The following is a 576,716-nucleotide window of genomic DNA, read 5'->3' as shown; positions in this document are numbered from 1 at the left end:
GCGGTAATCAACACAAAACTGTATAGACCCGTCCTTCTTCCGAACCAGTACAACCGGCGCAGCCCAGGGACTCTGACTCAGGCGGATCACGCCATTATCCAACAATTGTGCTAACATACTCTTGACCTACTGATAAAGATTCGGGGGAATCTGGCGATATCTCTCTCGAATTGGGGCCACGTCCCCTGTGGGTATCTCGTGTTCTACTGCCTTTGTGCAGCCAAAGTCTTCATCACTCCTGGAAAAGGCAGACTGGTATTCCCATAGGGTAGTCTGTAGCTGGTGCACCTGTTCCGGCGTTAGCTGAGTTGTATCCATCCCCATCAGCTCTATGATCTTTTTACCATTCCACATAGGCGTGGGTGACTCTTCTTCTGCTGCCTGCATTGACAGAGTCCAAGCAGTCTGGCGATTCGCTTTCAACGTGAACTGATTCTTGTGGAGAACTTCTCCACTGCTAACATACACATCGGCCAGTTTTGAGCCCGCCACCAAAGTCGCCTCATGGCTCTGCAAATTCAGGCACCTAACCGGCACCCTCCCATTTTGTACAGGGACCAGCGTCCTTGCGATCATGAAGCCTTCCATGCTTTCAGACTCTCTCACTGGCTCCAGAATTACTTCCACACCGTTCAGCTTCCTATGGGTCCCCACTGGCATCAACATCAGCTTCTCTTGACCTGGAGCGATAGTTACAGCGGGGTCACGTGGGACGTACACCACTCCCACTGCTCTTCCTCCTGCTGAACTCTTCTGTATACCACACGAACGGACCACCTGCTGTAGGGCTCTCTGCGTGACCGTATGAGTTGTTGCTCTTTTCCAGTATCCTGGGCCATCGCGCTCAAACAGAAGAGAACCCAGTTCCCTCAGGATGTTCATCCCTAGGACCACTGGGAGATTTGGCCTTGCCTGCGTCTTCACGAGTATCACTCCCTTGGTTTCCAGCTCCTGTCCACACAGCTGCACCTTCATCCATGCGATACCCGCTACTGGAATCTCTTCATTGTTAGCCGCTTTCAGTTTTAATAAATGCCCTGATTCTGGTTTAGCAGCCTCCTTGAAGTACGTCTGGAAATATTCTACCGGCATAGTTGTTACTTCTGATCCAGTGTCTACCAGACACACAACTTTCTTCCCAGCAAACTGTACCTCCAGTACAGGACTCTCCGCAATCAGATCGTCTGAGCAGATTTCGGACATTGGTTCTGGGTTCTGCCTCGCTGTATGCTACAGTGAGGGCTTCCTTTTTACTGAAGTCAGTTTCTTCTGTTCTGCCCCTCTGACAATCTCGTTGCAGATGTCCAAGCCCTACGCATCTCCAACACTGGATAGGCCCTCTCATCCCACTTCTTGCTTCCTCTGATCTGGGACGGGCCGCTGTTCCTTGTTGTGTATAACGCCGTGACTGCATCTCCAAAATAGGAGGCAGCATTTGTCCAGGCATGGGAGTACAGGGGTCCATTGATGCTGGGTAGGTCAGAGGCATCCCCTGAGTAGAGATGAGCGAACCGGTCCCGGTTCGGCTCGAGGTCGGTTCGCCGAACGGAGGTCCCGTTCGAGTTCGGTTCGTCGAACGTTCGACGAACCGAACTCGAACTGCATAGGAAACAATGGCAGGCAATCACAAACACATAAAAACACCTAGAAAACACCCTCAAAGGTGTCCAAAAGGTGACAAACAACTCACAACACAACACAAACACATGGGAAAGTGACAAGGACATATACTCATGCGAAAACAAAACAGCTGGACAAGGAAAAAGAGGAGGACACACAGATATATGAGTATATGCAAGGAAACATCGATTCCATTATTGTGCAACTTGAGCCCTGCTCATTTTAGGCTTCCAATCTGGATAAATTGCCTGAGCTCGCCACGTACGCCTTGGGGATCTTGTCATGTCCTGCAGCCAGCGTTCTCTCGGAACCTGTCTTCAGTGCTGCTGGTGGTCTGCTGGCAGATAAGCACACGCGTCTGTCCACTGACAATGTGGACATGGCTCTCAGAGGACTTTTCTTCCCCTGGGTCAGCCAGGGGACGGGAAAGGCACGCGTATTTTTGAGAGTGCTTCATGCAAAGCATCTTTTTCTTTTTCAAAAGGGGGCTCAACCGATGCCAGTCAAGTGGGGTGTGTGTGGCCCAATTAGTGGCAACGAGGGAGACTGTGGTTGGAGTCCCCTCGCTGTGTTTCTAAAAGAACCAAGATGAACAAGTCATGGCTCTCAGAGGACTTTTCTTCCCCTGGGTCAGCCAGGGGACGGGAAAGGCACGCGTATTTTTGAGAGTGCTTCATGCAAAGCATCTTTTTCTTTTTCAAAAGGGGGGTCAACTGATGCCAGTCAAGTGGGGTGTGTGTGGCCCACTTAGTGGCAACGAGGGAGACTGTGGTTGGAGTCCCCTCGCTGTGTTTTACATGCTTTTAGAAGGGCATGACATGGCTTGGAGGTTGACTTTCAGCATCTGCAAACTGTTGGCTACCAAAATGCTGCCTTTCCAACACCTGTGGTTATAGACAATGAGGAACATACTGATGAAGATGAGACGCAGATACCCGATTGGGATGACAACTTAAATATTCGGTCAGGGCAAGAAGAGGCTCGGTCTGAGGGGGAGGGGAGTGCAAACACAACAATTGATGATGAAGTTCTAGATCCCACCTACTGTCAACCCACAGTCAGACACTCGAGGAGGTCAACAGAGGCGGTGGAGGAGGATGCAACCGACGACGAAGTTACCTTGCGCCTTCCTGGACAGAGTCGGAGCACTGGTAGCATGTCTACAACTGCATCCTCAGCCACCACTCTGCCTCTGAGCATTATTCAGGGTGGATCAACAGGTCGCATGGCCTCTAAGCCTTGCCTAGCCTGGTCCTTTTTTGACATAGAAAAAGATCGCCCAAATTATGTGATCTGTAAAATTTGTCATGGTTCTCTTAGTAGAGGTCAAAACCTCAGCAGTTTGACAACTTCTTCCATGAATCGTCACATGAATAAATATCATATGGCCCGGTGGGAAGCTCACCGTGCTGCAATGCGGCCTAGCGGAGCGAACCATCCACCGCCTGCCCCTTCCAGTGGATCCGCGCGCTCGTCATCTTCTAGGACTGTGGGGACAGCTGTCACACCTGTTTTTCCACCCACAACTTCCACCACTGTAACCGCAACAGGCAGTTTGCTTGGTAGGTCGTCAGTTGGTTTGGAAGGGGAAACAAGTACGTGTGTACAGCTCTCTCAGACATTGATAGCACCAACGTTGGATGAAGGCAACATCATGTCTCCGCCTGCACTTTCCTCACAAACCTGCATTTTTCCAGGGACACCCTACTCAACACCGTCTACACACAGCAGCCAGATCTCTGTCCCTCAGATGTGGTCAAATAAAAGGCCACTTCCTGCGACCCATGACAAAGCTAAGAGGTTGACTCTATCCCTCTGTAAGCTGTTGGCTACCGAAATGCTGCCTTCCCGCCTAGTGGACACACAGGATTTTAGAGACCTTATGTCTGTCGCTGTGATCCAGTACAAGATGCCCAATCACCACTGCTTCTCCAAGAACAGCATGCCCGCGCTACACCAGCATGTCGCACACAACATCACCACTTCCTTGAGAAACTCTGTGTGCGACAGGGTGCATTTCAACACAGATACTTGGACCAGTAAGCATAGACAGGGTCATTACATGTCACTGACTGGGCACTGGCAAACTATGGTGAGAGATGGAGAAGGGTCTGCTGTCCAAGTCTTGCCGTCCCCACGAGTTGTTTCAATCCTTCTTCTGTATGCAGAAGTTAATACACTGCTTCTGCCTCTTCAACCTCGTGTGGGTCCTCCACCTTGGCGCAAACCCTGTGTGGTCAGGCCACCCTTCCTTGTAACTGCGCACAAGGAATACCACACACCTCCTTACTATGCTGGCAGCAGAGCTCAATGCCATCAGGCGGTCAAAGGTTTACTTTGAAATGTATGGGAAATGTGAGTCACACCGCTGAGAAGTTGTGGACAGTTAGCTCTGGAGACCGAGTTTCATCAATGGTTGTCTCCACTCAACCAGCAGCCAGGGAAGGCCGGGTGCGACAATGATGCAAACATGGGTGCGGCCCTTCGCTGTGACAATGTGACACACATGGCTTGTGTGGTTCACGTGTTGAACCTGGTTGTCCAGCAATTTTTAAAGCACTATCCTGGCCCACATGGCCTTCTGCAGAGAGCACGGTGTAACGCCTTCCTTGATCAACACACTCAGATGGGCTGTTAATGATAGGCTAGAGGGAAGCCACTCACCAAGTAGGACCCCTAGAACCCTGAAACCCTTTAACCCCTATACAGGGATTAGGAATTACACAGGGCCCAAGGTGATTAATACCTGTGGAAGGCTGCATTTCCAGAGAATAGTAGTCAGGCAGGGTCAAAACATTAATTGAGGAACAGGAACAGAATGGGACGGCCAGGACTTAATCAGAAAACAAGCAGAGGTGAAATGCGGATCGGCCAACAAGGTACATAAACAGCAAGCAGGAAAAGTAGTCAGGTAACAAGCACACAAAATCATAAAACTGAACTGGGGGTAAAATTAGCCAGAGGTTCATAGCTATGTCTGGCAGTGGTCTGCAGACAGGATGGGCATAAAAAAGGGTGTGGTGTCTTCCCATTGGTTGTAGCTGTATGATGGTATTTCATCTGTGAGATACCCACCAGCTACATTCAGCCAGAGATTCTGCATCTGTCAAGGTAATGCAGCCCAGTGTGTGAGCATAACCTGCGTCCACCTGCGCCGCTGGCATCGACTCCTCTCCCATCTTCAGCACTATTCATGAAAGGAACACGTTGTCACCTGGCGACCGGAGTACAAATTGACGGAGCGGACTCCGTTGGTGACTTAACAGCCGTGTGCGGCAATGATGCAAACCTGGCTGCGGGCCATCAGCAGGGCAATGTGACACACGTGCCTTGTATGGCTCACGTGTTGAACCTAATTCTCCATCAATTTTTAAAACACCATCACGGCCTACATGGCCTTGTGCAGCGTGCACGCTTGCTATGTGCTCACTTCCATCGTGCGCACACAGCAGCTTAACAACTTTCGTCGCAACAGAAGTCTTTAGGTCTGCTGGTTAAACGCCTGAAATGCGATGTGCCCACACGCAGGAATTTGAATCTGCACATGTTGCAGCGTTTGTGGCAGCACCGCCGAACCCTGCTGCAATACGTTATGACATATAGCCTGGCCTAACTTGATCCAGAGGTGGTGCAGATCACGCTGCTGGAGTGGTGTCAGATCAAGGACCTATGCACCCTGCTACACAGTTTACAAATGTCGACGAAGATGTTTAGCACTGGCAATGTCATTATCAGCGTGACAATTCTGGTCATCTACATGATGGAGCGCACTGTAATTATTATTCGGAGTCAGGTGTTGGGACAAGAGGAAGGGGAGGAAGTACAGGAGGAGTCATATGCGGAAGGGATAACAAAATCTACGAGGTCCAGATGGTCAGCGGCACCTAGGCAGCTGTCATGGTGAGGGAGAGTGATTAACAAGGGTGCATAGTATCAGCAAAAAGTGTTGAGGAAGGTGCAGGAGCCAATGAAGAAATGGAGGACGAACTTGCGATGGGCATGGAAGACTCAGCAGATGAGTGAGAGCTTGCTCACATTTCGGTTGTGCGAGGTTGTGGTGAGAGGGCAGAGGAAGGAGGCACGATTCTCACCTCTCTGCCACCAACACACCAAGGACTTGGTCCTCCTGGATGCACAAGACACATCAGCGGCTTCTTGCTGCACTACCTACAACATGACCCTCGGATTGTACGAATTCAAAGTAATCCAGAATACTGGGTTGCCACACTGTTACATCCCCGGTACAAGACAAAATTTGGCAAAATAATTCGTGCCATAGAAATGGACGCACGTATACAGGAGTATCTGCAGAATGTGGTACGCAATCTTAGATCTACTTTCCCACTAAACACCAGTGCTGCACAGAGTGAATCTCAACGCTTTGTCATGGATAGGAGGAAATGGTCTTTTACTTGTCCACATCTGAGGGACCGAGGGCTGGCTGCTGTGCTGAGATGGCGTTGAGTACGGTGTCCCTGCAGAGTTGCACTTTTGTTCATATACCAAAATGAGTTGAAAAAGGACAGATGCTGGTGGAAAGGGGAACAGGTGTGTTGGAAAGGGGAAATAAGTTTTGGTCCGTGGATTTGGTGGTTAAGCAACAGTAACATTTGCTGAAGAAACACCATCTGTTACAGTGGGACTGGCAGATTTGGATAAAGTGGTATATACTATGTTACCGCTATATAACGTAAATTAATAAGAAAAGAAAGAGAAAGGTATATATAACCTTCAGCAGTCAGTGTCCACCGTGCTCCCAGTTGGAAAAGGAGAGTTTGGCAACTGGAAGGTTTGGTGGAGGATACAGAGCTGTGTGGCTATGAAACTAATAGTATCCTGAACCGAGTTAGACGCCATTCGGATCTGGAGACTGGGAGCCCTGTTAGCGTCACAGGGTCCACATGCCCACCCAGCCCAGGAACTCCCTGTTAACAACACAGGAGCCATTGAGTACGCTGACCGTGTGCGTAGGGGCCACACCTGTGGACAGCAGGCGCATCAGCAGCAGCAGGCCTGTTAATGCCACTGGGCTGCACAAGCAGGACTGGTAGGACAGGAGCTGGTCTTAACCGTTCTGCGTTACCAACTGTGGTGGTGGCCTGCATCCACCACCCTATCCCTGCCTACCTCTGGCCTAAAGCCGCAATGGGTTCAACACATGGAGGTGTGCTCTTTCGTAGCATAATAGAAGACTGCGCACCTCCTTGTTGGCTCCAGCCCCTTTTATAACCTGGGTCCGCCCCAAACCAGGGTGAACCACAATGCACCTCCTGGAGACAAAAGTAAAGTGACACGTCATGAGTGGCATAAGTAGCGTCCTATTTGGAACCGCAACTTCAATGATGACCTCATGGCTGCCATGACCCAAACACCTCACCAGTCATCGTCTGACCATCAATAATGCGGTGACAAGTCATAGGGGTGGGCCTCTGCAAGCCATTTGGGAGGACAGCTGATGCCCTGTGGTCTATATGGGACCCCCACATCAGGGGCAGGGCCCAAGAGTTCATTACCGTACCTAGTCTCTGATGCAGTAAGTTCCTGAGCATGCTCAGTAGCATGAAATACAGTCTCTGAAAAAAGACTATCAGCTTTAGCATGGTGTCTAGGCACAAAACAGGACTTAGACCCGGCACGGAATGCAAGCACCTGTGCAAAGAGGCTTTTCACACTTAGTGTGGGAGCATGCGCTGTATCCCGAAATGAAGACTTAGCGTCAGGAATAACACAGTCAGGCTGAGCATACTCACTAGGTGAAACACTGTAATTAGGCTGCAGCTGGGGTAAATCGGCACACGCATGCGCACTAGCTGCCTCTCCACACTTAGACGTGGAGGGGAAATTGCTCTTGGAGATGCTGTCTATGAACAGAAGGAAAAGCTAAAGGAAGCCTGACTTTCTATCCCTCCGAATTATGAAATGCAGCAATGAATTCCATGAGTTTGCTATAACATTAGCGTAGCAAAATGTGCATGAGGGTGTCATGTAGAGGTGCTATAAATAGCTTGTCACCAGTGGGGCACTAATGGAATACAACAGCCAGTTCTATGATGCCACAAAATGGCAGTATTTTTTGCTATCATAATAGCTCATTAAAAACAGAGCAGGAGGGTGTCATGCAGAGGTGCTGCACATAGATTTGCACTAGTGGGACTATACAGAAGTCCAATAGCCACGTTTAGGATGCCACTAGGTACACTGAGTGTTTGCTAGTATAATGGCTTAGTTAAAAAAAGGTGGAGTGTGCAATGCAGGCAGACGTGCTGCAAATATCTTTACAATAGTGTGAATAGACAAAAGTCCAATAGCCACGTTTAGGATGCCACTAGGTACACTGACTGTTTGCTAGTATAATGGCTTAGTTATAATGAGTTGGAGTGTGCAATGCAGGCAGACATGCTGCAAATATCTTTCCACTAGTTTGAGTAGACAAAAGTCCAATAGCCACGTTTAGGATGCCACTAGGTACACGGAGTGTTTGCTAGTATAATGGCTTAGTTAAAAAAAGGTGGAGTGTGCAATGCAGGCAGACGTGCTGCAAATATCTTTACAATAGTGTGAATAGACAAAAGTCCAATAGCCACGTTTAGGATGCCACTAGGTACACTGACTGTTTGCTAGTATAATGGCTTAGTTAAAAAAAGGTGAAGTGTGCAATGCAGGCAGACGTGCTGCAAATATCTTTCCACTAGTTTGAGTAGACAAAAGTCCAATAGCCACGTTCAGGATGCCACTAGGTACAATGAGTGTTTGCTAGTATAATGGCTTAGTTAAAAAAAGGTGGAGTGTGCAATGCAGGCAGACGTGCTGCAAATATCTTTACAATAGTGTGAATAGACAAAAGTCCAATAGCCACGTTTAGGATGCCACTAGATACACTGACTGTTTGCTAGTATAATGGCTGAGTTAAAAAAGGTGGAGTGTGCAATGCAGGCAGACGTGCTGCAAATATCTTTACAATATTGTGTATAGACAAAAGTCCAATAGCCACGTTTAGGATGCAACTAGGTACACTGACTGTTTGCTAGTATAATGGCTGAGTTAAAAAAAGGTGGAGTGTGCAATGCAGGCAGACGTGCTGCAAATATCTTTACAATAGTGTGAATAGACAAAAGTCCAATAGCCACGTTTAGGATGCCACTAGGTACACTGACTGTTTGCTAGTATAATGGCTGAGTTAAAAAAAGGTGGAGTGTGCAATGCAGGCAGACGTGCTGCAAATATCTTTACAATATTGTGTATAGACAAAAGTCCAATAGCCACGTTTAGGATGCAACTAGGTACACTGACTGTTTGCTAGTATAATGGCTTAGTTAAAAAAAGGTGGAGTGTGCAATGCAGGCAGACGTGCTGCAAATATCTTTACAATAGTGTGAATAGACAAAAGTCCAATAGCCACGTTTAGGATGCCACTAGGTACACTGACTGTTTGCTAGTATAATGGCTTAGTTATAATGAGTTGGAGTGTGCAATGCAGGCAGACATGCTGCAAATATCTTTACAATAGTGTGAATAGACAAAAGTCCAATAGCCACGTTTAGGATGCCACTAGGTACACTGAGTGTTTGCTAGTATAATGGCTTAGTTGTAATGAGTTGGAGTGTGCAATGCAGGCAGACATGCTGCAAATATCTTTCCACTAGTTTGAGTAGACAAAAGTCCAATAGCCACATTTAGGATGCCACTAGGTACACTGAGTGTTTGCTAGTATAATGGCTTAGTTAAAAAAAGGTGGAGTGTGCAATGCAGGCAGACGTGCTGCAAATATCTTTACAATAGTGTGAATAGACAAAAGTCCAATAGCCACGTTTAGGATGCCACTAGGTACACTGACTGTTTGCTAGTATAATGGCTTAGTTATAATGAGTTGGAGTGTGCAATGCAGGCAGACATGCTGCAAATATCTTTCCACTAGTTTGAGTAGACAAAAGTCCAATAGCCACGTTTAGGATGCCACTAGGTACACGGAGTGTTTGCTAGTATAATGGCTGAGTTAAAAAAAGGTGGAGTGTGCAATGCAGGCAGACGTGCTGCAAATATCTTTACAATAGTGTGAATAGACAAAAGTCCAATAGCCACGTTTAGGATGCCACTAGGTACACTGACTGTTTGCTAGTATAATGGCTTAGTTAAAAAAAGGTGGAGTGTGCAATGCAGGCAGACGTGCTGCAAATATCTTTCCACTAGTTTGAGTAGACAAAAGTCCAATAGCCACGTTTAGGATGCCACTAGGTACAATGAGTGTTTGCTAGTATAATGGCTTAGTTAAAAAAAGGTGGAGTGTGCAATGCAGGCAGACGTGCTGCAAATATCTTTACAATAGTGTGAATAGACAAAAGTCCAATAGCCACGTTTAGGATGCCACTAGATACACTGACTGTTTGCTAGTATAATGGCTGAGTTAAAAAAAGGTGGAGTGTGCAATGCAGGCAGACGTGCTGCAAATATCTTTACAATATTGTGTATAGACAAAAGTCCAATAGCCACGTTTAGGATGCAACTAGGTACACTGACTGTTTGCTAGTATAATGGCTTAGTTAAAAAAAGGTGGAGTGTGCAATGCAGGCAGACGTGCTGCAAATATCTTTACAATAGTGTGAATAGACAAAAGTCCAATAGCCACGTTTAGGATGCCACTAGGTACACTGACTGTTTGCTAGTATAATGGCTTAGTTATAATGAGTTGGAGTGTGCAATGCAGGCAGACATGCTGCAAATATCTTTCCACTAGTTTGAGTAGACAAAAGTCCAATAGCCACGTTTAGGATGCCACTAGGTACACTGACTGTTTGCTAGTATAATGGCTGAGTTAAAAAAAGGTGGAGTGTGCAATGCAGGCAGACGTGCTGCAAATATCTTTACAATAGTGTGAATAGACAAAAGTCCAATAGCCACGTTTAGGATGCCACTAGGTACACTGACTGTTTGCTAGTATAATGGCTTAGTTAAAAAAAGGTGGAGTGTGCAATGCAGGCAGACGTGCTGCAAATATCTTTCCACTAGTTTGAGTAGACAAAAGTCCAATAGCCACGTTTAGGATGCCACTAGGTACAATGAGTGTTTGCTAGTATAATGGCTTAGTTAAAAAAAGGTGGAGTGTGCAATGCAGGCAGACGTGCTGCAAATATCTTTACAATAGTGTGAATAGACAAAAGTCCAATAGCCACGTTTAGGATGCCACTAGATACACTGACTGTTTGCTAGTATAATGGCTGAGTTAAAAAAAGGTGGAGTGTGCAATGCAGGCAGACGTGCTGCAAATATCTTTACAATATTGTGTATAGACAAAAGTCCAATAGCCACGTTTAGGATGCAACTAGGTACACTGACTGTTTGCTAGTATAATGGCTTAGTTAAAAAAAGGTGGAGTGTGCAATGCAGGCAGACGTGCTGCAAATATCTTTACAATAGTGTGAATAGACAAAAGTCCAATAGCCACGTTTAGGATGCCACTAGGTACACTGACTGTTTGCTAGTATAATGGCTTAGTTATAATGAGTTGGAGTGTGCAATGCAGGCAGACATGCTGCAAATATCTTTCCACTAGTTTGAGTAGACAAAAGTCCAATAGCCACGTTTAGGATGCCACTAGGTACACTGACTGTTTGCTAGTATAATGGCTGAGTTAAAAAAAGGTGGAGTGTGCAATGCAGGCAGACGTGCTGCAAATATCTTTACAATATTGTGTATAGACAAAAGTCCAATAGCCACGTTTAGGATGCCACTAGGTACACTGACTGTTTGCTAGTATAATGGCTTAGTTATGAGTTGGAGTGTGCAGAGGACAGGAGGGTACAGTGCCAGGATTTTGGGGCTCTGGATAGAGGAATGGAAGCCTGCCTTTCTATCCCTCCTAATAGGGAAATGCAGGGAGGAAATCCCTGACCTTGGCTACACAGACGCTGGCGCTGTTTTCAGGACCTGTCACCTTAACTCTGACCCTGCCGGTTTGAGCCCTTAAAAGGACTGCTAGAAAGTGCTCTCCCTATGCTGTCCAGCGCTGTGTATGGAGCGCATACAGCTGTATCAGCGATAGGACTCAAGACGGAGCTGCGACAGTGATGTCTGACACCAAAGACGCAGAAGAGATAATGGCGTCCTGGAGGAAAATGTCCGTTTTTATAATGCAGGGACATGTGACATGGACATCCTATCACACATGCCGTTGCTTCTCTGGCTAAAAGTCCACTTAGCTGTGTGTGTGTCTGGGATTGGCTGACATGCTGGCCCGCCCCACAAGACGTGCGCGCTTAGGGAAGGAAGACAAGAAAAAAAAAAAAAATGGCGATCGCCATTATAGAAACAGCAGTGATCTGAAGGCGCTGTTCACGCACACTATACACTGAAATGTCATAATAGTGTGATTCACAGAGTGACTTACACTATTACAGCAGAAACCAAGCTAGGATTTAGCTGTTTTTTTGCTGCTAGAACCGTTCTCGAACGTTTCTAGAACTATCGAGCTTTTGCAAAAAGCTCGAGTTCTAGTTCGATCTAGAACATGCCCCAAAATCACTCGAGCCTAGAACTGGAGAACCACGAACCACGAACCGCGCTCAACTCTACCCCTGAGCCCGCATTTGTTGCATCTGTTCCGCCAGACCCTCCACAGTCTTCTGCAAGGTTACAAGCTGTACCTGGACAGGGTCTCGACTCAATTCCCTTGTGTCAACCACCTGCATGTTACTCCATTTCGGGGCAGGCTTCACCTCCAGGGTCCGCACCACTGCCTCTTCTTGTATTTCAGCGTAGGTAACACCAGGGGTACTCCTTGCCTTCAGTAGTAGTTCACTCCTTAACATCTCATTTTGGAGCCCCTCAATGAACTGATCCCGTAAAATGCGATCAATCTCGGCCTCAGCGCCCACCGTTACATTTGACTTCTTCTTAATTTCCTGATGCAATTCTTCCAATGCAATGCCATACTGGATCAGACTTTCTCCGGTGCTCTGGGTACAAGCGAAAAACTGTACTCGCAGTTGTCCGGCCGCTGCCACATGGTCAAAAGCCTTTTCCAAGACCTGAATTATTTCATCCACTGTCTTTCGCTGACCTTCTGGTTTCAGCAGAACAACTTTGCGGGCATCCCCCTCCAGAGCATTCAGTGCGACCTCAAGTTGCAGTTTGGGGTGTACGCTGTGCAAGGCAATGGCGTTCTTCAGCCGGCCCACCCAGTCACTGAACGGTAAGTTATACCCATCAAATTTAGCCAGGTGATTTAGCAGCGCGCCCGTTGCAGAGCATCCTATTAGCCGCTCACTGCTGGTCACCAAGGGGAAAGGGGGGTGAAGTACTACGGGGGGTGTTACAACGTCTCCCACCTGATCGGGGTTATCCATAGCGAGCACCGTATCCTGCCGACTACGCCAAATATGTAACGACTGAATGCCAGTTGTTATGACTATTAAGATACGATGGCACTATGGAAAACCCAGGGACACAAAGATGGGGGATAAAAATTTTCTTTATAAAAAAAAACAGTTCTCTTAAAATGTATGGGTCACAACAGCCCGGAATAAACAATGACAGTTTATGCAACTCGGAGGACTTCAAGTGTCGGTCTGTAGGGATGAACTGGACTATATTTTCCCCCACTATACCGATCCCTCCCTTATCTATTAATGGGGCTTACCCGGGTGCACTACTACAGATAATGGCACGTGATCCCTCCAAGGATATAATCTTACAACCACCTCCCCTTAAGCCCGCTACACATGCTTCAATATATCTCACAATCCGTCGTTGGGGTCAAGTTGTAAGTGACGCACATCCGGCATCGTTTGTGAGGTATCTGCGTGTCACATCTACTTGCGATCAGGATTGAACGCAAAACCGTTGATCGCAAACACATCGTATCATTCTCTAGAATTGAGCGTTTTGTTGCACGAACCTAGTCAATTGTAACGTGTGACATCCCTCATACGATTTTGGTGTCTGATGCTATGTGCGCAGGTGTGCGCTCTGCACCGCAGCTTAAAAAAGCTCTGCTTCAGAGCGCAGCTGAAAAGCTGCGTTCTGAAGCGCCTCACAATGTCTGTCAGTCACTAATCTCTGTCAGTCGGTCACTATCTCTGTCCCTCACTCTCTGTCCATGTCAGTCTATCCCCCTCTCTCATATACTCACCGATCCCCGATCCCCGGCTCTGCACGGCGTTCACACTGCTCCGGTTGCTTTTACTGTTTTGAAAAAGCCGGCCGCCCATTAAACAATCTCGTATTCCCTGCTTTACCCGCCCACCGGCGCCTATGATTGGTTGCAGTGAGACACGCCCCCACGCTGAGTGACAGGTGTCACACTGCACCCAATCACAGCAGCCGGTGGGCGTGTCTATACTGTGTAGTGAAATAAATAATTAAATAATTAAAAAAAACGGCGTGCGGTTCCCCCCAATTTTAAAACCAGCCAGATAAAGCCATACGGCTGAAGGCTGGTATTCTCAGGATGGGGAGCTCCACGTTATGGGGAGCCCCCCAGCCTAACAATATCAGCCAACAGCCGCCCAGAATTGCCGCATACATTATATGCGACAGTTCTGGGACTGTACCCGGCTCTTCCCGATTTGCCCTGGTGCGTTGGCAAATCGGGGTAATAAGGAGTTATTGGCAGCCCATAGCTGCCAATAAGTCCTAGATTAATCATGTCAGGCGTCTATGAGACACCTTCCATGATTAATCTGTAAATTACAGTAAATAAACACACACACACCCGAAAAATCCTTTATTAGAAATAAAAAACACAAACATATACCCTGGTTCACCACTTTAATCAGCCCCAAAAAGCCCTCCATGTCCGGCGTACTCCAGGATAGTCCAGCGTTGCATCCAGCGCTGCTGCATGGAGGTGACCGGAGCTGCAGCAGACACAGCCGCTCCGGTCACCTCCACGCAGGTAATGAAGACAGCCGCGCGATCAGCTGCTGTCACTGAGGTTACCCGCTGTCACTGGATCCAGCGGTGGCCGCGGGTAACCTCAGTGACAGCTCAGCTGATCGCGCTACTCACCGCCGCTCCTATCACCTCCACGCAGCAACTGAGGTGAGTAGCGCGATCAGCTGAGCTGTCACTGAGGTTACCCGCGCCCACCGCTGGATCCAGTGACAGCGGGTAACCTCAGTGACAGCAGCTGATCGCGCGGCTGTCTTCATTACCTGCGTGGAGGTGACCGGAGTGGCGGTGTCTGCTGCAGCTCCGGTCACCTCCATGCAGCCGCGCTGGATGCGACGCTGGAGCATCCTGGATTACGCCGGACAAGGAGGGCTTTTTGGGGCTGATTAAAGTGGTGAACCAGGGTATATGTTTGTGTTTTTATTTCTAATAAAGGATTTTTTCGGGTGTGTGTGTTTATTTACTGTAATTTACAGATTAATCATGGAGGGTGTCTCATAGACGCCTGACATGATTAATCTAGGACTTATTGGCAGCTATGGGCTGCCAATAACTCCTTATTACCCCGATTTGCCAACGCACCAGGGCAAATCGGGAAGAGCCGGGTACAGTCCCAGAACTGTCGCATATAATGCATGCGGCAATTCTGGGCGGCTGTTGGCTGATATTGTTAGGCTGGGGGGCTCCCCATAACGTGGAACTCCCCATCCTGAGAACACCAGCCTTCAGCCGTATGGCTTTATCTGGCTGGTTTTAAAATTGGGGGGAACCGCACGCCGTTTTTTTTAATTATTTAATTATTTATTTCACTACACAGTATAGACACGCCCACCGGCTGCTGTGATTGGGTGCAGTGTGACACCTGTCACTCAGAGTGGGGGCGTGTCTCACTGTAACCAATCATAGGCGCCGGTGGGCGGGGAAAGCAGGGAATACGAAATTGTTTAATGGGCGGCCGGCTTTTTCAAAACAGTAAAAGCCGCCGGAGCACTGTGAACGCCGTGCAGTGCTGGGGATCGGGGATTGGTGAGTATGAGAGAGGGCTGCTAACTTCAGTCACTTAGGAGATTAGCGGTCACCGGTGAGTCCTTCACTGGTGACCGCTAATCAGGACGCGACACAGACAGAGCCGCAGCATGACAATGAAGTCGGGTGAGGTTCACCCGAGTTCATTCTGACAGTGCGGCTCTGTCTGTCTGCTGTCATCTGCCATTCACCACTGCTACATGGCTGTCTGTGTCTGCTGTTAGCGGCCATGTAGCAGAGCTGAATGGCAGATGACATAGTAAAAACGCATCCCTACACATTACACACGCTTGGCAAGTCAATAAATAAAAAAAAAAAAAAAAAAGGTGCCCAATGCATACGTCACAGAACACATGATCTAAAGGAGCGCACACAAAATTGATCAATTTAACATAGACTACTAACGCTCGTGTGACAGCAAATGAACGACCAACGTGAAATCTCATAGATCCCGTATGCAACCTGGGCGTGTCACATCGCAAATGCGATTGGACAACTAATTGCAACGTGTAAAGTGGGCTTTATGTTTACAATTCAATCAGGGTACCCAGCCACCTTCCCATATACAGCCAGAAATAAGTAAATATATGTACATGTACCTTTATACCTGTACCTCTATTCAATATTCGGTACCTCACTGCCCCAGACAGTGTGATGAAGCAATATATCTATCTGTCCCTGACTGACTATTATACACCGATCGATCTCAGGTCAATTGTTACTCACTGAAGTCTTTCACTCAAGATGGCGTCCGTCCCCTCAGACTGCTTCTGATTCACTCTTAGTTGATTTTGTCCAAACAGTTTCTGGAGAAAAATTCACTCAGATGAATTCCCCTCGTCAGGGGCAGTAGGAGCTCAAAAAAAAAAAAAAAACAAGTAAGCAGTCCATAAAAAGAAGATAAAAAAGCAGGCAATCCTACAAATCCGAACACGGAAAAATGACAGACGTCTTTCTCTTGCACACTCCCTCAGATCCTGACTGAAATTTTTTCAACCGTCTCTCTGTGTCTACGTTACCAGGGAAACCTAATGTAACTCCTTACTGTCTAGCAGTGTGCCTGCCCTCTAGTGACACCTAGTGACCATTTAAGTTATAGCATATATGTATATTATATATATATATATATGTATATTATATATATATATATATATATTATATATATATATACATATACATATACACACATTAACAAACATGCAAGTTTATCTTATGTACATTTTCACCCTGTTACATCATCACGTTGCTGCACATCAGGGGCGGGCCGCAGTCATGGCACTACACACTGTTCAAGTGTATTTACGTCTGAGATACGCAAATACATTTGAATAGGAAGGATGAAGCTGCGGTCACCGGTACTGCCACCGCCGCGCTCCTCAGCAGTGTGTGCATGCCGGGCACACTATCACACAGCAGGGCCGGCACAGTGCAGCAGCGCAGCATGCTGGCTCCTTGTCCTGCTGCAGCTAGTGGGCACACGGCAGACAATGCTGCCGGCCTGCACACTGCTGAGCAGAGTAGCGGTGACTGCAGCTAGAGAGGCCCCACTACAGACACCGACCCACTACAGGGACTGGCCCATCTGGCATTTGCCAGAATTGCCCTATGGCCAGTCCGGGACTAGGTACACTGGCAAAAGACTGGTACACCAGTAAAAATACTAATATGGAATAAACAGATATATGTATATAAGCTAGAGGGTAGCAAATTAGAGGTCCAAGCTACAAAATATAAAATGGAATTTATATGCATAAATAAATAATAAAAACAAGCAATGGTAAAAACCTAGAATAGCTATTCAGTCCATAAGGTTCACTGATATGTTCACTTGTATAAGCGCTGCAAAAGGCGTTAAAAAAAGAAAAACGGGGTCATTGCAGGTAATCATTCAGTCCAAGTTAGCACCTCAGAGCTGCGATGTGGTGCGGGTACATCCTCCTGTGTTGATCCAGACTGGCAGGTGCTGACATCCAGACACTGTGGATGTAGAGGAAGTTGAGTCTCCGGTCTGTGATGCGATCAGGTCAATGATATGTGTTGCCAGCACGCCTGTCAGTGTGTGATGGCGTCACTAACTACGGAGTCCTGGAGTGGCCAAAAATCGTCATGTTTCAGAGGAACGCAGTCGTCCTTTCTCAAGGTATCTTAAACCCTTTTGAGTTTTTGGGAAAAATAAAGCACTTAAACTAGCCGTACACAAGCGCAAACTGTTGACCAACAGCAATTTTTGCAAACTAGACATGCGAGCTAGGCTAAGCTAACTATAGTAGGTGAAGGAGTTGCCGTTGCCCGGTGTCTAGGCGGTGCCTAGAAGTCCCTTTGACCCATATGAAAAGGCGAATACTACTAAAGATCCATGGTGGTGGTGGTCCTGTTGGAGATTTTACATCACTAGTTGAACATGCATGAATATTTTAATCTGGAGGGAGGATAATGTAAGTCAGCCATGGACTACTGCCTGTCGCCTCTTATAGTGGATTGTCTTCTTTAAAGTAAAAGGGGCATAATTGGTAAGCTTCCATTTCAACATGACTAAAGATTTGGCATATTTATCTGTCTTTTAGCTAGGATTCGCTTTATTAATGTTGATTGCAGTGTGCTTTCATTAATAACCTATACAGCATTTTATTGATATAGTTTTTCTCCTAATTAACCGGTCTTTTGCTATATATATTTCAGAACAATTAGATGGATCAATAGTTTGTTCAAAAGAGATCCATAAAATATATAGAGTAGGCCTCATTTATTGAAAGTGTCTAATGGGAAAAACTGTCCTTGTTACCAATAGCAACTATTTAGAAATGAGTTTTGATTTCTTAAATCACTCTAAAAAGTAAATGTTGCACTGTGATTTGTTGCTGTGGAGAACAAGGCCATACCGTTTGACAATTTTGATTAATAAGACTAAATATGGAAATCCTATGTTTCATGGAATTCTTATTTCATGTTATCAAGCATTTATAAAATTAATACTTTTGATTTAAGTGTCTTAGTTACATAGTTTCCAAGGTTGAGGGAAGAAGTAAGTAAATCGAGTTCAACCTAAAACCTACATGTTAATCCAGAGAAAGGCAAAACCCCATGAAGCAGACAGTAAGCTCTATATTAGGGGGGGAATCTTCCCGACTATGCATGCATCAATCAGACTGGTTCCCTAGATCAACATCAATCACAGAATCTAGTGCACGTAACAAGTAATCTATTTTTCAAGAAAGGCATCCAGGTCTCTGTTAAATTTTAGTAATGAATCAACCATTACAACATTATATGGCAGAGATCCATAGTCTCACTGGTCTTACAGTAAAGAATATGCGTCTGTAGTTAGAATTAAATTTTCTTTCCTCTAGATGTAGAAGATGTCCTTTTGTCCCCATTGCATGCCTATGTTTAAAAGATCATTAGAAAAGTATTATACTCTCTCCTCATATATTTGTACATTGTAATAAGATTGCCCCTAAGGCCCCTTTCACATTGTTTCCTGATCTCCATTGGGGCCTCCATCCGAATTTTTTGTAAAAATGGGTTTCGGATGTATGCTCTGAAGAGGCCATTGATTATAATGGTGCAGACAGAGTCTCCATGTGCCTGTTGTTGAGTTTAGTATCATCTGCAAATATTGAAATTCTACTCTATGCCCCTTACAAAGTTAACATTAATATGTTAAAAAAAGAAAAGGGCCACAATACTAACCCCTGTGGTACACCACTGCTGAATGTGACCCAGTCTGTGTGTAATTCATTAATAAACATCCTTTGTTTCCTACCACTGAGTAATTTCTTAACCCATTTAAACATATTTTCCCCTATTCCCATAGTTCTTATTTATTGTACCAACGTTTAGTGTAGCATTATATCAAATTCCTTTGAAAAGTCCATATAGTCAACATCCACTGCATTTTCCTGGTCGAGTGTAGAACTCATCTCCTCATGGAAGCTGATCAGATTAGTTTTAAAGGGCTGATTCTTCATAAACCCATGTTGATACTACATCAAGAGTGTATTCTTCTTGAGATACTCCAGAATAGCAGCTCTAAGGGGTACTTCTCACATAGCGAGATCGCTAGCGAGATCACTGCTGAGTCACGGTTTTTGTGACATACCAGTGACCTCATCAGCGATCTCGCTGTCTGTGAGACTAAGCAGGAACCTGGCCCCTGCTGTGAAATCGCTGATCATTACACACAGTGCTGGTTCATTTTTTGCTTATTGCTCTCCCGCTGTGAAGGAGACATCGCTGTGTTTGACAGCGAGATATCAACAATCTGAATGTGCAGGGACCAGGGAGCCGGCGTCTGGAAGCTGCGGACGCTGGTAACCAAGGTACACATCGGCTAACCAAGCAAAGCGCTTTGCTTGGTTACCCGATATTTACCTTGGTTACTAGCGTACACCGCTCTCAGGCTGCCAGTGCTGGCTCCCTGCACACGTAGCCAGTGTACACATTGGGTAACTAAGCAAAGCGCTTAGCTTAGTAACCCGATGTGTACCCTGTCTACGAGTGCAGGGAGCCAGCGCTAAGCAGTGTGCGCTGGTAACCAGGGTAAATATCGGGTAACCAAGCAAAGCATTTTGCTTAGTTACCCGATATTTGCCTTGGTTACCAAGCGCAGCATCATTTCCACGAGTCACTGCGGGCTGGTGGCTGGTCACTGGTGAGATCTGCGTGATTGATAGCTCACCAGCAACCATGTAGCGACGCACCAGCGATCCTGACCAGGTCATATCACTTTCTTGTATAAATACTGTAGGGAAAAAGACATATTGCAGATTGTCCTTTCACTCATCCTCTTCCATCGTTTCACTCAGACTATTTTTGAGAGGGCCAACACTATCATTTTTGAGTTTATCACTGCTTATGTAGTTGTAGAGTAATTTTGTATTATGTTTACCTTCTCTGGCAATGTGTAATGATGACGGTGGGATAGCAGAAAACTAGGGCTCCTACATTGACCATCAAGTGAAGGAGCCCTAAGCAATTCAATTTTCAGAGATACTCCTTCCTGACCCTAATCCTGACCAGTCCTGATCTGATACTCTCTCACTCTCTCCCCCTCCCCCAGAGGGACAGGACAGGAGTGAGACGAAAGCCACAGAAATAGACAGACAGAGGAAATAAAAACTCAGTCAGCAAGCACACACAGAGGTATAAGTCAATAAAAGAATAGGAGGAAAACAAGAGAAGAAAGGAAGCACCAAGACAACAGGGATAAACTCCACAACTGCTCCAAGCAAAAAGCAACACTTTCACAAGAAAGTCTGGGACACCAAAGCTCACAGACTAATAAAGAATAAACTATAGCTTGCATGGGTTGAAGATTTAATCCAGCATAAATAGGAAGGGACTAGATATGATTAGCTTCCCTACCACATCAAAGGAGCCTAACAATCAGACTAGCAAAAAATAACTCCCACTATCCTGCCTATGAATCAGCACATAGGTCAATGCCCAAATATACCTGTGTTGATCCTGGACACCAGATAAACCATCGGAAAGCATGTCAGATTCTGCAATGTGAACAGAGCCCGATGCCGCCATAACAGTTTGTGAAGTTTGTGCAACACTCCGTATGACATGATAAGTCTCTCTGTCTCAATCTTTCCTACCTTGATTTGCTTATTACAGAATTTAATTTTCTATTATTTCATGCCTTCCCACTTCCCTCTTACTTTAATTCTCTAAACGCTTTATTTTTGTCATAGGATATATATTCTGCACAGGTTATATTCAAGATGGTTCAAAAAGTATCCCATTGCATTTTCTGTACTTTTATTTTTCAGGACATTGTCCCAGTTTATGGCACTAAATTCACCATCCTGAAATAAATTTCCTTGTAGCCCATCTACTATACATCTTATGAAAAGATACATGAAAAATGTGTTATTTTGTGATGTCTATTACCTGAGTGACCCATCATCCCATATATCTGAGCTTCTGTTAGGCCTAATGGTTAATATTAAGTCTAGCAATGCCCCACTTCTTGCTTGGTCCTCTCACTGGATGACTCTCACTTTTTTCTTTCTTTTCCTTCCCTTTGCCTCAAATCCCAAACATTTTTTAAATAAGTAAAGTAATGTCTGGTATAACAATGCATAACTAGACATTATGTCATGGTAAAGAATGTCATGCTGTAGTTCAAATAACTTTGTAGCTGGATGTGTTGCCAAACTATGGAGGCTAAAATGGAGCATTCAGGATATTTGTTTAGAGTGGAACATTTGTCTTGAAAGTACAATGGCAGTCCTGGCACGTCACTGCGAAACCTTTGCATAGTAATGGCCAGGGTATACTGTATATGTGCAGTAAGGCTTGATTTTCCACAGTGTATATGTACAGTTAAGCTATGGTCGCATATAGCATTTTGTTTTATTTTCCAGCTTTTTTTTAATGTAGATAAGAAGCTGCATTTTACAGTATCAGCAGCAACTATGAGATTTCAGAAATGTCATGTACATGGGGATTATTTTTCTGATTGAATCTGAGAACTGCAGCGTTTTCAAAATCTGCAACATATCAATACTTTCAGCAATTTTCAGCCATAGAATGTAATACAAAAATTCTGGAAAACACAGCAAACAGATTTTGTTGTGGTTTTTCAGCATTTTATTACTGCATTTTTAGTGAATAATATTAACTCTAGTAAATGCTCTGTAAACAAATTACTCATATCCGCACCCAAAAATATTTCAGCTCAAATATGCTGTAAGAACACTATGACTGATACAGCAAGGCTTGGTTTTCTATAGTGTGTGTATACTGCAAGGCTTGGTTTTCTATAGTGTGTGTATACAGCAAGGCTTGGTTTTCTATAGGGTATGTATACAGCATGGCTTGGTTTTCTATAGGGTATGTATACAGTAAGGCTGGGTTTTCCAGGTTCTGTATGAACAGAAATACTGTGTTTTCTATGGTGTTTATGTACCGTAAAGCCGGGTTTTCTACAATGTATATTTATGAAAAGACTTGGTTTTCAAGATGGTGTATATACAATAATGAATGGAAGGAGGAACTGCACACCATGAGGAATGTGAAAATGATTACTTAGGATTTAATAAAAATATCTCGTTTTTTAGACTACACTATAGTAAAGATCACGTTTTGTGTAAAGTGAATGGTGTGTGCTCCCTTTACACAATACTTAGACCTGATTTGTTTTTTTTGCAGTGGAGAAATCTACCTCAAATTTTGGACCTTTCTAATTTTCACATCATTTACCACAACAAACAAATCTGATGAATGGTATTTACCCAAACCGTTACATTTTGTTTACACTGACGACAATGTAGCGTATGGATATGAGGTGTTCTGAATAAATCCTAATTAAGCATCTCAATGTGCCATGAACAGTCTATCATTTTAAGGGTAGGATAATTTTAACAGTGAGAGATAGATTATCCAAAATAAAATCCAAGAAATCACATTGTACAAATTATGAAAATTTATTTGCATTTTGCGGAGAGAAATAAGTATTTGATTCCCTGCTATCCATTGAGTTTTGGCTCCTACAGGCCACTTCGATGCTCCTAAGCAACTCATTACCTGCATTAAAGACAGCTGACTTAAATTATCACTTGTATAAAAGACTCCTGTCCAGAGACTCAATTAATCAGTCAGACTCTAACCTCTACAACAAGGGCAAGACCATAGAGCTTTCTAAGGATGCAAGGACAAGATCATAGATCTGCACAAGGCTGGAATGGGCTACAAACCCATAAGTGGGAAGGTGGGTGAGAATGAGACAACTGTTACTGCAATAGAAAAAAAATGGAAGAAATACAAAATGACTGTCAATTGACATTGATCAGGCGGCACCATGAAAAATCTCATCTCCCGAGGATGGTGAGAGATCAGCCTAAAACTACAAACTCGTGGGTTATCTAGGATTCAGGAGGGTGAAAACTACACAGGGGGCACTTGTTAATGATTTCAAGGCAGCTGGGACCACTGTCGCCAAGAGACCATTGCTAACACATTACGCCATAATAGATTAAAAACCTGCAGTGCCCACAAAGTCCCAATGCACAAGAAGGCACATGTGCAGGCCTGTCTGAAGTTTTCCAATCAACACCTGGATGATTCTGAGAGTGATTAGGAGAAGGTGCTGTGGTCAGATGAGGCAAAAATTGAGCTGTTTGGCATTAACTTAACTCACCGTGTTTAGAGGAAGAGAAATGTTGCCTATGGATCAAAGAACACCTTCCCCACTGTCAAGCATGGAGGTTAAAACATTATGTTTTGAGGGTGTTTCTCTGCTAACGGCACAGAACTACTTCACCGCATAAATGGTACAATGGATGGAGCCATGTACTGTAAAATCTTGAGTGACAACCTCCTTCCCTCCGCTAGCACATTAAAAATGTGTTGTGGCTGGGTCTTCCAGCACGACAATGACCCAAAACATACAACCAAGGCAACAAAGGAGTGACTCAAAAAGAAGCATATTAAGGTCATGGAGTGGGTGGTGTTATTTTTTTATTTTTTTAAATTCTCCATGAACTACACATCTTAGTACCCTGAATGTAAGCCTAATTTGAGCCAAAGAAACAGTACCCACAGCACGCACAGTGCAGGCCATCACAAGCACAGCGCGATACTCACCTGGCTGATTTACAAGTCATTTTCCGAGCCCAAGTTTCGCTCATCTGTACTAATGAATACTAAACCTGAAAATGTGCAAACCTAGAAAATAAAATAAAAAAATAAAACGTCCACTTGTAAATGAACTTTACGTCCCTTATATTAATTAAGAAATATTATTTTATAAGCTTAACAAGGTATTCACATCTCCAAGATCATATCCAGATATGTAATAATAATAAAAATAATAATAGCAAATACCTCACATTAGAAGTGTAGTATAGTTCTTCCGATTCACTATGTTGCTTGCCTCATGTTCAGGGCATTGCAGGACCTTAGGCATCAAAGGTTATGACCACTAGCAACTAAGTAGCTAACTAGCTGTGACTATCTGCGTGGTCATAACCCTGTATACCTAAAGTCCTGCAATGCCCTGAACATGAGGTAAGTGACATAGTGAATCAGAAGAACTATACTACATTTCTAATTGGAGGTATTTGCTAATTTTATTATTGTTATTACACATACTACATATTAGAATAGGATCTAGGAGATGGAATACCCCTTTAATTATATCTTATAAGTAAAATATGATTACAGAGCTATTACCCACGAGTAATACTTCAGCTTTACATGCATACATTGAATGCATGAAGCAGGCATTCATATCTCCCAAATAATCTAATCATTTCTGATATATTAAATTGGTTTCTGCCCACACATCCCTGACATTATGTTTCCAATCAAAGAGACTCATTAAAACCAGAGGCCTCGATGTGATGTACAGTTTAGTGCCACATCTGATTTTACACTGGAATTGAGCTGATTTGCAGAAGGGCATATAACATTCTTCATGCTATAAATAGGAGACAAGCTGAGTCTGGCGTACTGTATATAATGTTATGTATTGAAAATGGAACACATAATCTACGTTCAATTTTTATTTCGTCATCTAACAGCATTTTGGCTGGTAGATCTCAACACAGACAAGAAAATCCAAACTGTAAACTTATAAATACATAGCAAATAAATAATTGCAAGAAAAGGAAATGTTTCCACTGTTCATGTATTTCTAGTTCGAGCTTTGTGAATAAAAGAAAAAGAACAATGCAGAAATAAATAACGAACATTAGAGATTCCTATCATCTTTCATTAGTGCATCAATACATTTCTTTAAAAGCCTAAATATTGAGAATATATATATATATATATATATATATATATATATATATATATATATATATATAAGTTTGTGCACTTGGGTTTAGGAAGGAAAATATAAAATTATGTAATACACATTAAAACACAGAGGGCAGGGGCATGACTAAGTTCAAAAAATTATTTTGCTTGAACTTGAGTGTCATGACTGATTTCCTGCAAAAGGCCGCCCTCTTGCCTGAATACAAAGGTCTTTAATGGTTTTACCTAAGCATATAAATTATATTTTTTTTAAGATAAATATATGGCATTTTCTTTTTTAGAAAACCATGTTAGTGATGCACATTGTATCGCTTTAAACACATTGTGGTGGTTTAATATCAAAAAGCAGCTTGACAGATTCCCTTTAACATGCAGATTTCAGTGATGTGTCTCTTATCACACTGTGTCCTGTTGTTTACCTGCAAGTTTTGTTTTAGTTTGAAGAGATTATCATTGCCAAACTAGGTCAGCTAGAATTCAGCTAGTCCGCCTTGCCCCCTACAATGATTAAAAGCTCACTCTCTATCGACATTGTATATAGAAAGCCTGGTTTGGGCAGGGGCAGCTTTCTCAGCTATACTGCATAGAGAATTCTAAAAACTCTGTTCCAGAACTGCAGTACCCAGTAAACTAAGTGATACATCATTGGATCCAGGCTCTCTTTGCCTACATTATTCTGCTCTCAGAAGATTTATCAAAAATGAAATCCCTAAAATTATGGACATCTATGGTTTGATTTCTTTGCCTGTGTGCATTGAAAGCGTTATTAACAACATGTGAGAAATTCATGACAATAGCACCTTTAGAAAATGTGTTCAATACTTATTTCCTTTGCTGTATATAAATACAATATTGCAATTCTGATTTAAGTTAGCCTGTCAGTCTGTAAGGGAGATCTCATTTTTGTGTCCTGTATTCACATTGACTAAGCCAAATTTATATAATTGTAGGCTGTTTACTAATGTGAGAATTGAAACAATTTTATTTCTTGTCACCTGGCGTTATAGCATGCTGGTGACATCATTGCTAATCCCAATACTTTTCATATGCTCAGTTATTGGTGGACACATCAGGAGACTAAAGGCCGCTTTACACGCAGCGATAATGCTATCGATATCACTAGCGTGCGTACCCGCCCCCGTCGGTTGTGCATCACGGGCAAGTCGCTGCCTGTGGCGCACAACATCGCTAACACCCGTCACACATACTTACCTGCCTAGCCTCCTTTCTAAGGGGGCGGTTCGTTCGGCGTCACAGCGACGTCACTAAGCGGACGCCCAATAGAAGCGGAGGGGCGGAGATGAGCGGAACAAACATTCCACCCACCTCCTTCCTTCCTCATTGAGAGCGGCCGCAGGTACGAGGTTGTTCCTCGTTCCTGCGGTGTCACACACAGCGATGTGTGCTGCCGCAGGAACGACGAACAACCTGCGTCCTGCTACAGCAATGATATTTGGGAAATGGACAGCGTGTCAACGATAAGGTAAGAAAATTTGCTCGTTAATGGTCGTTCGTGCATTTCACACGCAACGACGTTGCTGATGAGGCCAGATGTGCGTCACGAATTCCGTGACCCCAACGACATCGCGTTAGCGATGTCGTTGCATGTAAAGCGGCCCCATAATACTAAATACTGACAGCAGAGTTAACGATGATTATCTTTTTTTTCCAGAAGAAAAGGTGCTGGGAGAAATTGCAAATATCCAGTTGTGTTGAACATTCTGAGTTATGGTGGTAAGAACACTGTCAATGGACATTACACTCTGAGCCAGCAAGAAATCGGGATGGGAATCAGCCATGGGAGGCAATGAGTGTTGGCCATTCTACACAAAGAAACATGTCAACCAAATAAGGGATGATGATGAAAATGATAATGATTTTGTGGAACAAGGGGAGATGAGGAAGCAAGGTCTTAGAGGATGAGGGTATTGGTATTGGAAAAAGAACAGCTTTAATGATGTGCTTCAAAAAGATACTCTAGGGCCAAATTAGCTTTTTGTGTTCTCAACTTTGGAGCAGGTGATACCTCATGTGCTGTTGGTAGATAAGGTTCTATAGTGCCTGGTCACAGTAGTAGTGAGTTGTACATACTCGCGTCTCATATGTGGGATTTCTTTTTCATGTTACTACCAGTCAATTCTTTGGTACTGAGCAGGCTTTGCAAGTGGAAAATAACACATAGATGTTCTGCCTTGTATTGAATAGGAAATTTAGCACTTTATTAGCACATAAAGTGGCATCATCTGCTCATTTGACTCCTTTCATGCCAGTCAGCAATCAGATCAAGCCTCAAGTTTTAATCTTCCCTTTTCTCGCTACACTCTTCTTTCTGTCAGCCAAGTCGTGACCTTAAATAGCACTCGGTTGATTTCATTAACAACATAATCACTATTGTTATCATCCTCTATTGCATGTGACACTTTGAGGAAGCCTCCTACTCTTTCTTCTTCATAGTGGAAACATATCTATCTTAGACAGTTTGTAGAGAAAACAATCTGCATGCTCCAAATCTATTGGTGATTTGTCAAGAAAACCTGCACATTGTCAAGTTGTGGGCGGTGCAGTCACTACCTTACTAGCTTCTAAATTCTACTGAAATCATGGCATGCACCTAGACTGGAAGATAACAAGCAGCATTATTTCGCATAGAAATGGGTGTCCACTTTCTGCAGTAGAACATAGGCTGCTCTCTAATGTTATCCTTAAGCTCCAAAGTGCACTATTCTGTAGATACCAGAAGCAGCAATTATGGCTAATGACAATACAGGAGTTTCACAGCTAACTGGGTGACTCTTTTCATTGGCAGTATTGCACCACCACATCTAGGACAAAAATTAAGATTCCATGACAGGGAGTTGCATTTGTTTTCACCATTGAGGAGCAGTTATCTGTCTCCTTCTATACCTTCTCTGGATCTTGTTGAAGGACATGACCCCTTCCCCAACAGCCACATGATGAGTGTCACCTACAAGGTCTCTTTTAAGTGGCAACCAAATTTATTACTAAGGATGTATCTGAAATCAAGGATATAATTCTACTAATATTTATCTTGCAAAAATAAAAAAACACTAGCATGCAAGAATTGATGGAGAAAGAAGGTCAAATTTCATACGTTCAGCACTGCCTTATCTCTGTTGGGGACACTCAAGGTCTATGCACATGCTGCAGGTTTTAAAGCAGGAGAACGATCATCAGGTGCTAGACGTGAAGGAAGATACACATTTAGCACAGATAACCATTTTTCCCTTCATATGACAACCAACTGCCAGAAAGGTATGATGACAGTGAAATAAGTGTGACTCTAAGTCATGCTGGCAAGTAAGGCAGGCTGTATAATGTAATGTGAAGAAGCCAAGTAAAAGAGTTTCTTTCCAGCAACCAAAATTAGAATAAAATATATCTTTTATTACATTTTTAAAATTGTAGATAGAAACAAGTCATAGAGCAGATACATCTATGTATTTCAGGCTACGAAGCCCTTAATCATGATTAAGAGTGTTGTAGCCTGAAACGTGAAGATGTGTCTGCTCTATACCCTCCATGTTTTTATCTACAATTTTAAAGATGGAATTAAAGGTATATTTTATTATAACTATGGTTGCTGGAGAGAAACTTTTTTTCCTTTAATTCTTTACATTGATTGACCAGTAGCTGGCCTAAAGTTCCGTGCACCGCACCCCAATTAGTTTGACGTGGAGAGTTGGTTTATTTGTTAATTTTCTTTCTGTAAGATGCAATGCTTATGGATGGTCCGGCAAATTAACATGAAAAAAGGGATGGCTCTTAGATAGCCATGTTTTTAGTCACTCACTATTCATGCAAATGCAACATAGGGAAATATTTTACAGCTTTTGAAAGGGTGTCCAAATAGGCTTAACAAACTTAGCTCTGTTAACTGACCTGCACAGCTTTTGCCAAGCAAATGCTTGACACCTGTGCAACAGCCCAAGAGATTCCTCTAAGATCCATGCAGACACAAGATGTGACAGCATTAGGGCTACAATAAGTAGCCAAGACAGCACCTATAGTATATTTGGCATGCTTGACAAGAGGTTTCATCTGCCATTGCCCAAATCTGGCATTTCAGCAAACATGGCCATAATACCTGAATAGACAGGTTCAATCATACATAGACTGTGTATTTCTCAAGCAGATATCCAGAGTCCCCACCTCTTGAATATTTGAGTCAACAAATTACACCAATGGAAAGAACTAGATACAGATTCTCTTATCTCTTGGCATCGCAGACTTGGCCCTATCTTGGATCTCTTCATACCAACAAACCAGACATTCAGCATTTTCCACACTCACACTACCTTCTCATCTCGCCCCCTAAATGTTGGTGTCCCCAAAGGTTAATTTTTTGGACCGCTGCTCTTCTCCATCTACAACTTCAGCCTAAGACAGCTCATAGAGTCCCATGGCTTTCAGCATATCTCTATGCAGATCTACCTCTCTGGACCCGATATCACTTCCTTTTCTACCCAGAATCCCACAATATCTGTCTGCTATTTCATTTATTTTTTTTCTCATTTTGATTTTTAAAACTTAACGTGGACAAAACAGAATTTATCAACTTTCTCCCATCTTCCTCGACCCCACCCAACAGACCTATCCATCATAGTTACTGGATGCTCACTCTCCCCAGTCCAACAAGACATGGCCTGCCTTGGGGTAAGCCTCGACTCTGTGTTGCTCCTCTACAGCTACTGCACAGCCATTGCAGACACACATCTCCTAACTGCTTACTGTTTTCCATAATGCTAGACAGTAGTACGGATACTTGGAAATTTACTCTCTAATGACACAAGAACATGAAACAGCTCACAAAAAAAGCTAATTTTTGGAAAAGATGGAGACAAAAAGTCCTAGCTTCTTCACTTTGAAAACAGTACTCCTGTATTGTGTAAAAAGTGGGGTTAATTTTTAGATGGCTTGATAAAAAATTTTTTAATTGCCTAATCATTTTGTGATTAGAAAAATAGTTGAAGAATTTTTAAAAGGGATTATTTTAGTTGAGAAACTATAACTTCTTCATGTTTAAAACAATACACCTGTTTTGTCTCCAGAAAAAAAAGAGCTAATGCTTGGACAGTTTGGAAAAAAAAAGTATTCTATGATGAACAAATCAGTTGCAGAATCCCCAAATAGGGATACATTTTTAATCTCCGTTAAGAAACAATAATTTCTTTCCATTCCAAACAGAACACATGTTTTGTCTTCTTAATCAAAGGGATACCTTTTGGATGATTTTAGAAAAATGCTTCTTCATGTAGCATAGTGCTAAGCTGTTTATACTTCTCAAACAGAAATAATTTTTGCACCCAACTATGTGAAAATGCCACAACGTCTTCCGTTTGTACCGCTTGTGTACACCAACAGCACAGCATGCATCTGACCCCAAAGAGAGGATGATTTTGGACTGTTTACACAATATCAGTTGCCTACAAAGCCTAAAACTGCTCTATGTGGTTTAAAAGGTTGCTGCTTGCCACCGGTTAACATATGTTTAATCACCAGCAGCGTTTAGCCTGGTGATTTCATGGTGGCATGGTCCCTTCGTATTATTGAATAAAGTTATTTGCTTTAATCTGTAAGCTGTATATTTTATTTCTGAGGTAATTGTGGTTTCTAGCTGGATTAGGTTATAATGGAAAGGGTTAATCTGCCCTTCTGGTGGTAACACGGGCAGGTTATAGCGATTGGTGCGGCCTGCTGCGCGCCTTTTTGGAGTATTCCTATTGGTTTGGTTACTGTGGAAATACACTATAAATAGTGACAGATGTTTAACAGCTGTGTCAGTAACAGCTGGAAGACCGAAGATTGTCATCTGTCATGCAGTCCTTACTTGAGGAGATTGTCCGGCGAGCTGGCGGCGACGGAGGAGAAGACTGGCTGAGGGCTTGCCTGGCATCCGCAGGCGAATCCATAGAAGCTGCTCCGGTTCCGGTGCCGGCGAATGCCGAGGGTCCTGCTTCGGGCGACGAAAGCTTGGAGGTTGGCGTTCTTGGAGAGAAGCGGAGGTCGCTGAGGAAGAAGAGGAAGAATCTTGCTTACTCACCGCCACAGTCGAGTCCCAGGAGGTCCAGCGGCGGGAAGAAGACTTCATCTTCTGCGCGCGGCCGGAGCGGTGGAAGCAGGAAGTCGCCATCGCGAGAGCCGGGATTTCCAGTGGGCGGTCGGCGCGCAGCATCGCGAGAACACAGGAGGAGTCGGCGAGATGTGATGTCGTCAGCACGGCTCGACTCCCACAATGCCCGGCGGGTGAGCGCGATGGATGTCGCGACTCAGCTTCCTGATCTCCCTGTCATCGCCACTGCCACCACCGCCGGTCTGAGCGCGGCGGGCTCCTCGGCTCCAGGCCGGCGTTCGCCGCTGCTGCCCCAGCAAAAGAGCTCACTTGGGGCGGCGGCGGCGCTGCAGGTATGGAGCTCGTCGTCTGAAGAGGATGAAGAAGGGGTCGCAGCCGGCGCCCCCCGCCCGCAGATCGACGTCGCTGATGGAGCCAGGAGAAAAAGAACTGGTGAGAGATCATCCTTGTATGGATCTGAGTGCGAGAGGGTGAACAGTGTGAAGGACATTGTTATTAGGACTCTGTCCGATCTGTTTGGTGATAGTATGATTCCTACCCGGGCACCTGTTGCTGTGGATTCAATACAGGACAGGTTTCCCGGGGTAGCTGAATCATATTTGAAGGAAGCACTGACGTGTGACGTTTCACCCTTAGGTTTTCACCTCAGTGCTTCCATGAAAGAGAAAATTTGGAAACAAGAATACGTGGATGTATTTTCTTTGCTACCAGTAGCTAGAGAAGCGCAGCATAAATATCAGAGATCTGAGAAGCAGGAAGCTGATTCTGAAAAAAGGAAGAATTTTAAGTCTTTTAATTTATGGCTTCAAGCTTTCTCCATTTATGCTGCGGTTCTTGGTGAAAGATTTCCAGAGTTATGTAGTGGTTTATTTCAGCATCAGGATAGTATTCTGGAGGCTTATCGTGGTTTCGGCGGCCTGGCGTGGCTGAACTACGATGAGTCTTTCAGACAAAAATTGGCAGTACATCCTAATGTTAAATGGGGAGTGAAGGATGTTGGCCTGTGGCTCAACTTGATGTTGCCTCAGAGGAATTTTTCTCATAGGCAGCAGCCTGGTTCGGCTCCTAAAAAAGGGGTGTGTTTTGCCTTTAATGAGAGTGTTTGCAAATGGCAGAATAACTGCCGTTTTCGCCACGAATGCTCGTTTTGTGGTGGATCACACCCCGTTTTTAAGTGTTTTAAGAAACATAGTCAATCCACTGTACAATCATCTGGTGTTAGGGAGCAGTTTTTCAAGGGCACGGACTCCGGTGAGCTTGGAAAACATGCTTCCGTGGCTCGATCGCTTCCCAGACAAGGCGAAAGCAATCCTGGTCCGTGAAGGGTTTGATTTTGGATTTTTTGTTCCGCCATTCAACGGTATTGGTTGTTTGGTGTCAAAAAATTTAAAATCAGTTGATGCACATAGAGAAGTGGTTAGGTCTCACATTGAGAAGGAATTGGCAATGGATAGAATCTCGGGCCCGTTTGAATTCCCCCCTTTTAAAAATTTTAGGGTATCACCGTTAGGGGTGGTTCCAAAAAAGGAGGTTAATTCATTCAGGATTATACATCACCTTTCCTATCCAAGGGGTGACTCATTGAATGATGCTGTTGATTCTAATGCATCGTCGGTGAGTTACACTTCTTTTGATGAGGTTGTTCAATTGTTAAAAAAATATGGCCCTGATTCTCTTATGGCAAAGTCGGATATTAAATCCGCCTTTCGTTTGTTGCCAATCAGCCCGTTAGGTTTCAATTCCCTTGGTTTTTCGTTTGAAGGTTCCTTTTATTTTGACAAATGTCTTCCCATGGGTTTTTCCCTATCTTGTTTTTATTTTGAATCTTTTTCTACTTTTCTACACTGGGCAGTAGAAGAGGTTTTTCCAGATGGGGGGGTTTTGCATTATTTAGATGACTTTTTATTTGTTGGGAAAGGGGGGTCGGATCATTGTTTACAGTTGTTGTTTAAGTTTTTGGGTTTAATGGAATTTTTCGGGGTCCCTTTGGCAGAAGACAAAACGGTTTTTCCATGTAGCGAGATTGAATTTTTGGGGATTGTTTTGGATTCCCGCAGAATGGAGTTGAGGCTTCCGCCTCAGAAGGTTGTCAAGCTCAGATCGTATATTTCGGCCTTTTTGGAAATGAAAAAATGCACCTTGCGAGAGCTGCAATCTCTGCTTGGTAGCTTGAATTTTGCGCTTAGAATAATGCCAATGGGTAGAGTATTTTCTAGGCGGCTTTATGATGCAATGAAAGGGGTACGTAGTGCAGGCTCACATATTCGTGTTTCTATGGAGATGAAGTTAGACTTGAGAGTTTGGCTTGAATTTTTGGACAGTTTTAATGGGCGTACCTGTATTCAGCAGGATTTTGTGCTTTCTCAGGAGTTATTTTGGTTTACAAGCTCTGACAAAAATATCGGCTTTGGTGCTATGCTTAAGTCACATTGGTGCTTTGAGTCCTGGCCTGCTAGCTGGTTTTCTTTAGGTTTAACTGAAAAGGAGGTTTTATTGGATCTTTTTCCTATTTTGGTCTCGTTGAGTATTTGGGGTGAGGAGCTGGCAAACAGACGGATTATGATCTTATCCCCTTGCCAAGGTACGGTTTTTGCGGTCAATACCTTAGCTGTGAAATGTAAGTTTTTATGCAGCTTGTTACGCAAGGTAATTTTGCTATGCCTGAAATTCAATATTTGGATCAAGGCTCGGTTATCGCTGGATTCTAGTAATCCTCTTGTCTCTTACCTCTCTTCTCAGCAGCTGGACAGATTTCAGAAAAGCGCAACAGGAATAGATCATCTATCAGCTGTGTGCCCGTCCCATGTATGGGAGGCAATATGGAATTAGTGTCAGCTGCTCTTAGGAATTCTATTGCCCCGGCGACGTGGCGGTCTTATGCTTCAGCTTGGTGTTGCTGGAAGCAATTTTGTGAGTTTAACAAATTTTCGTATTTTAAACGTGATGTTCATGCAGTTTTGAGTTTTTTGAATTTTTATCTGGAATTAGGCTATAGTCATGCGTTTTTATATAAAACCTTGAGTGGGGTTTCTTTCTTTTTAAAGCTGTATGGCGAGGATTCTCTTTTGAGCATATTTCCTGTTCGTCAGGCACTAAAGGGATGCAGGAAACAGCTTTCTGTTCCGGATTGTCGCAGACCTATATCTTTGGAGTTGTTGAACAGATTTTGGTTTATCTTGAAGGATGTCTGTTTTAATGTTTTTGAACTAAGGCTGTTTAGGGCAGCTTTTGTTCTGTGCTTTTTTGGAGCTCCTAGGATTAGTGAGCTGTTGGCCAATAGTCAGACCAATATTTCCGGTCTGGTTAGAAGTGATGTTGGTTTGTCAGATGGTGCTGTTCACGTGTTTATCAGGAAGTCAAAGACGGATCAACTTGGGAAAGGTATGTTGGTTAAATTGAGAGCAGTTCCTGATTCATGTGTTTGTCCTGTTTTTAACATGGCTAGGTGGTTAGCAATTCGTGGGGATAGTACGGGTTTGCTATTTATACATAAGGATGGTTCCTTGGCAATGAAATTCCAATTTAATGCTATCTTAAAAAAATGCTGTATTAAATTAAATCTAGATGGCAAGAGAATTTCGTCACACTCATTTCGAATTGGAGCTGCAACGGAGGCTGCCGGAGCAGGTCTTAAGGTTAAAAAGATTTGTAAGATTGGGAGATGGACCTCCAGTCGTCATAAGCTTTATATCCGTCCTCATTTATTATGATTAATTTTTGTTTTTGTTTTCTCCAATTCTAGGCCCAATGGTCATATGGCTCATGGGCCATTCTTTCATTCATTGGGCGCAGAGGAGAGCAGCATGTAGGAACTATACGGAAAATTTGTCGTTTGACGGTGAAATTTTGAATGTTTTTTGGTTTGGTTTGAGGGGTTTAAAATTTGTCAATTTATTCACCAGTCTTAAAAAAATACTTCTGAACCATCCTTACCCCGATCTTATCATCTTTCACATCGGTGGTAATGATTTGGGTAAATTGAAGACTTTGGACTTGTTAGCTCAATTTCGCAGGGATTTTTCACTGATCAAAAACATTTTTCCTTCCTCATCGTTGGTTTTTTCAGAAATTATACCTCGTTTGGTTTGGAGTTCCAGCCGCTTGTTGTTTATGGAAAAAATAAGGAAGAGAGTGAACCGTGAGATGGCTAAATTTTTTAGTAATATGGGAGATTTTTCCTATCGCCATACGGAGTTAGAAGGCTTTATTGCAGGTTTATATAGAAACGATGGGGTTCATCTTTCGGATGTCGGTTTGGACATTTTCAATGTCGGCATCCAAAATATGATTGAAAGGTGGTTGTGGTGTTTGGGTGGGGCCCCGTATCGTTGATACGTGGCCATGTGGGGAAAATCGCCCAACTCTGTTGGGTGGATTATGGTTTGTTGGTAAAATATGGTATTTTGTGTTATTTATTAAAATTTTATGGGTATTTTGTTTTTACAATGAATTGATTATCTTTTAAGTTACCAATAATAAAACACCACGGCCATTTTTTATCCAGCATCGTTTTCTGAGTATTTATTTTTAGTTAAGGTATTTATTTGTATGTGATTAAGTTATGGGGACTTAATGGGATCTATGCTACCATGTTTAATCACCAGCAGCGTTTAGCCTGGTGATTTCATGGTGGCATGGTCCCTTCGTATTATTGAATAAAGTTATTTGCTTTAATCTGTAAGCTGTATATTTTATTTCTGAGGTAATTGTGGTTTCTAGCTGGATTAGGTTATAATGGAAAGGGTTAATCTGCCCTTCTGGTGGTAACACGGGCAGGTTATAGTGATTGGTGCGGCCTGCTGCGCGCCTTTTTGGAGTATTCCTATTGGTTTGGTTACTGTGGAAATACACTATAAATAGTGACAGATGTTTAACAGCTGTGTCAGTAACAGCTGGAAGACCGAAGATTGTCCCTCCCACCCGCCCATTTATATGTAAGTTAAATTGTTTGTTTTTTATCCTGTCGTGTTGTTTTATTAGTTGGGGGAAAATCGCCCAACTCTGTTGGGTGGATTATGGTTTGTTGGTAAAATATGGTATTTTGTGTTATTTATTAAAATGTTATGGGTATTTTGTTTTTACAATGAATTGATTATCTTTTAAGTTACCAATAATAAAACACCACGGCCATTTTTTATCCAGCATCGTTTTCTGAGTATTTATTTTTAGTTAAGGTATTTATTTGTATGTGATTAAGTTATGGGGACTTAATGGGATCTATGCTACCATGTTATCCTCTAGTTAGATTGAAGTCATTTGGACATGAAAAAGCCTGTGTTTGCATTACAGAACTCAAAACAGGTTCAATAGGCTCCAAAGGAAATCCAGAGTGTTAACTACTTATTTTACATGCATCTAGATGCTTTTTACTTTCATGGTTTGAATTTTCTCAGGTAATTTGAATTTCAAAAGATCTAAATGACAGTGAACAAATATATGAAAAATAGAGAGGGATTTTTTTTTTTAAACAAAGTATTTTAAATGTAACCATTTTAAATGGCTATGTATGGGCCGCATAACTTGCAAAGATATTCACCCCCAAACAAATAGGTATATTTTATGTCTAGAAGAAAGTAGATTTCAGGTTCTGTCAAGCTTAAAGTTAAGGCCGCTTTACACACTGCGATCTCGCTAGCGAGATCGCTAGCGTGCGTACCCGCCCTGGTCGGTTGTGCGTCATGGGCAAATCACTGCCTGTGGCGAACAACATTGCTGGGACCCGTCACACTACTTACCTGCCTAGCAACGTTGCTGTTGCCGGCGAACCGCCTCCTTTCTAAGGGGGCGGTTTGTTCGGCGTCACAGCGACGTCACTAAGCGGCCGCCCAATAGAAGCAGAGAGGCGGAGATAAGCGGGACAAACATTCCGCCCTCCTCCTTCCTTCCTCATTGTGGGCTGCCACAGGTACGAGATTGTTCCTCGTTCCTGTGGTGTCACACATAGCACAGCACATGTGTGCTGCCGCAGGAATGACGAACAACCTGCGGCATCCTACAGCAACGATATTTGGGAACTTGACAGAGTGTTAACGATCAACGATAAGGTAAATAAAATTGCTCGGTAACGGTCGTTCGTGCATTTCACACGCAACGACGTCACTAATGAGGTCGGATGTGCGTCACGAATTCCATGACCCCCAACGACATCGCGTTAGCGATGTCGTTGCGTGTAAAGCGGCCTTTAGAATGGTATTTGACAGTTGGACCATACCTTTTTTAATAAGTGTGATAGCTAGTATTATCTGCTCTGAGCTACATAATATTTACAAACTCTGATTGGGTCATGTTGGCTCTGGTCTAGTGTTTGACTTCAAATTTTATGGTCATCTTATGGAGCTGGAAGCAGGATTTCCCCAATAATAATGCTATGTGAGAGTCCCCTGGGTATGTCCACATATTTATAATTTCTACCTTTCTATCTCTTGTTTCATAATTATGCTATGCCCTAATTATTCTACATAGAGCAGCATAATCAATCAGAGCAAGCAATCAAAATATGACTATACCTGCAATCAGGCAGGGGTGAATAGAAATCAGGGACCCCATAGCAAAGGTCCATATTATCCTTTCCCCCTAAAAAAATGTAGAGTAAGCAGGGTCATGGCATATATGAGTAATGACGAAACTGAAAGGGCATATCTCCTTAACTTCTAAAAACAGGTAACGGGACTTTTTTGCAGCATGTAAACAGAAATAGTGCCCCTACTGAAGCTTCTTAGTATTTGCACCCACAACTATACCCATTTCATAGTCATCATAGAGTATGATAGATACCACTGACATACAATATGATACCTCACAGGGAATTCACAAACATTATTTGTTTCCACAGGACTTCCTACATATGATGCCCCACAGTGATCCTCCTGATAGTATGCTGCCCCCAATTCCCCTATAGTATGATGCCTTGATAATGCCTCATTGTATGATGCTCTTTTAGTTCCTCCACATATATTGATGTTCTTATAGTTCCCTCCACACAGTATGATGCCCCCTAGTCTATTCTACAGTATAATAACTTCACAACCCCCCCAGACTTAAAACTTCACTCTGTCCTGTGTGTGGACTGCGGCTTTGCAGTCCCTCCAGACTTAAACCTTCACTGTGTCCTGTGTGTGGACTGCAGCATGTGTGATCTAGTGCTGTCATTGTGCCTGCTGCACTGAGTGTCATACATATAGGCTGAATGATGGAAGTGGGAGCCAATTGTTCCCTAATCTATTATTATACATTGATGAGTAAAAGGGTAACAATGTTGAACTTTTGACTTTCAGGCTCTATATCTCACCATCCACCACAGCCTAGAGCATGAGACTGCTTTCATTTTATGGACAATGATCTTGGCTATCTTATACATAACTTTGACTTTAACCTATTTAGCATATGAATAGATATATAGATTCTTGCTATATGACTGCATGATTACGGTTTCTGGGCATGCTCTCAATGAGATATAAGCATGTCTCAACCAAAATTTGATCCCAAGTTTCTTCACAGTGTTGGTGGATATTTGTCATGGGTATGTATACAGCTTTTCTTCAATGCTACCCAAAAGTGTTCAATTGGGTTTTAGTCTGAGGAGTGTATAGGCAAATCCAGCACCTCTATTTCATTGTCACTGAACCATTTGTCAAATCTCAACATATGCTTTTTGTTGTTGTCCTGCTGGAACACTTTCATCCTTTTAAAACCCATAGTACTCGAGTGCACAAAGTAACTCATCTTGTAGGATACTCACATATAGCACACCATTGAGTCCACAATCGATCCTGGTTAAGTGTCCAATGCCTTTGGCTATGAAACAAGCCCATATTGTCAGGCTCCCTCCACTCAACTTGACAGTTGCTTAATTTTTTGATCTTTTATCCACTCATCAGATCCTAATATATTGACATTTGCCTTATTGCTCCAAATCACCCTTTCCAAACTTCTACTGTCCCCTTTTCATACGTTTTTGCAAACTCAAGCCAACTCTTCATATGATGATAATGAAGTTGAGTCTTTTTCATTTTTTTTTAAGCCACCATTCCAGACTTGTGTAACGTGTGTCACATGCTTGGACATCTGTGATCTCATGATTACAAAGATACAAAGCAACAAAGATACAAGCCACCTCCACGGCCATGTTTATCATGCCAGAACAAATAGATCTTGTGATGAGCCGACTTGTGGACTCCAATATTTTTCCTGGACATCATACTCTAGTATTTGAATGGTTTGACGGACTTCATTTCATATTCTTCCAACTATCAGGGCACTCACACGATGCTGTTTGTCAATTTTCTAGTTGGAGAGAACACAATTGTTGAGCTTGGTCGATACGGTTTCTTTTTTCTGGGAAATCTTCATGGCTGCACCTTGATTCAAACCAGTGACCTTTTGATTGGGAATTAACCTAATAACACACTGAGCAATTAGGGAATTTGAGAACAGGTTACAATATGTACAATACTGAAAGACATTTTTTTAGACACCACAATCAAAACAGTAAGGCTGTGTGCACACGTTGCGTTTTTTACCGCGGAAACGCTGCGTTTAGAACCGCAGCGTTTCAGTGGCAAATTGCATGCGTTCATCTTTCCCAGCAAAGTGTATGAGAAAGCCGAACAATCAATGCACACGCTGCGTTTCTAAACGCAGCATTTTGGATGCCAAAAATCGGTGCGGAAAGAAAAGCAGCATGTCACTTCTTTTGTGCGTTGTAGCTGCGTTCTCTCCCCCATTAAATCAATGATGTGGGTCAGAACGCAGCTACACCGCAGTGAGCTGCTTTTTTGTTGCGGTCCGCGGGCTTTGTCGGCATGCCAGAACGCAGGAATTTACCTGGAAGTGAGGTCAAGAGGTTTCCTGTTGACCTCACTTCCTGGCAAAGTCCTGGAAAGCCCCCGGTGTCGCCAAAGTGCCCGCCCCGACCCCCGACCCCCCTCCCGAAAATCCAACATGGCCGCGCGCACAGTAGCGCACCGGCCGCCCTGCTCCTATGATTTCTGTCGCATGTGCCTTGAGACATGCGACAGAAAAATGCCCCCCAGGCCCTGCCAGGTCACCCCCTATTCCCCCCAGTATTCCCCCTTACCTGTCCGGTCGCAGCGCTGATCCCCCGCGGCCCCCTCCTCCTTCACAGTGCACGCTGGCCGGTCACATGTGCAGAGCAGCTGACAGCCAGCACTGTGTTCAGTGTGAGCTGTGCTGGCTGCTCGCACTCTGCAGCTGTGACCCGGGGAGAGTGGGTGCAGATTTTTGGCACCCACTCTCCTCAAATGGAGGATCTGCCCTCCTAGAAAATGGGGGATACGTTCCTTGAACATGCCCCCATATTCTAGAAGGTCCAGAGGCGACGTGGGACGTCCAAATGGATTTCTGCGGACCCATTTTTTTCAAATTTTTTTATTAAATTGGAGAACAAGGGAATGATTTGGGGAGTGTTTTTTCTAATAAAAAATTTTTTGTCATTTTCTTTGCTTTTATTTACTGTCAATTAGTTATGTCTGGTATCAGATAGACGCCGAGACATTACACATCTGGTATCAACCCCATTTATTATCCCGTTTGCCAACGCACCAGGGCGCGGGATGAGTTGGGGTGAAGCGCCAGGATTGGCGCATCTAATGGATGCGCCACTTCTGGGGCGGCTGCGGCCTGCTATTTTTAGGCTGGGAAGAGTCAAATAACCATGGCTCTTGCCACCCTGAGAATACCAGACCCCAGCTGTCAGCTTCACCTTGGCTGGTGATCTAATTTGGGGGGACCCCACGTTATTTTTTTTTTAATTCTTTATTTATAAATAAAAAAAAAAAGCCTGGGGAGCCCTCCAAATTGATCACCAGCCAAGATGAAGCTGCCAGCTGTGGTTTGCAGGCTACAGCTGTCTGCTTTACCCTGACTGGCTATCAAAAATAGGGGGGACCCCACGCCATTTTTTTCATTGTTTTTTTTTTTGGATAAATACTAAGCTAGGCACCCTTTACTGCCACATGAAAGGTACTAAAGGTGCCAGCTTAGAATATGCAGGCGGGGGTGGGACGTTATATATATTTGACATCCATTCATCCATTGACGCTTTTTAGGCTGTATGCCCACAATCAGGCTTCGCAGCGTTATGGGCGCTGAGTGTTTTTCCTGCGTCCATAACGCTTCGTTGTGCAGTAGAAGCACAGTGGAAGGATTTTTGGAGATCCCATGCCCACTGTGCTTCTTTTCTCCGCAGCATAAACTGACCGGTAGCGTGGCTTCCCGAGCCTCAGCATGTCAATTTATGCTGCGGAGATGAGTGTTCTCTGCAGGTAGCATAGAGCTCCACAGCAGCCTGAACCCAAATCGTGGGCATGGGCAGCTGCAGGATGGCTGACACTGTGTACTAGACGCCGTGTCGCTGGATCATGGCCCCATAGCCTTAGGCCTCTTTCACACGTCAGTGGTTCTGGGACGTTTGTGCTTTTTATTAAATGTACCAGAATCACTGACATACGCAGACCCATTATAATGAATGGGTCTGCTCACACATCAGTGATTTTTCACTGCACGTGTCTCCGTGCGGCATACCCGCGTGTCTGTGATTGCCGCACGGAGACATGTCCATTTTTTTCTGGCATCACTGATGTTCCACGGACCACGCAGTGGTGTGGTCCGTGAGACACGTGCCAGAAAAAAACGTGCTTTTAAAATAAAAATCATTTTAACTCACCCGGCGTCCAGCGATGTCCTCTGCAGCCCGTGCAGCTTGCTGCTTCTAAGCCGGCTCATTACTGTCGCGCATATTCATGATGCGCGACACAGCCGACCCAGAAGCAGCTGCTGCAGGGGTCAGCACCAGCCGGATGCTGCACCGCGGGAGCGATCAGCACCATGGAGAGTGGGAGCGCGCACAGGTGAGATGATTACTGAGTGCAATCACGGGCCACGGAGAACGGAGCCCGGATTGCACTTAGACTATCCACGTGTGCCGTGATTCACGGCACACGGAGGGACATGTGCGTGTTTTACACGCCAGTGAAAAACATCAGTGTAAAAGTGAGAATATTGTTGCTACAGCAACATTTTGGGGGAAGTAGCTGTGGATTCAAAATGCTTAATACACTCCTGAATAAAATCCTTGAGGGGTGCAGATTCCAAAATGGGGTCACTTGTGGGGGTTTTCTGACGTATAGGTACCCAAGGGGCCCTGCTAATGTGACATGGTGCGCAAAGTTTATTTCAACTTTTCCAAAATTCAAATGGTGCTCCTTCCATTCCAAGCCCTCTATTTATCCAAACAGAATGTGGAGAAGGAAATGACATCACAGGTTTTTTTTTCCAAAGGTCTGTGTTCAACCAACTTTATTAACACTGACAAGTCTTAAAAAAGCGCACCTAAAAAAACGCATGAAAAACGCATGCGTTTTCGATGCGTTTTTCTCAAAAAGCATTGTTTACAATTCTCCCCTCTGCCAGAGGGTGCGTTTTTTTCCGCGCTGAAAAAAAAGCAACGTGTGCAGCCTAATAATGCAGTAGCATGACAAGAATCTGCATAACTAATCACATTCTAAATAGTTGAAAGTCAAATTTATGTTTGAGACAGCCAAGTTGATTGTCTATAAAATGAAGGGAGTTTTAAATTTATAGCTGTAGTAGATAATGAGATATGGAGCATATAATATATATATATATACAGTACAGACCAAAAGTTTGGACATACCTTTTCATTCAAAGAGTTTTCTTTATTTTCAGGACTCTGAAAACTGTAGATTCACATTGAAGGCAACAAAACTATGAATCAACACAAGTGGAATGAAATACTTAAAAAAGTGTGTAACAACTGAAAATATGTCTTATATTCTAGGTTCTTCAAAGTAGCCACCTTTTGCTTTGATTACTGCTTTGCACAATCTTGGCATTCTCTTGATGAGCTTCAAGAAGTAGTCACCGGAAATGGTTTTCACTTCACAGGTGTGCCCTGTCAGGTTTAATAAGTGGGATTTCTTGCCTTATAAATGGGGTTGGGACCATCAGTTGTGTTGTGCAGAAGTCTGGTGGATACACAGTTGATAGACCTACTGAATAGACTGTTAGAATTTGTATTATGGCAAGAAAAAAGAAGCTAAGTAAAGAAAAACGAGTGGCCATCATTACTTTAAGAAATGAAGGTCAGTCAGTCCCAAAAATTGGGAAAACTTTGAATGTATCCCCAAGTGCAGTGGCAAAAACCATCAAACGCTACAAAGAAACTGGCTCATGTGAGGTCCACCCCAGGAAAGGAAGACAAAGAGATACCTCTGCTGCGAAGGATACGTTTATACGAGTCACCAGCCTCAGAAATCGCAGGTTAACAGCAGCTCAGATTAGAGACCAGGTCAATGCCACACAGAGTTCTAGCAGCAGACACATCTCTAGAACAACTGTTAAGAAGAGACTTTGTGTAGCAGGCCTTCATGGTAAAATAGCTGCTAGGAAACCACTGCTAATTACAGGCAACAAGCAGAGGAGACTTGTTTGGGCTAAAGAACACAAGGAATGGACATTAGACCAGTGGAAATCTGTGCTTTGGTCTGATGAGTCCAATTTTGAGATCTTTGGATCCAACCACCGTGTCTTTGTGCGACGCAGAAAAGGTGAACGGATGGACTCTACATGCCTGATCCCCACCGTGAAGCATGGAGGAGGAAATGTGATGGTGTGGGGGTGCTTTGCTGATGACACTGTTGGGGATTTATTCAAAATTGAAGGCATACTGAACCAGCATGGCTACCACAGCATCTTGCAGCAGCATGCTATTCCATCCGGTTTGCATTTAGTTGGACCATCATTTATTTTTCCACAGGACCATGACCCCAAACACACCTCCAGGCTGTGTAAGGGATATTTGACTAAGAAGGAGAGTGATGGGATGCTGCGCCAGATGACCTGACCTCCACAGTCACCAGACCTGAACCCAATCTAGATGGTTTGGGGTGAGCTGGACCGCAGAGTGAAGGCAAAAGGGCCAACAAGTACTTAGCATCTCTGGGAACTCCTTCAAGACTGTTGGAAGACCATTTCCAGTGACTACCTCTTGAAACTCATCAAGAGAATGCCAAGAGTGTGCAAAGCAGTAATCAAAGCAAAAGGTGGCTACTTTTAAGAACCTAGAATATAAGACATATTTTGTATGTGTATATATTACCTCTTGTAATGTGGACACTTTAAATAAAAATAACCTGTGAATGGGGTCTGCGTCATCTGTCTCTCTGAGTGGTTCACCCCTTCAGGCAGGCAAAATACATGAGTAAGTTGTCTTGACTCCGTTAAGAGAACTTGTGACTCTCTCTTGCTTTAATTGATATGGAACCAGTTGAACCACAAATTCAGAGATGAAAAGAAGTAAATCCATTTTAGATCCATCACAAGATTTAGACTTAAACAAAGCACTAGTTGAATTGTTTATTCAGTCCATTTTGTTTTAAATATCCGTCTGATGTCTTTGTGAAATATCTTCAAACTACGCCCCAGAACAGAGTTTGACCAGTTTACAAGCAAGGAATAAAAGAATAATAGAATTGTCTCCTTGGCTTCCATTTATATAATAGACTATATAGGTATTTCCTTTATGCTGAATATCTCAAAGGAAGTTTAAAATATAATAATTAATAATAATAATTTTATTCATTTATATAGCGCTATTAATTCCACAGCGCTTTACATACATTGGCTGCACTGTCCCCATTGGGACTCAAAATCTAGAGTCCCTATCTGTATGTCTTTGGAGTGTGGGAGGAAACCGGAGAACCCGGGAGGAAACCCACGCAAACACGGGGAGAACATACAAACTCCTTGCAGATAGTGTCCTTGGTGGGATTTGAACCCAGGACCCCCGCACTGCAAGACTACAGTGCTAACCACTGAGCCACCGTGCCGCCCTCACAATATCAAGAACAGCGAGATCCTGTAACTCAGCCACACAATATCATAAGAACAAGAATTAACCCCTTCACGACCTGCCGATTTTTCGCTTTCCGTTTTTTTTTTCGCCATTCTTTTTCTAAGAGACGTAACTTTTTTATTTTTCAGTCAATATGGTCATGTGAGGGCTCATTTTTTGCAGAACGAGCTGTACTTTTCAATGAAATCATAGGTTTTACCATATAGTGTACTGGAAAGTGGCAAAAAAATTCCAAATGCAGAAATATTGCAAAAAAAGTGCGATAGCACTATTGTTTTTGAGATTTTTTATTTTATTCACTGTGTTCACTGTATGGTAAAACTGATGTGTGGGTGTGATGCCTCAGGTCAGTGCGAGTTCGTAGACACCAAACATGTATAGGTTTACTTTTATATAAAGGGTTAAAAAAATTCGGAAGTTTGTCTGAAAAAAGTTATTTTGCGCAGATGCTACTTTTGATCGCCTGTTATTGCATTTTGCGCAAATGTTGTGGCGACAAAAAACCATAATTTTGGCGTTTGGAATTTTTTTGCCGCTACGCTGTTTACTGATCAGATTAATTGATTTTATATTTTGATAGATCGGGCGTTTCTGAATGCGGCAATACCAAATGTGTGTATATTTTTTATTTTTTTAACCCTTTAATTTTCCATGGGGCAAAAGGGGGGTGATGTGAACTTTGTTTTTTTTTACATTTTTTAAAACTTTTTTTTTTAACTTTTTTTTTTTTTATTTTACTAGTCCCCCTAGGGGGCTATTGCGATCAGCAATCCGATCGCTCTGCACTATCTGCTGATCACAGCTACACAGCTGTAAACAGCAGATACATGCACTTTCTGCTTCCCTGGCCTCCGTTGAAAGCGAAAGTGAAAGTAGTTAATGTCTAGCACAGGAGTCATCACATGACCCTGTGCTACCATGACAACCATCGGAAGTCACATGATCATGTCACGTGACTTCCGGTATCGGGCGGTAAGTAAAACTTTACCGCGATCATGTTTATAATGGCGCTGTCACATATTGACAGTGCCATTACAGGGGTTAAACAGCACGAGCAGATAATGATTCTGCTCGTGCCTAGCAGGCACACATCTCAGCTGTAAAAATCAGCTGAGATGTGCGCCGATCACAGCATGATGCTGCCGGCAGACCGCGGACAGTAAGGTTTTGACCGCTAGGACGTAATTTTACGGCCCGTGGTCGTTAAGGGGTTAACCCAACACTCAGAAGCAAAATATAATTAAGGTGGTATATAATATGGTTAAGTTCAAGGGTGACTTTGAGTCCATTTCCACTGCAAAATTATTGTGAATGATGAAAATCCAAATTTGCCTGTCAAAGTGGATTTTTCTGGGAAATTCGATTCATTTAGAAGTTATATTCTTTTACTTTAATGTCCCTTATTCTGCTGTTGGGTCTTTCCAGATCCCAGAGCATAATAATGTATGTTGTAATAAAAAAAAACACTTTTGCTCACTTCCCATCTACCCTCTCTGATGAGGCCTGGCATATTTCTGCACAGGCAGACAACTAGATGGGTGACAAGGAGAAAAAGAGGGACCAGAGAGATGAGTGGTGAGTATAAAAAGTATTTTATATTTTTTAACCCTTTAATGGCCATGTATGGTTCAGAAAACATTTGACTGCATGAAATCGAATTCCAAAAAATCTGCATTTTGACAAATGTGGATTATTGCAATATTGATGAAGAATATAGCGAATGACAATTCAGGGATCGTTCGTTTCACCATAATATTGCAGTAACAGGCTGCTGATCACTCGATGAATAAGCAGAACACTCATTTGTCAGGTGAAACCATCTTTTCTGCTGCACGAAACACTGTTCAAAATGCTCATTCAATAGGTGAAATGTTATATTCTGCTACATAAAAGACCAGCGTTCTTGGCGGCACATCCTACTGTGTAGACAGCCTTTGCACACAAAAAAATCTATTACTGATTGTTTAGTGTACAACGTTAAGCTTGGTCTACCTGTGTAACCAGGTTATTAATTGACCTCATCAAATATTTACCCATAGGCAGTCATTTAAGTCCACAAGTCAGATCGTGTGGTGTAAATGCACATTACTTAATGGTAGGAGATAGTAGTTGCATATTACCTTAACCCTTCCTGAATTGGTTCTCACCATCAAGGTAAAATAGTTTTGGCACCCAAAACAATTGTGTAATTTTTACACTAGTCAATCATTGGCAAACAAGGTTTCTAAGGGGTATTTCTCACATAGCGAGATCGCTAGCGAGATCGCTGCTGAGTCACGGTTTTTGTGATGTACCAGTGATCTCATCAGCAATCTCGCTGTGTGTGACACTAAGCAGCGACCTGGCTCCTGCTGTAAAATCGCTGATTGCTACACACAGTGCTGGTTCATTTTTTGGATGTTGATCTCCCGCTGTGAAGCACACATTGCTGTGTTTGACAGCGAGAGAGCAACGATCTGAATGTTCAGGGAGCAGGGAGCTGGCGTCTGGAAGCTGCGGACGTTGGTAACCAAGGTACACATTGGGTAACCAAGCAAAGCGTTTTGCTTGGTTTCCCGATATTTACCTTGGTTACTAGCGTTCGCCGCTCTCAGGCTGCCAGTGGCGGCTCCCTGCTCCCTGCACGCGTAGCCAGAGTACACATCTGGTAACTAAGCGAAGCGCTTTGCTTAGTAACCCGATGTGTACCCTGGCTACGAGTGCAGGGAGCCAGCGCTAAGCGGTGTGCCCTGGTAACCAGGGTAAATATCGGGCAAACAAGCAAAGCATTTTGCTTGGTTACCCGATATTTACCCTGGTTACCAAGTGCAGCATCATTTCCACGAGTCGCTGCTGGCTGGTCACTGGTCGCTGGTGAGATCTGCCTGATTGACAGCTCACCAGCAACCATGTAGTGATGCACCAGCGATCCTGACAAGGTCATATCGTGGTCGTAATCGCTGGTACGTCGTTTAGTGAGATGGTACCCTTAGGTGTTCTTATCTGCAAGTGTAAAACGAGCTGTGATCATCTGACAAACTATCAAAAGTCTTATTCCTTGCGTGATTTACATTGATATGCATGGGTAACAATTATTAGTTTGGGCTGCGAATGACCCAGGTGGTGATGCGCTGCAATTAATATGTACTGTAAATGGGGAAAGAATGACAAATTAGTGATCATTTCCCCCTTATTGTTCATCAGGTAAAGAAATGTTGAACGACTTGAATATAGTCCATTGGCACTCACTACTGGCCTAAAAACTGGCCTGTGTGAATGGGACACTAGATCCTTGATTGTCCGCCAGTAATCTTCTAAATGTAATATAATTTTAACTTATATGTATCAAACATATGAATAATTGTTCTGACAAACTTTGATGCCTATTAAGATGACATATGATCAATGTTTTCAGGCTTTCTCCATTCTAATTTTATGCATTTCTAAGTATTTTATGCTTATGTATTAGGATCAATACAATATGCATGAAATGATCATACGTTACCATAATGTAAAGCAAAAAGTAATAATGCGTTCACTATTGTGTAAACTAAAGCTCAGGCTTTTAGTGACAAGCCTGTAATTATTAAATTATCAATGTTATATGTCCCAAATATGTCAGGATAATAAATATCTGATGTTTATTTCTGTGCTAATCTACTTTACATTAGTCACTATATTAAAGCTATACAATATGCTGTTATATTATTATTATTATTATTATTATAGCACCATGGTGTTTTAAAAATAATAAAAGTATAGATTTATTCATATTTAACCTGTAAGTCCAGCTTTAATCAGTTTGGCATTGTTGACCAGAATTATTCTCTAGATTATTTTATATAATCACTGGACCCTATATGCCTAAAGACATTAAAATTTTGTCAGCCGATTCTGCCAAATTTAATAGGATTTGCCCACAACCTAATATCTTTGGGGCCCAGCAAAGATAGGACTATCATCAGGGGAAAACATGGATCCCATTGTTTATCAGAAGCAGTAACAGAGTTGCCAGCTGGCGCTGCCCATCTTAACACGCACGGTTGGCCGAGCTGAATATACATATTGTTAGGGTAATTTCAGTAATTTGAGCTGATAGCACTCAGCTTCACAATGATTTTTTTGCCATTTTTATAATGTCTACGACCCCTTAATTTGTGCTTGTCTTTACCACTTCTCTCACATTATTAATGCGTTATTACCATGTAACACATATTCGTCCGACCTGCCTGTGTGGTCAGTTCCAACCCCGGTCAGGAAACATATATCCTGCAATAATCTCTAGCAGTCTTTTGGATGATACTGCTGTTTACTATTACTTTTGGGCTAAATGATTGCTGTTTATTTGTATAGCAATTACTAAGCAATTGTTAATCAAGCAGATAAGTAGAACTAGCTGATATCCTTGATTTAAGTGTGCCTGGAGTCAATGGGAACTGAATTATTTTAAAGAGTCTGTAAATAGAGGAGGCTGATTGCACTGATAACTAATTTACATTTACGAAGTGTTAAACTCTAGAGTCATTATGTGATTGGTAACGATGAACTCAAAAATTCGGAAAGCATGTAAAATGTATTATATTATTTTAATTTAATGTGTCTATTGCTTTGTTTTATTACATAGCAACCAAATATGTTTTTTAAAATACTTTTTCAAATTTACTTTTTTTTCTACTAAGTATAGAAGTGTTATTTTTTAATATATTGTGTTATGTTCTATTTTTTATATATTCATATTTTTAATGCAACACTGTTTAAGTTAAAGAAATATAAAATGAATGTAAAAATAAATGTAAATAGTTATGTGTACCCATGGAAGCCATGTGGAGGCATAAAGAGCTCCTAAAGCACCAAACTACAGAGCTTTCTCCATGTGACACTGCATGATATTTAATGAATTAAATGAGGTGCACTGCTTATGTCATATACTATAGTAGCGGGGGTGCTCCATGCTTCTAAAGTAATCATTTAGAAAAAAAAGACATAGCATATGTCACTCTCTCCGGTCCCCGTGGCCCGCTCCCCAGTTCCCGTGCCCCGCTCTCCGGTCCCCGACGGCGCCCCCTGCTCACCGCTCCGGTCCCTGCTTCCTCTCTCTCGCCTGCGCTCTCCATGCGTCCTGCTCTCCGCTCCCTGTGCCCCTCTGCGACGCAGGACACACTGCCGGGCACTACTGCTTCTTCTGCACCGCTTCCTGCTCTGGCTTCTGGCACATGGGCCTCGCGCATGTGCATTAGGGCGCGTGCGCGGTCATTGACCCTCTCTTAAAGCTCCAGCGTCTAGAAACAGGATATTGCATGGACAGGTACAGGGTAAAAGAGGATTCTCTTTCCTGGTGGGCGGGGCCTGTTCTACGTGTTTAGTTAGCTAGGAGTTCAGGTCCCCGTATTGCTTTGTCCAGTATTAACCTCTGTCTGTCTCGCAGAGCCTGTCCTGCCACGCCAGCCGGTCCTGACCTCGTCTGCTCCAATACTCCCGACGGTGACTGTCGGCTGATGTTTCACCACCTCTTCAGTTCCACCAGTCTCCGGTCCCTGGCTCAGTTTGGGGACCTGCCATCTCGCTCAGCTGGTTCCGGATTCCGCCTGACCTTACAACCCGGCCTCGGACCCTGAGCCTCATCACCCGGACTACCGTCTAGAACTCTGTGTACCTAGGGACATCTACTTTCCAGCTCTCTATACGGACTGTCTTGCTACCAGTAGTGCTTCGGCTGCCATGCATCAAGGCCCTCTGGCGGGGTGACCGGCCTGGCTGCCTCACCAGGGGAATCCAGCGTACGGTCCAGTGTTTCCACCACCCGGACGCAACCGCATAGAAGGCGCACACAACCAACAATCACAATTATTACATTTTATTGAAACAAAACAAACGAGTTAAAAACACATAAAATCCCTAAATGCCAAAGATTTTAAACATGAGCCGACAGCAGATAACAAGTAACCCCATCAGTAGTGCAATGCCATAAGGGATACTATATTTCGACCTCCATTATTGTCAAAAATAGAATAAATGTTGGACACCAAGGGAAGAATATATACCCAAAAAATAATACTATAATACAGTACACTGGATATATAAACAAACAGACCCTTCAAAAGCCTGACTAAAAAGGCAGACCATGAAATTAATTCATACCTGCTGGTTGTACCCTGTAAAAGGAGGGAAAATAAATCCAGTGTAAATAGCCCACTAGTGCCCAGGGATCCTCCTGGATAAGGAGGATACAAAAAGTGGCTTAGAGATCAGCAATACTTGGGACCCAAGAAGCTAGATTATTGATGGGGCTGTTGAGGCATAATCATCCTTCGACGCGTATTGCCGCTGCAAATTCGGCTTCATCAGGGATAAGCATGTGTACCGCCCCCACGCCAGCGGCCGAGCCGCTTGGATCCGGAGCTGCGGTGGCTCGAGGGGTCTCCAGATCCGGGGGTTTTGCGTGGACACTCGAATTCAAAAGAGAGGGGATAGGTATGTACAGGGGATGTGTAAGTTTGTGATGCCACCCACAGTGCGTGGTAATGTAGGTGACAACTGCTGCTGTTGGGGAACCCGGTGGTGATGGTGTAGCAGCAGGATGTTTAACCCCTCCGTTGGTAGAAGTTTGTGCCCCGAGGCCAGTTGGGTGTTGGTGACTGGGGTGCCGTTGGGTCCAGGAAAAGGGGCTTTACAGCGTACTCACTCAGTCCAAAAATAACAACTCCGACAGCTTGTAAACCAGAATTCTGAGCACCCCTGCAGCATGCAGGGAGCCCGTGTGGATCCATGCCCTTGGTGTTGCTGCTAGCCTTTGGCCTTTTCCGTGGCACCATCTCACTAGTTGGACCCTCAAGCTTGAAACTTTTTGGGTCCCGCTCACCCATATGGCTAACAGAGCGAGCTTGCTCTCAGGGTTCAAGCGTAGGATTTATTTGGACTGTATTTGGGAACGTCCTATCCCATCGGTGCGCTAGTACTCTGATTTTGGAGTGGGTTGGGGATGAATCTTGAAATATATATATAATATATATATAATATATATATACACATATATATATACATATATACATACATATATATACATACACACACACACACACACACTAGAAAAACAGAATGAAACAGGGGTTCCCTTGCTGGTTTCCCACGCTGGTACTAACCTGAATTCAAACCGTACTGGCAGCACCTTTACAATGTGAACAGGTTCGCATCTGGATGGTGTATAAAGAGAAAAAAAAGACCAGTCGCACACTGTGAAAAAAACAAAATAAATTCTGTAAATTCTGCCATTATAATATTCTAAATACCTCCATTTATGTTATAAGGTAGAATTTATTTTGGTTTCTTCACAGTGTTCGACTGGTCTTTTTTCTCATATATATATATATATATATATATATATATATATATATATATATATATATATATATATATATATATATATATATATGACTAGAACTATAGAGAGGAACAAATAACGCAATAAATAAGACATTATTAGAACTTCTGGGTAATTACATGCTATCTAAGGTGTTAATAAAACCTGACAATATGCAGATACACAAATATACTGACACCCTGTTCCTAAAAGAAAACTCTAGGGACAGGACACTCTGATAAGAAAGATATAGAGCACACACAGATAGGGAAGTTAATCCTTTTATTTAGGAAAGAAGGTTTAGATCCTAACCAGGGAACAAAGTTGATGCATCTTTTACAAAAAAGAAAACCTTGGTGGCTTTTAAAGGACTTTATGGGTACTTATGGAGGCTACATTTTATTCATATGCAAAATAGATTCATTCATGAGATGGTCACACATCACTTATAGCTAATCCAAGCTGTGCTCAGTGGTTTAAAGCTGGTGGCCAAGAATTCAAAACACTAGTTTTGGCTTGAAGAAAACAGAAGTTTGCTGCTGTTTATGTTTCAAGCCCTTGACCTGTAAAACAGGTCAGTTTTCATGACCTTACCATGCATGAAAACCATTGTAATTTGTCATGACTTTTGCTCTGGATTATAAATGTCCTCACTTAGCTTCACTCTAAGATTAATTAAAGTCCGATATTGTCTTACAAATGGTGTAAAATGTGTTTAAATGAAAATCTTGAAAACTCTTGGTTTATTTCATGTGGTTGTTAACCATAATGTTCCATCTCAAGAGTTTTTTGAATAACCAAGAAATTTTAATATGGTATATCACATCGGATTTTAGCTATTGGTGTTGCACTTGTGGTTCTTTCAGTGAGCCAAAAAAAAATAAAGCTTTGCATCCGGATGACCACTGACCATTTACTGCTTAATGGAGTTTATTTATTGAAGGTAATTCTATAGTCTGGTGGGATGACCTACTAACACTGACTGATTGAGAAAGATGATCTGATCACATAAAACAAATAACATCTGATGTCTTAAGAAAAAAACTAAGTACAAGATGTATGATTTTATGAATGACATCATGATAAAAAAAAATCTGCTCCTTAGAAGGCCTTAAATTTAACAGATGACAACCTCAGATGAACAACAACGCATGATATATTGCACTGTCATTATTCAATAAAAATTAGCCAAAATGCAGAAGCAGTGTGTGAGACATTAAGTACATCCAAAGAATCGAAAGTTTGTTGAATCTCCTTTAGCAACAATAATTTAAAGAAATCATTTTCTAAATCACTTGATCAATCTCACACATTTTGGCCCTTTCTTCTTTACAATATAACTTAAGCTCATTAAGGCTTGTAGGCCTTCGCATAGCTCTATTAGGTCCCAACAACAGCATTTCAAATGGGTTGAGATTTGGATTGTGACTCAGGCATTGCAACATCTTGATCAATTTCTTTTTTAGCAATTCTGTTGTAGATTTTCTGGGACATGTGGCATCATTGTTCTGTTGCATGACAATTTTTTTTGCCAAGCTTTAGCTTATGGATCGATAACCATACATGTGTCTCTAGAATACATCAGTATACAGAAGAACAGAAGAGTTCATAGTAGACTTAATGACTTCAAGGTATCCAGGCAGTGGCGTAGCTAGGGGTTCAGCTCAGGGGGGGGCATGAAACATCCAAGTGGGCCGCTAACTAGGTAACCATGATAACTACGGTGACACAGACTAATCATGGGTATAGGGGACCCTCAGAAGTGAAGATGAGCAAGCCTCTAGAGTCTTGAGTTCGGTTTGGTTCGTCGAACCATTCGACGAACCTCTCGAACCCCATTGAAAACAATGGGAGGCAAACACAAACACATAAAAACACATTGTAAATGTACACATACAGTTAATAAACATTGCCATAACACTTACCGGTCTCCGCGATGCGTCCTGCACTCTGTCTCCCGACAATTTTCTTTCCGATATTCGCTGCATCCTCACGTTAACCAGTCCCTGATGATAGGACCTATCATGACGTCAAAATAGCATATGACCAGTCACGGGTCTATTATCTCATTGGCTACAGACTGGTCACATAGCTAGACGTCATTGCTAGGTCCTGTCAGTGCATCTCTCCGGTACGCGGGGATCGTTTGTGTATCTCCGTGTACCGGCGACATGCTCTGGCACACGGTCGACTCCCCGTTCTGCTTCCCCATTCCGTTATTCACCGGCTGCCACAGCCAGTCAATAACGGAGATCACCGTTGCTATAGCAACGCGTCTGTTAGCGGTGACGTCACCGCTTACAGCCAGCAGCACTGATCACTCACGGAGTGAAAAGACTGCACGGGGAACAGCAGCGTCTTCCTCCCATGCAGCGCTGCTGATGTAGCAGAGCTGCATGGGTTGAAGGAGAAAAAAGACAGAAGACCATGGATCATGGAGGGATAAGAGGGAGTAATAAACATGGAGTCTCTAAGTGTGTCTGTGTATTTATTTCTATTAAAGTATTTTTTCTTTGTGTGGTGTCTTTTTTTTTAACCCTTTATTGGAGATTCTTAATGGCCGGGTCAAACTTGCCTGACATTAAGAATGTCTGACTTAATGCTAGCTAGTAAAACAAAGCTAGTATTAACTCATTATTACCAAGCGAGCCACCGGCATCAGGGAAGCTGGAAGAGTTGGATACAGCGATTTATTGCTACGTGGAGCTCATAACTAAGGGCACTCGTGTTCTGTAGCAGAGCTGATAGTGTCGTGTGGATTACGTTGGACCTGGAGGGATATTTGTGGGTTAATAAAGGGGTGTAAGAGGGTGATTTTTGGTCTTTTATTCCAAATAAAGGATTTTTTGGTGTGTGTGTTTCTTTACTTTCACTTTAAGTTTAATCATGGACGGTCTCTCAGAGAGACGCCTGGCATGATTAAACTCATTATTACCCCGATTGCCACCGCACCAGGGCAATTCGGGATGAGCTGGGTAGAGTCCCCCAGGACAGTCGTATCTAATGGATGCGGCTATTCCGGCCGGCTGCTGGGTGATATTGTTAGGCTGGAGGGCTCCCCATACCGTTCAAGTTCGATCTCGAGCACCCCCCAAAATCACTCGAACATGAAATTGGCGAACATCGAACATCGCTCAACTCTACTCAGCAGATGATACTGATATTTCCTCTATATGATGACTATATAGTGGTAGATATCGGTCCTGCAGCACATACAAGAGGTCATAGTGCATTTATAGATGGTGACTTACAGCTAATGTTCTTTTGGATGGAAATATTCACCTTTTCTCATCTGGCCCAGACTGACATGACAACTTCTTCCAGCCACAACTCGTCTACAGAGATTACAACAAAGACACATTTGACTTCTCACATTTTCGGCACCGTCCCCATCTAATCCCAACCTGCACAAACTCCTCATCCTGCTGACACCCCAATAATGAGCTGCTGCTGCCATATGTGTCCCTATTACTGCACCTGCTGTGTGGAGAAAAAAAGACTCCTCTTACTGCCCCACATACTAATACCCCCACATGCTAATAATGCCACCACTGTGCCCCCCACATATTAAAGCCCAACATTGTGCCCTTTACATGGTAAAATGCCTCTTTTGTGCCCTTAAGATGGTAAAATAGCCCCTAGAAAATATTAATGCCCTGTGTAAGTGCCCTAGACAAGTGCCCACATATTGCTCCTAGAAAGTAATAATGTCCCCTGTGTGCCTGTGACGGTCACAATACGCTGAGAGCCCCTATAACAATAATGGTTCTTAAGCGTCCACTTAATATTTAATAATGTCCCCTCCATGTACAGCTCGTCTATACACAGTATGAAGCCCCTATATCTCCACTATACACAGGTTGTAAGAAAAATTGCAACTCACCATGCCTTTAAAGTCCTGAGGGATCCTTTTGCAGTGCTTGGTACATAATGTTGGCATCAAACTTGAGAAAAAAAAGTATTTGTTCGGTAACATGCATTCAAGGTTAAAGTCCCCAAAAAATGCACAGAACATGGCAAAAAAAGTGGATTAAAAAAAACCCATGTGTGTCTTTCTTTGGGGGGGGAATAAGCTGATTTTAACATTGGAGGCATGTTGCCGAACAAATACTTTTTTTTTTCTCCCCTATACACAGTATGATGTTCCCATAGCTCCCATTTACGCAGTGTAATAACTCTACATATCCCCTATACAGCCTCTACACCTCCCCTATACACAGTATGATACTTCTATACCTCCCCTATACACAGTATGATGGGCCTACAGCTCCCGCAAAACAACGGTCCATACACTGTATAATGGCCACCACAGTAGCCGACACACTGATTAATTGTCCCCACAGCGACCCCCATATTGTAGAATGGCTTCAATAGTAGCCCACTACACTGTATGAGGGCCCCCAAAGTAGTCCCCACAGTATATGACAGCCCCCACATTAGCTCCCATACTGTATAATGACCCCTACATTAGCTCCCACACTGTATAAAGGCTCCTCACACTGTTTAACTGTTCCCCACACCAGTGGCATAACTAGAGTCCGATGGACCAAATGCAACATTTGATCTGCCCCCTGTCCTACTCCCCTTCATGTGTAGATCTCATATTCGGGCTCTTGTAACTTTATAAATCCTATAAAAACATGTGTTACTACCCCTTCATTATGTACTAATGTCCCCCATCCTGTTATATATATAGTATGTTCCCATCCTGGTGTATATAGACCCCAGCCTGGTGTATATAGACCCCCAGCCTGGGCCCCATGCTGGAATATATAGGGGCCCTCACCCTAGGCCCCATGCTGGTATACACTACAGTTCAGATGGGTCAAATAGGTGGCTCCATTCTCCGGGTGCGGTGCCTCCTCTTTCGTCCATCTTCGTCCTCCTTCTTCAGGACCTCAATACCGGCCTGTGTGCATGACGTAGGATGTGTCATGCACCCCGGCTTCAGAAGAAGAAGGACGAAGATGGCCAAAAGAGGAGGTGCCGCACCCAGAGAACGGAGCCACCCATTTGACCCATCTGCACTGAACTGACCATTTAGATAAGTATTATAAAATCATTTTTATGTCCTACACAGCGGCCTGGGGTCTTATATAAAACATGTTAGAATGCTGTATATAAGAGTCCACTGGTGGTGGCCGCAGCTTATGGTCACCAAATCTGGTGACAGGTTCCCTTTAAGGGATTGTTACATAGAATGCCACCAATTTTAGACCATTTTTCAATGACAACTTCGATAGTAGCCATCTGAAATCTCTAGCATACAGCCAGCTTTAGCATTCTTTCAAATATTGCTGTTATACTGCATTTCTTTATTCAGAAATTGTAGCAAAAACTGCTATTTTGAAATGATTTTGGAAAATTGTAGAAAAAAAGAACAAACACAATAATGAATAAACATGAATAAACTGTTTAAATCCAGGCCCACAGAGTAGGCATTTTGAGTTCCTGCTTGGGTACTTTTTGATTTCTGCATGTAAAGCTTCTGATATGGGAAATATAACATAATAGAAGCAAATGAAAACCAGCTCAGCTATTGTAGAGGATTACGTTGATCCATGGCACATACATGTAAGCAGTAGAAATGAGTAACTAGTTCAGCTGATAAAAACTTCATCATGCTTCACTGCTTTATTTTAGCAACATTTTGAGAAATAAGAAAATATGATCCATATAGAAAGTGTTGAAAAAAAATTGTATCCATCAACATCTTTTGGACACATTCTTGTTCTTAATCATTCTACATTAATATAATATACTGGACAATACATATATAGCCCGTTTGTATAAACCATAGATATCTGAAGACCCAAGTGCAAAAGCATTGGGTGTCTTCTTACTGAAAGTGCATGGATTACATGGACAATTGCAGGAAAAAATTCTAATTAGAGCAACAGAGAATACAAGCTTCAAAAGCAAGTTGGTATAAGCAATCAAACCGGCATATTATATATAAACAAGCTGTAGTACCCGGGCGTTGCCCGGGATAGTAACTGTCTCTCTGTCTCTCTCCCAGTCTCTGTCTGTCTGTCTCTGTCTGTCTCTTCCTGTCTCTGTCTGTCTTTTTCCCACGTCTGTCTCTTTCCTACGTCTGTCTCTTTCCCCATCTGTCTCTGTATCTTTCACTCTCTTTTTTTGTCTCTGTCTTTTTCTGTCTTTTACCTGGTCTCTGTCTCTTTTCATGGTTTTTGTCTCTTTCCCGGTCTCTCTTTCCCTGTCTCTCTTATTCCCTGTCTGTCTGTCTCTTTCCCTTTCTATTTCCCTGTCTGTCTGTCTGCCTCTCTCCCTGTCTGTCTCTGTCTGTCTCTGTCTATTTGACTGTCTGTCTCTCTCTCTGTCTTTCCCTGTCTGTCTCTGTCTGTCTCTGTCTGTCTCTTTCTCTTTCCCTGTCTGCCGCTTACTCTGTCTTTGCCTATGTCTGGCTGTCTTTCTTTCTGTCTCTCCATCTTATTACCTCACACATAAGCTTCTTATACTGACAATTTATTTTGTTCCTAAAGCAACCACTCAGAGCTCCTATTAATAACCTAATAGCTCGCAGCTCCATTGACTTTAATGGAGGCAGGTTTTTTGGAGAGTAACTGTAAAGTGCGGGGTTAAATTTTCCCATCAAAACAAGGTATATGACGTTCCCTGAGTCACATGGGGTTTCTGTGCAAAATTTGTTGATTGTAAATGCGACAGTGCGGATTCCTTTAGCGGACATACATACATACATACACTCAGCTTTATATATAACTAGCTGTAGTACCCGGGCATTGCACGGGATTGTAACTGTCTCTCTCCCAGTCTCTGTATGTGTGTTGCTGTCTGTCTGTCTCTCTGTCTGTCTCCTACCTTGTCTGTCTGTGTGTATGTCTCTGTCTGTCTGTTTCTATCTCTCTGTATTTGTATCAGTCTATCTGTCTCCATCTCTGTGTCTGTCTCTATGTATGTGTCTGTCTCTCTCTTTCCCCATCTGTCTCTTTGCCCATCTGTCTCTTTCCAGGGCTGTCTCTTTCCAAGGCTGTCTCTTTCCAGGTCTGTCTCTTTCCCCGTTTGCCTCTTTCCCCGTTTGCCTCTTTCCCCGTTTGCCTTTTTCCCCGTTTGCCTCTTTCCCAGTCTGTCTCTTTCCAGAGCTCTCTTTGGCCGTCGGTATCTTTGCCCATCTGTCTCTTTTCAGGGCTGTCTCTTTGCCCGTATGTCTCTTTGCCCCTCTGCCTCTTTGCCCGTCTGTCTCTTTTCAGGGCTGTCTCTTTGCCCGTCTGTCACTTTGCCCGCCTGTCACTTTCCAGGGCTGTCTCTTTGTTCAGCTGTTTCTTTGCCTGGCTGTCTCTTTCCAGGGCTGTCTCTTTTCCTGGCTGTTTCTTTGCCCGGCTGTCTCTTTCCAGGGCTGTCTCTTTTCCTGGCTGTCTCTTTCTGTCTCTATCGCTGTCTCTTTCCCCGTCTGTCTCTGTCTTTTTCTGTCTCTCTCTCACACATGCTTTTTATACTAACAGTTTATGTTGTTCCTATAGCAACCACTGACAGTTGGTATTAATAGCTATAGCTCCCACCTCCATTCACTTTAATGGCGGCAGGATTTTTGGCGAGTAATTGTAAAGCGCGGAGTTAAATTTTAACACCCAAACATAGTCTATGACGTTCCCTGGGTCCCATGGAGTGTCTGTGCAAAATTTCGTGATTGTAAATGCAACGGTGCGGATTCCTTTAGCAGACATACATACACACACACACACATACACTCAGCTTTATATATTAGATATATACACACACACACACACACACACACACCTTTATATATTAGATGTAGCAGCCACCAACATGGTGTTCCTTGGTGCCTTGGTGTTCTATGCTATTTGCATCACATCAACATTCCCATTCACTTTAGTGGATCTCAAGCTATCAATTTGGTGACTGCTACATTTGTATCATCATCAATATTGGATTACTTTAGAAAATGATGGTATAAACTCAAAGGACATTAGATCATCATTATAGCTAGCAAGAGAACCATTAATGTAAAAATAAACAGGATTATGACAACTGACAAACAAGCCCCCATGTTATAAATTGGGATTTGTACTTCTACATTTCCCCCACGGGTTACTTTGATGACACAGCAAGTTGCATCTATGTCTGTCATGTAGTCGTACTAACACAACAGGCGACAACAAGCAGCATGTCACCTGTAGTCATCTGTCATCAGAATGTCACTTGTTTACCTCTGGCCTTAAGGGATGAATGAGAAATTCCATGCAGCAAAGAACTGGAAGAAGTAAAGCTGGATAGACCTCCATTAAATTACAAGTGCTGGGGATAAAGAAATTTATCACATAAACCACAAAACTATGTATGATACTTCAGATTGAATGCATTATATATTCCTTCTCATACAGCCAAATCAGATCTCATACTTTACACTGATGAGAGGCATTAACCCCGAAACTTCGTGTCTGCAAAATGAGGTTCTGATCTTGCATAAATCCTAAATCATATGACAAGACTCGTTAAAGGATCACATTTGACTAGAGTTCATCTCCTTTCTCACTGAAGAGACAATTTGCACTGTGCGTACAATAATTGGCTGCTTGAAATCAATGTTCCCTTAGAAACAATTGTTCTCTCCCAATGATTTATTTATAAAAGAACTGGTCTGTAAGGCTGTGCGCACAGTGCGTTTTTCGCGGCGTTTTTGCGCGTTTTTCGGGTGCGTTTTTGGCCTCAAAACTGCAGGACTTTGCTTCCCTAGCAAAGTCTATGAGTTTTCATTTTTGCTGTCCGCACAAATCTGGTTTTTTTACCTGCGTTTTTGAGTTAAAAAAAAAAATGGACATGTCAGTTCTTTCCTGCGTTTTTCTGCGTTTTCCGCCCATGCAATGCATTTGAAAAACGCAGCAAAACGCAGCCAAAAACGCACCAAATCGTTTTTTGATGCGTTTTTTTCAACGCAGGTGCGTTTTTGTGCGTTTTTAGCGGCCAAAAACGCACAAAAACGCAGCGTCAAAAAGACGCAGTGTGCGCACATAGCCTAAGTACGTTATCATAGTTGGTAAGCTAAGCTTTCTATAAACTTATTTCATTGTACTTTTTACGACAGACCTGCCAAAGTTAACCCTGCCTGGCAGTGGCGTAACTAGAGTTTGATGGGCTCCAGTGCAAAGTTCGGACCTGGGCCCCCCTCCCCATACACTGACACTTGGGGTACGGGACAAAGACACTGACACTTGGGGTACGGGATAATGATGCTGACACTTGGCTCTTACCCTCAGCATCCAGATTTCCCTTGATCTGAAATCCCTCTATCAGCACCCAGCTTTCCTATGTTCTGATATCCATCTTGTCCTCGGCACCCAGCTTCCCCATATCAGAGCATGGGAAAGCTGGGTGCCGAGAGATGTATAGCAGAGCATGGGAAACGTTCCCATCCCATGCTTGTAACTTTGCCCCCTTGTATATAGTTCTCCAAATACAATAATGGCCCCTGCATAGCTTTCCATATAGTATAAAGGATCCCACATAACCCTTCATATATTAGAATGCAGCTACATAGTCCTCCATGTATTATAATATACTTCCCATAGTTCTCCATGTATTATAATTCACCCCACAGTTCTCCGTATATTATACTGCACCCCATAGTTCTCCATATATTATAATTCACCCCATAGTCCTCCATGTATAAAGTAGCCCTCATAGCCCTCCAATTATAATGAATTTACCATAGTTCTCCATGTATTATAATTCACCCCATAGTTCTCCATATATTATACTGCACCACATAGTCTTCCATGTTTTATAATGCACCCGCATAGTCCATGTATAAGGTAGTCTTCATAGTCCTCCATATATTATAATGTAGCCCCATAGTTCTACATGTATTATAATACAGCCCAATACAACCTTCATATTGTGTTATGCAGCCCCATACTCCTCCATGTATAATGCACCCATATAGTCCATGTATAAAGGTGTCCATCATGTTGTATAATGAAGCACCATAGACCTCCATGTATAATGCAGCCAACCCCCCATGCTCCATGTATAATGCAGCCAGCCCTCCATGCTCCATGTATAATGCAGTCCCCCATGCTCCATATATAATTCAGGCAGCCCCCCATGCTCCATGCATAATGCAGCCAGCCCCCATGCTCCATGTATAATGCAGGCAGCCCCATTGCACCATGTATAATGCTGCCAGCCCATGTTCCATGTATAATGCAGGCAGCCCCCCATACTCCATGTATAATGCAGCCCCCCATGGCCTTTGGTCACCATGTACACACTGATTTAAAAAAAAACAAAACAGGTTTTTACCTCTCTCCTCATTCCAGCGCTGCTCTGTCCTCACCTCTCCTTGTCCCCCTGCTCCTGCCATTGGCATCCTCCCACCCTGAGCACAGCCGTCGCAAAGGAATGACATCCCCGTGCAGGCACAGAGGGAGAAAGATGAAGCGTGGAGCTGCACTGGCTTTTCAATGCTTCATTCTTGCTGTGCACGATGATGGGGTAGGGAAGACCCGTGCCGCCACCGCTGACACCAGGCATGGGGGGGGGCCCAGTGTCAGTGGCGGTATCGGGTTATATAGCGGCCGTGGGGTCTGCGCCATATTAGTGCAGCTCCTCTCACAGAAAGGAGCTGCCGGCTGATCTGCTGAGCAGCCGCAGGCCCCTAAGCTGCCGGGCCCGGTCGCAGTCATGACCTCTGAGACCGCAGTAGTTACGCCCCTGCTGCCTGGAGTTGTGGTTACATTTGGAAGAAATTCCCATAATCGAGGATATTGAGCACCCATCCAGCTCAATCCGTAAAATTCATTCACTTGACAGCTATGATGGGTTTAAAAATTGGCTCTTCTATTAACATTTAATACATATGCACTGATATTTTGACTAGGACCAAATCATTTCACCGAGAGCACAATGCCATCCATCAGTATCCAGCCACACGTCACACGTTAGAGAGTGAAAAATACACCACCAGTTGTTTCTGTCATGCGGTCAATGACTCCTTTTTAACCAACATTCATTTGTTGCTTGTGTGGGATCTTACAAAGCAGTGTGGTCTGCTAGTTCCATTTGCAGATGTGATGATTAATACACAGCAGACTATTGTGTGAAAATAAAGCACAGACTGCGATTTCAAAGATATCCTCATTTAAGTCCTCGTTAGTTTTTCTTTAGATATTTTGCTATGTATGTACTTCTATTTTTTGTTACACTATTTTTTTCTAATAAGGCCAAGATCAGACGAACATATGAAAAATCCAGAAAAAGGGATGTTTTTCATCCATATTGTCATCCATATTACATCTGTATGCCATCCGTATGTACATTGTTCATATTTGTATGCCATCCGTATGTACATTGTTCATATTTGTATGCCATCTGTATGTACCTTGATCGTGTTTGTATGCCACCCATATGTACATTCTTCATATTTGTATGACATCCATATGTACATTGATAGTGTCTGTATGCTATCCACATGTACATTATTCATATTTGTATGAAATCTATATAGAATCAATTTTTATAAATAGATTAAAAAATATATAGGATTAAAACCCAAATTTCTATATTAACTGCAATAAATCCTTAAAAATTGGATGCCATTTTTTGTGCACATGTAGACTTGAATGAGCCATGGAAGAGATTAGTGCATGCTTTGATTTGTTTTCACATGGACACTTTCTATGAAAAAACTCATCTGTACAGCTTTAATAGCATTGGTCTGTGTGCTTTCCACAGACGGCACACACATAAAATATGCTCATGTGAATGCATATGCATCTAGCTATCATTAGATAACCTGTATGAAAGAAGTCATTTGTTGCTAAATTTCTATTAAAATAAAGAAAATATTGACAAAGTAATATATAACTTTTTTTTTCTAATAATTACAAGCTCTACACTGTGTGCAGAATTATTAGGCAAATGAGTATTTTGATCACATGATACTTTTTATACATGTTGTCCTACTTCAAGCTGTATAGGCTTGAGAGCCAACTACCAATTAAGTAAATCAGATGATGTGAATCTCTGTAATGAGGAGGGGTGTGGTGTAATGACATCAACACCCTATATAAGGGGTGTGTTACGGCCCCTGGGTCTGTTGCTCCACGTTCCCGTTCTTCCCCTTCTGCTTCTCGTTTGCGTCATTCCAGTCGTTTGGGAACTTCTTAGCTTCCTGAGTCTAAGTCCCAATTTCGAGCTACTGAGCATGCTCACGGACTTAGTCATTTCTGATGCGTGTGTACTCTGTTCTGAGCATGTCTGCGATGTGGCATTACATGATTGGCCGTGGGTGATGTCACAGATGATGCGGGGATCACATGGTCCTCGGCATGTGACGTAGCATTACATGATTGGCCAAGGATGACGTCACTTCTGTCATTGCTCGTTACTATTGGCCCAGGGTCGTTCCTGTTAATTATCCTCCATCTTGTGGGCGGAGCCAAGTTTATAATGGGCCCTGGAGCCCGCCTCTCAGTGCTCAGTCGTTACACATGCTTGTGTGGGAGTAGACGCTCCATGCGAGTCTGCATAATATACCCACTTCCCATGCTTTAGGGGAGTCGAGTTAGGTAGGAACCTCTCCCCCTTAGTTCCTATTTACTTTCTGTGGATAGCATAGAGAGTTCCCTAGCTCTTTATAGTGCGGTTAGCACACGGGGCTTGGACAGGGACTTGCACTTGAGCCATTTCAGAGAAAGCTATTGCTCTCTGTTATCAGTTGTCATATTACACTTTCTATATGAGCATAATAGAGGTTAGTTCTTAGGTTTGCCTGTGGCCATTAACAGGAGACCTGTGCATTCTCTCCTTACCTTGGAGTATTGTTTATGCTTTTTTTTACTTTACTAGCTTACTTCTGTGAAGTAACAGAGGTATTTCCTATTCGTATGGGGTAGTCGCCCTAACTTATTTATTTGCTACCACATATTAGTTTATGCTAATACGGTACTCGCTGTGAGTTAAACAGGGTGTGTCGTACTAGTCCTAGTGTTTCTGTGAAGTAACAGGAACAAGTACTACTTCTGTGGTACAGACACCCTTTTCTGCTGTCATTAACAGCAGTTGCACGGTGGGCCCTGACTGCCTGTTACTCATAATTAGTTATAATACCAGGCAGCCCCATAACATTGTGCATAATTATTAGGCAATTTCCTTTCCTTTGGCAAAATAGGTCAGAAGAGAGATTTGACGGGCTCTGAAAAGTCCAAAATTGTGAGATGTCCTGCAGAGGGATGCAGCAGTCTTGAAATTGCCAAACTTTTGAATCGTGATCACCGAACAATCAAGTGTTTCATGCCAAATAGCAAACAGGGTCGCAAGAAGCATGTTGGGCAAAAAAGGCACAAAATAACTACCCATGAATTGAGGAAAATCAAGCATGGAGCTGCCAAGATGCCATTTGCCACCAGTTTGGCCATATTTCAGAGCTGCAACGTTACTGGAGTATCAAAAAGCAGAAGGTGTGCCATACTCAGGGACATGGTCAAGGTAAGATAGGCTGAAAAACGACCACCTATGAACAAGAAACATAAGATAAAACGTCAAGACTGGGCCAAGAAATATCTTAAGACTGATTTTTCAAAGGTTTTATGGACTGATGAAATGAGAGTGACTCTTGATGGGCCAGATGGATGGGCTAGAGGCTCATCAGGAAAGGGCAGAGAGCTCCACTCCGACTCAGACGCCTGCAAGGTGGAGGTGGGGTACTGGTATGGGCTGGTATCATCAAAGATGAACTTGTGGGACCTTTTCTGGTTGAGGATGGAGTGAAGCTCAACTCCCAGACCTACTGACAGTTTCTGGAAGACAACTTAGTAGTGGTACAGGAAGAAGTCAGAATCGTTAAAAAAAACATGATTTTCATGCAGGACAATGCTCTATCACATGTATCCAGCTACTCCACAACGTGGCTGGCCAGTAAAGGTCTAAAAGATGAAAAAATAATGACATGACCCCCTTCTTCACCTGATCTGAAGTCCATAGAGACCCTGTTGTCCCTCATAAAATGGAAGATCTACAGGGAGGGAAAACAGTACACCTCTCGGAACAGTGTCTGGGAGGCTGTGGTGGCTGCTGCATGCAATGTTCATCGTAAACAGATCAAGCAACTGATAGAATCTATGGATGGTAGGCTGTTGAGTTTCATCATAAAGAAAGGTGGCTATATCGGTCACTCATTTTTTTGAGTTTTGTTTTTGCATGTTAGAAATGTTTTTTTCTAAATTTTGTGTAGTTATATTGGTTTACCAGGTGAAAATAATCAAGTGAGAATGGAATATATTTGGTTTTTATTAAGTTGCCTAATAATTCTGCACAGTAATAGTTACCTGCACAATCAGATATTTTGCTAAAATAGCCAAATCTTAAAAAAACCACTTCAACTGCCAAAAATATTAAGCTTTGATATTTGAGTCTTTTGGGTTGATTGAGAACAATAATAAGTTGTTGATCAATAATCTGCCAAAATACAACTTGCCTAATAAGTCTGTGCCCAGTGTATAATTAGTTTTCTTAGGCTGAGTTTAAATGACCCTTTTTTGACTGTCTCTTAATTTAATGCCCACGGACCAATTGTAGACTGCTGCATATGAGCAATTTTCAAAGATATCTCACTTCCACCTTTCAAAAAAAATTCTTCATGTACTAGCCTGGTTGGCTTTATAGACCAGAATAATGTATTTCATGGCAGGGCTCTTATATTGCTCTAAGCCAGACCTGGGCAAGGGGCGGCCCGCGGGCCACATCCGGCCCGCCTACTCTCTGTGACCGGCCCGCCTGGCTCAGGGAGTCCTTGCTGGCCGGTCACTGATGAGGGCAATCTGACCTGTTGTCCAGAGCTCCAGGCTCCGGGAGGCGCGATGTCAGATTGCCCTCATCAGTGCCCGGGCAAATGCCGGGGCCCTGGAGACCGGGGGGGCCCACTCGGCCTCGTCAGTTCTGGTGCCCCTTGGCCGGGGCCCACTCGCCTTAGTTCTGCTGCCCACGGGCCGAGTTCTGGGGACCGCAGTCCTCGGCAGGAATCTGCGGTGCCGTCCCTTTAAGGAGCACAGACTTCCTGGTTGAACTTCATCTGTGGGCGGAGCTACCGACCGGCGCCCTGCTCATCCCACAGATGAAAGAGTTGCAGTGGCAGCCAGCGACCCCCAGCACAGTGGTTCTTTCCGGCTCTGTGTGGACCCCCTCTCCACCGTGACCTGAGCGGTATGTGCCCTCCCCACCCCCCGATTTATGGGCCCTGGTGAGCTGTATGGGCTTTCCCCCCCCCCTAGGTGTATGCCCTGCCCCCCCACCACCCCCACCCCCGTGCCGTATGTGCTGGGCCCCAGAGCCGCGTGTGTGTCTGTCTGTATGTATATATGTAGCAGAGCTATGTGTGTATGTATGTATGTATATATGTAGCAGAGCTATATGTGTATGTATGTAGCAGAGCTATGTGTCTGTATGTATATATGTAGCAGAGCTATGTGTGTATGTATGTAGCAGAGCTATGTGTATATGTAGCAGAGCTATGTGTCTGTATGTATATACAGTTAGGTCCAGAAATATTTGGACAGTGACACAAGTTTTGTTATTTTAGCTGTTTACAAAAACATGTTCAGAAATACAATTATATATATAATATGGGCTGAAAGTGCACACTCCCAGCTGCAATATGAGAGTTTTCACATCCAAATCGGAGAAAGGGTTTAGGAATCATAGCTCTGTAATGCATAGCCTCCTCTTTTTCAAGGGACCAAAAGTAATTGGACAAGGGACTCTAAGGGCTGCAATTAACTCTGAAGGCGTCTCCCTCCTTAACCTGTAATCAATGAAGTAGTTAAAAGGTCTGGGGTTGATTACAGGTGTGTGGTTTTGCATTTGGAAGCTGTTGCTGTGACCAGACAACATGCGGTCTAAGGAACTCTCAATTGAGGTGAAGCAGAACATCCTGAGGCTGAAAAAAAAGAAAATATCCATCAGAGAGATAGCAGACATGCTTGGAGTAGCAAAATCAACAGTCGGGTACATTCTGAGAAAAAAGGAATTGACTGGTGAGCTTGGGAACTCAAAAAGGCCTGGGCATCCACGGATGACAACAGTGGTGGATGATCGCCGCATACTTTCTTTGGTGAAGAAGAACCCGTTCACAACATCAACTGAAGTCCAGAACACTCTCAGTGAAGTAGGTGTATGTGTCTCTAAGTTAACAGTAAAGAGAAGACTCCATGAAAGTAAATACAAAGGGTTCACATCTAGATGCAAACCATTCATCAATTCCAAAAATAGACAGGCCACAGTTAAATTTGCTGAAAAACACCTCATGAAGCCAGCTCAGTTCTGGAAAAGTATTCTATGGACAGATGAGACAAAGATCAACCTGTACCAGAATGATGGGAAGAAAAAAGTTTGGAGAAGAAAGGGAACGGCACATGATCCAAGGCACACCACATCCTCTGTAAAACATGGTGGAGGCAACGTGATGGCATGGGCATGCATGGCTTTCAATGGCACTGGGTCACTTGTGTTTATCGATGACATAACAGCAGACAAGAGTAACCGGATGAATTCTGAAGTGTATATACGGGATATACTTTCAGCCCAGATTCAGCCAAATGCCGCAAAGTTGATCGGACGGCGCTTCATAGTACAGATGGACAATGACCCCAAGCATACAGCCAAAGCTACCCAGGAGTTCATGAGTGCAAAAAAGTGGAACATTCTGCAATGGCCAAGTCAATCACCAGATCTTAACCCAATTGAGCATGCATTTCACTTGCTCAAATCCAGACTTAAGACGGAAAGACCCACAAACAAGCAAGACCTGAAGGCTGTGGCTGTAAAGGCCTGGCAAAGCATTAAGAAGGAGGAAACCCAGCGTTTGGTGATGTCCATGGGTTCCAGACTTAAGGCAGTGATTGCCTCCAAAGGATTCGCAACAAAATATTGAAAATAAAAATATTTTGTTTGGGTTTGGTTTATTTGTCCAATTACTTTTGACCTCCTAAAATGTGGAGTGTTTGTAAAGAAATGTGTACAATTCCTACAATTTCTATCAGATATTTTTGTTCAAACCTTCAAATTAAACGTTACAATCTGCACTTGAATTCTGTTGTAGAGGTTTCATTTCAAATCCAATGTGGTGGCAGGCAGAGCCCAACTCGCGAAAATTGTGTCACTGTCCAAATATTTCTGGACCTAACTATGTAGCAGAGCTATGTGTGTATGTATGTATATATGTAGCAGAGCTATATGTGTATGTATGTAGCAGAGCTATGTGTGTATGTAGCAGAGCTATGTGTGTGTATGTATATATGTAGCAGAGCTATGTGTGTATGTATGTAGCAGAGCTATGTGTGTATGTATATACGTAGCAGAGCTATGTGTGTATGTATGTATATATGTAGCAGAGCTATATGTGTATGTATGTAGCAGAGCTATGTGTGTATGTAGCAGAGCTATGTGTCTGTATGTATATATGTAGCAGAGCTATGTGTGTATGTATGTATATATGTAGCAGAGCTCTGTATGTATGTAGCAGAGCTATATGTATGTATGTAGCAGAGCTATGTGTGTATGTATATATGTAGCAGAGCTATGTGTGTATGTATGTAGCAGAGCTATGTGTGTATGTATATACGTAGCAGAGCTATGTGTGTATGTAGCAGAGCTATGTGTCTGTATGTATATATGTAGCAGAGCTATGTGTGTATGTATGTATATATGTAGCAGAGCTATATGTGTATGTATGTAGCAGAGCTATGTGTGTATGTAGCAGAGCTATGTGTGTGTATGTATATATGTAGCAGAGCTATGTGTGTATGTATGTAGCAGAGCTATGTGTGTATGTAGCAGAGCTATGTGTGTATGTATGTATAGACGTAGCAGAGCTATGTGTGTATGTATGTATATATGTAGCAGAGCTATGTGTGTATGTATGTAGCAGAGCTATGTGTCTGTATGTATATATGTAGCAGAGCTATGTGTGTCTGTATGTATATATGTAGCAGAGCTATATGTGTATGTATGTAGCAGAGCTATGTGTGTATGTAGCAGAGCTATGTGTCTGTATGTGTATATGTAGCAGAGCTATGTGTGTATGTATGTAGCAGAGCTATGTGTGTATGTAGCAGAGCTATGTGTCTGTATGTATATATGTAGCAGAGCCATGTGTGTATGTATGTAGCAGAGCTATGTGTGTATGTAGCAGAGCTATGTGTCTGTATGTATATATGTAACAGAGCTATGTGTGTATGTATGTATATATGTAGCAGAGCTATGTGTGTATGTATGTATGTATATATGTAGCAGAGCTATGTGTGTATGTATGTATATATGTAGCAGAGCTATGTGTGTATGTATGTAGCAGAGCTATGTGTGTATGTAGCAGAGCTATGTGTCTATGTATATATGTAGCAGAGCTATGTGTGTCTATATGTATGCAGCAGAGCTGTGTGTCTGTATGCATGTATAATGTGTATCTATGTATGTCAGTGTATATGGCTGTATAGTTGTGTCAGTTCTATATGTATTTTTGTGAGTTTGTCTTTAAATATGTATATGTATGTGTACGTATGTGTGTCTGCGTGTGGATGGGGCCCACTGGGACTCTTCCGCCCGGGGCCCACAAAAACCTGGAGCCGGCCCTGACCCTCATCAGACGCTGCGTGTCGGGCAGGAAACAGAGGACAGATCCTGAAGCTCCGCACAGTGTAGGCAGCGGAACGCAGGAATCTCTTCTCTGTTCCTTGCCCGACACTTTTCTCTGTGACACACGCGCGCCCTGATATCGTCAGTACGGCGCGCGTGTCATTTGAAAAGTTCCCGCCCGGCAGGAGAAGCTGCAGCAGCCGGGGCCGTATGGAGAGAGGCAGCGGCGGGGGCTCCTAGGAATACAGCGTCGGCGCAGCCTGGCCATGTGAAGGAGAAGCAGCTCAGCGGGGGGCTCGTACGGAGGTGTCTGAGGACGGGAACAATAAGAAGAGAGGTGAGTGGTTACTAGTAATCTGCGGGGACAATGGGGGCGGGCGGGCGGCTGGGGGAGAGGGGTAACTTTTTACAAATATTTGGGGTGTAGTGGTTTAGTATATGGGAATGTAGTTTTACAGGTGTGGTATATGGGGGGGTGGAGTGGTGTAGTTTTATAGGTGTGTAGTATAATACAGGTGTATATAGGAGTGTAGTATAATACTACACCCCTATATACACCTGTATTATACTACACCACTACACCCCTATATACACTTGTAATATACTACACCCCTATATACACCTGTATTATACTACACCACTACACCCCTATATACACCTGTATTATCCAGGTGTATATAGGGGTGTAGTATAATACAGGTGTATATAGGGGTGTAGTATATTACAGGTGTATATAGGGGTGTAGTGGTGTAGTATATTACAGGTGTATATGGGGTGTAGTGGTGTAGTATAATACAGGTGTTTATAGGGGTGTAGTGGTTTAGTATAATACAGGTGTAGTATATAGGAGTGTAGTATAATACAGGTGTAGTATATAGGGGTGTAGTATAATACAGGTGTAGTAAATAGGGGTGTAGTATAATACAAGTGTAGTATATAGAGGTGTAGTTTATTACAGGTGTAGTGCATAGTGATGTATATTACAGGTGTAGTATGTGGTGTGTGCAGTGATGTAGTACATGGGGATTGTGCGTGTATGTATACATTGTGTGTATGTGTATATATATTATACACGCACAGAATATATGCATGTTTGTGTGTGTGTATATATATATATATATATATATATATATATATATATATATGTAGAACCGAGAGTTAATTATATTAGTCCGGCCCTCTAAAACCATCCCAATTTCTCATGCGGCCCCTTGGGAAAATTAATTGCCCACCCCTGCTCTAAGCTGATGAGGTCACATAGCTAGTCATGTCCATAATGTGCATGCGTGTATGGGTTAATTATTAAAACAGCAATCTGAAATTCACATTAGTCAAAACTTGCTTCTTGGAAAGCAATATAATATTGAATCCAGCTATGATAAAGCTGTTGTCATCTTATGTGACATGCTACAATGTCTAAATGTGAAATTGGAATCTTCATCTTAATGGAAATATGAAAAGCAATGGAATGAAACTAAAACCAGAAGACACAGATTAGATATTAGGAAAAAACTTTTTGACAGTGAGGAGAGTGATCAACGAGTGGAACCGTCTGCCACGAGAGGTTGTGAGTTCTCCTTCAATGGAAGTCTTCAGAGGATGGACAGACATCTGTCAGAGATAGTTTAGCGAACCTTGTATTGAGCGGGGAGTTGGACACTTTGTGTATAGAGGTCCCTTCCAACTCTAACATTCTATGATATCACATTACTTAAGTCACCTCTAACCGTAGCCAAAATGCAGTGTATTAAGGCTGACTTGACTTGGCTCCTCCTTGTGACAGCCTTATCATGCAGGAATGTAGCTACCTAAAGGAGTTTTTCCCATTCAACCCAAAAAATAAATTGTCCAAGAGGTAAAAAGATGATTAAATAATAATAAAACTACTGCTGTTGCTCTCCCTTTTCATTTCCTTGCTGGATTTTATTTACTTAATGAAAATATTACATCATGTTGATTTGTGGAGCCAGTTACTTGCCTCAGTGTTAGGCTATGTCCGCGATGCGTTTTTTCATGCTTTTCTGCAGCATTTTCAACTGCACCTTTTTAATGCCAAAATGCATGCGTTGTGATTTCCCAGCAAAGTCTATGAGAAATAGAGATTTCTTGTGCCCACCATGCAGTTCAAAACACTGCGTTTAATTTGCATAATTTTGGGCAAAAATTCAGCATTTAAAGAAGCAGCATGTAATTGTTTTTGCCATTTGGGCTGCATTTTGATAACATTGAAGTCAATGAGAAGTAGCAAAAATCAAGCAACATCAAAATTCCTGCTTTTTGCATGCTTTTTAGGCCCGTTTCACACGTCAGTGAAAAACACTGGCGTTTTTCACTGGCGTGTAAAACACGTACATGTCCCTGCGTGTGCCGTGAATCATGGCACACGTGGGTTGTCTAAGTGCAATCCGGGCTCCGTGGTCCGTGATTGCACATATAGATTAACTCACCTGTGCCCGCTCCTGCTCTCCATGGTGCTGATCGCTCCCGCGGTGCAGCATCCGGCCGGCGCTGACCCCCGCAGCAGCTGCTTCCGGGTCGGCTGTGTCGTGCATCATGAATATGCGTGACAGTAATCAGCCGGCTCAGAAGCAGCAGGGAGAAGAGGCTGCAGAGAGCGTCGCTGGAACCGGGTGAGTTAAAATGTTTTTTATTTTAGAAACACGTTTTTTTCTGGCACGTGTTTCACGGACCACACCACTGCGTGGTCCGTGGGTCATCAGTGATGCCAGAAAAAAATGGACATGTCTCCGTGCGGCAATCACGCACACGCGGGTACTCCGCACGGAGACACGTGCAGTGAAAAATCACTGATGTGTGAGCAGACCCATTCATTAGAATGGGTCTGCGTATGTCAGTGATTCTGGTACGTTTAAAAAAAAAGCACAAACGTACCAGAATCACTGATGTGTGAAAGGGGCCTTAGGTGCAGAAAACATGCATTTTGGACTAAGAAAATGCATGCTTTTGGACATCAAAATAAAGATTTTATATGTCCCTTTAATTGAAATACTGTGTCCCAAGAATGACAAAAGTATTTTAGGAGTGATACCTTTATAGGCTAACCAGAAAAATCATATTAGCAAGCTTTCAGAGCACAAAGGCTCCTTCTTCAGGCAAATTACAAATGAATTACTGAGACCAAACACAACATTTAAATGTCCCTTTGCACACACACATAGTCCGATAATTAAATTAATGAAAAATATCAATTCATTGCTATTTTACCGCTAAATAGTATATAATCGCTAGAATTATAAGAAATATAGCTATTTATTTTTTTTTTTTCAATAAATTATATATGTGGCCCTTTTTTTTCTCTTTTTTCATTGTGTTTGACTGTTTAATCTTTATTTAGCAGTGTCTTTATGTTCAAAACGCATCTGTCAAAACGCTTTTGAAAAGCAGGTAAAAAGCGCTAAAAACGCACCTAAAACGCGGTAAATACGCATGCGTTTTTAGCGCTATTTTATGGTAAAAAGCAACTTTGGCAAAATCAATTACTGCCAGAGGGTGCGTTTAGAACTGCACCTAGCTCGACGCATCGTGGACACATAGCCTTAGAGTTCATTCAGGAATCCGTTTTACATGTGTGTTTTCTGTCCGTGGTTTCATGGATACAACACGTACCCTTTATAGTCCACAGGTCTTATAACACGACAGTATCTTTAATGCAGACCAAGTGGTCTGTAAAAATTTATGGGAACATGTTTATCTTTTATTGAAGACTGTATTGGAGTAGCTTAGCAATTTATTGATACAATTTTAAGCAGGGAATATTACTGGTGAAACATTGATGATAGAAACTGACACTTACGAAACGATGATGAAAATCAGACACAAAACAGTGGTCCTTGTTTTTATGTACAAGAAGAATCACGGGCGTCTGAATGAGGCTTCATACAGAGTAAGTTTAAAGTGCATACACTACTTTTTTGGATGTGCAAGAGATGCGGGAATGGATTTCCCAGTGTCAGAAGCGGAATGATCACTGCACACTCAATTCTTGTGAAATAGAACTGATGACATTAAATTCATAAGGTGCAGTTGGTGCATTTGCTTGCAAAAGAACAAGGATTTCTGTAGATGTGACAATATGTGATTCCTTATAAGCAGTATACATACATTCACCTTACCCCCATTCAGTATCCTTGAATCAGGCACTGCCACCATACTATCATATCCAGCCTAAGCACCTCTCTGACTGCCAGTATCATCCTATTTCCAGCTTCCATTATGGCTAGTATGAGTATATGTGCATGCTGATCTCCTCTTTTGTGTTGGATGATTTACAGAAGTCACTATCTAGAGACCTCCTCTTAATAATGTTTGTTTTCTATACCTGATGCTAATGCACATTTTTCGTTTATGTTTTTTGCTCCCTTTCTTCCGAGAGCCATAACTTTTTTATTTTTCCATAAATCTTGCAATATAAGGGCTTATTTTTTTGTGGGATGAGTTGTACTTTTAAATTAAACCATAAGATTTACCATATAGTGTACTGGAAAACCACAAAAAAAATCCAAGCGCAGAAAAATTGCAAAAGAAGTGTGACTGCATAATGGTTTTTGGGATATTTTATTCACCGTCTATTTAACAAAACTGATGTGTTGGTGCGATGCCACAGGTTGGTTAGAGTTCACAGACACCAAACATGTATAGGTTTACTTAAATTTAAGGGGTTAAAAAAAATTCAGAATTTGTCCAAAAAAGTGGAACACTTTTTTTTGTCATATTCCGTAACCCATAGTGTTCTCATTTTTTGGGATATGGGGCTCAGTGATGGCTTATTTTTTGTGTCTCGAGCTAACTTTAATAATGGCACTATTTCTCTGCAGATGCTACGTTTTGATTGCCTGTTATCGCATTTTGCGCAAAATTTGCAACAGCCAAAAACGTAATTTTGGAGTTTGGAATTTTTTGCTGCTACACCGTTTACTAATCAGATTAATTTATTTAAAATTTTGCTAGAGCAGGCATTTCTGAACGTATTGATACCAAATGTGTATATATTTTTTAATGGGGTGAATAAGGGTACTTTAAACCTTTGGGTTTTTTTTTAAATTTTTTAAAACTTTTTTCCTTTATTAATTTTTCTTAGTCCTGATCAGAGCTGCATAGCTCATATCAGCAGAAAAAATGCTCGTCTGCTCTCTGCCAGCTGTAACAGGAAGAGAGTCAGGATAGTTACAGGAGTCATCACATGACCCTGTGCTACCATGGCAACTATCGGCTTCCTGTGAGCATGCCACAAGGCCTCCAATGGTGGCGGGTAAGTTTCTTTTACCCTCTACAGCACTTTAAATCACGCTGTCACATTTTGACAGCGTGATTTAAGGGGTTAACAGGCGCGGGTAGATTGTGGATCCACCTGAACCTGCAAGGCACACATGTCTGCTATGTAAATCAGCAGACATGTGCAGGGATCACCACTGGCTTACCGCAGCAGCCAACGGTGATTACCCTTTCATGATTGAGAACATACCGTTACGTCCTTGGTCATACAGGGGTTAAATAAGTACTCCCATTAATTTTTTTATAGGCTAAACCTGTGTAAATGTAGTAAACTGTGTTAATATACCGATTGCAGTCTTCCCTGGTTTCCAGTGCTGTTCTGGTCCTGTGTTGGACCATTTGATAGGTATTCCAACTTGCCAAATCACTGGGGGTTTATGTGTGAGGTGAAAGTCACTGGTGGGAGGTGTGCACACCTTGCATTTTTGATGCGTTTTTCAGTGTAGATTTGTCAGAAAACCTGAAGGGAATTTTGATGCCAGCAAAGTCAATGAGGATCCTGAAGTCTCATGCACATGTTCTTCTTAAAGTTCGATATCTCCAGCATGTAAATTCTTGCTGCATTTCTACTGCAGATTTCACCTATTTTAACGAATGGGTTAAAATCTGTACCAAAAACGCATTGTAAAAACGCTTTGAAAACATGCCAAAAAAGCCTATATTTACTGCTGCATTTTTCCTGCCAAGAGATGTAGAAATGAAGCAGAAATTTCTGCATCAAATATTAAACCTGTGTACATACCAATGCAATGTAAGTTTATGGAAACTCATTGTGGCGCTTCATGGTTTACATTGTAAAAGTAACTTCCGACTCACATATATTATACATGTATAAATTACATTTCACAGGTTTAGCCAATAAAAAGTTTAATGGGATTGCTTAGTTAAACAATTTTTCCATTAAGTAATTTCATGTTTACCAAGTTTTCCTCTATACTGGGGAAGGAGGGGAAGATTTTTGTATGCTAGAGGTATCAGTACAATATAGACAGTCCATTTTACAGAGTGGTGTGCATAATATTCCTTATTAGTGATGGGTGAACCCGATTGTACATGCATGGACCCCAAACACTGACTTTTCAGGGAAGTCTGTGATACTCTTCGAATTTCGCTACCCTGATAAAAAAAAAATAAAAAATGGGGATTAAAGCAGGAAAGTTATACATACCGAGTTTCCGATGGCCGTCATACTGTTTCCGGGTCCATGCACTACTTCTCCAACCCACCCTGTGTGACAGCGTCTGGGATTAATTGCAGTCAGACTGCCAGCGTACCAGCATCAGTGATTGGTTACCCTCACATTAGCTATCTGGGTCACTAAAGTGGTATGTGAAAATAAATCATTGGAAAAATGGCATAGGGTCCCCCATATTTTGATACCCAGGGCTAGGGCTGAGCCGTCTAGGACTGTTATAGTCCGAATCCGCGCGGTTTCAAAGATGCCCGGGTGCCAGACCTAGGCCCGGGACTTTGGGTGTACGATCCAGATTTTGCACTGGGGAAATTAAAGAAAAAATAAAGATAAAAAGAATTAAGTGAGCGTTTCATACTTTCGGAGACTCACTGTCATGGTGGCAAACTGTTTCCAGGTCGCGCATTCACTTCTTGTACTGTGCAATAGGCTCATCACATACACACAGCTTTCCATGCTTTCCCTGAACACCAGCCATCCTATCATCTGTGATTGGTTGCAGTCAGACACGCCCCCAACCTGTGACCGTGTCTGCCTGCAGTCATCGCTCATTGCAGCTCAGTTATTTTCTACACTCACAGCCAGTGGTCTTGTTCTATGGCCTCTTGCTGTGAGATGTAGCAAAGCTGGAAGCAGCGTGGGATTTTGTGTGGATTACGCCTGGACCTGGAGGGGTGTGTTGGGAGTTAATAAAGTGGTGAAAGAGGTTGTGTTTTTGTATTTTATTGCAAATAAAGGATTTTTTTCTCTGTGTTTGTACTTATTTACAGGTACGTGATGCAGGCATCTCATAGGCACCTGTGCCATCACTAACATAGGGTTTAGTAGCAGCTATTGGCTGTTATTAATCTCTGCTAGTACCCCTGTGAGGCAAATCCCGGGATATGAAGATGAATTATGACTCCAGTCATAGTCCCTCATCACTCCCTGGCAGTGCCCCCTCCCTTCTTGTTCTCAGTGTTCCACTTACACCTCCATGGCCATGTCCTGTGATATGGAGATGAGGTGGTGTGGGAACAAAGGACACAGGATGACTCCCTGCCGTCACCCTGTAACAAGAGTTGTATCTCATTAGCAAGGCTCTGGAAGTAGCCAGACAGAACGACTCCAGTAAAAAATGGTTCATATCTCGCAAGCCATATTTCCGATAAATATGGCAACCATAAAAATGGTGTCTCCGCATGCAGACGATGCCGGCACACCCTTTTTACGGGAGCAGGACATTGGGAAATGCCCCAGGCGTGATATCAGCCAATGGGGAACTGGCAGACAGGTCATGAGTCCCCTCGTTCTGTAGCTAAATTCATAACTGTCACAATGAGAGCATTGGCGTCCGCCTACGACGCTCCCAGGCCAAGTTATGGCCATATTCCATGTTGTGGATTTTGTCCATAACTCCAGCCAGGGGTGGAGCAGTGCTTCCCTGTGAGGTCACTAAGGTAGGAGGGGACCTGGATTGCCCAGGTTGATAACCCTACTTCGGCCATTTTCCAGGGTTCTTTCGCTGGGGGCACGTGTAGGAAACATCTGTGGGAGTTCCTGGAAACCTGGTCTACAGCGCCCCCCTGTGGCCAGACGCAACAAGGTAACTGCTGGAACTGTGTATGCCTGTTTGTAACCCATGCTTTGATTGTAACTGTACTCTGACATATGTATATTCTGTAGATTCCCTATTGTATATATTGTAGTTTCTAGTGTGCTTTAGGCTGATTAAATTATATAATTAATCTTGGGCTGTTCTGTTATCTCGATCTTGAATCCCACGTCTGTGTGTTCGGCTAATAGTTACCGTAAATCGGTTGGTGGCAGCGAATTGTGCCAAGGATTATTGTGGGGAGGCCAGTGAGATTCGGGGAGATTTTATATATTCCGCCCGCGGAGGTCGGGGGAATATATACCTTACTCTCACCGGGGACCCTTCAATAATCGGCATAAGTAGTATAGCGGCCTCCTTGCTTATTGTCGGGCAATTCCATAATTGGCCTGACTATAAGAGGGGCGCTAGAGAGCACGTCACGTGCTCTGTCTGTCGGTCGGGAGGTATAAAGGAGGGGTGACCCCCACTTGTTACCCCCCGATTGTGACGTACTGGTAGCCAGCGCGGGGGATTTCTGAGTGACCCCCCCGGTGGTTTGTGACATATTGGTGGCAGAGCGGTGGGATCGAGATAATAGTGTGTGTGAGTGTGAGACCCATACTCCCAGACACTAAAGACTGCCTGCAGCAGCTGTGGCTGCTGGGGTCTTCAGACTAGCTCAACACTAGAGTGTCAGAGTGCAGATACTGTAAGGTGTGTGGAGGCATCAGGTGTCAGTTCTGTGTCAGTGACCAAAAGTCCGCAAGAATGGCTGATGGCACCAGGAGCAGAGCTATGCAACTGGCCAATGCTAAGGCAGGAGCCGAAGAGAGGGAGGACGGTGCTGTGGACAGCAATGAGGAGGTTGCCCACGAGTCCTCCAGGAGCTCGACGCCAGAAAACCGTTCTGCCGAGGACATTGCACAACCTGGCAATTATGGACAAGATGAGGAGCAGCTCACCCAAGGTTCCTCAACGAGCCAGATGCCAGCCCTCCGCTCTGAAAGGGACAGTGAATCGCCTAGCTCTGCAGCGTGCCGCAGATCACCACGTGCCATTCCACCGAGCCTGGGAGGCTCGGATAGCCTTCTTCAAATGGCTATGGCCCTTCTCCAGGCTGGAGACCAGAAGGGCTACAAGGGACTCCTGGCAGAGCGCAGGGCAGAGCGGCAAGCAGCGCGTGAGGCTGAGGCTGCGGAGCGGCAGGCAGCGCGTGAAGAGCGCCAGGCAGAGCGTGACTACCAGCTGCAGCTAGCTCAGCTCCGGCCCTCATCAGCCACACGTGACCTTCAAGACACCAAACTTCCAAAGGTCCGTGTTGAGGACTTCCCAGTGCTGGAGAAGGATGGAGACTTGGACTCTTTCTTGACTGCTTTTGAACGGACTTGCTTGCAGCACCATCTGAACAAGGACCAGTGGGCCAAATACCTGACCCCCCGTTTAAGGGGTAAGGCCCTGGATATCCTTGGGGACTTGCCTGCTGAGGCAGATCAGGGCTACGACACCATCAAGCGGGCCCTGATCCAACAGTACAACCTCACCCCGGAGTCCTACCGCAAGAAGTTCCGGAGCCTACAGAAGGGACCAAAGGACTCCTGGGCTGACCACAGGCGGGCACTTGCCCGAGCTGCCGACCACTGGACCCAAGGCCTGCAGCTTTCCCTCCGGACCGGAGATCCTGGACTTGTTCATCACGGAGCAACTCTTGTGGAACTGCCCTGAGGATCTCCGCCAGTTCATCCGAGACCAGAAGCCAAAGGGGTCCACGGCTACAGCTGCCCTTGCCGATGACTACACCAACAACCGGGCTCCTGAAGCCAGGAGAGCAGCCACCAGCAGCACCTGGAGAGGGGGTAAGATGAATTCTGCGACTGCCCCACCTGCCCCTAGACTGCAGGGGGTGTCCCCCTCAACTCCCCTCTCCAGGCCCGTGGCAGAACCAAGACGGTGCCACCAGTGCAACCTACCTGGACACTTCAAGGCCATGTGCCCTCAGCGTCCCAAGGCCCCGGCTCCGTCCCCGTCCCAAGGGCCGCCCAAGGTGTATTGTGTGGGTGGGGGTGGTGGTAGGTCCCTGGACAGCTTCCAACCTGTCACCGTCGGCCGGTCTGTGACCATAGGACTGCGAGACAGCGCCTCGGAGGTGACTCTGGTGCGGCCTGAGATGGTGTCCCCCCAAGACTTGATCCCTGGAAAAACCCTCGCTGTCTCCGGGATTGGAGGCACTGACCCGGCGCTGCCTGTTGCTGACATTTATGTGGACTGGGGTGCAGGGCGAGGGGTGAGGGAGGTGGGGGTAACTGATCGGATCCCTGCAAACGTGCTACTCGGGACAGATTTGGGGCAGATAACCTCCCAGTTTGGGCCCCAACCAAGGGCTGAACCTTCAGCCAGTACTGACATGCCTCCGGACAATGTTAATGTGTTATCTATGAATGATGTAAGGGAGGAGGGAGTGAACTCTGATATTTCTGCTTGCACAGACACCATAGACACACACGCAGCTGCAGCTGTGACAGGAGGGGAGGGGGTCAGAGAAAGGTGTGACAATGCCTCTACAAGTAACCAGCCTGTGAGCTGGGATCTGTTGCCCTCTGCAGGGATAAGCAGAGAGCAGGGTGCTGCAGGGGGAGGACCAGTGTGTGGGGTGGGGGCTACCACAGCAAATGTGGGGTCCCCAGAGATTTCACAGCGGGGTTCTGTTGCTGCAGGAGGGGAACAGGCAGGTGAGATTGGGGCCGGTCCAGGAGCGGAAGTGCTCCCAGGTAAGATCTCGGTGCATGGTTCCCCCACAACCGGGGTGTCAGGAAGCCAGGTAGGTCTGCCTGAACCGGCGACTTGGTCAGGAACGGAGGAGGAGCAGGCACGACCCACGGTCGCAGCGGCTGTGGCCGCTGTCACCCACAGTGGGAGTGCTGGAAGCCAAGGGGCCTCCCGGAGGTCCGATAGCTCTTCCCCTTCTGACCAAGTGGCAGCCGAGTCAGGTGGAGGCCAGGACACAGGTCCCGGGGTACTGACTGAAGATGTGACAGTCTCGTCGATTCTGGCCACATCTAGTCAGGGGTTTCAGGCAGCGTTAGAAGCTGACGACAGCCTGAAAGCTCTTAAGGAGCAGGCGGCACAGCCTCCCTCGGACTCGGACCCGGAGCGAGTGGTCTGGGACCAAGGACGGCTGTACCGGGCCACGGTCCAGCAGGGTTCACCGGAGGCGTGGCCCAGGGACCGACAGTTGGTGGTACCCTATCCGTTCCGGACGGAGTTGTTGCGGATCGCACATGAGATTCCGATGGCCGGACACCTAGGGATCGCTAAGACCAAGGCCAGGTTGAACCAGCATTTCTACTGGCCAAAAATGGGGGCCGATGTGGCTGCCTACTGCCGTTCGTGTGAAACCTGTCAGAGAGTGGGGAAGGCGGGGCCACACCCCAAAGCCCCACTGGTATCTCTGCCAATCATCGATGAGCCTTTCAGGAGGGTGGCTGTGGATCTGGTCGGCCCGCTGGCCATCCCCAGTAGCTCCGGGAAACGCTTCATACTGACGGTAGTGGACTATGCCACCCGGTACCCAGAAGCAGTGGCCTTGTCGTCCATTCGGGCTGACAAGGTGGCCACCGCATTGCTGGAGATTTTCTCCCGAGTGGGTTTTCCCCAGGAAATGCTCACTGACCGGGGGACCCAATTCATGTCCCAGCTGATGGAGGCCCTCTGTAAGCAAGTCCAGGTGCGACATCTGGTGGCCAGCCCGTACCATCCACAGACTAATGGCCTGTGCGAGCGGTTCAATGGCACCTTAAAGCAGATGCTTAAGATGTTGGTCGACTCCCATGGGCGTGACTGGGAGCGGTATCTCCCACACCTGTTATTTGCTTACCGGGAGGTTCCACAGGCCTCAACAGGATTCTCACCGTTTGAGCTCCTGTACGGGCGACGTGTGCGGGGCCCCCTGGCTCTGGTGAAAGAGGCTTGGGAAGGGGATTTGGCCACCCCTGGAGTGTCGGTTATCGAGTATGTCATGCGCTTCCGGGACAAAATGCAGGCCTTGACGCAACTGGTACACGACAATATGGCTCAAGCCCAGGCCGATCAGAAGCGTTGGTACGACCAGAACGCTTGTGAGAGGACCTACCAAGTGGGTCAAGAGGTGTGGGTACTGGTCCCCGTACCACAGGACAAGCTTCAGGCAGCCTGGGAAGGCCCATACCTCGTGTACCAGCAGCTCAACCCTGTGACGTACCTGGTCACCCTGGACCCTGCCCGTGGAAGGCGGAAGCCCTTCCATGTGAACATGATGAAGGCACATCATGAGCGGGAGGCGTGTGCGCTCCCCGTGTGCAACCTGCCCGAGGAGGGAGAAGCGGAAACCCTCTTGGATATGCTAGCCCAGGTTAGGGCAGGCGGATCCATTGAGGATGTGGAGGTTGGCCACCAGCTCTTGGAGGACCAACGGTCCCAGCTGTGGGCCACCCTACACCCCTTCCGGGGGTTGTTTACCAACCAGCCCGGAAGGACTGACTTGGCTGTCCATCACGTGGACACTGGGGATCATCCCCCGATCCGGCGTTCAGCATATCGGGTCTCCCTGGAGGTGCAGCAACACATGCGCCAGGAGATTGACGAGATGCTGAAGCTGGGGGTGATCCAGGCATCCAACAGCGCTTGGGCCTCGCCTGTAGTCCTCGTCCCTAAGAAGGACCGAACCACTCGGTTCTGCGTGGACTACAGGGGGCTCAATGCTGTCACGGTCGCCGATGCGTACCCAATGCCACGCATCGATGACCTGCTCGATCAGTTGGCCGGGGCTCAGTACCTGACCATCATGGATCTGAGCCGGGGATATTGGCAGATCCCCCTGACTCGCAAAGCCAGGGAACGCTCTGCCTTTATTACCCCATTTGGACTGTACGAGTCCACGGTGATGCCATTCGGGATGAGGAATGCCCCTGCCACTTTCCAGCGGATGGTCAACACCCTGCTCAAGGGACTTGAAGGGTACGCGGCCGCGTACCTGGATGACATTGCCGTCTTCAGTCCCACCTGGGAGGACCACCTAGAGCATCTAGCACAGGTGCTCAGGCGGATCCACCGGGCAGGTTTGACCATCAAGCCGGGAAAGTGTCAGCTGGCCATGAGCGAGGTCCAGTACCTCGGTCACCGGGTAGGTGGGAGAACACTGAAGCCCGAGCCTGAGAAAGTGGAAGCCATCGCATCCTGGCCCACCCCCAGGACCAAGAAGCAGGTGATGTCCTTCTTGGGGACCGCTGGGTACTATAGGAGGTTTGTTCCATGCTATAGTAGCCTGGCAAAGCCCTTGACGGACCTCACCAAGAAGAAGCTGCCCTCTGCAGTCGATTGGACAATGGACTGCGAGACAGCCTTCCGGGCCCTAAAGGACGCCCTGTCCAGCCCGCCCGTGCTACAGGCAGCCGACTTCACGCGGCCGTTTTTAGTACAGACCGACGTCAGTGACTTCGGCCTCGGTGCGGTGCTCAGCCAGGTGGACTCTGCGAGCCAAGAGCACCCAGTCTTGTACCTGAGCAGGAAGCTGTTACCAAGGGAAGTTGCCTATTCCACGATGGAGAAGGAGTGCCTGGCCATAGTGTGGGCCCTGCAGCGTCTGCAACCCTATCTATACGGGCGCCACTTCATCGTGGAGACGGACCACAATCCCCTCAGCTGGTTGCACACCGTCTCTGGGACGAATGGGCGATTGTTGCGATGGAGCCTTGCGCTCCAGCAATACAACTTCACAATTCGCCACAAAAGGGGCCGTGACCACGGTAACGCAGACGGGCTGTCCCAACAAGGAGAGGTCGCGGACGGGCGCACGGGGGAACACCGGAGTGTGCTGCCCCCTAGCGCCCTCAAAAGGGGGGAGGTGTGAGGCAAATCCCGGGATATGAAGATGAATTATGACTCCAGTCATAGTCCCTCATCACTCCCTGGCAGTGCCCCCTCCCTTCTTGTTCTCAGTGTTCCACTTACACCTCCATGGCCATGTCCTGTGATATGGAGATGAGGTGGTGTGGGAACAAAGGACACAGGATGACTCCCTGCCGTCACCCTGTAACAAGAGTTGTATCTCATTAGCAAGGCTCTGGAAGTAGCCAGACAGAACGACTCCAGTAAAAAATGGTTCATATCTCGCAAGCCATATTTCCGATAAATATGGCAACCATAAAAATGGTGTCTCCGCATGCAGACGATGCCGGCACACCCTTTTTACGGGAGCAGGACATTGGGAAATGCCCCAGGCGTGATATCAGCCAATGGGGAACTGGCAGACAGGTCATGAGTCCCCTCGTTCTGTAGCTAAATTCATAACTGTCACAATGAGAGCATTGGCGTCCGCCTACGACGCTCCCAGGCCAAGTTATGGCCATATTCCATGTTGTGGATTTTGTCCATAACTCCAGCCAGGGGTGGAGCAGTGCTTCCCTGTGAGGTCACTAAGGTAGGAGGGGACCTGGATTGCCCAGGTTGATAACCCTACTTCGGCCATTTTCCAGGGTTCTTTCGCTGGGGGCACGTGTAGGAAACATCTGTGGGAGTTCCTGGAAACCTGGTCTACAGCGCCCCCCTGTGGCCAGACGCAACAAGGTAACTGCTGGAACTGTGTATGCCTGTTTGTAACTGTACTCTGACATATGTATATTCTGTAGATTCCCTATTGTATATATTGTAGTTTCTAGTGTGCTTTAGGCTGATTAAATTATATAATTAATCTTGGGCTGTTCTGTTATCTCGATCTTGAATCCCACGTCTGTGTGTTCGGCTAATAGTTACCGTAAATCGGTTGGTGGCAGCGAATTGTGCCAAGGATTATTGTGGGGAGGCCAGTGAGATTCGGGGAGATTTTATATATTCCGCCCGCGGAGGTCGGGGGAATATATACCTTACTCTCACCGGGGACCCTTCAATAATCGGCATAAGTAGTATAGCGGCCTCCTTGCTTATTGTCGGGCAATTCCATAATTGGCCTGACTATAAGAGGGGCGCTAGAGAGCGCGTCACGTGCTCTGTCTGTCGGGAGGTATAAAGGAGGGGTGACCCCCACTTGTTACCCCCCGATTGTGACGTACTGGTAGCCAGCGCGGGGGATTTCTGAGTGACCCCCCCGGTGGTTTGTGACAACCCCGATTGCCACCGCACCAGGGCAATGGAAGATCCGGTAAAGCACTGGGATTGTCACATGGCTCTATCTTAGCGGAGTATCAAAATTGAGGGGGATGGCATGTAAGGTTTTTTGTAATTGTTTATTTAAATAATAAATAAAAAAAAAAGCCTCATGTGGTTTCTCTTAGGCCGGAATCACACTTGTGAGGGACTTACATGAGTGTCGCGTCACATCACCTGGCACAGCCGCACAGTCTCCTAACAGAAGCGGGTTGGCCATTGTGTTTCTATGTACCTGCATGCTCATGTATGGAGAGCGGCAGGTTGAGTTGGGTGTTGTCATGCCAGACTCGCACGAGTCTCGCATTGCATCACCCGTCACACCCGCACACTCTCCTGACAGGAGTGGCTCGGCAGCATGTGTTTCTATATACCTGCACGGTCCTGTCAAGAGAGTGTGCAGCTGCCAGGTGATGTGATGCGAGTCCCTCGCACGTGTGACTCTGGACTTATTTTGATACACAGCACAGATAAAGCCCGACAGCTTGAGGCTGCAGCCGTGGGCTTCATCTGTGCTGGCATCAGAATATGGGTGACCCTACGCCGATTGTTTTATTTATTAATTTATTTCTATACCACCATACTGACCCTTAGACACTTGCACTGCTTTCCCTGCCCATCGTCCATCCAGGCGCCTGTGATTGGTGGCAGTCAGCTGACACACTGCCACTAAGGCTGGGGGCATGTCTAACTGCAACGAATGGCACACGCCGGTGGGCGAGCAAAGCAGTAAATATTCAACTGTTGGCTCCGGAAGAGAAAGCGTGACTTGGAAGGAGTGTGTCGCCATGACACTGCCTCGGTGAGTACACCCTGTGCGTTTCTACCCCGCTATCCCTTCCACAAACGTTTGTAATTTCCCGATTCTGGTCTCGATAGATATGGGTACCGGATTCTGGAGCGGATCAGGTTTTTTTTTTGTTTTGTTTTGTTTTTTTTTAATTAAGCAGGGACCCGTTGGTCCCGTTTTTTTGCGAGTTTTACCAGCTCTACCCATGACAGAAAAACAGGCAGCTGAATGCTGCAGCCCTCAACTGTTTCTCAAAATACGAGGGACCCCCTGCAGATTTGTTTAAAATGATTTAAATAAATAATTTGGAAAACGCCGATTTCCACCACACTAGGGCAATCCGGATGAGTCGGGGTATCAATACTGTATGAGTCAATTCTGGTGCGGCTTCTGGATGCTATTTTTAAGCTGGGAAGGGCCTAATAACCATGGACATCCCCAGCCTGAGAATACCAGCCTTAGCTGTCTGCTTTACCTTGACTGGTTATCAAACTGGGGGAACCCTATACCGTTTTATTTAACTTATTTAAATGATAAAAAAAAAAGCAGCATGGGGTCCTCTTATTTTGATATACAGCTAAGATAACACACACACACAGCTGTGGGCTGTAGCCTCCAGCTGTCTACTTTATCTGCGCTTAGTATTGAAATATGTGGAACCATACAAAGGTTTTTCCAATTATTTATTTTTACACTCCATTTTGGGAACCTAGACAGCTAGTGTGAGGGCAACCGATCACAGACACTATCACAGTGGGTGGGTGGGTGGGTGGGGAAAGCAGTGCATATTTATAAGGGTTAATGAAAAGGACCAAGAAGCAGTGTGACAGTTTGTAATGCCTGAATGTAGCCACAGACTCAGACTGGCTGTAAGGGGAGTCTAGAGTAAGGCTGCTAACAAAGCAGGACCCCAACAACTCTGCAACCCTTTAACCCCTATACAGGGATGTGGAATTACACAGAGCCGCAGAGATCACTACCTGTGGCAGGCTGTAGTCTGTGGTCGTCAGGCAGGGTCAAAAACCAGGAGATGCAAAACAGGAACAGAATCGGCAGGCAAGGGCGTAGTGAGGAGACAAAGCAGAGGTCAATTCTGGAATTGGCAGCAGGGTAGAAAAACGACAGGCAGGAGGGTAGTTAACACCAAGCAAAGATCAGCGCACAGGAATCACAATACAAACAGCACATGAGCCAAGAGTACAGAACTATCTCTGGCAGTAGTCATGTGACGGGGAAATAAGAAGGGTGTGGTGTCTTCTCATTGGCTGCAGGTGAATGTTGGCAACATCAGCTGGAAGACATGCCACCTACAGTCAGTCAGTGGTACTGCAGGTTCCAGGGAAACCCAGCCTAGTGGATAAGCGGAGCCTGTGCTCTGCAGAGCCACGGGCACAGACTCCTCTCCCATCACCAGCACTATCCATGGTGGGAACATGGCGTTGTCTGGCGATCGGATCAGAAGTCACGGAATCTGGTGGGGACGTGACACAGTTGTGTGGAGACGCAGTATGTAAAACGGTCTTGACTACGGTCTTGATTTAATCCCCATTTTGCTTCCTTTTGCACCCCCTAGCTCTTATTACCACCAATTTATAGCACACAATTTCAGATTTCCATAGACTTATATGGAATTTTGGCTCCAGACTTTAGTTACGGTTCAAGTTTAGTTCCAAACTGGACATTCTTTACGTCCTGCCGAACCCAAACATCTGTGGATTCTCCTCATCTCTATTCCTTATTATTGCAGGAACATCAGCACAGGAAAGTATTTCTTTGAAAAACAAAAGTATGGAATGTTTGTTTTTTTTAAGTTATTGTCCTCTAAAATATTGCAAAGTTACTAAAGGTTCTCCTTTTATTCTAGATATTTATTTAGCCCCTATGAAAACAATAATGCTTTGTCATTGCAAAAGCAGGTTCACGGAAAGTATTTTTGAATTTTTGTAACACTTTAATCAGTATCAGAGTATGGCTTATATCATGTCCCCTGTCACCTGGCCCTTCACTTCTTTAAAGGGACTTGCTACTGTACTTTTTGATGGTTCTTCTACATTGTGTTGAACTGTGTTAGCACTGCAGTGCTAACAATGGCATATGTCCTCCTTGCCAGGATTTACAATATCTCTAGATCTGCCACTTCATAAACCTGTAGGGGGGCTCTTGCCATTTGCCTTTTCTTTGTTAAATCCAGTTCTGTTTTGTTTCCCACTCTGCTTTTTCTCATTTCCCTTCTCTTAACTAAAAATAAAAATGTAACAAATTTAAATAAATCAGAAACCTTTCAACAAAGACTATAGTGAATATTTGATAACGTTGTAAAATCTCTTTATTCTGACATTAGTAGATCCTCCTAGAACTTTTACCTTTTAAATCGGAAAAGCTGGTTCTGGTCTTCCTTATATATTTTAGTTCTGTGATAGATATAGCACTGGATTATCATGTTTCATGGATTAACAGATGCCATACCAGGCAGCATTAGCACATAGCATTTTACTGAAGATTTTATACCCTTTTTACACTTTTAATGCTTTAGGTTCCAATTGCTGTGGCCAGTTGCTAATTTCAAGTCTTCAGTGAAGTATTTAAACGTTTTTAGTCCCCATTCATTAATACCAGTGTAGTTCCCACCAGTCTTCATCAGGGGGCGTTCTGGAGTCTGCTGCTCCTGATTCATGAATATATAGAACCTCTTAATTACTGATGAGTGAGCATTACCAGAGTTTGTTACACATAACGAATAGTTGGATACTCGGATGGGTGCGAATCGAGTACCTGAGTATAATGGAAGTCAATGGAGAACATTTTTCTGGGAAATCTTCCAGAAAAATGCTTGAGTTTCCCATTGACTTCCATTATACTCTGGTACTCGAGTCACACCCATCGGAGAATCTCCCTGCTCATTAAGATTACTGAGCACCTAAGCATGATAGAACTTGCTCATCACTACTCTAAATGAATCAGGACAAGTGGCATGCGTCTCGATGTACGCCTCACCGCATATTCAAATCCAGTCCCGCTGGAGTAAGATTTAGTTTTTACTAAACACTGCTGCTTTTCACGAATTTGACAAGCAGCCGTGACCACACCGCCCTCCCACCATAGCTCCACCCACTTTTCTAGGCTGGGCAAAAATGGCATGAGAATGCCAAAGGTCCCTACTAGTGATGAGCAGACCCGGACTGTAAAAGTATCACGAGTAAGGCTGTTACCCAGGGACAGGGTACTACTCTGACCCTGTATGCTAGAGTTCCCTGACTTGTCATCAAGCTACGGGTACACTTGAAGGTAGCGAGGCGTGACCCTCCGACCTGTCCTTGGCTCCTACCTGGAACCTGGTCTAGAGACCCCCTACCTGTTCAGCGGGATGCTTCCAGGAGACAACATCAAAAATAAAATAGAAATAACAAAACTACAATCGCTTCTGCAAACTACTCCTTGTTTGCAGAAGGCTACTGGAACAACCACACACAAATGCTGTCTCTGTAAACTGAGAAAAGAAAATAAACAGCACTGTGTGAAGGATGCTGGGACCTTTTAAAGGTCCAGCCAAATTAGTAACTTAGAGCACCTGAGGGAATGCCTCCAAGCAAACTTGCAAAAGAAGCATTAACCCCAGTGGCGTAACTAGAGTTTGATGGGCCCCGTTGCAAAGTTCAGACCTGGCTCCCCCTCCACATACACCGACACTTAGAGTACGGGATAATGACACTGACACTTGGGGTACAGGATAATGATGCTGACACTTGGCTCTTACCCACAGCACCCAGATTTCCCATGATCTGAAATCCCTCTATCAGCACCCAGCTTTCCCATGCTCTGCTATACATCTTTCCCTCAGCATCAACTTTCCCATATCAGAGCATGGAAAAGCTGGGTGCTGAGAGAAGATGTATAGCAGAGCATGGGAAAGCTGGGTGCTGAGGGAAAAGAGCCTTTTTCCCTCAGCACAAAATGTTCCCATCCCCTGCTTGTATCTTTGTCCCCCCTTGTATATAGTTCTCCAAATACAATAATGGCACCCACATAGCCTTCCACATATATGAAGGGTTATGTGGGACCCTTTATACTATTAGAATACACTTCCATAGTCCTCTATGTATTATAATGCATTTCCCATAGTTCTCCATGCATTATAATTCACCCCATAGTACTCAATTTATAATACTGCACCACATAGTCCTCCATATATTATAATGCACCCCCCATAATCCTCAATGTATAAAGTAGCCGTTCAATTATTATAATGAATTTCTCATAGTTCTCTATGTATAAGGTAGCCTCCATAGTCCTCCATATATTATAATGTAGCCCCCATAGTCTTATAACGCAACCCCATAAAACTTCATATTGCATTATGCAGTTCCATACTCCTCCATGCATAATGCACCCCTATATTCCATGTATAAGGTGTCCTTCATTTTGTATTATGCAGCCCCCAAAGACCTCCATATATAATAATGCAGCCAGCCTCCCCAGGCCTCCATGTATAATAATGCAGCCTCCCCAGGCCTCCATGTATAATAATGCAGCCTCCCCAGACCTCCATGTATAATAATGCAACCTCTCCAGACCTCCATGTATAAAGCAGCCTCTCCAGGCCTCCACATATAATGCAGCTTCCCCAGAACTGCCTTCCCAAGCCTCTGGCCACCGTTTACTCACTTATATTAAAGAAAAAAAAAAAAAAAAAAAAAAAAACACACAACAACAACAACTACTACTCACCTTCTCTCTTCCTTTCACCGCTGCTGTCCTCCCCGCTGCTCGTTCTCCCATCCTGCAATCTGTGCACTCAGCACAGCAGTCGCTCGGGAGTGACGTCACCACACAGGGGGAGAATGGTGATGCATAGCGCGGCACCGGCCGCGCTATGCTTCATCATTACTGTGCGCGGTGACGGGGGAAACGCCGCAGCCGCTGACACCAGGCAGGTGGGCCCGGTGTCGGCAGCGGGTCAAATAGCGGCCGCGTGGTCTGGGACAGATCAGCGCAGCTCCTCTCACACTGACAGGAGCTGGCTGCTGATCTGCCTGGTGGCCGCCGGGCCCCTATCCTCCCGGGCCCGGTCGCGATCGCGACCGCTGCAACCACGGTAGTTACGCCACTGATTAACCCCTCATATGCTAAAAGGCAAAAACATCCATTTAAATGAGGACAAGTCTCGCTAGAAAGACCAGCATGACAAAAAGTCCGGATCCATGCCGGTTCAAAAAAACCCAAGCACCGACCTCGGTGAAGAGACACTTTTGACTTTTAGGATTGCTACCTCTAATAAGTGGCACTAAAATTCGTCTCCTTCCTCCCTGAAGAGACAATTTGAATATTTCCCAGAGGAGCATTGTAGCTATAAGTCTCCTCACCACTGACAGCCAGATTGGTTTGTCAGTCTCCGCGAGGAGAAAAGTTCTCCCCTTAGACCCCACTTTAGCTTCACATAAAGCCAGATTAGGCCTCATACTTTTCACTGACGAGGGACAAATCATCCTGAAGCACCATCTCTGCAAATTGAGGATCTAATCTGGCATAAATCCTAGGACATATGAAAAGGCTTGTTAAAGAGCCACTTTTGACTTTTAGGATTGTTACCTCCAATAGGTGGCACTAGAGTTCATCTACTTTCTCCCTGAAGAGACAATTCAAAACTGGTAGTCATCTTTACAACAAAAATGCTTTTCAGTCTCTGACTGGAGTAACAATTCTGGCCAAGTTTAATGAGTTTGGCACATCTTATTGCAGCATGCCAAACATGCATCTGAAACTCCAGTCTTCACACCTGCCTATATCTGTGATATAGGCAAGAACACCACAAGGACCTCCACTGATAAGACTTGAGGGCCCAAGCAAAAGCACAGTGAGGAGGAGTTTCAATAAAGTGTCACTAAGCAGTAGTAGCACTGCATTAAAAATCTATGGGACTGATGGAAACAGCAAAGTACATGATTAATAAGCTTGTTGACTACTTTTATGTTGGTGGCCTATTCTTGGGATAGGTCATCAATGTTTGATCAGTCAACACCTTGCACTCCTGCCAATAAGCTGTTCTTGGCGCCAGTGGAGGCAGCAGACTATGCTTATTTCTAGAGCTGCTCTGTAATTGGGTAGTGACCACATCTGGGTACTTCATATTCACCTTCCATTAAGGCCCCTTTCACACGTCAGTGATTCTGGGACGTTTGTGCTTTTTTTTTTTAAACGTACCAGAATCACTGACATACACAGACCCATTATAATGAATGGGTCTGCTCACACAGTGATTTTTCACTGCACGTGTATCCGTGCGGCGTACCCGCGTGTCCGTGATTGCCGCACGGAGAAATGTCCATTTTTTTCTGGCATCACTGATGTCCCACGGACTTGATCACAGTGTGAATGGACAGGGGGGATCCTGTTCATTCTAGTGATCATGTGGGGAAACCCCCCTTTAAGTAATGTAGTAAAGATCACAAAGCACAAATAACAATCCCCATCATGTTATCCATTACACAGAAGTGTGTATAGTATTACCTTAATAATGCAGCAACATGAGTTCAGTGCAGGATTTCTTTCAAAAACTTGCACACACTCCAAAAGGTTAAGTCTACAAGTAATTATGCAGTAGACACTGAACAAATGACTCTCATGCACAGATTCTTTGATTCTCTATAGTGTGGCAGAGGATTGTGAATAGTGACCTTTCTTCTTGACGGCTGTAATATAATGTAATGATTCCATTTGCATATCAGTGAGGTATGGTCATCTCCATAACAGAAATGGAGCATCATTTGTGTGGTGTATACCATTCGCTGAATAATGGGGGAAAATTAATTAGGCAAATAATCTCAAAATAGCATGAATTCCTTTACAGAGTGAATGTCTGTGGTAATCCCTGCGATGCAGACAGGAGCCTCTTGTCATTGAAGCCCTTTAATCCAATGCCTGAAGCATGAAAGTATTCCCGCGTCTAAATATAACAAGTGTGGGAATCACCCAAAAAAAAAAATAAATAAAAAAAACAATTTTTTTTCTTTTTTCAATGACCATTTTATTTTCACAATAACCGCCCTGATCAATAGAATTGTTGAATTTGGCAGATGCAAAACCGTGGGAGTGATGAGTATGGGCCGGGAAGGAGCACGGCATTTTCCCCTATTGTGCGCTGTAGTGAGCCATTAATAGCGCTGATGACAGGATGCGCTGGGTTTTCCTTCACCATGAAATTAAGTCTTTACAGTATTAGCCTCTAGCGCTAATTAATTAAAATAACACAATTCTGCCCCTTTAAAAAAAAAAAAAGTGACCTGCCAGGGGGAAAGTTTTTGTGACTTTTTTCTTCCTCCTCTCCATGAAATGACATGAGTGGGTTACCGGGGATTGCAATTAGATTACATGATTTCAAAGCCCCTGCAATTTGTTCAATTGAAACCTATTAGAGGGCAAATGTCTAACCTGCTTTGACTATCTTGTTTGTGAAAGGCTCCCTTCTCCCCTGTTTACAGGAGTAATTGACTAGAAGCATAGCATGGAAAATTGTATCTTTTCAATTGAAAGGGGATTTGACACATTATTGCCAGCCTTTTGCTTTCTCGCCTTGGAAGAGGGGGGCGCGGAGACCGGTGTAATTTGACTAATGAAATAATCGAGGGATTTAGAAGAGGCTGCGAGTGTCTAGATATATTTGAATTGTTAGAATCCTGCAGAGAATCAGCAAATATGATTTCTAATCCCCAGCAGAGCCATTCTTGTCTTGAATGGAGCACTAACTAGGGAATTCCCACCAGGATTTGCAGGAAACGTGGCCCTTAAAAAGCCATGGGAGGGGGTCATATATAAAAGTATCAGATGTGGAAAAAAAAAAAAAAAGGAAGAGAAGGGGGGAGATTCTCCAAACCAATACACACATGCTTAAAAAAGGGAGAAACATGAATATTATCTGGTATTTCTGTCATTGAAATATTTGGGAGGCATTATATATATATATATATATATATATATATATATATATATATATATATATATATATATATATATATACACATACACACACACACACTACTGGCATGTCTGGAAGAAAATATTTACATTATGTTACACTACAATAAAAATGCCTCTAAATATAAGTAACCGAATATTTTCATTTGGCACAGTTAATAAATCGTAATTAATATCATTTTACATAGTGTTTATTAGGTATTGAAACAATGTAAGAATATTCCAACTGTATTTGCAACATTTATTTCTCCCTACTTAGACTGAATGCACACAGTGCGTTTTTAATCACTTTTTTAGTGCTGTTGTCACAAAACTGCAAGAAAATCCTAACGCCACATGCACACGCTGCAGAAAATTTGTTCACAAAAAAACTGCATCTTGTGTCAAAAAAAATGCAAACAAAACAAAAAACTGCATGTGTTTTTGCGCATTCCCCCCCCCCCCAATGCATGTTTTTTTGTGAAATCAATGGCTGGAAGGGGTAAAAATGCAGGACAAAACACACAAATAATTCACATGCTACAGTTTTTTTTATGTCATCCCAAAACTGCTGGCAAAAAAAAAAAGAAGAAAACTATGCGCACAGCATTTCTGAATTCTCATAGGCTTTTTAAGACATGTAGTTTGGATCAACAAGCTGCACAAAAAAATGGGGCACAAACCGCAATGTGCGCACACAGCCTTATGCATGCAAAGTCAGAGAATCCTGAAGTTTTCTGCAATTGCCCCCCCCCCCCCATGCAGAAATAACTCTGCAGCATGTCAATTCTTTCAGCATCCCCCCTCTTCCCAAGTACATGAACATCGCATGCAAAAATTACATTAAAAAAGCACCAAAACCGCATAAAAAATACATGTTTTTTTCTGCAACCAAGTGCTCAGTGTGTGCACATAGCCTTAGACGTTTTTGTTTTTTTTTACTCGAGCCTCAAAGTTTATGGAGATGCCCTCTAAGTAGCTTTCTATCTATGAAATGAGCAGCGAGGTTTAGTTTCCAGGATGGACAGTTCAGCTAAAAGTTCCTATCCTGCAGAAAGTAGTGGCGCCTGTGCCTCTAGGTAGTGGCTGCTTGCCTTCCACATGCTTGGTGCAGGTCTCTGTTCCCTCCTCTCATCTCTCCTAGATGGTTTTTGCATGTGTTGTGTGACAGCAGGGAAAGGCAGTGGGTTGAGCCTGCCTGTTCTCCCATTGTCAGTTTGCCTTTGCTGTAGTAGGGAAAACCTGTCTGGGAGATCCTGTGTCATCTCTCTGCATGTGGACAGGAAAAGTCAGCAGCATTGCTCTCTGGGCTCCTTTCTGTGCATTCTCCTCTCATTCAGCCCCCACACACTTACTGAAGCACAGGATTAGTTTCTTCCACCAGATCTCCTCTGAAACAAATGGATCTTTAAGCTCCAGCACTGCAGCACTGGTTCATTTCTGCTTTCCACACAACAGTTGTGCCTCATTATCCAGTGCCTGCTGCCTTATTATTCCTCAACAGCTCTGAAGTTTCCAATCTTATGCCTGCTCCTCAAGGAACGATGAGGGGATTTCTTCTACCTAGACTGCTGCAATGAGACTGAGCTAAGTCACCTGTTCTCCTGAGTTGTAAGACCCCCTTATACTCAACCAAGACTGCAGCAGACCTGACTGCTCCTCAGCATGGGCTCTTTTACTGGGATTGCATTTCTTTTCTTGGGAGTATCAATATCGTCAAGGGTGAACTGTCAGAATGTCAAAAATAACGTGCCAAGGGTGAAATTATCCTACAGAGGTAAGCCAGTTCCTTTATCGTGTCACTTAAGTGCTGAGTTTATATATCTTCACACGTGGCTGAATAAGGTCCTTTATGAAATAGTGGGAATGGATGCCTCTGTTGTAGTGGTATAAGGAGTCTGCGAAGAGTCCGTCTGATGATCCTACACATACAGTAGACCTTACTGTAAGCGTCGAGATGTGGCTTTGTGCTATTTGGGGACAATACAGCATGGATATATTGTAGTTTATAATACTTGGGACCTGTGCCAGTGTGTACAGTGCTTTGCTTAATTTCTTTGGTAAATAGGGCTGAAGGGAACGCTTTTTATGTACCATGGACTCACTTGAGATTGATCACATAAAGACTGAAACAATGTGAAATCTGGAATGAATCAAAGAAGCTAGTGGTAATATATGACTGTGTTATAAAGGTGAACATGCCATAACTGAAATTGGAGTGATACCGCAGCCTTGAGAGTGGAAACATTTACTGGTTTTTCTTTCTAGCACACAATGGAACATAGGAACGTATAAGGGTCATTAAAGGAAAATATGGAGAGAGCTGGAGAGGAAGGGGAGATACTGCCTGAAATGTAGGATCCTGTGTGTGTGATTCATTCTGATAAAGAAGGCAGAGTTATATAATCTAAATCCTGTGCTGGAGGAAATGTTTTATTGTGGTATCAGCATGCTTTCTCAGGCATAGGAAGATATGACACAAGTGTGAAAAACACATCTGTGATACCAGAATGCTGTTTTCACACTTCATGTCAGAGAACTAACTGACTGTAGACGCTACAAACGCCCATTGTATAAAATCTTTTATCTTGAGTGTGTGTCTATTTCTTAAGAATATTTTTATATCGACATAATTTATCAGTAAATTTTCGAATACTATATCCAATATAAACAGATGATGTAAATTCACTATAAACAGGTGATGTCAATCCACTATAAACAGGTGAAGTCAAAGGTAGATCTCTTCTAATCAAAAGTTGACAAAATTATTTGCTGCAATAAAATCCCATAAAGTGAATTATCCAAAGTTGTACACTTGTCTCTCTGCACATTCCCAATGTGTTAACAAGGGCAGCCAGTAATAAAACTGTCACATATAATGAGATGAACCTTAATTGCATTGACTCTTTGTAGTCTAATTTTCTGCATACAATATCTACAGACTGTCACTCCCCCCATCAATAAAACAGTCTAGAATGAAAATAGGTAGGAAAGCAATAAAATGGTATGCAATAAAATTCCACTTGGGGATGAGCTTGCCATAATAGACAGTAAATGAGTAGGCTGAACTGCCTTGTGTGAAGTGAGGATTCCTGTTACTTATTATAAGCCAGGCTGAAGGCAAATTCTATTATATACCTCCTACAATTAGTTTAGGGCCCTACTTATTGAGCTCTTAGGTTTTTTTTTTTTAGAGTTTGCAAATGGAGAAGACTCATGCGGAGTAAAAGAATACACTTTGTCCTTGTTTTCCTTTTGTCATTCTTTCACATTGTCCATTGGCTTTTCTATCCACACGTAGAAATGTTTTGTTGAAGTAAAAGCCATGTTGCCTCTTGTAGGTATTTTGTTTGGAGGAATAATAGGAATTTTTGGCTTGTTATTGTTGTTTTTTTTCCTCCAAAACTAATTAGATGTCAAATTTGAAATGTGTAGGGCACTTGTTCCAAAAACATTTCCAGAGTGATTCATGAAGGGTTAAATCCCTGCCAAACCTAATTTCCTATGGTCACTAGTTTTCAAAGGTCCATTGCTGCTCTGTCATTTCTCAGGCTGCCAAATACATGTCTGAGTGGTAAAAGTTAACATGCATACTCCGTTTTACTGAGGTGACTGAAATGAAAGAGGACCATCAGCAAATTTAGTGGCTTAGACATTAACCATATGTTTGATTTATAACGATGCAAAATGCTCTTCTGTATGGAAGACCTGACACACAACTCGGCACGTGAGCAAAATGGAATATTGGCTGATTTTCAACAGGAGCTTGGTCTTTCCATTTGGACATGCAAATGTGGGCAGATAGTAAATTTTCACTTCCAATGACATTTTTAGTTCAGTCTTTCTATTTCTAAAGACCTTTTGACTATAGAACAGCTCTATTTTCTCCCTATAAAGATTCCATCCTGTAAGGAGACAAGACTTAATGAGGGACTTATTTATTACGTCTTTAACAGGTTTTTTTATTCTGAACCCAAGCCATGCATTATATTATTGAGGCAAAATCTCTAGGGCAGGCTGAATTTTCTTTTCCAGAGTTTTTCTGATTACCTTCCGCTCTTTAACAACTTTATAAATTGTTGTACTGAACAGAAGTATAACTTCTTGGTAACACTAATGTTACAGTAAATAATGATTCAATTTGTTTTCTTTTGTCAGCACTTTACCTCCAGTAAGAAGTTAAATCACTTTCACTGACTTTCCTTTAATTCTTGGACTCATATGAATGCAATATTTTTAGGTACACAGTTGGCCGGTTGTCCAGAATTCATTGTCAGATTTCCACTTGATCAATGAAATGTTACTGTATATTGTACCTAAACATAACAAAGTGGTATAAAGCTAGTGCTACTACTAGTCAACTGTTTAGCTGTTAATAAAAACAATCTTTACAAACCAAACACTTTACAGAAGAGTTATATAAAGAAAATAAATATATATCACTGTCGGTACATTGAGTTATACAACGAGGGGCACTTTCTGAGTTTGACATGTCTCTGAAGGATGGCTAAGTTTATGTTACTGCATCAGTTATAGATAATATGTATTTCACATTTAAAGTCCAATTTGGTCTTTTGCGTCTTCAAGTGCTAATAATAAACAATAACTCAAAAGATGGATATCATTATTCACAAGACCTTCAGATTTTCTTTTCCTACTTTAACTATTACTACTAGTGAAACCATAGGAGGGTGTTTGAGTTAATGTGCTTTCCAGAGCTCTGAAGGCTCTCACACACCACCAGATGAGTGCTATCCGATTTTTGTTATTCACTTTGAAATCAGATGGGTGTGAGAATAAAATTGGATGGCATATGGAGCCACAGTATTGCATTGAAATTTTTTGTTATGGATACATTACAATTCTGTGGCAAAGGAAACTGTAAATGGTCCTGTAAGTGATTAATAGCTGCTGAGTTTAATAATGGGTTGAACATGGATGGCAAGTGAGAAAAATATTGTTTCATTTTTCTAGATGAGAATGAGACTGATTTTTATTTTTCAGTTTTTATACACTCGTATGCCATGCCAGTAATTGTTAGGTAGCCGGGATAGTTTGCACTCAAAGGATCCCTTGGCAAATCGCTGTCCTCAGGATTACCCCTAAAAGTGAAGAAGCCCGAGTCTTTACCTTGCTATACTCTTGGAGACGACTTGCCTCAATGTCGCTCTTCCCTCTAAGGCAGCAGAAGCGGCAGAGGCAGAAGAGCAAAGAAACACACAGGCAAGGCAATGACTGGGCTCCCAGATCCTCTCCAGTTAGAATTTGCGCAGCTGCAAAAGGAATGAACGCCTCTGCTAACCAGAAAAGAGCTCCTCCACAGTGGTCAAAATAGAAATTCTAGATCTGGCATAGAGTGAAGCCAGGGGTGGGTAGATATAGCAGAAGGGAGCTACAATAACAAGCTGAAATGAAGGCTGAGAATTCTCAGCATGGAAAGAGTTCTTAACCCCTTCAGTATAGAAAGAAAAGTACATATGCAAGATAATGATCAAGTGAGCTCTACATAAGACCTGCGATCGATAGATTAAACACTTAGACCTCCTGACCCTAGATGTGACATCAGCTTTAAGCACAATCATGACATCATGTGACTATAGCCTGATATTGATAGCTAATCTTTTTGATGGGCCATCAACATCAGGTCTGGGTTCAATTTGGCTTTGCGTCTACAGCACTTCATTGAGTACTACAACCATTTCTTTGGTTTCAAGCACAGTGGTTGTAATTTGTAATGCAGCTTAATCTTATTTACCCCAGTGAGGCTATGTGCCCACGCTACAGGATTTACCGCGGATTTGCCGCGGATTTTGCCGCGGATTTACCGCGGATTTGCCGAAAATCTGCAGCAGCAGCACTTCCAAGCCATTTCAATGGCATTTTGGAAATGCTGTGCCCATGCTGCGGATTTTTCCGCTGCGGATTTGCCGCGGATTTTGATCCGGAAAAATCTGCAGCATGTCAATTGTTTGGTGCAGATTTGGTGCGGATTTTTGGTTTTGAATAGGGAAAAAAAAAAAATGAAATCCGCATCAAAATCCGCGGTAAATTCGCGGCAAATCCGCGGGTGCGGATTTGCCGCGAAAGTCGCGGATTTTCAGGCAAAAAAATCCGCAGGGACATTCTAGCGTGGGCACATAGCCTGAGACTGAGCAACCATGAACTTCAATAACTGGTATAGCCACTAAATATTATCCTTTGCTCAGCCTCGTAAAATAATGAAGAAGGGTTTCTTACTGTAGCTGTTTGGATGTCAGGAATTCAACGCCTTCTGTGTGTCAGCCCCTGTACCAAGCCGCTATGCAGATGCACTTATGGAACCAGTTACTTCCGTAATTTGTGGACGAGAATGTTCTGATAAGTGCAGCACTTGTCTGAACTTGGCCATAGGCCTCAATTAGATGTCTGGGTCTAAGAAAGTTTAGGTTTTTGCACCCAGTTCAGACATAGAATGGTGTTCCAAACGTTATTCCTTATTGTTAGTAGTTTTTCGTTTGTGAACCCTCCCCAACCACACCTATTGCCAATCCATATCATACGCATAAATAGCCTGGGTCTCAGCTTCCCATACACGGTAAGTTTTTTAACTGCATGAGAGGACACACACAAGCTAGGGACCCCAACGTAGAGAAATACTTTGGCGTAGTGTTGGGGCTCTATTGCATTGATCAATTCAGTAGCTAAATTTCTCTTGATTCATATGTTCATGGCAGTAATGCAGATTCCATTTTTCACATTTTCACTCTTACATATAGCTATTGGATTTTTCAAGTCAGTATTCACACAGCAGTTTCTGCTATTTCATGTATTCCCCTTACATAGTCACTGGTGTGCATACCTTATCTCCCCATAGTGATTTTTTTTAGGTTTTTGCACCCAGTTCAGACATAGAATGGTGTTCCAAACGTTATTCCTTATTGGGTCTAAGAAAGTGACCAATTTTTTATCCGAGTTCAATTTGTGTACTTTTTTCCTTCAGTGTTTCATCACTTGATTTTTTAATATGTTTAGTAAAATTGCATTCTATTTCATTGTTAAAATGGAAAACACATAATGACATGGAAAGCATCACAAACCCATAGGCTTGTATGGGTGATTTTCATCACTGAATCAGGGTTTGTCTGTTGAAAGCATAGATAAAGCATGAACATGAAAAATAGATTGCATGAGGACTAAGTCTGTTTTTTCGGCTTTTCTAGCTTATAATACTGTGGAGTATAGAAGTAGGGAGATGGTGATCATATTTAGAGATGAGTAGACCTGAGGTTTGGTTCTCGAACTGAACACTAAATTCAAAAATCAAGGTTCGGGATTCCAATGCTTTACGTGCGAACAAAACTTACGCAAGAAAAGCTGTGCTCAGGTACACTTGGTGCTCAGCCCTGTTTGAGCCGCTTGCAGTGTTTGAATGGCGCTCCCTGAGAGTAACAACAGCATGCTTGGATGTAATGTGCAAAAAAAAAAGTCCGCCCTCTGCTTGTTGCGGCCCGCAGACCCTGTGATAATTGCAGCTCTATGCACGGGGGTCAGCGCCGGGAGGACTTTATTACAGTGGCATCATTTGTGGTGCCATGCAGAGCAGCTGTTTGTGTTATACCAATGGCTGCTGCTCGCCAATCTGATGCAAGGAAGTGACGTCGCTATATAACATCACCTCCTTGCATCTGATTGGCCAGCAGTAGCCTTTGGTATAACACAGACAGCTCCTCTGCGCGGCACCGCAAATGATGTTATTGTAGTAAAGTCAGCACACGGCACACCTGGTTGAGTGCCGGAATCCTAGACAGGTGGTGGGGGCCCACTTTCCGTCTATTCTGCAGCACTCGGGCCGATTTCAGGGGACCGCGGGGTGCTCACCTGTCAGCCGCACTTTCCTGGCTGCTGGCTCTTTAACTCCCTCCTGCGCGCTGCTGTGCTGCCACTGTGTGGGTTTAATCTGTGGGTGGAGTTAGTTCCCCCATCCCACAGCTGAAGAGAGAAGAGACAAGCCACAACGCTGTAGTCAGCGTCCCACAGAACTGTGTGAGCCCCCAGCACTGTATGCTCCCTGGCAGACCTGTATCAGCCCCAGTACTATATACCATCTGCAGATCTGTGTTAGCCCCCTGTACTGTATGCCCCCTGTGCAGACCTTGGGGGAGCCCCTAGTACTGTATGCCCCCCTGCAGACCTGTTTGAGGCCAAGTACTATATACCCTCTGCAGACCTGTGTTAGCCCCTTGTGCTGTATGCCCCCCATGTGGAGATCTGTGTGAGCCCCTTGTACTGTATGCCCCCCCTTCAGACCTGTGTGAGCCCCAGTACTGTATGCCCCCCAGTAACCTCTATGTCTCTCCATTAACATGTGTTCCCCCCCCCCCTAATGTATATGCCTTCCAGTAATGTCTTTTCCCCCAGCCTCCTCTGTGCTGTATATACAGCAGTGTCATTGTGCACTGTGCGCGGCCATGTCTTTTAAGGTGACGAACATTATGTAGTAACATGCCCAGGATGAGCTGATGGGAGACAAGAGGGGAGGTGAGTGAGGCTGCTGGCTTCCTCATATTAAAAATATCTGTAATGTGTCTCTATGCATGCATAATGTATATATCTATATGCCAGTGTATATGACTGTGTATAGCTTTATGTCTATTTATATGTGTGTTTGTGAATTTGTCTTCAAATATGTATGTGTATGTATGCCTGTATGTATCTGTGTATGTACGTCTCTACATGAAGATGGGGCCCACTGAGACTCTTTTGCATGGGGCTCACAAAAACCTGGAGCCGGCCCTGCAGGTATATGCTCACGATCAGGACAAGCTGCGTCCTGGACGTGGCGAGTCCTGACCTGCGGGGTCGCAAGTCTCCTCTGTAGGAGCCCGCAGCTGCCCATGCTCGCGATCAGGGTTTGGGGTGCTGCAGTCTCCTCGCTGTGATCTCCCTAGGGGGGGCATGCGACTCCGAGTTTATAGCATAAATAAATTCACATGCTGCAGCCTCTGCAAGCCACACCGCAGGCCAGTTTTCACTGCAGGATGCACAAGCACAGATTTTTAGAAATCCTGTCCACTCTGCTTGTACTGTACATCGCAGTGTTTTGGACGCAGCTAACACATGCTGCATCCAAAACACTGCAAACACTGATCATGGGCACGCAGGGAACGGAGGAAAGGTGAGGAGAATTTTTTTGTTTGCGTATTACTAAAGGACGGCCACAATACTACTGGGCACAATGCTTCAAGGATGGGCACAATACTACAAGAGTGGGCACAATATTGCAGGACACAATACTAAAGGGCAAAATACCACAAGGATGAGCACAGTACTGCAATACACAATACTGCAGGGCACAAGGATGGGCACAATACTACAAGGATGGGCACAATACTACAAGGATGGGCACAATACTACAAGGATGGGCACAGTACTACAGGACACAATGCTGTAGGGCACAAGAATGGGCACAATACTACAGGGAACAATACTACAAAGATGGGCACAGTACTACGAAGCACAATACCACAAGGATGAGCACAATACTACTGGGCACAATACTACAGGGCATAATACTAAAAGGATATGCACAGTACTGCAGGATACAATACTGCAGGGCACAAGGATGGGCAAAATACTACTGAGCACAATGCTACAAAGATGGGCAAAATACTACTGGGTACAATACTACAAGGATGGACACAACACCACAAGGTTGAGCATAATACTACAGGGCACAATGCTACAAGGATAGGCATAAAACCTCTGGGCACAATACTACTGGGACAATATTACGAGGCACAATACCACAAGGATGGGCATAATACTACAGGGCACAATGCTACAAGGATCGGCATAATACTACAGGGCACAATACCGCAAGGATGGGCACAATACCGCAAGGATGGGCACAATATTAAAAGGATGGGCACAATGCTACTGGGCACAATACCACAAGGATGAGCACCTTACTACAGGGCACACAGATGGGGACATTACTACAAGATGTTGGCTAAGATTGCTTTATGATGCTGCTAATTTTAAAACTATATTACAAGAAGGTGACAGAATTCAAAATAAAGTGTCGCGGGCAGAGGAGGGGACGCTGCGCTCACCACGCTCGGGTCCGGCGCTGCTGTTGCTTCACTTGCTGCTTGGTGGCTCGAGCAGTGGGCCGGATCTGGGGACTCGAACGGCGCTCCTCGCCCATGAGTGAAAAGGGGAATGGTTTTGGGGATTTATTGTCCGTGACGCCACCCACGGTTGTGGTGAGGTTGTGACACCACCGCTGCTCTAGACGGGGATCCCGGGAGCGATGACAGGGAGCAGCTTGGGTGTTGTTTTTCCCCTCCGTGGGTAGGGGGTTTGGTTGTCCCGGGGCCCGGTGATGGAGGAATGGCAGGCGGATTACGGGGCCTGGTGAGGTGCAGGGTCGCGGGGGCAGCGCGGTGCCGCACGGCACAGTGGTACTCACTCAGCCAATGATGAATGCAAAGTCTCCGGTAAAACAAACGGCTGGATGGATGGGTCCCACAGACGGCTGCAGTGGTTCTTCTCCCGGTAGGTTGGCGGTGACTGCCTTTCCCTGCACCTGTGTTGTGTTCTCGGTTCTGGTGGCTTCCCACCGGTAACCCGCTCCCCAGCTTGGATGGATGCTGAGGGAGCCCCTTTTGCCCGCAGGCTCTGGCCCTGGGAACTGTAGCCTTGGCGGTGACTGTATTTCCCTTCACGGTTGAGCGGTTGCCTTCAATCAGGTCTTGACTGCTGGGAAACCCCGGAGGTTCCCTTTGCTAACGGATTTGACTGATTTTACAGCGACTCCAAGCCTGGTCGGGGTCCGTAGGCCCTGCCGAATGGTACTGGCTTCTCTTCCCTCCCCGATCCGGTACCGGCGGGCCACCGCCCATCCCCGGTCCTTACGGTTCACGTCAATCAGCCCCTCCTTCAGACAGTCACCACCGTCTGCCAACCTTGCTGTATGTGCCCGGGCCACGCACCCGGACACCGTCAGTCTGCTCCGCTGCCACTTCACTCCTCAACTTCAAACTGAACTCTCTACTCTCCAAACTCAACTGCCCTCCTTTTCCCGCCTCTAGGACTGTGAACTCCTCGGTGGGTGGGGCACACTGCCTGGCTCCACCCCCTGGTGAGGACATCAGCCCCTGGAGGGAGGCAACAAAGATTTTTGTCTGACCTTGATGTGCCTAGCCGGGGTGTGGGGTGTGTTGGGGTGTGTTGTTGCAGTACCTTTGACGTCCTGGCTTGTCCAGGGCGCCACAAAAGCATGAATTTTTTTGCCATTAAAAATGCTTTTTTATATATCGTATTTTTCAGACCATAAGACGCACTTTTTTTCCCCAAATGTTTGGGGAAAGTGGGGGGTGCGTCTAAAGGTCTGAATGTAGGGCATGGCTGCGGGGAATGAGGGTGCTGTGGTGCAGCCTGTCATCGGGGGCACGAGCAGGCAACAGCAGCGCCTGCTGTGACCACGTGGGCCCGCTCATTACATATGCACGCCCATCCTCCCACCCATCTCTCAGCGCTGAAGCCGGGGCTGATGGGTGGGTGGGTGGGATGACGCGCGCATAATTAACAGCCGGCCGTGATCACCCCTGGCAACTACAGCCTGGAGTGATCATGCTGGGCTGTATTCACTGCCCCCCGCGCATCATCATCAGCGCAGGGTGCAGTGAATCAATGTACTCACCATTCCCCTGCACCACCGAGATATCCTCCAGTCTGCCTGCCGCGCTGTGTGGACTGGAGACTAGCGGTGCTCACAGCGATGATGTCATCGCTGTGCGCACGTGTGTCTTCACAGCCGCGCCGGCAGACTGGAGGACAATACATCGCAGTGCTGCAGGGAACGTGGCAGGCTCAACACAGCACTGCCGGCACAGACAGGAGGAGGAGCGACGCTGCGTGGAAAGAGGAAAGGTGAGTGTAAACGTTTATTTTTTTGTGTGTGCCGCAGGATGGGGGTATATGAGCAGGATGATGGGGGTATATGAACAGGATGATGGCATATAGCAGGATGATGGGGGTATATGAGCAGGATGGGGCCATATACCAGGATGATGGGGGGTATATGAACAGGATGACAGCATATAGCAGGATGATGGGGGTATATGAGCAGGATGATGGCGTATATAGCAGGATGGGAGCACATACCAGGATGCAGTATATAGCAAGATGGGGCTATACCAGGATGAGGGACATAAATATATACATAAGGCAGGAGGATCATTACCAGGATGGGGTACCTTAGTAGAGAATTTGGGGATATTACCCCCATAATAGTGTCAGCAGCAGATCCTCGCCCCATAACAGTGTCATGACCACATTTTTTGCTTCAAATTTTATTTTCCTATTTTCCTTCTCTAAAACCAGGGTGCGTCTTATGGTCCGGTGCATCTTATAGTCTGAAAAATACGGTATAGACTTAACTAAACAAAAAAGTGCAGGTTTCATATAATAAACAAGCAAAAAATGTTCAAAAAAGGGATCCAAATGGTGTATACAAAAAAAAAACCATGAATTCCTGAAAAATGTCACTTTGGTCACTTTGTCCTGCAAGGAATGCGGCCCCTCTCAATTTTTTTTTTCTATATGCAGCCCCTACACCCAGATGAGTTTGAGACCCCTGCTCTAGACTATAAAGTTTTCAGCTTTGGAATAAATGTAAAGGTAAGTATATCTAAAATTCAATTAGCTTGATCCAGGTGTTTCCACCCTGTATCTTCTTTGGTGGTCATGCTCCAATAGTACAGTTTTTGCTGTTTGTGAACTTTCCGATATGTCCTCAGCTGATTTAAATGTCAAGCTATTCACGTGTTTTTATGAATCAGAGAAATTAAAGATGGTTAGATTAAGTGTTTATTGCATGTCATTTTATAGTCTTGTTTGAGCAATTTTATTTCTTTGTCATTTCCATTATATTCTGCATTACTGCCCAATTTATTTTCTAGATACAAGTATTTTTTTAGTAAGTGTTGTCCCACTTCAGTACACAGTTCTTTTCCTCAATACCATGTCTGGCCGATAGCTCCAGAATATGAAACCAACATGGAGTAACTTGAAACTGCATTTCTTATGCCTGCATTTTCAGGCCTTTATCTCTGATCCTTTAAGAGCTGGGGTCTAAACATGGAATTCCTTTATCAGCAGCTACTTTTCTTGCCACTTGACATACATGAGGTGAAGCGAAGGTACTGTTTCTTCATTTGGCCCCTGGTCGTGTTCATCTTTGTTCATCAGCTGATATCTTTCTTTCCAAAGTGGCATCAAACTTTGGATCCTTAAGACAAGTATGTAAGGTCATGAACATTTTCTTTTTAGAATATCCCATTACCAGAGTCACCTATGTGTTTTTCTAGGAGTGTAAAGTTAATCATTAAGCACTGTATGTGCATTGTAATGACACATGAATCAAATGCTTAAAATGGTATTAACAATCCAAATTGTCTCTCCAGTAAAGGAGACAAACTCTAGCACAGCGCCACCTATTGGAAGTAGCGATCCTAAAAGTCACAAGTGGATTTTCAACAATCCTTTGCAATATGACTCAGGATATATAAGCCAGATCAGAATCCCAATTTGCAGACACGGTGTTTCGGGGTGCTTGCCCCTCGTCAGTGCAAAGTATGGGGGTGTCTGATCTGGCTCATGAGAAAGCTATGTGGGGACCACGGGGGAACACTATTCTCCTTAAGGAGACTTTGCAAGCCAGTCTGGCTGCCAGGTGAGGGGACTTATAGCTGCAATGCCCCTGACATTTATAGCATATTCAGAGGATATGCCATTAATGACTGAAAAAGATACAGCTAGCTATTTTCAGAACTCCCATAGAAATGAATGAAATTGCACATGCATGCAAAAAATAGGCTCTACAGGTGGGAAACACATCTTTCAGATATTTACAGCATATACTATCGCTATGGTATATGTCTCTGAAATGTAAATACCCCTTTTAGTAGGGAAAGGATATCCAGCAAGCTTGTCCAAATCTTCATAAAATCAAAAACTTTTATTTATATTTATTTAAAAATCCATTTGTGAATTAACTCCATGATAAAATCCTGCATAGTGGATATAACCAGGATGCGTTTCAGACTCTATGTCCTTAGTTTATCTCTATTCATTTCAAAATGGATCATGGTTAAAAGACAAGCAACCAAATGTGATGTAAGTAATATACATTCTAGCTTATTTGCAATAGTATTTTAGGAAAATATTGGAATGAACCGTTGTATAGAAAATGTTTCCACTATGGAAATTCTACAGAAGAGAAATCATAAGCAAATTACCTTTATGATAAGATATATTCCTTTCATTTTTTTTACTTTCCAAGAATAAGTGCATAGCACATAAAAATGGAATGTGAGTTGTAAGTCATGTTGGTCATGTTGCAGAGAGCAAACTGTGAGAGACGGCATATGGAAAATCCAGAATGTGAGAAGTTTATCCTGACTTGCAAACTGGTCTCTTCTTTGCTAAATTATTGCCCATTCTGCTCTGTTTCCTATCAAATACCATAAAAAATCATTAATTTAATTTGTGCATCTACTGAGTTTTACAGCTCGTTCAGACAGATGTATGATACGGATGTGTTCTGTCTGAGTGAAAATTGAACAATTTTTAATTCACTAGTAGACATGAGTGAACCAGCAGATGTTCAGGTTTGGCGGGTCTGGATGGACTTCACAAAAAAGTCCGGCTCATGACCGGCTATGAACCCAAACACTGCCCAGATGCTGAACCCCATATAAGTCTATGGGGACCTGAACATTGTGCTGTAAAATGGGGGGTACAAACTACTAGGGGGGGTTAAAGCAGGACAGTTATACTTACCAAGTCTCCCGCAGGACTGTCAAACTGCTTCTGGGTCCGCTCATTTACTCTCATACATATTCACTGCTTCCCCTGCCCACAATCAGTCCCGGCATCTGTGATTGGTTGCAGTCAGAACTCGCCCCCACCCTGTGTGACAGCATCTGCATTTGGTCGGAATTACACAGGCTGCCTGTATCTCTTTATTTTGTTGTGTAAAATTAATAAATAACAAAATTGGCACATAGTCCCTAGTATATTGTGATACCCAGGGCAGATAAAGCAGACGGCTACAGGTTGCAGTCCCCAGCCGAGTGCCTATTTTGCCTCCTGTGTATCAACATAAGAAGAACCAATGCGAGTTTTTAAAAATGATTTAAATAAATACTTTAAAAAATACAGCGTGCAGTCCCCTCCACCCTACTAAGATAAAGCTGACAGTTGGGAGCTGATATTCAGAGGTAGGAGAGGCCCATGGTTATTGGGCCCCTTAGCTTAAAAATTGCCCCAGTGCAGTGACAATCAGGGTAATATAAAGGGTTAATGATAGCTCACTGCTGCCCCTAAACCCTAGATTAATAATGGGAATGGGGTATTTGAGACTCCCTCATTACTAATACTGTAAGTGAATAGAAATAAACACAAACACTGAAAAAATCCTTTATTTGAAATTATATAAAAAAAACACTCTTTCTACAAGTCCACACGAGGACACATGACCATATCAGCTCTGCCACATCCTGAAGTCACAGCGGGCACATTACAGAACATGATTGTCAGCAGCAACTTCAGGCAGACAGTGACTGAGTCTCAGCTGTGACATCACTGAGTTTATCTGTGGTCACAGCTGGAGGTTCTTATGGTACCTCACTTGTGACTGCAGGTAAACTCACCTTTGGTAACTCATTGAGCTTAGTGAGACCTGCATCTCCTGGCAGAAAACCATGGTTTGTTGTGTGGTGTGTTTTTTTTTTTTTTTTTTTGGTTTTTTTTTGCCAAGAGATGCAGATTTGGTGGTGGAAGTTATACACCAAATTCCTGCACCAATACTGCATCTCCTGGCAAAAAAAAACCACATCAAAATTGCATTACATCAATATTTTAAATAATTTAAAAAAAGCCATATGAGGTACCTCTTATTTTGATGCACAACCTAGATAAGCACAGAGCTGGGGCTGCAACCTGTAGCTGTATGCTTTATCTGCACTGGGTATTACATTTCCCATATGGAACATCCGTATTGCATCCGATTTGTCATGGATACATTGCCATTATTATTATTATATACAAGGCCAAGGAAACCGCTTTTGATCATCTACATTTTAAAATGAGTGTGTATAAATAAGCATGTCACACAATGTAAATTATGATCACACAGATAGCAAACCTGTGAGGTTCATCCGATCCCAGCTTGAAGTTATTTCTGGATGAAGATACATCTATCCCTATTTTTTTTTTTTTTTTTCCCCATGCACCCATCTGACCTCAGCTATTTTCTCTCCTAATCTATGACATGCCTAAAAAACTTACTGGTTGAGGCATGGATTCCATTCCACCTCTAATGCGGCATGAGGAGGTCATCCTATGAGGCTTTATGGCCGGTGATAGAAACCCATTTTTAGCCAGGTGGCTGAAGGCTTCCTGTGCTCCTTCCTCCTTTCACGTCACTCCAGTCTCCTCTGGGCTAGTGCCATTCCTCCTGTGCCCTGGTGGTAAAGTGGAATGACTGCCAGGCTGGGGCCCTCCTGTTGCTTCCCAGCCTTTCCCTTTTTCTTTACAGAGTGGGAAGGACCAGAAATTACGCCCGATGTATTATCTCTCAATGCAATTCCAGTTGCGTTCCATGGTGGAATGTATGCTGGATTTCAGTGCCCAAAGCATCCCATCGTAGCAAGCATCTGCAGTGTCTTATTTGACCAGTAAAAGAAGTCACATCCATGGAGGATGCAGTGCTTGTTCCCGGTCACTTATATAAGTGGCCTGGACACAAGGCATCCACGGTAAAACTTGTCCTAATTATGGAGGGTGCAGCTTCTTCCTGCCCCTCATCTGCAGAGCCCAGCACTATACCAGTCCCAGTAAGTATACCTAGCACGGGTAGGTCTATCCTTTGTAGCAGGATACTTATAATTATACCTTCTTTTTAGAAGGATAAGGATACTGCACAAAAGAGCAAAGCTAAGATCTTAAGTCATAAGCGTGCCATCTGCATTAGTAAACTTTGGACACTCTGTAAAAACCTTTGTGGCAGAACTGTACTGAGAAGGCTAATTGAAAGGAGAAACTATCTTTAAAGGAGGATATTAGGGGGATGGTACACAAGGAAATTCAAACTGTATAGCAGTGGATGCACCCCTGAGAGTTCAGGCTTGCATATGCGCCCCCCACCCACAATTTCGCTCCTGCCAAAAACTTTACAGAAGATCAGAATCGAGAGTCAAAACAATTCTAGTGCCCCCCTGGCTAAAAATAGCTGGTTCCAAATCATTGAACAGCCTTAAGTCAAAAGGTCCACTTATTCTCTCATTAATCTACAACTTTCTCCACCAGGGCTCAATTTGACATCTAGATCTCAAGATCTTACATCTGGCTGCATGTCTTTTGAATCCTCATCCTAGAGAGCTATAGGACTCGCATACAAAATCATAACTACACTCCAGAAGAGTAGGAAGAAGGTCAAGAATGTTGTCTTCTCTAAAATATGGAAATCCTTTTTAATCATGGTGCAGTCCTTTACTTCCAGATGAAGCCCAGATCCTGGGTTTCCTTCAAGATGGTCTAGAGAACGATTTGAGTCCCAGCATCCTTAAAGTACAGGTCTCACCCTTTAGTTCATTATTCAAACAAAATCTGGTGGATCATCCTTGGATAAAGTTATATGATGGCAGCTTCTAGGTTTCAGCAAAGATGGATTAGTTTTGGTTCTAACCTGGGACCTAAATATCATTCTCACTGGTTTAACAATGACTCCATTTGAACCATTACTTTTAGTGGACTTTGAGAAATTATCTAGGAAAGTGGCCTTCCTAGCTGAAGGCACAACAGCCTGGAGAATCGGTGAACTCCAATCCCTTTCAATCAGGGATCTTTATTTAAGAATTCTATAAGACAGCAGTGTTCGCTGACTGGATGCATTTTATTTCTACCTAAAGTGACATCAAAATTTTAAATGTCTTAGGATATTATTCAAAATTCTTTCTGCCACAATCTGTCTAACATGAAAGATGAGAAGTTTTTATTCTTTTGATGTATAGAGGGTCTTTCTTCAGTATCATCAGCAGTCAGAGCCAGGGAGGAAAGATCAGAATCTCTTTGTTCAGTATTGTGGGCAGAATAAGGGCAAGAAGGCATCAAAAAGTACCATTGCTAACTAGATTAGGAAAGAATTCTTTGGAACTTATTGTAGCTAGGATCCACCACTACTGGAATCATTTACAGCTTACTCTACTAGGGCTGTGTCCATCTCCTGGGCTAAGAAAGCTAGTGCTTTTATCCAGCAGATCCGCAAAGCCACTACCTGGTCCTCGATCCATACCTTTTCTAGACATTATAGATCGCATGTAGAGTCCAAAAAATATTTGACCTTTTTGGGAGAAACGTTCTTTAGGCCTTAGCCCCTCCCTGACATTTATTTCTTTTGGTATTCCTCCTGTGGTGCTGTCGTGGAGGGTGATTAGAGTAAATAGAAATAGACTTGCTGGTAATTCGATTTCTAGAAACCTTACACAACAGCATGGGTAATTCCTGCCCTTCCTTATTTATGAATATACTTCCTGTGTTACTTTCTGTAAATAAGTACAGAAAACATTCATACTGGTGTGGTCCCTTAGGTAATGGGCAGGGGCTATTTGACCACTTTGGGGAAATCATGCAACCTCCTGTGATGCTGTTGTGGAGGCTTCCTAGAAACCGAATTACCAGTATGTTTAATTCTATTTTCTTGCTGAAGATGATAGTGAAATTAGGTGATATTGTTGCTGTGACAGCATGTTGTTAGTCTGCAGTAGCATTTACGGTAGGTAGGTGGCTATGTGAATGCTAGGGGACTCCATGTTTTGCAGTAGAATATTGTCCAGTTCATCACGCTGCTGCCTCTTATATACCTTCATTTGCAATGATGAAATGCATCCATACCTGCCTTGCTCATGCTGTGCTATAAAACTTGACAAATTAATCCATTTTTGCTTCTTTTATTTCTTCATAATACAGTTCTGAGGCTCACAAGTCCATTGGATGTCTATTTGGATGTGGTCAGGTTGGACACTTCAATCTTTCCATGGAAACCAACCCTCTGTTTGTGTAAGATTTGATGCATAATTTGTTCTCTCACCTTTTTCATGGACCACATCTTTTTTCCAGAAATTTTTGCCACATTAGCTCTTTTGTGGTGTTGGAGAGAAGTATCAAACGTAGTCCATCCCTGGCCTCTCGGTACACATGACCCCGGTGCTTATTTATTGATTATTTTTCCTTTGACCACTTCGATGGGCAGTCAGCATTGCATACCTGCTATAGCACATAAAATGTGTCATTTCGGAACTGCTGTACCTATTCTAGCCATCATAATTTGTCCCTTGGCATTTTCTTACTATGGGCATAAACTTCATTTAGATTTTTCTTACTTCGGAAAATGATCTGTTAAAATATTAACAAAGCTTTTCTAAACAATGAACCTTTTAAGGGGATGGATAAGACTGAAGCTGAAGTAAAGCCACTGGAATTAATAACTTCTCAAAGAATAAACATATCTGAAAGATTCCATCGCTAGGGCACTGTGACTATGTTACCATGGAGATTAATTGGGAAGAACGGAGTAGTTAAATAAATACATGTAACTTGTCTCGGCATCTAGCTAAAGCACGGAAGACACAGCAACAGTTTTCACTTCAGTGCATTTAAAACCTGATTTAACAGCACCATTAAAAAAACAACACTTAAGAAAATTTACTGTTATTAGACATCTTCCTTGACTAAGTGATATTTTCATGTTATAGCCTGGAAGAAAGAACATTATAGTTAAATCCGAGAAGTAAAGTTTAGTTGAAAAACATGATTAACTGTTTAAAAAAGAATATTTGTCACAGTAGTTGCTCAGTGGTTAGTACTGGTGCTTTGCAGTGCTTGCTTCAAATCACGAAGGACAATGCCTGCAAAAAGATTTTATGTTCTCCCCATGTTTGTGTGGTTTTTCTTCATGTACTCCGGTTTCCTTCCACATTCCTAAGACCTACTTGGAGGAATTCAGGTTGTGAGCCCCAATGTGGACTGTGATGATGTTTGGTGTCGCTAATTAAGCAAGCATAATAATTAAAGTTGAGCGAATATATTTCAGTGGAATTAAATTATTCCCGAAATAGTACAAAAATCTGCATTGTATGCATGTAACAATAAAAGTGACACTTTTGAATATAGCACTCCTCGTGTGTGTACTTCATTGTACGCATTCTTTTCACGAATGTACTTATGGAGTTTATTCTAATGTACTGTATCCACTACAGCGAGAGAGAATTATAGATTGACAGTAATGATTCTACTAAATATTTTCCCTCGTATTAAATCTGTGTTTTTTTGCATAAAAATCTGCATTTGCTCAAATGTAGATGATTTTTTTTTTTTTTTTTTTGTAATTTGCTTCTATGCAGAGTAGCCAAACAATAGTTCTACTCCGTACCACTCACCTCTCCAGCCCTTGTAGAGCAAGGAAAATTCTCATGTTGTGACATCATGGCATCATGTCTGTCCACATACTTGTGGAGAAATGTCCAAAGCATTATAAGATAAAGAAAACCCAGCCTAGCATGAAAGGACTGAAGGCCCAGTCACACACAATGACTTACTAGCGATCACGACAACAATACGACCTGATAAGGATGATGTCACACAGTCTGACCTTACCAACGACACAGTAACGATGAGCGACCTGTATAACGATCTCAGCTGCGGTGGGACCCTATTAGGAGGTCGTTGGTAGGCGTCAAGCACAGCGATGCGTCCTGCCAAGCAGGACATCGCCTTTGAAGAAAATAGTCTGGATTTGACAATGACTAGCGATCTCACAGCGGGGGCCTGATCGCTGGTAGGTGTCCCACATAACGAGATCACTGGCGAGATCGTTGCTGCATCACAGAAACTGTGACTCCGCAGCGATCTCGTTAGAGATCTCATTGTGTGTGACATGGCATTTAGGGATTCAGCACTGCGGTGATAAGATGTGATGCGGTGATAAGAAGATGTAGGACCATAAAAAGACAAGGGGTTGGAGAGGTGAGTATAAGAAGTTTCTTCATTTTCTCTATTTTACATTTATTATGCCCTGGAGTTTAGAGACATTCAAGAGCATAATAAAGCACATTTGATTTGTGGAGAAAATCATTGCTGTGAATCAAATTTCCTGGGATAAGTATAATTTGAAAGGAAAGGTAGAAGTAAAAAAAAAATATTTTATTCCTTTGGAATATTAGTATAGATATACAGTTTCTCACTATATAAAAATTAAACTTTGCAGACAACTTGTAAATCCTATAATGTCCGACATTGCCCATAATTTGCCATGGTGGAAACCAAAATCCTTTTCTTAGTACAGAACTTGTTTTACTGTAACATGCTTAATTCAATAGTCAAATCAGAAACTTAGTGGTATAAACTTTTACAGTTGTTTTGGGAAACAGCTGAGACATTTTAGTGTTTTTTTTAGGTACGGAAATATGAAAAAGTATTGTCCTAGACTCGACAGTTATAAACTTTTTAATGGATAGGTCATCAATATGAAAATAGTAAGGTCGCCCCCCCACCCATTTAATGAAATGTGTTCCACTTGTGGCCTGATATAAGCAACATATAGGATGGCCCATTGCAGCCCCTTACATTGCTTTGTGGCCACTTGTTACTGTAAGTCCTGATCAACAGTTTAAATATTGCCACAGTCTTAATGAAAACCTTTAGTTAGGCCTTTTTACATAATTACATTTTACATATATCCTGAGATAACGTAATTACAATACAAAATAGCATTGACAATTAGCAACAGAGTAAAGCCTGATTTACACGTTGCAGATTCGCATACGATATCGTATGCGATTTGCAACGCCCATATCGTATGTGTGGCACGTTCAATTTGTTGGACGTGCCACACAAATGATTAACCCCCGTCACACGTACTTACCCATCCATACGACCTCAATGTGGGCGGCGAACGTCCACTTCCTGGAGTGGGAGGGATGTTCGGCGTCACAGCGACGTCACACTGCAGCCGGCTAATTTAAGCGGAAGGGCGGAACTGAGCGGAACTTAAACATCCCGCCCACCTCCTTCCTTCCGCATTACCAGCCGGGAGCCGCAGGACACAGGTAAGATCTGTTCATCGTTCCCAGGGTGTCGCACACTGCGATGTGTGCTACCCCGGGTACGATGAACAATCTGACGTTCAATCCATGAGAAATGAACGACGTGTATTTCATGAATGTTTTACCGTTCAATCGCATGTAGCTGTTACACACTGCAATGTACCTTACGATGCCGGATGTGCGTCACTTATGACGTGACCCCGCCGACACATTGTTAGATACATTGCAGCGTGTAAAGCTGGCTTAACATTGTCACATGAGTTTTTAAAGAATTCAGAAAAAGTTCAATATAACTCTACCATTCAGCCTTGACTCCATAGAAAGAGGAGACGTCCTGTGTTTAGAGAGTCGGGGTGGTGTGTGTGGACAGAGTTGCATATTGGTAGAGGAATAATAAAATGTGTCCAGATTGTTGTTCTTTATTTTAGGTGGCTAAATAGATTTCCCTTTGTGTCCTCATCCCTTTTTTGGTTTTTGCATTATCTATATACAGTTAGGTCCAGAAATACTTGGACAGTGACACAATTTTCGCGAGTTGGGCTCTGCATGCCACCACATTGGGTTTGAAATGAAACCTCTACAACAGAATTCAAGTGCAGATTGTAACATTTAATTTGAAGGTTTGAACAAAAATATCTAATAGAAATTGTAGGAATTGTACACATTTCTTTACAAACACTCCACATTTTAGGAGGTCAAAAGTAATTGGACAAATAAACCAAACCCAAAAATAAATTTTTTATTTTCAATATTTTGTTGCGAATCCTTTGGATCACTGCCTTAAGTCTGGAACCAATGGACATCACCAAACGCTGGGTTTCCTCCTTCTTAATGCTTTGCCAGGCCTTTACAGCCGCAGCCTTCAGGTCTTGCTTGTTTGTGGATCTTTCCGTCTTAAGTCTGGATTTGAGCAAGTGAAATGCATGCTCAATTGGGTTAACATCTGGTGATTGACTTGGCCATTGCAGAATGTTCCACTTTTTTGCACTCATGAACTCCTGGAGAGCTTTGGCTGTATGCTTAGGGTCATTGTCCATCTGTACTATGAAGCGCCGTCCGATCAACTTTGCGGCATTTGGCTGAACCTGGGCTGAAAGTATATCCCGGTACACTTCAGAATTCATCCGGCTACTCTTGTCTGCTGTTATGTCATCAATAAACACAAGTGACCCAGTGCCATTGAAAGCCCTGCATGCCCATGCCATCACATTGCCTCCACCATGTTTTACAGAGGATATGGTGTGCCTTGGACCATGTGCCGTTCCCTTTCTTTTCCAAACTTTTTTCTTCCCATCATTCTGGTACAGGTTGATCTTTGTCTCATCTGTCCATAGAATACTTTTCCAGAACTTTGCTGGCTTCATGAGGTGTTTTTCAGAAAATTTAACTCTGGCCTGTCAATTTTTGGAATTGATGAATGGTTTGCATCTAGATGTGAACCCTTTGTATTTACTTTCATGGAGTCTTCTCTTTACTGTTGACTTAGAGACAGATACACCTACTTCACTGAGAGTGTTCTGGACTTCAGTTGATGTTGTGAACGGGTTCTTCACCAAAGAAAGTATGCGGCGATCATCCACCACTGTTGTCATCCGTGGACGCCCAGGCCTTTTTGAGTTCCCAAGCTCACCAGTCAATTCCTTTTTTCTCAGAATGTACCCGACTGTTGATTTTGCTACCCCAAGCATGTCTGCTATCTCTCTGATGGATTTTTTTCTTTTTTTTCAGCCTCAGGATGTTCTGCTTCACCTCAATTGAGAGTTCCTTAGACCGCATGTTGTCTGGTCACAGCAACAGCTTCCAAATGCAAAACCACACACCTGTAATCAACCCCAGACCTTTCAACTACTTCATTGATTACAGGTTAACAAGGGAGATGCCTTCAGAGTTAATTGCAGCCCTTAGAGTCCCTTCTCCAATTACTTTTGGTCCCTTGAAAAAAAGGAGGCTATGCATTACAGAGCTATGATTCCTAAACCCTTTCTCCGATTTGGATGTGAAAACTCTCATATTGCAGCTGGGAGTGTGCACTTTCAGCCCATATTATATATATAATTGTATTTCTGAACATGTTTTTGTAAACAGCTAAAATAACAAAACTTGTGTCACTGTCCAAATATTTCTGGACCTAACTGTACCTGTTTCTAGTCCACCTTTCTTTTGCATTTGTCAAAACTTTATTTTTTTCTCATAGCATTCAGTTATTTTACGTCTTGTTCTTTATCTTTGCTGCACTTAGTAATAATAATAATACAAAAATCTCTCAAGCTCCGAGTCTCGACCTATCCAGATGTATTTCAGCTTGACATTTACCTACATACTATATCTGTTAAAGAAATCCTCTAATTTTTTCAGTAGCATTTGTTTTTCTAACCCTTAAATTCACCTCAGGCAGTAAAAGGAAGAAGCAGTCAGTTTCCTACGGGGTTTTCTAGAAACCGAATTTCATGCCTCCTGTCACCATTTGACAGGGAATGTGAGTGACGTCTTTCCATTATTTGAGTGTATGTATCCTAATGAAAGGGATTAGCAGCAGAGATAAAATCAGACATAGATTTCTCTTGTCTGCCTCGCCATGCCTCATTGCTGCTTTTATTGTAATATTTTAAGTACAAGCTTGTAGTGGAAAGGGATAGTTTGAGGCTAACATTTACTATAAGGTTTTTTAAAGCAACGAAGTACCAAAAACTATAGTTGAATTATTCTTTATCTATTCCTTTAAAGCATTCCACTAGCATAATGTTTTGATCTGTATCATTCCATTATGCCACATTATGAGTGGTGACAGGAAAATGTGAAACCTATCAGCTTAGGAATGAGGAAAAGACAATATGTCATGCTTGGAAGGCTTATTGCTTAAGTGAAAATATGTATATGCTGCCAAGTCATAGCCCAGGCGTGTATGTGCCTTTGCGGATTTCTTGGAGGGAGCTAAGTATGCTGCACTGCAGAGGACACTTGCAGATGTCATAAAAATGTGAAAAAACGAAATGGATTGTACTATAACATGAATATGCTTCTATGGGAATTATTCTATTCTCTATTAGCTGTTGGGCTGCTCATAAGATTCTTGTCAGCCATTACAGAACAATGATAAATGGCTTTCAAGCAGAACAGATGTGTTGTACCTCTGTCTTGTAAGGACTGAATGTTGATTCCTCTTGAGATATAATTTTGCTGGTGTAATAAAACAGGAAATTAGTTTACTTAAAAAGACACTGTAAGAACTACCTCCTTTACAGTGTATGAATCTTACCTTCTATCTTGGTGGTCCAATGCAGTGCATTAACTTTTTAGTACAATTCAGTACTAATGTGAAGCAAAATCATATTGAATTGGGCTTCACCCCATATCTCCATGTTATAATGGCATTTGCTTCTGATAGAAATACAAATTATATCTCCTCTACAAAGATAGATCCAGATGAACAGTTGTAATTGAGCACAAACAGAAAATACTGATGCAGTATGGTTTTCTGGCTGGAAAAATGGAGACTGTATATACTGTATGACACCTGTCAGAGATGAGCAGGAGTCCAGGAGGAAACTATAGAGTAGTCAAGATAGTGGCATAGAGGAGTAGACTTGCTAATAAGGCAGAGTATGTCATGTCCTCTGCAGAGTGGGTCAATGAAAAAGTGAAGCTATCAAGCATGTAGTAAAAGTTCATACGCATTGCATGAGACATGCACTCAGACCGGTGGGCATCTGACGCACCACAAACAAGCGAGGGACACCTGGGACACTTTAACTATGGTGGGCCCTATGGCTATGGAGAGGTATGAGGGAGCATCCCCCTGAACTCGCCTCAAGCTTTTACCTGAGCTCCCTAGTATCACTATATGGGGTTTTTCAACCCATCACCGAGCAGGATACCTAATCCCTCACTAGCACTGCAAACACCCCTGGCTAGTGAGATGGCCGGCAGGAGTCACTAGTCCCACCACTGCAGTACTAAACACAGATGGAAAAGTAAAGGAAGAGGGATAAATGGAAGGATTCAACAAACCAAGTCCACAGATGCAGACAGACTCCAAAGTTGAAGTTGGATGGGCACAGAACAATTCTCCAGCAGCTCCTTCCACCAGGATGGCCAGAATAGAATGAATTCTATCAACAGCAAGGACTGCTGGGAAAACTCCACTATTTAAACCTAAAGGGGTGTGGGCTCAAAGCAGCTACAACTGACCCGCACTGCTAAGAGCTGCTGGCAAGAAAACTGACATTAACTCATGAGACGCCATAGGAAAGGTCAAGTCAAGATGGAAAAGAGATGCTTCAGTCCAAAACCTGTCACTGGTCTCTAAACAGCAGGGAGACAACCGCGACAGGAGCCCAGTGATGTATCAGTGCTGTTTCGGGAGGTTCAATGGATGGAAAATCATCAGAGTTGAACAGTGTAGCATAGCCTAGCTAGGTAGCAGTGTTGGGTGTGTCAGGTGGCAAAAAATAGCACATCAATGTATCAAAGCTAAGAAGGTCAAGATACTCACTGTGACAATTTAGCAGAATTGAGTAGGCCAGAAGACATACTGTGGCAATGTAGCTGAGTAGGAACAATGCAAAGTAGTGGTGCGGATGCCAACTACTGATAATACAGGTGGTGCCTAGTCACCTGAGCTGGCGTATAAGACCAGAGATCATAATTTAGAGATGAGTGGACTCGTAGAAGTTCGGTTTGGCATTTTCAGCTAGACTTTAATTTAGTTTGGTTTGTATCCTGGACGTTACCTGAACCACAATGGAAGTCCCTAATTCCGTAGTTTGTGTCTCCGCCCACATGCAGCCAGCCATAAATAGAACACTTCCGAGGAAGGGTGGGTAGGCTCATACTGGGTTGAGCACCGAGAATACCCGAGCACAGTGATGCTTATGTGAATGGTTTGCAGATGTCATACACGCGAACTCTGGACTTTTTTTTTTTTCTTTTTTTTTGTGTAGTCTGTGTTGAATATGAACATCGAACTTCACATTCACTCATCTCTAATCAGGACGTCACAGGGCCTCACTAACTTACAATTGTGACCCGTCACATAGCAGAAAAGTGGGATCCACTGGCAGCAGGTAGGATATGTAGGGTATGGCTCTCAAGCTGGAGAGGTGAGTGAAACCAGCTGTGCTAATAAATTAAATATATAACTGGATAAAAAGGATCCAATGAATTGTTTTTCCAAAAATGTGTTTTTCCAAAAATAAGATCTTCCCGGAACATAAGCCCTAGCAAGAATTTTTGGCTTAAGGCTTATATATAAGCCCTACTCCGAAAATAAGCCCTAGTCACAATTCAAAAATGAAGTCTCCATGGAGCTAAAAAAGTTAAACAATACTGCAGGACACTTCACTATTGAAAGCAGATTTTCCAGGAAGAAAGAAGACCCCACTATCATACTCACCAGATGCTGAATGGAAGAATGTGCAGTGTAACACACACAGACACATCAGATATGTCAGATCACACACCCACACACCACAGATCACGCACAAATCAGATCACACACACCTCAGATTGCGCGCACACACACACATCAGTTTGTATATAAAACTCACCACATTTGGCAATACCTATTGCTTCTGGCCAGCAGGGGACCCTGAGATGCAGTGCAGTGTAGCGCAAGGACCTGCGGTGGAATGTATGAAGGACATGAAGTGGAACGCATCAATGCATTCCACCGCAGGTACTCATGCTCCACTTAACTGCATCCCATTTTCCCCTGTCGGCCGGAAGCAATCAGTGTAGCTGGATGTTGTGTTTGTGTGTGCGATCTGATGTATGTGAATGTGTCAGCCAGAAGCAGGGGAGGACCATGTGGAGCATACCTGTTGAAGATCGCAAAAGGACCTGGGAGCCAAGCAGACGTCTGTGGTCTGGTAGGTATTCTTCTAGGAATGGGGGTATGCTTTATTTTGTACGGGGTGTAAACTTAACACCAACTGTGTTTGTTTTCCCCGAAAATAAGCCCTAACCAAAAATAAGCCCTAGTGCATTTGTTGGGGGTAAAAAATAATATAAGACAGTGTCTTATTTTTGGAGAAACATGGTAGATTTTCAATAACATTTGCCATTTTATTTTTTTTAAAAGTCCAAAGTAATTAAAACTACAACAAGAAATCCAGGTGTATGTATGCAAGCAGCTGGGTAAATCATACCTATTTACAAGTGAAATTAGACTGTGTTACTTATTAATATCTGAGTTGATAATTAATATCAAGGATGTACTGAGTTTAGGTGTGATTTCCCAAAATCCAAAAAACTAAATATACACTACCGATAAGCTTTCTCGTGATGGATCAACAATTGGTTTATAATTTTGTTTCTACACTAGATATTTATTACTGTATACTTGATTTCCATTTGTAGATGTGCTCTCATCTGTGTGTAATATTAAAGTACAAATGCAGCATTTGTAAATTGTGCAATGCATTGATATCGCAGCGTGCCAGTGCTGTCTTCATAAGTGGCAGCTCTTATATATCGTATGATCAGGAGCATGGCTGCACAATTAACATAAATAATATAGATGTTGAACCTTATTTTTAAACACATGGTGCCCGCTACATCTGTACATGGTACCAATAAAACTGAATCTACAGGCTACTTTATTGTATTTCTAAAAAGAACAAAAAACGGAAAATACAATTGATCTTCACATAGCCACACACCTGCATATGCATGACAGGTTTGGTAATTTGGTGCATGATTTATAGATTCCTTTCCTTCTAGCTATTTTAGCAGAAAATTCCGAAATTCCTTTGAAATATGATTGCGTGAACAGACGCCGCTGTACAGCTTATTAGGCACCCTAAAGTTTCACGGCTTGGTAAGCTTACCCCAAATGTAAATGGACTAAAAGCATAAATGACATTGACACAGAGCCAACATGGCTCATTTAAAAAGAGGTGAAAGCTAGACTGACAGAGGCAGGTTCATTCAAATAAAAGCATGGAGGTGAAACTAACCACAACAAATGTTAAGTGGGAATTTCAAGAGCACCAAACTGCTTTGAAATATTTTCCTAACAGCCTGAATAATAATTTGAGGCCACGATGACAAAACTTAAATCTTGTTTCAATGTGCGTTAGCTGCGTTACTGCTCATGCAAACTATTCCGCTAGAAGCCAAACATGTGGAAGTCATCAGCCTATACATACTGTAGCTGTCTGAGCTATATGAAGGTGACAATATGGAAATGTGTGTACGAGGCACATTATAATTTTATGCTGTCTATAAAAGGAACACTTGCTATATATTTGGAAGGGTTCATTTTAAGCTTAAATAAGGATTCTGCTTATTCTTAGACTGCAAATTAAAGGGCTTGGCAAAAATTAGCTTCTAATATAGATCACAGAAACTGGCATTTACATCTATGTAGAAATAAAAGTTAACTAAAACATTACAATTAGGCACATTGGGTATAATTTTTTTTTTTATAAGGCTAGACTTAACTAATTTGTGTCTACCCATTAAATATCTTGACTGTTATGGTCTATAAAGCTCTCTTGTTAATAATACAACACATAGGTGTAATATTTCTACTTTTACAATACAGCTTAGTTCATTTTTTGTTGAAAGAGTCTGGCTTTGGTGTATTCCAGAATTTAATTGCATGTACTTTATACTGAATTGACATTACCTAAAATTTGTTCAAAATGTAAAATGAAAGTTAAAGTAGTTATATTGTCTCTTTTGGCACATGAATGTTATAGGGAGGAAACCACAGTTAAGCAATGAATATGTTACCATGCATAGACAGCCATTTGCTTAAGTAGCACCCATGTAATACTCTGCAGCCTACAAGTGTAAAATCTTCCTGCAGTAACATCAGCTGTTTACCAGGCTGTGACAGGCCAAACATATACCAATAAGCTGTAGCATTCAATCTTTTAGTGTGGTTTAATCAGCCATTTTTTAAATTAGGAAATTAATTAAAATTTTATGTATATGATTCTGAATCAGTGATTGGTTTGCTACTCCTATGTAATAAATCTGCCAATAATTAAATGTGACCAAAGTATTAAAATATATGATGAGTAAAGAGAAATATACAGTATAATACTCACCTCACCCTGGCCCTCACCTGATGCTCCCCTAGTCCAATTTGCAGGAAGAGAAGATCAAATTGGAAAAAGCAGTAGGTAAGGGCTAGGGAGAAGTGATTTGTCTTCTTTTTCTTCTTTTTTTCTCCTTTTTCTTCTTTCTTCTTTTTGTGCTTCTTTTTCTCCTTTCTTTTTCCTTTTCTCCCCTTCCTTCCTTCCTTCCTTCCTTCCTTCTTTCCTTTCCTTTCCTTTCCTTTCCTTTCCTTTCCTTTCCTTTCCTTTCCTTTCCTTTCCTTTCCTTTCCTTCCTTTTCTTTCCTTCCTTCTTTCCTTCCTTCCTTCCATATTTCCTTCTTTATATTTTGATAGCAATATTTGATATGCTAGAATCTGATGCAAATTGAATTTCCATGCTGCTATCTAGCATATTTACCAGTTTAGAATTTTGGAAGATTCTCTAATATGTATTTATTATTATTATTATTATTATTTATTATTATTATTATTAGAAGTAATGCAAATGATTGCTAGATACATTGATATTTCTACCACTTCTAGTCCTAAAATTAGTGATAAAAGCATCTTGCTTTCAACTGGACTTAAAAACTACAGGATAAATATGAAATTGAGAACATATTTGAAATGAACCAAAGGGCCTCAAATACAACCTTACCATCAAAGAATAACTATTGCTGTCATTACATTGTTAAAAATGACCTAGAGCACTGAACTTGAGACTTCACATCACAGATCTTGGTTCTAGACCTTTATAACACCCCTGGGGCTTTGACAGAGGCGAACCTTCACCCAACAAATGTTCCAGCTGCGAAACAGATCTAAATAAGGAGTAAATTTATTTCTAATATATTAAACTATTTTACCATTGAAAACATATGAATGATATATTCCTATTTGTAATATGTGTTTATTGTGGTCGTATTCTTCTGAACTGTGCCAACTGTTCTATTAAAGTGAGAGGAGAAGAAGACTCCATGAATATTGTACAATGGATGATTGGACAATGTAATAATTTTTGTCTATTTAATGATGATGCTTATTTTCCAAAATTATTTGTGCACAATTGCTGAGTAAGAAGTTAGTCATATGAAAAAGTTTGGGCACCCCTATTAATGTTTAAACATTTTTCTTTATAACAAATTGGGTTTTTGCAACAGCTATTATAGCTATTATAACTGATGGACTGAGTAATATTTCTGGATTGAAATGAGGTTTATTGTACTAACAGAAAATGTGCAATCCGCATTTAAACAAAATTTGACCGGTGCAAAAGTAAGGGCACCCTTATCAATTTCTTTATTTGAACACTCCTAACTACTTTTTACTGACTTACTAAAGCACTAAATTGGTTTTGTAACCTTATTGAGCTTTGAACTTCATAGGCAGGTGTATCCAATCATGAGAAAAGGTATTTAAGGTGGCCACTTGCAAGTTGTTCTCCTATTTGAATCTCCTATGAAGAGTGGCATCATTGGCTCCTCAAAACAACTCTCAAATGATCTGAAAACAAAGATTATTCAACATAGTTCTTCAGGGGAAGGATATAAAAAGTTGTCTCAGATTTAAACTGTTAGTTTCCACTGTGAAGGAACAAAGTAAGGAAATGGAAGAACACAGGTACAGTTCTTGTTAAGCCCAGAAGTGGCAGGCCAAGAAAAATATCAGAAAGGCAGAAAAGAAGAATGGTGAGAACAGTCAAGGACAATCCACAGACCACCTCCAAATACCTGCAGCTTCATCTTGCTGCAGATGGTGTCAATATGCATCGGTCAACAATACAGCGCACTTTGCACAAGGAGAAGCTGTATGGGAGAGTGATGCGAAAGAAGCCAATTCTGCAAGCACACCACAAACAGAGTCGCCTGAGGTATGCAAAAGCACATTTGGACAAGCCAGTTACATTTTGGAAGAAGGTCCTGTGGACTGATGAAACAAAGATTGAGTTGTTTGGTCATACAAAATGGCGTTATGCATGGAGGCAAAAAAACACGGCATTCCAAGAAAAGCACTTGCTACCCACAGTAAAATTTGGTGGAGGTTCCATCATGCTTTGGGGCTGTGTGGCCAATGCCAGCACCGGAAATCTTGTTAAAGTTGAGGGTCGCATGGATTCAACTCAGTAACAGCAGATTCTTGACAATAATGTGCAAGAATCAGTGACGAAGTTGAAGTTACACAGGGGATGGATATTTCAGCAAGACAATGATCCAAAACACCGCTCCAAATCTACTCAGGCATTCATGCAGAGGAACAATTACAATGTTATGGAATGGCCATCCCAGTCCCCAGACCTGAATATCATTGAAAGTCTGTGGGATGATTTGAAGCGTGCTGTGCATGCTCGGCGACCATCAAACTTAACTGAACTGGAATTGTTTTGTAAACAGGAATGGTCAAATATACCTTCATCAAGGATCCAGGAACTCATTAAAAGCTACAGGAAGCGACTAGAGGCTGGGATTTTTGCAAAAGGAGGGTCTACAAAATATAATGTCACTTTTATGTTGAGGTACAATAAACTTAATTTCAATCCAGAAATATTACTCAGTCCATCAGTTATTAGATATATGAAACTGAAATATCTGTTGCAAAAACCCAATTTGTTCTAAAGAAAAAAAGGTTAACATTAATAGGGGTGCCCAAACTTTTTCATATGACTGTATTTATTTCTGCATATGAGTAATTCAGATTTTACAGTCTTACTCATCCGTGGTAAACCAATAATGTATGTGGCTATATATGAGTAATTCATTCACAGCAGATAGCATGTGTTGCTTACTTATGTTTTACATTAAATACCTGTTAAAAACACATTGCGGAATTCAGATGCTTCCCAGAAGTTATGTCTGTGAATCAATGTATGGAAACAGAAGGGAGTAAAGTAAAATAACATAGATTAGAAGCCAGCATGTGTCTCAGACAATTGCTCATGTGGGAGCGACTATGCGAGGCCCCTACAAGTGTGCAGGATGATAACTAACAACCTATGACTGGTATGCAGGAAGATATAGAAAGCATATCTAATTATCAGATGTGTTCCACGGATACCAGGTCTGACTAGAGAGCTGCACACATCAAACAGGTGGAAGTAAGCCAAAGGAGTCAATATCCGAACTCCATTTTTCATTCTTAAAGTGACCCTCTACTCAAAAAGTCACTATACCTTTTGTGTGCATGGTCACTTTCCCTGCTGTTTTGATCCTCTTTCACCGCCTTTCCCTCTCTTCTTGGTATTCCAGTCCAATTTACAAACATAAATTTAACATATATTGATTTATATTTATATTGACATATTTTCAATCCGACATAGTTGATACATTCGTAAATTTAGACAATGCCTTTTTTCCTTTTGTGTGCTTAGGGATAGATATACAGGGTGGTAACTAATCCGTGCAGGGGTTGCAGTTATTCCCAGGCCTTTGGACCTAAAGGGGTACAAGGAGTCACTTTTACCATAGGAAAAGGCTATTACTAAAAAAATACCCTGGTTCTGAAAGGGAACTATCCAGCAGGATATTTATATATATATATATATATATATATATATATATATATATATATATATATATATATATATATATATATATATATATATATATATATATATATATATATATATATATATAGCGCAAGCATTTACCCACTTATTAATTTCCTGTTGCATCTGTCAATCGAAAAGCAGTGCATTGCTGAAACTTTACTTGCACATATTTCTGAAATAAAACATGCAATATCTGAACAAAAGCTATGCTTACATTCAGCATCCTAGTGCCAGTATAGCGTTGGCTTTACTTTATATATGAGAATCCTTTAGTTAATTCCCTTTTGAGAACACTGTTGGATATTTTGTATTGTGGCCCACAAGCTTCAGGTTATACAACATACATTGATCACATTGGTGCTGTATTCAGATTTGATGTGCATTCACCTCTGAAGTTTCAATCTCGGTACAATAGTTCCTGCTGAGCAGTGAAGATGACCTCACCATGGAGGGCACTGCTATGCTAAGATACTGAAAGTGCAGGTATTAATAAAAATCAGGAAAGGACATAGCACCGGCATTATCAGTGGGTGTTGATCTCTCACAACATGTAGGGAAGACATAAACTTACCACTGTGCTCCACATGCCACTGCACCAGCCATGACAGATTAAAAGGGATTCATATTTGTTTAGGAAAGATTAGCTCGTTCAGCAGAATGGATTTTGTCTGCATTGAATCTGTCATGAAAAACATTAATTAGAATGATAATTTTAAAAGAGCCATTATATTCTGCTTTCATGGCACTCTCCACTTGGTTCAGATTATGAAGAATGCCAGTCTTCGATCAATACTAGAATGGAAGCATTGATTGGGTAGTAGACAGAATTGAGAGAGGCAATGTAGGGTGCACTATTAAGAGTTTTGTTGACGAGGGTTATCAGTTTATGTTGCATTCTGTATGGGCAGCCAGAGTAATGACTGGCACACAGTGGAGGTATCTGAGAGTGGTTTGACAGACATTGACACCTGGCTGCTGCATTGCCAATAGATCAAAGAGGGGAGTGAATTGCAGTAGTCAAAACGAGAATTAATCAGAGTGTTTAACTTTTTTGCAATTGCAAAGGTGTGAAAAGGTTTAATTCTGGAGATTGTTTGTTTGTGAAATGTAGGTGACAAGCATGATTAATTGATTGGATGTAGAGAGTGAAGGAAACATCGGAGTTAAAAATAACTCCTGTCAAAATGGTCTTATTGCTTTGAAATTGTAGTATTACCACATTCAGAAATGGAAACATCAGATTTGTATAGGTTAGTAGAGTATTGAAAAGTTCAGTTTTGAAAAGCTTTAGTGTTAGCCCCTTTCACATTGCGCTTTTACTTATGTTCACTGGTGCCGTCGGGGCATCTGTCCGAACCGTCGCTCCCCCCCACCCCCCAAAACATGTTTCAGACGCATGCGCCGACAGGGCCATTGACTATAATGGAACAGACTTTGGTAGTGTGTGCTCGGTCTTGCTCCCTTTTCAAGCACATACGTTTTTACGTTTTCTGCAGGCGGACACCCAAACATAGTCAATTATAGTCAATGGCCCTGTCGGCGCATGAGTCCGAAACACATTTTGCGGGGTGGGGGAGGAGCAGTTCGGATGGATGCTCCGACGGGACCACTGAACATAAGTAAAAGCGCAATGTGAAAGCAGCCTTAGAGAAAATTGATAGTTAATCCTTGCTTTTTTGTAAGATTGCATAGGTAATGAATGGCATGAGTAGATGTGTATATTTTGGTGTCATCGGCATAGAGAGTACTAAAACTCAAATCTGCTGATCGTTTACCCAATAGAGGCTGTGTAGAAAGAAAAAAGGAGAGGACCTAGGACTGAAATCTGGGGAACCCCAACAATAAAATCAAAATGGGGGAAAGAAGAGCCATCGATAGATACACTGAATGCATTGTCCGAGGGCTAGGAACAGGACAAGAAGGAACATTATCCTTTTGGTTGATAGAGTGGAGCATAATGAGGAGCAGTAAGTAGTCCTCGGTGTCAAAAATTGCAGAGAGGATCAGGAAATCAGTAAGGAGTAGTGACCATTAGATTTAGCTTTTTATATAAGAGACTTTAGTAAGGAGCAGTTTTTATAAAGTGTAAAGTCTGAAATCCAGATTGAAAAGGTTCAAGAAGCATTATTTCTAAAGGCTGCTTTACATGTTACAATTTATCGTGCAATCGGATTTGCAATTGCACTCGCCCCCATCGTTTGTGCGACACGGGCAAATTCTTGCCCGTGTCGCACAATTGTGTAACCACCCATCACACGTACTTACCTTCCAAATGACGTCGCTGTGGGCGGCGAACATCCACTTCCTAAAGGGGGAGGGACATTCGGTGTCACAGCGACGTTACACAGCGGCTGCCCAATAGAAGCGGAGGGGCGGAGATGAGCAGGACGTAAACATCCCGCCTACCTCCTTCCTTCCGTATTGGCGGTGGCCGCAGGTAAGCTGCTCAGTTCATCGTTCCCGGGGTGTCACACGGAGCGATGTGTGCTGCCTCGGGAACAATGAACAACTGGACGTTCGATTTTTAGAAAATGAGCGATGTGTCAACGATGAACGAGAAGGTGAGTATTTCTGCTCGTTCATAGCTGTCACATGCTATGATATCACTAACGATGCCGGATGTGTATCATCTCCGACATCTCGTTACATATATCGTAGCGTGTAAAGCCCGCTTTAGACAGCAAGGTAGACAAGAGTAGACTAAGCATTTCAGGAGTAAGAGAATAAATAAATAATAAAGATAGGTCAGGAGATGCTTTTTTAATAATGTGGTTATGATGGTATGTTTACAAGAAAAAACAAATATACCAGTAGAAATATTTAAAGTGGGGGTAGATGATCGGGTAAAGGTATTTGAAGTGGTGTGAAAGAATAGGGTCACTGATGCAAGTAGTAGGTCTCTCTAGGGGGTAAAAATAGTATACTTGCCTATTTTGGCCTGCACCCCACTTGTCATTTGCTCTCATCTCCACACTCCATCTTTCTTTGATTGGTCATTGGATCTGTCTTTGCATCAGAAAATTTATCTTAGTCAGCGAATCACTACAAAGCAATTTGCTTTTCTCTATTTCTCTAGTTATGGTCATCTATTATGTTTTACAATAAATATGGCTATCACATATAAGCTCTTTGATGTAGCTTTGTTGTGTTCACTAAATTATCAATAAATTAGTTTTGGTATAGACACATAATTGGGTAGATGATTTTTTTTTCCATATGTGGAATAAAAAAAAAAAAGTTTTCTATTTGTCCCAAGCATTTTTAAACTATTCCAACAGAATGTTATTCATATTAAAGTGCCCATTAACATGACCTAGACCATTGCCCTAATCTTTACATTTTCTGTATTTTTGGCTTTTAATGTGTTAGGTGTATGCAATCAATAACACATCAGCCATGGAAGATATTTAAGATCACTGGACAACTGTAAATTTTTGTTTTTGCTATGCAGTGACGCACTGTGCAAACTCAACTTCTGCACTTCTCTCACAGGGACTGCTATTTATAAGGGAGAACATGTACAACTCCACTTCTCTTGATACATAAAGCACCATTCCAGCATTTTTTTTTTCTTTTTAATTTACCATTGGAGTGGTGACCTTTTATCATCTTGCGCATTCCAAAAGTCACTTTTCAATCCAAGTCTATGAAAGCTTCATTCTAGCTCTTCTAGATTTGTATTAAAACCTTGTGACCATTACCTCTGACTTGCAGCAGTCAGAAGTTGCAATTCAAGATGGTGTTGTGGAACTAAAGTGGCACTGATAAAAGCTGAAGATGCTAGCTGGTAAGTACAAGACTATGGTCTGGGACATTTTGGGACATTTTGGGTTGAAACCCCACTCCAGCACTGAATAAAAAAACTGCTGGAGTGGTTCTTTAAAAAAAATCCTTACAAAAGATATTGTATTGAGAGATTAAGGTGTACTTTACACACTGCAACATCGCATCTGGAATATCGTCTGGGTCACATCGTTAGGACGCACATCCGGCGCCGGTAGCTACATCGCAACGTGTAAATCCTAGATGCACCGATAAACGATCGCAAAAGCGTCAAAAATTGGTGATCTGTGTAGCATCGGAGATTTTCATAATGTCGGGTCGACCGCAGGTACGATGTTGTTTGTCGTTCCTGCAGGTCCACACATCGCTGTGTGTAAACCCGCAGGAGCGACAAACCTCTCCTTACCTGCGTCCCGACGGTAATGCAGAAGGTGGGCGGGATGTTATGTGCCGCTCATCTCCGCCCCTCCGCTTCTATTGGCTGGCCGATTAGTAACGTTGCGGGGACGTTGCTATGACGCCGAACGCACCTCCCCCTTGAAAGAGGGATTGGTCGGCAGTTACAGCGACGTCGCTGACAAGGTATGTGCATGTGAAGCTGCCGTAGTGATAATGTTCACTACGGCAGCAAGCGCCACATATCGCATGTGCGACGAGGGCGGGTGCTATCGCGCTCTGCATCGCTAGCGATGTCGCAATGTGCAAAGTACCCCTAACGGTTGGGACAGATAATTTCAGTATCCATTTTCTGTAAGAAGGCAACAAAGCAATGAAAGTTACTCTATTGCAATATTTATTTAAATGACCTTTCCAGCTAAAGAAAAAAAATAGTAACACATCATACATTATAATTTGCAGAAAAGAAAAAATATTTTTTTTTGCAAAACATGAAGGCCAGGCATGTAGTAACTTAAGAAATGTTTTTATCCAATGACATGACATTGAATATTTAATTGGAATTCCCCCACTCAACCCCTGAACATAGATTTCACACTTTGGGTGTAGTGAGGTATTTCTTTAAATAAAATCTAATATATAAAGCTGAGTGTACGTATGTGTGTATGTCCGCTAAAGCAATCTGCACCGTCACATGTACAATCACAGACACCCCATTTGACACAGGGACACAGACTATGTTTTGAGGGGAAAATTGAAGCTCTGATTGGTTGCTATAGGCAATGAAGAACATTCTTAGTATAAGATGCTTATGTGTGAGGTAATATAATATATCAGTAGACACACACAGAGACAGAGACACACAGACAGAGACACACACCGACACACATACACACAAACACACACACACACACACAGAGAGGCAGATTGAGACAGACAAACAGACAGACTGAAAGGGAGACAGACAGACAGACTGAAAGGGAGACAGACAGACAGAGAGTGAGTGGGAAAGAGACAGTTACTATTCCAGGCAACACCGGGTATTACAGCTAGTTATTCTACATAAAGCAATCCTCTGAAATTGAGGCATATGTTGAGTCATATTAATATCTAAGTAAACTAGCAACATTTCCTTCTCAACCAGCTGGAAAATGGTGGCTGCTTTTGGACAGGGTTTATGTAATCTCTCCCATTTTGAAACCAGACCATTCTTCAATTTACTGTAATTGTTTCTGAAAATTTGTGAAAGCCCTATCAAATTTAAGACCTTTTGGCAACTATAGTCATTATCATGTAAGGGTACAGTGTAGAGTTGCATACTGAATAAAGTTTGCAAAAATCTACTCAAATGTTGCAGTAACATCCTTATTTTGAAGTGTGGACTACAAACGTTTGCAGCAACTTGTGCCTCATGAGAATATACCCAAAAAAACAAGTCAATAACTAAATACTTTGGAGTCCAAACCTAAACTAAATAGTAATGGTAAACTGAGCATGCCTAGACCACTAGCCAGTTTTATCCTAGAGTGGCTCCTTAAAGTTAAGGAGTGAAGACTGCCAGCAAAATTCTGCATGGCAAATGTTAACATACGCTTGAAAGATTATGCTACACTATTTCTTCATTTCCTGTACACTTTTTTTTTGTCAGAGTAGATGGACATTTAAGCTTTACTACATCACTATGAAATATTATCTGTGCAAGGTTATATTGATATCTGTGCCCAAGAAGGTGTGTGCTGCCTTCAAGATGGAAGATTTTGGATGTCTGCAGTTTTACAAGTGGTTGCGTATCTTTGCCAGACACTTTGTGGAGTTAATGATGTGCAAGAAGTCGTAACGTATTGGAATATATATATATTTTTTCCATGTGACTTAAATAGCAACCTTTTATGTTCTATATGCGGCAAACCTATATTTCACTCATATAATCATTTATGTTCCAGAACTTCAGCAGGTTGTAAATGTTTAGGTTTTAATCAGAAAAAAAGATTGGTTCAATGCTCCTTATATTTAATCTGTTATATTTTCTGACACCTGAAAACGTAGTCCACTGCAAGATGTTTTAACTCTAAATCTAATCTACAGCAAAAAGCTTGATTTATTGCAAAATAATGAGGAGAAATTATCTTTGAAGGCTTCACTGCCTGCGTCTATTGAAAGCATATTTTTACCTGTGGGCAGCCAAATTGCAACAATATTTAAAAGGCCATTTGACTTGCCTAAAAAGGAACCAACCATGGCAAGAAAATATTTGAGTGGAGGATATTAGTGTGTCTGACTGGTTTGATAATCAGTATGGGGTACCATGTGAATATGTTCCATATGCGGCATGCTGAAACCATCATTTAACAGTAATATAACACTCACTGATGGAGGTCAGTACACTTTCAGTTGAACACTGCTCATAAAAATAATGGACAATAAGCAGGGAAAGTATATGAAAGTTTTAACAAACAATGTGATACTCATTTTATAAGTCCCTTAATTATGTAGATATCCCCTGTAAGCACGGCTTCCTCTTCTTTTAGTGTTTTGCTAAGATTTTTTACTAATGGAACACCTGATCCGAGTTTGTCACAGAGAGACCTTTTTCTCATTTAGATGTCAAGCTCGATCCCTTTTTTTTATAATCTGGTTCCATTTATAAAGTTTAAGGAAAAGAGCTTTGTTCTCAGTATAGTTGTGCTGGCAATCAAATAAATCATGTTGCTTTTGCAAAAGAAATAATCAAAAAACATCTTACATCTATTAAGTTTTGTAATCAAAATTCAATTGTGTACTCTGAGCAGATGGAGATTTAAAAAAATGGATGGTAAATAGATTTAATTTATTGGACAAAATTGGTCAAAATACCCAATTTTAGTTTACAAAATATGTAATTAATGGGATCGTAGAATTATTTTATGCATTATCTCTGACCTTTTTCATTTGAGGCATAATAAGAAACATTGAATCACACACTTATTACGTGAGTGGAGGGTTAATAACACCGCAGAAAAAAATATGGGAAATCTGGAAACTATCATTTTTTTAATCATTAATTGAAAAACAATCCCTAAAGGATCTGGTTTGTTGGACTATCAATATTCGCGCAAAGCTTCCTCTTTCCCATGAGCATGCCAACATGAGAAAAAACATTGAATTTGTTTGACAAAATTCAAACTGATGATTTGTATATATATTTCCTATGAACACTAATACCAGGATGCCTTACTAAGCTCCTGAAACAAACCTATACTATGATTGGAATGTTATAGTAATTCTGGAATATGGACAGTGGGTACAATTGTACCACCCTGAGAGGGGTCCGGCCACTTCTCCGCTGCTCGGGCCGAGCCGCTCGAGGTCTGGGCTTGGGTTGTCGGTGGCATGTGCGCCTCCGGACCGGGGGCCATGTCGCTCTGTTAGGGGGGAAGGCAGTAGGGTGGTGTGGGACGAGGTGCGCAGCCGGGGAGGGCCGCGTTGTCGTCCTACGGGTCGTGACGCCACCCACGGGTCGTGGTGACGGGATGCACCACCGCTGCGGCTGGAGGGAAGGCGGGCTCGTCCGGGATCGGTGTTGCGGCCGCAGCTCAGATGTTAGCCCCTCCGTGGGTAGGGGCAGTGTGTCCCGGGGCCCGGTGGTGGGGGAGCGCTGGCGACTGTGTTGTTGTCGGGGTGCAGGGTGCCGTGCTGTGGTGCTTGTGTCCCCCTGTGAGGTTGATGGTGGCCCCTTTCCCTTGCACCTCTTGTGTGGTTTTTCGGCTCCCCTGCCTGGACAGTGGTAGCCCGCTCCCCGGTGTTGAGCAGCCGGAGGAGCCCTCGGTTGCCCGCAGGCGCTGGCCTGTTGGGTGTTTGGCCCTTGGCGGTGGCACTCAGCTGGTATCAGTGGGCTTTTGCCTTCTTTCGGGACTTTGGGTGTGGATGAACCCGTGAGGTCCAGCCAGCAATCAGTCAATTTGCCTAAACTCAGTGGCTTCTAAGCTAGGACGGGGTCTGAGTACCCAGTTTCTGGTGCTCCAGTACACGGTTGACTCCCCGGTTCAGGGCCGGCGGGCTCCAACCCTGGCCCGGTCCCTACGGTTCCGCCGGTTGCTGTACCGGTACTCCTGCAGACGGCCACCACCATCTGTCTGCCTGACATTTCAAGGGTCCCAGGCTCCTACCCGGGTCCCTGAAAGCTCTACAACTCCACTCCTCTCACTGTCACACTACAAACTCTTCTCCGAACTGACTGTTTGTATATCCTGCATCAGGACAGTAGTCTCCTCGGTGGGTGTATCTTTCCGCCAGACTTCGCCCACCTGGTGTGCCCTACTGGCCCTGAGGGAGGCATCAGGTCTCCCTTTTGGGTGACGGGTGTGTCCTCACAGGGGATGGGGGTGTGTGTCATGTGGTAGATGTTGTTACCTGTGACCCCTGGGGTCCAGGGCGTCACACAATAATCAAGTTTGAGTTAAACACTGCATTAGCCACTCACTGTACTAATGTAGGTAAAGGCAAATTTCTGGTTGTTAATCCCAAAGCCCATTGCACAAAACTGCAGATTTAATATAATTAATATTTTCACATTTTTCATTCTATTTCTTTTTAAAAAAGTTTTTTTTTCTCAAAAAAATTGTCAGTTTAACCACTTTCAGTCCCATTGGACTAGGAGGCTGGTAGAGTAAACCTGGTGCTTTTATGGAGAAGAGCAATGGACATCTTAGCCTATTGCCCCTCTACATTTCTATATCTAATAGTTTTCTCCCACATTATTTTCAAGATTTCTGCTGCAATTATTTGCAGTAAATGTAATAGAGCCCTGTAGGATGGCTTCTACTTCTCTATTAAACCCTTTCCAATTGTCACTTACATGTATGTCGCACGACATGTGCAGGTAGCTGAGCCTTTTCCATACATGGTGAATAACAGCCAGCTTCTGTAACAGGTTCAGTCCCTGACAGCTGCATTTAAAGAGATGCAGTCACTATCCAAAAATGATATTTACCTGTAGATATAGAAAAGCGTAGCTCTGGCACACTGGGTGTGCCAGAGCTACGCTTTTCAGTATCGTCTCTTTTTCTCTGAGCACCCCTCTACTTGACAGTGAGCAAGATTATCCATTTATAATATCTGTAGATATAGTCATTATTTGCAGGTAAATAATATTTAAATCTTTGCTGACCTGCTTACTAAAGTAACTAGTAACTAGTGCAGCTAAAGGGAAAATATAAAGTTCAATTCTCCCTGCAGCCACTCTTTTCCAATCATCAGAGTGATAAAGCGGGCAGTTATATTCTGTGTTGACGATACACTAATTACTATACTGTGCATACAGGCTTTATAATAAGTTGTCAATCAGTGTGCTAGGGAGTGATTACAACATGCTAAGTGTATAGTTAGTGCTGTCTGTTCATCCATTGCTTCCTGCACCGCTTTGATGACTGGAAGTGAACAGCTGCACAGAGAATATAACTTCATATTCTCCCTGTAATTGCTGCTTGAGTAAGACTTGCAGACATAATTTTAATGCTATATACTTGCAGATTACTACAATATTTGCAGATAAACCTATTTTTTTGTAGGTGAAACTTTCTCTAGTTTTGTAATCTTTTTTTACATCACCATTCTGGCATCTATCACTCCCTATGGCACAATCCCTGAGTGCCAAAAGATTGCCATTAAATAGGAGCTGGAAAGCGAAATCAAGCAAAATAGTGTCTTATTCAATAAAAATCAATGGAGAAAACAACTCCGAAAGGCTCACCTTGTGTGGTTGTGCAAGTCACAACCACCATAAAATGCTTGGGGCCGCTGCAGAACCCAAGTGGTTTGAAAGTATTTCCATGGCAGTCATTGCCACCACACTGTCACTCTTATTAAGCCCGGCTAAAGAGTATTATTTTTTTTCTATATACTGCAGTAATGTTGTATAGCACAAGCAATCAAATCAGTAACAGAACAAGCAATGCTTGTATCCACAATGCATATAGCAGTGACTAGAGGGAGCCAGTGTATCAGCTCTCCATTCACTGATCGGATGCCAGCTATAGCGGTACAGTGCCCCTTGCTCTTTTCTGGAAGTCTATAAGACATTTATGAGATGTCCTATAGATATGCCATGAATGTTTTCCATGAGAAAACCCCTTTACTTCAATCATTCAATCAAAAATATTTCCCCTTTTTTTCCCATACTAGTTTTTTTCTCGGAATCATTTTCAATAGGACTCAATAGTTTTACAGTGGAAATTTCTAGTAATACTTTTTTCTGTAATCTGAATCCAGTAACTAGCAACTGAATCTGTAGAAAAACTACAAATTTTTCAGATGGTATCAGGAAAATTACTACAGCTATGGGATTTGCTCTCATTTAATTTCTGAGCCGTGGCCTCCAAAAAAGAGGGAAATTTGTGCTTCAATTTTGCTATGTTAGTCTTTTGGGAAAATAAGGATATTTTCTTTTAATGTTCAATGATAGAGGTGAAAGCATGGCCTTGGGTCAAACATATAAGAAATAATTCTTACTGAAAATAATCTACCTGAGATGGCAGTATAGGCCAATTCATCTTTTATTTCCTAATGGTCTCATCTGTGCAGCTGACCCTTCCCGCACTCCAATCATTGTCTGACTGCAGGAAAGCTATGGAACTACCTGAGTAATAAATGGAATAATTTATCACACTGCACCTAATGCCTGGGCTACATTGTTCAGAAATTGCACGACATTGCTGGTGTATACAAATCATCCAGTCAGTGCTTTTTAATCCTGTATTCATCTGTATGAGTGAAAGGTCAGGTTCTTTGGGGGATTTCAATCTGCAAGAAAACTCACTTGATGGATGTGGTCCATTTTTTTTTTTTTTGTCTTGTCCTAATCTCAATTTTTGTAAAGTGAGGAACATTGTTACCTGAACTCTGTGCGGTCATCCCTAGACAATGTAACAGATTTTGTTTTTCAGGGTCAATGAGAGCCAGAACCTAAGAAAGCTTTGGCTTCACCGTTGATAATAGTTTATGTGAAATTTGTTAAAAATTATCTTTAATTTACTCTACAAAAAAAAAGTTGTTTCCTGAGCCGAGAAGACAATACATGAACCACTAAAGGGATTATTTGTGTTGCTAAACCAACATTTGGTGTTAAAATGGGTATACACTAGAGATCTTTCTTTCAAAACTGCCTCTATATCTCCACTCCATCAACAACTGGTTAGCGCTTCACTGTCGACTCAAACCTCATATATTAAGAAATAACAGTTAACAATTAAAACATGGTTTAAAGTACAGTGGAACCTCTGTTTACGAGTAACCCGTTGTGCAAGCATTTCGCTATACGAGCAAAGTTTGTTGTAAATTTGTAACTCAGTTTACGAGCAAGCTTTGCTGTACGAGTAAATACTCACCGCACACACTTCCGGTTCCATACTTTCACCTCGCTTTGACCTGCTCTTGCAGTCCACACAAACACACACGTGCACATACACATATTATGCTCACCTTACCTTATGTTCCATCGCTGGCTTCATGCCTCTTGTAGTTCGCCGATACAGGATGTGTATCGGATAACCATCTCGACGATGGAGGAACTTCTGCTGTCAGCCACTACTCAAAGGCAGCGCGCTGGCCAATCAGAGGCAAGCGTCTCATGCCTTTGATGTCAGTGCGCTGTATTTGGAAGGTCCGGCATCGGTCATGATGGTTACCCGATACACATCCTGTACCGGCGAACTACAAGAACCAGGAGGCCGGCGAGGGAACGGAAGGTAAATTGAGCATAATATGTGTGTGTTTGTGCATGTTTGTGTGTGTTTCTGCATGTATGGAATGGCACAATAGGGGACCAGGATAGGACATTGAACAAGTTCTGGAATGAATTGTCTGCATTCCAATGATGTCCTATGGGAAATCTTGCTTTGCTAAATGAGTAACTTGGTTAACTAGCACACTCCCAGAACGGATTGTTCCACTGTACTACATATTTCATTTTCAATAATCCACAAGAAAAATAAATTCTGACAACATAGATAAGATTCTTATATTTTGAAAGAAAAAGTGAACTAACACTAAAGGTGATCTAGACAACCCATACAAACTTTCAGGACCAAACAACCATTTAATATGTATTAAGACCACCTCCAATTTCTTTTATGGAAAAAGTTGGAGGAGAAAGCATGGTAAAGACATGTTGAATGTTGAAGTGGTGGTCCAAAACTAACATTGATTTCAATCATTAACCCCTTCACCCCAGGACAATTTTCCATTTTTCGTTTTTTTTCCTTCCCTTCTTCCAAGAGCAATAACTTTTTTTTTTATTTTTCTGTCAATCTTGCCATATGAGGGCTTGTTTTTTTGTGAGTCGAGTTGTACTTTTAAATGAAACCATAAGTTTTACCATATAGCGTACTGAAAAATGACAAAAATTGCCAAGTGTGGAAAAATAGCAAAAAAAGTGCTACTGCATGATTGATTTTGGGATATTTTATTCACAGTGTTCACTACATGCTAAAAATGAAGTGTCAGAGTGATGCCTTATCAGACGTACTTTTAATACTTTAATACCCAGTAATGGTCTTAAACGGTTATTTTAAACTGCTTCAGCTACTTTTCCATAAGAAAATTAATTCATAGAAGATTACTTTATGTAAAATTGAATTAACTATTTGAGGATGTCAATCTAACTACATAATTAAGTATCTTGTTTGGAAAAGAAACTGCTGCCCATAGACTTTAACTCCTTCGTGTCCGGGTGATTTTTTTTTTTATTTATTTATTTTTTTTAGCCCCCGTTTTTAATTTTTTATTTTTGCTCCCCTTCTTCCAAGAGTCGTACTTTTTTATTTTCCATAAATTCGTCAATATGAGGGCTTTTTTTTGTGAGACAAAATGTACTTTTAAATGAAACCAATGTAAATGTATCAAAATAAATGAAACCATACATTTTACCTTATAGTGTGCTGGAAAACAGCAAAAAAATTCCAAGCGTGGGAAAAATTGCAAAAAAAAGTGCAATTACATGATTGCTTTTGGGATAGTTTATTCACAGTGTTCACTATATGGTAAAACTGATGTATTGGTCATGCCTCAGGTCAGTACGAGTTTTTAGACACCAAACATGTATAGGTTTACTTTTTTCTGAAGGGTTAAAAAGCCATTTTTCACGACCCGTAGCGTTCTCATTTTTTGAGATCTGGGCTCAGTTAGGGTTTATTTTTTGCATCACAACCTGACGTCTTTAATGGTACAATTTTTGAACAGATGCTACATTTTGATCGTCTGTTATTGCATTTTGCCCAAAATTTGTGACAACCAAAAAACGTAATTTTGGAGTTTTTTGCTACTATGCCTTTACCGATTAGGTTAATTGATTTTATATTTTGATTGGGTGTTTTGAACGTGGCAATACCAAATGTGTATATTTTTTATTATTTTAACTCTTTAATTTTGAATGGGGTGAATGGGGGGTGGTTCTGAACTTTTAGGTTTTTTTTTCATTTTTTTAAAACTTTTCTTTTTACTTTTTTTAATTTTACTAGTCACTCTAGGGGGCTATAATGATCAGCAGTATGATCACTCATTCATTTCTCCTGATAAGGGCTGCACAGCTTAGATCAGGAGAAATGCTCATTTCTTGTAACAGCTAGCGCTCTGCCAGTTGAAAGAGGAAGTGAATCATAATAGCACAGGAGTTATCACATGACCTTGTGCGATCATGGAAACCATCGGCTCTCCGTGATCACGTCACACAGCTTCTGATGGCAGCGGGTAAGTGTGCGTTACCTGTTCCGGGCATTTAAATTGGGCTGTCACATTATGACACGCTTATTTAAGGGGTTAACAGGCATGGGTGGCTCATCCACCCACGCCTGTGAGGCACACATGTCAGCTGTTCAAATCAGGTGACATGTGCAGGGACTGCAGTAGGCTCACCACAGCAGCCGGCGCTGATTACCACTTCATGATTCAGGATGTATGGCTACATCCTTGGTCGTGAAGGAGTTATTGTCTGTCTATTTAATGCAATAATCTAATTGCTTTTCTAATATAGTTTAAAGGGAACCTGTCAGGTCCAATATGTACACAGAACCATGAGCAGTTCTTGATGCATAGTTCTAAACCCTACCTGACTGTCCAAGCATTTGCTATCATACATAAAGAGATCTTTTGAAAAGTATTTCAAAAGATCCTTTTATGATATGCTAATGAGCGCAGGGACTAGTCTCAGGGGTGTTATTTCCCTGACTTTTCTGCCCTCTTAGCATGTTAGCACTCCCACAGGGGCGTGCTAACATGCTATTCAGTGCCCAGCATCATCAGCATAGATGCACATACAGTGCCTACAGGTAGTATTCAACCCCCTGCAAATTTAGCAGGTTTCCACATTCGGAATTAACTTGGCATTGTGACATTTGGACTGTAGATCAGCCTGGAAGTGTGAAATGCACTGCAGCAAAAAAGAATGTTATTTCTTTTTTTATTTTTTTTTTAAATTGTGAAAAGTTTATTCAGAGGGTCATTTATTATTCAACCCCTCAAACCACAATAATTCTGTTTGGTTCCCCTAAAGTATTAAGAAGTATTTCAGGCACAAAGAACAATGAGCTTCACATGTTTGGATTAATTATCTCTTTTTCCAGCCTTTTCTGACTAATTAAGACCCTCCCCAAACTTGTGAACAGCACTCATACTTGGTCAACATGGGAAAGACAAAGGAGCATTCCAAGGCCATCAGAGACAAGATCGTGGAGTGTCACAAGGCTGGCAAGGGGTACAAAACCCTTTCCAAGGAGTTGGGCCTACCTGTCTCCACTGTTGGGAGCATCATCCGGAAGTGGAAGGCTTATGGAACTACTGTTAGCCTTCCACGGCCTGGACAGCCTTTGAAAGTTTCCACCAGTGCCGAGGCAAGGCTTGTCCAAAGAATCAAGGCTAACCCAAGGACAACAAGGAAGGAGCTCATTTCATCTTCCAACAAGACAACGACCCAAAGCACACAGACAAGAAAACCAAGGCCTGGTTCAAGAGTAAAAAAATCAAGGTGTTGCAGTGGCCTAGTCAGTCTCCTGACCTTGACCCAATTGAAAACTTGTGGAAGGAGCTTAATATTAAAGTCCACATGAGACACCGAAAGAACCTAGATAACTTGGAGAAGATCTGCATGGAGGAGTGGGCCAAGATAACTCCAGAGACCTGTGCCGGCCTGATCAGGTCTTATAAAAGACGATTATTAGCTGTAATTGCAAAATTGCAAACAAGGGTTATTCCACAAAATATTAAACCTAGGGGTTGAATAATAATTGACCCACACTTTTATGTTGGAAATTTATTAAAATTTAACTGAGCAACATAACTTGTTGGTTTGTAAGATTTATGCTTCTGTTAATAAATCCTGCTCTTGTTTGAAGTTTGCAGGCTCTAACTTATTTGCATCTTATCAAACCTGCTAAATCTGCAGGGGGTTGAATACTACTTGTAGGCACTGTATATTGTCACATTGGATTTGCAGTACAGGTCCAAGCCACCCTTAATATCCGTGACTGTTTCTATTTATTGAATACTACTTGTAGGCACTGTACCTGTGTCCATTGTCACCTCCTCAGTTGCTGAGATTACGTTCAGTGTGCATGATCAGAAGTCTCAGCACTCCGGTCATGTGCGCTAGACCTCTCTGAAGCTAAGACGCAGACACACGGCTTTATAGTGCGCATGACTGGAAGTGCAGTGGTGTCTGATCATGTGCACTGAGCCTAAACAGTTAACAACAGACACAGGTATGCGCTATGCTGATGACGCTGGCCAAAAGGGCAGACTAGTTGGGAGAAATTCGCATATCATAAAGGATCTTTTAGAATTACTTTTTCTATAGATTTCTTTATGTATGCTAGTATATGCTCGTGGTTCTAGTGCATATTGGACCTGACAGGTACACTTTGATTAAAAAGTCCCCACTGTTCTCTTTCTTTCTACTTAGCTACTTTATTTTTTTTTTTATTTACTTTTGTTTTTATAGCAAAAATCCCCCGATTGAAATGTCTATTTCAGGGGTTGAGCTAGTCTCTGTTCTACTGTGTTTTTGACAGTTATAAATTATGATATATGATCTCCCTTGTCAATGGGCAGTATTCTGTTCAATGCACAGTGACAGTGCACTCCTTCACTAGCTCTCTTGAGAAGTATTAAGCCACAGTATGAGTTTAGGACTGTGCTTTAAACTCCATGATCCTTTATTTTAAAGGCTAGACAAGCAACAGCCAAAAATTACCTATCCCCATTTGTCCCATGATATAAATATATGCTCAGTGCATGCATTTACTATCAAACGTTGTCATCCAAATGAGCATTTATGTCAAAAGATAATGAAAGTTTATAGCTACCTTAACATTTATTTTATTTTTTTTTATAAAGCACCATTATATTCCACAGCACTCTACAAATTAGATGGTAGTTAGAAGAATAATGCTTCAGATGTATAGCCACAATCTAAACAAATTGAATGTAATTAGCTAAATTATAAATGGAGTAGATGCATCAAGATTTGTATGCTTACAAATCAAATCAATCAAATATAACTATATGTAGTGTCACTCATCTAAGCCTAGAGATGAATAACAATCAATAAGTAAAATTTAGAACATTTATGAATCATATATATAACTTGTGCTGTTTGAGTAGACTTTAGATCTCACACTGACCAATTGAATTCAATGGGGCTGTTCAATTGACTCTTTTTTTTTTTTTTTTTCATGTAGATCAAGAGTCCGTATGAAAAAAAAAAATTGAATCATGCACTAATATTGGTCATGTATCAGATGAGATCCGCGCATTCAAGTCTACTTGTGTGAAAAAAAAATTGGATCCCATACTGAACATTTGTATTGCATCAGATTTTTATGGCTACATTGCAATTCTTAACATGGGAAACTGTTTGATCTTTTACATTTTAAAATGTGTAAAAATGGATTCCACACGAATGTCACATGGACATAAAAGAAAGCTGACACACAGATGGTGCATGGATGACAATACAGATGACATTTGTCTGAGTTTTCGTGATGAAAATTGAACAATTTTTTTTTGATTCTCTCATCAGACACCAGCATTAACAGCAGTAAAAAAAATAAATAGCCAGTTTAATTTAGAGGTTTAATATTCTGGAAAGTAATTATTGTATTAGTCAATAAAATAACACAAAAGAACATAATCCATTAAGAATTGCCTTGTACACACCAGTCTTAAAAGGAACCTGTCGCCTGAAATTTCACTATTCAACTAAAAGAATCCCCTTCTGCAGCTCCTGGGCTGCATTCTAGAAAGGTTCATCTTGCTACTGGCCCCCCTTTCAGACCTAATTAAACACTTTATAAAATTTTACCTTTTGCTATGCTAATGAGGTTTTCTGGCCACGAGGGCGGGCTGTATTGCGTCCATTATTCCCCCTCCTGCTGTTGTTCGCTGACCCCCAGTGTTGATTGACACATAGATGAGGCCGCCGCTCTCATGTTACTCAGTGCTCCAGAAGTCTCGCGCATGCCCAGTGGCAGTATCGTGGGACTGAGCACAGTTCAAATTGCGAGCAACGGTAATTGTATTGCACAGGCGCGAGATTATGGGCGGGTACTTGAATGACGCTGGTGATGACATTGTCATCACCAGCGTCATTCAAGTACCCGCCCATAATCTCGTGCCTGCACAATACAATCACCGGCGCTCGGAATTTGAACTGTGCTCAGTCCTCCGATAGTGACACTTGGCATGCGCGAGATTATGGGTGGCTACTTGGATGATGCTAGTGATGACATTGTCATCACTAGTGTCATCCAAGTAGCTGCCCATAATCTCGCGCATGCGTAGTGGCACTATCGCGAGACAGCACTGTTTTCAAATCGCGAGCGCTGGTGATGTTATTGCGCATGCGCGAGATTATGGGTGGCTATTTGAATGACGCTGGTGATGACAATGTCCTCACCAGCGTCATTCAAGCACCCGCCCATAATCTCGCGCCTGCGCAATACGATCACCGTTGCTTGCAATTTGAACTGTGCTCAGTCCGCGATACTGCCACTGGGCATGCTCGAGACTTCTGGAGCACTGAGTAACATGAGAGTGGCGGCGTCATCTGTCAATCAACACTGGGGGATGGCGAACAGCGGCAGGAGGGGGAATAACGGATGCAATATAGCCCGCTCTTGTGACCAGAAAACCTCATTAGCATACCAAAAGGTAAGATTTTATAAAGTGTTTATTTAGGTCTGAAAGGGGGGTCAGTAGCAAGATGAACCTTTCTAGAATGCAGCCCAGGAGCTGCAGAAGGGGATTCTTTTAGTTTAATAGCAAAATTTCAGGTGACCGGTTCCCTTTCAGAAAAGACTCGCTGAAGTACAATGCGAAAATTCATCAAGTGCATGCCACAATAAGATCAGTTCATTTTCTCGGTGGCCTCTGCCTCTGTGCACCTCTTTAGAAATGCTACTCCAGCCACATGCTGCAGTTCTAGTGTATCAAAACCCCTGCACACTTTTTTTTTTTTTTAATTTGACAAATGTTGCCTTTCCCACTTCTCCGCTTTCCCAGGTCTGCCAATTTTGATGGAGCTACTTCAGATCAGCGTGAGAATTCAAACAGTTGCAATATTATTGTGGAACTCCATGTTGCATTATATTTATCAGTAAATGACTAACGTACCTTTTAATGAATATCCATAAACGTTTAAAGTCCTGTACAGACAAGACATATACCATAAAGCTCCTAGGAGAACTGTATCCAGTCACAAACAGAAAATGCCCATTTCAACCATAGCAACAGTTCCTAAAAAGTTATCTAGGTAACCACTAAATATTATTTATTCAAGAAAAAACACATCAGTAAAAAAACCTCCATGTTGCACAAAAAGTTAAAGATTTTTCAAAGCATTTTTGATTAAATGGGAGCCTGAAGTTTTAACTTTTCTTGAATGACCTGTTATTTGCTATTCAGCTTTTGGTATCATTTCATATCCCACATAAATATAATTATTGCCAATTGTTAAGGTATCATGTTTTAACTTCATTGCAACATATAAAATAAGGGGACTTTTTATGATGGTCAGAAATTAAAAACAATTGTGGTATTCAACCAAAAGAAATCCCCTTTCTAGTGTCATCTTGGTATCCGATCACTAGCATGATGTACAGCACTAGGAATTATAAAAAAGGCATGATCTAATAATTCATGATAATTTACTATCTGGTAATTGTAACTTATAAAATATAGAAAAAACATTTCTATGTCTATCTGAAGAAATGGTATTATAAATTAGGGAATAGCTGGAGAGAAGTTTGAAAGTGGAGATGATCGTAATATAAATTAAATTGACTGAAAGACACTGGGGACTCCCTTTGAAGTGTCACATTCATTTTCTAGGACAGGTGTGTATGAAAACTGCTTGTAAAAGAAAGCAACTTTACAAGTGACTATTTATTAAAATGTGTCCCCTTTCATTCCAGATCATTACTTTGTTACATTGTTCAGGCTAGTTTCACATCTGCGGTATTTTGCCGCACTGCCGGAACCGGCATAAATGCGATACAGTTCTATACAGTTCACAGGCATCGCGGCAAGCTCCAGTCACATGCTGTCTCGTGCTCTTGTCACATTACCGAATGTGACCGGAACTTTCCGCGATGCCTGTGAACTGTATAGTACTGTACTGCATTTGTGCCGGATCCGGCAGTGCGTCAAAATACCCCAGATGTGAAACCAGCCTTAAAGGGAACTGGCCACTGCTACGAGGAAAAGCAACTTGTAAGCTGATTTGGATTGCTCTGTTAGCTCCAGATTTTGGCCAGCTTCAGCTTTTAGAGCTCATTCATATGACCACTGAAATCAGAGGCATGGTATCCGTGGTTTTCCCTTTCGCCCATGACAGCACCACCTGAGAGATAGGTTCTGCCCACATCAGGACAGGAAACCCACTGATAAAAAGGCGGTACCTCTCCTCCACATCAGTTTGGTTTCCTGTCCTGATGGGACAACCCACGGATTCTCCCAGGTCTGACCCGGTGTGGAAGTTTGGTTTCTTACCAAAAGCCAGAATTCGGGCCTGGATGCACCTCCCCAGGGCTTCGGCTGTCTGTGGTGGTGGGGCGCGGGCCTGGAGTGGGAGCTCGGCTCTGCATCGCCCCAGGCTATGTGATCCTCACACGGTGCCCGCGAGAGGGGCGCCCTGCTGACGGAACGCCGGGGTGAAGAGAAAGTGACGTGGCACCCGGAGGTTCATCACCTGTGCATGTGCAAGGTGTTCCAAGATGGCGGCGCCCAGTGAACGGATTTTGGGCAGGAAATTTGAACCAGGGAGGTATGAGGAGTCACCTTCGCTGCATTCTGGTGAGTATGGCTTCTCCCCTATTCAGGATGGAAGACCGCTCTCCACCAGAGCAGGATGTGCTGGAACAGCATGCAGATTCCCAGGGCAGCAAGGGAGTGCTCCTCCGGCAGGGCTAGTCCCTCCAGTCTGCCAAGTCGACATTCCAGGGGATCTGAGAAATCCAAATCTGGAAGTCATAAACTGCCTCCGAAACCAGTACCAGATCCGCCATCTTGGGGGGTGAGTGTCTGCTGCAGCATTTCATTGTTTAAAAGTTCCCCCCATGTTCCCTTCTTTGTTCAGGAGGTACCTCTAAGAGGAATCATAGGAATTGTGGGGTTTACAAGGTCAGTCTATCCTCAGATTACCAAAGGGGGCCTTGTCCCACCTGTATCAAAGAGTTCTTCTGTTTTATTTAGATCATAATGTTGAAATTACATACAAAATTAAACAACATGACCACAGACCAAATCCTGACGTGTTTCTGACCCTAGAACAGGGTCCTTATTCTTAGGTAACATGGACAAATATGTATGCGGAATTTATAAGAGGAAACATGAACTTGTCTCAGTGAATCAGTGTCCAAGTGAAAACATCTGCTGTAGACTGATTGTTCATTTAAGACAAGACAGGGAGCAAAAAAAAAAAAAGGGCTGCTGAGTGTTGTGGTGCACCTGTAACCCTGGCTATATTGGGAGGCTTTAACTGTTTATCACTTGTGATTCTCAGTTCTGGTCCAGATTGTGCTATGTGGATCAGGTGGTTACTGTCCTCTGATGACTGAGGACGGGTGGTCCCTGGCCAAAAAAATCCCAAAGCAAATCAAAGCAATGTTAAAAACAAAAATGCACATGTTACCACAAAAAGCTTAGTATACCATTTTGACACTCTAGGTGTGATCAAAGATACATAGTTTATAATTATATCATTCCAGATGTTGTCAAGTGTAAATAAGCGAATCCCTCAGCACCAGAAAGACTGTTTCTATTGTTCTCTGGTGTCAGCCATTATACACAACTGTTATTGGTATAGAGAGGCTGCAACTATTATCCCTTGTTGTCAATCTTAAAAGTCATAGAATAACTGTTATAATGTGGGAGACCTACTGCTTATATTCTCTGTTGTCAGCTATTACTAACCAAGGAAAGGCTGTTATAATATGGGGGAACCACATCCACTATTCTCTATTGTCGACCTTAACAGGCTTGGAAAGAAACTATTGTAATATGGAAACTAACGTCTATTGTTCTCTGTTCTCAGCCATACAAGCTGGGAAAAAAAAACAAAAAAAGGGGTAATCTTAGTAGAAGGAAACTGCATCTCTTACGCTTTGGTTTTGGCTTATGTATGGAAGCACCAAGCCTGAGTTGAGAGATATTAGCCATGCTGAAGTCAGGGAAACACATAAACTATCCACTAGGAATGATGGGGGAACTTCAGATAAATCAGGCGGCTCTGAATGGGGTTCCAGAAAATTTTCACCTGCCTCTTCCTCAGCCTTGTACTCCTCATCTTCCTCAGACGTGGACAGCAGACTATGCTTCTCATCCTCTGAGGTGACACCCCTAGTGGAAGCTGTCCACTCTACTATGGGGCTGGTGGATGATAAAGATCCTGAATCCACACAAGACCTCATGTTGGAGGCCTGGAATGCAGTCCATGGTACCTGGAAGGCTGCAGCAGGAGCTCTTCGCCCAGCGGTGGCACGTACATGTGTAACAAGGTCCATAATGGTCTGGGTCCAACAATTAGAAGACTAACTTAAGGGTAACGTGTCTAGTAAGGACATTATTTCCTCAATTCCACGTATACAGGGGGCAGCAGACTTCTAGCGGATGCTTCCATCAACTCGCTCAAATTATCTGCAAAGGCAGCAGCTCTTTCCAATTCAGCCAGAAGGGTCCTCTAGTTGAAATGCTAGAAGGGAGACGTACAGTCCAGGAACAGACTATACAGGATACCTTGTGAAGGAGACTTTTTGTTTGGATCACAACTGGCTGACCATCTGTACAAACCAGCAAACAATATACAAGGATTTCCAGCTGTACAAACTCCATTCCCTCGTAGCCGTCCGTTTCGGAGGAAGCAATTTTCCATAATGAGCCTCCCAGAGACCAGAACTCCTGGAAGGATAGAAGGAAGAGGTCCTCAGGATTATGTTTGATCCATCATCCTCTACCAAGCCACAAGGCCCTCAATGACTCCACCATTCCAGTGGGGGGGAGGCTCTCCCTCTTCCTTCCTGCATGGGAAACTGTTTCCTCTAGCCCGTGGATTCTACAGATCATTGCAAAAGGGCTGACATTACAACTGAAGTCACCCCCTCGGGGGTATTTTATTGTAACATTTATATGACAGGGAGAGAAAAGAATAGTTATCTCCATCCTAGAGCACTTAGGGTGGATCATAAATCAGGAAAAATCTAAAACACAAACCTCAACAGTGTCGGTCTTTCTTGGGGCTGATCCTGGATTCAGTCGCTCAGAAGTCTTTACTCTTGGAGGAGCAGATACTGAAGTCACAATCCCTGGTCTCCTTGGCAATTGAAAAAACAGTCATGACCCTCAGACAGGCTATGTCTCTTGTGGGGACCCTCACATCCTGCATCCCCACGGTTCCTTGGGCTCAGATAGATATGAGATCCCTTCAGATGGAAGTCCTGGCCTGACAGCAACAGTCAGGAGGCTTCTTGGATATGAAAATCTGCTTGGATCCAAAGGTGTTGCTTTCTCTGTCCTGGTGGCAGGACTTAACTCCATTGTCCGCAGGGGTGTCCGGGTGTCCCAACATCACGGATATCATCACAACAGATGCAGGTCACTTAGACTGGGGAGCTTACCTGAGAACTCACCTGTTACAAGGACTATGGGACGATCATATGAGGATTCAGTCCTCAAACTTCAGTGAACTAACTGCAATAAAATCAGCCAGGGATCATACCATGACAATAGATGCAATGACGATCCCCTGGTCACAGGGTCTTCTATATGCCTTTCCACCCCTGGTTCTTCTTCCGGTGGTGCTCAGGAAGGTTCGGGAAGACAAGGCCCTCATTATCCTCATAGCTCACTTCTGGCCAAAAAGTGCCTGGTTCTGTTGGCTCCAAAGACTGGCAATATCAGACCCTTGGATACTGCCGGACAAGACAGACCTACTAGTCCAGGGACCAATGTGCCAACCCAAGGCTCCTACCCTCCACTTGCCACAGCGTGGCATTTGAAAGGCGGCTGGTCCTAGCACAGGGATCCTCCTGAGTATTTAGTAAAACTCTCCTTAAAAGTAGGAAGCCAGTCGCCACTGGTATTTAGGGAAGGGTCTGGTGAAAAATCCCGCAAGTTTCCTGGGCACAGATCGGGGGTCCCCCTCTCTTCCCGGCCATCCTGGAAATCCTTCAGTAAGGGTTGGATTGAACTTATCCACTAGCATCTTGAAGGTACAAGTTTTGGCCCTAGGAGCCCTCTATAAACATAGCCTCAGAATAGATGGATTAGCAGGTTCATTAAATCCTGTGATAGAGCGACTCCTGTCCCTTCTCCTCGCATACCTCCCTGGGATTAAATCTTGTCCTTGATGCCCTTATAGACACCCCATTGAGCCCGTTTCAGATGTTCCCTCCAAGACCCTGAAGGTGGTACTATTCATTGCTTGACGTCCGCTAGACGGGTGGGTGACCTACAGGCGCTCTCCATTGTCCATCCATATACCCAAATTTTGGTCGATAAGGTGGTATTGCGTACAGATCCCTCATAGCCTAAAGTGGTCAAGCCCTTCACAGGTGCCAGGAATTCATACTGCCTTCCATTGTGACCCTCCTTCCAATGACAAAGTGGACAGGCTCCATAGCATGGATGTGAGACTTTCCCTTTATAACCTACTTAGATTGGACCAGGGAATTGCGGGAATCTAAGGCCCTGTTTTTGTTACTTTACAGCCCCTGGACTTTCCCTAGAACGTACCTACAAGCACCTTGGCTAGGTGGGCCCGGGATGCTATGTCGCTGACCTACTCAGCTAAGGGGGTGCCAGTTCCCCTGCAGATTAGGGCCTTTCCACTGGGTCACTTTCTACTACTTTAGCTGAGCGGGCAGAGGTGTCTATTGATCATATATGCAGGGCTGCCACTTGGTCCTCTTCCTCTACCTTTTTCTGTCACTATAGACTTGACTTGTCCTCCACGGCCGACCCTTCTTGGTAGACGGGTATTACAGGCGGTGGTCCCTCCCTAAGGTGATTGGTCTCTAGAAACTCTCAGGTGGTGCTGTCATGGGCGAAAGGGAAAAATCTTAATTACTTATCGGTAATGGGATTTTCGGAAGCCCATGACAGCATCCTTAGTTACCCCCCTATTCACTGGTTATGGGCACCCTTCGGGGAGTGTTAGAGTTAATGGTGTATTCCTTTGGTGGTGGTGTGATTTAACATTTTTGTTTGTGTTTTGTTGGTCCTCTCTGGCTCTGTAAACCTACTGATGTGGAGGAGAGGTACCGCCTTTTTATCAGTGGGTTTCTTGTCCTGATGTGGGCGGAACCGATCTCTCAGGTGGTGCTGTCATGGGCTTCCGAAAATCCCATTACTGGTAAGTAGTTAAGATTTTTGACAGCACTCTTATCAATGGTCTGATTGGGGTTTTTTGGTTTTTTTTTTCCCCTCAGACCGAGCGGATCAAAATTGACAATGCAAGTTTATGGTTCTGTAGAAAACTTCAGAATGCACTCGAATGACTGAGTGGAGATTTAGAAACTTTTTTTAATTTTATTTTATTCTTTCTACCTGCGACAAAAATGGACTCCAGTCAAATCAGATTGAGATCAAACTGTGATAATCAGACCCATTGCACTCTTCACCACTCCACCACTTGGCAATTTTCCGCGTTTCGTTTTTCTTTTTTTTTCCTTCCCATTTTCCAGGAGCCATAACTTTTATTTTTCCATGAACATAGCCGTATAAGGACTTCTGTTTTGTGGGATGAGTTTTACTCTGGAAAACAAGAAAAAATTGAGTGCGGTGAAATTGCAAAAAAAAGTGCAATTCCACAATTGCTTTGTTGGGTTTTTATTTACTATTTACAATATAGGTTAAAACTGACCTGGCACTATGATTTTCTAAGTCCGTACGAGTTTGTAGATGTAAAACATATAGTTGTTATTTTTTTGCTTGTTTTTTTTAATAGTTGAAAAAAAATTCAGAAACTTGTTGAACAAAAATAAAAAAGGTGCTTTTGTCGCCAGTTTCCGAGACCTGTCATGTTCTCGTTTTTCAGGATCTTAGGCAGTGTTGTAGAATTTTTTTTTTTTTTCTTTTTTGCACCCTGAGCTGACATTTTTACAAATACCATTTGTGGGTAGATCCGATATTTAGATCACCTTTTATTGTACTGTTGCGGCGGCCAAAAAAAGTAATTCTGGCGTTTTTAAATTTTTATTTTCTGTTGCACTGTCCTCCGAACAGATTAATTTATTTAATATTTTCATAGATCAGATGTTTCTGAATGTGGTGATGTCAAATATTTCTTTTATATTGTTTTATTTTCAATTGGGCAAAAGGGGAGTGATGTAAACTTTTGTGGGCGGGGTTTCAAATTTTTTAAACTTTTATTTTTATTGTTTTTACTAGTGTTCTTTAGAGACTTGAAACTGTGATCTTCCAATTTTTCGTGCTGTACAGAGGAGTGCGTTAGCACTGCTCTGTGCAGCAGAAATTATGACTTTGTATGAACGCAGCTTGTAGCCAACATTCACTGGAAGTTTGTCATGACAAAGACGGTTCATCAGCTGACCACCGGCTGTCATGACCACCCATTGGAGTCCCGTGATCATGTTAAGGGGCTGCCTATATAAGTGGGGAATCGGGCCCTTTCTGCCAGTGTAGAAAGGATGATGGTAGGATTTAGCAGCGGCGGATGGATCTACCCATGCACCCACAGCTATTAGAGGCACATATCAGCTGTTCAGATCAGCCAACAAGTGCAAGAAAAGATGTAGGCTTTGTGTGGGAGACTGCATTAAAGCAAAGCATATGACTTTTGACGTACTGGTATGCCATAAGCCATGAAGGGGTTAAAGGAAAAAAAATGTCACCAACTCTTTTTAGATGTTGTTTTTTTATTGTTTTTCAGAAGAAAAAAAATAAAAGCTTATGTAAATGTGTAAAGTTGTTTTCTGAAACTTAAATCAACATTTGTCATCGGGGGGAAAGATTGTCTCTTTTAGGGTTGACTGGATCGTGCATAGTGGTTGTACATTGACACATTTCCTCAGTGAAATTTGATGGACTAATGTCTTTTTGCAAGCATATTTGCTATGTAAATAAATTAGCTGCTTTCTCTATGCTCATTTCATATCCCATAAATATACATATCTAAATAGGGCAGTGTGGTGTGTTTCCTGTACTAATCTTCCAAGAAAAAAATGAACCAGGGAACGATTGAATTAAACTTGCCCATTCTTCTCTGCTTTGAAATGACATTCTGCCCATAATCATTCGATTTGATTGTTTGTGGATTCTGCCAAAATCAGTGGTGTCAGGCCACATATATCTACAGCATAGTTCTTTGGAGAAAGCCATTATTTAAAGTGAATAAATTTAATTTGTCCATTGTTTTAGTAAATTACTTTAACTGCCTTTTGTTTTTATATTTGTCTAATCTTTCAATAAACCATAAAGCCTTCCTAAGTATAGAAATAAAAAAATACAAGGAAAATCTTGAAAGGCTATTTTATTTTAAGTTTGAAATACTGCACAGATGATTGCTGTAATTTCTTAGTGTTTATTGTAATTTTTCGCATATATGGCTGTGAATGATTGTTGAAAATGCTTGCAATCAAGAATAACAAGTAAGTGGTTACTACTCCGGATAATAAACAGCTTTTTGATTTTGTGAGTCTTTCCATGTAATCATTGCCAATCTTAGCCAGTAATGTACAAATCAGTCATAAAATATATGTTTTTGCCTCATGTAGGAGTATAGTCAAGGTAAATATCGGTTATGTGCTGGTATGTATGAACTAACCATATTCCATCTAAGAGGAAAAACTAAGAATAGCTTTCCGTTTTTTGAATGTATCTTGACTGAATGAGGTAAGATGTAAATGTTGCTGTGACTCAGCCTTAAATCATCACGCTCTAATTATCAGCTTCTCCCAAAAGCACCAGGTGCAGGGTTTCCATATCTACGTGCGTGCTGTACCTAATAGTTGTACTTGACAAAATAGCAGGTGCTTTGTATCATGATGTAGAACACTTCTTTCAATACTCGAGCAAAGTCCATTAAAATACCTCTACATGAGCCTAAATTTAGAAAAAAATCACTCGTTTACCATCTTAGATTATAGCCATAAACTCGTAGATGTCTGTCCTCATTCCGTGCGTGGCCGTGTCATCAAAGGACAGGCTCAATTTTATTTGCTTGTTTCCATATGTAAATAGTTGTCCTTGTTTATGCTTTAATATCTGTAGCCAAAAAAATAAATATGCCCTTTATACTTGACTTATCCGGAAAGTTTCTTTACAAACATTGTCTTGTCGAAAGCCACATGTGAAATTTGCAGTGTCAATACACTTAAATGTCTGAAGATTATCAAGGGACACACCGGTATCATAGCAAATAAAAAATGACTGTTCTAGAAGACAATTGAGATAATCTTCTGGGATAGACTCAGCTGCGCAGAATGCCGAGACTCGTAACAATAATCAAAGCAACCATTGGGAAATATGACAAACATATATGGAAATAAGTGAAAAAGGTCAACAAATAGATTATGTCTTATCATTGCTTCTCTGTTACCATGTGTCTTGTTTGGTAAAATGTTTCCATGGATCACAAAGGAGAATAAATTGCCTATATCAGAAATCTCTTGTACACAAGCATCTGAAGTAGATATAAGGCTATGTGCCCACATTGCGTATTTGCATGCAGTTACGCTGCGTTTTGCACTGCAGCGTAACTGCATGTGTTCTGCGTCCCCAGCACAATCTATGAAGATTGTGCAAATTCCATCCACACATTGCGTTTTAGAATGCAGCGTTTTGGCTGCTGCCAAGATGCTGTGTTCTAAAAAGCAACATGTCACTTCTTTTGTGCGTTTTGGTTGCAATGTCTGTCTCTCTCTGTCTGTCTGTCGGTCTCTCTGTCTCCCTGTCAGTCGGTCTCTCTCTCTGTCGGGCTATCCCTCTTCCCCCTCTCTCATACTCACCGATCACTGACCGAACACCGAGCTGCACGGCTATCACACTGCGGCGGCTTCTCCAGCTTTTGAAAATGCCGGCCGCTCATTATTCCATCTCGTATTCACTGCTTCCCTTGCCGCCTATGATTTGTTGTAGTCAGACACGCTCCCATGCTGAGTGACAGCTGTCTTACTGCAAACTATCACAGCCGCCGGTGGGCGGGTCTATGTAGTGCAGTACAATAAATAAATAATTTTTAAAAAATGGCGTGCGGTCCCCCCAATTTTGATACCAGACAAGATAAAGCCACACGGCTGAAGGCTGGTATTCTCAGGATGGGGAGCCCCACGTTATGGGGAGCCCCCCAGCCTAAAAATATCAGCCAGCAGCTGCCCGGAATTGCCGCATTGATTAGATGCAACAGTCCCGGGACTCTACCTGGCTCATCCAGAATTGCCATGGTGCGGTGGCAATATGGGTAATAAGGAGTTAACGGCAGCAGCCCATAGTTGCCACTAAGTCCTACGTTAATCATTGCAGGCATCTATGAGACACCAATGATTAACCTGTAAGTGAATGTAAATAAACACATACACCCAAAAAAATCCTTTATTTGAAATAAAAGACGAAAAAAACACCCTCTTTCACCACTTTATTAAAATCCCCAAACACCCCTCTAGGTCCGGCGTAATCCTCACGAGGTCCCACGACGTATCCAGCTCTGCTACGTGAAGCTGACAGGAGCGGCTGTAGAACACCGCCGCTTTTGTCAGCTCCACCCAGAAACTGAAGGGAGCTGCGCTGTCAGCGAAGATGTCACTCAGGTTACCCCCGGCCACAGGTCTTGGGTGGAGGACTGCAGCTGTGGCCGCGGGTCACCTGAGTGACGGCACCGCTGACAGCGCGGATCACTCGAGATTTGCAGTCACTGGTGAGTCCTTCACGTGTGACCGCAAATCAAGCTGCGGCACACGCACAGAGCTGTGCGATCACAATGAAGTCGAGTGAAGTTCATCCGAGTTCATTTTGATTGCGCAGTTCTGTCTCGCAGCCAGTCATGCTTTTTTTTGACAGTGTGGTCCCACTCGGCTCTGCTCCAAGTCTATGGGGATGCTGCAGAGCCGAGTGGGACCACACGGTCTAAAATGTGCGTTCTGGATGCATTTCTCATGGCAGACCAAGCATCCAGAATGCATGAATTCTGCAGTTACAATGCGTCTCAGAATGCAGCTTTTCGGCTGCGTTCTGAAACACACATGCAGTGACTTACACGCTGCGTAATAGAATGCAACTTGGGCACATAGCCTAATAAAATGCCTCAGAATTTTGGCTAAAATTGAGCCAGAGTTCTAAAGTGCATGCCATGTGCCACATTATTTTTCAAACTTTTTGAAATATTTTTCATTGTAGTAGAAATTTTTAGAACGTGTCTAAGTGTAAAAGGGAAGTAGCTAGGTGTATTTATAAATTATGCCAGCAATATTAATAAGAATACGTGCTCACGATCAGTTTTTCTTGCTTTTTTTGACACTACATATTTTCACTGCATCAAATATCCAGTGTCTTACAGTCAAAGTGGATGAGATCAATAGAAATCTCATGTCCACTGTGCTCCTTTTTTTATGCTGCGTAACCCGCGGTGCATTTCTCGAAACTGCTTGATAATTTATATTACGGTTACACTGAGTTTTCAGTGTGGACTTTCCCCAGAGACTTGCTTTAGATAAGGATAATCCGCAGTAAAATAAACACATGCATTTTCAGCGCATTTATGCAGCATTAATGCAGAAAAAATTGCATTAAATGAAACCTATCTGATATCAAAAAAGTTGGTAGACACACAGGCAAAAGTATCAGCAGTGAGAAAGGGAATAATACATAACTTTTATTAGAATTATTAAAAAAATTGCGTAGTGCTGCAATTTATAAATTAATTTTTTGTGCAAAAAAATGAAACAATACTCATGTCCAAGAGGACCAACAAAGATAGCGTTGGAGCCCCCCCGGTGGTGTCCGTCAATGATAGACCATAATCACCAGATGGACATTGAGGGGCTTCGACGCCAAATCAGTGTCCAAGATTCATCGACACTGTGAATTGATGACTACTATGAGCCGGATAAATGGGGCAACAACCTATAATCCTATTAGTCGGGTTAGGGTCATGGGAGGATATATTCCAATGGGAACCAAGCCCCCCAATAGGACTCACCAATGTAATATACAAAATGGGGTTACTAAATCCCCCAAAAAACAAGCTTTTCATACATGTAAGCACCAATTACCAACCATAACCTAACAGAAATCTAACAAAAATCCATCCAAGATCACAGTGGTGTTTCTTGGATTTAATTCAGAGTATAATCACGGCAGTAAACATATAGGTATAATTATTGCCTCTTGCTTATAATGACCGGCTCATTTATACATCATGCAATTATAAATAGAGAAATGGAATGGTCTCACCCAGTTGTAGGTGCAGGTCAGTAGTTAGAAGGGGGTCATCAGGATAGATGAATCGGGTGGCTGTCCATGGCCGGGCAGGAGCTCTCTCCCTGGCAGGAACTAGCTGAACCCTCAAGCCCCGTTAGCTCCAGCCCTTACAAGGACCGTCCCAAACTGACCCTGATTAAATTAGCCCTAAAGATTCATCACCATGGAACCTCCCGACGCGTTTCCTCCGCCAGGATTCATCAGGGGAGATACTGTAGGTGAAGGGCTCAAGATGCAGGTATAGAGACCCCAAAATACAAGTGGTCAGACTCTAGAGTTTCTCTATTTATAATTGCATGATGTATAAATGAGCCGGTCATTATAAGCAAGAGGCAATAATTATACCTATATGTTTACTGCCGTGATTATACTCTGAATTAAATCCAAGAAACACCACTGTGATCTTGGATGGATTTTTGTTAGATTTCTGTTAGGTTATGGTTGGTAATTGGTGCTTACATGTATGAAAAGCTTGTTTTTTGGGGGATTTAGTAACCCCATTTTGTATATTACATTGGTGAGTCCTATTGGGGGGCTTGGTTCCCATTGGAATATATCCTCCCATGACCCTAACCCGACTAATAGGATTATAGGTTGTTGCCCCATTTATCCGGCTCATAGTAGTCATCAATTCACAGTGTCGATGAATCTTGGACACTGATTTGGCGTCGAAGCCCCTCAATGTCCATCTGGTGATTATGGTCTATCATTGACGGACACCACCGGGGGGGCTCCAACGCTATCTTTGTTGGTCCTCTTGGACATGAGTATTGTTTCATTTTTTTGCACAAAAAATTAATTTATAAATTGCAGCACTACGCAATTTTTTTAATAATTCTAATAAAAGTTATGTATTATTCCCTTTCTCACTGCTGATACTTATCTTAATTTTGAGAGGTAATTTGGGAACGGCTTCTCATCACCTGTTTCTATACTGCTGGTATTTGTTAGACACACAGGCAGCAGAATAAACAGGAAGTTGCCTAAAGCAAAGAGTCCAACGTCCCAATACACCCAAATGCACATACACACAAAATAAAATAGATGATAGATATCCTACAACTATATAATGTCACAACCTCTTTACATATTATACACTTGTACCCTCGGGTGTCTTTCATGTGGGGTCCCTCCTATTTTTCATAACCAAGGTTATGCAGACAGCTGCAGACTGGTATTATCAAGCTAGGAAGGACCCTAGTTATGGGCCCTTGCCAGCTTTGGAAAATCAGCCTGTAACCACCGAGAATTGGCTCATCACATTGGATGTACCAATTCTTTCGCTTTTCCTTTTATCTTCCTTATTGCCCTGGTGCAGTGGCAACAGGAGTAATGGTTTTTGAGGTTGTCAGATGTGTAGTGTCAGTTGGCATCCAGCCCTAGTGTTAGAAATGAAGAGAGGTCTATTAGACACCCCATTACTAACCAAGTAAGTGAAAAGAAAACACACACACAAGTAGTTTATTTGAAAAGACACTCCCCAAACTTTGCCTGGTTCACCTTTTTATTTATTTATTTATTTATTTACTTATTTTTTTTTTTTTTTTAAATGTAGGTATACTGTAGTTTAGGGAATATGACAAAGTCCACAAATAGAAACCTGAAAGACCTAACAAGAAAGCAATAAAAAAAGAGGCTATCTCTTATTCATCAATTAGTAAAATTTTTCATTTAAAGTGATACATTAAGGGCGGCTTTGCACGTTGCGACATCGCAAGCTGATGCTGCGATGTCGAACGCGATAGTCCTCACCCCCGTCGCAGGTACGATATCGTGTGATAGCTGGCGTAGCGAAAATTATCGCTACGCCAGCTTCACATGCACTCACCTGCCCTGCGACCGTCGCTCTGGCCGGCGACCCGCCTCCTTCCTAAGGGGGTGGGTCGTGCGGCGTCGTAGCGACGTCACACGGCAGGCGGCCAATAGCGGCGGAGGGGCGGAGATGAGCAGGATGTAAACATCCCGCCCACCTCCTTCCTTCCGTATATCCTACGGAAGCCGCAGTGACGCCAGTAGGAGATGTTCCTTGCTCCTGCGACTTCACACACAGCGAGGTGTGCTGCCGCAGGAGCGAGGAACAACATCGGACCATCGCGTCAGCGTAATTATGGATTACGCCGACGCTGCACCGATGATACGATTACGACGATTTTGCGCTCGTTAATCGTATCATCTAGGCTTTACACACTACGATGTCGCATGCGATGCCAGATGTGCGTCACTTTCAATTTGACCCCACCGACATCGCACCTGCGATGTCGTAGTGCGCAAAGCCCGCCTAAAAAGGAACATAGTGATTGCTTCTTACAAGTGAGGGACTGATATTTTTTTCTTATTTATATAATGGGATCTCCATTCATTTAAAAACACATCTCAGATACATTTAGACAACTACATTAGTGATGAGCGGACCCAGACTGTAAAAGTCTTGAGCCTTGCGAGTTCAAAAGTACTCGAGTGCCAGGCCCAGGCCTGGAGTTCTCAGGGAACTCTGGGTAACAGTCCGGATCCTGCAACTTGGGTATTAAGGAAAAATAAATAAAAAAACAAAAGAATAAAACAAGAGCGCCATACTTACCAAATCTCCGGTGTGGCTGTACACTGCTTCCAGGTCACACATTCTACTCCCAGGGCTACTCATTATCACTCATACATATGCACTGCTTCCTCTACCCACCGGGACTCTCAGCGTCTGTGATTGGTTGCAGTCAGACATGCCCTCACCTTGTGTGACAGCGTGTCTGACTGCTTGCAATTACAGACCCTTTTCTATCGGGGTGTAAAAATAAATAAAAATTGGCTTTGGGTCCCCCCATATTATGATACCCAGACACGAGAAAGCATACCGCAACAGGTTGCAGTCCCCATACATGTGCTTATCTTGGCAGTGTTCAAATTAAGAGGGACCGTATGCGGCTTTTTTTTTTTATTATTTTAAATAAATAATTAAATAACAAAAAAACAGTGAGCAGTCCTCCACCCAATTGTGATATCCAGTCATGAGGAAGCCTGACAGCTTGGGGTTGGTATTTTAAGGCTGGGGATCCACATGCTTATTAGGCCCCCAAGCCTAAATATATCAGCCTGCAGCCACCCAGGATCGTAGCATCCATTAGATGCGACAATCTCGAACTTTACCCAGCTCTTCCTGATTGCCCTGATACGGTGCAAATCAGGGAAATTAGGGGTTGCTAACAGCTCACAGCTGCCACTAAACTCTAGATTAGCAATGAGAGGTGTCTTTGAGCCCTGCATTACCAATCTGTTAATGATAAGAAATAAAGGATGTTTTTGGTGTTTCTGTTTATTTGAAATAAAATACAAAAAAAAATTACCTTCTTTTTACCCTTTATTAATCCCCAAAGTACCCAGATCCGACATAATCCACACAACGTTCCTCGACGATTCCAGCTCTGCTACATCTGTTTTGTCTCATTCATATGCCTTTTCTTGTTTGTTTTGGGTTATTTTTTAAAAGGAATCTGTCACCAGGTTTTTGCCACCTAATCTGAGAGCGGCATAATGTAGGGCCACAGATCCTGATTCCAATGCTGTTTCTTTTTTTTTTTTTTTTTTTTTTTTGGGTTGCTTAGTTTAGTTTTGATTAAAATCACTGATTAATCAGCAGTAGATTACCATCAAAGGCAATTTGGCCTGATGTCAGGTAGTCCAGCATATTCATGATCTCTGTATGAGTGCTAGATCTGTAACAGAAAAAAACATTGATTTTACCAAAATGATAGCAAACAGCTCAGTAAGTGACATATTGTTGGAATTGGAGTCTCTTTCTCTACATTATTCTGCTCTCAGATGAAGTAGCAAAACCCTGGTGACAGATTCCCTCCCATGTAATAGCAATAAAAGTATTTTTACTTAATGGGCCTACATTTTTTTCTGTTTCTAGGTTTATCTCTAATGATTGCATTGCATAAAAGCCTGAACATATGGATTGTGGCTATCAGTGTTCTAAGCAGTAATACTTGTGAAAGATGTGCACTCAGGGTTAGCTTGATGAAATGGTAAAAAAGCATGGGTTTTCTAGTGGAAATTGCTAAGTGGCTATCTGCACATGACATCTTTTAAAAACAAGTGAATCTGATGTGTTTTTGAAGCAGAAAACTATTCTGGGAACTGTGGAGTTCATTTTTCCTAAAGCATCTTTTGTGTCGTCATGGACGTTTTTTGGACAATTTTCTCATGGTTTTTGAAAGGTCTTTTTAATTCTGTTTTGTGTGTAGTTTTTTTCCACTTCTTTGAATAATCAAAAAACTATAGCATTTCTTTAAACAAAAATTGCAGCAAAACACACAAGTATGATTATCTTCCAGACTTTTTTTTGAGCTTTTTTGTTGACTTGTGTTGTGAAGTACTGAGTGTCTCGTGTGAAAACGTCAGAAGTATGAACATGTTACTACTTTCATACGCACCGGGGTTTATGAATCCTGAATCGGTTAAAATAAGTTTCCATAAAAATGTGTCTTTCTGACAAAAACATTGTGTGCAGATAGCTAATTTTAGGTCTTAAAGTCTTTAAAAATTCTCAGGGTGCAAATAGACTACAGGAACGGAAAGGCCTTTTTGGTTAAGGGAATTTTTAATTTTTTGAGTAGTTTTAAAGGTATTTTAATGATATGTGCACATAGTATTTTTATTTAGGTAGATTCCATCAAAACAATTCTGTGGAACCTTGGTTAACAAGCACACTCCCAGAACGGATTGTTCTCGTTAACCAAGTTACTTGTTAAGCAAAGCATGATTTTCCCATAGGAAATAACGCAAGCACAGACAATTCATTCCACAACTTGTTAAATGTCCCATCCTAGTGCCCTATTGTGCCATTCCACACACGTACAAACATGTACAAAGACGCACAAATACAAACAAATGTGCACAAACACACACGCACAAACACAGATTATGCTTACCTTACCTTCCGTTCCCTCACCGGTCTCCTGGAACTTGCAGTTCTCCCGTACCAGATGAGTATCGGGTAACCAAGGCGACCAATGCCGGACATTCTGCACTTAGCGCGCTGACATCAAAGGCAGGAGCCGCTTGCCTCTGACTGGCCAGCACGCTGCCTTTTGAGTAGCGCCTGACAGGGGAAGTTTCTCCCTCATCGTGATGGTTACCGGATACACATCCTGTGGAGGAGGACCTTCCCCTGTCAGCTGCTACTCAAAGGCGGAAGGTCCGGCATCAGTCGCCTTGGTTACCCGTAACATGCAAGTTACAGGAAGCTGGTGAGGGAACGGAAGGTAAGGTGAGCATAATATGTGTGTGTGCGTGCATGCATGTTTGTTTGTGTGTGTTTGTGCGTGCTTGTGTGTGTTTGTGTGGACTGCAAGAGCGGGTCAGAGCGCGGTGGATGTACGGAACTGGAAGTGTGTGCGGTGAGTATTTTGCTCGTACAGCAAAGCTTGCTTGTAAACTGAGTTACAAATTTACAGAAAGCTTTGCTCGTTAGGCAAAATACTCACTAACTGGTTTACTCGTTAAACGATGTTCCACTGTACTGTGTTCAGGCTTTTTTTTAGCTTATATTAACCACTTCAGACTTTTAAAATCATGAAGGTGCTAAAAGTGATCTTACCATTCTTCAGGTGGCTTCAGTTAAAAAAAAATAGACAGAAAAAACATAAAACAGACAACAAAAGAGGCACTTTAGAAAAATGTTGTGGACATGTACCCAAAAACAGTTTTCTTTTTTTGCTCTTGTTTTCTTTTACTAAATCATTTTTTGTCATACTTTTGATTGAAAAGAGTCTAATTTTGGACAGATTCCATCAGGAGTTGCTTCAAAGAGGTTACATGTACTTTATGTTCTCCCAACCGGAAGCCATATTAAATGCTCAAAAGGCTGAACATCTTTACAAATAAAATAATTTTACCATAACAATTTAATAGGAAGGCCATTTTAAATAATTTTTTAATATTTTTCTAAGACTTTTTTTTGGAGCTGATTCTGTCCCAAAAACATCCTAAGAACTGTCATTTGCACATACCCCCAAGGTAGACTATTTTGTACATGGCACTATATCTACTCCAAATCATTGTCAGGCTGCACCAGTCATCATTTTCAGCAGAAGATTTATTATAAATTAGACATGCGCATTCAGATGAGTCTGGGACAGTCTTAAAATTGATATTTAGCAATAGTTGAGCCACTGTAGAAAAATGTCTTCCATAAAGTAAGCAGAGGATAAAGAAGGAAATCTCAAGCTGGAATTGAAATAATCTGTCACTGTATTGTTGTGCTGGTTAGTGCTTGTTAAAAGCTGCTAGGTACTTGTGTGGGTCAAGGAGCAGGCTAGGTAGAAATCCTGGATGTCAAATTGACAGATCCCACAACTGTGCTTATTCACTGTAATGAGACTCTAGAATTGTAGGGAGAGATGAGTGGCATAAAATTGCTAAAATGATGTATTGATAAAATGATTCTACTATCTCTTCTAAAAAAAAAAAAGTTTCAATATTTTCATTTTTATACATGGAAAGCTTAAGATTTATGATCTATTAATTCAACTGCAGAGTCTTCCACTGTGATCTATCTCAGTGATCATGTAAGACAGCGCATGGATGACTGATTTTTTTTTTAAAGGCTTATAGGTTATAATAATGCATTGTTCTGATTGAAAGCAGAAATGTGCTATTGAGCCCCATAGAAAATGTAGATGACACAGATAAGGACTTTGAAGAGAAATAGGAAACCCTACATAGCCACAAGCATGCATTTATTTCAGATGGAGGATTTTGCTTTCCTTTGAGCCGGAGAAGTCTGCACAGGAGGGATCAAGAGTACTTTATCTGAAGATTATGTAATTGAACTAAGTGTCATTTTGTGATTGCTGCATATGCTCATACGTAATGTAAGATTTGGCAAGCAGAAGGTTTGATTGAGTTTAACCTTTTAACCCTTTTTTCTTTAAATAATTATGAAGGGCTGTTGAAAGATATGCCTGGATTTTCCTAAAACTTTTAACTAAAGTGTATCTCTAATACATTGTACATTTTGTTTTTTAAAAAAGTCACTATTCTTTTTATTTAATTTTTTTTACAAATATAGAAAAACTTTTTCAAAACTTCTTTAACAAATAAAAAAAATCCCCAATTTTATTACATAAAAAAAAACTTTATATTTTGAAACCACAAAACATTTTTCTAATCATTTTATTGGTAGTTTAAAAAGCGATTTTGCAGAGTGTTTGAGCATTTCCTATTTGTGCTGATTTGAAGCATGCTAGGGTAGAATCTGGACCATGCATTTTCTGCTTCTGGAGAAACTGCCTAAAGTTTCCATATTTAAGCATGATACCCATTGTATATTTCTAATTTACGCCATAACTACAGCTTATTGTTTAACAGGTGTTTTAGAAAGTAATGACCACAACTAGAAGGGATTTATCTTCATTAGAATGTGTTTTTTTGTTTTTTTAATATTCATTTTAAATATGCTATATTGTATTGGTTCAATTCCTGACAACTTACTTGAACTGTCAGCGAATGAACATATCCTTGCTTATATAATAGAGACCAAATATACAAATTGCCTCTTCCAGAGAGCACTCCGATCAAAGGTCTCTCACCTTGCCAAATTAGATCTCTTGCTTTCCACTGATGAGGGGCAACATACCAAAACACGTCTGCTAATAGAGATTCTGGTTTTTCTTTTTCCTAAATCATGTGACAAGAATCATTAAGGAGTTGACGTTGACTTTTGGATTGCTACTCCCACTAGGTCTTACTAGAGTTCAAATTGCATATTTAATTTCCCCAAGGAACATTGCATGGCCTATAAGTCTCCTTACACTGGTATCTCAGGCATGTCACTGTCACAAGTGTGAGGGGTGTTACATCTTTGATAATAGAGACCATATAGAGGCAGAAAGCTTATCAGTGTCCTCTTACATTGGCACAGGAACATAACACGATAAAAATAAATTATATATCTATTTAATAGCTGATAAATGTATACTTTTTAGGCTTTTGAACTCTGAGACCTTTACAGATTGCGAATTTTCTGCGTAAATGGAGCAGTGGACCTCACACATGACCGCCACACCACTCACTTGTACAGAACTAATGGAGCATTGCACTGTATTGTCTCTGCCCATCCACTAAGTAATGGAGCAGTGATAATATGCAGCACAGTACCGATACATTCACACAGTGGACTCGGGGAATCCATTCATGTGATCTTGCAGTTCATAGGGATCTGACCTTTAGCAAACATACATTAAAGCAAAAGGAATTTGTCAACTCATTCTACCCTCCTACCACCATATGTTGTTTACATGGTCATGTTGCTCTTTAAAAGAAAATTTCATCCACACATGTAGGCAATGTGTTGTTCCCTAACAGAAAAATCCTAGTTTCAGCTCAAAAGCAAATGAGACTTAAGTGCTTTGGGAGTGCACAGTACTTCACTTCAAGGTGCCTTTCAGTTTTTATTCTGTGCTTTACTAACAGCTTCCTGTGTAGACTACATAACAAGTGAGTGGTCAGACAAGCAAAGGAAGATGATGCTGGTCAGGGAATGGAATCATTGGAAGTGCTTTGACATACCCAGAGCACTTATTCCTTATTCCATATGAACTAAAACAGCAATTGTCCAAAGAGAAGCACATTTCACAAGTAAATGTGTGACTGACATAATATTTCAGGGACCAACATTACCATATAAACCATTTGTGTAGGGGAGGGATAGTTTGTGTTGACAGAATCATTTAAAGGGAACCTGTCACCAGATTTGGCGACTATAAGCTGCAGTCACCACCACTGAGCTCTTATAAACAGAATCCCAGAATACTGTATAACATAAAGAACACTTTTATAATGCTCACCTAGGGGGGCAGTCCAGTCTGATGGGTGTCGCTGGTCTCTGGATCGGCGCCTCATCTCTTTGGTCTAGCACCTCCTCTCTGCTGTGATCTCCATCCTCCATCCACCCAGGGGGCACAGAAGATGTGTTTACGTTTTCCACACAGGCCGACATTGTGTTCCTGCACAGGCACACTTTGATCTGCCTTGCTGAGGGCAGATTGAAGTACTATAATGTGCAGACGCGAAGATAGACTAAAGATCGCCCGCACATGTGTGCTACAATACTTTGATCTGCCCTAAGTAGGGCATCTCAAAGTGCACCTGCGCAGGACCTCAATCTAGGCTAGTGTGCATGACATAGGATGTGTCATGCACACAGGCCTTAGAACAGAGGAGGCACTGGACCGGAAAGAGGAGGCGCTGGACTGGAGAGCAGCGACACCCATCGGATCGGATCATGGTCCCCCTTAGTTGAGTGTTATAAAAGGGTTTTTTTCATTCAACACAGCAACCTGGGCTCTTATATACAGTAGTCTGGAATGCTGTATATACAGTAAGTGCTTAGGGATAGTGGCCGCAGCTTTAAGTCACCAAATCTGGGAACAGGTTCCCTTTAAAATGTATATCTTGTGGATTGTTGATAAATGTTATTTTCAGAAAAAAAAAACCTTAAGATAATGAAAGCTCTGTATATCAGTCACTGAGCAAAATCAATTTTAAATAGTAAAAAATCTGTTGCGCAGATTATAATATATGCTGCTGAATGTATGATTACAAAATGCAAGTGCTTCATTGTAACACTCTTTTTAGCATACTTTACTAATGGCTTACATAATAGAGATCACATGTTGGTTTTATAGGACTCAAAGAAAGAATGTGTGATCTACATATTGTCAAAGTAATAGCATTAATATCTGATCTTGCACCACTACTTGAAGAAAATGCTGAAAAAGCCTGATGGCAAGTGGGCAAGTGATGCATTATTGATTTCAGTTTTGCCATCAGTTGTGATACTGAGAAGCCTGAACCTTATGCAGTGAACCAGGCGGACACAAACAGAAGAGGGCCCCTGAGCAGGAACCATATATGAACCCTTTGCAGTTCAATATCTAATAATACACATGGTATGTGAGTGGACGAGGGGCCCTTTACCTCTTGGGTCCTTGTGTGGCTGAACAGGTTCCTCAAATGATTTGACCGACCTTGTAATTGATGGAAACCCACCCTCTGCAAACCTACAAATACACCTCCAGTTCCAATAATTTTTTATTTAAATATATTCTTTTAAGAACAAAAAAACTGCTTAAAATCTGCTTCAAATAAAGTCTATACCTTACTTAAAAAAATTGTTTAAAAGAACTGAGAGTCCTCAGTGGTTGATACCTTTTAATGGCTAACTGAAAAGATGGTAATAATTGCAAGCTTTCGAGACTACTCAGGTCTCTTCATCAGGCATATAAGGAATAACGTTTGGAACACCATTCTAAGTCTGAACTGGGTGCAAAAACCTTAAAAAAAACATCACTATGGGGAGATGAGGTATGCACACCAGTGACTATGTAAGGGGAATATATGAAAAGCAGAAACTGCTGTGTGAATGCTGACTTGAAAAATCCAATAGCTATATGCAAGAGTGAAAATGTGAAAAATGGAATCTGCATTACTGCCATGAACATATGAATCAAGAGAAATTTAGCTACTGAATTGATCAATGCAATAGAGCCCCAACACTACGCCAAAGTATTTCTCTACATAGGGATGAATGTGTCTCATGGATTCATGTCTTTTTACATCAGTTAAGAGATGTGCTCCTCTGATCATCCGAGCATGTCACAGCCTGGACCAGACCCTGATCAGAGGACAATAAAACTTTCACACTGAACTGCAGCAAAATTTATGGCCACAACAGTTTGCCCCCCTGCCATAGAGAGAGTTCTGTTTTATATAACTTGTTTTTTTGTTTTTTTTTTTTTTTTACTGCACTATTCTAAGTCCTGTTGTGTATAAATATGTGACTCTTCAAATTTTGTGTTATACCATGCCTGATGAAGAGACCTGAGTAGTCTCGAAAGCTTGCAATTATTACCATCTTTTCAGTTAGCCATTAAAAGGTATCAACCACTGAGGACTCTCAGTTCTTTTAAACAATTTTTTTATCTCTACTGCCTAACACTGTACAAAGATATATTTTACTTATACCTTACTTATAAACTTATTAACATAAGTACATCCATCTTCCAATATCCGCATTTGTCCCGAGCGCTGGCAGCTTCACTTGCAACTCCTGTCCAACAGAGGAGATGATCTCCTTATTTTGGCCTGTGACCATTGCAATAAAAAAATAGACCTTGGACTTTTACAAGTTGTGAGCCATTTATCAAAAGGTCAAAACTGCTTTCCACACCTAATGGCAAGAAGTGCCATCTATCTTAACTAAATTAGCTCACCATCGCTTGCATCAAACATTCCATTTGTCTGCTAACCATCAAAATGACACCTTCTCGTAGTCAAAATGCAGATTTTCTTCAGGTCTTTTGGCTGCTAAATCTTTCAACAACAGTACTAAAATCTAAAAAAGGATAAAACTATCTCATATTAACCAGACGACAGACTTTGCCTTTGACGTTATAAACAACTTCTTTCCAGCATATATTTTTTTTAACAAGTTGACATGTTTTGGAAAACGTTACAATTATTAGCTTGTTTTTTCCTTAGATCATACGTGAAGGCATATTTTCTCCAACAATTTATGCTTTTAGGTTCTTTAATTACATCAATTTTGTAGCTATTTTACCATATTAGCCACATTCCATAAAGAGTATTATAAGGCATAAAGAAAGCAAATACCTGATTTACCACCTTTACCACCATTATAATAGCTCAGCTTATATGTAGACATCTATTTGTTTGCATGTCTAACTTTCAGGCAACTGCACTGTACCACATTACTGTAAAGGCTATTAGATGGGATCTGCTGTGACCAGCGGTCCTCGCGTGCGCGGCACCTCGGGCACAGTGGGCGGCGTCCTGAGATATGGAATGGAGCAATGGGGGACGGCCTAAAGCAACAGGAGGCAGACTAATGGCCACCAGAGAGCCCGCCCCCGTGTACCATTATCAAGATCTGAATACAAAAAGGTATCCCTTTACAAAGTCTTTATTTTGCTCAGAAAGGGGGCACATAAACAACAGGAACATTGCTAGAATGCAGCCCAGGAGCTGCAGAGGGGGATACGTTTAGGTTTCAAGCTAAATTTCTGATGACAGGTTCCCTTTAAAGAGTACCCATTGGCTTTTCAAAACTTCTTAAGATCTCAGTATTATTAGTAAATAGTTTAAATACACTTGACCTGCTTTAAAAAAGAGAGATACTGTATCTGTAGTAACATGTTTCATACATTACAAGGATCTTGTCTGGCCCAGTACATTAATTCAGCTATATTTTCATGCAAAGCGCCTGAAACTTAAAGATTGTTACAGCTTTTCCATGGCCAGCTCTTGAAACATCTGCTTCTTTCACAATGCTTCATCTTATTAATTTGCTAAGTGGCATTGTTGATGGTTGGCTCATTGGTTAACACTGTTGCTGTGCTAGGGTCCTTGGTTCAAATCCCATCAAAGACAACATCTGCAAGGAATTTGTATGTTCTACCTGTGTTTTGCATGGATTTCCACTAGGTTTTCCAAAGACATACTACCAGGGAATTTAGCCCCCTTGGCTAGGTTATTAACCCTACATGTCTGTAGAGCACTCTATAAGTAACTAAGAAATGGTGCTTTATAAATAATCTAAATAATAAATAAATAGAAACAGTCACGGATATTAAGGGTGGCTTGGACCTGTACTGCAAATCCATTGTGACAATATACAGTGCCTACAAGTAGTATTCAACCCCCTGCAGATTTAGCAGGTTTGATAAGATGCAAATAAGTTAGAGCCTGCAAACTTCAAACCAGAGGAGGATTTTTTAACAGATGCATAAATCTTACAAACCAACAAGTTATGTTCCTCAGTTAAATTTTAATAAATTTTCAACATAAAAGTGTGGGTCAATTATTATTCAACCCCTAGGTTTAAGATTTTTTGGAATAACCCTTGTTTGCAATTACAGCTAATAATCGTCTTTTATAAGACCTGATCAGGCCGGCACAGGTCTCTGGAGTTATCTTGGCCCACTCCTCCATGCAGATCTTCTCCAAGTTATCTAGGTTCTTTGGGTGTCTCATGTGGACTTTAATCTTGAGCTCCTTCCACAAGTTTTCAATTGGGTTAAGGTCAGGAGACTGACTAGGCCACTGCAACACCTTGATTTTTTCCCTCTTGAACCAGGCCTTGGTTTTCTTGGCTGTGGGCTTTGGGTCGTTGTCTTGTTGGAAGATGAAATGACGACCCATCTTAAGATCCTTGATGGAGGAGCGGAGGTTCTTGGCCAAAATCTCCAGGTAGGCCGTGCTATCAATCTTCCCATGGATGCGGACCAGATGGCCAGGCCCCTTGGCTGAGAAACAGCCCCATAGCATGATGCTGCCACCACCATGCTTGACTGTAGGGATGGTATTCTTGGGGTTGTATGCAGTGCCATCCAGTCTCCAAACGTCACATGTGTGGTTGGCACCAAAGATCTCGATCTTGGTCTCATCAGACCAGAGAACCTTGAACCAGTCTGTCTCAGAGTCCTCCAAGTGATCATGAGCAAACTGTAGACGAGCCTTGACATGACGCTTTGAAAGTAAAGGTACCTTACGGGCTCGTCTGGAATGGAGACCATTGCGGTGGAGTACGTTACTTATGGTATTGACTGAAACCAATGTCCCCACTACCATGAGATCTTCCCGGAGCTCCTTCCTTGTTGTCCTTGGGTTAGCCTTGACTCTTCGGACAAGCCTGGCCTCGGCACAGGTGGAAACTTTCAAAGGCTGTCCAGGCCGTGGAAGGCTAACAGTAGTTCCATAAGCCTTCCACTTCCGGATGATGCTCCCAACAGTGGAGACAGGTAGGCCCAACTCCTTGGAAAGGGTTTTGTACCCCTTTCCAGCCTTGTGACCCTCTACGATCTTGTCTCTGATGGCCTTGGAATGCTCCTTTGTCTTTCTTATGTTGACCAAGTATGAGTGCTGTTCACAAGTTTGGGGAGGGTCTTAATTAGTCATAAAAGGCTGGAAAAAGAGATAATTAATCCAAACATGTGAAGCTCATTGTTCTTTGTGCCTGAAATACTTCTTAATACTTTAGGGGAACCAAACAGAATTCTTGTGGTTTGAGGTGTTGAATAATAAATGACCCTCTGAATAAACTTTTCTCAATTTAAAAAAAAAAAATAAAAAAAGAAATAACATTCTTTTTTGCTGCATTTCACACTTCCAGGCTGATCTACAGTCCAAATGTCACAATGCCAAGTTAATTCCGAATGTGTAAACCTGCTAAATCTGCAGGAGGTTGAATACTACTTGTAGGCACTGTAGATTTGAGTACAATTCATCTGGAGTAATAAGTGTGTTGAACATTAACACACCCTACAAAAACGTCCAGATTACTGCAAATAGCTTCCAGATATAGTTAGTTCTTCCTCTGGTTTGCCGCTATTTCTCCGCTCCTGTTTTGAGTTCCATTACAAAGGTGTAGTGTTCACGTTGACAATTTAATATGTATGTCACATAAAAGTTGTGTTCATAGCGGTCCAGCTGTTACAACATGACTTGACATACAATATGGGCCCGATTCAGCAAGATCGAAATTGTTTATACTGATCTTGATGTGGGAGCATGCTGGAGTCAGTCGCTTCCTATTCACAAAAAGGTTCACACCTGTTCATGAATCATTAGTGTCTGATGAGGGATGTGTGCCTCCGTGTACCATGCCAGAAATCTTACTCCAGTCGGGGATGTAGGTATTGTCACAGTTCATTTTAAATTAGACTACCTCTGGTGTCTCTTCTGACATCTCCTCTGGCATACCTGTACCACTTCAGCTTCATCAATTTTGGCACAGCTGGGACAAACTGGCTTGAAAATGCCAAAATTTGCTAAATGTTGAGTGCAGCTCCTGAGTTTCATCAAAACCTTGTGAGTTTTCAAAGCATTTACGCAAGAATTTTTGCATGAAATCTTTGATGAATTGGGTCTTATGTCTTCTGAAAGTATGAAAGTATAGCTGGTGATTGCTCTTGATCAACTCGCTTACAGATTGATTTGACAATTGTATAAAATAATATAACTTCCATAACTAAATTATCCAATGTCTTTATGAGAAATTGTCATAAGTGATACATTTTGGAATTTAAAAGTATGGAAATGTGATGCTTTATTTAGGTATGCTGTATTACTTTCTGACTGTTAATTTTATGCAACTTAAATCCAAAATTTTCTTTGAACGTGATCATATTTCTGTTGACTAGCCTTCTGTAATAAATTGCATGCCATTTTTTTTCTATAGAAATGTATTTGATATCAGAGTATATTAATAAACATTTTTCTTTTATATGTTGTATTTTTTTATGGTCTCTTCTAAATACATTTTAAGTATGTAATCATAGAGATTGTGTTATTCTGGGAAATTTATTATGTAAATACTATGTATATATTTAGTGCCATTGGTGTACATAGAATTTTAGCAATGAATACATATATAAATGCACATATAGCAAACTTGGCTAAACACATTCAAAAAGTTTGTGTGTGTATTCCTTGTGATCAGTGAGATATGTTTCCTACACTTGTAAGTTTAGTTTTGCTTGCTTCGCGGCCTACCTTTTGTAGGAATAATGTTATTTAGTTCTTAACTCTCTCTGGTTTCTCTTACGCCACATATATTCTTTATAGCAGCCTCTTCCAGCCCAGTTTCTTGACCCTTCCCTTTACTACTTCCATTTTCTTTCATTGTATTTGAGACAATATACCCCTAGAGAATAGCCCAGATTACATTCTCAGGTTGTAAGATATCATAGTCTATAGATGGTATTGTCTGGTATTAATAACAGCCCTATTATACTGTGTAGATTCTAATAGAAACTCTGGTTTTCTAGATGGATAGCTATCCAGTTTCCTGAAACTAACATTTACAATTTTGTATGAACAGGTCAACAGGTCTTTCCTAAGCAGAATTTAAGTATCATGGAAACCAATAGTTTTGGTTGTGTGCACTGATCAGTTGTAACAGACCCTTTTATGCCCTAGTCTATTATAGTATAATAAGGCATCAGTCCTTAATTTTTGTAAATAACTTTTCTCAATTACCAAAACTACATCACAGATCAACAACTTAAATTTGTTGCTGAAATAGAAAAATCAGACCATTTTATTTAAATTATTTTTTTTTAAAGCACTATTAGTTACGGGATGCTGTACTGTATATGTTTTATATACTGTATTTTTTTGGGTTATAAGACGCACTTTTCCTTCAAAATATTTTGGAGGAAAATAAGGGGTGCATCTTAAAATCTGAATATAGCTTACCGGAAGGAGAAGCATTGGCACTGTGCTGGCTGAGGTGGGGGTTGTGCGGGCGGCTGTCTGTCTGTGCTGGCTGCAGTGGTTGTGTGGAGAAAGGCGGTGTGGCTGGTGTTCCAGATGTCTGGCTTCAACTCTCGGCTCAAGATCTCATCTGCGCACACATCGCCTCTGGCACATGGATCTCCCAGCAGCGGTCTTAAGGAAAATAGTACCCGGAGATGAGACCTTAGCTTGTCATTGATCGAAGAGCTCAATCTGCATACGTGCCGATTCGGGCACCATTTTTTTGAAGCCCGCTCCGTCGAAAGAGCATCTGGGACAACCGATGCACCAGCCTGCTTTACACAGCTAGCACAGCCCCCACTGCTGTCAGCACAGCCCCCACCGCTGCCAGCAGATGACCTTACTCCAGCACTGCCCCTACCTCCTGTGACTCCGCTCCACCATTGCTGCTGCCCCCCTAGTAAGACACCACTGGAGTATAAGATGGACCCCATTTTTTTTTTAATCTTTTTTTTTATTTTTAAATTTGGATGTGTCTTTTATAATCCGGTGCATCTTATAAAATGAAAAATACATTACAAATATAATGCTTCGGGATTTGATCCTACAACCATATGTTGTGCAGTCGGCCTCCTTCCTTGTTGAACCACAGCTTAGTCAGTCTCTCTCCTAGTGCTGATGGTCTGTTTTACTTTTATCGTTTCTTTTGTTTCTCTTTCAATGGTGTGCGGTCATCACCTATTTTTTATTGCTTATTATTTCTGTCCAATCACATCCTCGGTGGGGTTATATATGCTCTCCTTTTTCCACGATTCTCTGCTAGTTGCATTCTTTACCAATTGTATCTTATTAAGAAGTACCAACCCTACCTCAAGAGATTTACCTTTTGACAGAAGTCAGCTTGCATTGCACTGTGTTTTTCTCTTTGGTCTAACCAGCACCTATCTTCTCTTTATTGTTAGGTTTGTAGGAGGTTGTCCTTGTTTGCATTTTTCATTTCTCCTGTTTCCACTTGTGCATGTATTTTGTTTTCCTAACTTTGGTTTTAAGCCTAGCTCTGTACACTTTCCTTATTGTGGTAGTAAAGGTACAGCTTACCAACTTTCCACCTCTGGTTTCTTGGGAGGCACGTAAAAGAACCCGATGGCCATTCAGGAAGCCCGGTCTGGGTGGTCGTTTTCTAGTTGTATGGCTAGTGATTTTCCAGCCTGTTCAACTAGGAGTTGTACAACTAGGAATACTTAAGCTGGGTTTACACACTGCAACATCTCAAACGACATCGCTGTAACGTCACCGGTTTTGTGGCGCAATAGCGATGTTGTTTGCGATGTTGCAGTGTGTGAATCCTATCAGCGACCTGGCCCCTGCTGTGAAGTTGCTGGAAGTTGCTGATCACTACACGTCGTTCAGGACCATTCCTAGGTCCTTTGTTTCCAGCTGTGCAGCATGAAGTTTCAGTGTGTGAATCCTTTTCAGCGACTTTGTTAGCAACTTCCCTTTCAAAAGGCTGCTTATCAACGTCCCCAACAACCAGCTAGGTCGCTCTGCAGGTCCGGATCGCTGGTAAGTTGTTGGCCAGGTTTGCCGGGTTGAACGCTCACCAGAGACTTAGCAGAGACTTATGGAGATCGCTATTGCGTCACCAAACCGGTGACGTTACAGCGATGTCCTTTGCGATGTTGCAGCGTGTAAACCCAGCTTTAGGCTGTACAGGAAACATTAGGGTAGTTGCACCAGTTGAGAGATAGGCTTTTCTCCCCATTTAATTGTGTTTGAACACGTGTGTGCACAACAACTGGTTGAAATTTCCAGGGTATTGGAGAAAGAGACAGGTTATATGAAAAGAACCCTTTTAAGGATTTTTGTTCCTATAATAAAACAGACTATTTCTACAGTTTAGAGCTCTTATTTAACATTTTTTTTTTCATCAACTTACTGTCTCTATTTTTAGTATGCTATAACTCGTCTATCTTAGGCCCTATTATTTCTGGAAGGTTTTTGGATTTTTGTCATCGGTTTATTGTAGACATCACAGACCTCTTCTAAGTTATGGATTATGAAGAATCAGGTCCATTGTGTCTTATTTTTGCTGTATTTGGAGCCAAAAGCAACTTGTCATTTGTTGTAAAAAATGAATAGGAAAAAGTCTTGGAATCTTATAATGTGCCTTAATGAAAGTCATGTGGCACTAATGAAGTGCTTGAAATAACTTGAAAAGATAAATTATTTGGTTTGGATCTCTTAATAGGAAAAGATTACAACCGCTTTGTAAGATACAGTAGTGTGTTTTCCATTTATCTGATCATTGATTTGTAAGGATTCATATTATTTTACAAGTGGAACAAAGCAGTAAAGATTTTTTTGTTTCCATGTAGACGATAGTCTCTAGTAAGTGCAAACCATGTATACATCAGATATTGCTTAAATCAGGTGTATGATTCACATTTAATGTGTGATATATTTGCTGCAAAGTAAACTGCTTCAAGGTGTCTGAAAAATACATATGTTATAGGAATCAATAGAGCTCTGATATTTCCTCCTGTTCTACACAAACAAGAGCCAAGCAACATAAATACTGCACACCCTATAGATTATATTTGCCTGAAACCATACATTGCATGGGTTTGGGAATAGTAATGCAAATCACTGTGGATCAATCATGTGCAAAATCTATCTGTTGGTAACGAGCTGACATGCTGGTTATTCGTTCGTAGTTATTAATTATTTTTCTGTATAAGGTGAATTATAAATATAGGTCATTCACATTTAACTCTTTATATAGTTTGGCATACACTTCTGAATCTAAAGTGTACTAAAGATAAGGCAAAATAATTAGATGCTTAAGGAAAAATATATTTTGCTATGATACTGGATTTAAAAAAAAGTGTATTTATTTACATTGAGATATCTCAGAATACCTTTTATGCTATATACTCCACATAGTCACATATTTGTGTACATGTAATTGACTGTCTTAGAATAAAAGTGTATCACTCTACAGCATGTCATACATATAGTGAGCAGGTGTCGAATAAAAAATTAATAAATGTCTGCTTTTATCTACTAATGGTGACCCTCTAATTCATTGAAAATGTCTAGTATTTTACTATTCAAAAGCATGGGGCTGAGTAGTTATATTAAAAAGAGCGATGTCGCTTTTGCAAAGCAAAGTCAATGTAAGGCAAGGCCACCGCGGCGACCCAGAAGAAGAACCGCGGTCCGGTAATGGGGAACCTCAGACCCCGTGGGCGCATCATATACATTTACATCATATTTTGTCACTGACAATCATGCGGGCTCACACTCAAACCCGCATCTTTTTTCAGCAGATGATGATGGTTGATCAGCCATCATGTGCCTTTAACAGCCATGGGTGTAGCAGAGCTCCACCCATGGCTTTTAACCTGTTAAATGACACTGTCATTCTCTGTTAGCTGCATTTAACAAGTGTAACCAGGGGGATCGGTCATTCCATGTGCTCATCCATGCACTTGTGATGTGATCACAGGGTACCAATGGATTGCCCTGACAGCCAAGGGTCTGCTGAAGAAGTTATTACAATACTACTGTGAAAGCCAGCATTTAGCTGGCATTCATAGGAGATCGTTATTTAAATATACATAACAGAGCTGATGCACTGCAGTGTATAACACTAGTAATCAGACAATCGTAGCTTCAAGTCCCCTAAGGGTATTATTAAATACAGTAAAAAGAAATGTTTTTTTAAAAAAAAAAAAAAACAAGTTGAAATCACTCCCCTTTTGACAGAAAAATATAAATGTTATGACACTTGGCAGAAGTGGAGAAAAAAAACAAACAAATGGAAAATTGCCTGGGGATACAAGGGGTTAACCAAGATTCCAGTCTTTCCTAACATAATAAACCTTATCAAAAGATCTATTATTTTCTACAGGTGAATTGAATCCTACATATTCATCAGAGTTTTATATTGCATTAGTAAGAAGGAATACAAATCATGCAGCATTACATCTTTTTAATGTTATTTAGTTTCTTTGTGAACAGAAGAAAAATACCCATAATTTATATCAATTAACAAATTCTAGGCAAGAGAAGCCTGGCATCAGCTCAATTACAGAACAAGCTTTGGCTATATTGAAAAATTTAAGGGAAATCCTACTGTTGGAAACCATTAATTGGCAATTTAATAAATGAACATCAAATGCTTCGTGCCAGGAGGCCCAATAAAATGCAGAGCAAAAAAAGCTGCAAATCATTTACTTTTGCTTTCATTTATATTAGTCTAGTCATGAAAATAAATAGGCAATATTACTTGCTGTCTCTGATTTTATGCAGCAAAATAACTGAAACCTACTCCAACACAAATTAATTTCTAAAGTTGATTTTTTTTTTGTTTTGTTTTTTTTTACTTTACAAATCATTCTCAAAATTAAGTTTTTTATAACTTTTGCAAGTGATTTTGGCTTTCGGTATTTTAATTTAGGCTACATTCCCACTATGAGTATTTTGTGAGTTTTTGATGTTGTGGAATTTTTTACCTATTAGGTTATTATTTTGTAATTGTATCTTGTTTTTTTTATGCTGCGATTATTGCCTCTTTATGGTAAATTCTAATGCACACATAGCTTTTTCTTTAAGGTACCATTACACATAACGAGATCACTAGCGAGATCGCAGCTGAGTCACGGTTTCTGTGACGCAGTAGCGATCCCGTTAGCGATCTTGTTATGTGACAACTACCAGTGATCAGGCCCCTGCTGTGAGATCTCTAGTCATTGCAGAATGGTCCAGGCCATTTTCTTCAAAGGCGATGTCCTGCTGGGAAGGACACATCGCTGTGTTTGACGCTGTGTGACAGGGTCACAGTGACTACTGAGATCATTATACAGGTTGCTACTGCGACCTGTATCATTCCTGCATCGCTGGTAAGATCTGACTGTGTGACATCTCACCTGTGAACTCCCAGTGACTTACCAGCGATCCCTATCAGGTCGCATTGTTTTCGGGATCGCTGGTAAGTCGCTGTGTGTGACTGGGCCTTTAGGCTTCATTGTATTTGACTTTGATACAGTAATGTTTAGATTGCATGCATTTTTACTGCATCTCCACAATGGAAATGCACTGAAAATGCATTTCGTGTTTTTCAACTGCAGATTTTCTGCATCTAATGCAAGTCCATGGGAAAAATTGCACATAAAATGCAGTGTACTTGCAGGAAAAATTGACATGCTGCAACCATAGACCAGTTTATGTTACATTAGATAGCTCAGTGGGCATGAACTATCTATAAATTGCAATGTTGGAGCTGTAAGATGCTACATTTTTGGTAGAAAAAACACAAAAACTAACTAAAATCTCATTGTGGGAACTTAACTTCAAGCATTTATTTAATCTCAAAAAGGATGTCTCTTTACGCTTGTCTCTCTAATACTTATTTAGCTCTTTAAAAAACAAAAGAGAAAAAATAATTTTCTGTTTTATAACCTTCTTGGCTCCAAATACCGTACAGTAGCCTCCCCAGTCCTGCATACTGATCTGTTTCCCAATCCGCTCCAGTTCCTTTGCTCCTATGTATGTTTACTGGCTGCAGTAGTGACATCTAGACTAAGGCTCTGTGCGCACTGGGAAATGGAATTTTCTTAAGAAAATTCCGCATGCTCTCAAAGATTACCGCACCCGCGGTAAAAAACCGCGGGAAACCGCACCTGAAAACCGCATGCGGTTTGCCGCGGTTTTACCGCGGTATTGTTCGCGGTATTGCCGCGGTTTTGCCGCGTGTGGGTTGGGATGTGCTTTATTGCATTCAATGCAATAAAGCACATTGAAGAAAAAAAAAAAAAAAAAAAATACATTTAATTCTGATAGTAGATAGACAGAAGAATAGATAGAGGGATAGATAGACAGACAGACAGATAGATAGATAGATAGATAGATAGATAGATAGAGGGATAGATAGAGGAATAGATAGAGGACAGATCGCTGCAAATCCCACGGTCGGCAGTGAGTTCACATTACCGGCCGTGGGAAATGACTGGTAATTACCTCTGCTGTCTGCTGCATTCAGCCTGTGTCTGTGACAGTCGCGGCTGGATGGAAGCAGTGCAGGACGTCGGAGCCGGAGCTGTGGATTATGCAGGACCCTGCGGATTACGCCGGAGCTTTGTTTGGGGGGGGGTAATAAAATGGTGAACGAGACTTGTTGGTTTTATTTAAAATAAAGGATTTTTGGTGTCTGTGTTTTTTTCACTTTACTTACGGGTTGATCATGTCAGCTGTCACATAGACGCTGCCATGATCAAGCCTGGGGTTAATGGCGGTGGTCCCCCATCACCATTAACCCCTTGTATTACCTTGCCACCACTGCTACACGGTGGCAAGAAGAGCCGAGGACACTCCCGGTGCTGCCGCATATTGCATGCGACAGTGCCGGGGCAGCTGCGGCTGATATTCTCGGCTGCCGGAGGGGGAGTGAGGCGGGGGACATTAACCCTGCCCCTCTCCCTCCCCAGCCTGAGAATACCGGGCCGCCGCTGTGTGCTTACCTCGGCTGGACGGTAAATATGCAGCGGAGCCCACGTTCTTTTTTTTTTTTATATTTCCGTTTTCTTTCTATGTGTGTTCTATGTGTCTGTGTCTATGTGTTCTATGTCTGTGATGTGTTCTATGTCTGTGATGTGTGTGTGTTTACTCTCTGCACGGCTTCCTCTTCCTGTAATGACATCACTTCCCTGCAAAACCGCAGACAAGCGATGTACATTACCGGAGGTAAACCGCGAAATACCGCAGGGAATAACGCAGCAAAACGCAGTGAACCGCACAGAATTTGCTGCCTGCGTTATTCCCTGCGGGATTTCATGATTAACATTGAGTCAATGGAGTGAAATACCGCAGCGATGTGCGGAAAAGAAGTGACATGCACTTGTTTTTGCTGCGGGATTCCCGCAGCAAAACAAGCAGCTGTCAAATTCCGCCCAGTGCGCACAGGATTTTTTTTCTCCATAGGATTTGCTGGTGATTCACTGCAGAGATGTTATGAACATTTTCTGCAGCGAAACATGCAGCAAATCCGCGAAAAATCCGCGGCAAAATCCGGTAAGTGCGCACATAGCCTAAGGCCTTTGGTCCACTTGCACATGGCTTCCGATGCGAGAGCATCGGAAGCGATATGCTAATGACCATCTGCTGCAGGAGTCAGCCAGGGGTCATGCGACTGTGATGCGATCTTGTGATCGGACCACAGCTGCAGAAGAGAGAGGGAGCACTTTCTCCCCATCTCCTCCGCAGCCTGTCTCTGTGTACATCGCACTGCGGTCGAATGACATGTGAGTGCAGTGCGATGTTCCACACACTCCCATAGACTTGTGTGGGGGGGTGTGAGCCGAGATTCACTGCCAAACAGCATGCTGCAATTCATTTCTCATTCCGATATGGCATGAGATATCAATTGCTGATGGAAATTGCCCCATAGTTTTGAACTGGTGAGAATGCAATCTGATGTTTTATTGGATTGCATTTGTCTGTACAAAACGAAGTGGAACCAAGGCCTAAAGCTCACATCACCACTGCAGCCAATCACTGAGCTCAGTGTCGGTGTCGGTGTTGATGTATACCGCACTAAATATTGAGGTTAGTCATTAGCTGCACCTGTGATGTGTTTTATCATTACATCACCACTGTTCAGTAGAGGTCAGAAAGCTATTAACACAAACTCCTTTCATTGATGTGGTTTCCTAAATCCTCTGCTGTTATAGTGATGCCTTTACACACGTTAATTAAAAATGCCTACCTACTTTTAGTGTTATTCAATGTTTTTCGACTACTTTTTAGCTCTTTTATATTGATGCACAGCTTTGATATGTGAATAAACCTTTGAACTTAATTGTCTAATAATAGTCTGAGGTAGTCTGAAAAATAACTTTATTTTCTGAGATTCAAATTGCCATTGTCCCTAAAAAAAATAATAATTCAGCTTTGCTTCTTAAAGAAAATCTGTACCAGGTTTATCCCATATAAATTGTGGCCACCACTAGTAAGCTACAGCATTCTAGAGTACAGAACATTAGTCCCCAAGCCGATCTGTATAAAATAAAAAAGACCTTTTGTTACACTCAGCTACGGGGTGGTCCGCTGTTATGGGTGTCTCAAGTCTTGATCCTTGAGATCCTTGAGCGGTGCCTTCGCTTTTCTTGGTTTGTGTAGATGATGAGTCGTATGTCATCCACAGAGTTTCATTCATCACGCTCCTGCGCTAAAATGAGATTTTTGGTGTAGTAAAAGACATGAATTTAATCAGTGGTGCTCCCCTCCCGCTCCAGTTCCACCCACTTTGTTAGAACTAGGCAAAAATGGTGTAAGAATGCTAAAAGTTGCATTTTTTTTTTTAGTGCAGCCTCCAGTTGTACCAAAATCATGCAACTTTTAATGTCAGAAAACCGGTGTAAAAAAATTGATGGATCTGACCCAATGTCTTTCTTTTTGTTCTTCACTTGTCCAAAGACATTGTCAGTTTCTCAGCTGTTTATCCAAGACATACCTTACAGCAACTAAGTTTGAATCCTATTCCACATGAAAGCTTCCTTTTGTTATGCCTAGTTACTGATAACTAGTATTCCAAATGGAAATGGATTTTATTCCCTGCAATTTTGTTAGTTGATCTTATTTTTTTCTCTTACTATTCCCTGGAATATATTGGCTTTATCAGATGTTAATCAGGAAACATGCACATAAAATAAAACCCAAAGCTTAATATTTCCTGAACATTCTGAATGTCCTGTACCAGAAATAGTACAAAACAATTAAAGCCTCAGAAGTGGATCTTTGGCACATTAAGTCAGATGTTATCTGAAAATGATAATGACACGATTAGCTTAAGAGTTGGTCCCAGATGAGGTTGTGGCTAAAATAAACATGCAAATGTTCCCAGAGGGTGGAGTAAATCATATTTATCTCAGACCTCGTGAGGGGAAGGGAGTTGGTGGCTTTTTGATAGATGTATGTCTTAAAGTAAGACGTCAGAAGGTCTCTGCCTTGCATCTTATTGAAAGGAAACTGGAATTACGCCCTAAAACCAGCTGTGTTGTAATTAATGTTGTGCTACAGAGATGAAAAAGAAAGGAAGGACAGAAAATGAAAGCCTAGCTGTTGTGTTTGATATATTGTCTACCTACACTTATCAGTATTCTAGTTAATTACTAGAGGCACCAAAAGACACATACTGTATACTGTACTTTATTGTTCCTTTGCATGGGAAATTCATTAGGTGCTGATGGAATAGGAAATTATTCTACATGCTACAAAGGAGACAACACTAATCCTTACGTTGCTGGAAGAGGCATTCACTAGTATGTCGCTGACAACAGAAATCCGCACAAGATTCTGTTCTTGTAGAAACATTTTTTTTAAGTTTTAAATTAATTTTCCAACCTGTCTAGAGACCCAATGAAAATTAACTTGTAATATTACATTTTATATTTAAAGGGATTGTTCAGGCTTTAGGCAAAAATCTGCAGTCACCACAAGTAACTGCAGACTGCCGAGTCATGACATTGTGAGATGTGGTATGTTTCACTCATATTTTCCTTGTTAGTTGGCAGTCACTTAACTGCATGTATGCAATTTTCATACTTGCAGACCTGTGCCAACTAGACGTGTTCAGCTTTTCTCAATATTATTATTACTATTATTATTATTATTTATTTTTAGAGCACAATACATATTCAAGTTACAATAGACAGAGGGAAGAGGACCCTGCACTTGCAGGCTTAAATTCTATAAGATAATGGGGAGGAAACAGTAGGTGGAGCGGTGGTGAGGCGGCAGCTCTGGCGGTGGTGAAGCGGTGGGGTATCGGAAGCTATAGGCATTTCTGTACAGCTGAGTTTCCAAGTTCCGTTTTGAAGGTTCTCAATGGAAGAGAATTGAAAAAGCTTGATGAGATTAGTCGGTACATTACCACAAGTATTCAAATCACATACATGTTGCCAGGTGACAGCCATTTAACATGTGGTATATTGAAAAATCATGGTCGGGAGTGCTGCCACAGTATTGCTGCCACATAAAGCGACCTCAGACATTTGGACCAAGCCTGGACAACTTATTTAATATATAAAATTTCCTAAACAAGCCAGTTATAAATATAGCACAGTAAATAAGAAGTAATATAATGTAAATACCAGGCAAAATATATTTTATTGTGACAATGTTTTGGAGCATGTGAGCCTTTGTCCTTGTTATTTAAACTGTGAAATCATGTAATAAAAGATTTTAAAACTGAAAAGTATTATCTTCTCTCATTCCAAAAATTAGGTAAAATTTAGCGGTGGATGAGGACGTTGACTAATACCATAAACAGAGGTCTAAGGTCTAAGCTCTGTGTTGGGTCTAAAGGGCTAATCATAGGGCTTTATGAACTATATAAATGAGACATTTTGGCAGCATATTTCATCAGGAAAATGCTGATCAGATGGCTTGATGTAGTTTGTCCCATCTTTTTGTTTTCCCTGTTTTATATATATGTTAAAATCTGCCAGCCATTTATTTCTGTCTATGCCAAATGGTTGAACAGCATGTTTAGGTTCCTAGATAAATTAGACATTTGGCTATGTCACAAACATTTGTTGAATCCGCTAAATATTTCTTATTTCTAAGGATTCTTCAAATTGTTTTTCATGAAATACAAGTATGGTCACCCTCACCTATAATTTAATATCTATCTAAAAAAATGGTATGTTTATTGGCGCATGTGAATAGTTGACAATGTTTCAGAGCATGTGAGCCTTTGTCAAGCCCCTTGTTTGTTTTGTTGTTAAACTATTTATCCATCTATCAGATAACGAGTGTTGCTGTTCTCTAAATAAGAAAGTAATATTTAGAAATTTTACGAAAAGATCTTGTGACTACTATTTCCAGACCTATAAGACGCTTAAAATGCAGTGATACCTGGGAAAAATAGGAAGTATGCATAAGACCAACTCATAGGATGTAATTCTGCATTTAGCAACAAACATTCTAACACATATGCTCTTTTTTTACTGTTAAGTTTCACAGCACTAACACTTCATAATAATTAACAGTTCAAATGCTACTGAGCGTCATTGAACAGCACCACTAACTTGGCAATGACTGGCTGTTTTGTGTCACCGTGTTAGAAACCGCTTCTGTTCCAGTTATTGAAAATATATATTGCGCTTTAATCTTTTATTATGTCTAAAGCCTAATTAGGGTTTAAAATAATGATAGAATGTAAAGAATATATTATTGTTTCATGCTACATTTCCAATTCTTATTAGAGCATTTTTTTGCTTTTAGACTCCATGGAAAGGGACAACTAATAGAAAACAAATGGCCACTCAAACAACCTTTACCCAGGGAAAATAATGAAGATCACATATAAAAGCAGTTTATGACTCTTCTGGGCACAATGAAATATTGTTGACCTCAGCTCGTTTTGCAAAGCTTTAAAGTAGTTAACGGCATGTAACAATTTTATAACTCGAAATCTTGTAACTGAAACAGAAGCACCCCATGAAACTAGGGAGCTTTTCATCTGACTTTTTAAACTTTTGCACAAATGTAACAAACAAATTAATGTGTCAATAATATTCACAATGGCCACTCTTAAAGGACATATAACAGATATAGTTTGTCAAGATGATAATGGTTTTCTCTTACAATATTATTTACATGATTGAAAAAAATGACAGTTTCTCCATGGAGTGACAACAGTTATAGATACATGTGTGTCTGTTAAAGAAGATGAACATTAGTCGTCAGAAACCATGAAATCTGCTTTTAGTATAAAATGAATGATTTTTGTGGATACTGTAAGCTGTAGCTCTGTGAACATCTTTTTATTGGAGTATAGTACTTGATTTAATGAGGAACAATTTGTCTAGCATATTTAGATATTACTGCATCACTTTTAAGATTATTTTACATACAATTTGTTTTCCAAATTTGAGCTAATTGGCATTCATCGAATTGGTTCTTTATATGCATCAACAGTGCTTGATTATAGGTTGGACTTGATGGACCTGTACCTTATTTATTTTCAAACTAATCAGAGATATAAGAACAAGGAGAACAAAACAGAGTGTATTGCAAAATTAACAATTTATTGAAACAGGACTGGCACAGGAGAGGATAAGCGGCAACATCAAAGGCATGTGTGTGACAAAAAAATGTATGGATGATGTTACAACATACAATGTAGTATCAATGGGCCACCATGGGATAATGAATATTAAATGGACATGAGTAACTGTTGGAATGGCAACATAAATTATATATATGTGACAAATACACACATACAATTACAGCAAGATGCAATAAAAAACGGAGGAAAATTGTCATGAGCACAAATTACGTGCCCCCCATTTAATCATGCATCGGAAATAATCAAGGCCATCGACATAATACCCATGATAAATTACCATATAGCATTTGCAAAAGGTGAAACACATGTGCTCATGGAAGAATCATGAATAAGTGATGTAATAGTACTAATGCGTATAAGTAAGGCAAGAGTCATAGGTTATGAATACAATGAAACAACGCAGCGTCAGCATCACATATAATCCATGATAGCACAGGCAAAATGCTATTAAAGGCATGAAAATTACATTTGCATAGCAAAACAAGGTGGCAGTCACATTGAGCCTAAATCAGGCATATGGTGAAAAACAATGGGCGCAAACCCAGAATGGAAGCATACCCATAAGGCACACACAGCCTGATGAAATGATCACACTCATAGGATCGTGAAACGTATACGTCGGGGTCTCCAGGGGGACCTCTCTGCTGCCACTCACTGGCTGTGTGTGCCTTATGGGTATGCTTCCATTCTGGGTTTGTGCCCATTGTTTTTCACCATATGCCTGATTTAGGCTCAATGTGACTGCCACCTTGTTTTGCTATGCAAATGTAATTTTCATGCCTATAATAGCATTTGTGCCTGTGCTATCATGGATTATATGTGATGCTGACGCTGCGTTGTTTCATTGTATTCATAACCTATGACTCTTGCCTTACTTATACGCATTAGTACTATTACATCACTTATTCATGATTCTTCCATGAGCACATGTGTTTCACCTTTTGCAAATGCTATATGGTAATTTATCATGGGTATTATGTCGATGGCCTTGATTATTTCCGATGCATGATTAAATGGGGGGCACGTAATTTGTGCTCATGACAATTTTCCTCCGTTTTTTATTGCATCTTGCTGTAATTGTATGTGTGTATTTGTCACATATATATAATTTATGTTGCCATTCCAACAGTTACTCATGTCCATTTAATATTCATTATCCCATGGTGGCCCATTGATACTACATTGTATGTTGTAACATCATCCATACATTTTTTTTGTCACACACATGCCTTTGATGTTGCCGCTTATCCTCTCCTGTGCCAGTCCTGTTTCAATAAATTGGTAATTTTGCAATACACTCTGTTTTGTTCTCCTTGTTCTTATATGTCTAGAGTGTGCCATGTAGGAAGGTGTATCATGCTGCCCCTTTCCTACCTATATTGTGTGGCCTTTTGCCTTCTAATCAGAGATATGTAACTATACGTCCTAATTTATATTGATGGGTGGACTTGTGGATATTTTTGGACCGGTGGACCAAAACAGATAAAAAAAAAATCAGTTTCCAGACCAGAATGGATGCTGGATGCTGGTCCCCATATAAGTCTATGGGGACTAGAATCCAGAGCTTAAAATAGGTGGTCGAAGGGCACTTCATACTTAGAGTCTCCGGCACAGCTGTGTAACTGTTTATTTCATTTCACTTCCAGATTAGTATTGGGGGTCTCAAAGACACCTTCCATTACTAATCTAGGGCTTAGTGGCATCTGTGAGCTCACATTAACACCTTATTACCCCAATTGCCACTGCACCAGGGCAATCAGGTAGAGTCGAGTAAAGTGCCGGCATTGTCACATCTAATGGATGTGGCAATTCCGGGCGGCTGCAGGCTGCTATTTTTAGGCTGGGGGACCCAATAAGCATGTCTCTCCCCATCCTGGGAATACCGGCTCCCAGCTTGTCAGGCTTTATCATGCCTGGGTATCAAAATTCGGGGACCGCACTCTGGGTTTTTTTAAATCTATTTATTTAAATAGTTTTTTTTTTGTTTGTTTTTTTTTAAAAAGCCACATGCGGTTCCTCTTATTTTGATACACAGCCAAGATAATCTCACGGCTAGGGTCAGCAGCCTGTAGCTGTATGCCTTATCTGTGCAGGGTATCATAATATGGGGGGACCCTATGCCAATATTTTATTTATGCAAGCAGTGAGACACGCAGTCACACAGGCTGGGAGCGTGTCTGACTGCAACCAATCACAGACACCAACACAGCCGGTGGGCAGGGAATGCAGTGAATATGGATGAGCGATAATGATTGGCCCTGGAGGAGGAATGAGCAGCCTAGAAGCAGTTACAGCCACGCCGGAGACTCTAAGTATGAAGCGCTTGCTTCATTCTTGTTTTCTTTATTTTATTTATTTTTTTAAAGTTTCTAAGATGTTGGACCCTGATTAGTAGTGGGAATTCCCTGATAATTCTGGGCCTGGGTCCAGCACTTGGGAACATTGGAAAGCATGTGGATCTGTACTTTTAAAGTCTGGGTCCGCACATCACTAGTCCTAATCACTCTATTTTCTCTCCGTATATGCCAGCAATACCAGATGTTTTGGGACTGATATGAATGGCCTGCTTTTTGCTGACAGATATATATATATGTGTGTATATATATATATATATATATATATATATATATATATATATATATATATATATATATATATATATATATATAATAAAATTACTGTCTATTTCTTCTGTTGAATATTTTGTAATGTTGCCATAATGCAGATGTCGCGGGCGGAGGAGGGGACGCCGCGCTCTCCCACTGCTCGGGTCCGGCTGCCGCGGCTGCTGCGGCCTGCTGCTGCTCGGTGGCTCGAGCGATGGGCCGGATCCCGGGAACTCTAGCGGCGCTCCTCGCCCGTGAGTGAAAGGGGGTTTTTGGGTGTGGGGATTGGTGATTGTCCATGACGCCACCCACGGTTGTGGTGATTTGTTGACACCACCGCTGCTCTGTATGGGGATCCCGGGAGTGGTGGTATGGAGCAGCTAGTTGTTGTGTTGCCCCTCCCTGGGTAGGGGTTGGTGATCCCGGGGCCCAGTGATGAGGTGGGGGATGCAGGGCTTGGTGGGCGCAGGGACGCGGGGGCAGCGCTGTGCCTTGCGGCACCGTGGTACTCACTCAGCCTGAGACGTTGACACAGTTTTCGGTAAAACACACGGCTGGAAAGACTGTTCCCACGGACGGCTGCACTTGCTTTCCCCAGTAGGTGACGGTCCCTCTGTCCTGCACCTAAGTTGATGATGGTTGCGATGGGTTCCCACCGGTAACCCGCTCCCCAGCTTGGATATGGGCCGGAGGAGCCCTACTTTGCCCGCAGGCGCTGGCCCTGAGAAACTGGTGCCCTGGCGGTGGCGGTGTCTCTCCGTTACGGTTGGACTGTTGCCTTCAATCGGGACTTGGTTGTTTGGAGACAGACGTCCCCTTCACTGACGGATTTGGCAAATTCTGGCGACTCCTAGCCTTGCCGGGATCCAAAAGGCCCCTGCCCTGGTGCTGACTGTTCCTCGTATACTGCTCCAGACCGCCGGGCCACTACCCGTCCACGGTCCTTCCAGCAACCTCCGAGCAGTCACCCCTGTGGACTATCACCGCCGTCTGCTGACCTTGCTGGCACTGTCCGGGGCACACACCCGGACCAACTTCAGGCTTTACTACTGTCACTTTTCTGTCACTTCAGCTTTTCTCGTTAGCGCCACTACTACTTCCTTCTACTTTACTCTCCTAACTCTATCTGCCTGGTTCCTCCCGCCTCCAGGGCTGTGAACTCCTCGGTGGGTGGAGCCCACCACCTGGCCCACCCCCTGTTGTGAACACCAGTCCCTGGAGGAAGGCAACAAGGATTTTGGTAGCCTTGGTGTTCCTAACTGGGGTGTAGGGTGTGGTGGTGCGATGACCTGTGACCCCTGGCTTGCCCAGGGCGTCACACAGACACTTCCTAGCATTAAAGTGAACCTGTCATTGAGGTTTTACTCCCTATCTGAGAGCAGCGTAATATAGGGACAGACACCCCGATTCCATGTGTTTGCTGTCATTTTGGTAAAATCAATGTTTTCTCTGCTGCAGATCAAGCAGTTATACAGAGCTCATGAATATGCTGGACTACCTGGCAGCACGTCAAGTAGCCCTCTAATGATAAAATCACTGTTTAATCAGCCATAGATTATCAAAACTACACTAAGCAGCTCAGTAAGTGAAACACTGCTGGAATCAGGATCTCTGCCCCTACGTTATGCTGCTCTCAGATTAGGTGGCAAAAAAACTGGTAACAGTAAGGGATGGAAGTATTATTATTATTTATTATTATAGTGCCATTTATTCCATGGCGCTTTACAAGTGAAAGAGGGTATACGTACAGCAATCATTAACAATACAAAACAGACTGGAATAGGAGGAGAGAGGACCCTGCCCACAGTCTACAGGGAATGCGTGATGGTACAATAGGTGAGGACAGAGCTGGTTGCGCAGTGGTGTACTGGACTGAGGGTTATTGTAGGTTGTAGGCTTGTTGGAAGAAATAGGTCTTGAGGTTCCTCTTGAAGCTTTCCATGGTAGGGGAGAGTCTGATATGCTGAGGTAGAGCGTTCCAGAGTATAGGGGAGGCACGGGAGAAATCTTGTATGCGATTGTGGGAATCAGCGTTGATTTGTCATAAAGTATCTGACCAATCTTTGTCACCTGACAAGTTGCCTTGTAGTCACTGTCTTAAGTATAGCTGATACTATAATATTCTCAGAAATAGGAATAGTACACAAGTGGTATGTAGTCTTATAATCAACTTTTTAAAAGAACATAACAATCATGTGTACAGCATATTCTAGACACAACATCATGCCAGAGGAAGGATCTTTCTTGCATAACAAAATGTTTGTTCCTTCTGGCCGGAAAACAATACCCCAAATGCATTTTCATTGACTTGGGAAACATTGTCTGAATGCTGAGAACATTATAGTGACATTTAGACAACAATATCACTCGCAAATATATATAGTGAAATTCTGAAATTTGTTAAACAAAAGGAATAAAGTAAATAAGATGGGAATATCAATTTCAAATACAACTATGTAGAAACAGAATTGTGAAATAAACATATTACTGGAAAACACAAGTCGCTTTTCATCCATACACGGTCACATCACTATTATATATTCAGCCTACTCTCCGATCTTTGCGTCTCCCAAGTATTTTTATCATTTTCTTCATACATCAAATCTAGCCGAGTACATGTTCTAGCTATGCAGTATTAGAGAAGTATTCCTGTTCTCTTTAGAGCTCATAGTACATTGATGAAAGTAAAACATATGTGATGACAAGGCAGAAACACTTTGTGACATGTGCAGATAAGTTGGCATGAAATCCAAGGTCATGAAAAGGGTCAGAATGCAGGACAATATTAGAACAAAGGACTATGCAAGTCAAATCAAATGTCTTGTATCTGAAGATATATTCTCTTCCTTTACATGTTCCGTAATGAAGTGTTGTCTATATTCTCACCTAGGTCTGACCGAATGTAAATGTCACATATTCACTTATGTAAAGCGAGACATGTAAATTACTGTACATTCTAAATTATACTCCAATTAGGAAATGCAAGAAATTAAACCTTATTACTACAAATTGACCCAGGTAAAATGAGAGAAATTGACTGTATCCTACTTCTCCCCAGCTCTTTCTTGATTATAAAATATTTAACAGAGCCAAAAATTCATGAAATGTCTTATTGTCCTTCAAGACAGCTAGGCCAGCGCAGATATACAGAAATTGCTTTTGATATGGAAATAAGTTATTTTAGATTCAAATGAACATAATCTAAGTGCTCGACAAAGGTGATACTTATCTTTGAAACTATAATTCATCAATGATAGACATGCAAAAGGAAATACACAATAGAACTATGGATGAAAGCAACCATTTTGTCATAGATTTGACCTTTTACCTTTTAACTGATTAGAATTATTTTCCTTTTGCCGTTGGGTGACCACATTTTTCAGTATATATCATGACAAGCTCTTTCTAAATATTTTTATGTGAAAGTTTTATATAGAAATTATCGAGGATTGAAGATCCTCTTTGAAATTGTATTGGCCATGTAGAGAACTATCCTAAGTAGAGGTAATTTTAAGAGCTAGTTATTACTCCAGTAGTATGTAGATGCTGCTAATAGCACTAAATGCTCAAATTCTATCAATGATTCGGTTTTTTTTTCTCTACTTAATATTTAGTTATTCTACTCACTTATATAGTACCATTAATTCTACAGCATTTTGAAGACCATATCACAACTTTCTCTATTAGGGCTAACAATCTATATTCCCTAAGATAATATTTGGAAGCGGCAGGGGCACAAATGATGTCTTAGCCCAGTGGAACCACAATAAAAGGGCTCAGAAACACTCAACTCGAGGAGGTGTGAGGGTCACAACTACCGTTCAAGTATAGTATATAACCATGTAGGCTGCTGCAGACCCAGTTAATACAATGGTAAATGCAGGATAGAGGAAAGGGTTAACCCGTGCCGCTGTGGAGCTGAAACAGGAGAAGATTCCAGAGGTTAATGCTCCGTGATTTTCACAAAGAATCAAACTCCAGAATATTCTCCTGTTTCATCTCCACAGCAGCGTGGGTTAACCCTTTCCTCTATCCTGTTTCTACCAATATATATTCCCTATCAGTATGTTTGTAGAGTGTGGGGGAAAAACTGGAACACCCAAAGAAACCTACGGGGGGAACATACAAACTCCTTGCAGATGCGCTGCAAAGCCACAGTGCTAACCACTGAACCACTATACAGTGCTAACCAAATGTATTGGCACCCCTGCAATTCTGTCAGATAATACTCAGTTTCGTCTTGAAAATGATTGCAATCACAAATTCTTTGATATTATTATCTTCATTTAATTTGTCTTCAATAGAAAAAACAAAAATTGTCATAAAGCCAAATTGGATATAACTCCACACCAAACATAAAAAAGGGGGTGGACAAAAGTATTGGCACTGTTTTAAAAATCATTTGATGCTTCTCTAATTTGTGTAATTAACAGCAGCTGTAACTTACCTTTGGCACCTAACAGGTGTTCCCAATAACTAAATCACACTTGCAGCCAGTTGACATGGATTAAAGTTGACTCAACCTCTGTCCTGTATCCTTGTGTGTACCACATTGAGCATGGAGAAAAGAAAGAAGACCAAAGAACTGTCTGAGGACTTGAGAATCCAAATTGTGAGGAAGCATGATCAATCTCAAGGCTACAAGTCCATCTCCAAAGACCTGAAAGTTCCTGTGTCTACGGTGCGCAGTGTCATCAAAAAGTTTAAAGCCCATGACACTGTGGCTAACATCCCTAGATGTCGAAGGAAAAGAAAAATTGACGAGAGATTTCAACACAAGATTGTGCGGATGGTGGATAAAGAACCCGGACTAACATTCAAATAAGTTCAAGCTGCCCTGCAGTCCGAGGGTACAACAGTGTCAGCCCATACTATCCATCGACGTCTGAATGAAAAGGGACTGTATGGTAGGATACCCAGGAAGACCCCACTTCTTATCCCGAGACATAAAAAAGCCAGGCTGGAGTTTGCCAAAACTTACCTGAGAAAGCCTAAAACGTTTTGGAAGAATGTTCTCTGGTCATATGAGACAAAAGTAGTGCTTTTTTGGAAAAGCCATCAACATAGAGTTTACAGGAAAAAAAAGAGTCATTCAAAGAAAAGAACACGGATCGTACAGTCAAACATGGCGGAGTTTTCCTGATGTTTTGGGGTTGCTTTGCTGTCTCTGGCACTGGACTGCTTGACCGTGTGCATGGCATTATGAAGTCTGAAGACTACCAACAAATTTTGCAGCATAATGTAGGGCCCAGTGTGAGAAAGCTGGGTGTTTCTCAGAGGTCATGGGTCTTCCAGCAGGACAATGACCCAAAACACACTTCAAAAAGCACTAGAAAATGGTTTGATAGAAAGCACTGGAGACTACTAAAGTGGCCAGCAATGAGTCCAGACCTGAATTCCATAGAACACCTGTGGAGAGTTCTCAAAATGGCAGTTTGTAGCAGGCACCCTTCAAATTTCAGGGACCTGGAGCAGTTTGCCAAAGAAGAATGGTCTAAAATTCCAGCAGAGCATTGTAATAAACTCATTGATAGTTACCGCAAGTGGTTGTTCGCAGTTATTTTGGCTAAAGGTTGTGCAACCAACTATAAGGCTAAGGCGGGCTTTGCACGTTGCGACATCGCAGGCCAAGGCTGCGATGTCGCACGCGATAGTGCCCGCCCCCCGTCGCAGGTACGATATTGTGTGATAGCTGGCGTAGCAAAAACTATCGCTACGCCAGCTTCACACGCACTCACCTGCCCTGCGACCGTCGCTCTGGCCGGCGACCCGCCTCCTTCCTAAGGGGGCGGGTCGTGCGGCGTCACAGCGACTTCACACGGCAGGCGGCCAATAGGAGCGGAGGGGCAGAGATGAGCAGGATGTAAACATCCTGCCCAGCTCCTTCCTTCCGCATATCCTACGGAAGCCGCAGTGACGCCGGTAGGAGATGTTCCTCACTCCTACGGCTTCACACACAGCGATGTTTGCTGTCGCAGGAGCGAGGAACAACATCGGACCGTCGCATCAGCGTAATTATGGATTACGCCGACGCTGCAACGATGATACGATTACGACGATTTTGCGTTCGTTAATCGTATCATCAAGGCTTTACACACTACGATATCGCATGCGATGCCGGATGTGCGTCACTTTCAATTTGACCCCACCGACATCGCACCTGCGATGTCGTACTGTGCAAAGCCGCCCTAAGGGTGCCAATACGTTTGTCTGGCCCATTTTTGGAGTTTTGTGTGAAATGATCAATGATTTGATTTTTGTTTCATTCTCTCTTGTGTTTTTTCATTGCAAGCAAAATAAATGAAGATAATAATACCAAAGAATTTGTGATTGCAATCATTTTCAAGAAGAAACTGAGTATTATCTGACAGAATTGCAGGGGTGCCAATACTTTTTGGCCAGCACTGTATATATATTTATATATTTAGTCACCTATTTAGTGGCATTAATTTCCCCAATGCTTTACAGACATTATTATCACTGTCCCATTAGGCCTCCGAATGTAAATTCTATATTAGTATGTATTTTGGATATGGCACAAACCAAAGCGAATAAAAAATAAAAAAAAAATGAAAATACGTCAGCTCACCAGCTTCAAGGATGACATGATGAAAACTGGTGCACAGAACTCCAGTCTGACCTTCTGGATGAGATTAATTACATAAAAACAGGTAAGCATATCTAAGACTCACAGAAAGAAAAGATCCAAAAAATTAAAATTTAAAATTTTAAATCTCACGTTTAATGAAAATATTATAAAAAGAATGGGTTAAATGCCAAATGTGTTCTGTGCGTTGTGGGCTATATGTGCTCTTAATCATGACTTGATTAGGAGTTCATATAGCTCAAAATGTGTAGACTAGCGCTACATTTTCTCATAACTCATATTGTTTTTTAATGTTTCCAATAAACATGATGTTTTAATTTTTTGGATCTTCCCTTCCTGTGAGAGCTGGATATATTTAAGTGTTTTTACAAGAAAATCAAAGAACCAGGAGCAAACCCATGCAAACATGCAGATGTTGTCTTTTGTGAATTTTGAGTCCAGGACTCCTAACCACTGAGCGCACCATGCTGCCTTCAGTGCTTCTGTCAGATTTTAATTATTTTGGAAGATCAAGACAACAGCAAAAATAGTTGACTTTTTAACATGTAATTGGTAGCAGCATATTTCCCTTTTTCTATTTAGCTATAAAGGTGCATGGCCATTCAACCATACATGTTTTTCGAGAGGTCTAATGTTCATGGCTAGATTTAGCTCTTTTGGGGCATTTATAGTTCAAATACCATCTATACTATTCTGTAACAAATGCCTTTTTCTTGTACTCTAAATACCTATATATGGGTGTGCATACCCCTCTAAGCATTTGTGACCTGGTCAGATGGGGTATAATGACCCTGGTGGCTTACAGGACCATGCTCTAGGTGACCTTTGTAGCAACTGGTCAGCATATGTACACAAAAGGTTACACACACATGTTAAGAGATCCTTATTTAGGATGATCTGAAGGCCTTCAATGCTTGACCAGTTGTTTCGTTCACTTTATCAAAGTACAGGCTTTAATAAAGGCTCATTTTGCTTGCATCAATACTGACTTTTATTTTTTTAATCTGCTTTTTTATAGAAATGCTGGACTCCAACAATTTAATCACATTTAATGGATTGGCTAACAGCTCAAGTTACAGTACATTCGTATTAGATGAAGAGCGAGGAAGACTATTCGTTGGGGCTAAGGATCACATATTTTCATTTAACTTGGCTAACATCAAAGATTATCAAAAGGTATCGTACATGGACGCGAAAAGAAGGGAATAGAATTGATTGTCCTCATGAATCTAGACAAATGTTGTAATCTTGTCATAATGAACTTCCAATCATTACTGTCATGAAGTTAGATTCTGTTACACAGAAGTTTCTTCTCTAGGGCTGCAGCCTGTAGGATTAGTGGTCAGTGCCTCTGGCTGCTTTGGTTGTTGGAATCCAACAGGTCAGTGTAATTCTGGACAGTAACACTGTAGGGAACTTGTCATACAGCGTGAAGTGCTTCTTTTTTGAATTTCTGCTCTTCTCTCACTTCCTTGACATATAGTAATATTATTGCCAATAGCGTAACTGACAATGAACAGTGTACTAGACACAGGTAAAATATATTGTTGTATCTTGTTAGCTAGTAGATATAAAACAAATTGTTTAGAAGAACCAAGAGTTCTCAGTGATTGATACCTTTTTAATGGCTAACTGAAAAGACACATTCATGTGTATATAAATAGAAGGCAAGTAGCAATGTGTGTGGATAAATTCCAATGAGCAAGATGACTATCCTAAATCCACTACAAGAATAAAAATTGGGTAAAAAAAATATTTGCTGAAAAAATCTGGGAAGCTCTTTTCTGTTACCTAGTTGTGTGCGATGGATGGGCCTAAAACCTCTTCAGTGGCCAGTTATATTTGATATGCCTTGGTTCCAAATAGAGAGCAAAAAATAATTCCAATAACCATAATAATCAAATATTACAAGTTTACAGTTCTAACTCTTATTAGAGGGGTTGTCAACTTTCATTGACACCATACACTTTAAAATACCTAAAATAACAAATGCAGTAGACACTCACCCTCCCAGGGTCTCCCCGCTTCTGCTCCAGTAGACAACATGAGCCAGTGAGACATCACCAATGCAGTCTAAACACTGAGATCTGCGTGGCATTCGAGACTGATCACTAGACCCTGGAAGGGTGAATACCTTCTGTGTTTGTTATTTTACAGTGTATTCATTCCACTTCCCTAAAAGTGGAAAATCCCGTTAATTAATAATGAGGTTTTGAACTGCAATTTTGTTATGGTATAGTTGCACCTACTAAACATCACTATTTTATACTATTAGTGTCCATGATAATGCAAAAAACTTATTTTCCCTCACCGGTCTCGGAGATTGTTGCCCGGAGTCCTTGACTTGCTCACCACTTTGATATGTACAAAAAAATGATCCTCCAGCACCGACCTTCTAAAAGCTTGTATTAATTTGAAATATAAAATAAAATCAAGCATTCAATGTGCAGAAAAAGCCCCGTCGGGCACCTGGTCAGCAGACATGTTTCGGACTGACTTGGCCTTAGTCTTTGCCTAGATTTAAATACTCATTTTCCTTACCCCAGAAATTCAGTGCAATGCTTCTTGTAGCCCATGGATTGCATGTCTAACCAATGGATGGTAATTTACAAACGTGACTGCTTCCAACTTCTATGAATCTCCTTAATGTATTCACTTGCATCTACACAGCAAGACTTGGTGGAATTAGATTAATAGTTTCCATTACATAACACATTAGTTTATGGAATGTAATAATTTTAAAAATTGTACTACAGGGCATCCAAACCCTTATAGAACATACATATAATGGGTGTTTGGGTTTGTAAAGCAATTTCCAAAAGTGTTGGCACCCTTAAAGTTGTTTCAGAAAATGAAGTATTTCTCCCAGAAAATTATTGAAATTTCACATATTTTGTCAAACAGATGTTTATTTCCTTTGCATGTATTGGAAGAAGAATAAAAAACTGGGAAAAAGAAAACAAATTGGACAAAATTCCACACACAACCCCCAAAATGGGCTGGATAAAATGTTTGGCACCTTTTACAAAATTGTGGACAAGCAAGTTTGTTACAAGGATGAGATGCTCGTTCAAGTGACAAGTTACGCCTCTTTCACACATCAGTTTTCTTGCATCAGTCACAATCAGTTTTGTGACTGATAAGATGGATACATCACAGATTGTAGTAAACTGATGCGACGGATCCTGTAAAAAAAAAAAAAAAAAACGGATCTGTCGTACCATTTTTTTCCTGATCAGCAGAGATTTTACAACACTTCTGGGCATGCTCGGTTATAAAAAATGGAATTCGACTACGGATGCATCATTTGATTGATGACGACAGATGCTGCGCCCATAAGCTTCCATTACAACAAATGACGGATGGCGACAGATTCGTCGCGTTCCGTTTTTTGGACGCACACAAAAAAATTGTTACTATAGACGTTGTCTCCATCATGTTTGTCAACAAATCCGTCATATGAGGTATGAAATGTGTGGCCCTCCGTGGCTAATACAAGTCAATGAGAAATAAACGGATCAGTTTTTTTCACATTTCGACGGATTGTGACTGATTGCAAAAAACGGATGTCTGAAAGGGGCCTTACAGATGTGAGCAATCTGAAAAATGATACCTGAAACCAGATAAAAAGGGGAGAAGTTGACTCAATCTTTGCATTGTGTGTCCGTGCGTGTCACACTAATCATGGAGTACAGAAGGTGGTAGGAGAGAACTGTGTGACGATTTGAGAATCAGTATTGTTGAAAAATATCAACAATCTCCAGAGATCTTGATGTTCCTTTGTTGACAGTGCACAACATAATCAAGAAGTTTACAACCCATGGCACTAATCTCCCTGGACGTAGACAGAAGAGAAAACTTGATATAAGGTTGCAGCATAGTCCAAATGGAAAAAACAGCCTCAATCATGTTCTAAAGAATCTAAAGCTGTCCTGCAGGCTCGGGATTCATCAGTGTCAACTTCAGTTATCCTTTGGCATTTGAATGGAATGAAATGCTATTGCAGTAGACCCAGGAGGACCCCACTACTGACACAGACACCTTCAAAAGCTAGAATGCAATTTACCAAAATGTATATAAGCCAAAATCCTTCTTTGACAGCATCTTGTGGACAGATTAGACCAAGATAGAGCTTTTGGGTAAAGGATATATTTTACTGTTTACCAAAAATTGAATGAGGCATACAAAGAAAAGAACAGTGAACCTCCACCATATTTTACTTTATGTGGTAAGTTGTTTTGGGTTGTTTTGCTGCCTTTGGTATTGAGTGCATTGACTGTGTGCAAGGCATCTTGAAGTCTGAAGATTATGAAAGGATTTTTGGGTTGCAATGTAGTGCCCAGTGACAAAAAGCTGGATTTTCATCTTGGACCATCATGGGTATTCCAGCAGGACAATGATCCCAAATACACTTTTAGAAGAACCCAGAAATGGATTGAAAGGAGTATTGATCTAAATTTCATTAAATACCTGTAGAGAGAACTTATTTATTACAAAGGGTGTGCAACCAAATAATAAGTTGGATCCTCACAGTTTCTAATGTATCTGAGCACTGACCCTGAGCCCGGAGTTCTCAGGGAACTCCGGGCAATGATTTGGGTCCTTCAACTCGGGTAATTGAACAAAAAAAGGGAAAAAAAAGGGGGGGAAAGCAGGTGCATTATACTTACTGCATCTCTTGCGCGACTATACACTGCTTCTGGGCTGCTCATTAACTTCATATATATGCACAGCTTCCCCCGCCCACCGGCAGTCTCGGCATCTCTGGTTACAGTTGGACATGCCACAACTCTGTGCAACAGCGTGCCTGACAGTTTTCAATTACAGGCGCTGTGTGTGTATCTCTATTGGTGTAAAAATAAATAAATAAGTAAAAACAATTGCCATAGGGTCCACCTGTATTATGATACCCAGCACAGATAAAGTAATAAAGTATAAGGCAATAAGTTGCTGCCCGCAGCCATGTGCTTATCTTGTCTGTGTATTAACATAAAAGGGACCGCATGAGGCTCTTTAAAAAAAAAATATTTATATAAATCATTTTAAAAAACAGCGTTTGATCCCCCTCCAATTTTGATACCCAATATTAAGCCAACAGCTAGGAGTTAGTATCTTCAGCCTGGGGAGACCCATGCATATTGGCCCCCCCCAGCCTAAAAATAGCAGCTTGCAGCTGTCCAGATATGTCGCATCCATTAGATGCGACAATCAGAAAACTTTACCATGCTCTTCCCGATTATCCTGATGCGGTAGCAATCAGGGTAATAAGGGGGTAATGACAGCTCACAGTTGCCACTAAGCCCTAGATTAGTAATAGGGATGATCTATGAGACCCCCTCATTACTAATCTGTAAGTGAAAATAAATAAAGAAAAACACCAAAAAAAATCCTTTATTTGTAATAAAGTACAAAACCATTCTATGTGATATACCAACACAAAGTAGTAAGCATTTGGAAAGTGTGAAATAAATGGTAGAGAGTTTTCTAAATATTTTAAAATTATAAATCGGAAAATTGTCACATGCACTTGTATTCAGCCCCCTGAGTCAATACTTGGTAAAACCACTTTTTGTTGCAAAAACTGCTGCAAGTCTTTTGATGTATGGCTGTATCAGCTTTGTACGTCTGGTGGCTGAAATTTTTGCCCATTCTTTTTTGAAAATTGGCTCTAGCTCAGTGAAATTGGATGAAGTTTGTCTTTTCAAGCCTTGCCATTGTCAGTGGAATTTAGGTTTGGACTGTGACTAGATTAAACCATATTCATGTGTGTGAATGGTCCAAACTATTCAATCGTAGCTCTGGCAGTATATATGTCCTGTTGGAAGTGAACATATGCCCCAGTCTCAAGTCTTTTTCAGCCTAACAGGTTTTCCTCCAGGATTGCCTTGTATAAAGCTCCATCCATCTTGCCATCAATTCTGACCATTTTCCCTGTCCCTGCTGAAGAAAAGCATCCCCACAGCATGATGATGCTACCTCTATATTTTATAGTGCTTCAGAGTGATGTAATGCATTTTAGCCCATAAAATTTTGTTTTGGTCTCATCTGACTAGACACCTTCTTCCACAAGAAAGATTTGTCCCCTACATGACTTTTTGCAAGTTGCAAATGGGACTTCTTATGGCTTGCTTTCAAAAATGACTTTCTTCTTGCCGCTATTCCACAAAGGCCAGATTTGTGGCATATACGCCCCATAGTTGTTTATGTGAAATATTTCTTCAACCTGACCTCTAAATCTCTGAAGCTCCTCCAGAGTGGCCATGGGCCTCTTGGTTGCTTCTCTAATTGGTGCTCACTTTCCCTGGGATGTCAGTTTAGGTGGACAGCTATGGCTTGTTAGGTTTGCAGTTGTTATCCTCTGTCAATTTTTTTGGATGATGGATTGAGCAGCACTCTGAGATGTTCAGGTATATTTTTTTTATAACCTAATCCCAATTTTATCAGTTACCTGTCTGGTGTGTTCCCTACTTTTCCTGATGATGTTTAATCTCTATTATTCTCAAACAAACTTCAGAGAACAGCTGTAGATGTTATATTGAGAAGAAAATCACACACAATGTGACTGAATTTACCAACTGTGTGACTTCTTAAGGTACTTGGATGCTCAAGATTTTATTTAGGGGTATCAGACTAAAATGGACTGAATGCAAATGCACACCACAATTTTCAAATTTATATCTTTAAAATATTTAGAAAATGATGTATCAGTTCCTTTACACTTGAAATACATGCTGCTTAGTGTTAGTATGTCACATAAAATCCCAATGAAATTAATTGGTTTGTGGGCATAACATGAAAAAAATGTGGAAAAGTTTACAGGGTATGAATAAAATCACTGAATGCTGAGCTCTATACAACCCCACCCACACCCCTTTATTGGCAGTTTTCTGCCCATGTACTTGCACACAGAAAGCTGTCAATCACTGGGGGGGTGGGATAATGCAGAGCTTATCAATTGGAGGATTACCTGCCTGCAGGTTTCCTAGTCCTCTAGTGATGATCTCCTGTTGATTAAACAATGATTTATCAAAACTACACAAAGCAGCACAGTAATCAGAGTCTCTGTCTTTACATTATGTGGCACCCACGATAGGTGGCAAAAACCTGGTGACAGATTCCCTTGAATGCTGATTTCTACTAAACCATATTTAGGAAAATCCAATCCAGCTAGTTGATAGCATGCCCACAGTCTGAAAAGAAGTACTTTGCTTCTACCCTATTCTTTAAATTACCCAAATAAGCAATTGTAGCCATAACTTTGGAAAGTCACAATGATCTTGTGCAGACAAGATGTTTGAATTCTTCAATCTATAATATCACAGCAAATGCGATGCATTGCTGTGTTATAATGCTGAGCAGGCTAGTAGTGACACATAGGGAGAAGTTTACTTAGGCGAAAGAATATGCCCCAACGTGCTGGGTCAGCATTAAAACACTGCAGCACACCTCATCTTCTGTGAGTCCATGTGGCCAGACTTCAGGTCTAGAGATGAACGAACCTTATGCTCGGGGTTTGGGCTCGGAAAATTATGTGAAAATCACCAAGATGTGTATAGCGCTGTTCTTGTGTGTGAATGATACCCTGCATTGTGTGCGCTGTGGTTAGTGTTTGATCAGTTAAAATTTGACCGAGATGTATTGTTCCCAGAGAGTTGAAAAGAGAAAAAACACCACCCATCCACCTCCGTAAGTGTTTTGCCATGGACCAAAAGCAAAACCCTTCCGATGTGTGTTTTTTTTTTTTTTTTTTTTTAATCTCTGTGATCAATACATCTGAGAGTGCTGATTGTAAGCCAAATTTGAGCCCATCAAACACTAACTGCAGCACGCACATTGCAGGGCATCACTCACACATGAATACAGTGGTATGCTCACCTTGACGATTTTCACGTCATTTTCCATGCCTGAACGTCCAGCCTCGAGCCTAAGGTTCGCTCATCTCTATTCAGGTCTGCAAAGTGACGTATGTAGCCATGGCAGTAATACATATGCAAAAGATCACTGTCCATGCCCAAAAGTCCCAGATACAACCACTCATGTGTGATTTAAATAGTACGGAGGAGTCTGAGGAGCACTACAGAGATACCAGCTTCATTATCGGTGTCATATTGGCTGGTTGAATTGAATAGGTGAGAGAGAGAGAGATCAATCCTGCACTGGAATCTGTCGCATGACGAAGGAATCCAGAACCATAGACATTCATTATGCCTCTTGACGGAATCCTTCAGAGTGCACTTTTTCCCAGCAACAAAAAACATTACATTCTGCGTTCCTGCAGCCTGATGGTCAGTCACTTAACGGCTGATGTGCCGCGGGGCGGATGCAATTCGAGACCTTCAGTTGCAATCCACCCTTAATGCAAGTCTAGGAGGAATAAACTGATTCCTGCAAAATTATTTGACGGTTACTGTAATTCCTCAAGTCGACGGATTGCAACTGATGAAAAACAACGCAAGTGTGAAAGCAGCCTAATGTGGTACAACAATATTACATTGCTAGTTTTACAATAATTAAAGAACTTTTACTAAATATTGCATTTGCTAGAAATCAACTTTAAATATATGTAGATCTGTGTTACTTTAATAGGTGTAAAACCTGCTGTCAGGTTTCCTTTTTTTCAAGATTTTTGCATAGTGAGTGAAGAATACTCAATCAAGAATCACAATAAAACTACGTGATGTCACTTTTGACATGTTTGATATATTAAGGCAGTAGGCAGTCCTTGTACATTATGCTCCTAAAAAAATTATGAATTTTGGGTGAGAAATGTCATAAATCAGTCATTTACAGTTAGTGTTATTCAGAAGGAATGTTATGACAGCCATGAAGGAATAATAGTAATGTAGACAAAACATGAGCTTTTCACATTGCCGTTCATTTAAGTTTCATATTCCAGGATTCTATCTAAGAGCTCTGCCTGAAATGTACTTTCAACTTTAACACTCTTTAAGTGTGACAAGTCAAAATAGAGGTTACAGACAGCAGCATATGGAGCCAGCAGATCTAACCATGCTACTAGTCTAATACCTGCTCACCCAGTATCAGTTATTAACATATCTATAACCTTGAAGATCAAAGAACACATGAAACGTGTGATTTTTTTTGACCTGTATATAAATATTCTGGATATGCTGGTGGATGAAAGTGAGATGTGGGACTTTGTTTACTCTAAATAGAGATGATAAAATGTAAAATAAAACAATCCGAAGTTATCTGTTATAGAAAGTAAACCTAAACCATAAGTAATGATTTTTTTTTAACTATGAATATAACTCCTCTGGCAATATATAACACAGATGTTTCCTTGGTTTACATTGCCTTTCAGCTTGACATATCCCAAGATGAGTGGCATGAAATGACCAGAAAACATTATTTTGTGATACTTAGCCAAGAGCTGTTTATGCATTGTGTCATTATGTGGCCACCCATTTGCTAAAAGATGACATATAGCCTACTAAAAGGTTTGTCTGAGACATGGACAATGTAAAATTTTACATATGGTATCCAGTGCTCACTTTTTGGATTCCGATATTTATTCTTCAAACTTACGATGACAATCCAACCACTTAAACCCGAATTGAGAGAAGCAGAAGAAATAAATGTCCCCTACAACCTCTTGAAGGGTTATTCTAGCATATTGTGATAATATTGAATTTGCTTCATGAGACCTTAATAAAATTTGCAGAAACGCAAGCGAATATATGTGTATCTTTTTTCTCCAAGACGTAATTAGATTGTACAGAGGTTTGTTTTTAGTAAGTGGTATAAAAACATTTGGCCAGACGTTCATCCCAGAAACAAATAGGAGCACAAACCCACCTCTTGATGTTACATGTACAAATAAATGCATTATTTATCTTTAGATTAAATATTTAAATTAATTTTGACTAAATAACTTCTTTACACAGATTTTGTAACTAAGCTAGACTCCTTAACTTAGCATATCTAAGGCTTCACATGCCCTATAATCATCCGTTAGAACAGATCCTGCAGAGATTTTTTGGGAGACTGATTTCTGCCGGATCTGTTTTTTTTTTTTTAACATGAAACTCTATAGAGGACAGATTTATTAACGGATTGCCAGTGGATTTGTTACAAATGTAAGTACAATGGATGGCTTAATAGTATTCCGTTAAGGAATCCATCATCCATAGACTCTTATGTTAAAAATAGATCCATCAGACATAAGTTACTTAACCCCTTCACGACCATGGATGGATCTTTCCGTCATGGTGCCCTGGGCCTTAAAGACCAAGGACGGATCTTTCGGTCATGGCGTAATCGCAGCACCGGAGCCTCCGATGACTGCGATCGGTTAACATAAACCGCAGATTCGGGGAGGAGGGGTCCTGTACCTGACCTCAGGAGGGGTGGTGCCTCCTCCCCGGCCCTACGGAGGCTGTGATTGGCTGACGAACGCCACTCAACCAATCACAGCCACTGTAATGTTCCAGCCATTTAAAATGACTGAAACATTGAAATCCAGCCCTGACCAGTGCAGTTGTAGCACTGGCCATTGGCTGGAGCTGGGTGACCTCACTGGATCACCCTCCCCCAGTTCCATAAGCTCTGATTGGAGAGATCGGCCTTGTGACTGATCTCTCCAATCACCATGGACCTGTTGCCGGTGACCGCCCCGTCACCGTCACTTGTCATCCCTGCAGCACGCCAGCACAGTGAGTGTATACAGTGCAATGGCAGGTCGATAAGCTCCGGTCCCATGCTGTTATGTGACCGGAGCATGGGACCCGGAAGTTGGCGCGCTACCATTGCACTGTATGAAACCAGTGAAAAGCCTCCCGATCCACCGCTGCCCTCCGCGATCTGCCACCTGTCTCCCCAATCTGCTACCCGCACCCCCACCCCTCATGATCTGCTGCCTGCACCCCCACACCTCCCGATCCGCCGCTGCCCTCCGCGATCTGCCACATGTCTCCCCGATCTGCTGCCCGCACCCCCACCTTTTGTGATCTGCTGCCCGCACCCCCAACCCCACACCTCCCGATCCGCCGCTGCCCTCCGCGATCTGCCACCTGTCTCCCCGATCTGCTTCCTGCACCCCCACCCCTCCTGTTTTGCCGCTGCCCTCCTCTGTCTGCCACAGTGTCACCGCTCTCCCCGATCTGCTGCCCGGCTCCTCCCCCTCGTGATCGGCTGCCCGCCCCCTCACCTCCGTTATGTGCTGCGCGCCCCCTCTGCTCTGTTATGCGCTGCGCGCCCCCTCTCCTCCGTTATGCGCTGCGCGCCCCCTATCCTCCATTATGCGCTGCACGCCCCCTCCCCTCCATTATGTGCTGCCCGCCGCTCCCCCTTGTGATCGGATGGTGCCCCCTCCCCTCCGTGATGTGCTTCCCACTCCCCCCCACCTCTCACCACCGTGATTGGCTACCTGCCCCCTCCCCTGTCACCCCCGTGATGTGTGCTCCCTCCCCTGTCACCCCCTGGTTTGTGTGCTCCTTCCCCTGTCACCCCCGTGATGTGTGCTCCTTCCCCTGTCACCCCCGTGATGTGTTCTCCCTCCCCTGTTACCCCTGTGGTGTGTGCTCCCTTACCTGCCACCCCCGTGATCTGTGCTCCCTCACCTGTCACCCTGTGATCTGCTGTGCGCTCTCCCACCACCTCTCACCCCCGTGATCTGTGCTCCCTCATCTCTCACCCCTGTGATCTGTGCTCCCTCACCTCTCACCCCTGTGATCTGTGCTCCCTCATCTCTCACCCCCGTGATCTGTGCTCCCTCACCTCTCACCCCCGTGATCTGTGCTCCCTCACCTCTCACCCCCTTATCTATGCTCCCTCACCTCTCAACCCCGTGATCTGTGCTCCCTCACCTCTCACCCCGTGATCTGTGCTCCCTCACCTCTCACCCCCGTAATCTGTGCTTTGCTCATCTGTCTCCATCGTGATCTGCGCTGCGCTCCCTCTCCCACCTCTCACCCTCCCCGATCTGCTGCCTCCTTCATCTCCTGTGATCCTGCTGCCTAGATCCATCCTGTAAGGTAACTATCCCCAATCTCACCTCCCACTCCCCTTCCCTCCCATCCTCCCCAATCCTCCCTTCCCCCTTCCCCCCATCCTCTGCCCCTCCTGCATCCACTGCGCCCTCTCCCATCCGCCCCCACCCTATCCCAGCCGCCTCCGTCTCACAATCACAGATGCTCCCTTTATATGCCACTGCCCCCCCCATCTGCTGCCCCACCATCTGCCGCTGTTCTGATCCATCCTGTAAGTATTGTTCGTGGCTCTTATCTAACTATCCTCAATCGCATCTCCCATTCCCTCTCCCCCCCCTCCTCCCCCACCTGCTTGCCGCCAAGTGCTGATCAGCTACGTGATTGGCTGATCAGGTACGTAACTGTTGCTCTAGTTTTTGCTTTGTTTGTGCACCCCAAATAAAAAAAAAAAAAAAAACTTGAACAATTAGGTACCTGATCAGCAATCGTCCTGCAGTCGTACTCGACTTTGGACAGGACTTCTTTTTTCCATCCCACCTAGTCCCCCCCCTTTTTTTGCAGAACATTCGTGCGTGCGCCCTGGTTTTTTTTTCTATGCCATGGGGGGTCTAGTTTCCAAAATGGGGTCACATGTGGGGGAGCTCCACTGTTTCGGCACCTCGGGGAGGTCTCCAAACTGAACATGGAATACGCTTATTATCCCAGACAATTTTGCGTTTGAAAAGTCAAATGACGCTCCTTACATTCCGAGCCCTGCTGTGCGCTCCAACAATTGATTTCCACAATATGAGGTATCTGTGTACTCAGGAGAAATTGCACCATACATTTTATGGTGCAATTTTTCCTGATACCCTTGTGAAAAAAAACCTACCTGGTTTAAGTAACAATTTTGTGGTAAAAAATATATTTTTTTTATTTTCACAGCTCAACTCTATTAACTTTTGTGAAGCCCCCAGAGGATCAAAGTGCTCAATAAACATCTAGATAAATTCCATGAGGGGTCTAGTTTCCAAAATGGGGTCACATGTGGGGGAGCTCTACTGTTTCGGCACCTCAGGGGCTCTCCAAACGTAACATGGTGCGGCTAACGATTCCAGCTAATTTTCTGTTCAAAAAGTCAAATGACGCTCCTTCCCTTCCGAGTCCTGCCGTGCGCCTAAACAGTGGTTTTTCGACACATATGAGCTATCTGCGTGTTCAGAAGAAATTGCCCAACAAATTTTGGGGATTAATTTAATCCTGCTACCCTTACCTGCTACCCTTATGAAATGCAATATTTGAGGCTAAATTAACATCTTTGTTGCAAGAAGTAAAATGTTCATTTTTTCCTTCCACATTGCTTTAGCTACTGTGAAACACCAAAAGGGTTAATAACCTTGTTGAATGTGGTTTTGAGTAGCCTGAGGGGTGCCGTTTTTGGAATGGTGTCACTTTTGGGTGTTGTGTCATGTAGACCTTTCAAAATTACTTCAAATGTGATGTGGTCCCTAAAAAAGTGGCTTTGTAAATGTTGTTGTAAAAATGAGAAATTGCTCATCAACTTTGAACCCCCTATAACTTCCTTAATTTTTTTTTTCCCCAAAATTGTTCTGATGTAATGTAGACATGTGGGAAATGTTATTTATTAATTATTTTGTTTCATATGTCTCGTTGGTTTTAGAGCATAAAAATTCAAAGTTTGAAAATTACAAAATTTTCAAAATTTTTGCGAAATTTCCGTTTTTTTTCACAAAGAAACACAAAAAATATCGGCCTAAATGTACCACTAACATGAAGCCCAATATGTCACGAAAAAACATTTTTAGAATCACCGGGATCCGTTGAAGCATTCCAAAGTTATAACCTCATAAAGTGACACTGGTCAAAATTGCAAAAAATGTCCTGGTCTTTAGGGTCAAAATAGGCTTGGGGCTGAAGGGGTTAAAGAAGTTGTCTGGCCATAAATTATTTTTTTAAGCTAATCTGTGCTGTATTGTCACTTAAAATGTTCCTACATTATTTGTTTGTTTCTAACTTTTGCTCCTCTTGAATTTTCACTTTATTCTCTGCAGCCACTTTTTTTCCTGCAACTCAACCAAACATGACATGTTTGACTTCCAAACTTCCCAGTCATAGCTGGCACCGCCCAGCCTCAGTGTCCAGCCCCTGTCTAGGCCCATCCTCTGCATACTGATTATGCATAGCACCTAATGGGAGTCTATAGTAGATATATACACCATGTGTATGATGTATATGTATATACTCACACATAGATTTCCCCCCTGCTCTGTCTCTCACCAGTGCACTCTCTTCTCTTCTCCCTGCACTATCTCCTCTGCCCCACGCTCTGTCTCTCACTTGTGCACTCTTTTCTCTCCCCCTGCATTGTCTTTTCTGACCCCCCCCCCACATGCTGTCTGTCACCCCATATTGTCCTTATAGCAGAGCGATGCAGAGCTCAGTGCTGCTGACACCGGTGTCAGGTGACGTCACTGGTCTCTGCTCCTGGCAGTATTCACTTAACTTCAGGCGCACCTGATGCTGCATTCATCACACAGTGCAGAGACACAGTGCATGGGGGAGGAGGGAGACAGTTACCAAGCCTCATACATCATAAAGAGCTGAGGACACCATCAGGCAAATAGCGCGGTCTTTACAGCGAGTGGGTCCCCATGTTTGTCCAGGGCCCGGCACATACAGGGCAAAGATAGCAGCACAAAGGGGGAGAAGGAGAGTGCGAAATATGGGGAGGGGGCGGGGCTGCATCGCACTGTACTTGGTAGGCAGCAGGGCGGCAACATGATGTCGGCTGTGTTGCCCGTCAACAAGGTCCTGCCCCTGTCGTTGTGATGTCACAGGAAGCAGCAAAATCCCAACAGGAACGGTCACATAACCACTCTGAGCTGGGGAGAGGGGCTTGACAGTAAGCTGGGTAAGAAGTTGCTATCTACTTACCTGCTCCTATGTAGGTGAAAACTGAAATACCAAAAAAAAAGCAAAATAATCCGGATAACCCTTTTACAGTGGCCAAAAAGTTGTGTTTGCTATTTGCACAACTTTTTTGCCATCAGATCTCTGATGGATTCATGCTAACAGATACCTACAGGACATGTGAACTCAGCCTAACTTGTAAAAAGCAAAAGTGCCCCTCTCCTAAGCCGATAATGGGTCCTATGGTGCACAACCATATTCAAAACACCTGGACGAAACCTGACATAGTACAATTCTGTGGATGCACCTTTATGGTCTTATTCAAATGGGTGCTCAAAAAAGCATAAACTCATATAAGCGCTGCTTTCTTTAGAAAAAAACCTAATTTTTTATTTTTAACAAATATTACTGTACATTTGTAACATTTGGTAAAGACCCCCACATATAAAATAACATAACCTATAAAAAGAATATACATAGTTGCATTCAAAAATTTTCCACCCCCATTGCAAATTAGTAAATTGACAAGATTTCTATTTGTAGTAAACCAAACTGGAACCAACAGGAACAATTTAAAGGGGTTGTCCACTGTGCCTCATTTATACAACACAAACTGAGCAACATGTCTGTCGACAAGATATGTTCACATCGTGCTTTTTTAGGGTGTGCCTTTTTCGTTGCATATTTTGAGCTGCTATGCATTTGGATCTGCAGAATATTAGTTCTTAATCCATTCAAATGAATAAAAAAAAAAAAAGTAAAAATGTGGCAAAATTTAACTTAAAAAACAGCAAAAAAGGCAACAAAAGCTCCTGTGTTCCTGCCAACACATTGTAATTGTATACTTATGCAGAAAAAAACCTATAGAAAAATGCAATGTTTTAACAAATCCTAAAGGCTGATTATACAGAAGACTGTGACAAGACTAGTCCATTAACCTTCTCAAAATTGTCGGAGGCTGATAGACTGATTGGGTCACATCCTTCTCTATCAGCAGCCATTTCATGGAGAAAAGTTCTGTGCAGTCTGTAAGGAAATCTGCACTAACTACAGAAATTTGCCGGCCTGATAAATCCATTCCAAATGTGGCGATTTTACATTTACATTTTCGTTTTTATCCTTCCATGAGCTATAACTTTTTATTATTCAGCCACATACCGTTATGAGAGCTGTTTTTTTGTGGGTTGATTTTTATTTTATTTCAGTGATGAAATAAAATTCAGAAATTAGTAAAAAAACAATAAGCTTATGTTACCATATTCTAAGGCCAATAATGTTTCAATATTTGGTCATAAGAGCTGTGTGAGGCTTATTGTTTGCATCCTGAGCAGTTTTTTCCACTAATACCATTTTGAAGGTACAAATGACATTTTGATAGTTTCTTATTAAGTTTTATGTGGTGTTGCAGGGAACCATAAAAATTTGGATTTCTGCCATTTTGATTTTTTTTTCTTCATTTTCCCTGACTGTTTACTCATTGGTTCATATTTTAATTGATTTGGACTTTTCATATGGTAGAGTTCAAATATGTTTATTTTATATTTATTACTGTTGCTTCTTTCCTTGTAACTGGAGAAAAAAAGAGGATGATTTAAATTTGATAAATTTTTAATATTTTTTTACTTTTATTTTTTTCTTATCCTCTTGAACCTGCAATCACCAAATTGCTTGTTGTATATACCACTGTATTGCAGTATAAGTATTAAGTTAAAATCATGGTCTCCTAATGAATGCCAGCCAAAGGCTGATTTTCATAGGAGTACCATCATTACTAGCCCTGGGGTCTTCAGCAAATCCATGACTGTCATGGTGACCAATTGACTAATAGGCACTTGGAATTGGGCATCCGTGGCTGCACACTGTAAATGCTATAGCCAAATATTCACTGCAGCATTTAGGGAGTCAACAGTAGTAGGCGAAGCTCCGCTGTACTCAGTGATCAAGGGGCAGATGATTGCTAAATAACACAGCTGTCATTTTCTGGAAATAAAATAAAAGAAAGACAAGAACCTGATACATGACACCATAGTATCCTATAATTAAACACATAGGCTCCAATTTGTCAAAGAACATTTTGCTGAACCATAGAATGACAAATGTTTTGAAAAAAGTATTCTCGCTTGATCACTCGCCTGTCTCAACCCTCTGTAGCTTGTCGCCTGCTTACGGGTCCTCAGAGCTACTGATTTCCCTGTTGCAAGCCGCATCTCCCAGCTTGTTCACTCTAGGGACTTCCTGGCATTATCCAATATCAGGCGTCACTAGTGTGTGCTGAGGCCTGGACACTGCCAGAAGTTCTGGCCTAGTGTGAGAAAGTCAAATATGTGACCGAGGAAAGAAGAAAAAGTGCCAAGCAGCACTTCTCACTGCTTACCTTTATGTCCGTAAAGCTTCTTTTTTGCTTCTTGGTAGTTCTGGCTGGTTCACTCTAAGCCAGGATTTCTATCGGTGACCAGGCCTCTGAGTTCACTGCAGATTGCATTTACATGACGTCACAACGTGCAACTCACAGTAATGTATGAGGACTTGTCGTGGTTTAAAGTCCTGAACTAGACTGAACAGGCAGGGTAATAAGGTTTGTAAATTTAATTTTATGGGAAATTCCACATAATTTTGTCAATTCAAATTTCATCTCATCTCTATTCAAATGAATATTTATTATTACAGGCCCAGAATTAATATTACAAGCGATCAACTGACAGAAACCTCTCTGTACAGCTAGGATTGTTCTTTTGTTCCCACAAGAAATCTAATCCAATAAATTGAATAAGGAAAATTCTTCCATGCGCTTCACTCACTTGATTTCATGCAAGAACCAATATCTGGTTAATGTCACGTGTAACTTCCTTCATTCCATTTATATTACATTATCCAAGGTTCCCAATAGATTCATAGTTTGGAATTAAATGAGGATCATGTTTTATTCTATACCTAATTCCTAAAAGCTCTTCAACAAGCATGAATAATTGACTGTGAGGATCTCCTGGATATTGCAGTGGGTGCGAAGTCTATTTTACTTTGCTTGAAGTACTGAGCTTAGGTAGCATTAAAAGACTAGTGATAATCATAGACTGTATTAGTAATGTATCTGTGGATAAATACCTTTTCTATGGCCCAATACCAACTAATTTACAACAGTTTATGTAGTAAATTCAGATTGCACTTTGGGTTTTTAGTGTCCTATATACACCATAGGTATTAAAGATACAGCACTGTATTGTAATGAATACAGTCAATATAAACATGTATTATAGTTACATCTCTTTAGTTATTGGTGCAACCAGCATTAGTTTAAGCTAATTTTTATTTATATTTTAGTGAAAACAATCCTAAGCAAAATATTGTCAGCTCCAACAGAAATCAGAAGAGACACTTTAATGACCAATTTTTGCACCTTTTTTGGTTCCTTTTTTTAACAAATACGTTGAGAATTAGAAATGCAATGTTTCCACTTCACATGTTAATCCTTTAGTATATCCGTCTACGATAACACAGCTCCTTAAAAGTCATCTAATGTACAATCAAATTCACTGAGATGAGTTAGATCTGTAAAATATATATGTCAGGTTACTATGAATTTAACGAATTTAACAAAATGCAATATGCAGCTAATTAAAAATTTACAATTAACTCATTAAGAGTAAAAACATTTGATAGAGATGTATGTAAAGCGCTGTGGAATTAATAGCGCTATATAAATGAATATTATTATTATTATTATTAGTATAGAAAATCTGGCCGCAGAAATTGTCATTTCTTAGCTAATGTCTCTTGAGTCAACCATGAATATCAATGTTTGCAAAAAAATACTTGTCCCAATATTTCTAGGAACTAAAATTAGATTCCAGGCATTAGATGTCTTTGGGGCGAAATCAGGGATGAGTAGTTTAAATGGGCTGCACAGTGGCTCAGTGGTTAGCACTACAGTCTTGCAGTGCTGGGGTCCTGGGTTTAAATCCCACAAAGGACATAATCTGTAAGGAGTTTGTATGTTCTCCCCGTGTTTGTGTGGGCTTCCTCCAGGTTCTCTGATTTCCTCCCACACTCCAAAGACATACTTATAGGGAATTTAGATTGTGGGCCCCAATGGAGGCAGTGTTGTTGATTTATGTGACGTGCTATGTAATTAATAGTGCCATATAAGTGAATAAATATTATTATTATTATTCCTGTAAGATCTTCTTAGACCCACTGGCAGATTTCAGAGTCTGTTTTGCAAGTAATAATAACCATTTTCTTATCTTGTGTGAATTGGTGCAAAGAGATTCCTCTGTCCAATTTTTTTTCAGCCATGCCAGTGGTCTATGGTAGCTGCACAGACCTGAGAATACTGTATTTTACCTGCCAACATCCGTGGCTCTTCTTTTGTTTAGTCAGCCTGACTCGAAGTCCTCATTGCAGCATGATCCACGTGTGACATCACACCAGGCTGGCCTAGAAAAAGAAGAGTCGTGAGTGTTAGGGAGTCTCACCACTGACCTGCTATCATGTGCAGTGGCTCCAGATCACTATTGTGACTGATGGAGAGGAGCATGTAAATAAAGTGGCGCCAACTTCACCTGTGACCATTTCTTAAATAAGCCGCATCTCCCATCAAAATGTAATATCTAAGTCTAGTTATTTAAAGTTAGTAGATCATGATGCCATTCTTTGGTTAAAAAAAAAATAATAAACTGCTCAAAAATTTAAAGGGAACCTGTCACCAGTTTTTTCACTATTAAACTAAAAGTATCACCTTCTGCAGCTCCTGGGCTGCTTTCTATGAATGTGCACCTTGTTCCCTTATTCACTAACTCCCCTTTCAGACGCCAAAAATAACTTTATAAAATCTGACTGTCACGTATGCTAATGACCTGATCTAGTCAGATGGGCGTCCTCTTTTACGGCTCCTGTCCCCCCCTCCTGCTGCTGTTCGCCGTCCTCCTTTCTTGATTGACATGGATGATGCCTCCGTCATCATCCACATTGCATTTTCAAATCTCGTGCCTGTGCAGAGTCATGTCCGCTCGCACAGATGCAGTTCGCTCTGTCATATTGCGGGCAGAGCAGAAAACTTAGTTGCCCTCGAGTGCGCCGGTGAGCTAAATGTGCAGGCGCGAGGATTAGGTCGGGTACGAGGATGATGCAGTGACGCCATGCACAGCACCAACCAAAATCTCACGCCTGCGCAAATAGCTCATCGGTGCATGCGTGGGCAAAAATGTTTTCTGATCTACATGCGAAATGGCAGAGCGAACTGCACCTATGCGAGCGGAAATGACTGTACAGGCGCATGATTTGAAAGAGCAACGTGGAGGATGACGGAGGCGTCATCCACGTCAATCAAGAAAGGAGGATGGTGAACAGCAGCAGGAGGAGGGACAGGAGCCGAAAAAGAGGACGTACATCCGACTAGATCAGGCAATTCGAATACGTGGCGGTCAGATTTTATAAAGTTATTTTTGGGGTCTGCAAGGGGAGTCAGGGAACAAGGTGCACCTTTCTAGAATGCAGCCCAGGAGCTGCAGAAGGGGATTCTTTTAGTTTAATAGTAAAGAAACACGGCTGTCAGGTTCCCTTTAAACAGAATCTTTTCAGAAACCCAAAAAATGAATTTAGGAGGTTATGATTCCACAACGTTACAATTATGCTTATAGTACTTCTACAGATATAGCAAAGTTTAAATTATTGATCTGCATGCTATGAATGTCTGTTGGGAGTGCTGATTATTTGTATGCAAATTGTGTACATCGTATAAAAGAAGTACTGCTAACCAATTTGTGTAAATACACTACTAGGCTATGTGCGCACAGTGCGTTTTTCGCGGTGTTTTTGCGCGTTTTTCAGGTGCGTTTTTGGCCTCAAAACTGCAGGACGTTGCTTCCCTAGCAAAGTCTGAGTTTTCATTTTTGCTGTCCGCACACATCTGTTTTTTTTTACCTGCGTTTTTGAGTTAAAAAAAAAAATGGACATGTCAGTTCTTTCCTGCATTTTTCTGCGTTTTCCCCCCATGCAATGCATTGGAAAAACGCAGCAAAACGCAGAGATCAAAAACGCAGCAAAACGCAGCCAAAAACGCACCAAATCGCGGCAAAAACGCATGCGTTTATTGATGCGTTTTTTCGACGCAGGTGCGTTTTTGTGCGTTTTTAGCGGCCAAAAACGCACAAAAATGCAGCGTCAAAAAGACGCAGTGTGCGAACCTAGCCCTACAGTGATTATGGGTGCCATTGATGCCAGTGCAATGGATTCCTTCATATTTATCTAGAGCTAGATTATGTGGCACAACCATTCTGTAAAATGCAGTTCCTTTATTACAGGTTGGTATTTTCAGAGACCTAATAATTAGCTATAAAAAGGGGGAGGAGGGGGATGCAGCTGCACTTTCTCTGTATTTGTGAGGCTGCATGCTACGAGAGGTGAGAGGGAACAGCAGTGTGTGGGCATCAGCTAATCTCTTATTAAAACCCCGCTCTTTCATCACACCAGGCACTGCCCACTCTTAACAAGTATGAAGATAATACATTTATAGATAGACAAGAAAATTTCAGAAATTTCAGAAATGTATAGGTTAGCCACACAATTTCTGACTTTGTCTAGCTGTATACTGTGTTTAATGAAGTTATATTTTATGTAATATAAGGTACACTTTTAAAGTAAACATCCAACATTTCACTATTCTTCTATAACCTACTTGTAATTAACAAGCAATCTTTTATCCCTGTTTCAGATTACATGGCCTGTAACAAATACTCGGAGGGATGAATGTAAGTGGGCTGGAAAAGATATTCTGGTGAGTTTCTGTTGGTTACTCATGCTTTCAAGCCTTTACTATTTTGTAAACTTTATATGACAGACAAATGATTGATGCATTTTCATAATGCCTTACCTTCCAGATGCAATGAACGTTACTGCATAATTGTATTGTTTTACAAGGAGTATTGAAGGGTTTTAGGCCATAATTCATATTATAAGTTTTGTGTTACATAGTTAAATTGATCATTTCATTAAACCTAATAATGCAAAAGACTTGAAACAAATAATATTTTGCAATATGATCAAAATAAGGTATCTAACTTTCAAAGCTGATTTTAAATAATCCTCCTCTAATACACATCTAATATATAAAGCTGAATGTGTGTATGTATGTGTGTGTGTGTATGTATGTATGTATGTATGTATGTCCGGGATTGGCATCTGCACCATCGCAGCTACAGCCACAAAATTTTGCACACACACTTCTGGACCCCGAGAGCATCATAGGCTATGTTTTGAGGGGAAATTTTAACCCCGCGATTTACAGTTATTCACCAAAAAACCTGCCTCCATTAAAGCGAATGGAGCTGGGAGCAACAGTGCAGCCAGAACTTCAGAGGAATGCGCAGCCACGCCCTTAAATGGAATGTTGGCGTGTCACAAATGCAGCCAGGGAAAGAGACAGACACAGACCGGGTAAGAAACAGACACAGACAGGGTAAGAGACAAACACAAAGAGACAGACACAGACAAAGAGACAGACTGACAGGGAAAGAGAGGGAAAGAGAGAGACGGGTTAAGAGACAGACACAGGGAAACAGACAGACAGGGAAAGAGAAAGAGACAGACAAATACAGGTAAAAAGACAGACAAAGAGACAGACACGGAAAGAGAAAGACAGGGAAAGAGAGGGAAAGAGACAGACCGGGAAAGTGACAGAGCTAGATAGACAGACAGGGAAAGAGATTGAGACAGACGGAGAAAGAGACAGAGAAAGTCAGAGACAGACAGGGAAAGAGACAGACAGACAAAGTAAGAGAGAGACAGAGAGCTACATATACAGATGGGGGGAGAGAAACAGAGAGACAGTTACTATCCCGGGCGTTAATACATTCTATTTATACATTCTATCCCGGGAATGGTAATACATTCAATTTTGTTAACAACAGTTATTAACCCGGGCGAAGGCGGGTAGTACAGCTAGTAATTTCTAAATAAGGATGTGTCATATATGACTGATGGAAATTCACGGATCTGTTGTGATTTGATTGCTGGAAATCACTCAAATTTAACGTGGAAATTCAACTCGCATCAAAGTTATAAGATGAAGAATATAAAGTTAATACTCCCCTCCCTGTTCACCAGTCCCATTGCAACACATCCCAACACATGGGTCTCCCATGCCTTTCCTACCCCTTCTCTTGTTGCATGCATTTTCTCTGACCTGCTTCAAACTAGGGTAGTGCTTCAACCATTAAACAACTCTCCAACGTTACTGCGTGCCATCATGGTGCACATTGTGACATTATGAAAGGCATCACCCAAGCCCTAGTCAATGCGTTAATGCTGGCTGGAAGCCTATGTCATTAAATTAAGTGGGCCTTAAAAGATGCGTGCAAATGAAGTGCAGAAAAATACCAATAAACAAAGTTGTAATGTGCAGAAAGTTTATAAAACAGATAATAGAGTTTTTTTGGACGGACGTTGTGCCAGATCGCTGGTGCATTTTCCTTCATAAATGTTCCCCCTTTTGTAGTAGCATGTGACAACCACAGAGATTTTCAGGTGGTATTTATACACCCTATTTTTTTCTCAGCTTGGCAAAGTTTAAATAATTATCCAATTGCTAAAAGATCATTAGAAACAACAGAGCATATTGGTAACTAGTAGTGATGAGCGAGCACTACCATGCTTGGGTGCTCTGTACTTGTTAAGACCAGTTAGTGCTCAGATGGGCACAGCTCGGCCACCCAAGTATAATTAAAGTCAATGGAGAACTCACATTTGTGCAGGAAATCTTCTGAAAATATGCTTGAGTTCTCTACTGACTTACATTATACTTTGTATTTAAGTCAAGAGGTCTGAACATGCAACTGCTCTTAACGAGGAACGAGCACCCGAGCATGGTAGTAGTATACTAGTTAAAAAATAAAGCACTATATCTCTTTTTTACCTTGGTGATACTGTGTTGATGCTTAGGGGTCCTCTCTAGCATTGTTTACAATTATGTGATTGCAGCAAGTGCTTAGAGTCTACAATAGCCACTGATTGACTGCGGTGGTTATGTGATGGCAACTTGAAGTAGATTGCCAGAGCATAAGCACTGTATCTTTAAGGTGAAGCAAAGGGTAATTAGTTCTTTTTTTTTTTTTTCTTTTTTTTAGGAATTGGATAACCTATTCACCTTTTGTAGTTGAAAAGTTTTTGTCTTCACTATTTTTTTTGGATTCATAATACAAAGCTACTTGACTTTTTGTATGTAAATGGTTTTTCTTGTTAAACTATTATGTTAGATATATGTGATGTTTCTCTTGGAATACTTTTTATTCTCTAATATTTATTTTAAGCTAAGAAATAAGTAGTAAATCCTTTGATCTCCAGGGTTGAAGTACAAAACAAAGTGTGACCCAAAGTCCTTATTTGTCTTGTCACTAATAGAAAAACAAAGAATGAGACATCTGTTTTATTAACTTGCTAAGCTCTTAAGCATAGGATAGTCTCAAGCAACTACTCAATATTTGCCTAGAAATATGAAAAAACATTTTCATTTTTGTTAAACCTAATACTTCTCTGTAGAGTAAAATTATTTTAGAGAAATAGAGCAATTCAATTAGATGCTGGAACTACTTCATTTTATATAAGGAATATCTTGTCCCAACAAGGTTTTTGATGATGTGCATTGTGGTATGTGATGATAGTCTGTGGTACAGAAATGAGCATATGATTGGAATCACACTTGAGTGCCTCGCGCATATCTCATGTGAGTCTTACATTGCATCATTGTCCTGACAAGAATGAGTCAGTTGTGTAGCTCCCTACGGGGCATTAGGGTACTTGTCACCGGACCAGTGGTTTCTTGGGGTTGCTGTGACTGGCCTGACCTGGCTCTTTGGCCCCGTCAGCTACATGAAAAGACAAACAAACGGGTGTCCAGTATAAATGGGGATGGAAGGAGGGCGAAAGGTCCCTGGGAAGCATATTGCCAGTTGCAATAGCGACTGGGTCTTGGTCTTCTCTGCTGCAGACCTTTCCTGTGACTTTCCTCTCCCAGCAGCGGTGTTGGATGGGAATGGGGAATGCTTCACAGCGCCACCCATGGTGTGTGGCCAGAAATTAGCCGCAGCTGCAGAGTCTCTCTCCGGGGCAGGTGTTGGGTGCAGCCAGATTCATATCACTCCCCACAGGCAGAACGGGACCCCGGGAGGCTGGTGAGAACCGGGCGGCAGTCCACGGGAGCGCCAGAGCACAGGGCGGCGGCATTTACTCAGTCACCGGGTGCCGGTTCCAGATGCTGTTATTCTTTGGTTAAGATGGTATCACACTCCAGGCGCTTGTCCTCACTGTCAGAGACTCTGGTCTATCCCAGGCAGGTTAAGGTCCGGTCCGGTCTGGTATTCGGTGGGCTTTCTCCTCCGTGCACAGCTCTGTACTTGGTGGGTCCCCGTGGCCTGAAGCGTCTTGGGATCCCCTCTTGCTCTCACTCTCTGTCTTGGCCCATATGGCAGGCAGCTTCAGTCCCCTCACCGGGCAGATTGTTTTCAGGTGAGCCTGAAGCGTCTTCCTGAACTAGGGCTCTGTACCCCGCCTGTGCTCAGTCCCGTGAGTACTCACACCATACTGTCCCTGGTGGCTGTACTCCTTTTTCCCGTGATTACTGGTACTAGGTCCCATCCCTCCAGGTGCTACTAGCCCCAGTCTGGCTGGCTCCCCTCTGCAGGAGACTCTTGCAGAGGTTGGTGCAGTGTTACATCCCAGATGGTTCTGTTCTGCCTCCCTGAGGGGTGCCTGGCAGCAACCCCTCAGGGAGCTGCTCCACAGTGTGTCTGCTGTCTCTGTGTGACTGGAACTGACTCTACTTCATGTCTGCTTTGTAACTTACTTCTACTCCTGCCCCACTGCAAGGATCCAGATCGTTGTTATGGTGACCTCGAGTTTCCCTAGTGCCTGTGTCTGCTAGCAACTGTCTGAGTCACTTCCTGACTGTGTTTAGATGAGCTATGTGAGGTGATTGTAAACTTACCGGGTTAACCTCTTCCTGCCCGGGAAGGATATGATGATGTAACCTGTAGCGACCAGTCTCAAGGGCACTACAGTTGCATCTATCTCTATGCAGCTGAGACACTTCTGTCTGAAGAGTGTCAGGCTGTGCCGGGTGATGCGATGCAAGACTCAAGCGAGTCACACACGAGGCACTTGCAAGTGGCCTATCAAGAACACCAGGACCTTGACTTGACAAGTATCACGCACTACCTTTCCAGTTTCAATTTTTACAAAAATCCTCAACTTGAAAAAACTTTGCAAGCATAGAATGGACATTCGTATTATTTGATCTATACATTTTTGGTGAAAAAAGCAAATATCTTCCTACTAGTTCAATAGGGGAATTGAGAATTTTTTTTCTTATGTACTATTGAGTAATTAAAGATGTAGTCCACTTCTTTTACATTGCTGGACTATCTTTAGGATAGGTCATCAATGTCTGATTGGCCGGGGTCCAAAACTCGACACCCCGCCAATCAGCTACTCTTGTGCAAGAGGCAGCAAGCAGCCAAAAATGCTCAATTCCGGAGTTGCCCCTACCATTTAAATCAATGGCATGTGGACGTGCAGTACCCAGCTGATTCTGTTATAGGTGACAGGGCAGCTCTAGAACTGAGCATTTCTGGCCACCTGCTGCCGCTGCCGGAACAAAGTACAGCTAATCGACAAGGGCACCCAGTGGGAAACCCAGCTGATCAGATATTGATGACTTATCCTAAAGATAGGCCATCAATGTAAAAGTAGTGTTCAACTTCTTTAAAATTACTTGGATTCGTTCAAATTATAATGATTATAAATAATATTCTTTCTGTAATGCTAGTGCAAATCTAAAGGGTGTAAATCCATTCTAATAAGAACTTTGCTATATATTTTAATTTTAGTTGAAATTTGTCACAATCTTTTATATAGGATTTTTTTTCCATTGAAATGCCTTGCCTATGACCTGGGAAAAGAACATTGTGTCTTTCAGCAGAAAGGAAATGCTTGTTCTTTTTCTCTCCCACTATTTTGTTTTATTAGTTCAGCTAAGAACTGGCAATTCCATGTACTCTAAAGGCCGCTTTACACGCTGCGATATCGTGACTGATATCGCTAGCGTGCATACCCGCCCCCATCGGTTGTGCGACATGGGCAAATCGCTGCTCGTGGCGCACAAAATCACGCGGACCCATCACACTACTTACCTGCCTACCGACGTCGCTGTGACCGGCGATCCGCCTCCTTTCTAAGGGGGCAGTTCATTCAGCGTCACAGCAACATCACAGCAGCGTCACTGAACCGCTGCCCAATAGAAGCGGAGGGGCGGAGATGAGTGGGACATAACATCCTGCCCACCTCTTTCCTTCCGCATTGTGGCCGGGAGGCAGGTAAGGTGAGGTTTTTCGTTCCTGCTGTGTCACACGGAGCGATGTGTGCTGCCACAGGAACGAGGAACAACTTCGTTACTGCTGCAGTAACGATATTTGAGAATGGACCCCCATGTCACCAATGAGCGATTTTTAACGTTTTTGCGACGATGAAAAATCGCTCATAGGTGTCACACGCAACGGCATCGCTAAAGCGACCGGATGTGCGTCACAAATTCCGTGACCCCAGCGAGATTACTTGAGCGATGTCGTAGCGTGTAAAGCCTGCTTAAGTCAACCTTCTGCACTAGCAGTGTAAACATTTGTAGCAGATATTTTTTTTGTTTTTCATCATTATCCTTTTTGCCACTTGGGAACTTGTTTGTTGGCCATATACTGTATTAAATTATGTTTATTCGATTAATGGATAATGTTTAGTGTAAAATAGATACTTTAATATTACCATTTTACAAGAACTGGAGTTGTGTTTTTTTGTCTTGATGCTTTAAATGCATAGTTAATGCTATACATTATTACTTTGATTAATTTGATAGGAGGCTAGAGATCAGTAACATTACTTTTACTTCTAACCATTTTTCAGAAGCCGCTAATAAACCAGTGTGGACTTCAAAAACAAACCCAGCGCAATATTTCACAGATATTATACAGTGTATCGGTAGTTCAAGTGCTATGGCAAATGTTAAACATGAGTCCAAACAAAAAGGTCAAAATCTCCTCTAAATATAAACCTGCTCAAAGACCCCATAAAGCTACCACCAACATTGATTGATGATATAATGATAGCTCCCAGCGCCTGGAGATAAATATTTAGTTTGACTTTAGACTCCCTGAATTTATTCACAATTGACAACTAGCTGTTGAAACACCGTTCGTTGCCTTATTAAAATCCAAGTTTGCTCATCTTGCCCACAGATTGTATTTTATGGACGTATACAAAAAAGCACAATACATCTTTTATGACTACATATAAAACTGTTAATTAGGTTTTGTTTTAATTAATATGCAAGCATAATCATATTTTCCGAGTGATAATTAGCTGTTAAAATATTCTCATTTAATCAAAACACCATGTAATGAGAACTTGCCCTTGTGGCCTGATATTAATACTAAAATTACACAGTTGCCTTTGTGGCCTGATATTAAGGCTGTGTGCCAGCGATAAGTTTTTGCTGAGATTTGGATGCTGTCTATTGTCTGAGACCTGCATTTGTGGTGAGTATTTTGCTCACTAGAAGGATAAAATCCGTTTTGGTTACACCTATGCAGTAGAAGGCCATTACTTTTCAATGTAAGTTTGGTCAACATAGTATGGACCGATGGAAATATTTGCACTTTGCCTAAAAGATATAATTTATTTAAAAGTGCCATGGAAATTTTATGCTAGTAATACATTAAATTCTGGTCTCGGCTCCTAGATTGATATAGAGAGTTAAAAGTTGTCAATGACTTAGGAGAGTTCACCATCTAAGTACTTATATTTACTGATAATTTATCATCTAAAGTGTTTATAAGTAGTCTTATAGTGTTATAAAGGCTAAGCTACAGATGTAGGTAACAGATCTGTGCATAATCCCCATAGACTAGTTTGATGGTGCACAGGCTGCTTTGTTTTGTATTTGGGCACCCTTCGCAGTATCTGAAAAGCGGCTGTGCATTTATACTAACCACCTGACTCTGCACAATAAATATAAACAGGTTTCATAGTGTCATTAAGCCAGTGTCATGTTCATTATGTTTAAAGCCTTTGCTAGAACATTGGGTGGGTTCCAGATGGCCGAAAGTGCGGCATTCTTTTTTCCTGCCAACTCTTTGGATATATTGTGTTCTTCTCTCCTAAGCCATTATGATGGTTTAGAACAGAATCCCAGGCATTTTATAAACCTTTAGCAACATGTATAAACTGTTCCAGATTCACTACAACCTAATACTAGTTTCTTGCAAAATTATCATTGACACTTCAGAGGTTGAAATAAGTATTGAATTTGTCACCAATTTTCTAAATAAATAAATATATATGTAAAGGTGCTATTGACATGACTATCTCATCAGATGTCTGTAACAACCCATCCAATCTACACAGGCAAAGAAATCAAACCATAGCTGTCTATAAATTAAGTTCTGTGTAATAATGGGAAATGAGACAGGGAAAAAGTATTGAACACATGAAGAAAGGTGCAAAAAAACCATGGAAAGTCATAATGTCAGCTGGAATTTTTCAGCAATTAGAAAGCAATCCTGCCACTTAGTGATAAACCATTTGGTTTAACAGATGGCCTATTAAAAGGTACCATATAGCAAAGGATGACCGCATCAGAATGGGTGAAAAATGTAGTCCATATTTATTCCATCACATGCACAAATAGCAATGTTTCGACCATAGTCTTTATCAAGCAAGTCAAAACTATGGTCGAAACGTTGCTGTTTCTACATGTGATGGAATAAATTTGGACTGAATTTTTCACCCATTGGGATGTGGTCATACTTTGCTTTATCGTTCATTTACATCAAGTGGATCCCTTGATTTTGGACGAGCAATACTGTGGGTTTTTGGTTTTTTTTGGCCTATTAAAAGGTGTCTAATTACCAAAGTGCCACATGAGAAACACCTCATGATGGGTAAAACTAATGAGCTGTCTCAAGAACTTCACAACCTTATTGTTGTAAAACATACTGATGGCATTGATAACTGAAGAATTTCTAAATAACTAAAGACCATAATCTGGAAGTGGAAAAAAAAACACAATTTCACCATAAACCAGCCACAACCAGGTGCTATACACAAGATTTCAAACAGAGTATGGAAAATAATTATCAGAAGAGTTGTCCAAGAGCCATGAGTTACCTATGGAAAGCTACAGAAAGACCTGGAATCAGCATGTTCGATTATTTCTAAGAAAACAATAAGTAATGCACTCAACCTCCATGCCTGTTTGCTAACCATGCAGCACTCCATTGCTGAACAAAAAGCATGTTCTAGCGCATTAAAGTTTGCTCAATAACATTTAGACAAGCCTGTGAAATACTGGAAAATAAAGTCTGCTTAGATGAGACCAAAATTGAACACTTTTGATGTCATAATACACACCAAGTTTGGAGGCCAAAAGATACTGTATAAGACCCTCAAAACTCATTATCAACAGTGAAATTTGGAGGGGGGAACATCATGGTGTAGGGCTGTTTTCCAGCCTTCAGCATTGGCAAACTTCTTAGGCTCTGTGCGCACTATCCGGATTTTCCCGCGGATTCGCTGCATGTTTCGCTGCAGAAAATGTTCTTAACCTTTCTGCAGTGATTCACCAGCAAATCCAATAGGGGGAAAAAAAATGCTGTGCACACTAGGCTGATTTTGACAGCTGCAGGTTTTGCTGCGGGATTCCCGCAGCAAAAACAATTGCATGTCACTTCTTTTCCGCAGGTAGCTGCGGGATTTCACTAATGTAATTGTGAAATCCCGCAGGGAACAACCTGTAGAAAAACCGCACCAAATCAGCACCAAAACGCATGTACATTTTGGTGCGGATTTGGTGCGTTTTTTTTCTGCAGGTGCGGAAATCTTTGAGAGCCTGCGGAATTTTCTTAAGAAATTCCATTTTCTAGTGCGCACAAAGCCTTATTATTAAAGTAAGGATAAATGAACAAATGTACATAAACATTCGTGATAAAAATCTGCTGCCACCTACCATGATGATGATGAAACAAGGGTGGACATTTCAGCAGGACACACCGCCAAGGAAACTCTCAATTGGTTTCAGTGAAAGACAATAAGGCTGTTAGAATTGTCGAGCCAGTCACCTGACCAATAGCACATGTATTGAAGGAGCAAAAGCTCAGAACTCCTTGAAAGAGCCCACAAAAAAAGCGGAGTTAAAGAGCAGTTCATGAATGGCCCAAAATCACACCTGAGCAATGCATGTAACTAGTTTGTCCATATGGTAGGTGTCTTGAAGCTATCATCACCAGCAAAGACTTTTGTACGAAGTATTAATTATATTTTGGTCAGAGTGTTCAATGCTTTTTACCAGTGCCATTTATCATTATTACACATCACTAAAATGTTTGGACATCTATAACTTGAATTGTTTGCATGTGTCGATTTAGATAGATTTTTGCCAATATCTAGTGAGAAACTCATGTTAATAATGCATTTAAAAATGTGTTCTTAGAAAATTGGTGACGTAGTTAATATTTATTTCACACGCTGCATGTGATGTTTAGAGATGAGCAATTGTTTGAGTGGAGTGTAGATTTTTATTGTAATTCGCCTCTGCACAGATACAGCAGTTTTGCTGAATTATAAAGGGCTATGAAAAGGCTTAAAAAAATACTTATACATGCCTTACTGCCCACCTCTCCATCCATTTGCTCCTCACCATCACCTTTCCCTTGCATAGTCTTGACCTAGCTTGACTGTGATCAGCATTTGTAATGGTAATAAGATGATGCTACAAGGTCCGGATGGGTCATGGTGAGGAGTGGAGGAGCCAAAGAGGTGAGTATAGATTATTTTTTATTTATTTTTTTAACTTACATTTTTAAAAATAAAAAGAAACCTCTAACCATGAAAGTAATGGGCATTCAATTCATGGAGCATAACTTGTCTGCAAATCGAATTTCTGTAGAAAATCCGTGGGAACAGAAGAATTCAAATGTTGCTTGATTGGTTTATTTCTAGTTACTATATTGATATCAGAATGCATTTCTTTTTAGTAGTGTTCTGAAACTAAAAGTAAATTGATAAAACCACTTCAGACTCTGATCATATCCTGTTTAGGATGTTCTTCTGTTGGGTTGAATACAGTTGGTTATGTCTGCCTTTGACTTATGTTAACATAAAAAAATTAAATACCCAAAAGGGTTGGCCGATTAGTGGAGAATCACCTGTTTTGAGTAGTGTGTCCACTAGTAGCAGTACTCATGAGACATTGTTCATGTCAAAAGCTTACAATATGACATGACTGTCAATAGTCTGGGAGGTAAATATGCATTCTTTTTTAGTTTATTCAGCATCAGTGATGGACGACCCGTTTAAGGTATATCTTTAATAGGCATACTATTTTATTGAAAATTGTGCTAGACAGATGTATTCTAACTCTTTTGACATATAGGTGGTCTATGTAGGTCTGTTGGCAGTACATATCTAAATACTTAACATATTCCTTTTTTCTAACATAGCTGGCATACAAAGTGTAAACCCTTAAAGGTTTTTGCACCACTTTGGCAAGTTATCACCTATTTTGGGAATCCTAGAGAGTGGAGATACTTGGAATAATCAGTTATCTCTGGCAGTTATATAGACAATGAATGGAATGACGCACAGAGCTCAGTTGTCTGGATTGTTGAGGTTCCCCAGTAATTGGACCTCTAGCAATTGGCAGGTTGTGGCCTATTCTGTGGATAGGTGAATTTGACAAGTTAAAAATAACCAACACTCCATGGATGCAAAATTTTATTTATTTCATTGTGCCCACAAAGCTTTTTTTTGTGTCTTTATGCCTTAAAAAAACACTTTTAATTTAATTGGATTATTTTGTTTTTCTTCCTTAGATATCATGTGACAATCTAAGCAAATTTCTCCAAGTTTTATTTTAAATGATTTTAAGGACTACAGATTAAAAACTGTAATCTCAGTTATTTTTCAGTTATTTTTTTATTAAATGTTTGGCATGAAATATGCATGTATTTTGGGGGTTTTAATCTTAAATGCCAGATTGAGAACAAATACTTTTTTGCTAATGCGTTTGTTGATTTTGATATCTGTACAAATGGATAACATTCAGTGGATTTGTTTCTCCAATCTCTAACTTTTTGGCTGAACTTCTAGTAACTGGAACGACAGACTATGTATCGGTGATATGTTAATACATATTTCCTGATACCAGTTTCAGCTCTATATTGAATATCATGTTTAAACATCAATTACTATGGACTTGTTTATCAATCAAACTGACATAAGCATTAAATAACGCTTTAGAAAGCTTCTTGGTTTTGGACCAAAACATATTTGGCCAGTTGATGAATGTTGCTCTCTATGCATTTTTTAAGCACATATAGTGCAGTTTTGTTTCCAAGTTGAGTCAGCATTTTCCCTGACATGGGTTCAACTTGAATCTCTATGAAATGACCTATGAATTATAGCACCACTACAGCATTTTTTTTTCCACCACGGGAGTGGTGCTTTAAGGGTTTGCTCACACTGGCGTATAAAAAATTAGTCCCTTTCTTATTCAGAAAGGTTAGACAAGTTTCATGCAAGTGCTTTGCGAGTGTGCAATTTTCTCGCCTATCATCCGTATGCCACCTGTATAACCTGTGTATGCCACCTGTATAACCTGTGTATGCCATCCGTATGCAATGCTACAGAATGGTAATGTATCCATTAAACTCAGACTGCGTAAGGATGGTCCATGTAATGTCCGTTTTTTTCTTGCACTCATTGACTTACATTGGTGAGTCTCTGCCATTGTATGCTACCATACATAGAATGCTGTGATTTTTTTTTTTCCTCAGGCCAAATACGGGTGAGAAAAAAATATCAGATCTACATTGCCTTATTAAATAACATTTGTCTAAGTGCAACGGTATTTTTTTTTTTTCTTTTTGCATTGCACTCTTATTTATATGCTATATTGAGCGTATCCTTAATCTAAGTCCCCATACCTCGGTATTATAGTTACTCTCTGGCTTTCTCATATTTTACAGTGTCTCTCCAGTCCTGCGGCGCCATCTTGTTCTCGTAACGTCTGACTGGCAAAAACTCAGAAGTTATGTCACAAGCTCTTAATGAGGCTCTCATAAAGTTGCTTGGTATTGTGACCTCTGGCGTGCTCCGTGAAACACTGAAGCTGCTGGCAGGTCACAAAGTGCTGGAGACTGACTGGAGCAAAGCAGATAACCAATGAAGATTCCAGAGAATGAGTATAAGACAGGGCAATAAACATAAATTTACAGCATTACTCCAGTGGTGAAATAGAAAAGTTATGCTTTAAGTAAGCAATAAATCAACCCTCTCATGGTAAGCTCTTTAACATACTACAAAACTGTATTTATAAGCAGAGCTGTGTGTTAAAATAGCTAATCAAAATGTTCGAGATGAGCCATTCTGCTCTAAATAAAGTTTTTCAAAATTCATAGATTTCGTGCAATCCTGTACCAATCCCTGCCACTGCAGGTTGATTCTTGTATCTCCCCTGATGAACTCTCGTGATTGAGAGGCAAACGCGTTGGCAGGGCGTTTTTTGATGAGCGTTTGAAGCATACAACGTATTAGGGTGCTGCCCTTGTCAGAGCGGAAGTCTTCACATGGGGCATGACATGGGATTGCTTATACTTAAAGCTACTCGGACTCGCAAAAAATGGGACCGGCGGATCACATCTCAGTTAAAAAACACCCCAATCCGCTCTGAAGTCCGTTGCCCATGTAAGTAAATTGGGACTAGAATCAGGAGATGAAAAACATTGGTGAAAGGGATAGGGAAGTAGGGACGCACGCGGTATACTCACCTAGGCTGTATCATGGTGGCAAAATGCTTCCCGTTCATACTATTCCCTGACGGAGCTGACCATTCAATATTCATTGTTTTGCTTGCCCACCGGTGCGTGTAATTGGTTGTAGTTAGACGCATCCCCACCCTGAGTGGCAGCATGTTAAGTGACTGCAACCAATCACAAGCACCAGAACGGCCAGTGGGCAGGGAAAGCAGTGCAAGTGTCTGTGGGTCAGTATGGTGAGCGTGCATGTAGACAGAAACACATGCGGCCTGCTTCTGTCAGAAGAGCGTGTGGCTGTGCCGGTGATGCAATGTCAGACTCGTGCGAGTCTGGCATGACATCACCCGGCATGACCTGCCACTCTCTGAACATGAGCGTGCATGTGAAGAAGGGAGCCGTGTGATGGCCGGCCTTGCTTCCCCTGACTTATGTATATGAGGTTGAGTGCAGATATAACTGTGTCTTTACCTTCATTTTAATTTGCTGGGCCCTCGTCTTAGACAGGGATGGCAACATAAAACACACACAGACTCTGATAAACAAAACAGGAACCTTCATTATTGCAGATCATTTTCCTTCTCATGCTTCAGGCCCTTAGGACCACTTGTGCTGTGTTCTTCTGTTCTCAGAGGAAAACTGTTGACTTGCCCTAAGAATCTTCCTCTAGCAGCTGTAACTTTATCTTTCCCCAGTATCTGTTCCTTATGCGGCTGCCATGTCTCATTCGTACCCGCTCCCTGGATGTGCAACTTCTCTTGACACCTGTACAAGTCTCCCTGAAGTTGGCTGACTAAAGTGCCCTACTGGTCTGAAGTCTGTTTGCCGCCGGTCAGCTGGGTGAGGTCTTGACACTTAGTGGAGGGCTTCCCTCCAGTACCTCAGACAGGCTCCTAGCATGAGTCCTGGCACTTTTGCTGCCGCTCACTAACTAATTCTATTCCTTCCTTACACATACTGTATCCTCTGCTCACTCCTCCCCTCTTAGCTCAGTCTCCATAATGACCCACTGTCTGCTCTGTCCTGTGTTCCTATTAAATCCTGTTAACTATCTAGATGTCTAATCTACTACTCTTACCTCCACCACCTGCTACTTGTTCCCTAGTTCCCACTTAAGCTGGTGTCACACTAAGCGACAGCGACAACGACGTCGCTGTTACGTCACCATTTTCGGTGACGTAACAGCGACCTTGTAAGTCGCTGTTATGATCGCTGCTTAGCTGTCAAACAGCAGAAGCAGCGATCATAACGTCGCTGTGCTACATGTGCAGAGAGCAGGGAGCCGCGCTTAGCGCTGGCTCCTTGCTCTCCTAGGTACAGTACACATCGGGTTAATTAACCCGATGTGTGCTGCAGCTACATGTCACAGTGCAGAGAGCAAGGAGCCGCGCGCACTGCTTAGAGCTGGCTCCTTGCTCTCCTTGCTACAGTATACATCGGGTTAATTACCCGATGCATACTGCAGCCACATGTCACAGTGCAGGAGCCGGCGCTGGCAGCAAAAGCGGAGGCTGGTAACCAGCGTAAACATCGGGTAACCAGGGAAAGGTCTTCCCTTGGTTACCCGATGTTTACGCTGGTTACAGCTTACCGCAGCTGCCAGTGCTGGCTCCTGATCGCTTCATTTCGTCGCTCTCTCGCTGTCACACACAGCGATGTGTGTGTCACAGCGGGAGAGTGACGACCAAAAAATGAAGCTGGACATTCAGCAACGACCGGCGACCTCACAGCAGGGGCCAGGTCGTTGCTGGATGTCACATACAGCGACGGGACGTCGCTGCAACGTCACAGAAAATGGTGACGTAGCAGCGACGTCGTTGTCGTCGTCGTTATGTGTGACACCAGCTTAAGTCTATCTGTTACTATACTTAATCTTACATCTATACCTGGCCCTGTACTATATGCCCCCCAATCCTTCTCCACGGATGAAGTAAGCACCAATCAACAAGTGAGGAGTCACAGGTTGGAAGAACAGAGACAATAACCAAGGTAAGAAGTATAAATAGGGCTGAGTGGATCTGGACTGTAAAAGTCCGGATACGCACGGCTGAGGGCTGAGAATACCAGCCCCAGCTGGCTTTATCTTGACTGGGGATGAAAATTGGGGGGGGGGGGGGACCGCATGTAGTTTTTTTTTTAAGTAACAAAAAAAATGCAAGTTTGATGCTGAAATCTGGTGCAGACAATTTCAGCACCAAATGTGCACCTCCTGGCACAAAACCACGGTGAAAATTGCGGCAAAAATCCTGAACAAAAAGACGCGTCAAAAACTGCGTAAAAAAAGAAAACAAAAAACGTGTTTTTTGCCAGGAGGTGTACATTGGGTGCAGGAATAGGGTGTAAAAATTTCAGCACTAAATTTGCATCCTTTGGCACAAGAATGACATTTTTTTTTTCTGCCAGGAGGTGGAAATTTGGTGCTGAAATCTGGTGCTGACGATATCAGCACCAAATGTGCACCTCCTGGCACAAAATTGCGGCAAAAACCGTGGCTAAAATGATGTGTCAAAAAAACGTGGGTTTTTTTTAACCAGGAGGTGTAGATTGGGTGCAGGAATATGGTAGAAAAATCTCAGCACCAAATCTGCATCTCTTGGCCAAAAAAACTGTGATTTTCTGCTAGGAGATGCAGGTCTGCGAACTCAGTAAGCTCCAGCTGAGGTCAGGTTACCTGCGATCACAGATGAAGGACCGTGGGAACCTCCAGCTGTGACTGCAAATGACCTGAGTGACGTCACCACTCATTCATTCTCTGTAGGTCACAGCAAGCGGTAATGGTCTATGGCAGCTCGCTGTGATATTCAGATCTAGCAGAGCTGAATATCTGTGGGACCTTGCGTGGATTACGTGGGATATACAGGGTGTTGGGCATTATTAAAGTGGTGAAAGAGAGTGTTTTGTATTTTTTTTCTAAATAAAGGATTTTTCTCTGTGTTTGTTCTTATTTACTTTTATGTACAGGTTAGTAATGCAGGTATCTCATAGACACCTGTGCCATCACATATCTAGAGCTTAATAGCAGCTGTGCGCTCTTATTAACCCCTTATTACACCGATTGGCACCACACCAGCGCACCAGGAAAAGCTGGTAAAGCACCAGGATTGCCACATCTAATGGATGTAGCAATACCAGGTGGCTGTGGGCTGACACTACCAGACCCCATCTGGCCTTATCTTGGCTGGGGATGAAAATTGGGGGGGACCGCACGTCATCTTTTTTTTAAAATTATTTATTTAAATTAAAAAAAAGCTGCATACAGTTTCTTTTAGACCGGAGTCACACTTGCGAGGGACTCGCACAAGTCTGACATCGCATTCCCGGCATAGCCTCCTTCTATGAACTCCTTTTACTTCCTTCCATAAGTTTTCTATTGGATTCAGGCCAGGTGATTGGCCTGGCCATTCTAGCAGCTTTATTTTTATTTTTTTTTCTCTTAAGCCAGTTGAGAGTTTCCTTGGCTGTGTGTTTGGGATTATTGTCTTGCTGATATTTCCACCCTTGTTTAGTCTTCATCATCTTGGTAGATGACAGAAGATTTTTATTAAGAATGTCTTGGTAAATTTGTTCATTCATCTTTCCTTCATGTGAAAGATATTTGCCAGTGCCATATGCAGAAAACAGCCCCACACCATGGTGTTCCCACCTTAAAACTTCACTGTTGGTAAAGAATTTTTGGGCCAATATGCAGTGCTTTTTAGCCTCCAATTGTGGTGTGTATAAGGGGATCAAAAGAGTTGAATTCTTTTTTCAGCTGACTAGATTATATTATTCCACTGTTTCACAGACTTCTCTAAATGTTGATGAGCAAACTTTAAATGCACTTGAACATTCTTTTTGTTTAGCAATGGACTCTTGCGCAGTGAGCCTGCATACAGGTTATTGAGGTTGAGTACATTACTTATTGTTTTTTTTAAAACAATTGTACCTATTGATTCCAGATATTTCTGTAGCTCTCAAAAGGCAGTTATTGGCTCTTGGACAACTCTTTTTGATATTTTTTTTTAATCCTCTCTGAAATCTTGAGAGCAGCACCTAGTTGTGGTCGGTTTATGGTGAAATGATATTCTTTTCATTTCTGGATTATGCACCAAGAATACTCACTGAAACATTTAGTAGTTAATTTATTCCGTAAGCAATGTCATTAGTATATTTTGCTAAAAAAAAAGGTTGCTAAGGTCTTGAAACATTTCACTGGCTTTACCTATCAGAAAATGTTCTTGTGTGGCACTGTGGTAATGAGACCCATTTTTGTAAACCATAAGGTGAATTAGCTGATATATTTTTCAATAAGTGGCAGGATTGCTTTATAATTTCTGACAGATTTCAGCTGGTGTCATTGTGGCGCCCTGGCCTAGCCAGGTCGTCACAGATAACGTACAAACACCCCCCACCCCCATTAGACAGGGACACCAGCCAAACAAAAACCCTTGTTGCCTCCCTCCAGGTTCTGATGTCCACACCAGGTGGGGCGGAGCTAAGCGGTTGGCCCCACCCACCGAGGAGTTCACAGGCCTGGAGGCGGGAAAAGTGACAGAACAGTGTAGGAGTTTGAAGTGAGAGGAGTGAGCACTTGGGTGTCTGGGTTTGTGGCCCAGGCACTGACAGCAAAGTTGGCACACGGTGGTGGCCGTCTGCAGGAGTGGTGGAGCAACGCGGAACCGTAAGACCGGGGACGGCCCGCCGGTACCGACCGGGGAGCGAAGTGAAGCCAGCACACACAGGCAGGGCCATCGGACCCCGACCAGGCTTGGAGCCGCCGAAAATAGTCAGATCCGAATGTGACTGGAACCCCAGGGGTTTCACAACAGCAAAAGTCCCGATTGAAGGCAACAGGCCACACCGTGAGGGTATACAGCTACCGCCTAAGGCTAGAGACCCAAGCTCCAGCGTCTGCGGGCAAACTGGCTCCTCCGGTACCCATACACCGGGGAGCGGACTACCGTTGGGAATCCATAGTAGTCAGAAAGAGAACATTAAGGTGCAGGGAAAGATAGCCGCCATCACCTGTCTGGGGAGAAGCACTGCAGCCGGCTGCGGGACCCGTCCATCCAGCCGTTTGGTTTACCGAGGACTTTGTACCTTTCTTCATGAGTGAGTACACCCGTGCCATCCGGCACCGTGCCGCGCTGTCCGTGCAACCCTGCACCTCACCAACCCTGCCTCCCCGTCACATCATCGGGCCCCGGGACCACCAACCCCTTCCCACAGAGGGGGAAAATAACATCCTAGCTGCTCCCTACCATCGCTCCCGGGATCCCCATCATCAGCAGCGGTGGTGCCTATCTTCACCACGACCCGTGGGTGGCATCACGGACTAAATCCTCTAAACCAACCACCCCTTTCATTCACGGGCAAGGAGCGCCGCTCGAGTCCCCGGATCCGGCCCACCGCTCGAACCACCGAGCAGCAGCCGCAGCAGCGCCGGACCCGAGCGTTAGCGAGAGCGCAGCAGCGACTGCGTCCTCCCCGCCCGCGACATCATGACTTTCCATGACTTTTTATGCTTTCAATATTTTTGCTGTGTTATTATTAGTACACATCACTATATGTTTGGATTTGTGTGGTTTGATTTCCCTGTGTGTGTGGATTGGATGAGTTGTTGACTGACATCTGGGGAAAAATTTATGCCAATAGCACCTTTAGAATTATATTCACTTAGATAATTGGTGATATGTTCAACATGTATCTCTCCTGCTGTGTGTGTATATGTATATGTGTGTGTCTGTGTGTGTGTTTTTTTTTCTTTTATATAATATATTTAATACATTTATATTTATTTCTAAAGACCTACTGTTAGGGAATTTAAATTGTGAGCCCCAATGGGGACAGTGATGATCACTTCTGTGAGGCGTGGTGGAGTTATTAGCACCATATAAGTGAGTAAAATAAAAATTATATATAATATATACTATATACACACACACACACACACACACACACATAATGTAGGTATAATTGTTTTATGCAGCACATTCTATCTATGTTCATGAAATCCTGTGATCTCTAATAAGATCAATTGTAGAAATCTGAGCTTTTCTTCATTTTCTACATTACTTTATTTCAGCCATTTAGATCTTATTAGCTTAAGGAATCCAATTTGTTAGGAGTCCAAAAGGTTAAGCAGAAACTGTAGTAGCTTAAGCACAAAATACGTTGACATTGTTTGCTCTTTTTCATTTTCTAATGTGATTGTTTCCATTATTTCAAACAAGATTCAAATAATTTTATTGAATTGCGTCTGAATCTCAACCAACTAATAGTTTTGGCTACTTGCCAGACAGACTGTTAGTTAAATATAAAATTCTTGACATTCCGCAGGGTAGGATTTCTTTGGCAATAATAACAGTGTTCTTGAAGCAGAGACTGAATTGAGTAGTCCCAGAGAGAACATCTCTGGGTGACCACCCTTAAGAAACTATTCTGTATTTAGAAATCATTAGACAAAGCTAGACAGTAAATTGCGTCCAGTTTTCTATGTGTGCAAGGCTGATGATTATCTCTTTTCCAGCTTTATTGGGGAGGACATAAAAAAAAATCTTCATATTCAATGGAAACTCCTAAAGGTTAATATGTGAACTATGCTGGACTCATACATGTAGTGTGTAGGCTTTGTTAATCAAGGTCAAACACATGACAGACCAAAGTAGGTCTAATATATAGTATTGGACAGTTGAACATATTTTTTAAAGTTGACCAAAATGAGTCATGTTAACATTGCTGTAAAGTATCAGGAATGCTGTATGCATGGATTTTGCACAGTATCATTTAGAATCCCAATTGTTTTGCATTATTGACCTGTAAGGCTATGTGCGCACAGTGCGTTTTTCGTGGCATTTTTGCACGTTTTTCAAGTGCGTTTTTGGCCTCAAAACTGCATGCACTTCCTTCCCCAGCAAAGCCTATGAGATTTATTTTATGTTGTCCACACAGTTCAGTTTTGTTTGGCTGCATTTTTGAGGTAAAATTTAAAAATGGACATGTCAATTTTTTTTTTCTGCGTTTTCCACCCATGCAATGCATTTGAAAAACGCAGCAAAACGCAACCAAAAACGCACCAAAACACGATGAAAACGCATGCATTTTTACCGCTGCTTTTTTGCCGCAGGTGCGTTTTTGTGCGTTTTTTGCAGCCAAAAATGCTGCATCTTTGTAGTCACAAAAATTGGCAAGGTGCGCACATAGCCTAGATGCTTCTATGTATTCTCACCTAGAACAATGTTTCTGTAGGGAATACATCTGTATGATTGCTTATTAGGGAGTATGTGCTAATAAGGGCCATCTCAATCTGTATAAAATTGTTGATTAAGGCTGGGGCCACACGGGTACTAATGCAATCCTCGCATGACACTCGGCTCACACTGGCAGCACAGCAGGAGCCGAGTGTCATGCGAGTCTCATTGAGACTGCGGTCCGATCATGCGATCGGACCTCAGCTGCGGGGGACGGGACGGCGCTGAGGAGGGGAGGGCCGAAGCTGAGGAGGAGCATGGCGGCATGGAGGAGGAGAGGGAGGGCTGTAGCCGGCTATTGCCATTCTCGCCCTGCACTCGCGGTACACCAGTGTACCATGAGTGCAGTGCGATCTTTCTCTCACCCCATAGACTTGAATGGGTGCGAGAGAAAGAGTCTCGCATCACAATCGCAGCATACTGCAATTGTTTTCTCGGTCCAATTGGGGCCGAGAAAATAATCGCTCATGGGTGCTGGGACATAGGTTAATATTGGTCCGAGTGGAATGCGATGTTTTATCGCATTCCACTCGGTCCGATTTTCATGGCATATGGCTTAAGGCCACGTCACACACAATAAGATCGCTAACGAGATTGTTGCTGAGTCACAGTTTCTGTGACGCAGCAAAGATCTCGCCAGCGATCTCATTATGTGTGACATCTACCAGCGATCAGGCCCCTGCTGTGAGATTGCTAGTTGTTGCAGAATGGTCTGGACCATTTACTTCAAAGGCAATGTCCTGCTGACCAGTACGCATCGCTGTGTTTGACACTGTGTGACAGGGTCCAAATGACCGCCAAGATCATTATACAGGTCGCTACTGCGACTTGTATCGTTACTGTGTCGTTGGTAAGGCCTGACTGTGTGACATCTCACCAGCGACCTCCCAGCGACTTACCAGCGATCCTTATCAGGACGTATCGTTGTCGGGATCGCTGGTAAGTCGTTGTGTGTGACTGGGCCTTTAGGTCTAACATGTAGGCTTGTCGATTTGAATAGGTGACACACTTTGGATCCATGCATACTTGAATATGTTCTATGTTTTAAATGGGATAAATGTGTTTTTACATTCTTTTTCTTTACTCTTATCTACTTTTTGTCCTTAAAATTTAAAAAGATCCTTGTCTTGTGTCAATGAATATTGAGGCAGACATTCAAGCTGTGTCCTATCACATTTATCTTGTTTTCAGGAAGTGCAGAATTAATGCTAGAAAGACAAGTGCCTCAAGGTGCAGAGTTTGTCACTCATCTTTATACTATACGTGAAGACTGACAAATGCTGCAGAATGTAATATGGACCAACCACCCACAGAATCCTTACTGTTTACAATCCTAAACAAAAGGGTACTTGTTCACCCAGGGTTCTACATTGCCAAGGGAAAGCCTGTAAGATTTTGGTGGTCTTTTACTGATAATAGACTGTAAGCAAAAGTCTCTGACTATAAGTAACAGATTCAGGCTGCTATCCTCCAGATTGCTCATTTGTAAATTACTTTTATATAGTATTAACTGCTTCGATCTTCTACAAAGAGGAAAAACATCTGGAAAATTATTAAAATTAATAATTAGTAAATATATTTCAACTTAAATTTTTGTTAGGGCTTACCGGTGCTTTACAGATTAATACTAATTGCACTTTTATACAATTTAACCTGTTTTCCTATTTTTTTGCTTGTTTGCATATGGATTCTTTTGGGTACCCTTTGTAGCCCATAGAAGGCACTAGATGAAAGTAAATTCACATGTTCAGATCTGTGTGCTTGTACCATTTTTTAGTAGTACAACACCATAAACAAATAGTAAATCCTTTACAAACTAGACAACTCAGAGCATTGTGGAGCAAACAAGGATAAAGTACAGAAAAGTGCACGTGGTCCATGCACACCTGAATTACTTTTGCAACCTAAGATCTGGCATGCCTTTATTGACAGGCTTAAATGCTTTGTATGCTCCCCTAGTAAATTTAATATGCAAATTACCACTTCAGGGAGAAAGAGAACTTGAACTCTGTCAACTATTGGAAGCAGCAATCCTAAAAGTCAATATCGACCTTTTTAATGAGCCTTGCCATATGACTTGGGATGTATAAGCCAAACCGGAATTTCAATTTGCAGACACCATGTTTTGGCACTGATGAGGGGCAATACCCCGAAACATGGTGTCTGCAAATTGAGATTCTGATTTGGCATACATATGCTAAATCATATAGCAAGCCTCATTTAAAGGGTCAATATTGTTGAAGTCCTCATCCTTTTGTTAAGAGGCCATTTGCATTTTGCAACCTAATAACTCTTTAAATTTAGATTAAATTAATTTTCCAACTATAATCATATTTATGACCTGTACTTTACAACATTTGGTCACCACTTCCAGTTACTGCAGATAAACACATAATCAAATATTAGGAACAGATCTGCAGTACCCACAAGTCACCACTAATTATGGAGCAATGGTGTTTTATACACTGCTTACATCAGGCCAATGCCAGAGTTGCCAATAATTGATTAGTGAGGGATCGGCTGTCATACATCTTCCAGTTTGATAGACTTTTGTTCTACTTGCACATAGCATCGGAAGCGATATGCTAATGACCCTCTGCTGCGAGTGTGAGCTGAGGTTCATGCGACTGTGATCTCATCTTGCGATCATATCACAGCTGCGGAAAAGAGGGAGGGAGCACTTTCTCCCCATCTCCTCCCCGGCCTGTCTCTGCGTACATCACACTGTGGTTTGATGACTTGCTAGTGCAGTGCGATGTTTCACACACTCCCATAGACTTCTATGGGTGTGTGAGCTGAGACTTGTTACAAACGCAGCATGCTGATATGGCATGAGAAAAGAATCACAGATGTATACTGCTTCATAGTTTTTCACTAGAGTGAAAGCAATCTGTTTTATTGGATTGCACTCATCCTTGCAAAATGCAAGTGGAACCGGGCACTTAGGAAAATAATTACATGCAATCAAACTTTAGAAAACACAAATACCAACATCTGCTGCAGCACAGATCTTTGTGAATTATTTTTCTCACCCTTCCAAAAAACAAATATTTTGCCCAAGCAATTATGTGAGGAAAATCCTGAAAATCAGAGAAGACTGCGGTAAGGTTTCATGTTTTAATGACAATACTATAGTGATTAGGCAAAAACTGTACTATATTGTACCATTTTCCCAGTGCATTACAGACCTCATTACTCTCCTCATTAAAGTTAACTTCCATAGGTTGTCCTTGGTGGGATATGAACAGAGGACCCCCGTTTTTTTTAGCTTTGCAAAAAACTACTTATTTTTTAGTAATTATCTGCAATTTATCACTAAGGCTGTGTTTTTGGTGAAGTTTGATAATGCGTATTTTCGCTGTGTCAAAAATGCGGTGTCTTAAGGGGGCTTTACACGGTACGACCGATTGTGCAATTTCACAATCGATCGTACATGCCCCCATCCTTTTTGCGTCACGGGAAAATCGCTGCCCGTGTTGCACAAAGTCAGTAACCCCCGTCACACATACTTACCTCTCGTGCAACCTCGCTGTGAGCGGCAAACGTCCACTTCCTGGAGTGGGAGGGACGTTCGGCGTCACAGCGACGTCACACGGCTGCCGGCCAATGAAACAAGAAAACACACTAAAAACATGTGTAATCAACACTTGACTGTATCAGTAGTTTTGCCAAAGCTAAACACCACAAAAGTATCAAAAACAAAGCAGCCTAATTTTAAAGCATAGACAAAAAGACTGACTGCACTCTACAGGTGCATAACTGAACATGACATAAAATACAAAAAAGACAGTTTGCACTATGTTTAATGCTAAAGTATGGAAACCATGAATGTGTGAACATGGACCTGAATTACTGCTAAGGAAAATCTAAGAAAAATTAGATATTTAGCATATATAAATGGCCATTTTTATATCTGCCCAGTTGCCATGTCACGGCATATCTCATAACTGGGTACCTACACTATTCTGAAGCCTCTCCCTGGGTTAAAAAACCTCCTGTGTATGGAAAAGTAGGAACCTGCTATATAGGATAAGATTACCTGTGGCAAGTGGGGGAGGGGTGCACGGTCAGACGGTATGACCCTCTTTAATGGGCTGCACAGTGGCTCAGTGGTTAGCACTGCAGTCTTGCAGCGCTGGGGTCCTGGGTTCAAATCCCACCAAGGACAACATCTGCAAGGAGTTTGTATGTTCTCCCCGTGTTTGCGTGGGTTTCCTCCGGGTACTCCGGTTTCCTCCCACACTCCAAAAACATGCTGATAGGGACTTTAGATTGTGAGCCCCAATGGGGACAGTGTTGTATGTAAATGTATGTAAAGCGCTATGGAATAATAACGCTATATAAATGAATAAATATTATTATTAATATAGACAAAAAGACTGACTGCACTCCCCAAACTGACGTGTGAACAGGTGCATAACTGAACATGACATATTATACAAAAAAGACAGTTTGCACTCTGTGCAAACTGTCTTTTTGTAATTTAAAAGCATGACATTCCAAAAGAAGACAAACCTCAATATAAAAAATGTAATCAGAACGCATAGAAAAAAACGCACTCAGAAACAAAAGTTAACTAATTTACATAAAAGGTGCAGAAATGCTGCAAAAAAGTACAACCGCAAAAACACCAAGTATTTGTGGTGGGAATATAGCCTAAATATGAGAAAAATTCTGATATAACTTTTATGCATAGCTACTGTTCCATTGAAATATCAAGACTTGGTTATGTGCATTGAAATACTTTTGGCAAGGAAATGATAACCTGTAACTTTATCACTGACTGTAACTTTATCACTTTATACTCTACAGTTTACCTTTGTGTTTAATATATTTTTATTCTGTTCATCAAAAGCCAGTCTTTACAATATCTATGTTACTCATTTTTCTCTCGCTTTGAGTTACTCTCGCTCTTATCACCCACTCTTTTTTGCTTTCTATTTCTTTCTCCCGCTCTTACTCTCCCACTCTCTCTCTCTTGTGCTCTCAATCTTGTGCTCTCTCTCTGGTTCTAGCGCTCTCTCTTGCTCTAGCACTCTCTCTTTCTAGTTCTCGTGCTCTCTTGCTCTCACACTCTCTCACTTTTGCGGTCTCTCACGCTCTTGTGCTCTCTCTCCCTCGCTTTCGCTTGCTTTCACGCTCTCGCACCCTTGCACTCTCACTCTCTCACACTCTCACTCTGTCTTACTCTCTCTCGCTCTTATATATATTATAGAGAGAGAGAAATTTTTGGAGCCCCATCATCAGCTTGGTGATCATCAAAGAAACTTCAATGTGCCTAGGCATTTAGAGTTTAGTTCTTTTTTTTTTTTTTTACGTATGACTTCTATTCATGTTTTTTATAGCTATAACACAAACCCATTGTACTCTACAGTGCTATTTACATATCTCGGGATTTTGTGGCCGGTGTATAAGGAAAAAACTCATAGATATCTCTCTCTTTTTATCCAAGTCATAATCTCTATCAAAATCATGGACAGCACATTGACGCCATCCGTGTGCTGTCTGTTTTTAATATTGTAATGTGTAAGAGAGGAGAAACGTTGACTTTTTTGTTTTGAGGGGGGATTATAAGAAAGTCACACATGGTAAATACAATAAGTATAAACTGACCAAACACTATTGAAATTCTGATCCAGGACAAATGTAAGAATCATTTTTTCATGTGGGAGAGAAAAAAAATTGGACATCTGCAGCTCATTTACATTATGAACTCTTGATGGACAATCTGCATTTTCCCTAAACCAAAAACATACAGTACATTGTACAAAACTCCACATTCCAAACCCTTTGCATGTGAGATAAAATGTTGCCGTTTGGATGGACTGATGTTTATGTTACTTGGCTGGTGCACTAATGATAGTATGTAAAACTAACTAAGGTTTGCTTCATTTAGTTTGCTGATCTCTTGGTATGATAGCATTCACTTTTGGGAGAGAAGGGAATTTGTTTATTTTACGATGATTTTTAGACAGAATAAGACTGAACACATACAGTTTTGTGTTATATATACCTATAATTTACACAAATGTATCATCATTATCTTCATCATCATTATGGTCTGTGGATTTGGAGGCTTCATGAATGGACAAAGTCTGCATAAACACGTATTTTATTAAAATTTATAAATAAATGGAAGTCATTAATGCATGGAATCTTCTACCTGCCCCTGCAGTAGATGCATTCATCGTGCTTACTCATAATCTATGCTATTTTCTATTCTATCGATGATAGAGGAATCCAAATACATTCATGGCCAAAAGTGTTGGCACACTTGAAATTGTACAATAAAATGAAGTATTTGTTCCAGAAAATTACTGCAATTACACATAATTTGTTATACGCATGTTTATTTCCTTTGTTTGTATTGGAACAACCCAAAGAAAGCATAGAAACAAAGGCAAATTGGACATAATTTCACACAAAACCCCTAAAATGGGCTGGACAAAATTTTGGCACTCTCAGCTTAATATTTGGTTGCACACCATTTGGAATAAATGACTGCAATCAATCGCTTCCTATAATCATCAACAGGCTTATATTTCTCAGCTGGAATTTTGGACCACTCTTCTTTTGCAAACTGCTCCAGGTCTCTCATATTTGAAAGATGCCTTCTCCCAACAACAATTTTAAGATCTCTCCACCAGTGTAGATTCAGAATTCAGAACTCCCCTGTGCTTTGTTCCCACCCATGTCTGGTGCTTCTTGACATATGTTTGGGTTCATTGTCCTGCTGTAAGTCCCTTGACCTAGGGTGCAAACCCAGCTTTCTGACTCTGGGCACTACATTGCAAACCAAAATCCTTTCATAATCCTCAAATTTCATGATACCTTGCCCACTGGCAAGGTTTCAAGTGCCATTGGTCATAAAACAATCCTAAAACATCTTTGAATCGCTACCATATTTGACTGTAGGTACAGTGCTGTTTTCTTTGTAGGCCTTATTCTGTTTTTGGTAAACCGTAAAATAGTGTGCTTTACCAAAAAGCTCTAGATTGTTCTCATCTGTCCACAAGATGCTTTTCCAAAAGGATTTTGGCTTAGTCATGAACACTTAGGAGATCTGCAGTCTAGTATTTTTATGTCTCTGTGTAAGCAGTGGGGTACTCCTGAGTTTCCTTCAATAGCGTTTCATTTTAGTCAAATGTTGATAGACAGTATGTGCTTACATTGATGCACCCTGAGACTGCAGGACAGCTTGAATTTCTTTGTAATTTCATTGGGGCTGCTTATCCACCATGAAGATTTTCCTGCATTGCAAACTTGCATCAATCTTTCTCTGCCATCCTCATCCAGAGCGAATAGTTACAGTGCTTTGGATTGTAAACTTCTTGATTTATAATGCCTACCATGGACAAAGGAACATTAAGATCTCTTGAGATGGACATTGAGATTGATATATTTGAATAATTTTCATTCTCAACTCCTCAAACAGCTCTCTTCTCTTTCTGTTCTCGATGCTTAGTGTGGTACACACAGACACACAATGCAAAGATTAAGTCAACTTCTCCCCTTTTTATCTGGTTTCAGGTATAATTTTTATATTGCCCACACCTGTTACTTGCCACAGGTGAGTATGAATGAGCATCATATACTTGAAAAGAAGTTGTTTACCCACAATTTCAGAGAGGTGCCAACAAGTTTGTCCAGCCCATTTTGGTTTTGGTTTTTTTTGTGAAATTGTCCATTTTGCCTTTTTTTCTGTTTTGTGTTTTTTTTTGTTTTTGTTGATTCAATACCCTCAAAGGAAATAAACATATGTTTAACAAAACGTGTAATTGCAATAATTTTCTTGGCTAAATACTTCATTTTCTGAACAATTTTATGGGTGCCAACACTTTTGGCCATGACTGTAACTGATTCTATTTTCTTCTGTTATTATTATTACCTATTCGATATTCCAGACTTCCTTTTTTGCTTTTTCCAAGACTAAATGTAATTCTTTTACCTTAGTTAGCACAAACCGTGTATGTCATTCATTACAAGACAGCTATTCAACAAAGTAGAACTTCCTAAAGTAAGCTAGAAATCATATGGTACTTATTAAATCAAATAGTCAAATTACCATAAATATTAACCATTTTTATCATTTTGATTCCTAAAGGACACAGAAACTATTATAAGCCCTGATTTCTCATTCAGTTAGCTGAACAGCTATGGTCTGTATTCCAGAATACGTACAACACCGCAAATTACTGATCTATAGCAAAGGCATGATAGAAATACATAAAAGATAATTTTGACTAAACAAACACTTAATATGTCATTATCTAAATAATTTTCTGTAACTTTAGTTTTCTGATCTTATATCTGAATGCACTTCATTTCAGGAACAATAACAATAAATTGGCACTGAGAGTTATGGCATATACTGTATGTAAAATAAGCAATGTACCAAGGTTTATTTTTGCATATATATTTATATAAAATGGCCAAAATCTCACACTATCCTTCACTTTAATCTCTGCCCATTTTGAAGATGTCTACTTTATTTTCAAGTTTATGCAACTTCAATTACTGGCACGGCAGCAGTCCATGTAAGACAAGTTGACCTCTATATCTTTACTCGGACTTGAGTGTAACATGATGATTTTATAACTGGGCTGCAGAAACTTGCAACATGAACACACTAGATCAATGGGTAATTTCCTGAAAGAGAAGTCAATGAGTAAAAACCATGGCTGATGGGTTCAGAAACTGTAGCAAAATTTTATCAGAAAGCAAGTGTGCTTTTAGTAGAAAAAAGAATTTGGGTTCATTTATTGACAAGAAATATTTACCAACAGTATAATGAAGGTAGTAAAGCTTTTCTTTTGAACTCTCCTGAATATGTTGGCACTACAGTTAGGTCCAGAAATATTTGGACAGTGACACAAGTTTTGTTATTTTAGCTGTTTACAAAAACATGTTCAGAAATACAATTATATATATAATATGGGCTGAACGTGCACACTCCCAGCTGCAATATGAGAGTGTTCACATCCAAATCGGAGAAAGGGTTTAGGAATCATAGCTCTGTAATGCATAGCCTCCTTTTTTTCAAGGGACCAAAAGTAATTGGACAAGGGACTCTAAGGGCTGCAATTAACTCTGAAGGCGTCTCCCTCGTTAACTTGTAATCAATGAAGTAGTTAAAAGGTCTGGGGTTGATTACAGGTGTGTGGTTTTGCATTTGGAAGCTGTTGCTGTGACCAGACAACATGCGGTCTAAGGAACTCTCAATTGAGGTGAAGCAGAACATCCTGAGGCTGAAAAAAAAGAAAAAATCCATCAGAGAGATAGCAGACATGCTTGGAGTAGCAAAATCCACAGTCGGGTACATTCTGAGAAAAAAAGGAATTGACTGGTGAGCTTGGGAACTCAAAAAGGCCTGGGCGTCCACGGATGACAACAGTGGTGGATGATCGCCGCATACTTTCTTTGGTGAAGAAGAACCCGTTCACAACATCAACTGAAGTCCAGAACACTCTCAGTGAAGTAGGTGTATCTGTCTCTAAGTCAACAGTAAAGAGAAGACTCCATGAAGGTAAATACAAAGGGTTCACATCTAGATGCAAACCATTCATCAATTCCAAAAATATACAGGCCAGAGTTAAATTTGCTGAAAAACACCTCATGAAGCCAGCTCAGTTCTGGAAAAGTATTCTATGGACAGATGAGACCAAGATCAACCTGTACCAGAATGATGGGAAGAAAAAAGTTTGGAGAAGAAAGGGAACGGCACATGATCCAAGGCACACCACATCCTCTGTAAAACATGGTGGAGGCAACGTGATGGCATGGGCATGCATGGCTTTCAATTTCACTGGGTCACTTGTGTTTATTGATGACATAACAGCAGACAAGAGTAGCCGGATGAATTCTGAAGTGTACCGGGATATACTTTCAGCCCAGATTCAGCCAAATGCCGCAAAGTTGATCGGACGGCGCTTCATAGTACAGATGGACAATGACCCCAAGCATACAGCCAAAGCTACCCAGGAGTTCATGAGTGCAAAAAAGTGGAACATTCTGCAATGGCCAAGTCAATCACCAGATCTTAACCCAATTGAGCATGCATTTCACTTGCTCAAATCCAGACTTAAGACGGAAAGACCCACAAACAAACAAGACCTGAAGGCTGTGGCTGTAAAGGCCTGGCAAAGCATTAAGAAGGAGGAAACCCAGTGTTTGGTGATGTCCATGGGTTCCAGACTTAAGGCAGTGATTGCCTCCAAAGGATTCGCAACAAAATATTGAAAATAAAAATATTTTGTTTGGGTTTGGTTTATTTGTCCAATTACTTTTGACCTCCTAAAATGTGGAGTGTTTGTAAAGAAATGTGTACAATTCCTGCAGTTTCTATCAGATATTTTTGTTCAAACCTTCAAATTAAACGTTACAATCTGCACTTGAATTCTGTTGTAGAGGTTTCATTTCAAATCCAATGTGGTAGCATGCAGAGCCCAACTCGCGAAAATTGTGTCACTGTCCAAATATTTCTGGACCTAACTGTATATAAAGTCTCAAAATCTGCACAGGGTGGAAAAGGACGGCTAAACTAATGTATTCATAGCTTTCGGGCTCATTATATTGTGGAATATGGCATTCAAGCCTAAAATTAACTTTTCTGAACCGTTTCCATGTGAATGTGTCAGAAAAATTAAGAATACTTTAATTAATAAGTTGCCCTTAAGTCCCAGATGGTTTCTCAAACTAAAAAATGTAAAAAAGCATAAATGCTCCTTAAATTATCTTGGCCTTACATAAATTACTGCACCTTGTATTTTTAATAGAATAGCTTAGTCATCTATGTTATTCATCCAGACACATCTCTTCAAAAAGGAATATGGTAAGTCTTCCTTTTTTTATAAATTGTGGATGCCACTGTATGAGCTTACAGTGGCATCTAATGGAGAAATCTTCCTGATGTATACATGGGAACATTTTCCCAATATATACTCCCAGTGTAAATATATGTAAGACAACAGATTCATCAAGAGTTTGTACATTCTTGTGTAGGCTGCACTACAGTTCATTAATGTAATAGAATTGAAAAATCATCCCAGTTAGTGATGAGTAGACCCGCAGATACCCGGCATCGGCAGGCCCTACCAAGTTTAAAAAAAAAAACAAAACCTTGGTTCCGACCTGGAATTGATCCCAGATATCAGCCTGGACTCTAGTCCCCATTTAAATCTTTGTAGACCTGAATTTTGTGCTTTAAAATAGTGGTAGAAGGGATAGGGGGATTAGAACAAGTGTGTTCTACTTACCAATATCCTGCACAGCTGTATTGTTACTCCTGAGACATCTCATTAACCTCATGCATATGCACTACTTTCCTCCATGCACTGGCAGTCCTGGCATTTCTCATTTGCAATCAGACGATGCCTCCACCCTTTGTAACATTGTGTCTGACTGCTTTCAATCACAGCTGCTGTGTGCATGTCTATATTAGTGCAAAAATAAATAAATTGGCATAGGGGGCCCCCATATTATGATACACAGCACAGATTAAGCTTATGGCCACAGGCTGCAGCTCTCAGCCATGTGCTTATCTTGCCTGTGTATCAAAATAAGACGGACCGCATGCTTATTTAGCATGCCTAGGATTGTTTCATCTAATGGATCCCAGAACTTTACCCAGCTCATCCCGATAGCCTGGTGCAAGAGCAATCAGAGTAGTAAAGGGTTAATGACAGCTCACAGCTGCCACTAAGCCCTAGATTAGTAATCTGAGGTGTCTATGACAGACCAAATTTGCACCTCCTGGCAGAAAACAGCACCGAAATCGTGTCAAAACCTTTTTAGTGCATTTTTTTTGCCAAGAGATGCAGATTTGATTTTTCCACCATATTCCTGCACCAAGTCTGCAGCTCCTGGCAAAAAATTGCATCATTATCAAATCAAAACCGCATTGTATTTTGGTGCAATATTTTTACCTGAAAATGCAGATTTGGTGCAGGAATATTGTGTAGAAATTTCAGCACCAAATCTGCATCTCTTAGCAAAAACAAACATGGTTTTCTGCCAGGAAAGCAAGTCTATGAACTGAGTGACCTCACCTGAGATGAAGTTACTGAGTTTAGTGATGTCATCTGAGATCAGGTTACCTGCGGTCACATGTGGAGGACCATGGGAACCTCCAGCTGTTACTGCAAATAAACTGAGTGACATCACCACTCACAGCTGTGACTTAGGCATTGTCTGCCAGAAGCTCACTGCATGCGGACATGTTCTGTGCTCATGAGCTGTGCCTTTAATATGTAGCAAAGCTGAAATCATCGTCGAACCTTGTATGGATTACATTGGAACTGGGTGTTTTGGGGGATTAATAAAAGGGAGAAAAATGGTGTTTTTATTTCAATTAAAAGATTTTTTTCTGTGTTTTGTGTTTTTATTTTTTTTCCACTTACAGATTAGTAATGGGTGGAGTCTCAAAGACGCCTCCTATTACTAATCTAGGGCTTATTGACAGCTGTCAGCTGTCATTAACCCCTTATTACCCCAATTGCTACCACACCAGGACAATCGTGATGAGTCGGTTAAAGTTCCGACATTGTCCCCTCTAATGGATGCGACAATCGTGGGTGGCTGCAGGCTGTTTTTTTTAAGCTGGGGGGCCCAATCACCATGGGTCTCGCCAGCTTGTAAATACCAGCCCCCAGCTGTCTGCTTTATCATGGTGGCTGGTATCAGAATTGGGGGACACCGTATACCTTTTTTTTTACATTATTTATTTAAATAAATAAATACGCCACATGCGGTCTTTCGTACTTTGATATACAGCCAAGACAAGCACATGGCAGAGGGCTGCAACCTGTTGCCGCATGCTTTATCTGTGCTGGGTGTCATAATATGGGAGGACCCTACACCAATTTTTTTATTTATTTTTACACCAATATAGACATGCACTCAGCATCTGGAATTGAAAGCAGTCCGACCTACTGTCACACAGGGTGGGAGAGCGGTCTGACTGCAACTAATCAACTAATCACAGATGCTGAGACTGTTGGTGTTTGGAGAAAGCAGTGCATATGCATGAAGGATAATGAATGGCCCCAGAAGTAGTGTTACTGCTGTACGGGAAACTGGTAAGTGCCTACTTTTCTCCTTTTCTTTTCTTTATTTTCCTTTTTTTTTTTTTTTTTAAAAATAAATTATCCAAATTGCCAGATCCAGATGGTTACCCAGAGTTCCCTGAGAACTCTAAAGGGTACTTTACACGCTGCGATATCTGTACTGATATCGCTAGCGAGCGTACCCGCCTCAGTCGGTTGTGTGACATGGGCACATCGCTGACCGTGGCGCACAACATCGCTTACACCCGTCACACAGACTTACCTTCCCTGCGATGTCGTTCTGGCCGGCGAACCGCCTCCTTTCTAAGGGGGCGGTTCGTGCAGCATCACAGCGACATCACACTGCAGCCGTCCAATAGAAGCGGAGGGGCGGAGATGAGCGGGACGTAACATCCCGCCCACCTCTTTCCTTCCAAATTGCCTGTGGATGCAGGTAAGGAGATGTTCGTCGTTCCAGCGGTGTCACACATAGCAATGTGTGCTGCCGCAGAAGCGACGAACACCATCATACCTGCAGCAGCAACGATATTAAGGAAATGAACAACGTGTCAACAAGCAATGATTTTTCACATTTTTGCGCTCGCTGATCGTTGCTCATTGGTTTCACATCCTGCGATGTCGCTAACGGCGCCGAATGTGCATCACTAACGACGTGACCCCGACGATATATTGCTAGCGATGTCGCAGCGTGTAAAGCACTCTTAAGCCCGGAGTCTGTGTACGGGTACTTTTGAACCCTCTCAGATCTGGACTTTTATAGTCCGAGTCTGCCCATAACTAATCCCTGGGTGTATTGTGTAGCTTTATATATGTAACTGTTCTTTTAATTTAGAAGTGGTTTTGCTACTTGTTCGTTCTTATTATCAGACACATTATTTGCTTGAAAATCAAGTCTCATATGATGCATTGATGCATAATATGTACTTAAGAACCTACAAGCTTTTTCAACTGTGTAAACAAAGATATTAAAAAGTCTATCACCAGCCAAAATATAAATTTAGCACTTATAAATTTATACCTGTAGTCTAGTTTTTAGAGTTGAGAGGATGGATCCATGGAGGTGTTTACTAGGTCGAGTTTCCTGAAATTCACGGTTTCATGAATTCGACCACTTTGAGATTCGGTTTGCAGGTCGGGGAAAAAAAGTGGCCATTTTTTTTTTGCCATATTGTTGAAGGATCATAGATTGGGCTTTTTTTGCATGGGCGCACCAGCCTCTCCATAATGCCCTGCAGCTATGACATCTTACAGATTATCGTATATTGTACAGAGGTGATTAGTAGCTGGACAGTTTCAGATTAGCAGATCACGGTGGAGCACAGTTTGATAACAGGGTCATTTTCTATCTTCAGAGTCACTGGGTAAGTCTTTCTCTTTTGTAGAGGGTAAGCTCTTTTTGGTCACTAGAGTTTTCTCTCTTCTACAGAGTTTATACTGTTATGGTAAGTAGGTTTCTTTTTCTCCATTCCTCCAATTATAAGTTTTCCAGTATTGAGAATAATGCAAATTTATTTACTTCTGTCATGGAGAATACTCAAAGAGATCATGCAGCTATCCCACCGCTGCCACCAATTTGTCACGGACACAGATGGGGGCTCACAAGGATATCCCACCGCTACCATCAATTTGTCATGAACAGCACTCTGCTACCCTAAATCGTCAGTAAAATTACCCATTTAACCAATGACTAATGGATGAATCTGTGGCTCTTTTCACTACTAGTCTGATTTATTGTATGTATTTCTGCAATGCAATTTCAGATAAAATAATATATTCACAAAAAATTCTGCAACAAATCATCCATGTGTGAATATACTGTAGTGCCCCTGTCGGGTCAGGTGCCACAAGGTATTGCATCTAGTCCCAGATGCGGTGCTAACATTGGGTTCCTAGAAGACCAATGCCGGTATATACCAAACAAACACACAGTCATATCCTTTTACTTCCAGACTAGGCAGCAAGCTAGAGACATATGGTGGAGACTGATTCAAACCTGCTAGTCAGAAACCAGGAAAGGGGGAAGGGCTAGACAGTGCAGTAGGCAGTTGACTGATATAGTGTGAGCAGGTCTAATGTGCATACAGACGACAAGTGTGGAGTGACTCAGTAAGTGACAAGGAGTATTGTTTCCTGGAGAGTATGAGGAGTACTTACAGGACTGGGAACATGCAGGGTGCAGAGCCCTAGGTCAGACAGACGCTCCAAGTTCATCTGATAACTCTGCCTGGTGAGGGGATCGTCACAGTTCCTCACCAACATGAGAGCCCGGAGCACAGGAGCAAAGGGAGAACCCGGAGAGCTGAGACAGAGGTCCAACCCAGACAAGGTTCAAGCTACCTGCATATGGGCCGAGACTGGAGGAACAGGATGGGAACACTATAAAACGCTTCAGGCTACAGGGACCCACCAACCAGAGACGGGTACAAGGAAATAAAGCTCACCAGGTCACAGAACTGGCACTGAGACAAAGGGAATACCAAGGCCACGTTTGGGACAGACCAGTTACAGTCGGGCTGCTGCTCACCAAACCTAACCTATGAGTAAAAGACAAGTTAAACCGCAGCTCTTGTGTCACCTGAGTTCTTCTCGCACCTTTGACACTTGTTGTCCTCTGGGGCTCAGCCCTATGTGCGGAGGGCCACAACATGTAAGCTGCCAAATACCATCAGCCACAGTAGTGAGAGACTCTGCAGTGGCGGCTTCCCTCACATAACCGCAAACCGCAAGTTGTGTCATGAAAATATTATTTTATTTTTATTTTCCCTTTTAAAACCCCCTTTATGCGACCCCCAAGATCACGGAAGCGGGCATCGGCCAGTAACCGTGACATATCCCCTGAAATACTGTGCCCGGGACAGAGTACCTCATAGCCCTGGTGTGGGACAATACCTTTCAAACATTGTTTGCCTGATGAATAGCAGAGCCTTTCAGCATAACAATGATTCATCCCTTTCATAATCAAGTTTGCAGTTTAAAAGTCTTGATAAGTTTAGTGGAAACCCCTTTAATTATTAGAATCCTAACCATATTGGTCTTCACTGAGCTTTCTCTTCACAACTTCCACACTGTGACATTGTAAACTGCTGAAAAACACTCAAATGCATATGATGGCATTTAGAGTTAATTTTAATTTAAAAAAAATATTAACACAAAGTGATTAATGAGCATTTTATTATTGGTTAAAAAATCTCTAATACTTAACAATAACTCCTATGATAATTATGGACTTGTAATTTCATAAATGTTATTTTGTCAGTTACAATAAATAATAACCTGGTAAAAATAGAGAAAAACAATTCTTCTATTCTAAAAAAACAAAATCAATATAAAAGATACTTTAACTCCTATGTATCCCCAAAAATCTCATCTAACAAACAAATCCCTAAACAACTTTCTACATAAAAATACTTATGCTTTCTTGAATGCTGTGCAGCAAAAGAGCAACCAGAACAGAGACTGGTCTGCAAACCTTGTCCTATGAGGAACGGTTACAGGATTTGGGAGTGTTTAGCTTGCAAAAAGAAGACTAAGGGGTGCTTCTCGCATTGCGAGATCGCTAACGAGATCACTGCTGAGTCAGATGTTTTGTGACGTACCAGTGACCTCATCAGCGATCTCGCTGTGTGTGACACTAAGCAGCACCCTGGCCCCTGCTGTGAAATTGCTGATCGTTACACACTGTTCTGGTTCATTTTTTGTCAGTCAGGCTCCCGCAGGGCAACACACATCGATGTGTTTGACACCTTACCCAACGACCTCATTCGCGACTCACGTAAGCGTACATCTTCATTGTTTTCCGCGCCCTCTCTTCCGATTGGTGATCGCTACTGTGTTCGGATTGGCCGCTTTCATCATCTGTTCTGGCTTGTAGATCACAGTACATTTCAGTGGGCTGAATTCACTTGTCCCGGACGGCATGTAGCAGCAGATCATAATACAGTCCATTCTGCATCAGGACTGTAGGATGGACAAGGATGGAGAAGGATGAAAGCGCTATTATGTTGCCTTCTCTAAAGGCAAGGCCGCCAAGTCACAATGCAGTTACGACCACCAATCGGAGCAGAGGGAGCGTGGACAAGGCAATGTAGATGCACGCCTATGTTACTAATCAAGATTTGAATCTTGCTATGTGACAGGGTCCCAGCTAGAGATGAGCGAACCGGTCGCGGTTCGGCTCGAAGTCGGTTCGCCGAACGGGGGTCCCGTTCGAGTTCGGCTCGTCGAACGTTCGACGAACCAAACTCGAACCTATAGGCTATAATGGGAGGCAATCACAAACACATAAAAATGCATGATAAATGTACACAAACAGTTAATAAACATTGCCATAACACTTACCGGTCCCCGCGATCCCTCCTGCACTCTGTCTCCTGCCGCTATTCCATCCGATGATCGCTGAATCCTCCCGGTGACCGGCACTGCCAGCAGAGAAGCAGGACCTATCGTGACGTCAAAATAGCCATGTGACCAGTCACGTGGCTATTATCTCATTGGCTACAGACTGGTCACATGACTATGACACGTCATGTAGGACCTGCGAGTGCATCTCTCCGGTACACGGTGCACATTTGTGTATCGCCGTGTACCGGCGATATGCTCTAGCACACGTTCGACTCCCCGTTCCGTTAGAGACCGGCTGACACAGCCGGTCATTAACGGAGATCACCGTTGCCATAGCAACGCAGTTAGCGGTGACGTCACCGCTAACCGCGGCTCCGGGAGCATCGTTGCTATGGTAACGTGTCTGTCAGCGTTACCGCTGTTACCGCTAGCAGCACTGATCACTCACGGAGTGAAGGCTGCACACTGCTTCCCAATTGTAGTGAGGATTGTAGTGAGGATGAGGTGCCCCAGCCCATCAAGTGATGGGCTGGTGCACCTCATCCTCACTACAATCGTCACTACTACTACACTAGTGAGGATTGTAGTGAGGATGAGGTGCCCCAGCCCATCAAGTAATGGGCTGGGGCACCTCATCCTCACTACAATCCTCACTACAATCCTGAAGTGCAGTTTCTTCAAATTCATTTAAAGGCACTTGGAACGCTGAAATTGCTGCTTATAATTTAAGCCTCTATTAAAAACCTCTTATCAGCGCTGGTTTATTGGGGATTTATTGGGCTGACAGGGGGTAATAAAGATGGCGTCTCTAATGTGTCTGTGTATTTATTTCTATTAAAGTATTTTTTCTCTGTGTGGTGTCTTTTTTTTTTTAACCCTTTATTGGAGATTCTTAATGGCCGGGTCAAACATACCTGACATTAAGAATCTCTGGCTTAATACTGGCTAGTAAAACAAAGCCAGTATTAACTCATGATTACCCAACAAGCCACCCGGATCCAGGGCTGTTGGAAGAGTTGGATACAGTGCCAGATGATGGCGCTTCTATGAGAGCGCCATTTTCTGGGACGGCTGCGGACTGAAATTCACAGCAGAGGTGCCCAGAAACCTCGGGCTAACCTGTGCTGCGGATTCCAATCCCCAGCTGCCTAGTTGTACCCGGCTGGACACAAAAATGGGGCGAAACCCACGTCATTTGTTTAATTATTTCATGAAATAAGTGAAATAATTAAAAAAAAGGGCTTCCCTATATTTTTGGTTCCCAGCCGGGTACAAATAGGCAACTGGGGGTTGGAGGCAGCCCATGGCTGCATGCTGTACCTGGCTAGCATACAAAAATATGGCGAAGCCCACGTCATTTTTTTGGTGGGCAAAAAACTTCTGCATACAGTCCTGGATGGAGGTAGAAAGAGGTTTTTTGCCCAGCTCACCTGTGTGATGGAAGCCAGTGATCCTGGGCTGTGCACGGAGAAGAGGTTTGGAGAGCCAGTCCATGTGCATTGAAATTGGTTAGAGGATTTCACCAGCACAAAACTCCAGGCATTTTGTTCTTTAAAATAAAACTTCCTTTATTTTCTTATCATTAAAAAGTCCATGCTATGGTGGTCAAGCCCATGTCAGAGAGGACGCGTTTCGAACATCCAGTTCTTATTCAGTCTCTAAACCATCTAGTCACAGAACTGTTTAAAAAGGGCTGAACCCAAACATGTGATCAAATGCAAGGAGAGAGCAAGACAATTACAAAAACATTAACCCCTTGAGTTATATCACTCCATATAATGCTTATAACACTTATATATATACAAAGTATTTTTTTAGCCAGATTAATATGCAAACATCAATTCATTTCTTTTATTTAAACCTTTCGGAAATCTTGTGCCCATTAAAAACATCCATTTTATTTCTCTCTGAAAGAGGATATCTTTCAAATTTCCACCCCTTCTAGGTAGTTGAATTTTTTCAATGGCATTGACTTTCATGCCTGTTAAATTACCTACATGTGCGTCGCGAAAATGTTGAGACGCTCCTGATAATTTTCTGGTGGTGGCATTATTAACATCATAAATGTGTTCAGATATCCTCTTTCTGAGAGAACGACAAGTGCTGCCTATATATTGTAACTGGCAAATAGTACACGATATTAAATAAACCACATGGTCTGAACTGCAGTTTATGAGTGACATTATTTTATACGTTTTTTTTATCTGTAAATGAAGAAAATTCCTTCACATTTGACATATAACCGCATAGTCCACACGATCTGTGGCCACATTTGAAAGAGCCTGTGCTGGGTAACCAATTGCCAGTGTTTTTTTCTTTTTTGGTGGAACCGCACCTATTCATATGATCACTAGGTGATAACATGGATCCCAATGTAATGTTCCTTTTTGAAACAAATTTAACTCCATTTTTTAAGATTTTGTGTAATGTGTCATCTGTAAATAAAATGGGTAAATATTTTTTGATAATTTTGATTACATCATAATAATTTTTACTGTATGTTGTTGAAAAAACAACTGACAATTCTTTCTGGGGATTATCTCTGGTTTTATTCATGTCCAAATATTGTGACCTACTCACTTTGATTGCCTTGGTTTTGGCTTTCTGGAGATTTGTCATTTTATACCCTCTTGCCAAAAACCTTTTTTCAATAGTGCTGCATTCTACCTCAAAACCATTTTGGGTGTTGCAACATCTCCTAGCACGGACATATTCACCTGTAGGGATGTTATTTATAACATGCTTTGGATGGCAACTTCCCGCATGTAATAGTGAGTTGCCTGATATGGGTTTTCTATAAAGACTACAATTAATTTCTCCATTGTCACCCTTCCCATGGAATTGTATATCCAAAAAATTAATTTTTGATACATCATGAAAAAAAGTGAAAAAAAGATTATGGGCATTATTATTAATGTATGATATGAAATCCTCAATTTTTTTGTTTGGATTTTGCCATACAGTAAGTACATCATCTATAAATCTCAGATATAATGCTATATCCGAGAAAAAAGGATTGCACTGATTAAAAATATATTGTTCTTCCCACCAAAACATAAATATGCCTGCTAGAGAGGGGGAAAACCGTGCACCCATTGAACATCCCTGTAACTGAATATATCCTTTATTTAAAAAGGTAAAATAGTTGTTTTTGAGTAAAAACTCAGTTATGTCAATCAAATAGTCCTGTAAATTTGAAAGATATCCTCTTTCAGAGAGAAATAAAATGGATGTTTTTAATGGGCACAAGATTTCCGAAAGGTTTAAATAAAAGAAATGAATTGATGTTTGCATATTAATCTGGCTAAAAAAATACTTTGTATATATATAAGTGTTATAAGCATTATATGGAGTGATATAACTCAAGGGGTTAATGTTTTTGTAATTGTCTTGCTCTCTCCTTGCATTTGATCACATGTTTGGGTTCAGCCCTTTTTAAACAGTTCTGTGACTAGATGGTTTAGAGACTGAATAAGAACTGGATGTTCGAAACGCGTCCTCTCTGACATGGGCTTGACCACCATAGCATGGACTTTTTAATGATAAGAAAATAAAGGAAGTTTTATTTTAAAGAACAAAATGCCTGGAGTTTTGTGCTGGTGAAATCCTCTAACCAATTTCAGTCCTGGATGGAGTATGCTGAGCCTTGTAGTTCTGCAGCTGCTGTCTGCTCTTCTCCATACAGACACAAAGCAGCTGCAGAACTACAAGGCTCAGCATACTCAGCATACTCCATCCAGGACTGTATGCAGAAGTTTTTTGCTGAAAAAATTATGTGGGCTTCGCCATATTTTTGTATGCTAGCCAGGTACAGCAGGCAGGTACGGCTGCCCCCAACCCACAGTTGCCTATTTGTACCCGGCTAGGAACCAAAAATAAAGGGAAGCCCTTTTTTTATTATTTCATGAATTTCATGAAATAATTAGAAAACAAATGACGTAGGCTTCGCTCCATTTTTGTGTCCAGCCAGGTACATCTAGGCAGCTGGGGATTGGAATACGCAGCACAGGTTGGCCTGAGCTTTCTGGGCCCCACTGCTGCGAATTGCAGTCTGCAGCCGCCTCAGAAAATGGCACTTTCATAGAAGCGCCATCTTCTGGTGCTGTATCCAACTCTTCCAGCACCTGCCTGCTATACCTGGCTAGCATACAAAAATATGGCGAAGCTCACGTCCTTTTTTTGTAGTTTTTTGGCCAAAAAATTAAAAAATGCTTCCCTGGATTTTCCATTGCCAGTTAAGGTAACACCAAGCAGTGGGGGTTAGCAGCCAGTAGCTGCTTGGATTACCCTTAGCTAGCAATACAAAAAATGCAGCGGGAGCCCATATATATTTTTTTTAATTATTTATTTAAATAACTTAAAACAAAATGGGCTTCCCTGTATTTTGATTGCGGGACATCACAGTGCTGTAAAAATACATCTTTAAAAAAAATGACATAGCGCTCCGCGGTATTTTTGATTCTCAGCGCAGTTAAAGCAGACAGCTATGGGTTGCCACCCCCATCTGCCTGTCGTTACCTTGGTTGGCAATCAAAATACAGGGAAGCCCATTAATTTTTTCTATTTAAAAAATAGTTAAAAAAAAAAATGACGTTGGGTCCCCCCATTTTTGATAGCCAGCTAGGGTAAAGCAGACGTCTGTAGCCTGAAAACCACAGCTGGCAGCTTTACCGTGGTTGGGGATCCAATGTGGAGGTCCCCCCAGGCTCTTTTTTTATAATTATTTTATAAATATTAATAATTACACAAAAAAAGTAGGGTCCCCTCCAAATTGGATCACCAGCCAAGGTAAAGCGGACAGCTGTGGTCTGGTATTCTCAGGGTGGGAAAGTCCATAGTTATTGGGCCTTCACAGCCTAAAAATAGCAGGCCGCAGGCACCCCAGACATGGCGCATCCACTAGATGCGCCAATCCTGGCGCTTCACCCCAGGTCATCCCGTGCCCTGGTGCAGTGGCAAACGGGGTAATAAATCGGGTTGATACTAGCTGTAAAGTCACCTGAGATCAAGCCCAGCAGTTTGTGATGTCATGGCGTCTATTAGATACCCAACATCATAAACTGTCAGTACTAACAAAAAAAAAAAAATCGACAAAAGAAATTTATTTGAAAAAACAGTCCCCAAAACATTTCCTCTTTCACCAATTTATTGTAAGAAAAAAAATAAAGGGGTCCCACGATGACTCTGGACCGTCTAGAATATGGGGGGAGACACTCAGGGAACGTATCCCCCATTTTCTAGGAGTGCGGACCCTTCATGTGAGGAGTGTGGGTGCAATGAATCTGCACTCACTCTCCCCGGGTCCACAGCAGCAGAGTCCATGTCGTAATGGTTGCTACCAAAGCTGCAATGCCCTGCTCATGAGGTAAGGGCATGCCTAATCAGGAGAACTACTGTAGAGGAAGCTCTGCTCACTGGTATGAAGGTGCTCAAAGGTAATAATAGATAAAATTAGTGAGTAACCTCGGCACTCTAAATCTCCCAGACTAAGTCAGTAACTCACAACGGATAGTAATGCAAAATCACTCTTTATTGGTCCGTATTAAGAAAAAAAAAATTTTCATAAGCATATATGTTTTTGTCCAAAACAAGTTACAAATGACGTTTCGGCCTGAGCCTTCGTCAGATTGGACTTATCTGCATGTAATCATGAAAAATGACAATAATCAGTATCACATAAGAGTGAGAGAACAATAACATAAACTCGAACAATGTAGAGGTACAATTGGGATGCAGCAAAAAAAATTGCAACACAGCAAGAAATGAAACACATGATACAAATGTCATAATACAGTACAAGGACAATATAGTAATGACAAATATCGGGTCAGAGTAGGCTTAGACAGGTCTGGTACGAAAGAGATGTCAATCATAAAGTAACATGTGCAGTAGGTGTAGAGCTACACTAGGCATGGCAGAGCTAATGGGTAGACCGACCATAGAAAAAGAACGGAGAAAAAGTGGAGAAAAAGTGGAGAAGAAGTGGAGAAGAAGTGGAGAAGTGTTTGTTCATGCCAGATGGGAGATAAATAATTTTTTACCGGCGCTGTCATTTACTGTAACGTGATCATCGGTGTATACCTGTGATCACGTGAGCGGGGACCGGAAAAAACGTCCTGAATCATGATCTCCAGGGTCTCAGCTAGCCCTGAAACCCCGGAGATTTTCTGATGCTGGGGGGCGTTATTCACTTATTTCTGCCTGCTGTTAATAAACGGTAGATCAGAATAAGGCTACATTAACACGACCGATCCATTATTGTGGTCTGCAAAAAACAGTCCGTTTTTTTTCACGGGTGCATCCGTGTGGCATCCGTTTCCGTTCCATAGACGGTCCGTATGTCATCTGTTTGTCATCCGTGTGCCTTCCGTTTTTTTTGTGTACTGCAAAAAAACTGAATGAGGGTAAATGCATAAATTTACCCAGGATCCATAGCTTCATCCTACATGAGGCGGTCACATGTTCACTCCAGTGCCATTTTCTACTGCTTTTCACAGTGTAGAGCGCTCTGGTGATTTTCTTGTGCTTGTGCACTTCATATCAGTCTTTTCTGTCATTATAATGGCAGAAAGACACATAATGTCCCACTCTCCTGCATTTTGTAATTTTGCACCCTTTGGTGCCTTTCATGTGGCACTAAGGGGTGATTAGCTTTGTATTTAGCCAAAAAATGACAAAAAAAAAAAATGACGTAGGGTTCCGCCTATTTTTGTAGCCAGCTAGGGTAAAGCAGACGGCTGCAGCCTGCAGACCACAGCTGGCAACCTCACCTTGGCTGGTAATCCAAAACTGAGGGCACCCCATGCTGTTATTTTAAATTAAATAAATAATTAAAAAAAAAAAATACGTAGGGGTCCCCCCAAAATTGGATCACCAGCCAAGGTAAAGCAGACAGCTGGGGTCTGATATTCTCAGACTAAGGAGGTCCATGGTTATTGGACTCTCCCCAGCCTAAAAATAGCAGGCCGCAGCTGCCCCAGAAGTGGCGCATCCATTAGATGCGCCAATCCTGGTGCTTCGCCCCAGCTCATCCCGCGCCCTGGTGCGGTGGCAAACGGGGTAATATATGGGGTTAATATCAGATGTGTAATGTCACCTGGCATCAAGCCCTGGAGTTGGTGAGGTCAGGCGTCTATCAGATACCCGACATCACCAACCCAGTCAGTAATAAAAAAAAATAGACGACAAACACATTTTTATTTGAAAAAACACTCCCCAAAATATTCCCTCTTTAACCAATTTATTAGAAAGAAAAACAAATCCAGGTCTGGTGTAATCCAAGGGGTTGCCATGACAATCCACACTGTCCCAGTCAATGAAGAGCAGGATGTTCCCCATTGGCTGGGAGAGCAGTGCAGTGACCTGAGCTAACATCAATGGGTCAGCCCAGGTCACTGCAGGGGATGACTAGTGCTGCTGTCAGCGAGGTACATTACCTGCGCTGATCTCCAGCACACTGACAGTCCCTGTCACTGAGTTCAATGACCGGCGCCTTCACACCAAGTATCGCGAGAGGCCCGTGACGTCACCGCTAGTCAGTCTCGGGTCGGAAGCGAGAGAAGGTGATGTGACAAGTAGAGTTGAGCGCGGTTCGTGGTTCGTGGTTCTCCAGTTCTAGGCTCGAGTGATTTTGGGGCATGTTCTAGATCGAACTAGAACTCGAGCTTTTTGCAAAAGCTCGATAGTTCTAGAAACGTTCGAGAACGGTTCTAGCAGCCAAAAAACAGCTAAATCATAGCTTGGTTTCTGCTGTAATAGTGTAAGTCACTCTGTGAATCAAACTATTATCACATTTCAGTTTATAGTGTGCGTGAACAGCGCCTTCAGATCACTGCTGTTTCTATAATGGCGATCGCCATTTTTTTTTTTTTTTTTTCTTGTCTTCCTTCCCTAAGCGCGCGCGTCTTGTGGGGCGGGCCAGCATGTCAGCCAATCACAGACACATACACAGCTAAGTGGACTTTGAGCCAGAGAAGCAACGGCATGTGTGATAGGATCTGCATGTCACATGTCCCTGCATTATAAAACCGGACATTTTCTTCACGGACGCCATTATCTGCCTTCTGCGTCTTTGGTGTCAGACATCACTGTCGCAGCTCCGTCTTGAGTCCTATCGCTGATACAGCTGTATGCGCTGCATACACAGCGTTAGACAGCATAGGGAGAGCACTTTATAGCAGTCCTTTTAAGGGCTCAAACCGGCAGGGTCAGAGTTAAGGTGACAGGTCCTGAAAACAGCGCCAGCGTCTGTGCAGCCAAGGTCAGGGATTTCCTCCCTGCATTTCACCATTAGGAGGGAATAGAAAGGCAGGCTTCCATTCCTCTACCCAGAGCACCACAATCCTGCCACTGTACCCTCTTGTCCTCTGCACACTCCAACTCATAACTAAGCCATTATACTAGCAAACACTCAGTGTACCTAGTGGCATCCTATCTGTGGCTATTGGACTTTGCTATAGTCCCACTAGTGCAAAGACATTTGCAGAGCACGTCTGCCTGCATTGCACACTACAACTAATTATAACTAAGCCATTATACTAGCAAACACTCAGTGTACCTAGTGGCATCCTATACGTGGCTATTGGACTTTGCTATAGTCCCACTAGTGCCAAGACATTTGCAGAGCGCATCTGCCTGCGTTGCACACTCCAACTAATTATAACTAAGCCATTATACTAGCAAACACTCAGTGTACCTAGTGGCATCCTATACGTGGCTATTGGACTTTGCTATAGTCCCACTAGTGCCAAGACATTTGCAGAGCGCATCTGCCTGCGTTGCACACTCCAACTAATTATAACTAAGCCATTATACTAGCAAACACTCAGTGTACCTAGTGGCATCCTATACGTGGCTATTGGACTTTGCTATAGTCCCACTAGTGCCAAGACATTTGCAGAGCGCATCTGCCTGCGTTGCACACTCCAACTAATTATAACTAAGCCATTATACTAGCACACACTCAGTGTACCTAGTGGCATCCTATACGTGGCTATTGGACTTTGCTATAGTCCCACTAGTGCCAAGACATTTGCAGAGCGCATCTGCCTGCGTTGCACACTCCAACTAATTATAACTAAGCCATTATACTAGCACACACTCAGTGTACCTAGTGGCATCCTATACGTGGCTATTGGACTTTGCTATAGTCCCACTAGTGCCAAGACATTTGCAGAGCGCATCTGCCTGCGTTGCACACTCCAACTAATTATAACTAAGCCATTATACTAGCAAACACTCAGTGTACCTAGTGGCATCCTATACGTGGCTATTGGACTTTGCTATAGTCCCACTAGTGCCAAGACATTTGCAGAGCGCATCTGCCTGCGTTGCACACTCCAACTAATTATAACTAAGCCATTATACTAGCAAACACTTAGTGTACCTAGTGGCATCCTATACGTGGCTATTGGACTTTGCTATAGTCCCACTAGTGCCAAGACATTTGCAGAGCGCATCTGCCTGCGTTGCACACTCCAACTAATTATAACTAAGCCATTATACTAGCACACACTCAGTGTACCTAGTGGCATCCTATACGTGGCTATTGGACTTTGCTATAGTCCCACTAGTGCCAAGACATTTGCAGAGCGCATCTGCCTGCGTTGCACACTCCAACTAATTATAACTAAGCCATTATACTAGCACACACTCAGTGTACCTAGTGGCATCCTATACGTGGCTATTGGACTTTGCTATAGTCCCACTAGTGCCAAGACATTTGCAGAGCGCATCTGCCTGCGTTGCACACTCCAACTAATTATAACTAAGCCATTATACTAGCAAACACTCAGTGTACCTAGTGGCATCCTATACGTGGCTATTGGACTTTGCTATAGTCTCACCAGTGCCAAGACATTTGCAGAGCGCATCTGCCTGCGTTGCACACTCCAACTAATTATAACTAAGCCATTATACTAGCAAACACTTAGTGTACCTAGTGGCATCCTATACGTGGCTATTGGACTTTGCTTTTGTCCCACTAGTGCCAAGACATTTGCAGAACGCATCTGCCTGCGTTGCACACTCCAACTAATTATAACTACGCCATTATACTAGCAAACACTTAGTGTACCTAGTGGCATCCTATACGTGGCTATTGGACTTTGCTTTAGTCCCACTAGTGCCAAGACATTTGCAGAACGCATCTGCCTGCGTTGCACACTCCAACTAATTATAACTAAGCCATTATACTAGCACACACTCAGTGTACCTAGTGGCATCCTATACGTGGCTATTGGACTTTGCTATAGTCCCACTAGTGCCAAGACATTTGCAGAGCGCATCTGCCTGCGTTGCACACTCCAACTAATTATAACTAAGCCATTATACTAGCAAACACTTAGTGTACCTAGTGGCATCCTATACGTGGCTATTGGACTTTGCTTTTGTCCCACTAGTGCCAAGACATTTGCAGAACGCATCTGCCTGCGTTGCACACTCCAACTAATTATAACTAAGCCATTATACTAGCACACACTCAGTGTACCTAGTGGCATCCTATACGTGGCTATTGGACTTTGCTATAGTCCCACTAGTGCCAAGACATTTGCAGAGCGCATCTGCCTGCGTTGCACACTCCAACTAATTATAACTAAGCCATTATACTAGCACACACTCAGTGTACCTAGTGGCATCCTATACGTGGCTATTGGACTTTGCTATAGTCCCACTAGTGCCAAGACATTTGCAGAGCGCATCTGCCTGCGTTGCACACTCCAACTAATTATAACTAAGCCATTATACTAGCAAACACTTAGTGTACCTAGTGGCATCCTATACGTGGCTATTGGACTTTGCTATAGTCCCACTAGTGCCAAGACATTTGCAGAGCGCATCTGCCTGCGTTGCACACTCCAACTAATTATAACTAAGCCATTATACTAGCAAACACTCAGTGTACCTAGTGGCATCCTATACGTGGCTATTGGACTTTGCTATAGTCCCACTAGTGCCAAGACATTTGCAGAGTGCATCTGCCTGCGTTGCACACTCCAACTAATTATAACTAAGCCATTATACTAGCAAACACTTAGTGTACCTAGTGGCATCTTATACGTGGCTATTGGACTTTGCTTTTGTCCCACTAGTGCCAAGACATTTGCAGAACGCATCTGCCTGCGTTGCACACTCCAACTAATTATAACTAAGCCATTATACTAGCACACACTCAGTGTACCTAGTGGCATCCTATACGTGGCTATTGGACTTTGCTATAGTCCCACTAGTGCCAAGACATTTGCAGAGCGCATCTGCCTGCGTTGCACACTCCAACTAATTATAACTAAGCCATTATACTAGCAAACACTTAGTGTACCTAGTGGCATCCTATACGTGGCTATTGGACTTTGCTTTTGTCCCACTAGTGCCAAGACATTTGCAGAACGCATCTGCCTGCGTTGCACACTCCAACTAATTATAACTAAGCCATTATACTAGCACACACTCATTGTACCTAGTGGCATCCTATACGTGGCTATTGGACTTTGCTATAGTCCAACTAGTGCCAAGACATTTGCAGAGCGCATCTGCCTGCGTTGCACACTCCAACTAATTATAACTAAGCCATTATACTAGCAAACACTTAGTGTACCTAGTGGCATCCTATACGTGGCTATTGGACTTTGCTATAGTCCCACTAGTGCCAAGACATTTGCAGAGCGCATCTGCCTGCGTTGCACACTCCAACTAATTATAACTAAGCCATTATACTAGCACACACTCAGTGTACCTAGTGGCATCCTATATGTGGCTATTGGACTTTGCTATAGTCCCACTAGTGCCAAGACATTTGCAGAGCGCATCTGCCTGCGTTGCACACTCCAACTAATTATAACTAAGCCATTATACTAGCAAACACTTAGTGTACCTAGTGGCATCCTATACGTGGCTATTGGACTTTGCTATAGTCCCACTAGTGCCAAGACATTTGCAGAGCGCATCTGCCTGCGTTGCACACTCCAACTAATTATAACTAAGCCATTATACTAGCAAACACTCAGTGTACCTAGTGGCATCCTATACGTGGCTATTGGACTTTGCTATAGTCCCACTAGTGCCAAGACATTTGCAGAGCGCATCTGCCTGCGTTGCACACTCCAACTAATTATAACTAAGCCATTATACTAGCAAACACTCAGTGTACCTATTGGCATCCTATACGTGGCTATTGGACTTTGCTTTAGTCCCACTAGTGCCAAGACATTTGCAGCACGTCTGCCTGCGTTGCACACTCCAACTAATTATAACTAAGTTACATTGTCAGGGATATTTATTCTTTATTATTCTGCTGTTAATAAAGCTAGACCACCACTGCAATCTTCACCACCTCTCAATTTTTACTACCACATTTTCAGTCCACAATCTTGTCGCAATCAACATGAGTGGCAAAATGACAGATGCTGGTGGAAAGGGGAAGAGGCGTGGTGGAAAAAGCAAAAAAGGTTTTGTCAGTGGGGAAGGTGGCAAAGCTCCATTATCATCTGCTGCAGATAGACCATCTACTAGCAAAAGTAAGATGTCTACTACTTATTGTGGACAATCCGATGTGCTCCCTTTTTTACGGACACGAACAAGAGGAACAAAGGTAGATGATGGGCAAAAAAGGAAAATGCTTGAATGGATCTCAAGTGGTCCAACAAGTGCCCTCTCAGCCACTTCAAGTACCGCATCCAAAAAACACCAGTCCTCTGAGTTGTCATCCCAATCACACTTGATTTCTCCCAGCTCTGAAGTCTCCATCAGCCCTGCACAGTATGGTGGAACTGAGATGGCTGAGTCTGCAGAGCTGTTCAGTCACACTATAGCCTGGGAATCAGAGGTCTGCTCCCAAGCTACAGTGAGTACAGAACAGGAAATGGTCTGCAGTGATGCCCAGAACCTTTGTGACTCTGATTCAGGCCGTGAGGACCAAGTTTCTGAGCATAATGTTGACCCTTTGTCACAAACTGTAACACCTGTGGTTATAGACAATGAGGAACATACTGATGAAGATGAGACGCAGATACCCGATTGGGATGACAACTTAAATATTCGGTCAGGGCAAGAAGAGGCTCGGTCTGAGGGGGAGGGGAGTGCAAACACAACAATTGATGATGACGTTCTAGATCCCACCTACTGTCAACCCCCAGTCAGGCACTCGAGGAGGTCAACAGAGGCGGTGGAGGAGGATGCAACCGACGACGAAGTTACCTTGCGCCTTCCTGGACAGAGTCGGAGCACTGGTAGCACGTCTACAACTGCATCCTCAGCCACCACTCTGCCTATGAGCATTATTCGGGGTGGATCAACAGGTCGCATGGCCTCTAAGCCTTGCCTAGCCTGGTCCTTTTTTCACATCGAAAAAGATCGCCCAACTCATGTGATATGTAACATTTGTCATGATTCTGTTAGTAGAGGTCAAAACCTCAGCAGTTTGACAACTTCTTCCATGAATCGTCACATGACTAAATATCATAAGTCCCGGTGGGAAGCTCACCGTGCTGCAATGCGGCCTAGCGGAGCGAACCATCCACCGCCCGCCCCTTCCAGTGCATCCGCGCGCTCTTCATCTTCTAGGACTGTGGGGACAGCTGTCACACCTGTTTTTCCACGCAAAACTTCCACCACTGTAACCGCAACAGGCAGTTTGCTTGTAAGGTCGTCAGTTGGTTTGGAAGGGGAAACAAGTGAGTGTGTACAGCTCTCTCAGACATCGATAGCACCAACGTTGGATGAAGGCAACATCATGTCTCCGCCTGCACTTTCCTCACAAACCTGCATTTTTCCAGGGACACCCTACTCAACACCGTCTACACACAGCAGCCAGATCTCTGTCCCTCAGATGTGGTCAAATAAAAGGCCACTTCCTCCGACCCATGACAAAGCTAAGAGGTTGACTCTATCCCTCTGTAAGCTGTTGGCTACCGAAATGCTGCCTTTCCGCCTAGTGGACACACACGATTTTAGAGACCTTATGTCTGTCGCTGTGCCCCAGTAACAGATGCCTAGTCGCCACTACTTCTCTAAGAAAGGTGTGCCCGCGCTACACCAGCATGTCGCACACAACATCACCGCTTCCTTGAGAAACTCTGTGTGTGAACGGGTGCATTTCACCACCGATACTTGGACCAGTAAGCATGGACAGGGACGTTACATGTCGCTGACTGGGCACTGGGTAACTATGGTGATAGATGGTGAAGGGTCTGCTGCACAAGTCTTGCCGTCCCCACGACTTGTGTGTCAATCCTCTGTCTGTCCAAGTTCCGCCACTGCTTCTGCATCCTCCACCTCATCTGGGTCCTCCACCTCCGCCCCAAGCCTGCCTGGTCAGGCCACCAGCGTTCTCACTGCGCAGAAGGAATCACGCACCCCTCATTACTATGCTGGCAGCAGAGCGCAACGGCATCAGGCGGTCTTTAGCTTGACATGTCTTGGGAATAAGAGTCACACAGCTGAGGAGTTGTGGTCAGCTCTGCGGTCCGAGTTTAATAAATGGTTGTCTCCACTCAACCTGCAGCCTGGTAAGGCCGTGTGCGACAATGCTGCAAACCTGGGTGCGGCCCTTCGCCTGGGCAAGGTGACACACGTACCTTGTATGGCTCACGTGTTGAACCTTGTCGTGCAGCAATTTTTAACACACTATCCCGGCCTAGATGGCCTTCTAAACAGGGCACGAAAACTGTCTGCTCACTTCCGCCGTTCAAGCGCCGCAGCTGAGCGACTTGCATCGCTCCAGAAGTCTTTCGGCCTGCCGGTTCATCGCCTGAAATGCGATGTGGCGACACGCTGGAATTCAACTCTCCACATGTTACAGCGACTGTGGCAGCACCGCAGAGCCCTGGTGCAATACGTCATGACGTATAGCCTGGGCCAACGAGATGCAGAGGTGGGGCAGATCACCCTGATGGAGTGGTCTCAGATCAAGGACCTATGCACCCTTCTGCACAGTTTCGACATGGCGACGAATATGTTTAGCGCTGACAATGCCATTATCAGCATGACGATTCCAGTCATTTACATGCTGGAGCACACGCTAAACACTATTCGGAGTCAGGGGGTGGGACAACATGAAGGGGAGGAACTACAGGAGGATTCATATGCGCAAGGGACAACAACATCACCAAGGTCCAGACGTTCATCATCACCAACGCAGCAGGCATGGGACCAAGGGGGACAGGGATCGACAAGGGCGCATAGTAGCAGGCAAAATGTTGAGCAAGGTGCAGGAGAACATGAAGAAATGGAGGACGAACTGTCCATGGACATGGAAGACTCAGCGGATGAGGGAGACCTTGGTCAAATTTCAGTTGAAAGAGGTTGGGGTCAGATGTCAGAGGAAGAAAGAACGGGTAGCACCTCTATGCCACAAACACAGCGTGGACTTGGTCCGCATGGCTGCGCAAGACACATGAGTGCCTTTTTGTTGCACTACCTCCAACATGACAGTCGTATTGTCAAAATTAGAAGTGATGATGACTACTGGATTGCCACACTATTAGATCCCCGGTACAAGTCCAAATTTTGTGACATAATTCCAGCCATAGAAAGGGACGCACGTATGCAGGAGTATCAGCAGAAGCTGTTACTAGATCTTAGCTCGGCTTTTCCACCAAACAACCGTGCAGGTGCAGGGAGTGAATCTCCCAGTTGTAACTTGACAAACATGGGACGGTCTCGTCATCTTCAACAGTCTACCCGTACCAGTAGGACCGTATCTGGTGCCGGTAACAGCAATTTTATGGAATCTTTTCATAATTTTTTTAGACCCTCTTTTGCAAGGCCACCAGAGACAACAAGTCTGACACATAGTCAACGGCTGGAGAGGATGATACAGGAGTATCTCCAAATGAACATCGATGCCATGACTGTGCAACTGGAGCCTTGCTCCTTTTGGGCTTCAAACCTAGAAAAATGGCCAGAGCTCGCAACTTACGCCTTGGAGATTTTGTCGTGTCCAGCTGCCAGCGTTGTCTCTGAACGTGTATTCAGTGCTGCTGGGTGTGTGCTGACAGATAAGCGCACGCGTCTGTCCAGTGACAATGTGGACAGACTGACGTTCATCAAAATGAACAAGTCATGGATCCAGAAGGAATTTACTACCCCTGTGTCATCCTGGGGAGAGTAAATGCTTGTTGATTTGGAATGTGCTTGATGCAAATCAAAACATCCTGTTTGCAACTAGGGCACAAGTGCTGCCACTGAATGGGTGGGTGTGTGGGGCCCAATTTTTGGAAAAAAAGGGAGACTCCGCTTGGAGTAACCCTTGCTTACATTGTTTTTAAAAGAAGCCAAGATGAACAGAGCTGGGATCAGGAAAGACTTTGCTACCTACCCTGGTGTCATCCTGGGGACGGTTAATTATGGCGTATTTTTGAATGTGCTTGATGCAAATCTAGCTGTGAAGTGTACAACTGGGGCACAACTGCTGCCACTGAATGGGTGGGTGTGTGGGGCCCAATTTTTGGAAAAAAAGGGAGACTCCGCTTGGAGTAACCCTTGCTTGCTGTGTTTTTAAAAGAAGCCAAGATGAACAGAGCTGGGATCAGGAAAGACTTTGCTACCTACCCCGGTGTCATCCTGGGGACGGATAAGAATGACGTATTTTTGAATGTGCTTGATGCAAATCTAGCTGTGAAGTGTACAACTGGGGCACAACTGCTGCCACTGAATGGGTGGGTGTGTGGGGCCCAATTTTTGGAAAAAAAGGGAGACTCCGCTTGGAGTAACCCTTGCTTGCTGTGTTTTTAAAAGAAGCCAAGATGAACAAGTCATGGGTCAGCAAAGACTTTGCTACCTACCCCGGTGTCATCCTGGGGATGGATAAGAATGGCGTATTTTTGAATGTGCTTGATGCAAATGTAGCTGTGAAGTGTACAACTAGGGCACAACTGCTGCCACTGAAGGGGTGGGTGTGTGTGGGGCCCAATTTTTGGAAAAAAGGGAGACTCCGCTTGGAGTAACCCTTGCTTACATTGTTTTTAAAAGAAGCCAAGATGAACAAGTCATGGGTCAGCAAAGACTTTGCTACCTACCCCGGTGTCATCCTGGGGATGGATAAGAATGGCGTATTTTTGAATGTGCTTGATGCAAATGTAGCTGTGAAGTGTACAACTAGGGCACAACTGCTGCCACTGAAGGGGTGGGTGTGTGTGGGGCCCAATTTTTGGAAAAAAGGGAGACTCCGCTTGGAGTAACCCTTGCTTACATTGTTTTTCAAAGAAGCCAAGATGAACAGAGCTGGGATCAGGAAAGACTTTGCTACCTACCCCGGTGTCATCCTGGGGACGGATAAGAATGGCGTATTTTTGAATGTGCTTGATGCAAATGTAGCTGTGAAGTGTACAACTAGGGCACAACTGCTGCCACTGAAGGGGTGGGTGTGTGTGGGGCCCAATTTTTGGAAAAAAGGGAGACTCCGCTTGGAGTAACCCTTGCTTACATTGTTTTTAAAAGAAGCCAAGATGAACAGAGCTGGGATCAGGAAAGACTTTGCTACCTACCCCGGTGTCATCCTGGGGACGGATAAGAATGGCGTATTTTTGAATGTGCTTGATGCAAATGTAGCTGTGAAGTGTACAACTAGGGCACAACTGCTGCCACTGAAGGGGTGGGTGTGTGTGGGGCCCAATTTTTGGAAAAAAGGGAGACTCCGCTTGGAGTAACCCTTGCTTACATTGTTTTTAAAAGAAGCCAAGATGAACAGAGCTGGGATCAGGAAAGACTTTGCTACCTACCCCGGTGTCATCCTGGGGACGGATAAGAATGGCGTATTTTTGAATGTGCTTGATGCAAATGTAGCTGTGAAGTGTAAAACTAGGGCACAACTGCTGCCACTGAAGGGGTGGGTGTGTGTGGGGCCCAATTTTTGGAAAAAAGGGAGACTCCGCTTGGAGTAACCCTTGATTGCTGTGTTTTTTATAAATGATCCAAGCTGCACAGAGCTGGGATCAGGAAAGACTTAGCTACCTACCCTGGTGTCATCCTGGGGACGGTTAATTATGGCGTATTTTTGAATGTGCTTGATGAAAATCTAGCTGTGAAGTGTGCAACTGGGGCACAAGTGCTACCACTGAAGGGGTGGGTGTGTGTGTGGCCCAATTTTTGGAAAAAAGGGAGACTCCGCTTGGAGTCACCTTGCGGTGTTTTACATGATTTTAGAAGGGCGTGCCATGCCTATATCTGTGTGTCCTCCTCTTTTTCCTTGTCCAGCTGTTTTGTTTTCGCATGAGTATATGTCCTTGTCACTTTCCAATGTGTTTGAGTTGTTTGTCACCTTTAGGACACCTTTGAGGGTGTTTTCTAGGTGTTTTTCTGTGTTTGTGATTGCCTGCCATTGTTTCCTATGCAGTTCGAGTTCGGTTCGTCGAACGTTCGACGAACCGAACTCGAACGGGAGGTCAGTTCGGCGAACCAACCTCGAGCCGAACCGCGACCGGTTCGCTCATCTCTAGTGACAAGCGGCGGCCATGGAGGACAGTGACAGCGCTGAGGTCGGGATGGCGGGACTTCATCACCGCAGGTAAGCCGAGCGGGACCGTGTGTGTGTGTGTGTGTGTGTGTGTGTGTGTGTGTGTGTACATGCCGTGGGCAGGAGGGGGCGGAGCGAGCTGAGCGGGGAAGTGTGGGCTTCCTGCACGTAACTAGGATAAACATCGGGTTACTAACCAAAGCGCTTTGGTTGGATACCCGATGTTTATGTTGGTTACCAGCTTCTGGCAGGCTGCCAGCGATGGCTCCTGCACACTGTAGCTGTAAAAAGCCCTGCTTTTTGCTGCTAGAACCGTTCTCGAACGTATCTAGAACTATCGAGCTTTTGCAAAAAGCTCGAGTTCTAGTTCGATCTCGAACAGCCCCCAAAATCACTCACACTATAGAGGAAGCTCTGCTCCACTGGTATATAGGTGCTTAGAGGTAAATAATAGATACTAGCAAAAGATAGCCTCGGCACACTAAAACTCCCCAAATTGAGTCAAAAAGTCACAAATGTATGGTGATAAAAAACACTCTTTATTGGTCCATAATTTGAAAAGATACTTTTTAAGGCATATATGTTTTCTGTCCAAGTTTAGTAGCTAATTGACGTTTCGGCCTGAGCCTTCGTCAGTTTGGACTTATCAAGAACACATATAGTCTTGATAGGTATATCAAACAAGAGGGCCGGACAACGTGAAGCACTTATATTGTTGTGCGTATCTCTGTTGCTTAGTGACCGTTACAAGGTAGCATAAATCAAAAAGCACCTCTCAGGTGCTGCAGCTAATCAGCATAGGAGTGCTGGGAAAGACACAATAGGAGCGTCTGTTATGGATCAAGCTGTACGTCTAGCTTGATCCATATCAGACGCTCCTATTGTGTCTTTCCCAGCACTCCTATGCTGATTAGCTGCAGCACCTGATAGGTGCTTTTTGATTCATGCTACCTTGTAATGGTCACTAAGCAACAGAGATACGCTCAACAATATAAGTGCTTCACGTTGTCCGGTCCTCTTGTTTGATATACCTATCAAGACTATATGTGTTCTTGATAAGTCCAAACTGACGAAGGCTCAGGCCGAAACGTCAATTAGCTACTAAACTTGGACAGAAAACATATATGCCTTAAAAAGTATCTTTTCAAATTATGGACCAATCAAGAGTGTTTTTTATCACCATACATTTGTGACTTTTTGACTCAATTTGGGGAGTTTTAGTGTGGCGAGGCTATCTTTTGCTAGTACCCAAAATCACTCGAGCCTAGAACTGGAGAACCTCGAACCGCGCTCAACTCTAGTCCCAGCGACTGCCGTATTGTTGCTGCGTCATTGGGAAATCTGACTGTTTGACAGCTCACTAGCGACCCTGTAGCGATGTACCAGCGATCCTGACCAGGTCGTATCGTGGTCGGAATCGCTGGTTCCTTGTTTAGTTTGACGGTACCCTAAAAAGAGACTTAATAGCTTTCTAGAAATATTTCAAGTATGATCACATTGTTGTGGGATCAGCCCTACTGTCATTTGCACAAGGAAAGACTAGATGCAATGGGTTCAGACTGTAAGGTAGAAGATACAGATTAGATATTAGAAAAACCTTTTGACAGTGAGGGTGATCACGTGGAACAGGTTCCCACAGAAGGTAGTGAGTTCTCTTTCAATGAAAGTCTTGACAAGTCTTTACTGCAATATAGCAAATATGACAAATTATCAACTATCCTGTGGATAGAGGAAAACTTGTAGATCACTGGGGGTCCAAACAGAGTGACACTCCACCAATCGCCAGAATTGAGATGCTTTGCCCCCTTTTGAATCCCTTGGTGACTGTGCAAGCATGATACAACTCCACTACAAACAGGTGATTTATGGAGGTGACAGGTGTTAGACCCTCACCGATTTTGATATTGATGGGCTATTCTGAGGATAGTTCACTTATCAATTTCTAAGTAGTGTATGGGCCTTGTAAGGGGTTAAAGAAACACAACTAAGAAATGGCTATATATTACTTTCAGCAATTTGACAACAGTAAAATTTATGGACTTGGTCACGGGCTTTTTTTCATTTGATGGAGGAAATGCTTCTTAAGCTATAATACCTTTTCTTTGCTTTGAACACATCATGTTAACAGTTGCTTGCAATCCCTTTTAGTGTTGTGCAGATGAGGTCTGAGTTAAAGAGAATGTCTCTTCAACAGATAGTTTTCATTACTGACATATGCAATTTGCTTAGGTTTTATTTAATTTTTTTCCTCCCTTTTTTCCTAGCCAAAAAGGAAGCAAATATAGAGTTTCTTCAGAGAAAATAATGCATGGGATCTATCTAAACATTCCTACATTTTGTTTGAATTTCTCTGTGTGTGGCAGATGTTTGACAGATGGATAGACTTTATTTTTGTAACTGTCCATGCACAGTCTGCCTGAAATAGCCAAATCATTGTTCTCTGTGTATAAGACTGACTTCACCAACGCTTTGTTGTTTAATACATTTATGGATGTCTCTTATGGTGATTTTGTTTATTACTAATTTGATTTGTTGAACACTAAGTTATACTCCTCAACAGTGGAGGGAAGCACCAAGATTTACTTCAGGATGTACACAGTTTTAATTATTTAGTGAAAAGTTTCAATAGCGTTTTGTTGGAAAATGACAAAAAAGACAATGTATATTGTTAACTTAAATAGTTCATAATAGACATATAACCATACACCTTTGGAGAATGTTATATTATACTTTTTTTCTAAATCAAAATAAAATAATTTTCTAGTTTTTGTATTTTGAAAATTGTATCCAACTTCAGCGTAAATCACATTACAATTACCCTTATTGATATGAGACTAATGAAAAAAGCAATTTTCTCTGTAATAGCAGTGTATCTCAAGAAACTAGAGATGAGCAAATAAGGCAAAATTCGAAATTGCCTGTTCGTGTGGGGGTTTTTTTCGCCAAGAAATTCAATTTACATGGAAATTATTCTCCATGAATTTAATGTCTCTTATACTCTGGGGGGAAAAATAAAATAAAATTGCTATCTTCACCCTTTGCTCAACTCTCTTGCCAGTCCACTACATACCACCACCTCTCCAGTCCTCACCAAATCTTGTGATTGTATTGGAATCTTTGGTCCACTCATTGTTTGGTAGATGTCCGGATTTCATAGAACCTGGGATGGTTTTGTACAGGCCTGTGGAAGATCAATGGCATCATGACATAACAATGTGCACCGTGACTTCCTAGAAGCTTTGCAGAACCCACCTATGACACATGGATGTTTTGCACACTGTGAGAGGCCCAAAGTAGGGGATCAAAAAATGTGTTGAGAACCAGATTGGTGGTGGTGAGTAGCAAAAGGGTCAAAGAAGTGAGCAATGAAGTGTATTCATTTTCTTATTTCTTTGCCTTTGGATGGCCCATTATGGTTAACAAAAATGGTAGCCAGTGGCCTCCATTTTGCTAAATCCACATGGAAGAAAATTACAAAAATTCCACATTTTTGTGAATGCAGATTTTTGTACAGGTAGAGAAGAATTAAATTCTGCTAAAATGTATTTGTTATCACTACAGTAAACTCAATTATCTTTTACATAAACATTTAGGGGTGATAGATTAAACAGTTTATTATAGAGATCTGGTAGAAAACTGATTGAAATATCACAAAACGTGTATAACTAGCAATTGGGTTTTTATGCTTTCTCCTTCAGTTTTATTGACTGTTCGACAGAACCTGGCGGGAACGGCTTTGGCCTTGAATCGCCTAAGAAATTTATCATGACTTATACCATAAAAAAACCATGTATGATGAGAAAATTGTATGCTATGCTAGCCCATGACTGGTATACTTTTCTAATCAAAAAGGTCCGTGGAGCCTCTGTTTGGAGTCTCAACACAGAAACCAGCCAGATATCCCTCCGGGAAGGGCCCAGCCAAGGGGTGACTCTTTTTAGGAGACCACCATAACCACCGTATTAAGTGGCCCTTTTAGTCAATATCCAACTTTTTGACAAGTTTAAAGATATGACAAGGGAAATACCAAGGCCAGGTATCCATCCACAGACAGCTATTTCGGGGTATTGCCCCTCATCTGTGGGGAGTAGGATTCTGGCCGGGTGGGAGCAATGCCTAGTAGACTAACAAGACAAAACAATCACTGATCTCGGGGAGACCAGCCAGAGAAAACACTGCCGGCAGCTAGCGAGGGCGCTCAAGACAGTGAAATCCTAGGTACATTGCCCCCTGGGACCTGACCTTTTTGATTTGCATATTTCCCAGGGGGCAATGTACCTAGGATTTCACTGTCTTGAGCGCCCTCGCTGGCTGCCGGCAGTGTTTTCTCTGGCTGGTCTCCCCGAGATCAGTGATTGTTTTGTCTTGCTGGAATACTTTTCTGACACGTCATCGGAAAGAGGCATCAAATTCATTAAGAGATGAAAGCATTTAATTAGTTTGGTGCATTATACTCCAGCATTCCATGGTTGAAGACAGATGTACAAAATTCCAGTCTGAGCATATGACTTTGATATTACACCTTTGTTTAAGACCGAGACATCAATAGACCTTATATTATCTTTTGTCCAGTTCTTGGGTATCTCCGTTTAATAGACTTTGAATAACGCATCACGCATATTATCAACTGCTGCTCTATTTGAACAGGGAACATATAGCAATTTCTCCATACGGTAATTTCAAGTCAGGATATTCACAAATCAAATAAGAGCATTGTAAACAGAAATGTTCAACAGCCCATTGATTTAGGTTTATTAGTATTAACAACCTCTTTTGATTCAGAAAGAATGTTGTTAGACTTGTATTGTGCCACATCAGTAAACAGCATGGCATCTACCAGGAGTTTATTTAAAGGTTCAACTATCCACAAAATTTAATTTGGTCTAAGGAGAAAGTTTAAACAGTCCAGCTGACACATTGATAAGAATATGCTGGACGTATGCTTTAAATAATGAATAGGCTAAATATACATTCCAGTGTCGTCGGGTTATATTTCTGTTTACTGAACATGCCAACTTGTAGTCTTTGCTCTCATTGTTTATTTAAAGCATAGAAAGACCTGAGTGTAAAATATTAATGTATTTGTACATGTTTCTCACAGTACTGCTGTGCCAGATTGTCATAGCTCATTTCTTGCATGTTACAGTAAATAAGCATTCTCTGTAAATTTTAGTTTATTCTTAAAAATTCGTAATCACTTGTGATTTGCCAATGTCCTGTATCTATACTAAATATTAATAAGATATGTTGGGTAGTATCTGAATTATATTGCAAGTTATGGTGTAGCATCAGTTTTGGCAAAACTTTCAGAGAATTACATAGTTTTCTAATGTCCTACTAAAGTGGTTGTTCTAGGAAAATAAATACTGTTAAGAGGTTTGGATATATAGAATACTAATAGTACTGAACTATCATCAGCCACCTGGATCCACCATAAGCTGCTCTGTGGTCTGCACTGCTATAGCAATTGGGGATGTTACGGTTCCATCAGCAGCAGGACCGATGTGACCAATGATTGATTGCATCAGTCAGTTGACTTCAGCAAAGAATCATTGCTTGGTTTTTGCACTACTTAAGTCACGTTACCACTACAGTCAATCACAGACCCAACAGTCCTGTTTACACTGTAATAGTGACTTCTCCACTTTCTGAGTCACCGCAGATCATGAAGGTTCCAGTAGATGATCAATAGTTTAATATTTTTTGATCCAAACCCTTGGAAATCTGTCATGAGTTTTCTCACAATCAATCTTTAGGAGTGCATTGCTTCACTGCTCCACAGTTTTCTGCTTGCCGAGGGGCATGTGCCTCTGAAAATTAACAGTTTGGTCTGACAGCATGGATGAGATTCTCATTCAAACTATACTATCTTTAATGTTAGCAGAGACAGGTTTTTCTCTATTCATCAAAGAGGCACAGAGTAGCATTGAACCTATCAGATCCAGGGGTTCAGGAAGATTTAAAGAATGGATTGTAAGTGCCACACTAAAGAGATTGCAAGTGCTGCACTCTTTAGTTGAAGAGACCGACCACCTATATTAGACTTAAAGTAGTTGTCCACTACATTAACATTGATGGCCTATACTTGGAGTAGGTCATCAATGTCTCATTGGTCAGGGTCCAACACTCAGCACCCCTGACGATCAGCTGTTACAGCTGCTGGTAGCAGTAGCAGGAAGTCGGAAATGTCCAGTTCTGGACTTTGTCCGTCTTCTGATAGTGATCACAGCTAGAGATGATTGGACCTCAGGCTTGAGGTTTGAGGTGCAGGCTCCAAAACCGAGCTCCAAAAAAAAAACAAGGTTTGGGTTCTAGGTTCAAGCGAGTGACGAGTACAAATCACTCAAGTGCGCAGTGCTATGCTTCGGTATGAGTGATGCACAGCCCTGTGCGAGCCATGTGCAGTGTTTGATCTCTTCACATTTGGGTAAAATCAGTGTGATCAGATGTAAAGTACACACACAAACCCACTCCCAAAAAAATATATATAAACCCCGACCACCCTGCCCTGGAAGTGTTTTGCTAATGACCAATATGCAAAACTTGTCCGGGGCAGGGTTTATAATTTTTTTTGGGGAGGTTGTGTTTGTACACTACATGTGATCATGCTGATTTTACCCCAAATGTGAGCCAATCAAACACTGCACGTGGCTTGCACTTGGCTGTGTTTCATTCTTACCCAAGCACAGCGCTGCTCGCTTGAGTGGTTCGTACTTGTCACTCGCTCGAACCTTGAACCTGAACCTTAATGTTTTGGAGCTCTGTTTCCAAACCCGAACCTCAAACCTCGAGCCTCAGGTTCACTCATCTATAATCACAGCCGGGTACTGCTCATTCATCTCCTATTCATTTAAAACGCTGCCTTTGGCAGGGCTTTAAAGGAGACTGTGATTTTCACCATATGCAGCAACTATTAAAAACAGTGAAAAGTAAGAAAAAAGTTTTAAAAAACAAGTTAAAATCACACCCCTTTTAAAAATAAAGATAGTATAAAAAACACGTTTTATCACGACGCTCAAAGTCAGATCTATCAAAATATAAAAATAATTAACATGGTAAACACTGTAAACAAAAAAAATTCAAGAACGCAAAAATTTAATTTTTTGGGGTCACTGCAATACAACACAAAAAGTGTAAAAAGCTATCCAAGTGTCACACCTATCCTAAAATATCAATTAAACATTGTCTCTCCCTGCAAATCATAAGCCTAACACAGCTCCATCATCCAAAAAAAAACCATTACGGGTCTTGGAAAATATCAACACAACCCCAGAATTTATTTATTTTTTAAAAGTCTGATTTTCTTTTCCCCACTTACATAAAAAATTGTACGTTTGGTATTGCTGAATTGTGCTGATGAGGAAAATTGTACTGCATGGTCATTTTTACTACAAAATGTATACTGTAAAAACAAGTCACCCAAAAAAATATCAGAATTGTAGTTTTTTTTGTAATTTTATTTGGAATTCTTCACCCTTAAACTATATGCTATGTAGTAAAATGAATAGCGTCATTTAAAAGTAGTTCTCATCCCTCAAAAAAAAAAGCCTTTATATGTCTATGTGGACAGAAATCTTAAAATGACAATTGGCCTCGCCGCAAAGGGATTAAGGCACAGTATGTTCTGGAGTAAAAATTCCAAGACCTATAAGAATGTGTTTCAAATTTTAGGGCAGTTTTATGCGATATTTTGTGTTTCTCATCAAAAACATCTACTTTTTAGCTAAATAAGTAGCAGTCATTGGAAAACAGGTATTCCGCAACAAGAATCCATTACAATTACTTTCCTCTTTCATCCGATTAAAACACACAGAAATAAACACCACGTGTCATGTGAACTGTAACATACTATGCATTTTGGATTGCTTCATCATGGTGCAATACTTTCCCTTCCTTGTTATACATGTATCTGAGAATCCTCGGGCTGCATTATGAAATTATTCTAAATCTGGGTAAATAAGTTTTTTAAACTTATAGTATTCATATCCAATTTTAATGCTTTGTATTGATGTTTGTGAAATCTGAGCTATTCAGTAGTAGTAGTAAGCCTAAGGGTCCCGTTACATGTAGCAACGTTCCGGTGATCCCGACAACGATGCGACCTGGTCAGGATCGCAGGTACATCGCTACATGGTCACTAGTGCGCTAGCAAACAGGCAAATCTAAGTAACGACGCAGAAGTGATACGGCGATCCATGGTGGTCGTTGGGACCCTGTCACACAGCAGCTATTCTGATGGGCGTTGAAAAGACAAAGCAAAAACACAGCGATGCATGCTTCCCAGTGGGACACCAACGATCAAAAAGGGAACCAGGACATTCAGGTACGATCGGCGTTATCGCAGCGGGGAGCCGGTCGCTGCTGTGTGTCACACATGGTGAGATCGCTAGCAAGGTCACTGTTGCGTCACAGCGATCTTGCTAACGATATTGCTATGTGTGACGGGGCTTTAGGCTACATATTAACATTTGGTAATTTTCAATTTCTGGTAGGATCGTGGAATTAGCACAAAATGACTTCAATATCTCCACATGCAAAACAAGACTATATGCATTGACTGGGGTGACATTTCTGGCATACTATATGCTGACACTTTTCATGAATAGAACAGGCAGACATGACCATGTCATGTCCCACGTCTGCTGCTCCACAGCCCTGGCCATATTTGCACAACTGATCCAAAGTGGCCTTGCACAAAATTTTTATGCAACTCTGCTATTCTCAAACTTTTCAAAGCTTTTTTTCCACTTTTGTGATGAAAAATATTTGAGGAATTAACTCACTGGTGTAATGGGAATTCTGAACCTGCTCCATACCCACCTAAAATAAATAAATAATAAAAAAGACAACAATCCATAGAATTTTCCAAAACACAAAACTGATTAGCTGTATAATATGTAATGACATAGGAGGAGAAAAGGAGACAAGGCAATGTTTGTGATTAGAAAATACATTTTATTGATTAAAATCACATATTAAATAGATGCAATAAAAGATATGTTGTTATTCAGATTAGGTCTAACAAAAGTATGGAGAACAAGAAATGGTTTATATTGGAGCATAAGCTTGCCACACAGAACCAACCAGGTGTTTATATATAGTAATGGAATCTAATACGCCACCATGTCAAAAGACAAGGATATGTTATCACAAAGTGATATTCCAAAGGGAACACAATATAGTCAAATATTGGATGTAAATATATACCTGCAGTCAGGTTTAAAATTAAAGTGTCCCCATCGGAACTCACTGTGAAGTGAAACAAAATGGGAAGGGTTAATTCAATTGCTGCACAGGTCAGAAAACTATAGGGCGTTTTTGAATCAAAGCAAGAATATACATGTTAAATGCCCAAGTTTGGAGAAGCTGTGCAGACAGAGAGAAACTCCATGTGGAGGGGTAGGAATTAGATTGCAGTACCTGGTGGTATGTGAAAGGCTGGTTCTGGTGGCAAGAGTAACCTCCTGACAGCTGTTTCGCAGCACGCTTTTTCAGAAAGGAAATGTAATGATTAGAGTTGAGCAGACCCATGGAAGTTCGGTTCAGGGGGTTCAGCTGGACTTGAGTTAATGTTCGGTTTGGGACTCGGACTTAACCTGAACCCCAATGGAAGTCACTAATTAGGCAGATCGGGTCTCCACCCACATGCGTCCAGCCGTAAACAGATTACTTCAAGGGGCAGGTGGGCGGTGTTTTTTTAATTTTTTGCACACTACATTGGATCATGCTGTTGTTACCCCCAGTGCGAGCCGATCAAACACTGCAAGCGGCTCACGCTGGGCTGAGCACCAAGCGTACTAGAGCACAGTGATGCTCACGCAAGTGGTTTGCTTACAAAAAGCACCTGAACTCTGTTTTCTTGGGGGGTTAAGTCTTTTTTTGGCACAAACACCAAACCTTGGGTTCGCTCATCTCTACCCAAGTTGTGTCCTGTACAAAGACCATATAAAACATATTAAGTACATACATAACTGACAAATCCTTTATCAGAAATGCTACCTCATAAACATAAAGCAGTTAGTGATAAATGGGTTTCCAGGTAAAACTACACCTCAAATATGCATAAATTATATAACCTGCTTCTGTTATCACAGGTATCCCAATCTTCAGCTATCTTTTTCTTTCATGGGTTCAGCAGCCCAGTTTCTGGATCTTTACCTGACACAAGAGAGCAGTTCCTCTGTTAGAACATGATGAAAGTTGTTTGTAGTGGAGGCTGACTGCTCTTTTTAATCTCTTAAACTGTCCAAAAGAGTCTGACTCTAAAGCACCCATCAAATTTAACGACTTACCAGCGATCCCAAAAACTATGCGACCTCATAAGGATCGCTGGTAAGTCGCTGGGAGGTCGCTGGTGAGATGTCACACAGTCAGATCTTACCAACGATGCAGTCAGTAACAATCGGCGACCTGTATAACGATCTCGGCGGTTGTTGGGACTGTGTTAGGAGGTCGTTGGTAGGTGTCAAACACAGCAATCCATCCTGCCCAGCAGGACATCGCCTTTGAACAAAATGGTCAAGAACATTCAGCAATGTCTAGCGATCTCACAGCAGGGATCTGATCGCTGGTAGGTGTCACACATAACGAGATCGCTGGTGGGATCGTTGCTGCATCACAGAAACGGTGACTCAGCAATGATCTCATTAGCGATCTCGTTGTGTGTGAAGGGGCCTTAAGAACCCATCATTCATGATAGCAATAAAATGTGATGAGTTGAGCCACTGAACGAAGTGTCCAAACACACTCGTTAATTGTACATTAAATTGTTTAGTTGAGTAAAAAAAATTTAACTTTTGAAATTTATGCAATGTAAATGGAGATTGTTTTTTTAAGGATTTGCCTGACAAAAAAGTGGAATGCAATATAAAAGGTTGATTGTGTTGCAAGGCAAGAGTTCAGCAATAGTTGAAAGATTGGAACAAGAACAAATTTTCAGTTGGTGCGAGTAGTACATATTACAATTAAAGAAGTGAAAAAAATGTTTGATATTCATGATTATGCATCAGTGGAAATGTTTGTAGAATACTTTATGAATTCCTGAATTCATAATAAATCATATCAATTGGGATTTGAAAGTTAAACACATTTATATTTCAGATTCTGTCAGTGTGAACAGTGCACAATGTTCGATGTTACTATGTAACAATCACTATTCAACCAAATTATTCACGATTCTTGTCCTGTGTAAACACTTGTCTGACGTATTTTGCTAGTCATGAGTTACAATCATATTGTTCATTGTTTATATGACTACCTTTTTCGGCCAAGGAAAGTCTGTGATTTACGTTCAGTGACGTAAAAGTATTTAATAAGTAGCTCTAGCTATAAAATTGATCACAGATCTAAAAGACAAATTAAAAGTTAAAAAGAAAATAAAACAACTGTGTGGAATTCTGTTCACTTTCACAATTATATTCCATTATTTTTGCTTTATTTATAGTACAGCTCTATGTTTTGTTATTATGTTGGGGAGATAAAAGACAACATAAAACATTAGACGTTTAAACCACATTTGTTGATGCTCAATGCTCAAATAAAGAAATGTTCATTGTGTCTGCTCTTTTCCCTGAATCGGAGCCATAATTTAGATATACTCTGTCCTTTGTTTCCACTGAACTGCTGAAGATGTGAGAATCTAGACGTGTGAAGGACTCTGCCGATGAGGCAATGTCTATTTAGGCCCTGGGCCAACAATAAGGAGAGAGGTGTACTGTGGTTATGACACATATACATACACATAACACCTTTGGAACTGTTCTTTCTCAGGGCCGGTTGTTTGCACACAGCTGTGAAAAGCAGTTGGGTTAACAAAATAGTAGACCTGTGCTTCTTTCTAAGTGCAACAAACGTTAGTACAGCAAAGCAAAATCTGCCTTGTGGGTCAAAATTGCGTCATGTATCATACAGCATAGGGTAATATACAGATGTAAAAAAAATGGATGCAAAGGCATAAAAAGTTGTTCATCCCTGTATAACCCGAATTTACTCCTTTGTACAAAAATGTTTTAAGGCCAAGATCAAATCAAATGTTAGTGGACAGTAAGATTTTTTGAGAATTCACCACTGGTTATGATACACTAGAGCAGAAATATCAAAATCAGGGCCTTAAAGGTCAATGTCGCTGGTGCAGTTTTTATGTGGATTTTACACAGCGTATCTCAAGCATTTTGGCAGCATTTCGACTGTGTTTCCGCATCAAAATTCACATGTGTTACATGTGTTTTGTTTAGAATTTTACCCAATAAATTGCAAAGGGTGGAGATGCAATCAATTCCACGCAAAGTGTTGATATGCTGCAGATTTTACAACCCAAATCACCACTCTAGGCAGGGACAATTTAACTGATCAACTTCAGTGTTATAACCCTAGAACACGCAACCATAGAAATCTACAATAGAAAACAAGTAACCTAGCAGGCCTGAAAGGCCCCAGGTATGCGTTCTAAGGCTATGTCCGCACGTTGCTTTTTACCTGCTTTTTACCTGCTTTTTTGCTGCTTTTTCAACTGCAGCGTTTAATGCCAAAATGGATGTGTTCTGCTTTTCAAGCAAAGTCTATGGGAATTTGGGTTTCTTGTCCGCACTATGCTGTTCAAACTGCAGCCTTTTTATTGCAGAACTTTGGTCAAAAACTCAGCTTTGCAGTGCAAAACCCAAATGGCAAAAACAATTGACATGTCAGTTGTTTTTGCCATTTGGGTTTTGCACTGCAAAGCTGAGTTTTTGACCAAAGTTCTGCAACAAAAAGGCTGCAGTTTGAACTGCATAGTGCGGACAAGAAACCCAAATTCCCATAGACTTTGCTTGAAAAGCAGAACACAACCATTGTGCCATTAAACGCTGCAGTTGAAAAAGCAGCAAAAAAGCATGTAAAAAGCAGGTAAAAAGCAATGTGCGGACATAGCCTAAGGGTAATCGTTCAATGCTGATTTTCCACACAGAAAATCTGCATCATATCTGCATTTACTCGAGAAACTTGTATGTTTTCTCTCTGTTTGCTTAAAAGGAACCTGTCACTAGGTTTTTCCCTTATGAGCTGCAGTCACCACCAGGAAGCCCTGATATACAGCATTCTAAAATATTGCATTTAACTGCCAAGGCCGATCTGTAGAACTTAAAAAAGACCTTTAATTATATTCACCTGCGGCTCGGTCCGGTGCGATGGGCGTTGCTGGTCTTTATCAAGGGCCTACTCCCTGTTTGCGATTTCTCTCTCTTCTTTTCCTGATTTGTTTGAATGACACATCCAACATCATCCACACAGAGTCCTCTGTTGCACTCCTGCACATTTCTCTCTGCCCTGCTGAGCAAAGTATTGCAGTGCGCATGTGCTGGCAGTCTTTGACCTTTCCCCACACCTGCACATTACAATGCTTTGCCCTGCCTGCAACATGGCAGTGAGAAGTGAGATTGCACAGGAGCATGATGGAGGACACTGTGTGGGTGATGTGGGTCACATCATCTTTTCGAAGCAGTGAAAAAGGACAGTGATCGCAAAAAGAGAGGAGGCGCTGGATCAAGATCAGGGAAGTCCATTTGACTGGACAGCCCCATAAGTGAGTATAATAAAAGATCTTTTTGATGTTCTACAGATCGGCCTGGGAACTTATATGCAGCATTCTAGAATACTGTATATAAGATCTTACTGGTAGTGGTCGCAGTTTATATGGGAAAGACCTGGTGCTTCAGTTTGTGGTAAAAAATCAAAAATCTAGAATACAGAAAAACCTCTGTACCCAAAGGTATTTGTGCATTTATCTCTAATTTAATATTGCTTGCTTGTTGTACCTAATGCTTTGTAGTACATACATAGATGTAAATATATGTAAGATATACATTTTAGGGTACATTCCCACAGCCATGTGAATTGTCTGAGTGCTTTTCGGATTCTTTATCGAAAATCACTCGGACCCATAGAGTGTCACAAATCCATTCACATATGAGAATTATGGATCCGAAAATGGGATGTATCAAACTGTGAGGATGTCCTATTCTGATGCTGAGGATTAGAATGGGACATAGTCAGTGGTCTGTGTGCGCTCTGGTAAAAAATAAATAAAAAAATCCAACAGCACACACAAAATGCCCATTATTATTATTGTTTGGATTATTATTACAGTTGTTTTATGTTATACACTATTAAGTCCGTATGAAAACACTAAAAGCTAACATTACCTTCTTTTTTTTTATTTCCACAGAGAGAATGTGCAAATTTCATTAAAGTTCTTAAATCTTATAACCACACTCACTTGTATGCCTGTGGAACTGGAGCTTTTCACCCTGTCTGTACCTATATTGATATTGGCCACTATCCTGAGGTAAAATTATAAAATTTATTTTTTCAATATGTCAATCTGATGTTACTGAACGTGGTAGATCATTAGCTAAGTGTGTCATCGCTATTGCCGAGCCCACTTGTAAGGTTCCAGCTGCCATCTTCTCATTCAAGCATGAGGAAATGATGTATGGGCTGATATAAATACAGAAACAGAGCCACTCCTGTACATGTATACATTTTATACATTCATAGCATATTTATGGAAACCATGAAAGCCATTATTCAGTCATGTGGAATTAAACATTATGGTTTTTACCAAGAATGTGAAACGTCCAAGTATAGTTTATTTATTCTTTACGAAATACTTTTTGCTTTGTCTCAAAATTGTATTTTTATTGGAGTGATTTTAATGAAATGTGATGTGAATTCAATATGGGGAGTTTCTTTTCTAATTATAAATATAACTATATTTTCCAGGGTGGTTTTCAGGAGGCCTGGTGCCACCCTCTTGTCATCAGCTTACTTATCCATGAGCAAACACCAGTCTTAAAAATCTGTGACTACATTCAGTAAAGTCCATACCGGTTGCTATTAATCTTGTAGAAAAAAAAGGTTGACTGGAAATTATTGAGAGCTGGATTATGAGTAGAAAGCAGCTCTGGCATAAAATAAACCATACCAACTGACTGTGGAGAACATGGAACACGTTTTTACTTCAGCCTGACTTTCCACAAAGGGTTTGATCATTCACTCATCAGCTTGTAATTCTGTCTGTCCATTGGCAGGAGCTCAAACTTTAAGTAGGAGAGGGAACTGCACAATGTATAGAGTGGTTGTGACTCCGTGCTTCTAGATTTTATTGAAAGCAGGAATGAGATATGGACTGAGACGGTGAGGCCTATTTAACAACTGTTTGGCAGCTCAGCCCAGATGAGATAAAAGTAGAAAGCACAGTACCTCTGGTAAATGCATGTACTGGATGTATTGGCCAAGTTGGGATGTAAAATAGGCAGTGTTACGAGAGACTGATGTGGAGAGAGTGAATCCTGCAAAATTAACATGCTGTTTCATTATTTTTGCATTTAGATCTCTTTATACTCTAAATATAAATAAACTGTTCCATAAAAAAAAAATCAAATCAGGAAAATAGGGCGAAAAAGCAGTTGTAAGAAGACCATGCCCCTGTTTACTGCTTGATAATGAAGTTTTATACAAAAAAATCAATTAGTAAGAATGAAATATACAAAGTGTTATTTAATATGTAAAATTAAATAGGATCTGTAAACCCAATATAATCAATATGAGGTGTGGGGTTCACCCTTTAAACAGCCATTGTGATAATTGAAGGCTGCTGTCTATTATGTGCTTTATGTACATATAGGCTGCCTTATATTAAGATCACTTGGTTATTGAGAAGATCCACAAGTAGACCACAAAACAATCAAACCTGTTTGTAGTAGACATTTTTCTCATTCTTTTTCAAATACATGATTTGATTCTTGAAAAAAAGTTAAGAGAATATTCTATCGTTCTAATCTATATATATATATAGATGTATTCGGTTGTCAATGCTCTTACAGTCTGCAGAATTGCCACTAATTGAAGATGAGTTATTCAATCCGATGTGCTTTGACTTGAAGTCAAAGTTCCTGAATATTGAAGGTCTCGGCAAATTCAAACAAATTGTGATTCGATTTGCATGTTATTGAGAAGAAAAAAAAAGAAAAGCAGAGTGACATTTCATTTGTTGCAGAAGTTTGCATCAGCTAGAGTGGAAGCTTGTGATGTTATGTTTTGGCTTCCCCATAATACCTTGCAGCGATTACATCACATAGTGTAGCATAACAAATCAGGGTGAAGTATCATAGAGACTGTAAAAGATGAGAGAGAGGAAAGCAGCTGCCGTTTTAGTGTTTAACAACCTAGGGATATGAGGTCAGAGTGAACAGCAGTAGAGATCAGCAAACCTTTGGAAGTTCGTTTCGGCAGTTACAGTCGAACCTTAGAAAAGTTGGATCTGGACCTCAATGGAAGTCTGAAATTGGGCAGTTTGTGGCTCCATCCACATGCTGCCAAACATAAGCAGAACACCTCCAGGGAAGGGTGGGGTTCTTCACTTTTTTTGTGTGTGTTTGTGTGCACACTACATCGGGTCATGCTAATTTTACCCCAAGTGTGAACTGTTTAAACACTGCAAGCGGCTCGCACATGACTGAGCATCCCACATACCCAAGCACAGCGTTGAGTGGTTTGCACTCATAACTCACTTGAACATCAAATCCAAACTTTGTTTTTCTGGTAGTTGGCTTGCAAACCCCAACTCCCAACATCGAACTTCAGGTTTGCGCATCTCTAAACAGCACATCATTACAGGTATGAATAGAAAGGCCTAAATTTCATTGTAGCCCGAAGGAAACTTTTAAATGGGAGTGGTAGTCTCAGGCTAGGAATAATAATACAAAAATTCAAGTGATAGGGAAGCGATGGATCTGCATAGTCAGTGTGACTGTGAAGTCAATGATCTGTGATATACTGCAGTAAAACCCTTTTTTATTTTAAGACAAAGTAAAAATTACCACATTCCAGTAACAGTGAATGCAACTGTCTTCTTCAAAAAGTGTGCATGTAATAAGGAGAATATAAATATTTTCTGTTCATGATTTTTGTAGTCAAGTATTAAAGCATGGCTACATACCACCTGACTACAGCACCCTTTTACAGGTGCTTGCTTTTGCTACATAAATGTAGATAATTTTCCTTATCCTGTCTCTTTCTGGTAGCCAGATATTTTGAGGTCACTTGAACATTACTAAAGACTCAGACAGTTTGGTCCAGGTGTCATCCGTTTTACTCAGATGAGAAATAAAATGGTCCTCCAGCTTTTCCTTTCAACCAACCCACCAAAAAATGGATATCACACACATGGCATCCGAGTACCAATTTTAGGATCAATATCAGGCATGTCTCCATGATTTTGCACAGGCCACTTGGTCTGACAAAAAACATTGAACATGTGAACAGTCCCAAAGTCTATCATAGATAAGAGTTCTAGCCATGGAAAAAGTCTTCTGAATGATCCATTAGTCTGTATTTTTGTTAAGGAGCTCAATAAGGGTTTAATAAAATTCTGAGAGGCCTTAGAGCACTGTTACCCAACACCAATCTTCAAGGCCCGCCAACAGTGCATGTTTTCAGGATTTCCTTAGCATTTCAGAGGTGTTGGAATCATCCTGAAAACACACTGTTGGCAGGCCTTGAGGACTGGAGTTGAGGAACACTGCCTTAGGCCTCCTTCAAACGTCCATGTCTCCGGTACTTCTTTGGTCAAATTCCTCATGTGCCGGAGACACGGGCACACGTAGACCCATTGAAATCAATTGGTCTGCGCTCACGTGTGTGTTTTGCCATGGACCTTGTGTCTATGTGGAGCATACCTGTGCCCGTGTGCTCCACACATAGACATGTCCATTTTTCTATGGCATCAAGGGTGTTATTCGGACCGGAGACAGACTGCACGGATGTGATCCGTGTGATACGCACCGGAGAAAACACATGTGTCTGTGAATTAAAAGGAATTTCTATACTCGCCTTCTCCAGCACGCCTGTCTTTCCCACTGCTGGCACTTGCTTCTGACCCCCGCTCATTATGCTCATCGCATATTCACTCCACTGCGGGCTGGAAGCAGCAGCAGCGGGGAGTCGGCAGGAGCGGAGACCGAAGATCAGAACCACGGACAGCAACGCTAGGGACAGGTGAGCAGAAAGTTCCTGTTCTCCGTGTGTTATCACGGATAGCACACGGAGAACACACATGTGCCATAAACATGGCACACGGAGGGCAATACACACCTTTGACACATCCGTGAAAAACGTGTGTAATTTTCACAGACGTGTGAAAGAGGCCTTAGAGGGAGATTTGCAGTATTAAGATTCATTTGCCACAAATTACATTTTTGGGAAAAATTTGTCAAAGCTGGTAAATTCAAATTTTAAAACAATCACTCATCTCTACCCCTGATACATATGAGCACAAGCATAAACTAACCAAAATATGTTCTTACTTTGTACTTCTGAACCAGTTTGAATTACATGACTGTTGGATTAATGTCCTATACTGTTTATTTTATAAAAAAAATAAATAAAAATAGCTACAATAGTCATTGGATCCTGCTGCTTTTTTTTCATATTTAGCATACAATGTTCATTTAGTGTCCCAAGATATCTGTGGACAAATGCCGTTCCGTGACCAAATGACAACATGTTATTATGATAAATTGGTTAGAGGTTTATATGACTTCTACATCTTTCTCATATCTGCTAAGAGCACATAAGCCATAAAGTAAAACTTTTCCTCTTAGAGAATATCTCCATGGAATGTAGACTTTTGTGCTTTACCTGTCCCCTCAGGCCTCTAATCCATAGTAATAACCAACAGGAAATTCTTTCTCCAACGTACAGTTTTTTTTGTGACAGTGTTAGCAGAGGGTCACTATGTATGGTGGTAGGGTATATAGGTTAATTGTTCTTATTTTTGAACACATGTATTATGTTTACTTTTTATTTTAATGATTAATTAGAAAGCAGTCTAAAAAATAAACACATTTGTGCTGCAGATTGGGGATTTAAGAGGGGATGCAGTAAATTTGTGACTACTTCAATTATTCTCTTGTGGCATGCTTCCTTATGTTTATTGCAAAACATAAAAACATGTTGGAATCTTTGTAACCGTTCCATTTTGACCATTTTTTTTATTATTGGTAATGGAGTTAGTTACATTGATATTAAAAGGTTTTACCTCTTTATTCTTTATTTCTTTTCCACTATTTGACATTATTTTTATTATTATTATTATTATTATTATCAATAATATTGTCCCCAAGTTCTTTAAAGTAAATTTTTTCAATATTGTTTTACAAGATATATAAGATAAATTTTCCATTCTCTGTATATTTTTTTAAAAATGGGAAATTATGTACCTTTCTACATAAGATATCATGCACATACCTGTATAAGAGGACATGCAGTCTCTTGGATTGTTGCACTTGCCGCTCTTTCAATTCTCCTTTTATACTTTTAGTTGAATTACTATTAATGCAACATCTGATACAGATTGTATATATTAGCCATTAGAATACAAATATGCACAGTATCTGCCCTTTCACATAGTGTTTCAATTCCTATTTATTTCAATCTATGTAAAACATAGAGATTTTTTTTCTACATGCATTCCACCACATGTTTTTGAAGTTTTACAGGGAAGCTTCTAACAATATGCAGTATAAAGAACATGCATTTTCTTTTTCATTCATTGTATTGGTGCAAACCCAATGAAAAGCATAAAAACAATACAAAAAATACAATACAAAAAATACTATAGGGCAGGATTTTTATCATGATGATAATTTAAATGTGTTAATTTTTTTGTACCAAATTTAACAAAGTATTTTATGATACATTTATCTTACCGATCTGGAACCGATCTTACCAATCTGGAACTCTCTTCCTGAGGAAGTGGTGATGGCCAACTCACTGAATGAATTTAAGAGAGGAATGGATGCTTTTCTTGATAGCAAAAGTATAGAAGGTTATAAATAGCATAATCTTACAGGTAGATAGAAGAGCGACCAAGATTATTAGAGGAATGGGTGGGCTGCAACACCAAGACAGGTTATTAAACTTGGGGTTATTTACTTTGGAAAAACAAAGGCTTAGGGGGGATCTAATCACAATGTATAAACATATGAGGGGACAGTACAGAGACCTTTCCAAAGATCTTTTTACACCTAGGCCTGCGACTGGAACACGGAGGCATCCGCTACGTCTTGAGGAAAAAAGGTTTACTCATAATCACAGACAAGGATGCTTTACTGTACGAGCAGTGAGACTATGGAACTCTCTGCCGCATGATGCTGTAATGAGTGATTCACTACTAACATTTAAGCAGAGCCTGGAAGCCTTTCTTGAAAAATATAATATTACCACTTATGTATATTAGATTTTATGAAAGGGTCTTGATCAAGGGAACTAGTCTGATTGCCGTATGTGGAGTCAGGAAGGAATTTTTTTCCCCATTGGAGCTTATTTGACACATTGGGTTTTTTTTTCCTTCCTCTGGATCAACATGTTAGGTTACGGGTTGAACTAGATGGACTTAGTCTCCCTTCAACCTTAAAAACTATGATACTTTGATACTATGATCTAGAGATAAATGTGCCATAATGTGACATACAGTTCAGACTGTCAGTTGTATCCGTTTAGATTTCCTTGCGCAATCCTGGTCCACAGTCCATGTCAGTGCTTTCTTGCATTGGACAGGAATCGTGAGAATTTCCTGACTTAGATTATGAATGTTCAAAGGGAGTAGGAGGCAAAGGGGTTAACCACAGCATTGCCCTATGATGCATCAGACTGGAAACTTCTTTGGAAAAAGTGGTGATTTTTTTTTCTACGCATTTCGGTGCAATAGCTCCTTCAGTATATACATCTGTGATTAATCCTGAAGAAGGATCAATTGCTCCAAAATGCGTAGAAATAATAATTTTTTCCAAAGAAGTTTCCAGTCCAGTTTCCATACATCAGACGGCAGTACGGTAGATAACCACTTCACCTCTTATTCCCTTTGAACATTCAACTATGGGGACTGCAGCAGCCGTGAATTCTCTTCTACATGCCTTTACAGTGGTTGGTACTGTCACAACCCCCCCAGGTGAGCAACCTCTTATCTCATCTCATACCCGATCTCCACCCAGGTAAGACCCGATTTGCACCAATTTTCTGTCCAGATCTTCTATTATATTTTAGGGGATTCCAGGTTCAGCTTTTAATTTGCCGGGTTAGCGCGTCATCACTTGTGCAATGCACACTGTAGAAATGATGACACGCTAAGCCGGTGAATCACATGCCATTCCTGAGAACCTGGAAGCTCAGGAATTTTGCACAACTCCTTCTCATGACCTTGGAAAGCACTGACCGGGGTCATGGAAAGTGGTTGCCTCCCAAAAATCCACTCATTTTTGGTATCCATCTATATTGGCAAAATCAGAAAATGGTTTGGTGTGTATGGGGGCCTCAGGACTCTTCTCTGACAGAAACCACAAGAAATTCCAGGTGAGCCGAATATCCCTGTATATGGGAGAGTTAAGAGCTATTGCTGTCGGTTTGTCCAACAGCTATCTAATATGTTTGCCGGCCTTTAGCAAACTTCAACCAGCTTCTCCAACTGAAGCATTCCATTGTCATCTTGTTTATGTCACAGTTCTGCTGTTGTAAGCTAGTATAGCAAATACAAAGTGAAGATCCAGCACAATTTTTCTTAAGATCCAAAACTGTATTATAACCCTGTAAAAACATATACTATACAACAGACAATGTATTTTAAACATGTCAGTCCTAAATCAGCTATGATTATAGGGCTTTTCTGATTTTAGACAAAAGCAAACTGTTCTTTACTCACCCTCCATTGGTCCAGCACTGATCACATTAACAGCCAAGCATCTTTGCGACTCTGAGCGGCTTGTGCTACCTACTCCGGCACAGAGATCCTTTATTGACTCAAGCCTTGCAATGTGTCATTAGCACAGGGGTTTTCTAAAACTAGAAAATCCTTTAAAAGGCAAACCCCAGCTTGTATTGTGTTAGCTATTTTTTTTTCCAGATCTCAAAAGAAAATTGTTGTTCTGGATCTTCTTTCCGGTTTTTCTATTAGTGTAAACATTTTTGTTAATTTTTTACCTCTCTCCTATACTGGAGTGAGCAATAATTTGTTACTCATTTTTAAAAAAGTCACAATTTCATAAATTTAGCTAACCATGGAAAATGTTTCCATTCATCTTTTTAAGAAGCAAGTGCAGCAATTTTTGGCGAAAAACAAAAAAGTGTGCTAAAATATATAACTTTTTATTAACCAGACAAGTCTGCTCTATGTATTTAGACATTGTATTTTATTGGAGACTTCAAACTATAATCTGGTTATACACCACATTCCAAATTATAATGCAAATGCAGTTTTTCTTGGATTGTCATAAATGATCAATGCAAATGGCTCAGTACAATGTTCAAATCATCAACCGTTAGAGTATAAATCACATTTTTTTAACCTCCCAATGATAATAGTATTTTTCCAAAGCTAAACAAACTCAAGTTGTACTGTTACAGATTATTATGCACAATAGAGATTCCAAATACTTTATAGGTTGTAAATTCTGCAAATTCAACAAATCCCCATTTTCAATTCTCAAGAAGTCAGATTTGCTGAAATTAAAAGCTTTTCCAATCAAAAACAACTTAGTCAAAGTTGCATTATATATATATATATATATATATATATATATATATATATATATATATTTATATATATTTTCATTCACTTATATAGCGCTATTAATTCCACAGCGCTTTACATACATTGGTAACACTGTCCCCATTGGGGCTCACAATCTAAATTCCCTATCAGTATGTCTTTGGAGTGTGGGGGGAAACCGGAGTACCCAGAGCAAATACGGGAGAGCATACAATACAAACTCCTTGCATATGTTGTCCCTTGTGGGACTAGAACCCAGGACACCAGCGCTGCAAGGCTGCAGTGCTAACTACTGAGCCACCCCTTTTTGATATCACAATTTTCACAATTCTTTCATCTATTGAACTTGTGAGTTTTTGGATAGTTTCTGCTTAAATTTCTTTTAAAGATGTGTGACTAGCTTTAGAGATGAGCGACCTCAAGGTTTGGTGTTCGGTGTTCATACCACACACAGACTTTAAAAAAAACAAACAAAAAAACAAACAGTTCAAATTTGGAATTCAGGTGCTTTATGTATGAACACCACTTGCACGAGCATCACTGTGCTCGAGTACGCTCAGTGCTCTGCCCAGTACGAGCTGCTTGCAGTGTTTTAACAGCTTGCACTGGGGGTAACAACAGCATAATTAGATAATAATGAAAAACCCGTCCCTCCCGCCCTTAGTACTGTTATGTTTATGGCTAGCTCCATGTGGGCAGAGACCCGAACTGCCCAATTAGTGACTTCTATTGGGGTTCAAGTCCAGTCTGGGTCTCAAACTGAACTTTATCTAAAGTCTGGATGAAGCCGCCAAACCAAACTTCATGGGGTCTTTTCATCTCGAATTAGCTTCCCACAGCTGCTGTTTTAATGTTAAATGCCTAGCATCTTCATAGATATTTTGTAGTTACTCCAGAAATCCTTAATAGGGTTGAGGTCACAGGAGACTGATGACCATATGATGAGTTTAACTCTTTTAATGCCCAGAGCACCTAATTGCTCAGAGGTATTCTTTGAAATATGAGATGGTGCATTGTCATGAATGAAGTTGATTTTACTATGGTTGGTCCTGGTCTTTTTTTTTTTCCTATCATGGAAGAAAGTGGTCAGTCAGAAGTTCTAGAAACTTTGCTGAGCTCATTTTCACACCTTAAGTCACCCTAAAAGAGGCTTACTAGCTATTACCATGATTCTGGTCATAAACTTGACACCTCATGTCGCAGCCTTGTTGTGACATGGTGGCCATCCATCAACCATTCACTACTCCATGCATCTGGACTATACAGGGTTGCATGGCACTCATCTGTAAATAAGATTGTTTTAAAACTTGTCTTCATATATGTCTGAGCCTACTGCAACTATTTATGCTTGTGAATACTGTTTAGGGCTGGCCAAACAGTAGGTTTATGCACAGCTGTGAGCCTCTAAGGATTGTCAGGCTCCAGAGGCACTAGCAGTAAAGATGAGCAAACCTGAGGTTCGGTGTTTGAAATTTTATTTAAAAAAATTAAAAAAAAAACAGAGTTCGGTTGCTGTATGTACAAACACCACTAGCACGAGCATCACTCTGCTCGGGTATGCTCAGTGCTTCACCCAGTGCGAGCCACCTGCAGTGTTTGAATGGGGGTAACAGCAGCATGATCCGATGTATTGTGCACCAAAATAAGAAAAAAAATATGGAAAAACGCTAAACAAATTATCACAGGTGTTTCAGATTGATTTCAATGTTCCAGAGAACCCCGAGACATAGTACCGTATTTTTCGGACTATAAGACTTACCAGACCATAAGACGCACCCTAGTTTTAGAGGAAGAAAATAGGAAAATAAAATTTTAAGCAAAAAAATGTGGTCATGACACACTGTTATGGGGCGAGGATCTGCTGCTGAAACTGTTACGGGTGTAATGTCCCCAAATTCTCTACTAAGGTACCCCATTCTGGTAATGATCCTCCTGCCTTGTATGTGATCCCCATCCTTGTATACATGTTCCTCATCCTGGTATAGCCCCCATCCTGATAAATACCCCCATCCGGCTATATACTGTCATCCTGGTATAGCCCTCATCCTGCTATATACCCCCATCCTGATGATATCCCCATCCTGCTCATATACCCCCATCCTGCTATATACCCTGTATCCTGTGGCACAGAAAAAAAATAAACCTGTATACTCGCCTTTCCTCACTCCCTGCAGCATTGATCATCTTCCTCTCTGTGTCAGCAGCAGCACCGCTGACCTGTGTGGAGCCATCTCCCTGCAGCATTGTAATGTTCTCCTGTCTGCCAGCCAGTTGATCTGTGTGGAGACTAGCGGTGCGCACAGCGATGCTGTCATCCCTGTGCTCACCGCTCTCTACACAGATCAGCTGGCCAGCACAGACAGAAAGAGATCGCAAAGCTGAAGGGGGAACCTTGACAGGTGAGTATACTGATTCACTGCACCCCGCACTGATGATGATGCGTGGGGGGGCAGTGAATATAGCCGCACATGATCACTCCAGGCTGTAGTAGCCAGGGGTGATCACGTGGGCCGGCTGTTTACTATGTGCGCAACCCCGCCTATAATCCCGCCCACCTGTCAGTGCCGGCTTCAGCGCTGAGAGATGATGGGCGGGAGGATGGGCATGCATATGAAATGAGCGGGGGCACATGGTCACGGTAGGCTGCTATAGCCTGCTCATGCCGCCGATGACCCATTCCACCGCAGCACCCTCATTCCCCGCAGCCCTACATTAAGACTATAAGACACACCCCCCACTTTCCCCCAACATTTGGGGGGAAAAAAGTGTGTCTTATAGTCCGAAAAATACGGTACCATCCAGGACTTTATTTAAAAAAAAAATATTTGGCACTTAAATACAAATTATATAATAAGTAGTAACTTGGTATATACCACTCACCTACTAATTTCTGTGTCTGAACATAACATGAATATGATACATTAATGGGTTAATTTATTTTTTTGTTATATTCTACTGAAAACCTATTGATAAATACTACAAACGTGCATCTTTTAATTTCCAACAAGAAGTTATATACGGTGTATAAAAAACAACAAAGCTTTTTCTTAGTGAACATTCTTTTAATAGAAATAGCAGTAAAGATTTTTTTGTTGTTTTGCAAAGAAGAAAAAGACTGATTGCATGGATAGTTAATTATTAGGGATTTTTCTATGACATCTATCAAATTTCCCAGTCATAGCAATAATTTTCTTTGTGACAGATTAAAAAAATCTTCATAATATATTTCTCCGAGGTCCTGCTTAAATCATTACATGGCAATTAATCACTTGTTCTTTTCAGCTGTCATTTAGTGTATTCAGTTTTGCCCAAGCATATTTCATAATTATACATTAGTGTTTTTTCAATCTATTTGTATCTAAGTGACAGATATACAAGTCAGTAATTATATTGGAGTTGCTCTTTTAATGCCACTGTTCATGCTTTCACATGCAGCAAATAATAGTTTGGAATTGCCAGAAAATAGAGCGTACATTTATCTACTTTCCATCTTGCTATGCACTTATTTGTCATATCTATACAGTATTTTATGGCATCCCCAACCATAACTAATCTGTCTTTATAAGTATAATAATTTAAATAGTTTCTGTAATCACACTTGTGTTGGAAAATTAATTCAAGAATTATTTTATAAAATAAATGAGATTTTTATATTGCATTATGATACAAATTGTATCTGTGTATCTTAGTAAAAATGCCTGTTTTTTCATTTTCATTAGGCATTCTGCCCTTTTCTTTGAGCAGTATTTCTATATGTTTGTAAGTCAAGTACTCTATAACTTAAACAAATGACATCAAAGTACCCCCAAGGCTATTATCATACACTTCGCTGCACATTAAAAGCATAGCATGAAAGCAATGCAAATACCCCCTAGAGACTTTACATTGGGGAATCTAGATCCTAGAGTACCATTTAGCAGCTGCTTCTATATTCACAGATGTTTGACCTGTCATGTGACCACATGTACATTGGAGAGCAACAGTAATTGTAATGGGTCAAAGTTCCCCAATCAAATTCCAACCTTTATGGTGGCCATATATTTTCAATAGCTGTAGTCCTAATTCTCATAACAAACAAGCCCTACACATATTCTGCTCCACCAAGTGTGCAAGTTTTTTTCAGTCAGTAGAGAATAAGTCACTTTCCAAAACTTCTTAACAATCTATATTGACATCAAAGGATCAGTCGTTTTAAAACTTATACCTTATCCTGCTTTTCCTTGTTAAATGCCATTGATTGTTATATGACCCTTTCTTAAGGGTGCTTTACACGCTGCGACATCGCTAGCGATAGCTAGCGGTGTCGTGCGCGATAGCACCCGCCCCCGTCGTTGGTGCGACATTTGGTGATCGCTGCCGTAGCAAACATTATCGCTACGGCAGCATCACAAGCACATACCTTTGTAGCGAGGTCGCTGTGACAGCCGAATAATCCCTCCTTCAAGGGGGAGGTGTGTTTGGCGTCAAAGCGACGTCACTGCGGCGTCACTAAGCGGCCGGCCAATAGAAGCAGATGGGCTGAGATGAGCGGGACGTAATCTCCCGCCCACCTCCTTCCTTCCGCATTGCCGGTGGACGCAGGTAAGGAGATGTTTGTCATTCCTGCGGCGTCACATGTGTGATGCCGCAGGAATGATGAACAACATCGCTACTCACCAGACAACGATATTGGTGTTTGGACGACCTCTCCAACACCAACAATTTTTACCACTTTTGCGATCGTTTAAGGCCGCTCGTACGTGTCACACGCTGTGATGTCGCTAACGGCGTCGGATGTGCGTCACAAACACCGTGACCACGACGATATATCGTTAGCGATATCGCAGCATGTAAAGCACCCTATACACTGCTGTACTAATTTGTATTCTAAGATCCACAACGTAATGTTGATAAGGGGTAATTGCAATTTAAGATCTTGAATGGTCCCATAAATTCAGTTGCCCATAGGAATGCATCCTTAAAGCACTACTCCAGAATAATTTTTGCCTCTTTTTTTTCTTTAACACTGGAGGGGTGCCTGCTCCTGGTATTATATTCACAGTTTGGTGGCTTCATCCATTTTTGGCACCATCATGTGCCAAAAATGTCTGACTGGCGAAAAGTAAGACGTTACGTCATAAGCACTCAATGCATCTCTATGAGAGCAAAAACAAGGCCAGAATGAAGCTCTCAAATAATTGTATTGAGTTGTGACCTTCGTTGCGCTCCAAGAAACACTGCAGCCAAAAGCTGGTCACAAACTACCAGAAACCAATGGGAGCGGCACTGGAAAAAGATGAAGAGGTTAGCAGGTAAGTATAAGACAGGGGGCAGAACACTTGCATTTAAAGCAACACACCAGTGGTGAAATGTAAAAAAACCCCCACTGCTGGAGTGCTTAAAATTACGTTTCGATGACCGTAAAAATAATTGGGCTTGTTTTGTCCACAAACTGCCATCCTGACTGCCGCCATGTACTAATCCATATAGCTGCCTGCAATTAAATTTAACATTACCATCTCGAAAACAGACCAGAATAGTGACTGCTGCTTGTTTTGCCTTTGAAAGATAGCTTAGGTGCACTTGAACAGTCACTAATGTTTGGAGTCATTGTGCTGTCTATTGCACCCACAGATTGCACATACACCCATTTAAATGAAGACTAAAGGCCCTGGCACACACAGAGATAAATCTTTGGCAGATCTGTGGTTGCAGTGAAATCATGGACATATTGTTCCATTTGTACACAGCCACAAACCTGGCACTGATTGTCCACAATTTCACTGCAACCACAGATCTACCGCAGATTTATCTCTGTGTGTGACAGGGCCTTAAGGCGGGCTTTACACACTGCGACATCGCTAGCAATTGCTAGCGATGTCGAGCACGATAGCACCCGCCCCCGTCGTATATGCGATATCTGGTGCTTGCTGCCATAGCGAACATTATCGCTATGGCAGCTTCACACGCACATACCTAGTCGGCGACGTCGCTGTGACTGCCAAACAATCCTTCAAGGGGGAGGTACGTTCAGCATCACAGCGACGTCACTAAGCGGCCGGCCAATAGAAACGGAGGGGCGGAGATGAGCGGGACATAACATCCCGCCCACCTTCTTCCTTCCGCATTGTCGGTGGACAAGGGTAAGGAGATGTTTGTCGTTCCTGCGGTGTCACACACAGCGATGTGTGTTGCTGCAGGAATGACAAACAACATCGTATCTGCAGGAGTAACGACATTATGGAAATGAACGACGTGACACAGATCAGCGTTTTGTTTTTTTTTACGTTTTTGCGCTCGTTCATCATCGCACCTAGGATTTACACATTGCGATGTCGCTACAGGCGCCGGATGTGCGTCACTAACGACATGACCCTGACGATATATCGGTAGCGATGTCGCAACATTTAAAGCCTGCCTAAGGTGCAGAAAAGCTCAGTTCACCCTTCACTTCTGGTCTCAACATTAGAGTCATGTAAAGACCGATAAAGATTTTGAATTTTATCAGTGATGTTTGCCTTCATGCACCTTGCCTGAAATGTTAGTTTGGTCAGTAATGTTATGGTAATATAGAGCTCTAGCACTCAATTTGTCATGTGTTGCAACGTTTCCTCCCAACTGCTCCCCGACCCCTATATATATATATATATATATATATATATATATATATATATATATATATATATATTCGTTATTAAAAATGGCCTGCAATACTCCTCAATTAGTCAATAAAATAGATTTATTTTACAATAAGTTAAAATATTAGTTTTATAACATGCAACTTGCAAACAAATGTACAAACTATAAAGAAATACTCAAAGCCATAAATCTACTCATTTTAAAAGTAATTAAAATCTGTTTCCAGCTCTGTAATCTTTTAACACCTGCTTGACTACTTGCTTGTGTCTTCCTCTCTGAAATATATACTGTTGTAATTATACATTTAACATTACAGCTATAAATAATGCAAACATGTGTAGAGAATAGACCTGTCAAGAGCCAAATAATAGAGTGGGAACACCTCTGCATGGTAAATCTCATTTTACGTGGCCTTGCTTGGAGCTTACATGCACAGACAGGTGCACAGAAGCAAAGGAACAATCTCATGATCTTTTCCAGTTTTAGAAAATGTAATCCTTTATCATTCCTCTAGATAAAGAATACATTTCACTCACAGTAACACAGCCAGTAGTACAATTGGATATGGTGCAATGAGATTCAAGTCGATGAAAAAAAGAACAGAGACAGTTGAACTTCGACTAATGACTTTCTTAGCAATATAGAAAAGCCACTTACTGAGTGTTTGATCAATACTGCATATAATCCAATTTTAGGCTGCGGTAGAGATTGCAATTATAGTAGAATGGCAAGAAAAAGTTACACAGTATTCTCACTGTGTAATACCTTTTATACAGACAGAATAGGATGAAAAGTGTATCCAAGACTTGTTATCACAAATCGTTGAGTCAGTAATGAATTTCTAGGGATGTTTTGATTAGATCTGTGTAATTGTAGTCTCAGGGAAAGTGTGAGTCTTAGGGGTGCTTCACACATAGCGAGATCGCTACCGAAATCGCTGCTACGGCACGGTTTTGGTGACGCAACAGTGACCTCATTAGCGATCTCGCTGTGTGTGACACTGAGCAGTGATCTGGCCCCTGCTGTGAGATCGCTGCTCGTTACACACAGCCCTGGTTTGTTTTCTTCAAAGGCGCTCTCCCGCTGTGACACACAGATCGCTGTGTGTGACAGCGAGAGAGCGACGAAATGAAGCGAGCAGGGAGCAGGAGCCGGCATCTGGCAGCTGCGGCAAGCTGTAACCAGGGTAAGCATCGGGTAACCAAGGTGGTTACCCGATATTTACCTTAGTTACCAGCCTCCGCAGCTCTCACGCTGCCTGTGCTGCCGGCTCCGGCTCTCTGCACATGTAGCTGCAGTACACATCGGGTTAATTAACCCGATGTGTACTGTAGCTAGGAGAGCAAGGAGCCAGCGCTAAGCAGTGTGCGCGGCTCCCTGCTCTCTGCACATGTAGCTGCAGTACACATCGGGTTAATTAACCCGATGTGTACTGTAGCTAGGAGAGCAAGGAGCCAGCGCTAAGCAGTGTGCGCGGCTCCCTGCTCTCGCGGTTATGATTGCTGCTTCGGCTGCTGTGTTTGACAGCTAAGCAGCGATCATAACAGCAACTTACAAGGTCGCTGTTACGTCACAGAAAATGGTGACGTAACAGCGACCTCATTGTCGCTGTCGCTTAGTGTGAACCAGCCCTAAGGCCATGTTCACACGGGTATTTGGCCAGTATTTTACATCAGTATTTGTAAGTAAAAGCAGGAGTGAAACAGTCAGAGAAAAAGAATAATAGAAACTTGTCACCACTTCTGTGCTTTTTACCCACTTCTGGTTTTGGCTTAGAAATACTGAAGTAAATACTGACCAAATACTGAATGCATGAACGTGGCCTAATACCTCACTTCCACTTGCATACACCGTAAATAATCCCTCCGATATGCATCCAGAAAAGTGGGAAGAGTGCCATACCTATGTCCTGCATATGTTACTTAATATGTCATGCAAGTGCTATGTGAGTGTGTAATTTTTTTTCACACTTATAGTTTGTATGACATGCGCATGCCATCCATATGCAAGTTTTTATTATCTTTTACATACTAAAATAACTGAGTAATTTTAGGCTAATTGACACAATAAATAAAGCTATAAATAGTAAGATATTAGGTAAATGACAGAAAATAAATAGATAATATATATTGATATCCTGCAGATATATAATTTCACAACCCACGATTATAATATAAACTTGCACCATTTAGTGCCTTTCATGTGGCACTACAGACTGTTTAGGACTGATTAATTTAATAAATAAATATTAAAAAGAAACAGTGTGGGGTCCTCCCTATTTTTCATAACCGGCAAAGCAGACAGCTGCAGGATGATATATAAAAAAAAAACAACAAAAAAACCCTGTGCATGTCCACAAATATAAACCTGATAAAAACTTAAAAAATGAAAAATTAAAAAGACACTGCCCCTCATTCACTATTTTATTAGAAAGCAAAGGTCCAATGCTTCCCAAGATGTTACCTGACTCCAACAATCAAAGGCCATGAACACTAAGAACAAGGCTTCGAAGATGGGCTTTGAGCAGCAGCCACTCCTAGCTCAGACTGCACTCCAAAAGACCTGGTGGCTATGATGAGTGGTGACATCTGGAACGTCATTGCTCATCACTCTTATAAGATGTCAGAGTGATGAGTAGTGATATTCCTGACGTTGCCACTCAGTCACCAAGTCTTGTGGATCACCGCGTGAGCTGAGAGTGTCTTATTTTTATTTCTTTAAATATGCTTTCAGGTTTCCATTTGTGGACTAAGTCAGAATTCCTGGACTATGTTGGACCTGCATATGTTTTTCTTTATAATAAATCTTTGAACCAGGGAAAACGGTGGCAAGTGTTTTTTCAAATATACAATTTTTGAATATGTTTTGTTTTCACTTTACTTACTAATTAGTTATGGGAGTGTCTTATACACACACCTCTCAATTACAAAGAGCAGGGCTTGAAGCCAGCTGCTATAAACCCCAACTACCACTATCCCGATTGCCATCACACCAAGGCAATCAGGAAGGGCCAAGGCGAAGCACTAGAAGCTGTGTGTCTAATGTGAGGCGCCACTCCTGGAATGTCTGAAGGCTGGTATTTTTAAGCTGGGAAAGGCCCAATAACCATGGACCTTCTCAGCCTGCTAATATTAATCTGCAGCTGCCTGCTTTACCATTGCTGTGAATCAAAAATAGAAGGGACCTCACGTTGTTTTTTTATAATTATTATGTTATTCAGTCCTAAACACCCTTTATTGTCACATGAAAGGCACTAAAGGGTGCAAGTTTTGAATATGTAGGGAGATTGTGAAATTATCTGTTGCAGGATATCTTTTATATCTTTTCTATTTATTTACTCCATCCATCTAATATCTTTCTATCATCTAACTGTATCTTTATTTTTTTTTTTTTATTTTTTTACTTTCAGACATGTGCAAGAAAAAAATCAAGATGGAATATGGATGGTCAGTGTGCCGTCTAACTTTTTTCTTGCATCCGTTGACTTTTTTCGTCAGCTTGATGACAGCTGAGGAAAACTCAAAGATAAACACTGCCTCATTGAATAACATTGAGGCGAGTGCAATGCAATTTATTTTTTTGGGGGGAAGTGGGTGTGAGGCCTAAATCTGACTGTTTATGTATCTAGGAAATAAAAATGTATGATTGCATAACAAAATCAAAAATCATTTAAGGCCAGCGTGAGTGATCCAGAATATGCTGCATACATAATAAATCATGGTATGCTTGACATGTAACCGTCATTTTATTTTTTGTCATAAATCTATAGTATACAAGAAAATAAGCAACTTTGTAATATATTTTATCAGACAAATGTACTTCTTTCTTTGCCAGAATGGCTAATTTTGGAGCCAATCATTGAGTTCATATAAATCCTTTTCAGTCCAAAACAGAAGAATTTACTTAGTCGAAAACAGCAAGGATGGCATAGATGAAATGGAATAAATACTTTTCTTGTCATTTTTCAAGCATGTATATTGGGATAGGCCATCAAAATCTAATTAGTGGGGGTGTGACACCTAGCACACCCAGCAATTAGCTGTTTCCATCATGAAAGATCTTGTGAGGCACAACAACTTTATCAAAACTAGAGTGTCGTGGTGTAGACCTTCAGATTCACCTGCTATTCATTTTAATAGGGGGTGAATCTACGTTTCTCAACTGTGGACATTAGAGAAATGACAGAGCAGCTGTTTTACAGTGGCATCTGTTAACTTCCAGACGCCATCAGTAACAGTTGATCAACAGGAGTGCCGATGTCTCAACCCTATCTATTAGATATTGATGGGCTATACTAAGAATTATCAATAAAAAAAATAATGGCTGACCCTTCAATGATATCCTCTGTGTGCACGCATAACCGCAAAGTTTGTTATGCAATGTCACCCAAGGGTGCTTTTAAAATAATTAAAAATTTCTACTTGACTGGGTCACCTGCCAGTTGACTCTCCTTCTCTTCTAGTGTGGTCATAACATAAACACTGCAATCTTTGTCACCACTGTGGCTTTTTATTGTCTAAAGTGGTAATGGGCTAAGAAAGTCAGAAAAAAAGATGAGGACTCCAGAGAAGGACCTAGCCAGTGGTATAGGGGAACAATGGGGCATTGGTAAGAATGTGCCTTATATTATTTACACTTAACATTCCAGCCATTATAAAGTAAAAAGGGAGATGGACAACACATTTAATTAAAAAACCCTAAAAAGCATGTTTTCATAACTTTCTGTGTACTAACGGCAGTCTTGTTCTGTACATGTGATAGGAAGCCTTCTGTCAGTTTGAATCCTGAAAGTACAATGTTATTCTTAGCACATGTCCATATTTTCATCTCAGGGGAAACCTGGCTCAAGTTTTCTGCTAAACATGACCTTAGTTCAATGAGAAGACCACACAGTACAGCACATAACCAAAAACCTTTATTTATAACTTTAAAGCTGGTTTGGATGCACGTGCATAATCGTGCTTCTGCCAGTTAGAAAAATATTTCAACTTCCAAACTTTCCTTTCCCAATTTAAACTAGGAGAGATCAAGTCCAGGCCTCTGAGTCTCCATATATGCTACATTATATTTGTACTCGAAGCACAAAATGTCCACGCAGAACATAGTTACTAATGAACAATGAGTGCTCTTAAAAGAGCTCTTGAACGTTTCTCAGCTTTCATGGCATGCTTATTTTAATAAATAATTGTATTTGAAATAATAAATAAATTGTGCATTCTTAAACACAAAAGCAACTGTATTATCGATCATTGAACTTTTTATTGGGACTAATTAAATGTTTGCTGAATCGGATACATGGGTTTATGCACTAAAGTACAAACTAAACAAAAAGTTGCAAACTAGTCTAATAAATGCAACTTTTTGCAATGTCCTAAGGATTGTGGGGTTCTGTGTAATCCTCCTATGATCTGTGATATTATCACAGTAGTTGAATGTGCCTTGTACTTCAATAGATATGTTGACATTGAGGTTATATCAAGGTTATAGTTGAGAGGGTTGATGGTTTGTGCACATTGTGCACAGGGGCTGGCTGGGCCAACAGAGTCCAACAAGAAGTTCTCAGTTGGTTAGGTTATTTAGATTCATTAATTTTTTCCACGTAAAGATAGGTTTATATACACTACTGCTATATACTGTATTAAGCTACACCCTCAAATGCAGCACCAAAAAATGCTGTCACAGTAGAAGACCATACAGCACAGCACATAACCAAAGGCTTTTATTTATAACTGTAAAATTGGTTTAGATACATAGGCAGAGCCATGTTTCTGTTATGAAGAAATATATTTCGGCTTTAAAACACTAGAGATAGATGGCTTTGTAATGGTATGTAATTTTTTCAAAACCTATAAATCCATACATTTCTGCACGAATTTACAAATATCTGCATTCACCATAATGCTGATTCTGGTTTTTTTGGTAATTCACTTTCTCGCTGCTTCAGGAAAATGACAGCCGCTGTCCATTATTCTTCTGAGCTCTAGAAAACTACCCAAATATAAACTAAAACCCTTTATACTAACCTCTCCAGTCACCCATCTTGCACCCTTGCCGCATCTTCAGAGCACCGTTGCTCCTGCTAAAATCATCTCTCACGCTGGGCCATGTAGAACTCTCCCAGTTTCTGCAAGGCCTGTGAGAGTTCTACATGGCGCGTTGACATCACAGGCCTGCCTTGACCTTGATTGCGTATGTGCAGAATACTCCCAGGACTCGCCCAGAGGTCCTGTGACTTCTGGCCTTGAGGGAATTTCAGCACGAGCTGTGGAGGCATGGACCATACCGGTGATGGTGAAAAGTGGAAGGACCAGACAGTTGAGTGGTAAAGATGTTATGTGTTTTTTTATAATTTTTACATATTAACTTCATTATACCCTGAGGTTTGGTGAGATAATAAGACATTGAATTCCCAGCAAACCAGGCGCGAACAGGCAAATTAAATTTTTGACTGATCCACTCATTTCTTATTTGTTATTGATGGCTAAAACACATCTAGAAGAATACTTTTTCCCCCTTATTTAGGTTACAATTTCTTTCGTCAAAAACATAAAATCACATAATTTACAGTCATAAAAAAAATTGAAGTACACCTTTTGAATTCTTTTTTTTTTTTTTTTACATATTAGGGCATAATGAACGAAATTTGTTTATTAGAAGGTGTTCACATAAAGTAAATACAACCTAACAGGAACAGATAACAAATTACTCTGAAGGCCACTTCACACATAACGAGATCGTTGCTACGTCACAGTTTCTGTGACACAACGACTTCACTAGCGATCTCGTCATTTTTGACACTTACCAACGATCCGCCCCCTGCTGTGAAATCGTTGGTCGATGCTGAAAAGCCTGTGCCAGTTTTGGCTCGTTTGAGTCCTGCTGGGCAGGATGGATCTGTATGTTTGACACCTAGCTAACGATTTCGTTAACGACCTAGAGGAGTGATTCGAGATTGGAATTGTTACCATAGCTGTTGTGTGACAGGGTTCCGACGATTTACAAGATCGTTATACGGGTTGCATGCTCGTTACTAAAGTCGGTGTGTGTGACACCTCGCATACGATTTCACCAACGACTCAGCAACGATCCGGGAACTGTGATGTAGTAGTGATCTCGTTCACGATCTCGTTATGTGTGACTGGACCTTTAGTCATTGTAAAGGAGTTTAAAATCTGCCCACACAACTTTGAAGATCTTATTGTTATATAATGCATTGCAATATTTTAAATGTGGTTTTATCTGTTTTATCTTTACTTACACTTAACTGTTACGAGGGGGACCCGGGGAAGCGTGCCAAGATGGGAAATGGACTGCTTCTGCCGGTCAAGGTCCACTGTGCGGTGTAAGGGACCGCCGCTATGGTGGGTGAAGAGTGAGCGGGTTGCTGCTAGCGATCGTCTGGAATGTCACAGACGATCTATGTACACCGATCTGCCCTAACCCGTGAGGGTTGTATGGCACAGATCTCACGTCTCGGTGTACCTGTTGCACGGGGAAGCACAGAGGTGCCCACGCACGTGTGCCAGTGGAAGTCACGAGAATATGGCACGAGGGTAGCACAGAGGTGCCCACGCACGTGTGCTTTCAATAAGCAGGTGAGTCCAATGGAGACTTGAGGAGCTCACCTGGGACAGGAACACGGCCTGTTGACGGGGGTACTGCCGGAGCAGCAAGGCAGGAACACGGCCTGCAAACGAGGTACTGCCGGAGCAGCAAGGGCCAAGCCCACAAGAGACAGTAATGCCTGAGCAGTGGCGTGGCAGCACGCTGCCAGACATCCAAACATAGAAGGACGGTCGCGCGCCGCCATGATGGCAGGGGGAGCTTTTAAGGAGGTGCAGCTCCACCCGAGGGCGGGCGCGAGGCGGAGATAACGGACTTGACCCAATCAGGGTCCACGACGTCCCAGCCTGGCCAGTCAGGATTCACCACGTCACCAGCCTTGTCATCAAGCCGTGTGACGTCAGTGAGCGAATCAGGACCCACCACGCATTGCACATGCTCACCCTCCTGCCTCTGGGAAATAGAGGCGGGATCCTCGGTCTCACAATGTGCAGAGATAACGGGAATCTCACTGCTTCCCTGAGCAGTAAACCTCTGCACATTGCGCAGCCTCGCAGACCTTCGGGGCCGCTGAGCAGGAGAGTCTGCGGCAGGCCAGGAATGGGAGACCGCTTCACTCCTTGTAACAGGAGAACCACTAGGTGTCACCCTTCTGCTGCCTCTCTGAGAAGGTATCTCCTGCACACTGCGCAGTCTGGCAGACCTTCGGCGCTGCTGAGCAGGAGTGCTCGTGGCAGGCAAGGAATGGGAGACTGCCTCAGTCCTTGCCTCAGGAGAGCCACGAGATGTAACAGTTAACTATTGGGGGCCAGCCCTGGATGGGGGCAGTTACGTGGGCACAAGGAAAGCAGTTTACTGTTTGTTAGATAGATAGGAAAAATATTGAGAAGTGAACGGACCTATGGTCCTGTAACTCACAGACCTGCATAATGGGTGTTGAGTGCGAAGGAGGGAAAGACCATATCAGATAGCATGATGGATTGATGTAACTAAGGACTAATTGGCAAATGGATTTCTGATCTCAGGCAAGGAGCCCAAAGCAAAGATTCAGCAGAAGGAAGGATTCTTATCTAAGGCAAGGGGTCTTTAGCAAGGGTTAAGTGGAAGAAAGATCTATTATCTCAAGCAAGTGTGATCTACCGTATTTGGAATAGATTAGAATTCAAGTGTAACCAGTAACCAGGCCTGATGGTTAGAGAAGGAGAAGACTGGCAGACTGGGACATGTATTTTCCTATGAAGACTTGCAGATGCAGTGGCACATGAAGGAGTGTGTGGCCTTTCTCATAAAAACCTTGGGCATAGTAGTGAGCAGCCACAGAGATCCTTATTAAGCAATCTGGAGATGAGAATTGCTGCTGGGGGTAATAGCGACACAGCTCAATTGGTGAGGCCCTCACAGTGGAAGATGGAGATTCCCACAGTGGTTTGCTGATTCGATATAACATGCAATGGAAGTATGGCTAGCTGGACTGATGCACCATGTAATGGAAGTAATATAGTGCCATGTATAACTGCACCGTTCCTGCCTGTGCATGATGCAAAAGTATTCTGTTTAAGTGTTTTGACTATCTAATGATTCTCATTAAGTTGTTTAGTAATGAAAAGTTTATTTTTGGTCTCCATCATCCATCTCTATATCAACTGGTCCTGGCCTGCCATGTCCAGCAGGAGTATGTGGTCTTCAAAGGTGTATCGCCATGGTAACAGCAGCACACAAATCTACCCAGGGCCCCTAATTTCTTGTAATGTGGCACAGCTCAGATAACGTGCATATTGGTCATGGCTGCCCCCGTCTGTTAAATTGTTATGAAAGATAAAATGCAGAAGTGTCTTATTGCTTCCATAATAATTAAAAGGGTAAGTATCAGCTGGATGCTGCTAATAAATTGCCAATTATTGTTTATAAAGAAGTGTTACCCCCTCTAAAAAAAGCAGAAATTTTGGTAGTTTCCTAGCCAGGATCAGTCAAGCAATGTGTTAAACAATACCAAGGAAGAAAGACATGCATAATGAAATTAGAGAAGCAATTGTCACTGCACGTAAAGGTGGAAAGGGTTGTAACATCACTTCCAAATAATTTGGAAAATATCGTTCACAAATGGAAAACATTTAAGGCCATTGGCCATTAATCCTATTCTCAAAGCATGCAGTGCTCAGAGAAACTTAACCCACCCCCCCAAGAATTACAGCACAGGCTCGAAATCGCCTCGGCATGTTAAAGGTTTAAGATCATGACAGTACAGATACAAAATGACTGAACAAGTATGGCTTGTTTTGGAAGTGTTTCAATGTGAAAACTATTCTTTTTGAAAAGAACAATACTACACAGATTAAGTCTTCAAACCTACATCTGAACAAACTACAAAACTCCTTTGGAGGCTGCCCTCTGGACAGATGAGACCAAAATGTAGCTATTTAAGCATAAAGCCTGGGCATTTACAAACATAATATATGAGCACAAATACCTTATATTAATAATTAACATTACCATGCACGGTACTGGAAAGATGATGATGTGGGAATTTTTTGTACCAATATTCATTGAGTTGACCATAATCTCCTTTGTATAAGAAGTTTTATAGAGTCAAATATGAGGCCAGCACATGTTTTGCATGGTCAGTGGTGTGGATGCGTATGTGTGTGCGTGTGTGTGTGTGTGTTCAGAGTGTGCGGTCAGTGTGCTCTGTGTGACATCCGCATAGCACACTGACAGCATGAACTTCTATACTTACCTGTCCATAGAGGTGCTGCTGCTTCCGGTCCGAGGTGTAGTGAATATGCAATGAGCATAATGAGCGGAGATCGGAAGCAAGTGACAGCACTGCTGGAGACTGCAAAAGTGGAGAAAGGTGAGTATAGAAAAGCATTTTAGTTCACAGATATGTGTTTTCTCCGGTACGTGTCACACTGATGTCACACAGAGCACTTCAGTGTACAGGCCATGGGTCATCTGTGCTACCTGAGAAAAACTGACATGTCTACATGTGGAGCACACGGACACACATATGCTCCACACGCACGTGTGTGCACACCCATTGATTTTAATGGGTTTACATGTGTCTGTGTCTTTGGTACGTGTGAAAATGGGCGTCACACGTACTGGAAACATGAATGTGTGAAGCAGGCCTAAAACATGTACAATAACATATCTACATCAGAATAGCAGAAGAAAAGAAATATGATGTTGCCAAGGGCAAATTCAAATTCATATCTCAATCCAATTGAATTGCCATAAAGAGACCATAAGTGAGCTATGCAAAAAAACGATATCCACTAATCTCAATGAACTTGCAATATTGCAAAGCATAGCTGGCAAAAATTCTTCCAGAGCAATGGGAGAGACTAAAGCCTGCTTTACACGGTACGATCTATCGTGCAATTTCACGATCGATCGTACCCGCCCCCGTCGTTTGTGTGTCACGGGCAATTAGAAGCGGATGGGCGGAGATGAGCGGGACGTAAACATCCCGCCCACCTCCTTCCTTCCACATAGCCGGCAGGTGCCGCGGGACGGAGGTAATGTTGTTCATCGCTCCCGGGGTGTCACACGGAGCAACCTGTGCTACCCCGGGAACGATGAGCAATCAGCGCCATTTTAATTAAACGAGATTATGAAACCGAGCGTCGAGTACATGACTCATGATTTGTGAGCGATACTGCATCACTCGGAGGTGTCACACAGCCCAGCGATGCTGGATGTGCGTCACAAAAACCGTGACCCCGACGATCTATCGCACGATAGATCGTCTCGTGTAAAGCACCCTTAATTGTCATTCAAAAATTGATAACTTTAAATTATTTCTACAAAAAAGTTCTACAAACTATAAATTTAATGGGTGTAAAACATTCTTCTCAAAATGCTTCTGAATTTTAGCCTAGTTTTTGTTAAACAGGACCTGGTCAGTGAGTTAAGTGGCCAGTTTTTGCTCCTATTTTATTCCTGCCACTCCCCTGAATATTTTGTGTTTTTTTTGTGAGTTTTCTTAAAATCACTTCCTGGTTTCAGAGATGTTGGCATTTTTATTTAGTGACACCTTATGGTCTATACCAGAAAATCATGCCAGCATAGCACCCTTGGCAAAGACCATAAACATAAGCACTAAATAAAAGGCCTATATTGGAACTGAATCACGGTAAGAAAATAATTAAAAATAATACTCATGGGAGTAGTAGGAATATAATAAAAGCAAAAACTGACCACTTTTGACTTAAATAAAGTAATACTGTCTAATTTGTGTGTCCTGATGCATAAACCTATAGTGGATTTTTTTCTATTGTCTTCTGATACATAAAACTATATAATTCAAAGAGATTATACTTAGATTTTCTCTTGATTGTAGAAATGTAGATCTGCAGTCATGACTTAACTGCAACCTAAATAATTCCATTTGTTGGAAAAGGTGAAGTAGCACGTAAAACTTATCGAATTTTGATAAAGCATGCAGGAAACTTATAATACCCATTCCTGTGTGGCTTATATTTTCAAATAGTCAAATGAAAAAGCATGACAAAAGTAAATATGCAGCATATGTATTGTCTGAGTGGGTGTGTAACCTCCTCCCTTACCTATTGAATTTCCCTAGCCCTAGGGGAAATAAATCTTTAAGGCACTTACCTAATTCCATCAGATTTGTGTAAGCCATATTCTTTTTTACAGCTTGAAAATACTGTGCGTATACTCAGGATTTTGTCTAGGTGGTTATAAAGTGCTAACCAATGACGGAAAACTACACTTCTTCGAGGAATATAAACATAAGCATAATATAAATGAAAAATTGCATATAGTCAAGAATGATAGAAAAGTGAAGAATTGATTGCAGTTAAGTGATTGTACATAACTGTAAATTCCGCATCTTAAAAGGAAAAAAAAATCTCACACATCATTTGTGTTTCTTGCTATTTATCTATCTATCTATCTATCTATCTATCTATCTATCTATCTATCATCATGGTCATCTCCTTGCTGTTTTGAGACTAGTGATCGCCTTAGGACTAGAGCCTCCCATCTCCATCTTGACTCCTCATTTAAATGAGGATTCCTTTCATTTGGCATCTCATTAGATAATTTAAGTTTTGTTACCAGCAGCTCTGAGCAGGACAGGTCAGTTGACATTGCTTTGGACCCACGCCTATTTAGATTAAATAGTGGAGTTATCCCATCAGACTCTGCTGCTGTTAGAGTGATTTCTACTTTGGCCGGCCTGGTGGAAGGAACTGCTGAGGTAGTCTCCTGTGCCCATCCACCTGCTACTATAGAGTCCATCTGTTACAGTGAAGTTTGGTGTTTTGTATCCTGCTGTTTATTCCCCCCGTTTGTCTTTCCTTACCCTCCATGTTTATTAGCTGAGTGGTGAGTCTAGTGTACTCATTGGCCTAATCACTTGACCGGGTGAGTTTAGGGCCAGCTGAGGGACCCAAGTATCCTACTCGCCAAGAGGTTGAAAGAACCTGTGTAAGGACACTAGGAAGCTCAGGAGTCAGCTTGAGGTGCCCCCTCATCCCTCTCCCTAGCTGCAGGGACCTCCATTGTATCGTTACCCCAGTATTTCCCCTTTTTGTTGTGTTTTTTGGTAATGTGTCAGATGACCATTGGTCTGATCGTGTGTGACATGCATTATATACGAACATAGTCTACTTTATGTGTGACATCATCTATCTATCAATCTTTTTGTTTCTCTCTATCCATCTATCTAGTATATTAAAAGGCTCAGTAAAGAATTAATTTAAGCTGTGAGAAGGCTGATCTTCTATAGGTCTAGTTAAAGGAAGTTCAGGCATCATCACTACTTTATTTTATTGCATCTCTACTTTGTCTTTTTATGTCTTGATTTTATCAGGTTCACTCAATCTTTATTTAAACCATCTTTTCCTCCTAGTTTACCCCAGGAACATAAATGACTATGAGCATGTAACTGCTTGTTTTACACACTTTATAACATCGGTTCAGTCCAATAAAATACTTTTTCAGTTTTACATACCTGCCAATTGATATATTTGACATTCTGTAATATAAATTTATTAGGTATAAAAAAAGAGATCCAATATACCTTTCAGGGAGAATACAGATAAAATTCATATGAATGTGCAATATTGTATACACTTGATGCAAATGCAAAGGGAATAACCTACAGTATTGTATTTCAGTTATAAAAGAAAAGAAAAATCATAAGAATTCATGAACAAATCCTGTGGTGCTATACCAAATAAAATCCTGAATGTAGTCTTACAAGTAGTTGTTAAATTTATTCAGTTAGTGAATAAATATATTTTCAGTTAATTGAGAAAAAAAGCTAATAAATTGACCTTCTTATTCTTTACATGTATGGTTCTTAGGAGAAAAGAGCAAAATCTTACATAGAACATTTTCACATAGTAACAAAAATTAGATGTTTTTCATATATTCATAAGTTGAAAGTGTTTTGATTTATGATGACTTTGAGACTATATAAACTTTTTTTATATAGCTACTTTATTAGAAATCCTTTACTGTACTCAGTAAGCCTCATATTCTCCAATCCCCCAGCAATTCTTAGGCCTTAACCTCTTCTTTGGCAGTCTAATATTTCCCTGTGGTTTACCATCAAAGTGCTAGTATTGCCTCTCGGTTTTATTTTTCAGGTTGTTCGGTGCCAGCAGCTCTAAACAAGTCAAAAATTTTTTAGCAAATAATTTTACAATACAAAGGCTCTTGTTCGAGAGAAATCAAGCTGCTTTCTGTATTTTTTTTGCATCCAAAGTAGCTAATGATACATACACAGTAAAAGTAGAAAATGTCAGACAGAATAGCTATTTCTTTTTCCTTGTAATTATCGAATTAGCAGTAGTAAGAAATCAATTGATGCATACACAAGCTTCCCAATTTGAAGCTAATTTTATCCTGTGCTCACATTCTCATAGAATATTGTTTTGGCTGTCAGATGAAGGAATGTAATAAAAAAAAAAAAAACACAAAAATGCAAATAATTAAAAAGTAGAATGATTCAACAACTATGGTTCTATAAATATGAAATGTGGCATCTGATTTGTATTTATTACCAGATTCTTTTCTATGTTCGGAACTCCTTATCACATTGCCTCCTCATGGCACCAGATAATGATCATGTTTAAAGGAATAACTTAAAATTAACAAATTTAAAACATATTTTGGGAATTTTTGAAGGGGCTTTTCTGGTAAAAATGTTTAAATGTCTCTGCATAAAATCAGACAAATTTAATGGTTTAGTAGGGTTCCCATGTGTGTACCATTTTATGGTATGTACATGAGCCTTTACGGGAGGGCAACTGCATTGACCTGTATGCAGAATGATATACTGTAAAATATGCAGATTTTTGTCACTTATTTCACAAAATATTTGAATCAAATATTAATAAAACTATTGTTATAATACCAATATTTTCTCTACACACGAGTACATGTACAAACAATATCAGATATTACAGAGTAATATACTTCACTAATTTAAACAAGCCAAGTTAGGGCCCAGTACACAGGAGCTAACAATCTATAAAGGCATAGGGTAGACACAAAAGATAAGTGCTTGTAGTGTATGGTCCGGCCATGTTAATAATTACTATGGTTATTCATGTAAGGCTGCATGATTAAGTCACTAGGCAATATCTGTATAAGTTAAGATACACTGTGCTACTCAGTGCATTGAACGTGTGAAAACTAGAAATGAGCAAAGTTTGAAACTTGAGTTTGCCTGCTTCACCAAATTTTCCCACAAGTTTTGAATCATTTTACTGAAAAGCCTCTAATTGCTTGAAAAATATGTGTATAAAACTCTGTGGTCTACAAGATGTGCATTGATCTTGTTTTGAGGTCCATAATGCAATGAAATCTTTACTAATGTCCTTGTGGCCTCAATCTGTCTGGCTAAGAAAAATGGATGGTAATTGGTGGTAATTGGTGATGGTCAAACACTAAAAAGCATGGTTGTTTGTTACTCAAGCTAAGCAGGTCAGACACTCTGAAAGACTTCAATTTGACAAATGGTATAATGGAAGTCAATGATTGGGAAGTTCCTCTCTCTCACATGTATAGACCTTCCCTGTATATCTCTTGAATAAGTATTCACAGACTGAAACTAGTGCTCCCATTTTCAATCTACTTAATCACTAATAATAATACACAATAATCAGTTTAGGTCTTCTTCCATTCCCAGGTGTAATGAGCTGTTTTCGAGGCTCTCTGACCTCCTATCCCTACATTGTACTCTTTGGCTGGCCACTATCTATTTAAATGGCTGTAATGGCACCCTTCATACCCCCCTTGATTAGCTGTGCTAAAGCATGTGATGTTAGAGATGAAGGGCATTATTGGGAAGCCCACCTGAAAATGCATGACACCATTAGCCCACTCTGAGTCTTTAGCAGCATGTAAAATGGTGCTGGGCACTTTTCTTTTTTTTTTGCTGACCTTTGCAAATCAAATAGCAGAATGTTCAAATTCACATGAAACTGCAAATTTTTGTAAATTTTACTCAAACTTGAACCTTCTCAAATTGATCTTCTCATCTGTAGGAGAAAAAGATGGTATGAAGGACCAAATTTTCGGAAGAAATGTATGAAGGAACAACTAATAACAGTTTACATTATTGAGTTGATTTTTTTTTTTTAGGCCAGTCTAGAGAGTTCCATACCTAGAACTGTGCACACTGGGAATTCACCGGATTGTCTGCGATAGTGCATTCCAAATATCTACTGCTGCATGACAAAAGTCATACAAATGACCATTGGAAGTTTGAATTACATGCATGTTAATCTTAAAATCATTGGCAGGAAGCACATGTAGGGGAGCAGACCATAACAAGGAAAGAGATATTGGTGCTGTAGCACTGTGCAGAAACTGGGTGATAAATGGAGGCTAGAGATGAGCGAACCTGAAAAGTAATTTTAGTGTTTGTACTGAACAAGGACATAAATAAAAAAAAAAATCAGTGTTCAAATTTGGAGTCCAGGTATTTTATGTATGTTGACCATTCATGCGAGCATCACGGTGCTTAGGTACACTCGGTGCTCAGCCCAGTAGGAACCGCTTGCAGTGCTTGAATGGCTCACACTGGGTGTAACAACAGCATTATCGGATGTGGTGTGCACGCAAAATAAAAAATGGAAAAACCCTACCCATGCTCTCCTGGAAGTGTTTTGTTTCTGGCTGCCTGCATTTGAGTGGAGACCTGAACTGCCTAGTTAGTGACTTCCATTGGTGTTCGATAGTGTTGAGTCACCCCCCTAGTGTTCGAGTTCAGTTCGGTTCATCCAACGGCGAGTGTGTTTGGCGAACGTTCGATGAACACCTTCGAACCCCATTGAAAACAATGGCAGGCAAATTCAAACACATACAAACACATTATACATATACACATACAGTTAATAAATATTTCCATTATAATTACAGGTCCCCGCGACGCGTCCTGCACTCTGTCTCCCGCCGCTTTTCCTTCCGATCATCGCTGCGCCCTCCCGGTAACCAGCACTGATGATAGGACCTTCCGAAACATCGTCATAATACATACGTGACTGGTCACATGCTATCTCATTGGTACAGACTGGTCACATGGCTAGACGTCATGCTAGGTCCTGTCAGTGCATCTCTCCGGTATGCGGTGCTCGTTTGAGCATATCCGTGTACTGGCGAGATACTTGGGCATATGCTTGGCTCCCTGTTCCTGCATGTCGGCGCTCTTTACAGAGTCCGCCCACATGCAAGGACTGGATGCCACAGCCGGTGAATAGCGGCATTGGGAATCAGGTGATCATAGATCACCGTTGCTATAGTAACCTGTTACGAGGGGGACCCGGGGAAGCGTGCCAAGATGGGAAATGGACTGCTTCCGCCGGTCAAGGTCCACTGTGCGGTGTAAGGGACCGCCGCTATGGTGGGTGAAGAGTGAGCGGGTTGCTGCTAGCGATCGTCTGGAATGTCACAGACGATCTATGTACACCGATCTGCCCTAACCCGTGAGGGTTGTATGGCACAGATCTCACGGCTCGGTGTACCTGTTGCACGGGGAAGCACAGAGGTGCCCACGCACGTGTGCCAGTGGAAGTCACGAGAATATGGCACGAGGGTAGCACAGAGGTGCCCACGCACGTGTGCTTTCAATAACCAGGTGAGTCCAATGGAGACTTGAGGAGCTCACCTGGGACAGGAACACGGCCTGTTGACGGGGGTACTGCCGGAGCAGCAAGGCAGGAACACGGCCTGCAAACGAGGTACTGCCGGAGCAGCAAGGGCCAAGCCCACAAGAGACAGTAATGCCTGAGCAGTGGCGTGGCAGCACGCTGCCAGACATCCAAACATAGAAGGACGGTCGCGCGCCGCCATGATGGCAGGGGGAGCTTTTAAGGAGGTGCAGCTCCACCCGAGGGCGGGCACGAGGCAGAGATGACGGACTTGACCCAATCAGGGTCCACGACGTCCCAGCCTGGCCAGTCAGGATTCACCATGTCACCAGCCTTGTCATCAAGCCGTGTGACGTCAGTGAGCGAATCAGGACCCACCACGCATTGCACATGCTCACCCTCCTGCCTCTGGGAAATAGAGGCGGGATCCTCGGTCTCACAATGTGCAGAGATAACGGGAATCTCACTGCTTCCCTGAGCAGTAAACCTCTGCACATTGCGCAGCCTCGCAGACCTTCGGGGCCGCTGAGCAGGAGAGTCTGCGGCAGGCCAGGAATGGGAGACCGCTTCACTCCTTGTAACAGGAGAACCACTAGGTGTCACCCTTCTGCTGCCTCTCTGAGAAGGTATCTCCTGCACACTGCGCAGTCTCGCAGACCTTCGGTGCTGCTGAGTAGGAGTGCTCGTGGCAGGCAAGGAATGGGAGACTGCCTCAGTCCTTGCCTCAGGAGAGCCACGAGATGTAACAGTAACCTGCCTGAAAGATTACTATTTCAACGGTGGCAGCGGTGACGTCACCGCTTACAACACGCAGTCTCTGATCACTCACTGAATGATTAGACTGCACGGGAGCAGCAACGTCTTTCTCCCATGTAGTGCTGTCTGATGTAGCAGAGCTGCATGGTTTGAAGGAGAAAGAAGACCAGGATCGTGGAGGGGTGAGAGGGAGTAATAAACATGGAGTCTCTAAGTGTGTCTGTGTATTTTTTTCTATTAAAGTATTTTTTGTCTGTATGGTGTCTTTTTTTTTTTTATCCCTTTATTGGAGCTTCTTAAAGTCCGGGTCTGACATTAAGAATCTCTGGCTTAATACTAAGTAGTAAAACAAAGCTAGTATTAACCGATTATTACCCAGCGAGCCACCCGGCACCAGGGCAGCTGGAAGAGTTGGATACAGCGCCAGATGATGGCGCTTCTATGAAAGCGCCATTTTCTGGGGCGGCTGCAGACTGCAATTCATAGCAGAGGGGCCCAGAAACCTCGGGCTAACCTGTGCTGCGGATTCCAATCCCCAGCTGCCTATTTGTACCTGGCTGGACAAAAAAATGGGGCAAAGCCCATGTTTTGTTTGTTTTTTTTTTTAATTATTTCATGAATTTCATGAAATAATTAAAAAAAAAAAGGGCTTCCCTATATTTTTAGTTCCCAGCTGGGTACAAATAGGCAGCTGGGGATTGGGGGCAGCCGTACTTGCCTGCTGTACCTGGCTAGCATATGGCGAAGCCCACGTCATTTTTTTGGTGGGCAAAAAACTCCTGCATACAGTCTTGGATGGAGTATGCTGAGCCTTGTAGTTCTGCAGCTGCTGTCTGCTCAACTGCATACACCAGTGAATGGAGCATGCTGAGCCTTGTGGTTCTGCTCCCCCTGCCTCTCCCTCTAGCATACAGTCCTGGATGTAGCATGCTGAGCCTTGTAGTTCTGCAGCTGCTGTCTCCTCTCCTCCATACAGACAGACAGCAGACCGCAGCTGCAGAACTACAAAGCATCAGCAATTCCGGGTGGCTGCTGGCTGATATTGTTAGGGTGGTGGACTCCGCATAACGTGGCACTCACCATCCTGGCAATACCAGCTGTGGGGACACGGGGCTCAGTGTGTGCTCTTGTCCGCTGTCCCAGCCATTTTTGGAAAGACAGCGTGGCTCAGGGCTCATCCCAACTGAACGCACGACCTCCTTAACCGTGTGCGGAACACTATTCAGACAACACAGGGTGAGGGAATCACAATATTAAGACTTTATTGAATCCCCAAACAATTAACGGCACATAACACATAACCAGCAAAACACACAAATGTAACAGGCAACAGAGTTTCACCCTTCCGCTGGCTCACCAGGGATTAAAATGTCTGTGCCTCAGAGCTTCCAGGGCTACTTACTCCAATCCAGCAGCACCCCGCTTTTTGCGGGCACCCACCGAGAATGGAATAACGCCAGATTTAGGAAGCTGTGTGAGGTCTGCAAAGTCTGTAGCCAGGTGACCAAATTGTCCCAACCTGGGGTTCTTCCTTAGGTAGTCCTGGTATGATGATATAATCCTGGCAGCCGGAGTCGAAATCCCTAGACTGTGGATATGGTCTCCAATCGGAACCAGAGTCCCTAGATTGAAGCCACAAGGTATTCTGATCCTCTAGCCAGCTCCTAGGAGCTTAGACTGGATCCATCAGCATCCATCAACAACAACCTGGTGACTTAAAGAAATCCCTTTTATAGCCACAGCCTTCCACTTGGATACACTGTGTCCTCATCGGATTGGTTGGACAAGATTGCTTCTCCCATTGGATGAATTTCAAGCTGCATGGATAATGTTCATTTAAATGATGTGCATAGAAAGACTGAGGATATCTACATGGAGTTTGCAAGTCACAGACTAGACAATGGCTACTAAGGTAATCACATTAGCAATACACAACTACATTACAATGATTACTGGAAGGGTCTGGAGAAACAATAGCTAAGCAAACATGAGGTAATACACAAAAGAACAATACGTCTGGCTGAATGGTAAGAAACTTTAAACCATGAGAGTCCATGTCGTCACACCAGCCTCCAGCCGTGTTGCTTTATCTTGGCTGGTATCAAAATTGGGGGGGGACCGCAGGTTTTTTTTTAGAATTATTTATTTATTTTACTGCATGATATAGATCCGCCCGCCGGCGGCTGTGATTTGTTGCAGTGAGACAGCTGTCACTCAGCGTGGGGGCGTGTCTGACTGCAACCAATCATGGGCGCTGGTGCCGGTAGGCGGGGAAAGCAGGCAATACCAGATTGAATAATGAGCGGCAGCCATTTTCAAAAGAGGAAAAGCCACCGGAACTTTGTGATAGCCGTTTAGCGCCGCGCCAGTGATCGGTGAGTAAGAAAGAGAAAGGGATTGTGCTGGGGAAGCAGGACGCATGCAAATACACAACGTGCGCACATAGCCTTACTGTGAAAAGCCACGCTTTTGGTGATTGAACCGTTATCGAATGGTAACTCGAACAGCCAAACTTGAAGCAAATCATTCATGTTCGTCGAACGACTCGAACACCGCCCAAAATCACTCGAATTTGAAACTGGTTAACGGTTCGAATCGAAAATCCCTCATCTCTAGTGTTCATGCACCATCAGACTGGCTACTGGAAAAACTGCCAGTAATACCAGCCCTGGCTGCGGTTACCTGCATTGAAAGCTGGAGGTCTCACCTGAGCTGTGGAGTTCAGCCCGGCCTGTCTGCAGTTCTTATGGACTGAACTATGATAGCTGGGGAATCAGTCGGCTCTCACAGTTCAGTCCTGCAAACCTGCTGTTCAGTCCAGGCTGCAGTCCGGAGCACAGGTGAGCTCTCCGGAGTTCAATGCAGGTAATTGCAGCCAGGACTGCCAGGACTGGTATTACTTGCAGTTTCTCCGGTAGCCAGTCCGACGCTGGGTTCAGGTCATGCCCGGGTACCAAATCAATCTCTATCTAAAGTCCAGATGAACTCACTGAAACAAAATTCCATGGGTCTGCTCATCTCTAATGGAGGCATTATTGAAGCAGCTGTATAAAAATATGATCCTGGTTGCTGCATTCAGGATAGATTAGAGAGGGAATAGTTTACTGAGAATAATGCTTATTAGAGAGTTTCAGTAGTCCATTTGAGATTGAATAAGAGTGATAGGATTTTTTTCAGTTGTATAGACAAGAAAAGATGTGATTTTGGAGATGTTGTTGAGGCCCAGGTAACATGAGGGAGTGAATGATAAATATGCAGGGAGTGAATTCTGCAGGTTTCCAGCTGTGGAGTTATGGTAGTACCATAGATACTGAAATGGAAATATCAGGTTTAAATATTTTAGAAAAAAATGGAAAAAAAGGTCCGATCATGATGATATCGACAAAAAAGAAAGAACAATGCAGGAATATGCATGAGATATTAAATATACAAGCATTCTTCTTTATTGAGAAGTAAGTTAAAAAAATGCAGAAAATGACCAGCATAGGGAGACTGAGCACTATGTGGTTCCACATTTTTAACCTATACCTTAATAAAGAAGAATATTTTTTTTGTTTCATATCTCAAGGATTTGGCAGTATTTTTCTTTTTTGTTCTGATTCTACCAATAATTTATTTGCTTAAATATTCCTGGATTCTATGCAGTTCACTTCCACTACGGATCGTGATCAGATCTTATTTTTTGTCTCTTTTTCAGATGGTGTAGACCGTGGTCAGACCATCATTTGTATTTTCTAGTAGTGCAAAGGTTATGCAATGGGAAGATGTCTGTAAATAACACTGAAAGACAAATTTACTAAAAGTTTGTCCAATAGAGCCTGTGTAAAGAAAAAAAGGGAGGAGACCTAGGACTGACCATTGAGGAATACCAACAGTAAAGGGGAGGGAAGAATAGGAAGAGTCAGAAAATGAGACACTAAAACAATAATCATTGAGATAGTAGGAAGAGAACCAAAAGAAAAGAGCTATACTTATAGGGGTAATCCCATCTCCCAAATCCTATCCCAATATATAGTAGGCGTAATAATAATGTTAGAAAATACCTCCAATTATAAATGTAGTGTAATTCTCTTGATTAGCTATATCGCTTACCTTATGTGCAGGGAATTATAGTAGCTTAGGTACCCTTGGTTAAAACCATGTGCAACTAACTGTCATTATTATGAGTGTATAAAAAGCTGCAGGGAAATAAAGCTCAATTGGGTCTTACCCAGTTAAACAGAATAAAAGTAATAAGGAAATGTGCTCACCTTATTGAGTTGTGTATCACACAACCAGATAATAAGCCTGTAACCAGCTAATGCAGAGTCCATGTACTAAAAAAGACAAAAAACAACTCAGAAACACTGTTAATGTGGAACTATTACTGAGCTGCTGAAGATACAACACACATCCAGGAGACGTATAATGCAAGGTGGTTTAATTCAACACGTTTTGAAGTGTTACCCCACTTCTTCATCAGGAAATCACCAGTATAAAATCCATAATACTGGTGGATTTCCTGATGAAGTGGGGTAACACTTCAAAACGCGTTTTACTAAACCACTTTGCATTATACCTTGCCTGGAAGTGTGTTGTACGTTCAACAGCTCAGTAATAGTTCAACATTAACGGTGTTCCTGAGTGGCTTTTTGACTTTTATGAGTGGTTATATCCAAGGTTAACTAAGCTACTGTAATACCCTCCACATGATGTAAGTGACATAGCTAATAAAACTACACTAAATTTCTAATTGTAGGTATTTGCTAATATTACTATTAATACATCTACTAGATATTGGTATCAGATATTGGAGCTAGAAATACCCATTTATGGCTGACAAAGGGGAGCATAGTGAGGAGAGGATGATGATCAACAGGGTCAAATGTTGCAGAGAGATTCTGGAGATTCAGAATATAGTAATTAGTATTAGATTTAGCTGTCAGTAGATCATTCGAGAGGATAATTTCTGTAGAGTGGAAACCAAATTGTAAAGGATCAAGAAGAAAGTTCTGCGACAGAGAGTAGACTAAGCAGTTTAGAAGTTTTAGATGAAGAGGAGATTAGAATCAAGCCTGTAATAGCAGAGCCATTCTAGAGAAGGGATGTTTTTTTTTCTTAGTAATTGTGTTATGACAGTATATATCAAAAAGGAAGAAAAGCTACCAGAAGAGAGAGAGGTTAAATATTTCTGTTTGGTGAATAGTGATGGTTGGGAACTAGACTGAAAGAGGTGAGCGGGAAAAGGGTCATTGGTGCAGGTAGTTGGGGGAGAAGAAGAGATGAGCTGCTTAGGGTCTTCTGTGACTGGTTCAAAGATTGAAAGTGAATTGGATGAAGTGAGAAAAAAATGAGAATACTTTCCAATAGGGGTATAGGAGATTATTTTTTGTTGAACATAGTCAATTTTTAATTTGAAATGAGTAGCAAGCTCAATCGGTGCTTAGATTTTCTTTTTGCTAAGCAAGTATTATTGTGGTATAGAGTTTTAGAGGTGATCAGCTAGAAAATAACAGTTCATAGCTGAAGCTTGTAATCTTGTTTGTGAACTGACCCATTTCTTTTGAACTGCAGCTCTGATTACAGAATGGTTTGTTTAGTGCTGGTTGAAATATGTTCAGCAGTCTGAGTAAGGAAATGAGATTTAGATTTCTGATGGGTAATATGAAACTTTTTAGAGTGGAAGATATTTGAAGTTAACAATTTTTTTTATTTTAAATTATAATTTAGAAAAAGAAAACAACTCTTATATAATGGATAACTATATTTTTTATATATAGTTAAGTATTTAAGAAATTTGTATTTCCTTAATAAATCTTTCAATGTGCTCATTGCACAACCAGTACAGCTAAACTAGCATTTATAAGAATTTGTAAGGATTTCCTTTGTTTTTTTTCAGCATTTTGGATACTTTTCTGGACAATTATTATTTATTTTTATAATCATTTGTAGCTAAGCCTTTAACTTTGTATTATTCCATGGTATGTTTGAGAGTTTGGTTTACTTTCCTTTTGTTTTTCCAAATGTCCCTCTCAAGTCTTTTTCTGATTTCTTAGCCTATATTGTTTCTTAATTTTCTGATTTCTTAACCTATACTTTTTAATTATTAACTGTGATATTTTTCTATATTTTTTTATTAATTCAACAACGTATTTTGCTTCCTAATTTTGCATCTATGTATACTAATTTTGTTGATTATATTATAGTAGTTTATTCACCTCTAATATTTTTCTAGATGTTGAAAATTTATTTTACTAAGCTCATGTACAATATATTCTATGAATATGTATATTGAGATCTGCAATGTATTGTTTTTTGCATGTACTACAAAGTATCCATGTGTATAGTGTTTGAGATTTACATGTAATTGGCTACAACAAATCTCATTACAACTTGCAGAGCAAGAATATAAAACAGTGTAGCTGGAGAATATGAAACTGTCTGCAGATATCCGCAGTATCCTTCCACCAGTTCTTCTTCCAATTAATTTGCATGTTAACAGAACAAGGTTGTCTAGTAAGGTTCTGGAATGGCTCATTCAAGGACATATATTTTCCCAGGGAATCAGCTGTCATCCCAGGCTCCTACTAAACTTGTCATATCTGAACTTAAACTGATCTCACCTTTCAATGTGAAAGTCTTAAAAACAAATCTTTAGCTAACAAAATTATGGCATGTGTTTTATTTGTTTCCTTCTATTAGATCCCAGTTTGATAGAAAGCAGAAGAACAGCTAAAAGACCATTATAGCTAAAAAAAAAATAAAAAAATAATAATAATTCTGGACATAGTTCAGTTATGTGTGTTTATACCCAACTTAAAATAAAATTACCCAGCCTCCAGATTAAAACCTTCTTTCTGTAATCTTTAATTAACTGTAAAACTCATAAGAAAGTAATGTACAAACACAACTCCAACACGTTTCTGAAGTTTATATGCATTAAACTGCATATAAGTTTATACATATACTAAGAAAAAAGCAAATAATCAAAGTCAAATAAAATAATAATATTTTTACTAATATTTCTTTTTCTATAGCCCCAACACATTCCACAGTTCGTTTTACAATTCAGCATGGATAGGCAATATCGGATATTACAGAGTGAGGGCTCATGCAGACAACCATATTTTTGGTCCATGTGCAATCCGATAAAACATCAGATTGCATTTGAACCAATGTTACTCAATGAGACAAGTGGCTCAAGGAAAAAAATCGCAGCATACATGATTTTCCTTCGTAAATTGGATCACACTTGGCCATTGAAGTCTGTGGGTTCATGAAAAATATCACATCGCATTTAGATGTCATTCAAATCTGGTCCGATTTTCACGGACTGACAGAAACTGAAGAAGATGGAGATTTTTTTCCTTAATCTTCTCCACATTTGTAAAAAATGGATTCCACACTAATGAAACTCTGATAAAACTCAGATCAGAGTCTAATCAGAATCTGATAAGCATAATTGGACCTTTCTTTTAGATGGAGAAATACAGTCGTGTGACCCTAGCTTGAGACCTCATTCAGACATCAGGTTTTTCATGTATGAGAAAAACAGAGTGTGGTCAGAGTGTGGTCAGAGTGTGGTCAGAGTGTGGTCAGAGTGTGGTCAGAGTGTGGTCAGAGTGTGGTCAGAGTTTCCACCATCTCTTGTCAGTCAGTGAAAAATGGACAACACCAGGATGGCACCCGAATGTTGTCAGATTTTTTCTCTGACCCATAGACTTGCACTGACTATTTTAATCTGACACTTGGATCAACATTGGACATGTTTCCGCTATTTTGCACAGACCACTCAAACCGTGGAAAAAGATTCTGTCGGGTACAGATCCATAGACTTTCATAGGTATGAGAGCTATACATGAAAAAAAGGATAGTACTCATACATGAAAAACTGAAGAGTAAATGAGCCCTAACACATAATTCAACAAATACCAGGAGGAGTGAGGGCCCTGTTCACAAGCTATGAAATCTATAACAAACAACTGTTTAATTTAAATTTGCGCAAAAATATTGTATTGAAATTTTGAGCAAACAATCATAAGGTTTCCTTTTAATTTTGGTAGAATTATTTAAGGGGTTGTCTTTATCTGATTTGCTGCTGCAACATTTACACCTTGCATTTCTATAATAATAATCTTTATTTATATAGCACCAACATATTCCGCAGCGCTTTACAATTCAGGAGGATTGTATACAAGCAAGTAACAGTTATGGAAAATGCAATGTTTAGAGGAAAAAAAAGACAATCCTGCTCATGAGAGCTTACAATCTACAATGAGATGGAGGGGGGGGGGCAAGGTACAAGTGCTTATTTACAATGACAATCCAGTTCTGAGGTTATCTGTCTTCATGTGGTTAAAGGGAATGTTTTTTTTTTTTTAACAAATATAATTGGAAAAATCTTGTTTACTTTAATGAATAAAATTAGATAAAAAATAGTGATGAGCGAGCATGCTTGTAACTACTCGGTACTCGCACGAGTATCGCTGTACTCGGGCTGCTCGGCGGGGACCGAGTAATCTCGCGATACTCGTGCTGTACTCGTGGTCTTCATTTCTGCATGTTGGCGCTCTTTTGAGAGCCAGCCCTCATGCAGGGATTGGCTGGCAGACCACTGCAATGCCACAGCCCTGTTAGTTGTGGAATTGCAGTGATTGGCCGGCCTGCACAGCGTGACCGAGCCTTTATACCGGCCGGCGCGCTGTGCTCTGCTCACAGCTATCCAGACAGTCAGTGCAGGGAGAGTGTCGCTGATTCAGGGAAAGCTTTGCGGCCCTTTATAGTTAGTTCCGGAGCAGGGCTGCAAACAGTGTGACCAGAAGTCCTTCTCAGGACTATTCTAGTTGTATACAGGCAGGCAGGGTATAGCCAGGTCGGAGTACAGTAGCAGAGTCCTTCTCAGGACTATTGTTGCTATATACAGGCAGGGTATAGCCAGGTCGGAATACAGGCTAGTGACCAGAAGAGTCCTTGTCAGGACTATTGTAGCAGTATACAGGCAGGCAGGCAGGCAGGGTATATAGCCATTCCTAGTGGTGACTGTATACCAGCCTTCATCATATCTGGGGCTGGTGTACACAGTCTAAAACAGTCCAGATAGTGTCAGACTTCTCAGTAATTGTTGCTCCTAAAAACCAGTTAGGTTCTTATTGCATCCGTGCTTGCATTTAAAAACAGCACGTGTGTGTCTGTCGGTGGCAGCGTACAGGTGCACGTTTTGCACAAACTATTATATAACGCACAAGTCTAGTGTATAATACACGTCAGTCAGCAGTGTCTGATAGTGTCAGACTTCTCAGTAATTGTCGCTCCTAAAAACCAGTTAGGTTCTTATTGCGTCCGTGCTTGCATTTAAAAACAGCACGTGTGTGGCAGTCGGTGGCAGCGTCAGGCTCCATATTGTCCCTGGATAGAGACGTGCATGATGGCCTGTAAACATGAAGTGCCCATTGTAAGGAAGTGGGTCTATTGTAGTATAGCCCTTAGGCAGGGCAGCCAAAAATTTGGAGGCTCCACATTGTCCCTGGATAGAGATGTGCATGAGGGCCTCAAAACATTGTTCCCATTGCAAAGGAGCGGGTCTCCTGTCGTTGTAATGCCCATTCAGAAAGAATGGGCGAAAAAATTTACCACTGGGGGTATACCTGAAACAACGGCTTAACTATTGTAACGGTCACCATGATGGCGCATGAGGAGAAGGAGGAGCAGTCCAGCGATTAGCCAAAGTCCAGAAGTGTGTTACCATGGGTGAGTGGAGGTACATGGCAAATTCCCGTTACAAACTTTAAATTCCGCTGTCATTTGCTGTTGGTGTGTGGTGAAGTCTGGCCAAATCCAACCCTTGTTCATCTTGATCAGAGTCAGCCTGTCAGCATTTACAGTTGACAGGCGGGTGCGTTTATCTGTAATGATTCCACCTGCGGCACTAAAAACACGCTCTGACAAAACGCTAGCGGCAGGGCAGGCCAGGACTTCCAAGGCGTAGAGAGCCAATTCATGCCACGTGTCCAGCTTGGATACACATTAATTGTAAGGCACAGAGGAATGTCGGAGTACAGTTGTTTGATCTGCAAGGTACTCCTTGAGCATCTGGCCAAACTTAGGATTTCTTGTGGCACTACCCCTCACCTCAGGGGCTGTGGTATGTGAGGGGCTGAGAAAACTGTCCCACATCTTAAAGACTGTTCCCCTACCTCTGGCGGATTGGACTTGTGCCCCTCTCGGCTGTACGCCTTGGTTGTCCACTGATTCCTGACCTATGCCGCTAGCGTTTTGTGAGGGGAATGCTTTGCCTACTTCCGTGACTATGGCCTTCTGGAACTGCTGCATTTTGCCTGACCTCTCCGCCTCAGGAATAAGAGACATAAAGTTCTCCTTTTAGCGTGGGTCTAACAGTGTTACCAACCAGTAATGATTGTCGGCCAAGATGTTCTTAACGCGAGGGTCACGAGACAGGCAGCTTACCATAAAGTCAGCCATGTGTGCCAGACTCTTAACAGCCATCACTTCAGTATCCTGACCAACACGATGACTGAACATGCTGTCCTCCTCCTCCTCCTCCTCATCATCTACCCTGTCCTCTGGCCAGCCACGCTGAACCGAGGATATGACTGCATGTCATATCCTCAATTTGGCCAGAGAGTTGCTCCATGTCTTCATCCTCCTCCTCGTCATAGTCCTCCACTGCACGTTGTGCTGAGACGAGGCTGGGCTGTGTGTTATCACCCACACCCACTACTGTTTCTTGCTCAAACTCATCGCGCTCCGCCTGCAATGCATCATGGTTGTTTTTTGAGCAGAGACCATTTTAGAAGGCAGAGAAGCGGTATGGTGACGCTAATAATGTCGTCATCGCCGCTCACCATCTTGGTGGAGTCCTCAAAGTTTTGGCGGATGGTGCATAGGTCGGACATCCATCTCCACTCCTCAGGTGTTATGTGTGGAGTTTGACCCATTTCCCGACGGCTTAGGTGATGCAGGTACTCAACAACTGCCCTCTTCTGCTCACATATCCTGACCAACTTGTGCAGAGTTGAATTCCAACGCGTGGGGACATCACACACCAGTCTGTGTGCCAGAAGATGCAAACGGCGTCTTAAGCCGGCAAGGCCGGCTGAAGCAGTAGGTGACTTTCGAAAATGTGCAGACAGGCGGCGAACTTTTACCAGCAGATCAGACAGCTCTGAGTATGACTTTAGAAACCGCTGAACCACGAGGTTGAGCACATGGGCCACGCATGGAACATGTGTCAGCTGGCCTCGCCTCAAAGCCGCCACCAGGTTCCGGCCATTGTCACACACGACCTTTCCTGGCTTTAGGTTCAGAGTTGTGAGCCAGTGATCTGCCTGCTGTTTCAGAGCTGTCCACACCTCTTCTGCATTGTGGGGTTTGTCACCTATGCAGATTAGCTTCAGCACTGCCTGTTGCCGCTTCGCCGAGGCAGTGCTGCAGTGCTTCTGTGTCGCCCTGGACAAGCCAGGGGCCACAGAGCACAACACTTAAACACCCCACACTCCCTGCAGGCATATCATAGTCAAAACACAAAATCCTTGTTGCCTTCCCCAGGGGCTGTTGTCCACACCAGGGTGTGGAGCCAGGCGGTTGGTCTCCACCCACCGAGGAGGAGGGAAAACACAGGCAGTGAGAGTTAAGCTAAGGAAGTGGAAGGAGGAAAGTAGTAGAGAGGAGAAAAGTGACAGCAAAGAGCCTGAAGTTGGTCCGGGTGTGTGGCCCGGACAGGACAGCAAGGTTGGCAGGATGTGGTGACCGTCTGCAGTGGAGGCCGATTGGAGTCTGCCGTAAGGACCGTGGACGGGTGGTGACCCGGCCGTACCGGACCGGTATACAAAGAGAAGCCAGCACCATTGGCAGAGGACTTTCGGATCCCGGCAAGGCTTGGTGTCGCCGTGAATTTGCCAAATCCGTTAGTGAAGGGGACCTCAGGGTTTCCAAACAGCCAAGTCCAGATAGAAGGCAACCGTCCAACCGTGAAGGGGAGACACCGCCACCGCCAAGGGCAACCGTCTCCCAGGGCCAGCGCCTGTGGGCAAAAGGGGCTCCTCCGGCCCATATCCAGGTCGGGGAGCGGGTTACCGTTGGGAAACCATCACTACCAACACTTAACTTAGGTGCAGGGAGAGACAGTCATCACTAACCTGCAGGGAGGAACAACCGCAGCCGTCCGAGTGACCCGTCCATCCAGCCACTTGTTTTACCATGAACTGTGTCATCATCATTGGGCTGAGTGAGTACCTCCGTGCCATGCGGCACAGCGCTGCCCCTGCGACCCTGCACCTCATCAGGCCCCGCAACCCGCCTGTCATCCATCTCTACCCCATCACCAGGCACCGGGACAACCAACCCCCCTACCCACGGAGGGGAGAAATAACAACAAAGCTGCTCCCTGTCACAGGCTCCCAGGATCCCCGTCCAGAGCAGCGGTGGTGTCCACACAATCACCACAACCGTGGGTGGCGTCACGGACAATATCCCCAAAACCCAAACCACCCCTTTTCACTCATGGGCGAGTAGCGCCGCTCGAGTCCCCGGGATCCGGCCATCGCTCGAGCCAACGAGCAGCAGCAGCCGTAGAGCAGCGTCAGCCGGACCCGAGCAGTGGGAGAGCGCACCGTCCCCTCCTCCGCCCGCGACACTTCCAGCTTGGGACTGGTGTGGAGGGTAAAGTGGATCAGGATGCGCAGGAGGAGGAGGAGGCTGAGGAGCATGACATTCCGGAGCTGTAGAGTGTGTGTGAAACCCTGACTGAGGTAGGGCCTGCAAAACTTGGTGTGTGAAGGACGTGTTCCGTCCCTCGCTCAGACTGGGTCCCAGCTTGCACAATATTAACCCAGTGTGACGTCAACGAGATGTAGCGGCCTTGCCCACATGCACTTGTCCACGTGTCTGTGGTTAGGTGGACTTTGGCTGAAACAGCGTTGTTCAGGGCACGTGTGATGTTTTGTGACACGTGGTTATGCAATGCGGGGACGGCACACCGGGAGAAATAGTGGCGGCTGTGGACCGAGTAACGTGGGACAGCTGCCACCATCAGGTCGCGGAATGCTTCTGTCTCAACCAGCCTAAAAGGCAACATTTCCAGCGCAAGCAGTCGCGAAATGTTAGCATTTAGAACTGTGGCATGTGGGGTGTTGGCAGTGTATTTGCGCCTGCGTTCAAAGGTTTGCTGAATGGATAACTGAACGCTGCGCTGGGACAAGGACGTGCTTGATGATGGTGTTCTTTTTGCGTAGGCAACTGCAGGTGCAGGAGTGGAGGAGGCTTGTTCGCAGGCAGCATGGACAGGGGATTGGCTCGCATGCACAACCAGCGAAGACGTAGCAGTGACATCAGCAAGCACTGCTCCTCGACTCTGTTGTACTTCCCACAAAGTCGGGTGCTTGGCTGACATGTGCCTGATCATGCTGGTGGTGGTCAGGCTGCTAGTTTTGGTACCCCTGCTGATGCTGGCATGGCAGGTGTTGCAAATGGCCTTTTTAGAATCATCTGGAGCCAACTTAAAAAACTGCCAGTGTCAGAGTTCCGGGTTTTCCAGTTTTCTTTTGAAAGAGCTTGCCCTTTGTTAACATGGAGTTTTCTGTTCTGTTGCCCTACTTCCTGTCCATCTGTTTAAAAGCCGCCCCTAAAGCTTAGTCCAGTGCCTGAGTATACTGCTTCCTGTGTGCTCCTGCCCTGCTGCTTTTGGTTCCTGATTGTTATTCGGATCCTCTTGGAAAACAACCGACACCGACTCTGGACTTCATCTGGTATCATCTAGCTGTGCCCGGACTCTGTTTGCCGTCTTTGGTCGGCACTTCTGCCCGGTTCCTTCCGTTTAATACCACTCTGGACTCACATCACGTACGGACATTTTTGGACTTACCTATTGCCCTTTTGTGTCCCGGCTGCTGCGCATTTAGGGCTTCTGGGGTGATTGCCAGACAGTCCCTGTATAGGGGTTCGCTCTTGGTGGTCTCCCTGGGGGAGTCCGGTGCGCGGTCCCGGGAATTCCCTTTCGCTCCGTCCCTGGAAGGTATTTCCTGTATTTATGTTCTACTGTGTTTTTGTTCCATTTATGTACATATTTGCTGGTTGCATATTATAAACGTCTTGCACCAAGAACTCGTCTCTGGTTGTCATTGCCCTAACGCAATCGAAATCCTCAATACATACAATAGTATTACAGCCAGACTCGGGAAGACCTAACATTTGTACAGGCACCTTGTGTCGTGTTGTTCCGGGGAACAGTTGCCTGACGTCTGCCTGGGGCCACCACTGTGCTTCTTACTGCCTGTTGGGATGCTACGCCTCCCTCCCCCTGTGCACTGCTGTCCTCGCTCTGCATATCCTCCTGCCAGGTTGGGTCAGTTACTGGATCATCCACCACGTCGTCTTCCTCTTCCGCACCCTGCTCCTCCTCCTGACTTCCTGACAATTGTGTCTCATCATCGTCCACCCCTTGTTGAGACACGTTGCTAACTTCGTGAGAACGTGGCTGCTCAAATATTTGGGCATCTGTACATACAATCTCGTCATGGCCCACTTCAACAGGAGCTGGCGAGAGGCCAGAATTTGTGAATGGAAACGTGAACGAACAGCTCTTCCGAGTGTCCAAGTGTGGGATCAGTAATGTCCGTGGACGTGTACTCGGCCTGGTGGTAGGAAGGAGGATCAGGTTCTGAAATGTGCGGTGCAGTATCACGGCTACTGACACTTGACCGTGTGGAAGACAGAGTGTTTGTGGTGGTGCCAATCTGACTGGAAGCATTATCCGCTATCCAACTAACAACCTGTTGACACTGGTCTTGGTTCAAGAGCGGTGTACTGCTGCGGTCCCCAAGAATTTGGGACAGGACGTGCGAGCGACTAGATGTGGCCCTTTGTTGTGGCGAAATTAGAGCTTGCACACAACCTCGGTCTCTGCCTGCACCACCATCACGTCCACTTCCTTGTTCGTTGACAACGCCCTTGCGCATTTTGCAATGCTGTGCTGATGTGTATTCACTAGACTTGTGCGTTATATCCAAGTTTTTGCAAAACTCACACAAATGCAGCGGAAAGCTGCCACCAACAGGCACACACGTGCGGTTTTTAAATGCATGCACGGAGGCACTAAGAACCTAACAGGTCTCTATCCAGGGACAACGTGGAGCCTCCAAATTTTTGGCTGCCCTGCCTAAGGGCTATACTACAATAGACCCACTTCCTTCCAATGGGCACTTCAGGTTTACAGGCCCTCATGCACGTCTCTATCCAGGGACAACGTGGAGCCTCCCAATTTTTGGCTGCCCTGCCTAAGGGCTATACTACAATAGACCCACTTCCTTCCAATGGGCACTTCAGGTTTACAGGCCCTCATGCACGTCTCTATCCAGGGACAACGTGGAGCCTCCCAATTTTTGGCTGCCCTGCCTAAGGGCTATACTACAATAGACCCACTTCCTTACAATGGGCACTTCAGGTTTACAGGCCATCATGCACGTCTCTATCCAGGGACAATGTGGAGCCTCCCAATTTTTGGCTGCCCTGCCTAAGGGCTATACTATAATACACCCACTTCCTGACAATGGGCACTTCAGGTTTACAGGCCCTCATGCACGTCTCTATCCAGGGACAACGTGGAGCCTCCCAATTTTTGGCTGCCCTGCCTAAGGGCTTATACTACAATAGACCCACTTCCTTCCAATGGGCACTTCAGGTTTACAGGCCCTCATGCACGTCTCTATCCAGGGACAACGTGGAGCCTCCCAATTTTTGGCTGCCCTGCCTAAGGGCTATACTACAATAGACCCACTTCCTTCAATGGGCACTTCAGGTTTACAGGCCATCATGCACGTCTCTATCCAGGGACAATGTGGAGCCTCCCAATTTTTGGCTGCCCTGCCTAAGGGCTATACTACAATAGACCCACTTCCTTACAATGGGCACTTCAGGTTTACAGGCCCTCATGCACGTCTGTATGCAGGGGCATTGGTGAACCTCACAATTTTGGACTGCCCTGGCAAAGGAAAATACTACAAAGACTCACTTCCTCAAAATGGGCACATTAGACTCAAGAGGCCTTCATGTACGTCTCTTCTCAGGGACATCGGAGTGCCACACAATGTTTTCACGTAAAATCTTTCATGTATTAATCTCAAAAAGTAACATACACCAGCTCTATCTCACTATTGGGTATGTGCCCTTAACATTTCCGCCATGAAAAATCATTTTGGGGTAATTTTAGAAGGTTTTCTGGTGAGTCCGTAAAAATGGCGTAAAACGCGGACAAAATTGTTCACAGCTGTGACTTTTCAGTGATAAATGCTTCAAGGGGTCTTCCCCATGCTGTTGCCATGTCATTTGAGCACTCTTCTGAGACTTTTGTGACATTTTTAGGGTTTCTCCATGCTGCCGGGGGGTCATTTCACAAAAATACTCGGGTCTCCCATAGGATAACATTGGGCTCGTTGCTCGGGCCGAGTACACGAGTATCTTGGGAGGCTCGGCCCGAGCTTCGAGCACCCGAGCTTTTTAGTACTCGCTCATCACTAATAAAAAAGAACAACAAGCTTATTTGTTTTAACTTATTTAAAGGGAATGACCAATATTAGGCTCAGTCCATATCTGCTTAAGGATTTCCATTATAACCTAAACTATAATGCAGTCCCAAATCTATCACTCAGTGAACACTACTGACATGTGCTTGATCCCATTCATTCATTATGGTGTCTGTTATATTTCATTAGTGGTTGATACCTTTTAATGGCTAACTGAAAAGATGGTAATAATAGCAAGCTTTTGAGACTACTCAGGTCTCTTCATCAGGCATGGTATGCTTGCAAATTATTACCATCTTTTCAGTTAGCCATTAAAAGGTATCAACCACTGAGGACTTCAGTTCTTTTAAACAATTTTTTATCTCTACTGGCTAACACGGTACAAAGATATATTTTACCTGTTATATTTCAGTGAGATGTTGTCATTTTATTTGGAACAATTGGGCTAAATGTAGTTTCCCCATCAACTATGATGGAATTTGTGATTAGAGGTGAACAAACCTGAGGTTCGGTTTTCGAACTAAACACCAAATTTAAAATCTAGGTTTGTATTCGGGGATCAAATGCTTTACGTGTGAACAAAGGTTGTGCCAGCAATGCTGTGCTCAGGTACACTTGCCTCTGTGAGCCACTTGGAGTGTTTGGATGGCGCACACTGGTGGTAACAACAGCGTGATCAGCTGTAGTGTGCAACAAAAAACAAGTTTGAAAAAGCTAACCCACCCTTCCCTCAGAAGTAATCTGCTAATGGCTGGCTGTATGTTGGGTAGAGACTCAAACTGCCAATCAGTGACCGGATCCGGCGTTTGAGTCTGGATCAAACCTGTGGAGGCTAGGCACATTTGCTGCCGGTGAACCAAGCCTCAATGGAACCACTCATCTTTATCTGTGATGGCGGCCCTGAGTTAGATGTTAATATAAATTTGCACAACTGCCTATTATACAACCTATTAGGCAATATATCAACTATTAATAGAATAGGTGAGAAATATCAAATCACTGGGGGCCCCCATTGCTGTTACTTTCATCAATCACTAAAGCTCAGTTAGAAGTTTGAATTCATCAACAGCTAAAAATGCATTCTGATACTCTATTCAATATCTATAGGGATGTTGGACTAAATTCATGTTGACTCTATCTTTGTTAGACTTATACTGTATCTTATAGTATAGGGAGATGTTTAGTTATTTACCACCACAAAAAAACCTTCTGGATTCCTGTGGCTGTTTAATAGTTAAAGGGAATCTGTCAGCAGGTTTTCACTATGTAAGCTAAAGACAGTATGCTGCATGCGTTAACACCGAGAATTCAGGGATGCCTGTCTTGTCAAGGTCAGATCTGTTGTTTTATTTAAGCAGCAGGACACAGCAGGACTTCTCATTTCTCGGACTACAGTGTCACATGCATGGCAGTCCTGCACGTCCCCTCCTCTGACACTAGAGATGAGAGTACCTTAGGTTTATTTTCAAACCAAACAACTTAAAAAACAGAGCTCGTGTTCGGAGTTTGGATCCTTTACGTGCGAACTAAACTCATGCGAAAAGCGTGGTACTCAGGTACGCTTGGTGCTCAGCCCTGTGTGAGCCGCTTGCAGTGTTTGAACGGCTCGCACTGGGGGTAACAGCATGTAGTGTGTAACAAAAAAAAAAAATTGAAAATCCCACCCACCTTCCCCCAAAAATGATCTGCTTATGGCTGGCTGTATGTGGGCGGGGACTCAAACTGCCACTCAGTTATTCTGAATCTCCTCAGGCCAAGTTCGAACCAGTGGAGTTTTGGTTTGTTAGCTGCCAGTAAACCGAACCTCCAAAGGGTCACTCATCTCTAATTAACACCTTACTGTCATTCACTGTCATTGTACAAGCTCCATTGCTAGCCTGGTGTGGGCAGGACAGCTCACTCAGCTCTGCTAGGGGACTAAATCTAAAATTCTGATTGTGTCAGAATGGCAGCACCCAGTAATCTTAGTAATACATCGTTGGGTTCAGGATCTCTTTGCATACATCTTGCTGCTCTCAGATGAGGAAGCAAAAACATGCTGACAGATTCCCTTTAAGGGGTATTTTGCACGCTGCGACATCGCTACTGCGATATTGTCGGGGTCAAATCGAAAGTGACGAACATCCGGCGCCGGTAACGGCGTCGCAACGTGTAAAGCCTAGAGGCACCGATTAAACGATCGCAAAAGCATCGAAAATCGGTGATCTATGTAGCGTCGGTCATTTTCATAATGTCACACCAATAGGAGATACGGTGTTGTTCCTCGTTCCTGCGGCAGCACACATCGCTGTGTGTGAAGCCGCAGGAGCGAGGAACATCTCCTTACGTGCCTCTACCGGCTATGCGGAAGGAAGGAGGTGGGCGAGATGTTTAAGTCTCGCTCATCTCCGCCCCTCCGCTTCTATTGGCCGCCTGCCATGTGATGCCGCATGACCCACCCCCTTAAGAAGGAGGCGGGTCACCGGCCAGAGCGACATCGCAGGGCAGGTAAGTGCGTGTGAAGCTGCCGTAGCGATAATGTTCGCTACGGCAGCTATGACAAGATATCGCATGTGCGACGGGGGCGGATACTATCGCGCTCGGCATCGCTAGATGATGCTAGTGATGTCGCAATGTGCAAAGTACCCCTAACTCTTAAAAGCAATGTTTCTGTTCCAGCCATATATATATTATATACCTATGACCCTCCATACCTTTATTGTATTGCCATATTAATAATATATTTTTGATTTCCAACAACTCTTGAGAATGAATGATGTGTTTATGGATTTGCAATATCCCATCATTAGTAGCAACTATGTATGGGGAATAATCAATGGCATAATTCTTTTATTAAAGTGAGGCTCAATTTCAAATAATTCAACCACCCAGGGCGCAAACTAACAAAAACTTAGGGTAATGCCAAATATGGCAGCCGTGATGTTACCACTATATATACAAAACTTGCAATGACAGTTGACCCCTGCTGTCATAAAATTGTTTGTCAATGAATGTATTGCAAAGAGATGGATGTCTCATCCATTTTACTACACTGGTGAGTTTGCAGGTGAAACTTATCTTACCCAGTAAGATAAAGTGATAAACTGTGATACCATATAAAAGCAACAACTCAATGTCACTGTTGTTTCCGCTTTGCTTTGCATTACCTACACTAAAAAGATGGAAACTATGTACAGTTGACCAATTTACCTAAGGCTAGATAGTAGTTGGTTTGGGACAATGCAGATGATTTGGTAAAAACTCATCAGCTGGATATTTAATTATGAATAATAGGATAATGCAACATTCCTGACCATGCACAGTACTGTATATTTTTGCAGGACAGCTCACATAGTACCTCGTGAGTGAAGGTGCACAGGATGGACTATAATGCACCTGGACCCATCTACTTCTTCTTTTACTATTCTGCACATTTTAATTCTCAAGTTCTCAATTCACTAGTCCTATTGAGTAGCTATATATATATATATATATATATATATATATATATATATATATATATATATATATATATATATATATATATATATATATATTCTCAATTACGTCATGTGACTTTGATGATGAATGAAATGCTGATTCTCTGCAGCACCCTTTAGCACTGAGAAATAGCATGCAGGACAGAGGTTAAATTGTCCATGTTTAGAAAGGATTAGAGGGCACATTAGAAGGAGCAATGGGAGTTAAGAGCTTGGACTACATTATTAATGATTTATAGATCTTAGAATAGAGTTGATCCATGGAGATATTCCCTCTTTTAGCGATTTGGTATCGTATCAGTTTATGAGCTGCCACATTTACATTTCTTATTATTTTAAATTAACTTTTAACCTTTTTAACCAGCATGTCTAAAGTACCTTACGAGCGTGTATATCTTTGACATCTATGACAACAAACATTTTTCATTAGACTGGAAGTTAGTAATTTATAAACTGTTTTCAGTACGTTAAACATATGCAGTGACCACATTGTTCATTTAACAGTTTTGACCTTTGAGCTATTATGGTCAAGTGGCGTTTTATTGAGAAAGTGGAGCTGCAAACAAAGATTTGCTTTGCTTATATTGTTTTTTTAACTTTCTATACTTTGATTTTATTATTTGTTTTTTTAAATGAGTCCTCCAGAAATATAAAACATATAACAGATGGTCTCCTCAGTTCCATTCTGTTGTTGGAATCAGCGGTATTTGTAGGCTTTATGCACTATCCTGCTCAGTTCTGAGCTCATTGGGTCCTTCACTTTGCAGTCATGTCTTAAATGTTTGATTAAGTGGGGAGTGGGCTTCCTTTGTCATCTTATCAGTCTCCCTGCAATGTGACCACTGGTTCATGATAGATTTTGTGACATCCGGGACCTAACAGTCCACCCAGATCTGTACTCATACTAGATTGAGCATTCATCTTTATAGAAATGAACGAGTGAAGGAACAGCATCTTCCAAGGAGCTATGAGTAAAACAAAAAAATCTTTATTCAAAGCATTTTAAAAATACTAAAAAATTGCAGAATGTTAACACCTGACGTTTTTCTGGTGCACAAACGCCTTTAGTCATAGAAATGGTTAGTGTTTTTTAAAATGCTTTCAATAAAGATTTGTTTATTTTCCTCATTGCTCCTTGGAGGATGCCGTTCCTTCACTCCTTCATTTCTATCTTTCTGGTCGACCCCTTACCATAGGATCTGGCACCCATTTCCCATTTCATGGACTGAAACTGCTACATACAGCGTGGTGAGCTTCCTATTTTTCTTTTGGTTCATTCATCTTTATAGTTTAGTCAGTTGGAATATCTGTTGACAGAAGTCTAATTTGTATGGTCAGTCCTAAATCGATCAGAAAAACAAAAGGTTTAAGCATTTCAGTTTAAACAGACCCCATCATCTCCTCCAACACCATCTGCTGGGGCATAGTCAGATATTTCCTGTACACATCAGATGGTTGGCCGCTTCTTCCAAAACTGACAGGTTTGGCTGACTTTTGTGTATACGAGTCCCTTTAGAGTGAGTTTTACTAATTAAATATATGCAATCATATATACCTATTCAATTAATTACAATTTTTTCATGATATTGTTGTGTTGACACTTATCATTGCTCGGATTACAAAGTCACTTGCATGCCAGTCTGGCACACCCCTCCTCTGATTGACACCTTCTGCCCCACACCTATAGAGAGCCTGGCAGGTGTGGGGCAGAACTGTCAGCTCTTCCACATGACTAAATCTAAAAAATTTTTTTTGTGTCAGAACATCTGCACCCAGTAATCTATGTGATACATAACTGGATTCACAATCTCTTTGCCTCTCAGATGAGGTAGGAAAAACCTGTTGACAGATTCCCTTTAATGCTCTATGTCAATGCCGGAAAAAGTCAAACACTTTATTCATCGTTCTGGCAATCCGATAGCGAATAAATGGCGCTGTGGAACGCATGCCCTATGATCACTCCATTTATACAGAGTTCTACAGAGCCCTGTTCTTTTTATCTGCAAAGGTCCTAGTAGTTGGACCCCATGATCAACAAGTTATTACTTATTCAATAAATTCTAAATGTAGGATTAACTCTTTAAAGCCCCCCCAAAAAATAATTTCCCAATCTTTGTAACAAAAAATTAGCTGGCAAAACAATCATTTTATAATTGCATTTGTAAAATTATCTACCTAGGTTTCATGCCACATACCAATTTATCCCCTTCTTTCAGATGCATTTAGTTTGTTTGCTTCATGTACAGTTGCAAAACAGAACAATAGTCAGGGAAAATATTTGCCAATGATTTTGCATGTAACAGGAGGATAGAATGACGCTGAGGACAAGTCAGGGGATATATTTATTTATTTGTCAGGCCATTCTCCAAACTCTAGCTTTATATAGTTTCCCCTGAGTATTTGGAGAATAATAAAAAAGTTTTTTTCTTTTTTTTTAATGATAAATAATGCAAAAGGCTCTGTGTCTTGAAGAATTTTATTCAAAAGTGACAGATTTGAATATATGAGATTTCTTTAACAGGCATTTTATATATACGGGGGTGTGTGTGTGTGTTTGTGTGTGTGTGTTTGTGTGTGTGTGTGTGTGTGTGTATGTATACCCAAATTAACTGGTATAAAAATTGACTAATTGACTACCAATGCCCAATTTCATAAAGTCAAAAATCTCAAGCCATGTTATAAACCTCTTTGAGCGCACTGACATTATTCACTCGCCCTCTACAAGGTCTCCATGAGAAAAAAAAAATCAGTTCTGATATAATTGTATCAGCAGCAAGTTATTCATATCCTCCGTGCTACTGTACACTGTGACTTAGATCAACTTAACTGAGGAAAGAATTTGATTTGGGTGGCACATACAAGTCAAAATGGATACTTTATCTCTCAAATATGGATATATTCACTTTGAGAGTCTATAATATCGCATTTCTATTCAACTTTTTTATATGGTTAATAAATACAACATACTAGACTGTGACTACATTATACCATGTTACTCATGAAAACTATCCAGTATTTTCAAATGTAGCAAGGTGAGGTCTATTTCGGTATGAGGTGTGCTTTTATAGCCCTTTGAGTTCTATGGGAGTTTTGGAAACAGCTAAAACTGTGTAGACTGTGAAATGTCTGGGAATCCCGTTTAAAGGCTTTGTGACATATCCTTTTAATATGCCACGTTTGGCAATATCGTAGTAAGTCAAAATATGTTTCTATAAAGAACCACTGATAAGGGTATGGAATTGTGACGCCCTGGCAAAACCAGGGTGTCACAGAGCCTGCAAAATCCAGCAAAGTGCAGGCCATTCTCCTCCTTGGTAACCTGATCCCACACCAGTGCAGCAGGACAGACACCCCCCCCCCCCCAGTGTAAGAGCTAAACAGGGCAGGAGGGAAGGGACTGGAGCAGAGTGAGTTTGGAGTGTGAAGAGAGCAGACCAGGAGAGGATAGCTCCTGGCTGCTATAAGGAAGGGAAGTGTGAGGAAGGGGCCCGAGGTGGCCGGGGCAGGGTAGTGGCCCGCCGGCATCCAGGGGTGACCTGGATCACTGCAGGGGGAGTGGGCTTACCCGTTCCCGACTGAGGAAGGAGAAAGAAGCGTCTGGCTGCAAAACAAGACCAGGATCCTGCTGTACTGTGTGTGGGACCCCAAACACCCTCCACACCGAAGGCTGCAGACACCGGCAATTTCTGGTTAATTCCTGACTCTGTGTGAATTTCCTTGCAAAGCGAACTGTGAGTAACAACATCCCCCGGTCCAACCGGGCGCACAGCTCTCAGACGGTCTCCATCTCCTCCCTGCACCACCTCACCGGGGTCCCGGGACACAAACACCCTACCCGTGGAGGGAAATCACCACCTTGCTGCCCACCACCATCCCCAGGATCCATTTACCGGCAGCGGCGGTGCTCCGTTACCTCACCGCACACCACGGGTGGCGTCACGGACAATCTCCCTTACCTAATCCCCTTCTTACTGTGGAGTCTGGGATCACAGACCGGGTCACGCCACCGTGATACCCACAGAAGTGACCCCGTGGCCCGGATCTGAGTACCCCTTATCCCAGGGCGACACAGAATCATATAGACTTTTGAAAATGACAAACTCAGGCCTACTATATCTGTTTAACAATGCATAAGAAATTTATGTCAAATTTACAAAGAACCTATCACCAGGTTTTGAAGACCTATTTCCGCCCAAACTTTAAGTTCCTGACTGATGTCTTGAGATGTTACTTCAGTTTTGCCACATAATCCTCTTTCCTCATGATGCCATCTATTTTGTGCAGTGCATCAGTAAATCCTGCAGGAAAACAACCCACAACATGATGCTGCCACTCCCGTGTTTCACTGTTGGGATGATGTTTTTAGGATTCAATGCTGCTCCCATTTTCCTCCAAACGTAAGGATGGTCATTATGGCCAAACAGTGCAATTTTATTGTTGTCAGACCACAATACATGTCTCCAAAAATTAAGGTCTTTGTTCCTGTGGGCATTTGCAAACATTAATCTGGCTTTTTTATGCTTTTTTTGGAGTAATGGCTTCTTCCTGGCAGACTGGCCTTTCAGCCCATGTTAGTACAGTGCTTTTTTCACTGTGGATAATGACACGATCTTATCAGCATCTTCACAAGGTGTTTTGGTTTTGTTCGTGGGTTGGTATGCACATGGCTGACCAAAGCACATTCATCTCTGGTACACAGAACCCATCTCCTTCCTGTGTCCTATGATGGCTGCAAATTCCCATCTTGTTTGTACTTGCATATACTTGTTTGTACAGATGAAAAAGGCGCCTTCAGATCTAGAAATTGCACCCAAGGATGTACGAGACTTGTGCAAGTCCATAATTCTCTTCCTGATATCTTGGCTGATTTCTTTTGGCTTCCCACGATGTTACACAAAGAAGCAGTGTGTTTCAGGTGTGTATTAAAATACATCCACAGGTGTGTCTCTAATTAACTCAGATGTTGCAAATAAACCTTTAAGGATTATGGAGGCAACTGTGCTCTTAAGAACCTTGAGTACTTTAGAAATTCTTTTCTAACCTTGGCCAGATCTGTGCCTTGCCACAATTCTGTCTCTGAGCTCCTTGGAAAGTTCCTTTTGATCTCATAATTCTAACTTGGTCTGACATGAACTGTGAGCTGTGAGGTCTTATGTAGACAGGTGTGTGCCTTTCCAAATCAAGTCCTATCAGTTTAATTAAACACAGCTGGACTCCAACAAAGGAGTAGAACCATCTTAAGGATGATCACAAGGAAATGGACAGCATGTGACTTAAATACGAGTGTCTGAACAAAGGGTCTCAATGCTTATGACCATGTGATATTTCAGTTTTTCTTTAATAAATGTGCAAAAATGTCTACATTTCCCAATTGAGCATTTCTGGAGAGATCTGATAATGGCTGTCCACTAACTTTCACCATACAACCTGACAGAACTGGAGAGGATCTGAAAGAAAGAATGGCAGAGGATCCCCAAATCCAGGTGTGAAAAACTTGTCGCATCATTCCCAAGAAGACTCATGGCTGTACTAGCTCAAAAGAGTGCTTTTACTCAATACTGAGCAAAGGGTCTGAATACTTATGACCATGTGATATTTCTGTTTTTCTTGTTTAATTTTCAAAACTTTCTACATTTGTTTTTTTTTTCTATCAAGATGGGGTGCAGAGTGTACATTAATGAGAAAAATGAACTTTTTTTGAATTTACCAAATGGCTGCAATGAAACAGAGTGAAAAATGTAAAGGGGTCTGAATACTTTCTGTACCCATTGTAAATAATTTTGGTTCCTAATTGACCTAAAACGGGAAAGGTTTATTCTAATTTCATGTCAGATAGTGAGAAAAACATAGATATGTGTTTTTTTAGATAGCGTATGTAAAGTTCTGGTTTCAACTATGTTATACAGATCGGCTTAGGGACTTATACACATCATTCTAGAATCTATATATATAATTGCCTTATTCTGTCTGTCTGTCTGTCTGTCTGTCATGCTCCGAAATTGTGTCCTTACGGTGACACAAAGCTGATTGGCCGCTGGGCTCGCCATGGCCCCGCCCCCCACACGGATTGGCCTCTCGCCCCGGCTCTCTGCAGGCCCCGCCCCTCTCACGCAATGCACGCTCGCTCTGGCCCAACTGACAGGGAGCTCCGATTCCCAGGTGAGTACACACACACATCAGATCACACTCACTCTCACACTCACTCTCACACACACCTCACACATCACAACATGCTGGGATATCGCTTGCTTCTACACCGGCTCCGTCAGGATCCCGGCAGCGCCAGACATAACCTTGCGATGCTGGGATCTTGACGGAGGCCGTGAAAGCTGGTAACCATTATAAACATCGGGTAACTAAGGTCCCTTAGTTACCCGATGTGTATCATAGTTACCAGTGTACACCGGCTCACACTCACTCTCACACACACCTCACACACACATCACATCGCATCCACACATCAAGGTCCTGCAGCTGCGGAACATACACACACATAACAGCACACACACACACACACACACACACAAATCAGATCACACTCACACACACCTCACACATCACATCGCATCCACATACTCACAACATCCTGGGAAATCGCTTGCTTCTCGGCGGCGATACTGTGCAGTTGTGAGCTTCCAGGACCTGCCGGGGGATCACATGGCCAGAAGCATGTGATATCCCCGGATGTTGTGAGTATCAGCGCGTATGTGCAATATCGTCAGTGTGTGTGTCTTTGTGTGTGAGTTTATGCGATCGGGTGTGTGTGAGTGGATGCGATCGGGTGTGTGTGAGTGGATGCGATCGGGCGTGTGTGAGTGGATGCGATCGGGTGGGTGTGTGTGGGTGTGTGTGAGTGGATGCGATCGGATCTGTGAGTGTCGGCAGAGGAGCACGGCGTGCTGGAGGAGGCTGAGAGGACAGAGGCTGATCCTGGGGAAGGCTGGGGTGGGGAGGCTGATGCTGGAGACGGAGAGGCTGATGCTGGAGACGGAGAGGCTGATGCTGGGGACAGAGAAGCTGATGCTGAGGACAGAGAGGCTGATGCTGGGGACAGAGAAGCTGATGCTGAGGACAGAGAGGCTGATGCTGGAGACGGAGAGGCTGATGCTGGAGACGGAAAGGCTGATGCTGGGGACAGAGAAGCTGATGCTGAGGACAGAGAGGCTGATGCTGGGGACAGAGAAGCTGATACTGGAGACAGAGAGGCTGATGCTGGGGACAGAGAAGCTGATGCTGGGGACAGAGAGGCTGATGCTGGGGACAGAGAGGCTGATGCTGGGGACAGAGAGGCTGATGCTGGGGACAGAGAGGCTGATGCTGGGGACAGAGGCTGATGCTGGGGACAGAGAGGCTGATGCTGGGGACAGAGAGGCTGATGCTGGGGACAGAGAGGCTGATGCTGGGGACAGAGAGGCTGATGCTGGGGACAGAGAGGCTGATGCTGGGGACAGAGAGGCTGATGCTGGCGACAGAGAGGCTGATGCTGGCGACAGAGAGGCTGATGCTGGCGACAGAGAGGCTGATGCTGGGGACAGAGAGGCTGATGCTGGAGACAGAGAGGCTGATGCTGGAGACAGAGAGGCTGATGCTGGAGACAGAGAGGCTGATGCTGGAGACAGAGAGGCTGATGCTGGAGACAGAGAGGCTGATGCTGCAGGTAGAGAGGCTGATGCTGGCGCAGCATGGCGGATGGAGCACCTTTGGGAGTGCGCAGCATGGCGGATGGAGCACGTTTGGGTGTGCGCAGCATGGCGGATGGAGCACGTTTGGGAGTGCGCAGCATGGCGGATGGAGCACGTTTGGGAGTGCGCAGCATGGCGGATGGAGCACGTTTGGAAATGCGCAGCATGGTGGATGGAGCACGTTTGGGAGTGCGCAGCATGGGGGATGCAGCACGATGGGGAGTGCGGAGTATGGCGGATGGAGCACGTTTGGGAGTGCGCAGCATGGAGGATGCAGCACGATGGGGAGTGCGGAGTATGGCGGATGGAGCACGTTTGGGAGTGCGCAGCATGGCGGATGGACCACGTTTGGGAGTGCGCAGCATGGCGGATTGAGCACGTTTGGGAGTGCGCAGCATGGCGGATGGAGCACGTTTGGGAGTGCGCAGCATGGGAGATGGAGCACGATGGGGAGTGCGCAGCATGGCGGATGGAGCACGTTTGGGAGTGCGCAGCATGGGGGATGGAGCACGATGGGGAGTGCGCAGCATGGCGGATGGAGCATGTTTGGGAGTGCGCAGCATGGCGGATGGAGCACGTTTGGGAGTGCGCAGCATGGCGGATGGAGCACGTTTGGGAGTGCGCAGGATGGGAGATGGAGCACGATGGGGGGTGCGCAGCATAGGGGATGGACCACGTTTGGGAGTGCGCAGCATGGCGGATGGAGCACGTTTGGGAGTGCGCAGCATGGGGGATAGAGCACGTTTGGGAGTGCGCAGCATGGCGGATGGAGCACGTTTGGGAGTGCGCAGCATGGGAGATGGAGCACGATGGGGAGTGCGCAGCATGGCGGATGGAGCACGTTTGGGAGTGCGCAGCATGGGGGATGGAGCACGATGGGGAGTGCGCTGCATGGCGGATGGAGCACGTTTGGGAGTGCGCAGCATGGCGGATGGAGCACGTTTGGGAGTGCGCAGGATGAGAGATGGAGCACGATGGGGGGTGCGCAGCATACGGGATGGAGCACGATGGGGAGTGCGCTGCATGGGGGATGGAGCACGATGGGAAGTGCACACCTCCCCCCAACACACACACATGCGCTCGCGCGCGCGCACTGCACAACACACCACACCACACACACACACTGGGAACCACAAACAACTGCCCTACACAGACACCCACACACACAGACAACGCTGCACACACAAATATACGCACATACCGCACAACACGCACATTGCACAAAACATACCTCCCCCCAAAACACACCACACACACACAAACTGCACAACACACACACAACGCTACAGACACACAGCGCTCCACAAACAACGCAACACACAAACAACACCGCTCTCACCCCCCATCACACCCAGACAACATCCAGAACATGTAAAGCCCCTACACAAACACTTGGTAACTACACACAACAACATCTATATATATATATATATATATATATATATATATATATATATATATATATATATATATATATATATAACAAAAATCATACATGAACTACACAATACGTAAATTCTAGAATACCCGATGCGTAGAATCGGGCCACCTTCTAGTGCTGTATATAATGGCTCACTGGTGGTGAGCACAGTTTTTATGGGAAAAACCTGGTGACAGGTTTCCTTTAATTGACATACTTTAGTCATCTGTATGCATTTCTTGTTAATTTAATAAAATATTTTAAACCATAAGGCAAAGGTTAAATATATAACTGATGAATCGCTTTTCATCGCATATTTTTTGCTTATTAATAATAATAATCTACTCAACGTAATATTTGTCTTTACCTCATAAGCCCTCTGACCTGAAGCATTGCAGTTACTTTTCTGTTACAGTTATGTCCCATTTTGTGTAGTAATGTAAAGCATCAAATTCTACGAGCTCTCTTACATGCACTCGAAAATGTCTCCTTTAATCAACTTGAAATGAAAGGAATGCGGCAGAAGAGACAAATGTTTTTATTGCTTGGTCCTTTGGGCCTCCTTGTGAATCACTTCGAAGTGTGCATCCAGTTATGATGATGCTGGTTATATGATACAGAAATAGACTTCACATGTCAGATCTGTATCTGAACTGAAGCCTATAAACACTCAATATTCTTTCCGCTCATTTCACTCTAATAGCCATTTGCTCCTTTAATGTAACACATTGAATTAATACAGGAGAAATTATAATTGAAAAGGATGGCCTTCCCATTGATGTAAATTGATAGCCACTGGGAAGATTGCTATTAATTATAATAATTATTAGTACGGCATAAAAAGTTTAGTGCCAGTCAGATGCAGATTCTGATGCTCAAATTCTAGGGTACTGGCACAGCATATAATTTAGCTTTAAGGTTGGACAAATTATGTGCAGTAGAAGAAACTGGATACTGGCCTATACATCATTTGTATCAAAAAATGTGGTTTAGGTCTTCATCAACAACTTTAGGCTGGTTTCTCATATCTTTAATGTTTTGCGGTGTAATTCCAAGTACAGGCAGACAGCTAGTTTTCTGACACAAACTTAATGTAAAGTTTAGGTCAGTGGACCCGCTGATGGTCCATGTATTGAACTACGACTTGAATGTGTAAAAGGTTCTCCTTTAGTTTAAGGGTTCCATCACATAAATTATTTAATTAAAAGCAAATACAATAACATCTATAATTTGACTAAAATATTAACAAGGCATATACCAAGTTAAGAAACACTCCCTTTCTTGCCAGGAACCTCTAACTCTAATGAGTTGACTTTAGCTGAAGTCGCCTCCATGGGAATTCCTCATGTTCTTCTACTCTGCTTACATTACTCTCCCATGATGCATAGCATCAAAGGAAAGTAAACATTAGTTTGTCGGTCTATGCTCGACACTGTGAACTGAACGTGCTCAGCCTACCATCAGCTCTGTGTCTGTGCTATATACCTCACCAGGAAGTGAGCTGAAGTGCTGCCCTTGTGTTTCATCTTTCCACCTCCTTTTCTTGTGGAAAGGCCATACATGATGTCCCTCCTGTGCATGACAATTTCACCACTCAGAGTCCTGGAATGCAGTGAGTCAGCCATTCTATAGAATTTGAAAGAGTTTGCTGGACTGTCTGTATAATTAACAGCTCAGCCACTCAACCAGAAGCAGGGGCATGCTGGGCTATCAGTATAGTGAGCAACAACCCAGCCGTCCAATCTGACCAGGTCTAAGTTTCCTCCAGGTGTCACCCTTTCAGGGTGATAACCTGGTTATTTAGCTTTCTGACAATGGTCATACCATTGCCAGTTGTAACTTTGCTTGGTGTGGGTACCTAATGCTTAGTGTTCTGCTATTGTAATAATTGTTGTATTACCTCGGTCTTTGTCTTTTGACTATTTGTTTCTATTGCTCCTTTGACATATTTTTACATTTGCTGACCTTGGACTTTGCCAATTTGACCATTCTTTTGCCTTATCCTTTTGCCTCTGACATTCTCTCCTGATATTTGACCCCAGACTCGTTCACTCCCTTGTCCCACAACTTGTTCGTGAGAAGTGACTCAACATCACATTATGTGCTTCCTATTTTCCCCTTGCTGAAACCATTCAGCACTAAAGTTCAGATCATCTGAAGACTCCTGCAGCCTGCCAGAGTAGTGATTGTGCCCCTCCCCCACTGTGTCACCACAAGCAGGGCTGAGAAGATCGAAATGTTGCCAGCAATGTAAACTACTTACTGATAGAAGACATGTTCCAGAAAAGAGGGATGTTTGAGCTTGTATTTTTTTTTCTACAGTTAATGTATTGGTCAGGAAAATCTCCCAATTTATATGTTACACAAAGTCTCTATTGTATTTCTGACTTGGTATCCTCCTTCATAGATTACAATGGCATTTGTATAATATATATACACTGAACTTTTCAAAAGTTTTCATAGCTTTCTCTCTCTTTCTCTCTCCCGGATCCGTGCTTTTCTTAACCAAGAATCTTCAAAAACATTAGTGCATGCCCTCATCATCTCCCGCCTCGACTACTGCAACCTCCTGCTCTCTGGCCTCCCTTCCAACACTCTTGCACCCCTCCAATCTATCCTAAACTCTGCAGCCCGCTTAATCCACCTCTCCCCTCGCTACTCCCCAGCCTCGCCACTCTGCCAATCCCTTCACTGGCTTCCCATCGCCCAACGACTCCAGTTCAAAACATTAACCATGACATACAAAGCCATGCACAACCTGTCTCCTCCCTACATCTGTGACCTAGTCTCCCAGTACCTACCTGCACGCAACCTTAGATCCTCACAAGATCTTCTTCTCTGCTCCTCTCTTATTTCCTCTTCCCACAATCGTGTACAAGACTTCTCCTGTGCATCCCCCATACTCTGGAACGCTCTACCTCAGCACATCAGACTCTCCACTACCGTGGAAAGCTTCAAGAGGAACCTCAAGACCCACCTCTTCCAACAAGCCTACAACCTACAATAGCCCTCAGCCCAGTAGACCACTGCGCAACCAGCTCTGTCCTCACCTATTGTACCATCACCCATTCCCTGTAGACTGTGAGCCCTCGCGGGCAGGGTCCTCTCTCCTCCTATACCAGTCTGTCTTGTACTGTTAATGATTGTTGTACGTATACCCTCTTTCACTTGTAAAGCGCCATGGAATAAATGGCGCTATAATAATAAATAATAATAATAATAATAATAATAATAATAGCTTTTCCATTAAATGAATTACTCTATATTTTTTGGAAGATGAATGTGACTTTATAAATCACAAGTATCCTTCATTTTTGGTTATACCGGCATCCGTCTATCAGATATGTAATGAACTGTAGCATAAGGGTAAACAAACTATATCCTAAACTTACACAATAGCATTATGTGAACTGTTCTGTATCCAATTCATGGATATGCCCAGTGACCGTGGAGAACTTAGTAACAAATTAATGGTTTTAAGAAAGCTTACACTTAAGTCTGTATTAAAAATGAACAAAGCTTTCAAGATTTGTTTTTCCAGATTATATTGAATTTGGAAGGAAAATTCAATTTACATTGATTTTGTTTGCTACAAATTCAAAGGCAATCCTTATTATGCTCTAAAGATCCTATAGCATAATAAATGGTGGACTCATAAAATATATAATCTTCCACTCAACCCTCACCTCTCCTAAGATCTTAGGACCACCTCTAATCCTCTGCAGGCTTTTTTGCTTCCTATGGCTCAAATCTTCTTCATTCACGTCCTCATTTTTCCCAATTCTTTTGCGGGTCTAGTGCTCACTACTAAGCACTAGAGATGAGTGAACTTCAGTCTCAAGGCTCTGGGTTCTGGCTCGGAAAATTACTTGAAAATATGCCTGGTGAACATTGTGCTGTGCTATGCGCAGCATTGTGCATGCTGTGGGATGTGTGTGATTGACTAAAATTTGAATTATATTCTGCGTTTTTCTGAGATGTAATGTTCACGGAGAAATTGAAAAAAAAAAAAGTACCGCTCACCGACCTGGAAGCGTTTTGCTTTCAGCCCACAGCAAAATAATTCCGAAGGTGGGTGGGTGGTGCTTTTTGGTTGTTTTTTTTTCAATTTCTGCATGAACATTACATTTCAAAATGCACAATATAATTGAAATTTGAGCCGATCACACACTTCCCGCAGCGCGCACAATGCTGTGCATCACACAGACACCAGCACAGTGCGATACTCACCACGGAGATTTTCATGTCCTTTTCCAAGCCCGAACCCCAAGCCTCGAGCCTGAGGTTCACTCATCTCTACTCCACACCAGTGCCTGTAAAGTGTAGACAGTAGAGAAGATTGGAGACAATGGAAGAAGTGAGCCAGTGAAGGACTGTGTGAAGCTGTAGCCCAGAACAGGTATGGTGAAAGGTGACTATTATGTTGCTGTTTAATGATTATTCTGTGGGTTGCCATTTAACAAATCTGAGTTTTTTTTAAGACATTCAAAGTAAACAATTTTGCCTCAATTTGGTTGTCTTCATTTCTAGTTTATATACGTATATAGTAACTCCACTACATAAAGTTTTAATTCCTAAAAGTGACTTCATTTTTTTCTCAACCAGGATAATATATTTAAACTTGTGGATTCAGGTTTTGAGAATGGTAGAGGAAAAAGTCCTTACGACCCCAAGCTGTTAACTGCATCAATTTTGATCGGTAAGTGAACTTGTTGTGAAAAAAATATCACTCTGTTGTTATTGGTAACTGGGTTTATTTTTATATGCACTAGAGATAATTTCATTTATATGAAGTAATTTACAATAAGATCATATATTTATTTTAAGCATCAATGATCAATTAAAGAATTCTCAATTGGTTGGAGAAATGGCTCTATGTTTTTAAAGGGATGGCAACTATAATTGAGTATTTTTGTGTGAATAAAGTGACCATTTTCATGGAGAACTTGTAATTGCTCTTAGATATAGCTAAAGAAATACCAATTGAGGAGTAAAATTCCATTTCCTGGGAAAGGAGGGGGATTTAAACACATTTACTCTTGATTTATTGTACTGATTAACAATTATAGAAATAACCTGCATGAGGATATGACGTTACTAGTCCTCAATGTGCTACAAACTGAATGGGTGTACATATTGAAATCCTAATTGTATAACTACACTCATTTTATGATCGCATTTAATGTTTTATTTTACAGTATAATTTGCAGTTTTGCTACAGTTTGAAACTATTACTGGTTCACAACAATGTATTTAATTTAAGTGTAAGTGGGAATACATCTGTTCTCCAGTTACATTTGGTTTTATAATTCACTCGTTCCAGAGACGGTTTCCTTGAAGCCGATTGTTGACCTTCCTGCTTGAAATGGCAACAATTTCTTTGAATATTTCACAGTTAATAACCACAGACTGGTTTCCTGCAAGGATTATTTCAGTCCACTACCTGCTTTATGTTTGAAAAGAAGGTTCATTCACAATAAATTGTGTTAATAAATATTTGATATCTTCAGCTATACTTTTTGTGTTAGTAAACCCAAATATGTTCCATTAGAATTTCTTGTTGTGAACAAAAAGAAGACCTACAAATAGTTACTAGTCATATGGTTCATACAGTTGAAACCAGAAGTTTACATACACTATCTAAAAAGACACATATGCATGTTTTCCTCCTTATCTAACATGAAATCACATTACTAAAAGTATTTATATTTGCAGAAAGTAATAAAAATGCCTTAAAATATTTTCTCTCATTATTGTTGCATTTGGAAAAGTCGAAAGTTTACATACTTTAAGAGTACTATGCCTTTAAACAATATGGGACAGCCCATATGATGATATGTCTTTGGAAGCTTCTGATAGGTTTATTAATAACATCTGAGCTAATTAGAAATATACCCATGGATGTATTTGAATGCACACCTGAAACTTTGTATTGAATCATGGGAAGGTCAGCCATGATCACAGAAAGAGAATTGTGGACTTGTACAAGTCTGATCATCCTTAGGTGCAATTTCCAGATACCTGAAGGTCTGTACAAACAATTATACACACCTACAAACACGATGGGAATGTCCAGCCATCATACGGCTCAGGAAGGAGGCGGGTTGTGTGTTCCACAGATGAACATGGTTTGCTCTGACATGTGCATATCAGCAAGAACAAAAGCAAAGGACCTTGCAAATATGCTAGCAGAAGCTGGTAAGATTGTGTCATTATCCACAATAAAACAAGTACTGTATTAATATTAGCTGAAAAGCCACTCTCAGGAAGAATCCATTACTCCAAAAGTAATATACAAAAAAAAGACTAATATGTTTGCAAATGCACCCAGGAAAATTGAACTGTTTGGTTATAATGACCATCATTATATTTGGAGGAAAAAGGGAGAACTTTGATACCTAAGAACACCATCCTAAATGTGAAACACAGGGGTGGCAGCAGCATATTGTGGGATTATTTTGCTGCAGGAGGGACTAGTGCACTTCACAAAATATATGGCATCATGAGGAAAGATGATTATTTGGCAATACTGAAGCAATATCGCAAGACATCAAGGATAACAATGTCAATGTTTTGGAGTGGCCATCATAAAACCCTGATCTCAATACTATTGAAAATTTATGGGCAAAGCTGAAAAGGCCGGTGCAAAGAAAGCGAGCTACAAATATGGCACAGTTACACAAGTTCTGTCAAGAGGAATAGACCCAAATTCCAACCAACTATTTTGAGAAGTTTGTGGAAGGCTATCCAAAATGTTTGACTCAAAACATACAGAGTAACGGGAATGGTTCCAAATACTAATGAAATATATGTAAACTTTTGACTTTGCAGAAAGAAATATTAATGCCTTAAAATTCTCTCTTATTATTCTGGCATTTGACAAATATAAATAATTTTGCTTCCAAATTGACCTAAAACAGGAAAAGCTTATTCTGATTTCATGTCAGATAGTGAGAAAAACACGCATGTGTCTTTTTGGATAGTGTATGTAAACTTCTTGTTTCAACTGTATATATACTTTTGTACCTGATTTTAAAAATATGAAGGTATCTTCTTCTCTTAGCACCAAATTAAGAAAATATTGCCCATACAGAGATGGGATTTTTAGAGATGGGCAAAATTGTTTGGGTAGAGTTGAATTCTACTCAAATTTTACAAAAATCCACATTCTGGAGAATATGGATTTTGTTTTTAATTCGCTGCATGCATATTCAGCAAAATGGTGGTCAACTGTGTTGCTGTGCTATATAGGACTGGCAAAAAGATAAAAGACAAAATTGCTTACCTTTCTGGCCAATTCCACTGCTCCTTGTTTTCTGTCCGGTTCTCTGCTGTGCACCCCCGAACCTCTTTTTTACTCTGGACCAGGAATTCCAACTGCGAGCAGGCCCTGGAGGATAATGCCCATGTGCAGGGATATCTGGGGCCTGCAGCCAGGAGTGATTGCTTAGAGTAAATAGCAAACTGTAGATATGATGCGATGGAAGTGTAGAGAACCTGACAGAGTGTACGGATAGGCGGGGTGGCCAGTTATGGGAACAATGAAATGAGCATGAGTTTTTATTAGTAAAAAAACACCTCACTACTCACCTCTTCAACTGCTCCTACTGCTCCTTGTTCACTGTCAGTTGTCCAGTTCTTTATACCTCTGTTTTGCTGAATTTCCAGTCCTATAGTTCCCTTCAGGCCAGGATTTCCTATTATAAACAGGCCACGAAAATCACTACAAAGTAGCTTCCAAGGTCTGCCCACAGACAGAAGATCTGGCCTAGAGTGAATGCTAGGCCATAGATATGGCATCAGAATGGAGGCCTATAGAAGCAGACAGTGGAGATCCGCCTGCTGCTTTTAACAAGTTAAATACTCCAGTCATTTTCTGATAGCGGGATTTTAGGTGCTCCAGCAGAGAGCACATCATCCCACGTGATCATGGGGCGCTGGTAGGCTGTCAGGACAGTCAGGGTTCAGCTGATGTGCTCTGTTTCTTTCATGACAAACTTTCTGTGAATGCTGGCAGTGTGCCAGCATTCATAGGAAGTCAGTATTTCTGCTGTACATTGTTGTGCTGTTACACTGCTCCATGCAGCATTGAGTGATTGGATGATTGCAGCTTCAAGTCACCTAACGCCATGTGCTCACGGGAGAAAATACCTGTGGACTTTTTTGCAGATATTTACGCATGTTCACGCAGCAACTCCCTGGAATCCGCAGCTATCCATTGATGCTGAATTTCTGCAGAATTGTAAGCATGCAAAAACAGAGCGGAATTCCTGCGGATTTCCCGCCCTGTATCTCCATAGTGGAAAGGCAGGAATTTCGTATATAATTCCGCATTAATAATTGACATGCAGTTATGTGCGGCTGCGGGAAATCCACAGCAATTTCCGCAGCCGCAAAAACTGCAGCATTGATACAGCACTCCCCAAATCCCATAGCATAACATGTGGAGTGTTTGTACTTGCGTAAACCTGTGGATTTATCTGGAAAATCTAGAAAATTCCCTGGTTTTCCGCAGCAAAATCCGCAGATATTTTCTCCCATGGGCACATGGCTTAAGAGGACTGATAAAAATAATAAAAAATAGGGAAAAGGTTTTTAACCCCTTCAGCCCCCGGGCACTTTCCGTTTTTGCGTTTTTGTTTTTTGCTCCTTTTCTTCCGAGAGCCGTAACTTTTTTATTATTCCGTCAATCTTGCCATATGAGGGCTTGTTTTTTGCAGGACGAGTTGTACTTTTAAATGAAACCATAGGTTTTACCATATATTGTACTGGAAAACAGCAAAAAAATTCCAAGTGTGGAAAAACTGCAAAAAAAGTGTCATCGCACAATAGTTTTTGGGATGTTTTATTCACCGTTTTAACTATATGATCAAACTGATGTATCTATGTGATGCCTCAGGTCGGTGCGAGTTTGTAGACACCAAACATGTATAGGTTTACTTGTATCTAAGGGGTTAAAAAAAATTCACAAATTTGTCCAATAAAAGTGGCGCACGTTTTGCGCCATTTTCCGAAACGCGTAGCGTTCTTATTTTTAAGGATCTATGGCTCAGTGATGGCTTATATTTTGCGTCTCAAGCTGACGTTTATAATGGTACCATTTTTGCGCAGATGCTACGTTTTGATCGCCTGTTATTGCATTTTACGTAAAACTTGCGGCGACCAAAAAACGTAATTCTGGCGTTTGGAATTTTTTTGCCACTACGCCGTTTACCGATCAGATTAATTGATTTTATATTTTGATAGATCGGGCATTTCTGAATGCGGCGATACCAAATATGTGTATATTTATTTATTTTTTAACCCTTTAATTTTCAATGGGGGGAAAGGGGGGTGATTTGAACTTTTAGGTTTTTTGTTTTTTTTATTTTTTTAAAACTTTTTTTTTTACTTTTTTTTTTTTATTTTACTAGTCCCCCTAGGGGGCTATAGCGATCAGCAATCCGATTGCTGATCACTATCTGCTGATCACAGATATACCGCTGTAATCAGCAGATTCAGTCACTTTGGTTTTCCCTCTGCTCTCGGCCGAGGGAAAACGAAAGTGAAACATCGTAGCAGCAGGCGTCATCACATGACCCTGTGCTACGATGGCAACCACCGATAGTCACGTGATAACACACGTGACTTCCGGTGGGGGCGGCGGTAAGTAACAACCATGGCCGCGCGCATTTAAATCTTACTGCCAGACTTTGGCAGCAAGATTTAAGGGGTTAATGGCCGCGGGTGGAAGCGATTCCACCCACGGCTAGCAGGCACACATGTCAGCTGTTGAAAACAGCTGATATGTGTGCCGATCCACGCCGCCTGCCCGCGGCAGGGGGCGGGGCTTAACGGGACACGATCCTGGACGGATAGATCCGTCCAAGGTCGTGAAGGGGTTAAAATTATGAAAAAAAATATAAACACAGGAGTTCATCTCTCCTTTTCCCCATTGAAAGTAAAACAATGTAATATTTTTTATATTTTTTTCTAAAAACATATTTGGTATCGCCGTTTTCAGAAATATCCTTTTTTTTTTTTTTAGCCACCGCATTATTGTAATAACAGGCAATCAAAATATTCCATCTACCCAAAAATGGTATTTGTAAAAAGTCAGCTCAGGGTGTAAAAAATAAGCCCTCACACAGCCCTAGATCCTGAAAAATGAAAACGTTATGATTGTGGGAAAATGTCGACAAAAGTGTCATCTTGGGGGTGACAAATTTCAGAATTTTTTTTACACTGATTAAATAAAAAAAAAAAACTATGCATCTTTGGTATCTACAAACTTGCACTGACCTAGTAAATAATATTATTACGTCAGTTTTACCATATAATGAACATCTTAAATAAAAAATAAAAAAAAGATGTGGAATTCCACTTTTTTTTTGCAATTTCATGGTTTCTTTTCAAGACTACAATTTGTCTTGAAAAAAAATCAAGCTCTCATATGGCTATATTGACTTAAAATTACAAAAAGTTATGAAACTTTGAAGAAGGAGGAGGAAAAAAAGGAAAACTAAAAACAGAAAATTGCCGGCTGGTGAAAGGGTTAAAGGGAACCCGAAAGGTCCAATATGCACCCACAACCACGATCAGTTCAGGGTGCATATTGCTAGTCCCTGCCTAACCATCCCTGTATACAGTAGCATAGATAAAGATATCTTTAGAAAAGGAATTTCTAAAGATCTTTTACCGTACGCTAATGAGCTAGTGCCGTAGCCCCCTGGGCGTTGCTTCCCTTGCCAGTCACCCTGATTAGCATGTTAGTACGTCCACGTGGGCGTGCTAACATGCTAATGAATACGCAGCATCACAGGATTATCTCACTCACCTATCCGCCGCCATCGCGTCCAACGGGGGATAGGGGTCCTGGAGTTTGGATCATACACACTACTTCAGTCTGAAGCCAGGACGCGTACACCCGCCTTCATAGTGCGCATGACTAAAACTCCGGGGTCATGCGCACTGAGCCGAAATTCCCCGTTGGAAGCGATGGAGGTGTCCAGTGGTCAACTGGAATTTTGGACCACTCTTCTCTTTGCCAACTGTTCCAGGTCTCTCATATTTGAACGGTGCTTTCTCCCAACTGCAATTTTAAGATCTCTCCACAGGTGTTCAATGAATGGGATTTAGATCTAGACTTATTGCTGCCACTTCAGAACTCTCTAGGGCTTTGTTGCCATCCATTTATGGGTGCTACTTGAAGTTTGTTTAACACAATTGTCCTTCTGGTAGACCCATGAACTAGGATACAAACCTAAGTTTCTGATGCTGGGTACTTCAGTAATCTTCAGGTTTCATGATGCCTTGCACACAGCCAAGGTATCCAGTGCCAGAAGAAGCAAAACAACCTTAAAAAAATTTTGAACCACCACCATATTTGACAGTAGGTAGTTTTCTTTTCTTTGTAGGCCTGATTCCATTTTTCTTAAACAGTAGAGTAGACTGATTTGCTTTGCCAAAAAGCTCTATGTTGGTCTCATCTCATCTATGTTGGGCGGCACGGTGGCTCAGTGGTTAGCACTGCAGTCTTGCAGCGCTGGGGTCCTGGGTTCAAATCCCACCAAGGACACTATCTGCAAGGAGTTTGTATGTTCTCCCTGTGTTTGCGTGGGTTTCCTCCGGGTACTCCGGTTTCCTCCCGCACTCCAAAGACATACAGATAGGGACTCTAGATTGTGAGCCCCAATGGGGACAGCATTGCCAATGCATGTAAAGCGCTGTGGAATTAATAGCGCTATATAAATGAATAAAATTATTATTATTATTATTATCTGTCCACAAAATGCTTTCCCAGAAGGATTTTGGCTTAGTGATGTACAATTTTGCAAACTTCAGTTTAGCATTTTTGTTTCTATGTTAGCAGTGAGGTCCTCTGGGGTCTCCTGCTATAGCATTTCATTTCATACAAATGTCATTGGATAGTTCTCTCCGACACTGATGCACCCTTAGCCTGCGGGACAGCTTTCATTTCGTTGGAACTTGTTTGGGGCTACTTAATTCCATCTGGACCATCCTACTCTGCAACTTTTCATAGATTTTTCTCTGCCATCCACATCCGAGGAGATTAGCTACAGTGCCGTGGGTTGTGAACTTTTTGATTATGCTGCACACTGAGGACAAAGGAACATCAAAATCTCTGGAAATGGACTTATAACCTTGAAGTTGTTGATTTATTTTTTTTTTTTTTAACTATTTTGGTTCTCAAGGCCTCAGACAGTTCTCGTCACCTCTTTATGTTCACCATGCTTAGGCGGGAGAATCAGATGTGCTATGCTAATGACCCTCGGCTCCCACTCTGCTGTGAGCTTGAGCCATGTGTCATGCAACTGTGATCCAATCCTTTGATCGGACCACAGCTGTGGTGGAAAGGGAGAGCATGATCTCTCCATCTCCTCCATTGTCAGCCTGTGCGTATATCGCACTGCACTTGGATGACATCGGGTGCAGACCGATGTTTCACTGGCACCCATAGACTTCTATAAGTGTGAGTGACACGTCTCTCACTGATAATTGTAGCATGGTGCAATTTTTTTCTTGCATTGCACTCGTGCAAGTCATATGCCAGTGTGACTCTACCATTAGTGTGGAACACACAAAACACAATGTAAAGATTAAGTCAACTTCTCCCCTTTTTATCTGGTTTCGGGTGTGATCTTCAAGCATCACATGCTTGAAACAAAGTTGTTTATCCACAATTTCAGAAAGGTGACTAAAATTTTCTCCTACCAATTTTTTGTATTTTTGTCCTATTTTCCTTTTTTATATTTTTTTTTTTTCTTGAAATTCCAATGCTCACAAAGCAAATTTGTGTACATGAAATAATTTCTTTGGAGAAATACTTTATTTTCTGCAACAATTTAAAGGGTGCCAACACTTTCAAGCATGACTGTAGTTCACTGAGAATAACTTCACTGCAAATAAAATTTCCTTGGAAAATCCTTACAATTTAGTAAATTCACATACTGTCAGATCCATACATTTCTAGTGATTTTTATATTATTAATAAAATTATAGTTGCGTATGTGTTTTCTACTGATTTGGATGTACATGCTTTTAAGTAGTTTTCTACTTATTAGATGATACTAGATAATATTATTGTGTAAGTTTGCTACTATATTAATTGTAACAAGAATTGAACATATTTGGACACATTTTCATAAGTTTATATTGTATCATATTTACAAATTTACAGATTCTTATTGTTACTCTGCACCTTTCTAACTGACCTTAAGCATGCAGTGCGAGAGCAGGAAGGTGCACTGATCATTTATATTAGGTTCCATCGATTTATTTTCCTTTTTTTTTTTTTTCAGGCGCCTGTGGAGTAAGTGATAACAAAACAGGCATAAGGTTATATAAAGGTTGAGCAAAACATCAAAGTCAGTTTAATGCTCACGTTTTTATGTGTTTTTCTTAAAATTACATGGGCAGGGCTGTAATTAAAGGTATTTTTGTACTTCAGGTTGAAAACCACTCACAAATTGTTAATAAGACTGCAGTGCTGGTATATTTTTGATTATATACCTCATGCTGAGCTAGCCAGATCATTTATAGTGCTGCTTACCTTTGAAGTAAATCTGAATAATTCTGTATCACATATCTGTAATATTATTTACTTTTATGCTTAATTTGTATTATTTTTGAATGATAGTATTCATATTTTATTGCTGCTTATTTCTGTTTTCTTTTAATATTTTCTTTTTAACTTTTACATCAGCCATGAACTTTCTAAATAAAAGTGATATATTTGAAATTATTATTGCAACAAAACCTTGTACTTTTTAATAGTACATTTTATAAAATTCAGTTTCTGGATCACTCTGTGTAGAAAAATCAATAACCTCATATCTGAAATAAAAAAAATCTACTATCTTTTGGAAATGAAATGCATTGCACAGTAGTGTAGGTCTTGCCTTTATAACCTTTCGGGTATTGTCAGCACTGTAATTCATTGATAAAAATGCAACTAATGAAAGATTTGCAATAGCTAATCATTATCTGCTATTGCCATTCCCGCCCTACACTATGAGTACACCGGTGTACCGCGAGTGCAGTGCGATTTTTCTCTCGCCCCATAGACTTGAATGGGTGCGAGAGAAACCAGTAACGCATTACAGTCGCAGCATGCTGCGATTATTTTCTCAGTCCGATTAGGGCTGAGAAAATAATCACTCTTGGGTACTGACACATAGGTTAATATTGGTCCGAGTGGAATACGATGTTTTATCGCACTCCACTCACAACGATTTTCATGCCCTGTGTCTTAGGCCTACTTGTCCTAGTTTTTAATTAATACTTCCTACAAGGTGAGTACCGTTATGTGCCATGAGTGTCCATTTTTTATACCCTAATTTCCCTCCAATTAAGTATCTCTTTATCCTGCTTTCATGCAAAATGTTTACTTAAAATTCAACATTGCAGGTTTTCATGAAGTCTGTAAGCAAAAGCCATGTGTGGCATTAAAAGTACTGGGAAATTTAAAGTGTGCAATTTTCTTTCCATCAGTGGGATTTTTAAAGTGAATCTGTAAGGTGCAATATGCACTCAGAACCACAAGCAGTTCAGGGTGCATATTAGTAATCCCTGCCTAGCAGTCCCTGTATACACTAGTGTAGCTAAAGAGCTCTTTAGAAAAAGTATTTCTAAGATCGTTTATTATATGCTAATGAGGCCAGAGACTAGTCGCTAGGGCGTGAGTTCCCTTGGCTAGTAAGCCCCCTTAGCATGTTAGCATGCTCCTGTGGGTACTAACATGCCAATGAATGCGCAGCTTTGCCGCACATACTTCAGTCTTGATGGCAGCCTGCAGAGGATGGATTCACACTGCGCATGATCTGGAGTCCCGGGGACTTATGGTCATGCACACTACCACCTCACTGAAGCCAGAATGCTTAGACCCCTCATCAATTTAGTGTGCATGATCGGAAGCTCAGAGGACTCTGGAACCTGCACAGTGCGCATCCATCCTCCGCTGGCTGCCATCAAAACTGATGTATGCACGGTGAAGCTGCACATTCATTAGCAGGTTAGTACACCCATAGGGGGTGCTAACATCCTATGTGTGCCAGCTGCCCAAGAGAATTGATGCCCTTACAACTAGTTACTGGCCTCATTAGCATATAAGAAATGATGTTTAGAAATACTTTTTCTAAAGACCTGTTTATTTATGCTAGGACAGCTAGGCACGAATCACTAATATGCACCCAGAACTGCCCGAGGTTCTTAGTGCATATTACCCCTGACAGGTTCACTTTAATAAATGTTGTATGTAGTAATGAGCAGGTGTGCTCACCCCTGATTGATTCTAGATCGAGCATTGGGTGCTCTGGTATACCTTATGCTCTGCCGCGTATTGTGGGTGCTTGGAAATGTTGTTCATGAAACATCAAACACAAAGCATAGGCTTGCTTTACTGAATGATGGTAGCTGGCACTCCAGCTGGTGCCACTTGCAGACTCTGAATGGCTTTCACTGGGGGTAAAAACAATGTTTTTGGATGTAGGGTGTACCCCCAATAAAACAAAATAACCCGCCCATCCTACCCCAGAAATGCTCCCTTTATGGCTTGCTATATGAGGGCAAAGAGCCAAACTGCCCAATCATGCACCTCCATAATACTTGTTACCTGAGTTGAACTTCTACGAGCTTTTGACCTGCTCTACTCGAGTAAAGAAGACCCAAGCATCGTAGTGTTCACTCAACATTGAGTACTGAGCATAGTAGCACTTGCTCATTGCTAGTTTTATGTAAAACAGCCTGGATGAACACATTTACAGTAAATTACAATACAAAACACATACACTTTCACACTTCATTTACATAAAAGGTATAAAAGTGATTTAAAAGGAAACCTGTCATGACAAAACATGTGATTTACCTGCAGATATGGGGTTAATCTGCAGATTAATAGAATTCAAAATTTGTGCAACCCAATGCACTGAGGAAATTAACTTTAATTCTTCCAGCAGACTTGGCCTTTTAGTCATAGAAGCCTGGCTGGTGTCTCTTCAGTCACCTTTCCGTACATACTGAGTGACCGCTGTGACCACGTCACTGGAACTAACTGACAGCTGGCTCAGCACTGCTGTAATGCCAGCTGTCAGTCAATAATAGGGGATGTTTACAGCTGTGGATCACTACGTACTGATGGGTGACTGAAGAGACACCATCCATGCCTCCATGACTGAAAGCCTGAGACTGCTGGAAGGATTATAATTAATTTCCTACTAGCAGCTGGACTCTCAATGCAACTGCCACAATGGTTTAATACCCAATTAACCCCATATTTTCAGGTTAATAGCATTTTTTTAGATGACAGATATCCTTTAGAGGATATGGATAACAAATAAAGATGAGCGAATCGATGTGATGGACCTCAAATTTGGTCCGAATATTAGGAAATTTGCTGAACTTTGTGAATTTAAGAGTTTGTAATTTGATTTGCAAAATGTAGAATAAAAATACCGACTGCTGTATATATTTTAAGCTATGGTGTCGTTAGTGTTTTTTTTTTTTCCTCAGATATGTGACTTTAAAAGTTGAGTGAGAATAGAGTTGACAACCATTTGAAATGTATGGGAGATCTGGATCAATATACAAATGAAAATCTGCCAGACATTAAGCAAAATTAGACCCTTTTGGCATCTGCCGTTGCCCTATAGTAGTCTATGAATGCTATTTCAAAGAGGATGGTTGATACATTTTATTTATGGTTTTTGGTATATACTGCCAACAGTACGTAAAACGTATGTGAATTCAGCCATTCTTTGTAGCCTTGAATACATTTGGCTGGGTGCAGATTTTGCCATAGTGTGGAGCCATTTGTCATAGGTAGCCATAAAACATATTAAATTGTAACTATAGCAAGGCAGAACTGTAGGTTTGGTACATGTAAGTTTAGCAAGGTGGGTATGAAATATCACAGTTCTACACTGAAAAAAAGTTGTTGCACATCTGGTGTTTACTGGATTATATAAATTACGGAATGAAAAGCGAGCGTGCTATAGTTGTTTTACAAAGGACATACATAAGTCACAGTGTAACATTGTGGGATTCAAATATGATTGAGCTGGCTAAAAATATAAATTGTTGATTTTTTGCTTCATTTCACAGATGGGGAGCTGTATTCAGGGACTGCAGCAGATTTTATGGGAAGAGATTTTGCCATTTTCCGCACGCTTGGAAATCATCATCCAATTAGAACAGAGCAGCATGACTCCAGATGGTTAAATGGTAAGCAGAACACCTATTATAAAACAAAGTGGATGTGGAAACACTTAGATTGTAAGTTCTGGAATAAACCATGGAGAATAGTTAAAAATCCCAAGAAGTCACTTTTTAAATTAATTTAGTTTTCCGTTTCTGTTGTAAAAATGTTGACGTAAACCACCCCTGTCATAGTGGTCCTTTTTATTGCTGCTATTCACTTTTTTATGAAAATTGATAAGTTGACATTTTATACATGTACTGTACATTGAACATTAATTTTTCATGCTTTGTAATTTGCAATGAGTTTTCTGGGTTTTAAATCCCGCTTTTGCCCAGCTCTAGATAACTTTAAAAAAAAAACTTTAAAAGCGTCCTTTATGGCCCCTTTCACGCATCAGTTTTTTGCCATCAGTCACAATCAGTTGAATTTAAAACAAAAAAACGGATCCAGTGATTGATGCCGCTGGATTCGGTTTTATTTCATAGACTTGTATTAGCAACGTATGGCTTCACATTTCATCCGTCATCCGACGGATCCATTGAAAAATGTTTGTTCATCAGACGGAGACTATGTCCACAGTAACGTTTTACATGTATGTCGAAAAAACTGAAAGCGATGGATCCGTCGCCGTCCATCGTTTGGTAGAATGGAAACGCAGTGGGCGCAGGATCCATCATCATCTGTCACATGAGGAAATCCGATGACGGATTCCGATTTTTTTTAACTGCGCATGCGCCAATTATTATTTAGCCCCCAGCTGGTCGGATCCGTCGAAAAATGGATCCGTCACATCAGTTTTTCCACAATCTGCAACGGATCCATCGATCCGTTGAGAAAACGGATTGTGACTGATGGCAAAAAACTGATGTGGGAAAGGGGCCTCACTCTTAAACCTCTTAAATGTCACTGTCAAAAAATGATAGCAGCATTTAAGCGTTATGGTCCAGCCTTGAAATTAGTTCTGGCATTCAATACCCACGTTCCCACATCTTCGCGGGATGTTCGAAAGGAGCCGATGGGTTGTCAGAACAGTAGGGGCTGGCCGAAGGCTCCAGTGCCTCTCATATAATCCCTTCTGTGACATGCAGGCTGTGGCTGTACATCATAAAAGACTTTGATAATATGGTATTACTGTATTCAGAAAAAGCGATCAAATAAATGCTGTTTTCTGTGACTAGTGTTTTCACCACATTGCCTATCTCTGAAAATAATGAAAAGAGCGTTCACTTAACCTGCCTGGGTCCAGCATGGCCTCTCTGCCAAAGTATCACTGGTGGTTTACAGATTGCAGCTGTTACATCATAAATATGTTAAGGTTATGTGCATATGTTTAGGATTTGATGCAGAAATTTCTGTACCATTTCCGCATCTCTTGGCAGGGAAAATGCAATGACGCAAAAATGATTTTTCTTTATTTTTTTTTGGTGCGTTTCTAAAGGGCATTTTTTGATGCAAATTTTTCCCATTCATTACTATGGGTGATCTCTGGAGCAAAAACATTGAAAGAATTCACATACTAGAGATTTTGAACTTGTATCAAATCTGCAAGAAGAATATTGTCAATGTGTGCATTATACTTCATGATTCTCATTGACTTTGCTGGGACCAGGATTCCCTTCAGGTTTTGTGACAAATCTGCACTATAAAATGCGTCGTGTGCACACAGCCTTATAAAGCCAATCACTAAGCTCAGCAGTTCTGTCAATGTATAGGGATTAGGCTGGGAAGCTCAGTGATTGTCTGCAGCAGTTGTACGCATTACCAATACCTCATATAAACAATGATTGCAGCAGCAGTGGAGAGCCAGCACCGAAGTCAAGGACGGTGAGTAAGATTTTTTTTTATTTTTATAACCAAGTGCTTATCAATTGCTTGAAAAGCAATAAACCTACAAAATCCTTTTAATTTTTCAAAAATGTATAAAAAGAGAATAGATAAAGATCACATTTTATTGAAAGGGTTTCTCAACACTCCATTATATGGAAACATTGGGTATCTCTGGGATAAAGGATTGTAGCACTATGTCCAATAGACAATTTACCTCACCTACATGTCCTAAAATGGCAGCAAAGGCGCATCATATAGTTATAGAGGTTGTCCACTAGTTTAACATAGATGGCCTATCCTAAGTCTAGGTTATCTGTGTCTGATGGGCCAGAGTCTCACACCTGGCAACCCCACCGATCAGCTGTTCTTGGGGCCATCAGTGGCAGTAGGCAGCCGGATATTCACAGTTCAAGAGCTACCCCATCAACTGTTAGTGGGCGTGGACAGCTACATCACATTCTCTTCCTTTTCATTTGAATGGAAGATGGATGTGCAATACCCGACCACGACCAATATCAGAAAGTGGAGCAGCTCCAAAACTGAGCATTTTCGGCTGCCACTGACTGCACCTACAACAGCTTAACGGTGTGATTGCCAGGTATCGGAGTCTGGCTGTTCAGGGAGTGATGACCTATCCTAAGGATAGGCCATCAATGTTAAAGTAGTTGACAACCTCTGTAATGATAAAAGGACACTCATTTACACTGTGTATTTTTTTTTCATTTCTCACATCTTGTGCATTTTAAAATATAAGATCAGTACAGTATCACATTTGTCATAATTATTTTTTTATGTTTGGGGAACATCTATGCTGATATCTATGTTTCTGACCAATATTATTGCGTAAAGCCAAGTGGATCATCTTGCGCAACCCTAGTCCATGGCCCAGGCCAAAGCTCTCTCTTTGTGGAGAGGAGCTGCACAAATTTCCATATCCTGCAAGGAGTTTGTATGTTCTCCCCGTGGTTGCGTGGGTTTCCTCCGGGTACTCCGGTTTCCTCCAACACTCCAATAGACATACAAATAGGGACACTAGATTGTGAGCCCCAATGGGGACAGTATTGCCAATGTATGTAAAGCGCTGTGGAATTAATAGCGCTATATAAATTAATAAAATTATTATTATTATTATTATTATTATTATTATTATATCCTCCTGGAGCTTATGCTCTACTTATTATTAGCAGGCTGGTGAGATGTAACTTGTGCACTGCACATGGGACAGATGATGTCACTTCAGACAAATCAAACACTGTACTGGTGGATGCTCAGAAAATCTGTGCAGCTCCTGTCCATACCCAAAGAGCACTAATGTGGTCTGTGGACCATAGCTGTACAAACCAATCTGCTCATCTCTTGTGTTACAATATTTTTCTCTAGTCATTATTAACCTGTATTCTTCCTTTGAATATGTACATATTGGAAAACATGCTTGCTGAGTCAATATACTTTATGCTTTTAGGTTCAATGTGAAAGATTTTGATTCTTAAGTAGAGTTGAGCGCGGTTCGCGGTTCGAGGTTCTCCAGTTCGCGGCTCGAGTGATTTTTGGGGCTGTTCGAGATCGAACTAGAACTCGAGCTTTTTGCAAAAGCTCGATAGTTCTAGATACGTTCGAGAACGGTTCTAGCATCAAAAAGCATGGCTTTTTACAGCTACAGTGTGCAGGAGCCATCGCTGGCAGCCTGCCACAAGCTGGTAACCAAGATAAACATCGGGTATCCAAGCAAAGCGCTTTGGTTAGTAACCCGATGTTTATCTTAGTTACGTGCAGGAAGCCCACACTTTCCCGCTCAGCTCGCTCCGCCCCCTCCTGCCCGCGGCATGTACACATATACACACACACACACACAAACCCCCCCCGCCCCCCCCGCTCGGCTTACCTGCGGTGATGAAGTCCCGCCATCCCGACCTCAGCGCTGTCACTTTCCTCCATGGTCCATGGCCGCCGCTTGTCACATCACCTTCTCTCGCTTCCGACCCGAGACTGACTAGCGGTGACGTCACGGACCTCTCGCGATACTTGAGGGGAAGGCGCCGGTCATTGAACTCAGTGGGGCTGTCAGTGTGCTGGAGATCAGCGCAGGTAATGTACCTCGCTGACAGCAGCACTTGTCACCCCCCTGCAGTGACCTGGGCTGACCCATTGATGTTAGCTCAGGTCACTGCACTGCTCTCCCAGCCAATGGGGAACATCCTGCTCTTCATTGACTGGGACAGTGTGGATCATCATGGCAACCCCTTGGATTACAGCATACCTGGATTTGTTTTTCAAACTAATAAATTGGTTAAAGAGGGAATGTTTTGGGGAGTGTTTTTTCAAATAAAAATGTGTTTGTCGTCTATTTTTTTTTATTACTGACTGGGTTGGTGATGTCGGGTATCTGATAGACGCCTGACCTCACCAACCTCAGGGCTTGATGCCAGGTGACATTACACATCTGGTATTAACCCCATATATTACCCCGTTTGCCACCGCACCAGGGCGCGGGATGAGCTGGGGCGAAGCACCAGGATTGGCGCATCTAATGGATGCGCCACTTCTGGGGCGGCTGCGGCCTGCTATTTTTAGGCTGGGGAGAGTCCAATAACCATGGACCTCCCTAGTCTGAGAATATCAGGCCCCAGCTGTCTGCTTTACCTTGGCTGGTGATCCAGTTTTGGGGGACCCCTACGTGTTTTTTTTTTTAAATTATTTATTTAATTTAAAATAACAGCGTGGGGTGCCCTCAGTTTTGGATTACCAGCCAAGGTGAGGTTGCCAGCTGTGGTCTGCAGGCTGCAGCCGTCTGCTTTACCCTAGCTGGCTACTAAACTAGGGGGAACCCTACGTCATTTTTTTTTCATTTTTTTGGCTAAATACAAAGCTAAGCACCCCTTAGTGCCACATGAAAGGCACCAAAGGGTGCTCCACTTTTTCTCCACTTTTTCTCCACTTTTTCTCCACTTTTTCTCCACTTTTGCTCCACTTTTGCTCCACTTTTTCTCCACTTTTTCTCCACTTTTGCTCCACTTTTGCTCCACTTTTTCTCCATTTTTTCTCCACTTTTTCTCCACTTTTTCTCCACTTTTTTCCCATTTTTTTCTCCACTTTTGCTCCACTTTTTCTCCATTTTTTCTCCACTTTTTCTCCATTTTTTCTCCACTTTTTCTCCATTTTTTCTCCATTTTTTCTCCACTTTTTCTCCATTTTTTCTCCACTTTTTCTCCACTTTTTCTCCACTTTTTCTCCACTTTTTCTACATTTTTTTCTCCATTTTTTCCATTTTTTTCTCCATTGTTTTCTCCACTTTTGCTCCACTTTTTCTCCATTTTTTCTCCACTTTTTCTCCACTTTTTCTCCACTTTTTCTCCACTTTTTCTCCACTTTTTTTCCATTTTTTTCTCCACTTTTTCTCCACTTTTGCTCCACTTTTTCTCCATTTTTTCTCCACTTTTTCTCCACTTTTTCTCCACTTTTGCTCCACTTTTTCTCCACTTTTTCTCCACTTTTGCTCCACTTTTTCTCCACTTTTTCTCCACTTTTTCTCCACTTTTTCTCCACTTTTGCTCCACTTTTTCTCCACTTTTGCTCCACTTTTGCTCCACTTTTTTCTCCACTTTTTCTCCACTTTTTCTCCATTTTTTTTCTCCACTTTCTCTCCACTTTTTCTCCACTTTTTTCCATTTTTTTTCTCCACTTTTTCTCCACTTTTGCTCCACTTTTTCTCCATTTTTTTCACCACTTTTTCTCCACTTTTTCTCCACTTTTTTCTCCACTTTTTCTCCACTTTTTCTCCACTTTTCTCCACTTTTTCTCCACTTTTTCTCCACTTTTTCTCTGTTCTTTTTCTATGGTCGGTCTACCCATTAGCTCTGCCATGCATACTGTAGCTCTACACCTACTGCACATGTTACTTTATGATTGACATCTCTTTCATACCAGAGCTGTCTAAGCCTACTCTGACCCCATATTTGTCATTACTGTATTGTCCTTGTACTGTATTATGACATTTGTATCATGTGTTTCATTTGCTGTGTTGCAATTTTTTTGCTGCATCCCAATTGTACCTCTACATTGTTCTAGTTTATGTTATTGTTCTCTCACTCTTATGTGATACTGATTATTGTCATTTTTCATGATTACATGCAGATAAGTCCAATCTGACGAAGGCTCAGGCCGAAACGTCATTTGTAACTTGTTTTGGACAAAAACATATATGCTTATGAAAAAATTTTTTTTCTTAATACGGACCAATAAAGAGTGATTTTGCATTACTATCCGTTGTGACTTACTGACTTAGTCTGGGAGATTTAGAGTGCCGAGGTTACTCACTAATTTTATCTATTATTACCTCTGAGCACCTATATACCAGTGAGCAGAGCTTCCTCTACAGTAGTTCTCCTGATTAGGCATGCCCTTACCTCATGAGCAGGGCATTGCAGCTTTGGTAGCAACCATTACGACATGGACTCTGCTGCTGTGGACCCGGGGAGAGTGAGTGCAGATTCATTGCACCCACACTCCTCACATGAAGGGTCCGCACTCCTAGAAAATGGGGGATACGTTCCCTGAGTGTCTCCCCCCCATATTCTAGACGGTCCAGAGTCGTCGTGGGACCCCTTTATTTTTTTTCTTACAATAAATTGGTGAAAGAGGAAATGTTTTGGGGACTGTTTTTTCAAATAAATTTCTTTTGTTGATTTTTTGTTTTTGTTAGTACTGACAGTTTATGATGTTGGGTATCTAATAGACGCCATGACATCACAAACTGCTGAGCTTGATCTCAGGTGACTTTACAGCTAGTATCAACCCGATTTATTACCCCGTTTGCCACTGCACCAGGGCACGGGATGAGCTGGGGTGAAGCGCCAGGATTGGCGCATCTAGTGGATGCGCCACGTCTGGGGTGCCTGCGGCCTGCTATTTTTAGGCTGTGAAGGCCCAATAACTATGGAACTTTCCACCCTGAGAATACCAGACCACAGCTGTCCGCTTTACCTTGGCTGGTGATCCAATTTGGGGGGGACCCTACATTTATTGTGTAATTATTAATATTTATAAAATAATTATAAAAAAGAGCCTGAGGGGACCTCCACATTGGATCCCCAACCACGGTAATGCTGCCAGCTGTGGTTTTCAGGCTACAGCCGTCTGCTTTACCCTAGCTGGCTATCAAAAATGGGGGGACCCAAAGTCATTTTTTTTTTTTTAACTATTTTTTAAATAGAAAAAATTAATGGGCTTCCCTGTATTTTGATTGCCAATCAAGGTAACGGCAGGCAGATGGGGGTGGCAACCCATAGCTGTCTGCTTTATCTGCGCTGAGAATCAAAAATACCGCGGAGCGCTACGTCATTTTTTTAAAGATTTATTTTTACAGCACTGTGATGTCCAGCAATCAAAATACAGGGAAGCCCATTTTATTTTTAGTTATTTAAATAAATAATTAAAAAAAATATATATGGGCTCCCGCTGCATTTTTTGTATTGCTAGCTAAGGGTAATCCAAGCAGCTACTGGCTGCTAACCCCCACTGCTTGGTGTTACCTTCACTGGCAATGGAAAATCCAGGGAAGCATTTTTTATTTTTTTTGCCAAAAAACTAGAAAAAAAAGGACGTGAGCTTCGCCATATTTTTGTATGCTAGCCAGGTACAGCAGGCAGCCACGGGCTGCCTCCAACCCCCAGTTGCCTATTTGTACCCGGCTGGGAACCAAAAATATAGGGAAGCCCGTTTTTTTTTTAATTATTTCACTTATTTCATGAAATAATTAAAAAACAAATGACGTGGGCTTCGCCCCATTTTTGTGTCCAGCCGGGTACAACTAGGCAGCTGGGGATTGGAATCCGCAGCACAGGTTAGCCCGAAGTTTCTGGGCGCCTCTGCTGCGGATTTCAGTCCGCAGCCGTCCCAGAAAATGGCGCTCTCATAGAAGCGCCATCATCTGGCGCTGTAGCCAACTCTTCCAACAGCCCTGGAGCCGGGTGGCTTGTTGGGTAATCATGAGTTAATATTGGCTTTGTTTTACTAGCCAGTATTAAGCCAGAGATTCTTAATGTCAGCCACGTTTGACCCGGCCATTAAGAATCTCCAATAAAGGGTTAAAAAAAACACCACACAGAGAAAAAATACTTTAATAGAAATAAATACACAGACACATTAGAGACTCCATCTTTAGTACCCCCTGTCAGCCCTCCACCATCCTGCTCTTCTGTCTTCTTTCTTTCTAGTGTAGTAGTAGTAGTGACGATTGTAGTGAGGATGAGATTCACCAGCCCATCACTTGGGGCTGGGGAACCTCCATCCTCACTACAATCCTCACTAGTGTAGTAGTAGTGACGATTGTAGTGAGGAAGGATGAGATTCACCAGCTCATCACTTGGGGCTGGGGAACCTCCATCCTCACTACAATCATCACTAGTGTAGTAGTAGTGATGATTGTAGTGAGGAAGGATGAGATTCACCAGCTCATAACTTGGGGCTGGGGAACCTCCATCCTCACTACAATCATCACTACAATCGGGAAGCAGCGTGCAGCCTTCACTCCGTGAGTGATCATTGCTGGCTGTCAGCGGTAACAGCGGTAACGCTGACAGACGCGTTACCATAGCAACGGTGCTCTCGGAGCCACGGTTAGCGGTGACATCACCGCTAACTGCGTTGCTATGGCAACGGTGATCTCCGTTAATGACCGGCTGTGTCAGCCGGTCCCTAACGGAACGGGGAGTCGACCGTGTGCTAGAGCATGTCGCCGGTACACGGCGATACACATATGTGCACCGTGTACCGGAGAGATGCACTCGCAGGTCCTACATGACGTGTCATACTCATTTGACCAGTCTGTAGCCAATGAGATAATAGCCACGTGACTGGTCACATGGCTATTTTGACGTCACGATAGGTCCTGCATCTCTGCTGGCAGTGCCGTCACCGGGAGGATTCAGCGATCATCGGATGGAATAGCGGCAGGAGACAGAGTGCAGAAGGGATCGCGAGGACCGGTAAGTGTTATGGCAATGTTTATTAACTGTTTGTGTACATTTATAATGCATTTTTATATGTTTGTGATTGCCTCCCATTATAGCCTATACGTTCGAGTTCGGTTCGTCGAACGTTCGACGAGCCGAACTCGAACGGGATCCCCGTTCGGCGAACCGAATTCGAGCCGAACCGGGACCGGTTCGCTCATCTCTATTCTTAAGATGTCCATGCCAAATGAAACACACACATACCAAACATGATTCTCACCATCATTGACCAATCTTCTTCATTTAGACCACCACAATGAACTTTCAGCTGGTGTTCAATACAAATTTACTGTTGACTGGGTAATTTGAGTTCATGTGCATAGGGGAAGTAAAGAGATGTACCAGAAGGAGGATGTCGTGACAATGAGAGTCACTATGGTGTGACTGGCTTAACTGACATAGCTTTGCAAAGCTCTCCTCCTGTGAAAATAAGACCCATTTGCAAATTAATTAGTTTCTGGTGGCAGCTTGATTGTTGACCTAAAGTTTGTAGAATGTAAAAACAATTGGATTAGTGTGTGGTATACAAAAGCCCTTTGCAGCATTGAGTCTGTTTTTCCAATCTGTTGAAGACAAATTGAAGAAATCTATCCATAAAGCAACAGTCAAGGTTAAGTGTGAAATAACTATAGTAACAGAGACACAGCATGTCCTATGGTCCAGTGAATTTGGCCAACCCACTTGATACTAGAGTGCCTGCGTGGAATGCAGCATGAAATAAAGCCCCACATGGTATGCAGATTAGACTTCCATTCATTAATCAATTACAAAGGTGTTAAAGAGAGACATTCAGCCATTAGACATGTCTTCAGAAACTTGAGTGAAACATTTCTTTCTTAAAGAACAGTCATTGACCAGTTTGCAAGAGCCAAAGTGAAATGTTGGGAAATAAACAGCATTTACAGGACTTAATGGGTCTGGATGAACCCCTCCAGATGGCACATTTATCCTTTAAAATTTAATAAGTCTAATTAGTATAAAACTATAATGAATAAAAACGAATTGGTTTATTGATTTTAGAGGCTTCGATGATCAGAAAATTAGGTAAAGGAATAGAATTAAAAATCTGAGTATTACACTTTCAAAGATTTGTCTTGCCACAACAATAGCCTTCCATATGCCTTATTGGCATCCTATAGGGATAACAGCTGATCTTCTTTTTAAAGAGGTTTTTCCAGTTACATTGGCTTAGAAATAATTCTTTAGCTTGGCTTAGAAGTAAAATATTTAGCTTCATTATTCTCTCATAATGAGAACATGTTACTGAAGATGAATCAAATTGGCCTTGGAATCAGAATTCTTTTGCTATTTTGCTTTGGGCAAATTCAACTAAATGGTACCTTCCCACCTGCCACATTGCTGGATGCTAAAAGGCAAAGAAAGAGTTAAAACAAAAAAAATCACTCATCTGTCCATGTCTCTCACATGTCCCTGTGCACAGCTCCTCACTAGCCGTCTTCCGTCTCCACAGTGTTCTTTGGCACCAGCAGTGCTGACTATTCTTATGACAAAATAATGGCTCCGGGTGACCTAAGCAGTGCATGGAAATTTGATTTCAATGACATTTGCCATGTTTTATGCCAACCTTAATCACAACTATGAATACCCATGCATCCTGTTAATACATTACATGTATTGCTAATCTTAGTTGGCTTTTTTTGCAATTAACTTGATTCAAACATTCCTTAGCTAAATCTTTCTCTATTTTTGTCTAAATTAGGTTTAGCTTTGGAGCTCTACAGTCAGACTAGTTATTCCAACAATTTAAAATTGTCATTGGGTATTTTGTATCGCACTATGTGATAACCTTAAGCCACTGTTTGTAGAGATAGGGGTGAAATCACAAATTACCATGACTAATGCTTATTATTACTCAGTAGAGTAAACATTTGCAGTTGATTGGTAGCCATAATTTTAACGTTATTTTTACTTGACCGAAGAACTTTTATTTGGAATGTGCATAGTTTTATCTCTTTATTGCTTTATGATTGATTGACAGTTCTGATCACATGTAGTGTGACGATGTTGGCCATACCGCATTTTCCGACACTAACAATTTTTATCCTCTAATACCTTCTAAATGAGTCTTTAATCCCTTCACCTGAGGCAATTTCCCATTTTTTTTATCTTTTTGTCCTCCCCCTCTTCAAATAGCCATAACATATTTATTTTTCTGTCAATATAGCCATATGAGGGTTAGTTTTTTACGAGATGAGTTGTATTATTGAGGGACTTAATTCATTTTACCATATAGGATACTGGAAAATGGGAAAAAAAATGAAAATGCGTTGAAACTGCAAAAAAAGTGCAAGTCTATGATTTTATTTTTTTCTCCTCTTCAATATGTGGTAAAACTGACATGGCAGTATCATTTTCCATCTCAGTACACAGCAGAAATTATGATACTCCTACTACTATGGGCCTGCCTTCACAGGATGATCATAATGACAGACATAGCGGTCATCAGCTATCATGATAGCCCATCGGCGTCCTGTGATCTTGTCACAAAGCCACCGATAGGAGCAGGGAATAATGCACCCCCATGTCAGTGCATGTTAAATCCCGCTGTCATAGATTGAAAGCAGGATTTAGTTGGTTATTAAATAGAGAGACACAACTTTTGACATTCAGTACATATATGTCAAAAGTAGGGGGGTATTGTAGTGCAGGTGCATTAAAATCCTTACCTATCACTATCTTTCCCTGTTTCTAGTATTACTGGAAGTCATCTTCTTGATCACATGTCTTCATCTTTTCTTACTTCCCCAGTGTAAGCCTAATAAAGCCTTGGAATGAGGCTTCTTAGACTTACTTTATGAAAGCAATGTTCAGTCCACACATAAGCCTCTGTATTATGTGATTAGTTTTATATGAGGTCCTAAAATCCATATGAGTACCGGTCTGGTGCTGAGAATACAGGAGGACCGAGACCGGTAAATAGTTTAATTCATCCGTCCTATACTATAGACACATTTAGCAGGGACTAATGGATAAATGTTTTTGCTAGAATTGCTGGTAGAAGCTTGCTGAATCTAGCAATACAAGCTTACAAGAGCGTAAGCACTCCGCTCCTTGCCAACGAGAAAAGCCTCTATGGTTGGACTCTAAACTAGGCAAGAATCAGTAACCCATAAACTTAAAAATTCCTCTCTTGATGAGATCAGAGAGGATTTTTAATAACTGATATATTGTAAAGTTACTTATTTTACAATCTAAGTTTAACCATTTGTGATGATACATCTTAAGTGCCAAAATCAATAGTATACTATGTACAGAAATAACTTTTGACACTTCTATTTTCTTAAGACTTTTCGGCTCTACCAATTGTTTTCATCCATTCTCTATTTTGTACTTCTTACTCTTTCTTATAAAATAGCGTGGGAAACTGCAGCAGCTGTCACCGGACTTGTCACAGACTCAACACTAAGTGAGGGAAACTTAGGTCACTATGTAATGGGGCTACAGACAGTAGTGGTCACACTTGGGAATGAAACTAAACTGTGTAATTGTGACTGTTTTATAGATCTTGTTTAGACGAATCAGTGAATTTTATAATAAGGTGGAACAAGAATGGAGAGACTGACAGTGTTCAGTTGATGAATTCAATAATCAATTTAAAAAAAACACTACGGCCTACTTGTATACTGTATGTTCTTCATACTAATGATTTTACTCTACATGAGCTGGGAATAAGTAATTAACCAATTCAGGTTCTGAATAATCTTTTGTTTTTTACAGTTATTAAATCCACTGTGAGGACAATACTGATTTCTTTAAATCAATAATGACCATAGTAGCAATTGATAAAAAAAATGTTTGTCCCTTTGCATTTCCATTAACTGCTATGAGGCTAATGAATTGCACAAGGGTACATTTTGGACTCTGGTCATCTTTTTTATGATGTCCATGTATTTAGCAAGCCACAATAGAGTAGTCTTCAAAGATATTGTATCCTGCAACATAGATGGACGCCACTGTATGTAAACTCTATACAAGTAATAGTATATGTACCACAAACAACATTATTAATGCAGGAGTCACAAGAAAAAAATTATGATCTCACTAAATGGAATGGACATCATATTTGCTTTCAAACCATCTTGCAGGGCCATTAAAACTTGAGTTTTGAGTTTCTTACATTTGAGGTAATCTGTTTCTAAAGGATTAAAAATGATATGTAAGATCACAAATGAATATTGCTCCTTACCAAGTATAAAAAAAACAACCAAGCTTTATAGATCCAGTGACTTCACCCTTTTCCCAGGCTAGTGTTAGGGGAGCTCATTTGAATAATACATTAAAACAGAGGCAAAATGTAAGGGAAAATGCAATATAGTTAAAAATTAAGAAGTCCAAAAATATTATAAGCCCTTAAACTCAGTAGTCTAAGGTTACATAAGATATGTTCTTAAATATGTTTACAACTTTAGTTTAACATTAGAGATGACCTAATGCAATTGGAAAAGAATTGTTAAATTTTGCAAAAATTTGTATTCTACAGAATTTTTTTCAGTTTGGCATATGTATATTCAGCAATATGGCTGTCATTTGTGGCTTTTGCTTTATTAAACAATAGAGAGACAGCAAAAGATTAAACAAATATAATAATACTCACCTGCTCCAATGACAGTGTTGTTCTGTCCTCCACGACGCTTGTTTTGGATTTTCCATGTCAAATACATATTCTTCAACCTGCTTCACTCTGGGCTAGTTAACCAGGTCAACAAAGCCTCTATTGTCACTGGCTCGTTTGATCATATCTAGTGTAACATATGTTCTAATTTGTATATATTTTCTATTGTTTTATTATGGAACACTTTTTGATCAGGGCATTATGCTATGCTATTATGGTAAGAAGGCTGGCATTAAAATATTTTTTTTATATTCGCTACTTTGTGTTTCCATAGTTCAGCACCTTTATATTGCCTTTCTTTTTGTTTCAATGGAAAACATACTTGGCAAAACACAAACTTTTCATTGCATTATATCCTTCTCCGTGGAGGAAGTTTGGAAGAAATTTACAATTTCCTGTTTTACAACAAAAAAAACTATGTTGCCCTATAGGTATTTTAAACATCTATACTCCTCTTAGAAAATAACGAATTCCTATCACAATTCCCAGGGTGATAAAGAATAACTGTATGTATTATTCTAAAATTTGTGCCAGATCATGAACTGCTGCTTAGTAATAGTCATGAAAGGGGAGTGTTAACACGGAGAGTCCATTACAGTATCAGATGCCTTTTTGTAAAATAATGTTGAACCTATTCCAGGTTTCATTTAAGATGTAGCTTTACCAGGTGGCAGAATTCTGTGGAAATATGAATCGTTGATCATTTTGGCAAAAGTAGTCATTTTTATGTGTTTTCAGGGAATTGTAAAAACCCTGTGAGTGAGGGAGTTACAATACAGATTGATTTTCTGAGCTTTTATTATGACCAAGATACTTAAAATAGCAGATATCCTGTCTCAAGTGCTTAACAATGCAAACAAAGTCATTAAAAAGTGTAATAGAAAAAGTCAAGCAAAGTCAAATTGTCCTGATTCTGGAAAAAAAGAAGACTATCATTGTACTCTTCAATTTGCTGGAGAAATGCACAAAAACAAGCAATTCCAAACGCCTATTTAAAAAGCTGTAACTACAAATGAGTTTGTATTGTGCAAACAAGATGAATTGGTGACCACTTAAGATTTAGCAAATAATCAATCAATGTCAGCATTTCAAGAAAACAAGAAATGTGTAATGTCATTGTATACTTCAATTCGGGATGGTACTTTAAATTCTGATATTTATAAGTTGGACGCTTACCTGGAGCCAAGTGAGCATAAAAGTCCACGCAGCTATACATTTTTCAAATTCCATTAACCTCATCAAAATACTTTATTCCCTATCTAAATTATGGTACTGTGTTCTTTACAAACCAGTGCCATAATAAAACTGTTATATCCAGACTGTTAGAATATACCTTATTCAACTCATATAGTTGTTTTGGTTTTGTAAAATTAAATTTACTTTTTATCCATGTAGAGTCTGTGTTGTTTATGTTATTTTATTTCTGGATGGTTTTCTGGAAATATTGAGATTTCTGAAATATGTTGACCATTTGCAGGACGTGAAAATCCCTTAGGCTTAATATGAGTCATGAAGCAAATGTGTTAGTTTTGTACAGGTTTTTAGATTTTAACATTTTGTATGACCCATCACTGTAAGGATAGTTTCACACATCCAGCTTTTTGCCGGTTTGCCGGATTCTGTGCACGGCAGTGTAGTATGATACAGTACAGTGGCAGCGCCGCAACTTCCGGGTCACATGCTCCGGTCACATGACAGCATGTGACCGGCACTTGTCGCGCTGCCAAAGTACTGTATACACTGTAGTGGCGTGCGCCGCATCTGCCAAACCGGCGAAAAGCCGGATATGTGAAACCGGCCTTAATTGCAAAATCAGATTTTTAGCTCCTCTATAGTTTTATCTATAGTAGAGGTGTAAGGCATGGTGGTTAATGGAGTTGTCTGGCCTGAAATTAAAAGTCACACTGTAATTATTGTTCTCTATTCTCAGTGTGGCTGAAGGAAATTTGTCAGTAGGTTTCACATTCGAAATTATATGTAGTTCTTTCAAAGACAAGTTAAGCAACATTTTTATATGGCCAGTCTACTTTTCCATTAGTGAGAAATCCGCATATAAATTAGTAAGCAAATAAAGTTTTACAACTATTTGTAGATCTGAAGCCTCTGTCACTCCAGATCTATTCTCTGTGCAGCTTTGCTTTATCCTGGTTGTCTGAATGGCTCCTTTGTTGTAGTCACACAGTATAGAGTTTGTCTGTGGAGCATGAGAAGGTGACACTTGGTGGAAAATAGAGCTGGAGTGACAGAGTCTTCAGATCTACATAGAGTTCTTCAGGCACATTTACATATCAATTCAAATGCTGATTTCTCAGTAATGGAGGAACAGACTGGTCATGTAAAGGTATTGCTGGACTTGTCTTTAAAAGAGCTAAATGCACATATAAATAGTTTGGGGTGTGAAATCTTGCTAACAGATTTCTTTTACGTAGTCACATGAGCACATGTATGGAATTTGCATACTTGTGGTCACATGCTGACTAGAATTACTCGACTTCTCTCTATAGAAAAGATTTGAGAGATGCCTGGCTGGTTTAGTCAGCACATGACCTCAAGTATGCAAATTGCATTCATGTGGTCACTATTTTTTACCACCACCAGCAATAAAGAGGAATCCTGAAAGTGTGCACAACCCCTTTAAGACATTAGGTAAGGAAGACTCCACTATCTGATTTGACATCTGCTACTTGGCAGATATTAAATGCATGTTATGTCAAATATACATTAATAGAAATATGTATTTGCACAGTTCATACATTTATCAGTCATTATTTTTAATTACAGTCATATGAAAAAGTTTGGGCACCCCTATTAATGTTAACCTTTTTTCTATATAACAATTTGGGTTTTTGCAACAGCTATTTCAGTTTCATATATCTAATAACTGATGGACTGAGTAATATTTCTGGATTGAAATGAGGTTTATTGTACTAGCAGAAAATGTGCAATTCGCATTTAAACAAAATTTGACCAGTGCAAAAGTATGGGCACCTCAACATAAAAGTGACATTAATATTTTGTAGATCCTCCTTTTGCAAAAATAACAGCCTCTAGTCGCTTCCTGTGGCTTTTAATGAGTTCCTGGATCCTGGATGAAGGTATATTTGACCATTCCTGTTTACCAAACAATTCCAGTTCAGTTAAGTTTGATGGTCACTGAGCATGGACAGCACGATTCAAATCATCCCACAGATTTTCAATGATATTCAGGTCTGAGGACTGGGATGGCCATTCCAGAACATTGTAATTGTTCCTCTGCATGAATGCCTGAGTAGAATTGGAGCGGTGTTTTGGATCATTGTCTTGCTGAAATATCCATCCCCTGCGTAACTTCAACTTCATCACTGATTCTTGCACATTATTGTCAAGAATTTGCTAATACTGAGTTGAATCCATGCGACCCTCAACTTTAACAAGATTCCCGGTGCCGGCATTGGCCACACAGACCCAAAGCATGATGGAACCTCCACCAAATTTTACTGTGGGTAGCAAGTGCTTTTCTTAGAATGTGTGTTTTTTGCCTCCATGCATAACGCCTTTTTGTATGACAAAACAACTCAATCTTTGTTTCATCAGTCCACAGCAGCTTCTTCCAAAATGTAACTGGCTTGCCCAAATGTGCTTTTGCATACCTCAGGCGACTCTGTTTGTGGCGTGCTTGCAGAAACTGCTTCTTTCGCATCACTCTCCCATACAGCTTCTCCTTGTGCAACGTGCGCTGTATTGTTGACCGATGCACATTGACACCATCTGCAGCAAGATGAAGCTGCAGGTCTTTGGAGGTGGTCTGTGGATTGTCCTTGACTGTTCTCATCATTCTTATATTCTCTGCCTTTCTGATATTTTTCTTGGCCTGCCACTTCTGGGCTTAACAAGAACTGTGCCTGTGTTCTTCCATTTCCTTACTATGTTCCTCACAGTGGAAACTGACAGTTTAAGGCTATGTGTCCACGGTAGAATGTACCTGCGGACTTTTCTGCCTGAAAATCCGCGACTTTCGCGGCAAATCCGCACCCGCGGATTTGCCGCGGATTTACCGCGGATTTTGATGCGGATTTTTTTTTTTTTTCCCATTCTATACCCAAAATCCGCACCAAATCTGCAACAAACAATTGACATGCTGCAGATTTTTCCGGATCAAAATCCGCGGCAAATCCGCAGCGGAAAAATCCGCAACATGGACACAGCATTTCCAAAATGCCATTGAAATGGCTTGGAAGTGCCGCTGCTGCAGATTTTCGGGAAATCCGCGGCAAATCCGCGGCAAAATCCGCGGTAAATCCGCAGCGTGGGCACATAGCCTAAATCTTTGAGACAACATTTTTAATCCTTCCCCTGAACAACTATGTTGAATATCTTTGTTTTCAGATCATTTGAGAGTTGTTTTGAGGAGCCCATGATGCTACTTTTCATAGGAGATTCAAATAGGAGAACAACTTGCAAGTGGCGACCAGTTAGGAGTGTTCAAATCAAGAAATTGATAAGAGTTTTGCACCGGTCAAATTTTGTTTAAATGCGGATAGCACATTTTCTGTTAGTACAATAAACCTCATTTCAATCCAGAAATATTACTCAGTCCATTAGTTATTAGATTTATGAAACTGAAATAGCTGTTGCAAAAACCCAAATTGTTATAAAGAAAAAAGGTTAACATTAATAGGGGTGCCCAAACGTTTTCATATGATTGTAAATGTTGTATATGTTTTCACATGAAAAACCAAGATCTATCAAAAAAATTGTAATTTTAAATTAGAAAAATAACTTTTGCCAAGTCCAACAGTTAGAAATCTCAGTAATCAGCTGTTATTCATGGAGGAAACTATGTGTGACCAGACGTTTGTCCTCAAGGTAAAAACGAGTGGTATCACATATTGAAATAAAATGTAGACCATGTAATACAGCTTTGAAGAACTAAAGAGCCTATTTCCTCTTGCTAGAACTGCTTCTATTAAGCTCATAAGTTAACATATGGCTATATGTTAATACAGTGCCTACAAGTAGTATTCAACCCCCTGCAGATTTAGCCGGTTTGATAAGATGCAAATAAGTTAGAGCCTGCAAACTTCAAACTAGAGCAGGATTTATTAACAGATGCATAAATCTTACAAACCAACAAGTTATGTTGCTCAGTTAAATTTTAATAAATTTTCAACATAAAAGTGTGGGTCAATTATTATTCAACCCCTAGGTTTAATATTTTGTGGAATAACCCTTGTTTGCAATTACAGCTAATAATCGTCTTTCATAAGACCTGATCAGGCCAGCACAGGTCTCTGGAGTTATCTTGGCCCACTCTTCCATGCAGATCTTCTCCAAGTTATCTAGGTTCTTTGGGTGTCTCATGTGGACTTTAATCTTGAGCTCCTTCCACAAGTTTTCAATTGGGTTAAGGTCAGGAGACTGACTAGGCCACTACAACACCTTGATTTTTTCCCTCTTGAACCAGGCCTTGGTTTTCTTGGCTGTGGGCTTTGGGTCATTGTCTTGTTGGAAGATGAAATGACGTTTCATCTTAAGATCCTTGATGGAGGAGCGGAGGTTCTTGGCCAAAATCTCCAGGTAGGCCATGCTATCCATCTTCCCATGGATGCGGACCAGATGGCCAGGCCCCTTGGCTGAGAAACCGCCCCACAGCATGATGCTGCCACCACCATGCTTGACTGTAGGGATGGTATTCTTGGGGTCATATGCAGTGCCATCCAGTCTCCAAACGTCACGTGTGTGGTTGGCACCAAAGATCTCGATCTTGGTCTCATCAGACCAGAGAACCTTGTACCAGTCTGTCTCAGAGTCCTCCAAGTGATCATGAGCAAACTGTAGACGAGCCTTGACATGACGCTTTGAAAGTAAAGGTACCTTACGGGCTCGTCTGGAAAGGAGACCATTGCGGTGGAGTACGTTACTTATGGTATTGACTGAAACCAATGTCCCCACTGCCATGAGATCTTCTTGTTGTCCTTGGGTTAGCCTTGACTCTTCGGACAAACCTGGCCTCGGCACGGGTGGAAACTTTCAAAGGCTGTCCATGCCGTGGAAGGCTAACAGTAGTTCCATAAGCCTTCCACTTCCGGATGATGCTCCCAACAGTGAAGACAGGTAGGGCCAACTCCTTGGAAAGGGTTTTGTACCCCTTGCCAGCCTTGTGACCCTCCACGATCTTGTCTCTGATGGCCTTGGAATGCTCCTTTGTCTTTCCCATGTTGACCAAGTATGAGTGCTGTTCACAAGTTTAGGGAGGGTCTTAATTAGTCAGAAAAGGCTGGAAAAAGAGATAATTAATCCAAACATGTGAAGCTCATTGTTCTTTGTGCCTGAAATACTTCTTAATACTTTAGGGGAACCAAACAGAATTCTTGTGGTTTGAGGGGTTGAATAATAAATGACCCTCTGAATAAACCTTTCACAATTTAAAAAAAAAAAATAAAAAAAGAAATAACATTCTTTTTTGCTGCAGTGCATTTCACACTTCCAGGCTGATCTACAGTCCAAATGTCACAATGCCAAGTTAATTCCGAATGTGTAAACCTGCTAAATCTGCAGGGGGTTGAATACTACTTGTAGGCACTGTATATATATACACATTAAAATGTGTCGTGTGTGTGTATATATACATATATATATGTATAAACACATGTATGCATATGTATGTATGTATATATATATATATATATATATATATATATATATATATATATATATATAAAATTTACTGTGTGTAATATATATATATATATATATATATATATATATATATATAATATATATAGTACAGACCAAAATCTTTTACACCCCTCCTCATTCAAAGAGTTTTCTTTATTTTCATGACTCCAAAAATTGTAGAGTCACATTGAAGGCATCAAAGCTATGAATTAACACATGTGGGATGAAATACTTAGCAATAAAGTGTAAAACAACTGAAAATATGTCTTATATTCTAGGTTCATCCAAAGTAGCCACCTTTTGCTTTCATTACTACTTTGCACACTCTTGGCATTCTCTGGATGAGCTTCAAGAGGTAGTCACCGGAAATGGTTTTCCTCCAGTCTTGAAGAAGTTCCCAGAAATGGTTAGCACTTGTTGGCCCTTTTGCCTTTACTTTGCGGTCCAGCTCACCCCAAACCATCTCGATTGGGTTCAGGTCTGGTGACTGTGGAGCCAGGTCATCTGGCGTAGCACCCCATCACTCTCCTTCTTCGTCAAAAAGCTTTTACACAGCTTAGAGGTGTGTATGGGGTCATTGTCCTGTTGAAAAATAAATGATGGTCCAACTAAACGCAAACTGGATGGCATAGCAGGCCGCTGCAAGATGCTGTGGTAGGCATGCTGGCTGTGTTTGCCTTCAATTTTGAATAAATCCCCAACAGTGTCAGCAGCAAAGCACCTCTTCCTCCATGCTTCACGGTGGGAACCACGCATGTAGAGTCCATTTGTTCACTTTTTCTACAAAGACACGGTGGTTGGATCCAAAGATCTCAAATTTGGACTCATCAGACCAAAGCACAGATTTTCACTGGTCTAATGTCCATTTCTTGTGTTCTTTAGCCCAAACAAGTCTCTTCTGCTTGTTGCCTGTCCTTAGCAGTGGTTTCCTAGCAGCTATTTTACCATGAAGGCCTGCTGCACAAAGTCTCCTCTTAATAGTTATTCTAGAGATGAGAAGGTGTGTCCAAACTTTTGGTCTGTACTGTATATACAGTATATATATATATATATATATATATATATATATATATATATATATATATATATACATATATTTTTATATATATATACTCTGTATAAAAAATAAATAGTATTTGTTATAATATAATAAAATTGTAGTTATGTGTTAATAAGTTCCACCTGCATTTAAAATGTATGTTTGTAATCTGCTTAGATCCTAGGTTCATTGGCGCGTATCTAGTACCAGAGAGTGACAACCCAGAAGATGACAAAGTATACTTTTTCTTTCGTGAAAATGCCATAGATGGTGAACACACTGGAAAAGCAACCCATGCAAGGATAGGCCAGTTATGCAAGGTAATACAAAAATACGTATTAGTTAAATGGATAAACATTTTGTGAGCAATTAAAGAAAAAAAAACTTTTAAAAAGCAAAATTCACAGCAACTGCCTAGATTTAGTTGTAAAAATGTTGTAGTCATGATCCTAAGAAAATCATTCTAAACCCCACTTTTAATTCAGCTACTTTAATTGATTTTATGAATTAATCACAATATATTATCTATTTACAAGAAACATCACAAGATTGGTTTCCTAGCGGTTACACTTCCAGGTATCATCTGTCCTGTGGATAAGTGACATAGGGGATGTTTTCATTATGGAAAAACTCCTTCAATACGTACATCGCGATATACAATCCCTCACTTTCATTTACTTTTTTCTTAATTAGCCATATGCATGAGGGCAAAATGTTATATACAGTATGGTGATAATGTGAAAAGAAAGGACAGGGTGTATATGTTGCTCAAACCGTGGACAGCCAATGGCTGTGTGATTTCTGCCAGATAAGTTTGACTCTGAAACACTGCAGCATTTAGGAGAAAAACATATTGTAATAGCCGCCAAAGACTGAGCCGCGCTGTGTACTAGATGTACAGGCAAGTCCCCAGTGGCTTTTCCCTACTGCTGTCCTGTACTGACAGGTTTCTGATTATATGTAATGATGGGCTATCCCCCCCCCGATTGTCAGGATTGGGGAGACTCGCCTGATGATTTTGTAAAGATCGGGATCGAGATAGCACGATCTTGCATCCAATCACTGAACTTGGACTTTACAGTTATGGGATGGGGCAGCGGGGGGCTGTAAAATAAAGAATATAGTCAATGATAAAAATTGTCATTATACTTATAGGTCCCGCAACTTATCCTGCAGACTCTGTCTCCCTGCGCTTCTGCTTCCGAGTACAATCAACGCTGTGCCGCCCAGTAACCAAAGGACCTTCCGTGATGTCATAGCATGTGACCAGTCACGTGTGAATGTTGTATTATCTCATTGGCTACAGACTGGTCACATGACTATGATGTCATGCAAGGTGCTGTAGTGTCAGCATGCTCTCCGGTACTCGGTGCTCGCCGGAGCATCTCAGTACTCTCGGTATACTAGGCGAGCGCCGTGTACCGGCGAGGTGCTCTGTCACATGCTTGGCTATACAGAGTGAGATGCAGAGAGAGCAATAAACAATGTCAACTCTGCTACAACACTCTGTACAGCAGCGTCTATACAGAGTGAGAAGCAGGCTGACACTGAGGCTGGAGTTTCACTTACGTGTGACTTGTGCAGTCTCGCATGGGCATCTCCCCAAACAGACTGACACTCTCCGGACATGAGTGCCAACCACACCTGTCAGGAGAGTGTGCGGCCGTATCGAGTGATGCAGATGCGACACTACCACAGTGACATCAAATTTCAGTTACCAGGACCTTTGAGACATCATAGTCATGTGACCAGTCTGTAGCCAGAAGTAATGCAGCATTCAAATGGGACTGGGTCACATGGCTATGGCGTCATTGAAGGTCCTTTAGTAGTTAGTGCAGATTACTGGGTGGTACAGCAATGATTGGACGGACGCGGATGCAGAAGCGCCGGGAAGCAAAGTCTGCAGGATGCGTCGCGGGACCTGTAAGAATAATCATAATGTTTTTTAATAGTGCTTTTTTTTTTTGTACAGCCCCTGGACCCAATCTGGACCTGATCTGTAACACTTGTTTCTCACGAAAGGTCATGCTCGGGCCCGATCTTTACAGTTTGGGATCGCCCATCCCTACTTTTATGCAGTCATAAAGGCAAAAGAAACTGGAATAGACTATGTGAACAGCATAGGGTCTTAACTGGGATCAGCAGAGAGACAAAAGGCAATTTTGCTCAACTGATGTGGTTGTAAAAAAGCACAACGTCTTTGTTGGCTTAAAGGGAGGCCTGCTGAAGATCCACGTGGTGAAGATAGTGTGAAGCTGGAGATGAGTGAGTTAAATCTGAGTTGCCAAATGATCCAAAGGTGAATAGGAGAAAATGTGAAAGAGAACAGAGGTTTATTAAGTCAAACGTTTCAAAGTGACATCCACACAATAATCCGTGTGGTTTGTCCTGATAAAGAAGTGAATGTTACTTCAAAACGCGTTGACTTATTTAACTACAGTTCTATATAACATTTTTTCCTGTTCATCTTTGAATTGTTTGGCAGTGTAGATTTTAATCCACTCATCTTCATATTATATGCACACATAGGTGAAGGCCTGCCATTCACTGTTGGCATGTAGGCAGAAGGCACCGGAAACACGCCTGTACATGCAGTACACAGCGTAGCTCAGTCCTTGGCAACTATTAAGGTATGTTTTTCCTCTAAAATGCTGCAGCATTTCAGACTCAAACATACCTCACTGAAATAATATAGCCAGTGACGGATACATGCTGCCCATGGTTTGGGTGGCATATATCAGCTAGCAGGTTCACTTTCAATGGGTAAACTAGCAAAGTGCTTGTAAATGCATGCAACTATACAATTACTACTTATTATTCATATTCTCTGTTCTCAAGAACAGAGAGATTTTTCTATTCCTTATTGCTTAGATTAATGGCCACCTCTGCAGTCTATCAACCATGGCTGGTCTCTTAGGCTAGGAGTGTAACAATTGCAAGTTCTTTGCTACAGAGCCCGTGAGCACTGTTCTGAGCCTGGGCAGATTGCTGAATTCAGTTGACTTCAATGCCTGACACTTTAATGATGCTACAAATCCAAAGTCATCTCTGTTTTAGGCTATGTGCGCATGCTGCGGATTTTACAGCGGATTTTACTGCAGATTTGCCGCGGATTTGCTGCAGAAAATGTGTCTAACATTTCTACAGTCATTCTTCAGCAAAACCTATGGGTATAAAAAAATGCTGTGCACACACATAGATAATCGTAAAAAAAACGCAGGGGCCAACACGCGGAAAAACCGCAGCAAAAACGTGTTAAATTGCGTCAAAAATGCGGGTGTGGTTTTACTGCGTTTTTTTTGCTGCAGGTGCGGTATTCTGCCCTAGGGTGCGGATTTTTTTTAAGAAAAGTCCATTTTCTAGTGTGCACATAGCCTTAAGGGTGCTTTATCCGCTGCGACATCGCTAACGATATATCGTCGGGGTCACCTCGTTAGTGACGCACATCCGGCGCCTTTAGCAACATCGCAGCGTGTGAAACCAAGGAGCGACGATCAACGAGCACAAAAATGTGAAAAATCCTTGCTCGTTGGCACGTCACTCCTTTCCCAAATATCGTTGCTGCTGCAGGTATGATGTTGTTCATCGTTCCTGCGGCAGCACACATCGCTATGTGTGACACCACAGGAACGACGAACATCTCCTTACCTGGATCTACCGGCAATGAGGAAGGAAGAAGGTGGGCGGCATGTTCCGACCGCTCATCTCCGCCCCTCCTCTGCTATTGGACGGCTGCCATGTGACTTCACTGTGACTCCGCACGAACCATCGCAGGGAAGGTAAGTCCGTGTGACGGGTGTTAGCGATGTTGTGCACCACGGGCAGCGATTTGCCCGTGACGCACAACTGACGGGGGCGGGTACGCTCGCTAGCGATATCGGTACCGATATTGCAGCATGTAAAGTACCCTTTAGGCATCAGAGAGTGCATAGTTCGGACAAAGAGTGTCAACTGATCAAGAGGGCACTAAATCCAGCAAGCAGGATGCGTGGAGTCTACTAAGCTGTTCACACCGGGAGATAAACCCTTACAAAACCTAATCACACTGAAAAAGGGGTTTTATTTAAATTAGATGGTGACTAAACAAGCATTTGCCTTTAAATGACAAAATCCTTCATAATCTCATATGGCTTTTATCACCATGTCATTGCCTGCAGTATTAGATTTTATTTTTTATTTATTCATTATTAATTCCATAGAGGTCAAGAAGCTAGTCTTCTGCTGTGATTACTCCATGGAAAAAAAAACATTCTTAACACTTTTTTTCTTTGCTAAAAGCATTTACTTTTTATTATTTGAAAAATAACAAATATTTGGCAACAGATCGATGTCAAGTTTTTTTGCACTTTCCTCATAAAGAGACAACTTATTATTTTTAATAAGAGATCGTACACCAGATGTTTAAAGTGTTTAGAGAGCAATACATATGTATATTTATGCCCAATGGCATAGGAATATGTTATTCATCAAGAACTTTTCTAGAGTATGTTCTGTGATGACAAAAACCACAAATTCTTATGAGCAACACATTTGAGATATTTTCCAAATGCAAAACAAAATCATGTTCTTTCCCAAGAGACTAAACACACCAACATATTGCACAGCAACATAATTTATATCAGTGGACGAATCTAACATTGCTGGAATGTGCTACAGCATGGGGAGCTTGTTATATAGTGCACATTTTTTGACATATCAACCGACTAAATGGAAATATAATACATATGGTAGTTGCTTGTTATTTAATAGTTGTCAACATTTAGAAAAAAGCAGAATTCTTTTATATAAATTTGGCAGAATTTTATTATGTATTTTCTCCTAATTATTGACAGAATGATTTTGGTGGGCACCGAAGTTTGGTTAACAAGTGGACGACATTTCTAAAGGCTCGATTAATTTGTTCTGTTCCTGGTCCTAATGGAATTGATACACACTTTGATGAATTACGTGAGTGCCTTTTCTTAATAGATAACACATTGTCATAATTTTTAAGTCATAATAATCCATTGGCTAGGTGTTAGTTTTCAAGACAAATTCCTAGATATTTCCTTAAAGTTCGAACCTATCTTAATTTATCTAACATATAAAGTATGTGTGTGTGTGTGTGTGTGTGTGTGTGTGTGTGTTCCCTCTCACGCTCCACAGAGTGCTATGGACTTAATGGCGCTATTTAAATGAGTAATATATAAAGTAGTCAGTATACAGCTTGTATAACAGTGTACATTTGGTGTTTCCTCTAAATAGCCAAACATACAACCATTAATGTCTAAACCGCTGGCAACAAATGTGAGTACACCCATCAGTGAAAATGGCCAAAATATGCACAAAAGGTCAATATTTTTTGTGGTCATCATTAATCTCAAACACAACTTTAAATCTCTTCGGTGTGGAATTCTAGAGCTTCACAAGTTGCCTCTGAAATCTTCCTCTCCTCTTTGATGACATAATTTAGCAGGTGGATGTTATAGATCTTGCACTCCTACACCTTCCATTTGAGGATGGCCCACAGATGCTTAATAGGTTTAGGTCTGGAGACATGTTTGGCCAGTCCAGCACTTTTAGCCTCAGTTTCTTTAGCAAGACATTTTGGTCGTTTTGGAGGTCTGTTTGGAGTTGTTATTTTGGAATACTGCCCTGTGGCCCAGTTTCCAAAGGCAGTGGATCATGCTCTGCTTCAGTATGCCACAGTACATGTTGGCATTCATGGTTCCTTCAATGAACTGTAGCTTCCCACAGCCAGAAACACTCATGAACCCCAAACCATGACACTCTCACCACCATGCTTGGCTGTAGGCAAGACACATTTGCCTTTGTACTCATCACCTGGTTGCAGCCACACATACATGATACCATCTGAACCAAAAAAAAAAAATCTTTGTTTCATCAAATCACAGGACATGATTCAAATAAGCTATGTCCTTAGTCTGCTTACCTTCAGAAAACTGTTTGTGGACTTTGTTGTGCACCATCTTTAGAAGAGGATTTCTTCAGGAATGACAGCCATGCAGACCAACTGGATGCAATGTGCAGTGTATGGTCTGAGCACTGACAGGCTAAGCCCCCACAACCTTTAACCTCTGCAGCAATGCTGGCAGCACTCATATGTCTATTTTGAAAAGAAAACCTCTGGATATGATGCTGAGCATGTGCACTCAACTTCCTTGGTCGACCATGGCAAGACCTGTTTTGAGTGGAACCTGTCTTGGTAAACCACTGTATGGTCTTGGCCCCCATACTGCAGCTCAGTTTCAGTGTGTTAGCAATTATCTTACAGCCTAGGCCATCTTTATGTAGAGTAAAAATTATTTTTTTTCAGATCCTCAGAAGATTCTTTGCCATAAGGTGCCATGTTGACCTTCCAGTGACAAGTATAAGAGAGTGTTCCCCATTCACACTTGAGACATTGTAGCACTGTTGAGTCACATGACACCAGGAAAGGAAAATGGTTAATTGGGCACAATTTAGCCATTTTAATTCAGGGGTGTATTCACTTTTATAGCCAGCAGTTTAGACAACAATGGCTGTGTGTTGAGTTATTTAGAGCAGAGGTTCACAACTCCAGTCCTCAAGGCACACCAACAGTGCAGGTTTTCAGGATCTCCTTAGTTTTGCACAGGTGGTAATTTAATCACCTGCACTGGTGATGATTCCAACTCCTGTGCAATACTAAGGCAATCCTGAAAACCTGCACTGTTGGTGTGCCTTGAGGACTAGAGTTGGGAACCTCTGATTTAGAGGTTACACAAAACTTACACTGTTTTACAAGCTGTACACTGACCACTTTACCATGTTTCAAAGTATCATAGCTTCAGTGTTGTCCCATTGAAAGTTCTGGTAAAATATTTACAAAAATGTGAGGGGTGTACTCACTTTTGTTATATACTCCGTGTGTGTGTGTGTGTGTGTATATATATATAGATAGATAGATCGTGACTCCCCCTTTCATTTACAATGAGCTCTGAAGGCAGATTATCAGAGAGATGCATGTCCTGCACATAGTTCTTCTCAGGAATGAGACATCAGATTTCAAGGTGTCATTTTAATCAACTTTCTATGACCAGCATGCCTCTATGAATGGCTTAGGACAGTTAATCCTACTGACAGATGCACTTTAACATAGAAATACTGTATTTCACATACATTTTTATTTTGTTTTTTTTTCTTTCGTGTTTTTTCTTTTTCTTACGTCTCTGTTGTATCCAATGATAAGACCACATACAAATTGAATGAAAGTCAGCTGAACTTGCCAATTTCAACAGGACTGGCCAACCATCATTTATGCATGTGGGCCTCCTGATTGTACTCTGATGATGTCAGAGGAATGCAGAATCAGCCATTGGAACTTCAACATTAGATCCTTTGTTTTCAGGGGCTATAAGTCACTATCAGATTTATTCTTTCCGATGAAAACACAGGAATACTTGGCCAAGATGGGTACATGCACATGGGAGATGTCAGTATAGATAGGTGTCCTGTGTGTGGCCAGCTTAAGTCATTATTGCTGAGTGATTACGTGGAATTGAATGCTGCATCTACTGCTAATCCTGCTACTAGCCATCTCTGTACTCTAAAACACATTAGGGGAGTGAGGATAATCATCCCACTTATTTTTATATAAATATATATATATATATATCATATTTCGACTGTAGTCCAAATTTCTCCCTGTGAAGACTCCCAGTATGATTTGTGTGCTCAATCTGTATTACATTTTGTAATTCTCCTAAAAAGGTATGTAAGATGTTTTTCTCTTTTGCTATAGAGGATGTGTATTTAATGAACTCTAAAGACCCAAAGAATCCAGTTGTTTATGCGGTTTTCACAACTTCAAGGTATATTGTGCTCTCCCCTAATTAATTCAGCATGTCTAAAAATCTTTTATCTGTTACATACATGAAATAGAATAATGCATGGATTTTACACATCAGATATGTTTAAAGGATTATTTTGATGTCAAAGAATGATGTATATTGCTAGGATATAGGCCCTGTCACACACAAAGATAAATCTGGGGCAGATCTGTGGTTGCAGTGAAATTGTGGACAATCAGTGCCAGATTTGTGTCTGTGTACAAATGGAACAATATGTCCATGATTTCACTGCAACCACAGATCTGCCAAAGATTTATTTCTGTGTGTGATGGGGCCTTATGATTTTACTTTCTGATCCTAGTGGTTCTGACTGTTGAGACGCCCACCAATTTCAACATTAAAAGACCTGTAGTGACGCTATAGCGCTGTATTCCCCTTTGTTTTTTCTATGTGAAGTAGTTGCCTTCCAATCACCGAATAATAACAAAATTATTCAGGTGGGGGCCGACCGATCAGAGATTGGTAACATATCCCAGCAATATGCCTTCCCTTTGATGGAAATACCTCTTACTTAATCATTTCATTTTGATTTTAAGTTGACATAGAGAGATTTCAGCTTTCTCTAGTAGCACTTTAAAAAAAATATTGTCAGAAGTGTGGCCTTCTCTTCTTAGCTTGAAATATGTAGAAAGGACTAGCACTACATGACCAGCTTTGAAAACAAAAACCTCAATTTGCGATACCAGATACTCTGACAGGAGATGTATATGCTATATTGGTTTAGCTGTGTGGCCTGGCCACCAAATAATTGTGATGTTAGGGTGCGCTCACACGAGCGTTGAAATTGGACGAGTGCAATGCGAGAAAATCTCGCATTGCACTCTGACCAATGTTAGTCAATGAGGGAGAGCAATTGGTCAGCTTTTCTCGCATCCAAATTCTGGATGCGAGAAAAGTAGCAGCATGCTGCGATTTTCTGCTAGAGCCATATCCCTCGCACCCATTCAAGTGAATGGGTGCGAGAGATACAACGGACTGCATTCAGATGTTATCCCAGTGCAGTGCGATATACACACTTGGCTAACAATGGAGGAGATGGGGGGATTAACCCCTTCCTCTCCTCTGCAGCGCCTTCCCTCAGCTTCACAGCTGTGACCTGATTGCAGGATCGGGTCACAGTCGCATGACACTCGGCTCATGCTCGCAGCAGAGCCTGAGGCGGGGGTCATTAGCATATCGCATCCGATGCTCTCGCATTGGAAGCCATACACTCGTGTGAGTGGAGCCTTAATTGTAGCCTGTGAAGAGTTTTGCTGATAATGTATTGAATTTGTTTGTGAGAGATTTAAAACCTGATCAAAATTCACATAAATTTAATGGTGTAATTTTCTTGTGGTATTGTTTCCCAATTAATATTACCTTCTGTTTTATTTTTCTAGTAATGTATTTAAAGGTTCAGCTGTATGTATGTACAGCTTGTCTGATGTCCGAAGAGTGTTTTTAGGTCCCTATGCTCACAGAGATGGTCCTAATTTTCAGTGGGTGCCTTATCAAGGAAGAGTTCCTTATCCAAGACCTGGAACTGTGAGTAGCTTCATATAATGTGTAAATTAACCAAAAAAATGTGTACATCAACAATATAAACATATCTAAAATTTACATTGTTAAAGTTAATCTGTCAGCAGGCTTTTGCTATGGAACATTATAGCAGCATAATGCAGAGGCAGTAGTTATTATTCCAATGATATATTACTTACTAGACTGACTGGTGCAGTTGTGAAGAATCCTTGTTTTGTCTGATATAGATGTAGCAGCACTAAGACTTCTGGTCTCTGTATAACCCTACTAGAGATGAGTGAACCTTTGGAAGTTTGGTTCGCAGGGCTCTTTAAAACCTTAGATAAGGTTCAGTTTGTGACCCTGACTTGAACCTAACCTCAAGGCAAGTCAGTAATTGGGCAGTTCATGTCTACATCCACATGCAACCAGCTGTAACCAGAATACTTCCAGGGGAGGATGGGCGGGGTTTCTGAAATTTTTCCTTTGCCACGACAGTGCCACCAGAGAGAGAGCTCCACCCCTCATTTGGACAGGAAACCCAGTAAAATAAAAGGGTGGCACCTCTCCACCGGATTAGTTCGGTTTCCTGTCCCAGGATGGGAAACACAGAAGTGCCGTGGCGCTGTCACAGTGAAGGTAATTGGAGTTTTCCTCAAACCTGGTGCCACTCTTTTAAGTAGTAGGAAACCTTCTCCACCTAGGTTTTATAACAGAGTATGGCAGAAATTCTGTCCTCTACAGGTCGTTGCCTGGGGGAAGAGGCCCCTGCTCAGGCGATTCTGGAGTCCAGAGTGGTCTGGAATTTGGGTTGTCCGTCAGTGCCTTAAAAATGCAGGGGTTAGCCTTAGGGGCACTATACAGTTGCAATTTTGCAGGAAATACAGGAGCAAAAGATTAATTTCCTACTGTCACTGGCATCCACCTATTCCTTGTGATTTTTCCCTATTGGGACCTTATTTGGTGTTAGATGCTCTTGTGGGGCACCTCTTGAGCCCATTGCCTACTCCTCCATTCGGTTCTCTACCTCTCAAGATGGCTCTCCTAATTGCATTGACCTTAGCCTGGAGGGTTAGTGACCTTCTTTCCCGCTCTATCACACCTCCATGCACTCATATTAGGGATAATATGGTAATCCGGCATACTGACCTTGCCTTTTCTGCCTAAGGTGGTAAGGACTTTCTACCGTTCCCAGGGGATTGTCCTTCCCTCCTTATGTCCCTGTCCCCAGGACCCGAATGAGTAAAAATTCTTCCTTTGATTTTAGAAGGGCTCTTTTTCAGTTTCTAGGGGTTACTGAACATTGGAGGGAAAGTAAGGCTTTGTTTGTTTCCATGGTTCAGGAAAGTACTTTCAGCATCAAAGGGGTCTATTGCTAGATGGGTCAAGGAGGCTATTAGATTTGCGTAAAACAGTGCCGTAGGGGGTTAGGGCACACTCTACCAAATCTGACTCGACCTCCTAGATTGAATGTGCAGATAACCCTCCAGATTAAATTGAGGGGCAGCACTTGATCTTCTTCGACCACCTTTTTTAAGCACTATCGGCTAGATCTTTCTGCCATGTCTGATATGACTTTCGGTAGAAGGGTTCTTCAGGCTGTGGTCCCTCCCTAATGGTGTTATCTTTTAAATCTCTCTGGTGGTGCTGTCATGGCGATGGGAAAAATTAACATTACTTACTGGTAATGGTTTTTTCCAGAGCCACGACAGCGCCACTACTTCCCACCCCCTTTTTTCCTTTTCATTCACATTTGTAACTTCCATGATTAGTGGGTGTGATTCTTGGTGTTGGATTAACCTTGGTTTTTTCTAGTACTCCTCTCTGTGCTCTGTAACATAACTGATGCGGTGGAGAGGTGTAGTCCTTTTATTTTACTGGGTTTCCTGTACAAATGAGGGGCGTACCTATCTCTATGATGGCGCTATCGTGGCTCTGGAAAAAAACATTACCGGTAAGTAATCCTGATTTTCTTTTTTCTTAATGTATGGGCATATTACATCTGATGACGCTGATTTTACCCCCAGTGTGAGCCGTTCAAACACTGGAAGAGGCTCGCACAGGGCTCAGTACCACTCATACCCATGCACAGCGCTGCTCGGTAGAGTGGTTTGCACTTGTAACTCACTTGAACTTCGAGCCCAAACTTTGTTTTGTTTTTCTTTTTTTAAGTTAGTTTCCGAACCTGAACCCAAACCTCAAACCTTAGGTTCACTCATCTCTAAACCCTACCAACTCCACTGACTGGCAGCTTCCAGTGTATTCTGTGAATTGTCAGTAAGCTATCAATAAGTGATGAGGGCGGGGTTACACAGATTAGTCTTATTGGTCTGCACAGGATGTGGTTAGGCAGTGATAATTTCCAGCTTATAAAACATTAATTGTATTGAAACTGCCCACACATTATGCTTTCATCTTAAATATGCTGCTAACTTTTGTTTTTTGTAATTTTTAAATAGCAGAGGAATAGTAGGAGTAAGAACTTGGCCCAATCATAGAAACGTTCAGAGGAGTGAATATTTTTAGCACCACTCCAGCGGGGGGGGGGGGGGGGGTCAGTGTTGGAGTGGCTCTTTAAATCTAAGTCCCCTGCCCCCTGTCCTATACTATACTCACCCTCCAGCAGCTTCACCATTTACCAATGCTGCTCCGGTCTTATGGCACCATCTTCTCACATTAACTTTTGACTGGTTGGAAGATAGGTGTTGCATCACAAGCTCCCAATACATCTCTATGAGAGCCAGAATGTGGATCTCCTACAAATGTATTGAGTTGTCAGTGACCTTCGGCACACTCCATGAAACACTGGAGCTGCCGGCAGGTCACTAATCACAGGAGAACGAGAAAGTGGCAGCAATAGAAGATGAAACCGCCAGAAGGTTAGTATAAGAGAGGGGGCAGGGGACTTAAATTTAAAGTGCCATTATAGAGGTGCATTTTAAAAAAAATGCTGGAGTGGTGATTTAAATACATTTAGAAACATATACAGTAATAATAATAAAATGTTTTATTTCTATAGCGCCAACATATTCCGCAGCGCTTTACAATTCAGAGGGGGCATGTACAATATATAGTTATGTGTTTTCTAAATGAACGTTAATACTCCTATTAGAAATATCAAACCAAAACAAAGCTAAGAATTGAATTACTAATGAAAATGAAACAATTGAATATTGTGATATTTGATCAATTCATAGAATGTGTGAACTTCGAAATCTATCAGAGGGTAATACTAGCTTGTTTGTGACCATATTGATTTTCATTCCATTTGCTATTTAAATATTAATAACACTTAGATCAAGGTTAAAACAAAGATGATCGATTTAGTTCTCTGTTGTATTTCTTGAGAAATGTATACTTCAAAATTGAGTCTGTTTGTTATAAAATTAAGGCTTTAAAATTTATTTTCGAAGCAACAAGAATTTATAGAACTCACATTATGTAGATATCTTATTGTATTCTATATCATATTGTAATGTGAGTGTAATGGGAAAGTGACCTATAATATATTTAACTGGAAACCAAATATTCTTCACTAAGACAAATTAATCGTCACCCCCTGACAATTGGTTAGAGTGCAATAAATGTTAATCTTGGTGTTATTTTGATTGTTTTATCATGGTAGCTTATGAACCGATGTAACATTTTCTATGAATATCTGGACTGTATGTGGATTTGTACACTCTCACATGAATGGCTCACATGTACAGTGTATAATCCTTATTATTCACATTAGTCAATATGCTCTAAAATAGAATAAAGGCTAACAAATAAAAGTGAAATGCATAATGTCATAAAAGAGGAAAACTTGGTTGGCAATAGTTAAAAGAAACCTCAAACAAATTGTTACTTTTTGTTTTTTGTTCACTACTAACAATGCCCATGTAAAATGTTAAATTATCAAATAATTTACTTTGTAACATACGTTTTAGAATTTGTCATAGTTCCCTTGGATCTCCAGCTGCATATTTGTTTATATGGGTGATGACATCACTTTTTTGGGGTTGCTCAGTTACATCTCGGTTTTGTCATTTTACTGCGGTCAATATGTCACTGCAGCAGTCCATTATTTTTTATCCTACTCATGTGATACGAGTTTTTTTTAAGGATTTTTATCACTGTTATATCATGTTAGTTTGTATATTCTCACCGTGTTCTTGGCGTATTTTCTTTGGGGTAATCAGAGAAATTTGTGACATTTATCAGAAATGTGTCAATGTCTTTCTCAGCATAGAAGGTAAAGATATGCCATATGGTCACAGGATAAGGCGAAGTCTGGATTTAGCTCAAGATCCGCTAGTTGCCTGAAACAACTGCGGCTGGAGCAAGCTCAGATTGTTGCTGTTGACCATTTAAATGCTGCTTTCAACCTATGACAGCAACATTTAGATTGTTGGTTAAAATCCCCACTGGTGACTATATTGGTCAAATTGGCTATACACTGCAGTACAGTAGAGTATGGAAGTATTGCAGTAAAAAGAATGAGTGAACAAGTGCAAAGAGGACTAAAATTTAAAGCAAAAATATTTTTTTAAAAATACTAAATATATAAAATATTAATTCAACCACTTTTCCATATAAAACATACAAAATTTAAAATGATATATATTTGGTACTGACATGTAAAAAAAAAAAGTCTGATATCAAATATGTAACCATGAAATTTATTGTTACACTGTAAAAAAATAAAATAAAAAAGAGGCAGTAAATACTGAACAAAACATCATATGTGCTTCACAATGGGAGTAACAAAACCATATCTTTGGCATGCAAAAAAAGAAAAAGAAGCCCTTACAGAGTTCCATTGACTAAATGAAATAGTTCTAGGTCTCAGAAATGTTATCCTAAACAATTTTTTTTTTAATTCAGAATTGTGTTGACCACTAAAAAATAAAATCAAGCTTGGCATCACTGTCATCTTACTGGCATAAAGAATCATGTTACCAGCAACCATGGCATTATTACTGTACTGTGGCTTTGATTGATTAAAACAGGCATTTTGAACACCAGCCTTTTTGACTGGCCAGCAAAAATAAGATGCACCAAATTCATTGAGGCGCCTGGCAGCTAATTAATTTAACAGATTTTCTCAAGGGCGTGCTTCTACATGCACATTGCCACAAGTCTAAGGGGTACTTTGCACACTACAACATTGCAAGCCGATGCTTGCGATGTCGAGCGCGATTGTCCCCGCTCCCATCGCAGCTGCGATCTCTTTTGAGAGCTGCTGTAGCGAACATTATCGCTACGGCAGCTTCACACGCACTCACCTGCCCTGCGACGTCGCTCTGGCTGGCGACCCGTCTACTTCCTAAGTGGGCGGGTCGTGCGGCGTCACAGCGACGTCACACGGCAGGCGGCCAATAGAAGCAGAGGGGCGGAGATGAGCGGGACATAAACAACATTGTACCGTCGTTGCAGCTACATTATAGAAATGTCGGAACCTACACCAATGATACGATTACGACGCTTTGCGCTCATTAATCGTATCATAAAGGATTTACACACTACGATATTGTCAGCAACATCGGATGTGCGTCACTTTCGATTTGACCCCACCGACATCGCACCTGCGATATCGTAGTGTGCAAAGTACCCCTAAGGTTACTTGCACATGTTGAGAATTTGGTGAGTTTCTTAGCTAAGTATTTGTAAGTCAAAACTAGGAGTGGATAAAAAAAATGTGTACCGCCCCCACGTCAGCAGCCGGGCTGCTCGGATATGGATCTCCAGTGTGGCTCGAGGGGTCTCTGGACCCGGGGGTCTCGCGGACACTTCGAAATAAAAAGGGGGATAATGGTACATGGGGATATTGTATACAGTCCGTGACGCCACCCACGGTGTGTGGAAAAATGGGGTACCACCGCTGCTCTTAGGGAGCACCCGGGGCATTGGGATGGCAGCTAGCTGTTGTAAACCCTCCGTGGGTAGGGATGGATGCCCCGGGGCCCAGTGTCTCTGTGCTGAGGATGGTGATTGCCGAGGCCAGCGCGCCGACGGACCGGAGATGTTTGTGTACTCACTATTAAAGAAATCACACAAGTCCGTGGTAAACCAAGATGCCAGTGGCTGGAGCTCTGTGGCCGGGTGTATTCTGGTCTCTCACCCGGGGTGATGGTCTGTGTCACTTTCCTCTGCACTACTTGTGTTTCTTGTGGGCTTCCCGGTATGGAACTCTGAGTCCGCTCCTGTTACTTCTATTGGGAGCCTTGCCCGCTGATGCTGGCCCTTGGGATCTACTGGGCCCTGGCGGATGCCCTATCCCCCGCGGTGGGCTGTTGTCTGCTTTTGAGACTTTGGTTGGGACAGGATCTATAATCCTGCCCTCAATTGGTTAATTAGCAAGGCCATTAGTTTTGGTCCTGGCTTCAGGGTCCAAATACCCCCTCTGTGCACGGTTTCCGGGTCGGTTCTCTGGTATCGGTACCGGTGGGCTCCTACCCTGTCCCTGTCCACCTTGGATCTCTGCCAACGCCTTTGCTCTCTGACTTCAGTTGCACTTTCTACTCTCTTACTCCTACTCCTCTCCACTGTCAACTCTGACTACGAACTTCAGACTCCACTCACTCTTTTCCTGCCCCTGGATTCTCTAGACCCCTAGGTGGGCGTTGTCCTTCTGCCTGGTCCCGCCCACTTGTGTGCCTGTCCTATCCTGTGGGGTGACTAGGGTTTTGTTGGCTTGGTGCAAACCTGTGAGGGAAGGTGTAATTTGGGGGCTTATTCTATGTGTGACCACCTGGGGTAGCCAGGGCGTCACAAATGCCTAAGTAGTGCACGTGTTTCCATTATACTTCTACGCTGACTGTTCCACTCCTAGTCTTGTCTGACAAATACTGAGATAAAAACTCACCAAATACTCAACATGTGCACATGGCTTAATAAACAAACACCACCACTTTTGATGAATTTGAAGGGCGAAGCTATGCAATGTATTACCCCAGCTTCTCCCTAACAATACCCATTTTGGTAGAGCTGCTTGAAACTAGTGTTATAATTAGTGATGGGCGAACCCGGACTATAAAAGTCTGTATCCGTGCGGGTTCAAAAGGAACTGAGCACTGACCCAGGGACTGGAGTTCTCAGAGAACTTTGGGTAACAATCCGGATCCAGCCCCCCGTTTAATAAGAAAAAAAAAATCAAAGAAAAAGAAAGTAACAAAAAAGCAAGCGCTTCATACTTATTGATCTTACTGCAGCCTGAACACTGCTTCCAAGGTCACTCACTCTTCTTCCAGGATTGCTTATTATCTTCATGCATATGCACTGCTCCCCCACCCACTGACAGTCCCTCTGTCTCTGATTGATTGCAGTCAAGCAGGTGTCAAAATTGGAGGGGACCGCAAACTATTTATTTAAATTATTTAAAAAAACAAAACAAACCGCATACGGTTCCTTTAATTTTGCTACACAGCCAAGAGAAGCACACTGCTGGAGGCTGCAGCCTGTAGCTGTATGCTTTACCTGTGCTGTGTATCATAATATGGAGGACCTTATGCTAATTTATTTATTTTTACACCAATATAGATGCAGATAGCGTGTGTGTTTGAAAGTAGTCAGCTACACTATCACACAGGCTGGGAGCGGTGTCTGATTGCAACCAATCAGAAACACCGGGGACTGCTGATGGGCTTGGGAAGCAATACATATGCATGAAGATAATGAGTGGCCCCAGAAGTAGTGTACAGCCGTGCAAAGACTGTTAAGTATGAAGCGCTTGCTCAAATCCCCTTATTCCTTCTAGCATCATTTTTAAGCACCTCGGGTCCCCTGAGACTTTAATGTGGATAGGCGTCCAGCCAGATGTTCAATACCAGCCCCAAACAGCATTTTTTTTTGTTTTTGTTTTTTTAATCCAGGTTGGACCCACCGATATGGGTATATGTGGGTCCGCCCATCACTATTTAAATATAATGGTGAAAGTCACAATTTTTACTCAAGTTTGTATGAAAATGTTTGATTATTCAAAGTATTTTACACCAGTATTCTGGCATAAACACTTAAATGTATCAGCCCTTATGAATACGGTAAAGTGTGAATTATTATTTATTATTATAGTACCATTTATTCCATGGCACTTTTTACATGTGAAAAAAGGGAGGGAGCATACATAGACAAGTACAATAATCATGAACAATAGAAGGCACAGACTGGTACAGGAGGAGTTAGAAAATAAAACAAATTGTGGAATTATGTATTTGGGAGATTTTTTTTTTAGTTGTTGTTGTTTTTCAGTACATTATATAGTAAAGTGAAGTCCTTTCTTCAAATACTACACTTTGTCTTGCAAAAAGACAGTGAGCCTTTGTACGACTATATAGATGGAAAAATAAAACAATTATGGCTGTTGGAAGAAGAGTGGGGAAAAAGTGAAGTGTAAAGATTGTAAATAACCTTGTATTAAATGGGGTTAATAGTAAACTCGCGAAATTTGAATTGTGTGTCTTGTTTTGACTGTACACACATTTGTCTTTTGTGTGTAATTTGTTATTGAAGTTTCCAACAGATACAAGTATGTAGTGATGATTATTTCTAAAGGCTAATTTTTCATTGGTTACCTGTTAGCATTTAACTTTAATATTTATCATTTCCTTGATATTTAGTGTCCGAGCAAGACATTTGGAGGTTTTGACTCAACAAAAGATCTCCCGGATGAAGTCATAATGTTTGCCAGGAGTCACCCAGCCATGTACAACTCTGTTTTCCCAATCAACAACCGTCCAATAATAATTAAAACTGAAGTGGATTATCAGTTTTCCCAGGTCGTGGTAGATCGTGTGGAAGCAGAAGATGGACAATATGATGTAATGTTTATTGGAACAGGTACGATTTCCAGCATATTTTAGAAAACATATACAGTATATTTTCAATTTAGTAAGGATACACATAAAAAGCTCTCTGGCTCAGCTTAAACGGGAAAGTTTTAGTGATCCAAATGATGGTTAAAAGGAATAGCTTAAATATTAACACTGGGATGAGATCACAGTAAAGGGAAGTGTGTTGGAAAGGATCTGTTTCATTCTGAGTGTGATATTATTGCTAAATGCCGCCATCAAAGTATGCAATTGGGTACTCGGGGTCAGTTTTCAGATTCCTGTGTTGTAAATCTCCTGACTCAGTTCAAATTGATGCCTGACATAAATCAGAGGAAAACTGAACACTTGGTTGAAGCTTTAGTTAAACATTTTACATCTGTGGGAAAGTCTTCCAGTTAGTTCAGGAAGAGGGCATATGTGGATTGAGAATTAAAGTGTGAAATAATTTTTGCTATGGGTGTTATGGTGTCGAGCTTTTACAATTAGTTCCCTTTCTGCTTATCTGATTCTGTGAAAGCTATAAAACTTTTTCTGTCATTCAAATATTCTGACCCCACTCTAATTCCTGGCAGAAAGAACTCCATGGGAAGTGAGCGAACAGTTTAATGTAATATTAGGCATTAATACAAGCAGAGATCAGGATGTTTTACAGTTGACTTTAAATGGACTTGTGAACTATACACTGTATTCTAGAAAGTGTATACAAACCAACATTTTCATGGCTGATGCCTCACACAATTAGGCAAATTTCTGCTCTAAGTACCTCAGTTTTATAAGTAACACCTTTTTGTCATTAATGGATTTCAAAATAAAATTCTTACGTTCAGGGTACGCATATCTCTTTGTACACACAGAATGCTGTTGTTTTCTTTTATTTGTATATTATGCAGTTAAAGCAGCTTGCACCTGTTCACACTTTTTTCATCCTGTCAGGAGGTGCTCGCCAGTCCTTGGTCTTTTTGCTCTTGTTAGAAGGTGTGTGTTGTGCGTGTGTGCGTGTGTGTGTGTGTGCATCTATATATATTATATATATATATATATATATATATAATATATATTGTGTATGTGATCGTGTGTATTTGTTTATATATATATATATATATATATATATATATATATATATATATATATATATATGTACATATACTGTATATATAAAATCGCAAACCCCCAGTGGATTCTAAACCTAGGGCCCTCTCCTTTTTTTGCACCTGTTTTGCCCTGCTGGTTCACATATCGCATCCGTATGCTGTATATGAATTGAATAAATGTTTATATGTAAACCATCCCCAAAAGCATAGTAATTATGGTTCTATGAAGATAGACAGTAAGTATATACAGTGTGTGTGTATATATATATATATATATATATATATATGTGTGTGTGTGTATAATATATACACGTGTGTATGTATGTGTATGTGTGTGTGTATGTATGTGTATATATATATATATATATATATATATATATATATATATATAATTTATATAATATACATTCCCATGGACTTTTTTTGCATACTGATCTCAAACCATGATAGTAGTATTCCATTGTTAAGGGGTCTGTATGTGCAGTGAGAAACTGTTTTCTGGTATGTATGAAATTTACATTGCCCAATATTATTGTAGCTGTAGGACACAAAGTAGTTATCTCTTCGTAATAATTTTGACTAGTATTCGGTCTTAGTCTTCACAATGAATGCCCTTTTCCCTAAAGCTCACCAAGAGAGTCTTACTTTGTACAGACTTGTCAGCCATATTCTAATATTTTATCTCATATTTACAAATCTGTATTTGTACATTTTACATTTATTGTATTGTCCAAGCTTATTAAGTGACAGCTATGGAACTGCAAGCCATGGCAGGTCTATAGCCTTTATGTGGCCCCCAGGCTGTTCACATGTTTGTGGCATATGTAGAATAGTAACACTCGTAAGTAGACACTTGGTTAAAATTGACAGTTGTTAATTAGCACATTACTGTTAAAACTAACAGGATGACCAAATGATCCTATAGAGCAAACTCTGTGGCTGACCTGGACAAGGGTAACGCAAAGTGCACCATTTGTCATGACAGATTAGATTATTTATTGAGATTTGCTAGGACATAACGTAGATCATTGACACCCTTATGGTTTGTCACCACCATACTTAATTATTAAATTTGAAGTTTACTTATTTATTGTCAATTGTTTCCTCCTGCTCAGGCTTTAGACACATGTTGCTTGGGTTAAAGACAGCTGCTCTTCCTCTCTTCTAAATGGGAAGTAAATAATTCAAAGTGAACGGACCATGGATGCCTGAGTAGGTCTTTACTTCCTTAGATAATCCCCATCAATGTCAAAGTCTTAAGTCCCAACATTAAAACATGATAATAGCCGTCAAAACAACTAAACTGGAGGTCTAAGGCATTTTTTTGCAAACACTAGAGATTAAAAAAGTCTGCAAAGGATACAACCCAATAATACAATGCAAACCATCCAGTAATAAAGTATAATGGGTATTTTTTCCTATTTATTTGATCTTTCTATGCAATATAAAAATATAGTTTGTATTGCTCTGTGTACCCTGTAGCTTGTATGACTTACCAAGTGCAATCAATGTCTCGGTGGATCAATTCTCTAAATATATGACCTGAGGTAATATTTCAAATAGTGGAAGCGCTTCTGTCATTAAAGTGAATTAATAGCCCTCTTATCCTTTAGCCGAGCTGTAAACTGGAGCCTATTGATCTTAAAAGAAGTAGATGTTTTAATTTGTGTGAAAGTATTTGAAATTCTACTCTTCAAAACTTGATCTGCAACTCGGATACAGTGCAGCTTTGGTACCTGAGGCCTGATCACAGTCTCCATAGTGATTAACTTATGTTACCTTTGACCTCTAAAGTTCCTGCAGATGCAGAGGCTTGGACCTTTTACCATTCAGTATTCTTCAGAGAGAGCCAATTCGTTTTAATTAAGGTTCCCAGAGGTTAGTTGTCAAATTTCACCCTTTACTTATCAAAGTCTGCATCTAGACTAAAGCATTTATAGGTAATAAGTGCTGAAAGTTCTCACTACAATATTTTGTTCTTGACACATTTTTCTTTCAGGACGTAAATTGAATTCAGCAATCAAAATAGCACCTTTCACTTTTCAATGAAAATTGTTATAATTAATCTATACCATTTTGCTTTGGGGAAATATCACAATGCATGACTATAGTATGAGTGAGTAGGGTAATAGCGACTATTCATCACGTAAAGATTTTAGAATTTTATGGTACTACTTGAATTCTGCTATGAATAGTTTCTTGTTGTAGCCTACCAAACACTTTCCTGGTAGATGCTCAGCTGTCCTATCCTTCTGGCAAGCCAAGGATATTTCAAGCTGTTTAGCTGGCATGTTTATGCTGCTTTGATCTCTGAGTTCACTTAGCGGTGCAGTCAGTGTCAAACTGGGGTGCCATGGCCTCACTAGAAAAAATATTATTGGGGACTGCTATAAATTATAAAGAGCTTCCCAATATCCATGTTTTTCCACATGTTTTACTATATCATTATTGGGGAAAAATAATTTTCTGAGCCTTAAGGGTGCTTTACACGCTGCGACATCGCTAACGATATATTGTCGGGGTCACGTCGTTAGTGACGCACATCCGGCGCCGTTAGCGACATTGCAGCGTGTGATACCAAGGAGTGACGATCAATGATTGCAAAAGCGTCCAACATCGTTGATTGTTGACACGTCGCTCCTTTTCATAATGTCATTGCTGCTGCAGGTACGATGTTGTTCGTCATTCCTGCGGCATCACACATCGCTATGTGTGACACCGCAGGAACGACGAACATCTCCTTACTTGCGTCCATGAGGAAGGAAGGAGGTGGGCGGGATATTCCACCCACTCATTTCCGCCCCTCCTCTGCTATTGGGCAGCTGCTTAGTGATGCCGCAGTGACGTCGCTATGACGCCGAACGCACCTCCCCCTTGAAGGAGGGATTGTTCTGCGGTCACAGCGACGTCGGTGAGAAGGTATGTGCATGTGACGCTGCCGTTGCGATAATGTTCGCTATGGCAGCGATCACCAAATGTCGCACGAGCGACAGGGGCGGGTACTATCGCGCACGACATCGCTAGCTATCGCTAGCGATGTCGCAGCGTGTAAAACACCCCTTAGGCGATTGGTTCCAAGTCCAACTTCAAAAAGTTTAGTCTTCTGCTGGCCAACTTCGATACCTTACTATGAAAGAACCTGGTCCCCTGCCATAGTATAACCCTGAGAGCAGCTTGGTAGTCTGGGGTTCATATTGCAAATCACATCTTCAGTTTTTATTCACTATTTATTTGGGTAGGAAATGTCATTTTAACGCTACATATATTTCTGACAACCCTACTTTTGATGAGACTTGATAACTTATAGGACTGCAATTAGTTGAAGCCCACTTACCAATAACTGCACAATATTTTTAAAACACAAAAAATAATAAATATTATTCCAAAGGGGAATAAGTATTTAATTTTACATTCTTGGTTAATTGTTTTTTTTCTTAATGCTTTTTTTAAAGTTTACTTCTGTTTGAAATCACAAATGACATGCTAAATAGTTTTAAGGGAACCTATCAAGTAAAAAATGAAATATTAACCTGCAGATATGGGGTTACTCTGCAGGTTAAAAACATTTTGAACCTGCCCAGCATCTGCACATTAAATCCTGCTGCCGGGAAGAAAGGAACTTTCGTCCTCCTAGCAGCATTCAGGTTTCAGTAATGCCAGTGCACGTTCAGTCACCGCTATGTGCATGGAAAATGGCAGCTGTAACTGCACTCCCCCGCACTGACTGACAACCACTCGGCATTAGGCAAGTGCTGTCAGTCAATGTGAGGGGTGGAGTTATAGCTGTCACTCTCCATACTAAAAGCGGTGACTGAACCCGCATCACTACTCCCCCTGACTGAATCCTGAACGCTGCCGGGAGGATTAAAGTTCATATCCTCCTGTTAGTGAGGCTTAATATGCAGGTGTCAGGCAGATTCAGAATGTTATTAATCTGCAGATTCACCCCATATTTGAAGGTTAATAGAATTTTCCACATGACCGATTCCCTTTAATGGCTCAAGATGTTACTGTTCCATTTTTTTAATACATATAGACTTGACAGAAGAAAATTGTTGGTGGGGTTTGTAGCACTGAAATACCACTAATATCTAGAAAAAAAAAAAAGGTAGCAATTATATACTGAACTGTACCTGTAGGCTGCCTATAAAAATATTTGTTTGTACAGAACAACAGTCAATTGCTAAAAACGCCCCAAAAAATTCTGATATGTCAGTATAACATGCAAGACATTTTACAATACATATCACTTTAACCCCTTCACCCCCGGCCACTAAAACACCATAATGACCGGGCCATTTTTTGCAATTCTGACCAGTGTCACTTTGACAGGTTATAACTCTGGAACGCTTAAACGGATCCTGGCGATTTTGACATTATTTTTTCGTGACATATTGTACTTCATGTCAGTGGTAAATTTAGGCTGATACTTTTTGCGTTTATTTGTGAAAATTTAGGAAATTGTGCGAAAATTTGGAAAATTTCGCAATTTTCAAACTTTGAAAATTTATGCCCATAAATCTGAGAGATATGTCACACAAAATAGTTACTAAATAACATTTCCCACTTGTCAACTTTACATCAGCGCAATTTTCGAAAGAAATTTTTTTTTCGTTAGGAAGTTAGAAGGGGTCAAAGTTTATTAGCAATTTCTAATTTTTCCAACAAAATTTACAAAATATTTTTTTTAGGGACCACATCACATTTGAAGTGACTTTGAGAGGCCGAGGTGACAGAAAATACCCAAAAGTGACCCCATTCTAAAATCTGCACCCCTCACACTGCTCAAAACCACATCCAAGAAGTTTATTAACCCTTTAGGTGCTTCACAGGAACCAAAGCAATGTGGAAGGAAAAAATGAAAATTTTACTTTTTAACACAAAAATGTTACTTTAGCCATAAAATTTTCATTTTTACAAGGGAGAAAAGAGAAAGTGCACCCTACAATTTATTGTGCATTTTCTCCTGAGTACACTGATACCCCATATGTGGTAAAAATCAATTGTTTGGGTGCACGGCAGAGGTCGAAAGGCAAGGAGCGCCATTTTGAACACAGAATTAGCTGCACTCATTAGCGGACGCCATGTCGGGTTTGAAGACCCCCTGAGGTGCCTAAACAATGGAGCTCCCCCACAAGTGACCCCATTTTGGAAACTAGAGCCCTCAAATATTTTTTCTAGATGTTTGATGAGCACTTTGAACACCTGGGGGCTTCACAGAAGTTTATAACGTTGAGCCGTGAAAAGAAAAAAAAATTTTTTTTACCACAAAACTGTTGCTTCCACTAGGTAGCTTTTTTTTCACATGGGTATCGGGAAAAAATGCAACATAAAATGTATTGTCCATTTTCTCCTGAGTACGCAGATACCTCACATGTGGTGGAAAGTAATTGTTGGGTGCATGGCGGGGCTCAGAAGAGAAGGGCACCATTTGACAGCAAAATTGATTGGAATCATTAGCGGACGCCATGTCACGTTTTTAGACCCCCCCCCATGGTGCCTAAACAGTGAAGCTCCCCCACAAATTACCCCATTTTGGAACTAGACCCCTCAAGGAATTTATCTAGATGTTTAGTGAGCCCCTTGGGGCTCCACTGAAAGTTGATAACGTTGAACCGTGAAAATTATTTATTTTTTTTAATTTTTTTTTTAAATTTTTGCAGCAACAAGGTAGTTTTTTTTTCTTTTTACAACGGTATCAGGAAAAAATGCACCATAAAACGTATTGTGCAATTTTTCCCGAGTACGCAGATACCTCACATGTGGTGGAAATCAATTGTTTGGGCTCATGGCGGGGCTCAGAAGACAAGGAACGCCATTTGACTTTTCAAACGCACAGATGCAGTGCACTGATCGGCCGCTGCAGGAGGCACGGTCGGATGAGATACAAAAAGCGCTGGGGATATGGAAAAAAAAAAAGTCACACCAAAAATTGAGCAGGGATGTTGATCCGCGCTCAGCGGGACGCACGGACAGATGCGATACTTTTTTTTCCGTATCCCCGACGCTTTTTGTATTGCATCAGTCCGTGCGTCCCGCCGAGCGCTGATCAGGGATGCACTTAACGGATCGGCATCCCTGCTCAATTTTTGGCGTGACTTTTTTTCCCGTATCCCCGATGCTTTTTGTCACGCCAAAAATTGAGCAGGGATGCCGATCCGTTATGTGCATCCCTGATCAGCGCTCGGCGGGACGCACAGACATATGCGATACAAAAAGCGTCGGGAATACGGGAAAAAAAGTCCCGCCGAAAACTGACCACGGATGCAGATATGTTATCTGCATCCCTGATCAGCGCTCGGCGAGACACACGGACGCATGAGGTGTAAAAATAGAAAGGGGACAGAGGAAAAAAAAGAAAAAAAAAAAGTTATACTCACAGTACCCAGAGGATTAGCAGGAGGAACAAAAGGCAAGGAACAGCTTTACAGCAGCAGCCAGCAGGTAGGAAGTTGGACAGCTCAGCAGAAGACCCAGGAAGAAGGACCCAGCGATGGAGGCAGATGTGATCGGCCGGTGAAGACAGGTAAGAGGGCGTCGGGGGGACAGCAGAGGGGGACGGGGACAGCAGAGGGGGAGGGGGAGAGCAGAGGGGGAGAGCAGAGGAGGGAGATACCGGAGGAGCTGCAGAATAAAGATCACGGGGGAGGCCGGCAGATTGGGATGTCGGGGGGCAGATTGGGATGTCTGGGGGCAGATCGGGATGTCTGGGGGCAGATCAAGATGTCGGGGGGGGAAGATCGGGATGTCGGAGGGCAGATCGGGATGTCGGGGGGGCAGATCGGGATGTCGGGGGGGCAGATCGGGATGTCGGGGGGCAGATTGCAGGGGGGCACGGGCAGGGGCCATTACGGGAGCGCGCAGGAGCAAAACACAAGAGCGCGCAGGGGCTGCAAGGAGAGCAGGGGAGGAGGGATACCGGAGGAGCTGCAGAATAGAGATGTCGGGGGGGGGCAGATCGGGATGTCGGGGGGGCAGATCGCAGGGGGGCACGGGCAGGGGCCATTACGGTAGCGCACAGGAGCAATCACAAGAGCATGCAGGGGCTGCAAGGAGAGCAAAGGAGGAGGGAGATACCGGAGGAGCTGCAGAATAGAGATGTCGGGGGGCAGATCGGGATGTCGGGGGGCAGATCGGGATGTCGGGGGGGCAGATCGGGATGTCGGGGGGGCAGATCGCAGGGGGGCACGAGCAGGGGCCATTACGGAAGCGCGCAGGGACTGCAAGGTGAGCACAATACTCACCGCTCCTGCTCCGTGACGTGACAGCAGCGGCAGCAGCAGCGGTGGCGTGGTACCACTAGTACCAGCCAGTGCTGCACGCTGCAGACATGTTGGGGGAGGGTGCCCAGACCAGCACAGGCCTGGGGAGGGCGGCCACCGGCAGATCAGACCGCCCCACTTCACACTGATTGGAGCGATTGCGCGTCATAGCACGATCGCTCCAATCAGTGCTGCAGGGGGGGCCACGGTGTCTGCTTGCTTCCAGCCAATGATCGGAGCTGCTGCAGCCCCGGTCCTAGCTGGATTTTACAGGATCACACCATTTTTGGCATTTTTTTTTGCCGAAAACAGCGTGATCAATGTGATTGGCGGTTCCGATTTGAACAGCCATTCACATCGATCGCCTATGGGGGGTGGCGATGCCACCCCCCCTGGGGTCAAGCAAGGTCCCCTGCTGTAAGAAACAGCAGGGGACATCATTTGAAAGCCGTTGCTATGGCCACGGCAATCAAATGAAGTTTAGGCAGTAAAATTACGTCCCTGGTCGTTAAGTCATGTTAAAATAGGACGTAATTTTACTGCCCGCGGTCGTGAAGGGGTTAAAGAACCAAAGTTACTTAGTTTACAATCTGTGCCTCTCAAAGGAAGAAATAATCTTACATTGTCTTTTTTTGCTGGTGATTGTCATTGACTTTTATAGGTAAATAAACACATAAGGTAAACAGATATTCACAAATATATCAAAATTAATTACAATATAAAAACACACCAAAGTGTAAAACGCAAGAATGGCCATATAGGTCATGTACACATAAATATTGTCAATTGACAGGATAAATATATGAAGGTATCAACAGGTTCACAGACAGATGATAATAATGGAGCAAAGGACTTAGCTTGTAGACTGACTGATGCTCATTCGGACTGTGGTGGTTATCTGCACAGTATTATCTGCACCACCGTGGATCCTTGTATCTGACGCCATGGACCTGCATATCTGACTTCCATATCACTCTGGCCTCCTGATGAACCGCACTCCCTGTGTGGGGAAACGCGTCGACGTGGAGTTCCTGAGGTGGAGTTCCTTTACTGTTATCATGAAGGCTGATGGTTCACCCCTGCTATAAAGGACATTTGAAGAGCAACAGCATATAATTGCTTGGACTTGTATGGACTGCTATGCCCCACATTTATGGTGTTGGAAAGAATAACTAGCTATAGTCTACAAGCTAAGTCCTTTGCTCCATTATTATCATCTGTCTGTGAACCTGTTGATACCTTCATATATTTATCCTGTCAATTGACAATATTTATGTGTACATGACCTATATGGCCATTCTTGTGTTTTACACTTTGGTGTGTTTTTTATATTGTAATAAATTTTGATAAATTTGGGAATATCTGTTTACCTTGTTTACATTAATATTCCCGGGACACATTTGATCCATAAAGCCTATACCTTAAATAAACACATAGTTGTAATAAATGGAAATTAAAATAATTGACTTTTTTTTCCAAGTTTAAGTAATGATACAGCAAGAAATCAAATGTGATGGTGGATTAGAAATTGATTAAAGAGGTTGTCCACTACTTTTACATTGATTGTCTACAATCAATTCCTGCTTCGGTCAGTGTACAACACGGCACCCCTGCGGAATAGCTGTACTTGGTGCCGATGGCAGCAGCAGGCAACCGGAAATGATCAGTTCTGGTGCTGGCCTATCTTTTGATAGTGGTCGCTGCCAGGTTTTGCACATCCTTCTCCTATTGATTAAATGGAAGGTGGATTTGCAGTACCCAGCCATGGCTGCTATCAGTTGGTGGGGTAGCTCTGGAACTGAGCATTAACAGCCACCTGCTACTATTGCCGGATCCAAAAACAGCTGATTAATGGGGGTGCGGGGTGTTGCACCTCGGCTGATTAGACATTGGTGACCTATGTTAAGGATAGGCCGTTTCAGTCACACTGTGTGCCTTGTGCCAGAAAAGCGCTAAAGGCATCATAAATGAATAGTATAGAATGAAATAGAATACCATGATAGCTACACATAAAATACTTTACATTGTGAAGCTTTTGCCTGTGGGTCAAAAGCTGGTACAGTTTTGGATATGAGCCTAGAAACTTGAAGCACTTCAGATAAATCAAAGGATATACAGTTAGGTCCAGAAATATTTGGACAGTGACACAATTTTTGTTATTTTAGCTGTTTACAAAAACATGTTCAGAAATACAATTATATATATAATATGGGGTCAAAGTGCACACTCCCAGCTGCAATATGAGAGTTTTCACATCCAAATCGGAGAAAGGGTTTAGGAATCATAGCTCTGTAATGCATAGCCTCCTCTTTTTCAAGGGACCAAAAGTAATTGGACAAGGGACTCTAAGGGCTGCAATTAACTCTGAAGGTGTCTCCCTCATTAACCTGTAATCAATGAAGTAGTTAAAAGGTCTGGGGTTGATTACAGGTGTGTGGTTTTGCATTTGGAAGCTGTTGCTGTGACCAGACAACATGCGGTCTAAGGAACTCTCAATTGAGGTGAAGCAAAACATCCTGAGGCTGAAAAAAAAGAAAAAATCCATCAGAGAGATAGCAGACATGTTTGGAGTAGCAAAATCAACAGTCGGGTACATTCTGAGAAAAAAGGAATTGACTGGTGAGCTTGGGAACTCAAAAAAGCCTGGGCGTCCACGGATGACAACAGTGGTGGATGATCGCCGCATACTTTCTTTGGTGAAGAAGAACCCGTTCACAACATCAACTGAAGTCCAGAACACTCTCAGTGAAGTAGGTGTATCTGTCTCTAAGTCAACAGTAAAGAGAAGACTCCATGAAAGTAAATACAAAGGGTTCACATCTAGATGCAAACCATTCATCAATTCCAAAAATAGACAGGCCAGAGTTAAATTTGCTGAAAAACACCTCATGAAGCCAGCTCAGTTCTGGAAAAGTATTCTATGGACAGATGAGACAAAGATCAACCTGTACCAGAATGATGGGAAGAAAAAAGTTTGGAGAAGAAAGGGAACGGCACATGATCCAAGGCACACCACATCCTCTGTAAAACATGGTGGAGGCAACGTGATGGCATGGGCATGCATGGCTTTCAATGGCACTAAGTCACTTGTGTTTATTGATGACATAACAGCAGACAAGAGTAGCCGGATGAATTCTGAAATGTACCGGGATATACTTTCAGCCCAGATTCAGCCAAATGCCGCAAAGTTGATCAGACGGCGCTTCATAGTACAGATGGACAATGACCCCAAGCATACAGCCAAAGCTACCCAGGAGTTTGAGTGCAAAAAAGTGGAACATTCTGCAATGGCCAAGTCAATCACCAGATCTTAACCCAATTGAGCATGCATTTCACTTGCTCAAATCCAGACTTAAGACGGAAAGACCCACAAACAAGCAAGACCTGAAGGCTGCGGCTGTAAAGGCCTGGCAAAGGATTAAGAAGGAGGAAACCCAGCGTTTGGTGATGTCCATGGGGTCCAGACTTAAGGCAGCGATTGCCTCCAAAGGATTCGCAACAAAATATTGAAACTAAAAATTTTTTTTTGGGTTTGGTTTATTTGTCCGATTACTTTTGACCTCCTAAAATGGGGAGTGTTTGTAAAGAAATGTGCACAATTCCTACAATTTCTATCAGATATTTTTGTTCAAACCTTCAAATTAAATGTTACAATCTGCACTTGAATTCTGTTGTAGAGATTTCATTTCAAATCCAATGTGGTGGCATGCAGAGCCCAACTCGCGAAAATTGTGTCACTGTCCAAATATTTCTGGACCTAACTGTATCTTCATAAGAGTTCATATGATTTGTAATTACCTAATACCAGTCAAAGCAGAATCTAAATCCTAAACATTTTGGACTATTATTCAATAAACTGCTAGTTTGTTATTCAAAAAACTGTATAAACCTACTACACAGGGCTGTGGAACTGGTAATACATTTATTTTATTTACCCATAGTGTACACATATACAGATAACATGAAGAAAGATACTTAAGGCCCCGTCACACACAGAGATAAATCTGCAGCAGATCTGTGGTTGCAGTGAAATTGTGGACAATCAGTGCCAGGTTTGTGGCTGTGTACAAATGGAACAATATGTCCATGATTTCACTGCAACCACAAATCTGCCAAAGATTTATCTCTGTGTGTGACAGGGGCCTTTAGTCCCATATAACCTGTTAGCTTTTTTTTCTTTAGTGTAATTAGTGCAGCTGAATATATTCTAAATACAGCTTATTTCAAAAGCTTGAAATATTGCATTTTTTTAACTTCTTAAATCTAATAATAAAATCCTACAATCCTGGTTAGCACTGCAGTCTTGCAGCACTGGGGTCCTGGGTTCAAATCCCACCAAGGACAACATCTGCAAGAAGTTTGTATGTTCTCCCTGTGTTTGCGTGGGTTTCCTCCGGGTTCTCCGGTTTCCTCCCACACTCCAAAAACATACAGATAGGGACCTTAGATTGTGAGCTCCAATGGGGACAGTGTTGCCAATGTATGTAAAGCACTGAGGAATTAATAGAGCTATATAAATGAATAAATATTAATTATTTGGCTTAAATTTATTGATCAAACTTTATATATAAAGTTCCAATGTATGTATCGAAGAAAAGAAGGACATGGCCATTACAGTAAATAATTTATTGAAGATTACCCTGTTGGTTGTATTCCCCGTATTCCTCAACAGTCATAATTTTGTGAAATACTGAATAAGAAAGCCTATAGCAACTGTTTTCATTTACTAGCTGCAGGATATATGACAGACGGACTTTGATTTGTTGCTATGACTCAGTATGTGGCTGATATGTATCTGTATTAGTTTTCAGCAGTCCCATACCAATGACGTCTAGAGTCTAGATTTACCTAGATACAGAGACGATAAGCCTAATATTTACAATGGATAAGAGTAAAAGATATTCTAATTAAACACATATATTTACATAAAAGTATGATGTTAGCATGAACTATCAAAATCTGGATTCCTTCTAGACTTCACCTTGATGTGATCTACATCTTAATGTACAGAAAAAAATACTGTGTCTCGAAGTTATAAAGCACTAGTCTCAACCTAATAGAAGGCCATTATTAAAATGTTATTGTTTAAAGCTGTTTGTCAGAATGCATGGTATGAAACAAAGAATGGAAAAAACTGTACATTTGAAGGGAATGCCATATAGGTTAAATGAAGTGCCTCCAGCATGCAGCTGTGCGGAGACTGAAGTGTAAATTTAGCTGTACTCCAGCTTGACAAGTGCCCTCAAAGATCAACAAAGATGTTATCTGGACCTTTGTACATATGTGACACATTTTGGTCACTGATATATGTTCTCAAGTGTTTAAGAACAATCATAAAACACACAGAAACTCATAACAAGTACAAGAAAATGCATGTCATATACTACTGGGGATATACCGCTCGCTTCTAGTTTTATAGTGAAAAAAGCTTTAATAAACTGTGTTTCAAGACAAAATCCACATCCATCTAAACCCTCAAGTATCAAATTGCCACAATAAGTACATAGCATAACATTTTACATATTTTTACTACTTTTGTTTAGAGTCCCAAATCCTGCCTTTTATATTTTATAGCAAAAATTAAAAACATAAAATGCGATATTTATGTTGATTTTAACAAGAATTTTATATTTGTTCTGTATATTTCTTTGTGAGATCTATTTGTACTGTGGCTGATTTATACCCCATAAATGTACAATATAGCTTTATTTCCTAGTAGTAAAATATCACCATTTTTATTAGGATGACATTGATTAAATAATTTTAAGTTTCAGAAACCACTAAATTAAATAAAGCGTCAAGCGGTATTTATTTTTTGTTATTGGTAATTTGTCATGCATATTCCATAAATAAACTAACTGTATTAGACCTCAATTTTTTTTTTCTTTTTCCAGCTATAATAACATACAAAATATATCTTTCTTGCAGACATCGGGACTGTTTTAAAAGTGGTTTCTGTTCCCAAGGAGACTTGGCATGATTTAGAAGAAGTACTTCTGGAAGAAATGACTGTGTTTAGGGTAGGTACAATGTTTTAGTAGCAGTATGTTACAGATCAATATTATACAGTGCCAAAATACCAAGTGTATATCCTGGTGGGGACTTGTATGGTACATTTTTTTTATAAATATATATATATATTTAGGCAAATTTATTAATACTGTCTACTTATTAGATAGTGCAAAGGTAGACTAAACAGTGTTAGACTGCACCAATTTAACAAATAAGAAGAGGGGTAGCTCAGTGGTTAGCACTGCAGTCTTGCAGCACTGGGGTCCTGGGTTCAAATCCCACCATGGACAACATCTGTAAGGAGTTTGTATGTTCTCCGAGTGTTTGCGTGGGTTTCCTCCGGGTTCTTTGGTTTCCTCCCACACTCCAAAGACAAAATAAAGGGGACAGGGATTCTGATGTATGTAAAGTGCTGTTGAATTAATGGCACTATATAAGTGAATAAATATTATTATTATTATTATTATTATTATTATTATTATCTTAAGACTGATTGGTCTAAATTTACACCTTCTATTAACTGGCTTACTTTGTGCCAGAAACATGGTAAAAAAAATTGCCACATCCTTTGGTGCATTTGCCCCTTTATTGTTGAACTATAACCCTTTTTGCAGAGGCCAAACACCTCGTCGGACAAGGTGCCAAAAGTTCAAAAAGCAGATAATAAATTTTGTGAAGATCATAATTCAGTTTTTTGGGAAATATTACCCTAGAATTCTGGTGAATTTAGCGAGATAAATAAGAATTGCGAGTATGTAGGTATTTTTTTGAAAATACAGTTCCTCCCAAAGACACAATGAGGCAGTCAAACTTCCTCTGGACCTGTTCTTGTTGTGTGTATGGGCACATTGGAAATATTTCCTTTATTTAGAGCTCTAAAAAATATTAGAACTTATGTAAAATAAGTACCTAAATGTGAGTATCACATTAAGTGAATTTTCTAAATAGGAAATAAACAAACTTCTTACTATATTGAGGAACTCATTTAAAAGTTCCTATACTGGTCAGTAAGTTGGTCTTCAAACATTCTATTTTTTATTGCTGTATTGTTTTCCATAGAATGGCTATATTTCTTTGTTATCATTCTTTCTTTATTCTCTCCTCTTAATCTTTCATTTTTCTTTGCCAAATTCATTTTTTTTGTCTGCACAACTATATTCTTCTACAAAGAATGAGTTGTCCTCAACCCTTTGAAATATTATTTCTACATGAATAAGCGCGTATTGCGTGCAGCTTAGGAAAGTCTCTCTAAGGCATCCTGCAGGTGTTTAAAAATCCAGTGTTAATATGGGCTGCTTAGAATATGTGAGCTAAAGTATGTGAAAAACCTCAGCATATAAAGCTGGAAGGCATACCAATCTATAACAATATACAGAATAGCTGCAAAAGCTTTGTAAGGACAAAAAAAAAAATCACAAAAAGAAGAATATTTTTTTTTTTATATCATGCAGAAATCGCAGTATATTAATAAAATATACTATATAGGACAAACACTTGCTAAAAGCAGGTGCACCAAATTCATTGCACTAAATGATATCTAAAAGTAATACAAAAATATAACTTTTTTTCATTAAACTGTTATATTATGTTTTTTATTTTTTCATTAAATTGTCATGTTTTAATAAACCGTATTATTTTAACAATATCTTCTTTGTGAAATGTATGGATTACTATTCTTACATTGGTGACCTTTTTTCTGTAATTATTATTTATGAGCATAAATTAATCTATATTTTGTGCATTTCCCCTATAGGAGCCAACTACAATTTCATCCATGGAGATTTCTACAAAGCAAGTATGCGGTGGCTTTTATTTCATTGACTATGTTTCCATTACCCCATAGATTTCATAACTTCCTGACAGCAATTTGGTTATTGCAGAGCTTTTAATTGTAATAACACATCATTTCCCTTTAATTTGGCCTCAGCAGGTTGTAGAACAGCGTCATTAAAGGCCATGTAGAAAGGAAACTTTTAAATACATACATAACTTGCATTATAAACACAACATAAACTTGTCAGCTATATGACTTGTCCCATTGTTTATATTGGATTCTAATGCTGCCATATAATTTTTCCATGCGTTGAAATACATCCAAAGAGGAAACACTGTGCATCTTGTTTTAATGTTAATTTAAAGCACATCTCATAATTATATTTACTCAAAAATATTACTGTTCATATTTTATAAAAAATACATTTTGCCACTTCAGTATACATATGTGCACATGTTTCTTCCTACCAATGTAAAAAAAATCAAGAAAGCTAGAGCATTATATACAGTATTATATGCTATATATTATGTGTTATCCAAGACATATTCTTATATACCTTATTTATTATTATTATTATTATTTATTATTTTTATTCCATGCAACTTGTCTACATTCTAACTTTTGATATAGCAATATAGCATTTTCAGATGGTGCAACATCCATTCAACTACTTAAAGGGGTTTTCCCACAAAGTTAACCCCCTGTACGACCAAGGACTTACTGGTACGTCATTGGTCACCTATCTCCCGTTACTGCAGGCTCTGGCGGCGCGCCTGTGGTAATTCCCTGCACATGTCTGCTGATCTGGTCACAGGTGGATAGGAGTTCCACCCATGTCTGTTAACCTTTAAGATCGCACTGTTTGACAGTGCGATTTAAATGGCCACAGCGGGGATCTCACTGTTCCTCAACACTATTAGCAGCCTTGTGATGCGATAACGGGGTGCCAATGTGTTGTCAGTCATGGTAGGCATGGCAGGGTTAGATGATGACTCACTTCCTGTGAAAGCTGACAGAAAGTTGACTCTCACAGGAAAGTCGCATTTCTGCTGATCAGAGCGATGCTGCTTTGATCAGAAGAAATGAGCAAGTGATTGGACTGTGCAGTGATAAATCCCCCTAGGGGGACTAGTACAATAAATAAAAAATGTAAAAGAAAAAGTTTAAAAAAAATGAAGCATAAAAGAAACTAAAAGTTCAAATCACCTCCCCTTTGAAAATAAAACAGTTAAAAGAAATAAAATATATACACATATTGGGTACTGCTGTGTTCAGAAATGCCCAATCTATCAAAATATAAAATCTGTTAATCTGATTGGTACACCGCATTGGAGGATAAAAACTCCAATCGGCAAAAAATTACATGGTGCAATATTATATGTATACATAAATATATCCATATATACATTTTTTTTTTTTAGATGGCATAGTACAATTCACAATCCATTTCTCATACTTACATGGCCACTAGTCCGAATTTACCAGGCACTGTATAAATACAGTAACAGATGTATTAAAGTGGCCAAAGGAGGGAGGCTAATTAATTAAAATGCAGCTGCGGACAGTTAGAAACAGGGATGGTGTTAGCAGTGAATAACTTTTTTAATGGACAGCAATATATTTAAGTTTATATAACTATTGTGAACAATAGAAAAAATAAAAGAAATAAAAAATCCAAGGCAGTGCACATTATTATTGCACAATGTTACACTTTACAGTACATAGAAGAATCATAAAAAAGCTTCCGTAACTTATTACAAAGTGCAGAGCTGTGATGAATGAACGTAGTAATACAACTAAATTACAACTTCATTCTCTAGATCCATGAAATGCAAAGTATTTACCTACGTATTTTTAAACTTGGAAAGCAGACTTTAAGGGAAGACATTAAATGTCCTTCTGTCCCATGATACTTTCCTTCACGCTCAAATGCAATGTTCTGAAATTCCAGATGAAGCTATGCATAATACATAGGGAAAACAATGCAAAAAGAATTTATATTAAAGGAGTATGGAAAGGCTGTCATGTTGTTATGCTCTCACACAGTATTTTCCATTACAGATTTGTTTTTTACTATTGCTTTTGTAAATCTAAGGCATACGATAAAGGCAGGATATCTCTAGTTGTTAAGTTCAGCATTATCTATATATTACAAATATTTAAAGAAATGCAGTAATGCCGTTTGGAAACAGCTTGTACTATCCATATGGGATCTTTTTTTGTCTGAGTTAATTGTATTTGGCAATGGAACATGTTTTATTTGAGAGCAGGCAAGGATGTATTGTGCTGGCAGAAGTACAGATACATGCATCAAAACATAGATTCCCCGTATAACTCCGGGAACACCGCTCCAAGCTTCAAGGCTTTCTGTCTTTACTACTCCTGGCCAGTGTGACACTAAGTGAACGGGGACTGCTTTCTCCCATGATGGAAGCTGTATTTGTCATAATATCCAGATACTGAGTTCAGCTGTAGATTAGGATTTGCTTATAAAGAAGCACATGTTGTACAGTTATATACTGTAGTTTAATGTAGTGTTCCATTTATTGTGGGTAACCATATGGCCAGTGTAGGGTATATTAAAAAAGCTAAATTGTAGGAAATAGTAAGATTAATTGTTTCATTTGGTGTACTATGTAGAAAACTATAATGCTGATTACATAGCAATCAAGCAATGGGGTAGGGCTGTAGCATTAGAAGTGCAGAGGTGGCAGTGTGGTGGAGGCAGTCTTAGATTAAAAAATATATGTCTTCAACAATTCTGTTGCATTTATACATAAGAATTATTTTTCTGGGATTCTGCAGTGGAACTTGAGTTCTAGATATGCTCACATAATGCATCTGGAGGTCTCTGTGAGCACTAAAGATGAGTGTACCCATTGAAGTTCAGGTTCCCCAGGTTCAGATGGATTTTTGATAAAGTTCTGTTCTGCACCTGGACTTAACCTGATCCGCATTGGAAGTCACTGATTGGACAGTTCTGTTCTCCTCAAACATACAGACAGCCATAAACATAGCACTTCCGGAGACAGATGTGGAGGGTTTGTGTTTCCATTCTTTTTGTTTCATACTACATCTGATCATGCTGTTGTTACGCCCAGTGCGAGCCGTTCAAACACTGAAAAGGGCTTGCACTGGACGGTTTACCGAGCGTACCCGAGCAGTCTTGATTGAGTGAGTGGTTAGCATATGTAAACCACCCAAACTCGAACATCAATTTTTATTTATTTATTTATTTATTTTTTGTAAAGTCTGTGTTCTATATGAACACCGAACACCAAACTTTACTGTTCGGGTTCGCTCATTTCTAGTGAGCATACATTTCCCTCAATAATGTCAATACAATCTACTTTTACTCTCATATCATCGATTACTTTATTAGTGACTTTGGTGCTTAATGTTCTATATACATGTCCTTGTAGTATAACCTAATTAAGAGGAGGGATCACCTCCTTTTGTTCCTCCCCTACAAGCCAGAAAGAAGAGCTGCTGCAGAAAGTAGCTCCCGTTCTTAGCAACTCACCATGACATTGTATTAAATTCATTTAAAGTATCATGTTATCAAAGATTTTTTTTCTTACACTGGTTGAGGGGGATCACCAATTATTCCATATTTAGAGAAGGGTTTGACCTGATTGGACTGTGAAGTAAATTTTCAACTGTTCTGAATCTCTTATATGTGGTTACTTATAATTATCGATCAGCGATTACTAAATATCCAAGTTCAGATTATTCATACAGAGTACCTACTACTATTCCAGTATCCGTCATGAATAATGAACCTAATGCAAGTCAATGGGAAACCAAGGAAATGTTCAAGAAAAATGTTTGGATTCCCCATTGACCTCATTAGGTTCATTATTTGTGACGAATACTGGAATAGTACTAGGGATTTGGTACGAATAATCTGAACCTGAATATTTAGTATTCACTTATCACTAATTATAATAAATAAAAAAATCTCTAAGCCAGAAAAAGTTCAACTAAATCAAAGAAACATAAATTGTAGTGAATACAGAGGCATAAGTTACAGTAAATATAAAGCCATATACTGTTTGGATTGAAAAATGGATTGAACGTCTTACTGTTCTGTTAAGCAAATTTTAGAAAACACAAATTGTCAATAAAAAGCTTTCACCATGTAATTTATTCCACTCATTTTGCTTTTAACAATAAAATATTTTTTACAGCAACAACTGTACATTGGCTCACCGATGGGAGTTTCCCAGATCCCTTTACACCGCTGTGATGTTTATGGAAAAGCATGTGCTGAATGTTGTCTTGCCAGGGACCCCTATTGTGCCTGGGATGGTTCTTCATGCTCCCGCTACTTTCCTACTGCTAAAAGGTGATAACCCCTAAGACATACTGCTTATTGTATTAGCCTGTAGAGTATTACACACTCAGTGTGCCTTTAACATTCTTCCGACATGTCATAATCTCCATAACATATGGCTGCTTGGTGTTATAGGAAAGAAAGCATAGAGGGCAGATGGTATGAACTGCTGAGTTTTATTTTATGGCATGAATTGAAATGCTTCAAACATGCATATGTCCATTTGTCCTGAAGCAGCCTTGGAAAGAATAAAATAAAAGGAGCGCAATGTTAAAGACGCATTATCATGAAAGGTCATGATCATACAGATTAATTCATTAATTATCATATAATTGAATGACTCATAATCACTGCCTTTGAACAAGACGTTCCTCCCTCATTCATTACATATCAAAGATCTGAGGCCACAGTTGAGCGCAGACATAGTTACCACTTAGCTGCATGGAAATGCTTTGTGGCTCATATTTCATAAACTCATGTGTTGACTTAATTTTCACATATGACATTTGTTTGATATTCTTGGTTAATTCTATAAATAGATTGGCATAATTACTCTGTTCTATTCTTTGAAATGTTTGAATTAAAAATAACAAAGGGGAATTTTCCTGAGAATCCACTTGTGCCCGATGGTTTATTTTGATATATTAGATAATTCGATTGGGCAGCCAAGTTTAATAAAACAAATGAATTCTCTGTAAAGAAAACAATCACATTTGCAATGGGATCTTGAAATTAAATGTTATTGCTTTCTATTGAAAATGTCCTTGAACAAATTGAATCACCTCTGTGCAATTGTCCAATCTGTTCTTAGCATGCACAAAGTAGACTGTAAGTAATCTATTCAATAAACAACCTTCCAAGGCAGCGGAGACGCAGCACACTTCTCTTTCTGCCTTTGTATGAAATGACTTTGATCCCCAGCAGAAAATAACTGATTATCCCTCTATAACAGCTGACATGACTGATGCAACCAAGTGTCTCTACACCAAGAATACTTGACTTTTGCATACAGGAAGCTGAGTGAGATGATTAGAAGCGGATTTACAGCTCTGTTCTCAGACTAATCCCCTTTGCTGTGTCCTGACTTTGCAAATCCTCTAGCCATTTTATACAATGACATTTTTACCATTTATGCCAAGCTTTCTGTGCTCAGCTTTTGTTTATGAATGGACTGTTACAAATGTTCTATATAAAAAATAAAAAAATACAAATAACAAAACATAAAAATTCTAAAGTAATACTATTCTCACTATCGCAAAGATATACACACACACACACACACACACACACACACACACACACACACATACATACATACATACATACATACATACATACATACATATATATATATATATATATATATATATATATATATATATATATATATATATATATATATATATATATATATATATATATATATACACAGCTCTTGATAAAATTATGAGACCATTGCAAAATTGTCAGTTTTTTGGTTTGTTTGGTTTTTTTTTTTTATAGGTATATTTTTGAGTAAAATGTAAATCCTTCTTTTATTCTATAAACTACTGACAACATGTCTCCGAATTTGCAGGCAATATATTTTATTTTCTGAAAATGAGAAATGGTCAAAATAAAAAAAAATGCATTGCTTTCAGACCTCAAATAATGCAAAGAAAACAAGTTCATCATCATTTAGAAACAACAATACTGATGTTTTCACTCCGGAAGAGTTCAGAAATCAATATTTAGTGGAAAAAAACATTATTTTAAATCACCACTTTCATGCGTCTTGGCATACTTTCCACCAGTCTTTCACACTTCTTTTGGGTGACCTTATGTCACTCCTGGTGCAAAAATGTAAGCAGTTTTTCTTTGTTTGATGGCTTGTGACTATCCATCTTCCTCTTGATTACATTCCAGAGGTTTTCAATGGGATTCAGGTCTGAAGATTGGGTTGGCATTGACAGGGTTTTGATGTGGTGGTCCTTCAATCCACACATTAATTGGCCTAGCTGTGTGGCATGATCCTGCTGGAAAAAACAGTCTTCAGAGTTGGGGAACATTTCCTGAGCAGAAGGAAGCAACTGTTTTTCCAGGATAACCTTGTATGTGGCTTGATTCATACGTCCTTCACAAAGGTTAATCTGCCCAATTTCTAGAGTAAGGTAATCTTGTCTGATGAGTCTAATTTTCAGCTTTGCCCAACACCTGGTCGTCTAATGGCTAGGCGGAGACCTGAAGAGGCGTACAAGCCACAGTGTCTTGTACCCCCTGTGAAATTTGGTGGAGGATCGGTGATGATCTGGGGATGCTTCAGCAAGGCTGGAATTGGGCAGATTAAACTCTGTGAAGGACATATGAATCAAGCCACATACAAAAATATACCCATAAAGAAAAAACAATTTTGCATTAGTCTTTTAATTTTTTCCAGATCTGTATGTGTGTGTGTGTGTGTGTGTGTGTGTGTGTGTGTATATATATAATATACACACACAAACACACTTTACAAAATTAAAATTGAATTGCTAAACCGAATAAATATGTAAATTGACTTTTTCAGTGAGGAAATTGACTTGAAATCTGTCACCTATTAAAAATAGGAATCCTAAAAGATTGCTACTTACTTCCGATAGGTGGCACTACAGTTCATGTCCTAGTCATCTTTGAAGAGGCAATCTTCATACCTAATTTCCCAGAAATGCATTGTATGGCCTATAAGTCTCCTAACACTGGCATGTCAGGCATGTGACTCTCCACAAGGAGAGATGTTACTCCTACACATGAAAATGAAATTATGAAAATCACAATGACAATAGAAATGTTAAGGATATGCAAATGATCAAATTGAAACCAAATTTTCATATCATCTCAAAGTATATTTAATCAAATAAGGATATTAATAGTTGTCTGTGAAATGTTCTTCCACACTGAATGCAGCTGAGGATATAAATCACCAAGATCTGCTGCTGGCAGCTTCCTCTGTAATTTCTCACTAATGACGTCCAAAATGTGATGATTGGCAGACAAGTTCAGAGAATCTGCAGGCCAAGGTAAAATATTCACAGTGCAGACTGCTCACAGGAACATGAGCTATATGCAGTCTAGCATTGTCATGTTATACAAATGGCTCCTGAGGTACTTTGGATAATTGGCCATATCACTGATTATCACCACAAAATCAATGTAATGCTACCATAAATTATGCCACCCTCCATCATAAGACTAGTCTGATATTACCTCAAGAAGACCTCTTTATGGCATTGCACACATAGTCTCTAGATAGAGACCAGAGATTAAGATGGAGCAATGGAGGCTAAAATGGATGTCTATCCTTTTCAGTGATGAGTTTTGCTTTTGTCTTGGACACAGCAATAGCCACAGATTGGTCTAGAGATACATAGGCAACACCACAAATCAGACTTTATGAGGGAACGTCACATCGGTCCCACTCCTGGGATTATTGTATAGAGTAGCATAATGTATGTTGGCTGGATACCTCGAGTCTTTATTCCAGGTACATTAACAGCTTGATGTTTCACTAATCTAGTAATAGAACTAGCGAAAATGCCATTTCTCCAAAGTGTCCCAGGAGCCGTTTTTAAACATGGCGACAATTTTTTCTGTGAGCATACTGTATGATATAAATATGATACCAGGGCCTGCAGCGTCTCCAGACTTGGCTTCCGTCGAGCACACTTGGTGCATTATTAGTCTACAATTGTAAAAAGAGTTACAGCGGATCGTGATGATTAGCTTACCTAAGTGCATTCAGTGAGGCAAATCATTCCTTAGGCAGCCATTAATAACTTCACTGATTAGCATGTCAAGATGTGTATGTGCATAATGCTCATACAGGATACTTAATAAATTGAGATGTTTTAAAATATTGTTTCCATTTCTCCTTCATTTCCATATCATTATCATGTCTAACGAATCTATGATTTCCCTAACTATAGGACTTTTCCTTCTCTGTGGTGTAACTTCAGTGTTGAGAAGTTTGCATGCATGTATGTGTGTATGTATGTGTTTACACATAAATATGCACACCCAACCATACACAAGCTTGTGATCTATAAGCAGTTCATAGATGAGGCAAAATAATATTCACACTGTCTCTTTCCCTGTGTCTCTTTCCTCTCTTTCCCTGTCTGTCGCTGTCTCTTTGTCTTTGTCTGTCTCTTTACCTGTCTGTGTCTATCTCTTAACCTGTCTCTCTCCTTCCCTCTCTTTCCCTGTCATTCTGTCTCTTTGTCTGTGTCTGTCTCTTTGTGTCTGTCTCTTACCTTGTCTATGTCTGTTTCTTAAGGTGGTTGTTCACACAGTGACGACGAACAACGATGTCGCTGCTACGTCACCATTTTCTGTGCAGCGACGTTGCAGCGACGTCCCATCACTGTCGCTGTGTGGGACATCCAGCAATGAGCTGGCCCCTGCTGTGAGGTCGCCGCTCGTTGCTGAATGTCCAGCTTCATTTTTTGGTCGTCACTCTCCCGTTGTGACGCACACATCGCTGTGTGTGACAGCAAGAGAGTGACGAATTGAAGCAAGCAGGGAGCAGGAGCCGGCATCTGGCAGCTGCGGTAAGCTGTAACCAGGGTAAACATCGAGTAACCAAGGGAAGACCTTTCCCTGGTTACCCAATATTTACCTTCGTTACCAGCGTCCGCCGCTCTCGCTGCCAGTGCCGGCTCCCTGCTCTCTGCACATGTAGCTGCAGTATACATCGGGTAATTAACGCGCTGTGTACTGTAGCTAGGAGTGCAGGGAGCCAGCGCTAAGCAGTATGTGCGGCTCCCTGCTCTCTGCACATGTAGCACAGCGACGCATGTCGTTATGATCGCTGCTGCGTCTGCTGTGTTTGACAGCTAAGCAGCGATCATAACAGTGACTTACAAGGTCGCTGTTGCGTCACAGAAAATGGTAAAAGTAACAGCGACGTCGTTGTCGCTATGTGTGAACCCAGCTTTACCCTGTCTGTGTCTGCCTCTTTCCCTGTCTGTGTCTGTCTCTTTTCCTGTCTGTGTCTGTCTCTTTCCCTGGCTGCATTGTGACACGCCAACATTCCATATAAGGGCGTGGCTGCGCATTCTTCTGAAGTTCTGGCTGCACTGTGGCTCCCAGCTCCATTCGCTTTAATGGAGGCAGGTTTTTTGGCAAATAACTAAAGCGCGGGGTTAAAATTTCCCCTTAAAACATAGCCTATGACGCTCTTGGGGTTCAGACGTGTGAGTGTGCAAAACTTTGTGGCTGTAGCTGCGACGGTGCAGATGCCAATCCCGGACATACACACATACATACACACACACATTCATTAGAGAGATTATATATATATATATATATATATATATATATATATATATATATATAAAAGAAAAAGAAAAAGATTATAATCTGTCTCCAGGTTTTTGCTATCATCTCGGCAAGCAGCATAATATAGGAAAGTAGACCCTGCTTCCAAAGATGTATCATTTTACTGGGTGCAGCAGTTGTGACACAATCAGAGTTTTTAGAAGCAGCATGTAGCAGAGCTCGGGAAGCTAACAGCTCCCTTTGTACATTGTCTATTGATCGTAAGCTGCTAATCAGTGCTAGAGACAAAGTTGGACCAGGTCTAAGGAGGGACATAGTGTGGGCACTGATAATTTCTTGCTGATAAAATACTCATTGTATTGAAACAACAGCACACAGTCTAATAAGTTACGCACCCCTGAAATCAGTGTTTCAGCCCTTACCTTATGCTGCCCTCTGATTACATAGTAAAAACTTGTTGACAGATCCGCTTTAAAAACATTTTTGTTGAATGCAGCAATTGCATAACAACATGATTATATATTTCATATTTGACCATTTTAAAACTTTTGTTACTACAATTTTAAAAGTCCTGTACATGGAACTATTTAAAAATAAAAAAAGCCATCATATCCCAAACCTACCACATTTTTGTAACAGGTTGATACACAGCCATAATGCATTATTATTTATTACTATTATTTTAACACAATTTCTCACTGTATAAAATTGTATGATGTATTGTAGGAAACACTTTTCATTATTATCAATAATAATAATGAAATATTATTAAAAAAAAATTACACAAAATGTTTTCACAATTGAATTGATTGAAATAGTTGATTGTCCACATAAAAGTTTCCATAGACTTAACATTTTTAAACAGGTAATGAGGCCGCTTTAAATTCTTCAGGCCTGCTAAGAAAAGAAAAAAGTGAAATACCCTCCGAACAATGCTTCTGTGTCTTATTGAACAAAACGTCAGCAGTTTGCAGGCTGGGATCAATATTTCCAATTGCCCTGGAAGAAGCTGCGCATACCTTCTCAATAAACGTATTCTGGAGAACATGTATTGATCTTTGTGTGACATGCTATTAGATGTGTAAAGAACTTGATCAGAAGCTGTTACATGACAAAAGATAACAATAGAACGTCATCTCGTCTTTTGAAATCAAATATGGAATGACTTAAATACACTTGTCGCATTATATGATTTTCTGAAAGAACATTGCCTTTTAAATTCGACAATTCAGTTATTTGACTATATAATATGCATTATTATCTCTTAGCGTAAAAGTAATTTGCCAAAAGTTTCTACAGATTACATCTTGTTTGAGAGTGAATAGGAATGCCAATATTATAAACTTTCTCTTAGTATGAGATGTGCAATACTTTCATCCACAGAATACAATCAGCAAAGGAATATTTGTAGATCTCCAACATTAGATACAATCCAGGAATTACTAACCACCCCACCCTTCCTTTTTATTATAAAGTTATATAAAACTTGATCTTCACATCCACAGCAACAGATTACTGGACTCAAGCATAGAACGGGCTTTTACTCACTACTGGAAATGGCTGTCATTAACTCCATGCCTCCACAAACAATTTTCATTTTTCTCACCCCCATCTAATAAAGCCATAGGTCTTTTAAGTTTTCCATCGTCATAGCTGTAAGAGGGTTTGTTATATCTCTATAAAACAAACCTATAGTGATACGTGATACCTATAGTGAAATCTAAGGATTTCCCATAGATAAAACATATCACTTATACACAGGATAGATGAGTGTATGAAGATTGGAGGGTCCTTTTGCTTAGTTCCTCGCTAATGCTGATAATAGGGGCCCAAAGTTTGATCTGTGAAGGAAGCAGAAGTGAGTATGAGAGACAACCACTCCTGTAGATGTGCCACCTTGGAGGCCTCTGATGTCATGGCGGTGGCTCCGAGCGGTGATGTGGCCATACCTTGTGCAAGCAACAGGCTTTTTGTAATGGGGAATAACAATAATATTTAAAAAGGATAGAAAGAAAAATAAAATGAGAGAGTTTGCGATGCTAGTTGGGATGTTCGCCAACAAATTCCAAAGTAGTAAAAGGAGAGCACTCACCAGAATCCAGCAAATATCTTTTATGTAGAAAAGGTCCACATGGACCCGAGGAAGCGTATCTATACGCGAAATGGCCGTCGTCCATGAGAGGGCTCGCTGTCTGCTCTGCTCCTGCCATCTTAAATGCACCTTTTCTAAATAAAAGATATTTGCTGGATTCCGGTGAGTGCCATCCTTTTACTACTCTGGACTTTGTTGGTGAATGCATACCTGCTGTGGACGTGCACCTTCGCACCAGCTACGTCGAGGATTCTTGTCCATATCCTGGATTTTTCCTTTGCTGATGCATGCAGGTGGGTGGTGCGGCAATTTTCTTTTGTGGATTTATCCAGTTGGGATGTTCGGCTGTGGTATTGCCGGACACTGCTAGTGGGCCCCAGGAGATAGGTGGTGATGCACAGTGCCAGAGGGTTGTCCTCTTGCTCTCCCAACTAGGGCCGGGTCCTGGGGGATGTGTTGCGCTAGGGATGGCATAGCAGGGAATAAATCAGGGAATAAATCAGACAGAGACAGGACAGAGAGCTTTTACCTTTCTTTGAAGCTCTGCATAATAGTCCAGGACACTCTTTGCAGCCTTCACATTGGTGGGGGTTTTCGCTGCCCTGATGGGAGTTTGGCTTCTTTGCTGTAATGATGACAGTGTACTCTTCCTGCCACTATTTCCCTATCTGGGAATAGGTATCTTGGTGTCCCTGGATTTCCAATACAAGAACAATGTAGACTTTTGATACCTTCTGGTGAGCAGGTGACTGGAATTCTGAAGGAAAACTCTACTTCTTCTAAAAGTTTCCTGACTCACACATGCCACTGTGCTCCCAGGAAAATGTCACTGTCCCTTATAAAAAGGCTGCAGTTTCTCGATTTTGTAACTGACCTTGAAGGCACTTATGACGTAGGGACTGATACCCTGACAAATGTAGCTGGCCCCTCCTAGAGGTTTCTAAAAATCACCTCTGGAAAGGACCTCTCCTCAGTACACTCCTCACTTCACCTCACACCGACTCAGACTAACTGCCACAAACTGAAGTTTTACCTCACAACTAAGCTCCTCTCCTTTCTCCTTCTAAGGCTCATTACTCACCAGTTGGTTTTCTCTCAAGTGAATAACCCCAGTAAGGGAGTGTATGCAAATATTTTGTTGTGAGCAGCAGAGATAACCATATTCTCACTAAGGCTTACAATACATGTTATACAGATGGCAATACACTTGCAGTTGTGTAATATTATTTGTAGCGACTAGGCACAGGGCACCACATAGACAGCGAATAACGCATTGGTTACACTTGCAGATGCTCATTACAGCTTCATTCACACAGTGGATGTTTGGATTTAAAGGTCCTTGGACTTCATCAGGTTATACCCTCAGTGTTTATACCTTTATCCCTTATACTATATGTTATTTATGGGACCACCCATTTAGCTAAGTTAATACCATGGTAAGAATGTCAAAACACGCGTGATGTAAATATATCTTTTGACTCCTATTGTTAACAGAAAAAAAATGTTACTTTTTCAATGAATACCCTTTTATAGAAAAGTGTGGTCAACTTTGCTACTCAAGGCAGTTTAAAAATTAAAATTACTGACATATATGTATATTTTTTATTTGCAATTGTTTTTTAGGCGTACACGAAGACAAGATATCAGAAATGGGGATCCTCTAACACACTGTTCAGATCTACAGCATCATGGTGAGTGAAATTATAATTACACAACAATACTGACATTTCCCAGTTGAAACGCGAGAAGAACTACAGCCTTAAAATTATATGATAGCTACAGTTGGTAAAACAATGACAGGACCCTGGCTCAGTGACTGCGTCTGTACTCTGTGTTTGGAGATCAAAGAAAAAACTCCTAAAAACAGTTTTCATTACTTTAATATTAAAAATATAATTATAAAAATTGTCAAGTACTCTGTGTTTCCCAAACCTATACCATGCGAATCTCCTCCTACCTGCTGGCATCCTCTACTCTTCTCATTAGTAGGTCTTGCTCAAAGTTATTGTCAAGCCATATGGTAAGCTGGCAGCTAGGAGAAGGTTGGAAGGGCTCTTGTTAGCACCACTCCAGAGTACTTTAAAGTGGGGCTTTTAAATTAAGGCCTTTGCCCCCAGTAATACACTCGCCCTCTGGTGTTTTCATCTGCTTTTTGGTGCCACTTTGGTCCTGTGGCATTCCGGTCTTACGGTGCCATTTTGTAATTGCCACTTCTGACTGACCAGAAGTAAGAAGTTCACTCACAAGCTCTTAATGCAACTCTATGAGAGCAAGAACGAGGTTCTCATAGACGTGTCCTGAGTGGCAACCTCCGGTGCTCCATGAAACACTGGAGCAGCTGGCAGGTCAAAAACTGCAGAAGGCCAACTGGAGCGTTTCAGATAACAGGTGAAGATGCTGGAGATGAGATGGAGTATAAAAATAAAGGCAGGGGATTTAGATTTCAAGTATCACTCCAGAGGTGAAATAAAAAAAAATGCTTGAGTGGTGCTTTAAACCATGTAGCCAACAAAGAAAAATATTTTGAGAAATTTTAACAATTAGCGGTAACAGACAACTATTAGGCTAGAGCCCCACTTTGCTTTTTACCTGCTTTTCACCTACTTTTTTGCTGCTTTTTCAACTGCAGCATTTAAAGCTAAAATGGATGTGTTCTTCTTTTCAAGCAAAGTCTATGGGAATTTGGTTTTCTTGAACCCACTTTGCAGTTCAAAAAGGTGCCTTTTTGTGGCAGAAATTTGAGCAAAAACTCAGCTTTGCAGTTCAAAACTCAAACGGCAGAAACAACTGACATGCTGTGGCTTCAGTCACCACAGGATACTGCAACTCACTTAAGGTGCTGTATTGATCCTGGATCCAGAGGAGATCGGTACCGGTTCCAGCATACACCAACTCATATACACAACCAGGTTGGCCTCCCTACTGGGGACTGGCTAGGATTGGGTCTTAAGGCAGTCACCAAACATGGGGGGGGCTGACACCCACTAGCCACAGGGAATCGGGGGAGGGACGGCCACCAGGGGGAGTTAGGAGCAACACAGCAGTTAAGAGTTCTTCAGCAGGAGAGGAAGAGAGCAGTCGGGTTTTACCAGTGGCTCTGCAGAGGGACCAGTGCAGTGCCAGGGGGATTTCACATCTCTCCGGCCCCAACAGTTCCTGGAGCACAGTGCTATATAGGATACGGGGTCGTGTTCCAAGGTAGGCCCCACAATGGACCCGCGGCACCTGCATGCGGGATGGGAGTAAACAAGTCCCCAAGAAGCTTCAAGCCATGGGGATCCACTTTACTAAGCGCAAAGAGGAAGGGCCCCCCATCCACTGTACCGATTCTGACCTCCAACGGATTCGGGATCGTCCGGGGCCCATCACGGCAGCCATCTTCCGTGTAAAACCAGGACTGTGAGTAAAGAAAACCTTGACTCCACAGAGACTGTGTCCATCTGTCCTTGCGGCCGCACCATACTTCGGCACCCGCCAATACTACTCCTCTCATTCTCCCTGGGGCCCGCTACACCTGTGGGGAGCAGAAATATCTTAGCTGCTATAACCATCAGCCCTGGAGGAAAGCGACAGCAGTGGCAGCTAATTCTCTGGCCACGTACCGCAGGTGGCATCCCAAAATAATCCTCCACCATCATCACCCCAACCTCCTTCTTTTACTGTACACCTCGGGGCCACGAAACCAGGTGAAAGGGCCACCCATGACATTCCCAGACCCAACATCACCAGGCCTGTCTACACACGCCACCACAGTCAGCCAGTGGTACTGCAGGTCCGAGGGAAACCCAGCCTAGTGGATGGGCAGAGCTTGCACTCACCAGAGCCACTAGCACTGTCTTCTTACCTATCACCAGCATTGCACACAGCATAAATATGGCAGCGCCTGTTGATCGAAGTAGAAGTAACAGGAGCTGACTGGTGGAGACATGACACCCTTTTTTGGGGGAGGCTACTGTGCCACCTTCGTGCCAGCAGCCGACGCTGCTCGGGTCCAGACCTTCAGGGGTGGTGGCTCGAGGGTCTATGGACCCGGGGGTCTCGCGGACATGCCGAATAAAATGGGGGGGAAGTAGATGTACAGTCTAGGCTGTAATAGGTTTGTGATGCCACCCACGGTGTGTGGTGAGGTGGGACAGCACTGCTGCTGTTACGGGGCAATCGGGGGAGATGTTGTGCAGCAAGATGTTAACCCCTCCGTGGGCAGGGATGGTGGCCCTGGGACCCGATGGCTCTGGTGCAGGGGGAATGATGACTGCAGGGAGTGTTGGTGTACTCTTTGTCAGTAGTAAAAGACGCAAGTCTCTGGTAAACCAAGGTGGTGGTGGCCGGTGCCGCGGCCGGTTGCCTTCGGGGTCCCCCACCCGGCTGGTGGTCTCTATCCTTGTCCTGCACTGTTTTTAAGTAGAAAAGACTTCCTTGTATGACACATAGGAGTCCACTCCCGGCTGGATGTGGTTTAAGGAGCCGTGCATGCAGACGCTGGCCCATGGGATCTATGGGCCTTGGTGGTGACCTCTTATCCCTAATTGGTGGGCTGTTGTCTTCTATGAGGGACTTTGGGTGGGACAGGACCTCTAGTCCTGGCCTCAATCTGTTAATTAACCAGTTCCAGTAGGTTCTGGTTCCTGGTTTCAGGGTCCGAGTACCCCCCTTTGTGCTATAGTTTCCGGGTCGGTTCCCCGTGTCGGTACCGGCGGGCTACAACCCTGGCCCGGTCCACCTCGGTTCCACCGAGCCGTCTTCCCGTCTCCTGCTGACGGAGACCACCGTGTTCCTCCTAGCCAAGGCACCAGGGCTCCTACCCTGGTACCTGTCAGTTTGCTTCAGGCCTGACCTCCACTCACACTCCTCTCCAAAGCTAATCTAGACTGATCTGCTATTTTCACGCCCAGGCTGTCTAGACCCCTTGGTCGGCGTGCATCAACTGCCTGGCCACGCCCACTGGTGTGCCTATCTGTCCCTAAGGGGGGTGACTAGGGTTTAATGGTTAACTGTGTGTTTCCTTGTGAGGGAACAGTGTTATGCAGGGGCCTATTTGTGACTACCTGGTTTTGCTAGGGCGTCACATTACTATAGATAACACTTCTGACTGTGCATAGAAGAGAGAAACTGGATAATAAGTATTGATTGACGATCTTTCTGCAAATTTCCACCTTTACTAAATGCTGAATGGTATTGCTATTTTTTTTATACTGCTATTCTTTCTAAAGTAGGTAAGTGTCCGATGAATTGTTTTTTCTTCAAAACTAGTTATTTGAAACATGCGCTGATATATACTGATAAGCTACTTCCATAGTAAAAAAGAGGCATCTGTTCAAATGGTTTTATAATGTAAAAAGGAAGCAAAGGAATACAAACAACATATGGTCTAATCTAACCATAATGCCAAAGCGTAAAATTATGTCAATTTCCACATAACTGACTCATATAAAAATAAATGACTGTAGATTATGCTAACATACTACTAGCTTGAAATCTATTGTGATTGCAGTTAAATTTCTTGTTCTTTTTTTCCCCTTTTGCATAAACAATTTTTTTCATACAGGACAGCAATGGTAACTATTTCTGTACAGCACTGCCAATTATACTGGTGTTATATAAGCAATAGGAATTATATTTTTCTCTATTATATTATCTATTTAACATCAGGATATTTCATAGCACTTTACAGAAATCAACCCTGTCCCCATTGGGGCTCACAATGTAAATGCCCTATCAGTATGTCTTTGGAGTGAGGGAGGAAAACTGGCTCTGTACAGTTTTGTTACCTTATTTTTCTTTTTCTTTAGTGTTCTTCCCATATTTTCAATATATCATCAATTCCTCACAATATTTAGTAACTGTAAGTCTTACTGGTCACACTAAATGGTAAAAGTGCAGCGATTGTCACAGGTTATTACCCTTCAATAATAAACACCGCTCCCTGAGCTGCAGCACGCCAAGTTTATTATTGTATTTTGTGGAATTTTTGACCATTATTCATCTTTCCTTGTTTTAATGGCCAAGGAGAGGTTAGCGAGTAATCTAATATTTCATCTCTGCATCCCCTAAGCTATATACATCATTTATGAAACCACTTTTCATAAACAATTTTACATGACTTATGTTAAAGTAAATTCTGGAAACAGACCCAGTTCTGTGTATTATGTGCTCGCACGTCTAATAGGAATACATTACGTATACTGTGCATTCGCTGTATTGTCAGGGATAGAAATGTTTTATAAGTGCTTTGCACGAAATCTCTGTTCTTACTGCAAAAGGGAATGTGGCAGAGAAAACCAGGATAATCTGGTGCCACAAGCAGCAGAATTGGGATTCTGTCAATTAGCTTCAGGCAACCAAGTACAATACTAAAACAAAAAGGCATCCCATTAAGTACAGCAGCGTGTTATTACTAACCATTTTAGATGGATCTTAATTCAAAATTAGTGACTTTTTAATAAAAGTCCCAGCAGCAATAGTTTATACTTAACGCACAAAGGTCTTTAGTATATAATGATAAAACTCTTCAATAGGAGAATGTAGATAGAAGCAATACAGGTTGAACATTCGCTAAGCAATCAATCTTCAGATGAATAGTCAGTGTTTTGACACTGCCATATAATAATAATATAGTAAAAAAAATATTTTAGGCGTGCACACTGCGAGAGAATTAAGTGGGGTGCCAGTGAACTGAGTGAATACTCTAATGCGGGCGTCACACGGGACGATCTATCGTGCGATTGCACGAGCAATCATATCCGCCCCCGTCGTTTGTGCGTCACGGGCAATTAGTTGCCCGTGGCGCACAAAGTCGTTAACCCCCTGTCACACGCACTTACCTCCCGGACGACATCGTTGTGGGCGGCGAACATCCTCTTCCTGAAGGGGGAGGGGCGTTCGGCGTCACAGCGACATCACACAGCGGCCGGCCAATAGACGTGGAGGGGCGGAGATGAGCGTGAGGTAAACATCCCGCCCACCACCTTCCTTCCGCATTGCCGGCGGGACACAGGTAAGCTGTGTTCATCGTTCCCGGAGTGTCACACGAAGCAATGTGTGCTGCCCCAGGAACGATGAACAACCGGAGCACAGAAGAAGAAACGACTTTTTGAAAATGAGTGACATGTCAACGAGCAACGATAAGGTGAGTATTTTTCCTCATTCACCGTCACTCGTAGCTGTCACACGCTACGATATATCAAACGATGCCGGATGTGCGTCACTTACGACGTGACCCCGCCAACATATCGCCTGATATATCGTACCGTGTGACGCCCGCATAAGTCCAAAATAAGAAAATCACTGCACTCTCTAAAATTTGCATACAAAACGTGTTTTATTGTGGTTTGTGACTTAACAAACGTTTCAGCCTTTAAGACCTTGTTCACTAATCACACCTGGAAATGTATTGGTGGGAGATTTATTATGGGAGAACTAGCACCATTATAGTCAGCAATCTTCGCGTATTAGGAACCTTATATAAGCGTCTGGTGAAAGAATGAATAATTTGTCACAACCCAGGATGGGCCAGCATTACATAAGTGAGGACAAATGAAGCAGTTCCTGTAGTTAAACCCAAGGGGAAGACCGCACACAAGCTCCTATGCACAACAGGGATCCTACAAGTGATAACGCAGAATTATTCATTCTTTCACCAGACATCCATATGAGGTTCCAAATACGCGAAGATTGGCGACTATAATAATAATATATACGGCATAAAAGGAAAGGTGAAACTGCACTGCCGTGTGGAATAAGAAGACGTCAATTCAAGATCAATAGTGTGATTTTATTATTCTACGCGTTTCGGAGTCTTTTGCTCCTTCTGGAAAAAATCACTGATCTATAGCATTACATATTATTTAATAATAATAATATATATATTCACTTATATAGCATCATTAATTCCACAGATACACTGTCCCCATTGGGGCTCAAAATCTAAATTCCCTATCAGTGTGTCTTTGGAGTGTGAAAAGAAACCGGAGAACCAGAAGGAAACCCACACAAACACGGGGAGAACATACAAACTCCTGGCAGATAATGCCCTTGGTGGGATTTGAATCATGGCAATTACAGTGATTGATCATGGCCATACATGATTAATGATACCTGGTGACGGACAAACAATTTTTCTGGATCGTTCTAATAAAGCGCTCCCATGGATTAGTGACTATAGATGAGAGTTTCTAAACATGGAAAACTGCTTTCTCAACAACGGCACTTTTTATTTAGTTGGCTAAAACAATATTTATTAAAGGGGATTACTTAGCACTTACTTAATGATGACCTATCCCAAGGGTAGGTGACAGATACCCGATCAGCTGTTAGCAGCTCCCACTAAGGCAGAAAGTAATAGTAGACATATCCAGGACATTGAGGCTCAATACACTTCGTAGTGGATGTTCTCAGCTACTGCAGCTCAGATTTTACTGAAACAAAAAGGAACTGAGCTGCAAACAACTGATTGTGAATTATCGGACCACTTCCAATTTGATACTGGCCATCAATATCTAAGTAGGGGACATTTCTAATGAACAAAGATCACTTTTTGTTTAAATCTTCTGTTTAAATTAATGTTCAAAAAATGTTTTTACCCTTTTTAAAATGCACCTTCTCCATTCTGTAATTCCTCTTTAGCTAAAGAGCTAAATTTACCCATTGGAGCTAATCTAGTAAGGCTGGGTCCATAGCAGCCAGATGACTTTTCTTATGGTACTGTGTATATAGCCTTGAATATATGTTACAAACTCTTAAAAATGTTAATTACTTTTTGGACATAAAAGTAATGATTTTGCTCTGTAGTTTCATTGAAAAAAAATTTCTTGCCTAAAAACAATAGTTTAATGAGTTGACAAATTGGGTTTCTCCCTTGTGATATTTGTTTTTGCATTTGAAGGAATTTTTCAGCAATATTAACTCCTTTATGATCTTGGATGTACCTATATGTCAAAGGCTGTATCTGTTCCTTTAATGTAGGCTCGCGCCTCAAGCACGCATTTTTCCCTGGCTGATCTGATCAGCTGACATGTGCAGATAACAGGAGGCACTTAACTAGTTAAATCCAACTGTCAGTCTTTGACAGCGGGAACTAACACACTCCGGCAAGGAGCGCATCATTTACCACCGCCATAGGCGGCCCCATGATGCAATCACAGGGTGCCAATGTGTTATCATGACAAGAGTAGGTCAGCTGATGACCCCTGTTGCTCTCATGACAAAGTTCCTGTTAACAGGAAATCTGCCTTTCTGCTGTTCAGAGGGATCATGAAACATCGCTCTGGACAGCAGAAGTGATTGGAGAGTACAGGCTTTAAATCCTCTAAGGGGACTAATAAAATCAATAAAAAGTTAAAAAAAAATAAAGCTTTTTAAAATATTAAAAACTAAAAAAAACCCTAAAAAGTCAAATCACTTCCCTTTTGCATTGCGAATAAAACCATAAAAAGACACATATTTCGTATCTCCACATTCAGAAATGCCCGATCTATAAATATGTAAAATAAATTAATCTGATCAGTAAAGGGCGTAATAAGCAGAAAAAAATCATGTCAGATTTCCTTTTTTGATCTTCACAAGTAAAACGATGTTTAGCATCTATTAGCTCATACTGACCTGGGGAATCATATTGCCTGGTCACTTTTGCCATATAGTGAACATGTAAAAAACAAACAAAAAACAAACAATTATGCAACTCCACTCTGTTTTGCAATTTCACAGCACTTGGAATTTTTTTTCCAATTTTCCACTACAACATGTGGTAGAATGAATGGTGTCATTCAAAAATGCAACTTGTCCCAAAAAACAAGCTCTCATATGGCTATATTGAAAGAAAGATAAAAAGTTATGGCTTTTGGAAGAAGGAGAGGAAAAAATGCAAATTGTACGGTGGATGAGGGGTTAATATATTGCTAAGAACTTTGTAACACGATGCATGACACACATCCTATAATTCCTGCTTTTTTTTTTTTTTTAAATATTTCTATGTGGTTGATACATTGATTTGTGAATTCTTTTGTGCATCATTGTAACAGGGGTTAAACTATTCTACACTACTTTTATAATTTATGTATTTTTTTATCTAATTATTCCTCATTAGATTTTCCATTACTCTAATCCCATTGTTGCTGCTATTAATTAGTCTGTATAAAGCTCCAACCAGATCAAATCTGAGTATATAGCTCCACCTTGTGGAACTATCTGATACATTTCTCTTGCTTCCATGAACAATTCAGTGTGTTTTCTGGTTTTATGCATAAAGCTTACTGAATGTAAAATAACCATAATGTAGCTCTGTACAGCCCCGCAAGATTACAAAATCTCGATGTAAACAATTTAAGTTTAACTCACAGCAATCAGAGATCTTGAACAACTTAAGGAACTTAAGGCCGCTTTACACGCTACAATAAATCTTATGATGTGTCGGCGGGGTCACGTCGTAAGTGACGCACATCCGGCATCGTAAGTATGATTGTAGCGTGTAAAACCTCCATGCAACTGAGATTGAATGGAAATCCATTCATCGCATGCACGTCGTTCATTTCTCAAGATTGAACGTGCGGTTGTGCAATGCTCCCAAGGCAGCATACATCACAGTGTGACACCCCAGGAACATTCAACGACAGATTACCTCCGACCGCGGCTCCTGATGACAATGCGGAAGGAAGGAGGTGGGCGGGATGTTTACGTCCCGCTCATCTCCGCCCCTCCGCTTCTATTGGCCGGCTGCCACGTGACGCCGCTGTGACGCTGAACGTCCTTCCCACTCCAGGAAGTGTATGTTCGCCGCCCACAGCGAGGTCGTATGGACGGGTAAGTACGTGTGACAGCTTTTAATCGATTGTGCGGCACGGTCAAAAAATTGAACATGCCACACATATGATGGGGGAGGGTCAAATTGAAAGGTGTAAAGCAGTCTTTAAACATATAGTATTTTGAAAACTTGCATTTCAAACTGCAACAAACCCAAAATACATCCTTAAACCTTCAACCAATTACTCTTGTGTAGAGATGAGCGAACCGGTCGCGGTTCGGCTCGAGGTCGGTTCGCCGAACGTGGGTCCCGTTCGAGTTCGGTTCGTCGAACGTTCGACGAACCGAACTCGAACCAATAGGCTATAATGGGAGGCAATCACAAACACATAAAAATGCATTATAAATGTACACAAACAGTTAATAAACATTGCCTAACACTTACCGGTCCCCGCGATCCCTTCTGCACTCTGTCTCCTGCCACTATTCCATCCGATGATCGCTTAATCCTCCCGGTGACCTGCACTGCCAGCAGAGATGCAGGACCTATCGTGACGTCAAAATAGCCATGTGACCAGTCACGTGGCTATTATCTCATTGGCTACAGACTGGTCACATGACTATGACGCGTCATGTAGGACCTGCGAGTGCATCTCTCCGGTACACGGTGCACATATGTGTATCGCCGTGTACCGGCGACATGCTCTAGCACACGGTCGACTCCCCGTTCCGTTAGGGACCGGCTGACACAGCCGGTCATTAACGGAGATCACCGTTGCCATAGCAACGCAGTTAGCGGTGATGTCACCGCTAACCGCGGCTCCGAGAGCACCATTGCTATGGTAACGTGTCTGTCAGCGTTACCGCTGTTACCGCTAGCAGCCAGCACTGATCACTCACGGAGTGAAGGCTGCACGCTGCTTCACGATTGTAGTGAGGATTGTAGTGAGGATGAGGTTCCCCAGCCCCAAGTGATGAGCTGGTGAACCTCATCCTTCCTCACTACAATCGTCACTACTACTACACTAAAAAGAAAGAAGACAGAAGAGCAGGATCATGGAGGGCTGACAGGGGGTAATAAAGATGGAGTCTCTAATGTGTCTGTGTATTTATTTCTATTAAAGTATTTTTTCTCTGTGTGGTGTTTTTTTTAACCCTTTATTGGAGATTCTTAATGGCCGGGTCAAACGTGCCTGCCATTAAGAATCTCTGGCTTAATACTGGCTAGTAAAACAAAGCCAGTATTAACTCATGATTACCCAACAAGCCACCCGGCTCCAGGGCTGTTGGAAGAGTTGGATACAGCGCCAGATGATGACGCTTCTATGAGAGCGCCATTTTTTGGGACGGCTGCGGACTGAAATCCGCAGCAGAGGCGCCCAGAAACCTCGGGCTAACCTGTGCTGCGGATTCCAATCCCCAGCTGCCTAGTTGTACCCGGCTGGACACAAAAATGGGGCGAAGCCCACGTCATTTGTTTTTTAATTATTTCATGAAATAAGTGAAATAATTAAAAAAAACGGGCTTCCCTATATTTTTGGTTCCCAGCCGGGTACAAATAGGCAACTGGGGGTTGGAGGCAGCCCGTGGCTGCCTGCTGTACCTGGCTAGCATACAAAAATATGGCGAAGCCCACGTCATTTTTTTGGTGGGCAAAAAACTTCTGCATACAGTCCTGGATGGAGTATGCTGAGCCTTGTAGTTCTGCAGCTGCTGTCTGCTCTTCTCCATACAGATAGACAGCAGCTGCAGAACTACAAGGCTCAGCATACTCCATCCAGGACTGGATGCAGAAGTTTTTTGCCCCCTGAAAAATTTTGTGGGCTTCGCCATATTTTTTTATGCTAGCCAGGTACAGCTGCCCCCAACCCCCAGTTGCCTATTTGTACCCGGCTGGGAACCAAAAATAAAGGGAAGCCCTTTTTTTATTATTTCATGAATTTCATGAAATAATTAGAAAACAAATGACGTAGGCTTCGCCCATTTTTGTGTCCAGCCAGGTACAACTAGGCAGCTGGGGATTGGAATCCGCAGCACAGGTTGGCCTGAGCTTTCTGGGCCCCACTGCTGCGAACTGCAGTCTGCAGCCGCCTCAGAAAATGGCATTTTCATAGAAGCGCCATATTCTGGCGCTGTATCCAACTCTACCAGCACCTGCCTGCTATACCTGGCTAGCATACAAAAATATGGCGAAGCGCACGTCCTTTTTTTGTAGTTTTTTTGCAAAAAAAATAAAAAATACTTCCCTGGATTTTCTATTGCCAGTGAAGATAACACCAAGCAGTGGGGGTTAGCAGCCAGTAGCTGCTTGGATTACCCTTAGCTAGCAATACAAAAAATGCAGCGGGAGCCCATATTTTTTTTTTTAATTATTTATTTAAATAACTAAAAATAAAATGGGCTTCCCTGTATTTTGATTGCTGGACATCACAGTGCTGTAAAAATAAATCTTTAAAAAAATGACGTAGCGCTCCGCGGTATTTTTGATTCTCAGCGCAGATAAAGCAGACAGCTATGGGTTGCCACCCCCATCTGCCTGCCGTTACCTTGGTTGGCAATCAAAATACAGGGAAGCCCATTAATTTTTTCTATTTAAAAAATAGTTAAAAAAAAAATGACGTTGGGTCCCCCGATTTTTGATAGCCAGCTAGGGTAAAGCAGACGGCTGTAGCCTGAAAACCACAGCTGGCAGCTTTACCGTGGTTGGGGATCCAATGTGGAGGTCCCCTCAGGCTCTTTTTTATAATTATTTTATAAATATTAATAATTACACAATAAAAGTAGGGTCCCCTCCAAATTGGATCACCAGCCAAGGTAAAGCGGACAGCTGTGGTCTGGTATTCTCAGGGTGGGAAGGTCCATAGTTATTGGGCCTTCACAGCCTAAAAATAGCAGGCCGCAGGCACCCCAGACGTGGCGCATCCACTAGATGCGCCAATCCTGGCGCTTCACCCCAGCTTATCCCGTGCCCTGGTGCAGTGGCAAATGGGGTAATAAATCGGGTTGATACTAGCTGTAAAGTAACCTGAGATCAAGCCCAGCAGTTTGTGATGTCATGGCGTCTATTAGATACCCAACATCATAAACTGTCAGTACTAACAAAAAAAAATCAACAAAAGAAATTTATTTGAAAAAACAGTCCCCAAAACATTTCCTCTTTCACCAATTTATTGTAAGAAAAAAAATAAAGGGGTCCCACGACGACTCTGGACCGTCTAGAATATGGGGGGGAGACACTCAGGGAATGTATCCCCCATTTTCTAGGAGTGCGGACCCTTCATGTGAGGAGTGTGGGTGCAATGAATCTGCACTCACTCTTCTCGGGTCCACAGCAGCAGAGTCCATGTCGTAATGGTTGCTACCAAAGCTGCAATGCCCTGCTCATGAGGTAGGGGCATGCCTAATCAGGAGAACTACTGTAGAGGAAGCTCTGCTCACTGGTATATAGGTGCTCAGAGGTACTAATAGATAAAATTAGTGAGTAACCTCGGCACTCTAAATCTACCAGACTAAGTCAGTAAGTCACAACGGATAGTAATGCAAAATCACTCTTTATTGGTCCGTATTAAGAAAAAAAAATTTTCATAAGCATATATGTTTTTGTCCAAAACAAGTTACAAATGACGTTTTGGCCTGAGCCTTCGTCAGATTGGACTTATCTGCATGTAATCATGAAAAATGACAATAATCAGTATCACATAAGAGTGAGAGAACAATAACATAAACTCGAACAATGTAGAGGTACAATTGGGATGCAGCAAAAAAATTGCAACACAGCAAGAAATGAAACACATGATACAAATGTCATAATACAGTACAAGGACAATATAGTAATGACAAATATGGGGTCAGAGTAGACTTAGACAGCTCTGGTACGAAAGAGATGTCAATCATAAAGTAACATGTGCAGTAGGTGTAGAGCAACACTATGCATGGCAGAGCTAATGGGTAGACTGACCATAGAAAAAGAACGGAGAAAAAGTGGAGAAAAAAGTGGAGAAAAAAGTGGAGAAAAAGTGGAGAAAAAGTGGAGAAAAGGTGGAGAAAAAGTGGAGAAAAAGTGGAGAAAAAGTGGAGAAAAAGTGGAGAAAAAAAATGGATAAAAATTGGAGAAAAAGTGGAGAAAAAAATGGATAAAAATTGGAGAAAAGGTGGAGAGAAAGTGGAGAGAAAGTGGAGAGAAAGTGGAGAAAAAGTGGAGAAAAAGTGGAGCACCCTTTGGTGCCTTTCATGTGGCACTAAGGGGTGCTTAGCTTTGTATTTAGCTAAAAAAATGAAAAAAAAAATGACATAGGGTTCCCCCTAGTTTTGTAGCCAGCTAGGGTAAAGCAGACGGCTGCAGCCTGCAGACCACAGCTGGCAACCTCACCTTGGCTGGTAATCCAAAACTGAGGGCACCCCACGCTGTTATTTTAAATTAAATAAATAATTTAAAAAAAGAAAACACGTAGGGGTCCCCCAAAATTGGATCACCAGCCAAGGTAAAGCAGACAGCTGGGGCCTGGTATTCTCAGACTAGGGAGGTCCATGGTTATTGGACTCTCCCCAGCCTAAAAATAGCAGGCCGCAGCCGCCCCAGAAGTGGCGCATCCATTAGATGCGCCAATTCTGGTGCTTCGCCCCAGCTCATCCCGCGCCCTCGTGCGGTGGCAAACGGGGTAATATATGGGGTTAATACCAGATGTGTAATGTCACCTGGCATCAAGCCCTGGGGTTGGTGAGGTCAGGCGTCTATCAGATACCCGACATCACCAACCCAGTCAGTAATAAAAAAAAAATAGACGACAAACACATTTTTATTTGAAGAAATACTCCCCAAAACATTCCCTCCTTAACCAATTTATTAGAATGAAAAACATATCCAGGTCTGGTGTAATCCAAGGGGTTGCCATGAAGATCCACACTGTCCCAGTCAATGAAGAGCAGGATGTTCCCCATTGGCTGGGAGAGCAGTGCAGTGACCTGAGCTAACATCAATGGGTCAGCCCAGGTCACTGCAGGGCATGACAAGTGCTGCTGTCAGCGAGGTACATTACCTGCGCTGATCTCCAGCACACTGACAGCCCCTGTCACTGAGTTCAATGACCGCCGCCTTCACAGCCAAATATCGCGAGAGGCCCGTGACGTCACCGCTAGTCAGTCTCGGGTCAGAAGCGAGAGGTGATGTGACAAGCGGCGGCCATGGAGGACAGTCACAGCGCTGAGGTCGGGATGGCGGGACTTCATCACCGCAGGTAAGCCGAGCGGGACTGTGTGTGTGTGTGTGTGTGTGTGTATATGTGTACATGCCGCGGGCAGGAGGGGGCGGAGCGAGCTGAGCGGGGAAGTGTGGGCTTCCTGCACGTAACTAAGATAAACATCGGGTTACTAACCAAAGCGCTTTGCTTGGATACCCGATGTTTATCTTGGTTACCAGCTTCAGTCAGGCTGCCAGCGATGGCTCCTGCACACTGTAGCTGTAAAAAGCCCTGCTTTTTGCTGCTAGAACCGTTCTCGAACGTATCTAGAACTATCGAGCTTTTGCAAAAAGCTCGAGTTCTAGTTTGATCTCGAACAGCCCCCAAAATCACTCGAGCCTAGAACTGGAAACCTCGAACCACGAACCGCGCTCAACTCTACTCTTGTGTAGAGATGATTGGACCCACGGAATATCGAGTCTGCCAGGTCGGCCGGACCTTAAATAAAAGTTTGGTTTTAGACCCGGACTTGACCCCAGGCGCCAAACCCCATATAAGTTAATGGGTACCCAAACTTGGGTGCTGTAAAATGATCGTATTAAGGGCTAGGGCGCTGCAAAAGGAAGCAAAATGGGGAAAATTTCCCTGCAAAAAATGTAGATGGGGAATAAATAAAAAAGAAAAAATTATGTGGGCTCCCATCTATTTTTGATTACCAGCTTGAGTAAAATAGCAGCTATGGGCTGCAACCCTCGGCTGTCTGCTTTACCTTAGCTGGTTTTTAAAAATAGGGGGATTCCACCGCAATATTTTAAACTATTTATTTGAATAGTTTTTTAAAAAACGGTGTGGCATCTCATCTATTTTTGATAACCAGCCGAGGTAAAGCTTCCAGTTGAGGGTTGCAGCTCCCAGCTGTCTGTTTTACTTGCCCTGGTTAATAATAATTGGTGGGAGTCCACATCATTTTTTTAATCTTTATTGTTCACTGCAGCATTCAGGCAACTTCTGCATGCAAAAAAGTTTAATTGGCTGCGCTGCAGCCTTTCAACAAACTTTATTAACATATGAACATTAGCCAAGTTCGTATTTTTTTTTTTTCTTTTAAAGTCAGGGTCCACGTCCCAGATATCTGGAGTCTGGTGTGAACCCCTAACCTACCCATTCGAGTTTGATCATCGTTACGCTTCTCATTTTATTAAAATTATTATCCTGTAATATGCCTTACTGTTACTGTGCACATTAAAACCATATGCTTAGATGCAGTTTGTCTTCTATGTAGGTTTTTATGTTTTACACTTTTCCAAACAAAGGTTTCCCTAGCAGAAGAACATGTAATGATATTTTTCTCAATGTAGTAGCACTCGAGTACTAACTAATGCAGCCCCTGAGGACCTGAGTGACTTCTTGCACCTTCACACATTCAAGCTTAATTGTACAAATGTTTTTTACATGTTCTTATTTGCCAAACTGACAAATTATACCTATAAAGCACTTTTCATTTCTGCCATTGCTCACTACATATTTTAATGAAAAGTGAAATGTAGTAGACCTCATACATTTCCAATAAATGGGACTAAAACATTTGCTAAAGCTAAGCCTTGTGCATCTGCGGGCCATGCATGTGCTCATGTGACTGGCTCTATATGTGCTGTCTGCAGAGCAGGTTTACAGTTCAGAGCTTCCATCTCTGCATTTTTCCCACTATATGAACATCTGAAACTATTATAAACCATATGATATATGCTTGATTTTTTTTTTTGATATGATGTTCAGATGGCTGAATATACCATAAAAATGATGAAAGCTAGTAAAAACAAACAAGGGGTCATTCCGCTGCAGTTTGTTTTCTTTTACTGAGGCCGCTGTTTAAAGAGTTTTCTTGGATAAAGAATTTTAGTCAAACACAACTCTTGATCAAAGCTTTAGGATCTATGATGTATATGGGAATAAAAATCTAAATTCAGACAGAACATGGCAACTGGGTGCAATAATGCCTTTATATATGGAAACTATTTACCAAATATGAAGTCAGTTGTTTAACCCCTTCTCGACCTATGATGTACTGGTACATCCTAGGTAGAGTATTTCTCTTTGACGTGGGGTCGCACAACAAGCCCGCATCTTTCTCTGCACGTCAGCTGATCTGATCAGCCAACATGTGCCTCTCACAGCCACGGGTGGATCAGAGATCTGGCTGCTGTTGTTAACTAGGTAAATGCCCCTGTCAGGCTCTGATAGGAGGATTTAATACTCGCTGGTGGGTAGCGCTCCATACCTCACTCCCATCAGTGGCCCCATGAAACCATCATAGAGAGCTGATGGACTGTCCTGACAGCCAGGGGTCAGGTGATGACTAAATCAAAAAACTAAAAATCACCGAGTGGTGAAGGGGTTAAAACCCTACATAACTGTTGGCTTAAAGGGTTATGTCCATCAAAATTGGATATTTTTGAATAGACTTTGTAAAGATAAACATCGTTGCAACATATTAATTTATTATTGGAGTCTACCTCCAGTGTCCAAGTACTGGTGTATTCCAATTGGGCTTTGTTTATAACTAGTTGCCATGTGGAGATGAACCACTGCTGCGATTTAGCGGCAGTGGCCAAACCTGAACAGTACTAAGAAACCTTTCCTAGCTGAGCTTGTAAGCAGTACAAGAGTCTGGTGGGGATCACGGATTGCTGTGGCAGTATGCTGGCAGGGATCACTGGAGCACTGCCACCTCATTTTCCTGACCACTTCTTTCTTGCCTCTCTATCTGTGCTGCAGAGGCAATGCTGGCTCATATATAGCAGCATCACAGCGTGCATATGATGCGCCCACCGGAGCCTGGGGAGACTTGTTACCATGCCACGGTAGTTCTGCTGCTACTGGGACACCGTGGTGGCCAGGCCCAGTTCCGTGACCTCGGTGGTGTCGTTTAATAAAGATGTGGGGGGATGTTTGTAGTTTTTGTGATGCCACCTGTGGTATGCTGCAAGGTTGGGTGCCACCACTGCAAGATAGGGACCTCTGAGGCTGATGGTGACACAGCTTAGATGGTGCAGCTCTCCACAAGTAGATCTGGGCCCCAAGGCAGATGGGGGTGGGCACAGGTCCCACAAGTCTATTGTGGCGGGCACAGGCGACTAAGGGAGCGACTAAGGGATGCAGTAAATAGATGTTTACTCACTGTAGCTGGTTACACAAGCCGTGGGCCACTTTTGGAGTGCCAGGATCCACCATGATCGGCTGCAACCGATCCCGGGTAGTTCGGAGGTAAAGTCCGGTGCACCTTTCTTTAATATATGCTTTCCCTGGCCGACTTCTGCGCTGACTCACCTTCTTGTGTTGCGCCAGTGCTCATGAACCATGTTGGGCGGCATGAAGCTCTATCCCTTTGGTCCGTCTTGGGTCACTTTCAAGTGAATTTGTGGCGGTGGTAGCCTCAGTGCTTGAAGTCACCTCAGCAACTGCTTTCACTAGGAAGCCAGTGGGTTTAATCTCCTCTAGCCTGGGGACCAGTCCCCGAATTGTGACCATGCCCCTCCACTCTGTGATTATATGTGGAACGAGGTCATGGGGTAATATAGGAATTCCCGTGGGCTCTGGGACCCTTCTTGCTATGCCCGGCAGAGTGGTACCAGCTCCAGACCGCGGGTCCACTCCAACCAACTAACTCCTTTTTCTGACTGTTCATGACACCTCTATTCCCACCCAGCTGACTCCATCCCCCAGTTTGGTTCGGGTATAATCAATCCCTTACCAGGATTGGTGATATGTTGCTAAGTGAGTGTGCTGTGCTTTTGCAACAATAAAAATTTAATATGTCTGTGACATGTGGGGGTTCACTCATGGTACGAACAGGTAGGGTCGCAGGAAACACAGTCTCTTAAACAATCCAGCAGTTTATTTTAAAACACTGCATAAACTGCAAAAGAAACAAATGTAACAGAGCCTCTCCTGGCTCAAAAGGAACATAAGCTCAGCCACATACCATGGGCTTCCAGTCCATCAAGAGTCCATATGTAAGGCGTGGCAGCCTCCACACACTGGCTCCTGCCAGTACAACACTCGCTGTGACTCCTTCCTGCAGCCCCCAGAACTCTCCAGCCGGGCTACAGTCTCTTTCCATTATTTCTCCAGACTGTCTACACCTCTTGCCTCAGGTTTGTCCCTGCACTTCCAGTCAGGCTTCAGTCTTTTCCCAATCCTCACCCGGACTGACTTTCAACAGTCTCTCTCCAGTCTTCACCCAGACTGAGACCTCCAGCCACTGTGTCTCTCTCTGCAAAAAGCAGATTCCATTACACCTGACATGTGACCTGTCAGCCATATTTCAAACACACCCAAGGGCGGGAGTACGTAGGTGGCCTAATCCGCCCAGCTCTCCAGCCACCTGTGAGCCTCTCCTGTGAACACTGAAAAAAATAACATAAAATGTGGCACTTGTCAGTGCCAGCGTTCCTGAGGTTCACACCACTCACATAGTACATACCTCCTATTAACAACATCACCGGTCACCTTCTCACACATGTCAGAAGCTTACTGATAATAGAGATACCCTTTAATAGGAACAATTAAAGGCTCCATCAGACATTTGCGGATTCCAGACCTATCTTGGACCGTAAGTCACGGACTACCTCATAGAAATATATATTGCTGTAATGCTTGGGTAAGGAGATCCATGACCAGTACATGCTCTAAATGAGTCCCAAACCAAAGACAAGTAGAGATTTTAAATCTAATTTAAAATAGATTTTTTTCATGGATACTTCCAATCTGTTAAATAGGAAAATAATAGGTTTTCTACTTGTGTGGTATAGGAAGAGGCAGAGCACCTTCAATTGGTTGCATCCAGCAAGTATCCAGAACTCTCAGTGTTTAATTACCTTTTGCAGGTCACCTTGGAAATGTGACCTTGTCACTCAATGTTCTGGTGGTCTCTTTCTTTATAGGGCATTGTAAATATTTTCTTATCCTACTGTGTTTTTAGCATGTAAGGTGTGATGCCCATGGTTTATGTTACTTAACTACCGCAAATGGTAATGTTCTCAACTGTGTGGCCTGTTTAGAAAACTTTGGAGTATAAACACTATTTTCAATAAAGGGGCTAATAACCCGTAATTGCAAAGAGATTTTTTTTATGACATGATTAATACGCAGGAAACTGTGCTTTTGTGAAAGGAAATAATTAGTAGAACAATTTAAGCTGCAGTGTTTGTTCTCCCAATTCATCAAATGTAAATATATTATGGAAATAATTGATTGGAGATTGTTTCCTCAATAACATTGCCACTGATTGTAAATCTCCCCCATAAAACTGTGGAAAACAATATCCAAGTGTAATATACTACAGAAAACATATTTTTAACATACAGATACAAACTGAATTAAAATAGAAAGCCACAGGGCTAGATTACATAAATAGTAAAGTATACCTCCCAATTTCCTTGTAAAGTAGGAACCTACGTTGGGAAATATCAGTTATAATGGGTTTTCTGCTTTGTGTGTCCTATAATTTGTGCTATATAAAACATTACAAGTTCTCAGTACGGATAAAGTGGAATATTCTTGAATACCAAAATAATGAAATATATGATGGATTTATTTTTTATATAAAATTCAGTGTGTTAGATTCCCAAATTTATTTCTTTATGGGTGGTCCAACTGCAATTAAGGGTTTTTTTATGCAAAGACCCTTTAAGAGCCTAAACAGCAGACTAATCAGAGATTTCATCTTAAAAATCTCAATTTATAGGGATTAATCTAAAATTATTATATTGACTTTTACTAATGTAAGGGAAATATCACTGCCGTAAGTCTCACAGGAAAAGTGTCTATAAAATATAGAGGTTTATGGTGTATTAAGCTTTAATATTAGAAAGGATTGAAATTCGAAATTAACAGCCCTAGGAAAATGTTCCCAAATATTAGATTCATCACAAAGTTAGGTACTCTTAGGGCCCTATAAAGACCTGTTGTAAAGGTCTGAGGTATCCTATGACTGTATCCAACCCTTTTCAGGCTCTTTAATGCAAGCACCGCTTTGGAGATATCTAGTGACCTTCACATATATGGCTATAAATAAATAGATGGTAATCATTCACTGCTGTTTTGTCTCACACACTGTTTGTACAGTCTATTCAGAGGGGTTTTTGGTAGTGATGGGCAGACAGACCATAAAAGTCCGGATCCGCTTAGGTTCAAAAGTACCCGGGCACTGACCCTGGGCCCAGGGTTTTCAGGGAACTCTGGGTAGGGATCCGAGTTTGTCAACTTGCGTAATTAAAACAAAAAAAAATAAAGGAAAAATAAAGAAAAAAGGGAAAAAGCAGATGTGCTATACTTAAAAAGCTTCCCATGTGGCTGTAACATTTTTCCGAGGCCACTCATACTATTTCCAGGGCCCTCATTATGCTTCATAAATATGCATTTCTTCCCCTGCCCACCAGCAATTCCCATGTCTCTGATTAGTTGCAGTCAGACGCGCTTCCACCATGAGTGACAGCGTGTCTGACTGCTTTCAATCAGAGTGTGCATCTCTATTGGTGTAAAAATAAATAAATAAAATTGGTGTAGGGTCCCCCTACATTATAATACCTAGCACAGATAAAGCATAAGGCTACAGGCTGCAACCCCAAGCCGTGCACTTATCGTGGCTGTGTATCAAAATTAGGACTGCATGCCGTTTTTTTTTAAAGTTCTTTAAATATATAGTTTTAAAAAGTGACGTTAAGTCCCCCAATTTTGATGCCCAGTCATGATAAAGCCCACAGCTGTGGGTTCGTATTCTTAGGCTGGGGAGACCCATGGTTATTGGGCCCCCCCAGCCAAAAAATAGCATCCTGCAGCCGCCCAGGACTATTGCATGCATTAGATGTGAAAATCTCTGAAATTTACCTTGCACATCCCGATTGCACTGGTGCAGTGGCAGTCAGATATAATAAAGGGTTAAGGACAGATTACAACTGCCACTAAGCCCTAGCTTAGTAACGGGAGGCGTCTATGAGACCCCCTTATTACAAATCTGTAACTGAAAATAAACAAAAACCCCAAAAAAAACTCTTTCACCCCTTTATTAACCCCTACATTACTGAAGTCATAGCGTGCAGACATAGAATATAACCACCTGCTGTGGGCTTCAGGCAGAGATTTAGCCCAGCAATGAGCAGTGATGTCAATCAGTTTATCTGCCGTCACAGTTGGAGATTCTCACTTGACCTCAGGCAACATCATTAAACTCAGTGACCTGAGGTTACTGAGTTAACGAACCTGCATCTCCTAACAGAAATCCATGTTTTTTTGCCAAGAGATGCAGATTTGGTGCTGTCCACAAGCCCCCAGCTGTCAACTATATCATGGCTGGGTATCAAAAAGGGGGGACTGAGCACTGGTTTTTAAAATTATTAAATTGAAATAATTTTTAAAAAAGCTGCATATGGTTCCTCCTATTTTGATACACAGCCAAGATAAGCACATGGCTGGGGGCTGCATCCAGTAGCCATATGCCAATTTTTATAACAATGGAGAAAAAGACATGGATCGCACATCCCAAAAATACATTGATCTAAAAGCCACTAGGCAAAAATTTAAATAGAACGTGAGGTTCTTAGTTACCATTCTGATCAGACTGTATTAAGCCCACTGCCACGTCATGGCGAACCTCTAGAGTGGATCCCTATCCGAAACCTTTGTGGTGCGGCACTGTGCACCAACCACTGTTGCAGCGACAAAGCACCAGCAGGGCAGGCGACCCGGTGCCTCACAGCACCCATGCTGCAAGGTGAAGCCCCCAAGGCTCCAGGCCGCACTGCCCCACTGTCACGACACCACCACAACAGCGGCCACTACACAGCACCAACACACAGTGAGAGGAGCTGCACATTCACCTCCCACTGGCTCCCATAAGTGGACTGGGAGCAAAAAAGGCTGACCCCTCTTGCAGTCTCCTGCTGATTAAAAACACCTGTGCCAAATGGGAGGAGTGCAGATCCAAGCAAAAAAAAGAGGGGGATAGAATGTAATATAATATAACAATGGAGAAAAAGACATGGATCGCACATCCCAAAAATACATTGATCTAAAAGCCGCTAGGCAAAAATTTAAATTTTTTGCTCCCAGTTCACTGATGGGAGCCAGTGGGAGGTCAGTGCGCAGCTCCTCTCACTGTGTGTTGGTGCTGTGCAGTGGCCGCTGTTGTGGTGGTGTCATGACAGTGGGGCAGTGCGGCCTGGAGCCTTGGGGGCTTTGCCTTGCAGCATGGGTGCTGTGAGGCACCGGGTCGCCTGCCCTGCTGGTGCTTTGTCGCTGCAGCAGTGGTTGGTGCACAGTGCCACACCACAAAGGCTTAGGTTAGGGACCCACTCTAGAGGTTCACCGTGACGTGGCAGTGGGCTTAATACAGTTTGATCAGAATGGTAACTAAGACCCTCACGTTCTATTTAAATTTTTGCCTAGCGGCTTTTAGATCAATGTATTTTTGGGATGTGCGATCCATGTCTTTTTCTCCATTTGTTATGCCAATTTTTATTTATTTATTCTTACACCAATATAGGACCACAGACAGTGCCTCTGATTGAAAGTATTCCCCTTACATAGTCACTGTTGTGCATACCTTATCTCCCCATTCTGATTGAAAGTAGTCAGACACGCTGTCACACAGGATGAGGGCGTTGTCTGACTGGAACCAAACAGAGACTCGAGGACTGCCGGTGGGTGGGGAAAGCAGTCCATGAAGGATAATGAGTGGCTCCGGAAGTAGTGTTACAGCCTCGCTGGAGACTGGTAAGCATAACGTGCCTGCTTCAATCCCCCCCAATCCCTTCTACCGCTATTTTCAAATGTTGGATTCTGGTCCCCATAGACTTATAGGGGATCGGCTTCCGGCCAGATATTCAGGATCAATTCCTGGGCCAGAGCCGGGTTTTGGTTTGTGTTTTTTAACCTGATTTGGCCCCGCAAATCCCAGGCATTTGTGAGTGCACCCATCACTAGTTTTGGGGGGGTTTTCTACCTAATTATATTGCAAACCTATGAGCTGTGCCACATCCTCTCATTAAAGCTATTCACCACGAAATGTTTGCCGTGCTGCATTCTCTTACTTGACTTTTATACAGACTAGGAATAAACCAAAAGCCTGATCCATATTTTTTTAAAACAGCATGGAATAATGACACTTTATGATTTATCACTATGTGTGGTGATAAATATTGATCTAGTACTGTTAGATGTATTATTGTTGTAACCTAAACTGCTCAAAAAAGTAAGGGATTACATAGGCATAACAGTATAACCCCCAAGTCGTTTAAAATTAAGGCTATCAATTTGTCAACTTTGGAAACATAAATGGTTGTGAAGAATTCACCTGATTTGGTGCAAATGAATGTGACAGCAGGAACACTGCAGAGGCTTTTCAAAATGACCTCCAGTGGGCTACTGGTGTATATTTTTGACCAAACTGTTAGAAACAGACTTCATGCGCCAGGGCTCAAAATCCTGCAGTGGGACATGTGCTCACAGCGAAATACCATGAAGATCAATTGGCATCATTCAAATAACATGAGAATTGTTGGTATGCTATAGGTGTTGCATTGTTTTTACAGGTGAGAGCATGTTCACACTGAGCACATTAAACAGTCATAGACGTTTCTGGAGATGCCGTGGTAAAAGATGATCCAGCATGACTTGTTTGGCACTGTCACAGTGATTTTCTAGGGATTCATATCCTTGCAATGTCACACAAACCTCTACATGTTAGCCAACAGTACCATCTCATTGTCAGACATTATGCTATTATGCTAGAGCAGTGTTTCTTGGGCTTCAAATCACTAGCGTGTGTAGATTGTTCCCAGATGATGAAGGCATTGATGTCTTTACATTTCCCAGACCTGAATTCACACTACTGAGTTACAATTTGAGATGCCACACACAAATTGGATCCAAGTGTGATTTAAATTCTTTAAATTTCATTTTTGGGGTTATTTGGAAACCTGCTGTCATTTAGTTGAGGATTTTGGTTTCCATTGTCTAATGATACAACGTTCCATTCTCAATTAATTACTCAATGTATAACCAGTAACAACATTTTAATTTTGTTCATCAATAACTGCAATATATGTGCTCACTTAAAAGGGTAGTCTGGCACCTAAAATGTATATCTTTACGTATCTATTATTATACTCTAACCATTTTTGTAATTAGCTTTATTTTACAATGCCCTCTACACTTATGGTGGTGTCACACAGCGACAACGACAATGACATCGCTGCTAAGTCGCCAATTTCTGTGACGTAGCAACGACCTCAACAGCAACGTCGCTGTGGGTGACACATAACAAAGATCAGACCCCTGCTGCGAGATCGCTGCTCGCTCTTGAATATTGCAGGTCATTTTTTGATCGCTGCTATCCCACTGCGCCACATGCATCCTTGTGTTTGACACCGCAGCAGCGACGGTCGCAACGATGCTGAAGGCAGTGACGTAGGACTGAAGGCAGGACAAGGGCGTGTTTTTGCGGTGTATTTTACAACGCCCCCACGACTCCGATTGGTGGTCATAACAGCGTTCCGATTGGGTAACTTGCCGAAGGCGTTACAGTGATTTCATTCTTTAAGTTCCATTCTTTGTTCCACGTAGTAGAGTCTGTGTCTGGTGTCGCTAGTGTGTCGTTCTTTGTGTCTTCCTTTGTTTGGCACGGTCACCCAATCAGGTGCCGCTGTAGTGATCACCAAACGGAACAGAGGGGCGTGAAAAGAGGCAACGCAAAACATGTCTAGGGGTAAACACCACGCCTTTATCAAGGTCTGAGTCATCGCACAGTGACACGTGTGACACGTCCCAAGGACCATCGAGGTAGCTATGATCGCTGCTTCGTTGCTGCTTAAAATTACATGTTTGACAGCTAACTAGCGATCATGTAAGGTCGCTGTTACATCACAGGAAATGGTGACGTAACAGCGACATCGTTGTCGCTGTCCTTGTGTGTGAACCCAGCTTTATCGCTCTCTAGTTAATCCCTAAATGTGTTTTTTGTTACTGCCCTTCCTGTTACATTTTGTTTGAGAGGTGTCACAAACATGACACCACAGGAGGCTGAGGCTGCACTAACTTCTACTGCCCCACCTGGAAAAGGACATCATCATGAGGCAGCAATGGGATTACTTACTACAGTTTCTTGCATCGCTTCCCTATGAAGATGTCCTTGATCGTGAGTCATAGATAATGTGGGACATGTAAGTTCAGTGTCGACATTTTGCTTCAGTCTCCGCCACCACTGCAGCTTCTGTGAAAGAAGTCGGAGGAAGACGTAGCTAGCACTGCCATCAGCAGCTTGCAGCACCACCTTTTAACAAATAGTCATCAATAGGCACATTTGTTGAGATTACTGGAAGCTGTGGGACAGCTATGCATGCTTTTTCCAGAATCTGGAGCGTCCCAGTTTTGAGCTTTAGTAAGATTTCTGGCATAGGGAACTCCACAGCTTCTCATGAATTTGACAAGCTATGATGTCAGACTTCCCTTGACCCTGTTCCACGCCAGTGCCCATTTTGGTGTAGCAGGAAGTAATTGTCATGAAAATGCCAAAAGTCACAAAAGTTTTGTGCATCTTGTAGTGTTACCAACTTTTTTTTTACTTTTCAAAGCAAATGACTGCAAATTTCTTGCAAAATTGCCTTCATGAATTGGGGCCTTTATCTCTGATTTTCAGTTTTCTCAGTGCTAGTTGAATATTAGCTGCTATGTTGTCTCCTATACACTACACACAGACACAAGGCATTGCTGTTCTCCTGTATCTTTCTAGAACTTGTTCAGAAGCACCATCTTGGAGCTTGCAGCCTTGGTTTGTGCTAATTTTTTTGAAATGTCAGTGACCATTTCCAAGTTCATCTCAAAATTGACAGCGACATACAAATGTTATAGAGGGGGTCTCTTGCTTAAGAAGATACATATTAAGCTTGAGCCATTTTATTCTTTATGTACTAAAATTCTGATTTAGTAATGTACAGTGTGGAGAATGCACACTATGTTTGATGATGATTTTTTTTTTCTCAAAAAAACAAATCTAAAACTATCAGTACTTTGCAGTTTTAAAGAGAGAAGGTTTAACATTGTGTGTAGCTAATCTCCTGCTGTGGTCTTCTTCCTGCTTTTAGATGATCCGCACAGACAGAGTTTGGAGGAGAAGATAATCTATGGTGTGGAGAACAGCAGTACATTCCTTGAGTGCAGTCCAAAATCACAGAGAGCCACAGTGTTCTGGCAGTTCCAGAAACAGAATGATGAGAAGAAAGAAGAGGTAAATAGAACTGTTCATACAAAAATTAACATTTTCATAATGGCTGAATTATCAGTTGAAGTATTGAGACCATCAGTGGCTGGACAGAGCCAGGATTTTACAATCCCACTGTTTGCAAGATTAAACTGACTTATTTTTGATAATTTAAAGTGAATCTGTCAGCAGGTTTTTGCTACGTCATCTGACAGCAGCACGATGAAGGCAAAGAGATACTGAAAACAACAACATTTCACTTAGATTAGTGGGCGCAGCCGTTCTGACGCAATCAGTATTTTTAATTTTAACCATGTAGCAGAGTTGAGAATTGACCCGCCAACACCAGGCTATCTATAGAGTTTGTACGTTGACAGTGAGGTGTCAATCAGAGGAGAGGGTGTGCCGGACTGCTGTGCACGTGACTTTGTAGTCTGAGCAATTGTAAGGGTCCTGCTGCTTACAAAAACATAGCAAATAAACAACATGCCGGACTGTGACAATACAGGCAGCCCTGAATTTTATGTGTTAACCCTTACAGCATGCTGGCTTCAGCTTACAGAGCAAAAACCTGCTGACAGATTTACTTTATCCATGTTCATAATTACATGGGGCTTTTCAGAATTATAAAATATGTACGATTTCTAAAAAACAGTACTTAGTTCATCAACTCATGCCTCAACCTTGGCCTACTTGTTCAGCTCAGTAATAGGCTGCAGGCATAATGTCACCACTGTAACTAAAACATTGAAAACACTGAGATTGGAGCAACAGGAACTCTAGACACTGATTTTATTATTTTTACAGGAAATATATTGGATCCACATCTCAAAACATAGAAAAGCCCTTTAAATTCCAAAAATGATAATGCTTGTTATGTTTGTACCTAGTTCCCCAAAAAACAAGCATACAAATCTACAAAACTATTGCTTTTTACTAAATCTATAATGGATAAAAACTTTACCTTCCTTTTCACCTTTTTATTACCAATGGATTTTTATAGGACAGATTAACTTAAAAGATAAATATGGCTGAGATTATCTTTAGGTGCAAAGTTTACTGTAATGCAGATCATTTACACTGATTCTTAGTGGCATTGTTAAAAGAGCACCACCATAGTTGTAGTATCTGTAAAGTGTACATGAAGAATTACAGGGCTAGTAAAAGGCTGAAACTGCTTTATTGGGTAATCAGAGCAAGTTGGAAATGTTTCTTTTTTTTAACTGTATATTTCTGATGGTGGTTTATAACATTTTTTTCTGTGATCAGCTTCTACGATGCCTGTAAGTTTGAAGTGATATATAATCCGAAACAAAATATTGCTACAACTGTTCCCAGAGGATAGACAAAAATTGTGGTGAAATATATATTATTACTTGTGTTTGCTGCATCCTTAGGGTATAGTGTATGAATTGATTTTGCTCTGTAGCTCTTTATATTTACAGTACAGTGATTATCCACCCTATATAGTCTTCATTTATTTAGGATTTGCCCCTGCAGATTAGTAGATTGGCATTCAACTCCGGTCCATGGTCCAGGTCAGTGCTCTCTGGCCGTAGACAGGAGCTGAGTTGAATGTCCTTACCCTCTGGCTCAACATGTAATTAACCAGATCGGGGAGATATCAGCGGAGTGCAGAGCACAGCAGACTTGTATCACGTCCGACAGGTGAATCAAATTATGCGCTGGGAAAGCCAGAAGCTCAGGAAATGGATGCAGATCAGTTACAGTCAGACAAGACTGGAGGATGGACCGGGGATATGCTAAGCAATCTGCTCATCTTTTAGTTTTCTCAAAATAACATAAATCCAGAATCGGTGATGAATGTATGATGACTTGTGGTCAAACAGCTGACTATAAATATTGTGGTCCCAAAGTCAACAATTTAAATGCAATTGTAATAAGCAATTGCATCAATTATTCCATACAATGTCTATATGAGTAGTAGTCACACTATTGTTTAGGTCATACAGAAGAATTTGGGCCCCTCTCTGGATAGGTGATAAATGGCATCTACAGGCTTGCTCCTTTTTAAGCTTTGACAGTCTAAACACAGTATATAAAATATCAGCATCAATCAATAACTATATAAGAGGACATTTATCCTTTAAAGACTGACAACTAATACAACTATTTTTTTTTACTTTTTATAACATATAATAACTGGTGATGAGTGAGCCTACCTTGCCTGGTTGCTCGGTACTTGTAATGCGTATTTGGAGACTCAGACAGACCCAACTCATGTACCGAGTATAATGGAAGTCAATGAGGAACTTGAGCATTTTTCCAAAAGATCTTCTGCAAAAATGCTCGAGTTCCTATTGACTTCCATTTTACTTGGTACATGACTCGAGCTTGACCAAGTGTCTGACTGCTCATTTCAAGTACCGAGCATAGTAGGGCTCGCTCATCACTAATAAAGACACTAATTAGTTATCAGTAGCTGCTATATTAACTTTTCTACAGGTTCAAGACACAAGCAAAAGATAAAGTCTATCACACAAAGCATATTAGACAAAATAAAGATTTTATTACTTAAAAAACCTTTGATTTTCTAAGTAGCTAAAATGTAAGATTGACAAAATCTATGTATGACCTAATTATAATTCTCCTCTTTGCAGATAAGAGTGGATGATCATACAATAAAAACTGATCATGGTCTTCTCCTTCGCACCTTAAAGAAGAGAGATTCAGGAATCTATTATTGTATTACAGTAGAACATGGATTTATGCAAACACTCCTCAAAGTAACTCTAGAAATTATTGATACGGAGCATTTAGATGAACTTCTGCACAAAGATGATGATGGAGAAAACCACAAGCACAAAGAACCATCAAACAGCATGTCACCCACACAGAAGATCTGGTACAGAGACTTCATGCAACTGATCAACCACCCAAATCTCAACAGTATGGATGAATTTTGTGAGCAAGTATGGAAAAGAGACCGCAAACAACGCCGGCAAAAAAATGCCAATGTCCAGGTTAGCCCCAACAAATGGAAGCACCTACAAGAAAATAAGAAGGGCAGAAATAGGAGGACCCATGAATTTGAAAGGGCACCAAGGAGTGTCTAATCCACATTACCTCTTCAAACCTCATCCGAGTAGGATTTGTATAGACATTAAAACTGGAAAAATGCAATATTCATGAACCTTTTCATGGCATTATTTGGATGTTTACAGAGTGGAAAGTTCACACAACTTTCTGCTAAGTCTAAATAAATACATTAGTAACTTTCCAAATAGACTTAGACTACATAGACAAAATGTAAGATTTTACAGACAAAGCGTCTAAGCTTGGTTTTCCCATTTCTGAAGCAGTCCTCTTCAGATTTTGCCATTTATTTCCTTTTCCAAGGAGAAACTGTTAATTTACCATCTTGCCATTGAAATGAGAAAAGCCTAGCATCAGTCGTGAACACCGTTACGGAAATAGATATGACTTTCACTATCCTTGTTAACAAAATGTCCAGATTGTACACCTTTACTTGCTTTTTGTCTAACTTCCATGTGCATATTTGGTATGAGAAGATAGGATGATGCCTGGGAATGTTCAAAACCCAAACCGTAAACTGCAACAATAACTTGGCTGCCCCCAAGCAAACAAGCTGTGCTTACTGATCTACTACTGATATCTTCAACCAGCTTTGACCTTACATTGTAATGTACTAAACCTTAATTTAAGCATACCATGACAAATATGCAGCAAATGTAATTTGTTATTCCTTTTGGTTTCTTACTAGTAGTAGCACATTATTTTTTGTCTTGCACGCATTTTTTTTTTCTTGAAAGAAAAAAAATCTTTATTTTTATGTTATTTTTGACTTAACGTTTTTTATGCATTGGATACTTAACAAAGGGATGCCGTGTTATATCATGGGAGTAACACTTAAATATTCTACACGTTTTGTAAGCTAAAAAGAAGCTCTATATGCAAAAGTAAAGAACAAATATTCTGACTAAAGGATGTTTTGGATCCAAGGTGTAAGGAAACATAATAAAGGAAGCAGTAGGCTACTTTACTCTAGTAACATGTTGAATTTAATAGCAACTGATTGATAATTTGCATTAATTATACCCCTAACTAGTGTAATAACTGCCTTGGTAAAGTTGTGGAATCAAAGGTGGCCAGGTAGGTTACGGTTAGCTGGGTGGCCAAAGTCACCAGTCATTATTTAATCCATCAGCAAGAAAAGATGGGGTATACCCAAAGGACACTGTACAGCCTACCAAGTAGAGTACATATAAAGAATGCAGGTATAAGCTTTTTGGCCATCTATTCAAGTAACCACAGGAGAACAAAATGGCTACTTATAAAGACAGCTAATTTGCTCTCCAGAGGAAGAAACTCACAAGTGCCAGTTATTGAAGGTAAATACCTGATAATTCAATGTCTGACCCATTAACATGCCTTGCAAAATGGCCAGAGATACCATTCACAATCTCATCTACAGACAGCCAGTTTTAGGGTACTTGCCACTCCTTTGATGTAGAGCAGCGTCAGGCTAGCTGAGTAAAATACCACTGGTAATTGCTATCCATTTTCAATGAAGCATTGCCAATAACATTTCATACTAAATTAGTTTCCTTACAGAGAGTCAGCTCCACCTCAAGTTACAAAAGTAGACATTGTTAAATCACCTGTTTTAATTGGGAAATAAGGAATTAACAATGTATATTTTTATTATTGAAGTTTAAAAAGCATCATTACAGCAGAATTTTTAAAAATTGACATACCGTATTCACTTTCTAACGTTACCAAATGATATATTGAAATGTGTATTCTGGGCTCTGTAGCAAGTTACAAAAACTGTTACCTCTACCCTCCCCCGAGCACTGCCCTTTCCACTAAACATGGACAGGTAACTTTGCTGACCATGGACATCTTCTGCATGAGGAGACTTTAATTTACCCAAAATCTTGGGCAAGACCTACAGTAGTTTTCAGTTGACTCTGCACATGAAGATATTGGGTCCGTACGAATTTTTAAAGTTATGCTTCAAAATAACAATTTGTTTTATTTGGCTTAATCATTAGATACGGTTGCAACCTTACTGTAATTAACGGCTTCTCCAACGTATATGGCACCATTTTACATTTCATTTGAAAGAATTCGTTTTTCATCTGGGTTTTTACCTTACTTCCCATTTTAATTAGAAGTTCTACTGCTTTTTTTTGATGCACCACATTCCATTACCACACATTAACTTCCCTCTTCTTAAAAGCATGCTGTTCAAGATGTCACTTCTAAAATGTTTAATACCGGGTTTCTATATATCCAGCAATTTGGCTTTTTTTCCTTAGTCATCGCAACGATACGCCAGTGGGAAACTGTTGATAGTACAGATCTCATAGTTTTTTATGGGATAGTTCACATTTATTTTCAACCTCAAACATCGTATCAGAAAGCGCTGAAAAGCTGGATGATAACTGATACCATTTTGACATTAGTTGTCAACAGTTGACACACCCAAAAAATTAACAAAACAAACAACGAAGAACGATGAGCAAGATTTTTGGAAACCCAGCCTTTTACAAGCAAATGCACTACAACACAAATGGCAATTATCCTTTTTATTCTAATACTTCCAATGTATATTTATTTTTATCATTTTCTTCCAATGTACAATACAGTTTCTGATTTTCAAACAGGCTACACATTTTATTAAATGATCACTTTCGACTGAAATTTTGGATTAATTGTGCCGGCTATTAAAGTGTTTTATGGCACAGTATTCATTATTTGGTTTCACCATAAATGCCACATATTTCACTTGGTGACCTATTAATAACCACTACTAACACCTATTTTATGGATTAAATCACAGTGTAATCAAATCAATATTTGGAAAATTTAACATAACATGCACAATATACTTTATACCCAGAGTTGGGAATTTTGGGGGGTTGATTATACGTTATTATTTTTATTACTACTTAGTATAGCCTTAACATTTTGCTGAAACTAACCATTGACTGCCTTATGCCTATGCTGTTAGCAGATTCTCACCTGCCACAGGGATCAGACAAGTTGCCTCATTTTTAGCTTCAATCATTGCCAAAGTTGTCAATTTGACCCTTTTGCTATCATAGACGTAACATGCCCAACCTTAACATGCATACTATTGTTGGGGTCAAATATTGGTCAGCAATTCTACAGTCTCAGATTTACTTAAGAGGAAGACGTGTATGTTCTTAATGATATTACAATTATCTATTTTACTTGGTATTTGTAGTCTTCTTTATAGTAAAGGATTTTCGTATTAAAGAATTAGGTTGTCAATACACAAAACAAGTGATCAGGTCATTTCATCATATGAAGGTATCTCTATATATAGACTGATTTAAATGGCCTATGTTGGATAAGTAACGTCATTCATTGTGCATAGTTTTGCTATATTGTGTAAAGGAGAAAATAACTAGTGGTAATTGGAGATTGTGATCATTCTTAAGTCTTTATGAGGCCCCCAGGCCACTCATTAATTATCATATACGTAACTAATTATTCAACATTGCCTATACATTTCTTTACTTAATAGCTTTATGCCTTTGGCAGTCTAGTAGATGAGCAAGAACAAATGAATAGCAAGAACAATTCTTCTAAACCAGGATCACAATTAAGGCCAATTGTAATGTATTTATTTCACATGTCATTCTGATTGCATGATAACATAATAAAATATTTAACTAATATAAATGGATTTTTATGGTGCTTCTTTGACTAAATAGAAAATTAGGTTTTCGGAAATTTTTTTGAAGCAGCAAAATATGAAAAAAAAACTCTTTGGCCAAAGCCATGGATCCAAAGCATGTGTTTTACTCAGAATATATGGATGCCACTTTCCTTTTTAGCTTCTTCTTGATGGTTTTGGTAGCACAATGTGGTTTTCAATCATATAAATGGCACAATATTGTTACTATTCCTGTTACTTTTAGAGAACATGACCAATGGGATATCGCACAGCTATCCAGCGTGCAGTAGTTGTTAAATACTTTTGCTCTAGCAATGCAATGGAGCCAAAAACGGGAAGCACATAACTGTATATAAATAGTTCTGTACGTTTTCTAAACGGTCTTCCACTATCATATTCATGAACCATAAAACATGACAACTTTATAATATTGGACAGTAATGACAAAGATTGTGCAAAATATGGCTTTGCATTCACTGTACAGACTCATGGCCCACTTAGAGCAACTACTGTATGTAAAAAGATCTCAAAGCAACTATTTGCATGTGAAGAAAGTCTCTGATCCCATTTTATGCAGTATTTAGTGATATCAATGGTATGTGTTTAAATAGTTTGGTTTTGCTACCTGAACATTAGCCAAAAGAGATGTAAATATTTTTTCAATAGTTAGGGGAGGTACAGTGTAATGTACTGATAACCATAGGTACTCCATTTCAATGTGCTCATGTACAAGTATATTCATACAGTACAAAGCCCCAACGTCAGCCGCATACTGTGGCCCAGCAGTGGTAATTTTGCTGTTTTAATGTGTCTCTATCAACAAGCCGCAGAACAAAGTGCTTATGTTTCATTGTTAATATTTATCAATGCATTGTATGGGGGAATCCAAAACTGGAGAGGAAATGTATTAAGACTTGCTGCTGTAAATTATTCTTTTTGGCATGTATTCAGTTGTTAAATAAACATTTCTTCAAAATAATCTATCCTTTGTATTTTTATGAGATACCTAAGAAGCAGACCAGATAATATGATCTGTAGATGTCCTGAACAAAGTGACCAAAGGCTAAAATGTCATATCAACATGCCCACTAGTTGCATTGAGACATACTGTATATTTGTAGTGATGAGTGAGCACTATCATGCTCGGGTGCTCGTATTGAGCAGTCAGATGCTTACGGACGTGACTCGTGTACTGAGCATAATGGAAGATCTTCCAGAAAAATACTTGAGTTCTCCACTGACTTCCGTTATACTCTGTGCTTGAATTGAGCCTGTCCGAGTGTCCAATTGCTCGTTACAAGTAAGGAGTACCAGAGCATGGTAGTGCTCGTTAGTAACAATATCTACCATTGCTTACATAGAGACATGCATGGTGCTTTTATAATACACGTAATATGTGCTCATGAATGTTTACACACTAATAATAATTCACGTATTTCAGTATTAATAAAGAATGACATTTGTGTGAATTGTATTGTCAGTCATGCAACAGATTTAGCTTTCTATCTACAACTGTTTACACACTATACCCATAAATGATACATATTTCTTCAGGTGTATGCTTTGCATAATCTTTTCTTATGAATGCTATTTTTAAGATAATTTTTATGCATTTTTTTGCAAAGAAATTTACATTTATATGTGTATATGGTCTTTACATTGTGGTTTCTCCTATGGTAATTACTAATTACTCTTGCTCCAAGGCTTAAGTTCTATAAAAGAAGTTAAGGTCCTTTTATAGTAGCCATGTCCAAGGGGATGCTTGTTCCTAAAGATGAGCAAATCAATTTATGCAAATCATAGTCAAGTTGAAATTTTTGAAGATTGTATCAGTCACAGAAGGCTGACATGACCTCAGACATGACTTCATGGTCATATAACATGGTATAATGTAGTTCAACCTATCTGAAATGGCTATTATAGCCTGTATAAAAGACTAAGTAAAGAATGCAGCAGCCATTGTAAAGTTGTGTCAGGATAGTGAGTCTATTGTGGAGTTGTCAGCTCTGCCGACTTTGACAAAGACACGAAGACAAAGTCCTAAAGCGATGAACAATACTCATCACAGTAATAGGTTAAAAAACTGCAGCAGTGAAGAGATGGGAATAGTAGTCTGCCTAAAGTACAGAGATTCAATTGAGAAGGATAGAGTAAAGACCCCCATACACATTAGATGATTGTAGGCTGAACCATTGCTTGGCCGGCAGTTATCTCTATTGTCTCTGCCATAGACAGGCATGCTCGCTCTTCCACATGACTCAAAGTTGCTATATTGACTTTTGTATTTCTTGGTTTTGTGAAAGGGGAATAACTGGGTTTTTTTATTCAATGAAAATTCTTTCAAATCCATACATTTAACTGTGACTGTCTTTTTTACCAGCCAAATATTACATCTGTAACATACTATGTAGCAGGGGCTTGCTTTGGATATGTAGCTACTGTACCTTAAAATCTCAAAGGATAAAACACCCTTGCCAGCACCAGGTCAGGTTGTCTAAGCATTAGCAGTATGCAGGAGACCACTATGATAAAGGTGGGGGCAGCACAGGTGCAAAATACTGATGAAAACAGCCGCTCATAAAACCTACCAAAACCTATCAATTAATGGCTGGGGTGACTGCCTAACATTACGTTACACACAGATAAAGCTAGTGTGCATTTGTAATACTGGGCAGCCACCCACTCCATGATTTGATAGATTTTGTGAGCAGCTGTTTCCATCAGTATTTTGCACCTGTGCTGACCTCATCTGTGTCTTGGGGGTCTGCTACATCTTGCTGGTGCTTAGGTAATCTGACCTGGTGTTGGTAAGGCTGTTTTAGCCTTTGAGATTTTTTGAAAATGTGTCTTTGTGAGCCATGTAGCTACAGTACTTTTCACTTATTTAGTTTTGGGGTTTTTTTTGAGAGGGAAAAGGGTTAAATTTTGTTGAAAACAAAATAAAATAAAGTGTGTGTCTATTTATACAGTATATATATAAATATATATTTGTATATATGTACATATATATGTGTGTATATATATATATATATATATATATATATATATATATATATATATATATATATATATAGGAATTAACTTGGCATTGTGGCATTTGGACTGTAGATCAGCCTGGGAGTGTGAAATGCACTGCAGTAAAAAATGTTATTTATTTTTTTTTTTTTTTTAAATTGTGAAAAGTTTATTCAGAGGGTCATTTATTATTCAACCCCTCAAACCACCAGAATTCTGTTTGGTTCCCCTAAAGTATTAAGAAGTATTTCAGGCACAAAGAACAATGAGCTTCTAATGTTTGGATTAATTATCTTTTTTTCCAGCATTTTCTGACTAATTAAGACCCTCCCCAAACTTGTGAACAGCCCTCATACTTGGTCAACATGGGAAAGACAAAGGAGCATTCCAAGGCCATCAGAGACAAGATCGTGGAGGGTCACAAGGCTGGCAAGGGGTACAAAACCCTTTCCAAGGAGTTGGGCCTACCTGTCTCCACTGTTGGGAGCATCATCCGGAAGTGGAAGGCTTATGGAACTACTGTTAGCCTTCCACGGCATGGACAGCCTTTGAAAGTTTCCACCCGTGCCGAGGCCAGGCTTGTCCGAAGAGTCAAGGCTAACCCAAGGACAACAAGGAAGGAGCTCCGGGAAGATCTCATGGCAGTGGGGACATTGGTTTCAGTCAATACTATAAGTAACGTACTCCACCGCAATGGTCTCCGTTCCAGACGAGCCCGTAAGGTACCTTTACTTTCAAAGCGTCATGTCAAGGCTCGTCTACAGTTTGCTCATGATCACTTGGAGGACTCTGAGACAGACTGGTTCAAGGTTCTCTGGTCTGATGATACCAAGATCGAGATCTTTGGTGCCAACCACACACGTGACGTTTGGAGACTAGATGGTACTGCATACGACCCCAAGAATAACATCCCTACAGTCAAGCATGGTGGTGGCAGCATCATGCTGTGGGGCTGTTTCTCAGCCAAGGGGCCTGGCCATCTGGTCCGCATCCATGGGAAGACGGATAGCACGGCCTACCTGGAGATTTTGGCCAAGAACCTCCGCTCCTCCATCAAGGGTCTTAAGATGGGTCGTCATTTCATCTTCCAACAAGACAATGACCCAAAGCACACAGCCAAGAAAACCAAGGCCTGGTTCAAGAGGGAAAAAATCAAGGTGTTGCAGTGGCCTAGTCAGTCTCCTGACCTTAACCCAATAGAAAACGTGTGGAAGGAGCTGAAGATTAAAGTCCACATGAGACACCCAAAGAACCTAGATAACTTTGAGAAGATCTGCATGGAGGAGTGGGCCAAGATAACTCCAGAGACCTGTGCCGGCCTGATCAGGTCTTATAAAAGACGATTATTAGCTGTAATTGCAAACAAGGGTTATTCCCCAAAATATTAAACCTAGGGGTTGAATAATAATTGACCCACACTTTTATGTTGAAAATTTATTAAAATTTAACTGAGCAACATAACTTGTTGGTTTGTAAGATTTATGCATCTGTTAAAAAATCCTGCTCTTGATTGAAGTTTGCAGGCTCTAACTTATTTGCATCTTATCAAACCTGCTAAATCTGCAGGGGGTTGAATACTACTTGTAGGCACTGTGTATATATATATATAATCTCATCTAACTAAGCATGTTTGTTTTGCACACCTGTTATACTGGTCCAAATTTACAACCATACACTGCCTCGTCTATAATGCGGCCTGTTGCTACATTCTGCTTTCTGTATGCGTACCTATCTAGCATTTCTTATTACGTCTTTATTGGCAAGTATTAATAATAATTGTTGTCTATAATGTATGGTAAAAGAAAAAAGTGGCAATGGACTGTAGAGTTTTAAAGAAAACAAATATATACCAACCATGTCTAAGAATATGGGAGCTGCTAGTAGAAGCAGAAGCAATATGGACTATTATTTACCAATATGTTAACACAATATAGCACTGGTAATTAAAATATAACTTTTAATATTTATTATTAAAATGTAACAAAAGTGACAACCAAATAATACCACAAAGTGTTTAGCACTAGAAACAGATATAAACAAAAAGGTCCAAATTGTCCAGTCAGTCTTTTCCTTCTCACTAGGGCCCTTAAATTATTATCATATGCACCCTATAATGCCATAAAAAGCAATATTAAAGTGGCGTTGTGCAATGAACAGGCAGTTCCTCCTTCATAATTGCACTTATGCCCAAAGAGTATCACTCTTGTAAGGTGTCTATGTGCATTCAAGATGTAAACAGATGACTATATCAGAAGTTCATTCATTACAGACATTTGCATAAAAAAGCGAAGGAGGGAAGTAGTTGGACAGGATAAAGTGCTAAAGAGATAAATACATTCATTGGTAGCGGTGGGATCTATGCTTACCAACTATCCCACCACATAACAATTAAACTGGTATTAACTTCCTTTTGAAAGGGGGGGGTTTTCACACACCACACATTACCCCAGGTAATAACCAGTATCACTCAACGTCCTCCTTCTCGACTCGTTTCCTCAATACCGATTCATCAGGGGAGTTGGATGCTATAGTATCAGAGGCATGTTGAGCTGCCAATTGAAGATGAAGTGGTATCTTCCAAGATGTGGAACTTATATAACCTATTATGCCCACCCTATCAATCCATTACTATCGTCATGTCCTGCAAAATACAGGATTTCTGGTCCACATGTTGTTGGCACGCACGCTGTAAAACCGGCGTGCGTGCCATGATTAGGGGTCGGTACTTTCCACCATACCGTCCGTGCATACACTGAACAAAAAGTTCATGTTGTTTACTTCGCGTTACATGAGGAGGGGGCATTACTGTCGGCCGCGTGACTGGTCACATGGTATTACATCGCCGTCACGTGACCGCACACTCGGCTCACAGCGTTATGCTAAGCATTATATTGCTAGGCAACAGGGGACATGCCTTTCCATTAAACAGTCACGCAGCATTACATCATCAGTTGCGTTCTATACTAACGTCACCTGGCCACATATTTAGATTGTCAGATTGTCCACTCCAAATACGGCAATTTGCAAAGCTTTGTGGAAGCCAATTATAAGAAAAATCACAGTAGGGGGATAAATAGAGAGAAAATAAGTCTGACATTAAATGTTAAGGAATGGGGATTATCTAAAATGACGGAAATCACCATCTGACCAACTGTTCCACCTAAGGAGCAGGATGTTTTATAGGTATTTTTGGCAGGGTCTAACAGGGGCTGGTGTAACAGAGGATGGCTAGACACAAGGAATAGTCCTATGTGAAATGAAAAGAGAAGGGGGCTGTAGGGAGGGGGTTTGTTTCTAACAAAAGGACAATGATTTCGGGAACTGGCGGCATTTAAGAAAAAAGTGTGCCTCAATATCCCTCATTCCACACTTGAAACTCACCCTTCCCAACCGCGGAGGTTAGCACCCTAAACCATCACGTCCTGGTGCCCCCACTCGTCGTCTCTCCCTAACTAGCCCTTAGATAGCCCTATCACAGAAAGCAACTGAAAGTGAGGGTCTCATTCAGTCTTCCATTACTGATCAATCAAACTGATGTGCAAATGAGGCTGAAGAGTTGAAGAGTACTTGGGAATCTGAAGCTTCTGTCACTCCAGCACTATTCCCCATCGAGCACCACCTCCTGCTCCTTGATGCTTGCCTGAGGGCTCCTTTGTCTAAAGTCATACACTATAGAGGCTGTCAGTCAAACTGGAAGAAATGGTGCTGGGCGAGGAACAGAGTTTGAGTGACAGAGACTGTAGGTGTACAATGGCTTTTTAGCCTCATTTGCATATTAAATGCCAATTTCTCATTAACAGAGGAATAAGCTGGCAATTTAAAGGTATTGCTGGGTATGTCTTTGAAAAGTTTGGGTTTTGGTTTGTTTTTTGGGGGGTGGGGAAATCCTTTTTAGAGATTCCCTTTAACCCCTTCACAATCAAGGATGTGCCTGTAAGTCCTTGACTTTTGTCTGTTCCTTTAACATGGGCTTATGTATTGAGCTCGCATTATTCCCCACACGTCTGCTGATCTGATCAGCAGACCTGTTTAGGAAACAGGCGAGGGTGGATTCTAATTTTTCAGTACAATATGGGACAGAATGAATAAGGTATTTCAATGTACAACTCGTCCTGCAAAAAATGAGCCCTCCTATTGCTATATTGACAGGAAAATAAAAAAGTTATGGCCTTTGGAAGAAGGAGAGGAAAAAACGAAAAATGTAAAATCGCCCAGGGTGAAGGTGTTAAAGAAAATGAAAAAGGTTGGATACATCCTAGGGGACCTCAGAATGTTGTACACATCCTTTCTGAGTGATTATAATAGATACAATTATAAAATAAATACATTTTCAGCATATCAAATATGGAGGTAATAGTCAGCAAACCTAACAAACTAGAATTTCAAAATATTCAATCATCTCTACTCATATCCAATTATCGGTGAGTAATCTGGAAAGGAATCAACCAAATGAATGATCAAAATGCTTGTTTGTCACATACTTTTGTTATGTTTTTTTATGCATGCACTAAATTTATTGTTTTCTGCAGCCCATCTATCTCCTAGAACTGTAATGTACTGTATAAGGGGCTCATGATGTACGTATATGGGGTTAGTGATCTTTCGGTACTCGTCATTTCTTGCTATTCTGTGCAAACAGGCCAGTGTATTGAATATAGTCCATCAAAGCATGTTACTGGCCTGACATCAGTCTATGTGAATGGTCCATTAGCCATCATTCATGTAGAAGGAAGATTTACAGTATACTTGAATATTTGTAGTACTGGTAAAGAAGCACCTATACTTTGTGTGTGAGCTGTCCTTGGAATTAATGTATGTGTTGAGAACCATATTTTCTTTTTCTAGGTCCTATTAATAAGACTGGTGAAGAATATTGGATATTCTATTGTATATTATTCTTTTGTAATGCAGTTTCATCTGGGACATTTGCAGAGAATCTACCTTTGTTGATTGGACTGAACAGCAATAAAATTATATCTAATCAATGAAATGTTTGTTAAAAAAATATTTTTTTTTTTTATTTTTTTAACAAAGTAGATTTGTTTCCAAATATGACAACAAATGATTGCCCCTGAAAACATATTTTATTGTAAAATTGAGAATTATACTGTGACTAAAAACCCCCCAATTCATTTAGTGTGTTTGGGTATAGAGCATCATACAAGGATTAAAAAATATTGTCACAAAATACAAATATATCACATGTTGAAGGTGCAGTGCATGAATGACATATTGTAGATGTGTATATGTGATTTTGTATATAATAATGCATGAAGATGATGAGCAAATGCAGAGATTTTGACAATAGTGGCGTAACCGCTAATGACTGAAGAACAATGATGTCATAGCAAAGCAAAAACACAATGGAAAAATAATAAAATCACAGAATAGAGGTAAAAACACTTTGATAACACTAAAATAATAATGTTCTAGTGTAATTAAGAATTAATAAACAGTACTAATATAATGCAGAGGAAAACACTACTATGGCACTGTATGACAGAGATGATAATGGGCATAAAGGCTAGGTATAAGTGCAACCACTGCTATTGTTCTTTATAAGTTTGTAAAAGCAGATACCTTCTAGTTATCTATGAATTCTTCAAGTTTTACAAAGAAAGTGTGCACTTCTCACAATCCTTGAATGCCATCACAAGAAGTCCAACAGTTTAGGAGAGATTCTGAACACTGCATACATTGTTTAAAAGTCATAAGGCATGCCAGACCTTAAGGCTATATGTATTATACAGATCACTTCCATACTGTAGTTATTGCCATGTGGCCTGACGTTCCTAACATGGCCATTAGTAAAAAGAACAATTGTGTTTTCAAGCAGACGGTTTGAATGCCAACCAACAATCTTAACCAAGTAATGAACACATTGGCATATTTAATTATAATCAGTGCAACTTTTCACGTACCAACCCTTGTTATAAACCTCTAAAACAATGCACCATTGTAATACCATAGATATATGTACACAATAGCTTTACTGTCAAGCATTTCCTTTGCACTTATTATGTAAGTAGGCTCCAAAGTAATACACGTAAATCCTTAGTACACTGTAAAGTAATGGCAAATCCAGATCTAATTAAAGTATAAACATAGGAAAACAAATAATTCAATGGTAAATGGTTAAATAAGGTCCCTAAAGTGGAAAAAATAGAAGTCAGAGAAACAATTTTTTGAATAAACTACCAGTTCAGAGAAGGTGACCAGGAGTCTGAGTGAAAAGCAGTCCTCCCGCATATCAAAAAGCAGAATAGTTTTCCCTAATGAAGCCAGATTTTAAATTTCACATATTTATTAAACTAGATGTCATAATTCAACAGTGTGTTCCTTAACCAAAATAGTATATATCAATCTATGAAGAAGTTCCACCCAGAACAGGTTGCAGTACAGTGACTAGACCTTACCAAGCCTCTGTGGTGCAGCCGGCATTCACAGGAGGATAGTGATGACTAGAGATGAGCGAACCGGTCCCGGTTCGGCTCGAGGTCGGTTCGCTGAACGGAGGTCCTGTTCGAGTTCGGCTCGTCGAACGTTCGACGAACCGAACTCGAACTGCATAGGAAACAATGGCAGGCAATCGCAAACACTGAAAAACACCTAGAAAACACCCTCAAAGGTGTCCAAAAGGTGACAAACAACTCAAACACATGGGAAAGTGACAAGGACATATACTCATGCGAAAACAAAACAGCTGGACAAGGAAAAAGAGGAGGACACACAGATATAGGCATGGCACGCCCTTCTAAAATCATGTAAAACACCGCAAGGTGACTCCAAGCGTAGTCTCCCTTTTTTTCCAAAAATTGGGCCCCACACACACCCACCCATTCAGTGGCAGCAGTTGTGCCCCAGTTGTACAATTCACAGCTAGATTTGCATCAAGCACATTCAAAAATACGCCATAATTAACCGTCCCCAGGATGACACCGGGGTAGGTAGCAAAGTCTTTCCTGATCCCAGCTCTGTTCATCTTGGCTTCTTTTAAAAACAATGTAAGCAAGGGTTACTCCAAGCGGAGTCTCCCTTTTTTCCAAAAATTGGGCCCCACACAAACCCACCCCTTCAGTGGCAGCAGTTGTGCCCCAGTTGTACACTTCACAGCTACATTTGCATCAAGCACATTCAAAAATACGCCATTCTTATCCGTCCCCAGGATGACACCGGGGTAGGTAGCAAAGTGTTTCCTGATCCCAGCTCTGTTCATCTTGGCTTCTTTTAAAAACACAGCAAGCAAGGGTTACTCCAAGCGGAGTCTCCCTTTTTTCCAAAAATTGGGCCACACAGACACCCACCCCATCAGTGGCAGCACTTGGGCCCTAGTTGGAAACAGGATGTTTTGATTTGCATCAAGCACATTCAAAAATACGACATAATTAACCGTCCCCACAATGACACCGGGGTAGGTAGCAAAGTCTTTCCTGATCCCAGCTCTGTTCATCTTGGCTTCTTTTAAAAACACAGCAAGCAAGGGTTACTCCAAGCGGAGTCTCCCTTTTTTCCAAAAATTGGGCCACACAGACACCCACCCCATCAGTGGCAGCACTTGGGCCCTAGTTGCAAACAGGATGTTCTGATTAGCATCAAGCACATTCAAAAATACGCCATTCTTATCCGTCCCCAGGATGACACCGGGGTAGGTAGCAAAGTCTTTCCTGATCCCAGCTCTGTTCATCTTGGCTTCTTTTAAAAACAATGTAAGCAAGGGTTACTCCAAGCGGAGTCTCCCTTTTTTCCAAAAATTGGGCCCCACACACACCCACCCCTTCAGTGGCAGCAGTTGTGCCCCAGTTGTACACTTCACAGCTACATTTGCATCAAGCACATTCAAAAATACGCCATTCTTATCCGTCCCCAGGATGACACCGGGGTAGGTAGCAAAGTGTTTCCTGATCCCAGCTCTGTTCATCTTGTCTTCTTTTAAAAACACAGCAAGCAAGGGTTACTCCAAGCGGAGTCTCCCTTTTTTCCAAAAATTGGGCCACACAGACACCCACCCCATCAGTGGCAGCACTTGGGCCCTAGTTGCAAACAGGATGTTTTGATTTGCATCAAGCACATTCAAAAATACGCCATAATTAACCGTCCCCAGGATGACACCGGGGTAGGTAGCAAAGTCTTTCCTGATCCCAGCTCTGTTCATCTTGGCTTCTTTTAAAAACAATGTAAGCAAGGGTTACTCCAAGCGGAGTCTCCCTTTTTTCCAAAAATTGGGCCCCACACACACCCACCCCTTCAGTGGCAGCAGTTGTGCCCCAGTTGTACACTTCACAGCTACATTTGCATCAAGCACATTCAAAAATACGCCTATCTTATCCGTCCCCAGGATGACACCGTGGTAGGTAGCAAAGTGTTTCCTGATCCCAGCTCTGTTCATCTTGGCTTCTTTTAAAAACACAGCAAGCAAGGGTTACTCCAAGCGGAGTCTCCCTTTTTTCCAAAAATTGGGCCACACAGACACCCACCCCATCAGTGGCAGCACTTGGGCCCTAGTTGCAAACAGGATGTTTTGATTTGCATCAAGCACATTCAAAAATACGCCATAATTAACCATCCCCAGGATGACACCGGGGTAGGTAGCGAAGTCTTTCCTGATCCCAGCTCTGTTCATCTTGGCTTCTTTTAAAAACACAGCAAGCAAGGGTTACTCCAAGCGGAGTCTCCCTTTTTTCCAAAAATTGGGCCACACAGACACCCACCCCATCTGTGGCAGCACTTGGGCCCTAGTTGCAAACAGGATGTTTTGATTTGCATCAAGCACATTCAAAAATACGCCATAATTAACCGTCCCCAGGATGACACCGGGGTAGGTAGCAAAGTCTTTCCTGATCCCAGCTCTGTTCATCTTGGCTTCTTTTAAAAACACAGCAAGCAAGGGTTACTCCAAGCGGAGTCTCCCTTTTTTCCAAAAATTGGGCCACACAGACACCCACCCCATCAGTGGCAGCACTTGGGCCCTAGTTGCAAACAGGATGTTTTGATTAGCATCAAGCACATTCAAAAATACGCCATAATTAACCGTCCCCAGGATGACACCGGGGTAGGTAGCAAAGTCTTTCCTGATCCCAGCTCTGTTCATCTTGGCTTCTTTTAAAAACAATGTAAGCAAGGGTTACTCCAAGCGGAGTCTCCCTTTTTTCCAAAAATTGGGCCCCACACACACCCACCCCTTCAGTGGCAGCAGTTGTGCCCCAGTTGTACACTTCACAGCTACATTTGCATCAAGCACATTCAAAAATACGCCATTCTTATCCGTCCCCAGGATGACACCGGGGTAGGTAGCAAAGTGTTTCCTGATCCCAGCTCTGTTCATCTTGTCTTCTTTTAAAAACACAGCAAGCAAGGGTTACTCCAAGCGGAGTCTCCCTTTTTTCCAAAAATTGGGCCACACAGACACCCACCCCATCAGTGGCAGCACTTGGGCCCTAGTTGCAAACAGGATGTTTTGATTTGCATCAAGCACATTCAAAAATACGCCATAATTAACCGTCCCCAGGATGACACCGGGGTAGGTAGCAAAGTCTTTCCTGATCCCAGCTCTGTTCATCTTGGCTTCTTTTAAAAACAATGTAAGCAAGGGTTACTCCAAGCGGAGTCTCCCTTTTTTCCAAAAATTGGGCCCCACACACACCCACCCCTTCAGTGGCAGCAGTTGTGCCCCAGTTGTACACTTCACAGCTACATTTGCATCAAGCACATTCAAAAATACGCCATTCTTATCCGTCCCCAGGATGACACCGTGGTAGGTAGCAAAGTGTTTCCTGATCCCAGCTCTGTTCATCTTGGCTTCTTTTAAAAACACAGCAAGCAAGGGTTACTCCAAGCGGAGTCTCCCTTTTTTCCAAAAATTGGGCCACACAGACACCCACCCCATCAGTGGCAGCACTTGGGCCCTAGTTGCAAACAGGATGTTTTGATTTGCATCAAGCACATTCAAAAATACGCCATAATTAACCATCCCCAGGATGACACCGGGGTAGGTAGCGAAGTCTTTCCTGATCCCAGCTCTGTTCATCTTGGCTTCTTTTAAAAACACAGCAAGCAAGGGTTACTCCAAGCGGAGTCTCCCTTTTTTCCAAAAATTGGGCCACACAGACACCCACCCCATCTGTGGCAGCACTTGGGCCCTAGTTGCAAACAGGATGTTTTGATTTGCATCAAGCACATTCAAAAATACGCCATAATTAACCGTCCCCAGGATGACACCGGGGTAGGTAGCAAAGTCTTTCCTGATCCCAGCTCTGTTCATCTTGGCTTCTTTTAAAAACACAGCAAGCAAGGGTTACTCCAAGCGGAGTCTCCCTTTTTTCCAAAAATTGGGCCACACAGACACCCACCCCATCAGTGGCAGCACTTGGGCCCTAGTTGCAAACAGGATGTTTTGATTAGCATCAAGCACATTCAAAAATACGCCATAATTAACCGTCCCCAGGATGACACCGGGGTAGGTAGCAAAGTCTTTCCTGATCCCAGCTCTGTTCATCTTGGCTTCTTTTAAAAACAATGTAAGCAAGGGTTACTCCAAGCGGAGTCTCCCTTTTTTCCAAAAATTGGGCCCCACACACACCCACCCCTTCAGTGGCAGCAGTTGTGCCCCAGTTGTACACTTCACAGCTACATTTGCATCAAGCACATTCAAAAATACGCCATTCTTATCCGTCCCCAGGATGACACCGGGGTAGGTAGCAAAGTGTTTCCTGATCCCAGCTCTGTTCATCTTGGCTTCTTTTAAAAACACAGCAAGCAAGGGTTACTCCAAGCGGAGTCTCCCTTTTTTCCAAAAATTGGGCCACACAGACACCCACCCCATCAGTGGCAGCACTTGGGCCCTAGTTGCAAACAGGATGTTTTGATTTGCATCAAGCACATTCAAAAATACACCATAATTAACCGTCCCCAGCATGACACCGGGGTAGGTAGATAAAGTCTTTGCTGAACCATGACTTGTTCATCTTGGCTTCTTTTAAAAACAATGTAAGCAAGGGTTACTCCAAGCGGAGTCTCCCTTTTTTCCAAAAATTGGGCCACACAGACACCCACCCTATCAGTGGCAGCACTTGGGCCCTAGTTGCAAACAGGATGTTTTGATTTGCATCAAGCACATTCAAAAATACGCCATAATTAACCATCCCCAGCATGACACCGGGGTAGGTAGATAAAGTCTTTGCTGAACCATGACTTGTTCATCTTGGCTTCTTTTAAAAACAATGTAAGCAAGGGTTACTCCAAGCGGAGTCTCCCTTTTTTCCAAAAATTGGGCCACACAGACACCCACCCCATCAGTGGCAGCACTTGGGCCCTAGTTGCAAACAGGATGTTTTGATTTGCATCAAGCACATTCCAAATCAACAAGCATTTACTCTCCCCAGGATGACACAGGGGTAGTAAATTCCTTGTGGATCCATGACTTGTTCATTTTGATGAACGTCAGTCTGTCCACATTGTCACTGGACAGACGCGTGCGCTTATCTGTCAGCACACACCCAGCAGCACTGAAGACACGTTCAGAGACAACGCTGGCAGCTGGACACGACAAAATCTCCAAGGCGTAAGTTGCGAGCTCTGGCCATTTTTCTAGGTTTGAAGCCCAAAAGGAGCAAGGCTCCAGTTGCACAGTCATGGCATCGATGTTCATTTGGAGATACTCCTGTATCATCCTCTCCAGCCGTTGACTATGTGTCAGACTTGTTGTCTCTGGTGGCCTTGCAAAAGAGGGTCTAAAAAAAATATGAAAAGATTCCATAAAATTGCTGTTACCAGCACCAGATACGGTCCTACTGGTACGGGTAGACTGTTGAAGATGACGAGACCGTCCCATGTTTGTCAAGTTACAACTGGGAGATTCCCTCCCTGCACCTGCACAGTTGTTTGGTGGAAAAGCCGAGCTAAGATCGAGTAACAGCTTCTGCTGATACTCCTGCATACGTGCGTCCCTTTTGTATGGCTGGAATTATGTCACAAAATTTGGACTTGTACCGGGGATCTAATAGTGTGGCAATCCAGTAGTCATCATCACTTCTAATTTTGACAATACGACTGTCATGTTGGAGGTAGTGCAACAAAAAGGCACTCATGTGTCTTGCGCAGCCATGCGGACCAAGTCCACGCTGTGTTTGTGGCATAGAGGTGCTAACCGTTCTTTCTTCCTCTGACATCTCCCCCCAACCTCTTTCAACTGAAATTTGACCAAGGTCTCCCTCATCCGCTGAGTCTTCCATGTCCATGGACAGTTCGTCCTCCATTTCTTCATGTTCTCCTGCACCTTGCTCAACATTTCGCCTGCTACTATGCGCCCTTGTCGATCCCTGTCCCCCATGGTCCCATGCCTGCTGCGTTGGTGATGATGAACGTCTGGACCTTGGTGATGTTGTTGTCCCTTGCGCATATGAATCCTCCTGTAGTTCATCCCCTTCCTGTTGTCCCACCCCCTGACTCCGAATAGTGTTTAGCGTGTGCTCCAGCATGTAAATGACTGGAATCGTCATGCTGATAATGGCATTGTCAGCGCTAAACATATTCGTCGCCATGTCGAAACTGTGCAGAAGGGTGCATAGGTCCTTGATCTGAGACCACTCCATCAGGGTGATCTGCCCCACCTCTGCATCTCGTTGGCCCAGGCTATACGTCATGACGTATTGCACCAGGGCTCTGCGGTGCTGCCACAGTCGCTGTAACATGTGGAGAGTTGAATTCCAGCGTGTCGCCACATCGCATTTCAGGCGATGAACCGGCAGGCCGAAAGACTTCTGGAGCGATGCTAGTCGCTCTGCTGCGGCGCTTGAACGGCGGAAGTGAGCAGACAGTTTTCGTGCCCTGTTCAGAAGGCCATCTAGGCCGGGATAGTGTGTTAAAAATTGCTGGACGACAAGGTTCAACACGTGAGCCATACGACAAGGTTCAACACGTGAGCCATACAAGGTACGTGTGTCACCTTGCCCAGGTGAAGGGCCGCACCCAGGTTTGCAGCATTGTCGCACACGGCCTTACCAGGCTGCAGGTTGAGTGGAGACAACCATTTATTAAACTCGGACCGCAGAGCTGACCACAACTCCTCAGCTGTGTGACTCTTATTCCCAAGACATGTCAAGCTAAAGACCACCTGATGCCATTGCGCTCTGCTGCCAGCATAGTAATGAGGCGTGCGTGATTCCTTCTGCGCAGTGAGAACGCTGGTGGCCTGACCAGGCAGGCTTGGGGCGGAGGTGGAGGACCCAGATGAGGTGGAGGATGCAGAAGCAGTGGCGGAACTTGGACAGACAGAGGATTGACACACAAGTCGTGGGGACGGCAAGACTTGTGCAGCAGACCCTTCACCATCTATCACCATAGTTACCCAGTGCCCAGTCAGCGACATGTAACGTCCCTGTCCATGCTTACTGGTCCAAGTATTGGTGGTGAAATGCACCCGTTCACACACAGAGTTTCTCAAGGAAGCGGTGATGTTGTGTGCGACATGCTGGTGTAGCGCGGGCACACCTTTCTTAGAGAAGTAGTGGCGACTAGGCATCTGGTACTGGGGCACAGCGACAGACATAAGGTCTCTAAAATCCTGTGTGTCCACTAGGCGTCAAGGCAGCATTTCGGTAGCCAACAGCTTACAGAGGGATAGAGTCAACCTCTTAGCTTTGTCATGGGTCGGAGGAAGTGGCCTTTTATTTGACCACATCTGAGGGACAGAGATCTGGCTGCTGTGTGTAGACGGTGTTGAGTAGGGTGTCCCTGGAAAAATGCAGGTTTGTGAGGAAAGTGCAGGCGGAGACATGATGTTGCCTTCATCCAACGTTGGTGCTATCGATGTCTGAGAGAGCTGTACACACTCACTTGTTTCTCCTTCCAAACCAACTGATGACCTACCAAGCAAACTGCCTGTTGCGGTTACAGTGGTGGAAGTTTTGCGTGGAAAAACAGGTGTGACAGCTGTCCCCACAGTCCTAGAAGATGAAGAGCACGCGGATGCACTGGAAGGGGCAGGCGGTGGATGATTCGCTCTGCTAGGCCGCATTGCAGCACAGTGAGCTTCCCACCGGGACCTATGATATTTATTCATGTGACGATTCATGGAAGAAGTTTTCAAACTGCTGAGGTTTTGACCTCTACTAAGAGAATCATGACAAAGTTTACAGATCACATAATTTGGGCGATCTTTTGCTATGTCAAAAAAGGACCAGGCTAGGCAAGGCTTAGAGGCCATGCGACCTGTTGATCCACCCCGAATAATGCTCATAGGCAGAGTGGTGGCTGAGGATGCAGTTGTAGACGTGCTACCAGTGCTCCGACTCTGTCCAGGAAGGCGCAAGGTAACTTCGTCGTCGGTTGCATCCTCCTCCACCGCCTCTGTTGACCTCCTCGAGTGCCTGACTGGGGGTTGACAGTAGGTGGGATCTAGAACTTCATCATCAATTGTTGTGTTTGCACTCCCCTCCCCCTCAGACCGAGCCTCTTCTTGCCCTGACCGAATATTTAAGTTGTCATCCCAAACGGGTATCTGCGTCTCATCTTCATCAGTATGTTCCTCATTGTCTATAACCACAGGTGTTACAGTTTGTGACAAAGGGTCAACATTATGCTCAGAAACTTGGTCCTCACGGCCTGAAACAGAGTCACAAAGGTTCTGGGCATCACTGCAGACCATTTCCTTTTCTGTACTCACTGTAGCTTGGGAGCAGACCTCTGATTCCCAGGCTATAGTGTGACTGAACAGCTCTGCAGACTCAGCCATCTCAGTTCCACCATACTGTGCAGGGCTGATGGAGACTTAAGAGCTGGGAGAAATCAAGTGTGATTGGGATGACAAGTGTGATTGGGTAGATGGTCTATCTTCAGCAGATGATAATGGAGCTTTGCCACCTTCCCCACAGACAAAACCTTTTTTGCCTTTTCCACCACGCCTCTTCCCCTTTCCACCAGCATCTGTCATTTTGCCACTCATGTTGATTGCGACAAGATTGTGGACTGAAAATGTGGTAGTAAAAATTGAGAGGTGGTGAAGATTGCAGTGGTGGTCTAGCTTTATTAACAGCAGAATAATAAAGAATAAATATCCCTGACAATGCAACTACGGCCCTTAAACTGGCAGCAAAAAATGCTAGTATAATGGCTTAGTTATAATGAGTTGGAGTGTGCAACGCAGGCAGATGCGCTCTGCAAATGTCTTTGCACTAGTGGGACTATAGCAAAGTCCAATAGCCACAGATAGGATGCCACTAGGTACACTGAGTGTTTGCTAGTATAATAGCTTAGTTTTAATGAGTTGGAGTGTGCAACGCAGGCAGATGCGCTCTGCAAATATCTTTGCACTAGTGGGACTATAGCAAAGTCCAATAGCCACAGATAGGATGCCACTAGGTACACTGAGTGTTTGCTAGTATAATGGCTTAGTTATAATGAGTTGGAGTGTGCAACGCAGGCAGATGCGCTCTGCAAATGTCTTTGCACTAGTGGGACTATAGCAAAGTCCAATAGCCACAGATAGGATGCCACTAGGTACACTGAGTGTTTGCTAGTATAATGGCTTAGTTATAATGAGTTGGAGTGTGCAACGCAGGCAGATGCGCTCTGCAAATGTCTTTGCACTAGTGGGACTATAGCAAAGTCCAATAGCCACAGATAGGATGCCACTAGGTACACTGAGTGTTTGCTAGTATAATAGCTTAGTTATAATGAGTTGGAGTGTGCAACGCAGGCAGATGCGCTCTGCAAATATCTTTGCACTAGTGGGACTATAGCAAAGTCCAATAGCCACAGATAGGATGCCACTAGGTACACTGAGTGGTTGCTAGTATAATGGCTTAGTTATAATGAGTTGGAGTGTGCAACGCAGGCAGATGCGCTCTGCAAATGTCTTTGCACTAGTGGGACTATAGCAAAGTCCAATAGCCACAGATAGGATGCCACTAGGTACACTGAGTGTTTGCTAGTATAATGGCTTAGTTATAATGAGTTGGAGTGTGCAACGCAGGCAGATGCGCTCTGCAAATGTCTTTGCACTAGTGGGACTATAGCAAAGTCCAATAGCCACAGATAGGATGCCACTAGGTACACTGAGTGTTTGATAGTATAATGGCTTAGTTATAATGAGTTGGAGTGTGCAATGCAGGCAGATGCGCTCTGCAAATGTCTTTGCACTAGTGGGACTATAGCAAAGTCCAATAGCCACGTATAGGATGCCACTAGGTACACTGAGTGTTTGCTAGTATAATGGCTTAGTTATAATGAGTTGGAGTGTGCAACGCAGGCAGATGCGCTCTGCAAATGTCTTTGCACTAGTGGGACTATAGCAAAGTCCAATAGCCACAGATAGGATGCCACTAGGTACACTGAGTGTTTGCTAGTATAATGGCTTAGTTATAATGAGTTGGAGTGTGCAACGCAGGCAGATGCACTCTGCAAATGTCTTTGCACTAGTGGGACTATAGCAAAGTCCAATAGCCACAGATAGGATGCCACTAGGTACACTGAGTGTTTGCTAGTATAATGGCTTAGTTATAATGAGTTGGAGTGTGCAACGCAGGCAGATGCGCTCTGCAAATGTCTTTGCACTAGTGGGACTATAGCAAAGTCCAATAGCCACAGATAGGATGCCACTAGGTACACTGAGTGTTTGCTAATATAATGGCTTAGTTATAATGAGTTGGAGTGTGCAGCGCAGGCAGATGCGCTCTGCAAATGTCTTTGCACTAGTGGGACTATAGCAAAGTCCAATAGCCACAGATAGGATGCCACTAGGTACACTGAGTGTTTGCTAGTATAATGGCTTAGTTATAATGAGTTGGAGTGTGCAACACAGGCAGATGCGCTCTGCAAATGTCTTTGCACTAGTGGGACTATAGCAAAGTCCAATAGCCACAGATAGGATGCCACTAGGTACACTGAGTGTTTGCTAGTATAATGGCTTAGTTATAATGAGTTGGAGTGTGCAACGCAGGCAGATGCGCTCTGCAAATGTCTTTGCACTAGTGGGACTATAGCAAAGTCCAATAGCCACAGATAGGATGCCACTAGGTACACTGAGTGTTTGCTAGTATAATGGCTTAGTTATAATGAGTTGGAGTGTGCAACGCAGGCAGATGCACTCTGCAAATGTCTTTGCACTAGTGGGACTATAGCAAAGTCCAATAGCCACAGATAGGATGCCACTAGGTACACTGAGTGTTTGCTAGTATAATGGCTGAGTTATAATGAGTTGGAGTGTGCAACGCAGGCAGATGCGCTCTGCAAATGTCTTTGCACTAGTGGGACTATAGCAAAGTCCAATAGCCACAGATAGGATGCCACTAGGTACACTGAGTGTTTGCTAGTATAATGGCTTAGTTATAATGAGTTGGACTGTGCAATGCAGGCAGATGCGCTCTGCAAATGTCTTTGCACTAGTGGGACTATAGCAAAGTCCAATAGCCACGTATAGGATGCCACTAGGTACACTGAGTGTTTGCTAGTATAATGGCTTAGTTATAATGAGTTGGAGTGTGCAACACAGGCAGATGCGCTCTGCAAATGTCTTTGCACTAGTGGGACTATAGCAAAGTCCAATAGCCACAGATAGGATGCCACTAGGTACACTGAGTGTTTGCTAGTATAATGGCTTAGTTATAATGAGTTGGAGTGTGCAACGCAGGCAGATGCGCTCTGCAAATGTCTTTGCACTAGTGGGACTATAGCAAAGTCCAATAGCCACAGATAGGATGCCACTAGGTACACTGAGTGTTTGCTAATATAATGGCTTAGTTATAATGAGTTGGAGTGTGCAGCGCAGGCAGATGCGCTCTGCAAATGTCTTTGCACTAGTGGGACTATAGCAAAGTCCAATAGCCACAGATAGGATGCCACTAGGTACACTGAGTGTTTGCTAGTATAATGGCTTAGTTATAATGAGTTGGAGTGTGCAACACAGGCAGATGCGCTCTGCAAATGTCTTTGCACTAGTGGGACTATAGCAAAGTCCAATAGCCACAGATAGGATGCCACTAGGTACACTGAGTGTTTGCTAGTATAATGGCTTAGTTATAATGAGTTGGAGTGTGCAACGCAGGCAGATGCGCTCTGCAAATGTCTTTGCACTAGTGGGACTATAGCAAAGTCCAATAGCCACAGATAGGATGCCACTAGGTACACTGAGTGTTTGCTAGTATAATGGCTTAGTTATAATGAGTTGGACTGTGCAATGCAGGCAGATGCGCTCTGCAAATGTCTTTGCACTAGTGGGACTATAGCAAAGTCCAATAGCCACGTATAGGATGCCACTAGGTATACTGAGTGTTTGCTAGTATAATGGCTTAGTTATAATGAGTTGGAGTGTGCAACGCAGGCAGATGCGCTCTGCAAATGTCTTTGCACTAGTGGGACTATAGCAAAGTCCAATAGCCACAGATAGGATGCCACTAGGTACACTGAGTGTTTGCTAGTATAATGGCTTAGTTATAATGAGTTGGAGTGTGCAACGCAGGCAGATGCGCTCTGCAAATGTCTTTGCACTAGTGGGACTATAGCAAAGTCCAATAGCCACAGATAGGATGCCACTAGGTACACTGAGTGTTTGCTAGTATAATGGCTTACTTATAATGAGTTGGAGTGTGCAACGCAGGCAGATGCGCTCTGCAAATGTCTTTGCACTAGTGGGACTATAGCAAAGTCCAATAGCCACAGATAGGATGCCACTAGGTACACTGAGTGTTTGCTAGTATAATGGCTTAGTTATAATGAGTTGGAGTGTGCAACGCAGGCAGATGCGCTCTGCAAATGTCTTTGCACTAGTGGGACTATAGCAAAGTCCAATAGCCACAGATAGGATGCCACTAGGTACACTGAGTGTTTGCTAGTATAATGGCTTAGTTATAATGAGTTGGAGTGTGCAACGCAGGCAGATGCGCTCTGCAAATGTCTTTGCACTAGTGGGACTATAGCAAAGTTTAATAGCCACGTATAGGATGCCACTAGGTACACTGAGTGTTTGCTAGTATAATGGCTTAGTTATAATGAGTTGGAGTGTGCAACGCAGGCAGATGCGCTCTGCAAATGTCTTTGCACTATTGGGACTATAGCAAAGTCCAATAGCCACAGATAGGATGCCACTAGGTACACTGAGTGTTTGCTAGTATAATGGCTTACTTATAATGAGTTGGAGTGTGCAACGCAGGCAGATGCGCTCTGCAAATGTCTTTGCACTAGTGGGACTATAGCAAAGTCCAATAGCCACAGATAGGATGCCACTAGGTACACTGAGTGTTTGCTAGTATAATGGCTTAGTTATAATGAGTTGGAGTGTGCAACGCAGGCAGATGCGCTCTGCAAATGTCTTTGCACTAGTGGGACTATAGCAAAGTCCAATAGCCACAGATAGGATGCCACTAGGTACACTGAGTGTTTGCTAGTATAATGGCTTAGTTATAATGAGTTGGAGTGTGCAACGCAGGCAGATGCGCTCTGCAAATGTCTTTGCACTAGTGGGACTTTAGTAAAGTCCAATAGCCACGTATAGGATGCGACTAGGTACACTGAGTGTTTGCTAGTATAATGGCTTAGTTATAATGAGTTGGAGTGTGCAACGCAGGCAGATGCGCTCTGCAAATGTCTTTGCACTAGTGGGACTATAGCAAAGTCCAATAGCCACAGATAGGATGCCACTAGGTACACTGAGTGTTTGCTAGTATAATGGCTTAGTTATAATGAGTTGGAGTGTGCAACGCAGGCAGATGCGCTCTGCAAATGTCTTTGCACTAGTGGGACTATAGCAAAGTCCAATAGCCACAGATAGGATGCCACTAGGTACACTGAGTGTTTGCTAGTATAATGGCTTAGTTATAATGAGTTGGAGTATGCAGAGTACACGAGGGTACAGTGCCAGGATTTTGGGGCTCTGGGTAGAGGAATGGAAGCCTGCCTTTCTATCCCTCCTAATAGGGAAATGCAGGGAGGAAATCCCTGACCTGGGCTACACAGACGCTGGCGCTGTTTTCAGGACCTGTCACCTTAACTCTGACCCTGCCGGTTTGAGCCCTTAAAAGGACTGCTATAAAGTCCTCTCCCTAAGCTGTCTAACGCTGTGTATGCAGCGCATACAGCTGTATCGGCGATAGGACTCAGGAGGACGGAGCTGCAACAGTGATGTCTGACACCAAAGACGCAGAAGGCAGATAATGGCGTCCTGGAAGAAAATGTCCGGTTTTATAATGCAGGGACATGTGACATGGACATCCTATCACACATGCCGTTGCTTCTCTGGCTCAAAGTCCACTTAGCTGTGTGTGTGTCTGGGATTGGCTGACATGCTGGCCCGCCCCACAAGACGCGCGCGCTTAGGGAAGGAAGACAAGGAAAAAAAAAAAAAAAATGGCGATCGCCATTATAGAAACAGCAGTGATCTGAAGGCGCTGTTCACGCACACTATACACTGAAATGTCATAATAGTGTGATTCACAGAGTGACTTACACTATTACAGCAGAAACCAAGCTAGGATTTAGCTGGTTTTTTGCTGCTAGAACCGTTCTCGAACGTTTCTAGAACTATCGAGCTTTTGCAAAAAGCTCGAGTTCTAGTTCGATCTAGAACAGGCCCCAAAATCACTCGAGCCTAGAACTGGAGAACCACGAACCACGAACCGCGCTCAACTCTAGTGATGACAGACATAGAGGTTATCAGCTGACCTTTGGCTGTCATGACAACTCATTGGCACTCTGCGATCACATCACAGGCACACCGATGAGAATAGAGAATGATGCGCCCCCCTTCAGGAGCGTGTTAAATCCCGGTGTCAGAGATTAACAGAAGGATTTAACTGGTTAACAGTTGCTGGAAAATGGGGTAATCTATGGAGTTTACTTCAGCTGTGTAATGTCACTTGGCATCAAGCCCTGGCATTAGTGACGTCACGGCATCTATCAGATACTTGAGATTACCCACCCAGTCAGTAATAAAAAAAATAGACAACAAAAAAAATATTTGAAAAAACACTCCACAAAACATTCCCTCTTTTAACAATTTAAACAAATCCCGGTCCGGCGTAATCCAATAAGGGGGTCCCATGACGATCCATACCATACTCAATGTCCCAGTTAATGAAGAACAGAATGTTTCCTATTGGCTGGGAGAGCAGTGCAGTGACCTAAGCTAACATTATTAGGTCAGGCCAGATCACTGCAGGGCATAGCGAGCTCCGACGTTATGAGGTTAGCAGAGTTGGTTACTTGCAGTGATGAAGTCCATGGCCACTGCATTCTCACTCTAACCATCCCGTCAGCCCATGATGTCACCACTAGTCAGTCTTGGGCTGCCCGTGAGACTTGATGTGAAAAACAAGAATGCTGCGGAGACACCATCACATGTTTCTCAACGCTGGCAGGAAACTAGCCGGGAAGGAACAACCACGGGAAGGGCAATCTCCAGTCAAGGAAACCGCCTATACCAAAACATGGTATCCATCCACAGACAGCTATTTTGGGGTATTTGCCCCTCATCAGTGTGGAGTAGGAAACTGGCTAGTGGGAGCAATGCCTAGTAGAAGACTACATAGGTAAGGATGGTTGACCTCGGGGAGATCAACATCCAACAACGAGGAGACACCATCACGTGTTTCTCAACGCAGTGACACTAGAACAAGGTCCTGTGGGAAAATATGCAAAAAAAGAATGCCGCGGACACACCATCACATGTTTCTCAATGCTGGCAGAAAACTAGCTAGGTCTTTCACCGGGAAGGGACAACCACGGGAAGGGCAGTCTCCAGTCAAGGAAACCACCTATACCAAAACATGGTATCCATCCACAGACAGCTGTTTCGGGGTATTTGCCCCTCATCAGTGTGGAGTAGGAAACTGGCTAGTGGGAGCAATGCCTAGTAGAAGACTACATAGGTAAGGATGGTTGTTATGATCTGGAACCATGGAAGATCACAATAGATCATTGGCAAAAAAGGTGACAAGAGCATTGGAAACTAATCTGGCCGCCATCCCCTTACTAACCATCAACACTAGAAGTAGCTGAGGGGTGAACTAACATCCTATGCACCGCGAACCGAGCCGGAGAACTAGCTATCCTAAAGGAAGGAAGGATGAATAACTCTCTGCCTCAGAAATAGACCGCAGAGGTATAGCAAGCCCCCCACATTGAAAGACTATGGTGATATAGGAAAACACAATACACAGATGGATGATAGGATTAGCAAAGGTGAGGCCCCATTGACTAAATAGGAAAGGATAGAAAAGGGGCTGATGGTGGCCAGAAAAAAACCCTACAAAAATCCAAATATCTGATAGTACAAAAAGTCCTCAGATCACACGATCTGAACTCTGTCCTATATCAGGCGCTCTTGTCAAGCAAATGAACAGAAAGCAGGAACAATTACAAATTAAAAAAGCAACAAACACATGGACTTATAGGAGCAATACTCCAAACATAGCTGCAGGGAGCTTCCCAGCTAAGCAACAGAGAGGGAAGATTCCTGCATGCAGATGAACTGACAATAACCACAGTAAATGACAAACCCAGATAAGAACAAAAAGAACAAAACAGCATAAGAAAGAACAAAGCACTTATCTGGGGTAGATGTGGTCTGGAACAAGATGAGAAGGCTGGTAAACTAAAGAATAAATGGCAACTGGCTCAGACTGCTAGCAGACCAAGGTTTAGAAAGGCAGAGAGTTAGCAATGGAAACGCCCATTGCTCCAGCACACCTGGTCTCTGTCCAAACTATTCCTGGCCACAAGAGGGAGCCTCACAGCAGCAAAAGCATAACTGACATTCACAACAGATGGTTGACCTCGGGGAGATCAACATCCAACACCGCGGAGATGCCACCATGTGTTTCTCAACGCATTGACACTAGAACAAGTCTGTTAGGTCCAAGTGGTAGTGGATTCTCTGGGCCATGTACGGGACTCCCCCAGTGAGGTAACCCGGAGCTAACCCCTATACAGGGACTGTCCAGTCACCCCACCAGAAGGCCTAGGTACACGGTAGCCGGAGTACTAACGGGCAAAGTCAATGTCCTTCAGGGGACGAGTAGAATGGGGTCCCAGAAGCCACGGGGTTTCAAACGGAGATGATTTGAGGGTGGTACCGGTGCCGGGAATGGACCGTGGGCGGGATCCAGGTGAAGCTGGTGTGATGGTATCTATGGCCGGATGGGACCGGGAACTGAGAAGGAGACCGGGAGGTGTATCGATAAGGATCTTCTCTGCCGGTAGTCACAGGAGGACCTTTTGGTAATCCCGGATGCAGGACCTGATCACGGAGGCAGGACTGGTACTAGAAAGAAGACAGGGTTAATGTCTGTACAGCACAAGAGGACCTGGACTTCTAGCTACTGAAACTCGATGAACAGGCAACGCCCCCACGGCAGGAAGACCCCCCTATATACCCTACACCTGTTTTAAGCGATATCCTGTTTCCGGACGCTGGCCCTTTAAGAGGAGGTCAATGACCGCACGCGCGCCCTAATGCGCATGCGCGAGTCCTGGAGACCAGCGCAGGAAGCGGTGCAGAGGATGCAGGGGAGCCCATGTGAGTGCCTGGGGTCGCAGATGTACGCCGGGAGCGGGGAGCAGGGAGCCTGGAAGGTGCAGAGGAGGCAGAGCGGGCTGAGCAGCCACGGGCTGAAGAAACGGGGACCAGAGCGGTGAGTGGAGGATGTCGTCTGGGCCTGGGAAGCGTGACAAAGGCCCCCTGGGAAAATATGCAAAACAAGAATGCCGCGGAGACACCATCACATGTTTCTCAACGCCAGCAGGAAACTAGCCAGGTCTTTCACCGGGAAGGAACAACCAGGGGAAGGGCAGTCTCCAGTCAAGGAAACCGCCTATACCAAAACATGGTATCCATCCACAGACAGCTGTTTCGGGGTATTTGCCCCTCATTAGTCTGGAGTAGGAAACTGGCTAGTGGGAGTGGGAGCAATGCCTAGTAGAAGACTACATAGGTAAGGATGGTTGACCTCAGGGAGATCAACATCCAACACCACAGAGACACCATCACGTGTTTCTCAATGCAGTGACACTAGAATAAGGCCCCCTGGGAAAATGTGCAAAACAAGAATGCCACGGAGACACCATCACATGTTTCTCAACGCTGGCAGGAAACTAGCCAGGTCTTTCCCCGAGGTCAACCATCCTTACCTATGTAGTCTTGATTTTGTTATAAGAAAAAGATTTGTCTCCATCAGATCCTCTTTCCTAGATGACATCAAATCTGACCTAATAATTTTAAGACTAGAGAACAACCTCTCTACAGTAACTTGGGTTGAAGGCAAAGCCGTAACCGCATGGGCAACATCTCTAACAATTTCTGGGTATAAAAGAATTGCCTCATGCACAGTCAGTTTTGATGAATGGTTGAATTTTCTATTTCTTTGAGAGCAAGTGAAAAATGTTGCTGAAATATGGTCAATCTGCTGCTATAGGAGACGGAGTGAAATCTTTTTCCTTGCGGCAACGCTTTGCCTGCTCCATGTCATCCAAATACTTGTCAAAGTTAAACTCCTCATCTTATGTGGATGAAGATATAGCAGCAGTAGCATTGTCAGGACCCAAGTCCTCTTCCGCCTGGCAGTCCTGTTGCCACTCATCCTAACTGCTACTTCAGTCATAGCTTATTTTCCTTTAGTAAGCTGTTGATCATCAAGCAGTATATGACGACTTGGGTCCACATAAACAGCTGCCAGAAGAATTTAATTTTCCAATAGCTGTGTCTCTCTCCATTTCATTGAAACAGAAATGCCATCTGTGATTAAACCTTCTCTTTGGGACAGGCAAAATAGCAAGTTCTTCCACTCCTTTTATGAAAATGCCAGGGATTAAATCCTCAGCTTGTAATTTTTTAGTCATGGTAAATGGGTGATTAAGCAATTCCTTTAATTCAGCCACCTGTGTCCATTGATCTTCATTTAGGGTTACCTGAGGGTTCACCATATCTATAAGAAAGTGCTACCGCACCGAAAGGCTTGATCAACAATTGTCCCTTTCCTAGCATGTCTCTTCAACATGGAATCAATTTTAGAGGTTCTGGCAGCAATAGCCAATTTCCTCACTTTTCCAATCAGATTTCCAACATGCCCTCTTGCAGACTATCTCTTATTGTCAGCTGCAGCGTGTGCACAACACAGCGCATGTGATGAACATGAAAGTGTTTTGAAGCAGCTTCAACAAGATCATCTAATTCTATAGTATCATTTTGCTATTCTTCTGTTGTAATAGCTGTTTGTTCCTCAGTTACATGAACAACACTGTGGCCTTTCAACTCAAACATACTGAATCCTAAATTTTCCTCTAGCTGTTGTTTATTACTCTCATTCATCAGTTTAACCCCTTAACGACCGCGGGCCGTAAAATTACGTCCTAAATGACATAATCTTACTGCCCGCGGTCCTCCGGCGGCAGCATGCCGCGATCGGCACACATCTCAGCTGATTTTCACAGCTGAGATGTGTGCCTGCTAGGCACGAGCAGAATCGTTATCTGCTCGTGCCGATTAACCCCTTATAATGGCGCTGTCAATACATGACAGCGCCATTATAAGCGCAATCGCGGTAAAGTTTTACTTACCGCCGAAACCGGAAGTCACGTGACGCGATCACGTGACTCCCGATAGTTGTCATGGTAGTACAGGGTCATGTGATGACTCCTGTACTACACATGAATTGGTTTCACTTTCGCTGTGCCCGGGGCACAGCAAAAGAGAAAGACAGCGTATCTGCTGTTTACAGCCTTCCAGCTGTGATCAGCAGATACTGCAGAGCGATCGGAATGCTGATCGCAATAGCCCCCTAGGGGGACTAGTAAAATAAAAAAAAAAAGTAAAAAAATAAGTTTTAAAAAATTAAAAAAAAACAAAAAAACCTAAAAGTTCAAATCACCCCCCATTCGCCCCATTGAAAATTAAAGGGTTAAAAAAATAAAAAATATACACACATTTGGTATCGCCGCGTTCAGAAACGCCCGATCTATCAAAATATAAAATCAATTAATCTGATCAGTAAACGGCGTAGCGGCAAAAAAATTCCAAACGCCAAAACGACGTTTTTTTGTCGCCACAACTTTTGCGCAAAATGCAATAAGAGGCGATCAAAACGTAGCATCTGCGCAAAAATGGTACCGTTAAAAACGTCAGCTCGAGACGCAAAAAATAAGCCGTCATTGAGCCTAAGATCCCGAAAAATGAGAACGCTACGGGTCACGGAATATGGCGTAAAACGTGCGCCACTTTTTTCGGACAAACTTCCGATTTTTTTTAACCCCTTATATAAAAGTAAACCTATACATGTTTGGTGTCTACGAACTCGCACTGACCTGAGGCATCACACCCACACATCAGTTTTACCATATAGTGAACACAGTGAATAAAATATCTCAAAAACCATAGTGCTATCGCACTTTTTTTGCAATTTTTCAGCATTTGGAATTTTTTTGCCATTTTCTAGTACACAATATGGTAAAACTGATGGTTTCATTTAAAAGTACAGCTCGTTCCGCAAAAAATGAGCCCTCACATGACCATATTGACTGAAAAATAAAAAAGTTACGTCTCTCAGAAAAAGAATGGCGAAAAAAAAAAACGGAAAGCGAAAAATCGGCCGGTCGTGAAAGGGTTAATTGTACTTATTATGTTTTAAGCATTGTCCATTACAATAGCAAGAACATGTTCTTTTTTGAGTTCGTAATCTTGCAGAACTTTTTCCTCTAAAGGGCACTTTACACACTGCGATCTCGCTAGCGAGATCGCCAGCGAGCGTACCTGCCCCAGTCGGTTGTGCATCACGGGCTAATCGCTGCCCGTGGCGCACAACATCGCCCGGACCCATCACACTACTTACCTTCCTGCTGTGACCGGCGAACTGGCTCCTAAGGGGGCGGTTTGTTCGGCGTCACAGCGACGTCAATAAGCGGCCGCTCAATAGAAGCGGAGGGGCCGAGATGAGGGGTACGAACATCCCGCCAACCTCTTTCCTTCCTCATTGTGGGCGGCCGTAGGTAAGGTGAGGTTCCTCGTTCTTGCGGTGTCACACATAGCGATGTGTGCTGCCGCAGGAACGACAAACAACCTGCGTCCTGCAACAGCAACGATATTTGGGAAATGAACAGCGTGTCAACGATCAATGATAAGGTGAGTATTTTTGATCGTTAGCGGTCGCTCGTACGTGTCACACGCAACGACGTCGCTAACAAGAACTGATGTGCATCACACATTCCGTGACCCCAACGACATCTCTTTAGCGATGTCGTTGCGAGTAAAGCGGCCTTAGGGCTTGGAGAAACTGGCTGGTGTGATGAGCTTAAAGGCCCTGTCTAGAGTTGAGCACGGTTCGTGGTTCGTGGTTCTCCAGTTCGCGGCTCGAGTGATTTTGGGGCATGTTCTAGATCGAACTAGAACTCGAGCTTTTTGCAAAAGCTCGGTAGTTCTAGAAACGTTCGAGAACGGTTCTAGCAGCCAAAAAACAGCTAAATCATAGCTTGGTTTCTGCTGTAATAGTGTAAGTCACTCTGTGAATCAAACTATTATCACATTTCAGTGTATAGTGTGCGTGAACAGCGCCTTCAGATCACTGCTGTTTCTATAATGGCGATCGCCATTTTTTTTTTTTTTTTTTCTTGTCTTCCTTCCCTAAGCGCGCGCGTCTTGTGGGGCGGGCCAGCATGTCAGCCAATCCCAGACACACACACAGCTAAGTGGACTTTGAGCCAGAGAAGCAACGGCATGTGTGATAGGATCTGCATGTCACATGTCCCTGCATTATAAAACCGGACATTTTCTTCACGGACGCCATTATCTGCCTTCTGCGTCTTTGGTGTCAGACATCACTGTCGCAGCTCCGTCTTCCTGAGTCCTATAGCCGATACAGCTGTATGCGCTGCATACACAGCGTTAGACAGCTTAGGGAGAGCACTTTATAGCAGTCCTTTTAAGGGCTCCAACCGGCAGGGTCAGAGAGCCATAGGTGACAGGTCCTGCAAACAGCAACAGCGTCTGTGTAGCCCAGGTCAGGGATTTCCTACCTGCATTTCACCATTAGGAGGGAATAGAAAGGCAGGCTTCCATTCCTCTACCCAGAGCACCACAATCCTGCCACTGTACCCTCTTGTCCTCTGCACACTCCAACTGATAACTAAGCCATTATACTAGCAAACACTCAGTGTACCTAGTGGCATCCTATACGTGGCTATTGGACTTTGCTATAGTCCCACTAGTGCAAAGACATTTGCAGAGCGCGTCTGCCTGCATTGCACACTACAACTCATTCTAACCAAGCCATTATACTAGCAAACACTCAGTGTACCTAGTGGCATCCTATACGTGGCTATTGGACTTTGCTATAGTCCCACTAGTGCAAAGACATTTGCAGAGCGCGTCTGCCTGCGTTGCACACTACAACTCATTCTAACCAAGCCATTATACTAGCAAACACTCAGTGTACCTAGTGGCATCCTATACGTGGCTATTGGACTTTGCTATAGTCCCACTAGTGCAAAGACATTTGCAGAGCGCGTCTGCCTGCGTTGCACACTACAACTCATTCTAACCAAGCCATTATACTAGCAAACACTCAGTGTACCTAGTGGCATCCTATACGTGGCTATTGGACTTTGCTATAGTCCCACTAGTGCAAAGACATTTGCAGAGCGCGTCTGCCTGCGTTGCACACTACAACTCATTCTAACCAAGCCATTATACTAGCAAACACTCAGTGTACCTAGTGGCATCCTATACGTGGCTATTGGACTTTGCTATAGTCCCACTAGTGCAAAGACATTTGCAGAGCGCGTCTGCCTGCGTTGCACACTACAACTCATTCTAACCAAGCCATTATACTAGCAAACACTCAGTGTACCTAGTGGCATCCTATACGTGGCTATTGGACTTTGCTATAGTCCCACTAGTGCAAAGACATTTGCAGAGCGCGTCTGCCTGCGTTGCACACTACAACTCATTCTAACCAAGCCATTATACTAGCAAACACTCAGTGTACCTAGTGGCATCCTATACGTGGCTATTGGACTTTGCTATAGTCCCACTAGTGCAAAGACATTTGCAGAGCGCGTCTGCCTGCGTTGCACACTACAACTCATTCTAACCAAGCCATTATACTAGCAAACACTCAGTGTACCTAGTGGCATCCTATACGTGGCTATTGGACTTTGCTATAGTCCCACTATTGCAAAGACATTTGCAGAACGCGTCTGCCTGCGTTGCACACTACAACTCATTCTAACCAAGCCATTATACTAGCAAACACTCAGTGTACCTAGTGGCATCCTATACGTGGCTATTGGACTTTGCTATAGTCCCACTAGTGCAAAGACATTTGCAGAGCGCGTCTGCCTGCGTTGCACACTACAACTCATTCTAACCAAGCCATTATACTAGCAAACACTCAGTGTACCTAGTGGCATCCTATACGTGGCTATTGGACTTTGCTATAGTCCCACTAGTGCAAAGACATTTGCAGAGCGCGTCTGCCTGCGTTGCACACTACAACTCATTCTAACCAAGCCATTATACTAGCAAACACTCAGTGTACCTAGTGGCATCCTATACGTGGCTATTGGACTTTGCTATAGTCCCACTAGTGCAAAGACATTTGCAGAGCGCGTCTGCCTGCGTTGCACACTACAACTCATTCTAACCAAGCCATTATACTAGCAAACACTCAGTGTACCTAGTGGCATCCTATACGTGGCTATTGGACTTTGCTATAGTCCCACTAGTGCAAAGACATTTGCAGAGCGCGTCTGCCTGCGTTGCACACTACAACTCATTCTAACCAAGCCATTATACTAGCAAACACTCAGTGTACCTAGTGGCATCCTATACGTGGCTATTGGACTTTGCTATAGTCCCACTAGTGCAAAGACATTTGCAGAGCGCGTCTGCCTGCGTTGCACACTACAACTCATTCTAACCAAGCCATTATACTAGCAAACACTCAGTGTACCTAGTGGCATCCTATACGTGGCTATTGGACTTTGCTATAGTCCCACTAGTGCAAAGACATTTGCAGAGCGCGTCTGCCTGCGTTGCACACTACAACTCATTCTAACCAAGCCATTATACTAGCAAACACTCAGTGTACCTAGTGGCATCCTATACGTGGCTATTGGACTTTGCTATAGTCCCACTAGTGCAAAGACATTTGCAGAGCGCGTCTGCCTGCGTTGCACACTACAACTCATTCTAACCAAGCCATTATACTAGCAAACACTCAGTGTACCTAGTGGCATCCTATACGTGGCTATTGGACTTTGCTATAGTCCCACTAGTGCAAAGACATTTGCAGAGCGCGTCTGCCTGCGTTGCACACTACAACTCATTCTAACCAAGCCATTATACTAGCAAACACTCAGTGTACCTAGTGGCATCCTATACGTGGCTATTGGACTTTGCTATAGTCCCACTAGTGCAAAGACATTTGCAGAGCGCGTCTGCCTGCATTGCACACTACAACTCATTCTAACCAAGCCATTATACTAGCAAACACTCAGTGTACCTAGTGGCATCCTATACGTGGCTATTGGACTTTGCTATAGTCCCACTAGTGCAAAGACATTTGCAGAGCGCGTCTGCCTGCGTTGCACACTACAACTCATTCTAACCAAGCCATTATACTAGCAAACACTCAGTGTACCTAGTGGCATCCTATACGTGGCTATTGGACTTTGCTATAGTCCCACTAGTGCAAAGACATTTGCAGAGCGCGTCTGCCTGCGTTGCACACTACAACTCATTCTAACCAAGCCATTATACTAGCAAACACTCAGTGTACCTAGTGGCATCCTATACGTGGCTATTGGACTTTGCTATAGTCCCACTAGTGCAAAGACATTTGCAGAGCGCGTCTGCCTGCGTTGCACACTACAACTCATTCTAACCAAGCCATTATACTAGCAAACACTCAGTGTACCTAGTGGCATCCTATACGTGGCTATTGGACTTTGCTATAGTCCCACTAGTGCAAAGACATTTGCAGAGCGCGTCTGCCTGCGTTGCACACTACAACTCATTCTAACCAAGCCATTATACTAGCAAACACTCAGTGTACCTAGTGGCATCCTATACGTGGCTATTGGACTTTGCTATAGTCCCACTAGTGCAAAGACATTTGCAGAGCGCGTCTGCCTGCGTTGCACACTACAACTCATTCTAACCAAGCCATTATACTAGCAAACACTCAGTGTACCTAGTGGCATCCTATACGTGGCTATTGGACTTTGCTATAGTCCCACTAGTGCAAAGACATTTGCAGAGCGCGTCTGCCTGCGTTGCACACTACAACTCATTCTAACCAAGCCATTATACTAGCAAACACTCAGTGTACCTAGTGGCATCCTATACGTGGCTATTGGACTTTGCTATAGTCCCACTAGTGCAAAGACATTTGCAGAGCGCGTCTGCCTGCGTTGCACACTACAACTCATTCTAACCAAGCCATTATACTAGCAAACACTCAGTGTACCTAGTGGCATCCTATACGTGGCTATTGGACTTTGCTATAGTCCCACTAGTGCAAAGACATTTGCAGAGCGCGTCTGCCTGCGTTGCACACTACAACTCATTCTAACCAAGCCATTATACTAGCAAACACTCAGTGTACCTAGTGGCATCCTATACGTGGCTATTGGACTTTGCTATAGTCCCACTAGTGCAAAGACATTTGCAGAGCGCGTCTGCCTGCGTTGCACACTACAACTCATTCTAACCAAGCCATTATACTAGCAAACACTCAGTGTACCTAGTGGCATCCTATACGTGGCTATTGGACTTTGCTATAGTCCCACTAGTGCAAAGACATTTGCAGAGCGCGTCTGCCTGCGTTGCACACTACAACTCATTCTAACCAAGCCATTATACTAGCAAACACTCAGTGTACCTAGTGGCATCCTATACGTGGCTATTGGACTTTGCTATAGTCCCACTAGTGCAAAGACATTTGCAGAGCGCGTCTGCCTGCGTTGCACACTACAACTCATTCTAACCAAGCCATTATACTAGCAAACACTCAGTGTACCTAGTGGCATCCTATACGTGGCTATTGGACTTTGCTATAGTCCCACTAGTGCAAAGACATTTGCAGAGCGCGTCTGCCTGCGTTGCACACTACAACTCATTCTAACCAAGCCATTATACTAGCAAACACTCAGTGTACCTAGTGGCATCCTATACGTGGCTATTGGACTTTGCTATAGTCCCACTAGTGCAAAGACATTTGCAGAGCGCGTCTGCCTGCGTTGCACACTACAACTCATTCTAACCAAGCCATTATACTAGCAAACACTCAGTGTACCTAGTGGCATCCTATACGTGGCTATTGGACTTTGCTATAGTCCCACTAGTGCAAAGACATTTGCAGAGCGCGTCTGCCTGCATTGCACACTACAACTCATTCTAACCAAGCCATTATACTAGCAAACACTCAGTGTACCTAGTGGCATCCTATACGTGGCTATTGGACTTTGCTATAGTCCCACTAGTGCAAAGACATTTGCAGAGCGCGTCTGCCTGCGTTGCACACTACAACTCATTCTAACCAAGCCATTATACTAGCAAACACTCAGTGTACCTAGTGGCATCCTATACGTGGCTATTGGACTTTGCTATAGTCCCACTAGTGCAAAGACATTTGCAGAGCGCGTCTGCCTGCGTTGCACACTACAACTCATTCTAACCAAGCCATTATACTAGCAAACACTCAGTGTACCTAGTGGCATCCTATACGTGGCTATTGGACTTTGCTATAGTCCCACTAGTGCAAAGACATTTGCAGAGCGCGTCTGCCTGCGTTGCACACTACAACTCATTCTAACCAAGCCATTATACTAGCAAACACTCAGTGTACCTAGTGGCATCCTATACGTGGCTATTGGACTTTGCTATAGTCCCACTAGTGCAAAGACATTTGCAGAGCGCGTCTGCCTGCGTTGCACACTACAACTCATTCTAACCAAGCCATTATACTAGCAAACACTCAGTGTACCTAGTGGCATCCTATACGTGGCTATTGGACTTTGCTATAGTCCCACTAGTGCAAAGACATTTGCAGAGCGCGTCTGCCTGCGTTGCACACTACAACTCATTCTAACCAAGCCATTATACTAGCAAACACTCAGTGTACCTAGTGGCATCCTATACGTGGCTATTGGACTTTGCTATAGTCCCACTAGTGCAAAGACATTTGCAGAGCGCGTCTGCCTGCGTTGCACACTACAACTCATTCTAACCAAGCCATTATACTAGCAAACACTCAGTGTACCTAGTGGCATCCTATACGTGGCTATTGGACTTTGCTATAGTCCCACTAGTGCAAAGACATTTGCAGAGCGCGTCTGCCTGCGTTGCACACTACAACTCATTCTAACCAAGCCATTATACTAGCAAACACTCAGTGTACCTAGTGGCATCCTATACGTGGCTATTGGACTTTGCTATAGTCCCACTAGTGCAAAGACATTTGCAGAGCGCGTCTGCCTGCGTTGCACACTACAACTCATTCTAACCAAGCCATTATACTAGCAAACACTCAGTGTACCTAGTGGCATCCTATACGTGGCTATTGGACTTTGCTATAGTCCCACTAGTGCAAAGACATTTGCAGCACGTCTGCCTGCGTTGCACACTCCAACTAATTATAACTAAGTTGCATTGTCAGGGATATTTATTCTTTATTATTCTGCTGTTAATAAAGCTAGACCACCACTGCAATCTTCACCACCTCTCAATTTTTACTACCACATTTTCAGTCCACAATCTTGTCGCAATCAACATGAGTGGCAAAATGACAGATGCTGGTGGAAAGGGGAAGAGGCGTGGTGGAAAAGGCAAAAAAGGTTTTGTCCGTGGGGAAGGTGGCAAAGCTCCATTATCATCTGCTGAAGATAGACCATCTACCAGCAAAAGTAAGATGTCTACTACTTACCGTGGACAATCCGATGTGCTCCCTTTTTTACGGACACGAACAACAGGAAGAAAGGTAGATGATGGGCAAAAAAGGAAAATGCTTGAATGGATCTCAAGTGGTCCAACAAGTGCCCTCTCAGCCACTTCAAGTACCGCATCCAAAAAACACCAGTCCTCTGAGTTGTCATCCCAATCACACTTGATTTCTCCCAGCTCTGAAGTCTCCATCAGCCCTGCACAGTATGGTGGAACTGAGATGGCTGAGTCTGCAGAGCTGTTCAGTCACACTATAGCCTGGGAATCAGAGGTCTGCTCCCAAGCTACAGTGAGTACAGAACAGGAAATGGTCTGCAGTGATGCCCAGAACCTTTGTGACTCAGATTCAGGCCGTGAGGACCAAGTTTCTGAGCATAATGTTGACCCTTTGTCACAAACTGTAACACCTGTGGTTATAGACAATGAGGAACATACTGATGAAGATGAGACGCAGATACCCGATTGGGTTGACAACTTAAATATTCCGTCAGGGCAAGAAGAGGCTCGGTCTGAGGGGGAGGGGAGTGCAAACACAACAATTGATGATGACGTTCTAGATCCCACCTACTGTCAACCCCCAGTCAGGCACTCGAGGAGGTCAACAGAGGCGGTGGAGGAGGATGCAACCGACGACGAAGTTACCTTGCGCCTTCCTGGACAGAGTCGGAGCACTGGTAGCACGTCTACAACTGCATCCTCAGCCACCACTCTGCCTATGAGCATTATTCGGGGTGGATCAACAGGTCGCATGGCCTCTAAGCCTTGCCTAGCCTGGTCCTTTTTTCACATCGAAAAAGATCGCCCAACTCATGTGATATGTAACATTTGTCATGATTCTCTTAGTAGAGGTCAAAAGCTCAGCAGTTTGACAACTTCTTCCATGAATCGTCACATGAATAAATATCATAAGTCCCGGTGGGAAGCTCACCGTGCTGCAATGCGGCCTAGCGGAGCGAACCATCCACCGCCCGCCCCTTCCACTGCATCCGCGCGCTCTTCATCTTCTAGGACTGTGGGGACAGCTGCCACACCTGTTTTTCCACGCAAAACTTCCACCACTGTAACCGCAACAGGCAGTTTGCTTGTAAGGTCGTCAGTTGGTTTGGAAGGGGAAACAAGTGAGTGTGTACAGCTCTCTCAGACATCGATAGCACCAACGTTGGATGAAGGCAACATCATGTCTCCGCCTGCACTTTCCTCACAAACCTGCATTTTTCCAGGGACACCCTACTCAACACCGTCTACACACAGCAGCCAGATCTCTGTCCCTCAGATGTGGTCAAATAAAAGGCCACTTCCTCCGACCCATGACAAAGCTAAGAGGTTGACTCTATCCCTCTGTAAGCTGTTGGCTACCGAAATGCTGCCTTTCCGCCTAGTGGACACACAGGATTTTAGAGACCTTATGTCTGTCGCTGTGCCCCAGTACCAGATGCCTAGTCGCCACTACTTCTCTAAGAAAGGTGTGCCCGCGCTACACCAGCATGTCGCACACAACATCACCGCTTCCTTGAGAAACTCTGTGTGTGAACGGGTGCATTTCACCACCGATACTTGGACCAGTAAGCATGGACAGGGACGTTACATGTCGCTGACTGGGCACTGGGTAACTATGGTGATAGATGGTGAAGGGTCTGCTGCACAAGTCTTGCCGTCCCCACGACTTGTGTGTCAATCCTCTGTCTGTCCAAGTTCCGCCACTGCTTCTGCATCCTCCACCTCATCTGGGTCCTCCACCTCCGCCCCAAGCCTGCCTGGTCAGGCCACCAGCGTTCTCACTGCGCAGAAGGAATCACGCACCCCTCATTACTATGCTGGCAGCAGAGCGCAACGGCATCAGGCGGTCTTTAGCTTGACATGTCTTGGTAATAAGAGTCACACAGCTGAGGAGTTGTGGTCAGCTTTGCGGTCCGAGTTTAATAAATGGTTGTCTCCACTCAAACTGCAGCCTGGTAAGGCCGTGTGCGACAATGCTGCAAACCTGGGTGCGGCACTTCGCCTGGGCAAGGTGACACACGTACCTTGTATGGCTCACGTGTTGAACCTTGTCGTGCAGCAATTTTTAACACACTATCCCGGCCTAGATGGCCTTCTGAACAGGGCACGAAAACTGTCAGCTCACTTCCGCCGTTCAAGCGCCGCAGCAGAGCGACTTGCATCGCTCCAGAAGTCTTTCGGCCTGCCGGTTCATCGCCTGAAATGCGATGTGGCGACACGCTGGAATTCAACTCTCCACATGTTACAGCGACTGTGGCAGCACCGCAGAGCCCTGGTGCAATACGTCATGACGTATAGCCTGGGCCAACGAGATGCAGAGGTGGGGCAGATCACCCTGATGGAGTGGTCTCAGATCAAGGACCTATGCACCCTTCTGCACAGTTTCGACATGGCGACGAATATGTTTAGCGCTGACAATGCCATTATCAGCATGACGATTCCAGTCATTTACATGCTGGAGCACACGCTAAACACTATTCGGAGTCAGGGGGTGGGACAACATGAAGGGGAGGAACTACAGGAGGATTCATATGCGCAAGGGACAACAACATCACCAAGGTCCAGACGTTCATCATCACCAACGCAGCAGGCATGGGACCATGGGGGACAGGGATCGACAAGGGCGCATAGTAGCAGGCGAAATGTTGAGCAAGGTGCAGGAGAACATGAAGAAATGGAGGACGAACTGTCCATGGACATGGAAGACTCAGCGGATGAGGGAGACCTTGGTCAAATTTCAGTTGAAAGAGGTTGGGGTCAGATGTCAGAGGAAGAAAGAACGGGTAGCACCTCTATGCCACAAACACAGCATGGACTTGGTCCGCATGGCTGCGCAAGACACATGAGTGCCTTTTTGTTGCACTACCTCCAACATGACAGTCGTATTGTCAAAATTAGAAGTGATGATGACTACTGGATTGCCACACTATTAGATCCCCGGTACAAGTCCAAATTTTGTGACATAATTCCAGCCATAGAAAGGGACGCACGTATGCAGGAGTATCAGCAGAAGCTGTTACTAGATCTTAGCTCGGCTTTTCCACCAAACAACCGTGCAGGTGCAGGGAGTGAATCTCCCAGTTGTAACTTGACAAACATGGGACGGTCTCGTCATCTTCAACAGTCTACCCGTACCAGTAGGACCTTTTCTGGTGCCGGTAACAGCAATTTTATGGAATCTTTTCATAATTTTTTTAGACCCTCTTTTGCAAGGCCACCAGAGACAACAAGTCTGACACATAGTCAACGGCTGGAGAGGATGATACAGGAGTATCTCCAAATGAACATCGATGCCATGACTGTGCAACTGGAGCCTTGCTCCTTTTGGGCTTCAAACCTACAAAAATGGCCAGAGCTCGCAACTTACGCCTTGGAGATTTTGTCGTGTCCAGCTGCCAGCGTTGTCTCTGAACGTGTATTCAGTGCTGCTGGGTGTGTGCTGACAGATAAGCGCACGCGTCTGTCCAGTGACAATGTGGACAGACTGACGTTCATCAAAATGAACAAGTCATGGATCCAGAAGGAATTTACTACCCCTGTGTCATCCTGGGGAGAGTAAATGCTTGTGGATTTGGAATGTGCTTGATGCAAATCAAAACATCCTGTTTGCAACTAGGGCCCAAGTGCTGCCACTGATGGGGTGGGTGTCTGTGTGGCCCAATTTTTGGAAAAAAGGGAGACTCCGCTTGGAGTAACCCTTGCTTGCTGTGTTTTTAAAAGAAGCCAAGATGAACAGAGCTGGGATCAGGAAAGACTTTGCTACCTACCCCGGTGTCATCCTGTGGACGGCTAAGAATAGCGTATTTTTGAATGTGCTTGATGCAAATCAAAACATCCTGTTTGCAACTAGGGCCCAAGTGCTGCCACTGATGGGGTGGGTGTCTGTGTGGCCCAATTTTTGGAAAAAAGGGAGACTCCGCTTGGAGTAACCCTTGCTTGCTGTGTTTTTAAAAGAAGCCAAGATGAACAGAGCTGGGATCAGGAAAGACTTTGCTACCTACCCCGGTGTCATCCTGGGGACGGCTAAGAATAGCGTATTTTTGAATGTGCTTGATGCAAATCAAAACATCCTGTTTGCAACTAGGGCCCAAGTGCTGCCACTGATGGGGTGGGTGTCTGTGTGGCCCAATTTTTGGAAAAAAGGGAGACTCCGCTTGGAGTAACCCTTGCTTACATTGTTTTTAAAAGAAGCCAAGATGAACAAGTCATGGGTCAGCAAAGACTTTGCTACCTACCCCGGTGTCATCCTGTGGACGGCTAAGAATAGCGTATTTTTGAATGTGCTTGATGCAAATCAAAACATCCTGTTTGCAACTAGGGCCCAAGTGCTGCCACTGATGGGGTGGGTGTCTGTGTGGCCCAATTTTTGGAAAAAAGGGAGACTCCGCTTGGAGTAACCCTTGCTTACATTGTTTTTAAAAGAAGCCAAGATGAACAAGTCATGGGTCAGCAAAGACTTTGCTACCTACCCCGGTGTCATCCTGGGGACGGCTAAGAATAGCGTATTTTTGAATGTGCTTGATGCAAATCAAAACATCCTGTTTGCAACTAGGGCCCAAGTGCTGCCACTGATGGGGTGGGTGTCTGTGTGGCCCAATTTTTGGAAAAAAGGGAGACTCCGCTTGGAGTAACCCTTGCTTGCTGTGTTTTTAAAAGAAGCCAAGATGAACAGAGCTGGGATCAGGAAAGACTTTGCTACCTACCCCGGTGTCATCCTGTGGACGGCTAAGAATAGCGTATTTTTGAATGTGCTTGATGCAAATCAAAACATCCTGTTTGCAACTAGGGCCCAAGTGCTGCCACTGATGGGGTGGGTGTCTGTGTGGCCCAATTTTTGGAAAAAAGGGAGACTCCGCTTGGAGTAACCCTTGCTTGCTGTGTTTTTAAAAGAAGCCAAGATGAACAGAGCTGGGATCAGGAAAGACTTTGCTACCTACCCCGGTGTCATCCTGGGGACGGCTAAGAATAGCGTATTTTTGAATGTGCTTGATGCAAATCAAAACATCCTGTTTGCAACTAGGGCCCAAGTGCTGCCACTGATGGGGTGGGTGTCTGTGTGGCCCAATTTTTGGAAAAAAGGGAGACTCCGCTTGGAGTAACCCTTGCTTACATTGTTTTTAAAAGAAGCCAAGATGAACAAGTCATGGGTCAGCAAAGACTTTGCTACCTACCCCGGTGTCATCCTGTGGACGGCTAAGAATAGCGTATTTTTGAATGTGCTTGATGCAAATCAAAACATCCTGTTTGCAACTAGGGCCCAAGTGCTGCCACTGATGGGGTGGGTGTCTGTGTGGCCCAATTTTTGGAAAAAAGGGAGACTCCGCTTGGAGTAACCCTTGCTTACATTGTTTTTAAAAGAAGCCAAGATGAACAAGTCATGGGTCAGCAAAGACTTTGCTACCTACCCCGGTGTCATCCTGGGGACGGCTAAGAATAGCGTATTTTTGAATGTGCTTGATGCAAATCAAAACATCCAGTTTGCAACTAGGGCCCAAGTGCTGCCACTGATGGGGTGGGTGTCTGTGTGGCCCAATTTTTGGAAAAAAGGGAGACTCCGCTTGGAGTAACCCTTGCTTGCTGTGTTTTTAAAAGAAGCCAAGATGAACAGAGCTGGGATCAGGAAAGACTTTGCTACCTACCCCGGTGTCATCCTGTGGACGGCTAAGAATAGCGTATTTTTGAATGTGCTTGATGCAAATCAAAACATCCTGTTTGCAACTAGGGCCCAAGTGCTGCCACTGATGGGGTGGGTGTCTGTGTGGCCCAATTTTTGGAAAAAAGGGAGACTCCGCTTGGAGTAACCCTTGCTTGCTGTGTTTTTAAAAGAAGCCAAGATGAACAGAGCTGGGATCAGGAAAGACTTTGCTACCTACCCCGGTGTCATCCTGGGGACGGCTAAGAATAGCGTATTTTTGAATGTGCTTGATGCAAATCAAAACATCCTGTTTGCAACTAGGGCCCAAGTGCTGCCACTGATGGGGTGGGTGTCTGTGTGGCCCAATTTTTGGAAAAAAGGGAGACTCCGCTTGGAGTAACCCTTGCTTACATTGTTTTTAAAAGAAGCCAAGATGAACAAGTCATGGGTCAGCAAAGACTTTGCTACCTACCCCGGTGTCATCCTGTGGACGGCTAAGAATAGCGTATTTTTGAATGTGCTTGATGCAAATCAAAACATCCTGTTTGCAACTAGGGCCCAAGTGCTGCCACTGATGGGGTGGGTGTCTGTGTGGCCCAATTTTTGGAAAAAAGGGAGACTCCGCTTGGAGTAACCCTTGCTTACATTGTTTTTAAAAGAAGCCAAGATGAACAAGTCATGGGTCAGCAAAGACTTTGCTACCTACCCCGGTGTCATCCTGTGGACGGCTAAGAATAGCGTATTTTTGAATGTGCTTGATGCAAATCAAAACATCCTGTTTGCAACTAGGGCCCAAGTGCTGCCACTGATGGGGTGGGTGTCTGTGTGGCCCAATTTTTGGAAAAAAGGGAGACTCCGCTTGGAGTAACCCTTGCTTGCTGTGTTTTTAAAAGAAGCCAAGATGAACAGAGCTGGGATCAGGAAAGACTTTGCTACCTACCCCGGTGTCATCCTGTGGACGGCTAAGAATAGCGTATTTTTGAATGTGCTTGATGCAAATCAAAACATCCTGTTTGCAACTAGGGCCCAAGTGCTGCCACTGATGGGGTGGGTGTCTGTGTGGCCCAATTTTTGGAAAAAAGGGAGACTCCGCTTGGAGTAACCCTTGCTTACATTGTTTTTAAAAGAAGCCAAGATGAACAAGTCATGGGTCAGCAAAGACTTTGCTACCTACCCCGGTGTCATCCTGGGGACGGCTAAGAATAGCGTATTTTTGAATGTGCTTGATGCAAATCAAAACATCCTGTTTGCAACTAGGGCCCAAGTGCTGCCACTGATGGGGTGGGTGTCTGTGTGGCCCAATTTTTGGAAAAAAGGGAGACTCCGCTTGGAGTAACCCTTGCTTACATTGTTTTTAAAAGAAGCCAAGATGAACAAGTCATGGGTCAGCAAAGACTTTGCTACCTACCCCAGTGTCATCCTGGGGACGGCTAAGAATAGCGTATTTTTGAATGTGCTTGATGCAAATCAAAACATCCTGTTTGCAACTAGGGCCCAAGTGCTGCCACTGATGGGGTGGGTGTCTGTGTGGCCCAATTTTTGGAAAAAAGGGAGACTCCGCTTGGAGTAACCCTTGCTTGCTGTGTTTTTAAAAGAAGCCAAGATGAACAGAGCTGGGATCAGGAAAGACTTTGCTACCTACCCCGGTGTCATCCTGTGGACGGCTAAGAATAGCGTATTTTTGAATGTGCTTGATGCAAATCAAAACATCCTGTTTGCAACTAGGGCCCAAGTGCTGCCACTGAAGGGGTGGGTGTGTGTGGGGCCCAATTTTTGGAAAAAAGGGAGACTCCGCTTGGAGTAACCCTTGCTTGCTGTGTTTTTAAAAGAAGCCAAGATGAACAGAGCTGGGATCAGGAAAGACTTTGCTACCTACCCCGGTGTCATCCTGGGGACGGATAAGAATGGCGTATTTTTGAATGTGCTTGATGCAAATCTAGCTGTGAAGTGTACAACTGGGGCACAACTGCTGCCACTGAAGGGGTGGGTGTGTGGGGCCCAATTTTTGGAAAAAAGGGAGACTCCGCTTGGAGTCACCTTGCGGTGTTTTACATGACTTTAGAAGGGCGTGCCATGCCTATATCTGTGTGTCCTCCTCTTTTTCCTTGTCCAGCTGTTTTGTTTTCGCATGAGTACATGTCCTTGTCACTTTCCCATGTGTTTGTGTTGTGTTGTGAGTTGTTTGTCACCTTTTGGACACCTTTGAGGGTGTTTTCTAGGTGTTTTACTGTGTTTGTGATTGCCTGCCATTGTTTCCTATGGGCTCGAGTTCGGTTCGTCGAACGTTCGACGAGCCGAACTCGAGCCAGACCCCCCGTTCGGCGAACCGCCTCGAGCCGAACCGGGACCGGTTCGCTCATCTCTAGCCCTGTCACACACAGAGATAAATCTTTGGCAGATCTGTGGTTGCAGTGAAATCATGGACATATTGTTCCATTTGTACACAGCCACAAACCTGGCACTGTTTCCCTGCAACCACAGATCTGCCACAGATTTATCTCTGTGTGTGACAGGGCCTTTAGTCTCTTTACTGCCAGTGTCTTGGTAACAATTTAATTCTTGTCACAAACATATCAAACATTGATGGCAAAATAATTCAATGAAATGCAGTCGCTCTGGGCATCCCAGCAAAGGCAATGGGTTCCAAGATATGACATTCAGACACATCATTTTGTGAGGATCCACTTTTGGGCTTAAAAACAGATGCTCACAAAGAATGAGCTTGTCAGTTTGTGTGGCACCTTTCTAATCTGCTTTTGCTATTGAAAACATTATCTATGAGCTCAGAAACCTTTCAGGTGATGCAGTTTTTTAGAAAGCTGATCTGCTTTTGCAGCTGAAAAACATATCCTCATAAAAAGCAGCAAAAACGCTGTGTGAATGTAGCTTTAGATCAGGAATAGAACAGACATAGGACATTTCATAACTTTCCCAAATTCCTATGAGAAATATTCAGCACATTCTGCATTGAACTACTGTACCCAATTTATTATATATTTTAGGAGTCGCAGTCGGTCCATTTTATACCGACTCCGACTCCACCAAAATTAGCTCCGACTCCAACTCCACGACTCCGACTCCACAGCCCTGCTATCAAGTTCAGCCTTTTCCTCAGGCCCCCAGACCTCTTTGTTGGGTCCAGCAGAAAATTACTCGCATTTCCCATTGACTTGCATTGTACTCACTATTTGTAACGAATACACGAATATTACAAAGTATTCATTGAGTATAGCAATTACGAATATTACAGTATTCGCTCATCTCTAATCATAGTACTTATAGTAAGATTACAAGGGATTTGACTGACAATGTAAAAAAATCTCTTGAATTAATTTTGCAAGATGGAGTGCATCTAGGAAATATTCATCAGAAACAAGCTGAATATCTGTGCCCCATACATCCTAGAACTCTTTTGTTCCATGTACTTCCCAAACTACATAAAGAACATTTTCCACCAGTCTTCTGCCTGATTATATTTGAAATCAGTTCTTTATTGGAACGTCTTTCTGAATAGTTAGATATCAGACTACAGCCATTAGCACAACATTCCCCCTGCTCTGTACAGGATACTAAACATTTTTTAGGCATTGTTAATGACATAAAAGGCAGGACAATTATAGTTGGTTGACATGTGATATCCAAGCGCTGCACACATCAATCCCCCATCATTTGGCACTTATTGTTCTTAAAAAACAACTTGAAAAATGCAGTTGCTATTCATCTGATTTACAGGAGTTTATATTTTGTGTTACACATTTTCTCCTAAAAAATATTTTTTTTTCATTTCTCTGAGATTTTTACATACAGAAAAGGGGATGTTCTATGGGGGAAAGGTTTTCCCCGTCCCTCGCTAACATATTCATTTCCTGATGGGAGGAGCAATACATTTTTGTTAACTCCAACCCCTTTGCTACTGACATCTTTATTTTTTTAAGATACATCATATGGCGTGGTCCCAATGATAAAAATGTATTGAATTCTTAACATCAAGCCGTGCAACATTGTGTTCACTTTTGAACATCAGAAAAATCAGATTTCATTTTTGAATGGATTTTTAATGGGTAATACACATACAAACAGTGTGGATCACAGTCTGTTCCACAAAGCATCTACGGGGAGCTCACCTTTACACGCAAAAGGTATTATCCCAGACATGTCACCAATAATTTGCCTGTCGGTGAATACATACACACCAAAAGATACTGCACTAACAGGAACTGTATGACAATGAGTGCCAAAGAATTGATAAAAGGCTTCACAATAGGGATCATTCACAATATGTCATTGAAAATGAAAAAATCAAAACTGATACTAAAACCAGAACACATTATTTGGAGAATGCTAATAAACCATCACCACATTCTTCCAGGTCTAGGGAATTTATGGTGGTTTTCTCCACAAAATTTAGTAAGGACTATTAGCACATTGTTCAAATCATGAAAAAGTTCTTTCCCATATTGTCTACAGATACCACTCTTAGAAATATACTCGAACAAGGGGTTAAATTTGTTTCTAAGAAAAATAAAACTCTAGATAGTATTTTTTCCTCAAGTGACTATACAAATAGACAGTGTATTTGTAACAAGAAAATGTATGATACTATGTGGTTACCTTCAACTGGATCAGTGAAATGCGGACAAAAATTGTGGTCTTTGTAAATATATGTAAAATGCAAAACAAATAGTTTTGTATGTCACCAACAAACAGTATAATATCAATTTATTGATTAATTGTGGCACAAGTAATGTCATATTTACTGTCTTGTATTTCATGTAAAATTCAATATGTGGATAGCACGACATGCACCCTGAGATGGTGAGTATCTGAACACGTTTATGATGCCGCTAATAAAACCACCAAAAGCCTTTCAGGTGCTTCACAGCATTTTTTAACCCCTGTGAGGCAGTGACAGGGGTAATATTTGAAGACCGCTATGTGTCCCCCAGAATGTGTCTGGAAACCCTCTGAGTTTGCTATAGCTATTACGGGGATTATAGCACAAAGGGTAACAGGGAGACAGATCCCTCCTCCCAGTCCAGGTTTTGTAGCAATCCTCATGTCCAGCATTTTCGTTTAAATCTGAGAGAGCACATCAGGGTGTGTCTCAGTTGAGAGCCAGGCTTGTGGAAGCTAACACATGCTGTGTGAGCTGAGCTGGCTTTGTGTGGAGTGAACACAGGCCATGAGTTTGAGCCTAGGAGAACCCTAAGGTAACAAGACTTTTTATACAAAGAATTTGTCTATATGCACCGGCTGTGATCCGGAAGAGACTTTGACTGTGGAAAATTGGATCTATTTATGCTGCAACAATAAATAGACTGTTGGTGTGAACACGCTGCTGCCTCACTGCCACACGTTTTTCCCCAAGCAACGCTGCTACCTCACACCCCTTAAGGACGAAGCCAGTTTTGTACTTAATGCCCAGGCCATTTTTTGCAATTCTGACCAGTGTCCCTTTATGAGGTTTTAACTCTGGAACGCTTCAACGGATCCCGGTGATTCTGAGACTGTTTTTTCGTGACATATTGTACTTCATGACAGTTATAAATTTAGAACGATATTTTTTGCTTTTATTTGTAAAAAAATCGGAAATTTGATGAAAATTTTTAAAATTTTGCAATTTTCAAACTTTTAATTTTTATGCCCATAAACCAGAGAGTTATGTCACACAAAATAGTTAATAAATAACATTTCCCACTTGTCTACTTTACATTAGAGCAATTTCTGAAACAAAATTTTTTGGGGTTAGGAAGTTAGAAGGGTTCAAAGTTCATCAGCAATTTCCCATTTTTTCAACAAAATTCACAAAACCATATTTTTAGGGACCACATCACATTTGAAGTGACTTTGAGAGGCCTAGGGAACAAAAAATACCCTAAAGTGACACCATTCTAAAAACTGCACCCCTCAAGGTACTCAAAACCACATCCAAGAAGTTTATTAACCCTTCAGGTGCTACACAGGAACTAAAGCAATGTGGAATGAAAAAAAGCAAAAAATAAAATGTTACCTAAAATGTTGCTCTACCCCAAATTTATTCACTTTTAGAAGAAATAACACAACAAAATGGACCCCAAAACTTGTTACCCACTTTCTTATGAACGCACCAATACCCCATATGTGGTAAGAAACCTCTGTTTGGATAAATAGGAGGGCTCGGAACAGAAGGAGCAATATTTGAATTTTCTGAAAGCAAATTTGGTTGAAATAGATTGCGGGCACCATGTTGCATTTAGATGTCTGCTAAGATACCTAAACAGCAGAAACCCCTCACAAGTGATACTATTTTGGAAACTAGATCCCTTAAGGCTCCTATCTAGGGGCATAGTGAGCATTTTGGACCCACAGGTACTTCACAGATTTTGATAACGTTACATTGAAAATTTTCATTTTTTTTCTCAAAAATGTTGCTTTAGCATCAATTTTCCCACTTTTTCAAGAGGTAATTCCAAAAATTTGACCCCAATGTTTGTTACCCACTTTTTTTATGAGCGCGGTGATACCTCACATGTGGTCTGAAACCTTTGTTTGCAGAAATGGGAGGGCTTGGAACGGAAGGAGCAATATTTGAATTTTGGAAAGGAAATTTGGCTGAAAAAGATTGCGGGCACCATGTCGCATTTGGAGGACCCCTAAGGTACGTAAACAGCAGAAACCCCCCACAAGTGACTCCATTTTGGAAAATAGGCCCCTCAAGGAATTTATCTAGATGTTTGGTGAGTACCCTGAACCCCCAGGTGCTTCACAGAAGTTTATAATGTTGACCCATGAAAATAAAAAAATAAAATTTTACCACAAAATTGTTACTTCACCCAGGTAGCTTTTTTTCACAAGGGTAACAGGAAAAAAATCACCATGAAGTTTATTGTGCAATTTCTCCTGAGTTTGGTGATACCTTATATGTGGTGGAAGTCAACTGTTTGGGCACACGGCAGGGCTTGGAAGGGAAGGAGTGCCATTTGACTGCAAAATTGTCTGGAATCAATAGCGGACGCTATGTTGCATTAGGAGAGCCCCTGAGGTGCCTATACAGTGAAGCTCCCCAACATGTGGCCACATTTTGGAAAATAGACCCCTCAAGGAATTTATCTAGATGTTTGGTGAGTACCCTGAACCCCCAGGTGCTTCACAGAAGTTTATAATGTTGAGCTGTGAAAATAAAAAAAATACATTTTTACCACAAAATTGCTACTTCAACCAGACAGCTTTTTTTATCAAGAGTAAAAGGATAAAATTCAGCTCAAAATTTATTCTGCAATTTCTCCTGAGTATGCTGATACCTTATGTGTGGTGGAAATCAACTGTTTGGGTGCACGGCAAGGCTCGGAAGGGAAGGAGCGCCATATAACTGCACAATTGGCTGGAATCATTAGCGGACGCTATGTCGCATTTGGAAAGCCCCTAAGGTGCCTAAACAGTGGAGCTCCCCCACAAGTGACCCCATTCTGGAAACAAGATACCTAAAGGCTTTTATCTAGGTGTATAGTGAACATTTTGAATCCACGAGCATGTCACAGAATTTGATAAGTTTAGGTTGCCATATTGAAAATTTTCATTTTTTTCACAAAAATGTTGATTTAGCATCAAATTTCTCACTTTTTCAAGAGGCAACAACAAAACATGGATCCCACAGATTGTTATCCAATTTCTTGTGAGAGGAGGGATACCCCACATGTGGCAAAAAATCTCTGTTTGGATAAATGGGAGGCCTTGGAATGGAAGGAGCACCATTTGAATTTTGGAAAAGTTGAAATAAATTGCGTACACCATGTCACATTAGCAGGGCCTCTTGGGTACCTATACATCAGAAACCCCCCACAAGTGACCCCATTTTGGAAACTGGACCCCTCAAGGATTTTATTCAGGAGTATAGTAAGCATTTTGATTCCATAGGTACTTCACAAAAATGTTGCTGTAGCAACAATATTCTCACTGTTAGGCTATGTGGCCATGATCCAGCGACACGGCATCTAGTACACAGTATCAGCCTTCCTGCAGAGATGTGAGTGTTGTCCACGGGAGAACGCAGCTGCCCATGCCCACGATTTGGGTTCAGGCTGCTGTGGACTTTAGCTCTATTCTACGTGTAGAGAACACTCTTGTCTCCGCAGCATAAATTGACATGCTGAGGCTCGGGAATCTGCACCACAGGTCGGTTTATGCTGCAGAGAAAAGAAGCACAGTGGGCATGGGATTTCTAAAAATCCTTCCACTGTGCTTCTACTGCACAACGCAGTGTTATGGACGCAGGGAAAACACTGCGCCCAAAACGCTTCAAACCCTGATTGTGGGCCCACAGCCTAAAATGCTACAATGGATGAATGGATAGATGTCAAACCAATATAACGTCCCACCCCCTGCATATTCTAAGCTGGCACCCTTCAGTGACTTTCATGTGGCACTAAAGGGTGCCTAGCCTTGTATTTAGCCCAAAAAGAAAAAAAAATAATTAAAATAAATGACGTAGGGTCCCCCATAATTTTGATAGCCAGCTAGGGTAAAGCAGACAGCTGTAGCCTGAAAACCACAGCTGACAGCTCACCTTGGCTGGTGAGCAATTTGGAGGGCTCCCCAAGCTGTTTTTTTTTTTAATTTTTTTAATTAAATTAAAAAACAAACAAACGTGGGGTTCCCCCAAATTAGATCACCAGCCAAGGTGAAGCTGACAGCTGGGGTCTGGTATTCTCAGGGTGGGAGAGCCATGGTTATTGGACTTTTCCCAGCCTAAAAATAGCAGGCCGCAGCCGCCCCAGAAGTGGCGCATCCATTAGATGCGCCAATCCTGGCGCTTCACCCCAACTCATCCTGCGCCCTGGTGCGGTGGCAAACGGGGTAATAAATGTGGTTGAATCCAGATGTGCAATGTCACCTGGCATCAAGCCCAGCAATTAGTTATGTCACGGCGTCTATTTGATACCAGACATAACTAATTGACAGTAATACAAAAAAAAAATTGACAACAAAAAAAAATTTATTTTGAAAAAACACTCCCCAACCATCCCTCTTTGACCAATTTATTGAAAAGAAAAAAAAAATCTCCTGTAAGCCATTTTGGAAGTCCTACGATCTTCTAGAATATGGGGGGCACGTTCCCTGTCCCCCATTTTCTAGGAGTGCAGACCTTCCATTTGAGGAGAGTGGATGCAAAGAATCTGCACCCACTCTCCCCGGGTCACAGCTGCAGAATACGTGCAGCAGCTGCCAGCGTCTCTAAGTCAGACACAGGAAGCTGACAGCCGCACCCTGCACATGTGACCGGTGTCTGCTGTGAAGGAGGAGGGGGCGCGGGGGATCAGCGCTCCAAAAGGTACGGGGGACACCGGGGAACACCGGGGTGGGAATAGGAGGTGACCTGGCAGAGCCTGGGGAGGAGTTTTCTGTCGCATGTGTGATGGCACATGCGACAGAAGTCAAAGGAAATGGGTAAATATGGGCGGTGCGCGGCTGTGCGCACCGCCATCTTGGATTTTCGGGAGGGGGTTGGGGGTCGGGGGGGCCACTTCGGCGACCCCGGGGGACCGGGGGAGGAGATTTATCTCCCAGCTGACATGTTTGATCATGCCAGATGGGAGATAAATCATTGTTTACCGGCGCTGTGATTTACTATAACATGATCATCGGTATACGGTGTATACCGGTCATCACGTGACTGGGGACCGGAAAAAACGGCCCGAATCATGATCTCCAGGGTCTCAGCTACCCCCGGTAGCTGAAACACCGGAGATTTTCTGACGCTGGGGGGCGCTATTTACCTTTTTCTGACCGCCGTTTATAGACGGCAGATCAGAATAAGGACCTGATTCTGCCCCCGTTTGTCTCCGTAAGGCTGTCGTAATGGGGTTAAATGTGCACCACGGGGATTGTGGTAGCCTCAAAGTGAGTGTGATTGAGAAAGTTAATTTTCCCCAAAAAAGTGGAAGTATTAAAGAAATTTCACATTGCAAAGAAGCTAGATGGATCTACTTTATGGCCGCTAGGTCACCTGGTGGCATTAATTTTAAAAATGATTTATTTTATTTATATTAATAAATATGATTCCTACTATTAATTGATGTAATTTCCTGCTCTCTTCTTCCTGCGCCCTTCTTTTATATGTAGTGCACAATTTGTTTCAGACAGGCTCTAAATAAGGACATAGCTCCGACACGTGTCCTCTGTCTACCTTTTAATGCTTTTTTAATGGATTAAGTAAACTTCAATTTTTATTGAATCTGGATGTTGTTGCTTCACCTACCTCCAGCTATCCTTGTGTTGTGGCCCCATCTAGTCGTCCCTACACCATCCGTATATTAAGACTTCCCGTGAAACATGGTGAGCTGGAATTAAAAACTTCTTTGCTTTTTCTTGTTGCATTTACAGTATATGGGTATAATTCTCAGTATCTGTATTATTCTGCACATATACATTGCACACTACCACTTCTCTTGTCCTAAGTATGGGTGTAGTTCTCAAACAAGAATGATGTCCAGCAACGGAAAGTCCAAGGAAGTTGAATTAAAAACAATGTTTTATTGAAAAATCCTTAAAAACAGATAATAATAATACTAATTTTATTCATTTATATAGCGCTATCAATTTCACAGCGCTTTACATACATTGGCAACACTGTCCCCATTGGGGCTCACAATCTAGAGTATCACAATAAATAACTGATGGAATGAATTCCAGGGCACCATTTATTGTTTAGAACATGAATGTACATAGTATGATCTCAGCGATCAGGTTTCATAGATTAAATAGAAATGAAGGAGAAAATGATGATGAAGAGCAATTACATGGCGGCAAGGTCTTTAAACTCTTGTTTTAATAAATGTACAGTTAGGTTCAGAAATATTTAAACTATAACCCAAATTTTACATTTTACATCTTAATTTGACTATGGGTTTAGGAATTACAGCTTTTTAATGCCTTCACAACCTTAGACGTAACGGTATGTCCAAAATCATGGAGGGGTAACCACCACCGGCTTTTGCGGTGAGCCCCGAACATGTCTGCTGATTTGAACAGGTTCAGGTGGATATGTGCAGGTGGATATGTAAAACTGTTAACCCCTGAAATTGCAAAATGTGACAGCTCAATTTAAGCACTGCAGCGGGAAACGTGCCTTTTCCCACTGCCATAGTAGGCCCCGTGATGCAAGCTGATGGTTGCCATGGTAGCACAGGGTCATGTGATGACTCCTGTCACTATCATGTTATAGCTCCTGTTACTGCCAACAGAGCACCAGCTGTAACAGGAGAAATAAATTAGTGATCAGAATGCTGATCTTTATAGCCCCCTAGGGGGACTAGTTCAAATCACCCCATTTTCACCCCATTGAGAATTAAAGGTATTAAAAAAACAAAAATATATACATATTTTATTATCACTGCATTCAGAAATACCAAATCTATGAAAATACAAAATAAATTAATCTTATTGGTAAATGGCATAGCAACAAAAAATTCCACATGCCAAAATTTACATTTTTTGGTTGCAACAAATTTTGCGCAAAATGCAATAAGAGGCGATCAAAATGTAGCATCTGCGCAAAGATTGTACCATTAAAACATTAGCTCAAGACTAGAGTTGAGCGCGGTTCGTGGTTCTCCAGTTCACAGTTCGAGTGATTTTGGGGGCTGTTCTAGATCGAACTAGAGCTCGAGCTTTTTGCTAAAGCTCGATAGTTCTAGTTACGTACGAGAACGGTTCTAGCAGCAAAAAGCCAAGCTAATTACTAGCTGGCTTTCCACTGTAATAGTGTAAGTCACTCTGTGACTCACACTATTATGAAATTTCAGCGTATAGTGTGCGGGAACAGCGCATTCAGATCACTGCTGCTGGGATAATGGCGATCGCCATTTTTTTTTTTTTCACTTGTCTTCCTTCCCTAAGCGCGCGCGCGCGTGTAGTGGGACGGGCCAGCATGTCAGCCAATCCCAGACACACACACAGCTAAGTGGACTTTTAGCCAGAGAAGCAATGGCTTGTGTGATAGGATGTCCATGTCACATGTCCCTGTATTATAAAAACGGGTATCTGCCCGTCCGGACGCCATTATCTGCCTTCTGCGTCTGGGTGTCAGTCACTGCTGGCGTAGCTCCTGTCTCCGATACTGCTGTGTACGCTCTACACACAGCACTATACAGAATAGGGATAGAAGTTTCTATTAGCCCTTGTAAGGGCTAATAACAGCAGGCTCAGAGCCATAGGTGACAGTCAGATCCGTGGAAACAGATTTTAACAGCTACAGATAAGAGCGTCTGTGTAGCTAAGCTCAGGGACTTCCTCGCTGCATTTCCCCATTAGGAGGGATAGAAAGTGAGGCTTCCTTTCCTGTACACTGACCCACAACACTGCCACTGTACCCTCCTGCCCTTTGCACACTCAAGCTCATTGTTACTAAGCCATTATACTAGCAAACACTGAGTAAACTTAGTGGCATCCTAAAAGTGGCTGTTGGACTTCCATTAGTGTCCCACTGGTGCAAAGCTATTTGCAGCCCCACTGCATTGCACACTCAAACTCATTGTTAATAAGCCATTATACTAGCAAACACTGAGTAAACTTAGTGGCATCCTAAAAGTGGCTGTTGGACTTCCATTAGTGTCCCACTAGTGCAAATCTAGTTGCAGCACTTCTGCATTGCACACTCAAACTAATTGTTACTAAGTCATTATACTAGCAAACACTGAGTAAACTTAGTGGCATCCTAAAAGTGGCTGTTGGACTTACATTAGTGTCCCACTGGTGCAAAGGTATTTGCAGCACCACTGCATTGCACACTCAAGCTCATTGTTACTAAGCCATTATGCTAGCAAACTATGCTGCCAGTTTAAGGGCCGTGGTTGCATTGTCAGGGATAGTTATTGTTGTTTATTCTGCTGTTAATAAAGCTAGACCACCGCTGCAATCTACACCACCTCTCAATTTTTACTACCACATTTTAAGTGCACAATCTTCTCGCAATCAAAATGAGTGGCAAAATGACAGATGCTGGTGGAAAGGGGAAGAGGCGTGTTGGAAAAGGAAAAAAAGGGTTTGTCACTGGGGAAGTTGGCAAAGCTCCATTAACATCTGCTGAAGATAGACCATCTTCCAGCAAAAGTAAGATGTCTACTACTTACCGTGGACAATCCGATGTGCTCCCTTTTTTACGGACATGAACAACTGGAACAAAGGTAGATGATGGCCAAAAAAAGAAAATGCTTGAATGGATCTCAAGTGGTCCAACAAGTGCCCTCTCCGCCACCTCAACTACCGCATAAAAAAACACCAGTTCTCTGAGTTGTCATCCCAATCTCACTTGCTTTCTTCCAGCTCTGAAGTCTCCATCCGCACTGCACAGTATGGTGGAACTGAGATGGCTGAGTCTGCAGAGCTGTTCAGTCACACTATAGCCTGGGAATCAGAGATCTGCTCCCAAGCTACAGTGAGTACAGACCAGGAAATGGTCTACAGTGATGCCCAGAACCTTTGTGACTCTGATTCAGGCCATGATGAACACGTTTCTGAGCATAATGTTGACCCTTATTCACAAACTGAAACACCTGTTGTAATAGACAATGAGGAACATACTGATGACGATGAGACGCAGATACCAGATTAGGAAGACAACTTAAATATTCGGTCAGGGCAAGAAGAGGCTCGATCTGAGGGTGAAGGGAGTGCAAACACGACAATTGATGAGGAAGTTCTAGATCCCACCTACTGTCAACCCACAGTCAGGCACGCAAGGAGGTAAACAGAGGCGGTGGAGGAGGATGCTACTGACGACGAAGTTACCTTGCACCTTCCTGGACAGAGGAGTAGTACTGGTAGCACGTCTACAACTGCATCCTCAGCCACCACTCTGCCTCTGAGCACTAGTTGGGGGGGCTCAGCAGGTCGCATGCCATCTAAGCCTTGCCTAGCCTGGACCTTTTTTGACATAGAAAAAGATCGCCCAAATCATGTGATATGTAAAATTTGTCATGATTCTGTTAGTAGAGGGCAAAACCTCAGAAGTTTGACAACTTCTTCCATGAATCATCACATGAATAAATATCATATGTCCCAGTGGGAAGCTCACCGTGCTGCAATGCGGTCTAGCGGAGCGAACCATCCACCGCCTGCCCCTTCTAGTACATCCGTGCGCTCTTCATCTTCTAGGACTGTGGGGACAGCTGTCACACCTGGTTTTCCACGCACAACTTCCACCACTGTAACCGCAACAGGCAGTTTGCTTGGTAGCTCGTCAGTTGGTTTGGAAGGGGAAACAAGTGCGTGTGTACAGCTCTCTCAGACATCGATAGCATCAACGTTGGATGAAGGCACCATCATGTCTGCACCTGCACTTTACTCACAAACCTGAATTTTTTCACGGACACCCTACTCACCACCGTCTACACACAGCAGCCAGATCTCTGTCCCTCAGATGTGGACAAATAAAAGGCCATTTCCTGCGACCCATGACAAAGCTAAGAGGTTGACTTTATCCCTCTGTAAGCTCTTGGCTACCGAAATGTTGCCTTTCTGCCTGGTGGACACACAGGATTTTAGAGACCTTATGTCTGTCGCTGTGCCCCAGTACCAGATGCCCAGTCGCCACTATTTCTCTAAGAAAGGTGTGCCTGCGCTACACCAGCATGTCGCACACAACATTACCGCTTCCTTGAGAAACTCTGTGTTTGAACGGGTGCATTTCACCACCGATACTTGGACCAGTAAGCATGGACAGGGACGTTACATGTCGCTGACTGGGCACTGGGTAACTATGGTGATAGATGGTGAAGGGTCTGCTGCACAAGTCTTGCCATCCCCACGACTTGTGTGTCAATCCTCTGTCTGTCCAAGTTTTGCCACTGCTTCTGCCTCCTCCACCTCGTCTGGGTCCTCCACCTCCGCCCCAAGCCTGCCTGGTCAGGCCACCAGCGTTGTCACTGCGCAGAAGGAATCACGCAGCCCTCATTACTATGCTGGCAGCAGAGCACAACGGCATCAGGCGGTCTTTAGCTTGAAATGTCTTGGAAATAGGAGTCACACAGCGGCTGAGTTGTGGGCAGCTCTGGAGACTGAGTTTAATAAATGGTTGTCTCCACTCAACCTGCAGCCTGGTAAGGCCGTGTGCGACAATGCTGCAAACCTGGGTGCGGCCCTTCGCCGGGGCAAGGTGACACACGTGCCTTGTATAGCTCACGTGTTGAACCTTGTTGTCCAGCAATTTTTAACACACTCTCCCGGCCTAGATGGCCTTCTGAACAGGGCAAGAAAACTGTCTGCTCACTTCCGCCGTTCAACCACCACAGCTGAGCGACTTGCATCGCTCCAGAAGTTTTTTGACCTGCCGGTTCATCGCCTGAAATGCGATGTGCCGACACGCTGGAATTCGACTCTCCACATGTTACAGCAACTGTGGCAGCACCGTCGAGCCCTGGTGCAATACGTCATGACGTATAGCCTGGGCCAATGAGATGCAGAGGTGGGGAAGATCACCCTAATGGAGTGGTCTCAGATCAAGGACCTATGCACCCTTCTGCACAGTTTCGACATGGCGACAAATATGTTTAGCGCTGACAATGCCATTATCAGCATGACAATTCCAGTCATTTACATGCTGGAGCACATGCTAAACACTATTCGGAGTCAGGGGGTGGGACAGCAGAAAGGGGAGGGACTACAAGAGGATTCATATGCACAAGACACAACAACATCACTAAGGTCCAGACGTTCATCATCACCAACGCTGCAGGCATGGGACCATGGGCGATAGGGATCAACAAGGGCGCATAGTAACAGGCGAAAAGTTGAGGAAGGTGCAGGAGAACATGAAGAAATGGAGGACGAACTGTCCATGGACATGGAAGTTTCAGCGGATGAGGGAGACCATGGTCAAATTTCTGTTGAAAGAGGTTGGGGGGAGATGTCAGAGGAAAAAAGAACGGTTAGCACCTCTATGCCACAAACACAGCGTGGACTTAGTCCGCATGGCTGCGCAAGACACATGAGCGACTTCTTGCTGCACTACCACCAACATGACCCTCGTATTGTCAAAATTAGAAGTGATGATGACTACTGGCTTGCCACACTATTAGATCCCCGGTACAAGTCCAACTTTTGTGACATTATTCCAGCCATAGAAAGGGACGCACATATGCAGGAGTATCAGCAGAAGCTGATACTCGATCTTAGCTCGGCTTTTCTACCAAACAACCGTGTTGCAGGGAGTGAATCTCCCAGTTGTAACTTGACAAACATGGGACGGTCTCGTCTCTTCAACAGTCTACCCATACCAGTAGCACCGTATCTGGTGCTGGTAACAGCAATTTTATTGAATCTTTTCATAATTTTTTTAGACCATCCTTTGCAAGGCCACCAGAGACAACAAGTCTGACACATAGTCAACAGCTGGAGAGGATGATACAGGAGTATCTCCAAATGAACATCAATGCCATGACTTTGCAAATGGAGCCTTGCTCATTTTGGGCTTTTAATCTTGAAAAATGGCCAGAGCTCTCCACTTAAGCTTTGGAGATTTTGTCGTGTCCAGCTGCCAGCATTGTCTCTGAACGTGTCTTCAGTGCTGCTGGGTGTGTGCTGACAGATAAGCGCACGCGTCTGTCCAGTGACAATGTGGACAGACTAACGTTCATCAAAATGAACAAGTCATGGATCCACAAGGAATTTACTACCCCTGTGTCATCCTGGGGAGAGTAAATGCTTGTGGATTTTGAATGTGCTTGATGCAAATCTACCTGTGAAGTGTACAACTGGGGCAGAAGTGCTGCCACTGAAGGGGTGGGTGTGTGTGGGGCCCAATTTTTGGAAAAAAGGGAGACTCTGCTTGGAGCAACCCTTGGTTACAGCGTTTTTAAAAATGATCCAAGATGAACAGAGCTGGGATCAGGAAAAACTTAGCTACCTACTACAGTGTCATCCTGGGGACGGTTAAGGATGGCGTATTTTTGAATGTGCTTGATGCAAATCTACCTGTGAAGTGTACAAATGGGGCATAAGTGCTGCCTCTGAAGGGGTGGGTGTGTGTGGGGCCCAATTTTTGGAAAAAAGGGAGACTCCGCTTGGAGTAACTCTTGCTTGCTGTGTTTTTTAAAAAGGAGCCAAGATGAACAAGTCATGGTTCAGCAAAGACTTTGCTACCTACCCCAGGGTCATCCTGGGGATGGTTAAGGATGGCGTATTTTTGAATGTGCTTGATGCAAATCTACCTGTGAAGTGTAAAACTGGGGCACAATTGCTGCCACTGAATGGGTGGGTGTGTGTGTGGCCTAATTTTTGGAAAAAAGGGAGACTCTGCTTGGAGTAACCCTTGGTTGCTGTGATTTTTAAAAGGAGCCAAGATGAACAAGTCATGGTTCAGCAAAGACTTTGCTACCTACCCCGGTGTCATCCTGGGGACGGTTAAGTATGGCGTATTTTTAAATGTGCTTGATGCAAATCTACTTGTGAAGTGTACAACTGGGGCACAAGTGCTGACACTGAAGGGCTGGGTGTGTGTGGGGCCCAATTTTTGGAAAAAAGGGAGACTCCGCTCGGAGTAACCTTGCGGTGTTTTACATGATTTTAGAAGGGCATGCCATGCTTATATCTGTGTCTCCTCCTCTTTTTCCTTGTCCAGCTCTTTTGTTTTCGCATGAGTATATGTCCTTGTCACTTTCCCATGTGTTTGTGTTGTGTTGTGAGTTGTTTGTCACCTTTTGGACACCTTTGAGGGTGTTTTCTAGGTGTTTTTCTGTGTTTGTGATTGCCTCCCATTGTTTCCTATGTGGTTCGAGTGGTTCGCCGAACCGAACTCGAACTCGACCTCCGTTCGGCGAACCAAACTCGAGCTGAACCGAGACCGGTTCGCTCATCTCTACTCAAGACTAAAAAAATAAGCAGTTACTGAGCTCCATATCCATATTTTGCGGAAAATAGCCTAGAAAGTGTGCCACTTTTTTGGACCAACTTCAGATTTTTTTAACCTTTTAAATAAACCTAAACCTATACATGTTTGGTGTCTACAACCTTGCACCGACTGGAAACAGTACACTGACACATCAGTTTTAACATATAATGAATGCGGTGATTAAAATACTCCCAAAACAATCATGCAATTTTTTTGCCATTTTCCAGTACATCATTTGGTAAAACTGATGGTTTAATTTAAAGTACAACTTGTTCTGCAAAAACAAGCCCTCATATGGCAAGATTGAAGGAAAAATAAAGGGTTACGGCTCTCAAAAGAAGAAGAGCATAACAAACACAACAAAATATAGAAAATTGCCAGGTGGTAAGGAGTTACCATTTAGCTGCCTCTTTTTAAAGGTACGAAAAATACTTGGATAATCAACTCCTTTCAAAAGCTCTTTAATGGGCTGCATGAGGTATTCCTTCATTAGTGCATAAGCAATTAACACAGTTAAAAGGTTTAGTGCTGATTCCAGATGTGGCATTTGCATTTGGAAGATGTTGTTGTAAACCCACAACATGCAGTCAAAAGAGGTCTCATTGGAGGAAAAACAGAACATCATTGGGCTGAAAAAAAGGAGAAATCCATATAAGAGATAGCAAAAATGTTATTAGTGGCCAAATCAATAGGTTGGTATATTCTTAAAAAATGAGCACACTGGAGAGCATGGGAACTAAAAGAGGGATGTACAAGGAAGACAATAGTGGTGGATGATCACAGAATTCTTTCTTTAGTGAAGGAAAACCCCTTCACAACATCTACCCAAGTGAAAAACACTATCAAGAAAGTAGATGTTTAAGTATCTAAGTCTACCATACAGAGAAGACTTTCTGAGTGCAAATACAGAGGGTTCATCACAACTTTCAAACCTTTAATCAGTCTTAAAAATAGAAAATCCAGTTTAAACTTTGTCAGAAGCATTTAGAAGCATTAAAGAAGACAGACCATTTCTTGAAAAGCATTGTATGTGTACCAGAATCATGGGAAGTAGAAAGAATGCAGGAGGATTGGAACGGCTCATGATCCAAAACACACCACATCTTTTGTAAAATGTGGTGGAGGCAGTGTGATGGCCGGGCATGCATGGCTTCCAATGGTACTGGGTAACTAGTGTTTATTGATGATGTGACTGAAGACAGAAGCAGCTGGATGAATTCTGAAGTGTACAGGGCTATACTTTCTGCTCAAATTCAACCAAATGCAGCAAGGTTGACTGGATGGCATTTCCCAGTAGAGATGGACAATGACCCAAAATAGACTGCAAAAGCAACCCAGGAGATTTTTAAGGCAAAGAAGTGGAATATTCTTCAATAGCCTAGTCAATCACTAGATGTCAACCCCATTGAGCATGTATTTCCCATACTTAACAGAAAACATACGACATAAAAAAAACCCTGCAAGCAAGAACTGAAGTCAGATGCAATAAAGGCCTGGCAAAGCATCAAAAAAGAGGAAACCCAGCATTTGGTGATGTCCATGGCTTCCATACTTTAGGCAGTCATTGTCTGCAAAGGATTCCCTATGTAGAATTAAAAATTAAAACATTTTATTTATGGAAAAGTAAATTTTTCCAATTACATTTTTAGTCTCTGAAATCAAGAGGCTTTGTAGAAAAATGGTTGCAATTCCTAAATGTTTCATAGGATATTTTTGTTCAACCGCTTTAATTAAACCTTAAAGTCTACACTTGAATTTCGTCAGAGTTGTTTCAGTTGAAGCCTACTGAACCAGACTAAGGGACAATTTTAAATGCTTAGGAAGCCTTTGCAGATGTTTTGTGGTAATTATTCTAATTTTCTGAGATAATGACTTTTGGGTTTTCATTTGCTGTAAGCCATAATCATCAACATTAACAGAAATAAACACTTGAAATAGATCCCTCTGTTTGTATTGACTGTATAATGTGTTTCCCTTTTTGTGTTGAATTACTGAAGTAAATTAACTTTTTGATGATATTCTAATTTACTGAGATGCACCTGTATATTCACCCACAGGAATGTTTTGAATTAAATGTTTGGAATGGCAACTAGTTTCAAATAAAACTTGAGGGTTTGTGGAAGATGCCACAGTCAATAAATTTGGTTTAGGTATTACCCAATAATTGTAGATACAAAAAAATTTGGGAATGATGGTATTGGTAAGAAAAAATATGTTACATGGATTGTTGATATAAACGTGTAACTAGATCTTTCAGGACCACATTATACAGTATAATGAGCATATTGTCAATGAAGCTCATGTAGCTAAAATAATCAGTCACAAACAGGTTAAAATTGGAATATACTGTACATAGTTTTCCATTGTACATCAATTCATGGAGATGGTAGTTATTGAGAGGAAGAATTTAGCCCCCATTGAACATCCTATACACTATAAAAAAACCTTTACAATAAAAGAAAAATAGTTGTTAGTTAAGAGAAAATGAGTTACATCCATAATATACTCTTGTAAACCATTTGGATTGGAAGATATAGACATTTGGTCTTTGATGGCAATGAATGCTAATTCATGAGGTATAGAGGAGTATAATGCATGGATCGTAGGTTACCCAAAATAAATTTTCTAACCAGTGAAGTTCCTTCATGATATTTAGGACAGGTTTTGTATCCCTCACATAAGTATGGGACAGTTGAGCATATGGTTGCAATCTTTTATCTAACTATTCACAGAGCTTCTCAAGCAGAGAGTCAATACCAGACAAAATACGCCTAAAAGGGGGAGTGAATTTGCTGGCTTGGCTCTGAGTGAAGTACTCAGGACTGTGGGACCCTCCAGCTGTGACTGTAAAAAACTGAGTGACATCACTGTTCATTGTGCAGCTCAGTCTCTGCTTGAAGCTCACAGTGTGGGGGGGTCATATCCTTTGCCCGCGTGATGTCATGTCAGCTGTAACAGAGCTGGAATTGTCTTGGGACCTTGTGTGGAAATAGGGTGTGATTTTTTTTGTACTTTATTTCAAATAAAAGATTTTTTTCGATATTTGTGTTTATTTCTTTTCACTTACAGATTAGTAGTGGGAAAGGTTTCATAGATGCCTCCCATCTATATATATAATTGCCTTATTCTGTCTGTCTGTCTGTCTGTCTGTCTGTCAGGCTCCGAAATTGTGTCCTTACGGTGACACAAAGCTGATTGGCCGCTGGGCTCGCCATGGCCCCGCCCCCACACACGGATTGGCCTCTCGCCCCGGCTCTCTGCAGGCCCCGCCCCCCTCACGCAATGCACGCTCGCTCTGGCCCAACTGACACGGAGCCCCGATTCCCAGGTGAGTACACACACACACACATCAGATCACACTCACTCTCACACTCACCTCACACATCACAACATGCTGGGATATCGCTTGCTTCTACACCGGCTCCGTCAGGATCCCAGCAGCGCCACACATAACCTTGCGATGCTGGGATCTTCACGGAGGCCGTGAAAGCTGGTAACCATTATACACATCGGGTAACTAAGGTCCCTTAGTTACCCGATGTGTATCATAGTTACCAGTGTACACCGGCTCACACTCACTCTCATACACACCTCACACACACATCACATCGCATCCACACATCAAGGTCCTGCAGCGGCGGAAAATACAGACACATAACAGCACACACATAACAGCACACACACACAAATCAGATCACACTCACTCACACACACACATCACATCGCATCCACATACTCACAACATCCTGGGATATCGCTTGCTTCTCGGCGGCGATACTGTGCTGTTGTGATCTTCCAGGACCTGCGGGAGGATCACATGGCCAGAAGCATGTGATATCCCCGGATGTTGTGAGTATAAGCGCGTATGTGCGATATCGTCAGTGTCTGTGTGTGTGAGTGGATGCGATCGGGTGTGTGTGAGTGGATGCAATCGGGTGTGTGTGAGTGGATGCGATCGGGTGTGTGTGAGTGGATGCGATCGGGTGTGTGTGAGTGGATGCGATTGGGTGTGTGTGAGTGGATGCGATCGGGTGTGTGTGAGTGGATGCGATCGGGTGTGTGTGAGTGGATGCGATCGGGTGTGTGAGTGTCGGCAGAGGAGCACGGCGTGCTGGAGGAGGCTGGGAGCAGAGAGGCTGATCATGGGGAAGGCTGGGAGGAGAGAGGCTGATGCTGGGGGAGGCTGGGAGGGGGAGGCTGGGACGAGGGAGGCTGATGCTGGTGGAGGCTGATGCTTGGGGAGGCTGATGCTGGGGGAGGCTGGAAGGAGAGAGGCTAATGCTGGTGGAGGCTGATGCTTGGGGAGGCTGATGCTGGGGGAGACTGGGAGGGGAAGGCTGATGCTGAGGGAGGCTGGGAGGAAGGAGGCTGGGAGGAGAGAGGCTGATCCTGGGGAAGGCTGGGAACGGGAGGCTGATGCTGAGGGAGGCTGGAAGGAGAGAGGCTGATGCTGGGGGAGGCTGGAAGGAGAGAGGCTGATGCTGGTGGAGGCTGATGCTTGGGGAGGCTGATGCTGGGGGAGACTGGGAGCGGAAGGCTGATGCTGAGGGAGGCTGGGAGAGGGAGGCTGGGAGGAAGGAGGCTGGGAGGAGAGAGGCTGATCCTGGGGAAGGCTGGGAAGGGGAGGCTGATGCTGGGGGAGGCTGGAAGGAGAGAGGCTGGAAGGAGAGAGGCTGATGCTGGTGGAGGCTGATGCATGGGGAGGCTGATGCTGGGGGAGACTGGGAGCAGAAGGCTGATGCTGAGGGAGGCTGGGAGGAAGGAGGCTGGGAGGAAGGAGGCTGGGAGGAGAGAGGCTGATCCTGGGCAAGGCTGGGAAGGGGAGGCTGATGCTGAGGGAAGCTGGAAGGAGAGAGGCTGATGCTGGGGGAGGCTGGAAGGAGAGAGGCTGAGGCTGGGAGGAGAGAGGCTGATGCTGGGGAAGGCTGATGCTGAGGGAGGCTGGGAGGGGAAAGCTGATGCTGGGGAAGGCTGGGAGGACGGAGGCTGGAAGGAGAGAGGCTGATCCTGGGGAAGGCTGGGAGAGGGAGGCTGATGCTGGAGGAGGCTGGAAGGAGAGAGGCTGATGCTGGCGGAGGCTGATGCTGGGGAGGCTGGGAGAGGGAGGCTGATGCTGAGGGAGGCTGGGAGGAGGGAGGCTGGGAGAGGTAGGCTGAGAGAAGAGAGGCTGATGCGCACACACACACACACACACACACACACACACACACACGCGCGCGCGCGCGCGCACTGCACAACACACCACACACACACACACACACTGGGAACCACAAACAACTGCCCTACACAGACACCCACACACACAGACAACGCTGCACACACACAACACCCAACACACAAACACCGCGGCACACACAAATATACGCACATACCGCACAACACACACATTGCACAAAACATACCTCCCCCCAAAACACACCACACACACACAAACCGCGCAACACACACAACGCTACAGACACACAGCGCTCCACAAACAACGCAACACACGCAACACACATACAACACCGCTCTCACCCCCCGTCACACCCAGACAACACCCAGAACATGTACAGCGCCCTACACAAACACTTGGTAACTACAGACAACAACATCTCTCTCTCTCTCTCTATATATATATATATATATATATATATATATATATATAAAACAAAAATCATACATGAACTACACAATACGTAAATTCTAGAATACCCGATGCGTAGAATCGGGCCACCTTCTAGTTACTAATATAGGGCTTAGTGGCAGCTGTGAGCTGTTATTAACCTTTTATTACCCAACTGTCACGCATCAGGGCTATCAAGATTAGACGGGTAAAGTTCCAGGATGTCATATCTAATAGCTGTGACAATCCTGGGTGGCTGCAGGCTGCTTTTTTTAGTCTGGGTGGTCAAATAAGCATGAATCTCCACAGTCTGAGAATCCCAGCTGTAAGTTTTTTCATGGCTGAGTGTCAAAATTGGGGGGGGAATGCACGCCAGTGTTTTAAATGATTTATTTAAATATTTTTTTTTTTTAAAAAGCCATATGAGGTCCCTCTTATTTTGATACACAGCCAAGATAAGTGCATAGCTGGGGACTGCAGCCGGTAGCCGCATGCTTTAGCTGTGCTGCATATCATAATATGGGCAGACCCTATGCCAATATTATTTTTTTAGTTTTACACTAATAGAGATGGACACAGTGTCTGTGATTAAAAGCAGTCAGACACACTGTCACACAGGGACTGTCGATGGGCAGGGAAGCAATCCATATGTATGAGGTTAATAAATGGCCCTGGAAGTAGTGTTACAGCCACGCGGGAGACTCAGTAAGTATAGCGCACTTGTGCTAATCCTTCTTTTCCCATCTACCACCATTTTAAAGCACCAGATTCTTATATCGGGACTTATATGTGGACTGGCGTCTGGCATCAATTCTGGGACTGAAACAGGTTTTTATTTTAAACCCGGTTGGATGACTAATTATGTATTGTAATAAAAATGTGATTTGGTGTGGCTTGTAGATAAAATATTTGTTTTCCAATATTGAATCAGTATGTAACTTCAACTAGGTGGTTAAAATGGAATAACCAAAAAATTCTAATGCTCTTAATCTAATTTAGAAACAACTCATCAGGCAGCCTAAAGTCTCAAATCCCTGAAAAGGTTTGCACCATTGTTTCACTTAAAGGAAAATATAGGTAAAATAGGTAATGGTTTTTGCAATAATTGGTTGTGGCTATTATTATTTAAAAAATATATATATATTTAATGTAAAAGGCCAACACTTTGACTAGTCACAATTATTACAAGAGGAAAATATAAGCCTTCAATAAACATATTTTACTGGTGATATGATGCCCTCTAGTGAATGCTTTCTAGATGACATCACATCTCCATATAGAACCTGATGATGCCTTTAAGTATTTTAGAAATAATTTATCAAGTTTGAAATTCACAGTGAATATAATTCACAGGATTAAAATTTTAAGAATATACCCATCAATAGAGATGATACAAATATTTTGCCACAATCTATTTTAGCAGAACATCAGAGAAATTTGGATTTTTTTTTTTTAGAGTAAATTATTTTAGCATGTAACTGACTAATATGTATTTATTTAGTCTCTATTTATTATATGTATAGGTTGTAACTTATTTGTCACACTTTAGTTAGAAGTACCCCAGTTTAGATAGCAGAAAATATGAAAAACATTTTTCCTGTCAATTTCACTCATTTTAAGACACTAAGGTAGAATAATCAAAAGCTCATTTGGCCGCCAACAATTTTTTGGCTGCCACAACATTGCAATTAAATAAGAAAGTCTACAGGTCTTGGAAAATGACACATGCTAAAAAAAAGTTTTCCTTCAAATGTCCAAATTATTTTTCACCAGTTAAATACAAAAAAAACAACCTATACATGTTTGGTATCTGCAAAATCAATCTTATTCAGAGAATTATATTGCTATTCAAACGTACAACTTGTCCCGCAAAAACAAGACATCATATGGTTATTTGGAAAGGAAAAATAAAAAGGTTATGGATCTTGGAAGAAGGGGAGGAAAAAATTTAGAATGAAAAAATGTAAAATTGCCTGTAATGAAGGTGTCAAACAAAGATCAAAGAGCTCAGAAAGATCCTTCCTACCTGTGTTATGTACAGATAAATCCTTCAGTTCTCCCAGAAGGAGCCGTCACTATACATGCAAAACACATTTTGAAGTGGGCATTCTCGATGGTGATGGTGAGGGTTACTTGCCAGATGGGTGAGTTTACATTAGAGATAACCTTTTACATATAAAATGTTTTTTACTTATTTGAGCGTATCAGTAGAGATGAGCGAACTTGTAAAATTGGTGCAGTCTACCCTGAAGGCGTATGAATGTGCGACAGGAGAAAGCATACAAAAATCTTTACGATTTATACATTCTTCAACTCCCAATAAAAGGGAATATAGCGTCAAAATTATACAACTGATAAATCAGATCTTTTAACTTAAAGGGAATCTGTCATCAGAGTCCTTTAATGCAGCATGTAGCAGAGCTAAAAAAGCTAATTCCACCCACACCATACCTCTCTGTGAGCATTTTATAGTTACAGTGCGCTGCTTAAAAGAGCAGAATGTGTGGTCAGACTAGAAGTCACATACTGTTGTAGCTGCTATAGTTAGTTATAAGGAACCAGTGATAATTAGAGATGAGCAAACTTGTTTGATTCACGTTCACCAATTTCAAATTTATCCGGTTCGGACACTGCTGCTAGACAGTTAGCTTAGCTATGGATTTAATCATAGGTAGTTGAGATAGATAGAAGAGCGATAGTGTAGAATAGGGTCATGCAGTGTAAGGAAAGGTGAGGGCTATAAATCGTCATTTCATAATCTAAATAGGGATTGCTACTTGTGAGTGCCTGCTAAAGGGTTATCAGTGAACGATCTAAATAGGTATTTCTACTTTTTAGTGACTGCTAAAATTTGCTAGTGAATGATGTCAATACATATTGGTAATTTTTAGTGGCTGCTAAAAATTTGTCATTGAACCATGTCAATAATTATTGCCACTTTATAGTGCTTGCAACAAATTTGGCAGTCAACCATCTCAAAAAGTACTGATACTTTTTAATGGCTGCTAAAAAATTGCCAGTGAACCATCTCAATAGGTATTGGTACTTTGTAGTACTTGCTAAATATTTGCCAGTGAACCACCTCAAAAGGTATTGCTACTTTTTAGTGCCCGCTAAAAATTGGCCAGGGAACCATCTAACTAGGTATTGGTATTTCTGTGGGACATCCCAGTATTGGGTAAGTGAAAGTCCGTCAGTTGTTATGGAAGTGGACATGCCTGTGGATTTTGACCAATCTCACAGACCGAGCACACCACATGTTTTGCAATCCACCATAACTAGGGATGGGCGAACCCGCCGATGTTCTCGATGTTCTTTTACTCTATAAACTAATATTTTCATAAAATAAATACAAATTTTTTTGCTTGAAAATTCGAATACATGTTGTCAGTAGTTTATAGAATAAAAGAACAATTTACATTTTACTCAATAATATACCTATAAAGAGAAGAATCAGGAAAACTGACAATTTTGCGGAGGTCTCTTAATTTTTGACAGGGCTGTGTGTATAATATATATATATATATATACATATATATATATATATATATATATGTATATATATATATATATATATATAGTAACCAATGATCAATCAACCTTGATATGGTGGAAGTAAGTGACACAAGGCCTCAATGTAAAATTGATATATTCAAACAACAAAAATTCTCTAAATATTAGATACAACAAGGTGCTTCACAAATTCTTATGACACTAGGGACTGGTAGACATGTACGCAATCAGAATACACTAAATATTACAAAGTTACAATACGGTGAATACCAAATACTTTTCAAATAGCTCTACGATTTTGATAATATATAACCTTGGAAAAAACCAAGGTAACAAACTGGGGTTGAAAAACTAAATAAATTACATGATCTAAGTGTAAATAACCTTATTATTAATAGTATATCTATACACAGACGCAGGGGCGTATCTACTGCGGTCGCAGAGGTCACGACTGCGACCGGGCCCGGAAGTTTAGGGGCCCACGACCGCCCGGCAGATCAGCAGCCAGCTCCTTTCTGTGTGGTCTAGGGCGGACCACGCGGCCGCTATATGACCCGATGCAACCGCTGACATCGGGCCCCCCCTGCCTTGTGTCAGCGGCGGTGGCACCGGGCCCCCCTCCCCCGTTATCGCGCACAGGAACAATGAAGTGTGGAGTGGCCAATACAGCTCCACTATTCTACCCCTGTGCCTGCGCGGTGACGTCACTCCTGTGCGCCGGTTGTGCTCAGAGCACAGAGCCCAGGATGGGAGGACGCTGACGGCAGCAGCAGGGGAACGGAGGAGAGCTGCAAACGGAGGAGAGCTGAGGATGGAGGAGAGCTGAGGACGGAGCAGCGCTGGAACAAGGAGAGAGGTAAGAACTTGTTGTTTTTTTTGTTTTTTTTTAAATCAGTGTGTATACGGTGGCCAGAGGCCATGGGGGACTGCATTATTATTATTATTATTTATTATTATAGCGCCATCAATTCCATGGTACTTTACATGTGAAAGGGGTATACATAATAGGGACAAGTACAATAATCATAAACAATACAAGACACAGACAGGTACAGGAGGAGAGAGGTCCCTGCCCGTGAAGGCTCACAGTCTACAAGGGATAGGTGAGGATACAGTAGGTTAGGGTAGAGCTTATTGTGCGGCGCTGTATCAGACTGAGGGTTACGGCAGGTTGTAGGCTTGTCGGAAGAGGTGGGTCTTCAGGTTCCTTTTGAAGCTTGTCAAGGTAGGCAAAAGTCTGACGTGTTGAGGCAGAGCATTCCAGAGTATGGGGGAGGCACGGGAGAAATCTTGGATGCGATGGTGGGAAGAGGAGATGAGAGGGGAGTGGAGAAGGAGATCTTGTGAGGATCGAAGGTTACATGCAGGTAAGTACCGGGAGACTAGGTCAGAGATGTAGGGAGGAGACAGGTTGTGGATGGCTTTGTAGGTCATGGTTAGGTTTTTGAACTGGAGTCGTTGGGCAATGGGAAGCAATTGAAGGGATTGGCAGAGAGGAGAGGTCGGGGAGTAGCGGGGGGACAGGTGGATTAGCTGGGCAGCATAGTTTAGAATAGATTGTAGGGGTATGAGAAGGGAGGCCACAGAGAAGGAGGTTGCAATAATCCAGGCGGGAGATAATAAGGGCATGTACTAGGGTTTTTGCAGCTTCTTGGGAAAGGAATGTACGGATACGAGAAATATTTTTAACTTGAAGACGGCAGGAGGTGAAGAGGGCTTGAATGTGTGGCTTGAAGGATAGAGCAGAATCTAAAGTTACTCCCAGGTGGCGAGCACGCGGCACTGGGGAAAGTGAGCAGCCATTGACATTGATGGACATATCAGGAGGGGGAGTTGAGTGATGAGGAGGAAAGACAACAAATTCTGTTTTGTCCATGTTCAATTTTAAGAATCGAGCAGAGAAAAAGGATGAAATAGCAGACAGACATTGTGGGATTCTGGTTAGTAGGGAGGTGATGTCAGATCCAGAGAGGTAGATTATACATGGAGCATGGGGGTTGCTTGCATTTTACATTGAGCATGGGGCTGCTTGCATTATACATGGAACATGGGGTCAGCTTGCATTATACATGGAGCATGGGGGCAGCTTGCATTATACGTGGAGCATTGGGGGCAGCTTACATTATACATGGAGCATGGGGGCAACTTGCATTATACATGGAGCATGTGGGCAGCTTGCATTGTACATGGAGCATGGGGGAAGCTTGCATTATACAAGGAGCATGGGGGCAGCTTGCATTATACATGGAACATGGGGCAGCTTGCATTATACATGGAGCATGGGGGCAGCTTGCATTATACATGGAGCATTGGGGGCAGCTTGCATTATACATGGAGCATGGGGGCAACTTGCATTATACATGGAGCATGGGGGCAGCTTGCATTATACATGGAGCATGGGGGAAGCTTGCATTATACATGGAGCATGGGGGCAGCTTGCATTATACATGGAGCATGGGGGCAACTTGCATTATACATGGAGCATGGGGGCAGCTTGCATTATACATGGAGCATGGGGGGCAGCCTGCATTATACATGGAGCATGGGGGGCAGCCTGCATTATACATGGAGCATTGGGGCAGCCTGCATTATACATGGAGAATGGGGGCTGCCTGCATTATACATGGAGCATGGAGGGCTGCCTTCATTATACATGGAGCATGGGGGGCTGCCTGCATTATATATGGAGCATGGGCTGGCTGCATTATACATGGAGCATGGGGGGCTGCCTGCATTATACATGGAGCATGGGGGGGCTGCCTGCATTATGCATGGAGCAAAGGGGGCTGGCTGCATTATACATGGAGCATGGGTTAGCTGCTTTATACATGGAGCATGGGCTGACTGCATTATACATGGAGCATGGGGGGCATCCTGCATTATACATGGAGGGCTGGCTACATTATACATGGAGCATGGGGGGCTGGCTGCATTATACATGGAGGTCTATGGGGCTGCATTATACAACATGACGAACACCTTATACATGGAGTATATGGGTCCATTATACATGGAGGAGTATGGGGCTGCATAACACAATATGAAGGTATAATGGGGCTGCATTATAATACATATAGGACTATGGGGGCTACATTATAATATATGGAGGACTATGAAGGCTACCTTATACATGGACTATGGGGGTGCATTATAAAACATGGAGGACTGTGTGGTGCAGTATAATATATGAAATACTATGGGGTGCATTCTAATATATGGAGAACTATGGAGTGAATTATAATATATAGAGAATTATGGGGTGAATAATAACACATGGAGAACTTTGGTAAATTCATTTTAATAATTGGAGGGCTATGAGGGCTACTTATACATGGATGACTATGGGGTGAATTATCATATATGGAGAACTATGGCAAATGCATTATAATTGATGGAGGACTATGGGGTGAATTATAATACATGGAGAACTATGGGAAATGCATTATAATACATGGAGGACTATGTAGCTGCATTCTAATATATGAAGGGTTACGTGGGACCCTTTATACTTTATGAAAGGCTATGCAGGGGCCATTATTGTATTTGGAGAACTATATACAAGAGTGACAAAGATACAAGCAGGGGATAGAAACGTTTTGTGCTGAGGGAAAAGGGCTCTTTCTCTCAGCACCCATCTTTCCCTTGCTCTGCTATACATCTTCTCTCAGCTCCCAGCTTTCCCATATTCTGATATGGGAAAGCTGGGTGCTGAGGGAAAGATGTATAGCAGAGCATGGGGAAGCTGGGTGCCGAGGACAAGATGGATTAACGCTTGAATACAGATTCACAAAGGTAGTGTATCAAATATTTTACTTCAGAAAGCTACCTCAATTAGTATATATAAAAAATACTTTTATTTAAACTTATTAAAATTACCAAGCATCCCACACTGTGAAAAATTGACACACACAAAAAATCCCAGGACCATGAGATAACCACAATAATTCCTATCAAGGGAACCAAAATTGTTAGTTTATCAAAGCATCAGATTGACAGTACTGCTAAGGGGATAATATCTAGATGACCCTCAATCTCTTCCTTCCTCTACCTGCCAATGGAGATATAACTTTATATAACGTTACACGCACCCTAAAGGTAAAATGGTGCCCCTATTCCTCAGCGGCTTTCCCTCCTATGATATCCCTGACCTCCCTTCTTGTCAGGTAGGACCTATAAGGTCATATCAGAGGAAAACAAAAAAAAACCCAATCACTTATCTGAGATATATTCGGGTCATAGGTCCCATATCTGGGCTCTCCATGGTCCTCAACCCATTAATTAAAAATGACAAAACCTTGACGCGTTTCTCCCCATTTGTTAATTGGGGATCATCAGGAAACGATATTAATAAAGGGCCAAATCGCCAAGGGCTTTCAGAAGGCTGCTTATTTAGCTGCACACATCTCTCCGCACCGAAGTAAGCTATAAATATATGCCACAATAAAAAACAATTAGAATATGTGCTAAAAGCCTATAGACAGCAGATGGCAGTACCATATTGGCTGACAGTTTAAACATCCAAGGGGCACCAGATGCTAGTATTAAAACAATGAATTGATCTTATGCTAAGCTATACAACCTGAAAACCTGTAGGTCAACATCAAGCAATGCTAAAAATCAAACCCATAAGGCCGTGTACACTGTACCTGTTAGAAGTGTGTGATCCGGGTGTCACGTCCACGTCCCAGAATGGAATGGAAGCCCATTCATTTTTTTTAATTATGTAAAAAATAATTTAAAAAAAAAAATGTGTGCTCCCGCCATATTTTGATCGCCAGTCAGGTAAAACCAGGCAGCTGGGGGCTGGGATTCTCAGCGTGGTAAGGCCCAAGCGTTTTGGGCTTCCAAGGCTAAAAACTGCAGCCCACAGCCGCCCCTGGAAATGGCGCATTGTTTCTTAGCGCCATTTCCAGGTGCTTTAACCGGGTCTTCCAGTGGCCCTGATGGCGGTGGCACGCTGGGTAATAAAGGAGTTAATACCAGCTTTGTGTTCTCAGCTGGTACTAAGCACGAAATTCATGGTGTCACGTCAAATTAGACATGGCTACCATGGATTTCTAGTAAACAGTAAAAAAAAACTACAACACATAGAAACATTTTTTTATTAGTAATAAAACAAAAAACATTTGGAGACTCCATCTTTATTATAAAACAAAAAACCTTACTCCGACGTATTCCACAGGTAGAGCATTATCAGGTCTGCTTCACCAATTGAGTGAGAAGCAGGCTGACACTAAGGGTATGATTTCTCTTGTGTATGACTCGTGGGAGTCTCGCATTGGCATCACTCGGCACGGCCTGATGCTCTGCCGACAGGAGCGGGTCAGCTGCACAGAAATACATGCTGCCGAGCCGCTTCTCTTGGGAGAGTATGTGCCGTGCCGGGTCCGCACAGTGCGAGACTCGCACAGTGACAGTCAAAGTTCACCCGAGTCCATGGCAGCCATGGACTTGGGTGAACCATGATGTCACCGCAAATGCAGCCAAAAACAGCTGAGTGGCGGCAGTGCAGTGAATACCCCGGAAAGTAACAGGACCTGCCATGACATAATAGCCATGTGACCAGTCTGTAATCCAATGTCTGTACAACATTCACACCAGACTGGTCACATGGCTATGATGTCATGTAAGGTCCTTTAGTCAGTGTGGTTTCCCGGGGGCACAGCAATGATCAGACATGGAAGCAGAAGCAGCCGGGAGACAGAGTCTGCCGGACGCGTCGCGGGACCTGTAAGTATAATTACAATGGTTTTTAATAATGTGCTTTTTTTTTACAGCCCCTGGACCCGAACTGGACCAGAACTGTAACACAAACTTCCCAGAAAGCTCGTATTCGGGATCGTGCACACGAACAATATGTGCACCTCCCTCACAGTCCACCAGTTTGTCCCACACACCCTCCTTAGACCTCTCTCACCACACAAGCCTGCCATTAGTGCCACAGTTCTGGTCACAGAAAAGATTATTTCCTCCTAGACATGGCAAAGCTAAGAGCTTGAACTTCACCATATCTAATCTGTTGGCCACAGAAATGCTCCCTGTCCATTTCATGGATACAGATGGTTTCTGAAAGTGGATTGCAGTTCCCCAGGATCAGTTGCCCAGTTGCCATTACTTCTCTAATAAAGCTGTGCGCGCGTTACACCTTCATGTCACAGACAACATTACCTTTTCCTTGAAAAACTCTGTTATGCATTTCACCACTGATGCCTGGACGAGTAAGCATGGCTAGAGGCGTTACATCCCGCTGACTGGTCACTTGGTTACTCTAGTGGCTGCAGAGGTGGGCAGAAAGGGAAGCAGCTGTTTCCTAAGTCTTGAAATCCTCAAGGCTTGCAGGACAAACCTCCAGATCTATCACTTCCTCCACTGCTTATGCTTCCTCAACCTCCTCTAGGGCTTTCACCTGCAACCTTAACCTCTCCCTTAATGTAACACATGTTCCAACAATGCAGTGAGAATCCCCCCACCTCCGTACAGCTTAGCCAGGGCTCAACGCAATCAGGCAGTGTTGAAATTAATATGCATTGGAGAACGCAGTCACACAGCTGCATAGTTGTGGACCACTATCCAGGTCGAGTTTGATCAACGCCTGTCTACATTGAACATGGAGTGATGAAAGGCCTGTGCGAGAACAGTGCAAACCTGATAGTGGCCCTATGCCTCGGGACCTCACAAATAAGCCTTGCAAGGCTAGAATCCTCAACCTGGTTGTACAGCAAGTTCTAAGCCACTATATTGCTCTGTATGTGCTGTTGAAGAAGGCACAGACGCTATGTGTTTACTTTTAAAAATGGAAATGCCAGGCCATATCCTGTATGTTACCTGACTGCTGTGCAAAGACACCATAGGGAAATAGGGGGAGGGGGGAGTTGATGCTACTGTCATGCTTTCAGCCTGAAATGTTTCTAATAGCAAGACTCCAAGATGGGTCTTCAAATTATGTCTTGTCTGTGCTGGCAAGGGTGTGGGAGCAAGAGGCCTAATCCTGTCACTAATGCACCTCTTGATTTTTAAAATGGAAACTCCAGGCCCCATCCTGTGTGTTGCATGGACCATACCTCACTGCTGTGCAAAGACACTATGGGGAAATGAGGGGTAAATTGATACCACTGTCTTGCTGTCTGTATAAAATGTTTTTAAAACTCAAGAATTCAAGATAGGTCTCCAAGTTGTGTCTTGTCTGTACTAGCAGGGGTGTGGGGGCAAGAGGCCTAATTCTGTCACTAATCTACCTCTTGATTTAAAAAATTGAAATGCCAGGCCACATCCTGTGTCTTGCATGGACCATAACTGACTGCTGTGCAAAGACATCATGTGGAAATGAGGGTGGGGCAATTGATATCACTGTCCTGATGTTGTGCCTAATCTGCACTAGCAGGGGTGTAGAAGCACTAACCCTGCACCCAGGGCCGGATTATTGGTGGGGCCACCACAAGAGCTTCTAAGGGGTTCACCACCACCACTGTGGGCAGTGGCTGCCATTTTATTAACGCCACACACCAACTAGAGGATAATTATTACTAGACACCGAGAACTAGCATACGCTACCGCCTCCTCTTCTCCTCTCACGCCTCCTCTCCTGTGGATCTGCCCGCCTGCTCGCCGTGTTCCCGAGCATTGTGCACCTGCCGCCTGCCGTGCACCCGCCAATATTCAACTCTGCAGCACCACGGTGATTAACCCCCTATGACTCCAGCTAGCTATGTATAGATGGGGGAGCTGTAAACACGGGAGGGGAGCTGTACGCAGACATTGGGGGCTGTATACCTGGGGGATAGAACTGTATAAGGATTAAGGAGACATTGGGGAGCTGCATAAGAAGACATTGGAGAGCTGTATGCCTTTGCGGGGGTGGGGAGAGCTGTATACCCTTTTAGGGGGGAGAGCTGTATACCCTTGTAGGGGTGGGGAGAGCTGTATACCCTTATGGGGGGCAAGCTGTATACCCTTGTGGGGGAGAGCTGTATACCCTTGTGGGGGAAGAGCTGTATACCCTTTAGGGGGGAGAGCTGTATACCCTTGTAGGGGTTGGAAAGCTGTATACCTTTGTGGGGGGGAGAGCTGTATACCCTTGTAGGGGGGAGAGCTGTATACCCTTGTGGGGGGGAGAGATGTATACCCTTGTGGGGGGAGAGCTGTATACCCTTGTAGGGGTCAGGAGAGCTGTATACCTTTGTGGGGGGGAGAGCTGTATACCCTTTTAGGGGGGAGAGCTGTATACCATTGTGGGGGGGAGAGCTGTATACCCTTGTGGGGGGGAGAGCTGTATACCCTTGTAGGGGGGAGAGCTGTATACCCTTGTGGGGGGGAGCTGTATACCCTTGTGGGGGGAGAGCTGTATACCCTTGTGAGGGGGAGTGCTGCATAACCTTGTGGGGGGAGAGCTGTATACCCTTGAGGAACTTTGTACATTGGGGAGCTTCATATGGAGAAATGGGAGGAGCTATATACCGATACATAAAGGCTCTATATGGAGGCATGGGGGGGGCTGTATCCATGGGGGGCAGTATATAGAGACAAGGGAGGTTGTATACAGAGACATGGGGGATTGCGTACATGGGGGGCTGCTGCATACATGGGGGCCACATACATGGTGGGGGCCACATACATGGGGGTGCTGCATACATGGGTGGGGGGCCACACACATGGGGTGGGGACTCCTGAGCCATCCTCTTCATTTTCATGCAACGCTGAATTAAGTTTTACATCAGGCAAATTCTGCATCATATAGTCACATGACGCCAAATCCCATTTTAAGGGGTATACCGGTTATGGAATGTTATCCCATATCCTTAGCACTCGTGAAAAGCGCCACGCTTTTACACAGGGAGCGTGCACCCACTGTATTCAATGCCGCTTGGAAAAGCGTCCACTTTTTCTGACGGCAATTTAAAATATTTTCCCTGCCCCTGCGCTTCTATTGGCGGGCCACTGTGTGACGTCGCTGTGACGGTGCATGCACCTCCCCCCTAAAAAAGAGGTTGTTCACCGCCCACAGCAACGTCGCTAGGAAGGTAAGTACGAGTTACGCGTCCTAGCGATATTGTGCGCCATGGGCAGCGATTTGCCTGTGATGCACAAACGACGGGGGCGGGTGATTTCACGAGCGACATCGCTAGCGATGTCGCTGCATGTAAAGCAGCCTTTGGGCCTCTTTCACACCAGGCCTTTTGCGAGCGCTAATTGTTGCGATTTTGCGAGCGGCAATTAGAGCTTGCAAAATCACACAATAAATGGACATTTTTATATAATGGAAGTCAATGTAAGAAAAAGCGCTCACGCTTAGCACGAGCGCTGGAAAATCTTTGTGCCATGATGTGTTATATATATATATATATATATATATATATATAGCCAAGTGCTGGAAAATAGCCCATGTTCTTAAATGGGACTGTGTCACCAGCGCTTTTCTGAACACTTTTTACAAGCGCTTTGCTGGGTACCATGGGCACTTTTCTAATCGCTTTTCTGTATGTGGCAGGATAAGATTGGATTGCATATCTAAATGCTACAGTTCGCACTCTACTGTTATGGCTAAAATTGTTAATGTTATGGGGCCCCCACCAACCTTAACCCCTTCACGACCGCGGGCAGTAAAATTACGTCCTATTTTAACGTGACTTAACGACCAGGGACGTAATTTTACTGCCTAAACTTCATTTGATTGCCGTGGCCATAGCAACGGCTTTCAAATGATGTCCCCTGCTGTTTCTTACAGCAGGGGACCTTTGCTTGACCCCAGGGGGGGCGGCATCGCCACCCCCTATCGACGATCGATGTGATTGGCTGTTCAAATCTGAACCGCCAACCACATCGATCGCACTAATTTCGGCAAAAATAATGCCCGAATTAGTGCGATCCTGTGAGATCCAGCTATGAGATGCCGCAGCTGCTGCAGCATATCATAGGTGGACCTCAAACATGTCTCCCCCAGCCCCTGCAGCACTGATTGGAGCGATCGTGCTATGACGCGCAATCGCTCCAATCAGTGTGCAGTGGGGCGGTGTGATTTGCCGGTGGCCGCCCTCCCCAGGCCTGTGCTGGCCTGCGAGCCCTCCCCCAACATGTCTGCAGCGTGCAGTGGCTGGTACTTGTGGTACCACGCCACCGCCGCTGCTGCCGCCGCCGCCGCCCTAGCTGTCACCGCTGCTGCACGTGAGTACTGTGCTCACTTTGCAGCCAGCCCGTGCGCGCTCCCGTGGTGCCCCTGCGCGCTCCCGTGGTGCCCCTGTGCGCTGCCATGGTAGCCCCTGCCGTGCCCCCCCGCGATCTGCTCCCCCCAACCCCCCCCCCCCCCCCGACATCCCGATCTGCTCCCCCCGTGATCTGACTACCTCCCCCATTAGCTCTGTTCTGCAGCTCCCTCTCCGGTCTCCCCCTCTGCTCTACCCCCTCCCCCTCTGCTTCCCCCCCCCCCTCTCTGCTCTCACCCCCCCCTCTCCCCCTCTGCTCTCCCCCGACGTCCTCTTACCTGTCTTCACCGGCCTGATCACATCTGCGTCCATCGCTGGGTCCTTCCTGGGCATTCTGCTGATCTGCCTGCTGCTCCTGTAAAGCTGTCCATCTCTCTGCCATCTATTCCTCTGCAGCTCTTCTGGTCAGTGATCCTCCTGCTAGTCCTCTGGGTACTGTGAGTATAACTTTTTTTTTTTTTCCGTATCCCCTGTCCATTTTTACACCTCATCTGTCCGTGCGTCCCGCCAAGCGCTGATCAGGGATGCAGATAACGGATCGGCATCCCTGCTCAATTTTTGGCGTGACTTTTTTTTTCCGTATCCCCGACGCTTTTTGTATCGCATCCGTCCGTGCGTCCCGCCAAGCGCTGATCAGGGATGCAGATAACGGATCGGCATCCCTGCTCAATTTTTGGCGTGACTTTTTTTTCCGTATCCCCGACGCTTTTTGTATCGCATCCGTCTGTGCGTCCCGCCAAGCGCTGATCAGGGATGCAGATAACGGATCGGCATCCCTGCTCAATTTTTGGCGTGACTTTTTTTTTTCCGTATCCCCGACGCTTTTTGTATCACATCCATCCGTGCGTCCCGCCAAGCGCTGATCAGGGATGCACATAACGGATCGGCATCCATGGTCAATTTTTGGCGTGACTTTTTTCCATATTTGCGACGCTTTTTGTATCGCATCCGTCCGTGCGTCCCGCCAAGCGCTGATCAGGGATGCAGATAACGGATCGGCATCCCTGCTCAATTTTTGGCGTGACTTTTTTTTTTCCGTATCCCCGACGCTTTTTGTATCACATCCATCCGTGCGTCCCGCCAAGCGCTGATCAGGGATGCACATAACGTATCTGCATCCATGGTCAATTTTTGGCGTGACTTTTTTTTTTTTACGTATCCCCGACGCTTTTTTTTATCGCATCCGACCGTGCGTCCTGCAGCGGCCGATCAGTGCACTGAGTCTGTGCGTTTGAAAAGTCAAATGGCGCTCCTTCTCTTCTGAGCCCCGCCATGCGCTCAAACAATTTATTTCCACCACATATGAGGTATCTGCGTACTCAGGAGAAAATGCACAATACATTTTATGGTGCATTTTTTCCTGTTACCCTTGTGAAAAAAAAGCTACCTAGTTGAAGCAACCGTTTTGTGGTAAAAAAAAAAATTTTTCTTTTCACGGCTCAACGCTATAAACTTCTGTGAAGCCCCCAGGTGTTCAAAGTGCACATCAAACATCTAGAAAAATTATTTGAGGGCTCTAGTTTCCAAAATGGTGTCACTTGTGGGGGAGCTCCACTGTTTAGGCACCATAGGGGGTCTCCAAACGTGACATGGCGTCCGCTAATGATTCAAACCAATTTTGCTGTCAAATGGCGCTCCTTCTCTTCTGAGCCCCGCCATGCGCCCAAACAATTACTTTCCACCACATATGAGGTATCTGCGTACTCAGGAGAAATTGCACAATACATTTTATGGTGCATTTTTTCCTGTTACCCTTGTGAAAAAAAAAGCTACCTAGTTGAAGCAACTGTTTTGTGGTAAAAAAAAATTTTTTTCTTTTCACGGCTCAACGCTATAAACTTCTGTGAAGCCCCCAGGTGTTCAAAGTGCACATCAAACATCTAGAAAAATTATTTGAGGGCTCTAGTTTCCAAAATGGTGTCACTTGTGGGGGAGCTCCACTGTTTAGACACCATAGAGGGTCTCCAAACGTGACATGGCGTCCGCTAATGATTCCAACCAATTTTGCTGTCAAATGGCGCTCCTTCTCTTCTGAGCCCCGCCATGCGCCCAAACAATTACTTTCCACCACATATGAGGTATCTGCGTACTCAGGAGAAAATGCACAATACATTTTATGGTGCATTTTTTCCTGATAGCCTTGTGAAAAAAAAAGCTACCTAGTTGAAGCAACCGTTTTGTGGTAAAAAAAAATTTTTTTCTTTTCACGGCTCAACGCTATAAACTTCTGTGAAGCCCCCAGGTGTTCAAAGTGCTCACCAAACATCTAGAACAATTATTTGAGGGCTCTAGTTTCCAAAATGGGGTGACTTGTGGGGGAGCTCCATTGTTTAGGCATCTCAGGGGGTCTTCATACCCCACATGGCGTCCGCTAATGAGTGCAGCTAATTTTGCATTCAAAAATTCAAATGGCGCTCCTTGCCTTCCGAGCACTGCCGTGTGTCCAAAGATTTGATTTCCACCACATATGAGGTATCTGCGTATTCAGGAGAAAATGCACAATACATTTTATGGTGCATTTTTTCCTGTTACCCTTGTGAAAAAAAAAGCTACCTAGTTGAAGCAACCGTTTTGTTGTAAAAAAAATTTTTTTTCTTTTCACGGCTCAACGCTATAAACTTCTGTGAAGCCCCCAGGTGTTCAAAGTGCTCACCAAACATCTAGAACAATTATTTGAGGGCTCTAGTTTCCAAAATGGGGTCACTTGTAGGGGAGCTCCATTGTTTAGGCACCTCAGGGGGTCTTCAAACCCGACATGGCGTCCGCTAACAGGTGCAGCTAATTTTGCACTCAAAAATTCAAATGGCGCTCCTTGCCTTCCGAGCACTGCTGTGTGTCCAAACATTTGATTTCCACCACATATGAGGTATCTGCGTACTCAGGAGAAAATGCACAATACATTTTATGGTGCATTTTTTCCTGTTACCCTTGTGAAAAAAAAAGCTACCTAGTTGAAGCAACCGTTTTGTGGTAAAAATTTTTTTTTTCTTTTCACGGCTCAACGCTATAAACTTATGTGAAGCCCCCAGGGGTTCAAAGTGCTCACCAAACATCTAGAAAAATTATTTGAGGGCTCTAGTTTCCAAAATGGGGTCACTTGTGGGGGAGCTCCATTGGTTAGGCACCTCAGGGGGTCTTCAAACCCGACATGGCGTCCGCTAATGAGTGCAGCTAATTTTGCGTTCAAAAATTCAAATGGCGCTCCTTCCCTTCCGAGCTCTGCCGTGCGCCCAAACAATTGATATTTACCACATATGGGGTATCAGCGTACTCAGGAGAACATGCACAATAAATTGTATTGTGTACTTTCTCTTTTCTCCCTTGTAAAAATGAAAATTTTATGGCTAAAGTAACATTTTTGTGTTAAAAAGTAAAATTTTCATTTTTTCCTTCCACATTGCTTTGGTTCCTGTGAAGCACCTAAAGGGTTAATAAACTTATTGGATGTGGTTTTGAGCAGTGTGAGGGGTGTAGTTTTTAGAATGGGGTCACTTTTGGGCATTTTCTGTCACCTAGGCCTCTCAAAGTCACCTCAAATGTAATGTGGTCCCTAAAAAAAATTATTTTGTAAATTTTGTTGGAAAAATGAGAATTTGCTGATGACCTTTGACCCCTTCTAACTTCCTAACGGAAAAAAAATTTGTTTCGAAAATTGCGCTGATGTAAAGTACACAAGTGGGAAATGTTATTTAGTAACTATTTTGTGTGACATATCTCTCAGATTTATGGGCATAAATTTTCAAAGTTTGAAAATTGCGAAATTTTCAAAATTTTCGCCAAATTTCCTAAATTTTCACAAATAAACGCAAAAAATATCGGCCTAAATTTACCACTGACATGAAGCACAATATGTCACGAAAAAACAATCTCAGAATCGCCAGGATCCGTTGAAGCGTTCCAGAGTTATAACCTGTCAAAGTGACACTGGTCAGAATTGCAAAAAATGGCCCGGTCATTAGGGTGTTTTAGTGGCCGGGGGTGAAGGGGTTAATCTGGCCCTGTCTGCACCTGTCTCTCATTCACCTTAATATTTCTTATGTCAATAGTCTAGGAAGCTAATGGCTGTGGCAAAAAAGTAGGGCTGCCCTATAAATCGTATTTTTGCTTTTTTGTAAGCTTTTCAACCCCCAAAGCTGTTTTCTTTGCCTTAGAGTTGGGCTCCCATTGAACCCAATGGAGTTTAAAAACGTTCGACAAACCATTCAGCAAACATCGGGATTCATTATAAGTACAGTAGAGACCAATATTTTTGCATTTTTTTTCCAAAAGTGTGATTACTTCTGTCTGGTTGTTATGATGCTGTTTTCTATGTGAGAAAGTGAAAGTGCATGAAGTTATCATCATGCGAGACCTTAATTTTAACTAGAATGTTTTTAAATATAGGTATGGTATTATAAAGAAAACTGACTGCAAAAAGTTTTACATATACAGTAGTATTTATTGATTCCAACATAGATAGTAATTAATTGTTTACAATTCCATAACTTAGTATTTTGTAGCATAACCTCATGCTTTCATTTCTGCACCACACTGGCGGGGCATTGAAGCCATCTTTTCAGTTAGCCATTAAAAGGTATCAACCACTGAGGACTCTCTGTTCTTTTAAACAATTTTTTTAGGGTATTCAAGACATTTTGAGGGATCTTTCTCCATTCCATTTGCAAATCTGCAAACAGTTAATCTTTATTGCTATGGGTATGGGTCCTAACTCGTCATCCTAAAGCGGGCTTTACACGCTGCGACATCGCTAATGCTGAGTCGTTGGGGTCACGGATTTTGTGACGCACATCCGGCCGCATTAGCGATGCCGTTGCGTGTGACACCGATAAGCGATTTTGCATCGTTGCAAAACAGTGCAAAATCGCTAATCGGCGACACGGGGGTCCATTCCCAATTATCGTTACTTCAGCAGTAACGAGTTTGTTTGTCGTTCCTGCGGCAGCACACATCGCTGCGTGTGACGCCGCAGGAGCGAGGAAGCTCTCCCTACCTGCCTCCCGGCCGCTATGCGGAAGGAAGGAGGTGGGCGGGATGTTACGTCCCGCTCATCTCCGCCCCTCCGCTGCGATTGGGCGGCGGTTCAGTGACGTTTCAGTGACATCGCTGTGACGCCGCACGGACCGCCCCCTTAGAAAGGAGGCGGTTCGCCGGTCACAGCGACGTCGCCGGACAGGTGAGTATGTGTGACGGCTCTGGGCGATGTTGTGCGGCACGGGCAGCGATATGCCCGTGTCGCGCAACAGATGGGGCGGGTACGCACACTAGCGATATCGGAACCGATATCGCAGTGTGTAAAGTAGCCTTTACTCTTCCCCTAGATGCTCTAAAGGGTGTAAATTAGGTGATTGGCTTGGCAATTACAACCAGTGAACATTTTTCTTTGCTAATCGTTTTTTTCCTACATTGGATGTATGCTTAGAATCATTGTCTTGCTCGAATTTCTAGACCCTGTCTAGTTTGGTTTTACCATGTGGCAGCATTACAGTCTTCAGTATATCCTTGTACATGGTAGCATTCACATTTCCATCACTTCTTTGCAGAGGGCCAATGACAGATGCAGAAAAGCAGTCCCAAACCATTTCCACCACCATGTTTCACCATAGGTGTTTTGTACCTTACATCATCATCATGGATTCATCCGACCACAACACCAATCTGTTTCTTTCCATTGGCTGTTTTCTCTTAAATCAGACCTTCTGATTGTTTACAGAGATAATAATAATAATCTTTATTTCTAAAACGCCAACATATTCCGCAGCGCTTTACAATTCAGGAGGATCATATACAAACAAGTAACAGTTATAGACGACACAATATTTAAAGGGAAAAAAGGCAACCCTGCTCGTGAGAGCTTACAATCTACAATGAGATATGGGGGTGGGCAAGGTACAAGTGCTTATTTACAATGACAATCCAGCCATCTCAAGGAAATGGGGGATAGATAATGTCTTCCTGGACCAGTTGGCCAGAGCCTTGAGATGCATTTGGATGCCATGGAGTTTGACGTGGGGTTATTTTCTGATAATTTGTGGAGGGATTAGGTGAAATTAGTTCGGCTAGGGAGTGTGATAGGCCGCCCTAAAAAGATGCATTTTTAGGGTGCGTCTGAAGCTGAGTAAGTTGTGATTCGTCCTAACTTCTTGGGGTAGAGCGTTCCAGAGGTTTGGTGCAGCTCGAAAGAAGTCTTGGATTCGGGAGTGGGAGGTTCGAATTAGAGATGAAAGGCTCTTTCACTGGAACTCATGCATTAAAGCCTACTGCTCCTAGCCATCACACCAAGTTTGGTGATTCACTTTGACTCCATATTCTTCATTAATTTTGTGCAACATCGGTACAGTACTTTTATGTACATCAGAAAGAGACTTTTTCTTAATAATGTGATCAGCTTTCGAGAAAGTTTTCCACGGTCGTCCACTTCAAGGTTCCATAACCTTCTTTTTCATTGTTTATTATAGATGACAAGACTCTGAGAACAGTTGAATTCCATAGCTACCTCTTTTTGGCTTTTGTGGCACCCCAGGGTTCAGTTGCCACAAATATACCTGAACCTGGGCAGGGAAGGATCTCCACATTAGGTAATCCCACATACAACATTTCCACTCCAAGCCTGGGGGGGGGAGCTCTACAAGTCGAGTTCAGGTGAGGTCCCCTTTAAATCCAGGTTTGGAGGCGGAGTCAGAGAGACAGTTGACAGTTGGAGAAAAGGAGTCTGTGCGAGCAGAGAGTGAGGGAAGACATTAAAATGGAGAGGGCATTGCTTAGCCCACACAAGTAACTGTGTGACCGCCTGAGGGATCAAGAGTGAGGCAAAAGAGGAGTGACCGGGGAGGTGGAGCCAGACCGGTTCATCCCCAAGGAACAGCGCTGATTATGGGACACTGGCATCCGAGATTGTGAGGGACCTAATCTGCCCAGCATTAAAGACCGGGGGCCAGGGAGACTGCAGATCTCCTGGTCGCTACAGCACCTGAAGGCATAGCCGCTACACAGAGCTTAGGGACCGCAGTGAGTACAGCAGTGCCCCTTAGAGAAGCTCCCGCCGCCTGTCATACAAGTGAAGACAGTGAGAGAGCGACAAGGTGTAGCTACAGGCAGCCTAGTACGAAGGAGAGACACAGCGCAGCAGGGAGGCCACACAACTGACCTGGAGCTGAGATCCTGAACTGTTCCCAGATTACCCAAAAACTGTAACATCAGAAATTGAACCCCTTTTTAATAACACCTGCAAGTAAAACCTGGTCAGAGTTAATGAATAGGTGTGACGCACTTTATTTCTTTCATCTGAGAAGCCATAGGCTGCTGCACTAAAGTGACAGTTGAAAAAGCTGTGAAGAAAAACCATCATATCTGTGTACTACTAAAACTGCCCTGGGGACCCCGCTTCACCTACGGGAAGCATAAACAACTGGCTGCTTAACCATCACCCCAGAGGTCTGACCTGCAGCCCCAGTAACCATACTAGAACCGTAGGTGGCTTCACAAAATACTTTTATTTTTTTATTTTTTTTTTTTATTATTTTTTTTTTATTTTATTTTTTTTTATTTTTATTATTTATTGATTTTCAGCGACCACCAGGACCACAGAACCGGGCACAGGCCCCCGTGATATAATCCCATTAACCAACACCCGGAACCGAGTACCCCACGGCCCTGGGGCGGGTCACTTTTGCCTCACACTTCACTATCAGAATAATAAGCTCCCTGACATCTGGTGATAAATTTGGTTTTGTCTTTGCTATGTTTTATTCTAAAAACGCACAAAACAAAAAAAGTAAGGCAAAATTAGACTACCCATGATAAAATAGGAAAAACATTTGGCAAAGCAAATGTGGGAGATTAAAACATAAAGTACTAAACTAATGTCAAACACAATTTTCGTCCTTAGAGCTGACAACCATTTGCTTCTGGTTTACTTAAATCACCAAGACATGGCATCTCAATACCCATAAACTTTGGGTACTAAAGGTGGGGGGAGAGAGAAAGGCGCAGATAGGGTCTTACCCGATATAACTCTGATTAAAGTAAAGTAGAAAACACTCACCTATTTCGGTTGTGCCAGTCACAACCCCTTAAATCGCATTTGAGTGTCAGCGTGGTATTAAGCAGCGGCCCCGTACATGGCAATGTAATAATACAGGAAAAGGGAAAAAACGGGTTTTAGCCGCGCTAAAAAACCACTGGTGTTGAATTGATTAAAATTTCTTTTTATTTCAGCATTTCCAACGCGTTTCCGAGACAAGGTCCGTCTCCTTCCTCAGGGAAAAAAGAAATCAAGCAGCTGTCTGCAGTCCAATGCTTTAAAAGAGGATACAAACTGCCACGTTGACAGCTATGACGTCAATCACCCACTGAGCTCATGACTCATAGACACGTGGAGAACACACAATGAAAAAAACATTTTGATGTATCAGACATTATAAAAACACATATAACATTATGAAATACCAGTTGAATAAAACTAAAATAAAAGTTAATTAAAATGATTTTTATGTGGTTTATTTTTATCTAGTTTAAAATTATGGGCTTGAAAACATGATTTGAATGAAGGATTTAAAAGAAATTGAAAGGGTGCGAACCTATGAATTAGTGATAATATGCAAGGGAATCAAGCACACCTACCATTACTCTAAGTGCATCTCATTGAATATAGTGGAGACCAGAGTACACCATATACATATATATATATATATATGCAAAATATCGGCATAATTAGTATTAATATTAATATTAAAATGTATATTAGTATTTAGTATTATAAAAAGTATAATATGAGATGCAGTGATATGAAAATAAAGTAAAAAATTATTAAAAAATCTTTATGCTGTTTGTTCTTATTTTTATTTTCATTCTTATCATTATTATTTTTATTTTTATTTTTATCTTTATCTAATTTAAAATTATAGACTAGGGGCATAATTTCGATAAAAAAGAGATTGGAAGGGTGCGAACCTGTGGATTAATGCCAATATACAAGGGGATTGGTCATGACACTATTATTCTATATTCATATTTTTAAATTAATGGGAATCAAAATGAATGGTTGTTCAGTGACCCAAAACCATTTAATTAGGGACTAATCCCTATAGGAACTGGGGACCATTCAGTGAATGTACCATATGTATATATAAAAAAATATATATACATATGTAGAAAAATTGTGTGAACATATCGACATGATTAGTATTGGTGCGGTAACGTTGTGATACATCTGAAAGATAACATCGTGATTAAAGACAAGTATAAGAAATGTCGGGGTCAAGAAAGTTTAAACCGTGAGAACTCAAAAGGCTGCGCAAAGCGCACAGAGCAAATATAAGCCTCCTAAGGTAAAAAGAGGTCAGATCATGGGAAAATCAAAGACTGCGCAAGCACACGAATCGATTATAACCCAGCTGAAATAGCAGGAGGTTAGATCGCAGGCAAAGATGTTCTATAAGACAGAGTGATGAGTGCATATACATATAATATAAGTACACTTGTACATATGTACAAGGTAGTATTTTGTGCTAGGAAAAATGTGTGTCCATATGATTATTAAATATAAAAAATGGAGAGGGTCAGCATATTATTTATAAACCACTACAAAAAGGAGGCACTGAATAAAAATGTATACTACATAAAGACTTGAATGATTATAAAAACTAATGGTGTAGTATAATGTGATGAATTAAACCGACATTTATTACTCAGTGCCTATTTAATATCGCTGTTTATCATTTCTTTAACGTTCTTATGGAGGAAAAAAAGGGGGGTGGGAGGGAGGAGGGGAGGGGGGGGGGTTTGTACTATTTTTATTTATCAACTATTTAGTACTAATAACTTAATCTATTGTTTTTATTATCATTTATTTATTTATTACTTATCTCATCAACACCTTTAAGGTTACTGATGAATTCGATGATAAGGAGAGGCTGACAATATCGTTCAAAAAGTCGTGCCAATGACATATGGGTGGTTTTGGGCTATTTTTCATAGGGCTAATTTTTATTCTCTAACTTATTTAAAAACTCCTTGGACCAATAAAACCAATGGAATTTTGATGATAAAAGGCTCGGGAATAATACCTACATAATAAGGAGTATAAAAACTATGATAAAACATAAACCACTGTAATAAATAGATAAGATAGCAATAAAATTTACAAGAAAAACCAGGATATAACAATGAAATCGGACACCCAAGCATCATAAGACAATAATTTTGACACAATACAGGTTAATAAAATAAATCAGAGACTTCATTTAGGCCAAAGGGTTTGAGGGTATTTAGTTTGTATATCCAAAAGGTCTCTTTCCTGCTGAGAGTTTCAGCCCTATTGTGCACAATAGGGTCAACCTGTTCTATTGGTGTGATCTTAAAATTTAGATTTTTATTGTGCTGTAGTACACAGTGTTTCGAAAGACCATGCAAGAGGAAGCCCGTTTTTATGTTATGGCGATGAGAATTTAGTCTATTATGTAGTGCTTGGCTCGTTCTGCCAATATACTGCTTGCCACATGCACAATCAACCAAATAAATAACATAGTTCGATTGGCATGTCAAGTGTTTTTTTATCTTAAAAGATTCGTTCCCATTTGGTGAACAGAATGATGTCCTGCCATGATAAATAGTCTTGCAGCACAGACAATTCCTAGAGCCGCATCTGAAGGCACCTACTGCGGTAGGGCAAATGATAAATGAGGTTGGCTTGGTTTTCAATTTACTGGGCGCTAAAATATTTTTGATGGTTGGTGCCCGCCTAAATGTTACACCTGGGGTAGGGGGAAGGATAGGGCTGAGAATGGGGTCATTTTGTAGGATCCCCCAGTGTTTGACCAGAATATTTTTGATCGACCCGCTATCACTGCTATAAGTTGTAATGAGATTTAGATTGAAATCTTGCTTTGCCTTTCCCCTAACTTGCTTACTGGGGTTAGCATTAATATGATGACCTCCAATCTTTTCCTGTTCAATGCTCATGCAGGTTTTGATAAGGTCTTTTTGCTTCAGATTAGAGGATTTCTGGTAGGCCTTCTGAATAAGAGATTTAGGATACCCTTTATCTTCAAAACGTTGTTTTAAGACTAAAACCTGTTCATTAAAATCAATGTCTTGGGTGTAATTACTATTAGCAATTGGATGCTAAGAGCTACATTGACTACAATAGTGAGCACTACAACAAATGGCTGCAAAACATCCCTCTAAATCAGTACAAGAGGATCAGGAGAAATTGCACCCAAGACATTGATTTTAATGAACAGGTTTTAGTCTTAAAACAACGTTTTGAAGATAAAGGGTATCCTAAGGGGTGCTTCACACACAGCGAGCTCGCTGCCGAGATCGCTGCTGAGTCACGCTTTTTGTGACGCAGCAGTGACCTCATTAGCGATCTCGCTGTGTGTGACACTGAGCAGCGATCTGGCCCCTGCTGCGAGATCGCTGCTCGTTACACACAGCCCTGGTTCGTTTTCTTCAAAGCCGCTCTCCTGCTGTGACACACAGATCGCTGTGTGTGACAGCAAGAGAGCGACAAATGAAGCGAGCAGGGAGCAGGAGCCGGCGTCTGACAGCTGAGGTAAGCTGTATCCAAGATAAACATCGGGTAACCAAGGTGGTTACCCGATATTTACCTTAGTTACCAGCCTCCGCAGCTCTCACGCTGCCTGTGCTGCCGGCTCCGGCTCTCTGCACATGTAGCTGCTGTACACATCGGGTTAATTAACCCGATGTGTACAGCAGCTAGGAGAGCAAGGAGCCAGCGCTCAGTGTGCGCGGCTCCCTGCTCTCTGCACATGTAGCTGCATTACACATCGGGTTAATTAACCCGATGTGTACTGTAGCTAGGAGAGCAAGGAGCCAGCGCTTAGTGTGCGCGGCTCCCTGCTCCCTGCTCACACTGGTAACTAATGTAAACATCGGGTAACCATACCCGATGTTTACCTTAGTTACCAGTCTCCGCAGCTTCCAGACGGCGGCTCCGTGCAAGCGCAACGTCGCTTGCACGTCGCTGCTGGCTGGGGGCTGGTCACTGGTCGCTGGTGAGATCTGCCTGTTTGACAGCTCACCAGCGACCATGTAGCGATGCAGCAGCGATCCTGACCAGGTCAGATCGCTGGTCGGATCGCTGCTGCATCGCTAAGTGTGAAGGTACCCTAAATCTCTTATTCAGAAGGCCTACCAGAAATCCTCTAATCTGAAGCAAAAAGACCTTATCAAAACCTGCATGAGCATTGAACAGGAAAAGATTGGAGGTCATCATATTAATGCTAACCCCAGTAAGCAAGTTAGGGGAAAGACAAAGCAAGATTTCAATCTAAATCTCATTACAACTTATAGCAGTGATAGCGGGTCGATCAAAAATATTCTGGTCAAACACTGGGGGATCCTACAAAATGACCCCATTCTCAGCCCTATCCTTCCCCCTACCCCAGGTGTAACATTTAGGCGGGCACCAACCATCAAAAATATTTTAGCGCCCAGTAAATTGAAAACCAAGCCAACCTCATTTATCATTTGCCCTACCGCAGTAGGTGCCTTCAGATGCGGCTCTAGGAATTGTCTGTGCTGCAAGACTATTTATCATGGCAGGACATCATTCTGTTCACCAAATGGGAACGAATCTTTTAAGATAAAAAAACACTTGACATGCCAATCGAACTATGTTATTTATTTGGTTGATTGTGCATGTGGCAAGCAGTATATTGGCAGAACGAGCCAAGCACTACATAATAGACTAAATTCTCATCGCCATAACATAAAAACGGGCTTCCTCTTGCATGGTCTTTCGAAACACTGTGTACTACAGCACAATAAAAATCTAAATTTTAAGATCACACCAATAGAACAGGTTGACCCTATTGTGCACAATAGGGCTGAAACTCTCAGCAGGAAAGAGACCTTTTGGATATACAAACTAAATACCCTCAAACCCTTTGGCCTAAATGAAGTCTCTGATTTATTTTATTAACCTGTATTGTGTCAAAATTATTGTCTTATGATGCTTGGGTGTCCGATTTTATTGTTATATCCTGGTTTTTCTTGTAAATTTTATTGCTATCTTATCTATTTATTACAGTGGTTTATGTTTTATCATAGTTTTTATACTCCTTATTATGTAGGTATTATTCCCGAGCCTTTTATCATCAAAATTCCATTGGTTTTATTGGTCCAAGGAGTTTTTAAATAAGTTAGAGAATATAAATTAGCCCTATGAAAAATAGCCCAAAACCACCCATATGTCATTGGCACGACTTTTTGAACGATATTGTCAGCCTCTCCTTATCATCGAATTCATCAGTAACCTTAAAGGTGTTGATGAGATAAGTAATAAATAAATAAATGATAATAATAACAATAGATTAAGTTATTAGTACTAAATAGTTGATAAATAAAAATAGTACAAACCCCCCCCCCCTCCCCTCCCCCCCACTTTTTTTCCTCCATAAGAACGTTAAAGAAATGATAAACAGCGATATTAAATAGGCACTGAGTAATAAATGTCGGTTTAATTCATCACATTATACTACACCATTAGTTTTTATAATCATTCAAGTCTTTATGTAGTATACATTTTTATTCAGTGCCTCCTTTTTGTAGTGGTTTATAAATAATATGCTGACCCTCTCCATTTTTTATATTTAATAATCATATGGACACACATTTTTCCTAGCACAAAATACTACCTTGTACATATGTACAAGTGTACTTATATTATATGTATATGCACTCATCACTCTGTCTTATAGAACATCTTTGCCTGCGATCTAACCTCCTGCTATTTCAGCTGGGTTATAATCGATTCGTGTGCTTGCGCAGTCTTTGATTTTCCCATGATCTGACCTTTTTTTACCTTAGGAGGCTTATATTTGCTCTGTGCGCTTTGCGCAGCCTTTTGAGTTCTCACGGTTTAAACTTTCTTGACCCCGACATTTCTTATACTTGTCTTTAATCACGATGTTATCTTTCAGATGTATCACAACGTTACCGCACCAATACTAATCATGTCGATATGTTCACACAATTTTTCTACATATGTATATATATTTTTTTATATATACATATGGTACATTCACTGAATGGTCCCCAGTTCCTATAGTGATTAGTCCCTAATTAAATGGTTTTGGGTCACTGAACAACCATTCATTTTGATTCCCATTAATTTAAAAATATGAATATAGAATAATAGTGTCATGACCAATCCCCTTGTATATTGGCATTAATCCACAGGTTCGCACCCTTCCAATCTCTTTTTTATCGAAATTATGCCCCTAGTCTATAATTTTAAATTAGATAAAGATAAAAATAAAAATAAAAATAATAATGATAAGAATGAAAATAAAAATAAGAACAAACAGCATAAAGATTTTTTAATAATTTTTTACTTTATTTTCATATCACTGCATCTCATATTATACTTTTTATAATACTAAATACTAATATACATTTTAATATTAATATTAATACGAATTATGCCGATATTTTGCATACATATATATATATATATATATATATATATATATATATATATATATATATATATATATATATATATGTATATGGTGTACTCTGGTCTCCACTAAATTCAATGAGATGCACTTAGAGTAATGGTAGGTGTGCTTGATTCCCTTGCATATTATCACTAATTCATAGGTTCGCACCCTTTCAATTTCTTTTAAATCCTTCATTCAAATCATGTTTTCAAGCCCATAATTTTAAACTAGATAAAAATAAACCACATAAAGATCATTTTAATTAACTTTTATTTTAGTTTTATTCAACTGGTATTTCATAATGTTATATGTGTTTTTATAATGTCTGATACATCAAAATGTTTTTTTCATTGTGTGTTCTCCACGTGTCTATGAGTCATGAGCTCAGTGGGTGATTGACGTCATAGCTGTCAACGTGGCAGTTTGTATCCTCTTTTAAAGCATTGGACTGCAGACAGCTGCTTGATTTCTTTTTTCCCTGAGGAAGGAGACGGACCTTTTCTCGGAAACGCGTTGGAAATGCTGAAATAAAAAGACATTTTAATCAATTCAACACCAGTGGTTTTTTAGCGCGGCTAAAACCCGTTTTTTCCCTTTTCCTGTATTATCTCAATACCCAGACAGAAGTAATCGCACTTTAAAAAATGCAAAAAGTACTGTAAATACAGAAGATAAGCTGATTGGACACACTGAAATCAGTATTTTAACCCCTACCTCATGATGTCCTCAGATTACATAGCAAAAATCTGCAGACAGATTCCCTTTTATTACATTTATCTATGTCTGTTATACTTGATTACTATGAATCAGTGTCACAGGCTCAAATTTCCCCTTTTCAGAAAGACAAACTCTGAATTAGTGACTTTCTAAAGAAGCATACTGGTGTAGCTACACTTATACCTCTATATTTTGCAGCAATATCTTCCCATTTATCTAATTGGTGTCAGCTACACAAACTCTGACTTTGGCCATTCAAGCTTACTGGAGCAAGATCTCTTCTTCGACTAAATAAGCAGTCAGACTTTTAAAACCCCCAAATTAGGAACCCCTATCAATTAGGCACCACCCACTAATGACAAGAGAGAGCTTACCTTACATTTAACCCACCAATTGTGGTGCAGCAGAAAATATTTAGTGCCGCATGAATGCTATGGGCACCATATGACTTCAACTCTGGTTAGAATGCAAATTACAGTTTAGTAAAGGACTGAGGGAGACAATCTCACCATTACAAAAATATCCATAGTATTTTTAACATTATCTCCCCAAAGGTCCAAACTTCCATTTACTGTCGCAATGATTTACAGTTTATTAGTGACACTACATCTGATCACACTGATGTTACCTCAAAAGTGAGCCGGTCAAACACTCCACGCGGCTCGCACAGGGCTGTGCATCACTCATACCCAAGCACAGTGCTGCTCACTTGAGTGGTTAGGACTTGCCATTTGCTGGAACCTCGAACCCAAACCTTGTTGGTTTAGAGCTCAGTTTCCAAATCCGAACTTTGAACCTCGAGCTTCAGGTTTGCTGATCTCTACTCCTGGTAACACTTGGGGTGGGGGAGACTCCATTTCCTCCCACAAGACATCTCTTTTGCTATCCATATTCATGGTCACAAAAGCCAAAGCAAGTATCATTCCAACACCTACACCACTTAATTCAACTGGTATTTTATAAGGAATATCATTTCCCACCTAGGTGCCTTGAGTAAATTCCCTTTGAAGCCTACCTTCTTCTGGGCATCAGATATGGCACAAAGCTCGGCTACTATATAGCCCACTTCTATTATGCTTTAAACTGTTCTATAGGTTCTACTATTATTATAAACAGTGAGAAACAAAAGGGTAACAATGTTTTGAACTTTTGACTTTCAAGCTCCGTATCTCACCATCCACTACATCAGAGGTTCCCAACTCCAGTCCTCAAGGCACACCAACAGTGAAGGTTTTCAGGATTGCCTTAGTATTGCACAGGGGTTGGAATCATCACCAGTGCAGGTGATTAAATTACCACCTGTGCAAAAGTAAGGAGATCCTGAAAACCTGCACTGTTGGTGTGCCTTGAGGACTGGAGTTGGGAACCTCTGCACTACAACTTTGAGTTTGAGATTATTTGAATTTTATGGAAAATCATCTTGGCTATCTCACACATAAATTGCAACTATTTTGCATATAATTATTATGCAGAATCTTGTCATGTTACTGCATTGTTACTGTTTTGCTCCTAAAAATCTAAATTTTAATTTTTATTATTTTGTTAACATTTTGTAAATGCACTTTTGGCTTTCAATACTGCCTGAATCCTTCTGGGCACAATATTGATAAGTAAAGCATGTCCCGACCAATATCTGATCCCAGGTCTCTACTACACAGTCTAGTACCTGTATATCCTATCAGCGTTACCCCTAAAATAGTACTAAGGGCATACCATAATTTTTTCCAGAGGCAGCACTGCTCAAACTTACAATGGAGGTGAGCTCTTTTCAGAGCCTAGAACGACTGTTGTGCCACTCAAAATGTGCAGGAAGTTTTTTACCACCTACGGTGCCTTGCAAAAGTATTTGGCCCCCTTGAATTTTTCACCCTTTTCCCACATTTTCAGGCTTCTAACACAGAAAGATAAAAATTTTACATTTTATAGTGAAGAATCAACAACAAATGGGACACAATTTTACGTTACAAAGTTACGAAGTATTAACTTAAAAGGGACAAATAATATTGCACGCCCCAATTTTCAGTTTTTTATTTTTTACAAAAGTTTAAAATAAGCAATAAATTTCATTCAACTTCACAATTGTGTCCCACGTGTTGTTGATTATTTACCATTTTACTACAATAACTACTACAAATTATATAATTATTTTTTCATTACCAGATAATAAAAGAAGAAAGACAGGACCATAATTACTGAATTATTGCAGTGTTTCTTAAATGTTTTTAAATAATCAAATGTGTAAAAATGAAATACAACTTTAAGTAGTGACTTTATTCTAAAAGTGTAAGTCTCTAGAAATACTTACACATCGTAAAACTGTTCCCGTTTGGAAATTAAACTGACCTTGCAACCTTACTCTCAAATCTGAAGCCAAATGAGTTAAGTGCGAAAGAAGAAGATGACCGAGGCAATTACAACTTTCTACCTATATATATTGTTTAACAAAACAATTTTTTATGACCTGTAGCTACTAGGTTTTCATTGTAATTACGTCCCCATGACGTGCAATAAACATGTCAGAGTCTGCATGCTCCCATGCCACCAGATTTGCCAAATTGCATTCAGCACGTAAACACAACAAGACCTTTATAACTGGCACTGCAGGAGTTTAACCTGGGGCATCGGTATCTGGCCTGAGACCATAAATGTAAAAATTGAAGTGTTCACTGAGATTGGCTTAACTGAAAAGGTTAAAATGCGGTCAGAATAGTGGAGACCATTAAGTAATAAGGTTTTTTTTATTTAATTTTTACTTTTAGATTGGAAGCATTTTTTCACTACAATGAATTCCTAACAAAGCCTTACAATTATAACAAAACTATTTTATATCAATAACTAATAATAACAACAGCCTCCATTTCTACTCTTCAGGAAATAATAAAATTAGCAGAGAAATACTGCCAAACACCTTCCCAAGCATTTATGGAAACTCCTCACTTGTTAGAGCTTTTCCTTAGTATTCGTGGATATTATAGTTCACAGTAAAATTGTAGGATGGAGCATACAGATGAAACAGACCTTGGTATGCTGACTAGAGATGAGCGAACCGGTCCCGGTTCGGCTCGAGGCCGGTTCGCCGAACGGAGGTCCCGTTCGAGTTCGGCTCGTCGAACGTTCGACGAACCGAACTCGAGCCAATAGGAAACAATGGCAGGCAATCACAAACACAGAAAAACACCTAGAAAACACCCTCAAAGGTGTCCAAAAGGTGACAAACAACTCAAACACATGGGAAAGTGACAAGGACATATACTCATGCGAAAACAAAACAGCTGGACAAGGAAAAAGAGGAGGACACACAGATATATGAGTATATGCAAGGAAACATCGATTCCATTATTGTGCAACTTGAGCCCTGCTCATTTTAGACTTCCAATCTGGATAAATTGCCTGAGCTCGCCACGTACGCCTTGGGGATCTTGTCGTGTCCTGCAGCCAGCGTTCTCTCGGAACCTGTCTTCAGTGGTGCTGGGGGTCTGCTGGCAGATAAGCACATGTGTCTGTCCACTGACAATGTGGACATGGCTCTCAGAGGACTTTTCTTCCCCTGGGTCAGCCAGGGGACGGGAAAGGCACGCGTATTTTTGAGAGTGCTTCATGCAAAGCATCTTTTTCTTTTTCAAAAGGGGGCTCAACCGATGCCAGTCAAGTGGGGTGTGTGTGGCCCAGTTAGTGGAAACGAGGGAGACTGTGGTTGGAGTCCCCTCGCTGTGTCTCTAAAAGAACCAAGATGAACAAGTCATGGCTCTCAGAGGACTTTTCTTCCCCTGGGTCAGCCAGGGGACGGGAAAGGCACGCGTATTTTTGAGAGTGCTTCATGCAAAGCATCTTTTTCATCTTGAAAATTGGGTCAACTGATGCCAGTCAAGTGGGGTGTGTGTTGCCCAGTTAGTGGAAACGAGGGAGACTGTGGTTGGAGTCCCCTCGCTGTGTTTCTAAAAGAACCAAGATGAACAAGTCATGGCTCTCAGAGGACTTTTCTTCCCCTGGGTCAGCCAGGGGACGGGAAAGGCACGCGTATTTTTGAGAGTGCTTCATGCAAAGCATCTTTTTCTTTTTCAAAAGGGGGCTCAACCGATGCCAGTCAAGTGGGGTGTGTGTGGCCCAGTTAGTGGAAACGAGGGAGACTGTGGTTGGAGTCCCCTCGCTGTGTCTCTAAAAGAACCAAGATGAACAAGTCATGGCTCTCAGAGGACTTTTCTTCCCCTGGGTCAGCCAGGGGACGGGAAAGGCACGCGTATTTTTGAGAGTGCTTCATGCAAAGCATCTTTTTCTTTTTCAAAAGGGCGCTCAACCGATGCCAGTCAAGTGGGGTGTGTGTGGCCCAGTTAGTGGAAACGAGGGAGACTGTGGTAGGAGTCCCCTCGCTGTGTCTCTAAAAGAACCAAGATGAACAAGTCATGGCTCTCAGAGGACTTTTCTTCCCCTGGGTCAGCCAGGGGACGGGAAAGGCACGCGTATTTTTGAGAGTGCTTCATGCAAAGCATCTTTTTCTTTTTCAAAAGGGGGCTCAACCGATGCCAGTCAAGTGGGGTGTGTGTGGCCCAGTTAGTGGAAACGAGGGAGACTGTGGTTGGAGTCCCCTCGCTGTGTCTCTAAAAGAACCAAGATGAACAAGTCATGGCTCTCAGAGGACTTTTCTTCCCCTGGGTCAGCCAGGGGACGGGAAAGGCACGCGTATTTTTGAGAGTGCTTCATGCAAAGCATCTTTTTCTTTTTCAAAAGGGGGCTCAACCGATGCCAGTCAAGTGGGGTGTGTGTGGCCCAGTTAGTGGAAACGAGGGAGACTGTGGTTGGAGTCCCCTCGCTGTGTTTCTAAAAGAACCAAGATGAACAAGTCATGGCTCTCAGAGGACTTTTCTTCCCCTGGGTCAGCCAGGGGACGGGAAAGGCACGCGTATTTTTGAGAGTGCTTCATGCAAAGCATCTTTTTCTTTTTCAAAAGGGGGGGGTCAACCGATGCCAGTCAAGTGGGGTGTGTGTGGCCCAGTTAGTGGAAACGAGGGAGACTGTGGTTGGAGTCCCCTCGCTGTGTTTCTAAAAGAACCAAGATGAACAAGTCATGGCTCTCAGAGGACTTTTCTTCCCCTGGGTCAGCCAGGGGACGGGAAAGGCACGCATATTTTTGAGTGCTTCATGCAAAGCATCTTTTTCATCTTGAAAATTGGGTCAACTGATGCCAGTCAAGTGGGGTGTGTGTGGCCCAGTTAGTGGAAACGAGGGAGACTGTGGTTGGAGTCCCCTCGCTGTGTTTCTAAAAGAACCAAGATGAACAAGTCATGGCTCTCAGAGGACTTTTCTTCCCCTGGGTCAGCCAGGGGACGGGAAAGGCACGCGTATTTTTGAGAGTGTTTCATGCAAAGCATCTTTTTCATCTTGAAAATTGGGTCAACTGATGCCAGTCAAGTGGGGTGTGTGTGGCCCAGTTAGTGGCAACGAGGGAGACTGTGGTTGGAGTCCCCTCGCTGTGTTTCTAAAAGAACCAAGATGAACAAGTCATGGCTCTCAGAGGACTTTTCTTCCCCTGGGTCAGCCAGGGGACGGGAAAGGCACGCGTATTTTTGAGAGTGTTTCATGCAAAGCATCTTTTTCATCTTGAAAATTGGGTCAACTGATGCCAGTCAAGTGGGGTGTGTGTGGCCCAGTTGGTGGCAACGAGGGAGACTGTGGTTTGAGTCCCCTCGCTGTGTTTTTAAAAGAACCAAGATGAACAAGTCATGGCTCTCAGAGGACTTTTCTTCCCCTGGGTCAGCCAGGGGACGGGAAAGGCACGCGTATTTTTGAGAGTGCTTCATGCAAAGCATCTTTTTCATCTTGAAAATTGGGTCAACTGATGCCAGTCAAGTGGAGTGTGTGTGGCCCAGTTAGTGGAAACGAGGGAGACTGTGGTTGGAGTCCCCTCGCTGTGTTTCTAAAAGAACCAAGATGAACAAGTCATGGCTCTCAGAGGACTTTTCTTCCCCTGGGTCAGCCAGGGGACGGGAAAGGCACGCGTATTTTTGAGAGTGTTTCATGCAAAGCATCTTTTTCATCTTGAAAATTGGGTCAACTGATGCCAGTCAAGTGGGGTGTGTGTGGCCCAGTTAGTGGCAACGAGGGAGACTGTGGTTGGAGTCCCCTCGCTGTGTTTCTAAAAGAACCAAGATGAACAAGTCATGGCTCTCAGAGGACTTTTCTTCCCCTGGGTCAGCCAGGGGACGGGAAAGGCACGCGTATTTTTGAGAGTGCTTCATGCAAAGCATCTTTTTCATCTTGAAAATTGGGTCAACTGATGCCAGTCAAGTGGGGTGTGTGTGGCCCAGTTAGTGGAAACGAGGGAGACTGTGGTTGGAGTCCCCTCGCTGTGTTTCTAAAAGAACCAAGATGAACAAGTCATGGCTCTCAGAGGACTTTTCTTCCCCTGGGTCAGCCAGGGGACGGGAAAGGCACGCGTATTTTTGAGAGTGCTTCATGCAAAGCATCTTTTTCTTTTTCAAAAGGGGGGGTCAACCGATGCCAGTCAAGTGGGGTGTGTGTGGCCCAGTTAGTGGCAACGAGGGAGACTGTGGTTGGAGTCCCCTCGCTGTGTTTCTAAAAGAACCAAGATGAACAAGTCATGGCTCTCAGAAGACTTTTCTTCCCCTGGGTCAGCCAGGGGATGGGAAAGGCACGCGTATTTTTGAGAGTGCTTCATGCAAAGCATCTTTTTCTTTTTCAAAAGGGGGGGTCAACCGATGCCAGTCAAGTGGGGTGTGTGTGGCCCAGTTAGTGGCAACGAGGGAGACTGTGGTTGGAGTCCCCTCGCTGTGTTTCTAAAAGAACCAAGATGAACAAGTCATGGCTCTCAGAAGACTTTTCTTCCCCTGGGTCAGCCAGGGGATGGGAAAGGCACGCGTATTTTTGAGAGTGTTTCATGCAAAGCATCTTTTTCATCTTGAAAATTGGGTCAACTGATGCCAGTCAAGTGGGGTGTGTGTGGCCCAGTTAGTGGCAACGAGGGAGACTGTGGTTGGAGTCCCCTCGCTGTGTTTCTAAAAGAACCAAGATGAACAAGTCATGGCTCTCAGAGGACTTTTCTTCCCCTGGGTCAGCCAGGGGACGGGAAAGGCACGCGTATTTTTGAGAGTGCTACATGCAAAGCATCTTTTTCATCTTGAAAATTGGGTCAACTGATGCCAGTCAAGTGGGGTGTGTGTGGCCCAGTTAGTGGAAACGAGGGAGACTGTGGTTGGAGTCCCCTCGCTGTGTTTCTAAAAGAACCAAGATGAACAAGTCATGGCTCTCAGAGGACTTTTCTTCCCCTGGGTCAGCCAGGGGACGGGAAAGGCACGCGTATTTTTGAGAGTGCTTCATGCAAAGCATCTTTTTCTTTTTCAAAAGGGGGGGTCAACCGATGCCAGTCAAGTGGGGTGTGTGTGGCCCAGTTAGTGGCAACGAGGGAGACTGTGGTTGGAGTCCCCTCGCTGTGTTTCTAAAAGAACCAAGATGAACAAGTCATGGCTCTCAGAAGACTTTTCTTCCCCTGGGTCAGCCAGGGGATGGGAAAGGCACGCGTATTTTTGAGAGTGCTTCATGCAAAGCATCTTTTTCTTTTTCAAAAGGGGGCTCAACCGATGCCAGTCAAGTGGGGTGTGTGTGGCCCAGTTAGTGGAAACGAGGGAGACTGTGGTTGGAGTCCCCTCGCTGTGTTTTACATGCTTTTAGAAGGGCATGACATGGCTTGGAGATTGACTTTCATCATCTGCAAACTGTTGGCTACCAAAATGCTGCCTTTCCAACAACTGTGGTTATAGACAATGAGGAACATACTGATGAAGATGAGACGCAGATACCCGATTGGGATGACAACTTAAATATTCGGTCAGGGCAAGAAGAGGCTCGGTCTGAGGGGGAGTGGAGTGCAAACACAACAATTGATGATGAAGTTCTAGATTTCACCTACTGTCAACCCACAGTCAGACACTCGAGGAGGTCAACAGAGGCGGTGGAGGAGGATGCAACCGACGACGAAGTAACCTTGCGCCTTCCTGGACACAGTCGGAGCACTGGTAGCACGTCTACAACTGCATCCTCAGACACCACTCTGCCTCTGAGCATTATTCAGGGTGGATCAACAGGTCGCATGGCCTCTAAGCCTTGCCTAGCCTGGTCCTTTTTTGACATAAAAAAAGATCGCCCAAATTATGTGATCTGTAACATTTGGCATGGTTATCTTAGTAGAGGTCAAAACCTCAGCAGTTTGACAACTTCTTCCATGAATCGTCACATGAATAAATATCATATGGCCTGGTGGGAAGCTCACCGTGCTGCAATGCGGCCTAGCGGAGCCAACCATCCACCGCCTGCCCCTTCCAGTGCATCCGCGCGCTCGTCATCTTCTAGGACTGTGGGGACAGCTGTCACACCTGTTTTTCCACCCACAACTTCCACCACTGTAACCGCAACAGGCAATTTGCTTGGTAGGTCGTCAGTTGGTTTGGAAGGGGAAACAAGTGATTGTGTAAAGCTCTCTCAAACATCGATAGCACCAACGTTGGATGAAGGCAACATCATGTCTCCGCCTGCACTTTCCTCACAAACCTGCATTTTTCCAGGGACACCCTACTCAACACCGTCTACACACAGCAGCCAGATCTCTGTCCCTCAGATGTGGTCAAATAAAAGGCCACTTCCTGCGACCCATGACAAAGCTAAGAGGTTGACTCTATCCCTCTGTAAGCTGTTGGCTACCGAAATGCTGCCTTTCCGCCTAGTGGACACACAGGATTTTAGAGACCTTATGTCTGTCGCTGTGCCCCAGTACCAGATGCCTAGTCGCCACTACTTCTCTAAGAAAGGTGTGCCCGCGCTACACCAGCATGTCGCACACAACATCACCGCTTCCTTGAGAAACTCTGTGTGTGAACGGGTGCATTTCACCACCGATACTTGGACCAGTAAGCATGGACAGAGACGTTACATGTCGCTGACTGGCCACGGGGTAACTATGGTGATAGATGGTGAAGGGTCTGCTGCACAAGTCTTGCCGTCCCCACGACTTGTGTGTCAATCCTCTGTCTGTCCAAGTTCCGCCACTGCTTCTGCATCCTCCACCTCATCTGGGTCCTCCACCTCCGCCCCAAGCCTGCCTGGTCAGGCCACCAGCGTTCTCACTGCGCAGAAGGAATCACGCAACCCTCATTACTATGCTGGCAGCAGAGCGCAACGGCATCAGGCGGTCTTTAGCTTGACATGTCTTGGGAATAAGAGTCACACAGCTGAGGAGTTGTGGTCAGCTCTGCGGTCCGAGTTTAATAAATGGTTGTCTCCACTCAACCTGCAGCCTGGTAAGGCCGTGTGCGACAATGCTGCAAACCTGGGTGCGGCCCTTCGCCTGGGCAAGCTGGCACACGTGCCTTGTATGGCTCACGTGTTTAACCTTGTTGTCCAGCAATTTTAACCCACTATCACGGCCTAGATGGGCTTCTGCACAGGGCATGGTCACTCTCTGCTCACTTCTGCCGTTTAAACGCCGCAGCTGACTTGCCTTGCATTGCTCCAGAAGTCTTTCAGCCTGCCGGTTCATCACCTGAAATGCGATGTATCGACACGCTGGAATTTGACTCTCCACATGATACAGAGACAGCACCACCGAGCCCTGGTGCATTACATCATGACGTATAGCCTAGGCCAATGAGATGCAGAGGTGGGGCTGATTACACTGCTAGAGTGCTCTCAGATCAAGGACCTATGCACCCTTCTGCACAGTTTTGACATGGCGACGAATATGTTTAGCGCTGACAATGCCATTATCAGCATGACAATTCCAGTCATTTACATGCTGGAGCACACGCTAAACACTATTCGGAGTCAGGGGGTGGGACAACAGGAAGGGGAGGAACTACAGGAGGATTCATATGCGCAAGACACAACAACTTCACCAAGGTCCAGACGTTCATCATCACCAAGGCGCCAGGCATGGGACCATGGGGGACAGGGATCAACAAGGGCGCATGGTAGCAGGCGAGATGTTGAGGAAGGTGCAGGAGGACATGAAGATATGGAGGACGAACTGTCCATGGACATGGAAGACTCAGCAGATGAGGGGGACCTTGGTCAAATTTCAGTTGAAAGAGGTTGGGGGGAGATGTCAGAGGAAGAAAGAACGGTTAGCACCTCTATGCCACAAACACAGCGTGGACTTGGTCCGCATGGCTGCGCAAGACACATGAGTGCCTTCTTGTTGCACTACCTCCAACATGACCCTCGTATTGTCAAAATTAGAAGTGATGATGACTACTGGCTTGCCACACTATTGGAT

General features: G+C 42.2%; 1 protein-coding gene across 1 annotated transcript; it reads left to right on the top strand.

The window, feature by feature from the left end:
• The first annotated feature begins 96,380 nt into the window (after positions 1-96,380).
• Positions 96,381-472,459, top strand: SEMA3A (semaphorin 3A). The gene is made up of 17 exons (XM_075345229.1): positions 96,381-96,997; positions 198,733-198,890; positions 219,285-219,347; positions 289,705-289,824; positions 356,851-356,944; positions 369,346-369,465; positions 390,786-390,928; positions 395,441-395,555; positions 398,371-398,440; positions 399,859-400,003; positions 408,577-408,796; positions 423,071-423,162; positions 424,908-424,949; positions 429,119-429,276; positions 438,275-438,342; positions 464,703-464,845; positions 467,440-472,459. The coding sequence occupies exons 1-17, from the start codon at positions 96,886-96,888 to the stop codon at positions 467,893-467,895; spliced, it is 2,319 nt and encodes a 772-aa protein (XP_075201344.1). The 5' UTR covers positions 96,381-96,885; the 3' UTR covers positions 467,896-472,459.
• Positions 472,460-576,716: the final 104,257 nt, after the last annotated feature.

Source organism: Anomaloglossus baeobatrachus, chromosome 4 (assembly GCF_048569485.1).
Source record: "Anomaloglossus baeobatrachus isolate aAnoBae1 chromosome 4, aAnoBae1.hap1, whole genome shotgun sequence".
NCBI classification, from domain to species: Eukaryota; Metazoa; Chordata; class Amphibia; order Anura; family Aromobatidae; genus Anomaloglossus; species Anomaloglossus baeobatrachus.
The sequence above is the reverse complement of the archived record's forward strand: the minus strand, read 5'-3'. Positions and strand labels throughout refer to the sequence as shown.

Coding starts and splice junctions, on each gene's coding strand:
- SEMA3A (XM_075345229.1), top strand. CDS start 96,886: ATGGGCTCTTTTACTGGGATTGCATTTCTTTTCTTGGGAGTATCAATA. Junction 423,163..424,907: donor AAGAAATGACTGTGTTTAGG/GTAGGTACAATG, acceptor TTTCCCCTATAG/GAGCCAACTACAATTTCATC. Junction 438,343..464,702: donor TTCAGATCTACAGCATCATG/GTGAGTGAAATT, acceptor TCCTGCTTTTAG/ATGATCCGCACAGACAGAGT.